The sequence below is a fragment of the Pelecanus crispus genome, chromosome 10 (assembly GCF_030463565.1).
Source record: "Pelecanus crispus isolate bPelCri1 chromosome 10, bPelCri1.pri, whole genome shotgun sequence".
Classification (NCBI taxonomy): domain Eukaryota; kingdom Metazoa; phylum Chordata; class Aves; order Pelecaniformes; family Pelecanidae; genus Pelecanus; species Pelecanus crispus.
The window spans coordinates 24,836,548-25,413,263 of NC_134652.1; the positions used below are offsets into that span (position 1 = coordinate 24,836,548).

At 38.8% G+C, this 576,716-nt stretch overlaps 5 protein-coding genes across 8 annotated transcripts; 3 read left to right on the forward strand and 2 right to left on the reverse strand.

Annotated features, from left to right (window-relative positions):
* The first annotated feature begins 2,252 nt into the window (after positions 1 to 2,252).
* On the forward strand, positions 2,253 to 65,943 carry VCL (vinculin). Of its 3 annotated transcripts, XM_075717392.1 has the most exons (22): positions 2,253 to 2,420; positions 25,302 to 25,372; positions 31,726 to 31,876; positions 33,817 to 33,925; positions 36,401 to 36,523; positions 36,797 to 36,957; positions 42,762 to 42,852; positions 44,238 to 44,385; positions 46,790 to 46,943; positions 47,935 to 48,110; positions 49,325 to 49,515; positions 52,208 to 52,407; positions 52,907 to 53,035; positions 54,079 to 54,228; positions 54,793 to 54,901; positions 55,912 to 56,214; positions 56,810 to 56,934; positions 57,257 to 57,442; positions 60,389 to 60,598; positions 62,800 to 63,003; positions 63,662 to 63,766; positions 64,473 to 65,943. In XM_075717392.1, exons 1-22 carry the CDS (start codon positions 2,253 to 2,255, stop codon positions 64,617 to 64,619), a joined length of 3,411 nt encoding a protein of 1,136 aa, XP_075573507.1. In that variant the 3' UTR covers positions 64,620 to 65,943. The 3 variants fall into 3 exon arrangements, with proteins under 3 accessions (XP_075573507.1, XP_075573508.1, XP_075573509.1); XM_075717393.1 differs by lacking the exon at positions 60,389 to 60,598; XM_075717394.1 differs by lacking the exons at positions 2,253 to 2,420; positions 25,302 to 25,372; positions 31,726 to 31,876; positions 33,817 to 33,925; positions 60,389 to 60,598 and adding an exon at positions 34,961 to 35,073.
* Positions 65,944 to 69,260: 3,317 nt separating this feature from the next.
* AP3M1 (adaptor related protein complex 3 subunit mu 1) lies at positions 69,261 to 89,031 on the reverse strand. The gene is made up of 9 exons (XM_075717811.1): positions 89,001 to 89,031; positions 79,951 to 80,226; positions 79,107 to 79,278; positions 76,626 to 76,763; positions 74,549 to 74,634; positions 74,033 to 74,166; positions 73,166 to 73,373; positions 71,616 to 71,760; positions 69,261 to 70,304 (listed from the first exon to the last, which is right to left on the reverse strand). The coding sequence occupies exons 2-9, from the start codon at positions 80,221 to 80,223 to the stop codon at positions 70,204 to 70,206; spliced, it is 1,257 nt and encodes a 418-aa protein (XP_075573926.1). The 5' UTR covers positions 80,224 to 80,226; positions 89,001 to 89,031; the 3' UTR covers positions 69,261 to 70,203.
* Positions 89,032 to 100,303: 11,272 nt separating this feature from the next.
* On the forward strand, positions 100,304 to 396,873 carry ADK (adenosine kinase). Of its 2 annotated transcripts, none has more exons than XM_075717813.1 (11): positions 100,304 to 100,337; positions 107,165 to 107,239; positions 126,955 to 127,008; positions 172,611 to 172,689; positions 234,097 to 234,269; positions 240,309 to 240,417; positions 309,651 to 309,821; positions 347,815 to 347,850; positions 354,442 to 354,556; positions 377,664 to 377,750; positions 395,725 to 396,873. In XM_075717813.1, the coding sequence occupies exons 1-11, from the start codon at positions 100,324 to 100,326 to the stop codon at positions 395,847 to 395,849; spliced, it is 1,038 nt and encodes a 345-aa protein (XP_075573928.1). In that variant the 5' UTR covers positions 100,304 to 100,323; the 3' UTR covers positions 395,850 to 396,873. The 2 variants fall into 2 exon arrangements, with proteins under 2 accessions (XP_075573928.1, XP_075573927.1); XM_075717812.1 differs by lacking the exon at positions 100,304 to 100,337 and adding an exon at positions 100,998 to 101,695.
* Positions 396,874 to 431,433: 34,560 nt separating this feature from the next.
* On the forward strand, positions 431,434 to 543,788 carry KAT6B (lysine acetyltransferase 6B). The gene is made up of 16 exons (XM_075717609.1): positions 431,434 to 432,054; positions 488,650 to 488,758; positions 495,033 to 495,148; positions 495,315 to 495,396; positions 496,410 to 496,542; positions 500,180 to 501,111; positions 502,012 to 502,133; positions 503,790 to 503,905; positions 506,046 to 506,187; positions 509,267 to 509,428; positions 511,910 to 512,003; positions 534,354 to 534,585; positions 536,751 to 536,910; positions 537,517 to 537,783; positions 539,040 to 539,349; positions 541,297 to 543,788. Exons 1-16 carry the CDS (start codon positions 431,434 to 431,436, stop codon positions 543,786 to 543,788), a joined length of 6,090 nt encoding a protein of 2,029 aa, XP_075573724.1.
* A 6,954-nt stretch (positions 543,789 to 550,742) lies between these two features.
* DUSP29 (dual specificity phosphatase 29) lies at positions 550,743 to 567,469 on the reverse strand. Its single transcript, XM_009485332.2, has 3 exons — positions 567,285 to 567,469; positions 556,637 to 556,857; positions 550,743 to 550,987 (listed from the first exon to the last, which is right to left on the reverse strand). The coding sequence occupies exons 1-3, from the start codon at positions 567,467 to 567,469 to the stop codon at positions 550,743 to 550,745; spliced, it is 651 nt and encodes a 216-aa protein (XP_009483607.1).
* Between the last annotated feature and the right edge of the window lie 9,247 nt (positions 567,470 to 576,716).

A 576,716-nucleotide genomic window follows, 5' to 3' on the forward strand; every position in this document is an offset into this window, starting at 1 on the left:
GCATACTTCCCCAAAATGGAATTTAGCAGATTATTAGTTCATAACAAGGACTAATTGCTTTTTGTAATTCCCAGCTGCTGCACATTAGTATCCGGAAGGATTTTTATGCGTGCTCGTTGTTACTGATCCATAGTACGCTAAAGAGGCACTGCTGGGAATGCATATACTAGAAACGACAAGCACAATGCTATATGGCCAATAGCTAACAACCTAGCACGCTAAAAGAAAACAGAACAACAAAAAAAAGAAATTCAGAGCTAAAGGTGTTACTAAGATTTCTAACCTTGCATAAAATCTGGTTTTCTCAGCTGTTAGGCCTACGACTTGTAACTGTAACTCCAACAATGACAACTCCGGTACTAGAAGTTGTAAAGACAGATCCTGGCGCACGCCAAGAAGCCTCACTGATTGAATTGCTCGCTCTGGAGGCCCCTGTGCTTGCCGTAGGACGGGCTGCGTTCAACATTGCACAGAGAGCGTACTCTTTGGCCTGAAACTTAGGAGTGAAAGCCAGTCTGACAGAAACCTTGCTTTATAGCTTAAAAAGAGCAGCACCAGGACAAAGAGAAAAACGCGTTAAAGCCAGTAAGTTTTCCAAATCTAATTCTGTGCTCGTGTTATCAAGGAAGGGAAGAACAGCCCGCAGTCCTTGTAACCCCTTACTCCACGCTTTATTTTACCGCCATGAGTAGCGCCAGTCTCACCAGAGACACCGCACGGGCAGCACCGGGGAGCAGGCAATGTAGCGCGCTCTGAGCTCACCCCCTAACTTTTGGCGAGACCGGCCGTGGGATTTGCAGGCCTCGGGACAGCGGCCTCGCCAAGCCCCGGCGCTGCCAGGCGGCGGGGGGCGGCAGGCGGGCAGCCGGCGAGGGCCGCCGCCGCTGAGGGCCGCCCGGCCCCGCTCCAACCTTAGCGTCCCGGGAAGGGGCGAATTTCTCCTCCTCTCCGGCTACGGTGTGTATTCCTTCCCCCACAGCCACGCCGCTCACCTAAATGTATTTAAACGAGCTCCCGCGCCCGTGCCGCCGTCGCCACCAGAGGCTGTAACGGCAAAGCCGGGGGCAGCGGATCGCTCTGCCCCCGCTCGGCGCTCCCGGCCGGCCCGGGCAGCGGGTCGTCGCACAGCCCCCGCCCGACGGAGCGGTGCCGCGGTGGCGGCCTCCGCCGTCTCCCCTCAGCCTCAGAGGGGCGGCCGGCGGCGAGCAGGGGCGCCCCTCCCGCACCCCCCTCAGGCGGGAAGCGGCGGGCGGGAAGCGCCCCCCCCCCCCCGCGCAGCGGCCCCCGCCGCCTCCCGCCACTGCTCCCCGGCAGGGGGGGCGGAAGCGGTTGGGGCCGCGCCCGGGGCGTGCCGGGCCAGGCCGTGCTGTGCCGGGCCGGGCCGTGTCGTGCGGTGCCAGGCTGGGCCGTGCCGGGCCGTCTGCGGGCGCCCTGAGGGGGGAGAGGGGCGCGCGAGGGCGGCAGCCGGCGGGGGCGGGGGGGGGAAGCGGGGCACGCCAGCGGCGCGAGGAGCGCTCCCCCGGGAATCCTCTGGGAACGGGGGGAAGCGGGCGAGGGGCGCCACCCCCCCCCCCAGTTACTCCCGGCCACACGCAGCCCGGCGGGCCAAACTTCTGCCGCCGGAGGGGCGGGGCGGGGCGCAGGAATCCCGCCGCCGCCCTCGCCCTCGCCCCCGCTCCCCCGGCCGCTATCCCGGCACCCCGGCTTTAATCCTCTCCTTATATGGACACCAGAATGCCTGACGTCATCCCAACGCTGGGAAACCAGCGCCCGCGCAACCAAGCTTGGTTAGGCAGGCGGGTGGTGCGGGAATAGGCGGCGGGGGGGGAGGGAGGCTCTGGAATGTTGACGGACGCGGCATCGCACCACTGGGAGCGGCGGTCCCTGCCCGGCCATTGGGCGAGGGCGGCCGAGGGGGCGGGGAGCCGCGGGAGGGGTAGGTTGTGGTGGTTGAAAAGCCGCCGCCTGGCTGAGGAGCGGTGCCAGTGCGGGTGGGCGCTGCCGGGGGGAGGCAGCGGGGCAGCGAGTTCGAGTCCCGCCTCCGCGAGCCCGCAGCGGGAGCCGCTTCTCCGGGCTGCTGCCATCCGCCGAGGGGCGAGGGGGGGGCCGAGGGGTCGTTCGTGTTCCTCTCCTTCCCCGTTTCCCTCCTCGCGCGGAGGCCGCGGCTTTCTGTGTGGGGCGCCAGCCCGCAGGGACAGAGTTTGCCAGGAGTTTGTGCGGACTTCGGGCCCCGGCCCCCCCCCGCCGCCGCCATGCCCGTCTTCCACACGCGCACCATCGAGAGCATCCTGGAGCCGGTGGCCCAGCAGATCTCCCACCTGGTCATCATGCACGAGGAGGGGGAGGTGGACGGCAAGGCCATTCCGGACCTCACCGCCCCCGTGTCGGCCGTGCAGGCCGCTGTCAGCAACCTGGTGCGGGTGAGTAGCGGCGGCCGGCCCGCCTCCTCCTGGCGGGAGCAGCTGCGGGGTGCCGCGGAGCCCGCCGGCCCGGCCGGTCGCGCAGAGGGGCTCCCCGAGGCGGGCCGGCTTCCCCGGGGTGCCGCCCGCAGCGGCGGCCGGGAAGGGGTTAGGCTGGGAGCCTTTCTGGACCTCTGCGGCTCCTGTCTGCAAGCCGCCTCCGGCTGTTCCCGCCCCGGCCGGCGAGGGAGCCCGGCGAGCCGTGCTGCAGAGCGATGAGTTGTCCGGAACGGCGAGTCGTTCACCATCTTTATGGCCGAAGAAGTGTGTCTTTTCCCCACCTGAGGGCCAACATCCCGTCGAAGTGCTGCGGAGCGCGCCCTGGCGCGCCTCACAGGTGTCTCTGGGTGCTTTTGTGCTGTCTCGGAAACTCCTCTTCTAAGCGTGTGCGCTACGAAAGGCAAAACACTTACTTGGTGTGATCCTATCCTAAAAAAAAAAAAAAAAACCCCAAACCCCACCCCAAACCTCCCAGGCATTTGATAGTGATTTTTATATTGGCGAAGGCTGGCAGTTCGTTACCAGCGCAGGCGTCGAGGAGGGACAGACCTGTCGCTTCTAGGCAAAGTTTGGAGCTGTAGTTTGTTCTGTTTGTTACATAGCCTCGAGTGGGAGTTACTCTTTGCTTGTGGGAAGCTAAAGGTGGCTGAAAATCGGCTTGAATCTCTCGGCTTCTTGAAAGCAGCTATACGTAGCGTGTCTCGCTGAGATCCGAGTATTTGCAATGTGGACATTCCGGACTGAGAAGTGGAAATGACCAATACATTTGAGATGTTTTAGTTATATTAGTACTTTTATAACCAGCTGCATCAAAAGAATAGCAAACTGTTGCAAGGCAGAAATTTCTTGATAGAGAAAGCACTGCAGTGTTGCATACTCCTCCGTTTCATTAAGAATTACCTGGTAATACTTACCTTGTACTTCTGTTAAGTTCATTTACAGATGCTCAGAGTTCATTTTTGAACATCAAAGGTTACTTGCTTACTTTGAATCCTATAAAATTCTTAAGTCATTCATGGCAAGCAATACCCCTTGCCATCAAACTTTACCTTAAAATTAAATAGCTGCATACAGTTAAAATATTGAGTCACTGTTAAGTGATGTAAAATGCACTGAAGTCATGAGGCTTGTGGGTATAAGTAGCTGTCAAGATGACTGATGTACGTGATGTGTTTATCAGATTTTGGCCTGTAGTACTTGCTACTGCTATAGTAACTTGCCATTTTGAGGTTTTGCAGTCTGTTACAGTGTAACTACAACTCTTGGTTCCTATGACTCCGTGAATTTTACAGGAGGTACTGTCTGGAATACTTGTCCTTCTTGCTGACTGTAGCTGAAACTCTTGTTTTTTATGAAGAATAGTCAGTTTGCAGCAATGAACTGATATAGTAAGTGCATTGGCTGTAAGGGTGTGAAGCCTGAGTGTAGGAAATACTTTTCCTTGAAAGGAAGGCTTCAGAAGAATGCTTTGCCTCTCTGAGCTTAGCCTGTATTGCTGGGTTGTGTGACTATTTTCACTCCCCCCCTTCCTCTCAAAAGAAACCTGATCTGATAAAGTAGCATTTATTAGGGAAATGCAGAAACAGAATTAGTTTCTTTCTGCAGCTTGTGGATGCCAGCTTTTCTTTCATTTTGGACTGGTTTGGAAGCCTCTGGGTGGTTTTGTTTTTTTTTTTCCTGGCCTGCTAGCTAGATGAAAGGAAAGACTGTTGAATTATTTTTCTGTCTTAATTCATACAGAGCAAATAGAAGTGGTGTAATCTGAGGTGATACTTACAGGGACGATGCCCTGATCTGGTAGAACACAGCTCTGACTACATTAGGAAAAATACAGAATTAAAGTTCTCTTTCCTATCTGGAGCTGTCTTTTCAGTGCATCATTCTGTGTAAAGGTGATTTGTGAAACTGCGGTTTCACAGGAGCAGGAATATTTGTGCAGAAAGGTTATCTGATTGCAGCCCTTCAGGTGGCTTCACAGGTGACAGCAAAGATGGAATTGTCAGTACAACCAGGACAGTAATGTAGCTGCTAGCTCTTTGTGTTGCTTGCTGTCTGCCCAGGGTTCTCTGTGTAGCATGAGTATCACAAAGTGTACACAATGGTAAGTACTGACCAGCAGAGAAGTTTTTCAGCGATAACTTGTCACGCACAGCAGCACCATTCTCCAGCTCCCCAGCCTATAGTGAGGACTCCACAGTTTGGAAGATGCAATATTTAATTCATGTAACTATTGCATCTGTAAGTAACTGCTGGTAGCAGTGTTTGAAGTGCTGAGACCCATTCCTGTGCAAGGCCTAGGAGACGCGCTGTGTGGGGAAATGTGCTAGGAAATGAGAAAATGGCTATGAGGAAGGAGCCACGTGCAGTAACTTAGTTTATTTTGTTGACATTCCTGAGATGGACTTAAAAGGATGCACTATATCTGAGATGGAACAGAGGTAGGTAGATGCGAGAGTCTTAAATTAAGACTATTAGATGAGTTAAAAGGAGGGAGACCTTCTCCTAGATAACTTAACTACAGACTTTTATATGCAAACTTTTCCTTCAGTTTGCCATTCAGCATGCATTTCTGTATTTTCTGTCAGAAGTGGATGTGCTGTATTTTAAGGTTTGCCTGAAGCTATGTTAAGTTTAATGTTTTTTTAATGTAATGTTTGCACACTCAGCCGTAGGATTGTTTGCTTTGCACACCCAACTGTAGACCTACTGTAGGGATGGTTCTTTGTCAGAACCTAGTTGTAAAGTAATCCTAGGTAAGAGATAGTCCAAGTCTTTGTTGAAGCTAATGAAATAACTAAGTCTTTGCAAGTTAGTCTCTTTCCCATGGTAAATACCAAAGACTTGGTATTCTGCATTTCCGTACTAGTTCCCAATATGTGACAGTTTGAACCTACTGTATCTTGAATATTCTGTTAGGGGATAGCTTTTGCAGAACACCCTCAAATTGTTTTGAAGTAATTTGATGAAATTTTTTAACTGTGAGATAAGGTACATGTTGCCCATGCAAAATTTTTACACGTAGATGTAAATGGCAGAAGCTTTTTTGCACAAAAATAACCTTTGACTGGAGCCAAGAATTTGAGGGAGAGGCTTCAGATTAATATCACAAGATTAATAATGTACTAAATTGGTCCTTTTTTAACTGAAGATCTTAATGTTTTTGTTGGCTGATATTTGGAATGGATGTGTGCCTCTTATGGGAGGGTTGGGATTTGGTTTGGTATTTCTTGTAGCTAAAGATGTAACACTGTAAGACAGCAGAACTGGTTGAGGGTGTGGAAATAGGCAAGCCCAATAGGCAGGGAATAACTTGGAGCTTGGTAAACACACTATTAGTTTAGTGGGCAGTGAAGTGAAATTCTGAATTCTAATTGGTCAAACCTCATTGGGAGGAAATGAACCATATGGTGGTTTTCTAATTTTTTTAATAAAACATTCATCAAACTTTTAGCCTATTTTAAAAAAGAGGGATTTCTATCAAAGATCACTAATGATGACGCAGAAAACTTAAACCTATCACATACATCATATAAAAGAACTTCATTTCATGAAGGAGGAAGATCTCTACTTCCTAGCAGTGAATTTACAAGCATTATGTTCAGAGTAATGTTATATTACTGCCAAGCAGAGAAAGCAAATTCTATGCTGATGTGTTAAACTCCATTCACTTGTTGCCTTGTATGGATCCTGGCTCTCTGTCAATACAGGCATAGCCTACTCTTGTCACTTTTCTCCACTGTTTTGGAAATAAGTGCTTCAGAACAGTGTTGCTGCTCCTCTGACAAATACCAACAGTACCATGGGTGAAGCTGCTGAGTTTGACAGGTAGGGAAGTAATTCTGTGCATGAGAATTAAGGTAATAGAGGGGAACCTGAGAAGGGACTCAGGAAGTATGCATAACTTAAATACTGGAGCGGGATCAGCAACTCGGGGAGATGTTGGCTTTTCAGAGGCAGGGTCATTGAACCAGGTCAGTGCTCTGAAAGATCTGGCCTGCTTTGCCTGAGACCAGATGCCTGACCATTACCCTGTTTTTCTGTCCTTCATTTTGACTGAGTCTGAGACATCTGAGGAAAGTGACACTGGTGTGAAGCGCTCATATATTTTAAGACACGGTCACAAATGAAGTGGCTGAGATCTTTCAGAATAGAGATCTGCTCTGAAAGGCCAGCACTTGTCTAGGTGATGATGCAGCTTCTGCCTTTCCATCCTCCATGCTATAGGTGCTGTCCTTTTGTATTTGAATCTATATGTTTCTTAAGTGTCTACATGCATCCAGTTTCTATTACATTATTTCTTATGGGGAAAAATTGCTTCACTCTCTATTAAATTGTTAACTTGCATTTCTCAAGAATGTGTTCTTTGTGGATGCTGTGATATGCCTTGATTTACCTACTGAGATTTGGAGGCTTATGAAACTATACTGACATCTTCCTGTGTCTTGGTCACTGACAACAGCTAGCAGGTCAGGCTAATCATCAGTAAGGGTCTGTTAGCTTATAAATATCCTGTCTTGTGGTTTATCAGATGTTTCCTTTAAGTAGAGCAGGGCCAAGCACTATTTTTAAAAGTAAATAAATGCAGTCTAGAGTAAGATTAAGCTTAACTGGAGATCGTACTTGATGAGAACAACACTCTATGGCACTGGGTCAAACAGTCATTCATGTCATTCATTTGTCGCTTCCTTGAAGTTGTGAGGTCAGTCTCTTTAAACTACCACTAGCTGAAGCCCACCCCATCTAGGCACAACTGAAACCACACAGATTACTCTCAAAACAGGTGAAACTCTACCAGGACTTAAGCAGTGACAGAAAACTTAAAACAAACCAACCAACCAACCAAACTTAACTGTGGAAGAGTTGCATTTAGTGCAGCCGTAGCAGCTGTTCTAGCTAATCCTAGTGGATGAAGAAGTAATCACCTGAAGCAACGGGCATGTTCTATGTGCATATCCATGGGCCTCTGGCAAGTGAGAAGTTGCCTGGGGTTGCAGGGCCATGCAGAAAGAGCTGTGCATTTTCCCTGGACAGGCTGTGAATTGCCTACCAACACCTGCAAACCACCAGCTTACAAATCACCTATATAAGTTAATTTGTGAAAAATGCAGCCTGCCTTGAAATCCTTGTCATGATTGCAGCAGCAGAAGTCAAATACATGGCTAAACACTTAGTGTGAGGAGAAATGGTCTGACTGTTGTGGAGAGTGGACGGTAAAACAGCTTCCTCATCCCTAAGCTTTCTTCTGGCATAGCTCACTTGCCTGTATCTCAGGGTACACAAGAGAGGCGTGAGCTGTTGAGGACAGCTTAATGTTTCTCTCTTTTGAGAGGAAAAATTAGCTTGCAATATTTTATGTTTATATATTTATCTTGGAAAAGGATGGAGAAGAAAGGAAAAAGGTAAGCTTTGTCCTTGCAAAATTTTCTGCACAGCACAAGAGGTGGCTCTCAAAGGGTTGTAGTAACTTTCTGAATCTTTTTTCTTGATGTTTGTAACTTGTCATGGGATATGTGGAGATCTGCACCTCCCCATCTCCAGTTTATAGTATTGGAATATCTTTAAGCTGAAAGAAATGGGCTGTTACAGCAGTTCATCTGAACTCTACAGAACTTAAACTTAGTGACAGGTGAGTGAGAGTACTAGAAGAGCACTGATGATCTCATGAGAGAATAAGCCTTTTCATTATAGGTTTCTAGGTCTTGTCTGTGTTTAGTAGAAACTCGTGATTAGTATTGAGAGTATTTTTTAAATAATACAAATTTCCTTAATTTTTGAAGTAGAACATTATACTTCAGTGTACCTGCAATTTCTTTGGGGATAACTTACTATATTGTGGGAACCGTGGCCATATGCTCTGAGAAAGTGTGTGAAGCCCATTAGGGTGTGTGTATGGGAGGGACAGGGAGAAGAGTGATTAATGATTAATCAGACAGAAAACAACTTTGTAGTAACAAAAGCACATCATAAAATTCTTTCTTGCTTTTATCTGTTAGGAATTATCTTTACATAAGTGATAAATCAGCTTCTGGTTTGAAAGGAATAATCTCTTTCTTCTATTATCATGTTTGGCGACTTAATTTATACCAGTCTCTTCCATCAGCTTTAAAAAGAATCTTTTGTTCTATGTTCCTTTAAATGTGCATGGAGATGGTGAATGCCTCCATTAGTAATTACATGCAGCTTGCTTTTTGGGCTTAAAAACTGAGAATATTATTATGGAATGGATAACCTTAAAGTGGCAGTTGGACTAAAAAATTCCATATGCCAACAATATGGTATATACTACTCCTCCTCTGGAAAACTTAACATATGCTTTCTGCTGCATAAGTGAATTACGCCAGTGAGGGAGGAGTTGTTAAATCCATATTAAGGGCCAATATGTAGCAATTTATTCTTGTTCCTGACTTCTTGTAACTTTAGAGTGTCATGTAGTTTTGCTTTGTGCTTTGAAACAAGGAGATATTTTTCTCCACATCATGGTATTGGACTACAGACATGGAATTCCTTTTACAGAGTTTAATAAAACAGTGAACCAAATAAAACATGGTTCGGTACGTTTTACACTTAGAAATGTGTAGCTTCAGAGTGTCAGTGGGGTAACTTGCAGGTGTTTTCCCCTTTCCAATGTAGCTGAAATTTGGATTGATAAAGCAAGTCTTTGAGAGGACTGGAGAGAGGTAGAACCAAGCAGTGGTTTTAGACATGTGTAAGCAAACATGTGGTGTTAATGCTAGTTACTGGAAATGATGCCTGAAATCATTAGCTGGTGGTTGCAAATGCTAGGGTATGTTTCTTGTTCCAAATCTGCTAGAATTCTTAAATAAAAGCCAAATGACACTTTTTTGCCAAGACTTTTCTGAAGGAGAGAATGGGCCAGTCCTAGCCAATCCTTGCCTTGAGTACTGCTTAATTTTGGTAGTGGCTTCACATACAGCTAAGACTAGCTTTTTATCCCTACTTCTCTGTTGTACAGCTTGTATGTGTTGTTCCTAAGCTCTTGTGTCTGACTGCATTGTTTTACTAAGTCTTACTGGCTTTGTATTTTTCACCTCAAATGTGAAGACAACGTATCTACTGTTAGTAATATCTTCTGCTGCCATTTCTCACTCTGAAAAGCAAGTCAGAGTGGCAAACTAGACATCAAGAAACATTGCAATGTAATGTGGTTTTTTTTCTCTAGTGACACAAATTCTATTCTATCAATTGCTCAGTTAAATACTGAGAAGCCATTCTTGATACAGAACTTGCCTCTGTGGCCATGGTTCTTAATCCCTGCAAAATGATAACCTTCCTGGCACTTATCTTTAAACACAGCAATAGGAGCTCTTACTAGGGAGCATTGTTGCTATCTAATTTGAACAGTAAAGTATCATCTTTATAACTAATAACTGTTATAAGTGCATCCACTAAATTAATTGTAATAAAAGTTAAGGAAGAAATTATACAACTAAACATCAGGTAAGAGTGAATTAACCCTAAATAATGTCCTGTAATTGGAGTCTAAAGGAATAACTTGTGTTGATGCATGGAAGTGCACCACAGATGAGTGGTTATTGTAACTATCTGCATTTCAGAAGACACTTTGTGGATACAGGATGACTTGCTGCGTGGAGAGATGAAATGATAAAATAAAGGCTGGATCTTCTTTTCAGTTACAAATATTTCACCAATAAGTATCTCCTTAAAACATGAGCAAAACTGCATTGGTGGGGTGGGGGGGGGAAACTGTGCATAATATTTGGAAGTAGGTGTAGTTTGTCCCTGTAGTAATTTCAGGCCCTAGTGCATTTGTAAGAATATGAAAAACTGGATAGAGAATCAGTAGAGAGGGCAAACCTATCCTTTGTTTACTTTGCCTAATAATTCAAGTCTACTGAGGTATGACTTGTACTTGCCCCTGTCCTGAGATGAGAATCAAAGTTTTCTATGAAAATGTACTGAAAAACTCTCTTTGGAACAAATATCTTGTTCTGATGCTTCAGAGTAATTATTTGCATTATGAATAATGATCAGTGGACAACAATACTGGCTGATGAAAGGGGAAAGAAGGAAAAAAAACCCTCTTAACTCCCAAAGGCTTTCCATGATTACTGAAACTGTCAGCTCATATTGACTCTTAAATGATGATGATCTTTAACTCTTTCCCTCACTGAGAGAACATGTGTCAAAGTTTCCCAGTACCCCCTGACTTCATGAGTAAGGTAGAAAAACTGATGATTCCTGGCAGGATTTTCCACTAGAGTGGAGAACCAAAACAAGCTGTTCCTGTAGAAAACTTGTGTGTCTTGTGCTGTTGGCTTAGAATCCTTGTGAAGAGACCTTTTGTAATAAAACCGCATTGCCTTTTCCATCAACGGTTACACCCACAGAATTGCAAATGTAACCTGATCATCTTTCACTGAGGGTAAGTTTTCCTTGTGCCAAACTTTCAGTGCATCTTGGGGACCTGGGGTTGCTGAAGGCAGATCTTCTCAGTAAAGAAGGTATTGAGTACTTCAGCCTTTTCCATGTTGTCATCAGGCTCCCCATCTATTCAGCAGTGGGCCCATGTTTTACCTAGTCTTCATTTTGCTGCTGCATTTAAATAAGCATTTTTTGTTGTCCTTTGTGTCCCTCACTGGATTTGACTTTGGGGTGCGCCCCATCCCTGTATGCTTAGGTAGCATCTCTCTATTCCTCCTGAGTCACCTGTCCATGCATCTACCTCTTGTGTGCCTACTTTTCATGTCAGCTTTGTCAGCATTCTGTTCATCCATGCAGACGTCCTGCCACCTTTGCTTGACTTCCTGCTCATCAGGGTGAACCCTTCTGAGTGAGGTGATCCTTGAAAATCAACCAGTGCTCCAGAACCTTTCTTCTTTCTAAGACTGTATCGCATGGGATTTCTCCAAGCAGGTCCCTGAAGAGGCCAAAGGCTGTTCTCTTGAAGCCTGGGGTCTGATTTGTCTTGTTTCTTCCTTTCAGGATCCTGAATTCCACCATCTCATGGTCAGTGCAGCTAAGGTTGCACCTGAGCTTTGCATTCCCAACCAGTTCTTTCTTGTTTCTAACAGCAGAGTGCCTCCTCTCTTTGGCTCCTCAATCTGTATCTATCTACTAACGGAAGATGGTATTTAGAGCTTACATTGTGTGATAAGAAAAGTGTAGTATTTCTCATTGCACTGGAGGTAACAATCTTCATATTAAACTGGTTTTCTGTGATGGCCTAAGAAGGTTTGACTTGAGCAACTATCATGCTTGATCTTTGTCCTCAGGTAAATATGGTGCATAAATGAAATGATGAATAACAGAATGGAGAAGTACTGCTTTGGCTAGTTTTACAAGCTTTATGCTTGGATATCTTTGTGTATGCAGCTTAAAATGTCTGGGTATGCTGCAGCTGTTCTGGTCTCACTGCTCTACAAACTGGAGTTGTGACAGTTTTCAGTCACTTAGTTAGGATACAGTAAACCTTGTACGGTAATTCCAAAATTGCCTAAATTCTTCAACTGTCCTAAAAGGTACAGACTATTTCAAGTCAGTCTCAGTTCAGGTTGGCAGTAGGCAAAGACCAAAAACCTTGTTCTGTAATGAATGTAAATGCATTTGCAGTTCATAAGGATATTCAGGAGTACTTAATATTCTTGTGATGGTGTTTATCCAACACTGCATCTTTTTAGAGGAGGTGATAGAAAAGATTGCTTTTTGTCTTTTCTTTTCAATGGACACATGGATGACAGTACCAGACTGTGTGTTCTTTTCGATGTTTATCTTCTGTTTGTGGGAACAGTAAAGTATAACAGTATTAAACTTGAACTGCATTTTAGTAGCTGAGTCTCTGTATGGACTATAGAGACAAGCCTGTCCATCCTTAAATGCTAAACAGGGCACAAGAAAATAACTATAGAAATTAATTTCTTTAACAGGTATAGTCACAGAAGTGCCACAGTGGCAGTATGAGAGATGGTGGTTATTTTGTAGCCCTGAATTGATGAGGAGCACTCGGGCCTGTACTGGATAAGTCACAAGTGTCACCTTAGCTAAGTCATTGTGTGATGGCAAATGGTAATGACTGTTCTCTTGCATCTTTTTTTTTTTTATATTCTTGTCAAACAGTTGCCATATAATGTAAGGAGCAGGTGCATCAAAATGAGAGGCTTATTAAAGGCTGAACCAGGAAAGTCCATATCAACTTCCTTGCCTGTTCTCATCTTTCAGCCATTTTCTGGGTATCAGTTCTTTGGCTGCAGAAGACTGTGAAGATTTCTCCTGTCAAGCAGGGAAGCTATTAAAAGCTGTCATCTGGAACTTCAGTTATTCTAGCTGAGATGCTTCTTCTCTGTCTTCAAACCTTTTCCTGAGTTTGGAAGAGGCTGCATATTGCAACTGTTCTTGAGGAGGGAAGTATTAATAAAACTTTCTTTTCTTATGCAGGCCTTGTTTTGTTTGCCTGCACAAATACTTCCTTGGAAGAAGCAGAAACAGACTTCAACCAAACTGATAGTCAGTACATGTGACAGCCAGATAACTTGTAAGTTGCAAGAGTTTTTGGGTGGATTTGTTTTCTGGTGACCACAAATTCAGTTAGGTTTTGAAAAAATGAACTTCTCATGAGTGAGTAAAATATCTCTCTGTGCATAGGCAAAGAATCGTTAAACTGTTAATCTCAAAATAGGATATAGTAGTACATAACTGAATGAAACAATTAGTGCTAAGGTTTAGCTGTATGCAAGCTGGCATGTTCAACCTTCCTATTTACACGCTATGGAAACCTTGTCAGTTGCTAACATATACCCATGTAGTCATCTAAACTTGCTTAGGCGAAATTTTTAACATGTGTGTGTGATGTACTGAATGTTTATCTTAAGGGTTACCACTATAAAAAAAATGCTGCTTCAAGCACCCACTGAGAAGTTACTGTGCAGATTACTTTCTCTGGTGTATCTATTTACTTTTAAAATCTTTTTCTTTGTAATTTTGTTCGAGATTGATCTCAAAAGATGTTTCCCATTTCAGCCTCTGAATGTGTATACATGTGTCTAAGTATCCTTCAGCTAAGCCTTCAAAAGCTGATTTGGTTACACAAAGGCCACAAAACCATGCAATACTTCAAAGAGAATTTATTCTCAAGTGTAAAAACACTTTCTTAAATTACTGCATAACTTTGATGAGGTTTTAGGAAAGAGAACAAGTTGGCAAACTGACTAGTGTTTGTTGAACCACACTAAGAATCACTTTCACAAGCCTCGCTGTCCTTGCAGCTTTTACAGATAATAGTTGTGCTGAATAACAGATAAACAAATGGAGTTTCTCTTGAACTGCATAGCAGTAGTGAAAAGGTCACTTTTTATTTAGCTTGCCCTGATAGAATGACCAAAAAAAAAATTTGATTGTGAAGGGCTAGTAACTGCCAAACAACTCACTTAACTGTAGCAGTTGAAAAAGTGCTGCTTGATTCTTATAAAAGTTCCCCTTTTCTCAAAAAAATCAAGGGGTGGGAAGAGTGGGAACCTCATCAATTTTAGTTGGGTGTCAGCTTGACTTCAGTCTTTCTCTGGGGGGCGGGGGAAAGTAATAGCATAGCATTTCTTTTACTTCTCTTAAGTTAAAGCTGGAGAAAACCTGCATTCCTTAGCTCTCTGACTAGACTTCACTGGCACTTGAGTGATCAGACCAGCCGAGCCCACCCCACCCCCCATGCAGCAGGAAAGAATGTATTTTTCTGTTCATCTGATTTTTTTTTTAATCTTTCCAGCTTGATATCGGTGATTATCATAGTTCAAAGCTATAGAATATGAAGCGGTTTCTCTCTCAATTTGTTGTTGTCTGGCATAAAAATTTTGCTCTGCCAATTTGGGGGGAGGGCAGTTGGAGTCTCTGACCTGTTCTCCAATTACTCAGGATAGTGAAATACTAAAGAGACTTTGTGACCCTGAAGCAGTTACTAACTGCTACAAAGAGTTGTGTTGTGGCAGGTTTTTACATAGTTGTCTTGCACTTCTTCTTTCTTGCAAAGAGCAAACTTCCCTGTACGTGGCTTATTAGTTGTAGATATTTTGATGATGCTGATAACTTACCTTGTCAGTGTGGCAATGGAGGAGGTAAGCTGTGAGGGTGTTTGTAAACTTCATGGATCTAGCTTCTGCTTTCACAACTGAGTGTAATTACTTTCTTCGGACAGGTTTTCCAGTTAGCTTGTTAGCTGGCCCAAAAACTTGCATTTCTATTTGATATAGTATAATGGCTGCTCAGAAGGGTGGTTCACTTCTGTTCCATTGCTTTTAAATTTGGAGCAACTTCCTCAAATAAGACAAAATGTTGCTGGGAACAAGTGTAGCTTCCTGTTGTAGGAGATGCATTTAGTCAGATTTGCAGCAATGCTGCTGTTTCTCTTTTCAACCACATTCTTGTAGCAGGTAAAGGAACTATATCTCTAAATATGTTTAGCTTACAAAGATTTAAAGGATTTTTTCATTAATTTCTGTTAAACTTCTAAGAGGGTTTAAACAGTTAGAAATGGCACCTACAACTTCTCAAAGTGGTAGCAATTATATACTATGAAGTGTTGGTGGCACTTTAATGTCCTTATTCTAATATGGAGTTGATTTTTGTCAACATTATTCTAATGTGACACAGCAATGGTCTGCTGTTATATGTGGACTGGATAATGTTATGTATTTGTACAGTGCCTGCCACAATGGAGCTCTAAAATGCTAACAAATTCCAGTGGAAAAAAAACTTCCATTTTAAAGAAGTTGAACCTTCTGATGTTTGTTTATGATTCAGTGTCAAATTAGAGATTAAGTTTTAAGAAAAGTTTATAGATGCTTTACTTCTGTACAACTTTGACCTAACGGTGACTAGGATTATCCCTTTTGTATGCAAGAGGTGAATCCAGACTTTAGCCAGCTTTGCCAATTGTGAAAGCTTAATAAAATAAGCAGTTTAAGCCTACATATTTGTATGTACTGGATTGTAACCTTCAAGTTGCTTGCTTACACTACCTGATTTTTTCCCCCCTTTGCTTCAGTGAAGAATAGTAGTAGCTTCATGTTACAGAGCTACACTGAGAAAGTCTGTCCATCCAGTCAAGGATGTTCAGATGCTACTGTCTACAGTAATAGGGCCAAACAATTCCACTGGTACATAGAAAAGTCCCACAGGTTTCAATATTATGTGAACTAAGCTTTCCAGTAGGGACTGCAAGAGTAAGAGTAATGCTTTCATAATGCTTTAATTGGACAAACATAGAGAAGTAGAACGTAATGTACATTAATGTTAGTTCAAAGCACTGTTTTAGAATTTTTTGGCTCCAGCACTGTTTTGGGTGGAAATGGGTTTTAATTGCTGAATATAGACTGTAGAAGTGGCTAAGAGTAGATTCTACTCAAGATGGCGTGGAAGACAAAAATTCTCACTCAGAACAATTATTACCGTTTAATTCATTCTACAGACCTAATTTCTCAAAGGAACTACTGACAGCTAGGAATTGGTTAGACTGTACCACTCTTACTGGTTATGTCATCCCATAGTACAAGATCCTGGCTACATTGGTAACATCTGCTGCTATGCCATAGTTTAGCCTTTACAGCTTAATCTTTTCAAAGAGTAACTTTCTTTTTCAGTGTAAGTCAAGAAATAGCAAATGCTGTTGAAAGTAGTTGTTTTTAAAGATTTTTTGGATGTCAAAAGTAGTTTGTTACTTGACCACATAGTAAGTTTAAGTTTTATTAAAAACTAATTTTAACAGTAGAGTAAGTCTTCATCTAACTCAGAACTAATGCCAGAACAGACATTTCTTTGTTTGATTTTTAATATCCTCTATCAGCTATTTTTGCTGAGTGGCTGCTTTGTAATAGCTTGCAAATTCTTTGTGATGACTCCGCACATAGGCGCGTTGTCTTCTACATGCTGAATTCCTTGCAGAGCTGGTACAAGTGGTCACAAGCACTGGAGGCAAAATCAAGCTGGAAAACAATTGCATAATATCAAGTTTCTGACACACTTAAGTTTTTAATGGTGCTGTAAATGAGCACCGTCCCTTGGAAAACAGCCCACCATTTCTAGTCCTTATTCTATTTAATGTAACTAGATATTGTTGTAGCTAATTAAAACATCACATTTAACATGTGAACGATGCTTTACACCATTAACTTATTGTACACTTGAATTAACTGTTAGTCAAGTAAAATGAGACTCCTAGGAAAGACAAATTGTCGAATATGCTAAAGGTGGATGATCACTATGAAATACCATGTTAGTACGTATCTTGCTGGTGAAGAAACATTTACTGTGGGAGGGCTTATGCCAAAAGGTGACTGCTGGGAGTTTCTGTTGCTTCAGCCACATATTAGTGAACAAATGAAGATGTTTTTAATATAATAATAAAAACTCGGTAAAAAATTTTACTTTATCAATAAAGCTAATTTTAGATAAGTATGTTTCCCTCAAGGGAAACACTAGGATTAAACAAAGTCAATGAGGGGCAGAACTGTCTAGTTCCTGCATTTGCAGGTTGACTTGAGTAAATAGATCAAGGTAGCATCTCTTACGTATTCCTTCTCTACCTCAGTACACTGTTTAGCACTAAATCCACTTAGTTTTTGTAACCCATCAAGGTAATGGAAATAGATACTTGCTTGATGGGGCTGCAGATAAATAAGCTAGCACTTATGACAGGCAGCTGAGAACAAGTCCAGTAACTTGGAAGAGTGTCATGGGAAGAGGTGGGGGGAATGTCACAAGAATTTCAGAATTGCTTAGAATGAAGGGTGGTCTCATGACAGTGGCTTTGGAAAAATGGTTACATTTAGAACATGTTAAAAAGCAGTGTCATGTAAATAGTGGCGTGGTGAGTATTCTTCTGTTTATCTACCGATAAATGCATTGCCCCTATCAGGTGCTCAAAGTGAGTCTTTATTCTGATTTGTTGTGTCTTAAAATTAATGGTGATTGGTGTTCCTCCTCCCCCTGCTATCAGAGGTGCTCAAAACTGCTTTTGCTTTCTCATGCTTATAAATTTTGTCTTCCTGCAGGGAACTGTTACTGTCTTGAACTTGGAAAAAAAAATTGTTACTCTGGAACCATTGGTGCTGTAGGAGGGAGCTCATAAGGGAAGCAGTGCTGATGTTTCTTTCTGTGGAAGAGGGAAAATCAGTGTTGAACAGTCTGGTATTCAGAAGTCAGTACAAGTTTGCATAAAACAAATAGAAGATCCTCAAATTCACTGTCTGATAGCCAACCTACGCTTTTGGTACATTAAAATGGCTCATGTGGCTAACAATACCTGTCAAATTAGCAGTGTTTTAAAGTAAAATGGGTTATGAAAAGTAACAAATTTTGTAGTTAACTAAATAGCAAAATGAAATTAAGGCATTTATAGAGGACATCTGCCTTGCACCTGATTCAGTCAGACATCTTAGAAACTTTAGAGGAAGAAACTTCTCCACTGTTCTGCATCTGAAACTTACTCAAGAAGTAACACAGAATACATATTAATTTGTCTCTCTTTTTTTCAGCTCTTTGAATATTTTCTGTGCCAACGCATGGATAAGTGAAATACCAATTTAATAACATTGTTACAAAGACCATCAACTTCATTTTGTCATTCTCATGAAGGGAAAAAACCAGCCTGGAGAGAAAGTCTGTTACTACCTCCTTGAAGCTATAGCTTGGGTTGGTTTAGAGACTCTGTCCAGTACGATATTTAGCTGTATTAGAAACACAACTTCACAGGCCACTCTGCTGTATCTGGGAAGCAATCTTTCTTCCACGTGTTATTATCTATGAACTTCCTATGGTGAGGCTTTTTATTACTCTCTTACTAACAGAGCCAAAAAGCCTTAATCTTAAGTAAACTTTCTAGATACTTCTACTTGACTTAACACTTGGAAGGCTGGGGGGACAGGATGCATCTCAGTTACTGGGGGCAGATGGGCTTGGGGATGGATCCTCATCAACCAAAATTCTCTCCAGCATGCAGATATTAGCAGATTGTCACAAAGATGATGCAAACCTACCAGCAGCATCATGGTGTTTAGTGGTTACCTGCTTTTCAGACAAGCATCTGAATAAGGAGAGAATTTAGCTCTATGGTATTACATGTGTTATCCTTTAGTACAGTACTAATCCGTGTATACCTCTGCAGCAGGACTTACGTTAAGAGGTGCTCTGAAACTTAGTGGGGATACACAGGTCTGGGTACATGGAAATGAACTGGAAGAGCTTTTGGAGTCTGCATGCTGTTTGGTATAAGGAACTTTCCATAGACTTCCTTGTAAGGTAAAAGTAGGTAGTCACAGCTGTGAATCTCATTTGTAGAGGACAATTGCTGTATCTTATTTTTCCGGGAGAGTTTTGTATATGCTCAAAAGTAAAAGCTGACTTATGTTATTTGACTGAAGTGGAGTTACAATGTCTTAAAGTACGGAAGTATTGGTTTAGAAGAAGAAACTCATCTCTTGATAAAAGAACTAATTTCCAAATTACAATAGTTCTGTAAAAAGTCTCACATAATCAGTATGTGCTTTTGTTACCTTTATGTTAAGTTGTGCATCCTGTAATTAGCTAAACCATCCAAGCCTCAGCTCTGTACTGGTAACAGAGTTAGTAGACAATAGCAGCATGAATAAAAGTCTTCTGGTACCCAAATGATGTCACTCACTGGTTTCCATATGGTTCTTGTTTCATAGTTACGTATTTTACTTGGACAGCAGGATTTCCTTAGCCTCAAGCCAATTGAATTTGTCTTAATTGTGAGTGTAGACAGGTAGGTCAGTTTGCTGCTATTAGGGACCAGATGTCTGGAGTGTTCTAATTTACTTGACTTATTGCCAGATGGCTTTGAAATTGTACCTTGCTATGCCTGGAATGCAGTCTCCAGGGTAATCATGAGAAAACCAGGAGCCAGTATACGGCTTCCATATTAACTGAAAAGCAGATAGGCTCTGATTCAGCAGTCTCTTTAGGTTCATGCCTGGCCTGAAGGAAAAGCGGTCCTGTTGACTGATGTCACTGGTAGTATATGTGCATTGTTTGTTTGGTGTAAGCTAGAAGCAGGAAGAGTACTCAGCTGCATATTTCTTTGCACTTATTTTTCAGTCTCTAATTGCATTGGTCTATTCCCCTGCAGATAAGTAGAAAACTTCAAAGCTTCTAAAACAGTGTTAAACTCACTAAGTGCAAGTGACATATCTATCCCAATTATAATTCAAAGCAAGGTGAGAGTGGAATGGTGAAGAAATTGGAAATTTGCTTTGTTAAATGCTTCCAAGAGAGCCTTTGAAGGAAACAGATAAAATATTGTGTTTTAAAAAAAAGTTGTATTATTGTACCTTGTTATAACTGACTCTATTCAGTCTTATTGGATGAGAATGATTAGATTGCAAGGAGTAACCTGTAAACCTGTTCTCTTACATTTTTCTAAAAGCACTTCAACATTGCTTGTGTCTTCTGTTCACAGTTTGCAGGAAGTTCTGTCTTTACTGGAAGCTGTTTATGTCATCTGATGATAATTTGAGTGACTCGTGAAATCTAGGTGTGACCAAGAAATTTCATGATGTACCCCAAAACTGTTTGACTTGCATCTGGAAAAAAATTATGCTTTGTTGCTATGCCAGGATGTATGCAGTTCTGTTTTGCTAACATTCACCACATGGATTATAGTAGCTAAAAATCAGGGCATGATGAAACAACTTTCACTCCAACAGCTGGATTTCTGAGAGCTGAGTGAAATAGCTTGAAATACCAACAACTGGATCTGCTTGACACTGTAAATAAAAACAGAACATGGGTTGCAATCAAAATACTGTGACAACAATGAAGGTAAACAGCTAAGTCCTGTTTGCTTCTCTTTTGCTGCCAGAGCTCCTTCCCAAAAGCTTTCTGTGTAATTCGGCTCAAATGACTGGTTTCCCAAAGGGAAAACCGAACAATTGTGAAGTAGTTATTGAGCCCTTGTGCTTTTGAACCGACTGAGACAAACTGTCTCTGAACTCAGTTTGAGATAAAGGACCTGCTTTCTAGACCTTCAATGGACAAGCCTTGGGAGAAGGGATGAACTCCATGAAAGGTGTAGAATACAAAATTGGATACCATTAACTTCAGTCATTCATTCCTTATATTGTCATGTGTGAATAAGATCCCCTCAGTCTGTCACCTGAATTCAAAATGCTTTCACAAAGATGTAATTCTCTCTGCCTATGTTGTTTTTCTTTAGTCTGGACTGAAATGTACATCACTTATGCCAGCAAGGAGTAGGCATAAATTTGGTGTGACTTTGGCTTGCTTCGAGCTCTGCTTGATGGATTGTTTGTAGTCTTGAAACCTAGGCCAGTTTTACTTTTTTAAAATGCAGGGTGGGGAAAAAGGACTGGCAACTGTGTTTTGCGATGGATTCTAGACATGGATATGCAATGTAGAAACTGCTGTCACTGTAGAATTATAGCAAATACTTAAGCTTATTTTTTCAGGACAGACACCTAAAATTGAGAAAGAAGTTGCAGATAACTTCATGGAACTGCACTGATGTACAACAAATTTCTGATGTGAGATTTAACAGTCCTGTTGCCATGTCACTGTTCTTCCTGGAGGCTTGAAAACATGGAAGAATGCATAAACTGGCAACTGGATTTTAATGTGAGATGGCTTATGGCCATCTTATGTTGCTTTTACAGCGTACAGGCTAGATCATTTTGAGTTGTACCTTAATTTGTCAAGCAAAACTCATACTGTAGCTTATTCCTTGGGAGAAACCTGGGGCTCTGCTAGTGTTACAGCCAGGGCTGTATGTGTTCACTGGATGATGATGCAGGAATATTAGAATCATAGAATGCTTTGGGTTGGAAGGGGCCTTTAGAGATCATCTAGCCTGACCCCCCAGCAGTAAGCAGGCTCCTTGCTAAAATGACAGATGTTTTAAATTAGCTTCTGGAATATTGCAAGGATTAGTTCTTCTAAGGTCTTCCTTTTTAACTGGGGAAATCATATAAGCTGCAAGGAAAACTTCACTTCCAGCATTTGGCAAGTTGTCAAATTGGTATTGTCAATATAGGCATTCAGAAGAATCTTTGTTTAAAAAGAAAAAAAAAAAAAACACACCCCAAAACAATAAACTTCAGACTCTCATCTTAAATATTTGTGTGTTTTATTCTGTATGATATATGCAGCTTGTACTTTCAAACTCATAGAAGTTAAGAGAACTAGATATTACTGTGTGTTTGTGGTGTCTTTGTTTAAACAAACTCTTAAAGAATTACAGAAGCTGAAACTATTTCCCCTTCTCACTGAACAACTGTTCTTTGCTATATCCAGCAGGCTAAGAAGATGGGAAAGGGACCTTGTGGGGTGCTCATGTCTTGTCTTTCCTGCAGTAGAAGCAGACATGACAAAAAGCTGCAAAACTGGTTATAAGGAAGAACATCAGCCTGATCAGAAAGTCTTCCTCTTGCTTTTCCATGGAGAAAATACTCCCCATCAGGAAGCTTAAAACGTACTGATCTTCTACTAATCAGTGGCAGATAAGAGTGCATGAGACCTACAAACAAGGTTAAAGGTCAAAAGCAGCAGGAAATCTCAATTTCTTCCTGGCTCTTCTACCTGCATTCCTAGAGGGCGTATATGGCCACTGAAAAGCCTTCTGACTTGTGTCCTCCATTTCCTTTAAATTTCAAGACTTGTCAGCCTCTTATTAACTGTTGTTAAGTGGCTCATTCTTTATCTCGATTCAACTGATTTGCTTCTAATCTCCCAAAGAGTATGGAAATGAATATGGATGGGTAGAAGTTGTAACTATGAAAAACTGTCTTGGTAAGTTTTGCTTGAGAGCTTCCCTTTCTCTGTGCTGCTTTGGGCAGGTACGGTCTTCAAGAAGATATGGTCTCTTTACTGTGTTAACCAGTGCAGTTTCTTTGGAACAATGAGTAATTGCCACTCCAGTATTGCTTAAAAGCAGAAGCTTCTATTCCATGGAGACTGTTCCTTCCCAGTTAGTTAGGGAAAAAAATATATTAAGAGGTAAGTATATCTGAAAGCCAAGTAGGAATCCTTTTTTTTTTTCCACATGTATACTGTTGGATAGAAATATAATACAGGTTTCCCAGATAATTGTTCTGTATTAGCATGAAGCTTGACAAGCCTTCTGTCTGAAATAGGGAATATGTAGATATTACATCTTAAGGGGGGAAAAAAAAAAACTTCATTCCCTTGGTATTGGAGTATGGAGAAGGTAGAGTTGAATGAATCTCTACCTTGTATTACACTGCAGTGTGTCTGAAAATCGCTTAGCCCATGTAAAAATCAGTCTGAAGAAACCGCATCCTGAAACAAAAAGTAAGAAACAAAACAAAAAATCCCCTAACCACAAAGCTAAAAAAGAAAACCCACAAAACTCTTTTGGGGTTTTGTTATTTTTAGTTATTAATATGGCTTCACATTTTGAGACTTTGTCTGTTAAATGATACGTGGAGTACACTTGTTCTTTACATTCCATCTCTATACCTTGGCTTCAAATGCAAAGAGCAACTTCTGGAGAGATTAGTTAATAGCTATGTAAATATGAAATGCTTTCCTTTGAGCCACAACGTTTTATGTTTAAACAGATTCAGTGAGTATGTGCTGTATTGGTGCTTAAAACATGGTAAAAAGTCCTTTCTTCTAGAATGGTAGGGGACCTTTTTAATTGAGGCCTCATGGGAACTGCCTAAAATCTTGTGTCCTGTCTGCTCTGTATAGTGCTGAGGATACTGGAGGAATGAGTATTTCTGCTTTGTGATGGATTTTGGAAGGGAAATTACCTTGGTTTTGGAATTTAGGACAAAGACTGTTTCAGGAAAGTTTTGAGGTTAAAACTCCCCACAAAAAATGAAAATGGGAATTGACCTATAGCCTATATGTTACCTTCATTTCAAGATGAAGATCCTAGCTAGGCATAGCAAAGAACGTCCACATACATGTGTGTATGTATATATATAAAGTGCATATATAGTGTGTATATATCTATAATTAGTTGATAATGCTTCTTTGAGTAGTGAACTTAGAGATAAATCTCTCTCTTCTATAAGAGACTTTCTTCATTCCATCTGGAAAGCGTAATGCTTTCTGTATGGTCTAATAAAACTAGAAGTAACTTATATCAAGCATCAAGTGTGTAACTGGAACAGAAATTGTTTCTTGGTTGCTCCTGACTGTTCAATATAAAATAGTAATAATGATTGTTAGAGTGACCTTCAGATTGAAGCTGCTTCCCCCCTGCCCCGCCCCCCCCCCCCCGTAAGCTTTATTCTTCTGCATTCTTTAGAAGCTGTATATCCTCAGAAATATATATATTTAAATAAACTGAACTGCTACAAGGGACATAAATCTTGAACGCAATGGGATTTCTTACTAATGGCTTTCTGGAAATAAAGTATTACTCTTCATTTTCACCTGGTGACAGCCTTCTGTCTGAGTGAGGTGTAATCCAAAGTTTATGCAAATTACTTCTTTTCTGTGTCATCTGTATCAAGTATGTGCACATACAAACGTGAGAAATATAAAAAAGTGTTTCATGAGTGCAACAGAAATAACTGGAACAAGTCAGGTGTATTGTCTGGTGGGCCATGTAACCCTGTCCCAAGAAACGGGGCATTAGATAAATTCATAATTGTGCTTGTGAGGCATTGCCATGAAGTTTAGGAGTCAAAGCAACACTGCAGTGCTGTGCTGTTAGTGAGCCGACAATGACCATAAAAGACAGAAACCTATCACAAAATTGAAGACCTTTAACCTCATTTCTGCTCTTCCCTTCATTACTTATAAATATCTATGTGACTATAGGGTGTAGTACTAATAAATAAAAAAAAAAAAGTAGGCTAGGCTGACTCTGTGTTTGAACCAAATAAAATACTAGGGCCAATGTACTTCTGTAAAGCCCCTCTGAAAAGCACCAGACTAGGGAGACAAAGTTTTTGGCAAGTGGCATAAGTTTGCAAGGAAATGGTGCTTCTGGAAGTCTGTAGAGCATTAGAATTGGCAAGTGCTGTGCTTACTGATACCCTACAACTTCTGTCAAAAACCAGCAAATCTTTAAACACCAGCTGATCAGGGATTTTCAGGGCTATCTTGTCTAGCTTGAGCAGGCCTGGCAGCTCTTAACACAAACTAGTGTCTGGGTGAAAGACCTTCTGCTTTGTGATGCCTTTCTGAATAGCTTATTCAGCTGGAAAATACAGTGGACAAAGGAGCTGGAAATATTTTGTCAAGTTGGTGATCTCACAGTCCAGAGAGCCAGCTCCCAATTATAAAGACTTCTATTGTATAACACAAGAGCTAGTCTATAGAAAACTCCAGATCTTACTCTATCTCTTCCTTTATTAGCTTCTGCATAATTATTTTTGCCTAAAGGATGGTGTGGATGTGGGGTGTATTCTCAGTAATTAACTACATTTTCCGAACAGACTAGGTTGAATAGCAAAATGGGGGTAATTTTTTTTTTTTATAGAATCATTTAGGTTGGAAAACTTTGAGCTTGATTTCTGACTTGTAGGGATTAGGAGGGAGGGAAGCCTACAGAGTTCACAGTGATTAAGTTTTTACAACTAAGTGTAGCAAACAAATCGTATTGTTGCTATGGAGAGTGGGAAGAGGGAAAAGTGCCCCCCCAGTTAATTTAGTAGAGATGTTGTCAGGAAACAACATATGATTTCTAAAGCATTAGACTAACCACAGTATACAGTGGTCTCAAAAATAGACACAGCAACAGCAAACCTAGTGAAAGGAATTATCATTAGTACAAATCATTTTTTTTTGCTGCTGTTTTGCTATTTGTTTTCACCTAGGCTTTACAGTGAAATTCTGAATCTTAAGTATTAATTCTTTCTCCTGCAGGTTGGAAAAGAGACTGTGCAGACAACGGAAGACCAGATCTTGAAAAGGGATATGCCACCAGCATTTATCAAGTAAACTCATTTTATTGTAAATCTTCTATTGTAGGTACAGGAAACCAAATGTTCTGATGATAGATCATTGTTACTCATTTCTGCTCTACAGATGAAAAAATACTCTTATGTTTGAATAGTTCTTTGGGGTCTTGAGGCTGACCTTCAGGAGCAATTTTTCTGCCAACAGTGACTTTTCCTGTTACATTCTATATATACCGGTACATATCTAGGGTATTTATTCCTTTAAAAAGTAAAAAAAAAAAAAAAAAAAAATCAGAGTAACAATGGAACTTACCTATATGCTGTTGTAGTTTTGTCTAGCAGTGTCAGAGACAATGTGGTGTTCTGAATCTTCTCTATTAATTTGGTTCATGGAAAAGTGTGAATTTGTCAGTATAGGCAGCTGATGCATGATATAAGTGCCTAGAAATCTAAGACATTTGAAGAGCAGTGACTGACACTCTTAATTCTATGGCTCTGTGTCAAGGACAACTGAATTTCTCTTTCTGCTGCCTTAAGCCTTAAAAAAATCATATGTCACTTCTTGTGGAATTACCAAGCTTCTTGCTGCCAACTGACAAACTTTCACTGAAGTGACTTTGCTCTACAACCTCCTGAATGTAGTGACTGCTCTATTAGTGTTGTCCAACGTGTTCAGAATGACTGAATGTTTTACTGTATTCCCAAACACAAAACAGGCAGATAGTCAAAAAAAAAAGCATTGAGGCAACTGAGAAAATACTAAAACAGAGAACAGAGATGATGCCTGAAGAGAAAATTTCTGTTAGGCAGTGAAAAAGGATTTAGGTTGTTGCATTGTAGGTTGACAAAATGAATGATAAAAATCCCTAGGACCAGGTGGTATTAGTGTAAGAGTTCAAAACGAAATAGCTGAATTATTAGTGAAGTAAGGTCTCTCACTTGAGACCACCCGGTATGTCAATCAAGGTGATGCTACTGCATGAGAAACTTTCTAGGGGAATCTGGGGAAGAGGAGGTCTATAGGTCTGACATACCTTTGGAGCAAATGACTAGAAATTCTATACCAGAAAAGAGAATTAACAGATGCCAAATACATATGACTTGCTTTGAGTGAACTGGCAGTCTTTCTGTGGAGGGAAATTCTGCCTTCTAAATCTGTTGGTGATGTTAGAAATATCACAAACAGGGGTAAGGGTAATCCAGGTGATACAGTATGCACTGATTTCTAAACTTTTTGGCAAAGTCGAAGGCTTTTAAGAAAATGAAGTAGCCATCGGATAATAAGAAAAGTTCTTGTATGGAGAAGAGAAAACTGAAAGCAAAAGGAAAAATTACATGGTTAACCCTGTTAATGGTGGGAGGTAATCAGTAGGGCTCTAGAGATCTCTACTGGGATTGTGATTTTCACCATGTTCACAAACGCCCTGGAGACCTGGATGAGCTGTGAGTTGAAAGTACTTGCTCATGACCCAAAGTCTTACACAGGGTAGTGAGACTAACAGATGACTCTGAGAAATTACAGCAGGACCTTATTAAACTGAGTGACTGATACTAAGTGTGGATGAAATTGTTTTGAAAGATCTGAAATGATGCACGCATGGGAGAGCAGCAGGTCTAGCTTCAGATAGGATGATTGAACTGACCATTACCAAATAGTCAGCAAGGTCTTGGAGCTGGGATACACTGGTGAGAGCATCCATTATATGCTCAGTAGTGGTCAAAAAGTAAACCAAACGTTAGGTTTATCAGCAAAGGATCAGGGACCGAAATGTCACTGTATTTTTTTCTCTCACACCTTGAATACTGCATGCGCTTGTGGTCCTTAAATTTTAGAAAGGCTGTAGTAAACCGGAAAAAGCTCATAGAAGGGCTTTGAGAACAATCAAAGGTATGGAATTGCTTCTGTGTAAGGCAAAGCTAAGTCGTCTGGAGCTCTTCAGCCTGGGAAGGGTGACAGAGGGGACTGGGGCCCTGACAAAGGTCTAAGGAAGTGCAAGTTACGTGGAGAAGATGGGAACTTGCACTTCTCTTCCTGTGCAAGAACTTGATGGGGGCATTGCTTTAAGCTAGTAGTTTATAAACCAACAACGGGGGGAGCTGCTTTGCGTAGCAAGTTATGTACTGCTGGGATTCTTTGTATAGGTTTGGAGGTTAATAGATAAGTACTTAGAAGAGTCCATTGTGGGTTATCAAATAGACAAACTGCAGGAAATCCCAAGAACTGAAAATAGTTGGAGGATGGGAGAGTGCCTAGAGGAAGTATGATAAATGCTTATCCGGTTCTTAACCTTCCTTAGGCATCTACTCGCAGCTATTTTGGAGACAGGATTCTGAGGTAAATGGGCCTTTGATACAATCCACTACAGTATTTATTACACTGTGTTCCTGGTGTGTGATCTTGTTTGGTTGTGGAGGGGTTTGATTTTTTTTTAATTTGTTTCTTTTTTGAGGGAAGTGTTTATGTATTGAAATGAGACTAAAGCTTTTTTCTTGCTTCTTGATGAGTTGTATATAAATGTGGAACTTTGTGCCCATTTTCTAGGACATGTGGTTTTTAGTTAATTTCCAGCTTCTTGTTCACCTAGACAAGTAAGGGATTAACGAAAAGAGATTTTCTTGATTGCTATACTGCAACCAGTCTTTGATCAACACTTAGAAGATTGTGGAGACTTACATAGTTAAATTACTGTAGAAATGCGATACAAGCACTTGTGAATAGTACCACTTTATGCTGGGTGCAAGAACTTTTTCTGCATCAATTCATGACTGCTTGAATTGTAATATAATGAAAAATGGGAAACAAAGCTATCTGTCACAGTAATGAAACTACTTCACATAGTACTTACTATCCTAGATGCAGTAACATGAGTTAGAAATGTTCAATGACCTTTATGAATGACAGTCTATTGCATTAGTTGGGTGGGTTTTTTTGTTAATCTGGAGCGTATATCAAAATGAACTAGTACACGTTAACAGTTCCTTGTTAACACTATGAGTGTGTTGTCAGTAATATCTGTGCTGTAGGGACAAGTGGCAGTCACAGGTGAGCTGCCAAGGGAGTCTTACCTGTTCCTGCATTGAAGGGCAGGATTTGGATGGAGGAAGTGAAACAGATGAGTGTTGGTTTTTTGGGGTTTTTTTTCTTTCCTGAGAGGAGGGTTTTTTTGTTTCTAAAGTGTTAGTTTGGGAATTGGCATTCCTCTTTAAGGGAGTGCTCCAGCAGAACTTGTATTCACACACGGATGATGGGGTAAGGAGCAGTGTGCATGTGCTAGCACCGCATTCCCTGTCCATATTTGCTCCATTCAAAAGGACCACCAGTCTTGAGGGAACCGCTCTTGGAGGATGAGGGAGAAGATCTGTTTATTCTTTTCAAAGACCTGGGTTTTGGCTTGCCTGAGACAGGCATTGAGGGTTCATAATGAATATATGATGGTAATCTGTGAAGTTTTTCTGTAGGAGTGTGATTGTGCAGCAAAATAGTTTGGCTGCTGAGAAGCTATCATGCATCTCTTTGCTTGCTACTGACATAAACCACATTGGAACTATTGACCTAGGGTTAAAAAAATGCTGTGTTCTTTATCTTCATTGTCTTAATCAGCAGGGAGTATGAGTAATGCATATAATCTACATCAGATGTTTTGCAGTGTGTTCATATTACTTGTTATACTTTTCTTGTACAGAAAGGAAGAGCTGTAATCTATAGCCAAAGAGTAGGGCAACACCTGATTTGTTTACCCTGAGAATAAAAATTTGTCTGTGTTTAACTTGCACATGCAAGCTCATTTAACAAATCAAGCAGTGATGCTCTTCTATATTAACATTATTTTGGTAGCCAAGCTGGAAGTACATTGCTGGTAACTGTATTAACAAATTCATGTTAATGTAAAATACTTGCTTTTTAATTTATATTTCTAAAACTGCAAGTAATCTAAACCGTAGTAAGTTTACTCACTACAACTTAAGTGATTAGAAATTGAAACAATCATTATTCAAGCATCAAAGGCATTGCGTGGCATTTTTGGGCAGGCATCTCTGGGGAAAGCAGAGGGCAATCCTAAAAACCGGAATGGTAGTTTAGCATAAGCTAATTTTTTTTTCCTCACGTTTCATAAAGAAAACACTAACAAGAATGAAGCTGATTGACTAGCAAAAGTAGTATGGTTGGAAATACCATGACCTGTGTCTTCTCCACAAAGAATTTGGCTGGTGTTAACATAGCTTTACTGTAATCATGCCTCAAAAATAAATAGGCCTTTTTTTTAATAAAGCTGGGGGTTTTTTAGGTTGCGATATAATATAGGGATTACAAAATTCACCATAGCAATGAACTTCTATTAAACTTTTAAATTTGTTTGATTCTTGTGATAGAACAAGCAGTTCATTGCAGTGAATATTTTGTGTGGGTTTTTTTTTAAGTAATTTAATTACTTCTTTCCCCAAATTGTAATCTTTTGTTTCCTAACATGTATGCTTTGCAGGGGATAGAGGGTGTCTGTTTTTTAAACACAAGTCTGCTTTTTTGTACATAGTGCACACTCCTGAAGTCTTTCAAATGCATTGGGTAGTTCATACAAAATAGGCATTGTACAAGTAAAATGAAAGCTTACCTTTCCAAGGTTCAGCCCTAAAAACTGTAAAAGAAATCGTTGAATCTTTAGAAACTTTATTTTTGTTAATTATGGTGACTTCTGGGGTAATACACATTTACGTTAATTCCTTTCTTTACAAATGGAAAAGCCGGCCTTGAGATAATGATTAGTATTAAACAGATGACTAGGAAATTGAACTGTAGGAGATTCAAGTATTTCTGAGCCTATAGCTCTGAGCTGGCTGAATAGGTGATTTGTTTAATCTCTTTCTTGGCAGAGTTGAATAAATTTGAGAAGCAAGTGTGGAAATCTAATTTAGTGAAGTCAGTTGACTTTGATAGTACAACTAAGTACATTGCATAGTAATGAGCAGACCATTCTCACTTTCTGCCTTGAAGTCCTCCTGTATTCTCTTACTCAGTTATGAGTTACCACCATCTGATGTGCTGAGCAGATGTCTCACTAAAGAGCAGGTTATGATAAGGTCAGCTGGCCCAATTCTATCTACTCTAGAGAGACATTAGCTGAGAACTTTACTTTCTGAAAAAAGTGTGTTTTCCTTCAGTGAGTGTCTTACTTCTAGTATAGTTAAATTTAGATGTAACCATAAGTTCTGCCATTTGTGTTAACAAGGAATGTAGGGGAGAAAATGAGGTAACTGTGTAACTTTCCAATTGTAATTAACTGAAAGTATGATAAAAGAGTGTGTCCAAGTGGTCAGTAGAAAATGCGCTATATGATGAGCATGAAAAGTGGTGATAAGAGATAGTATTGCTGTAATAAAAGGATTTAATGTTTGTTGGAACATGATGTAACTTGAATGAGCACATGGCACTCACATGCATAGAGCTCATGTATTAGACTGCACTTACATTGCTGTCAAAGAAATGGGAGAGAATGGAAGAAAGTCACAGTGTAGCCAATAACTACAGTCATGAATAATATGCTAACATAGAAGGGAAGTCTGAATTTTGTATTTCTCTAAGCTGTCATGAAGTAACTACAACAAGAGAACAAAACCAAAAGCTTTTCAATGTTCCAGTTCTTGGTATTTTAAAATTGTTGTGTTAAATGGCTTGATGGAACCTAATTTCAGAGCTCATTTGCTTCTTGGAGTACCTTATGTGTTACTGTAATTACATTAATATCTTGCAAACCTCCTTTCTGTTAAGTGTGGAACTGCAAGCTGCATTTGAAATTCATACCTTATCATTAAATCTTGTGGTTATTTAAAGTGCTATTTTTGTCATGAGTGTTAACAGACTCTGGAGAGCTGGACTACAGCTTCGATGAGCAGGACACAGTGTCTTGGCTTTCTTAATACTATGTTCTTTTGCCTTAATGTGTAGCTATTATTTAATATTTATTAATAGCAGTTGCTTCTTGAATAACAATGCAAATAGAAGGCTGATAAAGGTTAGCAGTTACTTTGACTGTGAAGTCCTAAAAGAATAATTGTTTTGTTCCCTGCCCTTGTCATTAAGAATGAAAGGTGTTTTGCTGCCTTGGGACCTCTCCTTAATGATATTGTATTGACTGCTGTACATGGGATACTTCAAACATTACTTACATTGGAAGATTGCATGACTTCTGGAAAACCGTGTCGTACAGTTGCTGGCTATTTTCATGTTAAAATAAATACAGTAAATACTCTTGCTTTTTAAACTATTAAGGTGTAGAATGATCAGTTTGCTTGCAGTGCTTTAAGTAGTAAAGTTTTAAAACAAATCCAGCATTTTCTCAAGTCTGTCGTACAGACAAACTAATCGGCAAGTTTTGTCTGATGACTTTCCACAGAGTGGAGAATGCCTGCACCAAACTTGTTCGGGCAGCCCAGATGCTGCAAGCAGATCCTTATTCAGTACCAGCTCGTGACTATCTAATTGATGGATCAAGAGGCATCCTTTCTGGAACATCAGATTTACTTCTGACATTCGATGAAGCGGAGGTAGGAATCCCAACGTGACTGACATAGGTATCTGCACAATAGTATTATTAATTCAAATATCCACCTAAGTGAATTAGCTAAACTGAGTTACTGAATACTAAACTATTGAGTAGATGAATGTGGTTTTGATCATTTTAGCTTGATTGGAAGCATATTTTGCATTCCTTTCTGTCAGAACAAGCTTAGGCTTGTTACTCTGTTTTAAGAGCATCTTTGTATGACGTGATGTTTAGGTGTGGCCTGTGATTATTCCTCAGAAAGGCCAGATCCCATCAACCCTGTTTTATGTCTTGCCGATGCTTTTTTCTGTATTCCCTTCACCCATTACTGATCCTTATATTCTCTGTATCCCTTCACTAAAAGGCCCTAGTCCACTTCCTAACACGCCTGACTCATTAGCTGTGGCAATTTAATTGGCCTTGGGGCACAGGAGGTAATATGAATTTGGACTGTCTGGTTAGTTAGCCAGAAGATGTGTTCTGATAGATGTAAGAGTTGCTAAATTTTGGCTGCTGCACAAGTGGCTCAGAGGTGCTGTTTGTCCATGGACAAAAAAAGCCAGAGTTGCAAGGAAACTTAAAAAGGAGTTTTTGAGCGTCTTACATTTGAACATGTTTTTGTTACAAATCTTACTTACTCTTCTGATCCTCTTTCTGGGAATGTGGAGTCTTACTTGTTTCTAAATAGTAAATATCATGCTACTATGAGGAAATGAAGCTCACACTTAGAAACGCTGATGTTAATTATAAATTTTACCCGTGCAACAATCTGTTAATCTATGAAATTGTTTAAATCTTCCTGCTGTTCTGAGTAGTCTAACATGGCATCCTTGTGTCTCATTTAATCAGCCCATGGTACTGTTAGCATGTTCCTCTGAAATGAGGAGAATGCTATGGGATTTCTCTGTGGCACTTGTGATGACACATTATTTAAGTAGTTTTTGATAGACACTATAAAGTGTTATAGGACAGAATTGCAAGGAAGTTAATATCTTTTAGTCTCCCTGCTTCCAGTGTTTAGGAAATGAGCTGACTTCTGTGGAGTTAATGCTTCATTGAACTAGTCTGACAACCGCATGTTAACCAAAAGAAAAACGGTAGTCGGGAATGATTGACTCTTCACACATACAAAACTTGGCATGTCTCTATCCTACTATGTTTCAAGATAAACTAACATTGGGACAAAACTGAAATGAGTTTTAGAGGGAACTATGATCTGTTCTAGGGACTGAACACTGCATGTGGTTGATACGAATTAAATGTTAACTAACTCATTCTTCAATGAGAATTGTATGTGGTATTGTCAGAAATAATGTGTTCAGGAGGTTAGAAGGTTAACTGTCAGAGAATTCTGTTTTGGAATCAAGTATGAACTGAAAAAGTTAAGCTGAGGCAGATGTCCAGAGGTAAATAAAGCACAGTCTTCACAGATTTTTCTGGAAAGCTTAAGATGTTGGATCTACCTTTCCCGCTGGGATGCTGGATAATGCTTTATCCATATGTAAAGCTGTATGGTGAATAATATTTCCTCTGAAAGTTTGGAGTCTGCTTGCTATGTAGTTTTGCTTTGTGATTTAAGTTAAATATTTTATTGATGAAACTGCAATGAAAATCTTCAAGCATGCCAGCATACTTAAATGTACTTCCTTATAACCTATTTTCTCAATGCTATCTTTCATTTATCATACAAAGTGAAAACACTGGAAGTAGGATTTTGCATTTCTGAGCAGTGGAATGCAGATTAAATATTGTCTTTGTCAATGCAACACTCTTGAGTAATGGCATTGTGGGTAACTTCATCAGTATCCCAGACCTTTGTGATTGCCCATATATGTCGCATTAGCAAATGCTGTACTTGTTCTGTTCTAATAGTAGGCTTGCATTTCTAATTACAGTGTAACTGAGCTTCATCTAATAAATGATGGAATGTTCCTTTTTTAGGTCCGTAAAATCATCCGTGTCTGCAAAGGAATATTGGAATATCTGACTGTGGCGGAAGTAGTAGAGACTATGGAGGATTTGGTGACATACACCAAGAATCTAGGGCCAGGTTTGATTTGCTACAGCCTATCATAAACATACCAAGTATAGTCTTTTCTACTACCTTTTTTTTTTTCTCCCAGCACCTTCCTCACCCAAGCTTCGAGTGTTTGGACAAGGGTAAAGCAGTTTCTTTGACAGTGTCTGTTGGAAAGAGTTTTAGTCTAGAGGGTGAATTATGACTTTTTTTCTGATTCACATTCTCTCTCTTAGGAATGCAGAAGAGTCAAGATGTTGGTAAACAATATATACTACACAGATGATATGTACCGTACTTTTCCTACACTATATTATATGAGGGAAATAAGCATGCATTATGAGGGAAATAAGCATGCATTAGTAAGAGTAAAACAAAAAAAATTGAAAAAGCTGTGTAACTAAGCACTCACAACTATAAAGTCCATTAAGCTGATAAAATGTCTCTATTAACTGAGGTGGTTAGGCCTAGTAGGATTTTCTTGGAGTAGTATAAGCTACCTATCATCTTAACAGCTTAATGAGGTTGCAGAAATAGCTGCCTTGCAGGATAACACAGAAGCACAGCTGTTACAATGTTCGTTGTTTGATTCTCCTTCACTACTTGTTACTTCATCATGTTAACTCACACTTTCACTGCTGGAAGTGATTAGTAAGTGAAGCACTGGGTTGCTATAGAGGAAACCTACTATTAATCTCTGTCATCTACTACTCCAAATGCTTTAGTTTCAGCAAGCATGAAGTAGTTTAGGTATTTAACAACAGCATTCTATAAAATCTGTATTTTGTGGTGGTAATGTAGGAATATGTTGGAATTAAAGTTATGCTGAACTAAAGAATGCTTATATAAACAGAGCAGGAATCTTATTAGTACTTATATATATAAAAATAAAAATACATATGTAGTATAAGAATAAATAGCTCATAGATTAAATGACTAGGAGCTGTCATGTCACAGAACATGTTTGTAGATTATTCTGGTTTTATTTAACATGTGTATACTTACCCTGTTTCTAGATGTGAAAAACTTTAAATTTCAGATGAAGGTATGGTGTTCCTTAAACTTTTTTATGTCCTGTGAGAAGTTACCTTCAACTAAATAGATTTTGCTTCATTTTGAACAGGAAAAGATGAAGCAAAAAGGGCAATCTTCTCTTTCCATGAAGCTTGTTCTTTTACTTGGTATACAATTTCAGTTTCTCTGTGGTCATTGTCTTCCGTGCCTTTAAAATGGAAGTTTCTCCAAACTTCAGTTTACTCTGTTTGGCTCAGTCACAAGCATTTGGGACTTTTCATTGAGCCTCACAGACATAATTTGCTGTTATGCGTGTATGATAGAGGTAATAGGTATTGGGCAAGTGTCTTAATTTCTTAGAAGCAAGATGTAAGTTTGTACCTTTATTGCAAATAATCTTCTCTGAATTCATGCTGTTCTGAATAAACAGCTAATCTTGTGCTTCTGGCATGCTCTAGAAGCACTGTCTTTGCCTGAACTAAATGCTGCTCAACACTTACAGCCCATGCCTACAAAACTTTTTATGCCTGCAGTCCTTGTTCCCTTCAGCTATTTCAATGGGTGTCTCAGCTTAACTGTTAATGTGAGCACTATATAAATAACAGGAATATGAGCATGTACACTTTAAAATCAACAATGTGCTTATAGGTTTTATGTTGGAAGTAAAGAGGAGAACATGATTACTTACTTAGGCTTTTGTCATTTGAAAGGAAAGGTGGTTCTGCACCATGCTGTCAGTGTGGGGATTCTGCTAGTTTTTAGTGTTGTAATTAAAGCTCATTTAACCTTTTTGTTATATTAAGATGCCCAAGATGCTAACCAGCAGAAAAGTAATTCAGCCAAAGAATATGCAGCTTGCTTCCAGTTTTGTCCCCTGAAGGAGAAAGAGAGTGGGATCGCAACAGCACCAATTTAAATCAGCTTAAATTTTTATGAAGCTGTGTCTAAAACTTCCACATGTGCTGTGTGGTAAACCTCACAAGTCTTAGTTATTGAAAATAGATTTGCTCTAGAATAAATTTAATTCTTCCCACGCTTTTAGAGCACTGAAATATTTCTAGGAGATCTGAAGTATAAATAGATATAATTCTTGAACTCTGGTAGAACCTAAAGGCAAACAAACAAACCCCCCGTGTTTCCTTTTTCTGCCATTCACAATTAAGGCTTTGATCCACTCCTAACAGAAAAGGGAAAAAAACCCCTGTCAATTAGCTTCCAGATTTCATGAAGTGACTTCATGTCCTAAAGTAGTCATTTTGGGGTATCTTCCTATTTTATTGCTGGGATTTTAAATCAAGAATTTTGAGGATTCCATTCTACTTTGCATAGTGGCTAGGTTTTGAACCAGTGGCTTCTCTGATGCATCTGGAATTTGTTTTAAATAACAGCTGCTGATATAAAAATTAAGTTTTAAACTTCAATAAAGTTATCATAACTCATTACACTTTGTTCTTGTCTTTATTTATGACTATGTTCAATCGCTTTAATCTTTAGGAATGACAAAGATGGCCAAAATGATTGATGAGAGACAACAGGAATTAACTCATCAGGAACACAGGGTTATGCTGGTAAACTCCATGAATACTGTGAAGGAGCTATTGCCAGTGCTTATTTCAGGTATTTTCAACTTCAATTTTTAATATCACTCAATTGCTGTCTATTTTGAGCTGGAGTTCCAATGTCTTATGTTTATTAAAAATAATAGCCTTGATACTGCTTCCGTGCTGCTGCAAATAACCGTGCTTCTTGTATTAAAACTGCCATCTCTTTGAGATAAAATGGACCATGCAAAATAATATGTACTACCTCTGTATTAATGCAATAGGAGGTCATCTTGAGCATTGATCATATCCTGTATGCACGTTTTTCTAACCTATGATATTTTCACAGCTATGAAGATTTTTGTAACCACGAAAAATTCTAAAAGCCAGGGAATAGAAGAGGCATTGAAAAATCGCAACTTCACAGTAGAGAAAATGAGTGCCGAAATAAATGAAATAATCCGTGTATTACAACTCACTTCCTGGGATGAAGATGCCTGGGCGAGCAAGGTATGCTTAACACCTACATTTGTATATAGAAGTCTAATTTTTATCTACTGTATTGTACACTTTACAAACTTGTGTTTTTGAGACTGTTGAAATATGTATTTGTGCATCAGTTTTGTAACACTTTGTAATCGCATCATATAATCTTTTCAAGGTCAAAGAACATCTTCAGAGCTGATTATATTTATGTATCTTTCAAAGTTAGCTTTTTCAATAAGCTAAGTTAAAGGAGTGTGGCATTTGAAGGTGGCTCAGTGGCTACATAATCATATTTGACAGAGGAAAGTTAGGTAAAAAGCCATTGTTTTATACATTAAATTGGTTTTGTAGCTAGGCATTCATAAGTGAGATTACCTGGAATTTTTCTCGTAGATACTACTAGAAAAGATAGGTTGCTGTCACATTCCTTGTGCAAAAGGCCTGAAGTTGAGAAGTTTTAGTCAATTTTTGGGGTTCCCTCCTTGAACACTTCCTCCTTTTTGCCCTGCCCCATTTTTAGTCTGGACGGGGGAGTAAATTTCAAGTGTTTGCATTGTCTCGGAGAAATACATGTTCAACTTAACAGCCTTTCTGGATAAGTATGATGTCTGTGAAGCTGGCATAGGGACAGTATTGGTTCCTTACAACTCAGTGTTAAGCTGTGCAAGTGACTGCAACCTGGAGTTAAGTGGTACTCTTAAGTGATACCCGCTGAAGATACCGAAATGTCTAGCAGACCATAAAGCAGGTCTGACAGACAGAATTGTAAAAGTGTTATTGTGGGCTTACAAATAAATGTAACTGCATAACTGAGATTCCTGCCAAATTTTTTTAGTACCTTGAAGTAAATTGCTGAAGGGATTTTTTTTTAAAGGTTAGTGCTATAAGCAACAAGTGACTGTAAAAATATTTAAAGAAAATATTGAGACCTGAAGCCAGACTCGTTAACAAATGAAATCTTGCAGAAAATCTAACATTGATGTAATCGAGGCATTAAAATCACTTTGGCCTATATTGTTTGGCACTTGACCCTTAGTTTGCCTTTTGAGTTATTTTGTCACTACCACTTCCTTATTGTGACTACTTTATGCATCTTTGTTTTTGTTCTCCTGTTTCTTACCCTTTTCTCACCTTTAGAAGGTAAGCTTTCTTCCACACCCTACACCTCTACCTTGTACTAAAACCAAAAAAGCATGTATGTGGGATTTTGTGCTGTGTGCAGACTGCGTGCCATGCAACTTCTTATTTGTGTGCCAGCTGTGACACCATACTTATGTATATACACATGGAAGTTTTAAAAGGATCCTAATAGCTCTGTCTAGCTACATGTAGAATTGGCTGTCACTAAGAGAATGGTAATTGCAAGCTGAACTGCATTAAGACTGTTTTTCTGAGTCTGATTATAGAGCTAGCCTGAGATTTTAGAGCACATTCTTGCTGAATGCTTTTGTGTTAATTTATGTTACTACTTTCTGTAGCTACAAATAAAGGGTCCAGTCATGCAGGAACAAGCTTTCTGCATGCCCAGAAAGCTATATTAAATCAGGAATTTTGTCCATTCCATAGTATTTCACCAGCAGCCTTCCTTCAGTTCAAATGGTTTGTGTTCTTCAGGTCTAGGCTTAAAACTTCAGTTTTGTATGTACATTTTTTCAGTTCTGTTTTATTTTTGGATTTAAGCATTCCTGTGTTTTACAAAATAAAAATACAGTTTTGTTGTTTTACACAACAAATTTAGAAGTTTTTGTAGTTAAAAAAAAATGACTTGCAAAAAGTTGGCAACTTAGCCTTAGGAAATTCTTATTTTTCTTTCTAGTAAGGCAGATGAATAAAGGATTTTATTACGAAAATAGTTGGTGTATTAGCAGCATTTCCAAATGGAAAATATTGGTCACTATGCGTAATGCATAAATACATTGTGGGGACTAGCATAATCAAAATATCATTCAGTTCTGATTTGAGAACTACTTTATTGTATTTGTTTTTTGAATTAAGGTACACTGACAATTTGGAACTGTAGCATTAACCAAAACAGTTATGGCAAAGAATTTGAGTTGAAAAATGCAGTGGGATGAAGAAGCAGGAACTACTTTGCTAATGGCCACTTATCACAGACCTTTTCCTCTATTTGCATATATATATCTAATGGTTGACTTATTATTTTTCTGGGAGGGAGAGGGAGGAGCTCTTTGGTTCTACTTGAGGTTACTGTTGCATGCACTTTGTGCCTGCTGGTCGAGGGAAAGATATTTTCCTCATGCTTTTCTGGAGCAAAGTAAGGTGTGTTTGGGGATGCACAGCCTTGAATTTTTACCTGTGTAGTACATGCTACTGTTGATGTTGGAGTTTATTTTATGTTTATTATTATATCTTGAATTGTTTGTACATTGAAGTATCACAAAATCTACCTAGAGACAGTGGAGAATGAACAAGTGTATGGACCCAGAGCTGTAGGCTTTTTTTATAAACTATTTTGTTGGTCTTTCTAGACTCTGAAATGCACATTACTGTTACTGGATTGCAATAATCTCTGCTTGCACCAACACTAGATTTTTTTAAAAATAGTATTCTGATTTAGAATTGGAATAATGAGCAAATGCTGATCTTAAACAAAATCTTGGAGGAAAAAAAAAAAATCTGTATTTCTTCCATTCATAGCTTTGTACCTTTTTTCCTTGAACTTTTCATTTTACAGGGGAGTTTAGCTTTCTCTTGTGTATTCTTAGTGTTTATTTTCAAATAAACTTGGAAGTAGTACTCAATGCAAACATCTTCCATTTCTATAGAAATGGAGGGAGTTAAAAGTTGTAGGAAGCTGAGAAGTATCTCGGAACTTGCAGGCTCAAACCCTGGATGGTGACTAAGCTATCTATTCTGCCAGAAGGCTGGCTTTGCCTATTTCCTTCAACATTGCCTTCTTTGGTAATGAAATGCAGATATTGCTAGACTAGACCACTTTATTGAGTCAGAGGTTGTGTTCTATATTCAACAAGAGATTGTGTAGGACTTTGCTCCTTTTCAAAGCAGTGCCAGTACCACCTTCTCCACGAATAATATCAAAATTCTTGGTAGGGGCAAAAGTGATGCACAAAGGTATCTTGAATAAATGCTCCTATGCTTTAGGAATTAATTTGCAAAAACCCAACTTGTTCTTTTTCCTTCAGACACTGTTGTCCTAGTTGTTTAACTTAGCTTGTTTATCTCTTCTGAAAAGGTAATAGTGCTGCTTTTGTTAATGAAATTCCTTTTGCCATCGGGGAGAGAAGGGAAAGAATCCTTTTTTGCTGATAAAACTACTCTATGTGAAACTTTTTTGCAGGATAGCCATAGGATTTTTTCTTTTCTTGCTTGCAACTGATACTCTGCTGGCAAATCTGAAAGAGTAAAATTTTAAACATATTTATCTGTTTAGGAAGGAACAAAGCATTTGAATAGCTCCAGAAATCAGGAGTATCAAGACACTTTCAAGCAGTAAGACCTTGAGCAAGTTGCTTTGTTTTGTTTAAATTGAGTATTTCTACTTTTGTCTTCCTGCTTAATAGCCTGAATTGGTGGCAAAGTCCAGACATTTCAGGATTGCTACACCTTTGTCGTGTGCCAAGTATCTGACACCAGACACAACTGTGGCAGAAACAAAAGTGCAGTACCAGCAAACCTAGTTAAGGATGTGTTCTAATTTCCTATTTAAAAATTACCTGTCTCATTGCAATGAAAACTCCTTATCAGGCTAAAGCTGAGAGGAATTCCTTGCTGTGGCAGTTTGAGCTGTGAAGATGGGAAATCTGTGCTTTCAGAGCAGTTGTTTTGGAACACTTCAACTGCTATGCTAGGACTGTTTTTTGGTTTTTTTCTTTCAAATAGGAAAAGGGGACAGTATTTTGCAAACATGAGCGCAGAGCCACACAGGACAGCAAGATTTACACTGCAGAGCAATCCAGTTATATAGGCTTCATATGATAGGACAGATGGATCCTGTTATTGCTTGGGTAGTGCTAGCAATTACCAAATCATGAGTGTAAAAGCCAAAATACCTGTGATTTTGTCCCCTGATACAAGACTTTAGATTCAGAAGCTTCCATATTGTTTTGCTGAAACAGCAACTCTGCAGGCAGCTGAGACAACACAAAAGCCTGTGTTAGGGAAAAGGGAAGGGCAAAGACAGTTCTCCCAACACTCTCTTTTTCTCAGCCATCCCACACCTATCATTTCATCAACACACTAAGCAACATCTGTTGCCTTTTTAAAAATTAAGTTAGCTCTTTGTTTCAAATTATTTCTAGGTAGACAGGCCTGCAGTAGACCATTCATTCCAAACTAAAGTAGCTTCAGCCCATATATAAAGCAACAGAAAACTGTTAACACCTGCCTTCACAGCTAGTACGGTTTTTATATACATTTGAATACTTAAGTGATTATTTACTTGTCTTTTGTCATATATTAAATGCACAATTCTCAAGCTACAGAGAAGATAACTTTTAAAAGAATGTGCCCACCTCCTACCCCTAGCTGCATAGCCTACCCTTTTGAAGTTTTTTCAAACAGCTCCTGTTGTGCTCTCTCAGACTGTGACTCAAGAGCCCTTAAAAATATCCAGCAGTGTTGCGTGACCTTTCGGAAAGTTGGTTTATATTATACTTTATTATAGTTTATTATACTTTAATTAAGTATAATTATATTATATTATAAGTGTAATTATATTATAGCACCTTATGAATAGCTGACAGACCAACATGCCTGAATAAAACTGGCTTGCATGCCAAAATGTTTACAGTGATGTTTCTTTGAGACTAAGCACACCGAATGAACAACTCCACAAAAATGTAGCAGTTCTTTAGTGTTGTCAGGATATTACATGCTATACCAGATACTGATGGTACTGATCATTGATGCTAGTGGGCTCCTCTTCGTAAGAGTTAGACATGGACAGTCCAATTCAGTTAATAGTGCGAGAGCCAGGCTTCTTTTCATCATCTGTATATTAAACATGGGATGCTAGATGCATTTCAAATTATTTCCAGGACATGTGTGGTAAAAAGCTATTTTGGCTTTTTCCCAACTTTCTACTTAAGGTACTTGTTACTCTTTTTACTGTCTTTCCATTTGTGTAAGATAGAAAACTTCTGGCCCCTAGTGGAGAGATGACACATGAACAATCAACAGAGTGTGCAGAGAAATGAGAACTGGATGTTTTATCTCCTCTAGTCAGAGGTGTTGGATAATAGCGGCATAATAGTCAAAGAAGCAGCTTCTCTGATGCTCCTGGCAGAGAAGTTCTGACTTTAAAACAACCACATGTGAATACATGTGTTTGTCTCCTAAGACATTAAACTCCACATCTGAGAATTCCAGGAATTAGCTGGCTGTTTGACTTTAAGCAGCAGAGCAGGTGAAAAATGCAGATGTGCAGCCTCTTACGCAGAAGTAAGTAGTAAAATTCACTGGCCAATTTCCATTTTTGAAAACTTTAATCTCATTGTTACAACTTTTCTATGTGCCCTGATGTCCATTAAGGGAAAAATGGAACTAACTCCAAGGTGTGTGCTTATTAGAGCTCTGACTTTAGAAATTAAAACACTAGTAAACAAAGAAATAGAAAAATCACTAAAATTGCATGTGTATTTTCTGCATTGAGTGAAATGCAAATGTCTGTCTTAATTGGAAAGAAGTGATCATGACCTGCTAGTTTGAAAATGGGTTTTGCACTGCTTATATGGGTGTGTTTCTGTAAGTAGACCGTGCTTTATAGAACTTCTGTCTGCTTTGGCTGTGTTGACTATTTGTTCTTTAATTTTTTTGAGAATCATTTTGGTGGTTTCTCTTTTGTAAAGGACACTGAAGCCATGAAAAGAGCTTTAGCCTTAATAGATTCAAAGATGAACCAGGCAAAAGGTTGGCTGAGAGATCCAAATGCACCTCCAGGTAATACTAAAAAAAAAAAATAACAGCACAAAGTATTTTGATTTTTAAAGGTCTGAATAATTCTGTTTGACAAAATTGCCTTTAAGCATTAATAACCCATATGTAGTGGATCATTCAGAAGGAGCCTGTATTTATTCCTTTCTTTAGATATGGGAGATTGAACAAGTTGTGTCTAATGACCTGGAAAGCTTTGCTTCTTTTCATTTGTCTAAATAATATACTCTGTATAGCATACATGTGTTTTTATTTGCATTCCACTAGTAAAAACAAAAACCTATAAATTGCATTGAACAGTATTTAACTGCAGTAGTTTCTAATACTTAAAATCCCTCCTTCTGTATTTTCAAGTTTATATAACTTTAGGTTTGCCTAACAGTAATCTTGAAACATTTTTCTTTCAGTCTTGACATAGAATTTTTAATATGAAAATCTGCCATTAATACTCTAACTACAGTCACCTTTACTTATATAAAGGTTTTGCCTTTGTATGCATCTTTAAATCAAATAAAACCAGATAGAGGCCTGTTCCATTTGGACTTTTAAAGACCTCATCTGAAAGACCTCCTCTGAAATTGAAGCCAAAATAATACAGTTGTAAAAGTTGGAAGTGAATTGTTATCTGTGAAGCTGCTGTTTGTACTGCTTCTGACCTCATTCCCCTTACCACAATCAGTTCCAGAAACTTCAGAGTTCTTTTCAAAGCCTTCTGCCATTGACATGGACAATTAATGAATTAAACTATTAAAAATTCAGTAGCTCAGGAAAAATAAAGATAATTGTAGAACTTTGTGCAAATCAGATTTTACTGGGTGTGTTACTTTGAACTAACCTCATAATATGTTTGTCATCTGAGTGTTCCTTATGGTAGGACTTCTTTGAGCTGATTTCATTGCTATAATTTCATGGAGGTACCAGTACTTACGGGTGCTGGCACCTCCACTATCCATAATGCTGGAGGGTGGGATCAGGGTGGGTTGCAAGTAAAAGGAATGTTATTCTTGCATCTTTTTTAGCCAAATCAAGTCAGATTTGCAACTGGCTGAAGTTAAGGCTACATGAATCTTGCCATGTTGCTCTTTCCTGTCTTAGCCTGAATTACAGATTCTATAAATGAAGTATTTATAGAAATTAAACTATGATAACAGAATGATTAAATGACTTGAAATACGTGGCACGTGATGCACATTAAGGCTATGCTATATTGCTTCAGAAATACTGTCCCATTCTAATTATCACATTTGGTATATGTCTCGTAGGTTTTGATAAATATATTTTCATGGCTGAATGTGATGCAGTTAATGTGGTGGGACATGATGAGACTAGCAGTTTACTCATACATGTCAAGGAATTTCTTGTTTGTTTTACTAACTGACTCTGCATCTTAGGGGATGCTGGTGAGCAAGCGATAAGGCAGATCCTTGACGAAGCTGGAAAAGCAGGAGAACTGTGTGCAGGCAAAGAACGCAGAGAGATTCTGGGAACATGCAAAACACTGGGCCAGATGACTGATCAACTGGCTGACCTCAGAGCTAGGTAAATCTATTACCTTTAATGGACGAATTTCCAGTACTATTAAAACAGTTTTTCTGAACTTGCAGTTGTGTCACTTCCTAACCTGTAGAAGAACAGGTCAGTAGCTGTATTTTGCCTCTTTTATTTCAATCTCTTCTGATAAGAATAATATGTTTTAATATGTAAAATCTTAATTATATAACACGATGAGCAAAATTGCTCAAGAAGATAATTTGGAGTTTGTTTAATGTCAAACACACAACCTTCCTCCAAATTAAGCAGAAATGAAATTTAAACTCTACTGTTAAGCCTGCTCTCCAAAGAGGATATACCCCAATGACTGTAAGATACATGAATACTCTAGTTTTCCTGTGTTTGTTGGGATGTTAGCCTACCAGCAGTAGTTGTTGTTTATCAGTGACTGATAAATTCGATGAACTTCATGTGGCTTTCTTGCATAGAGTTTTATTTAAGCAGAACCCTTTATCATTTTTCTACCTCCTCATTAGAAACTGGTTATTCTTTCACAATGGTGTTTTGAATTTAAAAGGTTTTGTTTTTAGGCAGTAGATGAGTCTCTTTATATTTACTGTATTTTTTAATGTTGGGTACTATGGCCTTTTGTTCTTTCGCCAGGAAGTAGGAAGTAAGCTATTCCTTCGTGAAGGTATAAAGACGATGAGCTAAGAACTAACTATTCCATGTAGTTTGAACACTGTAACCCAGTTTCCTTTGAGTATAAGGAATTTTTCAACTGATTGTCAGTGTATTAAATAGTTAAGCTAGAGTGCTCTAACATTGGTTTCTTTATTCTGTTGTAACATTCCCCCCCCCCCCCCCCCCCCCCAAATACCCCACCCGGAATCCCCAGAAAGCTATTAATTACAATCCATTAGGGATACAGGTAATGGTTTTGTGGTATAATATTTTCTCCTAAATGTTAATGCGTCTTCCAAATTGTCAGAAAAAGCTATACAAGTTAGGAGCTTTTTTATTTGAAAAAACAAACAAACAACAAAAAACCCCCAAAAAAGCACTTTTAGGTAAAATAAGCGCTGCTTCTGACTTAAGGCCCTAGTGAAGTGCAGGAAGTGAGCCAATGCAAATTATTTGGAGAACAGTGTTTTGAGTTACCTTAAGAACAAATTCCCTGCCATCACTTTAAATCCGTAGACTGCCAGGCTCTGAAGTGTTGCGATATGTGCACAGGCTTAGAATATTTCTATAAGTTATTTCTATGAAGAGTTGACAGTTTGCTATATAAAGGCTAAAAAGGCCAAAATTCAAAAATATTGGTTATGTTGTCACTGAAGAGATGTATGTTAGCTATAATAGTGGTAGTGGATGAGAAGCTGGCTTTAGTTTATCCTCACTTGGATTTCCAGCTGATGGACCTGAGAGAATGTAAGAGTTTCTTTGTACCAGTTTTTTGCACAGAGCATTAGAAATTAGGCTAAACTCTTACTCTCTGTGTAAAGCAGCGGCTGGTGTCAGCTGTGTATGGTTTGAAATTCTAGAGGTAGAGGAAGAGACAGGACTAAGATTTACTAACTAATGCGTTAATTTATATGCTGGTTTAATATGTAAATAAATTCAACTCAGCCTGTGAGAAATAAGGTATAAGGAAATGTATCTTGATGCTGGCCTGACTGTGTAAATACACCTTAGCATCTCAGTAGCGTGCTTGTCATCCTTCCACTTACTATGGTCTTTTTAAAGTTAGTAGTTTGATAGAGTTAACATGCTCAAAAAGCTTTCCAGTAGTCAGGTTATTTTGGAATGGAGTATGAGATTTCTTATGCAAAACTAATGTTCTCATGCATATGTACTTGAAGTAATCTTTCTATCCAACTTTTAACTCCTAAGCATTTGAACAAACAGTGGTAGCGCTGCAAACTGTTTTCTGCAGTCCTGTAAATTTGTATTGCCAGTATTCTTTTCACCATTAAGAAGTCTTACCAATAGCCCATGACCTTTACTCTACTTTGTCAACATGATTGAGGCAACTAAGATGTCTTATTTTCACTTACAAACTTGCTGTTCTCACTTAGGTATGGTAAGACATAACTCCTGCAGGTTCTGACTGACTTGCCGCAATCTATACAGGCCTTGCCCTGGATACTTTAATGGAACTGTATCCTCAAATAGCCTTACTTTGTGACACTTAAAAGATGTTCATTCTTCTGAGGATGCTAAATGTCAAATTCTGGAAAGGGGAAAATATGCTCTTAGTTTTAAACTCTTCTTGTTGTGGTGTTCCTCTTCAAGGTTTTTTTTTTTTTTACCCTCAGGAAAAAAAATCTGAATACTGTATCTCTTGCAATAATTACTGGGAATGCTCATAAACAGTTTTGTTGTCTCTTCATTAGAAAAGAGCCTTGTTCAGTCCTGGGCTGAATCTGTGATGCTCTTTTGTCTTGGGCAGAGGACAAGGTGCTACGCCCATGGCTATGCAGAAAGCGCAGCAGGTGTCACAAGGCCTGGATTTGCTCACTGCAAAAGTGGAGAATGCAGCCCGCAAATTGGAGGCCATGACAAATTCTAAGCAGGCAATTGCTAAGAAGATTGATGCTGCTCAGGTACCACTAATGATTTCATAAATACTTCAGAACATGATTACATTACTGCTCTTAGAGCTGTTATACTGAACTATTGTAGTTGTTTCCAAACACAGTTACTTGTTATGAAGAACGTGTAGGGGATACTTGCTTTTGACACAGAAAAAGCTTAAATTCAGTAATTTACAGGGTGCTGTGAGTATTGCTACAGCTTACAACATTCTTTTTTATTATTTTTTAGCATTTCTAAAAATTTCAGGGTTGTAAAATTAAAATGAGGAAGTGCCCTAAATTTGGACGTAAGCTGATCTTATTGAAGAAAAGCGTAGAGGAGTTCAGACTGCACAGATTACCTGTGGGTAAAACCAGAGCCCTTTCCTTGGGCTCTGCTTTGGGAGTGGAGTTCAGGATTTAGAACTTCATGACAAAAGCAGAACCATGTTAATGAGACTACTTTTTCTTTTAGTTTAGTTTCTTTTTTTACTGTTAAAATCTCCCTCAATGGTCAGGCTATTACCCAGTGATAAGGATGGTCATCAAATAATGAACCTTATATATTTTATACATACCCTATCTAAGTGTGTGTATGTGTATATAATTAAAAATATACATTAATATTATATATATATCTCAAATGATAATGAAACCTTTTAGGAAGAGCTCTGTAAAGAATGCCAGGGTGTGCACAAGAGAATTTGTTTTCCTTTTTCTTAAAGCCAGGTTATGAGTGTCTAAAGCCACTAGGTAAATTTTACTTCTGAAAAATACTATTGGCAAACGTTGGGATGTAAAATCTGTAGGTAGACTTCATGTAGTTTGACATCTTTCTCGAAACAGAAAATCTGCCAGACAATAGAAGTTCATGGTATCTAATAAACAGAAATTGCTTTTTGAAAAGTATTTTCTGTTAAATAACATTTTGAAAGCTGTATTGACTTTTATTTCTGTTTAAAAGTCTCTAGAAATAATATTACTGTTTATCTTCACTCATACATAATTTCTTTCTATTAAGAATTGGCTTGCGGATCCTAATGGGGGCAGTGAAGGAGAAGAGCATATTCGGGGAATTATGGCTGAAGCAAGGAAAGTTGCAGAATTGTGTGAGGAGCCTAAAGAAAGAGATGATATCCTTCGTTCCTTGGGGGAAATCTCTGCTTTGACAGCTAAGCTGTCAGATCTGCGGCGACAGTATGTATTAGTTTTATGACAATTAATTTATTTGAATGCATTTCATTTGCAGTTCAAAGTGCTGAGCAAAATCAGAATATTGATGATTAATTGGGGAATATATTTTCCTTCAAGAACTGGGAATGGACATCTTATCCTTCTGAGTTTCTATCCTGCATTTAGTAAAAATTGAATGAAATTGAATGTGAGGAATTGTTCTGTTCCCGGGGGGGAAGCTAGCCTTTTAACATCTTTTAAAAAATATAATTTATAAAATATGGTATCCTTTTTAATGCTTCAACCTAGTGATTTCTATCCCAAAGCGCAACTTGCACTATTCTATCTTCCTCAAAAAAAAAAAAAAGAGTTGTAACTAGAGTTGTATTACCTAGAAAATATTTTCTTTACACTGCCTATGGAATATTTGACAGCAAACTGAAGCCAAAAGTGAGCTCCTTAGTACTGTCAAAGCACTTCAAAGGAATGAGATAATGTGGAATTTGTTTATACAGACAAATGTCATCACTGTTTTTTGCTAAGCAGTTCACTAAATGGCAAGGTAGAATATCTAGCACTTCAGTCAGCATCAGTGTTCTAAGCTGTAACAGCAAACTATATAAAAGATAAGAGTTTCAGTAAACCCTGTTACCCTGGGTTCAGTGCTCAGCTGCAAATGGTATTTCTGTATCAGGTTTGCAAAGAGGATGCTTGAGAATGAAGCGGAGAAACAGTTATTGTATAAATTGTGATCTTCATCTATGGCCAGTTGCAATATGGAGATAAATACTTTTCTTTCTTCACTAGACACTTTAATCAAGTTTTTCTTGTTATTTAAGACCTGCAGTAGCTAATGTGATACCTCTTTTCAAGTTTATATATAGCCTTGGGTCTGCTGCTTACTTTTCTGCTTGTAATCTGTGTGGCATAATTGCAGTTGCTCATAAGACAGCCATGAGTATGGGAAATCAAAGTCATACATCAGTATTATCAATGACAGTACTGTGCCTTCCTCCACCTCAGTGCTGTGCTGAACATATGTAATATCCAGGTGCCACAGCAGAGAAGTGTGAGGTGGGGATTTATGGATGACAGATCTGCGTTATTTGCTGTGAGACCCAAGTGTCAAATTTAACCTTACTTGAAAGGATGAAGTACCTTTCATTGTGTCTTCCTACTGAATTTGGGACTAGCTGTAAATGATCTTTGTATGACTATACTTTTTTTTTAATCCTTAGTGGGAAAGGTGACTCTCCTGAGGCCCGTGCATTGGCTAAGCAAATTGCTACATCACTTCAGAATTTACAGTCCAAAACAAACAGGGCTGTAGCAAATACTAGGCCAGTTAAAGCAGCTGTCCATTTGGAGGGCAAGATTGAGCAAGCTCAAAGGTGGATAGACAATCCTACCGTGGCTGATCGGGGAGTAGGTAAGTGGTTCCGTGTGCTTGTCTCCCCGCAGTTTTATGGTTAAACTTGTTAGTAATTTTTATGACTCAAACTACTGCTCCTGGGATGCTGAGGATGCATGGAATCTCTTCACTGATGTGGAGACCTGCAGTTTGTGGTCAAGTCCTGGCTACAATATTATTGAGTTGAGCTGGCCCACGATTCTCTTTGTCTTCTTGAAAGCACAACTTTGGTGAAGAATAGGAGAAAGTGTGCTGTAGAACAGACAAACTTTAGACTGCTCCTTGCTCTTATCATGCAAACATAGTATGTCAAATTTGAATTTATACCTACTCCAGCAAATTGAGTGATTAAGTCCTTCAGAGAGGAGAAAAACATTCATAAACTTGACCTAAAAATATAATTTCTTACATGGTTTCTGGGTTATCTGGGGAGAATGCTGCTTAGTCAAAGAGAAAGGTGATCTGAGAATCCAAGTGTGCTATCAGTGGTCATATAATTATGGTTCAGGAGCTGCTCTACTGAGAGCTTATTGTACACCATTTCTGAAATTTCTTCTTTAGATGCTTCTGATGCTATTGCAAGGAGGTGGATGAAGCTTGAAAACTGGGTTCAGTAGTTTTGCTGTAGCAGTTAAGTCTGAGCAGTGCAGTTACATCTGAACAGTGCAACTGAGTAGAAATGTGCCTTATAAGTAGTATAACTGCAGACCTTTAACACCTCTTTCTCACACTTTTCCCTATCTGTCAAGATAACCTCTGTTTTGTGAATAACCAATGACAGATCCTTGAATTAAAGATTTAGTGATGTTGATAGCTTGGACACGTGTGAAGTGCAAATTTATATGCAATATTTTAAACAGAATTGTGGAGTTCCATGTTTTGACATTTTCTGATGACCAAATTGCACACCGAACGAGATGACCAAGAAGGCAATAGATAGGTCTAATGAGATATTTTGGAGGTGGCTGAAAACCTTCCTAACTTCAATGTTTCTCTTGAACATAGTAACCTGTGAGGTGCTTGGCTCAAAGAAGCACAAACCCTAAACTTTTTATTTTTAATTCAAAAGAAACAAAGGTAACTCTAATCCTGCTTGCAGTCTGTAAGTGCCTAGTTAATCATGAGGCTTGCATACATACTGAAAGCTTCCTGAAATAACTGAAATTTCTCAACACTGGATACATAATACAGAATTTAATCAATTGCTGTAGTAATAAATATGACAAAAATGTGTGTAGAGATGCAAGATGTTGCATGTCCTATAACTTTAATGTTTCTAGTTTAATGAAGAAAAATTCTAGTTGTAACATGATGTAATTGTTCAATTTTTTTCATTTAAATGTCTTTCACTTGCATTGGCCCTTGTCAGGGTGCTTATAGGAAAGGTATATTAAGAATATAAATCAGATATGTGCTCTCTTCAGTCTGGACAGCACTTCTGGTAGAATTTGGCATGGTATTTTCAGTGCTGTGATAATGTGAAAATACTTCAGTGTTCTCTGCAGTAGTAATGACCATGTCACAAATAACTTGGTGTGTTTGCAGTTATCCCAGGCTAGTGCTTCAAGTGAAGCACAAACTGAATTTTGAAGTAAGAAGGCAGAATGTGTATTTTATTTTATAAACACGTGAGCCACTTCAGTGGTGTTAGCTGCTACAAATACTTACATGCAGTCATATTACGAATTATCCTAGCTAAGTGATGGCTAAAGTACTTTAATTGGCAGATACAAACTAGGCAAGATGTATTGAAATACTAAACTGGTGTGTGATGTCTACTTGCTTGGCTCCACTTGACTTCTGCATAACAACAATTAGAAAGTATTTTGGCACAGTCCAACAGCACCAAACGTAGCTACACTAATAAGCTTTCTGAAATGACGGTGGCAGTGCTGAAGTGGTTCCTGGAGAGTCAGGTCCTGTGACAACATCCTTCTAAGTAGTTTTGAGCTTGATCGTGAACTTGGATTACTTGTGTGTTAGCAATGGCTTAAAATGATTCTTCAGTAGGTCTTTAAAGGACTTAATATACGATGACTCCTTTTAAAAGGAGAATTACTACTGTATTGAGGAGCATATTCTTGTGAAAGAACAGGAAACTTCTGTAAGTGAATGAGGGAAATCACCCACGCTAAAAATAGAAAAACTTTTTGACACACTGTGGAGGCTTTATAAGGATTCCACCACCTCCCCTCCACTACCTCCCTCCCGCCCATATCCTGAACACTTGCCACTTCTTACCCATGATTTCTGGAATCCTGGGAGGGGGTATTCTGCTTTTTATTTGTTTTCTACTTGGCTTTTCTCCCCCTCTTCCTGCTCATCTTGTAATGACTTCCAATGATGTGAAGATGAATGGCAATACTTGGAATTTGCAAGTACTTTCTGTTGGAGTCAACAGATTAGTTCTGTAGGAATACCTGACAGCTGTAACGGTTAACTCTGTCTGGCCACTCTAGTTAAAAAGGATGCACCTCTAGCCAGAGTTGCTGTAATAAGCAAAAAGAAACTGGCGAGAGTTGAGTTCCTCTATGGGTTTGAACTCCAATTACTTAATGATAAACTGCAGAAGATCCTTTCCACTGCCTAGAAAGGTGTTCTTATAAACCCAAGAATTCTGAAATGTCACTTACTTCATAGTGCATCTGATTTATGCTTTCAGTTTTTTGTTCCACTGGATGTTAATGCAATGGGACTTCTTCCACTGTAGGCCAGGCAGCAATTCGGGGTCTGGTTGCAGAAGGTCGCCGTTTAGCCAATGTCATGATGGGACCTTATCGTCAAGACCTGCTTGCTAAATGTGACCGTGTAGACCAGCTGGCTGCTCAGCTAGCTGACCTTGCAGCAAGAGGGGAGGGAGAATCTCCTCAGGCCCGGGCAATTGCTGCTCAGCTTCAGGACTCACTGAAGGTAAACAATCTGCTCTTGTGCAGTGAGATGTGTAATATGCTGAAATATTTGTACTCCTTTGATAAAGTGCCTGTGTGTGGGAGGCATCAATAAAAACAAAAGTATGGCAAAAAAAACTGTTGGTTTAGCTGAGATGCTTTAAGCAAACTTTCTGCAAAGTTCTTGATATCATGCCGTAGGGATTAATTCCAAATGAACAATTTAGAGGTAAAACCAATGTCTCATTTTAAAAGAAAATAGTACGCATTGCAAATTGAGGGGCAGGGTCTCAAATTGTGCTGTTCATAGCTTCTGATGCTGCTTCAAGGAGTGGTATGTAAATTTCTGGTATCTCAAATTGTGTAAAAAGTGATTAATTGATCATGCTTTTAAGATTATTTTATCTTAATGGCTGCCATTGTAATGAGCTTTTTTTTCAAGAAGAGGTTTTATGGATTTGAATCCCTACAAACTTAATATTCCTATATCATATGCTAATAATTTTACTTTTTTTTTTAAGGATCTTAAAACACGGATGCAAGAGGCAATGACCCAAGAGGTTTCTGATGTTTTTAGTGACACAACAACTCCTATTAAATTGTTAGCAGTAGCAGCCACTGCTCCTTCTGATGCTCCCAATAGAGATGAGGCAAGTATACCCAGGTGGTCTTTTTCCCAAGTGACACTTCAGTTATTGTTTAATTTTACCTGAGTTGTTACTTGGAAAAATGAATCTTTTTTTTTTTTTCTTTTTCCCCTCAAGCTTGTGGTATGTGCTTATTAAGTCTGACAGCATAAATGATTGTCATGTCATGTCCATTCTCTGGACTCTTGGAGATTGCAAATTGTGCTGTATATGCCTGGAAACTGTATTGTCCCTGACTTCAGTAAATGGCAAAGATTTCTCCCTATGATGTTTGTACCATGTTGCCTTCAGCTTGCTAAAAATTCTTGTGCAAAAGTCACTGACACCCTAGTTAGTGGATTGTATATCTCAACGTTATATAAGCTGAATAAAATAGTCAAATTTGTGCCAAAATTGATCAACAGATTTAACCTGTTCTTCTGCTGTATGATGTTTCCTGTACTTCAAAGCTACTGGCTGTATGTGAAGTATCTAAAACTCTGTGGCTGGCAGCTCTATTTGGCTAGTTGATTTGAACATGTTCAAAATGATTCCCAAGGCCTTGGGGAATTTAGCTTTGACGGGATACCTTTTTGTCAAAGTATTCTGTGCCTTGAATAACTAAGGGTTGTGGAAGGAGGGATTTTTTTTCTTCCAACGTGAAGCTTCAATTTTTTAGGGTAAAACCCCATATTTATCTTCCAAATATAGTTACTTTTGGATTATGGGTTTGAAGATTAATGTCTGTGAGCTACAATAGTTTTAAGACAGTATTTGTTACAGCAGTAGTCATCAGGAATTAGTGTACTTAATACCTCAAAGCTGTAAAGTGTGGTAGTATCCTTTGTTGCCCAGATGAGTTAGTAAAGAAGAAAGTCCAGTAATGCAAAGATTAAAAAAAAAAAATAGCTTCAAAGCTTTTGTGTCCTGTTGCAACCTCTCAGGAGATGCATTAAGGGTGAATGTTATGAAGGCGTCTCTGGTATTTGACACTTTGAAGAAATTATGTATTCTTTTGGGAAGTTAGGCTTTTTTAATGTGTTTTTTGTCTCTCTTCTGACAACTAGGTATTTGATGAAAGAGCAGCAAACTTTGAAAACCATGCTGCTAGGCTGGGAGCTACAGCAGAAAAAGCAGCTGCAGTTGGAACTGCAAATAAAACTACTGTGGAGGGCATTCAAGCAACAGTGAAATCAGCCAGGGAACTTACCCCACAGGTTTGCTTCCTTAGTCTCAAAGGGCTATTAAAAGGGCTGGGACGACTTCTGTGGAATTTTCTTTATGCCTCTGCTATCAGAGAAAGATGTTAATACCAGCAAGGAACATAGTGCTGACACTTAAAAGGGGAATGGCAAATATTTGTGTATATGATACCAAGTAGAACAAACTGATTAAATGACATGTCTTACTCTTCAACTTTTGCACAGAAGTTAGTGACTCTTCCTTGAAACAAAATTACTTTGAGGCTTAGTAAAATACGTAAGTGGAAAAAATGCTCTTTAATGAACATACTTCAGTGCTTTCAAGAAGTGTTTTTTAAATGATAAACAGTTTTTGATATATAAGCATGTAATTGAAGTTCGAGAAAAACTTATTTGTACCAAGAAATTCAGAAGCATTGTAAATCTTCAAGTAGCTAGATGTTGAACTAGAACTAATGAACTAGTATGCCAAATGACGAGCTACACACCCAGTCCTGAAAAATAAGTGTATTTTCAGGAATATGTGTGAAGCTGTTATATACTGATGCTTCCATAATTAAAAATGTTTTCCATTGGCAGGTAGTATCAGCTGCTCGTATCCTCCTGAGAAATCCTGGAAATCAAGCTGCTTATGAACATTTTGAGACCATGAAAAACCAATGGATTGATAATGTAGAAAAAATGACAGGTAAAGTAGGAATTTTTGTTGAAGATTATACTTGTGGCTAACTAGCTGGTATAGATTTTTTTTTCCCCATTCTGTTTGGATTGATGAAACATGCATAAGAGTAATGACTCATTAAAAATAGAGAAGTGGGAATGTGCTCTCTGACTCCAGAAATAGGTATATGTTACAGCATATACAAAACACCTTGATTCATAGGTGTTAATTTTGAACTGCAAGGGAGCAAATTTGGCTTTAGTTCTTTTGTGGGAAAACCAGAATACCATTGTTTTTTTATTGTGATTGCTATTCTAGCAATGTATCACTGTAGCAACTTGAGGTTTTTTCTATGTAATCTTGGCATGTTGAATGAGGACAAATAATTAAGGGGGGGCAAGAAAACATGTTTAAAATGATGTAACAGCTTGCTGAAAGCAGTGAATAAAACAAAGCTACTGATCTACTGAGTCTTGCTGAGATGCTTAAATGTTTCAGTCTTTCCAAAGAGCGCAGATCCTTTGCACTGGTCTGCTAATCTCCTGACTGTATACTACCTCCTTCTCCACCCCCATAATTAAATCGTGGGTATCTTAAATCTTACTGCTTTGTCACTGTATACCATCCTTAAGTAAAAGCACAGCCAGAGGGATATTGCCTTTCGAATGAATGGGGGAGGTTTAAAAAGTACTGAATATGATTAAAGAAATTTGGTGGGAGGAAGGAAGCTCTGTTGCACGTACTGTGTAAGCCAGTTCTTGACTCAAGCAATATTCCATGTTAGATGAATAAGAGCTTGGGATGCCATTAGTGGGAGCAAGTCTGACCACGGTTACTGTGATACAGGTACCACCTAATCAGAAGTAAAACTGCAGACATTTGGTCTAACTTCCATGCCCCCGTCTGCCTTCCCCCCCCCCCCCCCCCCCCCCAGTTTGGAAACACTTACTTTTCTGGCTGTGAACAGGCTCTGGAATACCAAATATCCCTTTCCACAGATGAAACTAGAATATTAATGTGTTTACCTTTCATTCTAGGGTTGGTGGATGAAGCCATTGATACTAAATCTCTGTTGGATGCATCAGAAGAGGCTATTAAGAAAGATCTTGATAAATGTAAAGTTGCGATGGCCAATATTCAACCTCAGATGCTGGTAGCTGGTGCCACCAGCATTGCTAGACGAGCAAACCGCATCCTACTGGTAGCAAAACGGGAGGTTGAAAATTCAGAAGACCCTAAATTCCGTGAGGCTGTTAAAGTAGCCTCTGATGAGCTAAGCAAAACTATATCGCCAATGGTAATGGATGCTAAAGCTGTGGCAGGAAATATTTCTGATCCTGGTAAGGATTAAGTCAGCTGATTTCAAATATATTTCTTTTACTGGCTGAAGATGATGTGGAGTAGTGCTTATTTGGTCTTGTACAGCTGTGTATCCCCTTTTAAGCAAATTTTGTGTTCACTAAATCCCAGAATGGTGAAATTCAGGTCACACCACTAACTGCTGAATCCCGCTCTTTTAAAATGCGGTCAAAGACCTTTGGCATATTCAAGGGAAGAGGATTCGGCATTCTAGTTTATTACATGATTTCATGATCTTTCGAAGAACTAGTATTTGTCACTAGTTATCAGTAGTACTACTTTATATAAGAAAATATTATCTAATTTCTTTTATTCTAAAAGTTGTTCTGGGGATACTTTGGCTATTGATAGTGACTATTACTCAGCCCAGGCTTTATTATATATGCATGTTGCATATGACACTAACAGTTCAAACATGTAAATCCACTGTAAACGTTTTGGTAGTTTTTAAACATAATTTTTTACATATATATGTGTACTTGGCACAGTATGTTATAGAAGTAATTTTTTTGGGGTAGTGTTGCAGTTCTAAATATTACAGAATACTGTTAAACTGGTAATGGAATTTTTGTTCAGGTTTGCAGAAGAGTTTCTTGGATTCTGGATACAGAATTCTGGGAGCTGTGGCCAAAGTCAGAGAAGCCTTCCAGCCTCAGGAACCAGATTTTCCCCCTCCTCCTCCTGACCTTGAGCAGCTTCATGTAAGTGCAGCATAGTTTGTAATACAATACACAGTTGTCACCGCCATGTGGATTGCACACTGAAATTACTTGAGTATATTTTGTTCCTTAGAAATAAAATGCATTGTCTAGCCAGCCATGCATACAAGTAGCCTTAACTCTAAAAAATACCAATCCAGCTTTCAAAAGAAGAGATTAAAACCATGGTATTTCTTTAACACAGAGCACTTGAAAAACTGGAAAAAGGCATGACCTCATGCAATCATGTCTTGCCATGACACCATCCTTTACTCAACCCATGTACTATTTCATTGCACTGAATAAGGTTTTTTCCCGTTCTTAGCTGACTGATGAGCTTGCTCCTCCAAAACCACCGCTTCCAGAAGGTGAGGTTCCCCCACCCAGACCACCACCACCTGAAGAAAAGGATGAAGAGTTCCCAGAGCAGAAAGCAGGAGAAGCTATTAATCAGCCCATGATGATGGCTGCTAGGCAGTTGCATGATGAAGCCCGGAAATGGTCTAGCAAGGTAAGAGCTTGTTATTTATCTTGTGTTATAAGGAATATATAATATTTTTTTTTTCTTTTTTAGAATCAGTGTGTTTGATCCAAAGACAGTTGCCTCAATGACAAAGAATAGTCTTTTATAGACACAATAGTAAAAACACTGCTGTAGGAGGAATTAGAAACCCTTTCAAGTTTGAAGTGAACTAGGGTCAACTGTTCTAATACTCAAAATTCCTAGAATGCTTTATTAACATACCTCTGTGAACACAAATGTGCCTTTTATGCTAAGCTGTTTGTGATCCTTGATGCTAGTATTGTCTAGAGAGCCACTAACACTTACGGCTTTCTCAGCTGACAAGCTGATTGCTATATTTAAGTGCCTTTGAAAAGTCTGTATGGATCTTGCAGATGCCAGCTGCAGGAATCATGAGCTGGTTTGTCTTAACTCTGAAAGGAGCTGCAAGTTACTTTGCAGTTAATCTGGTGCATTTATCATCAGAAAAGTGGCTGTATATAGATGGCCTGGTCTCATTCTTGTTTGTACTGAGTCACACTTTCTATCAAGGCCAAAATCCTTCATTTTCTTACCATTTCAGTGCTATGACAAAGCAGCGTGAACTCATCAGTCTTATAAATGCTAATATAACTTTTCTGGTTTTCACTTTTTTCCCCCAAAGAGCTACATTTTTCCTCTGGCAGCAACTGAGTAAAATTCTGAGATTTTACAGGTATAAATTAAAGACCAGAATTTGGCTTTTAAAATCTCCACTCTTTTCTCCACCAAATTAGATGGTGAATGAGAAGATAAACTTGAATAGCTTACAGAATCAACTTCAGTGCTTTGTGCTTAAGGAATGTCTGTTTTGGAAGCACTGAAAAAATACAAAAGAAGTCTTGCAAATCTGAGTATCTCTTCTATAAGATTAAAAACTCTATTTCCTCCTGTACTTCTGGATATACCAAATACAGATTTATATTACTAAAGGGATAGTACTGGAATGTAGTAGTCATCTCAGAAGGTAGCTTTGGGGCCAAAAGCCTTAATTTCAGCTTCCTAAAAATATTTTGATGTTTGAATCCTGAAATGGGTGACTTAACAATACATAGCAGGTAATAAAATGTTTTTACTGTATACATACTAAATTACCTATATATACTAAACACATTCTAAATTAAATAGTGCAACTATCAAAATATTTGTCAAAGCCAAGCAGCAGACCTTAAAACTCCTTGCTGATTATGAAAGAGCTCTAAGCTTAGTGTAGACTATAAAACACCTTTTAAATTCCTGTTTCTTTAATTTGAGACCAACCAACCAGTAAGTTAGCCTAGCATTTGTCCTTCTAATTCTTTTTTAGCAGTCCCATTTTAGCAATAAAAGTGCAGTTATTCTGACAGTATGTTTTTGGGGAAGAATTAAAACATTTTTGTAGTCTCTGAAGAGACTGTTGGGTGGAAGCAAGATTGATGGACAGTGCTACTGAGGAATATGGGTTAGACCTGGAAAGACAGAAATATAAGGTCTTGCTCATACTAAACCACAATAGACTGTGTCAACTGTCTTCTGCTTTTTTGCCCAATTACGTTAGCCTACTGGTACTATACCATGTGTTACGCTTATGGCGGGGACACAAGTACTTAGTCTTTAAAATTTTGATAACCTTCCTTGTTCTTGTAGAACTGAAAATTGATTTGTGTTTTCTCCTTTACAAAAAAACTCCTCTTCACTGAGTGGATTCTGGGCTTTTATGTACTCCATCTTTCTCATGGAGCGCAAACTGAACACTGTCTATTGTTTTAGCTTTCCCTGTCTTTCACCCTCATTTGGATAAATCAGAGAATGAGGGATATTTGGAAACTTTTCATTTGAGTAAGACTTAAAGAAGTTGTCTTTTGAAGATTAGTTGATTTGGCAGTGTAAAAGTTCCAACTTCCTTCCCAAACTTCTGTGTGTTTCCCTTGGTGTAGATGTTTTTTCTATAAAAGGCCGTATCTTAAGCAAAACACAGCTGCAAATGCATAAGTTTTGCTAAGGGTAGTTTGACTCTTATCACACTTGGCTTTAGTCAAAGAAACACAGATAGTAAACTTGCAGACTATTTTTGTATTGAAATGCTGCTGTATTATAAATGCCTGTATTGTTATACCGCTTCTCTTCCTTGGATCTACCCTAACACAATATATTTCCTCGAATCCTCTTTTTTCTTTTTTTTTTTTTGAAGGTAATGGATACAACATATTGTGGCAAAACAGTATCATATGCTTCATAATTCTCTTATTCTACTAATTCTGTTTCAGTCTTTTTTAAAGAACTGTAATATTCGTAGCCTTCATAACATTCAGTATCACCTCCTCCTTTCATAAGCCGGTTTTGTTCTTTTTCATGTTATCTGTGGTACTTCAATACTCACTTCTACAGTGTCCCCCACTCCACTTTTTTTTTCCCTCCTTTACAGCAAGCAGTGTCTGTGGTTTTCCTGTGATCCTGCTGCTCTCTCTTCTTATCACATGTATGTGAATGGGCTTCCATACATACAAAGCTTTCGATCTGCACAAATACCACAGTCATCAGCTGCTGTGCCTGCTTCTATGCAGTCCAAACGGCTTTCATTGAAACAGAAAATCCATTCATTTCACCATTGTCTTGCCAGAAAAATGTTGTCCTGCAAGTCAGCCTCTGTCTGTAGAAGCTGTATGCTCAGATGAAAAATGTTGCTGCATCTTTGAATTGTAACCATTTTATATTTTTGGTAACTTTGGTTCACAGGTGAAATGTTTGTTTCCTTCTGCTAATCTTGTATTCCTTCCCTTCCTCCCTCTGACCTGATCCTAGAGCTGTCTTGTCAGATCCTGAGAGACCAAGAGGATGTTTTGGTCACTAAAACAGCTCAGTTCATGCTCTTCTACCAAATTCTGCTTCTGGTACTAACTGTCCCCTGTTTCTCCACCCTTGCTGCCACCTGCAAAGCCTGATGTGACTGTGATTAATGAAGCGGCTGAGGCTGGTGTAGATATAGATGAGGAGGATGATGCAGATGTTGAATTCACTCTCCCCTCTGACATTGAAGATGATTACGAGCCTGAGCTGCTGTTAATGCCAACCAATCAGCCTGTTAACCAGCCCATTCTGGCTGCTGCTCAGTCTCTACATCGGGAAGCAACCAAGTGGTCTAGTAAGGTACTCCTGAGTCTCCCCGGGGACTGATCCGTGTGCATCCAGCCATTTGGAACGCTGACACATTTGCATCACTCTTGATCCCTGCTGGGCCCCGCCATTCTGAATGAATAAGTGTGTCTGCACTTCGTTTTAAGGACTGAGAGTGGCTTCACAAGTTTGCTAGATCTGTTTGTCAGTGCTGAATTGAAGCTTGATTTGGGTCACTTATTAATATTTAAAGGCTTCCTCTCCCTTTGCATCTGCCTGTTCTTCTTTGTTATGGCAGTTTTCAAATTGTACTAGGGGTTGTCTTCCCTCCCCCCCGTTCTTTTTTTTCCATTCATTTGGGCTACCTGGGAAGCCATGGTTAATGGTTTCTTAATGACTTCCAGATACAGCAGAGTATACAGCGTTCAAGAAGTCATTTAACGTGTCTATTGTGCTTTGCCTCCATTGATGCCGTCAGTTAGAATACCTGCCAACAAGGAATGGCTTTGTATGGCAGTGTTTATCGAAGAGGACTGACTGTCTGCTGGCTTGCACTTGGCTGTATTGCAAATGCTGGTCTTGAGAGAATTCTTTTATGAAGAAGCTGCACTGAATGCTGTTAGCTGCTGAATTGAGATTGTGTTTATATGAAACCAGTGGAAATCTAACATGAGGTTCAGACATTCACAAGTAGCCTCTCGCTCCTGTCTAAGCACAGATGTTCGCAAGACTGGTCACTTTTTATAGCATGCTGCAAAAAATAAGGTTGGTGTCCCATAACAAACAAAAGTTAGGGGGTGTGTGTATGTATATGTATGTGTGTGTATATATTTACCTAGATAGATATACTAAACTATTTTAATAAAAAGGGCTTTAAAAATGTTTTTGTCCTTTTCAGATTCTGATGCTTGGATAACTTGTTAGAGGGCTTCGTAAATGACACTGGTCCTAATTTCTTGATCCCTTCTACATGAAAACACGGAAAAGCTTTGTGTTATGTCATTTGCATCCTAACTGGTTGTACTAGCAAACTGTTTAGCTATTAGGTCACAGTAACAAATAGTTTAGCTTTTTGTGTCACCTGTATCTGTAAAATGTCTGGGATATCTTCTTGAATTTGCTAGTAGTGAGTTGTGGAAATATGTGCACAGGGAGAGAGGTTACATTTGTGAAGTTGGGTTCTCGCTGTGTACTCTTTGCTCCAAGCTCCATCAGTCATTAATTGTGGAATTATACTGAGGAAAGAGTGTGCTAATACCTAAACTCTGCTAATATTTCATCCACACAATAGGAATGCTTCATAGTTCACTTCTGTCTAACAACTTTCTACAAAGGTGACTCCAAATATACTAACAGACTACTAACAATTCATTATCTAGGTCTGCTTTTTCTTGCACTAGGTTTCTCTCTGGAACAGTGTATTAGGAAATGGTTTTACCTTGGTCATACTTAATTCACATTACAAATACTTCTTGGAACTATTTCTGTGACTAATTTTGATGTACTTAATACAAGAAATCTGGATTTTAATGTAAGAAATATCACTGGATTATCTTTTGAACTATCAAGTTCTCTCCTGGAAGCTTTATTTTAAAGGGAGAGATTTTGTCAAACAGGAAAACCTATTTTCAAGGAATAACTTGGGGGAAAAAAAAAAAAGGCAATAGTTGCATCTCTCTTCCATGTTATCAGTGACAAAAATTTTTTGTCACAGATTCTCTTCCATTTATCCTTTAGCGTTACAGCAGCATAGCTGATGCTTTAACAACTTCAGTTTCAGATGCCACTGAAAATTTTATACTCAACTGTTATGACTACACAATTTAATTAGTGCTATTTGGTTTAACAAGCTGTTTAGCACACTTTTAATTTTAAAAAAAAGCTTTTTTGGGGGAAATCTGGAATTTCACATGCTAATAACATGCTTTATCTTAAAACCTAGCCAGCAGAGCAGTAACTCTTGTTCCATGGACAAACTAACACTTATCTTTACCACTTCTTTTCCAGTTTTGAAGCAAACTTTTTTCCTGAACGTTAGGAAGAAAAATGTCAGAAACACATAATTAGTACAGATCTTCCCTGTTCCTTGAAGAAACCTCTTCTGTGTTCACAAATGGTTCTTCCATCCTTAACTTCTTGAAAGGGTTGCTACCAAAACGTAGACCGCTGTTCAGTTGTGACTTCTGTGAAGCTTCTGTCCTGGCATGAACACTAACTCATGTTGTTCTCTTCAGGGTAACGACATCATTGCTGCTGCTAAACGAATGGCGCTGCTAATGGCAGAGATGTCGCGCCTGGTGAGAGGAGGTAGCGGAAACAAGCGTGCCCTTATTCAGTGTGCCAAGGATATTGCTAAAGCATCAGATGAAGTCACTCGATTGGCCAAAGAGGTGGCAAAGCAGTGCACTGACAAGCGCATTAGAACAAACCTCTTGCAGGTAATGAGTTAATGAGTTAATTTGTAAATGCCTCAAATACGCCCCCCCGCCCCATTCCTCTCAGTGTGAGTGAGCACAGGAGTTGTGGCAGTAAATCATGTAGCTTTCCTTGGCTTGTAAAGTTTTGTCAAGTTCTATGTCTGTTTTTAGATCCCATAGTCATATATATATTCTTCCCATAGTCATATATATATTCTGTAAAGTCAGGATCTGTTTACAGGTGACTGGATGATGCTAGTGTCTGAAGACATTTTGAAAAACACTGTGCTATGAACACCGGTCGTCCTAAGTCTGCATTGCTTCGTATTTCATCTACCCATTCCTTTGTATCAAGGAATAGTAGTGGAAATGTAACACTCCTTAGTTTTTCAGTCTCAGCCAAATATACGTCATCCCATTCCTAACCGAGCAGACCTCCGAGGAATATCTGGAGGCAAGCAAAAACGTTGGCTCCATCCCAAAAATTCCCAAGCAAGTAAAATGAGATTCAAGTATTGTGCCAATATTTGTCAGAAAGTCTTGAAGGTTGTAAGATCCCTTCTATGGTTATTCTTATGTAACAGTAAAACAAAATAAAATAGTTTATCTGAAAAAACAATAGATAATGTATTGGTTCAGTTTACAATGTGAAGTGTTTTTTTTCATCTTTGTTCCTTAGGTCTGTGAGCGAATCCCAACCATCAGCACACAACTCAAAATTCTTTCCACTGTCAAAGCTACCATGCTGGGCAGAACTAATATCAGCGATGAAGAGTCGGAACAGGTAAGAAGTGTAAAAATTGATGGTCGTGGGGAATTGTCGATCTGTTTTATGGGGAAAAAATATAAAGCATGGAATATCAGATGTGCTCTAGGAACTCCGTGTTTGGAAGCTTACCTCAGCTCTTTAGTGAAGATAATTTTAGTATAGCACCTTGGCATCTGGCTCCGAAGCTACAGTTTAATAGAGGAACATCAATACTTCCCAAGCCAAAAAGCTGCTCTGGCTCCAATTTTTATGCAAGCAACTTCTTAATCTCGATTTAAGAGTAAAAAGCGAGCGAAGGGAAGAGCTTGCTGCTGCGAATGGGGCAGGGTGGGCATCGGCGGGGAGGCAGCGCCCCCTGGTGGAGGCAGCGGAGCCCCGGCTCTCCCGCAGGGCCCGGCGCGCTCCCCTTGCAGTGCTGCGGGCGCCCCAGGGCCTGCTTTCAGTCGAAATCCTGCACTCTGGGCTTCTGGGAGCGATTACTCTACTTTAAGACACTAAGCTTTTATTCAGATTTTGCACAAAGAGACGGTGAGAAATGGGAAACTCGTCTTGTGAGTCAGGATCACGCTTGCTAGTTTCCAGAGACTAGTTGTGCCGTTTAAGTCGGCGATCGACTGACTTCATCCTTGCACTGGGAGTCCTCATGCGTTATGGGTTCCCATGCTACTGTTCTGGACATGGTATTTGCTAATACGCTCGAAATTTTTCATTTCCTTGACAGGCAACTGAGATGTTGGTTCATAATGCCCAGAATCTCATGCAGTCTGTGAAGGAAACTGTGAGAGAAGCTGAAGCAGCGTCCATTAAGATAAGAACAGATGCTGGATTCACTCTTCGCTGGGTCAGAAAGACCCCATGGTATCAGTAAACACTTGCCACATAAGTATTGTTTTCTGTAACATAAAATGCCTTTTTTTGGAAACAGAAGAGATATATTAACAGCAAAAGGTGCTGTGTACATGAGCTTAAGATTAGCTTATGCTAATGCCCCATTCTAAGGGTATGAATTACAAGAGAACGCATTTCACATGTCTTCGGAACGCATTTGATATCGAACACCTCAAAATTGCTTCCGACAGTAGACAGTTCTTATTGTTTATTTTTTTGCTTTTGAAGACTCTCTTCATGAATTCTGTACTCCCAGAAGCACGTTTCATTTATGCACTGCATATTCCAGTAGTTTCCATGTGATGATATAAAACATGGACCTCACTTTAAGCTTGTGTTGAGAGCCTAGGACACTATTGGTTACTTGGCAGGTTTTAGGGACAATCATTGATATAGAAACTTTCAACTTTTAAACAGGATTTTAGCTGGCTGTTCTTAAACCGTGCAGAAATGATGGAAGGTGTGGGGTTTTTAGTTAAGGGGGGGCGGGGGAACAGAACAGTTGTAAATTAACGATAAAAATTCCATGTCCAAAATGATATTTTTTTTGCTTTCGATTTTTGCCTGGCAACAGTACTTTAACAAAAACTGGAGCTGTCTTTGTCTCCCTCCTGTCACCCTCTAGGTAGGCATTCCAGAACTCTTGTACTGTGCTGAAATGCTTTGCAGTGGGCGTTAGTGTTACACTGACAGCTTGAGCCTTATGGCTGGAGACCGTAAATCATGGAACTCTTTCCTTCTTGTTCAGTTCAGTAATGTTTTAAGCTAAAAAATCCTGGTTCTCTTAAGCTAGCTGCATGTCCAGAACCAGAAAATGCCACATGCTGGCTCATTCCTTTTGAAACCCAAATGAGCACGTGCAATTTATTCTTTTTTGCTTCTTGCCTCCATCTGTGTTGTTCCAGCTGCTCAAGGTAGAAATTAAAAGATACTCAGTTGAAAACAACCTTTTGTCTCGCTGCCCTTGTTTCCAACAACGTATAAGCTTTTTGACACCCAAGCACTGCAGGGACATGAAACCCTTTTTAGGTAGTCTGATGGCTGCCAGCAAGCGGTGGTTCCTAATGCTAAACATACTAGGATATTTTTACTGTGTTTGATGTTTGGAGTTTGGAGGCTCAAAATCTTTCTCAAGTTCTAGTAATAGTGAATTGAACAAAGTGTTACTGCATCTTTTATGAAAAACCCAAACAAAACCACAACAATAAACCTGCACAATCTCCCCCTGCTCCCTCCTTACTAAAATAGACTTGAGATGCTTTTATCCTTCCATATTTGAACATGCCTTCGTATAAATATATATGTGTGTGTGCGTATATATGTATACGCACACATTCATTTAAGTGCTCCATAGTCTCTTTTGGCATTTGACAGAAAGGAGAATTATTGGTGTGGAATGAGTCTCTGTACATTTGCAAGGAACACTTGCAGACTTCTGCCCAGATCAGCACTGACCTCATGACGCCCTCTTAGGTTGCTGACAATTGTTGCATGATCAAACCACCTTTAACGGAAGTGCCCTTGTGGAAAAACTCAGTCTTAACAGCTCAGAGACACCCAACGTGGTCAGCTGCCCTTTACCTGTCTGCAACAGTTACTCTACAGTTGGACGTTCCCCCCTCTGCCCCTCCTTCATTGCACTGTTATCTAAAAAGGGAAGTTAAACTGATTATAATACATCTGCCTCAAACTGACCTTAGCAAGAGAAAGCATATGTTCGTCTTTAATTCACTCCTTCTGTCTGGCTATTATGAAATACGTGGTACTTAGGATCTTTCCTTTGTATTCTCTTCTTGCAATTACCTGCAACAGGAAGAGGAAGGAAGGGGTGCCAGAGCCTTAACCTGAATGTCTTGCATTTGGTTGGTTTATACCAGATCTTTAACATAACTGTAATGTAGTAATTTCTATTTAATAGTAAGTAACACTGAATAGGTAGGGGTTTTTTTTAAGGGATTTTCTAAATAGTCTTCCTGTATTACTTTTCAGTGCTCCTCACATTTCCTCCCCCCAATTCAGGCTTCTCTGTGAGTTGTGTTTTTGGTGGTTTTTTTTTTAGCATCACTGTTTAGTTGCTTGACTGATATTAATGCAATATTACTAATGCCTTTAATACGTAATTGTTTATGCCAAAGATCACTTTTTGTTTATTGAGGAATGTTTGCAGGAAAGTTATGAATTATGGTTGCCTTTGATATTCTTCCAGAATGTTTGCTATAAGTTCTTGAACTGTTTTGTAGACGCTAAGATACTTGTCCACCTTATGCAATTACTGCTTTTTTGAACACTATTAGTCTTCAGACCTGAAATGCAGCAAAAATTTGAAAAAGACCATGAATGTCACTTAGAAATGTTTTACCACTATAAAACTTTGTTTATAAACCAAAATGTATTGTATAGTCTAATGTTTTCAACCTTTCTTTGGTTCTGTTAAAACAATAAAAATGCATTTGTACAAATGTCAGCTTGTGAGTGTTACTGATAACGGAGCAGTGGATAACACCACAAGAAGAAGAAGAGCAAAAGGTAAAGCAGCAGAAATACTAAAGCAAAAGAACAATTGTTTCTATGTATTCTGAACAGAAAAAAGTGCAAAGGAGAAGATTAAAACAAGTTGTTTCTGTCTTTTGTGGCCATAAAACCAGTAATTAAAGAACTTACTGGAAGCTGTGCTCCAGTGGGAGAAAATGGGAGCTTTTCCAGCGGTCTGATGGTGGTCTGTTCTAGTAGCACCGAACAAGGTTCTGAAAACATGAAATGGGATTTGCCTGATCCTGTCAATAAGGGAAGAACTGCTAGTCTGGTCAGCAGCTCATTAATCTCAATTTTACTTCACAAATTGAATGCAAGGGTGATTAGAATGGAATCACTGTCCTGTTTCCTTCACAGCAAGAACCTCTTATAAACACTTTTTCTCACTAAAAATTTCTACCAGCACATCTAATGTTCTGCCTTTGTGGAACCAACACTAATTGGTGCTGCAGGACTGAGCATAGTCCCACAGGGCCGGAAGGCATGTGGGATTTAGTAATAATAGGTAAAAATTCCGATTTCATACTGTTCACCCAGTTTGCTCCATATCTGAGAGCGGATGTGAACCTGAGAGACAACTGCCTTTGTCAGAACTCCCAGAGCTGGACACCTAGGGAAGGGGGGAGATCAAATGTTGGCAGTACTAATTCCTCAGTAATGACATCCTCCATTTCTGAAGCTGTGCTATTCCTACAGGTGTTGGTGTAATTCTTTTTAACAGGGAGAATAGGAACAGTCCCCACTTCTGCAGGTTCTGCAGCTGAGTTTCCTGTGTTTGGAGAAATGGCAGGAGCCAGCACACCTACAGCAAAAGGTGTAAGCCTCACACACCACCACTGTTTCCCTGACAAAAAAAACATCTTCATGCTCAGGGTGGTTTCCTACCAGGTGAGTGTAGTTCTTGTTGGGAGTGACTTCTGGTGGTGTGCTGTGAAGTACGGATCAAAGCTTTTCCAGAGACAGAGACTTTGTGGATGCTTCCCTGGTGCCTGAGCTATGGAAGGTTGGGTGACAGGCTGAACTGGCGCTAGGGCTTGCCACTTCTGCTATTACCTCGTGTTCCGTATCAGTCGTGGTGTCAGTTCCGAAAGGAGATCTTGCAGCATTTCCAAGCTGCTAGTGTAGAGAGCAGCTCTAGCTACTCAGACTTAAGCTGGGGATGTTACCAGTTACATCTGAAGACCAGAGTTCTGGTCAAATTACTGTAACTGAAGGATGCTGTTTGCTGAAACATGGAGTGGAACGGTAGGATGAGTAAGGAATTGATGGATGTTTCTCCAGTTGAAAAAGGTGGACTAGAAAGTCGGTAGCTTTTAATACCCAGTGTGCTGTGTCTACACAAATGCAAGGCTTGCTTATAGATGCTGGTTCTTAGAAGTGCTAGTTTATCTATGCTAATCTACTGTAATCTGGTAATATCACTTGGGTAGACTTGGCCACACACAACTGTTTTGAATTTCTCAAAGTCACCAACAGAGAATATACGCTCATTTTTCTTCTTACTGGCTTGCTGCCAGTGTTCAGACGGGTTCCCCCTCCTTGTTTCAGACTGGAGCATTTTTTTGTCCTGGTACTTGAAATTTTGACTGCTGAATGATTTTGCTTCAGATGAAGAATAGGAACTAAAGTTAGCACCTATCCACCAATTTGTAAGCCAAACAGGTGAGGGAAACAAAGATTCTCTGGTCTCCCACCCTTCCTTAACTCTGAACTTGGGTTTCTCAGCCTCCTGTGTACTACCCAAACGTACTGACAGGTACTGTGGGGCACGGAGCAGTTTACAGATATAACAAGTTTATGCTGGCTTATAAGGAAAAAATTTAGTCAGCTTTGCATCATCACTGTTGTCTTTGAAATACCATTATCTAGACATTAATTGTTCTCCATTTAAAAATAAAAAATATGACAGGGAGCTTACCTGCCATGCTCTTAAATGCCTTTTCTAAACCTTAAATAGCTGCACAGGGATCAAGTTCAGCAAAGATGTAGCAAATAGTCATCGTTCAGTTGTGTATCAGATGTCTCCTGCCTAAAAGTGTCATGAACAGTTTACAATAGCAGGAACGTTTCACAAGAGAAGAGGTATTTGCAGTAGAGTTCCCTTTATTTCATGACATTAAAACACACAACCATTAAATACACTTGACACTTCTACTGTGCTATCTAAAAAGCTACGCTCCAATGTACACATGGCACAAATCTGGTGGCATCCACTTCGAACAAGTGGAACATCTAAATCAAAGCAAAGGCTTCACATAAAAAATAGATCTTACTCTCTGCAACTGTATTCTTAAAAAAAATGGTGGTGATGATGAGATTGAATGGCAAGAAAGTGGATTACTGAAGCAACAATCACCTCCCAGATTTAATGCAGAATGTTATTTTTATCAGCTCATCTGCAGATGGCACAAATGAAAGCTGATTAAGGCAAATGCTTCTTAAGAAAGGCCATTTCTTGTAAACAACAAGGACGTTACTTTTTTTCTTCATCAGAAGCTCTTTCTCAGGAGTGACACGTGCTACGTCCCAGGCCCCTGTGGGACCCCTGCCCCTCTCGCTGCTCCTCTATTTCTGAAGGGGTTACGTGGTGCTTTGTGGAATGCCAGCTTGCAGCTGGCTGCGAGAATAGCTGAGCTTTCTTTGCAGGCGGCTGCAGCAGCAAAATGTGCCACCACAAGACTCTCCCAGTGGCCTGGCTGGCCTTCATAATGTGCTTGGCCTCCGGGCTTTAGTATCAGACTGGCAGTGTAGTGTTTGCGACATTTTGTGGATCACCTATATCAAACTATTCACCAGCACAACAATTCAGTAAAAAAAGAGTGAAGGTGTATTAGAAAAAAAGTACCTTATTTTAAAGCCATATTAAGAAAAACTAAGCTATGATTTCATTTTAAGAGCTGCTGTGCACAAATGCTTTGATCCCAAACTAATCAGTGTCTATTAATTAATTGGCACCTAATTAATAGCAACATAAGTCACTAAGCAGTCAAGTTTTTTTACGGGGAATTTCCTCTTGGAAGTAGAGCATCTTCTCATGTCCTGACTTGGAATTTTCCTGCTTTTGTAATATATTTGACACCTTTAAAAGGCTTGTATTTTTCTCCATACATGTCTAGGCGATTCACTTTCAATCCTGAAAAAGACAAAAACAAGTACAAAGTTAAAAGCAGAACGCTAGAAATCACGTCAGTCTGTTTAAAAGTCCTGCTTTCTTGAAGCATGTTAAGATCGGGTAGGAAGCTGATCTTCCTTCCTTTCACAAGTTCATCTGGTTTGAAACAGCAGAAGAGACCATTCTGGTCACCTCCTCATAGCTGCCCTGGCCAGGCAACAGCTTTTGTCTGCTCTACTCAGTGAGGCAACATCCTCCTTCCAAGGGATGAACTACTGGACACACGAGTCTATCTGCCACAGCTCCCGTACACTGCGCTCATTTCCAGTAACGCAGATGAAACAAAGGACAAGTTTGGAATTCTCTTCATTCTAAATCATAATTGCAAGGACCAGCAATCCCTCTGCTATTCATTGAGGAATGCCAGTAGCTATTAATTACCTAGCAGTTTTAGGTTGTCCCCTGCTTCCTCACAGGTCCGTTATCTCTGGCATCCAGCCATTGGATCCACTGTGTTTTGCTAGATTTAAACTAGGGGGTTGCAAATTCAAGAGGAAACTGCAAGATTCTGTTCTTACACAAGGACTAACTGTTATTTACTCAGCAAAGTAGTCAAGGAAGCAAAAGGACCGTAGCCGGGTACCTACCTAGAAAGGTACTACGTGTACTACCACCAATTCTCATCCACTCCCTTCAGTCATCCTCCTCCCTTCCAAATGTGAGTCTTTGCTCTGTTAGGCTTTTAATCCTGCAAAGCTTGCTTGCAGAAGCATTTTACACGTGGATAACTTGCGTGATTTGTTTGCAAACTGAGGCCTTGTTTGCTTTAACTTTATTTCTGCACTTACACTCTAGGCTTCATTTTGATTTTACTTGCAGATTGCTTTGAAGATGAAAAACTAACCAGCTCCAGAAGGAAAGAGTAAGAAGGGCATTCTTGAAAATTAATGGAGTTTTTCTGACCCCTAGAAAGGACTTTAGTGGTACAAGGCTAAAGCAAGTCAAGAGCAGCATGCTACATCATCATCCATCACTCTTCACTAAAAGGATAAATTTGCATGGTTAATGCACAAGTCAACAAAGAAAAAAATGCATTCTTCTGTACCCTCGTCACAGTCTTTCTTAAGTGAAACAACTGGGAATTCACAATTCCCAGCAAGGGAGTCTTCCAGCAAGGGTAACTGTCAGGTTTGGGTAAATCAGACTTTACCTTTTTGGACCAAGCTGACTTCAGATCAGCATCTCCAGTTAAAAGATTAACAGTTTCTCACTTCATTTGCTACTGCTACTCATTCGGTCAGCACCAATTTCACCTAACACCCACCCACTCACCTGAAATTGCAAGCTGTTGTATCTTAAACTGGATGTTTAAACTGGGATTCTCCTCTGGCTTGGCGGCCCCAGACTGCAGGTTCACTATGCCCTTCAGGTTTGGTAGCTTCTGAGGGGTAATTTTGCCAACGTCCCACGTTAACACCTTGTCAGGAAAGAGAGAACAGTAGCAGTAGCTTTGTAGGAAACGAGACCTCTGAGGTCAAGTTTGCGTCAAGCTGTTAGTTTGCAGGCTGGGTACAGAAAGTAGCCTGGTAGCCCTGAGAATTAGCCCACTGGCTGGGAGATGGCACAGTTAAGGCTCCTGCAGGTGTGGTGTCTTTTCTGTCCCAGCATTTCTTTTGCCCTGTCAGCGTTCCTTAGTTAGTCTGTGCACTTAATACATCTTGTTCCCTTAGTAATGGTGATTGTTCCTGTTGTCAGTTCGGGTCAGCTAGATCCATGAAGCAAGGAGAATAACCAGCACAAAGGTCGCAGGAACTTAAACACGAGAATGAAGAGGACAGGAGCAAGGCACTTGGCAAAAGGAGATGTCTAAGCTAGAGTAACTTTCCTAAGGGTCACTTGTTTCCCATTGATTCTTACACTTTAAAGAAGACACATGGAATCAAGTTGGCCCTCTAGGTGCCCACAAGAGGGGGGGTTTTTTTGTTCTTATCATAAAAAAATGAAAATTGTTGATACATGCAGAAAAACGTCAGTTCTCCCTAATTTGACAAACTTTTGCAGTTACAATCCACCTAGTTATCCCAACTCGTGGTAAAACCACTATAATTTATTTCTGCAGAGAGGAAAGGAGACTGCAAGTGTTTTTGTTGATATTTTTGTTTTTAAAAGATCAAGGTCTGTTCTTTTTGAAACAGAGTGTTACTTGGAGAGCTTTCACTTACAATTCAAATCAGTTGCCGACTGAGATATTCCAAGGGCAGCAGAAAGCTCAGAGCAGGGAGTTAGAGCCAGCAGAATGGTTTGACTCAGGCTGCATTTCAGCAAAATGGTTCCTGGGTACTAAAAAGCTTCAGGAGCTTCAGGAAATTTAGGTCTCAAACCCCAGCTCAGAGGCAAGAAAGCAGGACTCCCAAGATACAGTTTTCAGACCCTTTGTTTTCCTTCCTGTGTGTCTTCAGGCAGATCTTTTGGGAGAGTTTTTTTCCTCATCTCCTGCTCCCTGTTTTTCTGGCTACCTATTTTCAAGTCTACTGCATCTTCTCCAGGTAAGTATGTTTTAAAGAACATAGATTGCAAAATATACCATAGCTGAAACCACCAGCAAAATCCTGCTGCATCCACTAAAGAAAAATATTAGGGGGGTGAAGGAGCAAGGGAAAAGAGAGGGGAAGGAAAGGGAAAGGAGACTGATAAAACCACAAATCACAACTAGTGTGTATCTAGGTTTGAAGAAGTAAATTATATAGAGAAGATTTTAATTCATAAACATACGCTAAAGGGAGAGTTTTCTGCTAAGTGTGGAACACCGCTCCAGCGCTCTGCAATATGTATGACTTGTTCTAATGTCATCTTAGATATTTAAATAAAAAAAAAAAACTTACTTTAGTAACTGGGTCAAACGTATAGCTGCCTTGTGTAGCAGTGAGGTTCATATTAAGTACGGCCTTTGGCATGTGAACTGTCATGACAACTCCTTCTACTGTTTTCCCCATATTCTGTTTTGGTCCAATGGTAACATCAAATCTTCCTGAAGAACTGTTTTCCTTAAAACTGATCATGTGTTTCACATATACAGGAATTGCCACCAAGCTGAAAAGAGAAGACAGCAGCTGAATGCATCCTGGCTACTTCTCTGCTCAAGAAAACAAAGCTCTGTCTTGTAAATAGATCTTGTGTTTCTGGCAGGTATTCAAGTTAGAGCCACTTTGTTTCAACAGTGAAAAGTGATACTCAGCTCTTCAACATCATTGCTGAAGTGATTTTTATTAGCAGAGAAATCACAGGAAAGGAAGATTTTCTTCCAAATCACTTGTTCTAATCTCTTTCCCTCCATCTTTTTATTTTTTTTTAATGTAATCTCACTGAGCCAATTCTCAGAACTGCCACCAGTGAAATCAGAATTAGTTTGCAAATATCTGCAGCTTAGACTTTTTTGCTTTTTTCTTTTTATGAAGATCAGTATGTATACAGAGACTTAGCCACAAAGCACCTAGCAGAAACAATGATTACCAGGAGCGAATCGCTCTATATTACTGTTGTGTAGTTTATCCCACTGCAAAATGATTGCTGAGTATCAGCAGCTCATTGAAAAATCTGTTTTCTTGTTTTAGTGCAGACAGAGCAACAGATGAGACAAAACCTGAGAACACGCATTTTGGCAACAATGCAAATTCCCCCCGTAACAAGGAAAATCTGCAGTTACTCAGATGGTATATCTGAAGAACCAGTGTGTCCAGACGGAAACCTACTTTTGTGAACTGACACGGTAGGAAATCAATCTGAAATTCCCATCGGGAGGAATAAACGAAAGGACTCTCTCAGACTCCCAGCGTTTGAACCGAATACATGGATGGAAGCTGACGTCATCCAGCAGCCGTGGGTTCTGTAAGTAGTGGCAAAGTGGTAAGTGAAATCTCATCAAGTATCAGCAGTTGGAACTAGCTACTGAACTCTACACACTTCCTGTATCTTAGACTCTAAGTATCATTCCCAGCCATTATCTGAGACACGTTACGGAGCTAGATGGATTTCTGGTCTGACCTGGTACAGCAGTTCCTGTGCATGTATTTTTATGTACAGACAAAAGCCATTCCAACTACTGACCAATGCAGCAACTTCTACAATATAATGCAAAACTTGTTATGTTATTTTTCATATATTGTAACGCATGAAGTAGTGATTGTGCTCTTAAAATTGTTTAACTCTCATCGTTGAGAAAAATAAATCCTGAGCAATTAAAATTCCCAAATATTTGCTAAATTTACCATGAAAGAAAGAGAAAGATCTGGCATTCCTGAGAGCTTAATACACGAATCAATAACACCTTGGATTTCTGCAAAGACGGTGGAACCTGCGGGGGGAAAAAAAAAAAAAAACCACTTAACATTATTATCAAGGGCCTAACAAACGTGAAGTGCAGCTAGAGGGCACAGATGACATTTGCACAACACTCAAGAACACACTAAGCACAGATAGGAAAGGTCATTCCAGTTACCTGTGGCCTGGGCAGTTTGCTAAAATACACGAGCCAGAGCAAACAGCTTGTCCCAAATCAGCTAATTATACTTGTGCCAGTTGTTACACAGGACTTGTACTGGATGTGCTTGAACTCGTTGCCAGCGATGAGCAAACAAGAATTTCAGAATATACAAGCTCTGAATCTTCCTTTTTTTTCACCCCCATCCCCTGTCTCCAGAAAACTAGCAAATTGTGTAGTGGTGCAGGGAAGTTGAAGCACATCAAAAAAGTCAACATCAAAACACAGTAAGTTCGTGCTATAAAGCTCCAGATAACCTTGGCTTTCACAAGCATGGCTTGTTTAACAGTGGGTTTACACATCATATTCATCCTGATGTTAAATAAATCTACAGCAAAAAACCCCAAACTCCAAAGCAAGAATACCAAGCATCTTACCCAGGAAAGGCTCATTTCCTTAAACGCCCTACAAGGACAGAAAGGCATGAGCAGGACTCTGGACTAATTGGCCCTACAAGCAAAGGTTATTTTAGAAGATATGTAGGAACTATTGCTGATCTAGTCAGGGGGAAGGAGAAACTGTGGGTTAATACTTTGCCTGAAAAGAAGGGATCCTGTTTCAGATGAAAGCAGTTAACTGTATCCCTATGAAACAAGATAACATCCCTATTCTAGGGGAGCAACCTCATCTACTTCTTAGTCCTAGTGAAGGTTAGGAGGAAAGATTGCTAGTCCCAAGGGATCAGAGCAGAAAAGAGTTGCTATGACTACTGCAGCGGATCCTCGGTAGGAAATTTAAACACTCAGCAGACGCTGGTTGGGCTTGAAATACATACAGAAATACAAACATGGTCTTGATTATAACTCCTCAGACTAAGCACTCATACCACTCTTGGGAATCCTATTGAGCTAGGAGAGTACCCGTCAGGGCATTCTGACTGTGATTGCCACCTTCTTTTAGTTTCAAGATGGCAACAGTAAGAGCTGCACAATAGCTATTTATGACTGTTTTATTTTTATCCAGTTCAGTGGTGGCCAAAGCGTTTGTCAAATTGGTGTATGGAACCAAAACAACGTTGACTACTGCTACAACAGCAGCACTGAATGAAGAAAACAGAGATTTGCTTCCTGTCCCATACCACCACAAAATGGTGCTGTGCAGCCTTCAGCTTTAGTAACTTATGGCCCCAATAATGAACAAAACAGCAGGCTCCTGTCCACAGCATGGCAGTTTTCTTCTTGGATTCATTTTTTCTACTTCTTGGCACTGGCAACATTTACACAAAAGTTATCAGATTCCTCCTCAGAGTCAAATCTCAGGTTAAAGATTTTTGTATTTGAAGATATCATGTTTCATTTACAGAAAAGAAAGGAGTATTATTATGCTTCATAATACCTGGCTCTAGTTTATATTTAAGGAAAACAACACTGTCCAGCTATTTTGCACCAAGTTTTGTCTTGCTATCAGAAGAAAGCTTTTGTCTTGCTCATTTGAGGGCCTAAGAGGACTACAGTAAATTGCTGGCAGGAACAATGGAAGGTAGTTTTCTTATCACATTTAAAACTTCAACTATTTTTTTCCATTTATACCTCTTAAGAGATAATCGATATACAAAGAGAAAACATCTAAGCACAGACTATTTCTTGTAGATGTTTCTGAAGCAGCCTAGAGCATATTGCTATTTTAAGATGAACTGAAGAAGTACATTTGGGCATGTCATTTTAAATTGTATATTTCTATTTAAGATATAGATTCGTGTGTATAAAACACACGCAAAAGAGTGGTTGGACTGTAGTCTCTCTAAACACTAGCAGCTAAATGTAAACACATTCAACAAACAAAAATGAGTTTGCAAGGCATCTTACCTGATTTGTCTATAATCGCATCAATTTCTTCAATGACATCAAAATAGGCTTCATTGTTTGTGTATTTTACCCCTGCTCTGCGCCAAGGAATGTTGGACAACTGTCCAGTGGGAAGTGTGTCACCCACATTACTACTGCCTTAAAAATGAAAAGGAACTCAAAATCAGTAATTAATTGCAAAAGGAATGTTTCAACTGCCAAAATTAGGAATCAAAGCAAGATTTGCCCCCAAGAACTGCAGACTAGAACCCGGACCACTAAAATTTCATTCATTAGGTGACGTGAATGCACTTTAAGGATGTGTCCAGACTTACGGTTTTCAGACTATACTTTGCACAGCAAAATACAAGGCTCAAGTCAGCAGGAGGTTTGAGTGGGAGTAGATGTGGGGCTAGATCCTGCGAAGGATTTCATCGCTACAATTCAAGACACTATAGCTCCTTGTGAGGGCCTTAAGTACACTTCCCCTTTCTGCTATGAGTTTTAGCTGGCTGACTTCAGGGCTGATTTACTGATAAGAGTTGTTATGAAGAAAGACCTGGAAGAAGCCTTAGGGAGGGCTCCCGTTCCCTTTGCTTGAGAGCCGTTGTTAGCCTGAGGCTCTCACCCTTGGTACCCACCTGAGCTGCTTTGCAGCAACATGACAGCCACATCTACGCCTGACCATGTGCCAAATCGATCCAGACCCTGCCCATAGACTTGACTTTCTGGCTTGACCTGTCTCCTCATGATGGACTTCCCTGGCAATCACTGAGCTGTAGATGTTATCTGTTATCATCTTATCCCGATCCTGACCCTGACCTGTTGGCTCAACTTCTGGGCTCCTTCACAGTGATGCCACTGCCTGCCTTGCTGTCACCCTCGGTTCCTGGTCCTTAATACCACCCAGTGTGAGAAAAGGGCTTCCTGAGCTACCTAGTTATAAAGTAAAATGATGATTCTTTAAAAAAAAAAAAAAAAAAAATCTTATCACTTCTGGGGCTTAGGTGTCTGATCTTGGAATCCCAGTATACTGGAAACAACTTCCTCTGCTAGAAGTAGGTCTCAGGACAGGGCCCAGCTCACACTTGCTTGTGCCCGTTAGCACAATGAATGTGGTAGCGTGTCCTGACGCATGAGACAGCTCCACTGAGAGGCTGGAGGCCAGTGGTTAGCATTAGTACACAATCTGCTGGGTAGACCCTCTCCTAGCAGGCAGAAAACAGAAGTTTTCATTCTTTTGAGCTAGTAAAATAACTCACACAGAAAAAAACCTCCCTAAAGTCCACCCTGGTGCTATTATACATGGGGCAAGAGTTGCAACCATCTCCTCACTCCCACTGCATCTCTGAAGGAGAGCAGTTGCCGTGTCCACGCCTTGTGTCCCTCAGCAGCCTTGCAGGGTGCAGCAGCACTACGCAGGCTGGGCTGCCAGGCCAGGCAGGCGGGAGGGCTCTCAGGCCGCCGCTTCCCACCCGCTCAGCACTGAGCTGTTGACAGTGACAAGACACAGGCTGCCCTGGGCAGGCGCTTTAGGCTCCTAGGGAATTCTAATAAGACTTCAGATAAAGCAAGAGGATTTGATGCTGCAACCCTTGGCTTCAGGAGTCTTAATTCCCCTTACAGTGGTGCATCTAGTCCATTAACATCATAGATATTTTTCATAAGTATAACTACTACCATCGAAAACCACACTTAAAAAAACCCAACCAAAACCCAGAAATTAAAACTGATGAGATTTTTATACTCAAAGATTAAACCCCATGTGCTACCTCAAAGACCAGCTCCTCTGAGCACTACCTCTGTGTGGCCCTGCAGCCCACCTACTACCCTTCTCTAACACAATGTACAGGCAAACATCTCGCATAGCTCTGACCCCAATGTGACACCTCATGGCATACCTCCCTTGCACTTGGTTGCCAGACAAGCAGATTCCACCAGCTCAGCTGACAGACATTTGGCTCTGTCAGTGCAAGACATACCCATTTACAACAGCCTGAAACCAACTCTGAACTTGACGGATGCTGGAGATGGTGGGGGCGGGGAGGAGGCCGAGGACAGGCTATTTGCTTCCCTTCATGCTATCTGTTCCCAGCCAGCAAAGATTTATTAGCTATCTGTTATATACCTTTCCATAACGATTTCTTATAAAATGCCTAACCTTCTCCAGTGCCGCTCAGTTATTCAAGGCTTGGGGCTAGCTCTGTACCAATCCCAGAGCACCTGTCTCCAGTACGTGCTGTCTGTGCTGGGAACTGCTATTCCTGAGGGACTTCGGCAGCTGTGGCTGGACCAGACAGTGCCACTGGGAATATCAAAGGGGCCAGGCATAAATTGCAAATAAGGAGGAAGCTGCTTTTATTCAACTCTTAATTGTGAGAAGTGGCAAGACAGTGGCCTCACCTTACAGATTCACACCAATATGATACTATTTTTCAGCTATGAAGCATGATGGGGCTTTGTTTTTAAGCAGCCAGCCACCACTGAAAATTATTTTCATACCTGTGATGGAGTTGACAACGGAGCGCAAAATCGTGGGAGGCTTAATCAGCTCCTTCAATATATTGGATTCTGTTGCCAGTGGAAAGCCATTGTCTAACATTTCTTCTAGAAGTTCATACACAATAACTACATTGTCCTTAATTGCAGTCTCAGAACATTCACCGAAGTAATCCTAAACAAATCAGAGATTACAGAGGAGAGGATTTTTATTCCTGTTAAAATGCTTTCCAAAGTTTGTTTGGTTTTTTTTGCTTACAGAAACCCTCCAATATATGAAGGAATTTTAGTGCCTAAACTGACTAGCTACTTCTACAGTCTGATTGCATCATATGTTAAGGTTACATTTATCATCTAATTCGAAATAAAGACAGCGTGAACAGTGAAATTAATGTAATCCGGTTATCTAGTATGTATGCCCCAAAGGTTCTCCCACTTGTGAACATTAACACATCTTCAGTTAGAACACTTGTAAAATAAGGAAAGTATCTTTTGGCAATGTCCAATCTTCACAGAGATTCCTTTATTTACAGTATCTGTGAAACAGGTTGAAAACTGACTCACGCTTCGCATCTCTTTCATCCCTACAGAGTGCTTCATGACTGCATCTCCTTCTTGTTCATCTATATAACATGAACAGTACGAAAGCTTACAGAAAAAAGACAGCATTTACAAAGTGGGATTTGGGTTTTAGTGCATATGCACTGGTACCTAATAAATCAAATGAATACACAAAATATACCTTCTTTTACTTCGTACTCTATAAACCAGTGTGTGACTTAAAAATTGCAAAGGGGAAATTCCCTTGGAATTATTTCAATTTTAAAATTATTTAATGGTGACAGACCTGGAAAGTATCTGCTACTCTGTGTAGAAATTCAATTACAAAGAGTGGTGGCACTTCTGTCTGTATGACAGACACAAAGAAGATTTTATCCCGATAGATGCTGATGAGGTAGTGATGTGGCGTTGAGATGACAGGAGGCACATTCTCAACATCGATTGCTTTCTCCTGAGCTTCAAAGAAATAATCACACACAGATTGGCTCACAACGCTCTTCCAGTGCTTCTCCAAGAATATATCACCAGAACAGTTTATAAGAAACAGGCTGTGGATCATTTTCTGTTGGAAACACATTCAAAGAAGTTAAAATAAACAAAAGGATATGACGATTGACATTATTTCTTTTCCCAGATTCCCTTTCTTACAACGGTTATTCTTTATTAACGTGCACTGTGAATTTAAGAACTGCTTTGCTGCTTTTCTTTAAATTGCGTTTTCTTTATTTAGAGGAATGTTCCACCACAAAATATTTCACGGTGGATTAAGTCGCTAACATCTATCACAGTGCAAGCAAGAAGCTAGCACCCTTGATTTCCACTTTCATCCCTATTTGGTATTTGTAGTTTATTTCTTAAAGAAAAGCTAACTCTCATGAGTTGGCACTCACTTAAACATGTTTGGCAGTGTGTAAGGGTAACTTATACATAAAGTTTCCTATGGCAGAGGAGTTTGCGTAACATTTACACACATAACTAAGAACTGCAGTACCTTAAAGATACAGCTCTTTAGCTTGTCAGCTTTCAGCTACTGAACTAGAAAAGTGTTTATTTGCTGGCTGATTAGTCTTTTACTTATGATCTATGCCAAGCTGCACTTGGATAAAGGGTTGGAATTCATTAAAAGTACACAAGACCCGGAGTTTAAATCTGGTTTAATGAATAAAATTGACTCAAATGTGCTTAACACAGACGAAATATGTTTACATAAAATGTTTTACATTTAAAAACTAACTCACTCATGAAAAAGGAGAGTATGAACTACAGATAAGGAATGTAACTTTTTTCTTGTAACTTTAAAGATTTACAAATAATACGCCTCAGCCACTGATCCTTCATTTTATTCATGGAACAAGAAGCTTATCTGCCTTTTTTTAAAACTAATTCCCAGTCTATTTCTCAACTTTCAATGAGATAACAAGTGAACAAAGTTGTTGATTCAAATGAAGTGAATAAACTATTTTCTCCACATCTATAGAAGAGACAAATGTTATCAGACTTCAGTTTATCTCTTTATCCTTCACATCAGACAGATATAATGCTTTGGCTGACGTGGAGCATAACCATCCTCTGACAAAAATAAGGTCCAAGTTTAAACTCGGGCTTAGAAAACAAAACAAACAAATTGTAACTCAAGCACTGGCTCCTCATGGTGAAGTTAACCTGGTACTTATATCCTGCATAAATTTATTCTGTAGTTGAAGAAGCTGCCCCTGCCACAGGCTATTCATCCCTTTTGCCTTCTAGGCACTGATTTGAGCAGGTCTGTGGCTCTGCAATTACCTATATCAGGGAACTGGTCCAGTCATAAATTGACCCAGAAAAGGAGTTTCTGGTTAGATCAGCTTCCTGATACAAGTTATTACATTGCCAGAGCGTGCTACAGCTGGCACAGAGAGGAGGTGGTAGAAATGGGCAGATGATAGCAATGGAGACATCCTGAACCGAAGTTTATTTAGCCTTTGGAGGAATTCAAACATGACTGGGAAGAGACCAAACAGCACTGGGTGTCCACACCTTGAAACAGGAAGACCACCATCAAGTCTGCATGTTCAAGAGAAGCCAAACACATGTACCAAAACCCTACCATATCTTTCATTAATATTAGGATGTTTAGCCAGGATCATCCATAAAATGCAGATAAAATTTGCTCCTTCACTAATGTTAACTCTGGCACACAAATGTGAAGACGGCACAGAAGTATCTAGATGTAAATGGCCCAGTCCCACAGAGATATTAAGGAGTCTAAACACTGTATGATTAAGCCTGATTCCAAAATACTGGAATAAGCACTTAGCTCCATCCAGAATGAGCTCTTCTTGCTGTGTCTGAATCTAAATTGCCCAGAGTACTAGGCTGACCTCCCAACACACTTTGTAACACTGAAAAATGGTCTGGCCCTGCAGATCTCGACAAAACAAAGCCTGTCTTCCAAAGCTCACCAGAGAAGGTGAAAAAGGACTACTGAAGAAGGTAGTTAGCATGCTATTTCTCTCCACCTAAGTCAGCAGATGTGGGAAGGGAGCCAAGATCCAGCTTTTCAAATTCAAAACTCCAGCTGCTCCTTCACATGCATGACAGCAATGTGCTCATCTTCACTGGGGCCTTGCCAGGTCTTGGATACCTCCTGTGAAGAGCACACTGTCTTTGGTGGTAGACACAAAAAGACCAATAGTCAAAATGTGGACAGAAAAATCCAATTAAGCCAACACCGTATATAAGAGGAGGTTCTTTTGGAAACGGTGATTGCCAAGTTGCTGAAGAGTGGGAAAGGAAACAAAGCTATAAAGTGTTATTGTGTGTTTCTACTGCATCTCTCCTGGACCAAACTAATCTCTAATTTAGTTTGTTAAAAAACCAGGCAATTTTAATACTATGAGCACAGCATTCTTATAAAGAAGCCTCGACGCAATTGCTTTAATCCAGTTTAACTAAACATGCTCTGAATACAGCCAGCACTGAACATTAAAACCCTCCAAAATCTCCTGGATAGTCACACAGCGGTGGCAAGTATAATCAACCACTGAATGTCAGTATTGTTCCACACCAAGGCAGACCAAACATATGAAGGTGATCAGCTATAAAGCTTAGAACAGTCCTCTGTACATTTTAATATGGATACAATAGCATATCTGTTAACAAATATAAAACCCAATTCCTCGTAAATGCACACAAAGCTGCATAGGAGAGTTTCAGTACAAGCAGCACCAGTAAGACTCCATTTCCAGAGGACTTGACCTACAGCCCACTGTGGAGAAGCTATGCTGGACTGCAGGCAGCTTCGGACGATACTCTGACATAGTGTATGGGATCCGTGTGACAGAGTGTTTTTAAGGCCTAGCAGTTGTCCTGCTGTTAACGTTCATACAGATTCTATTGAGCAGAAACGACTGCATTTGTCACGATATACTTGTAACAAGCACAGCAGTGCAGCAGGCCCTAAACACAGTAACTTCATTCTACTGTGCCCACAGCAAGCTCCTGGCGCACAAAATGGCTGTGTTAGCAAGGCCTCTTCTTTCGCCGTAAGTTCCACTTAGGATATTAGACCATGACTTGGTATGCAATTGAGGGAGGGCACGGGTAGCCAGAAAGGGTGGTAGTGTTGAAACACTGCCCCTGTTCACTCATCTGCCCCAGGCTGCCCAGGTACCAGCTGTGTTCATATGAGTGTTTGTGTGGCCTCATGGTGAATTGGAGTAGCAAGCTGATCCAGGGGACCATTCTTGGCAGATTATAGCTTTACAGTATCTGTGGAAACTGAGCAGTAAAATCCCACCTAGCTGCCTACCCTATCTATCTTCTGGGTAGGAAGATAAGGATTACAGGATTTCCCATGATACATAATGTTTTTGCTTCTAGCATAAGAGTTTCCTCCAAAACCCCTCACATATTCCTTTCCTCCTTCACAAGTTTCAGCAGTACACTAATTTAGAGTGCTCTGGAAAATCCAAGCTCTCTCCTTGCAGCTTAAGCACAGAGCAGGCAGACTCACGGGCACAAGGCCTGCCCTACCAGTCAATGGGCAGCGCAGTTTGGATGCTTCCCTCTGCCAGGGCTGACTGTAGCAAAGAAGCTCGTACAGCAGCGAGGACATCAGTCTATCATACACAAGACTAAGTCATTTGATTTATCCCACACACTATCAAACAATTGGCACCAGCCAATTAAAGATGGATTTCATGTTGGGTATCTTACAACTGGTACTACTACAAAAATATCTTATGTAAGCTATTATTTAACCAAAATTACTTACAGTGTTCCCAATACTGCAGATTTCCCTGCTACTCTATTTTTTGAGTGCCAGATTTCGTTTCAGACACGTAGACATCCCTGAATTCATTTCTCAATACCCTACCTTCTTCTGTCTCATCAGACCATTAGATTTGCAAAGAAAAAAAGATTAAAAAATGCTCAACATAAGCAATCAATCTAGTAGCAGTAAGATTCCTCACACCAACAGGTCAAGTTAATACTTGTGGCCAAACAGCAAAGCATGTTAAGAGCTGCGACACTTTGAGGGTAAAGGTCTTGAATCAATGTTCCAAAGTTTAAAAAAACCAACAGCAAAAGCATACCACCAAAATTTACGAATCATGAGAGTACCTGTGCAGCAGCGTGCACATACACCACTTTGAGATGGCAGCATAAAACCACTCTATGTAAAATACTGAAGGTGCGCTTCCAGGACTATTTCAAAAGGACATGGCTCCCATCTCTCTGCTTTTAGGCCTACCTAAGAAGCAGACTGAAGACATACATGGATTAGTATTTGCATCCACAGTCCAGAGCAAGCCATTCAGGTTCATTTTTAGTAGGCTGACAGCCTTCCACACTACTGCCTGACGGAAGTCATCTTACAGGCACTGCAGCAACCAGCAGCCCAGCACAGGTTTTGCAACTTCTTCTCACAGACTTCCCATCCTTGCTCTGACACACGAAACTCCACCTGATTCTTTGTAGTCATTTCTATCCTACCAGAATTTGAAGTCCTCACAGAAGAACTAAATATTTTAAATATTTTAACCAAGGCGCCTTCAATACGCTGCTTCCAAGTCTGTATGCTTTCTTTTGACTAAATCTGGATTTTGCAATGTTACTGCTTTTTCAGTCTCTTGGCAGAGAAACATCTGGGCTGAAGTCACAGCAGGCTCACAAGACAAAAGTGGAGCTCATTGGCAAGAGGGAGAGGCTGCGAGCACGGGAAAAAGACTGATTGCACATGCTTGTCCTTAGCTACAATTAAATACTCTAAAATGTAATTAATGCAGAAATACTGTTACAGCTGCTTTTCCATAACACTGAGTTACAGTCAAAGCTCTGAAAACCAGGAAGTGAGGAATTTATCGCTGACCTCTGCAATGCCCTTTAGAGCTAGTAATAATTACTGAAAACGACTCAAAATGGGACCATCACTGGGAAAGTATTCCACAGCTTCCATGTTCCCTGCATTTGGCATAGCTGCTCTGAAGGGCGGAAGGATTAGTCGGGGTGGACTGTCTGAGCCTCTGTTATGTATTTGTGCAAATGAAGTTCTAGTGACAAGCAAATGGAAAGTAATCAAATGCTTAAAGTAATCCGGAGAAACAAATAAGCTAAGATAGGCAGTTCTATTTCTGTTTTAAAGCTAATATTTTTGTCACAACTAGCTGGTCGGTAGTTCAGCTTTTTCCTGTAAATTCAAGATGTGTCACAAATGTCTCACAGATGTGGCAAAACTAGACGACCTTTGCTCCCCACCTCCCCAACCCTATTCACTGGCTCTTAAAACAGCAAACCTAATGAAGAGAAGTCCTATTAAATACTTCAACGACATTTTCAAGACAGCCAACATGGCAGCTCTGAACATATGTATAACTGGCTGGACAAACCCTGACACCGCATTAGAAGTTGTGATTCAAACTGATACACCTGGAAGTCTCAGATCTTACTAAAATGTGAGTGTTCTGTAATTTCACAGTTTTTGTAAGGCTCCTATCATTGTTAGCGTGTCTTCCTGCTGCTGCTCAAGTGTCAATAACCTTTTTACTTGTAAGATTCCCACAGCTTAGGTATCTGCACATTAAAGTAAGAACATTTTTGCAGCCCTTCTTAAGAACTGCCTGGTGTTCCTCTGTTAGTCAAGCAAAACTCCCCAAATCAAATCAACTCTATCTTAACCACCACGACATGCTTGTGTCTGTACAACTACTCAGATGCATATTTTACCAGCAAGATCATCCCTATTAAAGACTAAACACTTTGCTTCCCAGATGCTCAGTATACATTTATTTATCTTTACTCTCATTTAAAGCAATGTTAGTAACTTTCTGGAATGATTTTTAGAAGAAAGTAGTGCTTCGAGAATACTTTGAAGTTGTCTTAAATCAGTGTTTGGTATCTATACAAGATTTCCAACTTCCTCCATGCTTTTACCAATAACAATCACAGCCTGCATAAGAATTTGTGCAGCATTTCATCTACTGACTGATGAGCTTTCCAATAATACATTTGCACGGCGCCTCTGTTCAATTTAGTTCCAGTATAAATTTTCTAACTGCTGGCAAGATAATTCCATCTCTTGCCAAAAGAACAATATTAGATCCTGAATAATCGAACAATATTAGATCTGAATAACTGCAGTTCCCTTTGGGACCTGCAAGAACAGAAAGCTTGACTGTAAAAGCTGAAAAAGCAAGAGTTTCTCAGGAAAAAAAAAACCACCGAAACAATTAAAAATTAATTGCTAAAACTACATTTTTACATGAAGATGGAACATTTCTAACACAATTTACATCCGAATCAGCCGCTTCAGGACTACTAAGGGACCACTTAAGAAATTCACTCTCTGAAAGCAGTACTGAATAGATAGAGAGGACCAAATGGACACAGGTAAGGTGAATATCTTGTCACGCTTCTACTGTCAATGAGATTTCCAGGAACAGACTGATAATTAGGCTAATATTCCAGCCAAACCATAGAGAACTCTGAACGGCCAAGGCAGCAGGATCCAATCAAAGGACATAAAAAACTCGTCTCAGTATTCTTTGGGAAGATGTTTTCCATCATGCTCTCCCAATTCACTGCTCCAGTAAGTCTGACGGGCCGGAACAACAGTGCTACCAGCTTTATACTGCTCTTTTTCACAGGCTCTATTTTAAGAGGCACTTGAGGTTCCAGAAAGGACAAGCACAGTGCCAAAGAGCTGAGCCATGCACTACTGAAATACTAGATCAGAGCCAACAAGTATCACTGGAACCCTGCTGTAAATGACAGTTCTTACTAATGTGTCTGCACTCTGCCACAACTAGGCTAAATGCAGATAGTAGAAAGAAGGCATATAACCGTTTTTACTTCCCTTCTCTTCCATGAGAAGAGAGCAGAGTGGCATTCTTTCCATTCTTCCATCCTATATGAATAAAATCAGTCTCCTGAATACTAAGTCTTAAAGAATCTTCTAAGAAGTTCCTGTTAAAAAGCAGCCTCTCATGCCTTACACTGAATAAGCATAAAAAAGATTTCACTTATTTTCTGTAGATTAACTAAGTTTTGAAAGCTATATGGAAGCTGTAAGTTGGGGAAAAATAAAAGGGAAATAAGAGGAAGGAACTTAACCTTTTGAAAAGGTTTAATTTGGTTTCTTCCCATTACTGCAGCCATGAAGTACAGCTGCCACTTGTCACCTGCTGTTCAGACCTCTCTACCTCAAGGACTTAAATTTCTCTTTCATGAATCCTCATGACAATGTTTCTATTTAAGATTCTTAATGCAGAACCGCTTGTAAGGAGAGCTTTGTTTGAAAGAGCAACTGGGACTTAGCTGGTGCATAGCTGGTGCATAGCTATTTTGCACAACAGGAAATTTGATTTCTGGACAAGGACAGCAAAATTAACCACTAAAGGGTGTGGAGTGGTCTTAATGTTTAATTTGCGATCTGCAAGGTATTTTCAGGTACGTGCACACAGACAGGAAAGAATCTGCTCGTCCCATTTTTGTTTTTCTCCAAAACCAGGTGTGCTTGTGTTTTTGAGTTAGCAACTAACACACCACAGATTAAATCCTAGACATTTACAGTGAAATACCTTTCAGATTTTTTTTTAAATAAATGAGAAGCTATGTACATTCAAACCTGCTGGGAACTGCCAGCTGAATCAGTTTCATGGTTGGCATAGTCAGTTCTTTTGTAAAACATAGCTTCCATCATTCTACCTCTCGCATGAGTAATTTAATTTGCTTGTGCTTTTCTCGCAAAATAGCTTTTCCTCTCCCATACTGCAGTCTGCCTTCTATGAACACAAATTTTCATTATTCAAGTATGATTTTTTGCCTGGTTGTTTATACAATAGCTGCATTTAACGGTGATGTTATTCCTCCCGTCTGATCGACATCTAATAGGTCCAAATCACTCATCATACTGAAAAGATGGGAAGTGCATTGCTACTTCAAAGCAGATGAGCACTGAAACAAAAGAAGCGACAACCTCCACTCAATTACCCTGGTAGGTACTGAACAGGGCAGAAGCGATGTGCAATGTGCAGCGGTGGATGATACTGGATTAATTTCCAGCACATATTATGCAAATCTACACTCACAGGGCCCCTTGCTAATTAAGCAAGTACAGCACGACCAGAACCACCGCGTTTGCAGGAATGCTGCTGAAGGAAGATCCAGGTGAGCGACCTGGGTGCTACCCCTCCTGCAGCCCCCCCCGCCCCTCCCGGTGTGGCTTTGCTGCAGGTTTTGCACATCGCCCTGAATGGCCGTTCCTGCATCACCCCTCCCGCAGGCCCTGTGCCATCCCCCCGAAAAAACACACTAAATTACCTCCCTGGGCACAGTCCCTGCTTCTCATCACTGCCTATGGTTCTGGAGTAACCTGTGTGGACGCCCCTGGGGCTGGGGTACCGCTCGGGGGAGAGCCCAGGGCAGAAGGCGGCCCCACGCCGAGCCCCCCCAGGCCCACGGCTCTGCCGGGCGCCGGCCGGGCCCCCGCTCCAGCACCAGAGCCCAGAAAAACAAGGGCTTTATTCAAACACGGAAATAATTTCGTATTTAAATGGGCACCGAACAACGGAAACGGACGCCGGTAAAACGGGAAGTCTGGGATTTACGGGGCAGCCTCCCGCTACCGCCGCTGACGGGGAGGTCACCCCCGTCCGACTCCAGCCGCCCGGAGCAGCCGGCTGCCCACGGGGCCGGGCGCAGGCGGCTCCCGCCGGGCGGGGGTCCCGCGGCTGCCGCCGAGGCCGGGCCCGCCCCGCCGCGACGGCGGCCGCTTCCCCCGACGCCGGAAACCGACGCCCCCCCCGGTGAGGCCTCCCTCAGCGGCCCGGGCCCCCCGCCCCCGGCCCCACGTACCTCCCCCGGCCCGGTGCGGCCCGCTCGGCCCGTCCCGCTCCCGGGGCAGCGGCCAAGATGGCGGCGAGGCCCGGCAGCGCGCGGGGCCGCCCCCCGGCGGAGGCGCAGGCGGCCGGGGCGCTGCCTGCGCTGAGCGGCGAATAACGGGCGCCCCCCCCGGCCCCGCCGCCGCGGCCAGGCCCGCCGCGCCCCCTCGGCCTCGGCGGCGGGCAGGGCACGGGGGCTGCCTCGGGGCGCTAAGGACGGCCGGGCGGGCGGCGCGGCGGCGCACCGCTGGGCTGGAGCGGCGGGCGGCGCGGCCTCGCCTCCCCTCCCCGTCAGGCGCCCGGCACGGCCGCCCGCCCCGCCGCCCCCGCCCCCCCGCTGGCGGTGCCGGCGCGGTCGGCGGGGCGGGCCGGGGCCGGCGGGCGGGCCGAGGCGAGCGGAGCGCGCCGCACGCCGCCCAGCGCGAAGATGGCAGCGGGGGAGCCGCAAGCCAAGAAGCTCAAGCTGGAGCAAAAGCAACTGAGGTAACGGGCGGCGGGGCGGCGGGAGGGGCTCTTCTTCACGAAGAAGCCCCGGCGGATGCCGGCGGGTTGGCAGGGTGCCGCCGGTGCTGCCGCCGGCGGAGGACGAGACACGTGCTGCCGCGATGCGCGGTGAAAGTCACGCCCGGAGGGTCCCGCCGGGCCGGGCTGGGCTGGGCTGGGCGCGGTGCGGGCGGCCCCGCCGCGGGACCGCGCTGCTCATTCGGCGGCGCCGGGCGCACGTGGAGGCGGGCGGCGGGCCCGTCCCGTTGGCGCGGCGCCCCTGCTCCTGCCCCTGCTCCTGCCGCTGCTCCTGCCGCCGCTCCTGCCGCCGTCGCCGTCCTGGCGGCCGCCCCGCGGGTAGCGGTGCCCGGCCCCGGCGTTTTCCCGGGGCGCCGGCGGGCTGGGCGCGCCGCAGGCGGGGCAGCGGCGGGCGGGAGCGCGGGAGGGGGCCGCCTGGCGTGCGCGGCCCTCGCCGTGCCCCGGGCCGGAGCCGGTGGGTGCGGGCGCTCCCGGGCTGTGGGGCGGGGTCGTGCGGGCGCCGAGCGCTGCCCGCAGCTGCAGCGTTCGCAGGGCGGCGTGCGCTGCCCCCCGTGCCCCCCTTCTGCTTTGAAAATACCCCCTGAAAGCCCCCCTTAACACCCGCGAGGCGGGCTCTGCCCCCGTTAGACAGGAACTTACTTACCTAAAATTCCTCGTTAACAGATACGTTTTCTTCAGGGCACGTGGAATATTTTTAAGTGTTTTCTTATTGAAATAACCGGCGCCGTTTGCTGTACTTCCTTATTTGTGTCATCATTGTGTAATATCACTGACTGAACCCCATCTGACTGATGGCCTGCACAGAAACAAGCCATTCATTTTTAAATGTCGTAGCGGAAAAATATAAGGTTTTTCAACGCAGGAAGCATGGTCAAAATGAGTACTGAGAGCGCTATAGCCGAGCTCTTGTTGGTGCAGTTTCTCATTTGTTTTCTCGGGATTATTCACGTAAATATAATTGTAAGATAGCTCATCTCCTTCCAAATATTCCGTATACGAAGAGGATTAATGACATAAGGCTTGAAAGGTCCAAAATTACCATGGCGATAACTAATAACTTGCTCAAATGTAGCATGAAAGGGATGTACTTTAGTACTGAGATGAGAACAGTCTCTTTCGGTACTGATGTCCTTACTGGAAGAACTAATCCTATTAAATTTGTCAAAGTCAGGTTACTTGCTCCCTTGGCAGCTGAGTGACTTTTCAACTCTAATAATAGTTGACAAGCTCAGTTGCAGATAGCGGAAGAGGAAGAATGCAACTGAGCTCTGAAAGCAAATAAACTGCAGGCAGCAGTGTAAAGTTGTAATAAAAAAGTAACAGTACTTCCACTGGCCTTAAAGCAAGGTGGGACAAGAAACTGGGAATTGCAATGTTTCCATTTATAAAGCTTATTAGAGGAAAGTGCACTTTACCTGCTTCAAGCCTAAACATGAAGATTCAAAAATTTGAGACCATTATTGAAGACTGTGTTAAAAATGTAAAGGATGTTTACAATGGAATGAAAGGCCACGGTGACATGCTCTGATAGGAACTGATTAAAGTGAAAAGAATACTTTTGTGAGGTACGATGGATAAAACATGGGGAACGGTGTTAGACTTTGTGTACTCTAATTCCGTTTCAATTTATTTCAGTATGAAGTGTAAACTAGACCCCCCGCTCTGTTTCATAAGAGGAGAAATGCCGTAATCAGCTGATGATCGAATAAAGTTAATGTGTGCTGTGGGCCACAGGTTGGACTCGTGAAGCGGGTGAGGTGGTTGGACTAGATTTGGCAGACCTTTGCACATGTTTGAACGTAGCAGCAAGAACGTGTTTGGCCGAGTGTGGCTGTGGGACTTTGTCCCGTGTTAAAAGCCAGGACGGAAGGTACCAGAATGGTCGAGGTTCCTTTACTTTGTTGTATTTGTAATGAGGTTTGGTTGTTAATTGGAAGCGCAGCTACATGTGTTGGGAGTATCAGAAACAGTTAACCTACAGATTAGAAAAGAAGTGAAAAATCACTTGAAAATTTTGGGAGATAATAACTTCATATTTGTTATACCACGAATTAGAGGGGAATTCCTTGTTCTCGACATCCAGATCTGAGACTCTCCAGCCTCTTCAGAAGACCGTGTCTAATGGACTTGACAAGGATGGTCTTGCACCTTATTCTCCCATACAACACGAACCTGAATCTTTCCCGTGGCTCTTACGGAAACTATTTTAATGTGAAAAATGACATAAAAAAGTTAAATTCCACTCTGTTTTATAAGCCGTACCTTATCAACAATAACAAACATTTCCTTCCCCTATATTTTTTTTTTCATCGTTTTTTCTCTCAAAGTGGCATCAGGGAGGTTTCATGGATACATATTTTATTTTAGTCCCTTCTGATCCTTTCAGGCAAGGGAAAGCAAATATTGCTCCCTCATGAGGTAGGCAAAGCTGACCGGGTTCAGCTGAAGTTGTTTGAAAGCAATATAGGATGGCCGGCTTTTGCCACCCATTGAGCAGCGCACAAAGCCCGAGACCCAAACTAGCGTTCCCAGCTCAATGCGTTGTGCTGACATTAATCTGCTGGGCGGCAGGTTTTGCATTGTCTTTATTGACGGGTGCAAATCCCTGCTAAAACCAACGGGCTTTAGGCAAGGCCATTAATGCATGCTGTGTTGTTTCAGGCTTCTGACTACATCTCTGCTGTGTGAAATAAAATATCATTGTGTCTGTAAACTGGTCTGTTTGAACAGAAAATAGGCTTGCAAAACTGCAAACGGGCTCGTCGCTGAGCGGTAGCATCAACTTACTAGAAACATCATGAGGTGTTACTTTAAAGGAGAATTACTAAGGGTTTGTGTCCTTTTATATTTGGGTTGGTTTTATGTTAGAAGTCTGTGAAAACTGCACCCAGACTTCTGTTAACAGACTGGTACAGTTATGAAAGAATTTGGATGTTCTCTGCAGAAATGTTTGAGCTTATATGTACGTGTCTATAGAAATATGCATGCGTGCAGAAGGAAAAAAACGAACAAACTTGTGAAATCTTCCACTGTGAAGTCCCCTCTGCTGCGTTATGACCTTCTGGCCGTTCTGCAGCTGCTGTATTGATTGAATAGTCATGACATGGCTGGCTGTGTGGACAGATCAGTTTATCTACCCGAAGACAATGTAAGCATTGAATTTCACAAATACTTTGTACTAAAAGTACGAAGTACAGTATTCCTCCTCTTCTGTTACTATTAGACATCTCTTCCTTTTCAGAATAAATTATCAAACCCTCTGTGGGTAATTGTTATCAAAAGCAGTCCTTTGTCATTGCTGTTCTACTAGATTTTAGACAGCTTGATACTGGTGACCGTAAAATATATTGCCAATTTAATGCATTTTTAATTTTCTTAATAAGCTGGCTTTTAATTTAGCTTATTCCTTCACCATTTCTCTACAAATGAAAGAAGATTCTGAGTATTTTAAATTAGGTGTAAGAAAGCTTTCAGTTAGAATTTAGTAAATAATTTTTCTTCTCTTTTATTATCTCTGGCTTTTTTTTTTTTTTTTCCTTCCCTAATTTCACCTCGCTCTCTATTTGTATTCATTTCAGTTTTCATCTTCACGGCTTATACTTTTCACACTTTCCAGTTTCTCATATCTGCAAATATGGGTAACTTGTTCTGTGTCAGTACTCTTAATGGCTGCTTAGTACAAAGAAAGAACTGAAACTCTAGCACCTTCCTGTGTTTGCTCCCAGAAGAATAAAAGCAATAGACTTTTTTCTTCAGATGGACATTTAGACCCCCGTTAGAAAGCAGACAAACAAACACTTTTGAAGACACTAGCAACAGACTTTGCTAATTTTGCTTTATTTAGGACATAACAGCAGCAACCTTCCCTTCAAGTTGTGTTGACAGAAATATATCCAAAACCAGAATGGCTTGCAGCATGGAAAATACCTCGCTCTTAGAGTTCAGGTGCTCGTTTCCATTGTTCAGATAGGTAATTCTCAAATTACTGTTTAGATTGACACATGTCTTCACTTGGCCTTTTGATGTAATCCTGTGGGATTTCTCACAGCATGTGTCATATTTCCAGTTTTGTGTTCTTGTATTGGAGAAGCTTATTATGGTGTTTTCATCCTTTTAATTAAAGTAATTCCTTGCTTTACGGGAAGGAGCGTGTAACCTGAGGAAGGAGGAGGTCGTGGGAAGGCTCTTTCTGCTCTGGAGGGTGAGCATGCCTGGTGTCTCTTTCTTTCGTTACTGATGTTACCTGCAGCCCGCCTGGCAGAAGAGTCATGCTGATGAGCAACGATAGATTAGCCATAACAGGCTTTACTGATATCCTGCAGAAAAGTACACCTCTGACTGGGTGTGCTGCCTCCCTGAAGTCAACAGGACTAGTCTTGTCCCTAGAGCTGCTTTGCATACCTGATTACATGTGGGAGGGCAGCCAGTGCAAAAATGCCTATTTCATCATGAATCTTGACGTTCCTGTGAATTTTTCCAAGGTTTGCGAGTTTCTTCTTTTTCAGCTAATGAAACAGCTTGCGTAGAATTAGTCATCTAATTGGATCTACTAATACTACTTACGGACAAGGAAGATGCCCGGAAAGGAGACTTGAGTGAAATGTAGAGGTAGTTGAACATGGTGTCAATGCAATAGTGTGAAATGCGCTTTCTGTAGAACAAGACCTTGGCTGACTTTATTATCGCTGAGGTATATGCGATGGGGAAATGTTTGAAGCAAAACTCCGGCTTGTGATTCAAGGTTGTGATATTGAATTTGAGTAGTTACTTACACAGGCGTGGTATGCAAGTATTTCACAAAACCAGTTTCAGAAGCAGGGAATGGGTTGCTATCTAAAGGTCATTAATTAGTACTTGCTGGCAATGTGTTGGACAACCTTATCTTCTTGAAAAAGGTAAATTGAACTTGCAGATACAATGTGTACACTATGTTTTCTCAAGGCTGTTTATTTTCTGTTTACATAAATTGCTTCTTAAATAATTTCAATTTACATACTAATATTATTTATATAACTAATATCAAAACATTTTGTGTGAAGGAGAGAAGTCTTTGGGTATTACTCAGAATTCAGTGAAGGGATTTTTTCCAGTTTGAACTGTATTCATTTCTGTAATGATTGTTTGACCACAGTCAAAGCTGTTCCACGCTTGGAGGATATGGTAACGTAAAGCTACTTACTGGCTTTATGCTACCTTGGGATTTCATTTACAGTGAAAGATTTTTGTGGGGTTTTTTTTTTTTTTCCTTGTACATTCAGTGGTAGAAAGCAGTTGTAACTGTTTCAAGGGCTACGCTATTTCACTAGACTAGGAAAAAAAGTATAGCTGTCTGCAATATGATGAAGACTTAGCGGATTTATAGATTTTCTTTTGCTCTTACAGCTGTATGGTCTGTGAAGCTGCATTAATAGAAATGGGATTATGCTATGGAATTTTAAAATAATAAAAAAAATCTTTTTAATACTTTGCTAGTAGATCCATGCAAGATAAAAATACATCTTATTTTGTGTTGCAAAATACGAAATTTTCTCTGTAGAAGAGTTTTCAAAACAACCACTGTTCTAGTAGAAAATATATGCAAGCTCTGCAAAATGCTGTTATTGAAAGAGAATTCGTGGATTTCCTGCTTGCTAGTCCCATTTTATAATGTCTGCTGAGGCTATTATGTAAAAGATCATCCTTCTGTCTTGCAAAGATAGAAGAGTGGGCAGCTTATCTACGATTAACCTTAGTTTTGTACTTTGAGGGAAGTGAGTGAAATGTGGGGTTAATAGAGAACTTTTTGTATTGTAAACTGGACAATTTATACCAAATATTTGTGCTGTAAAACATAACACATTAGTCCAAGGCTAAGGCCTAGATTGCCTATATCTTGGATACACAAGTTACGAATGTATAAGATGTATAGTTTCCTGGATGACTTCAATAAAGTGCAATTTTAAAAGTTCTCACATGCTTACCTATTGTTCTATCAGGTAGGGGTGCAGTTCACTTTGAATTCATACCGTGCTTGTAAGGAAGTATTTTAGTGAAATCACCTGAGGAATAATTGTTCATCATACATGGAGGAACTCATACGGTCATGAAGGTCTCTTCCTTACAGTATAGTAACAGAAGCAGTCGAGAGAGATTGCAGCTAGACCCTGACAGGTATTATATATTTTTAGATGCAAAAGCTGTGAATTCCATATTTCTCTCAGGGATTTCTGAAGCCAAAACACATGCGAAGGCACAGGTCAGGTGCTCCACGCAAGCAGAGCAAGTTTGGAAGGTGTCAGGGCAGCTGCGCAAACTCAGGCTGCCTGCCTAGCGCATATGTGCTGTGCTGTAAGAGCACAAGCATCATAAAGTTAGTCTATGAATGACCATAAGCGATAAATGACCGTTTTTCCAGGGAAACCCTGGTTGCTGTTGCTCCCCTTACATGTCAGGACGCCTCGAATTTCCCTGGCAAATGACCAAAAAACCTGTAGTGGTAGGTGATGCCTCAAAGACATCAGCAACAGTAGAACCTGCAGGTATGTGATAGTACAAGCAAGATGATTGGGCACTTGGGAATAGTTGGAATTTTATAAAGTGCTATTGACAAATGCTGTTGAGGTGTCATACATGCTATTTCATGAAAGGCTGTTTAATTCTTTTAGAAAAACACCCTTTTGATCCTGTCTTGCTGAACGGGTAAAAAGTTGGAAACATTTGATGGTACCTCATTTGGACTCTGTAGCTTAATATTCATAATATGCAGTTGTATGTTACAAATTACTATAAATATAGATCATGTTAATGTATTATATCTGTTTACATATTCTAATGTGCTTGTTCAAGCCAGGCAATTATTTATGAGGGAATCTACATCTTGAGTTTTTTGAAAATGTATTTCTTATTTAAAATACAGTGATGGGACCAACAAGACCAAGCTGTGTTACTGCTGTTGTATTTGCCTGTGATAGGATTCCTCCCCCTCCCCATTTTCAGTTACAAAACAAAGGTTTGGCTGTTAGGCACTGAAATTGTTAAACTAGGAATAGTCTTTTGTTCAACGTGGATCAGAGGATACAGCCATTATGTATCCAAATATAGTATTTACATCTTATTAGAGTTCAAAAACCTCCATCGGGGTTTGGGGACCTGTTGTACTGTGTGTTGCAAAAGTAAGGGGATGGATGTGTTTCCCACCCAAATTAGTTTGACTTTTCGAGGCACCTGACATACTTTAATAATGAGAATTTTGTAGGTGGTGATTAATTTTTGAGTGTCCAGTTTGGAGAACCTAGGAAATCTCTCCTACATCAGGTATTGAACATAAATATTCCTGTTACCTTCAAGTGACACTGTAGGTCCTTGGGCCTCATGAACATCTCATATTTTGGCATCTTCTTTTTCTGACACACCCAAAAATCAGCAAATAGTTGAAAAGTTTGGCATGAATTTTTCTGAGTACAATTTTCCCATTTTGTAGATGAAGAGGAAGGGCAGCTAAGGCTAATAACCACATGATTAGGAAGCTGTGGAGTTTAAATATTTCATTAGGGGTGACACAGCAGCACTTAACAACGTTGGGATTTGCTTTTGGCAAAAACAACGTGTTTGGACATCAGTTTCATGAATCAGTGTTTCTGGTGCTGGTAAGTTAACAAAATAAGTGCCAGATCTGCACAGGGTAGCAGTAACTTTGACAGCCAAATGAAGAGCAGGCGGGTAGGATGAGTGAAGAATAGGAACCTGGCTTTACTGATGCTTTTCCCTTCTGATGCAGCAGTTCTGCTTGAACGCCAGGCAGACAAGACACAGCTTAGGCAACGACGGGCTGCCCTTTTTTCCCTTCAAACGGTGGCAAACAGGCCCACGTCTCATCGGTGTCTCCACGCTTGCCCTCTGGCAGGTTGGGCAGGCAGAGTAACGCCCGGTACGCGTACCGCAGGTGGCTGCCAGGCGCTTCAGCAACCCCGGAATAAAGCAGATCCCCGCTCTGGATCTGAGCAAGCCGGGAATAAAGCAGATCCCCACTCTGGATCTGAGCAAGCCGGGAATAAAGCAGATCCCCGCTCTGGATCTGAGCAACCCCGGAATAAAGCAGATCCCCGCTCTGGATCTGAGCAACCCCGGGAATAAAGCAGATCCCCGCTCTGGATCTGAGCAACCCCGGAATAAAGCAGATCCCCGCTCTGGATCTGAGCAAGCCGGGAATAAAGCAGATCCCCGCTCTGGATCTGAGCAAGCCGGGAATAAAGCAGATCCCCGCTCTGGATCTGAGCAAGCCGGGAATAAAGCAGATCCCCGCTCTGGATCTGAGCAAGCCGGGAATAAAGCAGATCCCCGCTCTGGATCTGAGCAACGCCGGAATAAAGCAGATCCCCGCTCTGGATCTGAGCAAGCCGGGAATAAAGCAGATCCCCGCTCTGGATCTGAGCAAGCCGGGAATAAAGCAGATCCCCGCTCTGGATCTGAGCAAGCCGGGAATAAAGCAGATCCCCGCTCTGGATCTGAGCAAGCCGGGAATAAAGCAGATCCCCGCTCTGGATCTGAGCAGCGCCGGGAATAAAGCAGATCCCCGCTCTGGATCTGAGCAAGCCGGGAATAAAGCAGATCCCCGCTCTGGATCTGAGCAACCCCGGGAATAAAGCAGATTCCCGCTCTGGATCTGAGCAAGCTGGGAATAAAGCAGATTCCCGCTCTGGATCTGAGCAAGCCGGGAATAAAGCAGATTCCCGCTCTGGATCTGAGCAAGCCGGGAATAAAGCAGATCCCCGCTCTGGATCTGAGCAACGCCGGAATAAAGCAGATCCCCGCTCTGGATCTGAGCAAGCCGGGAATAAAGCAGATCCCTGCTCTGGATCTGAGCAAGCCGGGAATAAAGCAGATCCCCGCTCTGGATTTGAGCAACCCCGGGAATAAAGCAGATTCCCGCTCTGGATCTGAGCAAGCCGGGAATAAAGCAGATCCCCGCTCTGGATCTGAGCAGCGCCGGGAATAAAGCAGATCCCCGCTCTGGATCTGAGCAAGCCGGGAATAAAGCAGATCCCCGCTCTGGATCTGAGCAAGCCGGGAATAAAGCAGATCCCCGCTCTGGATCTGAGCAAGCCGGGAATAAAGCAGATCCCCGCTCTGGATCTGAGCAAGCCGGGAATAAAGCAGATCCCCGCTCTGGATCTGAGCAACGCCGGAATAAAGCAGATCCCCGCTCTGGATCTGAGCAAGCCGGGAATAAAGCAGATCCCCGCTCTGGATCTGAGCAAGCCGGGAATAAAGCAGATCCCCGCTCTGGATCTAAGCAACCCCGGGAATAAAGCAGATCCCCGCTCTGGATCTGAGCAAGCCGGGAATAAAGCAGATCCCCGCTCTGGATCTGAGCAAGCCGGGAATAAAGCAGATCCCCGCTCTGGATCTGAGCAGCACCGGGAATAAAGCAGATCCCCGCTCTGGATCTGAGCAGCGCCGGGAATAAAGCAGATCCCCGCTCTGGATCTGAGCAACCCCGGGAATAAAGCAGATTCCCGCTCTGGATCTGAGCAAGCCGGGAATAAAGCAGATCCCCGCTCTGGATCTGAGCAACGCCGGAATAAAGCAGATCCCCGCTCTGGATCTGAGCAAGCCGGGAATAAAGCAGATCCCTGCTCTGGATCTGAGCAACCTGGGAATAAAGCAGATCCCCGCTCTGGATCTGAGCAAGCCGGGAATAAAGCAGATCCCCGCTCTGGATTTGAGCAACCCCGGGAATAAAGCAGATTCCCGCTCTGGATCTGAGCAAGCCGGGAATAAAGCAGATCCCCGCTCTGGATCTGAGCAAGCCGGGAATAAAGCAGATCCCCGCTCTGGATCTGAGCAAGCCGGGAATAAAGCAGACCCCGTCTCTGGAGCTGCAGCGAGAGCCCGCAGCCGCACGGCGAGGCGGCCCTGCCCCTGCCCCAGCCCCTGCCCCTGCCCCTGCCCCGGGCTGCGCGGGGCCGCGGGCTGTGCTGCCGGCGGGCGCCGGTGCCGGTGCCGGGCGGTGGCGGCCGAGGAGGAAGGCTTCACGGGTCACGCGAGGCAGCGTTAAGGTCTGACCCAACACACAAATAAAAAGAGTGAAAATGCGTTCTTGTCGAGTGTGTGCAAATCGCGTGTCGGGGGAGGCGGCGGGCGGGGCGGGAGCGTGGCCGCCGGCCCGGGGGCGGCGGGGGTCCCCTGGGGAGCGCAGCGATTCCCACGGCCCCGTGACAGCTGCGGGAGAGCGATGCCAGGGGCTCCGCTGGCCATCTTTAATGTGGGCAATGCGGTGGGCCTCCGCACCTCCTCGATACCCCGATTGCGCGGGTTTTTGCATCGGCGCTGGCGACCGTGGCGGCCTCCGCGGGCCGGGGGAGGGAGGTGACGGGAGGAGGAGGAGGAGGTGTGCGGGAGGCGCGCGCTCTCTGCCCGTACCAAAGATGGCGGCCGGGGAGCCCGAGGCGCCGGGCGGGCGGCGCCACCCGGTACCGTGAGCTTCCGAACCGGGGCGCGGGGCCGGCCGGCAGCGCCCCGAGGCCGCCGCTGCCTCCTCCCGGGGCTCCTCGCGCCCCGCCGCCGCGCAGGGCCCGGGCCCGCCCCCGCCGGCCGCCCAGCCAATGGCGGGACGCGCGGGCGGGCGGGGCGGGGCGGTGGCGCGCGGGTGGCTCGGCCGAGCGGCGGCCGGCGGCTCAGTCGCGGCCGAGGCGGGCGGCGCGCGGGGCGGGAGGCGCGGCGGCTGCCGGCGGGCGGAGAGGCGACGCCGCTGCCAGCGGGGCTGTGCCGCACCGCGCCGCGCCGCGGGCGGAGCCATGCCCACCCTCAGGTAACGCCGAGCCCCCGGCGCGGCTCCCGCAGCCCGGCCCGGCCCCCTGGGGGAAGGGGCGGCGGGCGCTGATGCGCTCCTGCTCGCGAGGCGGGGGCGCCCGGCGCGATGTTCCGCCGGGGCTCAGCTCTCCCCTCCTTCTCCACCCGCGCAGTTTTAGGGCGCGGGGTCGCGCGGCTTCGTTCTTTCCTTCCTTCTCTCCCTCCCTCCGCCGCGAGTTGGCTTTGCGGCTGCACGCCCCCGCCCCGCGACCCCGGGGTCGAGCGGGGAGAGCGGCGCCGCTTCCCTGCCGCCCCGCCGCCCGGCCGGGGGCTCGCCCGCTCCCTGCGCCCGCGCCGTTTATTTCTGGCGGGCAGGTGGGCGCGCGCCGCCTTCGCCAACGGTCGCCCCGTCTGGGGGCGCGCGGCGGCCGCCCGCCCCTGCCAGCCCTGAGGCGGCCGCCAGCCCCTGCCCGGGCGAGAGCCCCGAGGAGCGGCGCGCCGGGCCGGGCCGGGCCGGGCTCCCGGAGGCGAACCGCGGGGCGGCGGCCGGGGGGGTTCGTGCGGCGTCGCTCTGCGGCGGTGCCGCTGTCACAGGTAGCGCCTGAGCGCGGGCGGCCGGCGTGCGCGGCGGGGTCCCACCCGTGGGCGCGGGCGGACGGGTGGCCTGGGACTCCGGCAGCCGCGTTTGAACCTTAAAGCACCGCTGCAGCGTGCCCTGACCGGAACCCAATTTTAAACGAATCCCAAATAATGCGAAGCAGGGTAATAATAACCAGGCTAGGCTCCTAGCAGTCTGTTGGAACTGGGGTGGTGTCAGTTTATCAGCAATACCTGAAGAATGGCAAACCCCTAACTTCACGTTCAGCAAAAGGATTTATGATGACCTGTTTTCCTTCCTAAAACACTTCATCTTAAGATGGGGTGGTATTGTGAAGTGAACTGGTAACCTTCATCATGTAGTTATTTTGATCAGTCCTTCAGTTGCTAAAGAAATGCCTAAAATCACAGTCTCCAAGTTCAATGATCGTTCAAGGCAACTCTCCTATCTCCTCTCTCCACCCCGAAACTCAACGTAGCAGGTTTCACACTGTTTCTGACCGAGGAGTACAGACGGTAACTCTTTGCAATGGCAGTAGTATCTCACTATTGCAGCTTGTGGAGTTAGTGCAGCTGCGTAAGGAGCTGCGTAGCGGTGGAACGCCTTTTTTTTTTTTTTTTTTTTTTTTCCCTGCGGCAGCCTTGCTTATGTAAGGCCAAGGCTTTTGGGCTTGGATTGTGAGTTGGAACCTGTGAATGTGTCACTCTGGAAGACTGTGAAAGTTTCATAATGAATGAAATCTTCACTGAAGATACTCCTCTAAGTCAGTATGTAGACAGGTAACTCCTTGGCCAAATATTGCCTTTACTTAAGACCTAAGTAAGGAAAGCATGTGAGCAGTCCTACAGGCTATTTGTATCTTTAAGATCTATATGCTAAAGTGATTTGCTGATGAGTGATGGGAGGGAAATTGTCTGAACTCTGGAATCATGGAATGATAGTTCTGAGGTGCTTCTAGTGTCAGACAAGTTATGGTTAACAGTAAATGCCATCTTATTCACTTATAGTTATGTTGTATAGGTAAGTGGGATGAGAGGAGGATGTTCTTAGTTGAGAGCTTATAACTATTCAAATGCTATGAATCCGGTACTATTGCTGTTTTGTTTCAACTACATCTATCAATGATTTTTGATAAATTCGGATCTTGTGTTATATGTGGTTTAACAATGTTGCTTTGTGACTGAAATGGATATGCTAAGAACAGCCTTAGAGCGTGCCTTGTTTGGCCTTACTTTTAAGGGCATAAGCGAACCCTATAGAAATACTAACATTTTAGATCTTATGAAAACATATGTTATATTTCTAAATGGAAGATTATGTATGCAGCAGGTTGTCATGCAATTGGGACACCCAAATGTCCCAATCATGTTTGATCAAGGCTTTCTGACTGTAAAATGTCTTAGCATAAGAATTTAATATTAAGTGTACATTACAGCTGCATAGCAGTATGAAGCTGTTATAGAGCAATAAAAAAGGCGAAATTGTCCACTTGGCTTCCTTGACTATTAGTTACTATTATGTAGATGAGAAAATTTTTGCAGCAATTAACAAGAAAAAATATGAAATGTTTTTTAAGAAATAATAAAAAAAAATCCCATTAAACAAGACATGCCACTCTCCAAAGGCCCAAAATATTCCTCTGTCTCTGTGCCAGTAGCAAATAACATGCTTTCACTGGTATTTTGATGATGTTCTTCCGTTAAAGTGCACAGCAGCATGGGATGATAACAATATTGTGTGATAGTTAGATACAGTACTGCTGATGTTCTGCAGCCAACTTGAAACAGGACCATATTTTTTAAAAAACTACCTGCCAAAGTAGAGCATTAGTAATGTATAACCATGATATTGGACACAGCTTTCCAGATCATTCAGTTACATTTAATTTTGTTGACTTATTAAAAATTATTGAAGGGTAGCTCAGTATTGATGTGGGGTTTTTTGTTGTTTGTTTGGTTGGGGGTTTTTTGTTTGTTTTCATCCAGTTTGGCTTCCTTTCATTACCTCTGCAACTTGTGATAAGAGTAATATGTGAAACACTGACTACTTGTGAAAAATCAATCATCTTGGCAATCTCCAAAGGAAATGTCATAATTAGCAGGTGGAGATTATTTATATTTAACAAACTACATTGCTTGAACTTATAATTACAACTCACTTTAGTCCAAAGTTAAATGACAAACTCCTTAAATATGTTGCTTGTTGTCAGGAGTTTAGAATGCAAATGTGGCGTACGTCCTGTTGTTGTTGTAGCTTTGCCTGCTACATGGATAGCATATTTCTGTGTCCAAACAAGTTTTAGAATTGTATGAACATCTTATTCTTAGTTTAGAGTTTAAAAAGTATATATACTGTTCATACACATATGTACTCTGTGTGTATGTGCATGCCTATATATATACACACAGACATACATACTGACCGTGTATAGTCACTTATATGCCCTTGATTTGTGCAGGTGGAGGAGTCGTCACTTGTTTCTTGAAGAGCCGAGTCAAATATTCTTTTGCAATAGGTTAGTTGAGTTAAGGAAGAACATCCTTCTTAGATGATTAGATACCAGCAGTTCTGTGCAAGAGGAGGGACTGGAGAGAGTCAAGGAGACTGTGGAGTACACAGGTGTTTGTTCTGTTTCTGTTGCAGAGATGTGTTTCCCAAATAATCTATGTCTTTGTGAAATCTCACATTTCAGGAAACTATTGCTCGTTCCTCATTATGTTTTACGTCTAGTTGGTTGGAAATAATTCATGAAATTTTAATCAATGCAGGTGTCCAGTGTGATTGAACAGCAAACATAAGGCCCATAAGGTTCACATATACTGCTGAAAATATTAAACTTGGTGAGAATGTAACGGTTTAATATCTCAGTTTCTTGCTCTGGAGACTTGTAAATTTAGCATTCTCCAGGATCCTAAATATTATGTTTAATTTTATGCTTTTACAATACTTTACAGAGTATATGTGGGGTTTTGGTTGTTTTTTTTTAATTTTTATTTTTACACAGGAGCAAACTGTAGCTGAGTAACTGCTATAGCTCATGTTGTGCCACAAAAAAGCGCAATAGTGTAACAGTGCAGATACTTTGCAGTCCCTCAAGAAGGGAAGGGTGATTTGCACTGCGCTGGAATGTAGCCAGTGTTGGAATAGTCAGGTTGAACATGATAAGGATTTAGGCAGCCAAGTCTTCGACAGTAGAAACATCGGACTTTCCAGATTGTGGTTCACAAAGCTTGTACTGGAAAACGCTGATCACAGCGGTGATCTTAAATGCCTGCTTTAACTTGTTGAATTTTTAAAATTTGTGACTTGGAAAGAGATTTTTTTTTTTTTTTTTAAGACTCTTCCCATTTTGCCCAGGCACGTATTTTTACCAAATGCAGTGTCAGTTAAGGAATGACACAACTGCAGTCTCCAGTACAAATGGAGTGTATGGATTTTTCTCCTTTTTGCCAGTGGAATGTTAAGATCTAGTTTTAAGCATGGAAGTTCTAGTACCTTGGGACTTAGTTAATTCAAACATCTAGCTGAAATAACCAAAAATTTAGAAATACATGTTAATTGAAAATGCGAGGCTAGCTATTAGTATATAGTAGCTCACGTATTTAGATTATTTGCAAAAATAAGTTGTGTTATAACATGTATACCTTTTTTCTTCATAGAAATCAAACAGTTAATGCACTCAAAGTTTTATGTGCTTGAAAAGCTGTCAGTTTCTGCTATCCTACATTTGGTTGTGAGAAACAACTATGCTGAAGTTGGGGGGAGTTTGCCCAGAAGCTTCAGGGGAGTATTTGTGAACATACACTTACTAGTCTAGTGATAGCTACCTTGGCTTTTAAAACTTCCCATCCCAGATGGCACCCTGCTACACAGCCTCTGGAATACTTGAACGGGGATGATTATAAAATACTGGGGGAGAAGGGAGGCTTAGGGTTGGAACAGGACTTCTTGTATGTGATGTAAAGAGCTCCCTGTAGTAAATGGCACTGAAAGTGCTAGTTCCTGCTGCTGGTGACATATTAGGAGTTTGTATGCACGTTATTGGCTTGATAGAGCTTCTGTGGATGCTAAACCAGTACAAAGTTGCTCTCAAGCTGCTTCAAGTATATTGACCAGTATCTTCTGCAGCCCGCAGCTTGTTAAGTGTTTGGTAGCTTCTATTTTGCTTTTCTATTGAACAAGGTAACTTCTTCATAGGTAGTGATCTCAACATGTCAGCTGTGTTTTGGAGAGTCTTTGAAGTACGGTTGCTGTTTTCTGGCGCAGCATACACTTAAGTGCTGATACTTGTCTTATATAGAAGTTATCCACGATAGGCTTTTTTTTTTTTTGTTAAGTGTAGGTATAAAATTATTGATGTGTAGAATTTCACAGAATGTGAGAATCGGCTAAACATCAAGTACAGGAACATACAGTTCGGGACAAATCTGCATTCAGCACTTCTAGAATTCTGACTTGTTCATTCATTGTCCTGCAATGCTACTGATGCAATACATAGTTTTTAAAATGGAGACAATGTCCTGTCTTGGGGCTCCAACTGCAGTCTCCTTTATCCTTATGTCTTCTTAACTGTCATCTGTCTCTCCCTCCTCTTTTCTTCTAGCTAGATATAACTTATGGTTATGCTATTTAGGAGAATCAGTACTTCTTTTCACATTGACAAAAGTATTTAGTGGGTCTTACAGGTTTCTACTAAGCGAATGTTACCTATCTCAGTTAGGAGTGAGCTGGATTTCTGGCCCTGTCTTCACAAAGCAGTCTTCCACATTTCACTTACAGTGAAATGGGCTGAAAAGGTCTGTCTTTAAAGCTACAACAAAAGATAGGATACTTAAAGTATGGCTTGCTGTGTCTCAATACCAAGGTTGTTAATCATGTTTTCCATGTCTTCATTTCCAGACTTCAGAATTTAGCATTTAGTGGAGGCTAACATGGCATCATAAAAGGGAAGAAGTTTGACTGTGTACTTTCGGCAAGTAGCTTCAAATTTGACAAATATTTGTCAGCTAAGGGCTTTTCATAGCGGTTGTGAGAGGAAGTGAATGAGTTTCCAACCTCTGTTGGACACAATTAATGAGATTGTTCCATATCATCCCTGTTCTGCTTGTTTTATATTCTTTTTTTCTTATCCTGTTGAGTAGAAACTAATGAAATGTACAATTTAGTAGGCAGATGCCGAGTCTCTAAAACATTTATCTTGCTCTAAATGGGCCAGAACAATTGAAAACTCACTCGCTTTGAGGTTCAGCTGACACGGTTATGCAGCTTTGGATAAACTGCAGATAAACTTTGGATCCAGCTGCAGTGTTACAGTCGTACTTTTGGGGGAATGGAGGGATAGGGAATATGCTTTCTCTGCAAATACTTGATAGAGACATAGTAAAGAGGGAGGCGTATTTGGTGGTCATACTGAAGCTACCTTCTGTGGCTAGAGCAGGGGCTTGCCTTGCCAGTTGGAGGCAGCAGGTGTTAGCTTAGCAAGGATCTGATGGGTTTGGATGTAGTTTTAGGCAGCCTTTGAGAACAGCTGCATTCACTCTTACTTGACACTAGGCCATGTATCTAATCCTTTGGTATTACTGCGTTATTGCCCAAGTATATGCTATTCAGGAGAACGTAACACATGGTTTCTGAATGAATCTAAAAAAAGTTAAAGCCAGCACTTTCAGCTGTTTACAGTATCTCTGATGTCTTGTTTTTATGTGGCAGAGGTCATGGTACTGAATTTCAGATTGATTAAAAAGTACATACATTCTTACCAGTAGAGTGCTACGCTGTTTAGGATGGCTGACAATGCAGAATCCAGAGTCTCTTAATTTCAGTTTATTTAAACAGACTTATATGGTTAGTTATTGGTCAGTAGCAGAGTAAACCCAGCAACAAGTCTGTTCAGTGAAATTCTTATAACCTGGTCTGATGCTCCCCCTGTCTAAAACCTGAACCCAATCCTTTAAAACTACCGAATGTGGCATGCAGCTCTAATTCTTTATCTGAGTAAATGATAGCTTAACAGAACACACACCTTTTATATATTGATCAAAGATTATTGTAGGATGATACTTCACTCAAATTTGACTCTCTGTCTGTATGCCAGTCTCTATGTGACTACTGAGCTGGGCAAAATGTGTATCTTTTTGTTCCTTAGCTGTAATCAAGAAAAACTTTTTTAATAAAAAAGTCTTCAACATATTATACTAGCAACAATAAACTAATGCTAAACTAACTTGAAATAATTGATTCTTTTACAGTGAAAATGTCCTGTTTGGAATGGGAAATCCTCTGCTTGATATCTGTGCAGTTGTGGACAAGGACTTCCTTGACAAGTAAGTCTTGATTTCTTTTTTTCTTTTCAATGTCAGTTTTGTTTCCAGAATGGTGCCCGTAAATAAACAGAGGACTATCTGCTTGTGTAATGTTAAGTTTCTGTTGATCTCTGTGGGATTCTGGCCTCATGCTGGAAGAAGCCAACATTGTATAAAGTCATTTGGTGGTTCTGGATATATGAAGCTGTGTGGTGGTGTCAATGAAAAATTTCAGTGTTTTCATGTGGTTTTGGTATTTATTGTTTTCTATCAATTATTCCAGTCTCTTTGTGCTGTCTTTGCTAGCCTTTAATTGGAAGCAATCATCAGTGTCTGTAAGGTGTAGGTAGCTCTTGTATATGAATATTTGTGTCTTATTTTTGATGTACTATTTCAGCACTCTCTTATTTCTTCAGTGATGACTTTGGGGCAAATAAGCCATTTCTGTAACACACTGTTACAGACGCTGTACAAGTGTATCTTCTTTTTTTTAATATTCCAATTTATCAGTCAAGAACAGGACCACTTCTTATGTGGTCTGTTATCTTGCTTAAGTCTAGTTGTTATGTACCATCCATATAACCATATCACTGAATTGCTGTTTGTGTGTTGCTGTTGGCATCAAGCTTACTCGTTCTCCAATCATCTTAGAGATACGTCTTTTCAAGAGGTGTAAAATATAGTTGCTCTTTTAAATCTTTCTGCATGAGCTCACTTTCTTCCAGTTGTTGTTGCTTTGTTTTTCTTGTTTGCAAGTGATCAGTAAGTTGATTTCACCTTTCAGAGTACTTGCAATTCTTTGTTTAATTTTTGAAGTGTTAATAATAATTTTTTTCTCTAGTCATTCTTTTAGTTATTAATGGGAATACTGGATCAAGAATAAATTTCACATCACCAAATAAAGAACAGGTGCAGAGTTTTTATTTGTGAATGTGTACTGTCAGCCACAAATCTTTTGTTTTGAAGCTTTTAATAATAGTGATAATTTGTTTTGCAACAGATATCTTATCACTCAAGTTTTATCTAAAGATGTGTTTAAGTGAGAGTCTGAATATTATAAGCTGGAGGCAAAAGACAAGAAGACAAGAGAGTATCCATCTCAAAAACATCTGGAACTTTGAATGCTCAAGACATAGACTCGATTTCTGAAAAAGTAAATTATCCTGATGTAATTCTCTGCCTTAGTTTCTACTGAAATAAGTTGAAAACCAATCTCTGAACATAAGTAATGCCCCTGCCCCCAACCCAACAATATCCCTCAACTAATCCTTGTAAATTGCTGTCATAAAGGAGGTGGTGGGATCTGTAGTGCAGCAGTGAAATCCTATGAGAGTGCATTGTGCTTTTTACTGGACGTGGTATGCTCTGCAGAATTTAATGTAAAAATTAGAAGCCTTACGTACTCAAATTTGAGTCCTGTCAGACAAGTTAAATTATCTCCTGGAACAACATATGCTCTGTGAGCATTTCTTTACTGCTAAAATGCCTTTGTGGCGTACTGCTTATTGCTTTAAATAATGCAATCCTCCAACAGGAGTTTCACAGGGGACCTGCTGGTAGTGTGATAGCCCTGTTAATAACCTGAAAACTGAGAAGCTTGTCTACCTTCTTCACACATACCTGATTTTATTTCTACTTCCCTATTTGTGAGTGTATGCATAGTAGTCCATTTAACAAATGGACAAGTATGTTTCTACTCTAAGTCCAGCTACCTTTTGCAATACTTCCTGAAGTGGGAATCAAATCCCACGCTTCTTCAGCTTGTGAAGGGAGATAAAATAGCAAACCTAGCTGTAGAACAACTGCTAGAATAAAGTTATCTATTCAAATGCTGCAGGGAGGTGCAAGAACATAGATATTTCGGGACTGTGAAGCATTTGACAGAGAAATCATCGATCATACTGGCCTAGTGTCTCTGTTTTCTCTTGTCAAACAAGACAGGCATCCATCTCTAGCCACGTAGTGTCAGCAGTATCTTGGCAGTGATCAAATAACTCTGGAGTCTGTGTCTCACCTCTTCAACTGGATGAGCATGTTTAATGGGGCCGTCAGGACAGCTGGGTTCTGACTTGAGGTAGCTTAGTAAAATGAGGACAGAGTTTAGGTAAACACCCATAAGAATTTTATACATTTAACTTTTTCATTGTTTCTGTTAGTTTATCCTCCTCTCTTGTATAACCAGTTTTAAGAGTAACTACTTTTGTTCCAAATAACGGACTTGATGTTGCAAGTTTAATCGGCATATATTGTCCATGAAATGAGAGAGTACTAAAATGAGTCCTGTAACCAGATTAGTTTTGTAATTCTATTAAGAAAATGAAAATGGAAACAGCATAAGATTGTGTAGGAAGTCTCAAGTGGTCCTTTTAACAATATTTAAATGGCTTACAACCCATGTTATAAATAAACCTGAAAATAAAAATATAATGCAGTCCTACCCCTGGCTTGCTGCAATGTAATAACATTGGTTTGAGGAAACGAGCAGTATTGGAGGGTTTGGTGGGTATTTTTGGCTTGGGTTGTTAGCACAGCCCTGTCACCTTTCTTTCAAAGTGAGTTTTGGTTTAATCTGGGCTCCAAAGTCTTTTGCTCTCTTGACAAGTTTTGGAAAGCTTTAAGCCTTTCCTAGACTTTTTCTAGGAGAGGTGGTCTTAATCTCTCACAAGAGAACTTCACTGTGTCTGTCTGAGCTTTTCAGACCACATCAGCAGTCTGGCATTACCTGAGCCAGAGAAACTTTGGCCTCTGTCAGGTAGTTATGTTTTCTGTGTCTCATTTCTTATCTCTCTTCAGGGAGACAGTCTGAAAAAGTGTAAGCAATGTTGACGGCACTGATGATACCCAAACCCATTTCAGTTTCTGTTCACAGAGCTGGAGAACAGTCTTGAAGTAAATATAATCCATTGTATGTCCTTGGTTTTTCTGAGTATCTGCATGAAAGAAACATCAGAAATGCTTTTTTTGGGTCTCCTTTTAATTTGCATTAACTCCATAACCTAACAGTATTTTTGTTTAATTTTTCTAGGATGTATGTACTTGCTCAAAGAGCAGCTTTTCATGGGTGGGCGGGGAAAGAATAAAAAAGGATTGATGCTTTGTGGGTGAATTGCTAACTATAGCTACGCTAATCTGTGAAAGTAACTTTGCTAACAGGTATTAATTAAAGCTTTTGGTTTACTCAGTTCTACCTGTGACATTTAACAGGAATGATTCCATTACCTACTGAATCTATAACAGGCACTTAAGAATAACTTAATCTACACTACGTATATAAAACTCTAATAAAGCATGCAAAGAAATTCTGATTAACGTGGCAATGATGTTTTAAGACTCCACAGAATCATAGAATCGTTTAGGTTGGAAAAGACCTTTAAGATCATCCAGTCCAACCATTAACCTAACACTGCCAAGTCCACACTAAACCAATTAATGGTAGACTAGACTAAACCATGTCCTGAAGCGCCACATCTACCTGTTTTTTGAACACTTCCAGGGATGGGGACTCCACCACCTCTCTGGGCAGCCTGTTCCAATGCTTGACTACCCTTTCCGTGAAGAAATTTTTCCTAATATCCAACCTAAACCTCCCCTGACGCAGCTTGAGGCCATTTCCTCTCATCCTATTGCTAACTATTTGGGAGAAGAGACCAACGCCCACCTCACTACAACCTCCTTTCAGGCAGTTGTAGAGAGCGATAAGGTCTCCTCTCAGCCTCCTCTTCTCCAGACTAAACAACCCCAGTTCCCTCAGCCGCTCCTCATAAGGCCTGTGCTCCAGACCCTTCACCAGCCTTGTTGCCCTTCTCTGGACACGCTCCAGCACCTCAATGTCTTTCTTGCACTGAGGGGCCCACAACTGGACACAGTATTCCAGGTGCGGCCTCAGCAGTGCCGAGTACAGGGGGACAATCACCTCCCTGCTCCCGCTGGCCACACTATTCCTGATACAGAAGCTCACTACTGCTGACTCCTGTAAATACTCCAATGTCCTGCTGTTAAAAGTTAGATGGCATGTGTTTCATTGCTCCCCCTAGAGCATGCTGTTTTGCAAATACTTAGTTTTTGACATTTATCTAACTATAGTTAATTTTTAGGCTGTAGAGATCTGCTCATTATGGCACCTCAAGTGCACAGCCAGTGATTGAGAAGCATGTGTTCACAGAATGGACAAGTCTTCCCTTGCTGTTGTCCAACATTTGGGTCTATGACTGCATGAATTGAGGAGAGAATCACTATTGACAAATTCATGTTGACAGAATTATTATGCTAGTCTTGGAACTTCTAAATACGTGAAAACCTTGTATTTTCCCTAATTAGCCAGTGGGAAGGTGAGGAAAATATATGTAATTGCCACCACCTGTATAATAAGCATGTAAATATCTTTCAGCCCATGTTCTTAAAAAGGAGTGAAGATATAGGGGAAATTATGATATATGTCCTATTTCTCACATCAAGGTTAAGGATGCTTATTGCTTTATTTCACTCTGTTTTCTGGGCTCTTGACCAGAGCCATGATCTCATGAAGCGAGGTATGTTTACTAGTCTGGATGCCAAATTCCGTTATATTTGTCATCTCCAGAATGATTATATGATCACCATCATTGTCCAGGATTACAAGTTGCTACTTGATTTACTTATTGGTTGTCAGAGCAGCCAAGTCTTTTTCTCCTTGTGTGTTGTGGTTTGTTGGTTTTTTTTTTTTTCTCTCCTTAAAATCAGGGTCTGTGGCAATCTTTGCACAAGTTCATTGGAGATGCTCAGTAAAGATCTGTAGGTTTTTAATAGCTTTCATGCCCTGTATCATCTGGTCTTCAGTTCTCTTCCCTGCCTTCTCTGTGACACTGTTGTAAATATAAACTATCTGTAAACCAAGAAATGGGTTTATATTGTTTTTACCCTTCACTGGGAAAAACTGGTTTGAAGAAATGGGAGAGGAAGAATGAATGGGGGCTTTAAAGTGTGTTTGTGTTTTGGAGTGTTGGTGACGGTTAATGTATGAAAAGAGAATATCATTATAGTGAAGGAAGAAGTGCTGTGATTTTGATCTGTAATTTCACAAGTATGGGTATGGATCTCCTGCAGTGTGCTACCAACTTGTCTGCAGCATTCAAAGTGGTTGGGTCATTACTGGAAATAGCAAGATGCTTGGTCATTCTCTACCTTTCCTTACCGCAGAGTAGTGTTGGAGGGTGATGGATTAGTTAAGCACAAATTTTACTAATAGAGCAATGTTGACATCTGCTAAATTAAACTTCCTTGTTTGAGGCTGTTTCAGTGCTTGTTGTGATGGAAGTGATGATGATGTAGATGTTTGATCTTTTTTCCACTGTTGTGGGAATTTGAATTATAAATTAGGAAAAGGTTTGAGGAGCAGCTGAAATGAAAAACATCTGCTTGCTTGCATTAAATTTAGGTTGGTCTGTATAGCTGTGGCTTTAGCCATTCTACCATGTGTTATTCTCAATGTCTAACAGAAGCCTTTGTAACTTCCCATAGCAAAAAAAATCCAAACACCACTCATGCAGTTTAACTCTCATAAAGCGGCTAAGGGTCTAAATACCTTTTACAGTCAGAAGTGATTCTTTGACCAAACTCAGGTTTCAACACAGTCTTAAGGCTTCAGTGCAAAACAAGCCCTTCCCCAAAAACACATGCTGGAGTGAACCTGAAGACTGAGAAAAACAGGTGGTGATTCTGTACTAGGAGGTTGCAGGATCAAAGAATTTACAAGCTGCAGATACGGACTTTGCTGCCAGATTTAAGTGGTAGAAAAAGCCTGCAGACTTAGACCTTCTTCGGTTTCACTAATGTGTTTACTTTGACTTTGTGTGCTTCATCAACCCCCTGGGACAGGTTAATGGGGTTTTGCATTGCTTTGAGTTGGGCATTGTATTATCTGTCTGTACAGTGCTGAATGTATGGAAAGTACATAGTAATAACTTTAAAACTTCTTGTCCCTGAAAACTGACCTTTTTTTTTTTTTTTTTTTTTTTGGAAGATAGTTTGCTATATAATGTTCCATTGTTTCAATAATCCCTGCTGTGAAAGATTGCTACTAAAAGTATCTGTTGCATTGGCTCATTTGGCAGAAGCTGAACAGCTGAGAGTTCTTTATTATTACCTTGTGTTTTGAGTTGTATCTGTAGAAGTTAATTTAGCTTATCGCAGGGTCTGACTATAGAACTTTGTTGAAACTGTTGAGCCAAATTGCGTCATCTGGCTGCTGGTAAATTATAAAAAACTTAAGTGTTTGCTTGCAAAAATTTAGGGTAATCATGGCTGTCTTAAAAAGGTCCTTTCAGTACTAACGTGCCTATAAATTTGGTAGCATTCCTGACAACATAATTAGAGCTTTCTATAAGCCTGGTATTTTCTCCTAGTGCATTTAGTTAAATGTGTAGTTTAAACGAGTGAAAGATTTTAGTTAAGCTCCATTTGGAAAAGGCTATTTGAAAAATTACCCTATGTAAGGACAAAGTTCTGCTTGAGGAGCTGTGATGTTTTCAGGGTATACTAAGCTTGAGCAATGATTATAGAAGAGCTTGAAACTAACTACTTATTTACCTGTAAAATAGGATGTAACACGTTCGTGAATAGGAAATAATCCACTCCTTGTTATCTCTTCTCTTTATTGTGTGTTTTTAGTTTCTTAAATACTTGCTTAGTAATAAACTGCAAATCATAACTTCATTTTTTTTTTAGTTTTCTATGTCTTCAGAAAACTTGCTAATTTATTACATGTGAATAAAACATGTCTAGTTCTTAGATCAATTGTTTTCTTTAGAATACCTTGAGACACATGACAGACTGACATGCACACAGAGCTTATCTGTATTTTCCTTTCACTCCCAAGTAAAATTTTTAAGAAAACTTCAGGAGTTGTGTTACAAGGCAAACGGTGAAATACTGGCTTCCATTTGCATCCTCAATAAAACAAGGAACATTAAGTGAAAGAGCTCTGTGAATTAAGTGTCTCTGCATTTGATATTATTGCCTAGTTAAAAACAGAGACCCTTGCTGAAGATGTCTTTGATGGAAAAACCTGGGTTTCTCAGTAGAGAACTGGAGTTGATCCAAAACCAGGTGGTAAAACTTTCTCTTTGGAAGTGGTACTTGCTGTTTGTACTGAAAAAATTTTCATCTTAGAGTTTCCTGATTGCACAATTATAAGGTAAAAATTGTGATTCATGTTCTGGGTATGGTTGCAGGCATTCTTTTGTAATTACAGGGTAATAAGCTGCAATTTTAATATTGTTTTCCATTCCTATCCTGCTGCTTCAAGCCAAAATTTCCAACAGCATAGGAAAGGCTATAGAGTTTTTTTTCTAGTTACTGTAGTAATGAAGTGAAACAGTTTTATCACTTGTGAATTGAAGAGTAGAAAAGTCTCGTCAAAAATTAGCAATTCTAATTTTTTTTACTGTAGATCAATTGATTTGTCATCTCTTAGACAATTTTTTAATGATAGCATTTTTGAATTGGTTGGAATACCTTCAGCTTTTTAAAAACTGTTTTTTAAAAAATTAGATATTTAAGTAAATTATAATGCTCATTAGTATTTGATTGTTTTTGCTTCATTCAGGTCAAGCAATTGGCAATCTCAATAGCTTTTCTTCCCAAGCTACGTGTATCAAGATGAGAGGGATTCTGTCCTTCCCTTGAAATTAAATACTAATTTCTAACATCTCTCTCTCATAACTTGCTATTTCCGAACAAGGTGCAAATACGATGTCAGTGTTACTGCTAACTGTAACTGAAGTTATGAGGTGCTTATGCTGCTGTTGATCCCTGATGCTATGCTTGTGCTCTGTGTCACATAACCACATCCAGGCCTGCTCTGTGCTCTGCCTCTTCTTGTCTTGTTCCTTTCTGGGGTGTTGGACCTGTGGTCTCTGCTGTAGCCACAGGGAGAGGGCGGAGGCAGCCTGTCTTCCTCTTAATTACTGGTGTTCTTGTTTTCCCTTAGTCAAGGGCTGGAGAAGGGTAAGCCAGCTGTTTTAAGGAGGGCATACAACTGCCTAATACGACAAGCTGTAACAAGTGAACAGTAGCAAGAAGTTCTAGAAATACAAATACTACCATGGACGTTTTTTCAATCCTTGTATTGTTGAGGCTACTTATTTAGTGTCGAGGCTGCTTCTTATTCTTTTTAGGCAACAGGAGCTCCCCTCTGGTAGGAAGATAGGTGGTAAAAGATCACTGTAAAATTATGCTGTCACTCCAGGCACGAAGCATACAGTCACTTTCCTTCATGAGAAGTGAAACTATGACCAAATTCAGTGCCTGATCCCTCCAAGTAAAGGTGGTATGCAGTCTCAACTATGAAGAAACGTCTGAGGTGTAGCTGACTTGTTTGTGAAAGTAGGGCATTTCAAATTTTATATGTAAATTGGGGTAAAAAGTTAATAAAGGCTGGCAACTTTACAGAATAGGAGGATATTTTGCATTTCAAATTTTTGCTGACTCACAAAATTAGTGATGCTTGAAACACCTTTTTCTACAACCAGCCCTGGGACAAAACTATTATTCAGCCAAGTGGGAAGCTCTTTTGGGCTGCGAATGGCAGGATCTGTCAGAGTACCTCAGTCCCTCTTTCCTCTGCCAGATCCTTGGATGTTTGGGCATTGTGTTGCAGCTACCACTGTGGGTGAAGGGTTAAGATACAAAACAGTGGCTATGGCTAGAGGCAAAAGGGAGGAACAGTTCTTCCCAGAAGCAGTAATTGCTATGTCTGATCTTTTAGTGGTAGCAGAGCAAGGAGTTTTATCTCTCCAGAGCTCTTCCCTGAATCTCCATCTTGGTATTGCTCCTTCATTTTTTAGGATAAAATTAAAATTTTCAGTGCAGTAAAGAAAGCTTCTCTGCCACTTTCCATATTTTACTTTTTTCCAATAAAGCTAATGCCTTTAGTAGCTTGGATAAGTTCTTTCAGCATGGCTGGAATTTCACAGTAGCTGCAACACTTGTCTGCAGCTTGCTGTTTGCTCTAGTCAGTTTTAAAAATCATTTTTAGAGAAGGCAAATTAAGGCACGTGAACTCCCTGACAATTCTCTGTTTAAGTTTCTGTAAGTTCAACTGTCCTGTAACAAGTGCTCAGATGCAGAGACAGATGATGGAAGAGACGCAGCTTTCAGGCAGCATGAAGACTCATTTAGGTTGCGGTAATACTATGGAATTGATACTTTTGCCTAGCCTGTCACAAACAGAAAGACATCCATAAAGTTGTGTAACAGGAAAATGGAATACATGTTAAACTATATTTTTTAAATAAATAAGAAAAGGTTTTAACTGGTATGTAAGACTTGCTGTTAGTTTCTTTATGATTTCTAAATCGAGCAATGCATTTTGCATTAAATATGATACACCAGTCTTTGTGTCCCTATGAGTGATGAAAACGTCAATTCTTAACATTTTTAAGACAATAAAGTATTTAACATCAGTCAAGATTCAGTACAGCCTCAGCACTTCCAGTATGTTCCTTTTGGAGCATTTTATTGCTTGAAAGTAATATTCTGGGCTTTGTGGTTTATGAGTTCTTCACTGGAGAATAATTGCCTTTTGCTGTCTTAACTGATTTTTATTGATGTGGTATTTCTTTCTTTGTACTAGAGATATTAAAATAATTGTATTTTAGAAATTCTGTTTTCATTTTTTTCTTTTAGAGATAGAGACAGAACAGACCTAGTGTCAGGACGAAGTTGTAGTTCAGTTATGAAATGTATTGCATGTTGATGGAGCCTAACACTGTTGTTTTATGTTTGCGAAAGTGTAATGTTACTGCATTTGTTAGCTTGTCCAAAGTATTAACCTGCATTTTATTGTAGAAGTAGAGCCTATTGAACTTCATCCTGGCACTTAAAGCAGATTGCTTTACAAGTCTGCCTTCTTCAAAGAAATGCTGAAGGATTCGTTTTCAAGCATAAAGCAGCTCAGTTGAGTAGCTGACAGTGTTATTGATATATGGCATACAGAGAGTCTTTATTTAGAAGAAATCATTAAAATAATCTATAAATCTAGGCAGGAGAATCTCAGGGTCGCATCCACAGCCACACTACTCTGCCTTGCCCAAATGATATTTTGTTACAATTTCCTTCTCAAAGCAGAACTTCTTATGCAGCAGTGAGGTATTTCGGGATTTTCAGTACTAGTGCTGACAGGATCTGTTGTAGACCTGGTACAAGTTGGTCCGAACAATAAATTTTGAAGTGATAATAGCAAGTAATCGTGGATAACTAGGAACAGGAACCCTTCAGTTTATTACTGTTTGGATTATGTACATGTTACTTTTGTTGGGTTTTTTTGGTAAGTTTTTACGCGAATGAAACTTTAATGCAAGTTTGTGAGAGCTTGTTTCTGTTTATAATCAAAATGAATTCAACTACAAACCAATGTTTATTTCTGGTTGAAGAAAATTCGTATGTAAAGGTTAGGTAATAATTTCAGAACAGACACAATGCAAAATGGTATGACTAAAGAAAAGGTTTAAATATTGAAGGCTCAAAGGAATAATATTAAAATAATATGTTAAGGAGTTCAGTCTATAAGCAGAACTACCTGTAATTCTGAACAAATGGAATTAATATTTTATTCCTTGAAGTTATTAAAGGTCAACGAAGTATATTTCTACCAGTATAATGAGTACAGAATTCAGAGTAACAATTTAAAAAAAAAAAGTACAGAGTGTGTACAGCTTTTTAAAAGGTGCTTACAGTCAGATATTTCAAAAATGATTACTGAGAAAAATTTTTTTTTTAGCTGTATGCCGGAAGTGTTTAGATGTCTTAAATTTTTAGCTCACTAGTTTATAGTTAAGAAAACTATTTTGACAAGGCCATGACTATATGCTTAAGTCCAGAGTGATAGGGCTGACCCTGTTAAATGATCATAGTTTTCTGCAGTCTGGTGATTAACAGGCTTTGAACTTTCCTGGCTTTCTTAATCCCTTTTAATCATTTAAACCTATTATTGTTTTGACTTCAATTTCAAAAGCCCTTTAAATCTGTCTTACAATATTAATAGCTGATTAAAGTTCCAATTTCTAACCATATTGTCAGTGGGGAGTCTATTTTGTTACACTGAATAATTTAGAAACAACTATTTAGGAAAATGTTGGTCAAGGGGAGGAGGGGGGAAACCAAAGAAAAAACACCAGAAAAACTATACCTAGTAATGTTTATATTTAAATTAGTGATGATATACCTGCAACAAATTGGGGAAACAAAATGCTTTTAATTTATGACATCAATAACTGTATTTGTTTTTTCTTTTAGGTTTCAGGAGTGTAATTTTTAAGTTAATTCTGTGTTGACATTTAAATCCATCTTTCATTTTCATAATAAGTGTTGTGGTAAAAAAAAAAAATCTTTCTGCTAATATTTTTGGGACCCCTTTCACCCAGAAATTCTAAGTTGTTTTTGGTTGGTTGGTTTTTTTTCTGAAAACCAGAGGTTTATGTAGGTATGATGCAGCCAAGTAAGACTCCAGTTGTACTAGTACACAGGGACTGGGTACTAATAACTGGGTAAAAAAGAGAACACCAGAAATTCCTCCATGGGTTCTCCAAGATAGTCTTTCATTCTCTCATCCCTGACATTTCTATTCCAGTAGCAGTGTTTGAAGTCTGGAATTGTTTTATAAATGAAATCACCAAGATCTGTGGTTTGAGTTGCACTTAAACTTTTCCTTAAGCAGATCATTTTGTTAAGGAGTGTAATTCTCTGCCAGGACAATGCTACATGCTCTTTCCCTAGCTGGACTTGATTCTTTGCCATTGATAACTGTGAAGTAATTTATTTTCAACAGTCTTTAGATAGAAGTGTCTTAGCCTTCTATTGCTATTTTTTCATGTCTCTTTCCCATTACCACTAGTGTGTGCTTTACTCCTACCTATGTTCCTTCTTCCCAAGCCACACATTTTAGCTACATGTTTTTCTGTTTAAAAATGGAAGGGGCTGAAATAATTAGTGAGGCTGACTGCTCACTGTTGGGTTTTTTTTGCTCATTTTTGTTTTGTTTGCTCTTTCCTACTTCTTTTATTAAAGTGACTTGCTGATGTCTTCAATGCTTGACATAAGTTGGAAGCTCAGGTTGACGTAGTTGCAGATTATGATGCCTGGTTTCACCCCTCTCCAAGTCACTACTCTGTGGGATGCCTTACCCATGCCCATATTTTTATTATTTTTATTTACCTACTTGGCTCTGCATCTGTCTGTATTTTGAAGTTACTGTGTTTGAATGGGTTCATCTTGCTGTCTGCTAGAATGTTGTTACTACATACCCTTGCCAGTCTGCTGTCATCTATGGATTTCATCAGTAGCTACTGTACTTAACTCTAGATCACTGATAAATATGTGGCATAGCATTGGGTCTAGTGCTGATCCATGTTAAAGTCAATCTGAGATGTGCATTCTCTCACAGCCCTAATACTTAACTAAGGGAATGTCTGAAATGTCTTTTAGGCAGTTTCCTCTTTTGTTGGTATAAGCGGACTATTGTAAAACTTAGTTTTCTGAAAGCATGGTTTTTTGGGGATTGTATTGCTATCATACAGTCCCTCTTTAATCTTGCAGTTTTTAAAGGAAGAGATTCTGGACTTGCATTTTGTATTTGCCAAGAAAGGCATATCTACTCAGGAAGGACTTTTTCTAAAATTGTCTAACCTGTACAAGGTTATCCTAGAGTAACAGTGAATAGTCTTCAGCTGTCATTAAAACCAGAAACTAATGTAGAAGGGGTCTCTGTTTTGCTGTCAATTTGAGGCCAAGAGAGAATGTGAAAAGGTAGGTGGGACAAACTGCCCTGTTATGGAATAGGAGGGAGGCTAAAGGGGAGAGAAATTTTGAGGCAATGGGGAGCGTGGTGCCTTTCAGATGCTGAAGCTGAGAGACTATAGCAAAGTAACAGAGGAATTTATGGAAAAAATGAAAAAGCAAATGTATTTAACTGGTGGAATAAAACCAGTGCAAGTCAGGCAAGAGACTGAGGCTTTCAGGATATGAATCAAAGCCCTTTACTGTTTGAGTTTTTTTTTTTTTTTTAATGGTGGTGGTGGGGGAAAGATGTCTTAAAACAGGTATTTGGACTGGGGTGTATGTATGTGCCAGTTATACAAGTTTAATTTTGGTTCAGCTGGTTGCATCTGGTCTGTGATGAATTTGGCTGCTGAATTTATATGTAAGGTGTGGTCTGGGTTGTGGATTTTTGTTTTCATCTTGGTTTAGAAAATGCACAGCCCCTAGAATGTGGCTTAGCAAGCTTAAAGTAATGATCCAAACAAATACAAGTCATGGTACTTACACTCCATATTTGTGTACATGAAAGAGATTACTAGGCTAATCAGAAGAGTAAGGCTACATTAGACTTCACTGAAATTTCTAAGCAACTGTAGCCTTGTCAAAAATGCAGAATTATTGCCTTGCTTTAAATAGTATTTTACTACTGTAAGAAAAGCAGTTCACTTATTGCCTTTTGATCTCTGTATAGATCAAGTCAGAAGAAATAGAGTTAGCAGTTATGGCAGCATTACTCATTCTCTCTGATAAATTGCAGATGGAAGTTGAGAAACAGGCTGACCTTCTATACCCATCCCCCATAAATCTGATGTGTTAGAAATATTTTGGGAGCTTCTGTTGGGCTTGCTGTGTGCATTGGTCTGTAAATGCTCATGAGGATGCACTGTTGTAGCAGGTTCACACATGGCTGTTTTTCTGACCTGAAAGATATTGTGGGATGTGTTAACTGTGTTTGGTAGAAAGCAGTCAATACAGTCTGAAAAAGCATGTGTGAGCACCAATGTCCCGCAGGCTGGTTGTCCTAGTTTTAGAAGATTAATAATTAAGAAAAACCAACAGAAGGACGACTGCATTTCTTTTTTTAGAACAGTGAAAGTAGCCTTAACATCACTTGAAGGTTGAAGCAACATAATTGCCGAATCATTCTTATGGAAACTTCTTTAGATTAATCTGAAATGCAAGAAGACTATACTGAAGTCCTTAAGGTTTCTTAATGGCTTTGTTGAAAATTCATGAAGAAACACTTCTGCAGAGCTCTGTCTTAAAAGGTCTTTTCTTTTATTGATGAAGCATGGCCTAGTATAGCATAAATTCTACTTGTCTTGTCCAGTTAATACAACCAATGTGTTTTAGGTCTCTGACAGAGAAATCGCACTCTCTTCCTTTTTTTTTGGATGACTTTTCTGCAAAGTTCAAAGAACGTGTTGGAAATCTACCCTTTTGTACATTCCATTTTTAATCAATCTGGGAAATACTTTAACTGCAGCAAAGCATGTCAAGTACAATAAGCTTATGGCATAGCAAAGCCCAAGTGCTTTTAAAGGGGAGCAAGGTTAGAGTCATGTACTGTGGCAAAAAGTTCATATTTATTTGTACATCAAACAGGCAGATGAATGTCTGCACAGATACGTTTGGAGCTTCCTAGGGTGCTTTACTGTTGCACCTTTGTATTACTGAAATAGTTTTAATCTTATTTTTATGATGACTACTCACATTGATGGTTAATGCAAAAAAATTCTTTTATCTCTAGTGTCTTGTTCCTTCACAAGTATTCTTGAAAATATTGATGAAAATATTACTCTGATATGTATACAGTTTTGTGTACCTCTGTTTCTGGGTAGTTGGCATGATGAAGATTTTGTCTTGGCTCTTCTGGCCCAAGCGGCAGTGTATGTGTCTGTGCTGATTTTTAGTTTGATATCTGTGCCATTTTTAGCTATTGTTTCTATGTAAGTTTTTGCTTGGGTTGATGGATTAAAGTCAGAAATTTTGAAAGGTGAATTAAGTTTGAAGCTATGAAGATCTATTGCCATTTTTTAAACCTGTTTGCTCATCACCAGTTTTTATTTTGGGCCTTAGGACAGGTGAGTCTTACCAGCTTTTCAGGAAACTCTTGTTCATAGAGCAGATCTAAGCTGGATATTCATTTGGAGTTTTTCCACTAGTACATATTTAATGTAGGCTGTGTTTTCTTTTTAATTTGGTTAAGGCTTTGTAAAATTGGATCCTGCCTGAAGGGAACCATGCCTTATGACTGTTTGTTACATTAAGAGCATTATTGTAAAAATGCTGACTGCAGTCCAAGCACATTAATTTTCATACTCTCTCATATTAGGAGTTGGGAAATGAGAAAGCGTTGAGTCGTAGGATTACCATTTCAGAAGGATCTTTAAAATGCATTGCACAAGTCAGAGCTGAACATACAGGTTCTAGTGTGCTTTAAAAATGAAAAGCAGACATTTAATAAAAATGTTACACTTCTGCAAAAATTGGAATTGAGATGATAAACTTGTAGGTGAATGCTAGGGAAGTCATATACATGCAAGAGGAGAAGAGTATGCTGCCTTCATCATTTGTTTTTTCCTTTGTAGCACCATAACCAAATAGAATGTGTAGGTCAGAGTTGTACCTCTAGCTGTTATGCACAGTAAAACTCTTCCAAGTGGCCTTGGCATTTTTTTGATGGAGTATATTCAGCTGTACGTAGAGCCAAATTTCCTTAACACCATTTTGGCTCTGTATAATATCTGTCCTCAGAATACCTGCAATAATCTTTTAGTCTGGGTCTGTGCTACTTTATTTTCAGGCTTGTGGAAAGGGAAACTATTTAAGATTAATGTAGTTTTGAGTTTATAATTAATGTTTTAGGGGGCTAAGCTTGATATTATCTCTGTATCTGCATGTACATAAAATTTGGTTCTGGAAACATACCAATTAGGAAGGAAGAAAATAACATGAAGTTCAGATGTGAGTTCTGGTAGACTTACTTGGTTACAGTAAACAAATGAGGAAAAAAGATTGAGAGGTTGGGAAGTGGAAAAACATCCTTGATAATTACAATTAAGTAGTTCAAGATTTTCGCATTGAAATATATCTCCAGTTTGTTAATGTTCTGAAGTTATGGAGTTGGGGACTAATGGGAGGCCTTCAAATCATCTTGCTCAGCAGGCTAACTTTAGACATCCTGTATCACTATGCCCTGTTGTAGTCAAAGGACAAAGAGATGCTTTTGCAGAGTGTGAATTGGAGTTGGGTCTTTGTTTCTTGATGAAACCTAGGGGATTAGCTTTCTTGTTTGTCCTGGTAAGTTAAATGCATAAACATGCCTTTTTGTAACCAGGTTGGAAAGAATACTGTTTTAAAAAAACTGTCTCAACATTGAAATAGCAGTGTGAAACCTCGCATTTAAACTGCAATTAGAAGATGGATGATAGAATAACGATCTCTGTTAGCTCCTCTCTGCAGCTATGTCACTTGAGCTTTGAGCAGAATGGGGTATGTTGGAGTGATGACGGTACGATGACATCTAGAGGTTAGACTAAGAATGTTGTGGCTTAAGAAATTCCATAAGGAACTGAGTTTGGGGAGAAAGCTGCTGTCTTCCAAAAGTGGAAGTTCTACCCAGGGTACAATCAGCCTATCAGACTGTCAGAAGTCATCAGCAGAGATGCTCAGAGGCTGGGGTGTGTGTATCTGGGCAGGCAGCTGCACTGGTTTGGTGGCAATATGCAACTGTGCAGTGTGGTAGTTGCTGCAGTTGTGGCACATTATCTGTCCGATTGTGTGCAGCTGCCATTGTGAAGGGGGTGGCTGGAACATTGGCTACTCTTCCAGTAGATTAAATGTCTGTGAAGGACATATCAAAGTGTTTAAATGTATAATTTTTTAAATGTACTACAGTTTGTTTTGACACTTAGCAATGATCTTTCTGTAGACCCTTGCATATTTTTATTCTTAGGTCCCTTTTTTGAAATGGGATCTTGAGCAGTGATGAAGAGACTATGAACATTTTGACACTGTGTCACAGTTTGGTACTTGGTAGTTGAAAAGAATAATCATTATTTAATGTGCTAGGATGTGTTCAACTTTGAATTTCACAGGGCAGAAAATAGAGGAAAAAATGAAGTTGTGGTCCTTCAGTTCCTTTGCTCATTTCCATAGCATATTTAGTAGTTTAATACCAGGCAAGTACATGTATAATACATGTACAGTATGTTGTTCTAGTTGCTTAGATAGTTTTAAATGTCCTTATTTTAAATTTTTCGACTTCATATCTTTAGCTTCAATTTTGCATTTAGTATCCTTGGCTCCTAAAATGTTTTTTAGATAAATTCTCCCAAATCTAACCTTCCTCAGTTAGGAAGAGCCAACTGGTGTTTATCAATCTTGCCTATGAAACACATGTTGGGAAATATTATGTAAGCTGTTCACTGTGCTAGTTGCACATTTAAATTTATTAAATACTTCAGCAGCTGTGTATGAAATATAATATGCATCCTGTCTTAATGCATTAAGTACTAATAAAAGTTGAACTCTGCAGGCATGTCCGTTTGTGGGAAACTTTCTTTGACAAGTTGCTGTCAAAGCAATATCTTTAGGGGTCAGGGAAGAATATTTGAAAAATGCCATTTTCATGGTGAAAGAGGGAGGTAGTGGTGAAAAAGATTAGGTAAGCTAAGGTTTACCAAAGGAACCATTCTGCAAATTCAGGGGTAGCAACTGTGTCTCTCCTGCACCCCTCTGTGGTATGTCAGTAACATAACTGAAGCGAAAATCACACATCTGTTAAACAGCATTCCCACTAGGTTACACAGTTTCTGTTGTAGCTGACTTAGTGGTCTGAGTAAGTAGTGAAGGGTTTTATTTGGGTTATTTCCTCTAAATAACTGTGGGGGTTAAATTGTGTTTTTAAAAAAAAGAGTGGAGGAACGAGGAATCTGGAAGCTTTAAGAAGCTCAACTATAGATGGTATTCCTGTATCTTCAGCAGATAAAATTGTATTTGGTTCTAGCTGAAGTAGTCTGATTACTGGTCAGAGGAAAAGCATGCAGTGTTATTTTTAGTGAAGAATGGTTGTGACTTTATGCAGGTATATTTTTTTTAATGGGCAAAATGATCTCCATTTACAAAATGGATTGCATATTAGCCAAGGGAATATCTGTCTATGACAGGCAGAGCCTTTTAACAAGTGACTGATTTCATTTTAAGTAAGATTGCAAGTTGCGTAAGAAGAGTTAGTGTCCTTTTACTTCTGAAAGATGTTTCTTTTAGAATTTCCTGGTAGCTCTTTGCTTTTTCTCTGACATAAAAGTAAGTATTTGCTATCCATAAAATGCTTATTAAGACATGACAAATGGAGATATCAGGGAGGTGTAGCAGCATTAGGAAGAGACTGGTATTGGGCTAGACCCTTTTTCATTAAAGAAAGAGCCTTATACTGTTTACTACAGAAAACACTGATTTGGAAGTAAATGTAACAGTTAAAATTTGTGGCTTAAAGTTACTGATAGGATGGTAAACTTTGAAGAAGACTTGCCAGTTAAACCAAGTGACCTGAATCTGTTATTGAACAGGGTGTTACAGTATAGTCTGCTTGCTATAAGAGTCAAATGCAAACCCTGCATTTAGAAGGAGAAAGTGGATGGACCACATTGTATCCTGATTAGAAGTGACTCCATGGAGGATTTAGCAGCACAGTGGATAAATGGATGCAAGTCAGTGTGATACTATGGCAAATAACCTAAGGCAGTCTCTGCATATGTAAACAAGAAAAAACGGGTCAGTGTCTTTCATGTTTGAATGCAGCACTAGTGAGCTTGAGAATGTGTCCAGGGTTGATGCTGGCATTTTAAATGGATGCTTAAAAAGTATCATCAGAAAATGCTATAAGGAATAGAGAGCATAGATTTTATCTGTTCATTTGACACAAAAGTCAGTTTGCAAGATAGCTTGATTGTATAGTTGGTTGGTGACCAGTCTTTCCTCGGGAGGGGTAATTTATGGTTTTGCAGTTGACTGGAGCAAAGAACAAAAACAGAGGGCAACAGGACAGTGGGAACCTTCTGCAGTGTGAGCAGCTAGCAGTTAGCAGAATTATCAAATGGACACTTGACTTTGAGCTGCTTACATTATGTATGACTGTCTTACAAACCAATCAACTAAAAAAAAAAACCAAAACCCATCACCAAAAAAACCCCCCAAGCCCCCCAGAAAACCATAGCAGTTAGATTTGTGGAGTATTTTGAGATGGCAAAAGATTTTCCTCTGAGGCACAACAAAAGTGAGGTCACTTCTTAAAGGTTTTCCAAAGTGACTGACAGTGCAGCCTGCGGCATGACTGTGGGAGACTGGGTTCCTTTTTCCCTCTGATTCAGACAGTGTAGGCAACCTATTCTGTTAAATTGCCTATTAGGTTAAGCTAGCAAAGGAGGTTTCTTTCTCTCAAGCTCTCGCTTTCTTTGGAGGTTGACTGTATGGACTGCAGAAATTTTCCTAAACAGCCTGTTGTTAAAGTATATTTTTTTTCTGTAGAATGCTTTTGGTATTGATTAGAATAGTTTTATTTGTTGCAGAGGGAAACAGTACTGGCAGTTTCAGTGTTCGCATTGTATTCTGCACTGTCATGTTTTGTCAGATCCAAATTATAAGATCAATGTACAGTTTATGGTATGAAGTGCAATGATTTTGGATATGTAGCAAGCCAAAGTATCTGGTATAATTTGAAGCTGCGGTATGAAGCAAAAGTTGTGTGTGATGTTTTTACTTTAATAAACATTTAATGATTTTTTTTAGAAAGCTTTGCTGTCTTTGCAATACCTGAAGTATTTGAATCAACAAATATTACATAGTTTAATAATTTGCCAGTTTGAAACTATAAAACTACATTTGATGGCTATGTTCTTAAAGGTGTAACTGCTTTGTGTTTTGTCGTTCTTTTTTTCAAGGTATGGGCTGAAGCCAAATGACCAAATTTTGGCAGAGGAGAAGCACAAAGAACTGTAAGCTCTTTTATGGTGATATACATGCATGTTATATGTATTTACTTTTCTATGCACGTACATATCTTACTATTAAAGACCTGAAGCAAAAATTTTGTGTTTCATAATAGCTTCTGCTCTCAGTATTGCCTACTGTAAATTACACAACTTGTCAGAAAACTAATTTTTTCAAACAAAGATTTAAAAAAAAATTTCATTAATTTGTTTTAAACATTGTTTTCTTAACTGCAGTTGGTACACATGCAATTTAAATGTCTCAGTGTTCATCCTAGTTGGTCTTATATATGACAGTGGTTACACTAACAGCTACTGCCTGCCTACAGTATGTCTGTGTATAAGTGAAATGTTTGTTTATATCTGGCAGAAATGAAAAGGAAGGATTTTTTTCAGGGTCAGTGTTGACTCATTATTTTCATTTGCCTACTTGTGTGATACTGTGGCTGTTCCCACCTTTGCAAATTCTCATCAACACAATTGGGCTGTGGTGTGGAATGTAGCTAAGAGTCACCAGTGCCCTGTCAGTTATATTGAAATTTTGCCTGTTTTGGCTAATCTGATTTTGTAGCCTAAAAACTCTTGTTCCTGGGGAAAAAAATATGATCCACTGTCGAATGGATCATTCTTTTGTCTTGCAGGAGAAGTAGCCATAGGAAGCTTAATCAAATATTGCATTAACAGCATCTTCAATTATTTTGCTCCTTTGTTAAAAGACGTGGCCAAACCAAAGAAGCTTGAAGTTCACATTTATTACTATTTTAGATAGTCTTCCATGTTCAGGCAAAATTACCTTTATTTTTTATTTTGACACACTATGTACTAAAATACAAAAGCTCTACATTTGAGTTGAAAGCAAATACAGGGTAGTGTGCATAAGCATGCGTATATACATTTGGAAAATGCAAAGTAAAAAGGTAGGTATTGTCTGCATATTATCTAGTTATGGGGGAGGGGGATTCTGAGTTTGTATGCCTGGTTTTGAAACCTTCACATTTCACCACCCCCTTCCCCCCCCAATTATGGTAGCTTTTAAAACAGATACTGAAGTTCTCCAAGTTACTGACTTCTGAACTGTGTACATGTTTTGAAAGTGGAGGGTACTTATCAGAGCTTGGTATGGTTTCTGTGGTGACTGATTAGTTCAATCAAGAGTTACTATATTCAATGGGAGAAAAGTACTCACTGAATAAAAGATGGCATAATTGGAACATTCCTGCTCAGTTGTACGTGTAAGCATACAGGTTACATAAAAGCAATACTGTAGCACTTGTTATTTCAGAATTTAGTTTAAAAAAATCTCTTGTTCTTAAAGCTCTTCATTATGTGAAGTAATTGTCTCTCTTATTACTGCTGGTTTTAACTCCTGCACATTAATGCCACTGGCTGAAGAGCTATACTTAGTGCATGAACTCCCGTTTTCTTCTTGCCTTATTCACTCACTGTTCTCCATGAGTTGTCTGAAAAACGTTCTATGTGAATGTCCTCTTTGCCATCCCTCAAATCTGTATTATGTAACTGCTTTTTTTTGAAGATAGTTGGTATGAAAGACTGTAGAAAATGCTTCACTTGTCAGCCCTTACATAATTTTATTTGGTGTCTGCTCCATGATGACTAGTGGAATACTTACATAAAAGTTGTATTTTCCAATAAGATACAGATTTTTAGGATTACGTTCATGTTTCTTCTTTTCAGGACAGAAATAGCGGGGAATTTAGTCTCTTTTGTGTGCATCTGCATGCTCAGATATGAAAAAAAGTGGCTTTCTTTTTTCTGTATTAAACTTTCAGCTCTTGCACATAATTGTCTGTTTCCATTATTACACTAGCATTATTTTGCATTATTTCATAGTACCCCAAAAGCCTTAAGCAGTTTATCCATGTGTAAGATGAGGTAACTGTTTCAGATTAATTCATATCTATAGCTGTCAGGTTTTTCCATGTTAAAAATGTGGATATTTCTTAGTAAGGTCATAGATTTCAAACAGTAAAAATGTATTCTGGTAATGAACGCTTAATTCCTTTGAAAAAGAATTATTTGCTAAAAGCCGTAGTGATTGAATCACTAGCCAAATAGAAATTTTTGTGTTCTCTCAGAGGATGGAAAAAGACATTTAACTTACACTTGTACATCACAGTAAAGTATCTGTGACATTAAAGCTGCTTGAGCTCCAGGCAAAAGACAGGCAACAGCAGTTGCCTTTGAGTAGATAAGGTTGGTTTTATGTAGAGCACTGTCTCTAATGACAGAGCACTTGTGGACAGCATAATTATGATTGACCCATTAAAGTGTTAGACCATTTAAAAAGATATAAGCTAGAAGTATTAAAAGTACTAGCATGTTGAGGGGTTAAGCACAAGTTAAATGACATACAGGTCTGTATTTTGGACAGTACAAGTTGTACTGTGTACACAAGCTTTATTTGCACAATAGATATTGGTTTGATGTGAGGTATTTCATTTGAAGTAGTTTAAACATACTAAAATCCTGTTTGAGCTTTTTATTTTAAAAGCTCAAATGTGGTATGTTGCATATTACTTAATTGTATATGAGTTACTGATATATTTACAGCAGTCAATTCTTAAATGGAGGGTTGAACTCCTTTAATTAAATAAAGAAAGCTCAGTAAAACTAAAGTTTTAAACGAATCAGCTGCAACAGAAACCTTTGTTTGTATTTTTCGTTGTTATCACTACAGTAGCTCCTGAGATGATTTATATGCTGTTGATTATAATGAAAGAGTTTGAACATGCTTTTGCCATTGACCTTGGCATCTTGAATGTCGCTGGATACTTGGCTGGGGAAAAGCTCTCATAGGTCAGTGTCATGTTGTTTCAGAACAGACCTTTGGACCTTCTCTTAATATGCTGTGTGTTCTTCTTGGACCATGTTAACTGTACGGTACAGAACAGATTAAACAGCGTTGAACCTCAGAGCACTTTCAGTCCTTCAAGCTAAGTTCTCTGATTTAGCTTACAGATGAGTTGTTAGATACTTAACTATCATTTTCTGATATTTAGATAGGCTTTCATATTTAAAAGGAATGCCAATTCTAGGGAATGGTACAAGTCAACTTACTGCTAGCATAATTTTTGCTGATTTCATTATAAACTTATTCTTATGTACAGTGCCCTTATAACTAAGGTGTTCTCCTGAACCTGTCCTAATGTTTTAAAGTCAATATAAAGTTAGACTCTACATATTCTGGTTCAGTGCCTAAATCCCCCTGCTTAAAATACATTATCTTCCAGTCTTCAAAATGTCAGCAGCTTTTATATTGACTTACCTAGTAAAGAGGACTTCTTTTGCCATTCTTCATCTAATAGTACCAAGATGATTTTTTCTGACGGTTAGATGTCCTTCAGTTTCTTAGCGATCACTTCCATGTAGCTGTTCTGAATAAAATTTACATTTGTATGAAGTAATGAATGCCTTATCTCCAAAGGTAATTGGGCCAGCTACAACCTGACTTGGCTTGATCCTGTTGTCCTTGAATCTTAGAGATAAGTACAGCCACTAAGCCAGACTGGAGTTGGTTTACAGGCATGGCATCATACTTAACTTCTATTTTAAGAGCTAAGGTATGAAAGATCACCTTTTTTTTTTTTCTGCTTCCAATTCACTTGGACTGTAGCAGCCTTTTAAAATTGTGTCTTTTCCTTCATGTATACTCTTTTGTCTTAAAGGAATTCGTTAGCACTAAAGTTGTAAGTTGATGCATATATACATTCTTTCCAGAATTCAGCTGGAAATATCTACCCCCCTTGCCCCAATCAACTCCTGATGCACACGAGGTGGTGGTCACTGTCCTGCAGCTCAACCAGGGATTGGAATGTGTGGAGGCTCCTTAGCCTGCTTCTATATAAAATTAGCAGAGTAGTTCAGACAATCTTCACTGATGATCAAGGCAAGCATGCCAATGTTGTAGTGAATCAGGTGAGCAATCATATTTGTTTTCACTGGTGAGTTTGTTACTCTGCAGTGAGAATAACAAAGATGGGGGAACAGTACTATCTTCAATTTGCACAGGTGTTTTACAAGGTAAGCATGTGTTTGTGGCTGAAGAGATGTCCTGGAGTTGTTTCCCACCTCCCCCAGCCCAACTAATCCCCTGTAACTTTGAGAGGAAAAAAAAGAATTCTGTCCTGCAAGACTGCTGGGGAAACTTGGACGTAATAAGGTTGGTGAGGCCTTAATGTTGTGTATGTTCTTCCCCTTCTGAGAAAAATAAATAAATATAAATTGTGAGAAAAATAGAAATACTTCTCCTGACCATTTATGTAGTCCTTTTTAGAAGAGTTGCTCCTATTTTTAATTCTCAGAATTGGACTGAATGACTTTAACTGAAGGTCATATTAACCAAGTATAGACTTGTGTGTCTATAGACTTGTGTGCATATGTGGTTGCCTAGGCTGATTTTTTTTTACTACGGTTCCACATCAAAAGTTTTTGAGGAGAATAAATTTAAGGTAGCTGCAGCAAGTGATGGGCTGTGATCTAAGTTGTCTTGATATTAAAGTAGAAACACTTGGTATGTTCACCAATACAGAGTCTATTTTCACTGTGCAGTGTTGGCAGAGATGTTGGGGTTGTTTAGTAATATTCTCTTTTACTACAATACGGGTTGTAGCAAAATCTTGGTAGCTTGACTAGCTTGTATGAATAGGTGACTAAAATAGATTCATTGTGAGTCTTAAAAACATTGTTTGGGGTTTAGTGGTACCACTGAGTCTGTAAGCAGTGCTTCAGGACACTTGTTTTAATACCGCTTTGACTGCTGGTTGTACAATTTTATAAACTGTTTTGTTAAGCAGTTTTGGCCATGATGGAACACTTCATTTTTTTTTAAGTGGTTGAAGGAAAGAGTATGAAAAGTGGCAGCTATTTTGTGCCCTACAACCACCTCTGCTTTCATAATGTATCTTTTTACAGAGATAAAGTCCATAAAGTGAGAAAGAGGAAGAAGATAAATACAAGCTTCCTTTCTCTTCAGTCTGCTGTTTGTGTTGTGGTCAGAAGGGAGGGCAGATGTGTTGCTTTGCTGCAAGTTTGCTGAGAGGAATTTTATTTAGGTATTTCATTCTTAGCTGTATACTTGCTATATGAATACTTTTTCAAAGTGAAACTGAACAGCAGAGAGAGAGGGAGACTCTTAAGTTTGAGAACAGCTATTTGGGTGACTGATGCAGTTTTGAATTCTCTAACATCTGGGTTGTTTTGTGTACATTCTGGTTTTGCTTAGCCAAGATGTATACAAGTGATATATATATATGTGTATATATAAGTGAGTATTGGAAGGGTGAATCTTGGAGGCATAGGAGGGCTGTTTGGGGATTACAGAGGGCCTGTATGGTGCTTGGGAAAGAGTAGAGGAATTTACAGTAGGGGTTTAGAAGTCGTATGGGTATGTTAGAAAGCTAGAGGATGCAAAAGGGATTTGAACCTGTTCATGGGAATGTTGTAGTGGAGTTTCCTTGTGTTTGGGAGGGTTACAATGTGTAAATCAGTGTCATAATGCTTAAGTACAAAAACTAAGGGACTCGACCCTAAACCCATTTACTGTGCAACCATGCCTCATTGATGGCTCAACATGCACTGAGAGAAGCATGAATGCTGGGGACATAAAGGGGTGCAACTGTCTGTCTGATGCTGTCTGGAGCAACCAAGCCTACAGTATTTTGTGCCACTAGAGGGTGTAGCTTATCTTCAACACCGCTTTCAAAAATCCTTCTGTGTATGTTGCTGTTAGGATTCGGTGTCCTGTTGGTGTGTAGTCTCTCTAAAATACCTTTTGTTTTTATCCCCACTGTTCCCTCCAAAACCTAAAAAAGAGGGTAGAAAATTGTTTTTTGGGGAAGAGATACTAAAATATCAGAAATACTAAGCTTTGAATCTTTTGTCAGCCTACTCAACATATGCTGACAACAGAGATGATTTGTATGGTTGGAGTAATGCATGAACCTGTCACAGACATATGTCAAAGCTGTTGAGTTGCTTTATGTAATATACCTTACTTGTAATTACATCTGAGTGGATTAGTATATAATATAAAATGTGATTTGGCAATGAAGTAATGTGGAAAACTGTTATGGAAACAACAAGGTGCCCAGCTTTATGAAAAAGCTTACCAACTCTCATCTTTACACAACTTTATTTTACATCTCCTCCTCATTTGTTTAGATCAATCTATCATACTGGCCTGTTTCCTGGTGTAGAGGTCTGTATGAAAATGCCAATAAAAATTTCTACTGTGGAATTGACATTCATTTTTACAAAATCTAATATTTTTAGAATTGCTACAAATTGAAGCTTCTGCACTACTGTTTTTAATGAATAAATAATAACCCTGAATGATCAGTCTTTTAAGTTGTCACCTCCCAAAGCAAATATAAATTCTGTTGTGTATTGACAGTGATCATTCTATGATGTGTAATCAAGCACTACTTTAAGTGAATTGTCATTAAATGCTTGGGAATTCTGTGGAGCAAGAATCTGGACGATGTGGTGTGGATATGTGAAAAACATGTAAATGTAATGAAAGAGATTAATGGTTGGGAAGAACTCTGTGCTGATCTGGAATGTGTTTTGTTAATCCTGTTCTTTGGGTTGTTGGCTCCCTCTGTAGAAATTACTTTAAATTGCAGTTTGATTTCCCCAGAATGGTTTTATCACTTCTATGGTATATATTAGGGCTTGACTCATATGTACAAAAAGAATGATTTATGGTTAGCTACAAAATTCTGTTACAGATTCTTCCCTCTATTTTTCCCTTCAGCTTTCTGCCTGCCCATCCAATTCTTCTGAATGCAGCACCAGTGCAAATTAGTGTTACAGAAATAATCTCATGAATTCTTGGTAATAGACAATCTGCATAAAATTTACAAAAATTAAGAATCTAAATTATAGCAGAAATGCTTTTGCCTTCTTTGATGTAGGCAGTCTTTACATCTGCTTAAATTTAAAATGAAAATTTGCAAGTGTTAACTATATTTTATAATCTCATTTTGCATCCTGCTATTGATAATATGAAATAAGTATGCTTATTATCTGCATGTTACTTATACAGGGTAGTAAACATACTGGATCAATATTTTTAAATTGTGCTCATGTATCAATACAGTACTGTAATTAAGCCTTCTGCTTCTGTTTGCATTATTTTGTGTATATAGTATATTAAAGCAAAACTTTGCTACATAGCTTTATAGGCTCTTAGAATATTCTTTAGTGTTAAGCAGCTCTTGGAAATTAGTGTTGATTCATTCTTACGTGACACTGGTTATTTCATATAATATAGAAGAAAACTTTTGATAATAGCTATGGTTGGCAGATGAGAACAAGGCTTGTGTTCCTCTGGGGAACTTGGTTTTATAGCCTGAGCTGCTTATCTGAGACTGTGTGATACAACACTTCCATGGTAGGGGGAAAGAGAAGGATGGATGTGAAAGCCAGTGGAGAAACCAAAATATCTTGTGTGTGACATACAAGAACCCAAAAATGAAAGGTCTAAAACCAGCTGCTAGAGGATTGAAACTGAATTTGCTTAAATCAAGTTATAGAAATTCCTAGTGTCAGATTTATTGTTCTTCTGTAGCCTTGCTCTTATGCGACTTAATCTCATACCTTCTCGTACCTTCAAGAGATGTTTTTTAAATACCTGTGTCATCTACTTGCATTATCACTACCCTATTATAAGTGGTACAGCAGAGAGAGGAGAAGATCCTCTAAGGGAAAGATGTTTTGGAATATTCCAAACTGTAATTCCAGCTCAAATCTGAGAGCTTTCAGGAGCTCTTATGGTACTGGTTATTGAGTTAAATTGATCTTTCATAACCATTTCTTATGCTCTGAAAACTTATGCAGGAATCGATGGATTGACATCGACCTGCCTGGCTCTCTGTCGTGAGCTAATGAGATGGGTTATCTATTGCTCTTTCTGATAGTAATTACCGGTACTTAGTATGTACTGTACAAACTTGGTTTAAAGCAAGGAAACACATTTTTGCTTTTGCTGCCTATTTTTGAAATCACCCTCAAGCACAGACTAAGCAGGTAGCCCACAGCACTAAATTGAATGCCTGGACTCAGAAGGCTCAAGTATTCTGAACTCGTGTAAAGGGTTTCAGCTTGCCACTCACCCAGTGTTCATAGCAAAGGCTTCACAAACAGCATGAAATAGTTGCACCCTCTTGTCCCCCTGGCGTTCATGTTTCAATAAATGCAGTTTGGGCAGTCACTGAGGCATGATTGTCCAGAAGGAGACTTTTCCCTCACCACTTCTCTTGACGCTTTCCTTATTTTACAACAAATTAAAAAATGGTGTGAAAAATGGTGTTAACTGTATTTTGCTTTGACTCCAGGTATGTACAAAGTGTGGTGCTAATACAGTAGTGGCATGACTGTGTGCAACCACTGATGTATTTGAAGACTGAGTTTTCAATATGCAGACTAATTTTTCCATAGTGCTGCATATTTCTGTCTGTTGATTTCTTTCAGATAGAGGATGGGTGCATACTTACAATAAGATGCAATCTTAAGCTGCAGAGCATGCAAAATCTTCTGGGATCACTATTTCTTAGTTAAGGTAGCTGAAAAGGTTTCTGCTTCTTTGCACAGAAATGCACAATTTAGAATTGGACAAAATCTGTCTTTAGAGTATTAGTTTTTGTGTTATAAAATGTAGTACTAAACTTGAGATTTTTCTAAAACTTAGAAATGACTGGTCATTTTAATAACTTGCAAGATATATCGTCTGTCTTAGTGTCTCTTTGAAAGAGAATGTAAATAAAGATATTGCTGTGGGATAGTTTTGAGCTGTCAGAGTAATTATGTAGCTCTTGCAGTCTATCTTGCAGCTTGAAGTATTCTGAGAGAGAGAATGAGAGTTGTCAGAGTAATTAATGTAGCTCTTGTAGTCTATCTTGCAGCTTGAAGTATTCTGAGAGATAGAATGAGATATCAACTTAACATGGGATTTTTATGCCATTCTCTTACTGTACTCCTTACATGTTGTATTTTGCTCACAGTCCTCTGGAGACAGCACTAGATGCAGGAAAAAAGTTAATACCTGCCTGAGCGTTTTATGAAATTACATTAATGAAACTAATTTCGTAAATGTAGGGTGTGTGGAGGAGAATTTTCAAACAATCTTCTCTTGGCAGATCTTTTTTTAATTCTGTTTTTGTTCAGACTTTAATGAAATGTGCAGCAAAACTTGAAATTGTGGCAATGTTTGAAAGCCCCAGGAAAGGGACATGCTGTCAGTACTGGTTTTGCCACAAGGTGGTGCTTTATGTAGTAGCTAGCTTTATGGCAATTAATTGGAGACTACGGTGAAAGATGTAAAATGTGTACAGCTTTTAACCACTTTAAAGTACTTGGCAGTGCATTGTTGACTTTTTGTTTAAGTACAAGCTTACTACTTTCATAGAGACTATTTAAAAACAATGAAAATAAGAAATGCATGTTTTGTTGCACGTGATGTGCATGCGCAGTTTGAGCTTGAGATAGGATGAACCTGAGTACAGCAAGCAAATTGTGTGGTTTTTTTTTCTAATACAGACCAGAAGTGTATTTGGTATTCGATTACTATATTAAAAGATTATGTTGTAATAGACAACATTGCAAACCCCAGAATGATAGTTCAATTATCTCTTTTCTAAACTCACTTTTTGTTTTGTGGGTGTTTTCTTTTTGTTACTGGCATGATATGATTGAGGTGATGTGCTTTAAAATCATTTACATGTGTTGCTGGTATGATTATCTAAAAGCTGGCCAATGCAAAAGAAAGTAAAAATATTCATATTTTAGTTTATACTCATTTTTTGGGTGGTCCTAAGAGTAGATGGAGAATTTAAGCTTTTGGTATTTTTGCATTGTAATGAAAAAATCTATGGTAACAGAAGACAAGCTATAACTGAATTTTAAAACTAAGACCTCTTCCATTTGATTTTTGAATAGCTTCAAGCTTTTGTGAACTCCTAGAATTTTAAAAATAAAACTTAGTGCTTGATGGCACCTGTGTGTGCGTCTTCTGTTTAAATGCATGAAGTATGTAATTTATTGTTTCCTCATAATTCCACAAGAGACATAATCAGGATATAATGCCACTGTTTTTCCTAAATAATCAAGTAATGAACTGTATTGTGGTGTAGTCCTGTTGTTCTTGGACATTTGTGTGTGTGTATATATACATATTTCCTGTGCTGGGACTTCAGTTTTCTCATTGAAAATCTCTTTCAGTGAGACTGTTTAGAACTGAAATGCCAGAGAAATTCAACTAATGTCCTGCTTGTTACCCTATTGTAAAAAAGCCATGATCACATTGGCTATTCCATTTCCAAAGCTGCTAATGTGACATCACTGTCTTCACTAATTTAGCTTTAAAAGTATCCTCATTTACAGATATGAGCACCCCAATAAAAAATACAATAAGCTGTATCAGCAACTGAAAGAATAGGTAAGTCTCTGTTGTCCATTTAGTCTTTTCTGGGTTAAGCTTAACCCCAAGAGTACCAATTAGTCCTCAGTATAGTGGATTCTGCTATTTTAAAGGAGGTGATCATTTATCAGAGCAGATTAAATGGCTTGTGTGAAAATAATTTAGTAGCTGTCCATTAATTGCCTTTCCTTTCATAGAACTTTAGAAAGACCTCAAGAGATCATTTAGTTTCATTCCCCTAATCCAGCTAGAGATGCATCTTTGTCATTCCTGGCAGATACTTGTCTAGCCTCCTCTAAAGGTCTTTGGAAATAGTAAGATGTCATGTGGAGACAGTGCAATCTTACTACATAATCTGTATTGGTGTGCTGCTTCACTCCCTCTGAAAAGTTTCCCCTCCGCACACTGAATCTTGGTTTTAATCCATTCTGAATACAATTCAGCTTTTGTTAGCTGTCCTGGTCTCCAGTGATACAGAGTACAGGTTATTCCCTTCCTATTGTTTTTATTTTTATGTTCTCAAGTCTGTCCTTTTCTCCTTATCTGTAGACTGGAGGATGCAGGATAAATCTCTTCCTGTAGCTCACATTATCTCAACTTCTTTCCAATTTCACTGCTTTCCTCTGGCCTCTCTCCAGTTGTTTTAGGTACTTCATGAAGGTGTTGCCAAAAATGGGGTGCAATCTTCCAGCTGTGCCCTTGCCATATGTAGTGTAGAATTCCTAAGGCATGAAATTAAAACACGTTAAACTCAAAGCTGACAGTGCAGTATTCTGAGAAGTTGTATTGGAATCGTAAATATTTATCTTTAATTTTCTTGTCACTTTGGAGATGCTGGTTGGTATGCCTTAGAACTAAAAATTAGTTTGTTATTAACATTCAGATTAATTAAGAAACAAGAGTAATAAAAAAGCTTAACATTTACAGCATCTATTACTTCACGTGTTTAGCATTCAGTTTAAGTTTAAGAGTAACCGTACTACTAATTAACCCCCATTCAAACATGATTGACACCCCTCCCCACCCCCACCCCCCACCAAGTGAATGAATTCAGGAAAAGAAAGTAGATACTTTAAAGAATTCAGATAAATGACTCTCAGAAGTCCTCTGCATACACTACATAAAACAACAACAAAATAATGTTGCATGTTTAATTCCCAGAAGGGTTTCTTTGTGACTCACATTTCTAATGTGGCTTCAGAGAATTGAAAATTGCTGGTTTGGAATGGCTGCCAGTTTGTGGTGGTGTTTAGAGTGGATCATTCTTCTTTGCCTCCTGGTAAACAGGAGACCATGAGTTGAAGGCAGTTTGTCATAATTTTCAAACTGGAGTGATCAAAGGTGTATATTATTTATTTATGAAGAACAGTTCTTTGTATTTCTGAAGGAGGTTTTATGGATGAGCCTTCCTGTTACAAGAAATCATGGTACAAAACTTGGCAGTTCTGTTTCATTACAGAAGTTTCCCTTTGCATCAAATCTGCCCTAAGAGCATGAAGTGGCAGAGGGCTTGCGGGGTGAAATGCAGAACTAGTGCCCATAAGTCAGCTCAACAGTGGAGAAGGAACAGTGAAGAGGAAGTTGGATAGATTATAGAATGCATAGGAATGGGATGGGGGGAAAAAATGGCAATGATTCTAAACTGGGGAGTCAGAACAGTGCAGGACTGGCAGGACAAGGCCATATGCAAAGAGAATGTGCATATATATTTGCTAGGGTAAGGTTCTGTGCACCTATGAACCCCATAGGCAAAACCAGAGCAGGCAGAGTAGCCTGTTGTGTGAGGAAAATATTGAGACTTAAGCCATTTTATTAGTGTGATGGAAGAGATCACTTAAATTTGACTGATTTAATCAGGACATCTAGAAGCCCCTGCTTATCTGTGTAAGTATATATGTCCAGTATGGATATGCAGTTTTACATCTGCAGGGAGATAAGTTTGTGTTTTAGTGTAAAGCTGATTTGCTTTCTTACTGATCATGAACAGCCTTGAAGACTTGCCAGGAAATAATCTCATCTTCTGATCTACATACTTATATAGCTCAGTAATCATTGTATATGGGTGTCTCAGACATTTAAATTGATTTGTTCTTGCAGTTTTCTGTTAGATAAGATTGTGATTTTATGGATTTGTGGCCTAAAGCAAACAGGGAATGTATCTGGCTCCAAATTGCATGGGAAACTTGCTGCAAATTCAGAAGCTGTGTGCCTTTAACCACCAAGCCATCTGCTTTTTCTGAAGGGGGTCTCCTGCCCTAATACCATACTGACTGTATGATCAGACGACCTTGCTTTACAAGAAGTGGAAACAGCAACTGACACACTGCAGCTTCTGTCCCCAAACCAGTGATCACAGATGGAGCGCAGCTGCTGCAAGGGATTCAGTGGTACCTTCTGGTCACATGAGTCAGCTGGTGCAGTTGCAGCTGCAGATGCCAGTGTCTCTGCTGAGCAGCTGAAACCAATATACATTATTCAGGCTGGTGCAGGAGCATGTGGGAGGTGATGGAGGTAAACTCCCTATACCAGTTAAGTATCTTAGGCACCCTGCCCCCAGTACATGTGGCCTGGCCTGGCCTTGTCTCTTTAACTGATGTAGCTGGCTGTGATTGTGAGGGGAGTAACAATAGAGCTGCAGACAGTGAGAATATAAGGGTATTAATTAATTTCAGTTCTTAATTTCTAATATCTGTATAAACGAAACTGAAAACACACACATTCTCCTATCCTGCTTGCCTTAGATTTAGGTCAGCAAAATGCATGCAGGTCTTGTATTGGACTATCAAAGACAGGAAGATAGAATCGCAGTCTTCCACTCTTTTGGAAAAAAGTATTTTGGGAAATTCAATATTAGTGCAAAAATGTGTTGAGTGCTTTAAGTTGAAAGTGAATATTTAGATAAGATATGCAACTACAGTAGTAACGCTCTGCTTTTAAACTGTAGTGACAAGTTATCTTGCAGATTTAGTGAAAGCTGAGATGGGCTACTCTAATTTGCTTGTGAACTCACTTAAATAACTTTTCTAAAGTAGGTGATCTCTCCAGCTAACATTTCTAGCATTCAGCAACAGTGGAACGTGTCTGTATGCAACAGTGGATAAGCCTACCATTCCCTTCTGTTGGCACAGTCCTGTACAGATTTCTGAAATCTTAAAAAACCAAAAAAACCCAAAAAACCAAAAACAACAAAAGCCAAAACAAACCAGAACTTTTGGGTTATAATCCCAGCAGCAGCTATGGGAATGTTTTGAAACAGCAGCTTGCTTAAAACTTTCCAGTGTGTGAACATCCCACTTCACAACAGAGAAAATTGTGCCATCATAGGTGTCCAAATACATGTGTTAGTGGTTGATATAAAGTATGGGAGCCTTTCCTGAGTTGGAAGGATGTGCCTGTGTCAAGGGTTGGACACTGAACTATTAAACTGTGTGATTCTCTGTTTATTTATTGTCTCTACTCTGAGAAAAACACCCTGCGAATGTCTTTAAAACCAGTTCGTTCTCTCTCTACTCCTATCATACTGGTTATTGCAGATGGCAATTATTGTACAACAGCTTTTTTCCCCTTAATTTTCTTTTGTGATTTCTTTCGGCTCTGCCACAGGTGCTTACCAGGAGTAGAGGTCACCATTCTGGTACCCAAAAATATGAAATACTCTATTTTCTGAGGAAATAAGACACCAACCAAATGAATAGAAGGGAGAAACTTACATGAATATGAACAAAAAAAAAAAGAGGGAGGAATGAGCAGGCCTAAAATACACAGACAACAGTGGTTTGGGGTTTTTTTTGAGGGGGGGCAGTGTGGGTTTTCTGAGAAGACACTGAATAATTTTCTACCTAAAATGCAATTAGAAGCTGCCTAGTCAGGAAAAAAGCATTTTCAACCTTCAGTGAATATAATAGTAGGATTTCAGCATTGGAATAAACTTGCTTTACAGATCTTCTAAATATTACAAGTTGCAGAGTCTTGTATTTGATACTCCAAGTTCAGTGTTGTTTTTGCACAATTATTTGTATGTGCAGTTGTTCTTTTCACACTCTTTGCTAGTACTGCATTTCCCACCAAGATCCCTATATTCTCAGGATGATGGCTGCTCAAAAAACTGTGATTAGAAGTGGAAATACCCTACTTAGCAGTTTTACAGTTGCTCCAGCAGGATCAGAAAAGTAAGTGATAAACTTCTTAAAGGGAAGATATTGCCACTGGATGGTGCTATTGTTTTGTTATTTAACTTGCATTCTGTGATAATGTGGATGGCATGAAATCTCCACCCCTGTCCTCCCCAAAGATTTTGTTAAGCTCTGCTGCAAGAAAATCCTATGTATGCGGGTCACAGTACCAATGGGAAAATAGTCATCCTTAACCTGTACCTTCACAAAGGTTGGGCAAGGGTAATTCTATCTGCTGTGATCTGTATTTGAGCTTTGCAGATGAATGTTTAATACAAGTTTGGATGAGAGCCTGCTGCCTGCTAATACAGTTGTTTCTATGGAAGGTGATGTTCTTGAGGAATTGGACATTTTGAACCAATCAGCTCTGTGAAATCTGCATATTCATAATACATCTAATTATCCAGAAAGAGATGCTGAGTTACTGAAATTGTCACTTTGAGCGGTTTCCTAACAAGGGGACTGTCTTCTAAAACGGCAGGGGTTACATAGTTAGCTACCTATTATATTACAAAAAAAAAAAAGTTTTGACTGTTTTATGCAAATATACTGCATTACCTCGTATAAATGAGAAGGTAAATCAGCTTTTGAAAGCCCTTCATGTTTTTTGAGGGGGGGGAGAAAATGAATTCTTCTTACAAATTTGCATTTCAAGAAGCAAATAACTACTTGAAAAGGTACACCTTCTTTTAAAGATTGCAGCTTGGTAAGCTAGAGATTTGAGAGTTAAAATGGCTTTAGAAATTTTTGAAATTCATCTTTGAGTATGCTATGAACAATTGGAAATGTACTCCAATTTTCCTATAAGCTGGTTTAAAAACGATTTATTTTTTTGTGCTTGGGCTCTCTCTGACTATCATTTTCTTTCACATGTTTCGATCTGTCCAGAGCAATTGGAGTAAATTTTTTTAAGAGGCCTGGGAGAGGAGAGGAAGGAAAAAAAAATATCCCCAGAATCTAAGAAAACTATTGCTGCTGTCAGTCCTGACTTCAGAAGAAATTATGAGATTTGGCAGGACACCATCTTGTGTATTTGTAGCCTATCTCTTTTACCAAACGAGATATCCTGTATCTGTATTCTAATAGTTCTTCAGCTCAGTGGGCAATATCATAATCATGTTTGACAGGGCAGCAAAAATGTGTAGGATAACAAGTTACTTGAGGTTTCAAGCAAGTTAGTGGCTTGATAAAGAAGAGAGTCCCATGGAGGGAAAGGTGGGTAGAACTTGGGCATTATTTGCTCCCAGCAACATCATGCCTAGTTGGCTGGAACAACCTGTGGGTACTACCCAGTCAACCACGATGCAGGGAGCCCCACATCAGCAGGTCCTCTTTTCACCAGCCAGACAGTTAGGTTGGAGGAAGTCAGAGAAGATGAGGGTGAGAGGGTACTTCAGGAACATGACAGAGAAGGCTATTGGGGTAGAAATTACAGAATATGCTTTTTTTAAGAAACCAGACTTCATTATTTCTCTGATCAAGAAGCAGTTTTACATTCAGCAGGTATATCTTTCAAGAGGCTACTTGTTGGATATGCTCATTACTTGTTGAAATCAGAAGCTGTTTGCTTGCTCCATCTGCACCTCAAAGACCTTAGTTTGTTTATGCTACATATGCTACATTTGTCCTGGAGTTAAAACTTTCATTTTATTACTTGTACTTTTCTAAGATAAATGTAGCTATTCTTTTTTTTTTTTAATAAATTTCTTCTAGTTGTCAGACAACCTGTTCCAAAGTCTCTGTTCTAACAGGCATAGATTTCAGTCTGCTGCTTTTGGTGCAATTATTTCATATGCTTAGTGTTAATTTTCTCTCCTTTCTGTCTCAACCTATTAACTCTTACTGTGTTTATTTTACTTGCTGTTGTAGCTGTTAGTTCTATCTGGTACAGACACTGTTGATGGCAACTTAAACTTTTGAGATAACGGTAAATGTACACTCATACAAAGTAGTGCTGTGTATCTTGAGTTCTCCGAGAGAAGGCAGTTCTCTTCCTAGAGCTCTGCTCAAGAACAGGGGTTGGGATGAGGCAGAATGAAGGTAGACTCTGAGGAGCTGGCCTGAAGGGCAGAGAAACTATTTCTGAGAGAAGTCTTGGAAACTATTAAGAGGCTTAGGGAGATGGTGCACTACTATTGGATGTAACAGGAGATCCTTGGTGCCAGGTGGGGAGCAAGAGAAGGTGCAGGGAATCCCTGCTGGAAACTGAAGTGCAGCAGTGTGACAGGAAGTTGGCCAGCGTACTTTGGAGCTTGGTGTGAGGATTTTTACAACAGTGATAAGTGGTATTGATCTTATACTTGAAGTGTCTGTTGGGCTGAAGGCTATGGGATGTATTTACTTGAAACAAGGCTATCTATGTATAGATATATCGTGGGTGGTAGACGTTGAAAAGAGGCCCAAAGTATTAGTCCAAGTATGTCAAAGGCATAATCTAAAAAAGTTCTTGAATTAATAGACCCATTTCTCTTGCATCGAGGGTTGAAAAGATGAAGAGATTTAATTCTAGTTGAAAATCCCCTTTGTTACTACTCAGTTCCCTACATGGCAGCTGGTAGAAATGTTTACATATTTTTAATAGAATATGTAACTCTTCCCACTTGATACAAGCAAATGGATAGCTAAAGATACTGTTGGTTTTTTTGAAATTTTTCTCTCTTAGGTTTCTTAAAATCCCTTGGCATTCAAAAAGACCTAATAGGCTTAAAATAAAGTAAAATAAAGATCTTAAATAATGTTAATCTTATTGCATCTAAAGGCACAGCAATGTAAGCTGGATGACTCTTTTTAGTGTGATATTATTTTTATTTCTTCATCTTTTGAATACCTGAAGACGATGTGTTTCAGAAACAAAAAATGGAAGAAAAAAAAAAAAAGCCTTTGCATTCTTCTTTGTGTCCATCTCCCTGGGACAAACTGAGATCATCTACAAGATCAAACACCTCCAAGAACCTGTGTTACTGTAATCGAAGGTGGGAAGCCCTCTGTGGAGTGTTTGTTGTTCAGTGTTATATCTGTGCGAGTTATTAATGAAGTTTGATTAATGTATTTTATGATTTCTTTGATCATGCCTTGTTTTACATCTATTTGTAGGGTCACTATAAAATAATCTTGTCACTTAATGGGGGGTGGAAGCTGACATTATGTATCTCTGTAGATTTTTTTCCAAATTCGTCATGTTACATGATAGAATCAAAAATGAATTGTCCACACAAAGCTTCACTAATTGGAAGGAAATGCATGAATCACTGTAGCTAGGTACATGATTTCAGATACACCTCAGTTCTTCTGGGGTTTTTGTCTTCTTGGTTATCAGGTCTGCATGTGAAAGAGTGATTACGTTCTATTATGTGACTGCTACTATGCCCTCCGGGTTCTGTATGAAATAGCTAAGCAGAATTATCACTTGTTTGAAGGCGTATGAAATCCTAGATACATTCCCACATGGAAGACTCATGTTCAGTGTGTCATAGGTCTGCCTCACTTAAATTCTTATTACTAGAGATTCATTTTCTGACTGTAATGAGGTAACACATCACAAACTCATGTTTTAGTCAGTGTGATTGTGAATATAGATAGGGTGTTCAACAACCAAGACACAGTAGTAGCATATGTCTTTTTTTTTTTTTTTTAGATTTATAATGTACAGTAGTCATGATAGATTTCATAAAACAGATACTGTTTCAGAGCATCCAGCTTCATTTGGTAAATAAAGAGAATTCTTTAAAGATACCACTGGTTCAGGCCCCATGTTTTTGGGTCCAGTATCTTCTTAGTGTAGATTCATGAATCTTTGATTATTAGAAGTCCCTTCTCCAACTCTTTTCCAGTTTTCAATTTATTTTAACCTTTCTTTCCCAACTATCATTTTTTTTCCCTTGATCCATTCTGTTACATAAAAGCAGTTAGAACTCAGATTAGGCATTAGTGCCCCATGTTACCTCTTTTCTCTCCCTTGTGTCTTGGGATACTATTCAAACTCTCTATCTTGTAAGAGTGAGAATCCTTAATAGGGCATTGTAAGGAGCAGGAAAACTGTGGCATTTTATACTGCTCCTCTGATGTCTTTTTTTTTTTTTTTCTAATATATCCTGGGTTGTTCTTCATCTATTCTCCATATCACAGTTGAGTTAAATCTGTAAGCTGGCTTTCATTTGTTACCCTGTTGTTCCGCTCTTTCTGAAAGATGGGGTGCTGGAGTTCTCCCATTTCAGTCACGCTATGACTGGCTCCTGTCTGTGGGAGCTTGGCCTTTCACTGTGGGGAGGGACATGCACAAGTAGAAGAGGAGTGTGGAAACCATTGAGTTCTGCCAGAAACAGCTTGCCTCATATGCCATCCTCTTTTTTCTAGTGTAAAAGCTTCAGCGTTAGAGATGATGTCCCAGACTTGACAACAGCCTACAAGTATCTTGATAGGGAGAAAACACAGAGCGTTGGAGAGTGTTTTTTAGTATGAAAGAGAAGCAAACCAAGATTAAACCAATCTGGGAGCTTAAGAAATACATACTGATCTAAAATCAAGCATGCTGAAATTGGCAAGCTGGTTGGACAAAGGAATGAAAATCCTGCAAGCGGTATCTTGATGATTTTGAAACAAATTATTTTTCCTTGTTAAGTCCTTAATAAGCTGGGGCAGGGGAAAGCATATGCAGATGTTAAATTTTGCATTAAACCCCCAAAGCTGCAATGAGAGGGAACACAGTATGTAAATTTCTCATATTACATCATGACTTGTCTCTGAATACTTGGCATTATTTAAAACAACTTTGTTGAATTTGATGAACTTTGATCCTAATGAAGAACATTTGATCATATTAAGTGCAGACTTCAAACTGGTGTTTATCTTGAAGAAATGTTTGCAAGTAATTATTGTATGTATATCCAAACAATGCAAAAGTTACTATTTTTGGTGTATTATATGTTGATATACAAATTTCTGTTAGCCCAAGGAGTGTATTTACTCCTTTTCAACTTGTCCTCGATGTTTCAGTTTCTCTTAGACAGAAGCGTTCATTTTATGGACTTTCTTTTTCTTCCTGCTTTTTCATCATGAAGGATGATGTAGGTTTGGAATGAGGCTGTACAGGCTTGCCCTTAAAGGATGCAAAGTGCTGTTAGCCTAACGCTTTCTGGTGCTGGTAGAGTGGCAAGTCATTTATTCCAAGTAATATACCTTGGGGGCAGTCCCTGCTATAGCCTTATCTCCTCTGTGTACTTTGCAGTGGAAAGGTGAGATTATGTCTATGTTTTTGGGAGAAGAGAGTAAGTATCATGGTTGTCTGATGTATAATGGTACAACAGTTGGTTACTACAGCTCTGGAAATCCCCCCTATTCATGTAAATTTAAGTAGGCTGTAGGTTATCTAAGTCAGTCAGTGTTAATATGTAAATGAAGGGTGCGTAATTAAACTGACTCATTGGATTTACATACAGGAATAGTAGTTGGGAAGGTGGATGTTGTATGTAACCCTGCTGTGCTTGTAGGAAATCGGCCTTTGAGGGAAAAGACCCTTAGCTAATCTGGATGCTGTCTGGGCAGCTTCAACTAGTGTGTTCCATAGATGCATTTATGTTAGCATCTAGTTTGGTTTTCCTCTACTTTTGGATTAAATCTTCCAACTGTCCCCACTTCCTGCACTTGGCGCTTCCCATTGTAGAGTGATCTCTGAGCATGTGAACTGAATTCTTTTTGGGCAACACAAAAAGACAGCATGCTCCAGGAGGATACTTTTATCTGCCCCAACTGCTATGAACTCAGGCTATGGGAGTAGGCAAGAGCTGGTCTGACATGCCCTGAAATACTTGTGCAGTGCATGCCTACTCCTAAAACCAGCTAATTGTCTGGCTCTACTATTGGCTTTGTATATACAAGCTGAAATTACTTTTAGACCTAGCACTTCTTGGGGCAATGCACTACCCATCGAGCTGTCTGCATAGTTATAATGGCACTGTTAAACCTTTCAAATATGGAACTGCTGCTGCTAAGCTCATAGTGGTTAATGTATATACGAAGGTTTTATTTTCTTCGAAGAATAAACAAGTGGAGATATGGTGAAGAGTTCGCCACTGTTCTTGGAAAGGAGTAACCACCAATGTGGGTTTTAAAGATAAGAGAAAAATCAGGACTGGACTGGAATGTGTGTACTGGCTGCTAGTAATCTTGTTTGTTTGTTTAGGGATATTTCCATACAGTTAAGAATTTACAAAAAGTTTGCTCTTCATAAACTGGAGTCTGGGCTAGTAATAGCTGGTTGCTCCCCTTTTTGCAGTTCAAGGTAAGTTTTACTTTTAGCCTTAGAAGTACAGTTGAGAGAGTACCTGTTTGTTCCTGGAAGTGAACAGTATCAGTTTACCAGTCTATAGGGAAAAGTTGTGGGATGTGCTGATTGGTGTTAGCTTATGTTCAATTTTATGTTTGAATTGCATTTTTCTGTTGTCATTGAATTCCTCCAATCCTTCAGGATTTTGCCTGCCTGCATGCAGTAAGTGGGAGAGATTTTCCCTTCACGTGCATAACTTGGTTTTGCATATACATCTCCTAAACTTGTTGGAGATAATGATAGTGGTAATACTAGTGCACCAGGATTTGAGGCAAAGTGTGCTGTACTTCTAGTGGTATTAAGATATATTCAATGCTTGTCAGGCACGTCATATTCATGAACTGAAGTTGTATAAATGGTTTGCTGGATGTGGAATGAGATGCATAAGAACTTTTTGAGGACAGGTCGGTTTGGGTTTTCACTTTCTTGTGTGTTCTGAGATGTGGTGGAGTCCCCTAGGTCTCTTAATACATTTCTTAATATTGCAAGAACTTCAGACATTTTTAATACCTTCTTTCTCTGCCATTTTTTGTTGATCATTGATTTCCACCCTCACCCCACCCCCCATCTGTGGGAAACTTAGTATTTTGTTGCTTTTGATAGGATACGGTTCAGGCTAACATTAGCAGGAAAGTATCCTAGTGTGGATTTTGGTCTGTGAAGCACATGTTCTGTGGCCAGTCTGGATTATCTGTGGTCGCCTACAGCTGTGGACAGGATTGTACTTTAATTCAAATGATCCATATATTCTTGTATTGTTCTGTATTTACATTTTTGCCATTTAGTGATGTTTTGCTGTCTTTAATAATTGGAGAGCAAGGCTGCCTATCACTAAAGCTACTGAAAAAGAATTACCTTTGCAGAACATATTTTTAAAAACAGGACATGTAATAGAGATTTCAGGCTTATGTGCCATGGCAGCAATAGCACAGACTGGTTTTATAGAGACTTTAATATCACTGTAGGATTTTTTTTTGTATCATTTGTATTTTTAACTTCATTTGCACTACTTAGATGTCACAGTAATTGCTGCTTGCAAAATCAATTAAGTAAAACAAAGTTCTCAGTTACTAAATAGCAGTGCAACATGGAAAAAATTGTTGATGGGAGTAGCAAAAGAAAGAAATGTAATCGTTCTGTGTTTGCACCACCCAAGTTGTGAGTGAAATAAGCAGCCTTGTTTGGGAATTGCAGCCCTCAACTCTTGACATGCATGAGAGAAAGTGATGTGAGTTTTAACAGAGGAGAGGAGGAAGTTGTTAGATGATGCATCTACTGTTTTATCTGAGGTTTAGTTTTTATTTTCTATTTACTTTGAAGCCTGTTAATTCATCTTCAGATTTCTTGTACTGATAGACTACTAACCTGTTCCTTTGGGCTTGGTTTTGTGACTTCAAAACAGAAGTTAGGCTTGAGCATCTGGACTGAGGCCTGATTCTCTAGTGTATAGGATTTAAAACTTTTTGGACCACTGTATTCTTCAGTGTGAAGTGGTCTTGTTTGTTTTGTATGTCTACTGTATCTTGAGTTAACAGTGAGCTTGAATTTCTGGTGAGTATTGTTATTGTACCACTGTTGAGTGAGAGAGAAATCAGTTACATTCTTAAACTTCTGGAAAAAATACCAAAATGTATCACATCATCAGTAGACCCAGCATGAAAAAACTGACCTGCTTCCATGGATGAGAGGAGGTTGATAGTATGTTGGGATCACTGTGGTGAAGAGCAGCGCTTTGACCTTTTATGTGCTGCTTGTGAGTTAAGTTTCAAGGGGTTTTGGAGGTGGAGGCATGTGTCTTGCTTTTTTTTTTTTTTTAAGGGAAAAAACCTTATAGCTGAGTGTTATTAACTTGCTTAAGTTTCTATGGTAATCATGGTGAGGTTATAAAATTCATTTTGCTTTACAATAAACAACATGCTTATTGTAAATTACATGCATCTAATTGATTTGAAATTAGACCAATAGCTGCATTGATTTAAAGTGCCAGAAAATTGTTCTGAATTTCATAATTTAAGAATGGAACTAGTTTCTCTTACTTATGGGAGGATGATTTATTTAGAGACCAACTGAAGCATGAGTACTTGTATAATAAAGTTAATAATGGAGAGGCGGCAGTGCTGGGAAAGAAGTTAAAAGGGCTGTCACAGTTTGTTCAGGGAATAATTTCAGTGTAAGCCATTGAAAATCAAACGTACCTGAGTATTCCTGGATTTCTTGTTAAAATGTGTCACATTTTTAACATTTGCATTTCTTTCCTTTCTTTTCCCTTTTTAGTATGCCTCGAAGGTTTGGTTGGCAAGCATTGTGTCTATTTAATAAAACCTTCTAAATAAACGGCTTTTCCAATTGTAATGAATGAGATGCTATGCTAGCATAATATACTCAGAAGAAGATGCTGATTAGGAAAATTCAGAAGTTTAGCATCCTGGAAAGTTTGGAAAGGTGTCTGGTACTGAAGTTACCCTGAGAAGCAACAGTTGGGGAAGCGTGTGAAAGTAAAATTTGAACTCTGAACCTTTACAATTGGTGGTACTATTCTGGGTAAACTGTTAATCCTGTGGCTAGTTTTGTGGAGCCGGCACATACAGTTAGGCCATGTTGAAATGTGCACTGCTTGTGTTTTGACTCAAAGTGAAATTGCACAAATTTAGGAGTATAGCAGTCTTGAAGCAATGTAAATTTCAGATTGCTGTGTATATGACATTGACAAGTACTGTTATGCTATATAATATTTTTAGCCACTTGAGGCAGTTCATTCTCTTTCCTCAGACGATAAATTAATAGTAAGAACAAATGTATTTGTTCTTGTAAGTTGTGACCTCTGATCCACAGAGTTCTCTTAAACTTTAAACATTTCCATGTACAACTGAATTTGAATGTCTTGGTACTGAACTTTTCCTTACTTGTCTTAGATTCTAAATGCTGTGAAGAATAGACCTGGATTTGTGAGTGTCCATTTTCTTCCAGGGGACTCATGCTAACATTAATACTATGCCATACTGACACTAGAAGTTTCATAGGACTGAGCCTCTTGGAGATGCACAGAATAGCATCCTCCATTAATGGTCAAGGAAGTGTGTGAGGGGAGCCTGAGAACCAACTAATTCCACTAAATATTTCCTTGATGTTGAAGGGTACTGGTGATGCATATGCTTCAGTTAACTTCTTACCAGTCTCATCATTTTGGTGTTTCATTTTGCCAAAATCATGTTTGTCAAATGGGCTAATGAAACTGGATAGTTATTCATTATTATCTTAAACAGAAAACATATTTTGTGTTCATACAATGTGAATGGATTTGCTGAAAGTGCTCATAATAAGCATACAAAAAGTAAATCAGAGCATTATGATCAGTTGTGATTATTACTATTGAATTTCATCATAGTCTTAATACCTTGTGTATGCAGACAGGAACGCTGGTGCTAACCTGTATGAGTAAAAAATGTGTCTAAAGTAGATAAGCTGTTAGCCTATAAAAATACTTAGGAGGGACCAGTACAGATTTTGAGGAGAGCAGGAGGAGGAAAACAAAAATGATGATGGGGGTGGGGGGGGGTGGGGGTTGTACCTTACGGCTTTGAAGTTACTGAAGCCGAGTACATTGATTCAGAGAATCGAGTAATATGTGTGGGTTGTTAGACAAGTTATGGCAGTTCTGACCTGAAACAGTTTTTGAAATGGATTAAGATGCACTCATTTTAACTTTTCCAACCTAAATTCAGCAGATGTAATGAAAGAAAATTATAAAAGCAAGTGAAAATGGGAGGCAAAATCTTAGGAATAGAGATAATTAATTTAATTCTGATGCTAGAAAGATACTGTAATTATCAATTATAGTAGGCAAGTAGGTCAGTTAAATTAATATATGTTTGCTTAAATTTGATGTTTGTTTAGATTTTGTGAGAAAGATGGCAAGTATTTAGATAAAACCAGTGGAAAGATGTTTTAATCTTGGTAGTAAATAAAGCAAGCAGTGGGGGCTGGGGAGGACCAGTGATTGTTATTAAAGCTTTTTGACTCTGTTGTTGTTAATTTACAATAAAAAAAAATTAAGGCTTAACCTCTTAAAATCATGATTTGTGCTTATCTGTGAAGTTGCCTATTGGCTGTTTCACTTCCCCTGCTTGGTATTCACTTAAGAAATATTTTTTTTTTAAAAAAAAGTTTCTACTGGTTCCTAAATTCATTAATGTTTAAGAAGGTAAAAATGACTTGACTCAAAGATTTTGTTTATGTAGTAAGTACATCTTTAAAAAAAAATTGCATTCTAACTTGCACTGTAAGTACTACCGTTAGTAATGAACATCATAGAGGGACCTGACAATGTATGAATTATTCACTGGTAGATTATTATATCTTTGTTGTTAGCATGCAAGATAATGAACATAATTACTGTGCCAGTGTACTCAGGGGAATGTGTAGTTCTTCCCTCTGTCTAGACTGGAGTTACTGTCTAAAGGAGTATTAAGAAAATATGGATGAGGTCTGGTAGCTGAGTTGCTGCTGCTTATTTCCTTCTGTCACTTTAGTAAATGCATATGCTTTGTACACTTTAATCTTAAAGGTGTTTTGTGTGGGTGGGGTTTTTTTCATTTTTGAGAGTAGTAATCATCCTTCTGTTCTCAGTCTGGCAATACTGCTTACTGACTAAAAGGATTTGATGTTTAACTGTAGCAGCATTGTAGATTTACCCGCTTCTATTAGAATGGTCTATTGTAGTAAACTTGTATAAACAGTCTAATTGCTTAAGAAATCCAGGGTAAAAGGTTAATCAGCAATTTGCCTTTCTTTAACGGACTTAGCTTGTTATGATTTACTTGTCTTAACTTTGCAAGGCATTAGTTTGTACGCCTCTCTAATCTATGAGGCTGTCCACCTGATCTTAAGTTAAGCTTTTTGATGAACCAAGTACTTCTATTTTCTGTTTTATATTATCATAATGTAAATTATCTGTAATAAGCTATCCTAATTAAAGTTGGTAAATCTACAGTTCTGTTCTGATTACACACTAATCAATTATACACTAATTTAATTCTGCTTAGCTTGATACATTGCATCATTATTCAGGTTCAGGTTTAATACAACAGATTTACTGTATTAACCAAAAAAATGGTGCATTCAAATAGGGGGAAATAAAGGAAGTCACAATGCCAAACAGTGTACATAAATACTTTCTTATCAATAATGTGTTACAAAAGATTTCATTTTTCCTTGGGGAAGTATAATTGAAACTAGTTCTTTCTCTGTGAGCAGATTATTGTTATGAGCTGAAACCACTGATAATACAATACATTTAAACAGATCATGGTGGTTGCTCTGAATGCTATACCTAATTATCTAATATAGGCAATTGTCTCACTTCTAATGTTATTTAAATGATTAGTTGTAAATTAAATTTGCCAAAAGTTGCAATGCCTTTGGTGGTAGAACAGTGAGCCAGTGGCCAAATAGATGTCATTCTGTTCAGACTTGTAAAAGCTTTACCCATATGTAATTCTTCATAGAAGTTTAACTTAATGTGCTGCTCTTACTAGTGGGACTGCTGTTTTGATGGGCTCTCCTGTAGCCACATGTGGAAGAAGGCTGTCTGCATGCTTTGTTTTCCCTCTGCCTTTGCAAGGCTTAGGAATGACTGACATCTGCCACCTAGAGACCCTTCTAAAAGCTTGTGAGTTGTAGGGTGCAGTTCACTTGAAAAATACAGATGCCACACAAAGCTAATATGGTTTTCAAAAGTGCTCACAAATAAGACTCTAACCAACAGATAGAAAATTTTTAAAAAGAGAATAGAAAGACACAACCCAACAAACAAAAGGAGACAAGGTCTGCAGATGAGGTCACTTAAAAACCCCTGTTCCTCTCAGAAATAGCTTAGTATAACTAAAAAAGGGTTGAAGGGGAATAAAGGACTTCAACAGGTATTTCATAAAATAAAATACTAGGTAGAAACTAGATTGAATAATAAATGAAATTAAATTCTGTTACTCGGAGGAAAGTATGATAAATTTTCAAATATCTTTGCCAGAGAAAATGCGGGAGGACAATTAGGTTGTGAAAAATATGTTGGAAACCATTACTGGAAAACAGCAATAAGAGAACATATGGAAAATGGTCACTATCCTCAGGCCTGCTGTTCTGGATAACATGGATCTTTAGAAGGAAAGGGAACTGAAAAAGAAGTTTTTGTGATTCTGTCTGTTCAGGTACAAAAAAAATCATGACCAGGATTTATTTTCTTTTGTTATATATGCTATTGCTCTGTCCATGTTCAAGATTTCTACTGATAAAATGCATATTTTAAAATTCTTAAATCCAAATGGTTTGCAATAAAGGCTTTGGAAAATACGTATAATACTTATTTGTCTTCCAGAATCTTAATTTGAGGCTTGTGTGTGATGCCTGTCTGTCATTGATGACTGCAGTTGCTATTACTGTCACATTCCTGTCCTAAACCTACAAAGCATATTAAAAAAATCATGTGTGTAGAAGATGAGCAGCAACTTCAGTTCACTTTTCCAGGAGATTTGCAAGGCAGCCTTTTAGAGCTTTTTAATTTGCAAAGGCTTGATTTAGCTTAATAATCGTTGCCAGCCAAGTTTGACTTCTCTGTTGTAGGATCTGAAACTGAACTGAGCAGAAAAAAAAGGTCTTTGAAACTTCTCTGGATATTGTATACTTCATTTCATGTCTTCAGGATGTGTCTTTGTCCAGTGATATCTTGTATTTACATTTTTGGGAAATACTTGTCCTTTCTACAAGTTAAGCTAACAAATGTGCAGTCAAATATCAGTTCCAATAACAAAGTGATGATTGTTCATGAATTTTTTTAAACACAAGAGTTTACTTTTGGGAGTATTTTTGGTGTGGATCTGCCTAATCATTATCTCTGAAAGTGATTTAAAGCAATCTGCCTTGTTTTATGTTAAAACTGACCAACAACATTTATACAGGCAGTTAATTGCTATCTCCACTAAGGTGACAGTAACTATCAGCTCTGTGATTGTCTTAAATTCTTCAGTCTTGATAACACGCGTGCATCTCTGTGCTGGTGGTCTTTGGCAGTATGATTATACACTTTTTTTTATGTAGAACTGTTCAGAGCACAATATGAAAAGAATGGTGATTGTGTAATGAAAAGATGTCCTCGTCTGTAGAGCGTCATACACTGTGGAAGATGGGCTATGTGAAGATGAATGAGGAGATAGTGGAAAGTGACAACAGGGTTCCTTTACAGCAGAATTGAATAATATCGTGGAAGATTGTATTCCGGTCTTCTGTGTAAGTTTTCTAACTTTCACAGGTGTGTGGGGTTTTTTTTTCCCCAAAGTGTTTGACTTGTGATCTTAATGTGCTGAGTACATACAACTGTAAGTAGATGAATGGGAGTTATACTTCAAACATATTAGCTCCTAGATAAACATGGATACAGAGAAAAACAGGTCCTAAGCGTAACAGGTTGAGCACTCAAAATTAGTGTATTTTTTTACCTTCGCTCCCACAGAAAGCAGAAAATTATACCTTTAATCTTGGTGGGATTCTATGAATATACATTTGTTTATACTTGAATACAAGGGCTTCACTATAGAAATTTGTCGCAAAACACTGCAGAGAAAGCCAATAATTCTATCTTCATAAATGGCGTATATAGAAGGTGTAGGACCACCAGCTGAATAGGAAAATGAAATAGGAAGCAGCACACACAAGAATGACCCAAAGTCTTATTTCCAGCTTTTCCTAACTTTAAAGTGTTTGACTGGGAACTTGAGTGATTTTAACATATGGATTTTGTGCATCGTTAATACAGTTTCATACATTTTGAATAGCTCTCTTTTGGGTACAAACCCATTTTGCATTGTGTTGTAATTTGAAACTTCAGCAATTTTGCTTAAAGTTCAACTGTTTCTGTATTAGAATAGATCAGTCAACTGAGAATCCACTGTCTTAAATCCAGGAAATAGAAATTAACTGAAATGTGTTAGAAGTTAATTTTTTTCCTTTTTTTTTTTTGTTGTAGTTACATATATGTAACGTTTGAATCGTGAGACATCTAATAATTGCGTAATACTGCCTGTTGTCTCAAAATACATATTACATATTGTATTTTAAGGAATGATTTTAACTCTGCTACTAATTAGTAAAGGAGAACAGTTACAAGTGGAGAAAAAGAACCTCATGAATGAAAACCAAATTACTACATTTTATTAATGAGGCGATGATAATTTATAATGGTATAATTACGTTCCCAGTATATAACTAGTTGTTTCAGGAGTCCGTTTTTTAAAAAAGCATGCACACATGCATAACTTACACTGATGCTCTTAGGTATGTGCCACTGTGCATAAGAATATTCTGTGTAGCATTCCAGTAGCTCTCATTGCAAGGCATTGAAAAGTAGCAAGTGATATGTCATTTCCACAGTAGGAGTTTAGATTTGTGTTATATAAAGGCAATAGTTAAGCCATGATCTTTGATGACTTCCTACCATCTATGTTTATGCAGTAAAAAACTGTATGTACTTATGTCCCTAGTTCTATAGGGAAGTAAAAACACTCTTGTGAAAACTGTCTTACAGTTTTAAATCCCTTTTGTGACTGATGGCTTAAAGACATTTATTTTCAAAACAAGTATTTCTAAATGTGTGAAGAATGTTAGCTACTTCTAAGTTACGACTGCTGCAAAAGTTTCCTTACGTTTTTTTTATTCATGTGCGTGGTTCATAATAGGCTTCTGTTTAAAGCTTAACATTATAAATTCCCTCTGTAGTGAATGAGAACATATTAATATGAAAATCTTTGTTAAAAAGTTTTGTAAAATGGACACAGTCCTCAACAATTATGGAAAGTTAACAGTTATGAAAAGTTACTTTTTAGAAATAATGCATATTAGCAATATAAATATGTTTTAAAAGGAGTATAAATGTTCCAGATGTTCCAAGAATTCACAATTGACCGCAATTACATATCACTGCTAAATTGTGTCTCCAAAAGCAAGTTCTGCAAATAGAGTTGTGCCTTTGAGTATGGCACAAAGCCACAACATAGTCACTTTTAAACCAGAGGAAGAAGAGATCAGGGATGTAAGAGTGTAAGCTGACAGTACTCCGATTCTGGACTGGTTAGACTGCCATCTGTTGTTATATATAGATAGATATATACACTGTAGCAAAAAACTGTATTTATTTTGCTAGATATAATATACAGTTTATACATATGTATATGTACACATATACACTATTTTCCCTGATACTTGTGGGTTTTTTTGTTTTTATTATTACTTTTGTTTTTATTATTTTTCTTGTATGAGTTAAAAATCAAAGTGCTTTTGGAGACCATATTTGTTACTTCCGTATCAGCTCCTTACATATTATTGAAGGATAACCTCTCGCAGTATTGTTTGATTACTAGAATGCAGGCTTTAAACACAACTTGCATTTGGCTCTGTTTTGACAATAGAAGTTAATCTTGTATGGTTTTTGTTAAAGCACTGTTGAAAAAATAGCTTATTGAGCTATTTGCGGTGTTTTTTTAAAAGATGTTTAAGATTTCACATACAGTTTAACTGATCGCAGATGAAACTGTAAATTAATACCTCATGAGTTTTACTGACTGCAGGGCATTGTTTGTAATTCAAAGCTGCTTTGTTCCTACCCACTAGGAAAAGACCCTGTTCAAGCAAACAAATTAAAGAGTTCACCATGATATCAAACTATTTATTAAAACTGAAAACTCTAATTTTGAATTTTTTATTTCACTGTGACTTTTATAATAACCTATTTAGAACATATTTTTTTAAAAGCCTAAATCTTTATGGATTGCAATAAAAGATAGAAAATTGGTTTAATTGTTGGTCTTAATCCACCTTGGTCAAAATTTTGTATTCAAAGAATTACATGGCATACAAAAAGAGAAAAAATTGCAAGTTGCTTCAGTTCAACTTGTTCTTTGATCACATGAATTTCTATTCCTACTGACTTGTGTATGGTCTTCATACAAACAACATCTCTATAGCAGAAAACTTTCAGGCATGTTTCATGTATAAAGTTTAATTTTCTCACTGCCACTGGTCATTCTTAGAGTCAGGATGAATATGTTTGTTTTCGACCTTTTTTGTCTTCTCTAAATTAGTCAGAAAGGATTTGGAGGGAGGCCTTTTTTTATACTTTTACTATTTTTACAATGCAATTAGTGAATAAAAATTGAGTGGGAAATAGTTTTACACAATTTGAGACATTCTTCATATGGTGAGACTAAGTCAGGAGCTCCTGCTAGGAAAAGACAGGCTTTGTGAACAAAGTCAAGCTCTTGCAGAGGTGTTCCCCTACAGTGTGGTGTACCCGAACTTACAGGTGAGTCAACCACCAGCTTCTGTCAGGTAGAGACTCTTTGTTTGTTTGAGCTCTCCACTCAGTAATGCTCTCTGTGGATCATCCCACAAGACTATAGTCATCATACATGCACTATAGAAATACACTTGAAATGTGTTTGACTTGGGTAGCATTGCTGTAAGGCAGTGAACTTCAGCCAGCCTTTGGCATAAGGGCCAAACGTCTTTTTGCAAGTGGTTCACTCACACTAACATAAATGTAATGTTCTGCTCAAGCCTTCTCAGTAACAAAGCAGTGTGCCATGGTGACAAAGGCTACTGAAAACAGCTGAAATGGCTCATGTACCTCTGCTTGGTATTATGTAAGAACATAGTTATGGTCACATCCAGTCAGTTGAAAGGCTCAATTACTAGTAATTGAGACTGGAGGGAAGGACTGTGAAATATAGCAAGCATTACTGCATTTCTGTATTTATCCTGAATATTCTCCTGGCTTCCAACAAATAATGTTTAGACAGTTTGTGAAACGGAGGTGGTAGGGGTTTTGGGGGGGTGGGGAGGGGTTTTTCTTCCTTAACAAATGAATTTTGCTGCACGTTTTGTCCACTAATTTATCCAGTAATTTCTTGAATCCAGTATGCTTCTGACATTCATGGTCTGCTAAGGAAAGAGCGTTGTAGCTTCACTTTACGTTTTGTAGAAGTATATTATTTTCTATCTTTGGAATCTGTCCCTAGCTTGGTTCATTTATGCCCTTTATCTCTTGTATTATGAGATGATGTGAATAATCACAGCCTGTTCCACTGATAAATTTATAGATCTTGATTGTTCCTCTTCATAGTTGACTCTTCTAGATTGTATCCTGGTCATCTTCATTAACAGGAAAGCATTTCCATGATTTTGATTATGCCTGTTGCTCTTCTGTACCTGTTTCAGTCTTTCACTGTTTCCCTTTTAAGGTGATGAGGACCAAAGCTGCTTATGGTGTCATACTGTTGATTTTCACTCTGGCATGATGGTGTTCTCCATTTTTATTAGGAGGAGCAGAAAACAGTCATAACAATCAGATTTTTTTCAACCTTGCCAACCTTATACGTGAGCAGTAGTATTTAGGTTACGGTCCTTTATTGTTTTAGGACTATTTTTACTTTATGCACACCCATACATCACTCAGTGTGAAGTCTGGATGTCCTCTTAAAAATACGTTTTCTAAAATTGGTCTCATATCAGCCTAAGGACATTCAGATTTGCCCATGGAAACTCTCTTTCTGGTCTTGTCTAGCTATTCAAAATTGCTCTTTGAGCTATTTTTCTAGTCTTTGTGGGCTCTTGAATCATTCTCATCATGCTTAATACTGGTACTACAAAAAGATGTGTGGTGGGGTTTTTTTTGTATTCTGACATGTGTTTTCCTTTCTCCCTCTCCCCAACAGGAGATTTAGGTACCATGGTGGTTTTTTTTCTTTTTTTTTTTGTCTTTTTAATTTTTGAAATATTTTTCTTTATTTGTGAAAGGGGAAGTTAAAGAAATGCTTCTACCACTTGGAGAAGTGATTGTGATTGCTTTGGGTTTCTGTGGAACTTCATTACAGTTGCCTGATTTCTTGAACAGCTGGGTATTCTTTATCTTCCGTGACCTTAATGTGAAAGATTGCATTTGAAACTAAATGAGTTGTTGACTTCGGTTTTCTTCAAAACTTCAGTGTGTGGTGAGCTCCTTTGCAATCTCCTTGTATGTTGGTTTCTCTCCTGTGGGAGCTTTTGTATTGTTACATGTAGATTATGAAAGGAATGTTCAACCCAGAGATAAGAAAACTGAGGAAATGTCATTTGGTTTTCTCCTGTACTTCTAATTATAGGCACAGAGGGCTGGTATGAGCCTCGAGTCCATTGTATAGCACCAAGCTAAACATACGGAGCTGGAAGATCTAAAAGTTTGTCTAACTGTTCTCAAAATGTGAGTGAGGGAGGTTCTCCCTCCTCTATGTAGGGTGTCTCCCCACATGTGGTTAGCTTTCTGTAATGTATAGTCTAAGTCTTAGTTAAGCTCACTTCTGCCTGCCTGCAAGTGATATGAAGTGTTGTTTGATTTCTTTGTAAGAGTTATTATTCGACTGTCCATCTTGTTTCTAGACATGTCTTTTCTTGACTAAACTCAATTTGTTCAATCTTTTCTTATACATCATGTTTTAATACTTCTTATTCTACTTGCCTTCCAATTAATTCTCCAAACTGCTTTTCATCTCAAAGTAGGCTATTGAAATTGGACTTGACAGTTGGGGTCTTCACTACTATTAAGTAGAAAAGAGTACATTTTCCTTGCATCTAACATTTGTCATCCTTACTACTATATTCTAGAAAAATATATGCCCTCCTGCTCCCACAACTCCCCAGCTGCTGCAATGGAGTTATTTGCTGACTGTTATTTACATTTTTGATCCTCTGTTACCTTCAGACACCTTCTCCCCCACCTAGTGATACTGTGGCCTAATCCCAGTTACTTCCTGTTCGGTCCTTGTTCCTTAAATTTCTGTTTCATCAGTGCTAGTCCTCACTAGCTTTCATTTTAAAAGATTTTGATTTTTTTTTTTTCTTAATTTCATTGGGAACATTGAGCAAAGTGGTTTTTTTCTTTTTTTCTTCCCCATCTGTTTAGGTTTTGCTAAGTTTAGGTGCCTGATTATCTAATAAATACTGACTGCAAGACAGAACAGGGTAATCACATCTGGACCAAGCCTGAGATGTAATTTGATTATATAGAAAACTATAAGTTTTAGTTGATGCTTTTCAGTTACTGGTGTAACAACTTAAGAATACTTAGTTTTATTTCGTATTTCCTGAGTTTGCTTATGAGAATGTCACACGAGAAAATGCCAGGAACACTTTTTAAGTTGACATTTCTTATGTCTACTTTTCCTTGTTCCATACTAGGCCAGTTATGTTGTTGAAGAAGGAAATACATATTGATTTGTAAAGAAAATGTTAATATCCAATTAATGGTCACCGTGTGACAGTTAACTATCAGGTGCTTATGCGCTGGTGTTTTGTTCCAGCAGCTTTCCAGACACAGAAATTAACTTCCAGTGGAACCCACATTTCCTGGTCAAAAATGTATTTCTATACTTCATAAAGACAGATTAATTCCCCCCCCCCCCCCCGCCTAGTTTTTGCAGGGTAAGAAGGTAAGTTTCTTCCTCCTTCATTCCAGGCTCTTGGGAGGGAAGATAAATTCTTTCATGCAGAACTCGGGTGACAAAACACTGCTTTTTAGAAACAGCTGACCATAAGCTTCTTAAGAATAGCATGAAGACTAACACAGGCTATCACTAAACATGTCTTGTTAGTGTTGTAGTGGCAGGGTGTATACAGACAAGGGAAGTCAAAATGACTGGTTTATCAGAGGGAGCCTTTCAATGTTGTCACATTTGGGTCAAATGTTTGGATTTTTCCTTTCAATCCATGAATTGTTCTGCTGTGGAATTAGCCTTTTAGTGCTGTTTGGAGCATTGCTTTTTGAAATGACTTATGCAGTACTATTCTCTTGCAGCTTTTCTGTAACTTGTGATTTTTTTTTTTTTTTGGTGGGCTTTTTTTTCCCCCTGTTCATTGCATATGCTAATTTTTTTCCCCAAAAGGTGACCCTCTGAGATTGTGCCTATGGATTGAAGAAATGGACTGAATTGTCATAGGCTGTGGGATGAGTTATTTTTAGCTGTTGGCATTTCAGGCTGGAACACTTCATTCTGTCGTGTTTGTTAATGAGTCATCTGGAGAAAATGGGCTTCTGGCTTTCAGGGAGGGTCTGTAGCAAATAATAATAGGCTAATCTCTGCAGGAGATACTCTGTCAAGTAACTAAAGCTTCAACTAGAAAATATGCTGCAATGGAGACTTATCATCTCCCTGTAAGAAGAAGCATGAACTCACTATTATTATTATTGTATTATGATGTATATGAACATCTCAAAAACTGGAAGACTGATGAAGAGCCTAGTAATGGTATAATAGTGAAACATTTTTGAGAAAGAAGGTGAATTGAAGACAGTTACTTTTTACAGATAGAGAAGAATACATAGGTGCTTGCTAATTTAGAATTTTGTTTGCTTCCTGAAATCTGAATATGTTATCTAGTTCTAGGAATCTTCTGGAAAGAGTCCTAACTAGGTAAGCCCTATATAAGGCTTGCATCCTTGAGAGAACCCCAAATTCACTGACATTCAGTGTATTATTTTTGAGGATTATCCAGCATCTTTGTTGTGGTACCTATTGAAGAACATATTTTAAACACTTTCTGTGTGCAATTCATAGTCTCTCCTTTGACCTCTTCCCTCCAATGTTTGAAAGTTTTGTGCTGATGCAACACGGTAAGCTTTGTTTTGCAGCTGAAAATATCACCACTCAAGTGAAAAAACTTCATGTAAGAGGAATTAGTCACAGTTGTTAATCTGGTTGCTTCATTTTTCTATTACTGGAATTCCAGAATTCAATAGTGCAAATGATTAATTTATAAAAACAACTATGCAAAGATTTAGGGAGAACTGTATGAAAGACAGGGGAAAAAAGACCCCCAAACCCTATGCTATAAAGGAATTGATTGAAAGAATAGCATCAGTGTCGTCTTTTTGTCACCTTTGGTACTTCTAATGCCACCTATGTTAAATCTATATGTTTACCTTCTTTTGTTTACACATCTTCCTCTTGTAAAACATGTTACAAGTCTGAAGAGTCCTTTCTGTTTTGGTGGCAAAAAGATGTTTCCTTCAGAGCTAATAATTTGTACTCTCCATTGATTATTTAGCCATTTGGTTTTGCTTTTTTCAATTATCAATGGAATATTGAGATAAGAGAACATTTTATCTTACCTCTTTCAGATCAATACTTTTGCATTATTAGCATCCGTTGGCCCTTCAACATATACAGTTTTAACCCATCTTCTTATATTGCTGTGATCACTGTACAAAATGCTTTAAACAAATCAACTTTAATGATGTTGATATTACAAGTGTGTGCTGCTCCTAAATAACCCACAGACCTTAGACTGGGTTGGTCAAGATTAGTATTTTACATTTTAGAAATTTGGCATGTATCTACATTGCAACACTGCAGACAATAGTGTTGCGGTCAAAACACTTGAGATGCGTATAAATAAGCTGGTGTAAGTATCGGAATCAATTTAACTGCACTAGCATGGAAGTTTGCATGGGAAAACTTACCCTGTGTTTTAGCAGAAAGAACTTTTCCTAAACATGAGGCTGCTCTGGCTAGACTGCTTCCAAATCCTGATCTCATTTGTTTACGGCTAGTTTGAGTACACTGCACTGCCTCTATAGATTGTCCCATAATTGTCTGCCTAGTAGGCAATTTATGCATCTTCTCTAGATGCATAATAGCAGTCCATTCTATGTATCCAGTCCTTGGATGTCATCCCACCGGCGTAATTTCTCCTGCTTGTAGGAGAGCCAGGTTTTTGTCTTTTCCAAAAGTGAAAGGAACGTATTTCTATGTTATCCCTTGTGAACAGTTCTGGTTCCTTCTTTCTTAAATTTTTTTCTTTTTTTTCCTGAGTATCCTAAGATGTTGATAATAAACAGTTGATTCCTTCTGTAGTTTTCAGTGCCACCTAATGAAAAGAAAGATGGGGACACATGATTACATACTTATCAAAAACTTAAAAAAAGGAAATATATTTGGGAGTACGCATGTGTGCTTGTGTTAATAAATATAGCCTGTGTTTTTGAGCTACAGAAATTCCTGTTATTACCCACTATCAGTAGATTACCCACTATCACTAGGCGACTATCTTAAGGGATATTCAAGATGGAGCTGCAGTGAGAAACAGGGAGATTAAGGATAACTAAAATAGAAATCTTGGTATTTACTACTGGTTATGCTCAAAGAAGGGTTTTCTGCACTCATTATTTGTTCATGAGGAAAATTATTATAGTTCATTGCATGTTAATAGGAGGTTAGAGTGGACGTATACTGTCGTCTTGGTCTGCTTAAATATCCTGATGTATTTTTGATGTTTTCTTGGTTTAAATTTACTGACTGGTTACTGATTTAAAATAATTTAAAATAGCACAAGGGGTGAAGAAAAATAGATGTTTTAGCAGTGTGGTTGAATTGACATGAACCATTTATATTACTGTAAAAACCAAAAAATTGATTTAGTTTGTGGTTAACAACTGTCACCATTGTTTTGGACTTTGTGGTAATAGAGAATATTACTCAGATAAAATGCTTCTTAACCTGAGTGATGTATGGAAACAATTAGTTGATAATTTGGTTTTGGAACAGCTCTGTCTGCAGGACTTCCTGATGTTTTATCAACTCTGAATGGGAACCCAAACTTTGCAACTTGGCTAACGTATTTTTTTTACAGTTTTACTGTTTTGATGTATTTATAGTACAAATTGTGAAGTTACTATAGTAAAATATTTCTCTCTGCCAGGTGTGAGTGTGCATATGTCTTTTTGTCAGCTCTTTACAGGCAGCTTAATATGATTTGCACTGCAGCTTTAGATAATCTAAATTGTAGCAAAGATAAGGTCTAAGATCTCTTGATGACTGAATACTTTTAATATTAAAATATTCTTGGCAAATATGCTATTAAGTTAAACAAATTTTCACTTTGATGTGAGCTGGACTAAGTTGATGCTTGTGAAACAGCAGTTTCAATTAGCATTCACTAAAAGTTTATTGACAGTTAACACCTGGTCTCTACTGTGCCAAGTGGGAAGCATCTATTGCAGTCTCATATGATAGTTGCATCATTACGATTATGATCTCTAATTTGCTTTTAATTTTTGTAAATCTAGTCTTATTTTCAAAACCAGTCAGTGTTACTTGTTTTTCTGCATTGTTGTTGTAGGACAGACTAAGTTACTGATGTTAAAAGGATTAAGTAGTACACTACTTTCTAATATGAAAAACAACTTGCCCTTTCATTGGTTAGTTAGCAAGGAAATCTGTACATGAAGAATTTACTGGTAGGTCTTGGAAAGCATGTGTTCTTCCCATACTACTTATGAGAAGCAAACAGAAAATGACACAGTATTTTTTGGAAGTAGTATTCTTGTATACAAGCTGCCAAATGTATACTGGGAACATCAGGAGCAAGTGTAAATGTTTTTGTAATACTGCTGAGAAATAACAAAGGAAATGACCTTGTTCTTTAGTGCTCCAGAACATACTTTGCGCATCCAAGGATGAAGAAGGTAAATGCTACATATTTTTCCCTGCCTGCAATGTCTTTTGACCCTTATTGCCTATGCATAAAGGCAGGGAGCTATTTCTGGCTACAGTGTTTTGCAACAAATACTGTGGTGCAAATCGCTAGATATATGTGCAAAATTTGAGTCTTGGCTGATCATTTGGAAGGTCTTCTTTCAAAGAGATAGTGGGGGGAAAGCATAAACTTCTAGTGAATTACTGAACTGACAGAAATTCTCTAATAGTAATCCTGATTACCTATCCTCAGATGAAACTTTCTAAAAAAAAAAAAAAAAAAAACCTAAGTTTTGATTAGAAATTTAGTAGAGGGAGAGAAATTTTAGTCTGCTTGACCTATATTGTAGTAATCGTATATAATACGCATTTTAAGATTCATGAAGGTACTCCGTGTATATATAATATGTGTAGTGTTTAGCAACAGAATCAGAAATGTCATCTCTTAATAATCTAGTGGTATAGTTTTTATTTTCATTTTCCTACAGCATTTTTGGAATATCAACAGTGAAACTTGCCTTGTGGTGGCTGATGCTTCTGAGTGTAATCGTATACATTTTTGAGATAATGTAGAGGAGGAAGATATCCAGATAATCTGGAATAAGGGGTGGGGGGGGGGGCGCTTTTCAAGAACACTCACATAAATTTGCCTGACTCTTTGCTGAGAAAAAAAAAAATTGCTTTGAGAAACGTCTTTAAATCATGATCTTTAAGAGCTGATGTTTTAACCTTACATTTGAATGACTCTTACTTTTTCCATCTTGTTTCAATATGCCTAAATGCAAACACATGTGGAAAATGTTCTTTTGGCTTTTATCAAACTGACATTTAAGTGCATTTTTTTTCAACCTCGCTAACATTTGTGGTAAAATATTTCAAAGCTATGAATCTTGCAATTTGCCTATGCATTTTTTTTTCCCCTTCTTTCATATATTAACATTTGGTACTCATAATCCTAACCTGGTTGGAATTACTGGCTTTTTTCATTTGCTGTTTGTTTGGATGAGGTGATTAGGAAAATACTTTATGTGAAATTCTAGTTTGCAACAGTAAATACTTGCATGAAGAGTCACTGTTTTCTGAACTTTGGTAAATAAAGGAGAAAAACATGATAATCTGCTATATTCAATTGTAGCAATTGTATTCCTAATATATTTAGCTTTCTGTTGTGTTACATGTTCGTAGTGCTAACCTGTCTCCAATACTTTCTAGCATGTTTCATTCTTCCCCTCTACTCCCCTACCCGTTCCCAAGCTCTTTAATTCTGTGCCAAGCTAATAAGGAGAAGAACTAGCTCTGGGTAAAGTCAGTTATTGCCAAGCAGCTGTTATACAGTTTTCTCATGTACCTCTGTGATTGTACCTCATTTCTAAAAGGCAGTATTTTTGCTCTTTCAGGTCCAATTTTAAGTAAGAACAACCAATTATATCTGCATCTCAATGTTAATTGGTTATATGTCAGACTAGGGATGAAATAGTTCATATATATAACTGTCCTTTTTAGGCTTTGAACTTTGAACACTGCATTGTACCATTTAGAGAAATTAGGTACACTCTTTAGAGTTAAAAATATGAATTACTTTTCTTTTTACCCACGGTATTTGTCCTAAAGTATTCTCCCTTTTTACTTCTGTTTAAAAGTAATACCTTGTGGTTTAATTATAATGTTTGAATCTTGAGACTAGACCTTCTCCTTAAATCTGAATTAGATTTTACTTAGGATCAAATTATGAGGGCTTCAGCTTGCCTGCTAACACTGACCAGGGAAGGATGTCTTTTTACAACATGTGCCCCATCTGCCTGGCGGTGTGGCTGCCTGCATCGTTCTGGCATTGGCCCAGGCTGTGATGAAACCGAGAATGTGACAGACGGCGGGCTTGTCCAGATGTATGCATAACTACTTCTGCAAAACAATTGGGGTGCAGGTTTGGCATTATTTAGTTGTTTGTGTTGATTTATTCCTCGAGGGTTTTCTTAAAAAATGGAAATAACGTTTGGTACTCTTTTTGTAGTTTTGCTGAGCTTCTAGTATTATTAAACCAGGTTGTATAATATGATGCTCACTCTTGCATATTTTTTCTTTAATTTATGGAGTGATTTCATAGACATACTGACACAGGTTACTTAATTTGAAGATTTAAGTAGATTTTAAAAAATGCAATTAAAAGGATCAAACATCTAACTGTCAGTGTATTTAGTCTGGTTCTCCTCACAGCTGAACATTTAAGCTATTGCCATGTCTTAATATGACTACTTCTTGTAACTGAAAATAAGTATCTGGGAAAGGTGTAGAATCACCATTAATTACGATTTTTAATTAAAATCTACTGAAAATTCATCCAATAGCTTGAAAACATACCAAATCCTAGTCTACCTTCCTTTCTAGAGGGATCAACAAAGACTACCTCCCCAACCCTAAGTTATCTCCAAAGAAAAAGAAGTTACAGGCTTCATGGGCAACTTGCAACCTTTTATCGATTATTTAAGAGGTTTCCATCTTAGTGTTTTTGAAGGTTTTTATAACACCAAACAAAAATGGACAATCCACGGAAAAGATGGTGGTGGTATTATACAAAATAACCAGATTTTTGTCTTACCTTCAGGCTGTCATTATCTGGCATACAAAAGCAAAAAGGGCAAAAATTATTTTTCTCTCCTCTCTAGCTGATTTTGGCAGTTGATTTTTTTTAAAGCGTAGCCCCCTGCTGATGTATGCTATTGAGTACATCTTGGGTAATAAGCAGATATATCAAAAGATATCCAGGGCAACACACCCTGCTGAAAAACAAGAGATTACTTTTCTCTACTTCTTGCAGATAAGTAGCTTCTGACACATATCAGAATTGTTTGTTCCTGGTGCTCTCTCTGTGTGAGACAGTTAAATGTTGGTAATCTATGGCCATTTTACCCTTCAGAAAGAGTTTCTTTGTAGTCTAATGTAAGTTGTGTCCAAAAACGTAACAGCATTACTTGAATTGCTTTAATTTTCTGTACTGCAGCTCCATAGCCTTAGGTTGTCTGCCTTCAGCTGTTGGGAATGTTTAATGTGCTTATTTTTGTTGTCAGTTTCATTTTGCAACCATGGTGAGCCAAACACGATGGTATTTGTTGCTGTGTAACATAGAACAAGATGATAGTCCCACCTCAAAAAAGCCTCAGATTTTGTGCATAAAGTGAGTTATGAGAGATGGGTATTGATCCAGGAGAGGATTGCCAGTCATTAGGCTGCAGAATAGCCTCAGGAAATCTCACAGCCTTGCTGATGACTCTTTTTAGACATTATGGTGAAAGATAGTCTGAAGGAAGATTTAAAGTAGATTTGCTAATATTCATGGAAAATTCTAGTAACTGGACGTTGGATGATACCATGGGTTAGTGAGAGAAAAGGTATTTTTGTTGACTGCTTTGTGCCCAGAGGCTGTTGCAAATCTGAATGTACCGAATGAAGGATGGTATGTTCAGTGGCATGGTGCTTTGCAGGGCCATGAAAATGTAGAGAATTGGCCTCTGCTTGACATGACTGAGAAGGGGCTGGAAGAGGGGTGCGGAGAGAGGTGAGCTGGTCAGAGGGATAGCCGATGCAGGTGATCTTTGCAGCTTTCTGAAGGGATTAGATATTAAGATGAATGCATTTATCTGTATGGTACAGGAAATCATGCTTTTTAAGAGGCGCTGGGAGAAGGCATAGTCTAAGATTTAAATATAGTTTGGTAAGAGGACGCAGAGAAGATGAATAGTGATGCACAGGTTATGTATGGTTTGAGTGACAAACAGGGTGGTGAAATTGTCAGCAGTGGTACTGGGGGGAAATTCTAACAGCAGTCTCCAGTTTGAAGTAATGGTATGGCATATGTAAGAGGAGTCTGTGCCTTTTAAAAATAAGCCTCTACCTCCTGTAACGTAAGGAGGTGTATTTTGTTTAAAAAAAAAAAGGCACAAATTTTATTCTCATTCTTGTTTGTATTCTTTTATAAAATAGCTTCTTCCCTTACTACGTTACACTTTTTTTAATAGCAATTAATTCTGTCAAAAGTGAAGCTACTGAAAAGGCTCACCTTTCAGGATCAAGTTCAATTAGGAGTCAATCCTTTTTAAAAAAAGCAACTGACAGAAGTACTATTGCCTTTAGTATAATTGAGCAAAACATTAACATATCCTCTTTGGTCAGTGCTAGAGTTGATCAGCAGTATCACAGCTGAAAACATATGCTGCTGCAAATGCAAACTTGTTTTTCGTAAAATATGTGGTGAACAAATCCATGGTACCAAAACCAGGGGGGCCTCTCTATATGGTGCTGATTGTGGGATTTATTATTCTGTTATTTAAGGTAATGATATTTTGCTAGGTCAGGAGAAGGGTCACAGTTCTCAGATATAGCACAGCCTTAAGAAATACTCAGAAAGACCAACAATTGCAGAAGTGAAACAAAAATATTATTCAGTCTTGCTCATAAGGTTCTAATTTTCTTGAATTATCCTAAGTGTGATAACAGCTTAGTCCTGAAGCATACACAGAAGCTCTGTTTAGCATTCCCAGGCCTCAGAGCAGTTTCTACAGTTGAACTTCCTTCCTTAAAATGGAGAGTTTTATAAAACCAAATACTGTGTTTCTGAAGCATGCTGGAATGACCGTCGTCTTTTTGCAGGTCAGACACAGGAAACAGTGACAAAGTCAGTGTTCCCATGCTGCCTGTGCCATCTGCTGACATTTTGAAAAATGTCCATATAACTGTTCATTTTCTTAAGATAAAAAGCTATTGGCATTCTTAATTTTGCGGTCATTCTTGATACCACTGGGTTATCAGGCGCTTGTGGATTAAAACAACACAATTTATGTTGTCCTTTTGCTGTGTCATGGAAAATCATCACCAAAAAATTACTTTTCTTGCATCTCTATGAACTTGTGTTCTATCTTTTATATAACAGACCTTTAGAGATGTTGAGTTTACTGTCTTAATTTGAAGAAAAGGAGTTAAGTCTTTTAATGTTCAACCTGAAACAGGGAAAGACAGTCGCCATTGTTTGTCTTATTCTATTAAGTAATTGTAAAATAATTTGTTCATACTATTTCTTAGGTTACATAGCTGTCACTGTGAAATCTTCATAATACAGACAGAATTTTAAGGCTGTTTGCAATTTTTTTCCCCAAATACAGATACCGCCTATTTTATTAATTCAAACTACAAGATGAGTATTTAAATACCTACTCATCTAGATTTAGAGCTGCTAACGTAGATGCTCAACTGCAGTATACTAAGTCTATAAGGTTTAACGTGCCATTAAATAATACAGATATAGAAACATGTCTTTAGGGAAAGGAATTAAAATATCAATTGGCATGCTTGTAGATATACGAAAATAATGGTGTGATTTGGGCAGTACACACTCAAATTGATTGAAAAGGTAAAATGTCAATTAAATTAAAGAAAAAATATTGCCAAGATACTTAACTGCTTCCTGATGGTTTGTATGTCTTTGCTTTGCTTAAGAAGCAATTGTTAGGAGACCTGTTGCTTTTTGTTATTTTTTTCCCCACTCTCAGCTACTTGCTATCATTTGAGGTTTCAATTGCTTGACATAGAATTGGTGGATAATTAGCAGTGTGGATAACTGTGAAAATCATATGTAGTAATTTAGTTCTTGGTTCTTTCTAATTGTCTGCCCATCGGTAGTTTGCTAGGGTGAGTAGCTCATTATTCAAATATTTTAAATGGAAAGTACTGTAGAAATAAAAATGCCCTTATCAGTAACATGGTATTGAAAATCAAAACCTTTTAAACGAACAAGTGATTACTTGACAAATCTATCCCTAAAGCCGTTGTTCACATACTATAAGGAGATCGGGGTTGTGAGGGGGAGAGGGAGGGTAGGGTTGACGATAGCATTCGTTTTTCACTCTGTCTGAAGTAAAGATGTGTCACTCTTTTAAAAGATGCTAAAGGTGAATACAATAAAATATGTTGAAATACATCTAACTGGGAAGCTTCATTTGTTAGTGGTAAACATAGAAAGTTAATAGACTTTAAGGGCAAATCTGTGCTTTTAATTAGGGTTGACCTTCAGGTCATTTTGACCCTCAAATGTGCAAACAAATTTTACAGTAAACATTTTAACTTGCCTGCAGGAGTGCTTCCTTCTCAGTCTAATGTCTTCTGAGGCAGCTAATCCTGCTGTTTAATCTACTCATTTTGAAGTGTGCTTAGAACTTAAAGGCACGATACAGTATTTGTGCACAGCCTCCACGCAGTCTCCACAACCCGCCTGTTCTAGCTTCCTTTTCTGTGACACTTCCCTCTCCTACAGCCTGTGACTAGAGAGAAGGCTGGTTCTTAAGCTGTGGTGTATTGTGATCAGAGATGCAAAAAGTACCCTAGACAAAGAAGAGTGTCTTATAGAACTCTATCTGGGTCTTAACCCTAAAGTTTGATCTGAAATACGAGGGTAGATATTTCCGTTAAAAGCTTAAATATTTGTTTCAACATTCAAACCTAATAGTATACTACTGAATGTTACCAGAGAATGCTATGTTTTTGCAGTAGTATGACTTGAAGGATTTGAAAGCTCATCTGGAGACACTTGGCTTTTCTGTTATCAGATTTTCTCACGTACTAGTATATTTGTTCATAAAAGTGCTTCACCTGTCAAAATGTACTATTTCATATGAAAACTTAAAACATAGCACTGTTGTTTGGGTCAAATTAATTTTGAAATAGACACTAGATCTCCTCAATCTTCTCACTTAATTTTACATTCTGTTTCTAGCTTTAATGAGGTGGAATAAGTATCTGAATGTCTTCATCTCTATGATTTTTCTTCGAGCATCTATTTTATCAATCTAACAGTTCGTTGCAATCAAGCTTATGCTTAAGATAATGGGATTTTTTGTTATCTACTCCACTTGCAACTTTAAAGGATTCAAGCTGATGTCACACTGCTTTGTAATTTGAACAAAATCTAAATAGATGTTTCCAGCTTGCACCATATGTAACAGTAAATGTTTCTGAATTTCTTGTTTTCAAATAACATGATGTCATCTATGTCTAATCTTCATGTCGTCTTCTGAAAACAAACAAACAAAAAATTGTAGAGTTTAACTTTTTTCTTCTCCACCTTTTTTTTTCTTTAACAGATTTGAAGAACTTGTGAAAAAGTTCAAAGTAGAATATCATGCTGGTGGTTCTACTCAAAATTCCGTTAAAGTGGCCCAGGTTTGTTTTCCATTAAAAAAGAATTATTGATAATTTGAAGTGTTGAGTTTGAATCAGCTTGATGCTCTGTATTGTCTGTGTTCATCATGAGCGCTACTGAGTGGGTGCTCGTGATTCTGTTGCTCAGACTATGCTTGTGTTTTTTGACATGACTTATTTTGAAGGTGTGCTCTTTATTCTTTTCACACACTTTCTGTTAAGGTTATAGTTACAAGTACAATTTACCTAAGAGTGGAAGGGAGGGTTTTAAGGAAGATTGAGCCAGGCTCTTGTCAAAGGTGTATGGTGGACGGATAAGAGGCAAGGACAAGGTCCCTAGCTGCAATTACAAATCTTCCAATGATGAGAAAAAAAGTCACAATGAGAGCAGAGAAACAGAGAAGTTGTTGAATCTCTGTGCTTGGAGATTTTCATAACTTGGCAGGATGAGCTCTTGGGCAACCAGATCTAAATTTGAGGCTGGCCCTGCTTTGACTGGTGGGTTGGACTAGAGACCTGCAGAGGTCCCTTCTAACCTGCATTGTTCTGTGATTCTAACCACATTTATCCTGTAAGAACTTGAAACTTTGTCCATAAAAGATTGAAATGTAAAAATGTAAAACTTTTTTTTTTTACACACAAGGATAATTTTTCTGGCTACGGGTATAATGAACAACAGTAATGATGAATTGGGTTTCAGGTATACTAGCTTTTCTAAAACTAAAGTATGCCTTTTGTCACCATACTCTTAAGCATATACCTGTGTGTGTATTTTTAGATTGTGATAGATGTACAAATCCTATAAATAAAAATATACAAACTGTATTTATCATTTTTTTTGTTAATGATCCTGACTTATTAACTTCCAGACTTCCTATAGAATTAAAACTTACTGCCAGGTAGCATTAAATGCACATTTGGAGGAAATTAAGTTATAATTTAACAAAGTTTGCCCCTGCCAATAAAAAGAAAAAAATTCATTAAAGTAATAATTGCTGCTTCTTTGTACAAAATAGTTGGTGCTTCTTTACTGAGGTTTTCATTTTCTGAAACCCCAAATGTCTTAAATATTTATGATAAAAATATTTCACAACAGAGAGAAATCTAAGTTGCATGTGTTTTATTGTATATAGCATTACAATTCTGAAATGGTTATGTTTTTTCATACAGACAGCTTTCAGAGTGCTTTTGGTTGTTGTTTTTTATTTTTACTATGTGGTCAAGCCAATATTTTGCTTCTGATACTTTAAAAAAAACCTCTTCATCAGGAGAGCTCAAGTTATCGGATTCATTCTGTGTCAGCATGACTGTTGCTTGACCTGTGGGGAAGATGTAGAGGTGGAATGCTGTTGATCTCTTCCATGACAGCTGATTAGAGCTCAGCTTTTTGGAGGGAGTTCTGCAACTGTTTATTAATTGAGGCATAAAATTCCACTTTTGTTCCTACATCTAGATTGAGGAGGCTTAGAAGCAAATGCCTATGGTAGACTCAGAGTTTCTAAACTTTGAAGTGTTCAAAGAGCCCAGGATTTTATTACCATCTCTCCTTCAAGTGACCTCTTTGACATCAGCTAATTTATTAGTAAACTATGTCTCATACTTAACTGCCTCTTAATCTATCAGTCCGGGTGTTGTTCAAAAATTATACTATGAAATACACAGAACCTATATAGAGTCAATGAAAAAGATTAAATTTAAATCAATGAAATGTAAGGGTTTCTATGTCAATGCGCCTTTCTTATGCTCATCAGGTTTTGTCAGTGAACTTTTCCCTTTACCTTGGCTCTGAGTTGAGAGCTTCATTCAGCTCCAGTTGCCATCTGGAATTGTATCTGTCTCCAGAAGGGTTGTCATCTCCTAGTTTTTGTTTCAAATAAGACTGAAACTTCAAACAGTTTTGCATGAATAACATAACATCACTCAGAGGCTTTAAAAAGAGGGGTGGGAGGGTGAGAGAGAGAGAAAAGAGAATTCTGGAAATCTTGAAAGAAGCTGTTATTCTATAAGCTTTAGCAGAAGAAAAAAATGTGATGATAGAAAAAAAATAGTTTAAATGTAAACCAAAAATTAAACTAGAAATTATGGAAGATTTTTGCAGCAATATTCATTGGCATGTTGGAGAGAATAAGTGTGTAAGTAATCTTAGATCTGAATAACTTAAAAATTTATTTATTTGTTGAAAGTAACGGGAGGAAGCAAAGACAGATGCAGGAAGCCTGACTGGTGGTTGAGACATAAAGGACCAGTAAATAAGTTCAAAGCTCTGAGGTAGTCACACTCTAAATATTTAGAGCATGGATTCTCTCCGAGAAGACGTGTGAGAAGAAATCCTAAGAATACAGCTCTTATTAATTTCTCAGCTTGTGTTACTTTATGGGAAAAGCTTGAAAAAGTATACCAAAAAACTGAGAGGTATAAACTAAAAACGTTTGTTTCAGCTGTTTAAAAGTTGGTGAGAAATAATCGCATGTTAAAGAAAAGTGTTATTAGAAGCCTGACTGCAATGGAATACGACTGTCTAAGTAGAACGGCTGGAAATGAACAAATGGCCTCTGAAGTCTGGCAATTGTTTTTTTTTAAAGTTCATTTCTGAGTGGGAAGAGTATATTATTAAGGAATGTAGTAGGAAAATTGGAGAGCAATTAATAAAATGATTGGAATATAAAAGGAAGAATTTAAGAAGCAACTCATAAATAAGGTCATTGAATTGTTTGTTTCAAATAGTCTGCTTCTTTAAGGGTCAGAAAAGCAACACTATGTTGAAACAAAAATACCCAAAGGCAAAATGGGTGGGGAAACTTAGAGTATATAATGTGTTTTAAAAGGAAAAATGAAACTGTCATATGCTTGCTTACATGGTGTATGGTGATCATGGCTTCTGTTATACATGCTCATATATTTTGTATCTTTCTTTCATATCTGTAAAGATAGTGAGATCTGTTCAAGAAAGACTGTATTTCTGTTCCTGGAAAGGATAAGCCAACTTCTTTCTAAAAAGAAAAAAAAAAAAACAAGGGGGGGGGGAGAGAAAAAGTCTTAGAAATACTGTATTTATCATGTGTGAGAAATTTGAGATGGTAATCACAGAAAGAGGCAATAGAAAGAAGCTCTGAATTATGAAGAAAACTGGGAAGAAAATGAAGCTTAAATCATGGGATTTGGAACTAAAATCTAAACCAGCATCAACTATAATGGAAATGAAGATTTTAGAAGTTTACAAAGAATTAACCAGAATTGCAGTCAAGCTGTGAAGAGTAGAATTAGATTTTTTTTTCCCCATCATGTTAACAGAAAGGAAAGATCTGAAGTGAAGCCTTGAAGGAAAACTTTGGCAGGTAAGGTACTAAAGGGAATCTTCTTATTTTTTCAATATTGTCTTGCAGCAGAGCAGAAGTTGAGTGTGTGGCATGCTGCAAAAGCGAGCAGTGGTTGGAGAGCATTGTGAGAATCAAAAAGCTGAGTGTTGACTGCCCGAAGTGGGCATTTTGTGGACAGTATCTCAGCAGGGTCAGAAAAAGAAAAAAGTCTGGATGTATCAGGGACAACAGAAAGGATTTTTTTTGAAGAAATGCTTCTAATGTATGATGGAGAAGACAGATTTCTGCAAAATGAAATGCGGAAGCAGAGTCAAAACATACATTAGAGGGAAAACTCTGTAGAAGGAAAGGAAGGAGCAAATGAAAAATTAATCTGTTGCAAAAGAAATACAGAAAACTGTTGGATTAAAAATTGAGAGGATGGAAGATAAATGATGAAGGGGCAGAAACCTGGAAATATCACTCTCTTTCAAAAGTGTATTATATAAGTGTTTTTATAAGTACAATAATCTTTTTAAAAAATACCTGAAAATGGTGAAAGGGAGTACCAAGAGCAATATAGAAGTAATAAAGAGCAGTACTGAAGCCAGTGAGATAAGATGTTTATGTTCAAGTTCTCTGGGATATTAAAGTTGTTTGAACATACACTGATCTTGAAAAGAGTGAGGAAGTCAAAATTGTTTTGGCTTGACCTAACTCGTGTTATGAAGTGGCGGGGGGGGGGGGGGGAGTGATTGATGTATTCCAGAAATGACAGTAACAGGCATAAAAATGGAACAGATAAAATAAATGAGATTACAGTTTAGTCATTCCTTAATGAGTTTAAATTAACAGCAAGTTATGTCTTGGAAATACTAATTCATATTGGGAGAGGAATAGTGACAGAAAAGTGAAGAAAGTGGACACAGAAAAGCGTGTGAGGGAGAAGACAAAACTGTTCGAGAGGATAGGAAATAAGTAATCTGGAAAGAGAAGAACAGTATAAAAATCCCAATGTTGCTCTGATTCTGTGTCCCTTACTGTCCCATCCTTGTTTCTTCCTTACCAGTCTGCTTTTCCTTGTCCATTCTCATCTTTCTTCAGTGTAAATTTGCTCACCTGGAAGAGAAAAGATGGCTAACTAGTACAGATTGAGTACTTTTAAGGCCTTAAGGAAAAGTCTTATTGAAATAAATATATTTTTCATTTAAGACTTTAGTACTGAGTGGAAAAATAGAGAGACCATAAACAATGGGGAGAGGGGAACAGGAATAATGATAGCAGGTTTTCCTGAGTGCAGTACAATACAGAAAACAGTTGGAATCCAGATTATCAGTAAAAGTGCAGGTAATGCACTTCTAGAGGTGCTATGTTACTATTAGACACAGTTGTTGGGATTTTCACCAGTAGGGAGTGTTAGTAACTTCAGACTTCGCTGGATCAAGCTGTACTTAATTGGGTGTCAGTCACTGAAAATTGTATGATAGTACTTTGGAAAATGAGGACTAGAGATGAACTGAATTGCAATCATTTAGTTTCTGGAACAGAAACTAAAGTTTAACTTTCCTGTTTGCTTTAGTGATCTTGGCATTGGGATTATCCTTTTATGCTAATTTTTAGTTTTGCTTTGTGTTTAAAGTTGAAGTTATGATGCATGCTTAAGAACAGGGAGGAGAGTGGGGATATCGAATTGAAACTGCAGTGTGCTGCTCTGACCTTTACTTGTCTCATTAAATTTTGGCTTTATATCTAATATGATATGTGACATCTTGCTTTAATCTGAGCTCTTGCAATCCCTCCAAATGATTGGATCCATTATATTAAATCTATAAAATATGCATACATGTAACTGCATGCAGTTCATAAATAATGTATTGTTTCAGAGTTCTGCCAACAAACTAAATTCAGATTTGTGAAGACAGTATTTTACTACTTCTCAGCTTCCTTCTGTAATTTTAATTAAGACTGTGCCTGTCTAGCAACAGACATTGATCTGGAAGGAAAAAAAAAAATCTGAATCTTTTCAATAGGGCTTGTGACTTTAAAGTATCTAAAGCAGATCGCTCGCAGACGGGGCGAGTATTGCTGACCAGGCCATATTTGCATGATTTTTATCAGTGTTTATTTTGACTTTGGAGTGCTGAGGTTAGAACTGCAAGAAGTAGTAGTCTTTGAAGTTCTATCTTTCTGACTCAGGTGCTGTATTGCAAGTCTAACCTGATAGAATTTTATAACTTGGATTTTAAACAACACAACCTTGGCAACAAACAGCACATTTTCATTCTTGTTTTTCTGGAAGTGCATATAAAGTATGCCACATTCTTCATCCTCTGAATGGGTGCTCTTGGTTTATGCTCAATTTCTTAATAGCTTATTTTCATTCTAACAATTCTGCCATTGCTGTGGATCTAACTTAGCAGCTAGAGAGAGCTATATTCTATCATTTACTCATCATCAGAACAATTGTGAAATTCTCATTACACAGATTTTATTACTAGTGATGCCATGTGAACTTGGAAGAGCATAGCTTGACACACTTCAAGGTGAATTTGTAAGACTGGCAGATAAGGGAAAAACATGAGTTACAATTCTTGGGAAGATTTCATATAGATACTCTTGGGACTTCCCAATAATGTTTTTATAATACACACCTCAGAAAATCGTAAAGATTCACTGGTTTTTTTTTCCACACTACCTCTCGCTATCTAATTGTAAGCTTTTGGTTTTTTGTGGTTGTGCAACATTTTTGCAAAAAGCCTATGTACTGTTGTTAGATACTTTAAAGAAGCTTGGTTTAAAACTAGAGTATGTGTTTATTTACTCTTAATAATGTGTTGACTGGAATGACTTTTAAATGATGGATAATGCTAAGAGAATAATATGATGCTAGATTTTGTTGAGCATTTGTGTCCCACAGTCTTCCGTACTTCAGGGAAGTATGACACTTTCCCAGTATCAGCCCAGATTTCAAGGGTTTAACTTCATCCCAATTTTTATTCTTCAGTGCTGATTAACTTGATCTATTAATCCAAAGTGACTGTGCTTTTTAGCATTCTAATAAACTGACAAGCTTGAGAATTTAATTTTGAAAAATGAACAGAGTCATGCTTGTTTATAAAAAGCAGTATGTGCTGAAGGCTTAAATGTCTTTTAAATTTTTACTCTTTGTTATGCGAGTAATTAGCCAAACCTTGGCTTTATATTAAACATATGTCTACTGGGTCATGTCATGCTTAATCCAAAAATAGTCTGTAAAATTACAAATTTATCTATGAAAAATACCTGCAGGCAGAACTGCATTTTTTAAAGAATATAAGCTGTAATCTTGTAAACATATAACTAGTTCCTTGCAACTGGTTCCATGCTTTTAAAATTAGGTTTGTACATATTTGCAAAGTAGCACCCTTGGCTAAACATTACTTATTATATGTTATCTACAAAGTCCATCACACATTAGCTTTTCAGCGTCCAGTCATTTAGTGATTTCCTCCTCACTTTCCTATCATTCTGTATAAATAGGCATACAACTGTAATGAATTTAATCTTTTCATCACTTGTGAAAATTTCTGGATTACTTCTATAAACTTGATTAGACTGAGGCATAGCTTTGGCTTGGGTGCAGGCCTCAAAATGTATTGAATATGCATAACTAGGAGAGAGGTAATGGCAAAGTTATCAGGGAGGTCACCCCAAGCATACTCTAAATTTTTTGATGTTGATGCAACTTTGCAGGACCTATCATTGTTTCATGGAATCCATCATGCCACTGACTAGAAATGTTCTCTGCTCTGCTTATTCTGTGCTTAAATTCACTTATGCCACAAATACCTTTCTCCAAAAACTGTTTCTGGAATAGTTGTGGTGGTTTGATCCTGGCTGGATGCCAAGCGTCCACCAAAGTTGCTCTGTCACTCCCCTTCTCAACTGAACAGGGGAGATGAAAAAGCTCCTGGCTCGAGATAAGGACAGGGAGATCACTCACCAATTACAGTCACAGGCAAAACAGACTCGACTTGGGGAAAATCAGTTTAATTTATTGCCAATCAAAATTGAGTAGGGTAATGAGAAATAAAACCAAATCTTAACAGCTTCTCACAGAAGCCACCCCTGTAGCCCCACCCCCCACCCCTGAACCTTGCCATCCAAACTCAATACACTAGTGCTCCCAGAACGTGCAAGCAAGTCCCCTAAACAACTTTTTCCTCCTACTTATTGAAGTAGAGAACGTTTAGCTCTGTATCTTTCTGTTGACCAAAATGAAATAGGTAATTTTTTTCCAAGAGAGGCTCAGCTCTGTGCTTTCTGAACCATTTGGGTCAGAATCTTAAATTCCTTGGAGTTAGTTTTGGCCTTATGCTCGATATTCCTTAAGCAGCTTCATTACATCCCCCTACTCACATGGGCTTGGTGGAAACATATGTTTCCAATATTTTCAATAGTTCAATCCAGCTTTCAAGAAAAAGTATGAAAAAGCTCTCTAAACCATTTTCTGTTTGGTATGGTTTAATAAACTTAGGGGTATAGCCTCACCTTCTCTGCCAGAAAACAGTCCCAAGGTATGTGTTTTCTTCTATGCCAGCTCCTGCATGTTTCTGCCATGCTGTGCCTGTGTAGCATTCCAGCAGCGTGGTCTCCTGTCAGCAACAATGCCGGTGCTCTGTGCTGTCCTGCAAGTGCACGTACCTGCTTCTCAAACCTATTCAATGTCAAAGAAGATAAACCAGAGAAAGAGCTAGGACTTAGAGTTAAATTTTTCTTATTTATACCTTGCTAAAGTTTATACATTACTAGCCAGTAGACTGAATCTCTTAAGCATCTATCCCTAGTGCTGTGGCCAGTCCTAATGAGTGAGACTTGTTCTTGGTGAAAGAATAGCAAAGCATGCCTCAGTGCTGACAGAAACAGTCAAGTTTGTCTCTCTGGAAATACAGCAATGGCTCCTCCCACTACTGCAAAGATGATGTCCCATTGATAGTGCCATGGTGGACAGTGTCACATGCCAGTGACATCCATTTCCTAAGTTTATTGTCTCAAGGGCACTCTGTCATTGATGTGGGTTTCCAAATTAGCCTATGTCCAACACCACAGTGATGTGTCTGTACTTCTGACAGAACAGACAGCCTTTCCTCTTCAGAATGATAACATGCAGCTTGGGAAACTGGTGTCATGCCTAAGCTGATCGGTACAGATATCAGAGAAATTCTGTACTATTTGAGAGCTGCCTAGAGTTTTTGGAAAGCCTCAGAGAAGATTTCTGGACTTTTTACTCTGCTGTACCTGAGATCAATTTCAAAGCCTTATTCAGAGCTACCTGGAACAGTTCAAAAAAGCAACAAAACCACTTTATCGTTATGGGCAAACTCTGCAAAATTCTAAGCAAATTTCCCCCAGGTTACAAAGCTGGGTACTTCTCAAGCTTTTTTGTGCTTGCAAAGGAAGCCCATATATTGTTTCTATGTCAGATGTAAAAGTAAATGATGCAGCAGCATGCTGGAGGACCTGACTTCTCAAGGTTACTGATAGTGAGGCTTTTTTCTGCACACTGGTACTGGTTGCATACTAGGAATAACTGTATGCAACGCTGTGTATATTCATAGGCCTGGGAATCTAGTTTCAACAAATACCATGATGGTCAGAAAATTAAGCTCTAAAGAGCCTGTGGCATTTTTTCAGATTCTGCAATGCCAGGTCCCTAAATTTGTCCTCTTGAAAATGAGGTAGTTTTAGTTACACCATCGTCAGTCTACAACAGACTTTGTTATGAGACAGATGGTATCTCTTAAACATTGCAAGACAAATGTCCTTATGTGCATCACTCTGGCATAGAATTGAGTGGCTGGCTGCTGGTCACGTGGACTTGCCTGCTTGATGCACCAGAACCACAACCACTTATTTCTTCAGGTCTTGTCCCTGGCCAGCAACATCAATAGGATTGAGGGAAGAATGTCTTTGAAATATGTCATGTCTGAAATCACTTTAGAAAAACAGTAAAAAGAGTTGTACAATCATATTCCCCCTAAATCCATTCAGATAGAATCTTGAAACTCTCTCCTTCTCAGTGTGTTTGAGTGAGCTTCAGAGTGCATATGCAGTCTCTGTTCATCCATCCAAAATTGTAATTTATTTAAATGATTAAAAACTGTTTCCATATTCCAGAGTCATCAAACATCAGTCACACACATGGAATCTGAAGGCACTATATAAATGGTAGCAGTTGGCTCTTCCTGGGAATGCAATTCAGCTGCCTGCTGCTTGACTCAGCTTCTATGCCTGTTTAGCTATGTTACCACCATGTTTTGGAGCTGTAAAAATTTGTCAGTTTTTTCAAAAGCAGTGAAGGAATTTGGACTCTATCCCTAAGCTAATGTCCAGCTGAGTGAGTGGATTCAAACTTCATTGATGTTTGGTTTTGTTTTCCCCTGAGCCAATGCCACCTCTAACTTGTAAGCCATGCTATGTATGAGAGTGATTAAGGAGAGATTAATTGATACATTCCCTAATTTATGCTTATCCTGAAAATAAAGATGTTTCTCGGTGACACAATAATTGGTGCAGGCTGGGATTTATCCTGAAGAAATAAACAGCTAGAAGTATCAGTGAGCCACATTTGGGGAACCTGGTTCCAAGGGTGCCATGCTGTGAACCCTCCAACCTTTTTGTACGCGGAGCAACAATGGGACTTTCTCAGAACCTTTCACTCCGTGAGGCTGTCCATGCAGCAGTGGGCTGATGGCACTGGAATAGCTGACTGACATTTACTTGACTTGTTCCCATTAGTTGACACTGGAAGGAGAATGACTGCTTGATTTGGCAATCTCAGAAGAGAGGGTAAATCCCTGTGCTTCACTGATTAATTTGGCATGCCACTCAAGTCTTGGGAGCTCGGGAGCTATTTTATCCTTAGCAGCTCAATAAGTTACATAACTAGATCTTTAGCAATTAATTAATGTGAAGTGATGTGATACAGTGGGGAGTTAATTGCCCTGGAAATCTGAAATGCCAAGTTACAGGGGCTTCTTGCATATCTCTAGAATACTTCCTCTTGAAAGTGTACTTTTTTTTTGCTTTGTTTTGTTTCCCTGAACAAGGACACTGAAAGTCTTGCTGTTAGCTAAGAACTCTCTGCAGGTTTTATAATATACTATTGCTGGAGACCTAGTGCTTTCCTCAGAAAGTTTAAATATAGTAGTATAACTTCCTTCCACATTTATTAGATATATTCACAGGTTTGTTGCCTAAAACCATTCTTTTCTCTCTTTCAATAACTTGTGCTCAATCCAAGTGCATGTATGTCTGATTTTGTACTTTTGAGTTCTGAATTTCACTTTGCTGCTAACTTGCATTATAGCCATATAGTAAATTAGTATACCATTCTCTTTCTTATGTATATGATGGAGATAATAGTGGTTTATCAGAATAGAAATTTAATATAGGAATTTACCTAGTCTTTTTAAGAATGCAAAGGGATAAGGGCTGGTAATTTGATTGGTTCATCAGGAGGTACAGTAGTGCTTTTTTTTTTTTTTTCGGACCCTGAGCATGGTTTCAAAGAAACATGTAGGATTGCCTTACCAATCACATCAGCAGACTGTGTTTCACTGGCTTTCACAGTGACTAGCATTATGTGCTATTCTGTTCAAAGAAAGGATGTGGGATAATGCAGTGAACTCCCAATAGGGAAGTCTTATGCTGGGACTACTCCATCAGTAGTTTACTTACACCCTGACCCATGAGAGTTGTTCTGTAGGTATTCTTATTATTGGTATATATGTCTAATCTTTTTTAAAACAGAACTTTCTAAAATTTGACCTCATTGATATGTGTTGAGTTTCACAGTTTAATTATTCTTGCTGCAAAATAGTATTTAGATGGACCTGGCCTGTTATCACCTTAAACAACTGTAGGAGAGTGTTTATCAGAATATTTACTCCATATTGCTGGGATTCTGTTCAAAACAGTCACAAGACCTTAAAGGAAAAATGCTTCTTGTACACTCCAAATTTGTTAAAGCACAAACACATACGCAGCAGCTCCCTTTAGTTTCTTGTGATGTTGTACCTACTGAAGTAAAGCACTGAAATTTGACAGTTTTGTATTCACTTCAAATGCTGTGCTTGTATTCTGCTTTTAACTCTGAGATGTTTTTCACTTGTGAGTGAATGAAGGGTCTTGTATGCATAATAGCTGCATAGTTTCCCTAGCTATTCACAATATCTACCTTAAGCTCTTTCCTCATCCTCACACGTGCCACAGTATTGGGTCTAAATGAACAATGTTTCCAGTGTTTTTGCATTTCTTTTCCCCAAATCACTACAGAATTGCCATAGGAAACAAAATAAGTGAACTTGCTTGCTTCTATACACACATTTTTATATCTTCCATTTTTCTAATGAGAAGACCACTCTGATTTACCAAGACATCTTTAGGAGTTAGCTGCAGACATTTTAGAATTGAATAGTATTTACTAATAAAAGATATACTTTATATTACCTACTAGTTTGTGTAAGAAGAGTTAAGTTTAGATATCCTACTAAAGTGAAATGACTACACCCGTTTATACTGAGTTTCTTCATGACGTTGCAGTCTGACAAATAAATGAATTATTTCAAGAAAAGTATTTATTCTTGTTCTGTCAACGGAAGCATTAATGCGTTGAGATATATTTGTAAACCCTAAGACCACAAGTCTGTCTTTCTTTCACTGTCGTTAGAGTGGTACAAATGTGCTGTAGGATAAATTAAGCTGATGAATTTTTCTTTTAAAAATACATTTAAAATACAGTGATCCCGTATTCTTAGTTCGCAAATAAAATAAATAAAAGGATTTTTTTTTAAGACAACTTTCCAGAGCGCACTTGGACTCTGAGATGAGCTGGGATTTTTCTACCTTTTTCACGTATCTTACGTGGAAGAAATTCTGCTTGACTGTAGATTAATTCCATAGCATACATTAGATTATTATTAAACAGAGAAGGAAAGTTGTTGACATAGATTTTTAATATTGTTATTATTCATTGTTCAAGTATTTTAAATACTTTTTTAAAATACTTTGTGTGATTGAACAAAAAAGCTAACTTTTGTGTGGCCTCAGCAGTTCTCACCTATGATCTCAGGATGGGTCATCTTATTCTGTAACAGCTGCTGAATTGTTCCAACCTGCAGGCCGAAATACTAAGAGAAAATAGGTGCTGGTTTATTTTAATTTACCAGGCTGTCAGCTGCGGTAGCTCAGTAGATATGTCATGAGCAACTGAATTGTTCCTGCAGTGAGGGCAAGGGTTCCTGGGAAAGGGATTGGTAGTCTGGTGGTTAAACACCACTAAGCTCTCCTATGGAAATCTGTTCCTGCTCGTAAGTCAGAGCTCTATGCCTAGATGAGAGCCCAGAAAATCAGCTCTTCCTCTTTAGAGGGTACACATTACAGAAATCTGTCTGGACCATTACCAGTGGTGTCCAGCTATGTTTGTAAAGGCCCCTGTCCTATTGCGAGAGGGGAATTTGGTCTCAGATTATTGCATCTTCAGTTTCTGAATATAGCTAATGATCATTGTAAGGTAGTCCAAAATTCAGTGTGAGTCTAATTACAGTAACTGAAGAATTTGGGTCCCCAAATTAATTTTACTAATGGTTGTCATATATGAAATGCAGATATCTTGATAACATGGTGATATGTATTACCTTTTAAAATTGCTGTGCAAAGTGGCTAAATACTGCTGCTTGTAACAGTCCCCTCCCCCTTTTTTGTAAATGAAATGGTAATACATCTGATCAACCAAATCTAGAAGTTTTAGGGATTGCCTGTTTAAGTCACTGCGAAGTTTTTTCGAATATTATTTTCAAAACTTGATTGAATTGAAATAGTCAAAAGGCAAAGAAGTTAGCACTGCAGGAATACACTTATGTTACAATTATACCTTAACGCTAAACTAAATTATTCTATCATTAACTGCATTTTTTAAATGGTTATGTGTTTTACAATACATTAAAAATCTGTTTTTCAAAATTGCTTTGAAATTTTATTGCATTTTCTCTTGTCCAATGTTAGTTGCCCATAGGAGACAGGTCTTTGTGATGTTTTGGAGTCATAGAACTGAAAGCTCACATCTCAAAATAAATGGCAACTTTACATTTTGCTCCCTTTTCCAAAGGAACCAGTTCTGGAGAGCAAAAGAAAGTGGGACTCATTCTTTTGAGGGAGTCTTAATATATAAAAGTGAGGAAAAGTGCATCTACCAAAGGAATTAGTCTCAAATAATTAGTCTGAAATAAGCATTTGTCCAAGTATTTGCATATTTAGTACGTTGTTTCTGTAGAACCATTTTTAATGAAAAAAAACCCAACCTTTTTTGTGTTTGTTTTTTATTTTATTACGTTAGTCCATGGCCCTCTAAACTGGGCAATTTATCAAGTTTTGCCATCACTATTGATGAAGATTATCTACTTTACAGATGATTTGCAGTAGCCCTATAACAAACTGCATGCCTTGTTTCTTTCCCACTAAACACGCTCTAGGATCCAGAGCATGATCTAGCATGAGCCAGGACTGGTGGGTCACAGAATAAGGGCAAGTTGGTGGAAATGAAAAGGAAATTTTCTCTTTCTGCTACCCTATTTCTGATATGGATGGATAATGGCTTTAGGTATGACAAATATAATTTTTTCAGAACTACTAACATGATTTAAAAAACTGTAGCAATGACAGTTTTTAAATTTACATGCATAATGTAAATTTGAGCTTTATGCTGGGAATGCTGCTGTGAAGTAGACCAAGTGTGATTTTCTGTGACAATCTAACTGTGCTAGAATTTTAGACTAGATGACTCAAAGCTGCCCTGCTAAAAATAAAGCATGTTTCTGTTTTAAAATCTGAGCTGTACACATAGAGAATATATATGCAAATTAAAAAAAAGCAAGCTTCTGTGTATGACAGATTTTTGATGGTATTTTACTTAACTCTGACATAGAGTTCAAAGGTTTAACGATCCTGAGAATTGAGGTACTTAAAAGAAAAGGTAACTGTGACCTGGTCATATGAAGCTACCTTTCCAAGAGACCCCTATGTTAATAGCTCTGATTTTTTTTACAAATAAAAGAAGGTGGATGCGGCAATTGGTGAGGCAGCACTGGCTTGACATTCAGGTTTCCTTTTGTTAAATATTGTGGGCAAGTTAAATTTTAGAATCAATTTAAAGGTTAATAATTAAATTCCAAAGCAGTTTCACTTATAAAATGGAGAATGGCATGGCATGCTTTATTAAAAATATTGAGGTAGAGTAATTGAGTATGTTCAAAGTCAAGTAAGCAACAACACGAATCAGCTAATTATTTTTTTAATTGCAACATGATGGAATGAGATGGCATTTTGGGTTCTTGTTTTTTCCTTCAGATCTTGTCATTTTTTCCCATCCATTCTTTGAAACATATTGATCAACTATTTTGTTAGTCCTGTCAGGGTGAGTTTTAATTATTCTTTCATCTTTTCCAGAAGTTGTAGAAGGAGAGGGAGAATTTGACCATCATCTGACCTGTGTTCTTGTCGGATTTTTCTCATCTTACTAGCATCATCAGAAGTGTCTAGTCTTTAGGATGCTTTTAGATAGCTGAAAGCAGGAGTTTGACTACCAAAAAATAAATCTTTTGTTCAACCAAGAAGTCAAAGACACAAAAACTTTGTTCCTAACTCATGCTCCGAACTGCTGTCTGACCGCTGAAGTTGAACTTCTCTTTTATGGTGTGTCTGGCTTAACAAGAAATGACCTCTTCCACTTTCCACAGTCCCCTTCCTTGCCTTTTTTTGTGAGCATGCAAAAGATGCCAAATATTGCCTGTTCTGCAGCTATGATTTAAAATTATATGGGTGAGGCAGATTAAATAAAAAAAGTTTAAAAATAAATCCCACCCTGTTCTCTTCTTTATAGGGCTTTTTTAATGGTTTTGCTTGCTAGTTTGGGAACTTGAAATGGCTTCTGACACTAGACAAACTCCGTGCAATTTCCTCTTCACCCCCAGATCTCTGCAAGTGTTTGCTTTGGATTTGCTCTCTAATACAAACTCACTGTACCTCTTAGGAGTCTGTAGCCTTCCCTTGCTCTTCAGCTTTCTTGTTGCTTTTTCTTTGTTTTCCCCATTCTGAACTTAAGAAGGGAGCATCCCTTTTTCCAAGGGAGCTGCTCCAGGTTATTGTCATGGAAGTAGAAATATCCCTCCTCTTCTAACAGAGAGGACCCAGAGTGCAGTGGCAGGATGGTCATATACCGGAAGGTTTCCTTTTTATTTTGACAGTCTGCTTAGGGAAGAGCTGGTGGCTCTTTGAATGGTACTTGGTATTTCATTAATACAGAATTTGTCAGATGCTGCTTGCTCTGGCAAGTGTCATGACCCACTGTCCTTATGGAAGGAGTACCTTACAATTAATTCCAAAACTGTTGCTTTATTGCTTTGTGTTTGTAGTATATTTGGGAGTGTTGTGATAGGACGTAGGGTCGAGCCTGTCCTATAGGATCATGCTTGAACTGTAGACATCTGCATCTCTTTTAAGGACACCAGCAGTGCCTTTTTTTTTTTATAACATACAATTACAAAATATAACTTAAATATAAAGGAAAATTAAAAAGAAAAGCACTTGATGCTTCTGTATCTTTCTCTTTGTATGATAGCTTTTCATTTATGAGGAATTTGTTTCAGAAACAGATTGAAGGATAATTTAAAAAATGCCCATCTTCTGTCACTGTTGTGGATCTGTTTCACTTGGCCCTTCCATTCGGTTGACTTTGGGTGCAGGTAAGCATTCATTTAACAGAGCTGGTATTAGGGGTGTAATCAGAGAAGTAATGAAAAAAGAGATGGAGACAGCCTTTTCACAGTCATGTTCATTATTTATTTGGCTCACAGCTCAGGGATCCAAATGTTGTTGCTACTGTCAGTAGCAGTAATACCAAACTAAGTTTGGCAACTATATGTTATGGGAATTGACATCGTTGTTGCATGAGCTGTCTTGTATGGAGTCTTTCAGACCTCTGTTTTCTTCTCCATGGTAGTTAGAATTCATGTGAAACCACCAGGGGTTATCAAATGTTGCCAGTATGCAGATGTGAAACAATTGTATGTTTCCTTTAAGTCAGTGCAGGGAACATCACCTAAAAGCTGCTGAGAAATCTGAACATAAATGAAAAGCAATATATTGGGACTGAACTTAGTGTAGAAGTGATACTAATGGAAAGATGAAACCTTCGCTAGAAGTTAGAGCTTAAAATATTGCACTTTGTTAAAAATTATGTGCTGCTTATGATCTTCAGTCTAGGAGAGAGCATTTAAAAGTTGCTTTTTATTGAGTACAAGTCTGTGCTGTTATTCTGACAGATACAGATCTTACCTTTGAGACTTGCACGCTTGTTTACTCTAACAGTTGTGTACCTGGAAAATGCCTAAGGCTTAAAATAACGCTGTCTGGTCCAGAATATGGCAACTTAAGGTTGAGCTGAAAGCTTCAGTTCTAAATTACATTTGCATTCCATTACATCCTGAAACTGGCTCCAGAGCATGGTACTAAATATCAAAGCTGACTGGACTACCTAGGGGACTGTGTCTCCTTTAGCAGTAAAGATCCCCCTCACAATGGCTGTCCTCTTCAGAAACAGAGGAACTCTTAAAAATAACAGCTGTAAAATCTGGAAAGAAATAGTCAAATTTGGAGACAGAAGAAAGTAATTTATAGGTATGAACTCTAACTCACACATCCGAACAGAGGACAAATGAGTCAAGTCAATGTAAAGCAATATATTTTATGAGCATTTTATCATTTCTGAACGTGGCCTAGATTTTTTCCTGATGATCAGCTCACAGAAATTTTCTTCCAAGGGAAATTAGTGACCTCAGACCTTACTGCCTTCTGAATCACCTGTAAACTTTCAATGGTGACAATAAATTCAGGATGGATGAAAAAATGTGTGATTTGCATTGACCCCTTTAGTTTGTATGGATATACCATAGTTACATGTGGCCATAAATACTTGAATTGGAAAGAGATTATTTTCATGCACAGCACTCTACCAGAGGGGAACTCTGAGTTACCAAGTTGGCACAAGTCTTCAGGGTCAGTAGTTCCTTGCCTTGCTTTGGCCTATGGCCTTTGTTCAAAATTATATCAAAAATAAGAATGAGAGAAATACTTTCTGATTCCCTCTCCATTCCTATCCTACTGCAGTGTATCAGTATCTGATGGAAATTAGTGCTTCTAAGAGCACTGAGTGGCAGTGCATGGATAGTCTTCACTGATAAAGGCACATTCTAGAATCTTTCTTGTCTAAATCAGTCAGTGGCATCTTTTGGCCTGAATTTGTAGATTGAAGTATATTATGTGAAAGAGTTGATGACTGTCTTAATTGTTAAGTCAAATATTTTAACTTCATTTCAATTAAATTTATTTCTCTTAAGTTCTAGGGGTATCTAAAAGGAGGAGGTAACCAGATGCTATGCATTAGAAACTCTTAGTGCAAAACCTTCAGTGGTGGTGACTTCAGCCAACTTAGAGTTGTACTGAAGCACATGTATTTATATGTAACTACTAGCATAATTACTGCTGCTAGTTATGCTCAGGTTTTAATTTGCAGGAAGGAAATATATTTAAAAGTACTGGGATGAAAAAAGCAACGGTGTGCTGCTTTTGCTTTCACAAATAGTGACAGAATAGGAGGAAGCAGTATGCAAAAATGATAACTGATTATTATACCTTTGCATTTATTTGCTTCAACTCTTTTTATCATGCTGTTTTGAATTCCAGACTTTTATGATCTTTTTTTATTCTTCCATTTTCATGGATGTTGATGCCTTTTCAGTAACTATTTATGATAATGCCCATTTCATTTCTTGCTTTCTATGGAGTAAAATACAGATTTAAGTGTAAAGCAAGATAAACATAGTAAAGAGTTCAGACAAGACTGTGAAAGACAACTGAAGGGAAAAGAAAGATTATTTATTTATTTATTTAGGTACCTTTAGCTCTATTTAGCTCTACAGTTGGGCTAGAAGGTAAAAATAGTTGTTCCTGAGGAAGTGGAGTGTCTTTGGTAGAATGCCATCAGCCGGTTGTACTTCAGAATCATAGAGTGCTTTGGGTTGGAAGGGACCTTTAGAGATCGTCTCGCCCACCCCCCCTGCACTGAGCAGGGACAGCTTTAACTCGATCAGGTTGCTCAGAGCCCCATCCAACCTGACCTTGAGTGTTTCCAGGGAAGGGGCCTCCACTACCTCACCACCCTGATAGTAAAAGATTTTTTCCTTATATCCAGTGTAAATGTATCTTCCTTTAGTTTAAAACCATTACTCCTTGTCCTGTCACAACAGGCCTTGCTAAAAGGGTTGTCCCCATCCTTCCTATAGGCCCCCTTTAAGTACTGAAAGGCCCCAATAAGGTCTCCCTGCAGCCTTCTCTTGTCCAGGCTGAACAACCCCAACTCTCTCAGCCTGTCCTCGTAGGAGAGGTGCTCCAGCCCTCGCCTCCTCTGGAGCTGCTCCAGCAGGTCCATGTCCTTCTTGTGCTGACACAGTACTCCAGGTGGGGTCTCACCTGAGCAGAGCAGAGGGGCAGAATCACCTCCCTCGACCTGCTGGCCACGCTGCTTTTGATGCAGCCCAGGATACGGATGGCTTTCTGGGCTGCAAGCGCACATTGTTGGCTCATGCCCAGCTTTTCATCCACCAGTACCCCCAAGTCCTTCTCCGCAGGGCTGCTCTCAATCCCCTCATCCCCCAGCCTGTACTGATATTGGGGGTTGCCCTGTCCCAGGTGCAGGACCTTGCATTTGGCCTTGTTGAACCTCATGAGGTTCACGCAGGCCCACCTCTCCAGCTTGTCCAGGTCCCTTTGGATAACATCTTGTCCTTCTGGCGTGTCAACCGCACCACTCAGCTTGGTGTCATCTGCAAACTTTCTGAGGGTGCACTCAATCCCACTGTCTGTCATTGATGAAGATATTAAACAGCACTGGTCCCAGTATGGACCTACTTTCTATTTGATTTTTTTTAGTGTCATTCTATACCTGTCTCAGTAAATCAAGTTGCATGTGCACCCATCAATTTCTGATCAAGGTGATGGTGGGAGGGGAAGTAGTGCATGAGAAAAGTGAGCTTTTACTGTAGAAATAACCTCTCTTTCAAACACTTCCAATAACTTCTTAGAGAGAAGTAAAAAGATTTACAGTTGGGATTGGTCCACAACACTGCAAAATTTCTCAAAAATATGCCTGGGCTTGGCATTCTCCTTACTTAAGCAGGCATAACACCATTGACTGACTTAATTTGTGATAGCAGAGGATAATTACTTAATCATAGTAGCAGCTTAACTTGCTTGTGCTCATAGATTAGGGTTTCTTAGGTAATGGAACAAAACAGTTGCATGTTTTTATTCCAATCTATTGCTGTCTTCACTTCCAAAACTGTTGGTGTTTTGTTAAAGGAAATACAATAAAACATCTTGAGAACACATGTAACATTTTCAGTGTGGACCTACTTGCTGTCCACAGTCTAGTGTGTTGTGTCTAGGTGTTGTAACAGTTTCACATCTGTGATTGATCTTGTACATGGCATGTGGTGCATTACCTAGACACCACGCAATTAAGGTGAGGCTTCCAGCTATATTATCTTTGCTTTTGTTGGTAAACTCAGGCCTTTAATGCCTGTTCTGAGTTGGTTTTTTTGTATCATATTTTCTTTGTGTGAGTAAGTTGAAAACTCAGTCTTCTGCATGACAAAATAATTAAGGGATCTATTAAACCTCTAATTTAAAAGCAGTGATATTCTGGAGATTATATGGGTAAGCCGGATTTGAGGCAATGCTTTTGAATGACGGCAAGTCAGCATCTGCAGAAACTCTTAAATTTCCACTGGGACCAATATAGTAAAAAAGGAAAATAATTTTTCAGGATGCACAGAATTTTATTATGTCAATACTTTAAGTGGTTGTTTTTATCTGAATAAATAGAAAATTATTGATTTATTAATATGTGTTGTAAGGATAAATGAGTTATTATGCACCTGCTATCAAGTCTTCCCTCATTCCTGTGAATTTCAGGAAGTATCACCTCATTTTTCACAAAAACATTGTTTTGAAAATGTACTTCAGATAAAAATCCATAAACTGTAAAATCCCATGCCAAGACAGGAACCACCTAGATCAGATACTAATTTAATTTCATTACTCTAGTCTTTCATGAAAGAAGTAATGAGTCCTAGTCAGCAGATAGTACACTTCTGCTGGTAATGTAACTTAACATGATGAATGTCAGGGCAAGTTTTTTTTTGTTTTGGGGCTTTAGGGTTTTTTTTCTTAAACAAGAGTTGAACCAGCATGGTGATGAAACTGAAATGCAGGATAGATGAGTATTTAAATATCTCATTCTGAAAATGAACTGGAACATAAAGTTTTAAATATCTTCTAATAGCAATGAAATTTGAAGTTAGGTTTACTTCAAAAGCCCTTTTTAGGCATTTTTAGGTAGCTTTTTATGTATTTCAGTCTTGTTGATTTAGGCATTGTTCAAAGTTTGGAACTAGGCACTGACAAATAGAGGGTTTGATTCTTCAGAGAATGGTTTTCCCATTACTCCTCTCTCTGCATTTCTCGGGGGTTTCTATCCATATAAAACATCATACTTCCCAACATGGGTATAAGAATCATAAATGTATTCAGACTTTGAAGTACCTAGTGTTGTTGTTGACTAGAGGAAGATTGTTATCTTTATGGATTTGAGAAAGAAAATATACAGAAGCAGCTTTTTCTTTTACTCTGTCATAAAATGAAGTTTCACTGGTATTTTGTGACTCATCACGCTCTCAGCTATGCCTTTGTCAGCACATACTCTTTCCTTCCTATATAATGCTTAAAGATTTCCAGAGCCTACTTTTTCAAGAGCCTTTACCATCTGGGCCAAATTTGACAGGCTAAGGAAGAAATTGATATGAGGATAAACTAACTACCCTGGTATGGCGCTCATTATTGTTTTTTCAGGTAGGCAGCGAAGTTTCAGGAAGTTGCAACAAGTCTGAGGGCAATCAAGAGAGACTTCAGGGCCTTGGGACGACTGGTTAAGGGATCAGGAGCACAAGTAGCATTCTCTGTCCTTTCAGTCACAGGGAATGATAAGGGAAGAATCAGGAAGAGCCACCAGATCAATACCTGGCTCCGAGCCTGGTGTCACTGGCAAAATTTTGGGTTTTTTGATCATGGTTTGGTCTACACACCACCAGGCCTGCTGGTGACAGACAGGGTATACCTGTCTCAAAGGGGGAAAAGGATCTGTGCACAGGAGTTAGCAGGGCTCATTGAAAAGACCTTTAAACTAGATTTGAGGGGGAAAAGGGATAAAACCAGGCTTGCTAGAGATAAGCCTGGGGTGGCACACCAATGTTTGAGGGATGGTGTGCTAGCAATGTCCTTAAGTCTGCTGTCTCAGTGCAGGTAGGGGATGGAGGTCCATGCAGCGGCAAAGACTCAAGGGTTATGGATGTGTTAGAAACTGTGGAAGCACCTGAGAATGGTCATGCAGGAATTGGGGTTTCTCCCTGCAAAAAGGTGGCAGGATCAATAACCCAACTGAAGTGCATATAACACCAATGCACACAGCATGGGGCAACAAACAGGAGGAACTGGAAGCCATTGTGCAGCAGGAAAACTATGATATAGTTACCATCACGGAAACATGGCAGGATGACTCGCACAACTGGGGTGCTGCAATGGATGGCTATAAACTCTTCAGAAGGTATAGGCAAGGAAGGAGAGCTGGTGGGGTAGTCCTGTACATTAGGGAGTGTTTTGATTGTCTAGAGCTTAATGATGGTGGCAATAAGGTTGAGTGATTATGGGTATGAATCAGGGGCAAGGGCAACAAGGCAGATATCATGGTGGGAGTCTGTTATAGACCACCCAACCAGGATGAAGAGCCAGACGAAATACTGTATAAGCAGCTGGGAGTAGTCTCACAATTGCTAGCTGTTGTTCTCATTGGGACTTCAACCTAACAGATGTCTGCTGGCAAAACAATACAGCAGAGAGGAAACAGCCTAGGAGGTTCCTGGAGTGTGTGGAAGATAACTTCTTGACACAGCTGGTGAGTGAGCCAACTAGGGAAGGCACCAGCTGGACCTGTTGTTTGTGAACAGAGAAGGACTTGCAGGTGATGTGATGGTTGAAGGCTGTCTTAGGCATAGTGATCACAAAATTATAGAGTTTTTGATTCTTGGAGAAATAAGGAGAGGGGTCAGCAGAACTGCTACCTTGGACTTCCAAAGGGCAGACTTTGGCCTGTTGAGGGGCCTGGTTGACAGAGTCCCTTGGGAAGCAGTCCCGAAGGGCAAAGGAATGCAGGAGGCTGGATGTTCTTCAAGAAGGAAATCTTAAAGGCACAGGCCGTCCCCATGTGCCGAAAGACGAGCCAGCAGGGAAGAAGATTGGTCTGGCTGAACAGAGGTTTGGCTGGAACTTATGGAAAAAAAAGGGGAGTTTATGACCTTTGGAAGAAGGGGCAGGCAGCTCAGGAAGACTACTACGATGTTATGAGGTTATGCAGGGAGAAAATTACAAGGGCCAAAGCCCAACTAGAACTTAATCTGGCTGCTGATGTAGAAGACAATAAAAAAATGTTTCTATAAATACATTAGCAAGAAAAGGAGGGCTAAGGAGAATCTCGATCCTTTATTGGATGTGGGGGGAAACAAAGGATGAGGGAAAGGCTGAGGTACTTAATGCCTTCTTTGCCTCTGTCTTTAATAGTTAGGCCAGTTGTTCTCTGGGTGCCCAGCCCCCTGAGCTGGAAGACAGGGATAGGGAGCAGAATGAAGCTCCTGTAATTCAAGAGGAAATGGTTAGCAACCTGCTACACCACTTAGGCACACAAAAGCCTATGGGGCCAGATGGGATCCACCCAAGGGTGCTGAGGAAGCTGGTGGAAGTGCTCACCCAAGCCACTTTCAATCCTTTATCAGCAGTCCTGGCTAACCGGGGACATCGCAGTTGACTAGAAGTTAGCAAGTATGACGTCCATCTACAGGAAGGGCTGGAAGGAGGATCCAGGGAACTACAGGCCTGTCAGCCTGACCTTGGTATCGGGGAAGGTTATGGAGAGAACATCTTGAGTGCCATCACGCAGCACATACAGGACAACCAGGTGATTGGGCCCAGTCAGCATGGATTTATGAAAGGCAGGTCCTTCTTGACTAACCTGATCTCCTTCTGTGACAAGGTGACCCACTTAGTGGATGAGGGAAAGGCTGTGGATGTTGTCCACCTAGACTTTAGTAAAGCCTTTGACACCGTTTCCCACAGCATTCCCATGGAGAAACTGACTGCTTATGGCTTGGATGAGTGTACTCTTTGCTGGGTGAAAAACTGGCTGGATGGCCAGGCCCAAAGAGTTGTGGTGAATGGGGTTAAATCCAGTTGGCAACTGGTCACAAGTGGTGTTCCCCAGGGCTCAGTAGTGGGGCCAGTTCTGTTTAGTATCTTTATCAACGGTCTGGAGGAGGGGATCGAGTGCACCCTCAGTAAATTTGCAGCCGACGCCAAATTGGGTGGGAGTGTTGATCTGCTTGAGGGTAGGAAGGCCCTGCAGAGGGATCTGGACAGGCTGGATTGAGGGGCTGAGGCCAATTGTATGATGTTCAACAAGGCCAAGGGCCGGGTCCTGCACTTGGGTCAAAACAGTCCCATCCAATGCTACAGGCTTGGGGAAGAGTGGCTGGAAAGCTGCCTGGCTGAAAAGGACCTGGGGGTGTTGGTCAACAGCCGGCTGAATATGAGCCAGCAGTGTGCCCAGGTGGCCAAGAAGGCCAACAGCATTCTGGCTTGTATCAGGAATAGTGTGGCCAGCAGGAGCAGGGAAGTGATTGTCCCGCTGTACTCAGCGCTGGTGAGGCCGCAACTCCGAATACTGTGTCCAGTTTTGGGCCCCTCAGTACAAGACAGACATTGAGGTGCCGGAGCGTGTTCAGAGAAGGGCAACAAGGCTGGTGAAGGGTCTGGAGCACAGGCCTTATGAGGAGCAGCTGAGGGAACTGGGGTTGTTTAGTCTGGAGAAGAGAAGGCTGAGGGGAGACCTTATCGCTCTCTACAACTACCTGAAAGGAGGTTGTAGTGAGGTGGGTGTTGGGCTCTTCTCCCATGTAGTTAGTGATAGGACAAGAGAAAATGGCCTCAAGCTGCGCCAGGGGAGGTTTAGGTTGGAAATTAGGAAAAATGTCTTCACGAAAAGAGTAGTCAAGCACTGGAAGACTGGAACACACAACACTGTCAACACTGGAACAGGCTGCCCAGGGAAGTGGTTGAGTCCCCGTCCCTGGAGGTATTTAAGAGACATGTAGATGTGGTGCTTAGGGACATGGTTTAGTGGTAGACTTGGCAGTGCTCGGTTAACAGTTGGACTTGATGGTCTTAAAGGTCTTTTCAAACCTAAAGTATTCTATGATTTTATGGTAAGCAATAGTCAGTCCCAGGAATACTGAAGTAGTCCGTGCAGTCACTGGGATATAGAAAACCTGTATTCAGAATGTGCTTGGTCATTTCTCAACACCATAGTTAGGAGATCTGCAACAAAACTCTTGGGTGTGCTCAGGTCTCTCTGACAAGGAAATGTGTTTTCATTGTGAGCAATCTTCCCTGACAAAAATCTTGTCAAATATAGATACCTCTCTGCAGTATGCCTTGGTTTCAGGGAGACAGTACTTTTTTAATGATAAATCTTTTATGGAATTAAATGAAATTCCCAATCTACTGCATTCATGATCCTCTTTCTTCTCTAATTTAAAATCAAGTGAGAGGAGAGGGTTCCTTAACCATGGAGAGCATTACGCAATGGATGTTGGCATTCTGTGGAACTTGAGTTAACTGCTAATGGTAACTGAGTGCCAAAAACTTGTCTAGACTCAGAGACTGAGGTGTATAGTGAAGTATAGTTTAGTAATGTAAGTGGAGACTTACCTAATTAGTACTGTAATTTAATATAAATCCAGCAGAGAGACTCTGTAAGCAAGGGGATATCAAAATTTCACTTTCATTAACTTAGTATTATTGTCTGTGAGTTAGAAAAGAAAACATTTTGCAATGTTTTCTTCTTTTCAGTACTTTAAAACCACTTTTAGTGAAATGAGTAGAGGTCTAAAGTGGCATTTTCTGATTATCTTCAAATATTTGTTAACATTAGGTTTATGTTTAAGTCAGATTAGTTATACTTAATTCAGATTAGTTCAAATTGCTTTTGCAAGTCTGTAAACTGAATTGCACTAACTTGCTGGAATTAGTAAAAGTGTTACAGTTCTGTTTTGCATTCTTTATATCAAAAGAAATTACAGAAACATCTGAATATATGCTGTTAACTGGTTTTGAAGTGGTATGCTCTGTTTAAAATATTTAAAGAATTAATGAATCAGTTTATAATAATTCTTTCATATTTTGTAAGAGTATACAAAATGAAGCCTGTTAAAAGGGATAGGCTTTTGTATTGTAATCTCACATTTCATCGTGCTTTTGGAACTTGCATGCTACAAAGAGGATGTTTTAAATTAAAAGTAATGTTTGTGGACACTTGAAAGTCCTCAGAAAAAACTACTTGGATGTTAACAGAAATTGGATCCTGTTGGTATTTTCCATTTCATGCATACTAAGTCAAAAGTGTAATATCTAAATATGCTACAGGGGATTATTAAAATTTTACAGTTATTTTCTAGCCAAAACATGAAATTATCTGCTAGCTTTCTTACTCTAATGTAGTGCTTAAAAATGTGTACAATTTAACAGAAGTTAAAATTGTAGATGGTTTCCAACCTTTGAAATAATTCCCATTTGGTTGCAAATTCTTTTGCAATTAGAAAAGGCCATAACAATTTTTAGTTTTATTTAAGACGTAGAAGAGGAGATCTGATTTCCAAAAGTGCTGTGTATCAGCAACTCTGAAGTATTTTAAATTCTAGCCAGAAGCATAACATAATTGATATTTATATTATTGGGTACAGCAGCATTCTCAGTGCTGTCATTTTGCTTGTAATTTTCTCCTTGCTTGTAAAATTGTGTCTTATTTATTATTTGCCCTTTATTCTTAATCAGTTTTGCTAATGTAGTAAAAACATTGAAATGTTATTATATGATTAGCAATTTTCCACTATATTAATCCAGCATTACATTATACTGTGTGGTGACAATAATGATTTCTAATGTGGTAATGAGAGAGAGTTATTAACATGTCCCAATATTTAATAGTTTCTTAATTGCAAGATGGAAAAATATTTTAAGTTACCATAACCAGCTGTGGTAAGAATTGCAAAATGGTGGGATAAAAATGTAAAGATATACCTTGAGTGGAACACTGTCTCCATCACCTTGAAACTGTTTAGTTCTTATGTTTTTTTTCAGGAATCGTGTAGTTATTAATAGGATATTTTTTTCCATATATTAAACTCAATATTAATATTGACAAATAGAGGAAGGCTTCCAGATGTAATGCATGTTTACCAGTGTGCATTAAATGGGTATGCAATACAGGGGTTTTTATGAGGAAGGCAAAAAGTTTGTGGTATCCAGCTGGGAAAAGTATTTCAAATCATTAAGCTATCATGGCCATGACATAGTATACTAAAATAGCCACATTACAAACTCAGAGCTGCACGTTAACAGGAACACAGACTCTGCTTTGATGATTCACAATCAGCATAAAACAAGTAAATGCATGCAATAAATGATATATCAAACTCAATATATTGAGTGGAGTCTTATATTCAGTAAATCATTTAAGAAGTATTAGAAGTGCTTCAAAAATTGGAAGTTAGAAGTCCAAATGGAGCTTCTGGCCTTCTTTGTGTATATGTGCATGCATGGAGGGGACTGCTTTTTTCTGTGTTCCCATGTCTGTGTGTGTATAAAAATGTTACAAATAACTTTTTTGAAGTGTTTTTCACTAGGCTATGCAAGCTATTGAGAGTTTGCTTTTTATTTATTTAAAACATCTAAAGTTTCGCAAAAATACATTTCCCATTTCATTTTAACGCTTTTAAAGATAACTTGAAAAGGGGAAAATAATTATAGTCGGTGGGGGAAACAAATGTATTTTCAGATCTAAAAGTATTATAACCATGTGTAAGATAACGATACAATATGTACTGGCAAGTATGTTGACAGAAAATCCTATTACAACAGCAGTGTTAGGCTTCAGATGGAAAAAGACACCGTAGAGGTAGAAAATATATAGCCCCATAGATAGTATTATCATCAATAATCCAGCTAGTAGAGCAAAATTCAGCATTTGACCAAAGCTGAATGTGACATTACTTCTAGAAATCAAATTTTCTGAGAAGACTGTTCAATACGTTGGAACAGCAACAAAGTCATACTATCAAATACTTTAAAAAAAAAAAAAAAAAAATCCAGTGTTTTCCTTGTAGCACGTAAGTGAAAAATTGTTTAAATCTGAAGCTTCATATTTCTTACCAATATTAATCAGGCATCGTAGAGATAAAAGTATGACCAGTATGTGGTTTTGGAGAAAATAACAAAATAATCTGTATAGTATTCAGAAAATTGATATTTGAATCTTAAAAACCAAATCCACTTGCTAAGAGATTAAAATGCTCTGCATTGATTTAATTTTTTAAACTTACTTCCAGTGAAATGTAGATATGGATGATTTGTGTAGCTATTTTAAAAGACTGTTTTTATTTTGAGAAAATTGTTCTTGGATTGAAATGGATATGCTACACTTTTCATATTCAAAATGTCAGAGTGTGAGATCCTTGTGTTAAGTAACATCCCAGTTTTAAACCATAGGAGTATTGGATTGCTTTCAGAGCTATACTTAGGGAGGCATGGTTCAGAGTGCATCGTGGTTCCAGTGGATTTATAAATACTTCATTGTACATTCACTAGTGTCTCAGGAGCTTACCTGGAACAGGCAAAGACTCTCCAGCAGCCACTTAAGTCTTGCAAGAGTTCTTCTGGGCACGATGCAGTTGGAAAAAATCATGAAGCTGATCTAAACTTTGCAGGAGGCTGTTTGGATTCCAGCTTTTCTCCACTATCTTGGACTCTCATTAAACTCTGCTTATTTCTATTTGCATGATCTCACAGTGTAATATTAATGAACTGATACTAGGTTTCTTCCATTGTGTGTTCCCAGGTTTAGAAACAATCATGTTTTTCTAGCATCGATGTCTTTAAGTTTTTATGATAAAGTGACTTCTGCTTCTGTTACTTTTGCCTTTCAAATCGGAATATTATTTTCTGAAATATCTTAGGGTAAAAAAGATTGATGAATTTATTACTGTCAGCCTTATTTCTGCATTCTTAGGAATAAATTGTCCAGCAGGAAATGCATGGAGTTTTCCTCATACCCTTTTCAAATCAACAATTTAGTTTATGAGGTAGTGTTAATGACATATTAAAGAAATTTCTTCTAAAGGTTCCACTAGAGTGACTTGCATTTTATTACCCAATAAAAACAGTGAGGCTTCTATCAGGATTCTTACAACTGAGAATTTTGCATAATATAACTGTCACTTGAAGCCAGTATTTATGAACATGAGGGCAGTCCTGTAATAAGTAAAGGATGAGCTTTCACTAATTTTGCATCTGCTACAATTAAGAGATAGATTTAGATTCACTTTATGTAACGTGTTGTAAAACAGATTCTGTGAATGAAGCTGAAATGTTTAGCCTGCTTTTATGACATGTTTAAATAGCATAAGGAAATGACATTTTCAATGCACATCCCTCTAAATATATGTCTATTGTTCTCAGTGGTTAATTTCAATGCACTTCTTTTAGTGATTTGCTTCTAGCAAAAGAATTGTGTTCTGTTCAATTATTCTGTGTAAAACTCAGTGAAAACTTGTTCACATTTCAAGTTTTCTTTTCAAAAAGAAACAGCAATAGACTATAAAAACATTGCAAATGCCAGCATAGCTTTCAGGACTGTTGTCTATTAACTAGATTTTAATCCCCAAATGGTTAAATTTCTACCAGCCTGCCACTGCATTTTACCAAAAGAACAAATTGTTCATACCTGCTTTAATCTTTTTCTTTTTTTTTTTAAGGGGTACACTGCAGTTGTACATTGAAGGAATTATTTCAGGTTATGGTTGAAATTCTGTGGTGAGATTAGACAATCTGGAATCATAGACAAAAAAAATGTGCTTTCCTCTCCCAAGTAAATGAATAATAGTACTGCTATAGCAGCACCTCTAAGCCACTTCTTGTAACGTCTACATTCTATTATGTATAATCTGGGTTCCTGAAAATCTTATTAAAATAGCATTCTACTTCAACTTTTCCTCAAGTTTTGTATTATTTCAGGATCTACTTTAGATGAAAAGGCTTAAAGGAACGGCACTAATGAGATTTGATGTTTAGATGCTATACTGAGTGTTGTGATGTTGCAAAAGTTGAGAGCATTACTCTTACTTAGTCTCATGTTTCAATAATGTGGATTTGCTCCTGCTTTACAGCTTTATTTTGCCCATCTATATAGATAACTATGCATCGCATGGTGTTGAATTCCTTGTTGCAAAACCAGAAGCTCTTACAGAAACAGATGAGCTACCACTAACAGAATAAATGCTTAATGAAGGTGCACTGTAAAAATGTTAGCTGTCTAATCTTATGGGTTTGTGTTTGTCCCTTGCTACCCTTTTCAGATGTTCCTTTGTTCTGACAGGTGACATATGGAATGCTATTTGTGTTTTAATTTATCTCTAAGGTAACTATTGATAATTTTTTGTTGATATTGTTACATGTGGGTGGACACCTTTTCTCAGATCTCGTAGACAACAAATGAGGACGTTTTAAAATGTTTTCCCCCCTCCCCCCCCCCTTGTGTCAGAGAATAATATTTGAAAGTCAACATCTTAATGTGTGGTTATGAATACTTTATTAATTGTCTGAAAAATTTTCAGATACTTGTACACCTCTCTTGTCTCTGTGGGTACCTAAGTATTAGCTTCTAAACTAAATGGATTTGACCAGAAAAGTAATAGTATTTTCTGTTGCTTTTTCAATATTTCTTTTCTTGCTTAATTATTTCAAGTGGTTTTCCTGTTTGTCCAAAAAAACCCAACAAACCCCAGACAAACCCCAAAACAGCTTTTATTCAATTATTTCTCAAACAGCTTGACTGCTTCATTGCTCAGGCCTGCTTTGTTGGTTTTGATGGTTCTGCATTTACCTGTGCTTTACATTTCTTTTCTCATCTCTTACAGTATTTTGGGGGTTTTCTTTAGGTGTGACTGCATATTAACAAGCAGGCCATTTACTCCCTCAATGTTTTCTTCCCACTCTAGTGCCTAATGCTTCAAGAAATCTTTTAATTTATCCCTTCTTATGTAATTTATTAGTCTCTAATCATCTTCTCTATTCTTTGTGCTCAGATGCATTCTGAATAGATACTGGCATAGGGAGTAGCTTTAAGTTACTAAAGCTATAAAAAGTATCTGGTGGGATTTTTCTCAACTTCAGCATCTGCATCAAAATGTTGCTAGCTTGTCTTTTAGAGTGCCTATTACCTCACTCACCTGGCTCTTGATTTTGTTAATCTTATGATGCTTCCAGTGACAGAGGAATATCCCCAGCTGTCCTATTATGGGTTACGTTTAAACTTTCACATAGAGTTCCATTCTGTGAATGAATCTGCGAACTGTCTCAGGACCCTTGAGAGAAGAACTATACTAAATTTGTCTTTTGACAAAGACTTTTTCAGTTTCCTACTTCATGTCATTCATTTCTGATTGTTTCTCTTCAGGTTTTTGTGTATTGCATTTGTGTTGTACTCTACACAGCTGGTGGCCATTTGTCATCTCATCAATATAGATCTCCTTGGCTATGTCAAACAGCTTTCAGTCTGTTCCACCACAACCAGAAGCTGAACGAAATGCGTGATATAACTATGTTGATTTGTCCTGAGATGAAAAATAATGTCATACTCTAAGCAGTGAACCACATCAATTACAGAATTCTTATCTTTTCTTTAAGTGTTCTGTATTAATAAAAGGAATATCAAATCTGATAGTTCTAATATTCAGTTGCCACCTTTTAAATTACAGATATGTAATCTTTCCTTTGAACAAATCCATACAGCCATCAGAACAATAGCAATGTGTGAATTACAGCTTTTGCAGGAAATCAAGCAGGGAGTATGCAAGTCTCTGTTGTTTCTTTCTATATTCATCTTTGCAATAACAATGCCTCTGCTCATTTTCACAGACCTTAATTGTCATTCAGAGTATCCCATTTGAGTTCAATTATACGCTCTTAAGGGGAAGGAACCCTGTTAATGTTTATCTGTAAAGCACTGTGTTCATTTATAGCGCTCTGTAAGTAGTGATCAATTTTCTTTTATACTATGTGTTCTGGTTTGTACTAAATCCATTTTAGCAGGCAGTAATTTTTCAACACCAGTCTTTCTCAGTGTGTATGTTACTGGTAATTCAGTAGAAAACTGTGACAGTGGCAAGCAGTTTTTACTTGCTTTTTATCAATTTTTGTTTCTTAACATTTTCAAAAGCAGTAAAATTACATATTATTTGAGAGCATTGCATACAGGTCAGGGTAAATCTTATTTCTTCCTTTTTTCCAAAACCAATGTTTTTTATGCCCCAATTAAAAAAAATACCGGTATATCTGTTCATGCATACAGGAAAGCTGTCTAATTTTCTGTCTTCTAGGAAGGCCACATTACAGATCAAAGTGATTAAGTGCATTATATTTAATGTCTTCATTTTGTTTTTTAGGTACTTTTGTCTTAAACATTAGAAGTGTAGAGAATGAATGATAAGAAGTAGCTTATTCATATACTTGCAGTGCAGAAGGAACTGAAGTGAGCCTAGGATCATATGTCTCTCTTAACTTTGCACTGAACGTTAAAATGCGAAGAGTAAGGAGCCCACAGGGCTACTAAAAGAGAAAGTGTGGTTTTAATGCTGTGCATTTGCCAGAATAGGAACTAATTCTGAAGATTCTTGAACAAGAAATAGCTTTTTTACTTCTGCTTGTAGTTAACTGATGTCACAGAAAATTATTGAAATACAGTTTTATTGGGCTTGCTTATTTCAGTTCTTTGGCTAAGTAAAAAGGAATACACACTAGATTGTAGCCAAATTGACTTGGAAACTTTTTCGAGTGGTTTTGTGATTTTTACAAAGAATACTGACCACCTGTTTTGGAGAAATAATGATGATTATAATTTAAAAGAATAAGACTGGATGGCATACCCCAGAAATCTTCATACTAGCCATGTTTGCTAGATTCCACTTAAAACGTGTAGGAAAAGACCAGAGGAGTCATGGCAATGCATGTTGCCTCACAACAGGTATCTGACAAATAAGCAACCTGCTGGCTAGCACTTCCCTGGCTTCCCTTGTCTTTTCTCTCAATCTTTCCGGATTCTGGCTGAAGTAGCATTCTTGCATACCTGAGGCTTTTTATTTGTTTGGTAGGTTTTTCAAGTGTCCACACCAGTGTACAAGGGGATTTCTGCCATTTAACCTTTCTACCTGTCTTCATTTTTGACTACTGTCTTCTGAACCATTTAGGTCTCTGTAGATCTGAGAAAACATCTGAAGTTGTATTTGGAGTTTTAGATGTGTTTTGGGTGGAAAATGATTCTTGCATGCCCCTATGACCCTGTGAAACTGGAAGAACCAGAATCTATTTAAATGCGAATCAAACTTTGTCATCCCGGTTCTTTAAATCCTTTATCCTGCTGGCAAATGGGAGATTGATATAGCCAGTTTCAGCTGTATCAGAGAATAGGTTATACCATACATGAGAACAGGAGCTTCTCATGAAAGATTTCATGTTCTCTTCTGGTTAAATGTTCAAACGGAACAGAAACACTCAGAGCCACTGAGCACCTTGCTTTCACAGTAGACATTCAATATTTTGTCTCTAATCAATATCAATAGAAGTTGGAGTTATCTAGTACTGTTGAACATGGAAGCCAGTATATTTAATACCTAACTTCAGTGATTTAGATGTGTAGACTTGAAAATTTTCATGAGTCTTTATTCACTCTGAAGAAACAGAAATTATTTCTGGTGAAGAAAAACATTCTTAAAAGTTACGTTCCTTCCTCCTTTTAAGGGTTGAAAATGTGGCTACAAAGAATTGTTACAGAGATGACCGATTGCTAGACACACGAACTGACAGTTTCTAAATGCTAGTTGTCAAAAAAAGATGTTTCTGGTGTTATCGGTTCAAGTGAAATATAGTTGTCCCATGGCTTCTTAGCAGTTAAATATAGCTGGTTTTCCCCAAGGTCCTTTTTTTTCTGACTTGCAGTGGGTCTTGACTTATATCTATTATATATTTGCTTTTTTGACTTATTTCCATGCAGGATGTTATCAAATGAAGTATTTGGCAGAAGTACTGCTCTGATTTAGCAAGAATAAATAACACATCATCTGTACCTAGAGTATCCATTTATTGTCCTTGGAAACATACATTATGGGAGGTACTTCAGCTTTTTTTTTTTTTTTGAAGTGTTTTATCAAAGTTTTAAATTCAGGTACAGTAAGCATGGGGATGCCATGGCAGACATTTCAGAAACTGATTGGATCAGATGGAACAGAATCCAGAAGTGTTATAAAGATTGGGAAGGGGGATTTTCTCGTGTGTGGTGTTTTCATTTTGTAAGATCAGGGGATAGTAAAAGCTTGCTAGGAGGGCGCTGTGATAAAGGAGTAACTTCAAATTATTACTTAACTTTGTCGTGGTCCATTTACATTGCCTGAAGTAGGGTGGCTTCTAAAAGCCAACAAAGAGCATATGTTGAATGCCAACATAGGTCACATTTTTAAGTAATGTGTAAGAAAATCCTGCCATTTCAAAATAATTACAATGCAGTTCTGTGTATTGTGTGGACAGCTGCTGTTTACAAGAGGGGAAATCTAGTGACAGCAGTTTAAAACTGCCAAATGAGAAGACAGCGTAACTCCACAGGCTACTGTATTTGAATGTATTTCAGTAGAAAACACAGAGTTTTAAATTGCAGTATGTAGAAATCTGTTTTCTTATGCATGAAACATGTTTTATAATGACTAGTTGTTGTTATTCCATGCAATAAATTTTGATACATCCTTTGTTACAGTCATACACTAGATTGATAACTTGGTAATCTGTTAGAAATAAAAAAAACCCCAAACTTCAATTGACGTAGTTTTTGACTGTTTATTTAGTAGTATGTATTATTGCTTATTGCCATGAAGTTAGTTGCTCAGAAATTATGTGGTATGCCACGATTGGTAGGGCACTGAAGTTGATCTGGAATAAAACAGGTAAAATGAAAGACAGACTTCCTGCATACAGTGATCTTGAAACCCAGAGGTCAAGAAGGAGAGATGGCATAGTCTGCTCTGTATGTTCCAATTTTTGCAGGTTTAGGTTTGAAAATTAACATCTTTTAGCTCTTGCTTCTTATTTCAGGGTTTTCTCTTTAATTGCAGAAACGATACTAAATGCAGACATTTAAAAAAATCCTAATAGAAATTTTGGTCTGTGGTGTTTTGGGGGTTTTGTTCTCTTTTTTTTTTTTTTGTGGTGGTGTTGGGGGCGTGGGGGCTGGTTGGTTTTTGTTTCTTTCAAACTGGTAGAAGTCATTAACATTTTCACTTGAGTTCTCAAGGTATGTTAGTTAAAATATTTCTAAGGTAAAAAATGTAAGAGCTAAGGCACTTTAGTGGCCCCAGTCACAGTAACTTAATATTAAAGTACTGAGTTAATATGAGCACTTATAAGTAATTTGGGTTCTAGAGGCTTTGTAAGTTGTCAGATTGAGATCCTGTCATTCCCTTTAAATGTCAAAGATGTCACGTGAGATGCAGACTATGTACAATTGCTCTTTATTTTTGGAAATATTCATTAGTTAAAATTTTCTGGTTAATTTTGCTTAAAGAAACAGAACTTAGCATGCTATTTAAATGTAAAACTCGTAATTGCCTGAAGATGATATTTCATTTTATACAGGACAGGATTCACTACAGTTGGGGCTGCTGAAAGATTGTTGCACATCTGTGGAGACTGTAATAATGAATGCTCAGTTGTGTACATATTCAGTGATGTATTACTTCATGGTAGCTGCAGATGTGAGGTATGAAGTTATCTTTCTCTTTGAAGAGAAAGACTTGATGTAATCTAGATACCACAGGCAATTATGTCTTGTACTCCCCTTCACAAATTTGTCAGCTTCATCTAAAAAACATCTGATTGGTGTTCTACCCTCTTCTGCTTTTTCTGAAAAGGTGTTCCAAAGTAAAGAATATTGCAATTTCTGTCCTGTTTTTCCTGGCTTATTTGCTTCCATGTTTGTGTCAAGATTCTTCTTCAAGTAGCCATTTTGGTGTTTACACAGAATTGCAGCATTGCAGAGGTTGGAAAGGCCCTCCAAGTAAAAACCCCCTTCTCAAAGCAGGGTCAGCCAAACCAGGTTGCTGTGGACTGTCAGATTTTGAATACCTCCAAGGATGGAGTCTCCATAGCCTTTCTGGGAAACCTGTGCCAGCTTTCGACCACCCTCACAGTAAAAAATGTTTTCCTTATGCTTAAATGGAATTTCCTGTATTTCAGTTTGTGCTTGTTGCCTCTCGTCCTGTCACTGGGCACTCCTGTGAAGAGCTTGGCTCTGTCTTCCTTGCTTCCTCTCATCATGTATTTATACATCTTGGTAAGACCTCCATTGAACCTTCTCCTGGCTTAACAGTTCCAGCTCTCTCAGCCTCTACTTATGATAGATGTGCCAATCCCCTAATCATCTTAGTGACCCTTCACTGGACTCTGTCCGGTATGTCCCGCTGAGTAGAAGGGAGCAATCACCTCCCTTGACCTGCCTGCAGTATTCTTCCTAATGCAGCCCCAGGAAGCTGTTAGTAGTCTTTCTTGCAATGGTGCACTGCTGGGTCATGTTTGACTTGTTGTCCACCAGGACTTCCATGTCTTTTTTTGCAAAACTGTCCTGGTGAATGGGGTTATTCCTCTCTGCGTGCAGGGCTTTCCAATTACCGCTGTTGAACTTCATGAGACTCCTGTTGGCCTATTTCTCCAGCCTGTCAAAGTCCCCCGCAACCATCTGGTCTATCAACCACTCCTCACAGTTCTGTATTGGCTGTGAGTACGCTGAAGGTGCAATCTGTCCCTTCATCCATGTCATTAATGAAGATGTATTGTCCTCAGTATCTGTCCCTGGAGTACACCACCAGTGACTGGTCTCCAGCTGGATTTACTGGGCTGATCGCAACCCTTTGAACCCAGCAGTTCAGATGGTTTTCAGTCCACTTCACTGTCCATTTGTGTAGGCCATACTTCATCATTTGAGAATGTTATGAGAGAAACTGTCAAAAGCCTTGCTAAAGTCAAGATGAACAACATCTATTGCTCTCCCTTCATTCACTGAGCTAGTAATCTCATTGTAGAAGGATGTATAGTCTAATGTATACGATCTTCGTCATCCTTTATTTTATTAAGTTATGCAAAGCTGAACTATTTTAGGATCCCTTTATACTCTCTTCATTCTCATGATCTTACTGTTCTGTTCCATTTCTATTTTTCTGTTCTGAAAATAGTGACCAGACTGCAAAGGGTATTCTGGTGGTGGTCATAACAAGGATTCTTACAATGGACTTAATGTTTCACTGTCTCTATTGGAAATGCCTTTTTTAAATTAAAAAAAATAGCATCTTTTAAGGCATCTCAGGTTGTCTAAGTCAGGTTGTGGTCAATTATTATGTCCAGATCTTTCTCCAACAAATAAGTCCCTACCTTTATATTAAACAAACAAAGCAACCCCAAAACAAACAAACAAAAAAACCCCAAACTTATTGGGCATTGAATATGTGACCTTGCATTTCGTACTAAAGCATTTCATGCTAAGGCTTTTCATACCATTTCTATTTTCACAGGTGAATAGTTCTCGAAGTCATTTGGTTCCTCTGTAAGGTTTTCTACTTTTCCTTTTTATTGAGCTTCTTTGTCAGCAAATCTCATTAGCACTGTTCTGTGGTGTCTGTCATTAATGTTTTGTAAGATCTGCCCAAGGGCTGATCCTGGAGGAGCTCCAGCATTAACTTGCTTGAAGCCTGATGAGATCCCTATTTCACCATAACCCATTGCCAGGCACCACTGCCTATTACTTTCCTGGGATTTGCATACTACCAGTTTCCATTTCTGCAGCTTCATTAATAGTTTCCTCTACAGCATTAAACCAAATACTTCAGTCAAGTCCAGATCTACTAAATATCAAAGAAAAATGTCAGATTTGTCTGGCATAATCTACCCTTACGAAGTCCATGTGGCATTTTTCTCACTTTTACCTCCATATGTTTCATTCAACTATTTCAAGAAGAGTGCCTGTAATCTTGCATGATGTTGAGGTCACGTTGCACATCTTCAGTTATCTATATCATGTTTTCCCTTTTGTTAAATGTAAGAACTATTTCTTGCTCCCCGTGTTTGCAGCACATGATGTTTTCGGTAGTCAATCTATTGTATCCTATCATTTTTTATAGATGCCAGTTAATACCTGTGGGCAAAAAGCTGTTAGTCTCTGAAGCAGAGATTTTCTGTAAGAAATGGCACTTGAGGTACTTGATCATGTTTCCAATGGCTGTGTTGAAAATTCTTACTTTTCATACTTTTACTTCATCAAGTATGTAAATTTGTAGTAGTTTTAATTGAGTGATTGATTATTTTCCCTAGTAGAATTTAGCTATTTTTTGAAGTTTTTATCTGAAACATATTTTTTTTTCCTGTAATGAGTTGTTATTTATCTGTTTTGGAAGCAAACACTTCCAAAGCTTTCCTAAGTGCAGAGATAAAATCTTGGTAGTCTGTGGTGTAAAATCTTTACTGGTTTACTGAAGACAAATTTTAAGAAAAAATTAAGAGTTAAAGAAATTATCTCAAGAAATACTCTGTTTTTTCAGGGTTTGGGATGGTGGCCAAGAAGTTGGTGGGGCAGGTGAATGTAGCTTTTATTTTAGAATGCTCATTATAAAGCAGCTGCTTGAAATTATGTGCCTTCCTACCGAAAATGCTTATAATGAAGTGTTGGAATAAGGTGAAAAAAGGCATGTGAAGTGTAGGTGAAAACTAGTAGGAAAGCGAACTTTAGGCAGCTGTTGGGCATGGTATTATGAACCAATATTATGTAAATAAATATCCATAAAGTGGTTGCTGCTTCTCTGGGAGAAGCCCAGGAAGCCCTTGCTGGAGCTGGCACGAGACAGGCACATGGGAGTGTGCAGTTAAGATCAGAGTAAGATAGGATGAGTGATGGGGAGCTGCTGACAATCCCTCACTGCATCGCATAGACCTGCACATCAGATTCCTCTTAGCCAACTTTTTCCATGAAGGTGACTGATTGTTAGTGTACCCTGCAAAGTCTTCCAGAGACATCAAATTAAGTCCTTTGCTGTAAACTCACTATGCTATTTCCTTATCCAAGAGGGAGCCTGGCCATTTTTCTTAATGAAAAGAGGGATTGACTTGTTTCCTTAGGTGTGTTCAACAAGGAGTAAAGCTGTCTCCCGTTTCCTTTGGTGCTTCGTGTTTGAATATGAATTGTCATTTTATCAATTTTTACATTAGTAAACATGCATGGTACAAACACTTAAGTAGACTAAATATACGTAGCTCATTATTACTCTCCTGTCTGGTCCCAGTCAAGAGCTAATTAAGCACATTGGGATGACAGTGCTTTTGTGGGTAACAGATCCCTAGGCTCTTGCTTCCTAACAGGAAGGTATTGAGAATTAAGTACATGAAAGAAATAATTTTTTGCCCTGGGAATTTTAGTTTGTTTATTCATTTACTTAAATATTTATGATATTGTGATGCTATTTATATTGTAAGTCAGACAAAACCACTGAAAACAGTATTTCTGAATGCATTATAAATTCCACAAAGAAAGATTTAAGGAAGCATTATTTTGTGAACTTTGTGACAGTATGTTAAACTAGTATTTTTGGATTTTTAAAGTAATACTTTTAAAATTTAAAACTTTAATTTTTAAAACACAATTCCTATGTAAACAATTTTTAGTATATGTGTTTACCTGCTGAAAATAAACTCCTTGTATTATTTGAGAGTGGTCATTTTATAGCATTTGTACTTATGTTATCCTAGTGTATTAAACCAGTTCTATCCGACTAATTTAATCTCTTTGGTAACTCCAGTGGATTTAAGGTCAATTTTTGCATATTTTTTTCTGTTTTATGATGTCACTGGTTATCATCATAATAACGATTGTGTAATCAACTGTTTTGCAACAACATTCTACGTATTCTGAAACCAGTATTTTTCTTTTTTAAAAAATCACTTTATTGTAACAGTTTGGAATCAGTACTTGAAATCTGTTAAATACTGAAGGTATAAGCAAAGATAAAGATTAGCATACTGGGTGTAAAAATTAACATAAGTTATAAATATTGATAATCATAAACATGTAGAGTTCCATTTTACACTGAGTATAGTAGAATAATTGCTAGACCAATAGTAAAAGTAAGTTAGAAACTCCAAATTTTATTGGCTTTTTATGCAACTTAGGATCTTTTGGGGGATTTTCAAAGCTGTAAGTAGCTCTTAAGTGTTAATTTCCATGCTTTTTCAGTGGATAGTCAACTGAAATTTTTAATATTTCCTATTGTTACTAATGTAGAATGGATTATTTAAAACTGGATTCTTATGCTATCATAATATCCAAAAAGCCACTCTTCAGTAAAATGTTCAGCACCAAGTGAATTGGACATTCATACATATTTAACTGAATGCTTTCAACCGCATCACAATCCAATGTAGTAAAAAGTGTATCGGTGTGAAAATAATACTGATTACATATCTTAGCAGACTGCTGATCTGGATGTGTTATTTTTATAATTCTCTGCAGTGTTGCAGTTACAGTAGTAGTATATTTTATTTTGATCTTTCTAATGAATCATACAACACCTTTTGGAAAATCGAGTGCTGGAATACTTCCATCGAGAAGTCTTTGCCAAATGTAGTATTATTATTATAAAGTAGGTGTAACTTCCTTTGCCAATCATATTAGTTATGATAGCAGAATGGAATGCCGAGTACTGGCAGCTGTTTGTTCTTTTATTCACTGTCTTTGATATCCCTTGCTTAGTCATTAGTACTTCCACAAACATTTAGCAGGTTAATGTGTCAGCTACGTATCAGCTATAAAAGTATTTTTGGCAGTCTTTCAAAGAAACTTTTCTTTTGTAGCTGAAAGAACCCAGTCTTCTATTCAGAGTTTTAAAAATAACTTGAGCTTAGATTATAGAAACTGTAGCTGTAAAATTGAACATGGGTATCACAGTATTTATGAAGTATTTAAAAAAATATTAGGCTTAATTTATTCTGAAAACTTAAATTCAAGAAATCTAAAGCCACAGTTTTTCACCCTCTATATAACTTTCTTTTTACTCTGCCCAGTATTCCAGATTGAAGAAATAATAAATTCACAAAAAGGCAGGATAAATTACAGATTAAAAAAAGGGGTAGTTGCAGATAAGTTTGTATTAGCCAAGTTAAATTCAGTGTCAAACTTCTAAACTTAATTATTTTAGTGTGTAGAACATTATAACATCATCATCTACTCAATGTTCTTTTCATAGTGTAGACCATTGTGGCTTCCTCCCCCTAACACCACTTCTACCTCTTCCCCAAGAAGACCTTCATCTGTTTGTATGTTGCACTGTTGATTTGTTCCTCAGAACTGCAGATCCACCCACCTGGAATTTTTGTCTCATCATATGATTTTTTCCTATTATTTAAAGTTACAAGTTGCATTTTCTTTAAAACATTCAAAGTTAAGACAAAATTTCTCCTCTTCAGTGTTTTTCTGTATGACCCTCAAATTAAAGAGTTAAGTTGTTTAAAACAAGCAAACAGAAGTAGTTCCTAGCAGTTATGATGACTGTACCCACTTAGAGTTATCTCGGGTGTGACTAAATAGTTCAGCTTCTGAAGCATACAGCTTTTCTGTGTTAGAGTCGGGAAGTACAGTATATTATCAAAGGATCTTCACACTTGCCTGCAGACTCTATACTGTGTATCTAAGAGAGTTTATTGTCACTGTGATAAACATGCATAACTCCCATTAGCATTAATGGGAGTTATGCCTGAATGTCAAGAGAAGAATAACTTCTTAATGCAGCAGAGGAGTTAATTGAGCTGTGTTTGGTTCGTTGGTTACTGAAATGTGATCATTAGACTCAAAGGAAAAAAAGTATTTGACTGATGTACTAGTTTACTTTGTGCTGTGCAGAAACCTATTGATTTGCCAAGGCAGAGCTATTAGAAGATCAGTTAATTTTTGGATAGTTGCTGTATGATTATGGTGAATGTACAGCATGACAAAAAAGCAAAATTTCATTACTGATTCTGTGAGATGTAAAAGGAGCATATTTTATTTGTGCAATTAAAGAAGGTGAGATGAGAGCTGTATTGAAGTTTGCTTATAAAGAAAAATCTGACTTGTTTCTGCCAGCCATTTTGACATCTAACATGATTATAGTAACCTCATGAAGAATTGCTCACTGATAGTAGTTTGAGAACTTTAATTAAGAGAACTACTGAGTTACATATTCAAGCCCCTTGTGCTGCTCAATTTGCTGTTAATAGCGTGGTGTTCATTTTTTCTGTTCTCTGTATGTTGAGTCAGATAGTTATGGGTAGTTGGAGTTCTTAAGTGTTCTTGTTTGGCTCTATTCTAGGCCTGACTATGGAACAGAAACTAATCCACTTATTTTGGCTGTTCTGAAAATTTTGTAGTGTGCTCTTCTCTCCACCATGCATCTGTTACTTTAAGTAGTGTCTGAAAAAAATGTGAATGCCTTCTTGAGTGCAGCTGTGATGATCTGAAAAAATTTGGCTTGTAGATAGAGTGGCTTAAAAAAAATATTTTTTTTTTTTTATGCAATATGGCATAACACCCTACAATTTGTGTGGAAGATTGCAGATAACTGGAGCTCCTGTCAGTGTGCATGTAGAAGGTTTCACTGAGCGATCTGGATCTTGGACTGCACATTTGGAAGAAGTCTTTTTGTTTTCCAAATACAAGGTGCAATTTGATCTTTACTGAGCCTTGTGGTAGACATTGTCTTCAGAACACAATAAATATCACAGATAATACTGGTCGCATAGATACTATTTATTGCTTGGTTTGGGTGAATATTATTTTAGCCAATTTTGAGTAAGCAGAATCTTTTTTCTTTTTGGTATGACACAGTATAATGAAATAAAGTTGTTTATTACCTGCCATCTTTTCTGAACCAAATTTTAGGCTTTCACTGGAGTTCGCTACAAAATACACAAATGGAAAATTGCTTTATAATTGCTTATCAATGCTCACCTTTTATTTAGATTTCTAGGTGTATGCTGAAGACAATGATTTTATGTATGCTGATGGAACTAGCAAGGTTTTATATGCATACCTGGGAACAATTTATTGTGACTGACTGAACAAATCTTACCCATGTACTAGTAACAATAGCTTGGTTTTCTTCCAGGTACATTAGTTTCATTACTACAGTTCAAGAAGACCTTGTCTTGGAATAATAGGTTGTTCAAGGGAGAATAATTTGTGATTGCTTTCCAAGTAGCTACAGGAAGTTTTGTGGTGATGTACTCTCCCAGACAGAAAAGTAGAATTTTTAACGGGGAAATCAGCTAGGTGAATGTCGTCTTCTGGTGACATGCTTGTAAGTGAGCAAAAAGTACTCTTCTGCCATAAAGAGTTTGTTGTACAATAGCTGTGTATTACAATAAAGAAGGTACATCTTGAGATGTATTTAAGCTGCTAAAGTGACAAAATAAAATATTGAATAACTGTAAAATGCTCATGCATGTGTAGTGTAGTTATAAGGCTTCCTTATTTTAAGATAGTTTTCGTCTTACCAAAACATTGGATTTTTCTCTTAATAGAAATTTCAGGTGCAGCATTAAACTCTGAATTCCATAAACGAGTTGATTTCTACATATTTGATAGAAGTTGTTATAATACTCTTTAAGTGGGATCCATCATTGCACACTGCCAGTTGTCAAAATTCATCGCTGTGCTGTAGAATGCTATCTGAATTTTCTTTTCTGTTATCGTTCTTTCTCAGTGTACAGGGATGCAATCTGCTAATCCTAAGCTTGGTGTATACAAACTGGCAGTGGTGTGGACTGACAGTTTAGTAACAGTTTAAGAGGGGTTTTGTGTTTGTGTTGGGTGTTGTGGTTTTGGGGGTGGCTTGGTGTTTTGGTGGTTGTTTCTTTGTTGGTTGGGTTTTTGGGGTTTTTTTTTTTTTTTTTAGGACTCTAAGCTTATTCCTCAAAGTGTTAGACTTTTCTATCAGTGTTGTGGGTTTTTTGTTGTTGGCAGTTTTTTTGTTTTTTTTCAGGGGGAGGTTAGCCTAATGTTGTAACACCTGGAGTTTAGTATGTGTGTGATCTCTGGTAAGGTCAGGGTTAAAAGGATTTTTACAGCTTCCTACATTAATACCTTCTGAACATGCAGCCTACAGAACTGTAGAGTTGTATTTTTAAAACCTCTTTCCGAAACAGTCCAAGACGTCTGTTTTGATGTACTTCTAGCTCTCATTTTTTGACGCTGCTATCTTTTGTTCAGACATTAGCAATTGTTAACATGGGTAACGGATTAGCAAGGAAATTACAGTTGCTTAAGAGTGCTACTTTTGGCTTTTAGTGGAGGAAAACTTTTTTTTAAAAAGAAAAAGTTGAAATTATTATACTCTAAGTCATATTTAATTGCAGGAATAACTGTAACAGCATTGTTTTCCTACATTTGTCACCATAAACTTCCCAAAATGTTAAAATACTGGGTTAGACTGGGATTTTAACAAATACATTTTGGAAAATAAAGTGTTTATTTTGGCTTGTGTGTAAAAAGCTCTAGAAGATGGTATGCTGGTGCTAGGGCTCAGCTGTAGAGAGGCAACTCATCAAAATCATTGCTGCTAAAGGGTGAGCTTTTAGTATCATTAAATCTAGAAGGAATCCTCACTATGAGCAATTATTTCTCCTCTTGGAGGGAGCCACCTGAAGAATTGATAAGTCTGGATTTGTATACACCAGGCATGACACACTGGTCTGTTAACAGAGGTTAGCTGTAAGCCTGTAATACTCGTTTCCTTTGTAACTTTCTATTGCTTTTGTGGGGGTGGTGGAATAGGAGCAGCTGCTGAAGACATCAACTTGGAATAACTGAATTCGGGTTCATTTCTAACTTACCCTTTGAAGGAGGCTATTGTTTAATATTTGCCTTGTGTTTGTCCACTGGTATTCAAGTGTTCTAAAACTAATCATGGACTTGTTATAAGTGGTCCATAGAAACAGATCGAGGAAAGAAAATTCTTGTCTGCTATATGGAATCTGTATAGTGAAAATCTAAGTGGATCAGCACTTCCAGGAGAAAACTGGAGAGGTCTGAAATTGAAGAATTTTCATTACATATCACATTTCATCAGTAGAAATATTAGCCTTATTAGGCTAAATTTAAATGTTGCAAATACTTGTCAGGCCCTCTAAGAAGTTGATGATTGTGGTCTTTCTCCTCTGAAATTTCTTTCGATGTGAACCCTAGAGCATAACGCATTTCAGCCTCACAAAAATCAGTCTATCCGTGTGTGAAACCTAGATTTGTTTTCTGGAAAATAATAGTAAAATTAAAAGTGGCAAAAGAAAAGGTAAATAAAAATTATAAAAACAGAAGCAATGGCAGTGATGGTAACTAGCCCCTGGTCAAGCGATGTGAAGAAGTAGCAGTACACAATCCATACCTTCTCCCTAGAGAGTGAAACCCTAGAGAGAGAAACTGTACTGGCCATCTCTTATCATGTATCCACAGGGCAACCCCCGTACATTGATATGTGGCACAATGAAGTGTGAATATGGGAATATATGCATTATAAACCTGGGTATCTACAGGATATCTGGCCATGGCTGCTACTGACCAGTAGTAGGGTGCTTTTAGCCTTCAGTAACAATTTGTCCTGTCCTGTTTTAGACTGTCTTAAAATAAGAGTAATCATGTTGCCATAGTAAGAAGAATATTAACAAACAAACAAAACCCCTCTCTAGTTTCAGTACCAAAAAAAAATTCTGGGATAATGTATCAAATCTCTACAGCATTTTCCAGAGAGTGGGTTATCTCATGTTAATAAAGGGATGAATGCTTTCAACGTTGTTAAAATAATGGATCTGCAGAAATAATTTTTATTAACACCTGGACATTCTAACTTAATTTCAGCTTGGTCTTTTTAATATTAAATTGCTTTGGTTTTATAGAAGTAGATTTAGTACCTAAACTGATAAAAAAGAAATGTTTTTGTATTTTCTTAGGAATAAAAAAGGGTGGTGTTGGCTTTAAAATCATATGCATAGGCAGTACTTTCATAACGGTGTCTAGCATTGATCTGATCTGTTCAGTTTCAAATAGCTTTACAGTTACTAATGAATGTCCTCACAACCTGCTAATAGAGCAATGTATTTGCATCCTGAAGACTTAGTCTTTAATAATCTTATACTATGTATAACAACTAACAATTTACCAGAATTAAGATAATGGGACCAAATTATCTTTCTGGTATAATCATACTGGTATAATCCCATTGATATCAGTCAGGTTTCATCAATATAAGTATGAGCAGAAAATTGGCTTTTAGATTAAAAGTATCTGAAAGACTTAGGCATTTGTTGTGGAAAATTAAAAATAAGGAGTAATGAGTTAACCTTTTATATTGTTACTTGTTAGCTTTTGCATGAAGAGAAATGGTGATATACCAGTTGTAACTAGTGTTTTAATATTGATACTTGTCCTTATCTTTCAGTTGTTTTATTGACAGATTCTCCTCTTAATGAAGTTTAGATAGAATCTTTTGTTGTTGTTGCTTCAGATATTCTAATGTATTAGCATTTTTTCATACATTCGCTGCCTGAAGCATACATTCAGTGCCTGAAGCTAGTTCGCTGCTTCTGTTTTAAGTAGCATTTCCAAATCTTGCATGCTGTATTACAAATACAAATTTGCATTTGATGTCATTTTATCATCTTGACAGCCTCCTAATCTACTGTGTTCCTCTGCCTCTGTAGAGAATAAGTAGATGGAATTACAAGTTGTTATCCATGGGAAATCATGTAATGATGTAATTAACATTAGTAGAACAGCTAACAATAATGACAATATACAAAAACTCCAGAAAGAATCCTTAAAATTATGTGGCAGTTTTTATCTTTCTGAGAAGGAAAATATACCAAGGTATTTTTAGTTTTGAAAACACTTGATTTTAGTTTTCCTTAGATGTTAAATACATTTATAGTTGTGTACTTTCAATATGGTGTATTTTGTGCTGTACAGAAAATGATTATACAAAATACCAAAATAATAATATTATAATTTTAGATCCAAATTAATTAGCACATATGCAGTTAGGGTTTAAGATTAAGTACATGCTATCTAATACTTTGGATCTTCAGGGTTCACAATTCGCATATCCTGCAGCCAGTGCAAGCAAGATATGGGGCTGTTGGCTTGCCTGATGCTGCTGAAAGCAATAAATGCCCCGAGCAGAAAACAACAGAGACTGTTGAATTACATTATTGCTTAGACTGTTTTACATCTTCTTCTATAAAGCATACATAAAAATATTTCCTTAAAAAGTAAATGGACGATTATATGTGTTCAGATGGAGATATTTTATGACATATTTATTATAAAGAAGAGCAGGTAATTCTGCATGTTTGGAATTGCCCATGAGGGGAAAAAAATCAGACTTCATAACAATTAAAAAAGTTGCTGTATTCCCAATGCATCAGCTGAAGATTTCTGTCTCATTTAGTAGCATTGGCTATGCTCTATGACATGTACAGGCCAAGGCTGTATCTCACCAAATTTTGGCCACAAAATTTTTCATTTGGTTTTATACATTTTTTTTTTGAACAGTTATGATCTAGTAGGAACAAAAAGGTCCTGGAGTATCTTTTGGAAATCAGTTCCTTCTGCATGATTCTCTGATTCTTTTTTTTCCTTTCTTCAGTGGTAGCTATTCCAACTCTTTCCTTTCAAAATTAAATTGTGAATTGGCATTTCACCCTTACAGTGCAGTCTTTATCAATAGTAAGCATTGCAAAATACAGAAAAAAGTAAATGAGAAAATCCTAAATTTGTTAATTTGGGGGATATAAGATAAGCTTGATTTCGGAGATGCTCTTTTTGTCCATATTTAAAGGATCTTGTTACCAGTAGGATCATAGGACTGAACTGAAATCCCTGTCACTAAATTAAGTTTGTAAGGGTCACTTGTGGTCACTTAGCGGTTTATGGTATTTGAGTGATTTGACAGGCGATTTACCTGATCTTCAGCAAATCTGAATACACAAGTAAGATGCTTAGGGAGCTCTTCCTGCAACTGGAATATTTTGGGATGGTGGCTGTAGTGAAAACATATTTTTAAAATGAAGTTCTGTTTATAATTTTTAAAAACAAATTGCTACAGTTTGTTATCCTTACAGGAATTCCAGATAATATATACAGGGTCATACTAGGTATGGGTTTGATTTCACTTGCACCTGCATAAATCATGCACAACTCTATTGAAGTGAATAAATTTACATCAAGGTAAAACTGGATTAATTGAGATCACAGTAGGGTGTGGGCTTTCCAGCTTCTCAGAGCAAACTGGAAAAGGAAATCGTTAACTTCAAAATAAGCCTCACTCAAGGAATATTAAATGGATCAGGGCTGTCCAGTTGTCAAAGCATCTTCTCCTTAGTGTTTCATGTCCATATTTCTTCTTTCTGGTAATTTTGATTTTAGAGTTTGAAAAAAACATTTCTTGTTGTATAAAAGATAAGATAAAGTTCATCATAGAATCATAGAATGCTTTGGGTTGGAAGGGACCTTTAGAGGTCATCTAGCCCAACCCCCTGCAGTGAGCAGGGACAGCTTTAACCAGATCAGGTTGCTCAGAGCCCCGTCCAACCTCACCTTGAGTGTTGCCAGGGATGGGGCCTCTACCACCTCTCTGGGAAACCCCTTCCAGTGCCTCACCATCCTCATGGTAAAAGATTCCTTCCTTATATCCAGTCTAAATCTATCCTTCTTTAGTTAAAAACCATTACTCCTTGTCCTGTCATAACAGGCCTTGCTAAAAAGATTGTCCCCATCCTTCCTACAGGCCCCCTTTAAGTACTGAAAGGCTGCAATAAGGTCTCCCTGCAGCCTTCTCTTGTCCAGGCTGAACAACCCCAACTCCTTCAGCCTGTCCTCGTAGGAGAGGTGCTCCAGCCCTCGCCTCCTCTGGAGCTGCTCCAGCAGTTCCATGTCCTTCTTGTGCTGAGGGCTCTGGATGTGGATGCAGTGCTGCAGGTGAGGTCTCACCAGAGCAGAGCAGAGGGGCAGAATCACCTCCCTCGACCTGCTGGCCACGCTGCTTTTGATGCAGCCCAGGATACGGATGGCTTTCTGGGCTGCAAGCACACGTTGTTGGCTCATGCCCAGCTTTTCATCCACCAGTACCCCCAAGTCCTTCTCCGCAGGGCTGCTCTCAACCCCTTCATCCCCCAGCCTGTACTGATATTGGGGGTTGCCCTGTCCCAGGTGCAGGACCTTGCACTTGGCCTTGTTGAACCTCATGAGGTTCACGCAGGCCCACCTCTCCAGCCTGTTTCCATCAGGTCTGATCCTGCGATTTTTGAAGCCAACAGTAGAAGAGCTGATTTTTTTTCTTTTTTTCTTTTTTTTTAATCAAAACCAGCATTCTAGTAAATGTAAGATTTCCCTTACCTTCCACTGCTGCCAAATTAGGTCTGAGAGTGCTGAGGCTGAGCTGGTCATGGGAGTCAGGTGTCGAGTGTCTTAGCTGCGATTGAATTCAGGAAAAACAAATTTAAGAGCAATTTGCAGTTCTTTTTCAGAAGTATACAGGAGTTGGCGACTAAATTATCTGGTCTGTGAAAATTATTTGAACTTACTAGAGTGTTTGAGCTATGTGCCAAAAAATTCAGGTAGTGCCAAGCCTTGCTTTCAACTGCACATAATTATATGTGACTTCTATCATCCATTTTGCGAAAATAAATAAAAAAAAAAGTAAAATTTGTTACAATCAAATATAAAAATACCATGAAGGAGGGAGTGCATCAGTTTAACAGTAATTAAAAGCTGCAATAAATAATTGTATTTTGCTATTTTGTTTGATGTCTTGGGAATCAGAATGGAGTATCTTTACAGTTTATGGCAAAAAGAAACCTTCTCAAATTATTTTGACAAAGGTATTGCTTGTGCCCCACCACAGCAAATCTAAAGGCATTACGGATGAAACCGGCAAAGGGGAAAGTGTTGCTTGTGAACTGGAGCAAATGCAATACTGTATTTATATGCTTAAGAAATGAAGAAATAGGAAAAGTAAGGTTGTTGCCATTCAGTTATTGGCGACTAGAATAAAAAACATTTATTTATGTGAGTGTATAGTACTAACTACTGTGGAGGAGCAGCATACCATCTCTCCCCTAAATGGTTAGCAAAAGGATCTGACATAGGGGCTTGAAGTTCTCTGCACTGTGCTACAAAATTTCCGTCCCAGAAGTCCTGGAGAGGAGAAGGGACCGTGAGCCTGGTGCAGCGGGAGCTGTGCAGCGTGCACTGCGAGCCCGGTGCAGTGCACCTGCTTCCTGCCTATGTGTGACACGGGTGGCTGGCGTTTGCGGGGGCAGTCCCGGGTGCTCTGACTGTGTCCAGCTTTCTGCGGGTGAGCAGGGGGGTTCCAGGGTGCGTGCACAGGGACTGACAACTTCGAGGCCTGTTGAACCTCCTCTGCAGATGAACTGCCCAAATGGAGCGTTACATGTGACACCTGTTTGTCCGGAGTTCTTGACATCAGTAAGCAAGAAATAAGAAATAAGTACTTCTCGTGCAGCTAATATTTTGTATTGATTTTATATCTAGTTGGTACTGGAATAAGAAGCTGAAAGGTAATTTAGGAATGTGAAAGTATACTTTATCCAGAGTTTCTTGTTCCTTTCTGAACTGTTAAAGGTAAGGCACCAATGTTTGTACACATAGCAATAAACATGGTAATGGATTTGTTTCAGTAACATAAAACATTATAATTTTGGGGAAGTGAGTACTTTCTATGCGGAATACTATGGCAATTACTTTTATTATTTTGTGAGAGCATGCATGAGTTCTCTGTGGATCCCCACTGCGGATCCAGTATTCCCCTGGAATCTCAGCCTGGTCTGTGTGCCAGTCACAGTCTTTGGTGGACATAGAGCATTTCCAGCTGAATGTGATTGGGAGTCACACATGAGGAATCCAGAGGCTTTTCTGAGACTTGCCTGTCCTAAGGCAGTCATTTTTCAGTTGGTTCACATTTTTCTTCTTTAGAAGAGGGATCATTCCTTAAGAATATTGAACCTTAGAGGGGGAGCATTTCCATGTGGAACTGTGGATGGAGTATATGGGATAACACTTAGGAGAGGCCAATCTTGAAATATTGATTCCTAATGGGGTCAACTCAAGGCCTAATATCACCTTTCCAAAACTTTGTCTTGGTCATTCACAGGGCTCCTAGTCCAGTGAGAGAAGGCCTTGAAGTTAGAGGAGAGACACCAGATTTTATTTATTTTTTTTAACTTCTGTTCTTCTAATCTCTTGTGGAGAAACTTCTTTATTAACTCTGGAAGAAATGAACTTCTTATCAGCTTAGGTGGAATGCTCCACCACAATGCTATAAGCCTTGCTGTACTTAGACAATAAAGTTTAGGCTGAATCTACATTCTTTGTGACTGGGTGGGGTTGTTGTGGGTTTCTTTGAAAAAAGATTGCAATTTAATAGTGCTAATTCCATCACTTCTGAACCTGTTTGGAGCTTCTGGAAATTTCCTCCTTCACACTGCTATCAAAAACCAGAATCTGGCTAAACTACTTAATTTCTACATGAATGCTGTTAGTGCTAAGTGACAGCTGATTAGTTGATTAGTTGCTTTCCTGGCTTGATTGTCTGCCTTTGTAGCATGGTGTGACAGGCTTTTATTTAGGCTCATGTTTGCAACCTGTAAACATGTTCTGTTACCTGTAAGCCATACATTTTGACCTTTATATGAAACCCATCAGTTTCTAGTGGACAATTCTGATTTTTTTTTTTTTTTTTTTAAATCTAGGTTACATATCCCATTCCTTCAGAACAATGAGGTACTACTGAATAAATGCCATAGTGCTGAAAGTCAGTGCACTCTTCAGAAAAGCCCAGGCATCTTCAGTGACATCTGAGGGATGTCTCTGTTCAAGTGTTGTGGTTTAACCTGGTAGGCAGCTAAACACCACGCAGCCGTTCACTCACTTTCCCTCTCCCCAGTGGGATGGGTGAGAGAATTGGGGAAAAAAAAGTAAAATTTGTGGGTTGAGATAAAGACAGTTTAGTAGAGCAGAAAGGGAAGGGAGAATAATAAAAGTGTACACAGTAAGTGATGCACGATGCAATTTCTCACCACCTGCTGACTGATGCCCAGCCAGTCCCCGAGCAGCGATCGCTGCCCCCCAACCAACTCCCCCCAGTTTATATACTGAGCATGACGTCATATGGTATGGAATAGCCCTTTGGCCAGTTTGGATCAACTATTCTGGCTGTGCCCCCTCCCAGTTTCTTGTGCACCTGGCAGAGCATGGGAAGCTGAAAAGTCCTTGACTAGCATAAGCAGTACTTAGCAACAACTAAACCATCAGTGTGTTATCAGCATTCTTCTCCTACTAAATCCAAACCACAGCACTATGCCAGCTACTAGGAAGAAAATTAACTCTATCCCAGCCAAAACCAGGACATCAAGCATTTTGTAGGTTTTCCCTCACGGAGATTATCTACCTTCTCCCTTCCCTGCCCACCCCTCCGCTATGCCTTTGGTGCAGCATCTGGGCACGATGCATAATTATATTGAGGAGTTGTAGGGTCAATGTCTTCCCTCAACTGCTAGGTAAACTTTTAAGGTTCAGATGCTACTTGGAGTGAGCCAGTGTGGGAATGAGATGTGGAAATCAACTGTTAACTGAAAAAAAAAAGGAGGTTATTTGATAGTAACTGAAACATCTTTTACCTGTACCTTCTGTAGGCATGTTTGCAACTAGCCCTTTCTCTTTTGACCAAAAAGATTGGGATTTAGAAATGGAAGGGTGAAATACACTTCACATTATCCACTACTTGTTGCTGTGGCAACATAGATGCATAATTCTAAAGGCAAGCATTTCTCAGCATTTGGGATAAATAACATTTTGTGTCATCTGGCTATTTCAGATTGAGAAATAGGATTATGATTCAAGTTCTTATAATTATCATACATTCACTTGAAATATGGCGTATGTTGTATGTTATGTCTGCAAAATGTATAATTATAAATTAGTAAAAAGTGTGATCTCTAATTGCTCAGGAATGCCTCATAAATGAAGGGTTTGTTGTTACAACAAAAATTATAATCTGTGTTACTAGAACTTTGGTAAATAGTTTAATACATTGGGAATTCTTGCCAACAGATAGATGAAGACCTGCCACTTTAAAAACTCCCTTGCCTTAACTGCTTTCTAACTCCAGTAGTCAAAAGCTGTTAAGCTTTAAGTGCTCTGTCATATTTGTGGGCTTTTATAGCAAAGAGTAGAGCAGACAGCAGTGATGATGGAAAACGATGGTAGGTAGACTTAAAATACTATAAAGCGTAGAGACAATTGTATGTAATGCCTGGAATTGAGCCCTTTTTGAATGAAATGATCGGCCATATGTGCCACCCTTATGGACTCTGTAAGAAGAAGAGAAGAAATGTACCCTATTGCTAACTGTGCATGAAATTGCAGTGTTAGGAGATATTGACCAGATGTTTCAATCTCAACAAATAGCTTGTTATGTGACTGAGTGAAAATCTCTCTGCTGCTTTGATCACATACACCTTAAAGGAAGAAGTAATTTAATAGAGGCTGTCAAAGTTCATCATTGTCAATAAACTTTGACTTGACCTTTGCCATCTGTTTTTGATACTATTGCTGATAGAAGATGATAGGCAGCTGTTTACAGTTTGTGCTTTATGAATTCTGTGCTGCCAGACAATGGAAGAAGTCTCTTCACTTGTGGGTTTTTGCTGTCATTCTGAGTGTGGGTGTATTCATTGAGGCTGCACATCATCTAGCAGGGGAGTGAGAGTGACATATGCATGGATTTTAGAAAGGAAGATTGGTTTAAGGTTATAGATATGCAAAATCATATGCGAAATATCCTAAAATGTCACTTTGCAGGAATATCAACTTCACTTATAGGTTAGTACTTAAATGCATATACAGTTTTTTATACGGGAGAATTTAAAGGCATTTTTAAAATGTTTATCAGTCTTCCCTATGTCTCCGTGAAGTGAGTGCTAATTCTTTACAGGTGGAATAGGCTGAGGCATGGTTAACAGAAGTGTACAGTTGCCCAATGAGTCTGTCTTACTCTACCCAAGCATGATGTTCCATTTTCATATTGTTAATATGCTACCATTAACAGCTTAACACCATGGCTTCTAGCCACAGAGTAACAAGACTTTGTTGTCGTTGTACTTTATTTGCTCTCTCAGCGTTCAACAAGGCAGTTAGTGTCTTTGAATCCTTTTACTGATAAAGGTACTCTTAAACTTTACCTTGTCCATAGCTTTGTAATATTAGCAAATTTCTTAATAAACAGTTGTATTCACTGAAACAGCTGCAGAAGAGTCCCAGGTAAACCTGGAATCCTTACTGTTGTGACACCCTTCATGTAACTGTCATCCCAGTGATGAAGAACTTGCATGACCAGTCCTGTTTTGTAGGTCTATCACCTTTTACCTGGTTTTGAGAAGGGACCGCATTAATGTTGTGGAGAGGGAAAGGGAGTGACACATCAGATCAGACAAGGAGGTGGTTGATGTCTCGGGTTCTGTGCTTCAAACGGGGAAGGGACACAAGGCCAGCTGCGGTCTCAGTGACGTGCCTTGTAAGGTCTTACAGGAGACATTCTGCCTTTGGCCTCAGATAAGGTATCTTGAACTTCAGCAGAGAAGCTGCAGCACTTCAGGTACTTGAGGCAGAACTGTAGCATTATAAATACAGGATAAGAGGGCGATGGAGTAAGGAATATTGGAATTAGGTGCCTAGGCTAGCCAATATTTAAGGGGTGGAATAAAAGAGACAGCTAGCTTTTGGCCACATTGAAACTTTGGAATATGGCCACTACATGTTTAATTACAGAAAATAAGCTTGTATTTCCTTGTACAGCAAGAAGCTTACAAACTAGTCTAAAACCCCAAAAAAATGGTGGACAAGCAGATGAAGAGCAAGAGGGAAAGAATAGGAAATGGAATACAAAAGAATAGCAGCACTGGAAATAGTTATTTTGATTATAGATTTTGTTAAGAGGCAGTTTGTTAGCTTAGTGTTTTTCAGTGTAGAAGTGAATTAAATACTCCTCCTGGATGATTAACATTTTGATAGGCATCTTAATTTGAAAAGCTGTAGCAAAATGCAACTTGTGGCACCACACTAAAACTAACAGATATTCTTGTGCAGACATTTGGATAGTATGTGTTGAACCAAGTCCTGGTAAGATGTAGATACTGGTCTTAGAGCAAAGCTTTAGCTAGTCTTTTCCTTTAAAAAATATTATCGCTTTTATCTCATTTGACTGGAAGTTGCTTGAGGGTGTTGTCATGCATTTTAACAACATCCCTTCCTCATGCAAGATTTGGCAGCTTCAGCTAATGGTGGAAGAATTACTGTACAGGACATGGGGCTCCTTTTTGCAAGCCTACTTTTATAAAGATAAGCTTATTTTTTCCTTTTCCATTTTTTTCTTATATGGCCATTATGTGATAATAGCCATTGCAATCTTTAAATGTTGATCAATGAAAAAAAGAAAAAGGAAAAAAGGTTGCAAAGGTGTTGGAACAAAACCGTAGTATCTCATCTGTTTTCCAGGGTCTTGATGTGTATCCTCATAACAATGATTCTTGAGTAGGTATACTGGGTCTGCTTGGGATGGAGATGATTTTCTTCACAGCAGCCCATATAGTGCTGTGTTTTAGGTTTGTCACCAAAACAGTGTTGTTTAACACAGCAATGTTTTAGCTGTTGCTGAGCAGTGCTTGCACAGCATCGAGGCCTTCTCCGTTTTTTATAGTCTGGTGCGCCAGCAAGTAGGCTGCAGGGTGTGAAAGAGATTGGGAGGGGACACAGCCAGGATAGCTGACCCCAACTGACCAAAGAGATATTCCAGGCCATATGGAATATAGTCAGCAATAAAACTGTTGGGGGCAAGGAGGGAGGGGGAATTTTTCCAAAGTAGCCATTGCTCAGAGACTGGCTGGGCATCGGTCTGCTGGTGGGAGGTGGTGAATGATTGCCTTTGCATCATTTCATCTTGACCCATGCATTTTTTTTTTTTTTCTCTCACCGTTGCACTTCCAATTCTCTCCCCTGTCCCCCCAGGAGGGAGGATTGAGAGAGCAACTGGGTGGGGGCTTAGCTGCTGGCTGGAGTTAACTCACCACAGTAGGGATTTTAAATTATATAGTATGTGTAATGGTAACAGAATATTGCATTCCAATTGTGCTTGAGGTGTATCACATCATTTGCAAGAAATAAGTGAGCTCACTTGGAACAGTAACACTGATGTCTTTTTTCTAGGTTTGTTTTGCATATTGTCAGGTTTTCCTGGTTCTAAGATATATATCTTATATATGTAATCTGTATTTTATATATATATAAACTAAATCATTATATATATATAAAATTATTTAGTTTTTGATCCCACTTTTTCTCATTTTATCTGGTTTTCTAAGATGAGGTGTGATTTATTTTCTTTCAGCATCTAAAATATTCCTAAAAATACTCGTAAGAGCTTTTTAATGGACTGTTTATGTAATTGGTGATGGGAAATGTCCTAGGGGTAGAACAGACTGGTGAAACCTTCTCTAAAGTGTATGGACTCATTCTAAAATTCAGAATAAAAGAATAAGAGATACTCCAAATAGCTCTGTATAAAAAGAAACCATTTCTGTTCTGATTTACTAAAAAGAATGCTTCATCAGTAGTTGCTGTGACATTGTTTAGTTTAGATTTTAGCAAGCACGTTAAGTCTTAGCTAATTTTAGGTCTTTGGAGTCCTCTCCTGCACTTTAAAATAAGATCAGATTTGACAGATCATGCAGAGAGGAGTCCAGCTTCAAATAATGCACTTCAGATGCACTTCAGATGTCTGTATTCAGTGTTAATGAGTTTTGAAGATCCTTCACTGTGAAGGGGCATAATGCTTCCTGTTGTGTTGTCAGTTCCTAGGTGTTTAGGATTCAAGTCTACAGCTGAAAACTATGTGCAGAAGGTATGTCAGTCTAAGCAAAGCTTCTTATGGTTTGGCATTGTTAGTTTAAGACGACTGACAGATGTGGAAGTGCACTACTGGCTGCAGCTTTAAAAAAGAATTCAGGAGCTAAGGAGTTCAGATGGAGAACAATGGGGGACTGACTGATAGTGAGTGTCTTTGTCAGCCTCCTTGTTCTGATTATCCATGTTGTCCAGTTAACAGTGGCACTTAAGACAAAGCATAGAGTCAGAGTAAAATGAAATAATTTCTGAAGGACCTTTGTTTTAGTCAGAGGGCTACAAAGCTGTCTTAAGCTTCATCAGTATGATGTTTCTTTTTAAGTCTTAGGGGTTTGTGTACTGAGACCCAGCAGTAGCAAACTCTGCTTTTGCAGGGCAAGTGTCTTTGCAACTGGGGACAGTGAGGTAAATTAGATCAAGTATTTAGTTTTGCTGCTTTTTGCCTTTCAAGAAGGGGTCCTCCTCTACAGTGAACTTTGCAGGAACAGCAAAGAAAAGCTTTGAATACAGATTAAGTGTTGTGATATGGGATGCTGGACGCTGCCCCTGTGGCAGAAGCATGGCATTCTCAAGCTAAATAGGATAAGCATGGGAAATATAAATCAAAGAACTCAGTTCTCTCCCTTTCTTTCTGTAATTCTTTAAGGCCACTGATTTTCTTTCACATAGTATGCAGGGGTGGTTTTTTTTTTTGTGTGTAAGGGACCATTCGGGTAACTCTGTCATTTCATCTTGAATATTGTTCTCAAAAGACAGCATTGAGTAGGCAATCAAAGTCAAGTCCCTTCTAGCGTTGGAAGAAGTGCTTCCAGAGGTGTTTCTGTAACTCCGAGGAAAGGTTGTTTCCAAAACCGTTTTCTAATCAGACAAAAGTGGGAGATAGGTTTACCACACCTTCGAGTCTGAGGACGTGAAAGAATGGGGCATAGTGAACTCCAAGCAGTCTCACAAAGTCACAACTCAGTCTTCAGAAGTTTTACTTGTTACCAAGTTTTCTTGGCATCTCAACATCTTGCAAGAAAAGACGATGCTGTTTTCTGCAATTGCCACCCACTCCCTGGAACACAAAGGTTCTTACACTTCTCCGTTAGCTAGAGCATGCCAAAGAGTTCACCCTGTTAACGCTGATCATGAAAAAACACTTGAACAGATACTCCTACTACTGTGAGCCCAAGTTAGCCTCATGAAAATAAGGAGAAAAGCGTTCTGTCACTCTGGTGTATCCTTGAGCAGCCAGGGTGCTGGCCTCTTTTGGAAGTACTAGCTTCAGTATTTGATCATAAGGAATAATATGCCTGTAGGGATAGGGTAATCTGATATTAGACGATGCTTATTTTGAAATCAGCCTGATTTTAAGACAGAGTTATGCTAAAGGCAAGGAATAAATTTTTAAAAAGTTAATATTTGCTTTTAGTTTACCAGGGTGCATACAACAAAACTGTAGAGAAAAATGCAATCTTTAACTCAAGAGAACAGCTGAAAGGTGTTCTATTTCCCATGCTCCTTCCTCTGTCATGGATGCTTATCCTAACTCAAAAGGTCAAGGCCTGTCCTTGTGTGTACCTGATGTGCAAGCTGCGCTGACAGAAGAAAACTTTAGGGTGGAGAAACACATTAGATTTCATAAACCACTCTGATTTTGAGTTTCCTTTGTGGTATCCCCCTCCTGAGGCTGTCTTGTTCCTTCATGATAAGTTCCTACTTTTGACACTTCTGTCTTTGGGCCATTAACAGCCTCAAATTCCCTTGGGTGATGGTGAGGATTCATGGTGTGGCCAGGTGCCAACCTCTCCTGACCAGACTGTCAATACAGTTAGTTAATAGCTGCCTCGCTGCCTAGCCAAACCCTCGATAATTAACTCATTATGCTAGTGCCTGCTGAGCTGGGTCATTTTCCGTTTCTGTCTAAAGTCTTTTTCATTCAATTAAATCTTGTATTCCACATAAATCTATACAATGAATTTGCAGTTTATGTAACCATATACCTGGCACTAATGTGTGCAGTTTGTTACTGGCCTTCAATTGATATTAGATATAATACTGCATGACTGTTTCTTGGTGATAAATGTCGTATGATGACTGACCCCCGTTCCCATTTAGAGTGTTTTAGCCAAAATGTTGCTAATAACAACAATAGTGGTGTGTGAAGTACCCCATAGAAACCTGTGTTTTCCATATTGGGTCAATTCAAAATTAAACTCCAAACCAGGGTCAATTTTTTTAAAAAGCACTCCGGGGTCTACTGTGAAGACATGATTTTGTTTCTTTTGGGTTTTTTTACGCATATGCAAAAAACGCCGGCTGGGACTCATTCCCCTAGGTGCAACTTCAATGGTATACCACAGAGATATTTCTGTAGTTCAGTTTCATCAGGTTTTGTAATGCGATGTCTGGTTTTTGCCTTTACTAATATGTAGCTTTTTAGCTGAGGTAAAGCAGGAACAGTTTGGAGGAGTTTGCAACTAACAAGACCTCACCACCGTTATTGTGGGAATATGTGGAGATCAGTCCAAGCAGCTGGGAGTATTTGTAACTGGAGATCTGTGATAAGAGGATCTTTCCAGAAGCACTGCTGAACTACTTTTCCATCTTCCTCAGTGTTGCTTAACATAGCTCAGATGTTCAAATGAAAAGAATATATAGTGGGAATATTCCCTCACCATATAATATCTGTGTTTCACATAATCATGAGTATGAGCAGAACCACTGCTTATGGAAGAAGTGGTCTGCACAATACACAGAGGTTCATCTCAAGAAATCCTAGATTGTGACTTCTGATTCTCAAGAATAACTTCACTTACACTTAAAGTAAGGATTGTGAGTTATATATGGTATGTGTCACATCTGAATTTGAACTGAGCTGCTGCCAATAGCCAAAACTGAGATACTTGAACAGAAGTTCTTTTTTCAGAGATGTATGTGAAATATTACTTACTACTGCTCCAAATGTTGTCAGACTTTATATATAAAGGATGGAAAAGTTATGTCATTTGATAAAATGTTGTAAGCCTAAGGTGCAGTTTGGTTTTCTGAAGAATTGTTGAGGTTTGATGCTTTGATAAATGCTATTCATAGTGATCTCTATTAATTCTCGTTATTTGTGCGAGTAAGGCATGCTTTTCAACACGGGACACAAAGGCTTCAGGTACTTCTGTTCTTACTGGTGTGGAAATTGGTTCCAATTTGCTTACAGTAGGTCACAACATCTTTAGTCTTGTTAAGTAATGTGTACTGCTTAAACATACCTCCAAATATAAAAGATTGCTATTCCTAAGACATCCTAAGTGAACACTGTGCAAATTTGTATTATGTGTGTGCAAATGCATGTAACATACAAGGATATTGTAGATAATTCTCTTGCTAGGGGTTTTCTTAAATAATATTAATTTAGAGTGGTATGGAATAGATTAGCAGAGCATATATAATGTGCATTTCATGAATGAGAGATTGAATGCTGCCACCATCTGACGACACAATCTTTTCTGTCCTTAAACTTTATATGTGTTAAATTGCTGCAGGAAAGAGGACTTGCAACTTTTGTCCACCTTTGCCTCATTAATGAAGACTTTTACATGACTAAAGATTTTTTCTTTTTTTTTTTTTTCCCTACCCTGGAGCTGGAAGAAATAAAGATGTGACTAAGCATGTATTTGCAACTCTGTTACTTGACCTTTCTACAACCCACAGCTACCACTAATGCTGCTTTGTAATGGAGACATTATCATTTATTTAAATCTTGATTAGGAAACAATTATAAGTAGGGTTTTAGTATAGTAGTAAATTGATGCAGCCTTTAATTCATACTATAGATTGAGTGGATAAGCTTTCTGACTGTAATTAGAGTGAATTATAATTACTTCAGTTGGTTGACTCACCACCAGCAGAGTAGGGCCTATGATTGTTTCTTCACATTTTTGTGTTACTTCACTCTTGATTTTACTTTGCTAGATGCTATTTTTTAACTTAGTACAAAATGGAGTTACATTTACAGTTGAATGATACATATTTTGTATTAATAAAAGAGGAGCTTTATGAAATAACCTGGCACCTTAGCAACACTGTGCAGCTAAGCTCTTTCTTTACAATTCAAGTGACAGAGCTGCTCTTAATAAAGTTGGAGACAGATATTTTCATGCGTGGTTTAACAATGTAAATAGGGAGCATTTCCTTTCTTGCATATAATTAAATGGTAGGCACAAATGGTTATTTTCAGTACCATTTAGAATTTGTATATATTGTGAATGTTGCACAATGTTTCTTCTTAGGTTTCTGAAACATATTGTTTTCCTTATGTGCTATCTCTGGGTTTTGTGTTTTTTTGGGGGTTTTTTGTTTGTTTCTTTTGTCTTTTCTACACATTTTCTTTAAAGATACCATACGTTGCTTGATTAAATGTAAGTGTAGGGGCATCTCCTTTGAGCAAGGGAACTTCTTTTGAAATACCTTACAAAAACATACTAATCTACTTTATTTGATAGTGAACTATGTGTATTTAAGTTTTACGTTGGGTATTAACCACTCAATGGGATCATTAAGGGTAAATTTTTTATTCTTTGCTGACCTTCCCTCCCTTGATGTCCCAGATGTTTTTTACTTTAGGCATAGAAGTGTTCTGTATGTCACAGTGCTCTGTAGGTGCAGAATTAAATATGGCGAGTTCAGAGAAAAAAAAATGGCAAAAAATAATATATCAGGCATGCTAACTTTTTTATTTGTTTTTTGGTTTTTTTTCCTGCCAATTTGCAGTGGATGATTCAGAGCCCGTACAAAGCTGCAACTTTCTTTGGGTGCATTGGCAAAGATAAATTTGGAGAAATCTTAAAGAAGAAGGCTGAGGAAGCTCATGTGGATGCCCATTATTATGAGCAGAGTGAAGAACCAACAGGAACCTGTGCTGCCTGCATCACTAGTGATAACAGGTCAGGGGCCTTTGTTATTTTCCTAAGATATAAATGCAATTGGCATAGTGTGTGGAGCCTAATTTGTTTGGAATATTTGGCCTTGAAACACTGTGATTTGAATGATAAAGACAGTATTAGCACTGGTTTGAGACAACACGGGACTGCCTGGCTCATAGTTTGGGGCTGGGTGGTATTAATATACTTTTAGAGAGCAGCAGTTGTATTATGGCAGAAAAGCGTGAGATAATAATACACTACTACTTTCTGAGCTTTCATAGCTTCCAGTTGCTCTGGAGAGAGAAAATATGTGGGAGACAAAAGTTGGTTAACACGTATGTTTATGCAGCCTATGTGAAAGCTGATTGGCATGTAAGGCATATACTTGATTGGCAAGTGAGGAATATACTTCAGGTGATAATGTGTTTAGAGGATAACTGTCAGCATATAGCCTGATTGAAAGTGTTATTTTGATTTTGTACAAGAGGAAGGATAAAAAGTGATTTTTTTGTTGTTGTTGCAGTTGATGAGAAGTTATCTAATAACTGTAATTCTGTATGTCTACATCTTAACAAATTCTTCTGAATTTTGTCTTTCATGTTTTCATTTGCTACTTTTTTCAAATGGTCTTTGCTACATTACAAGTTTAGTTCTCCAGAACTCTATGATATATTCAACCTTTCTTATATTTGTAGACTATGAACAATGGTCTTTGTAGAATTTTGTATGGTTTCAGAGCATTCCATAAGGAAGAACCCATTTATAGAATGATTTATTTTGGGTATTGTAATAAAACTAATAAAAACAAGAATTTCAGAAACAGATAATGAAGACAATAAGCACTTATCTTGAGCGTGTCCTTTTGCTTTCTTCTTTCTCCCTCCACCCACAACACTTGTACTTATATACTACTACTATGATGATTACCTCCTGATGATTTTTTGAAGGTGTCAAAACCAGCCAGCCAGGTCTGCATTAATCTTGAGATGTTACCAGCACACATCAACCCTGCCTGATTTCTGCCAATATCTAAATTTTCTGATACTAGTTATTGAAACAATAATGAAAATGGTGTCAGTTACCCTGAAGAATATTTTCTTCTTGGCTCTGAATAAGAGCTGTCATTATCATTTTTTATTTTCCTCTGTAGCTTTCGGTGCCATTAATCCTGAGGAACTTCTCTTTCCCTTTCAAAGCAGTATCAGGAGTTAGTAGAATTTATTAAGGTAAGATAGCAGTCCGATAATTAAAATCTACACCAAACTTCCTAAGAAGTCGGTGAATGTTTTGGGTAGAATTAGAAAAGGCAATAGGCAGCAACGTTAACTGAACTGTGAGTCAGGGGAGGGAGAATTTTCCATGTAATATGTAGAACCCTGGAAAAATTTTAATTATAGTGGACATCTGTTCCAAACCCCTGGAGAATGTAGGGCCAACTTTGAAGTTAGATCACGTTTTTCAGGGCCATGTCCGGGTGGGTTTTTAATATCTCCAAGGATGGATGTTGCACAACCTCTCTGGGCAACCTGTTCTAGTGTTTGACCACTCTTCATGGGAGAAATTCTTTTGATGATACCCAGCTGGAATCTTCCTTCTTCCAGCTTGTGTCTGTTCCTCCCTGTGTCCAAGAATAGTCTGGCTTCATCTTCTCTGTATACTTTCATTAGATATTTGGAGACGGCAGGAAGGCCTCGCCTTCGGTACCTCTTCTTAATGCTCAGCTAAGCCTTTCTTGGTTTGTTAAGTGTTCCAGCCCCCTAATAATCTTGATGGCCCACTGCTGGACTCACTCCTTTATGTCAGTGTCTTCCTTGTAATGGAAAGCTCAAAGCTGGACATGGAACTCAAGGCAAGGTCTGGAGACCAGAACAGTGGTTTTCCTCTGTTCTGAATATGTAACGTTCTTTGTCCTGCTGGCTGCATGCTTGCTCATATAGACCGGAATGTGATGAACCTTCTCTGTGCGGGTGCAGTGCTGACTTGTGTTCCAATCTTGGTGCACCAGCACCTCCAGGTCCTTTTCTGCAAAGCTGTGTTGTATCCTGTCAACATTCAGCCTATATTGTCGCATGGGAGTTATTCCATCCTAGTTGCATGACTTTGCATTTGCCTTCAAGTTTTCTGTCAGCCCGATTCTCCAGGCTTTTGAAGATCCACTGAATGACAGACAGCCTTGTCCTCCAGCTTATCAAGCTGTCCCTCCCAATTTAATGTCATGCATAATGTCTTACTCTCAGGAATGAATGTACATACTCAGTGGAGGAAGGAAGTTCATTCATCTTCATCTGGAGTTTTGACATTAATTATGTCTACAGACTTCCCCCTTCATCTCCAGGACCCATATTCAGCTTTTCAAAGAGAAGACAAGCAATAAAAATGTTTCTGCTCTGTGATTCTCTCTTCTTCAGTCACATAGTGTCTGTGTATGCATCCTGTAGCAATCACCATTTCCTAGATGACATGATGGGAAACTGAAGTCAAGGCTGTCAATAGACATACATCATGAGTTCAGGAAAAATATGTGCATCTTTTGCCATGCATCTCAATGGAATTTAGAAGTTTAGGTAAATTTATTCATAAAAATGTCTGCAAGTACTTCTCTAATTAAGCAGTATTTTTAGTTTGCTAACTGTCCTGGTTTTGGCTGGGATAGAGATAATTTTCTTCCTTGTAGCTGGCGTAGTGCTGTGGTTTGAATTTAGGATGAGAATAATGCTGATAACACACTGATGTTTTAGTTGTTGCTAAGTACTGCTTACACCAGTCAAGGACTTTTCAGCTTCCCATGCTCTGCTAGGTGCACGAGAAGCTGGGAGGGGGGCACAGCCAGGCCAGCTGACCCAAACTGCCAAAGGGCTATTCCATACCATATGGCGTCATGCTCAGTATAGAAACTGGGGGGCAGCGATCGCTGCTCGGGGACTGGCTGGGTGTCAGTCGGTGGGTGGTGAGTGGTTGCATCACATGTTTTTCCTGGGTTTTGTTTCTCTCTCTCTCTCGTTGTTTTCCTTTTTGTTACAATTTATTTTTTTATTATTATTATTATTATCATATTTCAACTATTAAACTGTTCCTATCTCAACCCATGAGTTTTCTTACTTTTGCTCTTCTGATTCTCTCCCCCATCCCACCGGGGGGGAAGGGGAGCGAATGGCTGTGTTGTGCTTGGCTGCCAACTGAGGCTAAACCATGACACTTACATAAAACACTTTTCGCTCTTAATATCAAATGTTTGCTCAAATACTAGAGACAGTGGCTTCATCTCAGTTGCTGTTGTAGAGTATGCTTGAGAGTGTGCAGGGAGTACAAGGGACTTATTTCCCTCCTTGGCAGATAGGAAAAAATTACTGATGGTTGTTGCTAAAGGCTTTATTGTGCAACCACCCCCTCTTCTAGTGAGAGCAAGTTTATTCTCAGTCTTTAATTACCATCTGATTGTTTCTTGGTTTTCAGCATTTTCTATGTTTGTAAGAATCACTTCAACCTGGCCCCAGTTGATAATCTATTGATTAACTTCTTGTCCCAACTGAGGTACATGCTAACTTCCTCCTTCAGGTAATTCAGCTTTCTTGTCTCTTGTGGAGGAGCTGGCTAATAACACTCCTGGTTTTCGCAGTAAGTGGCTGTGTATATTTATGTTCCAGATGCCTTGATGTGAATCTTTCTTGTTTCTGCTAAGTCTGTCTAGCTTTTTGCAGGAATGGGTTCTGAGCTAATTCCCGATTACCTTACCACTCTGAATTCTCTAGCTTAGTAATACTAATATCCTTTGTTTTCTCAGAGCTTTTCAAGAAAATCCTAACACGTGATTAAACTTAGTCGTACCTACACTCCGTCATAATCTGTGACCTTTATTTGTGCATTCTGCTCAGAAATACCCGCATGCACAGAATCTCCATTAAGCTGTTCGGTTTGAAGCACTCTGGCTGTCTCCAATTACCATATTTCATCTACCTTCTCTGTGTCCCACATGTTGAACTTAGTGCTGTTAGACTTACAGTTTTAATTTGGAAAAGCTTGGTGCCTTGTATTCAGTGTAACAATCTTTTATTAGACATCGTGTGCAGAGCATCTCTACAGTTGGATGTAGCCACAGAGAGCTAGGTTTACAGTTTCAGGGGCATGTGGTAAGTGAAAGGAAATGTACAGAGAGTCTTTGCTTAGTTTTCTGGAACGTAATTGCTTTTCACTTAGCAAGATACATAGACAGACAAGATTTTTCCAGCTAGGTCCTTGATAGATATTTAGGGTTTGCCAAAACTGGAAGATTTAATTTGCTTTTTAAATTCGTTTTACAGAAAATTACCACAGTTATGCACAAGTCTTTCTTGGATTTACTTGGTTCTCCTGTGGATTTCTTGTCATTGAAATGATAATATTCATCAAGAATGAAGCTTCTAGCCCTTTTACTTGTAGTGCTACAGAGGCTCGTCTAAATTGTTATTATTTTTTTAATTTTCCAAATTCATGTTAGTTCTCGTTGTCTGTAGGGTTTAGAAATAAAGAGATAAACCCCCGGAATATTCCTGGGTTCAAGTGACACAGAACTGTGCTGTGTATTTTGATATATTAAAAAAAAAAGTGAGTCTAACTTTTTGTTTTAATTTTTATGTACTTGATCTGTTTGACTTACAGGGATTGTCAGTGATGAGTGCTTCAAGAAGTTTACATGGAAACTTGGTTGCTGTCTTCCTAAGAGATTCTTTCGGGCTTTTGTTTTTTATTGAATAGGACAAAGAGAAATGGTGATAGTAGAAAGATGCTGTTTTGAGGTGGACTAAATTTTCAAGAATTCCTAGTTTATTTACCTCCTAGTACCTCTACATGGTACTCGGTCTAAAGGCAGAAGCATAACTCAGTAGAAGCAGACTAGCAATTAACTCCAACCCATTGTCTCTGGATTGTAGTAGCATATATATGGAAAAGGATGATAACGTACAACATCAATTGTATGTACATCGGAGAAGGCAAAAGTTGTCAACAGCCGTATGTGTAATTACACATTATTTATCTGGCTAATGTACTTAAATACCACAAAACAATGATGTGTTAATGTTAAAAGCATATCCTATGACTATTAAATCTTGAAAATTAAATTTAAAACTCTGTATGCCAGCATGAAATGTCTGTTTCCCCAACTGCCCTTCTCTAAATATTGGATGTTATTAAACATTTTCATAATAAAATTTCACAGAAGGATTTGGTCATGGTAGCCAGAGCGGAGAGCTAGCGCATAGCCATCTTTTTATTACCTGTTTTTAGTACATCTGTTAGTTGTGTGTGTTTCATAAGGCTGAACTGAATGGCTGAAGAGGAGGGTTTGAAATAGAATGTATCTTACGTGTAACAAAGTTAATATGATACAAGTATTTTTGTTCTTGCTAAAGGAAGTTGTGTCCCATAGCTTGTGTTATAACATGTTACGAAAGAATGAAGTACAAATGAGTTTTTGGTAGTTTTCCAGTAATACACAGCTAAGCCAAAGGGTTTTTTTAACAGTTCATCATCTAAAAGTAGCAACGTGACCCTTTTTCATTTGCTAAAGGAAAATATGAACCTAACAGGGGAAAAAAAAAAACTAACCCCCTTTTTAAATAATATAACTATTCATTGCAAAATGACAAAGGCAAGACATACATATCCATCAAACTGGAGTAGCTATTTTCCTTTATGTGTTAGCTACTAGAAGAGTTTAAATGAAAATCTGTGGATGCTATACCATACAGAGGGAGTTGATCACAAAATGCAACAGAGGTTGATTCTAAGCAAATGAAGGCATGTGAACAGTATAATAGTGATAGGTTACATAAACTGGATTTAAAATATATTATTTAATATATGGTTTAAATTTAAATTGTATTTAATATATGATTTAAAATATACTATTTAAATATTATGAAATGGTCAAATAAAGTATATGTGGTTTATGGTGCTCTTTGTTAATTGCTTTTTTGTTCCTTAGGATCTTTGATTATCTTTGAGAAATTTTGGGGTTTATGGCAAATTTGCAGTAGTGTTAGTTAAAGAGGATCTAATGCCTGGTTTTTCAATCACTTTCAGGTCTCTTGTAGCTAACCTCGCTGCTGCTAATTGCTATAAGAAGGAAAAGCATCTTGATTTGGAGAAGAACTGGAAGTTGGTGGAAAAGGCCAAAGTTTATTATATAGCAGTAAGTTCAGCTACTTTCAAAATTGCTAAAATTTGTGTTACAACCTTGTGAGGTTTAAGCAATGGGCATGACTGTTGCATATGGTTTAGGATGATTTCATAGGAATACAATGATAGAAAATGCTTCAATTTCAGCATAGTTTGATTTCTTTGACTTTAAATGTACAAATGTAGAAGTATGTTTTACTTGTGTGCTTTCTTAAATTAGTGGGGAGAAAAAACATAAGAACTAAACATATTTTCAGAGCTTTTGTAGTAGTGCATCAAATTTACATTTCACATTTTCTAGTAAATTGTTGTGAAGGATGCACAAATTATGTAGAAAAACACTATTAGCATAATTATTCACTGCAAACAGTTTGAGCTTATTTGTGTGAACAATCTTAATTGCTGTTTATTCCATAGTAATTACTACGGCACCTTGTAACTCAATATTTCAGAAACAATGATTGTGACAAATCTCTTGAATGTGGGTGGTGGGACAAACTGATTTTAATGATGAAATCTTACTTCTGGAATAAAGGGGTTTTGAGGATGGGGCATTAGTGGATTCACAATTAGTATTCTTTTTTTACCATCCAGAATGAATCAAGCCAGATTAGTGTATTTGTGTAGATTACATCTTGCCTAAGTGGAAGTGGTGAATTTGTTTTCCTCTTGCTCTCAAGTTGATATGACTGATCAAAATTAGCAAACATAAAACATCTATGACAGATTAAAACCTCATAACATGCATGTAATATATGGATTCTGTGTAACAGCTGCTTCCATTCCACTACCTGAGCTATGTGGGAACAGCTGGTAAGAAGTGTAAAAAATTGATTATCCAGAAGGAACAAGTTCATTGAAAATACAGTTATTTCTTTTAGCTAGTGTTAATGTCTCCTACAGCCTGTTAGTGTGCACTGCTGTAGGCTTTACATGGTTGTTATTGATTCTTGTGTATGGCCAAGACTGCCCCTTTGTAACTGTCAAAAAATACTTATAACCTTCTCAGTATACAAAGAAAATACATCCCACTGCTATGACCATATGTTTGTGCTGCGATTAAAAAAAATATGTAGGTGCATTGTCTACTCATTTTTTATTTCTGTTTTTCAAGTGTTCCAAGTTTTTTATTTCCCAATAATTATACCTCAGTCTGTTCCAAATGCTATGCTTAGGAATTAATGCTATTGGCTAAAAAAACCACTGAAAGGCTAAGAGTATAGTTTAAATAAAGAAGAATGGCAAATGCTGCCATAAGCTATACTGCACTAAGTTTTTCCTTAATTTTACTATGATTGTATGTAGTTACCAATGAAGCTTCCAATATACAATTTAGAAAAAATAAACTTAGTCGAGGTGCTTCAGGAAAAGTGGGAAACGTTACATGAGGTGAAAAACAGGTTTGGGTTTTTTAAGATACAGCCTTCATCTTATTTTAGTTCCAAAACCACTCTTCTGTGTTCAGTCAGTTTGATCACTTAAATTTTGACTAGGTGATTCACTGCACTTACTTTTGTATATATTAAAAGCTGTTCTTCAGATGCCAGTTCTACAACATCCAAGCTTTGACTAAGAGACAGAGAATTATGGTACTAAACTGAAAATAAAACCCAAGATGTGCGTATGTTAATGGCTACGTAAATAACACTGAAGTGCTCATAAATTGTGTTAGATATTTGCAAAATGGAATTCAGATTAGGGGAACATCTGATTGCAGGAGGAGCTCTGTTGGGTAAAGAACCTGGTTCGCACCTGTAGCAAAAGCACTCAAGGATGGGTTCATCTAAGAGACTTCTAGGACAGTGTTATCACTTCAGATCACAGATTGCATGTGTAACTTCACTTAAGCAAAGGAGACAATGTGAAGAACTATAAACGTTCCCTCATGCTACAGTGCATTCATGCCCTTTTCTTTCATTTAGCTTCTTTACTTGCAGGTTTGTAGCAGTTTACCAGATTAAACAAAACCATGTAGTGAACAATTACCACTCCTGAGGTATAAGGTAGCTCTCCAAGTCATTAACTTGTCTACTGTTGTCTGTCTTCACTTTAGTCTTGTTACCTTCCTCGGCTTTGCACTGTGCATATGTTACTTTTCATTTCCTTCTTTCCATCCAACTGTCATCTATTTCTTGGATTGCATTGGAATGTATGTTAGTGACAGATACTTATTCTGGAAATCCATGTTCTGAGATTATCAAACAATCTATTTTCTTGGCAGAGGAGGGCAGTTGTTGCTTTAGGACAGGTCTGTGATATCCTGTGGTCATCTGTATGTGCTTCCTAGAATAGATAATATGCTTTTCAATGCAGCGTTCAGCAGAATGGCCCTCAGATGAAACTTAGCTCTGAAATCTAATCAATTCACTGAGGGAGGAGTAGGTTACAAAGGAAAAGATAGTGAAGCCATGACAGAACCCTTAAAGACAACTTCTGTTAGCATGAATGAACACAATACATTTATTTTAGCCATCTGGTAATCAGATCCGGCAGACAAATTGGAGAAAGACTAGCAAAGAATAGGACCCTTTAAATCACAGATAGAAGCAAAATACAGAGGCTGCCCCAGCTTTCTCAAAGATGGTAAACTTTGAAGGTGTATTTTAATCCTTTAAAACTACTCTACTTTGTATCATTTAAGATAGATTACATGTACTGTCAAACTCTATGCAATTTCTTTACCTTCTCCAGATACAATTCATATATTTGCCGTAATTTCTACCATTGACATAATATCTTCCAGTCTGTCATACTCATTTCGCTGTGGATCAGCTAGCTGTGCTGCTGGAGTCTGATTAGAATTCACTGTGAGGGATTTATTTGGTTCCTACTGGGGCTAGAAAATGTCTCTTCCTCAGACATTTCCCTTATTTCAGAATAAGTTGAGAGTTATGATAACACTAAACATTGTCATTCTGTTTCTGAAATTGTGAATGGGACACAACCTGACATGAAAATAATCTTAAGTTGCTTTGTGTGTGTGGTTTTTCCCTTTTTTTCTTTTTTCTTTCTTTCTGTGAATCCATGCTTTCTGTCAGGACTTGCATTTTAGAATTCTTATGTGTTAGAGTTGCATCTTACAAACTTGGGTGATGAAACTCTGTATTTGGGCACCTTGTTTGTCTTACTTTCAGAGACATTTAATAAACTGATGGTAGTACTGTAGGCATCTCTAAGAATTCTATAACATGTATTAGGTTGTGGGGTTTTTGTGTTGTGGGTTTTATGAATTTTGTTTGTTTGTTTTGAAGATCATCAATATCTTTAGTGCCAACTGAAATCTATGGGACTTGCTGGTACTCAGTTTCTTTGACATTGCGCACAAACATTTTAACATTTTCAATGCAACTGGCAGTATATAGCGATTCATTTTCATATCTTACGAAGTCCTGGAATGCAAGGGTATTTTTATTGTCAATGGTTTTGGTTAAAAAAATAATCTGCTGATAAGAGTTACTTAAGAGGTCAGAAAAACTGAGAGAATTTTAGTTGTCATTTGACTCCAGTTAGCACCTCTATGTTACTGTATGTGAGTAAGGAATTTTGCACTTGTCCTTTCATAATGGGAAGAAAATGGAAAAGGAGAAAATGCTTTCCTTCATTAAAAGCTGCACTTAACCTTGTGAAATCTTAACTCTGTGGCAACTGATACTGCTTGCTCAGACAGATGAATTTTAACTTTCTGCCTGCATTTGAACATTATTGCCCAGATGTGTGTTTTCTCTTGTTCCAGTTAGCCATCCTTATTTCTGCCAGTTATTTAGCTTTACTCAATTTGTTCTTCAGTCCAACACCTGCATTCATTTAATGTTTGCAGTTGGAGGCATTAAGTGGGTGAAATACTGTCATTTGATGCTAATATTATCTTGGTGCTGAAGTAATAAATGTGTTCTTGAAAGTTCCTTCTGTGCTGCAGTTTTTCTTCTTTTTTTGGGGTTTTTTTTTTTTTTTGTTTTTCTTAAATACCTTCCTTTACTAAGCATATGAAATGGCGGTATTGACTGCGGTTAGGTTCCCAATCTGTAGTAACTTGAGTCTTACCTTAGAATGGGTCAGTTAAGTAGCTCCCACAAACCTAACAGATCTTCCTTTAATAAAATGCTTGTCTCTTTTCTGTACAAAGGAAAATAGTAGATTGTTGTTTAGGAACTGTATTTGAATTTGTGTTTTGTGGATATAGTTTGTGCGCTTAAAAAGCTTTTCTCAGTAGTATCTACGTAGACTTCTTGCCTAGCCATTTCATATAGGTACAGCATTGCTGATGCTCATGCTTATCTGTGTTCATTAGAGAGATGTGGGACCATTTTTACGCTGTACTTCATGCATTATGATGCCTTGTCTTTGCTTTTTGAATTTACAGTGTCTGAAAGCTTCAGCTCCTGTGCTACCTGTTGTAGGTAGAGAAGCAATGAAACTTCTTTGTAGCTCTAAGACTTACTTCTACGCAGCTGAATTTTGGGTTGCTCACTTTCAGTATTGCCATAAAACCTTTTATTCAGAGAAGATAACACTTTCACTCAGTCAGCTTTGCATGGGCTGTTGCGTATTTCACAATCCTTGGATATTTCACAATCGATAGTAGTATATACTATTCTCTTCTACTTCCACGTAGCAAATAATAGAAATTTCTCAATGGTGATGCCCTTCAGTTGCACTACATTAAGTATAAAATTTTCTAATACTGCTTAGTTTTGTTAACCCTCAGTTAAATTACTTTCACCACCTTCAGCATCTCTTTTGTGTTTACAAAGTTAATGGCAAGTGTAGTTTAATTTGATGTTAATGACAGTTCTGATCAAGACCAGGTATTCTGGTCTTAGGCTGAGTTTCAAGTAGGAAATGTCATGTGTTGCAGCATGTGATAATGAACCCAATGTAACATACCTATCTGCTGGAGGAGAAGTTTCTAAAGCTCCAACCACCCTGGTATGTTTCAACAAATACTGCAGTGTTTTTATATTTATTTTCTTTTAATGCCTAAGTGCTTGTCTAAGCAGAGAGATACTGTGGTGGTGTAGTGGGCTTGATGGTGGAATTATCTGGTTTCAACATGAGTCTGTCAAAACATAAGCTTGATGTCAGCAATGTGTAGCAAAGCTTAAATAACATTCTACAGTATTTTACAGGGGGTTTGGCTATTCTACTTGAGAAAAAATGCTGATTGTTATAACAATGTAAGTATAAATGAAATTTCTTTTGTGCTGTCTCCTCCTTTCAGAGGCATATTCAGTGAAGGCATTTTTATTGTAATTTACTGCTATGATGAGTATGATAATTTACAACGGATTGTGATAGGTCTTTTTCTTTGAAGTGTGCTGGGTCTGTGTGTGCATCATGGGAAACGAGAGACGTAGACACTAGCAGGAATCAAAATATCCCCTAAAAAAGACATTTGTTTGAATAACTCCACAATCGGTTTTTTCTCCATTGATAACTTTTGCCATGGTGCTCTGGCATCAGTATGTATGCCATTTGACATGCAAAACTATTTCTCACAATAATGAATAGGTTTTATGGTCAGGAAAACACCATTCTGAATGTCTTAACCATAAAAAAGATGATGCAGCTAGCAACAGTTAGTTGTGGCCTTTTTTGCTGGCCTGGGATAACATTGCCTTCCTGAAACCCACCATCTTGAGGGATTGTGTTTTCTGGAAGTTATAGCTAAAGTGTGATGCATTCATTGTGGAGAGATGATAGACTCTGCATCTAACCGGGAAGCAAATCTGCCATTTAGTGGCTTCCAAAACAAATCTGGGAAAAATACTTTCTCTCTCATAAATACAGAAATTCCTAGCTTTATTTCTTGGATCAAAATGCAAAAAAGAGCTTTGTCTAAACTGGCACCAGCATGTGTTATGTCATTCTGTGATGTATTTAGGGTGTGGTGTGCATTATGCCACCATTTCAGGTATAACATCTCATGCATGGAAAATTTTGCCAGTGTTTTCTCAAGTAACTTATGTGGAAAGCTGAATTAAACTTTTTTCCCTTATTTTTTGCAAAGTTTGATCCTCAAGATGTCATTCTTTGAAGATGAATGCTTTGTACTTTATGCAGAAAAATGCATCATCCACTTCTAAGAAAGATTGTACCTCCTTTTTCTGTAATAGAAAATTAACAAGAATCTAACATAGTAAAAATATTTATTTCTAAATGTTCCCCTCTATGTTATTAATGATATTTATTTATATGAAGAATATCCCGTCATTCTCCTCCTAGCCCAGTAGCCTTTAAATTGCAGCTACACTTCTTCAGCACAGTAATTAGTGAAGCTCAGTCATCACTCCTTTTATCATGTGATTTTTGGGTGTTTTTTAGAAGAATGCATTATTAGAGCACTTACACAGCCAGTCTAGCTGCAACAGCCAGGCGGCAATAGCAGTGCCATTTTTCACAAAGAAAATGTTGAACAGGAGCCAAATGTTTGGTGGCAGAGTCTGTTGCTAGGAAATCAAGTTCCTGAGGCGATTAATGACAAAGCAAGCAATAACAAGAAGGCAGAATTACCGATTTAAAAGAGAGGGAGAAAAAAAGTGGTTGGTGTTATAATTACCCAAAGAAATCCGTACTCATTAAATTGGCTGTTTTTATGATTGACTTTAATTGGAGGTTAGCTCAGATATTTAGCTCCTTTCCCACCCCTTTAAACACACACATGCACATAATCTGTAGAACTGCAGACTTGTTTTTCTAAGCATTGAGAGGAGCTTGCCCTGTAATTTGATCCCCACTGACAGATGCATTTTCTATGCTGCCATTTTGAATTAACCTATTGTGCAACAATTTTCCTCAGCTCTGTTGAATAAAACATCAAGTCTTATTACCTCAGATGGATTTGATAGAGTAAAAGAATGTACTTCTAGCTGAAGTAGACTATTTGCAATGAGTTCAGTGATTTGAACTCTGCCAACAAGCACCAATAATTTGTGATGTATACTTAAAGAACGAAAGAGAGAAGAGCCACGTGGGGGGTCTTTTTGGCTGTATGAAGTTCAAACGCAAACCTCAGAGTAATATTGTTGTTTGTGCTAAGGTTATTCCCTGAGATCAAGCCTTTTTAGATAAAGCATGTTAACTAAGATTTTTACCATTAAGCAGATTAGTTTTGAACCGGAGATTCTCTTACCCCCAGTGGTTATCCAAACTGTTAGGCTACTGTGGGATTAGAAAAATAAAAATCAATCCCCCTCTCCCAGAAACCCCAACAGTTGGATTTTTCCTCTGAGACTTCTTTTGTGAAGAGAAATTTTCCCTTGTAAAGTTAAACTGGAATAACTGATGTTTTAAAATTATTTTAAATTCCAAATAGTTTGTATCCTGTGGTAAGGGAAGAGCAGGCTTTCACCTTCTTCACTTTTCTCCCCAATTAGAAAAAGTTATGCAGTCAGTTCAAGAAAATTTTGGCACAGAAATGGGGAGGCAACTGACCCTGACATTTAAATCCTGTCATGTTTCATCGATCATGTTCAAGACAATATTCCCTACTTGCAGCAAGTGATAAGAGAGAAAATACCCTTTTACAGTACCTGCAAGTGAACATACAGAAGCTAACTATAAAAGCTAAATGATGCCATAGCTCTCCAAATTCCTAATCAAACAGTGAAACAATAGAACCACGCGTATTCTGTCCAACAATACCCACATTACTAATCAGATGCCGATGCCAATGCCAAGCTGTCTGCTTTGTTAAATACCCAGGTTCCCTGAGGCAAGAAGACAGCTGCTATAACTACTATGAAATTTGGTAGCTCAATCTATTTTTGCTACCCTTGGGCTATCAAGCTACTCTTAATTCAGACCACCCCCAATTGGTACACTTTAGGGATTTTTTTCAAAGTGTTTGTAATTAAAATGATAAAACATCATTATTACTCCAAAGATGTTGTGTGCGCTTTGCATTTGACAGATACCTACAGAGACAAACCCAGCATGTAATTTTCATTGACATAATGGCTGTGATTGCGTTACCCTTTTAAAAGTATATTGCTTTTTAGGGGCGGGGGGGGGGGGGGAGGGGAGGGGAAGGGAAAGAGTATGCTTTTATTTTATTAGTAGAATTTGTAAATCTCTTGAAATACTAGATCAGTCTCTTGGTTGCAAGCTACTAGTCTGCAAAGGCTGAATTGGGCTTTGTAGCAGAGCAGGGAGTGGTGAGAAGAGGCGTTCACCAGGGCCAGCTCTGATACCAGGGTCCCGGCGTGCTGCCTGCAGACCGCTGCAGACACCTCTGCTCCCAGATGCCTCTGCCTTTAGGGACACTGAGTCTCAAATCATATGTAGAGTCTGGGCAGACTTAAGACACTATTTAAATGTAAATTAAAAAGGGAAGCCTTCATACTCTAAGGGGTGAGGTGAGTCAATTTGAAGGGAAATTTTTACTGCAGGTCCTCTTGCATGTCAGTCTTTATTAGATGCTCTCTTTATGAGAGCAGAAGAATTTTGTCTGTTACCATGTCAACTTCGTTAGAGAAAATCTCAAAACTAAAGCACCAGCAAATCGAGGAGTTAGGAGCTCTGACTGAAACAGTATAGGTTCTATCTTGAATTATTTTTTGTTTCAGTACTTCTCTGATAAGGTTTAAAAAGAATCATTAATTTAAGACTGTTCTAAAGACTAAAACTTGAAATTTGTGAATTTTTCTAATTTGAGGTAACTTGCTTATTTTGGATGCTGACTACCAAAATTTATAATAAATGGGTAGTCACCACTCTGTACAGTTGATTGAAATTTGGGGTTCCACATTTCTTCTGAAGGAGCTGATCTCATTAACATGTGGAGATGTCGTAGTCTGCATAACCCTGGAATATGTATTCTTTGTGTCTGTCACCAACTGCCACATTAAAAACAGCATACAAATCTTACAGCACTTGTGCTCTGTTTTACATGAAGAAGGTTAATTTTTAACAGCAAAAACTACGTGTATGTGTGTAACTTGAGAGCTGAGTTAAGCTATTTATGGTAGCCCACTACTTGGTCTGAAGTTGAAATTATAGTTTCGTTCATTGTTTACGTGTGTTAATAGGGATAATGCAGTTGTTTAAATACAAAACTTATTTTTTCCCTGGCAAAAAGTTATGACTAATGATTTGCTTTGAAATGAACACTCTGAAACAATCACATTTGTGCTTGTTATTTCAGTAACTTTTGCACTAAAATTATAGAATGTTAAAATATGTATACATAGTGCAAGGGGATTCATATATGCTTCCTCTTAGCTCAGAAACTGAACTGTACTGAATGGCATTGATCTACACTGTAGACTACAGGTGTTTTGAAATAGCAAGGGTTGCAAGCAGGATAGGAACCTGAAGGCTACTTTTTGATTCCGCAAGTAACAATTATTTAAAAAAGTAAAAATGTTTTTACAGCATAGCTAATCAATATCCTAAAAATCTGCGTCAAATTTTAGTGTGCGACATGGTGCTAAGCAATTGTGTACTTAGGGTAAAAAAGTATTTTGCAAAAATGCTTCTGCACAGATCTTCAGTGATAACATACTGAACACATTAATAGTATGCCTTGCAGCTTGGGCTTTTTACAGCTTTGTGACAGATTCTTTAGCCCCTTAGGAGGCAGAAGGGCTGAGTCCAGCCAGCCTTGTTTGTTATTGCATTTATTTGAAAAAGGAATTGACTGATTCCAAAACCAGGCTCTGGAAGTTCATTTGAAAGAGGCTACGGGACATAAGACAGATCCTGGATTGGCCTTGGTGCAACAGAGGAAAAGACCTTTCCCCTTTCTCAGGGGACATCTGCTTTAGTTGAGACGTCCGTGGTGTTTTCTGAGTTTCTTTTTAAAGAACAGATCTGTGCCCTAAAGACAGGGCTGAGCAGGTTTTGTGGTGTGGCTTTAATCTTTCTAGTCGTGGGGCTGATGCTCAGTCAGCAGTGTGCTAGGTCACCTGCTTGGTAAATGTGCTTCAGACCGTCTGGTTTGGTCAAAAGAAAGATGATCTTCCTTTTTTCTTTTCTTCTTCCTTTAATTAAGGATAGAATACCTAAGGAAATAACAAACTCTCTGAATATGTAATGGGTGCTGCTTTAGAAGAAATTTCTAAGTTGGAGAAATAGACGTAGACACTTTCTTTCTAAGGCATATCCAGACCATCATGGTAGCAGGTAGGGCTTGACTGATGAAAAATCATTTTAGCAATTTGAACAAGATAAAAAGCCCAGTGCTAATCCTTGCAAAGGTTTGACTTAAACAAAAGCTACGGGCACTTAGATTTTGTCCACAATAGACGGATTTTGCTGATGCAGCTGCTGTGGAAAATCCTCCTGGGGATTTACACTTCTCTCTGGCATAAGCACCCTAATGTGGGGACAGTTTATAACAGCTGCTATACCAGCAGAAATGCTCTCGCCTTCCCAGACTAATCATACTTGCACCAAAGTTTTTATTGGCAGGACTATGTTGGTTGAGGACAGTGGGGTTTTTTTCATGTTTCTAAATAACGTAGCTGCTCGGGCAAAATATCGGCATACTAAGACCATAGTCTGAGTCCATAGTCCATAGATATTGCAAAGCCCTTTATAAATCACAAGGTTTCCCGTGTGTAGTATGTGGCGAATAACAGCTAGCCCTTGAAGATCTGTTGATGAGAAGATCTGTCTTGTAACCACGTTTTATGCTAAAGTTACTGAAGTTCTTTTGCAGAATGCCACTGCTCCTATAGTTTTTTGCCAACTATGCTGTTGCCAGATGCAATATAACAATACTTTCCTGCAAATTTGAAAATGGTGGGGAACAGCAGCTAACAGTATTTAGCATGAAATATGCCTCAGCATATGCCTCTGAACGTGTCTTTTTGAGACCATATGGAGTATAATTGGTGCTGAACAACATTGAGGTGTTTTGTGAAAAGTAAAGGCTAAGCATTATAAAGAGTCATAAAATCTTAAAGAATGACACAAATGAAAGGAATGGGAGAAAGAAGGGAGGTACTGAATTTTCTGTCTCTCTCTCTCTCTGCATAACCTGAAGTGAGAGACCACAGTATTTTTAATAGATTTCTCTTCACAGTAGGGTTAAAAGTAAGAAATTCAGCAAAACAATGGCAGGGAGTGGGCATGGAAGATGGTGTGAGTAATTGGAATTAAGCAGAAACAACCTTATCATCCATTGAGAGCACCTAGGAGAATATTGGCATTTACAGCTGGGCATTTACAGCTGGGCATACTATCATTGACAGTCTTTGTATAAAGAGTTCTTAAGGCACTTGATCACAGCAAAGTAAGGTAAGAATGAATTTCATCCTTAAATATGAATTTCCCCTGTCCTTTGAGGACTAGAGTCAAAACTTAGAGTTTTTATTCATTTATTTATTAAGACATTTTCTTTCCAAGAGACAATTTAGAATTAGTGGCGCTATGTGCTAAAATTAAAATTCCTCACCATTTTATTTATTTTAATAATGAACTGTAGCTGGATGTAGAAAAAAAATTTACAAACTATAAGTGATTGAAAATTTTCAGCAATATGAAGGATCCAATTTTCTCTGAAGAAAAAGAGAAATTTTCAATGAGCATGTCTATAAAGGATAGCAAGTATTCATTCCCCAGAACTAGTGCTGTCCCTAAGTGCTTCTTTATACTGCTGAGAATGGGCTGAAGAGAGTTTCTGCTGAGGGCTGTAGATTCTTATCTGCCTAATTGAGCCATCATTTGTTGACAGGAGGGAAATCATGTGACCTGCCTTTAATGCATTTCTCAGTAACAGCAGGAGTGTAAAATGTAGTTCATGGAAGAAGAGCAGAAAATGTTAAAATTTTTTAGAATGGCCTCCTATACGGAACATTGTGAGGTTTGTATTGCAGCAGAATCAAATGTTTGAACGTTCATACAGTAAGCGTGTTAAAGAAAATAATCAGATTCTAATTATTTTGAAAGCATTGAACTTCTTTCTTTTACAAAGCCCCCAAATCTTCAGAATACGAATTTAATAAGTTAGTTTTATCAGTATGATGATAAAATTATGTCAGTAGAATTGAAAGCAGGTGTCGACTTTCTTTTCTTTTGAGCAAAATTTCAACATAGTAATCTGCCCAGTTGCAGAGTTGGTATCATCTGTTGTACAGTGGTAAGAGGAACAACAAAAAAACATTCAATATTATCATTTAGTAGAAAACTATCAGAAAAAAAAATATTAAAAACCCCTGTAATTGGAGGCACATTCTCTACTTTATTCAGTCCATCTAGCACATTAATTTTATGTTAAACTTCAGTCATGCTCCCTAACCAAATATACTATTCTATAGAATGTAGAATTACAGGCATGCTGCTGTCTTTTGGAGATATCTGTTTGCTAGAATAGTCGTCATCCCCCCCCCCCCCAATACTAGGTTGAATTGATCTCATCTGTAAGAAAAGTTAATTTCAATTTTTTTTTTTTTTAAAAGTGATTACTGGCTGCTCTGTTGATAAAGTGATATCATAGGTTGGAAGATAGGGGTACAGCAGCAAAACCACTTTAGAATGATATGTAGAAATCATGTAACCTCAGAACCTGAGACTGGTATACCTCTGGAGGCTAGCTTACCAATGAATAGATAATCTGATTGCATCTCCTAATTTTCATATCACTAGCAGTCATGTCACCAACTGACCTGACAGGGACGAGTATCAGAAGAGTACTTAAGTCTTTCTGCAACTGTAGATCTCTGTAGGAAATCCTCTAAGCTGAAAATAGTTGGTAGCTGGAAGAGTATTGTATGCGCTTCTCTTTTTTTACTCTTGTTTTTTACTCCTGTCTAGTTTTACTCTTGTCTAGACATCCACTTGTGCCTGCTGTTGGGATGTGATACTGGGCTAGGAGGACCTCTGAGCTGATAATTTGCTATTGCAGCTTTTAAGTTCCAAAAATTCATGGCTTGCACCTCTCATTCTTGATTTGTGACCCAGTGAGAGAAGAAAAATGTGAACAATAATGAAAAGTAAGACAAAAGTGTTAGAGGTGAAAAAGTATAAATCTTTAAATGTTAGAAAAAATGCTCCTGGGCATGTTATAACATTATGTCTGTTACTCTTTTGCATAAAAAGAATACACATACTTTAATATTTTATTTTCAGAAAAATTGTGATAATATTAATACAATAGAGTACAGCTCACACACTTGTGAACCATGGCAGAGAGTTTACTGTGTTTTCCACAGTGTTCAAGCTATCGGTTTTAGATTTGAAAATAGATTTTGTTAAGCCATAATTGTCTTAAGCCTGTATTACCAACTAGAAAGAGACTCAACAGTTAATACCTGCCCTGAAGGCAAAATTGTAATTTTGACTGTACAATGTAATAATATGTAAGTAAGTAGAAAATTCAAGGTTGGATTTAGACTTTCACATGTAGAAGGCAACACCTAGCATGCCACCCAGTACACGAATTCCATTTTCTAAGCTGAAGGCTGTAAATGGCTATAATAGCTAAAAAGCTGTAATTGAATCACCGTAAATATATATTTAACCTGGAGTCAGAGTCATCCTTGCCTCCTCTTGTTTCCCCATTTGGGAGAATAATTCATACCATTTGACAGAGTACGGTATATTTTGGTAGAGTGACATACTGTCAGGAAGAAAGAGCACTACCGCTTTCCCCCCCATTCTCATTTCAGCCCAGTTAGATTAGAGAGTAGCAAACCTTACACTTTGCTCTTGCTTCCTCTTTCCTATTCATAACATAAAAGTATTTGTGCCTATGCAACTGGTGCGTCAGTTGGGATTTGGAAAGTCATTTTCTCTGCCTCCTAACAATAATTGAGCAGTACTATTATAGCCAGTAAGAGTTTTTTCCAATAAGTTCAGTCATCATCTTGTCTTTTCATTCTTATTAGAACTGTATATATTGTAATGCTAAAAGTAGTCACCTACCTTTTACTGTAAATAGATACTACTTACCGTTGCATCAGTTTTACAATATTGTATTGTCCTCTGTTACAATTTAGGTAAGTTTTCAGTTTTTGTAATTTTAACAGTAGGTAGGTTGTAATTTTAATTTAATAGAAAATACACAGCTTTATTTGGAACTCATGGAAGCTGCTTCCACTGGTAGCTGGAAGACTCTTAAAACAAGAAAAACAAAACCAAAAAAAGTCTTAATATTATTGAATGTATGTGCCCTTTAGGTAGCATATGTGTGTTCTTGGTTTTGCCAATTCAAACTGTCCAATGAAAATCAATTTCTGGTTTTAGTGCAACGAGAAAAGGGGGACTGAGATAAGAACGTTGGTTTGTTGATATGGCCACTGGCAAAAAATCAGTGTTGCAGAGTGACTCATCTATACTAGAAGGGCAACAGTAGCCCACAGCTAAATAAAAAGAAAAATCAGTTATATTGTGTGTACTCTTATGTCTTGCATATGTGCCTTAATTTTTGTAATTGAAGTAAGATTAAATACTTATTATGACATCAATAAATTAAAAATTTGCATTATGAATTAGGCAAAAACTTAGAGACAATCCTGTACAGATTTTTGGGCTAAATCTAGAATGTGTTTGTAGTCCCTTCAAGTTGAAGAGCTCTGGCTAAATACGGAAGTTTTGATGAAATGCATAAAGCATATTAGCTGTAAATTCTACATGAGTAATATTTGCTTTGGAGTTCTGTTTGCCTTCACTGATAAGTTTGCCTAGCAATACCCAGAAATGGTGATTGTCCTGGAATGGATGATGGTTCAAGAATAAGCCCTGTGCAAATTAGGAGGAGTTAATATTTGCCTGATACAACAAATGAGTAAGAAGTTTTAGAGCAGGCATAAAAGCAGTTCGCAAATTAAATTCTTGTTTAAAAAGAATGAAAAGCTTTTAGAAATCCTGTGAAGCATTGTGGGTTCATCTTCCACGTCAGTAGTGTTTATTGCCACAAGAGCCACAAATGTTTTAGAATATATTATAATAAACTATCCAGTTCTACCCTGATGTCAAGGATTATTATAATGACTTGTTTTGCTTTGTAATTGCCATAAAGTTTTTTCATTAGCAAAACCTCTGATGAGAAGACAGCTTTCCCAAAATTTCTCAGTACACTGTTTTTTATATTGAACTTTATAGTTTGTTTTTTTTTCTGAAAGCTCTGAGCTTCTAATGTCTGATATCCAGTATTTTTTTTTCTCTGAAATGCATTATAAAGGGGACACACATATGGTTGATCTGTCTTTGTTTTATTTTGTATAGCCTTGTTTGGCATAATGTTTCAAATAATGGAACACCACAGATCCTTCAGCCTCAAAATACTCTCTGCTGTTTTGGTAATAATGGAGCAGAAAAATTGGATTTTATTCTTCCATCATCTTTGTTCCCTCTAACTTGCCACATTAAAAAGATTACTGCCATGTTGGCAATAAAATCCTGGATTTCAAGTGTATGGAAGCAGAGGACTTAGGTTGCAAAGGTGGTTGCTTTAGTCTCGAGAGAGAGATCCTTTTTTAAAATCTCCTTAGACCTCACCCTTCTTCAGAATACTGTTCTCTGTATTTTGTCTTTCATTTTATAGTTTAATTTGCTTGTGCCACATGGAAGACTTCTGTTGCTTACTGTAATTTGATGTAAAATATAAAAATTCATCTTGTCATTCTCAGAATCTCTCCTACTGATGAGCTGCAGGATTCGGTAGCCCACAGTCATGTGGGCCTTTAAAACTGAGTCATGGACCTCATAAATCGTCTAAAAAGCAGTAACGGTACAATCAGCAGCTGTTGTCATACATAGGAGGTATGACTTTTTTTCACAATATGAAAGGAAATTAAATGAGAGAGGGGGCAAAGAGCATGTTATAAAGGAGTTTAGTGCACTGTAGGTAATGCTGCTCTTGTTTTTATTCAACATATTTAAGATACTTTGTTAGGATGTGGGATACCCCATTTGGTTTACAGTGTGGTTTTCCTGAAAGGGTAGCATTGGTTAAGCACAATAAAGCAAACAAATCATTTTCTCCAGACGTATGTGGTTGAAATTCAGTGACTGTTGGCTGTTAACAGCCCCAGACTAGCAGTGGTTGATTTGCCTTGCACTAATGTGAGTGCGTATTGTTGGTGGTTCAAACGTAGCAGTAAATCTAAGTGTAATTTTTCTACAATTTTGCTCATATTTTTGTTATATACCCCACAGATTTTTATAAGAGGTTGTTATGTGCTAGTAAGACCACCCTATAAGTTTAGAACTAAATATTTGATGCATTATGTTGACTATACTGTATGCTTACGAATTAAAATTTTGTTAAAATTTTATTAAACTCTGTGCATATGTTCATAACGGATATTTGAATTTTTAATATAAATGTTACAGTGGGTTCCTCTTTTAATAAAAAAGATAGCTTGTCATCTGACTTCAGCAAGCTAATCCTAAAAAAAAAAGCAGAAAAGGTAATTTCATTTCAGAAAATAATTTTTCAGATACTAGCAAGTCAAATACAAAATTAAGCACACTTTCAAGTTGCTGCTTTGTCAAAATGGATTTAGATTTAGGGAAATTCCTGTGGATTTAAATGAATTCTCCCAAGAAGTGGGGTACGTGAGAGAATTGAAGAAAACTACTTAACTTGCTATGAAATGCACAGCACTTACTATCACTTTCAAAGCTGATATTGCATGCATTTGTAGGTGTTTACAACTGGCTTGAAAGCACTTGGATAAGCCTGCTTTCAGAGATGGCCATGCTGCTCCAGCTGTGACATAGCAGGAGTATTGACAGTTGGTTTTAGCTGCATGGGAGCTGAACCCCTTTGAGCAATGCTTTGTTTAGGAGTACTTTCTGGCCTGATTGATCTTGATAGTTTAAGGTGCTCTCCAAAGTTATAGGGAAGTGGTTTAATGCAACTGTTCAGGCAGGGGTTGGACAAAGTTATTGTCATTGATTTTTCCTTTTAAGGCCAAAACGAAGAGTTAACCTCATCCCCTCTATTTGCTTTAAATCAATCACGTTGATTAAATAAACTCCTTTTTTCTCTTTCCTCTTATGTCACTCTCATTAGATATTTAAACATATATAAAACTACGATTTTAGATAGTTTATTTTCTTTAAAAATATTTTCTTCAACAGAATAAAAAAGAGAAATATAAACGAGAACTAAGACTGTGGGACAAAATAAGAGCAACATTTACAACTCTTGAGAGAGTTAGCTGATAGAGTAAGACAAGTGCTAAGGGAAGAGTAGGACATCATGGCCATGGTATAGGGAAATGTGCAGAACATACTCTCTCAGCTTTCAGTAATCTGCAGCTCAAGGTCTTCCTCAGGTAAAGGTGGTAGCATGTTGCTCAAGAGCTCTTGAGGTTTCGGAGTTTTACCCAAGTAAATGTAATAAATAATAGTTTTTTGAACTTCTGCATTTGTGGCATTCTGGAATAACAAGTCATACGCTTCAGTAATGTATGTATGAAGTATATTTTTTTGTTTTGAACTTGCCACCTGGTAGTTGTATTTGATGTCCTTTAGTCCCCTGTAGTATGAGAGACAGTGAGCAATTGTTCTCTGTGTCCTTCCTGACACTAGAAGCTAGCTGTTTGTTCTAGAAAGGGTGCATTCACATGAGATGGTCGACATGGGGTGAGCAATGATGTGAATGTAGAATGCCAGGCTGACCCCATATGGATCTCGTTAGCGTGGATAGGTTGTGAGGAAACACATCTAACTTTTGAAGTGGAATAGGCTAATGTGTGCAAAGGCTTGAGTCCTAAGGCATGCCTGCAGAAGCTAGGAAATAGTGAGTAAGAGTGAGTTTATAGCATGGTAGTCGCTCTACTATGACATGAGCACTCTGAATGCACACCACAGTGAAGGTGCTGCAAGATGTACTTTCATACTAAAACCATGGATAAGCTCCAAGTATAGCCTTCCCAGAAGTTACCGTGGAGTACATACTATATTACAGTCTAGCTTACTGTATGTTCATTTTCCAATGTGGACAAGCCCAAATACAGCATGTGTGCATAGATTTCTATTTTCTCTTAGTAACTTTATCCTTCTTTTTTTTCACTCTTATGTTAAACATAGTATCTCTTCATTCTGTGAGTAATATTTGGTTTTCATGTGTTCATGGCACCCTGGCTCTAAATTTCACGGTCCCAGTTTCCTTACTCTCTTTTCATACGCTGGGCCTTCCTGCAATCATGGAGACCTGCTTTTTCTCCCAAGAGCTGAACGCTGTATTTTGAATGAGGATGTATGATTGTAATTTATTCAGAATTATTTCCTAAACTTAATATGGACGACCCCTTTGCTTTTTTTTGTAGTTGCTGAGCAAAGAGTTTTTCTCAAGTAGGTAAACCTTGAAGGAGTGTCATTTTTTTTTTTTCCCCTAGTTCGAGCCTCTGATATTAAAACAGCAAACCTTTCTTCGCTCATTTGAATGGCTGTGGAAGACCTAGGATAGAATTGTATAAATATTCTAGTGATGGAGAATTGGAGATTAAAAGATACAAGAAAAAAAATCAATCATCTAGATTTTGGGAGAGTAAAGACAAAAGGAGTTGAAACAATTGAGAGCATGTGAGAATAGTACCTGTCTTGACATCTGCATCTGTATGTCTGGTTTGGTGCTGCCAGTGAAGAAGAGGGCAAGCTGAGGAAAGACTGCCTGCTTCCCAGAAATCAGTTTGCTATTTTGTAAGTGGTATCTAGGTAGATAAGGTTTCATGAAGTTGAAAATCCCACACAAAAAAAAGGAAAATTGATGTTGCTTACATTGTTTTACCCTGTTTTTGAACTGGTGTGCAAAGCTTTTTTTTTTAAGTTGTTGTTTTGTGGTTTTGTTTTACATTGTTTAGGCAACTCACAAGGAGTTGCATACTTCAGTATGTATACTTTCTCCCAAGAGTGTAAACTTGTGCTGCTTTAAAAACCTAAGATTATTGTAGCAGTAAGTTTAAAAAAAGCCAACCAAAACAAAAACAACAAAACAAAACTTGGTAATTATAAAATGTGGGCTGCTACATATGACTTAATGCCAGAACAGTCAGTGATTTGCAAAGAATCAGTAATATCCTGAAAAGAATTTTATCACAGTGATGTCCTCCCACACCTAACCCTGGCAATTGCCTGTAGCTTTGCTCAAAATGAGGATATAAAATCGACCTTACAAATCATTCCATGTTTTCACAGTAGCAAATATTCTATTTCATACAGGCTGTTTTGCAAACGACTAATGATTTGTAAGGTTAGTTTTATAGATAAGCGTAACAAAGTAACCAACAAATACTTTAAAGAGAAAATAGTGGAAAGTGGAGGAGGACATCATGGGCAAGCAGTGGTGCCTTGTGGCATGCTTTTTTTACGGTATTGCTGGTTTCTTAAATAGTCTGAGCATGGCTTTTGTGAAGTGTGAATGGGCTGTATTTCTTCCCAGGCCTCGGAAAAGCATGTGTGCCTTCAGATACCATTGAATTTCATTTCTTTTTCTTTGGATATAGTCTTAGTAGCACCACAGGATAAACAGTCCGTTTTACTCTGACTGGCTGCTCTGAGATGCTTTTCTAGAATTTTTTCTGTACAGATCTGCTACTCTGTTTTGCCCCCAAAAAACATTCCCACCTTCTTTATGTCTGTTCTTGAATTACAGGAATGCATTTGTCAGTATAACCTGGTAGTAACTTTACACACACAACCTGGTAGTAATAAATTTTAATGTAGAATTTTTGCACTCAGATTGAGAGTGCCCCCTAAAAGGGCCCTGTGTTACTCTGCAAGGATATCATGTGCATTTACACTACGGAGCTAGGTCAGGTTTTCTAAGCTCAAGATGATGCACTGAAGCTTGCTTATCTTGAATGAGGGTGGACATGTAATGTGCAAAATAGCACTTCAGTTACTATGCATGCCCTGGCATTACTGTATCTTGTGTGTGACACAGAGGTTCCTGGGGCTTATCACAGGGTTAGATAAATCAGTAAGCTAAATTGCTATCCCATGTGTTTCCTAAGCAGCTATGTTAAAGCTAATCAGTCCTTTTGGGGCACATAATTATATATGGCAAAGAATTAGAAGTCTTGTCATGGAGCTTGTCAGTAGACACATTCAAAGTAGTAACGTTAGCAGGAACCGAGTTGTTCTAGCTTGAATTTTATTGTATATTGCGTCATAACGGTTTCTGCTGTGGCAAAACGCATCCAGTTGACAGTCTTCTCCTTCCTTTGTAGGTTAGCACCCACAGGACAACACTCCAAAAGATAATGTCCATACTTTGAATTGAACTCTGAAATGTAAAAAAAAAAAAAAAAAAAAAAAACAACCCACCAAAGTCCATCTGTAAAAAGGGCTAATGGTTAGCAGTAACATTGTTGCCACCTCAAATCTTGTTTTTTCCTCTGAATCATTGTTCATAATACAACAAGCCTGCTCATAAATACCAAGTGTATGTTCTCAGGGGAAAATCTGAAGAATATTTTCTTAAAAATGCCAAAGAAATTGACTATTCCAGTTTTCTTCTTTTAAAACAAATATTTGCTGGAAGACTAGTCTCTCACAAAAGTGGGTATTGATGTGGTATCCATGTGGACAGAAAAGAATTGTTTGAGCTCACTCAAGTGAAGTCTTCCACCCCTTTTGTAACAAATGCAGACACTAGTAGAGGAATGAGTGTTACAGCTGGTGCCCGTCATGATCACATGTTCTGCTTATGGATCTTGTCTTACTCTAGACTTGATGTATTACAATAATTGAAGTAGTAAACTTCACAGTGAAAGATTCAAGAAGTAAAAGACACAGCTTCTACTCAGGCTTGAAGTGCCTCCCTTTATTAAACTGAGGGTTTGAAGTTTAGGAGAGCAGTATTTCTGTGGATTTTTTTTTTTTTATGAAAAGACTGAAATGTTTGCTCTATTTCTAGTGAGTGTAGGTGGAAGAAGGCAACATTTTGTTAAACACATGCAAATATAACAACATTCTGACAGGAGCAATGTTAATTTATAAAAATTTCCTTCACGTGAATAATTGATAAGGCTGAAGTCTCCCACTAAGTTTCTACGTGACGGATCCATTTTGCAAAGGAGCTTAATTCTTTCATAATGATGCTTTTAATTCTGATAAAACAAATGAGGGGGTTCTTGAAATGTGCCTTTTAGCACTGTGGTGTCTTTCATTCACATTTTTCCATACAGAAGATCCAAATGGTTCTTGAGTCATGACCTATGGCCTGTATAGTCATAGTGTTTTCAAGTGTGGTCTTCAGCCTGCAGCAGCAAGATCAATGTCTGTGCTGCAGAAAGAAAGAGAAAACTAGCAGATGTCTGTGAATGCAAGGAAGTGTTGTGGAAGTAGAGATGGGGTGCAATGCTACCTGTAACTTTGTAGAGAGTTCTATGGAAACTTGACGCTTGCAGAGTGCTGGTGTCCCATACCAGTGTCTCAGAACATGATGGCTGCCTATTGCAGGAACCCTGCTTGTCAGCAATCCCCACATTGAAGCTAACATATTTATTTGTAGAAAATGCAAGCTCTCAGATTCAGCGTGTCTTTCATAAAACAAAACAAATCCATCCCTCAAAAAAACCCCAAACCCAAAGCCCACAAAAAAACCCCAAAGAAGATTAGTTTAACAATTAGTTTGTATTTTTTACTGTTGCTTTCCTTTTTTTTTTGTTACTGTAATGTTCTGCCTGATTTTTAATAGTGACTAGCTTTTTCATATGTTTGCCACTTCATAGAAGAAAACACTGTTAATTTGTCTTAATTTAACTTTCTATAGAGGCTGATGCTCTTGTTATTATTTAATAATACATCAGTATAAAATATTTCTATAGAAGGTAGTGGACAAGATTATATTCTGCTCCATAAGGCTGCCCAGAAAAATATGCAGGTGTGATATTACATTTTCCCTTTGAATCCTGTGGTTTCCGTGTGTCTTATGAGTAAAACATTGACAGGAAAAACACGTACAGGACTAAAGCTCTAGTTCTGTCTGTCTAACCATCTTCATCAATCAGTATAGCTGTTAAAGGAGTTAAATGCCAGTGATGTGTTGTTTAGCAAGATCGCTTTATCCTAGAAGCATGTACTTCTATTGTCGCATTAACTGGTCCCACCTATGATTCCTTACAGGGCAGTTGGTGCACAGGACAATTTTAGTACATGAATTTAAATGTAGTTTTTAAAAGTACTGTCTTACTTGAGTAAGGATAGTCTGAAATACTGCATTTCCCTGGTGCTAAGCTCGTTTGACCCTGAATTGCAGTATGTTTCTGCCATAGCATAAGGTGTTCAGGAAAAAGCATTTGAACTTGAAGACTTATAAGCAAAAAGAATACTGGTAGCAATATTGCAATCCTTCCAAAAAAATCTCTGAGAACTGCCTGTTCTGAATGGATTTCATATGTGGGGGAAATAAAAGGCATTTAGGGTACAACTCATAGTGAGGGGATCTTAAAATAGATTTTTGAGGGGTTGTTTTCTTTGTCTTGGAGTTTTGAGCATACTGTAAGGTCAAAGGTGGAATTGTTGTCTAGATGGTAGATCCTGCTGCGATGCTGGTTTATTTCAGCATGCAGTCTTGTATTACAGAAAGAACTAGCAGAATAATGTATCCAGTTATAATTTGTGAGAAGCTCAGTTAAAATCTACTAAGAAAAGCATCTGGTTTGTTACAGTCTTCCTGAACATTTAAACAACTGTGTGCATGTTTCAGCTTCAAGCTGATCTCTCAAAAATGTGTAAATGCATGCTTTACACAATTCTGTCATAAAATTCAGTTGGTTGCATTACTTACGTGCCCTTTTCACAGCATTCTCTCACCTCCCACTCATCTTCAGCAAACCTCTGTAGTTATTCCTGCTGATTAAATTGGTGCTTAGAGATGAGTAGAGAGGAGAGAGCTGCAGGCAATGCATCTTGTGGATCTGGTGTGATCTTTGAAGACTGATGGTGATTTGTGGATGGGCTTTTTATTTACCTGTTTAAACCTGGGACTAAAGTTGACATTCAGAAATAGTGTGCAGCTCTTGACACATAGCATGGAAGCCTGAACATGAATGCTTACAAGAAGAGAGCTGACCATCCCTTTTGTGCTGGTTTTAGATTTGTGCTGGTCAATAAACTTTCTTTTCCTGTTTACTGTTTCAAAGTAACATTTTTGCCTCATGATCAAGTGAAGAGTGCCTTGGCACAGGAGTAAACACTTAAACCCATGTGTCTTTGGGCTAGTAATATTACAGAGGTAAAGTTTGAACAGGGAGGCAAGAGAGTAAGTGCTTTTATCTCCAACTGCAGGAATGTACTGAGTGCAACAAACATAAAAGGCAAAAGGGATTACATGACCCATAAAAACATTAGCCCAAGTAGGCACAACTGTTGGTCTAGTCAAGAGGCGAATGGGTGGAAATCACATATATTATCTTCCTCAGATTCTCTGACTCAAAGTTCTGAGTATGTAAATGTTATTGTTATTCAGTACTTAATTGTAAAATTTACTAAGATGCTTGATCCTGAGTTTTTAGTGATGTGATATTCCATGCATTTAAATGTAAACCACAAGAAAAAAAAAAAAGTGACTCCTTAGTATATATTGTTTGATGGAAAAGTGAACTAAAGAAAACCTTCCCTATCCTGACAAATGTAACGCAAGTCTGCCTTTGTAGTAATATTTTGTATTGGACTTCAGGTTCTGTTACTGTAAATGTGAAATTGCTCTTAAGAATGCCTTACATCTTTTATTGTAAGGCTATCTATATATAAAGGTATTACTGAATTTGCTGCTTGTTGTCCATTTTCAGAGTTGAAATTCAATTTTAAGGCTTGGGGTCAGCATTTTTCAAAGTTTGCAAAACTGTAATCCTTGAAAAATATGGTACATAAAATAGCAAGCTGTTTTGTATTTGCTAAAAGCTGAGAAAGTTATTACTTCGGCTTTTGCCAAGTCAGATGACTAAAAAAAGAAAAGTTTATCAGAGAGGATTACAGAAGGAACAGATTTATGGCAAGTGTCTGATATATACCCAGAATGCTCATGTTCAACTAAACCAGACTTGCCCTGGGCCTTCTGGAGCACAATGCCCTTAGCAAGTAGCTTTCGACAGCTTTTTCGGGAAGCAATATTTTTCTTCAGAAAGAGGGTCACTCCACTGTTTTTCTTTTTCCCTTCTCTCCTGTCTTATCTTTTGAGTTCAGGAAGTATTTTAAATTTACAGCCAGCTTTGAAGGCATGAAGCAAGTTCAGCCCCAGAAGTATTTCCTGTTATGGCATTAATCTAATTCCATGAAAGTAGAACTGATTTTTCATCTGTAAAGTAGATAAAGTGCCTGGAGCAGCAGACCATTACTCTGGGTTATCATGATAAAGAGGCTTAGTTTTGACACCAAAGTGTTTATCAGCCTAACCAGGGGAAGATTTCATCCTTTTTGTTGAAAAAGATATTAATGGATTATAATATTTCTGTGCTTCATGGAGACAATGGGTTCATATTGAAAATGTTGACCCGAAATAACAATGTTCCCATAACATATTATAAGTTAATTTATCTGGAAAGCTACCAGTACCTGGGGGAACAGGGAAAACTAGTTGTAAAATAATAATATAGTGGGCGAGTATTGTCATAAGTACATGACAGTGCTAATTTCAGAATTATAAAATAGTTTTAGAGCTCTGGCTGGAGCTGCTGTTTTCTTTATGGCTTCAGTGGTGCCTGTGAGTGCGGTTAATCTGATCTGCCTCATTTTAAGGATGTTCCAAAATATATTACATAATAGCACTCAGATACTGTAGATGAGAACAAGTTTCACACCTCTTTTAGTGGCTAAAATGATATCGCCTTTATGTTTCTAACGGTGCTTAAAGCATTCTGCATTTACCTAGAAATGTGCAGCATTTTATACTTTATTCCTTTTTTGTAACACTGCCTTCTACAGGGTTTAAGATTTTGCTAGTATTTATATTATAAAGAGATAGTTTGAAGATAATGCTTAAACTTGGCCATAAAAACTAGTGCCAACTTAAAGCTTTGACTGTATCCCAAGTGTGTACTGGTACAAACAACATATGCAAATCTATTTCAGACTGTGGGAGCGATAAGAAATCTCACAGTGCACTTCTCCGCCCCAGTTCCCCTGCCTGTATTTAGGTGTCAGCTCCCCAAATTAACATTCGTCTCCATATTTGTTTGCTCTGTAGACACTGTAGAGCTAGGGATAAACTGTGTTCACTGGTCTTGTGAATGTTAATATAATAGTAATTTTTACTTCACATGTAATGAATAGGTGTTGTTATGTGAGCTCCTGAGGACTAGGAAGTGATGCATTTTTTCCTTACTGACCTCACTGGAAGCATTGCCATTGGTTTGCCTGGGGAGGTAGGAACCTAAATTGGTCCAGCCAGCAGAGAGGGGCATGCCAAAGGCACCTGTATGGGATGGCAGCTGAAACATATTTCTCACAGTGTAGAAAAAACTAGCAATGCACAGGCTGACTAAGCCATAAATACTCAAGGTTGCAGGATTGCCCAAGAGTGACTTCGCACCGGAAAGAAACACTGTTAAGAAGCAGGCATAGAAGGAATGAGTTTGACTCGGGGCTGGCGAAGCCTGAGCCTGTGGCTGGTGTGAAGGACCGGAGCCTAGCTAGGGCAGCTGGAATTGTCCTGAGGATCCGCTGGGCTTGGAAGTCTGCTAGCTGAAAGGGATGCGCAGACATCGTGAGGCCAAGCCAGGGTGAGGGGATAGCAGCGCAGTGTGCACTTGCTTCACTTCTGTGTCTGTCACCAAATGCAATAGGTGGCTTTTCCAGAACAGTGGCTGGGCCCATCTGGGCTAATTCTCCTACGCCTTCAGGCCTTAAGCTATGAATCTTGCCCCGATTCATTTTGTTATTTGGAAAAAAAATTGCTAAATGGTTAAGTGTGGTTGTATAACCATGTGCAAAGTAATTATTTTAAAAGTGCTTGCTACATTTCCATGACAGACAATACAGTCTTAAAGATAAATAAGGCAGCAGCGTTTTCAAATCTCTGTACGTTTCTTGTGGAGGGTGGTATACCCAAGCGTGTTCTCCTTATCCTTTCTGTCTTCACTTGGCCATGGTGTAGGGATATTAATGAGCAATTGGGGAAGGTGTAAGTTAGGAATTACTTGCCCTAGCACTGCTGATAATAAAAGTGTGCAGGTAATTGTGGCCTAATTCTCTCTACAGAACATTTACATTTTTAATAAAGAAAAAAGAAGGTATGTGAGGCATGTTTACTGACCCCCACTTCTAATACCATTATGCTTGTATGTTATTATTTTGGCCTTCCAAGATATTAATGTACTACTTAGTTTTAAAAATATCTTTTTATTTAAATGTGGGTAGATGGTGTTGTAGTAGCTGAGTAAAAACTGGTATATACACAGAAATTTAAATTTGAAAGATTTCAAAGAAATGTGCCTATTATAATTTTTTCCTTTTGCTGTTTGGCATAATGAGATAAAATTACACATTATTTGGGTTTTTTTGTTTAAATTACTTATAACATTGGAATTGCCTTTATTTATGCAGTGTCTGCTAGGGCAGGTCTGTAGTAGTACATTCATTCTGCAGTAGTTCTTCAGCTTCAAAGGCAATGTAACAAACCCCTCGAGCCACTTTCCACCATGGCTTTCCCAAACTGCAGCCTGGAAGTCTGCTGGGGGAGGGGATGGGAGCATCTGGGCCTGAAAGGACAGAGCACTTTCAACTCTGTTTTCTGTGCTGTAGAACAGCTGTTGAAAGAAGGTAACCACCATGTGTTAAAGCAGCAATTAGCACTGCTCTGGCATATGTTGAAATGCTCTCACCTATCCCCCGGGAAAGTGAAAAATTATGTGAGGTGCAAAGGTAGGCGTCCCTTCTCTGTTGTATCTCCTGTAGGACGCCTCTCTGAGATGGTATTATGTCTTTAGTCTATTCATTTAACTTCTGTCTTGATATTTTCGGGGAGATGAAGCGAAGGAAAATTATGATTCCTTTACTTATCAGTAGATTTGTTGCATATGATCAATACTTTAGAATTTTCTACTGAAGAGCGTTGGCTGTGAATTTCCTATAGTTTCCTTGGAGGAAGGAAGGGGGAGTTGTGTATTATTACAGGAAAAGTATGTCTTGCTCTAAAACTGCACCTATGGTTTCAATTAGTCAACTCTCAATTATAATAATGTAATGAGGAGTAATGAGGAGGTGGGGATAACCTGGGTAATTGCAAATGTGACTAACACAAAACATATGTAAAATTAGATTGCAGGAGCCTCTATTGAGAGCTTAATGGAAATAAAAATCCTATGATAACAGTCAGTGCCCACAGAAGATCTCATCCAGTTGGATACATGGAAGCAGGTAGATGCTTACACTGCAGCAAAGAACTAGCACAGCTATGTTGCTCCTGTACTTGGCCAGCTCTCCAACCAAACCAGGCTTAATCAGACACTCCAACCATGGGTGATCATGAGTAGCATGGAACTGCTGGGAACAATGTTTTAGAAGCAACAAATACCTTGTCTTTGTGCGTAAGGGAGTATTTATTGGAAAAGGCCTTCTATGAACTACTGAATTGATTTTTCAGAACTGTTGTTAAATAAGCCTTTAGGGTTTTTTTCCTTAAGTATTGATAATTGATAAATGCTATCCTAGTCAGATATATTTGCTTCTGGCTCTCTCAGTAGCTTTGACTGTGTTTAGTAAATACCACATGCCTTCAAGCTGCAGCTTTGTGGCAATCAGAGATGATGCAATTGTATTTCATCCTTATACCAGAAAATGCAAGCTTACTATGTAATGTGGTAGCTGAAGAACAGAGATAATTGTTCCCTTCCTGAATGTTGATGTAGAAGAAGCGTACATGACTCTGTTCACATCTGTAACGAATGTTTGTATTCATTCAGTCATATGCCTACTTCAGAAATTTTAAAAAAAGTAATTTGGGGCTGCAGAAAATGGAAAGGGAAAATATGCTTAAAGTACAAAAATACTTTCTGTTGGGTTGATTGGCAACTGTATCTGTTACCACCTTATCTAACACCAAGGCAGAAACATCTCTATCGTTTCCTTTCCTTGAAAAAAGGAGTATGTTTGTCTTTTAAAAAACATTGTCTGAGGATTCTAATCATACACAAAGTAATCTCTGAATTAATATTTTTTCCGAGCAAGTATTTAAACATTTTGGTTTAGATTATTAGAGATAATCCTGTTGCTCAAGCAATCCCTGAAGTTTCCAGGGAATTACAGGCATGCAAGCTGGAGGATTTTACCAGGCAAATTTAGTAGAGACTATAATAAAATAGACTTAATGAATGCCTGGCTAAATATAGTCCACTTGAGAGAAGTCAGTATGGCTTCTGCAAAGGGAAATCTGACTTGTGGTGTTTGAAGGACTCAATAAACATGTGGGTAAGCATTATCCAAGTAATACAGCTCTGTCTACCTTAGGAAGGAGTGCCATGTAATAGGAGCAATCTTCAAAGCAAAACCATGCAGAGGACCAGACACCTATATTATGTTTGGTGCAGGGGAAGCAGAGGGCGCTTGGAATAGTTCTCATCTGGCTTGATGGACCACAAACAAAACAAAAGAAAAGCCATCCCAAAACAATCCAAATGTTAGGAACTGTAAAGCAAGGACTAGAGAACAAGGCACAAAAGACAAAACATCATTCAGCCATCAAAGAAATCCACACCTTGGATACTGTTTATAGTTCTGGTTCTGTCAATTCCAAAAGGCTGTAGTAGAACTGGAAACAAGTTCAGAGAAAGGCAGTAAGATGAGCAAAGATAAAGAATGGCTTCTGTATGAGGAACATAGGGCTCTTCCTTGGAAAAGAAACAGCTGAAAGGAGGAAACTACAGAAGCTGAAAAAATTGGTAGTGGTGTGAGCGGATACATTAGGTTCACCTGTTCACTATCTCTTCCAAGCTGAGACTTAAGTGTTACTTAGTCAAGCTAGTAGAAGCCAGATTCAAAATAAATACAGGTAGGAGACATGTGGCACATCTTGCCAAAGGTGGTTGTGGATGCAAAATGTTCACTTCCAAGACAAGTTCTTGGAAGATGGATTCACTGAGTATTGCCTTATAAGACAAACTACAGCATGCTCAGGAAATTTTTTGAGCTGGAAACAGGTGGAGGCTCAAAGATTACATGGGGAAAGTGTGATAAATGCATGCTTTGTTCTTAGTTTTCCCACTGTGTGTCCACTCATGGCCATTATTAGAGGCAGGACACTGGACTGGATGGATCTTTGACTGAACAAGTCAACTTATGCTCGGTATTGGAAGTTGTGGCTGGGTTTCCAGAATGTACCGATACATTAAAAGATTTATAAAGAATTGCTATTCTACAGAGAGACTTCTTGGGGTATAGAGCTGATAGGAGCAACTGTGCTGCTGCTCGTTTCCATTTGCTACTTTTGCCTTTGGTTTTGGTAGAAGTAGTAAGTTTGCTAAGACAGAGCTGTGGGAAGGACAAGTTCTAGCAGAACAGTACAAATGTGAACACCTGATGCTCAGCTGATGTGGGAAAATATAAACCAAGAACTTACATAAGAGCAAATGGAGGGCTCAAACTGCCCTTTATGTGAGCCCCATTATTTCATCCAGCAGAGCTTCAGTTGCAGTGGAATATCTATTTTTGCAGAGTAAGTACAATTAGTAACACTAATTCAAGCAGTATATATTGCCCATCAGCTCTTGCCAAAAAAGATGATTGGAAAAATCTTTAGCACAAGAAAGCTAAAATCCAAAATGAACTTCAGATGTTTCACTCTAATGGCAACATATCACTCATCTTTGAGTGGGTTATGCAAAAAAAAAAAAAAAAAATCTTTTTCTGTATTACTACTAGCATTCTTCTTTCATTGCACCACAATTGTTATTGAATTAAAAGTTATTTGGGGTACCCTGGACTCATTTTGAAACGTTTGCAAGAATACAAGTCAAGTCCCTGGGAGAGCATCTGCCTGTGGCTTGCCTTTACACATGTTGTTTTGAAAGATATCTACGATAGCTCAAAGTGAGACAGCACCCCCAAAACAGTGAGTAAGGTGTATTTTAAAGTGTTTCTCTGGTAGAATTGTCCGTATATATGACGCTATCATTACTTGCTGGGCTTGACATTTTTATCAGTCCTAGTGTCTTTGACCATCAACCATTGTTTTTTCTAACTGTAATTCTAACTCTATTTCATTTATTGTCCTATCTCAACTCAGGGATTCCAAATCATGTGGGCATGGCAAAGAGTTGATGAGTGCCTGTTACTCATCTGATGCTATCTTAGGTTGGGGTTGGGTGGGGATATTGCAGATGGTGAGAGAGATCGGTGAGCTAGTCCCACAAGTATGCATTTCTTCCTTTAAAAAAAAAAAGAAAAAACCTTTTGCCTCACACATTCACTGGTTTCTATTAGAAAGTTTTAATGTGTTTTTAATCTACGGTGCTTTTATTATTGTATGTGTGCTTGTGTTGCACTGCTCACAATCCATTTATGTCCTGTTTTCTAAGGGGGAGATAAGTGTATATGTATTTATTTCTGCAAGGTCTCAGGTCAAGGCAAACTTCTCTGGACAATTTGAACACAATCATTTTAGCCATCTGTTAGCCTTTGCTCATCATGAGGGGTGTTTTTTAAATAAAAAACCCAAACACCAAAAAACCCAACACCATAGAAATTAATGCTTGATAGATGTCACAATGCTTGTTTTCTCTCATACTGATAAACAGCTTAATTATTTTCAAGTAAAATTTTACATTATTGGATTGAAATTTGAATCGTTTCTTCAGAAGTAGAAAAGGAGCATACTGTTTCTCTTAAGATAATGACATGCATGTGCTCATGACTGATTCACTGTTTTGATCTCAGATGCTCTGGACATCTATCATGTAGCTACTGTCATATAAATTACACATTAATATCACTAAGATTTATTCCAGCATTTGCAGTAGTGGAAGTTCCCTTCATGACAAAGTCTTAAAAATATTATAGGAAATGTACCATATTATTGGAAATTTAATTAAAAAAAAAAAAAAAACAACACTACCTACCTAAACATACTAAGCAGCTGCGTCTCATTCAGCTTTCTGATAAAAACGTATCACTGATTTAATTGAAACATTTGGAAACCTTACAGAAGTACTCATTTCATAAGTAAGATAAAATCATGTTAATAGGTTAGAATCCAGTCTTCTGCAGTTGGTAAAGGATATGTGATCCATCGGTTATAAATTTCTGTCTGATATTCTAAGATAGTAGTGAAGATTTCCCTAACTACTGAAATTAGCTCATGAGGGCACTTGTTACTTTCATATGGCTGTTATAGAAAAACTTGTTCAAACAAAGCCCTATCATGTGTGCCGGTTTCAGAGCCAATGGAAATATCGATGTATGTATCCAGTTATGTTGGGGTATTTTTGTGTTCCAAATCCTTGAACTTTGTTTTCTGTTTCCAGACATTTGTACTGTTCTATAAATGTTGGCTAATTATTTAATAACAAAGGTGAAAGAGGAGACTTGCAGACAGGGATCAGGAGCAAGGAGGGGGGGAAAGGTGAGTAAGCAAGCAGTACAAAGGGTGTGTTTTCAACTTGAAATAAGAAATCACACGGCAAATATTCATGGTGATGAAGCTGATGCTTATAAACCATTTAAAAAAAACCCGTTATATGAGAAAGAAGTATAATGCCTAAACGACTTTTAGGGAGGAGGATGTGCCCCACGGGCAAGGCTGAAGAAAGTTCTCTGGGTAGGACTAGATTCAGAAGACACAGCAACAGCTGGCTTAACCCCATAGTTTTGAATGACTGATCACAGCATACATGATGGTAGCCATCACTCCTCCTTGAACAGGAGGAGGTAGCTGGAGCCACTAAAAATCTGTGGGAGCTTTGTGCAGCTAGCCATGGGAGGAATGCTATACCAAGCAAGCTGAGCAGTTCTGATTCAGTTCAGTGTTTCTTTTTTTCTTTTTTTCTTGTAGCTAAAACATGAAATCGAGAAGTTAAATTATTTACAGTGGCTGAGGAGGAAGTGGAAAGACAGTAGTGAGTTTATGGAGGATATAAAAATAGCAGGTAACTAATAGGAAGTTTGTGATCTCAATTACTTTGCTTGTACTTCATATCTCATTCACTTGCATTTTTTCTAAAGTTAGTATTTTAGGATAGGAATTGTGTCAGCCTTTATGTATAGATCTCCTGTACTATGATGAAGTTGCGATCTAGATCAGAGACTTTGAACATTCCTGCAACATGAATAAATAATAAAATGATAGAAATAAGAAACAGCAGCCCACTTGCACAGGATGCACAACCACCCTAAATTCTATATATGTCAAGTGTAGATGAGTTGCAAACTTTGGATTTCTTGAGGTAGTGCACACTTCCCATGTAGAGGAAATTTCCTTAATCAATAGAAGTCTTTGTCATTAAGAAAGAGCTACTTTTGTATGCAAATACCTATTAAAAGAAAAAACGTGTATTCTAACACAAAGTACAAGTTATCTGGGTCTATCAGAACTTCCTGCTTTTGAGATTTTAAATTATTAGATTGTAAGCATTCCAAAACAGGAGCTGTTGGGTTGTTTTCTGATTGTAAAGCAGTAGCACAATGAAATCTGAAGTAATACTCGTGATACAAAATCATTTACTCAAAGGTCTTACCTTCCTTTCTGTTCCTTGCTGTCTTGAAATGTGAAGATATCAGGCAGATGACAAAGGGAAATATCAGCTGTCCATGGATAGAGACACCCTAATAAGCACTTAGGAAGATACTTAATGATTAACTGTGTGCATTAATTAGTTACAAGTGTTATGTGTCATTAATAAATCTATACTTAATTACAATATTAAGTACCTTATGTGTTTTATGATTAATTCCATAACTAAAGCAAGCATTTTCATGTTTGTAAATAAGTGATGATTGCAGAGTAATTATCGTTAAATTGACTAAAATGAATTGTTAACTGTGTCACTATAACCTGCTCCTTTCACTCAGTCTAAGAATGAATGAAACGTGCAGTTGAGGATGTGACGGGGGAAGATTTCCCACCTTGTGTATTTGTGTGAGAAAATTCTGTGCTGTAATTCCTCCTGTGTATTTTCAGGTTAAGAAAGATAATGTAAAACAGATTCAGAAACAGTAGCCTGTTTTTAGCAAAGGTAGATAATACTGTTTGCTCATAAGTAAGCTAGTATATTCTTTTTGCAATTTAATGTGTTTCTAAATGAATAAGAAAAAAGTAATCCTGGTGTGTATTTGGCAAAATGTTGTCTATTTATGTACAGTTCCTTAAGAGAGTAGATAAAAGCTGTGTGTGTGTCTTCGTGTTAAAAGTGATTATACAAAAAGTGCCTTACAGTCTGTTTCTGTCCCATTGAAAGTTGGATGAAGTCTTACTTAACTTCAGCAAAATCAGACCATTATTGTTCTCCACATAAGGAACTGGTTTAGTGGCTTAAGCTACTAAAATGCAATTGAAAAAACTGCAGTTTCTTAGAACTATAAATAAAATTCTTCATCCTTTACAGGCAGATGGCTTGAGTGCCCACTAGTTTTTTAAAAAGAAAAAAAAAAAAATCTGGCCTTTTCTATACTTTTTTTTCCTATTCAGTTTTCTAAGGCAGGCAAGCAGTTTCATTCTTATTCAACAGGTTTTTTTCAATACATGTTCTTCAGTCATTTTCAGTTAATATCTCTGGGCTCACTTTGTATAGCAGATATCAGAAAATGCCGTGTAATTGAAAAAGCAATAGGAAGATGTTTCACCCACACTGGTTTCTGCCTTACCTCTTGCCTCATCACAAAAAAGCTTAGCTTATTAGTATACTCTTGGGTTTCTTTTATGAAAAAATAATGCTGGCTTAAGAAGAGTTTCTGTTTATCAGCTTTCTGTTTCTGGATGCTAACACCATCCCAACATTCATGAAAGGTTTGCTGTTACTGTCACTGTCTTAACAGATGGGCTTTCATGTTGATAGCTTGTCCATCTGACTAGTTTCAGTTCTTCCCATATATCATCATAACAGTAGAGAAAGGGCTGTCTAGGCATGGCCCTGTCTGGACCAGGCAGGGAAATTAAGGCAGACAGTGGTCTTGGAATGCAAAACAAGGTTGCAGTTTGTTTCTCTTCCTCCATAAATTATCACTAACTTTCTGGATTAATGTGAATTTTAGTGGAATTACTAAACTTGATTGTCTGCTTATTTGAATGCTTTTCTGGAATAGAAGTGCTGTGTTAGCATCACTTAATAAGCAAATTGAGAAAGAATAAGGTGTTTTTTGTGGGGGGAACAAAACCTCCCAAATTGAACAAGAATCATCTCTGTTTCACACATGTTCTTTAAATTCAAGCATGTTCTCTAGGCTTTTCATCTAAAAGGCTCAGGAATGACATTAGCTGCAGTAATGACATTTCAGTCAGCTCTCGATGAAGATGGAAGTTTTCTGAGCAGAGCTGGTGGCCATGGTCCTTTGCTGACTCAGGAGATCACTACTTCATTATTTAACAGTTCTTACTTTTAGAGTTTCCACTAGAACCACGAGGGCTAGATATATAGGCCATTTTTACAGTTCTAAACCCTAATTTTCTAAATTATGTCATGAAGTAATGTATTTTGCACAAGCCCATTATGATATTTGAGAGCTCTAAAAATTTAAATAAAATGTTTTTCCTCTTCAGGATGGCTGTCACTTCATAATAGTAAAGTTTATGATCCACTTTTTGATAAAAGAGAATTATTTCACTGCATTTCTCAATGCTTATACAAAGTTCTCACAGAACAGTACCAGTGTGATACTGCTAGTTTTAATATGACTGAATATTAAATGACAGATTGTGAGAAAGATGAGAAAAGTGACAAAGCTGGAAGCAAGTAATTAATGTGAGTCTTCTCTTAATTGCAAAATGTAACTGTTCTATCCAGGACTATTAGGAGGAAGAGAGGGAATGAGGGAAATTTTGTCTTCGAGATGAAGATACTGAGTCTGGAGCCATGAAAAAGGCCTTGATTCCTGGTTATGCCATTCAAATTTTTTGCAGAACCTTGGCTTTGGAAGCTTGCTGTTTGGTTTAATCCAGTAACACTTGTGAAATCTTCTCAGCTTCTGTTATAAGCACAAAGTATTAGTATTATTTGCCTTGTTGACAGTTTGCCCCAGGGATAACTGCTTCAGCCAACTATTTCCATTTGTATTCACTAGTAGTTATAGATATGATATACCCATGGGTCTCATTGGTCCCTGTTATGATTGTGATCTGCTCAGAAAGGAAACTATGAATTATATTTCTGAAGAAATTAGGGGCGTCTTCCAAGAAAATGTTCTGTATGAATCCAATTATATATAACATTATTAAAAATCAAAGTTCTGCTTTGCTGTCCCAAGATTAAGACTTGTTCATTGAACAGTGCTTCAAAGAGGAGATGATTGTATGATAGATGTCGTATTCAGGAGCTATTGGCCATATAAGCAAGAGTATTAGCGGTATTACATGCATGTGCACAGGTATGCACAGATATATCTGTCTTTCTGTTCTGGCTGGAATCCCTCAGAGTCTCAAACTTTATTCCTTCTAAAGATACCAGGCTTGTATTTACATTATACAGTTCACAATTTGTTTTTGCCTGTAATTTCAAATTTTTCTTTATTATAATAGAAGTGTGATTGCAGTCTTAAAAATCATTTTTCAGACATGAGAACTAACATTCATTTTTATCTCAGTATACATTTACTCTAGAGAAGGTTAGATTTGGTATTCCCAGACTTTAAAGTACTCATAATGAAAGTCAATGCAAACTTTGTTTCCTGGTCACACAACTAGCCTTAACATATACTTTAGATAAAGATAATAAAAATCATAGTAACAGATAATGTTATTAAAAAAAAAAAAGCGTATTTTATCAATGCTGGGTTTTTTTCAGCAGCCAGCAGAACTTGCAAAAAGCCAACACACATGCAGAATTGCTGCAGGACACTATTGATTTTACTCTCATCAATTGCAAATCAATTTTGCTGCAGTTTATAAAACACTTGTATTGTTCTAGCTCTTGTTCTCAATAGCAGGTGAGAATCTCTAGTTCAACTGAATGAAACGATTACAGTACTGTGAGATAGAGCCAGACATGAAATCTGGCTTGCATGCTCAAGTACTGGAAGTCATGCTTTCTGGAAAGCAGCCCATAATAACTTAAAGCTTATATAATTTTAAATCCTTGGTATTCTTGGATGCTCCAAGTTCTCCACTGGACGTCATGGCCCAGCTTCATGAATGAAGTTCTGCCAAAGACCTTCTGCCTAGTATTCCCAGCTGACTGCCTCTTCCACAAGTGCCCTATCCAATAGGACACAGTGAACACAGAGTTTTGCAGAGTTTAAACAGGATGAATCCAGCCTCACTATGCCACCTCTAAAGAAAACAGTCAAAATAACTGAATGTGTAACTTTTTTTAAAAGTACAAGTATCTATTTTAAGTAATAATGGTTTTCAAGATGCATGTTTTAAAGACTAATTAGCCATGCTATTTTATCTCCTTACCTTATCTGCTGGTCAATGGCCTGTTAATGCATGAAGATTGTTCTACTTCCCACTATGCTGCTTCTCCTAATTATCTTTTTGTAGATGTTAAAGGAGGAAAAAGCAACCAAGCTTCCATTCTATCTTTGAACAAAGCTATGCTGTTAACAAATTCTCAATCCCTTCTCTGTAACATCTAAAAGTGTGGGGGGGGGGGGGGGGGGGTGTACAGGAGAGAGCTAGAGAAAAATCTAAGTTTTGTAAAAATCTTTTTTTTTTTTTTCTTTTTAAACAAGAGGTGCATCTTCTTCCTTTGGGAAAATACTATAAAACTGCCTTTCATTTTGGTAGCATACGTTAGATACCTAAGAAAGGTACTGTGGCAATAATGTAGGTCTAGAACAGAATTTTTAACATAATGAACTTCAAACACTTTCTAGTGTTCCAGTCACAGACAGGATGCAAGACTAATTTGAAGGCTTTCTTATTACTTGGTTGCTGCAGGACATGTAACTATCAACTAGTACAGCTACCATCATCTTCAATTGCCACTGGATTCTCAGTGTGTACCATTTTTACCAAATTCATAACAAATACCATTTAAGGTAATTCTCTACTCAAAATTACAAAATCACTATGTAATAAGCATTTGGGTACATGCATTGAAATACCAAAAGAAATCAGGTGACAAGTCCCTAACAGGGACTATGAATTTGTGCCGTAGTCCACATGGTCACAGAGTGAGCAAGAAATGTTTTTGCAAAGACTTTGAGTGCTGATCTGCTCCTATTTACATAATAAGAAATAATAGGTATTAAAAAGCATCGATATTTTTAACTGTGTGCCATCCTAATGATATAATAAACAAATATTTACTGTCTAGCAGTAACTTACAATCTGACACGCACATCCCTTCTCCAGTCCTCTTTTTTTCCACTGGAAAATTGCATGAGATACACCTTCATATTTTCATTGCCTTTCTTTGTGTTGTTCTGTGAATTGCTGAGTGTTTTTACTGGTAAGACAAAGGCAGTAGAAAATGTACTGAGACAAAGTAGTCATTATTGAAATACAAGATCACCAGGAAGATGCAGCAGATTCATGTTCCATATCTGCAACATGGTTTAAGTTTGGACCTGGTGCAAATTTTGGTATTTCCAGGGCCTACAGGCCATCTTCTGTAATTCTGAATGTGCATCTAAGATTTTCACAGTAAAAACTATTTCATTGCAGCTTTGAGGAAAACACAGGATGGCATTCATTCATTTATCATGTGCAAGATTAATGAGAGACTTTAGACAAAAATTCTGCAGTCCTAGAGATTAATTTGTTGGATAAGTAATATAAAAGCCCTCATTTTCAGAACTGAAAATCTGCTATGCATGATACCTCATTTAAGTAATAATAATAAATATAGCCCTTCTGTTAGAACTTTCAGTACACTTTTGAAATATTGTGAACACGTAGAAGACAAAACTTACACGACAGTCATGACTGGCCAGCTAATCCATAGCAGACCTTAAAATTAAACCCAATTTATTTCACACTATTGCTAGCCTAGAAATGGTGCTTTAAACTTCTATTAAAACTTCCAATTTTTCACAGTAACCTAAGGAATTCAATGACAACCACTGGCCGGTAGACAATATTAAAGTCAGCTTAGATCAGGTCTTTGAGAATTCATGCTGCTGTTTTCTGCAATAGCTGCAATCTTGGAACTGTGAGCTGTGGAAGAATACTGAAGCATTACATATTCTGTTGAAGTCAGGTAGCAATTATCACTGGCCTTCTAGAGGCATGAGAGGGAAAACAAATGTGAAGTTACCTAAGTGAAAATTTCAGTAAATTGAAAGAAAAGTTTAAGGGTTCAGTATTCAAAGCTAGTTCTGTGCCTGGTAATACTGATGGTCACCAAGAGTAGTTTCAAAAGTCGTTAGTATCTTACATGCCAGCCCTGCAGAGGTTCTTTTTAAAAAGTCCTTAAGACCCTGTCCAGTGTTACAAGGATGAACAGAAGGGTTTGTTCTTCTCATTAATTTCAACTTTTCTCTTTCCCTGTCTTCTCAAGCCTACTCCTTTCTTATCCTGCTCTGCAGTTTGATCAGTCAGAAACCATGGCATGTTTAGACAACATATCCCCCAAAACTCCTTTCCTGTTGAAGTATTTGTTACATTGAAACGAGACTAACAGTTTTCATGCTGTTGAGGTATGCAAGCTACTGTTACCTTCAGCTTTGGGGAAAACATATTGGGGTTTTTCCAGAAAAGCAGAGCAAGGTATGCTCCTCTCTGTGATAAACTAGCAGTTGTGTACTTTATGGGTGAGGATTTCTACAACCACTAAAGGGCAGTGCATGCCATCTTATTATTTCTCTTCTGCAGCTGTTGAACTGTCCTTGCTATTAAGCAGATTGAGATAGAGCCCATTGCTGGGCTTTCTTTTTTGAGAGATTTGTGAGCTTGATGCAGTTTTTAACATGTAAGATTAAAGGTCTACTATTGTGAGCAGGACACAAAGAAGAAAATTCTGCCCTTTTCTTGTTCCTATTGAGAGGCCAACTGCCATGTGCCTGTAGTAAGTAAAACAGCTGCTTGTTATTGAAACAACATTTTTGTTGGCCAAAAATTGGCTTATGTTGTAAGAGGAATCATAATTTCAGTATTGGTACTGAAACAGAAATACTGTGCAGATCTAAAGGTCTGATTATGCCAAGCACAATGTGTGATATTTACTGTGCAATTGAAACTCTTAGCTTCACTAATAAGTAAATATGATCAGGTTTTGGATTAAGCAAGTAAACAAACATAATAAATGAAGATATTTGAAATCATGTCTCTTATTCATGTATTCTGACAAGTATACTTTAATTACTGATCAAGATAGCAATATAGTAAATATGCAGTTGCTTACATGAAAAATTCAGCATCTTTCAACATTTAGCTAACAGTATCCATACAATATTCTGTGTGATACGTCTCTTTTACCGCTACATGGCACCTATTGGACAATGTTGATGCCTTTTTTTTTTTTTTTTTCAGGATAACTATGACCTTATAGTATACTGCATAAAAATATTGTCTTAGCAGGACAAGACTGCCCTGAGTCATTTTGCTGCTATATATGACAAGTATTGACCAAGTACGTGATATAAGAAAGTGGAACCTCAGAGCTGCGCTCAATGGTTATTGGGTTAGTTAGCTTTGTCTTTTGGGTTGTTTTTCTTTCAATTTTCATGGAATATCAAATTTGGGGTTCCATTAAGAGGAACTGGAGAAGTTGTTACTCTCATGACAAATGAGAAATATATCTTTTCTTTCTTTATGCAGTAAGGGAATAAAATTCTATAACGATCTGAACAAGAACATGTTCTTCTGGGCAATTTCTTACAATCTGAAGGATAGCTTTTACTTTGATACCATTGTGTTTTCAACCAAATTCTAACGGCAGAAAGAATGAAAAGGACTATTTTCTCAGTTTGGATATGACAGAGATGCAGATGTGAAATAGATACTTAAGTATTTCAGAGAGAATATGCAGCCCGATGGCTGCTGGTCCCTCAGTCTCAGGTCTAATTGCTTAGTAGGGTCTTTATAAAGCATTGCCATGTTATGGAGCCCCATGACATCTAGACTGATGGAATATTGTACTTGGCTCAGGTTTTTCTTTAGTTGGTCTTTCATAAGAAGGGTAGTATTTGAACTAAGTGGTTATAATGAGTTCCTTTTCCAGCAAATAGGAATTCCAGGAATCGGCTTCTGTGTAGGGAAGAGTAAATGACCAAAGGAAGCAAAAGGTTCGTGCATTCTGTACAGTTCTACTTAAAAGGAACAGAGACTTGTGAAAAAGTATCAACTCCAGTACCTGGCCTGCTTCTCTTAAAGCTAGTTCTTTTTATTGAATTACCTGGAATAAACTGAACACTTGGCAGAGCAGTAAAGACAGGCTATTTCATTACATATTTTAATAGGCTGGGTTTTTTTTTTTATTGGTGGACTGAGCAGCTGTGTTTTGTTTTTTCTTTATAAAAAATTTTCAGAATTTTTGAAAACAGTATGAAAATGTTCTGCTGTAAGAAAAAAAAAATCTATCATTAGTGCTTACTGGTGAAGCTTTAAAATGGTGATAAGTATTTTAAAAAAATTAAAATCTGGGATCATCAAGGTAAGGAAACAAGGCTTTGTTCAGTGTCCTGCTGAAAGGTGGCTGTTTGGTGCACTCTTTCCTCAGACACTTTCCAGACCAGATTTTTGTGAGAGAAATGTCTGCAAGATAGCACTGTAGAGGTGACTTTCTCTTTGGAAAAAAAATTGCTGGACTTGATCAAAATTCATTTCTCTCAGGCTTTACTATTTTTAAAAAATATTTTAGCAGCACATTAGTATAAAGCGTAGTCCTCCCATGTTTGTCATCCTATGGAGAGCTGAATTCAAGTCAGAGCTACTGCATGCCTGCCTTTCATTTCCTCTGCTTAAAATTTCCTGGAAAGTTTATCTTAGCTTAAAGAAGACATGCAGCACTGACAAATTATGGCCCTAATGGGAATTTTGACAAAACTATACACAACTGAGAACCGTCTTATAATTGGAAGTATGAAACCACTTAAATAGTTGTATGACACTGAAGGGGAATTCCTGAGATAGGAAATTAAGTTCCTGATATGAGTTCCTACGTATCAGATGGGTTGTTTTTCCCAAGGGCATTTTACAATTGTGGATTGAGTTCTTTTACATCTCACCTTTATACTATCATTTGGGGAACTGATTTGGGATTTTTTGGGTGGGTTTGGTTGGGCGTTTTTTTGCCACTGGTCTAGTAGGTAAAGATATCTAGTAAATGTCTATCAGAAACACCACTTCTTTGTGTGAGGAAATTAGACTTGACACATGCAGTCTCTGCTTTCCTAGTTGTCACAAAGGTTACGTGTCCTATCAGTAATGCTTTTGCTTGTTGATACAGATGTAGATTTTGTGACTGAAGTATATCCAGTTTGCAGGGATGAAACTGTTAGCAGTTTGGTCCGTGTCTTTCTGGGGAATCCGGTAACATTGCACAATCACGTATTTCTAAAAGATGCCATGTTCTGCTCTGATGTTCATTTGCTCAGTGTCCCAGGCAGATCGCTGACAAAGCGTGAGCCACAGCAGAAGATGCTGCTGTCAGCCAAGGGCCTTCTTGGCTCTGGTTGCTGGAGGAGAGGGGAGCCACACTGTGAGATCTCGGCATTATGGGCTGGGCTGTTAGGGGAGCAGCAGCAGTTAGCTGCCGAATGAAACACATGAGTGGCACCAGCTCCAGCAGATGGGTCTCTGTGGTGGCTGTAGTGGTGTAAGCTTCCAGTCCCCAGTGGACTGACATTAATCTGCAAGGACTTACTACCTACGGCGAGGTTGAAGAGTTTTAATAAAACAGCAGGCACTTCAGTTCCATGCCATGCGTCTTTCTCTCCATTTCCAGTCTAGTGTTTTACACTGGTATAAGCCTTAAAGCATAGGAAGATGCATGTTTTACAATACCATTTTATAAAATATCCATAAAAGTCGATGTAGAAAAATTTTCAATATTTAGAAGAAGCTTTTAAAGTGTGTTTGTATATGTTTATTTTTTAAAAAATTGAATTACAGGAATATGTAACTGCTGAATGGTGTAGAGCCGTTCAAAGAAAGAAAAGAAAAAAATCACTGCCAACTGCTGAACAGCTAATTCACTCAATATAAAACAAAGATGCATTTCTGTAGGGCTAACAACATGCATCCCATCTCCTTGACAACCGCTCTAATTACCTCAGCTTGGACGATCAATATTTGATCTTTTTCCCACCATACAAACATGTCACTTTAACTCCATAGCTTTCTCTTAGCTTTTTGATAATTTGCAGCCAAGTGAAAATGGTCCTTTCTATTTGTTCTCCCTGGCTTGAGGCCAAGGGTTCTCTCAATGCAGTTCATTGATATGAATTTGTTGATCTCCTGGGTAGTTTTTCACAAATTTAGGGCAATTAAAAACCTTTAGAAAGCATTTCAGTTGAAGTCAATAATTTTGCTTTTAGAAATTACTTCATCATTTTATGATCATTTTTGCTTCATCTGTTCATAAAACAACTTCAGAAGAAAAAACACCATTTTATTGAGTAGTTTATATATATGTAAAAACCACAGCTTTCAAACTTAGAATTAAGCAACAATTTAGAAATACTTTAATTGGAATGTTTAATTTGTAAGAATAAGAAATTTTTAATTCTATTTTGGACTCTGAAAAATAATTCTCTTTCTTTTAATAGAAAGATAATGAAGCTTGATGAACTTTAACAATAGCTATGGAAACTTTCTAAATACATTTGTCATTTAAGGTACGAAAGGAATCCAGTGTTGGGGCAGGGGTTGATTTGTGGATTTTGTTTTGAATAATTTTTGTTCAGAGAGGGGTTTTTTCACTAGACTGTTCCAGAGATATTTTAGGATTTACATGTGTTACAGAAGTATTATTTAATCCAGAAAGCATTTTACAGAGGCTCAGAATTTTTTAAATTTCTATAAAGGAGTGCCGTCTTTAAATATTAGAAAAGTCAGAAAGGCTATGCAGTTTCATGGTGTCTTTTGCTGCTTATACACATCTTCAGGTAGCGTCATCTGAGTTCAAAATACAGGCTATCTCATTGTACAATCTCATGCAAAGAGGGAGTTACTGAACTTCTTTTGATACCTAGGTAAGGAATCTAGTTTCCTTGGAAAGAAAATGGGATTTGTGGGGGAAAACCAAGAAAGTAATGGTCACATAGAGCTGGAACTTCAACATCCCTTTGTGGAAAACAGGGAGGGACATGTTTTGTCATTTTGGAGTGAATGGTCTGAGGATATTTACTTCGAACTTCTTGTAGCTGTTACACAGGTAAATATGTTGTCAATGAGATGCAGAATAAAGGTCTGGTTCTATGGTGAAAATAAGTTAAACAATTCTTTAAAGATTCTAATGATGCCTGAGAGACAGAAAATGGATTTTTTTTTCTGAAAGATGAGCATATGCTAAGGTTTCAGAATTCAGCTTCACCGTGCAAGGATTTAATGGAATACTGAGAGGTCTTATGTTTGATAAAGGGAGCAACGACATTCATAAAAGTAAATTAACTATAGCTGATGATGTTTGAAATAATGCAAAAAGTTATTTGAATTTTATACCCAAAAATCACAACAGAAACTACGTACAGAATTTCCCACCTTGCTTAATTTTCTACATTAAATTAGGAAGTGATCCTGTGAGGTAAGTGGTTGTTTCACACAAAGACCTGAGAAAACTTTGACGTGATAATGATTATAATATAGAATATGCAAAAAGAACAGAATTAAGGTTATGTGGGATGGTTTTGATTGTGGCTTTCCTCATCTTGGAAGCTTTGCATTCTGCAACTTGAGGAAGATTCTTTGATTGCGGAGGGTGTTAAGGAGTGGGGAAGCTGAGTGCGTAATAGTGAAAAATGCGCACTATAGAACTACCGGTTATCGTCCATTATCCGTAATCTCCAGTGAACAAAAGCAATATCTCCCCAAGTAAGCAGACACACGTTCACTCTTTGTACTTCAGGCAGATACAAGTTTATTATGCGATGTTCTGATGTGTCCAACAGCCATATTCTATAGAGCACTGAGCCTGTCTTAATGTACCTTTTTGCTGAGATGCACTTATTGACTAACTTAGACTCAGCGCTGCACTAATATAACTTACCCAACTCTTGATTTTTGCCCATTCTTGCAGATGGTTGGCTCAAATCAGAAGCATGCGTCTGCTGGTAAAAGACTGTTCAAAATATTATCATTCTAAATTAATCCATTTAACTGTATCAAACAGAAGTATGTCCATATCAGTTTATGATGGCATACCATGCTTTCTTGTTGATTATTGTATTCACCATTTCAGAATGGATTAATGCAAACCTGAAAGCAGCAAACTCATTGGAAAGGAAAGTCGCAGCTCAAGTACAGCATGTGCCAAATAATTTGGTTAAGATATGTTAGGTGTGAACACCAGACTTGTCAAGATGGACTGATCATGCTTCCACTCAGTGAACACTAGTAAGTTATTGAAGTTTGTGGAAGTGTTAGTACAGAGGAGATGATACTCTACAGTCCAAAAAAGCTTTGTGAATTGTTGAATGTGGCAGGTCGGAAGTAGAAATAGTGAGCACCCAAAATTCAGGCCATGGGATGAAGTGATTTAATCAGGGCAAATTCTTGTTTGTTGTGTGGTTTATGTACTCATTTTGTTTCCTTGCTTTTTCCCATGCTCTCATGGGTGGGAATCTGTTGTTGAAAAATACTAGGCTTACCTCAGGATGGACCATGTGAGGTTTTTTTGCTATCTGGAGTTGTATTGTCGTCTTGTTATTTTCTCTTTAGGAATGCCTACTAAGCTCTTGGTGTTTTATGGAAAGTTTAAATACTTTGTTTAGTGCATGCTGTGTTTATTAAATAGATACACTGTGTTGAATTATAATCAATTCATAGAGTAAAAGGCTACTATGCCCCAGGATATGTTAAAATCTTTCCAACTGCTCATATCTGCAAAACAAAATCTATCATAGTAGATCAGGGCAAAAATCCATCTAGCCAAATACCCTGTATCTGACAGTGGCCAGATATTCCTTAAATATTTAAGGAAATGGGGGAAGAAAGAGTCTTTCTTCTGTGGTATCCTGATAGCTTGTGGCTGTCAGCAGTTATGGACTTCACTGATCTGAAGTTGAATCTCTTCACTCAAGAACATCATGTTCCCATCGTGATATTAAACAATTAATTCATTCATTTGAAAAAAGTTTTCATTTGACATAATAGGTTGGTTTATTGAACTTTTTTTTTTATATTAACATTGCCAAATTTTTGCTTCTGCAATGTAAAGCATTTTAATACAAATCTTGATAATCTTGGTTAAGATTGCTAGTATTCAGGAGCTACTGAATCTGTAATTTGGAACAGAGTACAAGAGTAAATCATTCAGGACCTATACCAGACAAGCTGAGTGTTAATAAGATGACACAATTTCGCTGAGTGTAGAATCATCTCCTTGAAGGCACAAAAATAATTTCCCATGAAATACCTTCTTTACTTAGGCTAATTAGATACACATTTGAAAAATCTTCACATTTAGCAATGGCCTAATTATTTAGCCAACTAAATATATTGCTTAACCAAAGAGACAGTCAAAAGAGGAATTACGTCCTGTTGTTTGTATGGAGTGCATTTTTTTTTACTACAAGAATTTGGGTCCAGCTTTATTACCACAGTTATTTCTGTGAGAAAGTCCAAATCTAGAAGACATGTAATCCTCAGGGAAGAGGAGGATGTTGAGAGAGGGGATATTAGAATGAAAAAGTGGGTAGAAAAATGTAAAGGCTAAACCACTGAATTCATTGTATCCTTACATTTTGTTCCTATGCTATCAAAACACCATTTCTGTAACAAGATACATGGCACTGAACTCTGGAGGTTGCTTTTTTTTCTTGCTTTTTAACTTATACCTGTGCTACTTCTGAACCAGATGGGTCACTTTGTCCTATCTTTCTTTTTGTTGTAATTACAGAAAAGGTAAAGGCTAGATGCAGAAAGTATCATTGTGGTATATGGTTGTCAAGTAAGTTTAGATAAGCAATAGCTAATTTTATCATACTGCATCTAATTACTAACCCAATCTCTTTAGACAATACAATATCTTCAGGACCCATTTCAGTAGAAGCATTGTATGCAAAATGGTGGAATACTTTTCATGCACCTTATAATAGTTTGTTAATTAAAAGTAAATAGGGCTCTTAAGTGGAAAATGAAATTATCCCATTGCTTGAAATACCTTGATGCAGTTTTTATTACAGGTTGCATATGGAATCTGTTAGGAATTTGAGCATGGGTTGGTTGTTGAATTATTGTGTGGATTAGCTGTAGTATTTGAAGGTTCTCGACTTTAAAAGCATGTGTCTGTTTTAAATCCTACATAAATTCCTCACAGTTTTTTAGAACAGTCTGTAACTCTAACCAGGGCATTTTTAACACCACAGCTTCAAACAACAGCAGGAGCAAATCTAAAACATTGCTCTGAGTGGTTTCATAACATCATTAAAAGATTTCATTTTAATTAGATAAATTCCCCCTTTCTTTAACTTTTCAACCTCTCTCTCCTAAGTTCTACAAGACAAAGGGTGAAAAGACTAACTGAATTGAATTAAATATTAAAACATTGAAATTGGCATTTTAGAGCTCATGAGGAAAAGACGGGAAAAAACTCACGAAAAACATATATTTCATGCATATTTTAGATTTTATTTTAAGACCTTTCTAAAACTATTATGGATATTCTTAGTAAGAAATATTGTAGGCTGTGTTGTCTCCCAGGGCAGCTAAAGTTTCCAAAAGGAAGTTCAATCTGTAATACATCTTTCACATATTATTTTAATAAAAAAGCAAATATCATTTGTGTGTTTCCACTGCTAAATGGAGATGCGTTGTTTGGTCATGTTTCCCTACATCAGCAAATACATTTAGAAAGAATAAAGCAAACTTGATTTCAAGTTACACTGATGTAAAGCATTATGTGCATGTTACAGTAAAAGTGATTTGAGGTTGAATGTGAAAATAGCTTAACTGGTGTCTCCCTGTTTGTGTCTCTGTGTGTCCAGGGTTTTTTACATTCATGGATTCATTTGCATGTATTTACATGTTTGCAACTTTTGATGTTATTAAGCTCTCTTATTTCTCTTCACTCAAGAGTGGAGAAACTTCATTGGTAATCAAGTACTGTGATCTACAGAAGAGTGAATGGAAGAGAAATTACATTTACTTAGTTTGCTGTTACCATTTTTCCAGAGCAACTTGTAATTTGTATAAAGAAAGTAAAGGGAAGCTGTTCATTGCATATAAGCATTGATCTGCCTTGTAAAGCCAATAGCTCTTTCACTATTGTGGGTCATTAGTCTGGAACATGCTGAAGGACTTACAAGTCTTTGCAGACTTTAAATGCTCTATAGCATATAGCATGAATGCAATTTTTCTTACTAATTTGTTGTCCCTGATATTGGTAGAAAACAGGTCAGTCCCTTTGATGCCTTGTGAAACACGGCATCATAGGCAGCATATGTTTATCTTGTGTGTTTATCTTGTTTTTGAGACACAGTGAGCACCGACTTGTTTAAGAACATAAATTTGGTTCAAATGTACTTGAATGATGAAATCTAGGTTTGTTAACAATGTCAAAGAAAAGTGATGTTATAACTAGGTTTCTTGAGAAAATGGCAGTGCTGTGTAGATGGACCTTGTGTAAGTTTTGTAGGCTGAAACTCAAATAAGAAGTTCACTGCTCCTATCTGTTGGCTAACAAGGGAAAAAGGTAGCTACCAACTAGTCTTCATTTATATAAAACTTTCATGCAGAATTCTTACGGTGATGTCCAGGGGCCTGTCTTAACTAGAGCTAAATTAATAATTGGTTGTATATATAGTAAGAAGGGTTTATTCCTTTTAATAAACAATCAGTGTCAGGAGGAAGCATTCTGCTGAAGTTACTCTCCCACAAGAACCATGTGCCAGTCGGCAGACTGTGTAGCTAGAGGTGATGTACAGTGAGGACTTCGCTGTGAAAGCTCTGACAGCCTTTGGAAAGGGGGAGGCTGAGGCAGCTGATTGATGCAGGTATAGTAGAGTTTACTCATCAGTGCAGTACAGTCAAGAGAGGAGGTTGGGGGGGGGGGGGTTCTGAAGTTGCATCATTGGTAATTGGACTCTTGTGAGTCCATTCAGTTATGGTTGTAACACAGAGACTCAGGTGATGCAGCTTCAGTCCAAGAATGGTCATCACTTCCCTACATGCCTGGCCTGAACTTCCCTACTGGTCTGAACAAACATGCTTCAGGATTTTGGGCCTAACACCCAGATGTAACATCAGAAATGGGGGTTTAAAGCAATGGGAATTGGGACCATCTTCAGGTAAATTTTCCTTTTGGTTACTCAGGCTGTAGACGACAAAAGAGTTATGGGACAGCTCCCATGTGGATGAATGTTTTAGTCATCGTTCATTTAAATAGATTGTTGCTTTGCTTGCCCACGCTGACCATATGTTCCTGTCCTCCAAAAACTTTTTTCTTGTTTCATACATAGACTCAGTGCCTGTGACCAGGGAAGTACTGCATGTTGGAGGCACCTGGGGAGAACACTTACAAACACCAGTAATTCTGGACATGGTCTTTAGTGTTACCTGTTCGTGGTTAGAATACCATTTCTTTTTTTTTCCCCCGCATGTAGTAATGGAAGATTTTAAAGGATGGCTTATGCCATTCTGCTTGTCAAAGAATCCTAGTTTCTGAGTTCAGTTCACAGAGGCCTTTGCTGTCATGGCTAACTGAGGGAATAGAAGAATAACATGAACAATTGATACTCGATTATTTGACTGAATCCCAAGTTAAAAAGTGTAAATAGCAACAACCTAGGTTTACTAAGTCTGTGGGAGCTGGCAAGAAGTCCTTTGACAGTCAAGGACTTCTATTTCAACCTCTGACTGTAGAATAAAAGTAACTTGGTTCCCTTTGGGGATTATGTACAGTTCAGTTTTATATATTGATCAGTGTTTTTAAATGCTTTTAAGGCTTTTAGACCAGGTGTTATTTGAGGAGTCAGTTTCTCTGGTCCTTTGTGAGCTGTTAGAGTGCTAGGGTATTACTGAATGATTGACAGGGCATACTTATGTTTTTATCACCTACTTTTTATTTAATGCAAAGAGGTGAAAGAGGAAGAATTATAGAAAAATACATTTATCAGTTTTTTAGTTTTGTATAATTATTTCTAAATCTCCTTGCCTTTTTTTTTTTTTTTTTTTTTTTTTTTTCCCCCTAATGCCACCATAGAAACTGCAGTCTATCTATGAGGAAATTGAAGTAACTTTTCTGAAAACTGTGTTCTGGAATTAATTTTTATTTGGCTTTTATTTTTTAGTGGACTCTGCATAACTTGCCAAAATCTACCAATTCTTAGTTGACTTTATATTACCTTTTAAAAGTTGGAGTTTTTTTAAAGTTTGCACTGCATGTTATTTGTTAGGGATATAACCTGACATCTCTGGTAACTTCTCAGACAGTCTCAAAGCACTTTCTAGATGACATAATTGATACATCATATAAAAAATCAAAAAGGATGAAGCTGCTCAATGACTCACAATGGCACTATGTGATAGTTTAGGACAGGAAGTGTGGAATAACTATGTGCAGCTGGATCTACAGGATGAAATTAAATAGACAGGAAATACTTAACCAAGCTGGAATTTAACCACATCCAAAGTGGAATTTGATGTGGAGACTAGCACCTTTAATTATATGAATTTTTTTTCAAAGGAACGCTTATGATTATATGTGGCCACAATCTTAATTTTCTTGTGTTGGCACTGAAGTTCGGTCATTGATTGAACCAAATTTTACTTCTCTTGTGAGAATGTCAGGATCCTAATTGTCTTTGTTATACATCCATCTTCTGTGCAGTATTTAATTTTTTGAATAGAAATGTGTTTATGATTTTCCAGGATCAAATTCTCAATCAATAATGATTGATTTTATTTTTGCTGTTTAACAAAAAAAATTAGAACTATCCCCCCTCCATTTCTTCTACTGTTTTACTACAGTTGCAGAGTGGGCGGGACTGACTTTGGTCAGTATTATGTGAGTATGCATGAAGTAAAAACACAATCAAAACCCCTACCCCTCTCTCTCTCCTCTCTGTCCCTGGAACATTCTCTATAACCTGTCACACAAACTTAACTTTTTCTTTTTTCATCCTGTTATTGTAGTGCCTTGGAGCCTTACCAACAGATCCAAGCCCCATTGGGGTGCTACTCAAAGAAATATTTCCTGTTGTAGAGCATGCAGTAGGGAAAACACATAGAAATAAGAACATAGCGGTGATGGTTGGTCTCAGTATCCCAGAATCTCCAGTGCTAAAAGTTTTATAGTGGCCTGAAAAAGGAGACGCTTATGGGAAACAGTTCACCTGCTTGTGGGACAGAATGGGATAAAAGCAGATAGCTAATTGTTTCAAAAGTGAAGTAGCAAGTGGTGAATGCTCACAGATAATCAGATTTAAGATGTGTTAGAGAGATAAGAGCATCAAAAAAGGGAGAAGTTACTAAAGTCAAGAGAAAAAGAATACTTCAGAAAGAACATGGTCAATTCTACTATAAGATGATTAATGAAGAGAGAACAGGTACTTAGAGTTTTTTGGTTTTAGAGTTGGAAAGAAGTTCTTAGAGACTTCGAATATGCCTTGGTGATGCAAACTTGCATCAAAGATTTACTATAGCATAAAAGGAGTGGAAAGTGAATTTGGGTTGGAGGCTGATGGCCATGTTATGGAAAAGCAGTGCAATAGCCAAAAAGATAGAAGAGGGGAACTTGGAAAGAATCAAGGGCCATTATCAGTGGATGAAAGGGCAGGATGATGTAATAACCTGTTATTTTTATCATATTTTTGTCATCTAACTCTAATCCTTGTGAATTATAGCATAAATTATAGAATGTTCTACTTGAAAATTATATATCTTTATCATAAATTCTTTTCCATTGTCTTGCCTTCTGTACCCATCCTTTCCTTTTCCTTGTTAAAACAGTTGGCGCATCTTTAGCTTGCAAAGTCGCACATTATGTCATTGGTACATTGAGGCACATGTATCGGCACAGTTCATAAATGGAAGCAGCTGGTTTCCTCTGCACTTAAGAGAATGCAAAAACACACAACCAAGATCTTCAAATCCTCTGTATGCTTTGGATACAATTCCTATCCTGAAAAGCCATGCTGTGATTTCAATTAGTGCAGATGTGCACCAAGCCACCTTATTGGCTCAGAAAAGAATTCTTTTGTTTCAACACTTGAACTGCTAGATCTGGTTAATGTTACCAAATGAAAAAAAAATAACATCACACCTATGGTATTAGTCTTATACTCCAGTATCTGAAAAAGCCTTGGCAGGGGAAAAAAAAAAAAATGTTATCATCTCATAGGGAAAAGCTGAATTCATACACAGGAACTGCAGGATTACTTCGACATTTTACTAGTCCCCTGTAACACCAGCAAGTCCCATAAATGCCTAATGGAAAAACAGCAGAAAATGAAATCTGCAGCAGGCCTTTAGAGATCAAATTTATGTTGCTGAACGCTTTTTTCAGGTCAGGTTTAAAGGTCAAAACAAAGTGGATAGATTAAATTTGCTGATTTTGCCAACTTTAAAGGCCCCTTTTAGAGGTTTTCTGTTTCTATGGAAAGCCCCAATATGCTTTTGGATAGCTTTGTGCAAGAACTGAAATGTATAGAATCTTTACTGTATTTTTCTTATATGAGAAAGACACTCATATAATAATACTTGGTTATCCCCACTGTGCCCTTGAGCAGCATTTGATTTAGATCCAAGGTATGTTATCATCTTAAAGTAATTAATTCTTCCTATTAATAAAGTTTTTAGTGTATATTCATTTCATATGCAGACTCAGACTCATCTATCACAGGGCCAGCTGTGACACCATAGTGACAAAAATAGTTACCCCAATTCATTTTCACACTTGTGTTGAATTTTATCTGCCTGTTTCTCACACAATATTTTTCCCTTCTGTATCTCCAAGCAGAAAAGTATCTCCCAGTGAGCATCACTTTCTTTTACACTCTGTGCTCCCTTAAATGTGAGTAGGCTCAAACTGTAATATCCTCAGTTGAGAAGGAAGAAAGTGGAATACAAAAACTTACCGCGAAGGACATTCTAGATCATCAGTCTTTGCAAACACTAGTAACAAAATGAATGACTGGGAGCGGGAGGATGACTGTTGGGCAATATCTTCAGAATCCTAAGTAATTTGGGCATAATGCCAAAAATGTCATTTTTAGAAACAAAACACCCTCTTTTCTACAGGGTAGTAATACTACACAAAGACAAGTTGAATTAGAAGCTTAGTTTCTGTACATGAAGCAGTGCAGAACAAACAGCATGTTTGTATACCCGTATTTTGGTTTGTGATTTTATTTATATGGAGTTATTTCATCAGTCTTTAAATGTTTGAGTTATTCAGTGCAAGACCATTCAATATTAGCTCAATGTCAAGTCATAATACTTGCCAATTCAAAAAGGTTTTGACCTAGCCTCCTCAGTATGTCCCCTTCGGAAAATCTTGAATGCGCAGCAACTGTAGTTGTTCTCTCTGTATATAAGTACTTGTAAATTATCGTGCTTAAATTCACAGCAAATACTCACTCAAAAAGGCTTTTAAAAAATTACTTTGAATTGCTATTTTTCTAACTTTCTAGTGGGTACTTTTTCTACTGTGTCATGATTTTTAGGGCATGAGGTTTTCAGAGTAGTTCAAAATTTTGTTAATATCAAATTCAGCAAAGACCATAGATAGCTGTGTTGGCTTTCAACTGTGTGTTTCCTATATACTTTTTAAACATTAGGTATGTCTTTGGAATGAAGGAATTAAGTGACATCTTTAAGTACTGGTTTACCAGTATCTCCATAGTTTGAAGTACATTATTAGCCACTCAGTTAGGAAAAGCTTTTCTTTTGATATAAAACCATAAACACTAAAGAATGTTATTCTTACAGTTCAGTTCTTTAGCAAAGCTTCTGCAACGATTTGAAGAGCTAGCTGTGATGAGAACTTTGTGTCTTGCATGTAGTCCTGTGGGAGGTTTTGGTGTTTGAACTCCACTGCTAGTTACGATGATTTTCAAACTCAGCCAAAGTGGATGTAATATTTCCAGTTGCAGTGCTAACTGAAAAATTTACTGAAATGTGAGCCCAAATATCCAAGCACTTTTAGTGAAATATAGCTGTCTCTTACAATCACAAACACGGAAGATTGTCTGACCAGATATGGACCTTGCTGAACTAAATGAAATAAAACTTAAGGCTCTGGTTTCAGCTTAGGAACAACTTATCACAAAACGTGCACAAATGCAGGGTAAATTTGAAAATTCCTCTTTCAGAATGGAGCTGATGGGACAAATTTTAATAAAATTGGATACATCTGCAGTGGTATCATATATCAACCAAGAGACAGACAAAAGAAGTAGGAATTTATTGGAGGAATCCGTCTGACTTTTCTTGTGGGCAGAATTACATCTGGCATTTGTGAGGGTGTGCCATTTCCCAGATCTTCACAGTATGTTGGCAGACTATTTTAACAGGCTTGGATGTTCATTTGGGAGAGCATGATCTCTGAATAGATACATAATTTACTGTAGTAAAACCAAGGTACAAATCTCCTCAAAACAGACTCTTTTGGCATAAGAAGAATATCCAAAGGCAAATACAAATTTGTAACAGGCAGTCAGAAAAGCAGACAAAAGATTACTGTATCACAATGCCAGATATTCAGAAGATGTTTTATAAAAGTTGAATTTTTCAAACAGCTCCTTGTCATCTGTATCCTCTTCGCAGAACATAGAATGATTATGATGGTAATTGTGGAAAATTGCTAGTCATCAGTGCTATTAAATATCTAAATTCTAAAATGTATCATACAGTCTTGAAATTGTTGAATATTTTCCAAGGACTATTATTCACAGTGAATATTCTGAAGTTCCTTTGCTCTGAGAGTAGAGTGGACAGGAATATGGGAGGGTACGTGAGATACAAGCAATCACCATTGCGGAGAGTAGATGCCAGAAAAGCAACTTCACAGGAAGACTTCTGCTACTCCTGCCGCATCTGAATGCAATTTGTGAGTAAATAGGGTCAGAAGACACCTCATACTCTGTTTCTTACACATACGCAAAAGTACTGCTGTGCTGCAACCCATTCTCTGAAATCTGCTTTTTCAGCAGCCTGAACCATACTCAGAGGTTATGGATGTGCATTAGTTACTAGATTTCAGTACTGTTGGATTTACAAAGTTAAGTGTGTAGCTTCATAGGTCTGAGGCCTTCACTGAAGCAATGGTCATGTAATTTCTCTGCTTCCAGACAAGGCCAGGGCTACAGTTTCTAATAAGTAATTACCTCTGGCTAAACCTAGCAGTTGGGTGACATAAACATATTCTCCTATGATTATGTATATGGATTTTAAGCTAGGAAGGTGTGGACAAAGCGGATTCTTAACTGGTTCTAGTTCATGCTGGAAGAAGTTAGTTGGGTACTGGCAATAGAAAATCTTGACACTCTCTGTTGGGTATTAAGTGTCTGAAGTGCTCATTTGGTCAAGCTAGAGCCTAAAACCTAAGCTAAATCGTCATATTCAGAGTAAGTTCTTTCTATTGGAGCAGTTTTGTCTGTTTTAGTGCCCAGAAGGGAAACTTCCCATCAGAGTGTGTGTCAATAAAGTAAATTTCTAAACTAAAGTACAGCAAACATTACAAAATTGGGACCAGTTTTACTGTTGACGCAGTGGCGCTCATTTGTAAAAGCTAATGTAAAAGCCTATGCCAGCAAGAAATTTATTCTCTTCTTCACGTTTCAGTTTTGTGCCCTGGTGACTGATTGAAAAAATGATCTTAATTTGTTAAGTCTTGGTGCTTCATAGCATCCATGGAGAACAGGTATATGGGTAGGCACATTACGGATCAAGTTTACCTTCACAGGAGCCACTATCCTACCATAAACAATTTTTCAACATGTGTCAGTCACAACCTTATGAAAACCTATCAGTGTCTGTTTCCAGTACGGAGCAACTGTGCTGATTGTGCTCAGAGCTGGAGGAGTTTTGCTGTAGAACTGCAGGAAGAGCTGAATGTGCCTGCATGGTACTTTCACCTGAGTGACAGGTCAGAAAGAATACCTCTCCAGCCTGCCTGGTGGCTATTTGGGTATGGAAACAATAAACATGCAATCCATTGGTTTGTGGATGTTGTTTAAATTATTGACGAGGACAGGTAGTATTTTATAAACCAGTTATTTCCAGTTACAAATTTTTTGCATTGAGTTTCATGGAGTAAGATTTCCCTACTACAGAATATAGAGCATAAAAGGAAAAGGAGTGAAAGGCAGTTTGTGCTTCAAATTAGCGCATCTAAAGAGAACAAAGCCATCCATTGTGTTGCTTTCGTGTCGCTGTTGTTAGATATTAATTTGATAAGGACAGAGTATGTTCAAATGGGGACTGAAAAAAAATGTTGAACCTTTTTTTTTCCTGACTGCTTTATCATACATTATAATGTTTATTGTTGAGATTAAGTACTCTCTATTCATGCAGTAACAAGTTTCATAGTGGAACAAAAGTAAGCAGCACTCACAAAATACATTTTAACAAAAAGTATGAACAGAAAGATATGAAAACTATTGATTATGTTGTCTGTGGTGACACACAAACAAAGTGATAACTGTTCACATCTGTGAAAGTTGAAGAATGGCAGTGTCAGATTGTGCAAAGATTAACATAAGAATCTGACATCTTTGGAGAAAATTTATAATTACATTTGACGCTTTGGTAGAGATTGGAATGAGGGTGGAATCTTGTCAAGAAATTTTTTTTGTTGTTCATGTCATTACCAACTATTTAACCCTTTGATTAACAGCAATTATTACTGTGGATAAATGCCACTATTGGAGAGGGAATATGTTGTCCTGTGATTTATAGTAGTATTCAAACATCTGTTTCAGAAGGGAGCTTCTTAAGCTTAATTTTGTTCTGCAGAAGATGTTCTAAGTAGCGTCATATAGATATTGCTCTCCAGGGAAAGTTTTGTGAAAATAGCTGATGTGTGTCTCCGCTGCCCTTCCTGAAGAAAATTAGAGCTCTAAATATCAGAAAATTGAAGAAATGTAAAATATTTATCCATGGCTTCTGAACTCTGGTTTGGAGGTACCTTCATCACTTTCTTTTCCTGTTGTTTGTAGAAGTGGTTGATGCCACTCTGCCAGTGTTTGGTTTCTTACTAGACTCCTGGCTGGGTTGGACCATAGATGTTGAGGAGCAGCCGTTGCAGGGACAGGAGTAAAGAGAAAATCCTTCATTTCCACAGTTAGCTGTTTTGAAGAGAAAGTGAGCTCCAATAAATACCGAATTGTCAGGCTTTCCTATGAATGAAGGCATGTCATAGATACAGATACGTAAAAAGTATATCAAAAACTCGAGACAGAGACTTTCCATGTTTGCTTTGAGGAATGCATGCTGCATTTTACTTCGACATGGACCAATAATTTTCATTCCCTAAAATGAGGTTATTTATTATACAGTTCCAAAATGTTCTAGTTTGGCTGTTTAAAAAGTAGAAATTATGTTTTTTTAGCATAAGGAATGGATTTAAACTCTCAGAACCGAGGAGGTGATTTTGAGAGATCCCAACTTCCTTTTCTTATAAAAGCACTAAAACATGAGCTTAAATGCTGGTTTAAAAAGGAGTGCTTTTTCATTAGTCTGTCTTTCTATGTGTCCAATATGTCAAGTTATTCATTGATATTCTAATTTAGAAAATCGTGGTTATAGTGTATAAATTAGCACACAAGTTAACACTGTTAAATACATTATGATGGCTTCAGTGTCTATTTTTCTTATTCTCTGTATTTTCAAGGACACAATTTGGATGGGCAGAGATTCAAGTAAAGGGCAAAAAAAGAGCAGGGAACATTTTTTCATAATTAGTATTGTAGCACAGTTCATTCCTGTCCAAAGGACTGTCTACATATAGGGCTGTAGGCATTATTAAGATCTCATTGATGCTATGATTTTGAAGTCAGGGAAGCTCCATGTGAAGTTGAAGGGCCACAGGAGAACCTTAACCTCTAAGGTGTTGTGCTACTCCTAACGCATTTACACGGTTCATTTGCAAAGTGCATATGTTCGGTGGTGTTTATTTCAGGGTAAAATAGCTCATTTATTATGTGATTTGTTAGAGGTATATGCAGTATTTGGGATGCTTTGCTCTGAAATACTCTCTTAAAAGCTGATAGAACATTGGAGTCTATATGCTTTGTCCACATATTTTTTTTGTCCATATTTTTCAAATACACACAGAGCTACTATATCATAGATTTCTAGAATAATTCAGGTCAGAATGGACCACCAGAGGTTTGTTAGAGCAAATTCAAAGTTTACACAGTTGCTTTATATTCAGTCATTTTGAATATTTCTAAGGATATTCTAATGTTTGACCCCTATTGTGAAAATTCTTTTTCCGCATTAAATTTCTTCAAACGTTATAAAACTCATGTGAGTTTCAAAGACAGTTTATTTGAATTATATAATTTCAAATACAATTTTGTAAGAACATTAACTCATATAAATCTCTCTTTTCCTGTATACTTCAACATTTCGAGAATGAGCAAATGTAATTAAAGCAGAGAAGGACTTGGAGGTACTGGTGGATGAAAAGCTGGACATGAGCCAACAATGTGCGCTTGCAGCCCAGAAAGCCATCCGTATCCTGGGCTGCACCAAAAGCAGCGTGGCCAGCAGGTCGAGGGGGGTGATTCTGCCCCTCTGCTCTGCTCAGGTGAGACCCCACCTGGAGTACTGCGTCCAGCTCTGGGGCCCTCAGCACAAGAAGGACATGGACCTGCTGGAGCGGCTCCAGAGGAGGCGAGGGCTGGAGCACCTCTCCTACGAGGACAGGCTGAGAGAGTTGGGGTTGTTCAGCCTGGAGAAGAGAAGGCTGCAGGGAGACCTTATTGTGGCCTTTCAGTACTTCAGAGAGGCCTATAGGAAGGATGGGGGCAATCTTTTTAGCACGGCCTGTTGTGACAGGACAAGGAATAATGGATTTAAACTAAAGAAGAATAGATTTAGACTAGACATAAGAAAGAAATCTTTTACAATGAGGGTGGTGAAGCACTGGAACAGGTTGCCCAGAGAGGCAGTGGAGGCCCCATCCCTGGCAACACTCAAGGTGAGGTTGGACGGGGCTCTGAGCAACCTGCTCTGGTTAAAGCTGTCCCTGCTCACTGCAGGGGGTTGGGCTAGATGACCCCTAAAGGTCCCTTCCAACCCAAAGCATTCTATGATTTTACGATTCTACAAACTAATTTGGGTGCTAACAAATAGGAGAGACATTGGTTCAAGGGATTAGGCTGATCTTCCAAAACAGAATTGCCATGTTAGAAATATCTCCTCGAATGTAACTTTGTTTCCATAAAGTAACAGTTTTGGAGGCTTAAGTGAGTACAAAGAATTCACTAATTACCCATTACCAGTGATTTTCTTAATTGCATTCTGCTTTGTTGTTCTAAATTCTCATTTACATGACAATTTATGAAGTCCATTCGTCTGTCATACATTAAGTAGAAAATACTACCCATACGTTTCTATTGTTGCGGAAAAAAGGTATAACATTACACAGTATTCTTAAAACTGGTAGCATGTAATCCTACCACCAAAAATGGCATCACGATGTCTGTATGTGAGCAGCCTCATTCAGTATTTCCTGAATTCCATTTTGCAGACACTAGTGGTTTTAATGCAGAATCTGTGGTTTGCAAGTGTTCCTATCAGAAGCTGTACGTCATGTGAACGTTTAGTACTGAACACAGAGTCACATCCACAGAAGGGACCTGTACCCTGTTGAACTTGGATACCTACTTAGGAAGACTGAGAAGCTGCATGGGTACGTTGTACTTCTAAGGTGGCTAAAGGAGTGTTGTCACAGGCCAACTTTCTTAGGGAAGAAATAGGTATTTGCTCACTAAGTTTCAGGGGGTTTCCTGTTCTCAGAATCATTTTACTTGAAAACTCAGACGTATTCTGCATCAAGAAAGGTTAGTTCTCTGCCATAGGCTGATCACCTGACTTGATCTTTTATTGATCTAAAACCGTTTTTAAAAATATTACACATTTTAATAGAATAGAAAAAAAATGTTTGCTCAGTCATATTTCCTGTAGCTGTAGTCTGATTTCTGTGATGGTGGGCAAATACTGTGACAGGAGTGGAGTCATTTTTGAGTAGAGAAGTATGGAAAATATATAGTAGAAAATTAAAACTTACTTAGAGTATTCAAGCATCTTGAATAGCAGTGCAAATTGAAGCCCCTACTGAAACCTGCTACTCCCACAATAATATGACATTACAGAAAATAGTGTCTTAGCAGGGAAGTTTCCGGTCAGGTTGTAAGATCTGGGAGTGAAAGACTAACGCTACTCTCCCTGGTTACAGTAGTGGTACAGTCAGTGGGTTTCTGAGGTGTGAGCCCATGAGTTCATTAGAAACAGAAACTTAATGTAAGTATTATTTGGCTCTAAAAAGCTAATAGTTAGGGACATTCCCCCGCCTTTGAAGAAAGTACTCATTCAGACTATGATAATTAATGCTAAGCACTTACATAGCTCGTTGTATTCAGTGTTCTACAGACAACTATTATGACCCAAATTAATTTAAGTGAAAATGTCTTTGTTTAGAGTTTAGCAACTGTCCACATTTCAACTATATTTCTTAATAATTATTAGAATTAGCATAGGTCCTGACCCTCATTTATTTGTGTGTTCAGAAACAAAGTCATGCAACAGTCTTTATAGAATGAAAATTAAAAGGCCAAGCAATAACATTAATGTTCTTTTAAATAATTAATTTTAATGTGTGGAAGTGTGAGCAATAAATGTTTTATTGTAAACCCTGATGTGGTAATTAATCCAAGTGATTAGGACCTAATTGCCTGCTCATAGTAAATGTTATATTTGCTGTGAAAGAAGTTTTTTTGGAATTGTGGTTCTGGGGCTAGAGTTGTGAGAAGAGTGCTATTTAAAAGGAAATGTTAACACACTTACTTTTAAACTTGGTAAGCCAGAAATTGAAAGAAATACATCCTTTATTATTTTGCCAATTACTTTTTTAGTTCTTCTGAGCATTTTATTTTACTATGCACTTAATTTTATGCAGTAGCGGTGCTTATACATTAAACTAAATATATCATATGGACATGTAGGCTGTTTAGAATCAGCTAGCTAATACCTTGGGGAGCAAGACAGGGTATTTTGGTTTATTAATCATTTACACCTTAATTTGCAAATAGCAAAAGTCCTCTTATGCCATAAAACTTGTCATTACTTTAATGCAAAGAATAAGTCATCCTGTGAACGCTGTTAGTTTCAGGTGTACTGTTTGCACTTTGGATAGCCCTATTGCACACCAAATGAATTCAGATCTCCACTGAAGCTTTAGAGCTGCTCTGGATTTTCACTGATATAATTTATGGAGTTTGGATCCTTGGGGTTTTGTTGTTTTGTTTTGGTTTTTATTTTTTCCCCCCCCAGCAAAATTACGTTTTGCCAGTACGCTTCCGTGGTTCTATACAGGGCTCTGTTCTGCCCATGGTGGGTCTGCTTTACTTAAACAGACTCAGTTAAAGAGGATGAGTTAGCATTTCAATAGTGCAATAAGCTTCAGAAACCTTTAGTGTTACCTCTTGATCATTTCTTTTTTTCTCTTCGTACCTACCATGGTACAGTATCAGTGTAGTCTTTCTGATGATATGATCTTTATTAGTGAAATAATATGCCCTTTCTTTGGGGCTCTTGAAATATGTTCTAACGATGATGGTAATGACTTTGATTAATATTTAATCCCCGTGCTGCTATGTTCTTATAATTTACAAGATCTCAAAGGTAGTTGGGGGGAGGGAAGAAAGGTTTCTGCCTAAGTGTTTCAGTATGAGGGTGCTTAGGAAAAACATACCTATGTTTTATTATACCTTATATCTGTTTTCTAACATGAATTTAAGTGAAACCTTTCATAGCATGACCACGTTGTTGGCAGGGAAATCCATCAGGTATAGACGTCATGCCAGAGTTGACTTATTTTTCATGGCATTGGACTCATTCCTGTATTTGTTTATCACGTAATAGTTGCATTCCTCTGCATCACCTGGGAATCCTGACACTCTGAGGGCACAGGTATAGCAGTATATACTAGTATGGAGCAAGAGGCTGGTGAGGATTTTTTTTTCCTTTTTTTGTGAGTAGGGGAACTAATATTTATAAGTACAGCAGGGCAAGCCCAAATTAGTTTCCCCCTCCACTCCAAAAGTCACAATATTTGTGTGCATAGTCACATAACCAAAATGTCTCTTGCTTGTATGCAGCAGAAGAATTTTTATGATTTTCAAGCCATGGAATATTAAAGACAAAATTCTTAAGTAAGCAGTACTGATATGCAAGCTTTGAATGGTTCTCCACAAGACTGTGTACAACTATATCAAATAATCTGCATTTTTACACGATCTTTTGACACCCAGTCAGTCAATGGTGATTATCTACTAAAACACCAATGGTCAGTCATTGTTTCAGTCTTTGAGTGTTTTACCTGTGTTTATAAAATAAACCATTGTGCTGGTATAAGTACATGTAATTAAAAAGATATTCATATTTGTTCTCTTCTTGTTCAAGGCTATTTGAATATGCAGGGAATACGCTTGTTTTAAATGCTTGCTTATAGAGCTCTCAAACTGAGGATTAACTGTCTAGAGAATTAGAAATTCTCTATGCGTTTGTAGTTATATAGATTCTCTCAATTTACTAATATACTGTAAATATTATGTACACACCAAACTTGAATGAATTCAACATATGGTTGATGTTTACATAATTAATGAGATGCCAAATTATATTAATGTAACTAGCCATACACAAAAAAGCAAATGCTGCACAATCATCAAGGGCCTGAATTAACCATACCCTATTCTTTACTTCCTGAAATGCTTATTTGCCAGGACATGGACCCTGGGATTGTACTCAAAATTGTGGAAATTAGGATTGAAAATCAATTGTCTCATTGTTCCAAACATCATAAATAATATAATTATCAATTTTTAGAATTCTGGTTATTGTTTAATGAAGCAATAATTGGTATTTCTGAGTTTACTTTTTGGTCTAAAGACAACATTATCCTCATTAATAGATGGGTTAGACAAACCTAATTTTGATAAGGAGGTATTTTAGAAGGATGAAAGGTGAAAGAAACAGTTTCTCTCTTTAATCAACAATTTAATAACTATTTTAAGATGTATTGCTTTCTCAGTAAGGATTAAATTGGTTTTCAGTGAAGAAAAAGTGTAGCAAAGTGGTTTGGGGATACTAGGAGAAAAGAAGAAAAGCAGCTTGTTCTTTATCATAGCTTGTTTGATTTGCAGCTTATATTTTATTGATGGTAATACCCTGTACTTTATAATACCTTTCAACACAGAATTTCAGTCATTTCAGTAATGTTAAGTAATTAAACCTCCCACTGGTTCTGCCAATGGAGGTGTATTTATCATTATAACTATTTTGCAAGTGGGTAAACAGAGGCAAAAAAGGTTGAATTACTTAATCAAAGTAATAAAACCTGTAGGCTCCTGTCTCCCAGATGATGTTTAATACTTCCTCCAAAATTTTGTTATAAATTCAGTATAAATAAGAATAGACATCTCACTCCCTGAGCTTAATAAACTCCTGTAAAACTGTATGCTGAACTTTAGAGAGAATATAGAGATTTTTTGCTTCCTCACAGAGGGACAGACTTTAGGGAGCTATGTCAAACCATCATCTTAAGATCTTAATTCATCTTGCCCAAATGAGCTTAACTAACTTTGGAGTTCCCAGGGAAATGGGAGAATTTGTTATTTTGGATGACATTTCCCTACACCAAAACTAGGTATATTACCGCTCTCTCGCACATGTGTGTACACCTCCACCTCATCGTTGAAGTTCTCATCTATACACTCTGCAAGCATACATCTTGTAAGTAAAGTCACACAATTCTTTTGTCCTAAATAGGACTTAGAAGAACTTCTGGAGAGTGCTTAATTTAATCAATAGTAATGAGAATTGAAAAAAAGATTTCCAAATTGTTTAAAACTAAAAAGAAATCGCTAATATATGCATAAAATAATTATTTTCTTTAACATGCAATGTCAGATATTGGAGGTTTTCTGCTACTGTTGTAATCTGATAGATACTAATATGGCAGCAATCAGAGTTCACTTCAGCAACAAAGAAGCTGTTCAAGTCTGAAAGCAATCCTCTCCTCCTGACATGTTGGCACCATCATAGAGGAAAATGTCACGGTCAATATAAGCACATTTACTGACAGTTAGGGTTTTTCCTATGTTACTGAAAACTGTTTGAAACTTGGCTTTTATCAAAACCAGAAACACTGGCCACTCAGAATGATAAAACAATAGTTTACAGCTTAGTCATTTTCCAGTTATAAAGCAATACTTTCATAAAAATAAACAATGCATACAGGAACAAGCCAAAACAATTACTCAGAGAAATTGTTGCATTCTTGCTGTCCTTGCTTTCTGATTTAAAACAACTGTCTCCAGTAGGAACTGGACGAAAAGCAGCGGGTTTTGTTTCATTAAGTAACCACTTGCTGATCACTGCAGGATAAAATACAGTTCCAAAACGCAATTGATACTGTGTAGGTACTTTCTAAGTTCCAAAATGACCTATTACATGACAAACAGGTACATAGATTAAAATAACGTTCATGGATTTCGCTAATTTACAGACTGAACATTTCCCAAGTGCATAGTTATATAGAGCTTTTGTCCTTCCTAGAGAAAGTAAAAAAAAGACTTAAAGTACAAGCACCTTCATTAATAAAGGTCATGTTGTTTCTTTAAGTTGTGGAGTTTTGTTAATTATTTCTGGAGTTTTTTTTCCACATTGTGAGCATTTACTATCTCTATCATTTGATACTATTCTGTCATATCTCAGTAAGGAAAATAATTTAGCAAATAATTTCAAGCAGGAACAGGTTGCAAGTATAAATGCTCAAAACTCAGAGGAAGAGGTAAGGGGTCAATAAGTCTGCTAACTTGACAGTGTTGCACATTTCAAGTATTGTGCTCAGACATTTCAGTGTTAGAGAGTTTTTAAATTGTTCCCTGCTCTTTTAAACTTACGTAAGTACGAAGACAGATGAAGAGCTTTTGCTCTAATTTTCCAAGAAGATTCCTTCTGGTTCCTGTTCTGAAGGAAGATGATTTCATTGCCTTGTCTCACAGTGGGTGGGGACATGGACTGCACCCAATCTGGGCTCTGTGCAGTTCAGAGGCTAGAAGACGAAAGTCTTTCAGTATTTTCTGGTTGTAAGGGCACCTGGAAGCCTTGTGTAAGTTCTTCTGTCTGGAGCAGTTACCTAGTGGTTCATTCTCCATCCCAAGAATTGCCATGTGTTGTAGCTTCACTCCTTCCAAGCCCTGGTATGTCTGCTAGACTGCAGCAGATGAGACTGATGGCAGAGCAGAGCTGAGGGAAGTCTCTTCTGCCCAAGTGTGTGGCTTGAAGTTCTCTTCGTGTACAGAACAGAGGAAACTTAACCAGGTCCAAAGCGCTGACTTGGTTATGTCTGTCGTTTAACAGAGCAAGTTCTTTTGGCACCTTAGCAGTCTCACTCTTTTACTGGAACTGCCAGCATACTTGAAGTTAGATGATTTCTGTAGGGCTTTATTGAATCACAGTATTTATCAGGACTGTCACTATGTAACTTTCAAACTTTCTATGTGCCTGAAAAATTCCACCCTGTAGATGGATGAGAGTGTGATGTCGTCCTAATTGCATTTTTATGTAAATGCTTGCTATAAAATAATTTTGGATTAAATGATGTGTTCCTTTCATGTTGGCAGAATATAATTTGTCTTAAATGGCAGCAGACTGTGGTATATGTGTTTCTGAAAGTTAAATATTTTGATTCACACTTGTGATTTATTGATTTTACATTGTTACCAAACGGCATTTCAAAATCAGCTCAGAATACCATGGTTCAAAATCCTGTCACTCACATGATAAAGTTATTTTCATGTAACCCACTCTGCAAATGGGATTGGCAAGGCAAGAGGAAGAGCTAGGAAGAGGAGAGGGCAAATGCATTTTAGTGGGTAGTAGGTTTGCGAACAATCCTAATTTTTATTATCTCTGTAGGTTATGCAAACATTGCTTCTGTGCTATTAAACAATAATAAATCCCAAACTGCAAAGCTGTTTGTTATCGTCTCGGCCTGGATTTGGCTAAATGTACGCTAGGACACAGATTTCAGTTTTGGCTTTAAGGAGATACTCAGTGGCTTTAAAAAAAAAATCTTGATCTTCATTGTGCAAACATTACATGTATGTAATCCAGACAAATTCAGTGCAAGCACGTTATTTCACGTGAACAAATGATGGCACAACTTCTCAGTTTGAACAGAACACCTTCTACAGAATTGCTTTCACCAAAGCCAGAGCTGTTCTGGCTTCGTGAGGTCCTTCAACACTCTCTGATTCTGTGCTGCTGACACTTTTGACACCCTTAATTTGCTGCCCTCACACCTGCTATAACTAGTGCTCTATGAGCTTAGGGTAGATCAAGAGAAACCTTTTGGGTCTGCGTGTGATAAAAATGAGAGGTGACTTGCAAAGACAAATCGCTTGTGTTTAAACCCACCAAATCCTTCTGGTAGTGCTAGTGTTTATAAAAAAAATTACTTGAGTGTAAAAGACTATCCTATATTCGCAGTACCCTGGCATATTTTAAAAGGTGCATCAAAGAATTCCTGAATATTGTAAAAGTGGGATTAATATGATATTCTCTCTTGACTTTGTCTACTGCTGTCATGTGCATCTTAATACTGAATTTTAAAAGCTCTTAAGTTTCAAACAACCTACTGTATCTCCCATAGCCATGTGTCTGCAATACACAAATGTGTTTTTCTTATTTTTATCCTTTTGTTTCTTTTTCTCCCACGAGGAAAATGTTTTTTCTCCACCAAAGGACTGTATTTAAACAGAAGGACTGCTTACATAAGAAAAGTATTGTTGTGTTTTGCGCGTGTATGCATGCAAACATGCATATAAATAATTGAGTCTATCATCCTATTTTCCTGGTGTATGTTCAGCCTTGCTCTCTGGCTTGTGGTATAATGGTACCTTCCTCCTGGCATAGAAAAGAGGCTCATTACATTTTGAGCAGCAGAAAATAGTGGCACATCATAAAGCAGTAGCATCTGGTATACTCAGTCTCAGTCAGTGCACGCCAAAGGAATACTGTGTGCTGCTAGTATGTCTAATAGACTTTAATGTTTAATAGGTTTTCTTACTACAATATTGCTGCCTTTCACTTTCTTTGACTGTACTGTCCAATTATCACATGTCCTTGTATGTACAACATTCTTTCACAAAGAGATACATACACAATAATTTCATTTCATACGCAACATAAGTTTCCCAGGCTATTGGAATTTCTGTATATTAACTAACTGTCTCATCATTTGATTACAGATATTTTTCTCATAGTTCTTTTAAGGTACCTTTGGGTTTTGAGGGCAAAAAGGTTCCCAAAACTCTCAGAAGTAGACTGAAGTGTGTAGGTGGGTATAGAATATCTTCTGAGGGACCTCTTAACCTTCATATTAGTGGGAATAGAACTTAATACTAGTGAATTACAAAGTTTTTTATACTAGTGATACCAAGGTACGCTTATTCTCCCACTCAAAGCTAGTGTTGGCTGACAGTTAATTGTTAGAGTAGGTAGGAGTAGTTAACTTGGGTATTCCTTTGCATACATCTCTCTGGACCAAAAGCGGTGGCAGCTGCAAGAGCATGTGGGCTGTGGTTCTAAGGAAATATAAGAAAACATGTTTGTTTTAGTGGAGTTCATTCCTGTACAAAATTGTAGCGTGCTGCAATAGCATGGTCTGTGGCTTATCTAGTTGTAATTCAAACTTAGGAAGCTGGGTTCCTGTAACTCTGCTGGCCATAGCTGTAATTGGAATTCCACTAAAAATAGAGACAAACTCAATTTAAACACTTAAGGAGGGGAGTCTATTTGGTTTTCTTTAAACCCAAATATGTTCAGTTCAGATTTTATACATTTTCTTCCTACTTTGTTGTTTCCATTGTGTGAATTGTACTGCTACAACTTCCTTTTTTGTATTGCTACAACTTTTTTTGCAAAGAAATGTTACATTTGGCAAAGTTTTAACAAGAGTTCTCATACACACAACTCAATTTCTAGATGTTTTAATGTCAAATAGTTATTTAAATAAAAATGTTAAAAAAATTATTGGAAGAATGCAATTAAATGGCAGAAGTGATTTTTAGGAAACCCAGAAGACAGAGCTGTAGCCTTTGAGAGTTCCTGGCCTTCACGTTGCAGGATCTGAAAAGCAAGTTCTCCTATCTGCATCTCAGTACTTTTATGTTGCCTTTCCAAGGAAAAGGGAGTTGGATACAGGCCTGAGTTAGATCTCACGGGGATAGTGTTCAGTACCTTAAATTACAATCAGATGTATTTTAGTTCAGATGAAGTTTTCAGCCTAAAATTGGTAAGAAGCCTAATTATTTGACCAGGTTACTATTTACGTAGACCACTGTATAGCAATCTGTGATTTATCCACAGCTGGCAACGTTAGCCTTGAAAGGTTTTTATTTTGTGTTTGGAACAGTTTTTAGAAAATCTAACTCTGTTCATTAAATGAAAAACTAAAAGATGGTAGAGATTGCTATGGGGACGAGATGTTATATAAACTGTTCATTTTAATTCTTCAGAATGTAAAAATATCAAGGAAGCTTGGATCTTTACAGGCTTCCAGTTGTTCAAGGTACTGAGTAACTCCACAAGATGCAAAGCATTGTTTTGCCCTTTGGACTTTTATTGTCATGTAGCGAATTGTGCCCAGATTTTGAAATCAATCATGTATTTGTTAGACTGGAGAGCATGGAGTAAGGAGAAATAAATAGAAAGACTTTCTAAGTAGTCTTTAATCTGTAGACTCTTCATTATATTGTTTTTTCCAGTGAGTAGAATGCCTAAGATGATCTGTTAGCTGAAGTATGTAGGATAAAAATACAGGTATTCTGTGATCTGAAGACATAATAACATAGGTAAAAACTGGAAAATAAGACTGTTTCACTATTATACCTTTTAGAGTGTCATGGTGGCAATGTTACAGATAGGATGGAGATGGTGTTTTATTGATCAACTCCCCCCCCCCCCCCCCAAAGTTGTTTGTTACTGTGCCTTAGACATTATCTCTGGCCTTAAATTTAACACTTGCTGCTCTTGCTTGAAAATTACTATGATTCACCAAGATTTGAGAACAGTTAGTAAAATTGTTTTTAGGATTATAAGAATTAAACATACAAATTTTGTTTAATTAGTGTAAAGACTAAGCCTTTATCTAATTAGTAGATTAATGAAACTGTAGGGGATCTTTACATAACCCCTGGAACACGTGCGGTTGAGGTAACCATCTGCAATGCTAAATTCAAAATGGCAGCCTGGAACTGTTCTCTTACAGGATTGAAATCAGCATTCACTATTTAGTAGACAAATAGTCATTTCTGGTTGAGTTCTGTTTATTTTGTTTCACAAGTGATACTTAAGTGAATGTTCATATTCAGAATAAAGAACAATACTTTTGGGAGGGAGGGGGAATAAAACACCTGTCTGGAAATGTGAAAAACCCTAGGTTTTCCCTGCAAAACAACAACTACTACTACAATGACAGCATACTCAACATATTTATTATAAACAAGGTAATAATTTTTCAGGCAAGGGATTTCATTAATCTCCTAGCTGTGTATAGAGCCATCATACTTGACTTTGGAATTAAGTAGCACAGTCTGGTTGACTCTGTTACTAAAAAGGGGCATTTAGAATTATATCACCTTTTAAAATATGAACATTAGTCTTAGTTGCCATGGGAAAGTGTACTACATGGAATACAGAGGTAGGGAGTTATGTTTAATTTCGGAGGGCTGTGATTCTAGGCATATGCAGATTCTTTGTCACCTCCATAATACCTTAATGGAAAGGCACTATTTTCCAGTTCTTACGTGTGCACGTGTATGACAAAGGTGGGTTGGGAGAGACCTAGAAGGAGCATACTTCATGTGGTTCCTAATGTGAAATTAGTAACATCTGTTGATTTGTTTGGATGCTTGCAGGGGTTCTTCTTGACGGTGTCACCAGAAGCAGTATTAAAAGTGGCTACTCAGGCTTCTGCAAACAACAAGGTCTTCAGCTTGAATCTTTCTGCACCATTTATTAGCCAGTTCTACAAAGAGCCTATGATGAAAGTCATGCCTTATGTCGATGTCCTTTTTGGAAATGAGACGGTGAGTCTTACGAAAGTAATGGAAGTGTTTGTGTCTCTTGCACCTAGCTGTTTGTGTCTAGGAGCCTGCTTCCTGGTTCTCCGTTATTTATAGAGAGAGACTGACCATGTGAAGTGTCACTAGAAAATTAAATCCATGGTCACAGGACTGATATTTCAGTAGATGACAAAGATGTCACTTGACCTGTTAGACGTTTACAACTTGCTTATTCTAGCGTAGAGACACATGAACAAGTTACTCCAAGTTAAAAGGGGAAATACCCAACACGTTGGCTGCTTTGTAGTAACTGTCCATGTGCCTAATGTACTCACCCAGAAGTTAACTCTCTGCTGAAAGAAAACATATGAAGGGCTACTGCAGAGCTGCTGAGGTTCTGTAACTTGTTTCCGTACCCATACTGCTACTATTAATAGCATTTTTTTTCTGTGATGAAGACGACTCTTTGGGGACAAGTGGGAGAAGAAAACTAAGAAACGGTTAATTGGTTTAGAAGGTTCTCATTGATGTTATGGTAGATGGACCGGCAGTCCATCTAAGGAAGGCTTATCTTTGCTATGCAACGGTTGGCAAATAGATTGCATGAAATTCTGCCTGGAAGACCATGGTAACAGGCAAAAGATGGGGAGAATCTTTTTAATAAGGCCTGTTGTGACAGGACAAGGAATAACGGATTTAAACTAAAGAAGAATAGATTTAGAATAGACATTAGAAAGAAATTTTTTACAATGAGGGTGGTCAAGCACTGGAACAGGTTGCCCAGAGAGGTGGTAGAGGCCCCATCCAAGGTCAGGTTGGATGGGGCTCTGAGCAACCTGCTCTGGTTAAAGCTGTCCCTGCTCACTGCGGGGGGCTGGGCTAGATGACCTCTAAAGGTCCCTTCCAACCCAAAGCATTCAATGATTCTGTGATTCTATGAAATGAATTCAGATTTCGCTCATTGTAGTGCAATCATTTTTTAATTTTTTTTCCACTTCAGAAAGCACTCTTAAATATTTATTAGTTTGCTCAGCAGAAAAAGGTTAAAAAAAGCCTTGGAAAGTGTGACACACCTAAATGAAGTGTAGGCTTGTCTCTCAAGATAACTACATTAGTACAGGAAAATTATGGGAAAGCTACTTATTCCTGCCAGTGCTTATTCCTGATTGTGACGCAGGGAGTTGCACTGTCAACAAGTCAGTTTTTACACTATTGTACATGTGTCCACATTAGGGGCTAACATTGTTACAGATACAGAACTTTTTTTAAAAAAAAGGTGTTTTTAAAATGAACAAAATTGCAATGTTTTTAGATGCAGTAGGATAAGGGAAATGTTTTTAACTACAGTTAACAATACAGAAGAAGTGTTTTCCAGACATTTTGCTGCTATTGCCAACTGTTACCTTTATTCTGTCTTTCACAATACAGTCCTCACAAAGATACTACTGAATATTTTGATTTAATAGCAGTATAATCTCAACAAAAAAATCTTGTAGATTTCACAAATTAAGTAATAACAAGTTGTCCTGGTTTCGTCTGTGATAGAGATAATTTTCTTCCTAGTAGCTGGCATAGTGCTGTGGTTTGGATTTAGGATGAGAATAATGCTGATAGCACACTGATGTTTTAGTTGTTGCTAAGTACTGCTTACACTAGTCAAGGACTTTTCAGCTTCCCATGCTCTGCCAGGTGCACAAGAAGCTGGGAGGGGGCACAGCCAGAATAGCTGATCCAAACTGCCCAAAGGGCTATTCCATACCATATGGCGTCATGCTCAGTATATAGACTGGGGGGGGTTGGCCGGGGGGCAGCGATTGCTGCTCGGGGACTGGCTGGGCATTGGTCAGCGGGTGGTGAGCAATTGCATTGTGCATCACTTGCTTTGTATATTATTATCGTTGTTGTTGTTGTTGTTGTTGTTGTTGTTGTTGTTGTTGTTGTTGTTGTTATTATTATTATTATTATATTGTTATTACTACTACTACTATTTTACTTTACTTTATTTCAGTTATTACACTGTTCTTATCTCAACCCAGGAGTGTTTCTCACTCTTCCGATTCTCTCCCCGATCCCACCGTGGCAGGGGGAGTGAGCGAGCGGCTGCGTGGTGCTTAGTTGCTGGCTGGGGTTAAACCAGGACACAAGTCTAGTCAATGTTGGGGTGGAAGGGTTTCATAGAAACTTCTGCAATTAAACCTTGCTGGTCTTTTATATAAATATTGCCCCATCAACCTATCAGGAGAATTCAGATCACAGTGGTTCATTAGGTGCTGTTTTTCAGAAGATAAAACATAGGTTGTTGCTTTTTGTGCATTTGTGTACTTTATAAGTCATAGTCCACCATACTGGCAACATTCTAATTTTAGAAATTCTATTCAGACTACCTTAATTTCCCCTGCTATTTCACTTTGCTATGGTATTATTCACCTTCTGTCATAAAATATTGTATAGGACTATTGTGTGTATTAAAGCTGAGAGACTCCCTGCATTTTCTGTGTATAGTTTCTGAAGGTATCTTTCAGGGTAAATGAGACTACTTAAACTTCAGTGATCATCCTTAAACTTGGCAGTACAATAGATATAGAGAGAGATATATACACACACTTCAGAGTACCAGCCTCTTATGCTTTGTTACTTAATACCAATCAGTTGAAACCCTGGTCATTTTTCAGTCTTTGCTTTCTCCTATATAAGCTTATATGGCTTTCTGCTATATGAGCTGGCCATTGCTGCTTTTGAGTTGTTGAAATGCTATTTGCAGTGTTGTCTTTCTGTGTGACTTCAAACCATGCTCTTGGCATGGTGCACTTCTAGTTTTTAGTAGCTGCTGTATCTTGTGATTGTCAGTATTTCTGCTCTGTGCATATGGTTTGTGGTAAAGAGTAGTTGCAAAACTCAAGAGAAGCTCATTCTGACATGTTCTGCCTTCTAGTAGTTTCCTTCTTTTTTTTTTTTTTTTTTACCCTCCTATATTCATTTCATCTACAAGCACATTCAGGATTTTTTTCTGTGTGTGTGTGTTTGTGTATGCCTTTATGGGCAATGAACCACTTCAGCTAGCCAACACCACATTTTTGCCCATGTACTGTGACTTCCTTTTGCTTCTTGCTACATTTTCCATCAGTTTTGCTAGTTTAGTCAAATACTGAAAGTGCATAAGTTAACATATAAGCAAGGCATACTAAGTGATGTGGTTGTTACTTTATTAGTACAAACAATACTCTCAGACATGATTTTTATTCTTCCCTATATTTATCTTCACTCCACATTATAGACCAATACAATTTCATTGTTAAGCACTGAGCTGTTTATTTTTTGAGTAATACAAAAACATCCAAGAGCAGCAAAATTCCAAATTGCTGCCATTCCTTAACTAAAAACAATTGGCAAAGTGATTTTAAATTACATCTTCTACTTAAAAATTTACATCTGAATGGAGATTGGTTATTTCAGCCAGATGGTAATTAAAATGGGCAAGTTATAAACCTCTCAGAATAAATGTTCTAGTTTAGAATGTAAATGCCAGCATGGCCTTAACTGCAGTGGAGACACTGAATGCTGTCATAACAGCTCAGTACATGTATCAGTTTCAGCATGATCTCAGTGACCACTGGTGATTTGATCATTTGTTTAAATCCCTTTTATAACTAGCCAAACATCTTGTCTTGGATCTTTGATACTTATTAACTGTACTTCATACAATAAATTTAGTACAGAACATTCAGAATAGGAATAATTATATGTTCATTGCTGCTAACCAATTAGGGCCATTCTGCAGTCATTATCTAGCAATACATGACTGGAGAACTTGATTATTGTCATTGCTTTTAATTTTTATTAAATTAAGTTTTTTTTCATAGTGTCATTTTGCAAATGGTTCTTAGCAATAATACCTTCCAAGCTACCATAATCACTGGATAATTAACCTGCCAGGATTAAGCACACTCTACTTTGCCTCAGGATGCTTAACTCTCAAATAAGGTCAATTATCTCCTGATGATAACTGCTTTGTCACAAGTTGCTGCTTAATTTGTCTGTAAAAGCTCACCTTAGAATACATATTTTAGAACTCAAAGTAACTTTCAATAACAGAATGGTCAAAGGAGTGCAAGCTTTTAAAATTACATCTCTGCACAGAATTGTGGAATGTTTCCCACACAGCAATTATACTAGGCAAGTAAAGGAGCCTAAATTTGCATGTATTTCTTCCCCAGACCTCTTCCCACTTTCCCAGTTAGGGTTAAAGCTTGATGTCTTTGATATACTTGACCCATCAAAGTCAATAATGGGCACAGGAATCTGAACTCAATTTCCAGTCTCCCCGAAAGATGTGAGTTACAATGCATCTCCTCAGGGAAGGAACTGCTTCTGGGGGGAATGGTCTGTGTATTTTGGGATGTGCAGCTGGATAGCAGTTTCTTTTCTGTGGAGGTCTTCAGAATTCAAGGGACACTACAAAGCTTTCACATGATTCATCCCTGCATATGGCAGTCATTCATGATTCAGAGGAATATTTATTAAGATATTGATGTGGTAAAGATCTTCTGGGTTCTCTTCCTATGTGTAGGCAGACAGCACTGAGAAATTTTAGAATTCAGAAACTTTAGAATTACAGACATGCTGAACTCCTCATCTATTGCTTTACAACAAAAACCATAACCAAACAATATAGCTTGCAGTATACAGGGTACAGCAATCAGTAAAAGTTGAGGAGGTTACGCAGAAGAGAAATCGTGGATTTTTCTAAAGCACAAATATAATAAAGAAAACTAAGATAACAATTATTCTTGGAAATTAGATCCTCTTCCTCTCTAGTGTAAAGAGCTGTTACTTCTAAACATGCAGTCTCTGAACAAATTAATTACAGGATTGTAAGCTGAAGTTCTGCAAAGACAGATGCTTCTGCAAGCTCATCGGGAAATTGATGCGGGTGTGACAGAAATGTGCTGAAAAGAAAGAGGGTTGCGTGCAAGACTTCTGTGTTTTAAAAAGCAATGACAGTAGCTTTAGTGGTGCTTCTGGAGTTACAAATCCTGCGTTGTAAAAAGATGGGTGCCTTTTTTAGCAATAAGATATCAAATGGGTCTTGTCGTCATTTCATCTTACAATTATGCCGACATGGTACATTGTGCCTCCTTAATTAAAAATATTTTCAAGTGAGGCATCAATTACTAACATAAACATCCTTACAAAGGCTGTTTGGACACAGCCTTTAAGAACCTTTATAAGCCTTTATAAAGGCAAGTCTCTTTAATGATGTGGAAAATTCTCTTTAATGGCAAGGAAAAACAGTAAATCTAAAACTGATAACAGTGGTTAACATGCTCCTGATTTTGAACTCGCAGTCAGTCTGTAGTTTTGTGCTTATTTTAACCAGGGGAGTGAATGGAAGTGCTGCTAAGTTTTCTGGCATAAAACTGTGTTCAACACGCTAGGATTTACACCTAAATGATGGTTGCCAAACAAATTGGTCTATTCCCTTTCTGTAACCTATAATGCATGTTTGTAAACAACTTTCACTCCACATACTTTGATATGTTACATTAAGATACAACACTGTGGTCAACCTTCAGTCCCACCTGCAAATTTCATCTGCTGGATTATCACCTGGGACCAGATTGATACCTGCAGGCTTAGGAATCTGCCCACATTTCACAAGAATCTTGAATGAGACATAATCATTTTTGTAAGATAAATGAGCCTCCTAGTGATTCTTTTTAAACTAGTGTGTATTTGGCATAACTGAATTGATCTGAATTTACACCAGTGTTATTGCAACTGTTTATAGACCTAGCAGATAGTTTTCTGCACTACCTGAACGTCCTGTCACACTGGTGAATTGTCTGATTCTTGATGAAACAATTAAGAGGTAAGAGACAGGAGAAAACCAGGTGGCCGATGTAAGTTGGTGTGTGGAGGAAGGGAAATACAGTTTGACTTTCAATACATAATGAAAGGGAGACAAACATTTCAGTCTGTTCTTCTGTATCAGATGGGGCCAAGAAGTAAGGAACGTAGCAAAGGAAGGCTGGTCATGCCATAAATATCACCAAATTGTTGTTTCTGTTTGAAGTGTTTTCAAGTAAGCATTTAAAATTATTTTTGAATGTTTAAAATTATTAGTAGAAGGCAAATACTAGATTGTATTTGAAACTGAGCGTCTTGAAGAGGCACATTTTACTGTACCGCTAACTTGCATGTATGTTATGTAAAGAGCCCTTAAGAGACCTTGATTCTTTCTTTTTAGCTTACTGGAACTGGTCCATGGTGAGGGGTTATTTTCAGCCAGTGGTTGTTTGCAGGCTGTCTTCCTTATGAGTTCAACCTTTACCTTCAGCTTCTACATCTTTATTCATTTTGAATTAAGTTTTCAGAAACATTAATCATCTTAAATGAAATTAAGTTGGGTGTCAGTGTTTTGCATCTCAATTTATATGCTGGTATTTTCCTTTTTGTTAAGCTTGTAGAAGTTCTCAGAAACTTGCCCCACAGGTGAGGGTAATTATCTTCATTTCGTAGGCTGAGTGAGAGACTGAGGTTTGCACAGTCCCCTACAGGGAGTCTGCGGTTAACTTAAAAATTGTAGTCAGATATTCTGACCCAGTTTATTAAATACACATGGGAAAAAAATTTGTAAGGAGACATCTCCTCTTCTGTTTTAACAGGTAGAGGTTTTTCAGGTCACCTGCTGCTGGTGTTTGCTTTTCTAAACTGCAGTAAACATAGCAATTTCTTTTTATAAATCCTACATTTAAGATTGCTGCAAAGTCTTTGGAGGGAGTCTGGGAATTAAAAATTGTAATTTTGAATGGAGAAAAAATAAATATTATTTTTCTTTGATGTCTTTGCAGAATTTTGACACTTATTTCCTGGTGCAGGTGTTGTGTTTTCAATTACAGGAAAGCTATGGCATTGTAATATTGCAGCTTAATTCATAGAATTAACTTTCTCAGTATTGGAATATCTCGTAAATTGTGGCCAACTGAAAAATGAGAGGGTCTGTAGCACAAGAGAAGTTGATAATGTCAATGGTGCGTTGTAAAGATGTGCTGTGGGAAGGATGCTGAAACAGCCCAAGGCTATTTCAGCTGCAGACACTGAATCTGCTTCTCCCTTGCTCTTCTCTTCTTTTTTTTTTTTTTTTTTTTTTTTTTTCTTTTTTTTCCTCTTTTTCCCCCTCCCTTGTGAACTGCAGTGGCTCTCTGAGACGAAATGCTTTTAAATCATTTCCCAACCTTGCAGCCGTCTTTGATAAAAGCCCTGTTATCTGAAATGATATGAATCACTGTGGAGTTAATCATACCTTATACAACAACATATTTTGTTGTGATTCATTCTGTTTCAATTAATCATCTTATTTATCTACATTGTCTCAGCTGCTGCACTGAAATTCATGAGTAATAAGCAAGTAATTATTTTAGTATAGTTTACCTAGTACATTATGAATGAAAGGAAAATTGAGAGCCAAGTATTTAAATTGATATTTAGTCCTGTTTTCAGCTAATGTCTAGCTATTTAAGCAATTTAGGAATCCTATCTCGAAAATGGCTTTCTTTTTTCCTGTTATGGAAAACAAGCAGGTATTTAGAAGAGAAGCATTTACTTTACAACGGGCTTCACTTCTTAAAACTAAAAATATTTTCTGATAGTCTCTCAGAATGCTTAGGGATATTTATCCTTCCTTATGCTATGCAGTGTTGAGGTACTTTTAAGATTACAAATACTGGTTAGAACACAGCACAAGACAGAACATGTCCTGTGAGGAGGGAAGGCAGATTTCACTGTATTTCAGCAGCTTGTGTTTTACTGACGATGATTGATAACACTTTTCACTTTGTAGCACTTCCCAGAGCGTCTCATAACACTTCATAAACATTAAAGCTCAGAATAAACCAATAAGGTGGGTGTGTAGTCTTGTCTCTGTTTTACAGGTGGACAATTGAGAGGTTATTTGCCCAAGGTCATACAGCCAGAGCAGAGCCGGGAACAAGCGAAATCGAGGTCTAACTTTTTTCTTCAGTTAGTGTCCTGAAATGTTGTCAGCTGCTGGATACATTTAGGACAAAACTCACCTGACTGGAGGAAAAGACCTGCAGAATTTGGCTTTCAGTTTTCAGAGTAGTATTAATATATGTCTCTGAAAGCTTTTTGAAGGTGAACTGCATCTGCATTTTCAATAATCAGTACTAGGGCAAAAAGGTATAATATATGATATAGTACAAATATATAATGTAAGAGCTGCAAAAATAAGAGTATGAATAGAATTTAGTTATACAGTTGATAAGAAGTAGAATGAAGGCAGAAATGTTCACAAAAACTTCTTTAAATCAGTGTAAATCCAGAACAATTAAATTTCACAGAAATATTTGCAGATAACAATGCAGATAAGATATCTAGGTTTCAATAAAGGTTTTGTTTTCCAGTCCAGCTGAGGTCTATTCAATGACTCCACATTTCAAGCCCTATTTGGGGCAGATGTAGCCAGTTTCTGAATCAGAGCATTGTTAGATCATGCTAAAGGCTTTTATGCCAACATATACTGGGGATTCTCCCCCTGTTACAGTCCTTACAGTGAATTGTAAGGCTGGAGTTTCCATGTTATCTCCATGGATAACATTTAAATGTGAGCTGATGCAGACCTTTCTCACCTGCCCTTATCGCATAGTCTCATCTGCCCCCTTTAGTCAGATTTAGCAATTTTATGCCCATAGCAAGAGCAATTTCTGTGGGCTAGGTTACTGTTGAATCACTGAGCCAGTCCAGCTTTCCCAGGCAACAGGATCATTAGATCTGACTAGATGAGAGGGTAATACATGGTGATACAGAGGACTTGGAAAGAGAAAGCCTGATAACCTCTCTGTTTCATCTGATATAACCAGTCTATACTGTTAGGGTCTCCCAAGCAATATAGCAAAGAGACACCTCTGGGGATATTGTCTGACTTAAAGATTTTCTTTCTGTAGTGTAGTATTTACAGCAATATCCTTTTTAATCCTGACTTGCATTATATATGCAGCCACTCAATACAGTTTTATCTGCAGGTATTTAGTTGAATGTTATTATGCATGGATAAGTTCAGGTGTTAGCCGTAAAGTTCTTGGACAGAGGTTTTTATGTAAAAGAGCTTGTATTTGCCTAAGGAGTATGTATTGATGCTTCCTATGTTTATAAATTGGAGTCTGAACAATGTTCAAAACCCTGTGATCATGTATTGTAGAGAGGTCTGGAGGCTGCTCTACGCTAAATTATTCAAGAAAATATGCAATATAATGTAATAAATGCAGAGAATAAAAGTAGATGTGTTTTTCAGTCTGCATGAGTGTGAATGTTTTAGTAATTAATACTGAAGCTGCTTAAGAAAAATACATGCAAAATGCAAACGTGTAGTTGTACAAAAGTAAGTTGAAACTGTATTACAGTGGCTTTTCATTTTTGGTTTTAAAACTATTTTGTAAAGGATTAGTCTTGAAAACATAGTTTGAGGGTTTGGAATAGAATTGGCAATATCTTTATTACATTAACATATTTTTCTGTACTGTTACATAGCACTATTTTTTCAAAACTACAGTTTCAACCTTGTTTCTTTTCTCATGTTATGTTTCTCTATCAACACCTCCCTTCACCCTGCTTATATAGCTCAAACAATATTTTTATTCTGTCAAGAATGTTTTACATCTGATTACAAATCTATTAAGTAGTTTCATTTTTCTGACTTTCTTCAACAAAGAAGAGCAAAACTAGGCATTTGAACCTTCTTGTCTTTCCAACTAGTTATATAATCTTCTGTCACTGGGATTCCTACTGTTTGTAGATTTGACAGGAATAAATGCAACCCACAGATGTTTCCTTAAGACTACTGAAAAGGTGCTATGTATAAGTAAACAAAAAAGATTTTTCCTTCATGCATTGACATATACGTTGAAGGTATTTAGATCTGACTTCTGCTAAACTGCTATTGATTAAAATCTGTATTTTAATTTTTCATCAGAACTTAGAGTTAAGACATTAAAATTGATAACACTGGGCATTTTCATTGATTATATTAATTATACAATTAAAACATGATTTGTCCCTCCTATAAATGGCATTAAAAGGAAAGTTAAATGTGCACTGTATTCTGAAGCATATGCGATGGGTCGCAAATATATGTAAGGGTTGCAAAAATATTTTATTAATTTCTAAACAATTTCTCCAAGAGCTGTCAAAAATTAGGAAAGGAGCTTGGAGAATGAGTAGGAAAAAATATAGTTGCAGCGTACCTAGAATATCTGAAAGATACATAAAAGCATCCATGGTTTTCCCAAAGGTATTAATTGATCTCTAAAACCTTGCCTTATTTATAAGCATAAGCCACCCCATTTACAACAGCCTTTGGGTGATAATTTTGCAGCCACATGAAAGTGTCTCCTTAAGCTATATTTTGAGGTTTAGTGGTCATATTCTGGCTTACAATACCATTTGTTTAAATATTGACCTCCCAGGGAAGCAATGTGGAGAAATTGCTTTGCTATAGGTTTTTGTTCTAAGTTATTGGAACTCATCTCTCGTAGTCATTACACTTTTTTTTTTTAATTATCCACAGAACCTTTACTTTATTAGAAGTACTGCCAACACAGACGTGATAAGTAACAATGTCAAAATATTGCTCATTAAGTCCTCAGACCCTCATCTGACACCTCCTATTCCATGTCAAAACCAGCAACATATGCAGTCACATTAGGGAAACATGCATATATGAGTCAGTTTGCTTTCCATGCTGAAGTAGTTTCCAGGTGTAGGAGCTCACCTCTAGAGGAAAGAACTGTAGCGGTCTAATGGGTGGGAAGGTAGAAATTTTGAAAGATATAAATCTGTCTGTTTCTTGGTTATGTTTTTGGCTGTGTAGAGGGGGACCCCTACTCTGAATTTGATACTCAACAAACAGTTGTATTCATCATCCTCAAGTTATTTCATTCAGAGGTGGCAGTTTCACAAGCAGAAACTTTCTTCTTCCCAAATGCAGCTAAGAAGAGCTTCCTCACCACCCATACAAAGGAAGTGGCCATCAGTATCTGCTTCTTGTTCGAGTCTTAGAGCTTGGAGCCAGCTGGTTCTCCCTGCTCCATAAGGCCATGGGCTGTCCTTGTCAATAAGCAAAAACCTTTAGCATTTGAGAAATTCATTTGAAAGCAATGGGAAAGTGGTACACATTCCAATGGAAGAACCTTAGGATCCCCAACTAATCTGTCCTTAGGGATACTTCTCAAGTTGTGCTGCTGTTATCAAGGTACAGCCCTGCTAGGCTATTTGAGGATGTCACAAAAGTTTCCAGAGTTAGGACTTTTATTTTAAATTTTTCTGATGCTGAAGACTGATGGATCTTGGTTCAGGGGAAACTCATTGTTTTCACCGGGAAATTCTGCTTCTTCGTTTTTATTTTATTGTCCTTTGAGTCTAAGCCAGTCTGCAGGTGCCAGTCAACAGCATGCTGCTTTCTCTTCCTCTGTGGCTGTCCTTCTGAAGGATACTATTTTTGTAATTCTGAGAGGCCAAGCTATTAGCAGTATCTTTGGCAGGTAAGAGACCTCACAGAATTAGGTCCTCTTCAGGATCTCTTTTAACAAAGCGTCTTTCTGCTCTGGAATTCCTCTGAGAGACCAGGGCATTTTTATCTTGTGTAATCATCAGGCTGCAGACCTCTCCAGGTTGCGCAACACTTCTTTCTTTTTTAACAGAACTGGAATTTTCATGAGAAATTAAGTTGTAGCCATAAATTGTGTTGTTGGGGCAGTTCTGATAGCTCTGAAAGGAAGACCTTCCTCCAACTGGAAAAATATCTGAAATATCATGGAACTGCAGGTATCTTTCACCATAGGATCACCTGAAGCTTTTTCTTAACTTTTTTTGAAATGTGTATGACCTATGTGGATGGGCAGTCATATGGCCTTAACACACACAATATTTAATATATTTGTCATTTTGGAGCAACTATGATTAACGTGTCTTTTTCTTCTCATTGAAATTTCTACTAGACCAGTAGATACATCTGTGAGTGGTCTTGGACACATGCCAGTTTCAGATAAATGGATCAGTCAATTTAAATTCTGCACATATAGTTGCCAAACACTATGCATTTGATTTGAACATCAAAGTAAATGCCAGATTTGGATGGAGCTTCATCTTGGTATATGCGAATTACAATAATGAGTCAAACTACTGAATCTAACTGCTCAAAAAAGAACACTCATCATCTGGAACCAAATTCATTTCTTCTAGCATCTAAACTGGTGAAAAGAACTGAAGTAGTACATACCCTTATGCTGGCCAATTGTAGCCCATCTCTGAACATGCATTATCTGAGAGCTGGGTGAATACGCGTATGAGTATTCTAAAGGGTGGCGCTGGTGGGAGGTGGACCCATCACACCATGGAAACCATAAGTTTCAGCAGTCCATATTAACTTTACTTGTGGATGAGTTTCTTTCATATTTCAAGCAAGAACTTTGTGTCCCAGGATGAGTGGTGCATGTATGTATTTCATGTAGAGCAAGCTAAAATAGAGATCAATGTGTTTAGTGTGTTAACATAATTTTCAGCTGTGTTCTTGGGATAATTTTTAAGCTGGCATGGAAGTAACAACGTAAGTCATCCCAAAGTTATCTTTTCATTTATGGTAAAGATATTAAGTATTTTAGGGAGGGGTCTTCCTTGTAACAGAATTTATTCAAAGCATAACTACGCATTTTGGACCTCTTCCATTGGAATTGTTTTTGTAGGAAGTTAGATGTCAAGTATCTCTTTTTAACTAATCTTCACCTGTACTATTCTTAAATAAGAGTTTCTCTTTCTTGTTATTTTAGAACTTAAAAGTGCACTGTATAGAATACTGCTACATAAATTAACAGAAGTTGGTTACTTTGGATGGCATTTGGACAGATCTAGAGTGAGAAAGGAATATGTAATAGGTTAATGAGGAATGTTATCACACCAGGAAGATGCTTAATTCAGGAGTAAGTTATGCAGACATTCTTTCTTGTGGCTGTTATTCAAGGTAACAATTTTTAGAATAGTATCTTATGTAAAGAAACACAAAGCAAACACCCTCATTTTTCTACTTCAAAATCTATACATTCAATGATCCAGTAATGATTTTGAGTGTTAGGTAGATGGGGAGAATTGCATAATTAGACAATATGACTATCCACAGTTAATATTCTTTAACACTTATTTTTCAGGGTAAAAGCCAACTCTTTAATGAGAGTTTAAAGGAAACCAGACTGTTCTGTAAACTTTCAGTTTCCTTCAGTTCTCTTTGTTACAGTTTTCCAAAGATGGGGTCCTGGACTAGGTAGATTGCTGATCTGATCCAGTATGACCAGTCTTGTTCTTTCAAGAAAAGGTTAGCCAGATAAATAGGACACTCTCATTTTACAGTTTATACAATATGTGGAAAGTTTTCTAATGATTTTTTTTTTTTAAATTAGAATTGAACAGCTGTTTTCAGTGCTACTGTTTTGTTCATCTGTTAATAAGACCTCTTGCAATAAATCCTTGTTCAGGATAATGAATAAGAAAAATTAGACTTCATGTAGATAAAATTCCCAAGAGTAGATTTGAAATATATCTAACTCATCCTGCAAACTGTTTGAAATGTACCCAATGTTGTCTATACTAATCTGTCCAAACCATGTTACTAATTTAAATCAAGATCATAACAAGTTATGAAGCTTACCTATTCATAACATTTCCTTAGGTCCTTTTTTTTTTCTCTGTATATTTCTTGCATTCCATTGTTGTGCTTTCACCCCAGCCGGCAACTAAGCCCCACACAGCCGCTTGCTCACTCCCCCCGCGGTGGGATGAGGGAGAGTCAGAAGAGTAGAAGTGAGAAAACTCGTGGGTTGAGATAAAGGCAGTGTAATAAGTAAAGCAGAAGCCGCGCACACAATTCACTCACTACTTCCCATTGGCAGGCAGGTGCTCAGCCACCTCCAGGAAAGCAGGGCTCCATCACGTGTAATGGTTACTTGGGAAGACAAACGCCATCGCTCCGAATGTCCCCCCCCTTCCTTCTTCTTCCCCCAGCTTTCTCTGCTGAGCATGAGGTCATATGGTGTGGGATATCCCTGGGGTCAGCTGTCCCAGCTCTGTCCCCTCCCAGCTTCTTGTGCCCCCCCAGCCTGCTCGCTGCTGGGGTGGGGTGAGAGGCAGAAAAGGCCTTGGCTCTGTGTAAGCACTGCTCAGCAGTAACCAAAACATCCCTGTGTTATCAACACTGTTTGGAGCACAAATCCAAAACCTAGCCCCATACTAGCTACTCTAAAGAAAATTAACTCTATCCCAGCCAAAACCAGTGAATCCATTTTTTCTGGAATCAAACCCATCATAGCCAGCAACAGCCTGGGGTGCAAATTTGGTATAACTATGCGATGTTTTCCTATTTTAATTCTGCATTTTACAGACACTTCTATGGATCTTATGTTGCCTGTCTCAGCTATGTGGAAAGTATAACAAGGTCTTCAGTAGTACTTATTACTGAGCATAGTTACTGTTCTCTCTCAACAGAGACAGCTTCTATGCTCTGAACTACCCCAACTAACCATCTTTCTGTAATAAACCATCTCTTGGAAACCCTTTCCATGTTCCTGCTCCCAGTAATCTCCCTGCAAATACAAAATGCCTCCCTAACATTATACTGGCTAGAGACATGAGGCATGCAGCGTTCAGGCCTACATCAATATCTTTGGTCCTTGGATGGGTGTAAATGGAAGATTGACAATATTGCAGAGGGGAGATCCCCAGCTTGCCAGCAAGACACACCCAACTTACTGCCTGCCCTTGAAGGCCTCAGGATATTAAGCCTTACATATGAGTTTACCATTTATCAATAAGCTATTATGGGATAACCGTAGAAGGTTTCTAAAACATTTTCCGCTGAGCCTCATACAACTTCCTGACTTTACAGACAAAGGCATATGAAAAATTGTATCAATAAAAATTTTAAATTCTTTAAAACGGTTTTCCTCTGAAACATGTCATATACAGAATATATGATGGGTTGGCATATTAAAATGGTTTCGTGGATCCTTTTCTAAGGCAACTTGCATTTCTAGCTTGCGAATTGACCATTTGAGTAATGTGTCCATCCCAAGACAGTTTTTCTAAGAAACTGTCATGTGTTCTTTTTTCTTGCCTATCTCCTGCCCTTATTATTACAGCAGTTAACTTTATAGAAGGTGTTTGGAGTACTGTACACTGTACAAAACAGAGTGAGAGGCATGTCCTGTCCTGAGAAATTTACATTTTAAACAGAGATAACAAAAGACTGGAGAAGTAATGACCAGTGAGAGGTGAAATGTCATAACAATGATCATACACTTGCTCAGTGCCATTACCAAAAATGTAGCTAAGGTTTTTGCCCTGTAATCTCATATTTTTAAAGGCAATGCAATCAATGGAAAAGAAAAAAGCAATGATGGGCTATGCTAAGTCTAGATATCCAAGTCCCTTCACTATAGATTTTTTTTAGTAATTTTTTGCATTTTTTTTTTTGTTTTCAGTCTTACATATCATGCAGAATTAAAGCAGTTCATGATCAGTTAGAATTTTAAATATTTAAGAAAGCAGTATTTAAGATTAACTGTCCTCCATTTACTGACCGTTACTTGGAACCAAAAAAATCTCGTATTTTTGTAAGCATAGTAAGCTACACTGTTTTTCTTTAAACTTTAGGGTATGAATTATATTCCTATAATGACAGCTGCAGGGTGGAATGTTTTAACACACTGGAGTGAGATATATCTTGGACACATTCTTGGTATCTTAAGTTCAACATGCTCCATATGGTGCCACTGAGCCAGTGATTTTGAAGAAAACAGTCAAAGACTGCTGAAACAGCGTAAAATACAAATTAGTCTTTGCTATATAAGTAAAAAAATTCACTGTCAATCTTTTCAGCTTTCTGCATGAATACTTCCAGCAACTTTTAATAGCAGTCACCATGTTTTAGAACAACTGTTGCATTCTAGCAGAACAGAGTAAAAGATTGTGGGCTGCGAATGCATACTCGTTATTAACTGTATTACACCTAAGTCTTATGTGGGAGAGCAAAGAGAAAGGAGGTTGGGCTTCTCTGTATTGTCACATTAGTCTTTAACATGGCAGCAGGGATTGTGTGCTGCAAGATTTGTGAGTAGGTTGCTCTTTGTTAACTTGGTCCTCTGTCAGCACAAAAGAGCCATGAAAGAGCTGTGTCTCAGGGAGGTGTCTTCCCAGGCCTACTATTGAGAATAGCAACGATAGGGTACCTGTAGTAAAACTATCTAACAACCATTGTTATGACTTAAATATTTTAGTGTTTGTTGTACTGGGTTAGCTGGGAATTATGTTTTCAGGACTTTGGACTTTTTTCATGCATGTTTTTTGTTCATAGTATCATGACAGGTAGGAGTTAATGTATAACTTGCTTATCTGTCTTTTATCCTAATGTGATTGGATTTTTTTCAACATAAACTTAACCCTGAGTTTCCTGACTTTATATTCATGCTTATGGATTTCAGAGTTCTCACAGCATACTTGCCATTCTTAATACTAAAGTTATTGGTTCATACCCTGATTTTAACTCTGTATTGACCTGATGTAAATTTTAGTCCTGGATTATTATTATTAGGGCTTTTTTAAAGCATCAGACATGGACTCCATACAAGAAACCCAAGGATTACACAGCCATGCAAAAGTTCTGTCTCTTTCAAGTAGCATCAGCCTTCAATCATTTTGTATTGATGTTGACTCTTAAGAACAGATTTACAAATATAAGAGAGCATAAGAAAAACAGCCACAGTACACCAACCTGTTAATCTATACTTGTGTACCTTTTCTATCAGCAGAGCAACATAATGAAATGAGAGCATTACTGATGAATCAGACCCTTAAGGTAGTGATTTGCAGAGTTATATTAATGTGAATTTGCACATTACTGCCTGAGTTGATCTAGGAATTTACTGCCAGGTGAAGAGGGAGATCTTACTCCCTGCTCTCCCGCTTTTCAGGCTTGTAGCTTCTGTCTCAGGTTTCCTCTGCACAGTGGGGCTAAAGCAGCAGATACATGGGGGATATTTTAAAGAAAAGGCCCAAGGAGGTGTGGCCACATGATTTTTAAACAGGGATGTGATTTGAGACAGTCAATCTAAAAGTAAGAAACCAAAACACAGTCCTTGAGCTTCTTCCCCACCGCTAAATTGTTACAATCTATAAACTCATTAGACAAAGACTGACAGGTGACTAGCATTTTAGTAATCCCATATTAGAGCTACCTGCACTGCTGTAGTCCCTCTAGATACAATTAGATAAAACAATCATCAATAGCTTGTTTAAATTTCCATCTTTAAATATAGCCTGAGTAGCAAATTTAAAATTATAATTATGTACACGTGTTTGTTAAATCCTTTGGGATACAACCAATGTTGGTATCTGTGGTAAAGGACCTAGTTGCCAATGGATTGATAAATAAAGTTCTTGTACGCTTTCAGTACATTCAAAGCATGCAAGATCTTGATACATGTTTCTCACAGTAAACAGAGGTCAAATCTCTGCTTTAAGTGAAAAACACAACTTAATATTGGTGTTAGAGACATGATCAGAACATCAATGATACCTTAAGGTGGATGCTTTCTCCTCATACATAAAACTGTTCTTGCAGCAGCTGGATTCTCTAGTTTAAAAAGATATCTGCTGATGTTCGTCGAGTCACTGAACATACACTGGTATATGTTCTATGAGAGACTTATTCAGCTATATCTCCCTCATCAGTGATAACTGTGTAGGCCTTCCAGTCTCCACGGCCATCCTAATCCATTTGATATGATGATATAATGCAGCTGTCACAAAACACTATCCCCTTTCTTTCAGAAATCTAAGACTTCCAAGCCCAAGGAAATGATCCCAAGGGATCCACTTGACCTATCAGTGCCTGCCTTCATTTTGTTCCATGGGTAGACCAGTCCCTTTGGTTATCTGCTCAGCAGGATTACAGTCACTGTCTAAATTGGAAGACAACTGTGCTTTCCTTCTCTGACTATCAGTTCATCATCACTATGCGTGAGAAGCTTGTGTTAAGCTTCGTATTAAGCTTGCACTTAACTGTTCCAAAGAAAGTTTGTGTATGAAAGACCTAACAATTGTGTTATACTGCTCAGCTGGGACAAAAGGAGGACCTCCTTAAGCCAAACATACTTTATGATGAAGAGCAGAGCATGAAAGGAGACCAAAACATTTTTCTGCACGTTACTGCTCTTTGCTAAAGGAGGGCAGAGTCCAGCCTGTTCTTTTCTAATTCTGCATCTCAGCCATTGGTGATTTATTTGAGAAGAGGAGGAGACAAAGAATAAGGGGAAGACTAGAGAAAATCAGATGGAGCACTATACCTGAAAATGGCTCTGTATTTCCCAGAGATGGAGAAATTTCCTTAGTCTTTCAAACTTTCCACAATGGCTCACCCTTGCCTCAGTGCACCAAGACCTGCGAGTGTTTTTCTTATCATAGAATCATAGAATAGTTTGGGTTGGAAGGGACCTTTAGGGGTCATCTAGCCCAACCCCTTGCAGTGAGCAGGGACAGCTTTAACCAGATCAGGTTGCTCAGAGCCCCATCCAACCTGACCTTGAGTGTTCCCAGGGATGGGGCATCTACCACTTCTCTGGGCGAGCTGTGCCAGTATTTCACCACCCTCATCATAAAAAATTTCTTTCTTATATCTAGTCTAAATCTACCCTCTTTTAGTTTAAAACCATTACCCTTTGTCCTATCGCAACAATCCCTACTAAAAAGTTTGTCCTCATCTTTCTCATAAGCCCCGTTTAAGTATTGAAAGGCAACAGTAAGGTCTCCCTGGAGCCTTCTCTTCTCCAGGCTGAACAACCCCAACTCTCTCAGCCTTTCTTCATAGGAGAGGTGCTCCAGCCCTCTGATCATTTTTGTCGCCCTCCTCTGGACCCGATCCAACAAGTCCATGTCTTTCCTGTAGTCAGGACTCCAGAGGTGGATGCAGTACTCTAGGTGGGATCTCACCAGAGCGGAGTAGAGGGGCAGAATCGTCTCCCTCAACCTGCTGGCCATGCTGCTTTTGATGCAGCCCAGGATACGGTTGGCTTTCTGGGCTGTGAGCACACGTTGCTGGCTCATGTCCACCTTTTCATCCACCAGTTACCCCCAAGTCCTTTTCCTCAGGGCTGCTCTCAACCCCTTCATCTCCCAGCCTGTATTGATACCGGGGGTTGCCCCGTCCCAGGTGCAGGACCTTGCACTTGGCCTTGTTGAACCTCATGAGGTTCGCATGGTCCTAGTTCTCGAGCTTGTCCAGGTCCCTGTGGATAGCATCCCATCCCTCCAGAGTGTGGACTACGCCACACAGGTTGGTGTCCTCGGCAAGCTTGCTGAGGGTGCGCTCAATCCCACTCGGTCATTGATGAAGATATTAAACAGTACTGGTCCCAGTATGGACCCCTGAGGGACACCGCTTGTCACTGATCTCCATCTGGACATTGAGCCGTTGACCACTACCCTCTGGATGCGACCATCCAGCCAATTCCTCATCCACTGACCAGTCCACACATCAAATCCATATCTCTCCAATTTAGAGAGAAGGATGTGGGAGACCATGTCAAAGGCCTTACAGAAGTCCAGATAGATGACATTTGTAGCTCTTCCCTTGTCCACTGATGTAGTCACTCCATCATAGAAGGCCGCTAGGTTGGTCAGGCAAGACTTGTCCTCAGTGCAGCCATGCTGGCAGTCTCAAATCACCTCCCTATCCTCCATGTGCCTCAGCATAGCTTCTAGGAGGATCTGTTCCATGATCTTCCCAGGCACAGAGGTGAGGCTGACTGGTTGGTAGTTCCTAGGGTCTTCCTTTCTACATGTCTTGAAAATGGGTGCAGTGTTTCCCTTTTTTCAGTGACCAGGGACTTCACCGGACTGCCATGACTTTTCAAATGTCATGGAGAGTGGCTTGGCAACTACATTAGCCAGTTCCTTCAGGACTCTGGGATGCATCTCATCAGGTCCTATAGACTTATGTATGTTCAGGTCCCTCAGGTGGTCACAAACCTGATCTTCTCTTACAGCGTGAGGGACTTTGCTCCTCCCAGTCCCTGTCTTGCAGTTCATCCACTTGAGAGGTGTGGGAAGAGAGGTTGCCAGTGAAGACTGAGGCAAAAAAGTTGTTGAGTACCCCAGCCTTCTCCTTGTTTATTGTTACCAGTTTTCCATCATGTTCATCGGCGGGGTACGCTTTCTTTGACCTTCCTTTTCTGGCTGACATACCTGTAGAAGCCCATCTTGTTATTCTTTACGTCCCTTGCCCAGTTCAGCTCCAGCTGTGCCTTGGCCTTCCTGACTCCATCCCTACACGACTGGGCAGCCTCCCTATGTTCTTCCCAGGATACTGCTCCTGCTTCCACTGCCAGTGTATTTCTTTCTTGCCCTTTAGTTTGACCAGCAAGTGTCAGCTCATTCATGCCAGTCTCTTGCCTTCCTTTCCTGTTTTCTTACACCTGGGGATCAAGAGCTCTTGCACTCTATGGAAAGCATCCTTAAAGATCTGCCAGCTCTGTTCTGCTCCCTTGCTCCTGAGGGCCGTTTCCCAGGGGGACCTACTGACTAACTCCTTCAGCAGCTGGAATTTTGCTTTCCTAAAATTCAGGGTCCTGACTTTACTCTTTGCCTGACCCATATCCTACAGGACTGTGAACTCCACCAGTGCATGATCACTGCAGCCCAGGCTGCCTCCAATGTTGACATCACCATTTAGCTCACTTGCGTTGGTGACTGACAGGTCCAGTATCACATCCCCTCTCGTAGGGCTGTCTATTACCTGGTTTAAGAAGCTATCCTCAATGCATTCCAGAAGTCTCCTACAGCTTGCCGTGCTACTTTTCCAGCAGATGTCAGGGTGGTTGAAGTCACCCAGCAGGACAAGAGCCTGCAAGTGCGATGCCTCATGTAGCTGGAGTAAGAAGGCTTTGTCAATAGGCTCCCCTTGATCTGGCAGCCTGTAGTAAACACCAACCACAAGGTTCCCTTTGCCTTGGTCTCTAATTCTTACCTGTAAGCTTTCAACATGCTCGTGGCTATTCTTCAGAGACAGCTCTTCACAAACGATTCATTTCTTGTTGTAGAGGGCAACCCCTCCTCCCCTCCTTCCTCACTTGTCCCTTCTGAAGAGCCTGTAACCATTGATAGCTGCACTCCAGTCATGGGATTTGTCCCACCAAGTTTCAGTGATGCCAACCTTGTTCATGCAGGCCAGAAGCCTGTTTGTACTTTGCTACTTACAGGCCAATAAATTAGTTCTCCAAAAAGTTCCTTTCTTGATAAATCAATCTGCTGGTGTGTTTGCACTATATTATGTAAGAGGAGCCTTGTCATCTTATTGAAATAATAGGACATTGCGAGATACCAAGTATTTATGGCTAGTTTTAACGATTTTAAAGGAAGCAAATTATTGCAGCTCCAGGGCAGCAGTAACTGATGTAGTGACAACTTATACATGTTTTATGCACCTATTTACTTCAATGTTCACTACAAAAGTATAGTTACCATAGCAATGACCATGTCACCAGATTTTTTTGCTAGTTCTGAAATACAAAATACCCATATGCCACCTGAACTGTGATTATTTTCTGCACAAGTACTGAAAGTAGAAGTTGAGAGTGTCACACACTTTTCTAAACAAACAGTAACACATTGATTTACAGAACATTTTATGGTGAAAAGCAATTGGTGCAAGTGGATCTCGGGTCGCTAGCATCCCTAGTATTGTAAATCCTTTGCCACTAAGCTGAAAGAAAAGCTTCACTAGCTCCTATCAGCAGAGACTCCACTAGTATATACTTAACCTTCAGTCTTCCGTGAAATATTGGTACTTACATGCAATATTCCAGGAAAATAATGTGTGGTATTCAGGAAGACATTTTCTCTGATTTTAAGTGTGAACTCATAAACAAAGCCATCTTTTGGTTGTTTACAGCTTGTTCATGTTTTATAAAATAACATCACAAAAAGTGGTGGGTTTTCTCCCTGCTTCTTCTGTTTTAGAAATTGCAAATTTATGAAGAATTTAGGTACTGACCTTGTATACCTTGGGGTGCAGCTCACTAACACCAATAGAATTGAGAAGCCAAGTAGCAGATTTCCCAAATCAGCATTAATCACTGGGGCAGTGGCAGACTACCCCAATATGACTTGTGACAGTGGGCAAATAAAAGGTGAAAACTCTTTTACCACAGATCCAGACTTCTCCTTCTTATAGCTGAGTTATGTTTTCTCATGTGTAGACAGTGTCAGATAACCTGAATACATATAACAATTTTGAATACAGATATTTGAAGAAAAACAGTTCATGGGACTGCAGACTTAAGCCACTATTTCAGTCATTCTCCTTTAATAAAGACTTGTCTGCAGAGGAAAATTAATCTGAACTGAGATAGCATGTTATTTTAAGCACAACGGCTTTAACTCAGATTTGCATTATGTCCATTTGTGGACAATCTTATGCTGGAACAGGAGTGGTTTGTTCGTGTTTAACTTACTTTGAAAATGTGTTTAACTAAAGAGGAGCAGGGCATGTGAATTATTGAACAAACATGTCAACACATGGAACCAGCCATTAGCAATTCCTTGTGAAGATGCAGAAGTAAAATTGATCCACATTCATGTAACAGTTGATCTGCTCTTCCTCGCATTGTGCAGTGTCAGAATACTTCCCACAAAGAAGAATCCAATCCCCGCCTCACTTTGCTGGGTAGGGAAGTGGACATGGTACTGTTAGGTATTAGGTTTATCTGCATGAGTAGTAGGGAAGAGTTAGGAAATTACTTTAGCTGGAAGTTTGATCCAACCTCCCTAAGTCCTTGAACTGGAGGTGGAGACTGAGTGGTTCAGATTCCTGCTTTATGTAGCAATGCCACTGTTTAGACTCTAAATCTGATCAGAGGCCCCCAAAGGAAAATGAAGTCTTAAATTAGAAAGAAAGAAGCTTTTTTTCACGGCTTTCATGTTGACTGCAAATTGTGTAAAAGGATCAAAAAAAGCCTCTTTCATTGTGTTATAATTAGTAATCATTAATAAGTAATTCTAACTACTTCAGTTTTTGTTTGGATTCTCTCCGTTCTATATTTCTTTCTCAGAAAAAAACGCTCAGTATTTTTATATTTATCTAGGGAGCAAGTGGAATTTGCAAATAATCCTTTAAAAGCATAGGTCTACTCTTCAACCAAAGACATTTGAATCGACCCTGGACATGTAACCTGCAAAACTAGACGATTCAGTCTGCTGGTATGAGTGCTGTGCTTCAGGAGTACCCTAGGCTGTGTGACTGTGTGAATTACCAGCTCAGGTAGTTCTGAGATCTCTGTGATGCTCCACTGCCTGATATAAACATGCCCAAAGACTTACATTGTCTCTGACCTTTGCACAGACATAGAGGTACTAGTCCCTGTATAATTTACCAGATAGCCTTCAACAGTGACCTAGCCATGGTAAGGGTAAGCTCCGGGAAGTCAACGCAGTATGACCACCCAGCTTCACGCCGATGAGCAAGTATGGTGGGAAACTTTGTCCAGGAATCCCCTCTCTCTGCGGCTGATCGGCTGAGTGATGGATTAGGTCACTCCGTCTCTCCACTTTTACCACATACTGCTTTCGCAGTCAAGAGTGTGTTTGTTCCAGCTGTGATCTTAAAAAATATAGCTCCATTTATACCTACAGGAATAGTCTGACCAGAGTGGTTTTTATCATTACTGGCAAATACACTCAATATGGAAGCACGTGCATCTTGTATATGGTTGAAGGTATAATGTACACTCAACATTTGTTGGCACTGCAACAGACTTCGGAATAAATCTGCCTCGATTTCTGGATGAAGGCTGTCTTTCTCCTACTAAAATCTAACATCCAATTCTTGTTCTGTAGCTGCTTGAGTATTGTATTTCTTCTCTGTCCTCTTGCTGGTGCAGCCACCCCGTCTGGGGTGGATTCCATGTGTGTGATGCTCACACACATGCTGCTCTGCTGCCAGGAGCAGAGGACCTAGTTTTTTGTCACATGAAAAGAAACTTGCTGGTACGGTACATTACTAAATGCTAGAGACTTATTTCATGAAATGGGAACACCGCAGGGGAATCTGGCAAGGAAGATGCGTTTATGTAACTGAATTGAGTGTTGCAACTGCCATCACTTAGTTCCCTTGGCTGCAGTGAGTGAGTTGTGAGAGAAAAACAATCCAAACAGAGATCTTCAGACGCTGAGGGCAGCTCTAATTACATACAAATAATTAATAAAAATTAAATGCAGTATTATTAGAAAATACAAATACTATTCATTTTCTTATGTGATCAGGGATAGGGACAGAAACGCCCAGGCTTTTGCACTTTTATGTGAAATACATATTCTTTGGGTGTCTTCAGCACATTCTGATATCCCAGGGAGATTCATGACACAAGAGTAATTGCACATAATGTAAACAAGATCTGCATTAGTTGGCTCTTTTACTCAGAATCCCTTTCCAAGTCCAGATGTGTGATGTGTAAATGTTAGGAGAACAGAGTCCTTATGAAGTAGCTTTATCAAATGCAGCTAGTCTTCCAGCAAAACGGAGAAAATATAAATTAGAGCTCAAGACCTTGGTCAAATCTGGTGCATAAAATTTTATGGTTATATTTAATGTTCCATATGTGCTTTGGACAAGTGCCATGTTTGTAAAGAACTGCTTCAATATTATGTTTAAAAAGTGACACTTTTAGCACAGTATCCTCTGCAAACTGTTCACTGCTCGCCATGTAAGCCAGCCAGACTCCAAATAAACTGTTTTCATGGTCTAAACCTAAGATCAAAACGCCTTTTGGAGCATGGCAGTTTTCAAAACATGGCATGGTATATGTCATATGTGACTTTTCGAAGCATAATTCAGAAGAGTTGATTAACTTGACTGAAAGAGGAGAGTGTATGATATAAAAATCTGACAAGAGACAAGGAATTAGGAAGATGTATACATGTCTGCTAGTGCTGAATATCTGTTCTAGCTCGTTTATAACATAATTAGATTTTACTGTATTATATGAGCACTACATTCCTCCTAGCTCTTTTAGGAAAAACAAACCTCAAACCAAGGAGATTCTACAAATTTATGCCACTTTTTGGAGGTCCTAGCCTATTTTTTCCTTCATTTCCCTAAATCCCTAAATAGCTGTCCTTTAACAAAGCTTCCAATGCAGCATCTGGTGTGCTGTTATTGCCACTACTTTTGCTCTGAAAGCATAGCACTACTGTTTTAGAACATTCCCGTTCATTTGTTGTCTGGTATTTGGCCAAAAAATTTATTTCTAATATAAGAGAAAGAAGTAAATTTTCAAGAACCAAAACCAGAATGCAGCCTGAACAAAAGAACAGCACTGCTTTGACCCTACAGCTCTTTTCAAATTTTGCATAAAATGGAAGAGACACAACGTCTTGGAAGAAATCACAGGAATTCTTTGTGTTGGAAAGTGTGAGGCAACCTAAATAGATTGAAATAACTTCTGTTATATTTAAACACAAATATAATGCTACAGGCAGAGAAAAAAAAAAATTATTTACACTTCTAAGCACTCAGGAGGTGTGAGAAATCTGTAGTGAAGGGCTTGAGCAAGTACTTAGCTAAAAATAACCTGTCCAAAGCTGACTTACTACTACTATTACTACGACTACTAATTTCAGCTTCAGAATAATCTGCAGTCTTACATTTGTCATGTAATAAAATAAGAAACGTATCAGGTGCGATTTCAGGTTCATTTGCAATATGCTAACATATACTAAGCATATAGTAATGGTTAACAAATATATAAAAGTATATTGAAATACAATGTCACTCTGTTATCTCAGTAATTAAAAAATAGTTGTGAGACAAATCCTAAAACAAATGTAGCATTTTAAAGGCACAGAAGTAGAGGTTAAAGTAGTAACTGTTCTGAAGTATAGCTGGGGATTAAAAAGTGTTCTTTGAGTCTGGGAGTATGTGGAGAATGTGCATATGGTGGAATCAGAGATGGTAAGTTTTTTGTATGCTTACGTACAAAATTTATAAAACATTATTGCTTGAAAACTATGATACATTTTTATGATCCTTTAGAATATACAACTGGTGCCACTAGGAGAGTGTCCTTGCTTAGCAGAGATTTAGAGAACTGCTCTTGTTAAAAAGAGCACAGTTGAAACTCAAAGTTTTCTTTTATTCAAATGTAGACCAAATCTTTCATTTCTCTTCTGTGTGGACTGAGTCCAAATTTTACTTTTCAACTTGGCTCTAGAAGTTATCTGTGTGAATTTATGAACTGAAGAACAATAGTGCATAGCAAATTGTACAACAACCTCAGTCATTGCACTGTAAGAAAAATATATTTGCACTTTAATGTTTTATAGCTTGTGAATGCATCAAATGATATTTTTAAGAGAGAATAGACAATAATTCATTGCAACTATATTAACAAGGTAAAATCACTTCATAGTAACAAAAAGATACATCAGTACTATTTAACAGGAATGGTGATGTAACCAGTATATCTCAAACCATAGCTGCAGGTCTTCATAACCTTCAAGTGCTCATAAAACTTGAAAGTGCTGAGAAGTTGTGGTGTTTTAGTGGTCGTGATTCCATTGCAGGCAGGGGTTTGGGGTTTTTTTGCCTGGTTAGAGGTCTAGTGAATAAAAACGCTTGTGAAACCATTGATTTAACCAGGAGTGGTTAGGAGAACGGGTGCGTGTAGGAGAAGACTGAAATACAGAAGGATTCAGAGAGGGAGAGATCACCTTTGTTTTGTCATGAGCTATATATGCATTTGGGAAGGTCGTGTGTGTGCATGTATATGTGTACATAAAGTTGATATAACAGGGAAGGCAAATGCCTGACAGACAAAACCACTATGGATTTCTTATCAGTATTACTGCTACATATCCAGCGCATCTTAGAGCAAATTATCACAATGAAAGAAAGGGGGTTGCATACAGTTATCCATGTAATAATGCATTGCTAAACTATGCACTTTTAACAAGTAAGTTGTTGTCATAATTACGCTGTTATGTATTAGGTGAAAGATTACTGGTCTTTAATGCAGGAATGTAATTTTCCATGATGAAATAATTTAATTTTGAATTTTTTTTCTATAGGAATTCATACATATTCACACATCATTTAATATTCTTTTTTGCATCTTACTCATTATCATTTTTTTTGGTGAGGGTGTGGTGTTTTAAAAGTAGGAGGAATACTGAGAAAGCTTATAGTTTGCTTTCTGTCATAGGAATTCTGAACCCCACTTCTTGAAAAAATTTCACTTTCATATTTGAAAGCATATTAACAAAACCAACCAGTAGGATAGTCATGATCCTTTTCCCTAAGCCAATTTTTAAAGGAAAAAGCAATTACAATGAAATGAGAGTGATTTGAATGCATGAAGCAATTGGTTATAGATAATTTGAATGTCTACTGCCAAGCATATTATAACCCACGTGAAATAGTTAGGTGAAGTTCAGTGGTCAAAACATTAACGGACTTGCATGTTTTCTTCGTCTTTGGTGTGCTGTACTGATGCTAGCAGTCCTTTGGCCAGCAGAAGGGAACATGGAGGGTTTTTCCTAGTTTGAGAGATACTGCTTATTTGTCAGAGCAGCTTGTTCTGATTCATTTGTAGTCCCTGACTATCCTCACCTGCTGCGTGGCTGTGGTTAGTTGCTTGGTTTCTTTAGCTGTTTCTTTTCCATCCTAGCAATTATCTGACTTTTCTGGATATATGAATAAGTCTTTGACAAAGTCTTTACCTGTCTGCCTAGCCCCGTCATGGATTTTATCCCGTGCTTGGAGTCAGTAGCTACAATCTTAATGCAAAGTATAGTATCAAATTTTGAAGACCTTGACAGACTGGAGAAATGGGCCAACAGGAATCTCACAAAGTTTAACAAATGGAAATGGCAGGTCCTGTACCTGGGGAGGAATGTTGGTCCCAGGACAGGCTGGGGACCAGCTGGGTGGAAATCAGCTTTGCAAAAAAGGACCTGAGGATCCTGGTGGGCAAAAGATGGATTTGAGCCAGCAATGTACCCTCACAGCAAAGGCGGCCAACAGCATCCTGGGCTGCATTAGGAAGAGCATTGCCACCAGGTGGAGGGTGGTGATCCTTCCCCTCGACTCAGAAGTGGTGAGGCGCATCTGGAGTGCTGGCTCCAGTTCTGGGCTCCCCAGCACAAGAAAGACACGGACTTACTGGAGTGATACCAGCAAAGAGCCATAGAGATGATTGAGGGTTTGGAGCATGTGTCATATGAGGAGAGGAGACTGAGAGCCTCAAGAAGAAGCAGCTCAGGGTGATCTTATCAATGCATATAAGAAGCCTGGAGCCAGGCTCTTCGCAGCCGTGTCCAGTGACAGAACAAGAGGCAACAGGCACAAATTCAACTACAGGAAATTCCCACTTAAGCATGAGAAAAAACCTTTACTGTGAGGATGGTCAAATGCTGGGACAGGTTTCCCAGAGAGGCTGTGGAATCTCCATCCTTGGAGATATTCAAAACCCAACAGCCCTGGGCAACCAGCTCTAGCTGACCCTGCTTGAGGAGTGGGGTTGGACTAGCCGATCTTCGGAGGCCCCTTCCAACCTCAAACACACTGTGATTTTTTAATACCTTTTAAACTATGTTGGAATTTGTGATCCCTCTAATTTCATTACTTGACTTTTCTTTCAGTCTGTGTTCTGTCTTAGCCCATCTCAGGTTCAGGTTGGCTTCTCTTAGAAAAGGAACAAACATACCAAAAACACTCATCCTCAAACACTGGTCAGAAGCAGACAAATTCTAACTTTATAGATTTAAAAAAAATTGGTGCAAGAAATTAGCAACTTGTCCAAGATGACAAATAGTGCCTTAGTCACATCTGGCATTAGAGCTCATGTTCTTCAGTCAGGACCACAGTGACCTAACTGTGGTCAGATTGAAATTTTGTTTTTCCATGCAATGACCATGTTGTGAGAGCAAGCCACCAGTACAGACTAAGAACTAGGTTTTTGCTTCCATAAAGTAGCTGCAGTAGCTAAAACTGAAAATACAAGAAAAAAATTGTACCTTGAATATTTGTATCTTGAACACAGATAAATGCATTATTGAATTAGCCTTAAATAGCACAACAAACTCTAGTAAGAATCTTTAAGTCAATTGGCTTCAAACTTAATTGGAAGGGTAAAATGTGTAATATTAAGATCAGTTTAAAAGTTAGTGTTATTGCTGGAGGTTGCAGTGAACGATTTTATTTTCTTGCTAGAGCTAACAAGCAGTGCCAGCCTAGCCCACAAAGAGAGTTACACGATGATTGCTTTTTACAGGGTTCCCAATACCGTAGCCTTAGTTATAATTCTAAATGGCTGTGCATGACACCATACCAAACAAAGTATATAAACCAACTCCATTTCATTGTTAAAAGTGTGTTAACCTTTTAGGTGGACTAGAGACAAGTCCTGCTGGATCCCAGCACTTTTAGCACAGTATCTGATTATTCTCTTCATCTGAAATTGCTAGATGAGAATATCTTGTCAGTGATTTCAGGCTAGTCTGAGTGGTTGCAATCATAGAAGGCCATGTTGAAAATGATGCAATCTTTTATTTCTGTTTGTCATCCTTCAGCCAGAAAGTTAACACTAAGAGCATCCAATGAGTGGTATTAAAGACTTCAAAAGACCCCGCACAGCTTTTATTTTTTATATGCATATAAAACTCTTATCTTCTAGCTATTAAATTAATTTTAAGATATTTGTTTTCATTTTTATTACGTTCTCTGGATTCAGTGATGATTAAGGAAGGGTTCTTTTTTTTTCTTTTCCCTCTTTTCTGATCAGGACGCATCTATTAAGACAGAGACAGACATTTGTATAGAGAGGTGGTGTTAAGGAAGTATAGTTCACTAATTTGATGCTTGTAATATGTGAGGAGAGAGACACATACAGAGTCATAGGTAGTTCAGTTCTTTAGGTAAGGATGTGAGGTAGAGATGTAAGTAATAGTGCTTTATCCATCATAAAATTTAAAAATGACTCAGAGGCATATCACTGCTGCAGCTGTTGCAGACCCTGTAATGGCATTAAGCTCTGACTCAGGGTGATTTTTTTCCTGTAGAAGTTTCTAGCAGGAACTATAGTTCTGGTAATAACCCAAATAGCAGAATAATAAATAACTTGAATATTAATGAATTGTACGTAATACAGATGCTCCAGGGTGAGCCCAAGCAGGACAGGAAATACATTTCTTTCTCAATTCTTTTCACACTAAGCTGCTTCAGACAAAACCCTCTGGTACTCTGCCAGAACCCCCTCTGAACATTGCAACTTTAACCCCATATGGTATTTATACTTGTTCTGATTATTCACTTGAACTGATTATTATTATTTTATACTTTCACCTACGGGGTGAAGGTAGTGTAGATATATTTACCAGTATCTTTAGTACTACTGGAGCAAGCTGAAATAATATTTTAGGATATGATATGAACTTTTCTTTATAAAGAACAGCAATTTTGGGGTCTGGCACTGCTCATGGGAAAAGTAAAGAGGGAAAAAACCACCTCGGTGTTCCTTTATGATAATCTGCCCACCCAATTGATGCCAGCTGTGCTTTCTTCAGTAATAACCAGCGAGGGGTAGATACTCGCTCAGATAGTGCTGATGCTCGGTGTTGAAGCTCAAGCTGTGTGCAGGGTCTGTCCATTCTGTGACCAGCTTTTATTGATCTTCTCTGAAACGTGAACAGGTGTACACTACTGACCAAATCAAAGATTAGTCTTCTGTGCTTGTCAAACAAAAATAATTTGGAAACATTACATCCGTGTAACACAATCCCAAGTGCAGCTCAGACCTTATCAGCTGTAACAGAATTTCACCAGACAGACGTTTGTTTCAGAAAATATGCTGGGTGCTGGGTGGTTCTTTTGACTCCTGTTTCTCAAACTCTCATATGACCCATATTAAGGCAACTGGCTCTGGAGGAAATAAAAAAAAAAGGAAAAAAAGGATAAAATCGCATTCGCCTCCTGAGCCCTGAATGCCTTTATAAATGGCCATTTTTTAATAAAAGGCATATGAGTTTGTATTGCTTTTACAGAGTGCAATTTAGTCATAGTTGACCTTAAGGTAATGCCTGTCTAAATCAGACTACAGTGACATAAAAGCTGGATAGGATGATCTACAGTGTTTTGAGTAACTATTGATAACTATTTAGTGCTGAATTGAAGAGAAACGTATGTATCTTACCACTAACCACAATAAATGTCCTGTTGGCACTAAAGGTTAGTGATCCAGCTGGAACTATGTCCTATAGGCTTTCCATCCATTTATTTTAAATAACAGAATGATAGCGGCCATTTGTTGAAATCATGTTTTCAAGTGATCATCAGATATCCTTCAGCGGCATCTCCCTCTGATTCCTTAGGTAGGTCATGGTTATCATTACCACAGCTTTGACGTCACCCCTATCTGCATAGCATGAAAGAAATATTAGTTCTTGCATGCTGTTAATCCAGCGTGTTAAGAAGTATGGATCTGTTACTATATATGTGTATATATATGCATCTGTTATTTTCTCACTTAAAATTGGGATGGGTGATAAAATCAGGTATAACTTAGTGTGGCTTTGTGTAGCATACACAGGAAAGAGTGGTATAAAGACAGATCAAATTACTGCACATTTATGGGCTGTATTGAATACCTGGATTTGATATAAGAACATCCCACCAACTGTCTTGGGAAGTTAGTGGGTGTATGTATGATATCTTTGTTATAATTCAAAGATAGCAACTGAAAATCCATTGTCCTGTCTGGGCCTTAAGCCACGTTTCCAGGGTCATATTTAGTGTAAACTGGACTGGAGCTGGAAGAGTGGAAAACATGGCATGGCACAGCTCTCTAGCCCCCTCCTTAAAAACTAGCTTAGCTCCTGTACTGTGACAAGTGTTTTAAGAAGGAAGTACCAAAAGGAGGGCACATGGTGATCTTGGCAGTAGTATTCTTCATGACTTATTTTCTGACAAAGAAAAAAGAGGGAGATTTTAACAACAGATGTCTTTTTTAAGGGCCTGTATTCACAATTACTGGGCACAACAGATACTGCTGAAGTCAGAGGTTCTCAGTACCTATGGAGTTTATAAAACTAAGGGTATAGCTCTGAAAGCTGAGAATTTTATAAGAAAGCTCTTTGTTAAGGACAAGGAAAGACGACAGAAGGGACAGGGAGATAGGAAGGACAAATGTGCCTACCTAAGGAAAGCTGAAGTACAAGTGTTTGTAATTATATTATAATAAAGCAGAAGACTTTCATGTCTCTAGTGCAGTGAGACAAATAATACATGAAATTTTGTTTGGTTTCCTTTTTTTTTAATTATTCTCATTTTAGAAAACTTATAAGTATACTGTCCTGTAGGAAATCATGAATAAAAACATCTATTTTAGAAATACAAATCTTTAGCACCTATCTCTAAGAAAGGAGATTGTCAGTATAATACAACTTCAATTATTTGAGTCAGTGTCATGGTTTAGCCCCAGCCAGCAACTAAGCACCACGCAGCCACTCGCTCACTCCCCCTACCCCAACGGGATGGGGGAGAGAATCGGAGGAGTAAGAGTGAGAAAAACTCCTGGGTTGAGATAAGAACAGTTTAATAATTGAAATAAAGTAAAATAGTCATGATAATAAAATAATAATAATATACAAAGCAAGTGATGTGCAATGCAATTGCTCACCACCCGCCGACCGATGCCCAGCCAGTCCCCGAGCAGCGGTCGCTGCTCCCCGGCCAACTCCCCCCACTTTATATACTGAGCATGACATCACATGGTATGGAATAGCCCTTTGGCCAGTTTGGATCAACTATTCTGGCTGTGCCCCCTCCCAGTTTCTTGTGCACCTGGCAGAGCAGGGGAAGCTGAAAAGCCCTTGACTGGTGTAAGCAGTACTTAGCAACCACTAAAACATCAGTGTGTTATCAGCATTATTCCCATCCTAAATCTAAAACACAGCACTATGCCAGCTACTAGGAAGAAAATTAACTCTATCCCCGCCAAAACCAGGGTAGTCAGTCTTCTATAGAATGAAGTTGTAGGTATTGATATGCATCATTTGCATGAAAGTCTTCCCTATATATCCATTTGTTTATTTTACTTTGTTGTCACCCTTTTTATTTAGATAACAGGGTTTTAATGTTAGAGAAAATTTCTGCAACTAACGCTTTGTTGCAGCAAACGAGGCAAGCTGTAGAAAAGCAGGAGAGGATGCAAAGAACACAAAGTTATACCAGGTTTTGAGATGAAGTCATGAGAGGGATTGATAGTACTAAATGATTATACTGAAGAAAAAGGGATTTATCTGAGCGAGATGATCGTAGCCTTTAATGTGTTCAAGGAAACAATGTAAATGGAAGAAAACTAACAATTCATACTTCTTAGAAGACAGTCGTACAACGGCAGTAGCCTGAAGCTGAGGAAAGAAATGTTTAAGACTGATTTTTAGAAGATTTTAGCAGTTAAAAAAGTCTTGTAAGGTATAGTGATGGAAGTACTACTCAAGTTATAATCAAACATGGTTGGTGCCAGTAGGCATGGTTCCGTCAAATGCAAACACTAAGTGGATGGTCCTCATAGTCATTTACTGTTTCTTATTGAGTGAGTCCACTCAAGTTTGCTTTTTTATTTCTTTTTGTTGTTATGCACTCTGATTTACTGCAAGGATCTTCCTCTGCAGTTACACATACTGTATGTGTGTGTGCAGGTTTAAGATTACAGTGATTCATGGGCTGGGCTGAACCCACTAAGTTCCAGATTTGTTATGCAGAGGAAGAGGAGGATATTCTTGAAAATGTCAATAGGGCTTATTTTGGGTAAGTCAGGAAGTTTTCAGTTATTTGAATAGCAACTCCCTCAAAACCTGCCAGTAATCCCCCAATTAAAAAAAGTTAATCAAATCCATTTTTTTTTCTTTCCAAGGAAAAACAGAGAATTAGAGCTGCACAGGGTAGTGCTGCACTATGTGAGTTTAGGTTATTCTGTGAGATGTTTCCTCTACCAAGAAGGATGGCAGGGGAGGGATTAGCTTCAGTGTGCCCTGCATTTGCTTTCTTGTGTAATTACGGGAAATGCATTCAGTGTGCAAGGGTATCATTGCTGTCCTGCTGTTTTATCATTTCTTTATGAGATAATGTTGATTTCAGCAATGAAATGCAAATTTAGTTTACAGTGCTCCTTTTCTCTGTATAAAGGTTAAAATGCATATTGTAGATAATACTGTTGGTGGTGCTTTTGAAACAGTCTTTGTCAGCTAATTTTAGCAATACATGCTTTTAAATGCTGTTCAATGCAACTGCATGAGTTTTATGTTGGCCTACATGAATTAAATTTAGCCCAACATGCATGTTGTTACCATTTTGGCTATAATTTGATTAAGTCGTCATAAAACCTTGGTACCAACAAAAAAAAATTTGGATGGGTTGAGAATATTTAATATATAGTGTGCCTTCTGTGTGTTATGGCAAACTGAACGTACAATTATTGAAGCTGAGCCATCTTAACTCTATAATCATAAAATTCTTCTAACACAGGGGGCTAACAAATACTCCTAGGAACGCAGATGCTAATGAATTCTGTGTTTGGAGGGTATGTTTCTGTTTACTTATAAACAAATAGTTTGTATTGCTGGTGATAAAAGGGCTCAGAATTTTAACAAGTCCTGTTACAATTAGCCCCAGTGTAGATTATAGACAGCTCCATTTAGTAAATGCTGGGACTCCAACAGCAATAAAATACATGCAAGAATGGAAACAGTTTTCAGCTAGCAAGCAAGTTCTAACATAACAGCAAGGCCAGTACTAACGGAAGTTGTCTTTTTTATTGTTATCTCTTTAATTTATCTCGCTTTCCTGTGTAAACTGCTCACTATTGTGCAAAGAGAGGGTGTGTGTTAACTTTGGTGACATTGTGTTACTCCCATTAAGTTACGCTGTACACGGGGTTTTTTCAGCGTGACTGTACTTAGGATTTTTTTTTTTTTCCCCAAACTGCATGAGCCAAATAATGTTTCATAACTAATAACAAATCCCATTTCTACTTTAGGTGGTATGGCGATAAATTCGCTGGCACGGTTAGTAAAAGGATTATATAAAAAAAGGAGTGTGAGGTTTTAATATAGTTAGTATGAAAGAGTAAAAAGGTGGGGGAGAGGGTTTTATGAAATGAGATGTTCTGTTGTAGACAATAATGGAAAATAGCTCTGAAAATGCTGAGTTGGAGTAATGAATGAATAATGTCTAAAGTTTATCAAAACTGAAAGAACTCCTGATGTGAAATGAAGCCTCCTAAGAAAATTCTGTTCTGTCGCTGTCTTGCTTTGCTGTTGTCGCCTGTCACGCATGAATGAAAATGCTGCATTCTCCGGGGAGCGGTAAAGCTTCTGTGTAGGTTGTTTATTTCCTTAATCCCTCCTTCTTCGTGATTTCCAATGTCAGATATAAAATGGAAAGCCTGTAAATATAGTGATTATCATACTGATTATCACCTGCATCAGGGAACGCCCTGGCTGGCCGGTGTAACCCTAGCAGTCTCCACATGTTACAGCCACTTAGATTTTAACCTGACTACTTTATTAGAGACGTAAAGCTCAGTATGAGGTGCCCTAGGGCTGCACAGATGGGGTCTGCTTGTTTCCTGTTCTCACTGTTATTGTGAATAGATACTAAAAGGTTCTCATCGCTTTTATCTGGTTAATTTACTTTGAACTGTCCCTGGCATTCAGGGCCTGCCTCACATTTCTCACCATTTTGCAAACACCAAACTGTAGTCTCCAAACGTGTGTTTTGAGCTTTATTACCTTTTTTTACTGGAAGGGCCTTAATTCTTAAAGGGGCGCGATTCTGAGAGAGGCTGGTTCTTAGGGGGCTGTAGGCACAGTCCTTACTGAAAGAAGCTGCTCAGGGGTATCAACTGAACTCTGCTATCAACTGAACTCTGGGGTTCAGTTGATAGGAGAGAAGGAAATTAAGATTGCTGCTGTTCTTTGGCACGTTCAGACACCCTTAGATTAGAGGTCAACTGCAGGAAAATCTATGATTGTGTGCTAGCTACCATTATTCATGTAGCTGGGCAGCAGACCAGGCTAAAAGATGACGCTGTAACAGGAAAATCCGAAGATGGGATACTTTTTAACAAATGTGCAATCATTTATCCTTTCTTGTGGAAGGGCCAGGTCTTTCAAACCACATGTGCTATGCACGGGTGCCCCAGTACAGAAAATTAAGATGAATTCTCTCAAAGTCTCCCACATAAGGAAATACTACTTAACTAGAAGAGTTTTTATTTCACAGATGTAAGAATGTACTGGTGTCCAGTTTCCTGGCCAAACAATAGTTTAACACAGATGTTAATGTCCTGCTGCACTGGGACATTAAAGAAATCCCCTTAGGACAGATCAGTGTAACTTCCGATTTCAATTGCATGACAAAAAACCTGAGGTTGAAGAAGTAATTTGGCTACAGTATGTAGTTTTTAGTCCATTTTCTTATTCTCTCCCCCCTTATGAGTGCCTTATTTTTGGGTTGTTTTTTTTTTTTTCTGTGTCCTGGTCCTATTTGAGGCTTTCTTGATTGTGTTGCCGTTCATTGTGAGTGCATCATTTCAGAATGGAAGCTTGCAGGCTCCTTTTTTCATATGAGCATAGGCTTTGTTAATCACATGCTGGTTTAGGAAAACACTGCATGATATCTTTGAACCCTACACTCCTTCTTGACAGCCAGGCTAGCAAATGTCATTGACTGTGTGATGTACAAGAAGGAATTCAATTGTAAGTAAATTGTCAAAGTGGCTAACCTTGCCCGCACCCAATTGTCAGGACCATGATTCAGTTTTTCTGTCAACATCAGCTAAGGCTAACCCGGTCAGCCTTATGTTTCTGCCGTGAAGCAGCCTGAGGAGTTGTGCTTTTCAGCTTATCACATTTTATTAACCTCAACTTACTGTTGTTGTAATCAATTGTACCCACTTCAAATATTGCTCCCAAATTGGCAGATCATATATGTCCACGAGTATGTATTTTCTGCAGCACTAAAAGCTGTCGTAGGGACACTGCACTTAAATGGTTTGGTACGGTCATTATTTTTGTTTAGTTGGATCAACTCCCCATTTTGGCTCAAGACTTATCCCTCTATTAATATCACTTGGCAAAGATAATTGGGAAGAATGCAAGTAAAAACATAAAGACTTTGAGGGGTTTCTGCAATATTTGCAATGTTAAGGTAGAAAGTGAGTAAGGGAACAAGCATTGCTATTGTCTTCTGTCTCCTTGCTTTTATTTCAAAACAGATTTTAATTGCTCCAATTAAATAAGAAATAAGAAATATTTTTAATATTAAATAAGAAATGAGGACATTCTGATATCCTGATGTTTCCTCTGTTCTTTCAGGAAAAGGACATAGTTAAATTGCCTAAAGCAGTGATTAAGACATCAGAGTATTTTAAAATGCTCATCTGATTCCACCACGAGGGTTTGAACACATTTTGTGATCCTATTTTTTTAAGGCACTGTACATGACAAATGATTTTGTAAAATGGCTTGATAACCTGTATCCTGTGAAGTGCCATACATAACTGGAGATATGATACAATTTCAATTAAAAATATGTCTGAAGGATATTTGTCTGGATTTGAAGTAGTGGTTTCCTAGTCAAAGTCCTATCTCCAGAAGTAACTTTCCTCGCCTGGAAAAAACATATTGTACCTTCTTAATTTGAACTTGTGCAGTGTGTTGACATTGTACCGTTGTTGGGCTTGAGGGAAGGAGGGGGAAGCTTTTGGTGCGACTATCAGGATTGAACAACTGTATATGGGTATATTGAGATAATCGTGTAAAAGGAAAACTGGCTGAATGAGTTTCAGAATGTGTTATTTCTTCATTATCTAGCACTTTATAATTAACTGTTCTTTTTTTATTATTTCAGGAAGCTGCCACTTTTGCTAGAGAGCAAGGCTTTGAGGTGAGTTAACCCACAATTGCACACTAAACAGATCCTAAAGGTTTTTTTTCTTGCTGATAATGAAGTTCTTTTGGACAATGATTGATGTGCTATTATACTCTCCAAGCCTCGCAGCGGTTGCCATGGAAACTTGGCAGTCGTCATGGTTTCTTTGTTCTGCCAGCTCAGTGTTATGACGCACTCTGCTAGGTCTGCACCCAACATCGCCTACAGATGTTATTTATTGAATTTTGAAAAGCCTCTTGGGAAGCCGAGAGGTTGGGCACGGTTTCAAGCTGCTTCTGCAGATATGGGACCTGTCAGTTTGTTCAGTTAAAAAGCTACCTCATTAGCTGCATTACACTCCATAAGGATTCACTGCTAAAGCAGTGGTGAAGCAAGACTAAATAGTGAAATATAACACCGCTTAAATAACTTAAACCCTGCCATATGCGGATTATCATTATGCAAATGAATTTTAGAAAGGTTGTGTATAAAATTGTTAGGTACTGATTAATGTAAACCATGCTTCTACAAACAGCTTCTTTTAGAAGGGGTAGTGTGGAATTTGTGTTTCAAAACATATTCGAGTTGGTGTTTTCCATCTGTGCTCTAAAAATGTATGATCCTCTACTTTCTTGAAGTAAATACTGTTGATTTTACAGTGATTTTCAGAGCTTTTGATTTCCTCTTCTTGAGGTTTTTATTTGAATAGTATCTCCCATTGGCTAAATTCAGATAACTTAATCTGGAGAGCTGTCAGCTATTGGTCTCTAATGCTGAATTCAAATAGGCAGGTTTTAAATACTATAATTAATGTGACAACGGTTGTGCTAATTTTGCAGATAGTAAGTGATCTTACTGAAATCTAAATTGCAGAACTGAACACACATAAATCCTTTTACATGTTTTTTCACTGGAATAAGACCCACCTTAATTGATTTGTTTGCAGTATGAAAGAACAGATAGGAGCTTGACTGCTTAACACCCATTTTGCATAAATAATAGAAGCCGCGCAATTCAAACCGCATCGCTTTAAGAACATGCCACTTTTGTGTGTGGATGGTTGCATATAAAAAAAGAGGGAAAGACTGACGGCTTTTGTTCTACGATTTAGATTTCTTTAGAGCCATACACCAGCAGGTACATCAATACCATCAGTGTTTTAGATATTAAAACTGTGGGCTGTCCCATTTCATTTTATGTTTCCCCAATTCATGTGGCTGCTTTGCAGAAATCAAGACTTTTTATCACTGTCAATTTTCATTTGTATAATCTGTATTGTTAGCATAAAAATACACTTTGAGTTTATTCTATCAAATGAATGAATTTCACAGATGCCTCCAAATATAATATGAAGCATAACAAATTATTGGTACCCTCTGGTAGCTAGACAATAAAAAAAGAAAGGAAGTAGTGTATTAAGTCTACCCATTCTATATTTTTATTGCCCCCTTGAGCTAAAGACTTTGAATGTGCCTGGTTTAAATTCAGTTCTAGTGACAAACTGCTTTTGCTGGTGTCTGCTAACTACCATCATATTAACCTTTCCATTAGTGCTTGCTTAGAGATTCTAGCACAGTTCCTTCTGAACATCCTAAATCTGCCACATTTGATTACAGCATATCAGTAAAGTGCACAATGATTATGATCTTATCTCTTATTACCCCCTTGCTTGGCAACAACTCACATGTCAAGTTTACTGACAGAGATGTGTAAAACTTGATAAGTGTCCACAGTCTTGTTTTCCATTGTGCTGTGGAGGCAAAAAAATCACACTACTAATAAAGTATCTTAGGAAAAACTTCGAGTTCAGTTAGCTTTTCAGTTAAAAACAAGAAAAATTTCCAGCAACTCTCAAAAGCTTGTAAAACAGATTCTGCAATTTATATTGAGAATAGAGAACTGACAAAACATGGAAAAGTAAAGTGAAAGACTGGAGTGACCAGAGCAAAAATCAAGAGGATATTTATCATAGAAGTGATGAAAAGTTGCTGGTAGCTGAATTTGAATTGCAGCCTGGAATTTTATTTTTTTAACAAAAATCATCAGACATCTTTTAGCATGGAGAATCATTTGTGACTGTGACTAGCGCTTTTTTTTGACTCTCTTTTTTAATTGTCCCCTTTTCTACCTTCCAGTAATTTCAACCAAATGCATCTTTTAAATATAGATTAAGTATATCTGAAACAACTCTTGAAAAAGAAGAAGTACAATCAAGTCAACTTCAGGAAAAAATACACCTTTTCTGAAGAAATAAAATCTTGTCATAGGCAGGAGAAAACACTTCCATGACACAAATTTGTTTTTCCTTTGTAAGAGAAACCGTGTTCAAAGGAATTTCTATTTTTATGCTTCACCTTACCGAGAGTTAGTTTTCCATTGTACTTTGCTGAAATCCAAGGTATTTTTGTAAAATCAGTAATGATACTTGAAGACCATTATTTCCTTCATTTCATCCCCTGACCAACGCTTATCTGTAATAATCAAAAGTAGAACATTATTTCTGATGCAGTCCCTTCCTGGAGTGCATCAGTGTTTTCATTTTCGTGAATTTCATGTTCTGTGACATTTTAAAACTATTAAATAAACAGTAAATTCACTGTCTGTGAAGACAGTGCTTCGTCCTAATTGTATATTTCAGTCATCTTACTAATACATTATAATAGTCAAAATTTTCATCCCAGAGAAGGTCTTGGACTTGCTTCTCCTTGAAGTGGTAGAATGGTTGTCAGTGTATTTTAACTGGATGTTTGTAATATGTTTCAAATAACAAAATTGCCAGGACAAAGGTTTATGAGGATTTGTTTTTACAGAATAGTAATTTGCTGTTTATTTTATGTAGGAATTAGAAAAACATAATCCTACTTTAACATAAAACTTAGGGTTCAATTCTGTCTGTCAACCCAAGAAGTAAAATGTAAAATGATGTGAATGGAACAGTACGTATCTAAGGGGTTCGTAGCAGCTGCCATGCAAAAGAGTTTTTCCTGTTAGAGGCAGAGGTCTCCTCCTAAGTATGTATTGGTTGGGGAACCAAATTAGAGAGTTTTGGTACCCTGGACCAAATTTAGGTCTTCAAGTTAATGAGGTACACTGCACAGGTCCGCTGTTCCCAATGGATTTATGTCTGTTTAGGTCAGAGCTGTGGTAGTCCCAGCTATTGTGTATCTGTTCAGAGGCAAAGATCAGAAGACATAGTTTTTCACATACCTCTATCTGATCCTGGGATAGCTGGTGTACTTTCTCTACGTGCATATATTCCACTTACTTGCTGGAATGAATGCCACATGCAAGGTTTTTCAGGTGCAGCATCAATAGGCAAATCATGCTTTTGTGAGATTTGTATGTCAGCTTTGTTAAATCAGATTCAAGTGTATAATTGGATATGTGTGAGTATCCTGAGAATTTGGGGCACACTGTAGAGGCTTTAGGACCACAAACCAGTACAGGCTTACCATTCAGCCGTGTCTGTAGATACAGGATGTATAAGGAAGTCTTGGTAAGTGTGCAAGTACGAGTCAGTGCAAAAGAAATATTATTCATTTCAGCTATTTGAAAATACTATGTATATTCTGAACAGAAATAGGAGATGACAACATTTCATGATGTTTGGCTGACAATGAAATGAGGGGCATGGTACCTCTGCAGTCTTAAGCTGTAAATATTCACATATGATAAAATGTCACAGTTGTACCTTCAAAATACAACATAACAGTAAGGTGGAGATATATTGTGCAAAAGTTAAGCCTCCTCAACACTGAGATTGCAGCTCTTCCACTGTATAAGCTCTATTTTATTCTCCTCCTTTGAAAAATTGTAGTATAGAAAGTGATTTTGGCTGAAAATGGCCAAGTTAATTCTCACAGAAGATGCTATTCAGTTACTTTTAAGGTCTGCACAATCAGACACAAGTCTCCAAACCACTCTGTTTTCAAATTTCTGCTTTATAAAAAATTGCCTTTTTTCCCCTAAATACCTTCCTTCTACTGTTACATGCTTATTACCTATTTAATTCTTCCTGAAAACATATGTGCTTTTTACTTTCTTTTGCTGTCTACTTTATTTCATCCTTTATCATAATTCTTCACTAATCTTTTTCCTCAGGGTCCTCTTTCCCTCATATAAGTTCATCTTTATTCTTCCTTAAACTGAAGGAATCATCTCTTGATCATGGCATTTTCTCCTATTATAACTTCCTCATTTTCCTTTTAAAATTTCAAGTGCATGTAAATACATTGCACAAATATCTTCAAGCTCTTTTGATTTCTGTGCCTGCTTTGCTCCACTGTAAATGTGCTTAATAAAGTCACTAGTAGCCACTTCCTACTTAGCAAAAACTAAACACCTCTCTCCTGTTTCCTTTGATCTCCGTGATGCTTTATTGCATTTTCTCATTCATGGATCTCTTAATTATCAAGGCCTGAAGTAGTTCAGAATTTAAGTGAACCTTCAGAAGCCTACGTATTACCAAGCTGGAGGGCTGTAATTCTCCATCCGTCTCCTATTCAACAGCTAGTGCCACCAGCTGATACCTGCTAGTCACAAATGTTTTAAAAAGGCGTTTCAAAACAGAAGAGCAGCAATTTCATTGGCACTTTTAAGGGACTCCTTGCCTTTCGAGAATTAAGGGTAAGATGTCCCCTGTTCGCTGTCCTCGGTCCATGCAGAGGGGTTCAACGTTCTTTTTCTTCTCCGATGGAAGTCATTGCCTTCTAAAAGCTGTATTACCAATCTAAGCAGGAGGAAGGAATAAATAACGCAAATGAGTGTGTAGTATATAGAAATGAAAAGTATGAGAGAATTTTAAAAAAGAGGTAAAGAGACCAATAAGTAAGGGGAAATTATTTTCGTGTTTGGCAAATGTGTGTAAATCACTGAGCTCACTGACTACCAGAGTTGGGGGAGAAATTAGAGGGACGCCAAGAGTATTGCAAAAGAGCTAGATAATTTTCACATAAATAGATACCAGTAAACACATAGCCCAGGCATATTCTCTGTCCATAATAAAGGTGGAGTGCTTGAAGATCAACAAGATTATCAAAAATCAGCAAATAACCAGGACTGAATGGTATGCAGATTATAGTTCTTGAAGTGTTTAACTGACCTGCTGATGAAAAATAATCAACCTCCTGTTCAGATCAGCAGCTGCAGTAAAAATGGCATAAAATGTACCTGGGTTTCAAAATAACACTATATGCTGATATTTTTATATATATGCTTTTTTAAGATCAAAATCGATTTATTAATAATATAAATTAATTGTGACAACTCTGGTAAATGACTTGAAACCACTCTGGACAGCTTTATAAATGAACTCCATTACATAATTGTGTTAAAAAATGAGTTGGGATTCATAACGAACAGGACACAAAACAATGCAGAAAGTACCGTCATGTTTTCATATATTCAACACTAGGGCCTCACCAAATCAGCTGTTTCACTACAGTTGCTTGTACGCAAGAGCAAACTGGGGAAAAAGGTATGGTGTTATGTAACACAGATAGGAATACAGTGGGACATGGTAAGTAGCGCAGAAAATAATTATAGTCTTTCTTACTTTTCCTAATGTTAAAAAATGAAAGAAAAAAAGAAAAAAGTATAAATGATGGCAAGAAATAGGTTTACATATACCAAAGTTGATTTGTAGTACTTACTGACTTGAGATAAATCTGACAACAAAAGCTTCCCACATAGCATTATAAAAGGATTTGATGCTTATACAAATAACAGGAATACCTATATTTAGGTTAGGCTGAAAACTAAGTAAATTAGAAATTGAAATCCTTGTGTTTCAGATCGTAGGACAACTATGAGAATAGGAAGGATAACTCTAAGGATAGGAAGGATAATATTCTAATGACAAGTTGTGCTCTTTGGATGGATGAGAGTTTCGGTTCAGTATGCCAGTTTCTCTGTTCCGAGCTACATGCACTATGGTGTACAGATAAAGTCCCTTAGCTTAGCCTTACTTCAGAAAATCGGGGATGTTCTGTGCCCCACTGAATATAACTTTCACCCTTTGCGTCCCTGCATCTCCATTATGCGACCAGCAAGTGAGCACAGAGCGTACTCACCTGGGCTCCACGCCTCCCTTAGGAGGTGCTGCAGTGTACAGTCAGTTTGCTTGCTGAGGTCAGTTGCTGTAGGGAAGTTGGAGAAACAGTATTTGTAATCCTGCTGAAATCAGAGGGATTATAGTACTATAAAACCTGGCTAAATTGGGTGAAAATCAGGCTCAGAGTTTATCCAAAGTATTCTCTTACCAATTTGATTTTTAATTTTATGATAGGTAAGGTTAGAATCCAGTCAGCAGCAAAGAAACCCACTAATTGCTCATTAGGAAATGCTCTGTAATTCCTTTGTTAGCTTTGCAGTTTTGCAGCAATTGGAATAGCTGAACTATCATTATCAAGATGAAAAACAATGGTCTCATAGTACTACATAAACCCTTAGGAGAATGAAGTATTCCTCCTTTTAAAAATTTTCCTCTACTGACAATAAAGTCTATTTTATACCTAGCCATAAGAAAATAAATCTTTGATCTGCTAATAAAGTTCTAATCTCTCACCACTCTAGTATGCTGGTAACAAGAATTTTCTTTATTAATAGACTGAAGACATTAAAGAGATAGCCCGGAAGACACAAGCCCTGCCAAAGGTGAACACTAAAAGGCAACGAATCGTAGTCTTTACCCAGGGGAAAGATGACACTGTGATGGCTACAGGTATATCTTTCAAATCTCCATTGTCGCTCACAGTAAATATTCTAGTTAATCAATTACAAGTTGTGGTTTTACAAATTATAACTGTTAAATGGTAGTCGGAGCATTTGCCTTTTGACATTAGTCCGTGTTTCTCATCTGTTATGCTTTTAATTATTTTAAGATTCTGAATTTGAGAAGTTAATATTTCACAGGAATGCCCAAGAATTTAGTTCTGAACATCTGAATTTCTTTTTTTATAACACAGATCTAAAATATTGATCCAGTTGGTTTTACTCAGATTTTTATGACTTGAGATTTTATCTGTGTAGCCATCTTTGCTGCAAACAAGAACACACTATGCCTGCTGAGAACAGCTGTGCAACAGTATAGTATATTTAAACATTTGTGAAGAGGAGGAAGTGAAATCCGGTACTAAGTGAATTTCCAGGCTTTTTTGCTTTGAGCAGAAAAATCTCACTTTAGCTTTTCTCAGCCGTCTGTGCTTCTATTCTCAAAGGAATACGTGGGAAAAAGGTGTTCTAGCAGGGATACAAGTAGTTTGTGCTGTCTAAATTGATGATGTATGACACACAGATTGAAGCATTGTAAACATGACTGCCTACCTTTTGACAGTCTTTAATTCTGTCCACCTATGCTTCTAGACTAAATAAAGCTATTAAAAACATGTGCTGTGGCAAGCCATTTTAGTCGTTCATTCCTTCACAAGGTAAGTCAGGGCTGAATTCCTCCTTTGAAAATCAAGTGAAGTTGAGGAAGCTTTGCACCTGAGGGACTGGTGCTTACTCATACGATATTTGTCTCAAAATCAGAATTGGCTTCAGACTGTGGCTGCAGGGCTAGGCACTAAGTAGGTATGTCACTGCTATATAGATCATTCTTAGCAGCAGTTTGAATGATTTCTCCAATAGTTTGCTTCTTCCTCTATTTTGTTAGCTACAAACTGGTTTAAAGGAAATAGAAAGCAGTCATTGAGAGTTGGGTATGTGTATCTCACCAAATAATGATGGAAATGTTGCTTCCAGAAAGTTACTGCATTACATGAATGGCCCATGTGAAGGCACTCCACTTGAGTATTGTATAGTTGGCTGGAAAATAACGGTATAAAAATGGTTTTATACATGAGCTAGTAATAACGGTAGTAAACCTAAATCTTATATGTAACCCTCCTGCGCTCTTATTTAATTTTCACTGTGTACTTATTTTATTCTTCAAACTAGAGTTGTTAACAAATCCATTAATCCCTTCTTTGATATTTTTACAACTGGGAGCTTATTTGAGGACCGACACTTGCTAATCTTAGCTGTTTGTTCACTATGAAATGAACTTAAATTAGAGAATGCACTTTATATGCATGATAAATGCAAGATGGATAGAGAGTGTATGCAATGGTGTCAGCTACAAAAGCAAACATGATAAATGTTAAGGCAGTTTTGAGCCGTGGGATAAGCTATTCAGTGCACAAGCATAGCTGAATCTCTTTGCTATGTTGTTATTCATGGCAGCCAAATAAATGTCAATAATAAAAGAGAATTAAAGATTTTCATTTCCCAGAGGCAGTCCTCTAATACAGCTTGATCTTTCATTTCATTTGTAATTCGTTCTCATGTCAGGATGCAATCATTTGCCAGGCTCTGTGTGTCATGTTAAGTCATTTAATAATGATTAAGAACATAAAAATGTTTGGCCTGTGGGGCAATTCTCGAAAGAGATACCAATTTGTTATTGTTTTCCCCCTTTTTCCTTCCTTTGGTGTGGATCATCTTTTTCCCACCTCCTCACATTAAAATGATAACGAAAGAATGAAAATGTGTCCCTTAATTTAGCATATGATGATACCGAAGAATGGCATCGAGTACTGTTAACACACTTATTTCAACACTAATTAGGTCTAGTTGTGTTTTGAAACCTGCAGTGGAAAGTGTAAAAAGTTTCTAAATGATCTCTGGAAGAATTGCTGCATTTAAGAGTAGTTACCAGTATAAAATTCATTTCCTTTTTCTAATGCACAGAAGAAGAATAGCTTTTTTGAAGAAGCAGGCTGTGTGTGGTTGTTTATCCTGCCTTTCTGAGGAAACAATATATTCTCAATAACTTTGTGCCTAGATTACCATAATATTTCCAAAGTCAGCTATGGATTTGGACATGCTTGTCGGTACCTTCTGCTTTATATTTTGTCCATAATAAGAACATGTTTGTTAGTTGAAATATGTTTCTGTCAGTAGTGACTCAACCAGAGGGGCTCAGTATCCAGGCAAAGGGCTCTACTCTTCCTTTTTTTCCTTCTACTGCTGCCTTTAAGCATCCTTCATCAGCTGTTGGGAGTGTCACATATTCTAGTGGTCTCTGTTTATGTCTTCTGAAAGAGCGCAGGACAGAGCTGGAGCTTACAGGTGTGAGAGTAAAAGACTCCGAGGTGAAATGGGCCTTTGTACTTTTTCCACCTTTTTTTCCCCTCTTCCCCTTCTCCATTTTCCCCACAGAAAGGTCTCTGCTTTCTGGCAGCAACGCGAAGTGTCCAGCGTTACTGTGAGCCATGGGAGTAGAAGTGAATGGCTTGCACTGGGCTGCGCTCTGTGAAGAGGCACAGCTGGATGGCCACCCCCTCTTCTTTCCCTTCCCCATGCCCACGCACGGCAAGATGAGAAAGGCAACGCTGAGGCTGTAAGAGCATCCTTAACACAGCTCCGTTTCCTCTGTCAGACAAAGCCTCTGCGTACTGTCAAGGACAGGACAGCCATGGGGCTAAGTTGAGAGGGGCTGGGTTATGAGAGGAAGAGTGCACCTCTTCGATGAGTTATGTGTAGGTTGAATGGAGGATCAGGTAATGGAAATAATGAGGGGAGACACTTTGATACAGCTCTGGCAGGAAGGAGAGGAAATAAGATGGATAAAACGGGTTGCGGGTTGCCAGCTCATTCATGAAAGGGCGCAGAATTATATGTGCTAGAAATCAGATGTGGAATTTCTTGGGTTTTTTGGTGGGATGAAGAAGGCCAAATACAGCTCATCATTACATGTGGAGAGGACTGTGGTGACAGTTGTTGATTCTTGGACGCTCGAGAGAATGGAAGTATCAACAGGTATTTGAGGAGTAGAGCGGAAGGCGGAAAGGCACAGTTTGTTACCAAAAGGAAAGAAAGATTAACCAAAAAGTTCTTGGAATATAGCTCGGATAGGCGAGGGAGAGAGCTTAGACGGAGAGACCTAAAACATCTACTTCCTCCAACAATCTGGCCCAGCCGTGCTGCAAAGATGTTTACTCAGCTTATGAATTGCTGCAGTTTACACAACATTGTTTTAATGCCTGCCAAAACCACTGATGGCTCACCTCAAACAGACCACGAGCTGTAGACTCTCAGGCATGGATTGACAAGCAACTTACAGGTCCATGCAACTGGAGCAGATCACAAAAACAGTGGAAGCAATAACTGCATCAGCCATCCGAATCTAAGCCATTCCCATTTGTCAGTCCACTTTGGCTATCTTAATTATTTGTGTTTTCAGAGGAAAAATTTCTAGCTCTTTATCATGGAGCACATTGGGTCTTTCTACTGTCCATTTGCATCTCCTCTGTCACAGTACTCCAGCCCCAAGGCCCCTTTTCTCTCCCCTTCCTTCCTGTTCTCTGTCAGTAGGAATAATTGCAAGGAAGAGGCAAGCTCAAATTCAAGCTGAGTGTGATCAGTGTGTTTTATAGGGAAGGAAAGGAGTGTTTGGGATTGGCAACAGGAGCTGTGGCAGATGAAATGTTGACTAAATTAACTGTCATGCTCCACAGAGCATGTGCACGTGATCGTTGTCTGAAGTTTTCCTCTTCACATCATAGAATCATAGAATGGTTTGGGTTGGAGGGGCCCTTTAAAGGTCATCTAGTCCAACCCCCGCCAATGAGCAGGGACATCTTCAACTAGATCTCAGAGCCCCGTCCAGCCTGGCCTTGAATGTTTCCAGGGATGGGGCACCTACAACCTCTCTGGGCAACCTGAGGTGCATTTTTCTATGATGTCAAATTTTATCTTTTTACTGAAGAACTTGGAGGCATTGGATCTTCTCAGTGACCCTAAGAAGTAGCACTGACAAAAATGTTGCAATTTTCTCTAGCTTTGGTCCCCAACATGACTGAATTTTGATAAAACTCTTTTGAAAACAAGCAGCCGGTGAGAGACACCCATGACAAAACCTTTCAGTACAGAGGATTATGGTTTGGGAAAGCTACTGGTAACTGAAAATAGGATCTGTGGACTTGCTTTCCAGAAAAGTTTATTTGAGGAACAGTACTGGGTAAATTCCTTGGGCGGATGCTTCTTGTCCATACTGGGAATTACTTGGCTATCAAGACTCTGGTCCCACTACCACAGCCTTGTTCCATCATATCCTTCTTCCCGGTCCTGAGATTCTGGATTTCACTTAGGGTTCCTGAGCTTATGGGACACATTCATTTCATGTTTCAACACTTTTTTCCGTAACCACAAAAATACATATGTGGGGAAAGGGGTGAGAGTTACTGAACACATGCGATCTCCTGGTTTCAGGAGCTGGAGCTTTTGAGAAATGCACCAAAAATCACAAGCTCTGGCAAGTACATATATGTCATATCCGTATGTGTGCTATAACATTTGTCAGAATCAAATGCTGTGAAAGCTATCCCTTTTACAGAGTTGCTCATAACATTTTTAAACAAATTACTTTTAGTCAGATACATTTTATGACTGGTCTTGGCCCAAAGGGAAGTCTTTGGAAAGTCTGAGCAAAATCAGTTCAGCAAAGGAAAAACATACTTTTATATTGAAATATTTGCATAATTCAAAAACAGCTGAAGCTACAAACTTTAAACTTGGCTTGTTTTATAACTTTAATAGAGGAAAGAAAAACAAACCAAACTTAGAGAAAATCACTTCAGCACTTTTCAAGTTATGAATGATGAAATCTGGCATGTTCAGGCGTGAACATAGAATTTTCCATTCTTTTTTCCCCCCAATGTTTGCAAGACCACCTCTGTTAAGGGCACATTTGTAATAACCTCATTTGTTAGAATATGGCAGTAAAGAAGGATTTTTTAAGGATTCAAGCATTAAAGCCACCTCAGTTAGGGCTTACTAACCACTTACATCTTCTTCAGTTTTTGGGACGTATTACTTGAGAATATTTCAGGAAAAGTATTAGCAGTGCTGGCGAATGTGGTAGAATGAGAAAGGTCCGTCTTAAAAATTTCTTAGTGCACCTACCACATAGTACATACTGAAAGAGTTTTGTGAATTTCTACTTGTTATTTAATTGATTCCATAAATTAAACAGCATGTGCAATATAGCCAAATTAATATGTTGCAATAAAACTTGCAACATTACCAAACTTTAGAGCCTGCCTACCAAGCTTTGGATGTTGGAGTAATACTAGGTATTTGCCTCTACCTGCTATCTGAAACAGGATACTGAGCTAAATGGATGTTGATGTCAGCCAGTACAGTGATTCTTAAGATAATATATGCGTGTATGTTCGTAAATTAAAAGTTTATATGTTTGGATAGAAACAAAACCTGATCTAAATGAAAGCAAGAACAAAGGTATGGATAGTATGTTTTTATGAATGATGAAGCTTCTTTTAGTTTGTAAAGATATGTTAGATCTTAAATATTTTAGAAGGAGAGTTTTTAAACTGTTTTAGAAGGGTTGTCAAAATTGTGGAAACTAGAGAGATTTTAAGAGCTGTTTTTAAATCATAATGGCATGATGCTGTATGCTTTTTGGGGGAATAAAAAGGACTGATGTTCAAGCATACAACTTACTCTAAACAGAGGTCAGTAGGTTTTCTTTGTCAGGTTGTGCTGCAATCACAGACCAGCATGTTACCTTGTAAGCCTATCTATAAAACATAGAAGTATTTATTACTATTGACACCGCTGACATTTTATGGTGGGCCTGTTTGCAGCTTCTCTTTCTGTTAAGTTACTGAGTATTGTGTGTTCTCCTCTAAGCAGCAAGAAAAAATGTTATTTTTTTTTCCTTACCTCTCGCAGCATTCATGCTTAGCCTTCCAGACAGGAAAGCCTTGACTAGCTCTTTCTATCAGACAGCCTTTCTATGTATTTACACAAACAAAAGTAGTGTCTTGGACCTAGGGAAATAGTAGTTGGGTTATATTACAGTGTGTACTCTTCTTCATAGGATTACACACTTTCACCCTTCCCTATCCATTTATATTCACAAATGGACAGAAAAGTTTAAAAAACAAAAATGGATTTAGGAAAAAAGAAAAATTTAGTCTGCTAATGGCATAACAAATGAGCCAGAAAGCCCAACAGAATTAGTTTTAGTTTAGTTGCGACTTAGGAAACCACAAAACCTAAATTAATAATGAACATTTGTTGATAGGGATTAATGAATAGCAAAGCTGGTAATACCTTTTTGTACCGTAATTCTAAAAAGGATTCTTGGAGGCATAATTGTTAACATACAAGTCCACTGCTTTGGAGGTAGAAATTACGTGATGTTGGAAAGGCAATACAGGGTGAAAGGACTGAGGCAGACCACAGGTGTGTCCAACCTGGTATCTGCAACAGTGTACAGCAGTGGGTGCTTGTAAAAGAGGGTAAAACCAGAACAAATCTATAGTCCTACTTCCATGTTACGCTCTCCTAGCTTCCAATGATCTGTAGCTTGGGAATTTCTGAACTAGAGATGTTGTCTTTGTGCTTAATAGCCCAAAGCAGGATTTTACCATACATAATGTCTTGTGATAATGAGTGTCACAGACTCTGTGTTATGTAAAGAAATACCTCCCCTTACTTGTTTGGATTCAGCTACTTAAGAATGTTGCTGGCTATCTCCTGCTGCTTGTATTGCATGGCCAGTCCGTAATCATTCTGTATACAACGTCTTGTTACTTTTGATTTTGCAGAACTCTTGCTTATGTCCCCTTCACTAGTCTTTCTCCCAGACTCTTTACCCATTCTTTGTTCTTCGTTCGCTCCGTAATTCTGGCACCCTGGCCCACCCTTCACTACACCTTTTTTCAGGTCTGCTATACACTTTGTGAATGGGGACCAGAATGTTCAAGTGCCTGAGAAGTTTACAAAGTGGTTTAATTCTGTTGTCTCCTTTGTTCTGTATTTCTCTCTTAATAATTCTTAACATTTTATTTGCTTTTCTGGCTGCCACTGATGATTGATCTGACATTTTCATAGAATTATCTGTTGTAACTTCAAATTTTCTTTATGGTGGGGTAATAGGTGGTTTAGAGCCCATCATTGTGTATTTAAAGCTAGAATTGTTTTTTGTATGTGCACCTTTTTTACATTGATTGACAATTTTATAGTCCATTAGTGTGAGACACTTTTGCAATTCTTCATACTCAGCTTTTGGTTTTACTACCCCAAATGAGTCTAAATGTATCACAAGAAGATGGCATACAGTACACTGAAAAGCTCTTCTCAGAAATGGTATATACAGCCTGGATGTGCTACCCGTAACAGGCAGGCACAGTTAACCTCAAGACTGGACTTAGGCAGGGGGATTTCAATATGGCCACCCCTTAAACCACTTGAGGCCTGTCTTGCTTGACTCTAGAGAGCAAAGTTGAATGAATTTACAGTAAGATACCAATTCAGGTGCCATTAAATCCCAAGTGGACACTCTTGTTCAGGAAAGAAGGTACCTTAGTACACTGTAGCTTAATTTTTTTTCTTTTTGAGAAATGAGGCCTTCCATGTGATATTATTCCTCAATTAGAGCATCCACATAGAATTAATTTACCATAAATTTCTGATGCCTCCTGTATACACGGCTGTAATACTTTAAAACCAGTACCATTTTACTGGTGACCTGAGTGAGTTGTGAAGTGGTTCATGCAGGACAAATTACATCGGCAGAATATTCTGTTTGCTCAAACCACGAAGCAATGGAACTGCCTACCAGAAATCCTGAGAAGAAAGAATGGTAGTAATTAAGCCTTATGGTTACCAAAGCAGGCCCCTACTGTTCTGGGCCATCGTGGGAGGAATGAGGATTCACCTTATTCATTCTGTGGCTACGTAGTCCTCAGAGCACGAGAAACTCAGCCTTGGGTCCCTGGCAGGTTTTAAAAGGATAGAAAAACCAGAAATCACTGGCTCATCCTAGGACACACGTTTCCATCCCCTAATTTTCCAGCACTTCTCCGCCTGCATGGTGAACCAGTTCAGCAGTCCACACAGACTGGCAGAAACCTACCCTGGAAAGGTACTGAGCTCTCTGAACCAGCTCCTTGCAAGGTCCAGATGAGTACTAGCGCCAGCATGAGAGGACAGAAGGCAGGATTTGCAGTAGGAGGAGACAAGGATGAGACTATAGTATCTGCAAACTATAGTGGCTCAAGATGCATGTGGAGCCTCACTCTGAGGCATAAAACATGACATTTCATTTTGAACTGCCATCTAGCAAGACTGTAGTTCCAAAGTTGGAAGGAAAGTTGCTCCAGGATCAGCTGGTAATATTGTAGAATTATGTCTGCAAAACAAAGAGCAAATAAGGGGACAGAGCAATGAATATACTATCAGAAGTATAGTATATCTCTTTGACATCTCATATGCTGAAAACCAACGATTTTATCATAGAACTTTATTAAAACAATGGCAAGTCAGCAGAATCGGTCATTCTTTGGAAGCACTGGAACTAATGACAGCCTTCTAAAGTTGTGCTTTTCATGTGTACATGTAATTGATGCAACTTTGTCAAGGTTATCCCCTATTTTCTGAAAATGACACCTACCCCTCTCCATGTACGTCAAACATGAAGTTCTGGTGACTTTTAGTTTTTCAGCAACTGCTTTTGCAGCTACAATGTTGTGTCAGTCTAAATATGTCTTTCTGACTTTTTGAACAAACTGAAGAAAATCCAAAACTACACTATTCTCTTTCATATAAAATAATTATCCTATAAACTTTTCATTAAATCTGTGCTTTAAGTTTAAAGTTCAGCATTGTCCTTTTCTGTACCTGCCTTCTGTGTTGCTGCAATATTCAGTATTGGGTGCTACCCATTTCTCCTTAAAAACATATGGTTTAATGAATTGAAATCTGAAACCCATGCTTTAAAGGTTTGCAGTGCATAGGCTTCTCACCTCCCGACACTCAGGTTCAAATGATACTAACAGGGTGGCTATTCTATGAAATTAATCAGATAGTAATTTTTTTACCAGCAATTTTTAAGAAATATATTTTCACTTTACCTTAATTTGGTGTGATTATTTTTTTCATTGTAAGAAATTAAATTTATGGCTTGTTCAGCAGGTTTCGTAATAGATCAATAATTTGTTGGCTTAACCTTTTTTTTCCTGTGGAGATGTGGGAAGATCAATGTCTGTAGTGCCCTAGGTCATGATCAATACTTTTAATAAAACTTCTTTTTTTTCTTTTTCTTTTTTTTTTTTTTTTTTACCTTTGTACCTTTGTATGGTTTTGCTTTTATTAATGAGCTTTTCCTTTAGTTTCAGACCATTAATGGTTTTCAGATAATGTCATACTGCCCAAGGTCAAGGCCAGTTTGAACTTCTAACTCTACTTATCAGTGATTAAATCTATTGGATGGGCTTAGATGTGTTATAAGACATAAGAGTTCGAAGCACTGCTTTCTAGAGGCTCAAAGTTAAAACAAAATCTCAACCTTTTGGGAGGATGACACATTAAGACTTTTTTTTTTTCCAGTTCCTTCTTAAACAAATAACGACTGTCTTATTTATGGACCTCATATTGGCGTTAACATCGCAAGTAACTACTGTGGCCTTGACTGCTCTTCAGTTAAAGATTTCAAATTCTCCATATTGAGTTTTATAATGCTATATTGCTCAATTTGCAAAACCAATTTGAAATAAGATAACGTGTCTTTTGTTTATTGCTGAAATCCTGGATGGGAGGGTAGCAACTTATCAAAGTATGTGTTATCAGATGGAGTGCTTGCAGAGAATGTGATATTATTGTCTCTGGGGCTCAACCCAGTGTCTTTTGAAATCAATGGAAAGATCTCATTAACTTCATTGGATATCGATTATGGCCATGGAGAACTTAAAACATTCATGAATATTAATGGTTTATACTGATCCATGTGTCTTTTTGTGTGTTGTACCTTGTCTGCAATCTCTGATTCAATTTTTGTGGTCTACCTGGAGGTTATATAAAAAGTGAACTTTATGTATGCTGAAAGATTTGGTAACATCTTTTACCTTAAGGTATCTTCTTTGTTGTCTGTTACAAATGAGGAGCACAAAGAACTGGACTATTTGACCACTGGCACCTAGGCAGAATATCTTCTGTAGAATATCTTTTTTTTCCCCACTATTTTGCCAGTTTTAGCCTTTTTTTATTAGGCAGCAGTTCACTTCATAACAAATCATCACAGAGGAGTTTGAACAGCAGAACCTCTACTCAGAAGGTGCCCTACAGACTCTGATAGCCTATCATCTTTAATTTAGAGATTTTATTTCCCATCTTGTGATTACAGTTGAATGAACATTGCAGGAAGTTTAAATTGTAGCTATCCATGTCATGCTTTTGCCATAAATGATGGAACTTATGTTTTCAAGCCTCTAATCTTCACCTGCTCAAATAGTCACTGTAAAATAATTGCACAGAATGGAAGGAGAGTAAAATGTGGGTATGTATGGTGACCCTGGATGAAAATTAACTGCAGGAACTGACCCTTTGATTAGAAGTTTCTCTGCTGTAGCATCCAGTTGCAGGCAATAGAAGTTGTGGGAAATAGGTGGCTGAATGGAAGACAAATCCTTAGCTCCAGGGGAGTCAGAGCAGAGATCCTGGCTAGTGGAAAAAGCGGAGATTTGGATGGGTCCTGCTTTGCCTGACTTTGGTGGGGATTTAGGTTTCATTTTGTGTAAGACGACAAAATGTCTAGAGTTAACATTGAGGCGGGGGGAGGTAATTGGAGTTCTTGAAAATGGTTAATTGTCTAAAAGTGGAATTGTGAGATTTTATGATTGGTTTGGCTCAATGATTTCCACAGTAGGTTTTACAGATAAAGCACGGTGGAAATTGTTTCAATGCCATATCTGAAAAGTAGGCTTTGCATGTTACTTATATACCAATGACCTGGCCTTGACACACCTGAGCATAATATAGAATATGAAGTGGTACTTTAAATATAACCCTCTGGACACCACAAAAGTAACGTTTATGTAGTTGATCTCATTTGAGTGAAAGTAAGCTCCAGCTTATTTTCACCATAGCTTTTTTCTTTGTTAGGAATAATAAAGTCAGTAAAGTAAGCAGACCTAACTTAAAATATATACAGACGGCAGATTTAGTGAATACAGTAAACATGAACTATTTTTATATTGTTAGGTTTTGGCTATACCTACTGAATGGTACAATACTAATGTTTGTTTAAAAAGAATACATAGAGTCATCAGAAACCAGATTTAAAGTTTGGAGGGCTGCTTGCTTTGATTTTCTTTGCTGTAGTCTGCTACCCTGTGCCCCCCACCACCCTCCTAATCCGTCCTGATTCCTCTCCCTGCCCCAGTGATTAGCAGTCAAAACTAAATCAGAGAGGAGTCTATGGAACCAAATATTTATGTCCTTTGTAATCCGACACTGTGATATTGTACTGTGAACCTGAAAAGATGCCAGGCCAGGCATTGTGGCTAATAGCAATTGGTCACGAATGGAGCTGCAGAACTCTACTCCAAATTGTTGGCTTTATAAATTTGATAATAAGTACATTTCCTGACAGAATATGAAAGTGCAATAAACTATGCATGCCCTCTCTTTCCTCCCCACCTGTCCAATTGCAGAATGCTGTTTGTACAGTATATTGTTGTTGCTGACAACTGAAAAAGAGTTTTTAGGAGCAGTTGGCTATCAAATGATGGCAAATTTAAAGGTTATGCAAATTGTGCCAGTACAGCCCAGCTTGTTTCAGACCTCTTTTCTCTATTATCATATCAATTGAGTCAGCTCATAGTAGACAAAGCAAGGTTATGGGAACCACCTAGAGCATCATGCACCATTAAACATCAATGCAGCATACATGAACATCTGCAACAACGATCTTATTAACAGAGGGTATAACGGAAGGCAATAAACAGCTTTCTTAGTCACTTAATTGTAAAAAAATTTAATAACCTAATACTTTCATTATTTATCAACAGCAAGTTGGTCAAAAATTATGCAATTGTGCTGGATTAGATTACAATACCTATTGCACACTGTAAATTAGTACAAAAATATGAAAAAACATTTGTGAGCAGTTAAACACTGTAGTTAGTAGAGCGCTAAAAATGTGATTTTCTTTTAATCTCTGATGCATCATGGAATATAAGTATCTGCTTTTTGCACTGACATTTTATATTTGGCTAAAACCAAATATAAAAAACCTAAAGATTGGTTTTGGATTTCCTGCTTAACTAGACAGCTTAAACATTTCAAAAATCAAGGGACAGTTGTTGTGAAAGGTAGAATACAGAAACCGTGAAGTGGTCTTTGTGTGTGCAACCAAAACATGTTTGGAGGAGCAAAGTAAAGCATCTTAGATGTTCATACTGGATATGTATTGTGTGTTGGCTTCTGGGGTAGTCACTACACTGGTCTAGAAGATGAGAGCATGTGAAGCTGTGATCTCAAATGGCTTAGGGAAATGGATACAGAAATTAAAATACGTCAGAAGTTGACGATACAGAGAAACAAGGTTTGGTTCTTCAAGGCCAAGCCAAACTGCTAGGGATAGGCTAGGGTTGGAGCACACCCTTTGCTGGAATCAGATAAATTGGTGGGGAGTGACAGCCCTCCTGTCCTTGGAGACTGGGGCCACTGGTAGATTCCCTGGGTTTGGTTAACAGGGAACTGAAGGCCTACTCATAAAAGGTTAGAGCTACAGGAGGAAAGCACCACTCTTCCGATTTCAGCCTGAAAGTGCAAAATGTACAGACATTTGAGAATAAAATCAGAAAAAGGAAATAAGAGGCTGGATGAGTAAAACAATACAGGCGCAAAGGTCAAGTTTGACAAGTGCATTCAGCAGAAAAACCTGCTCCAAACTTTAGTCTGCTCCCAAGCAGCTTTGTTCCTTCCTGGCGCCCTCAGCTCCCGCCTCTGCTGCCGCTGAGTAGCAGCTATCGAATCAGATTTGTATTTATATGGAAAAAGAATGAAGCTTTCTAAGTTTTTGTTGGCATAAAAATCCAAATTGTGCTAGGATCGTTGGCTACAATCAGCGTCCAGGTCACCAGCAGACACCTCAGTCATTTCTGCGATCAGTAGGAATCAACAGGCAACAGAGAAGGATGGCGGGAAAGAGGGTGAATGAAAAGAGAGTAAATAGCAAAGATGAGTAAAAGCTTGGTACAGGTATAAATTTGGCAAGTTGAGCGTTACAAAAGTTAATTTTATTTGCATAAGAAAAGGAAAGGTTTTATTAAAAACTGTTAAATTGAAAGTCTTAACTTTTTTTTTAATCTGGATTTATTTCCTCTAGGAAAAGATGGCAAAAAAGCAGGCAGTATGTCTAAATAACCATTAAGCACATGTTTTTTACAAAAATGGTTTTAAAAGGAACAAGCAACAAGCATTTTCCAATTTTTTTTTCCACATTTTCAAGTTACAGTTCAAATGATCTCACTCTGTAGGCTAACCAGAGTTTTTTCCTGTATATCTATCTGCTTTTTAAAGCAGTATCTGCTTCTTGCCTTTCTTTGTAACTTTTCATAACTTAACGATATCAACAGAGTGTCCACATTTCAGATTGGAAACTTTTCAGAGTAGGAACCTTTTTTTTTTCCTTCTAATACATACCTAGGTGGTCACCTTGACAATAGGAGAATACAAATTAGGTTTAAAAGATCACAAGTTGAACTTGGCTATACGTGTCAACAAAAGTTTTATGATTTTTAGTATGTTTTATTGCTTCTAAAAAGATGATCGATATCTTGGTTTGATTTTTTAGGTTGAAATATCTTAAAACTCAATGATTCAGCAATTTAATACTACAGAAATAAAACTTTAAAGAAAAGTAACTGAGAGTGACAGGCGGTGGTAGGAGTTTGACATGGTTCCACAGATACAGAGGCTGAAAATTTTTAATTTGTCTGCTAGGTTAGTTGTTTTGGTATTGTCAAGCAGCCTGCTTTTATAGCATTGGGGTTTACTTTAAATGACAGTAGTGCATGAACTGTAAAACCTGTTGTGTTACCTTTATGAGTACCTGTATGCTACTGCCATGTTCTAAAGGGTTTGTTACACAAACATACAATTCAAGAGCTCTTGCTGGAAACTGTCAAAACTGCTATTATAATAACTGTATCCAAATGAATTTATTTCACTCTGTAGTCAATACTGTATAAATTCAGGGTTGCATAATTTACATTAAAACGTATATGAAATTATTTAAAAGGTGGTAGATTGACCATCCTACTCACAGCAATGGTTAGGTAATACTTTTAAACTGATTAAGTGATACTACAGAGATCATAGTTTGGCTTATTTAATTATCTAAGAAGTGATCTGCAACTAATTCAGGGGAGAAATAAACTCCTTCATTTTGAGCCAAATTCTCTTTCTAGACTGGCATAATGCTTAAAGAATTCCATTAAAAACAGTGGAGTTGCTCTGGTTTTAACTGGCGTTTTAAGAGCAGAATATTTTCCCATTGAGATTAGAACAAATTTCAGCCTCCACCACAGTGACATCTTCTAATAGATTTAAACCTGCAAAAGCCTGAAAAAATTCATTTAGCAAGCACGTTTCATTCTTCAAAAATAAATAAGTAGTGTAGGGAGATCTTAATTAAAGGCAACACAGAATTTACAAATACAGCATGAGAAGAAAAAAAAATTGTAAAAATTCTAGATCTGAGTTAAGAGGATGAAAAATTAAAATTTCTACATGTAATTTCAATATTTAAAGCCAATGCTGTAGAATTTCTATGGTATACCTACCTCAGCAGTGTCCAACTAGTGTCCAATTAATTTGGGTTTTTTTTAAGGAGAAATATATATGTATCTGTATGTTAACTTATTCTTAGTAATGTTTCTAGGGAAGGCTGTCTGTTTCATTCTAATGGACTGACTGTATTTATGAAACTAAATATAAATTCTCCCAGAAGAAAAAGCTCCTTCAGAAGTGCTCTGTAGTGACCTCATGCTCACTCCTCTTTTCAGTCTTACTGATGCTCAAGGAAAATAGAAGTGCCTTGGGCCCATTTCTGCCTCCACTGACGACCCATGCTTCTCAGATTATCATGTAGCATAAACAAAGCTGTCATGTAACATGGCATTTATTTAAATGATGTGATTTCTGCGTTCATCACTCTGAAACTGAGGTATAGCTAAGAAAGCTTGCAAGTTTTGACAGGTGTGTTTGCCCCGCTAGGGCAATATGCTTAATGTATAAAAAATGAGGCATAATACAGTTTTTGTCCTGCTCAAAATCAAATTATAATGTGTTTTTCTCCTTTTTTTTAGCCAATGCCCTGGTAAGCCTTTGGGTAGGAATTGCTTTGATCTGATTATAGGTTGATATTTGTTAGAAAATTCTCCCCTAGGACAGTGTTTTGATGGACCAGCTAGGCAGTGGTTTAAAATATGTCTGTAGAATACCATGAAATAGAGTACAAACATACATGCATTCCTGCTAATTTGTGGGTCAGTGCAAACAGTAAGTGCACGGTCTGCTTTCTGAGCTGAAAGATGTTTCGTTTTTGCACAGTCCCTGTAGCCAAGTTTCAGAAGGTTGAAGAGCATGTCTGAGCTAGCACATATGTGTTGGTGTAACTTGGACGTACATATGTGATGTATTCTTTACATTAGACATTGACATTCCAGCTGTGGTAATTTGTGTATGTTTTCAATTCTTGAGCTACCTATTTACAGATAGAAATAGATTTGTTTGTATTTCCTATTCCCATATACAGCTCAACAAATAATATGTTTGGGGGAGGTTGGCTTGGGTTTTTTATATGTAAGGATCAAATAAGATGTGCAGTGGCCAAACCAATACATTTACAGTGCAGGAAGAGATATTTCTATTTGTTAATATCCAAGGCGAGATCTGGGTTTGTGTCACCCTGTACTTTCACTGGTGTGACTAGGCTCACTACCGTAGAGCGTGCTCTAGATAGAGACTAGGATCGTAAAATTTACGGGTTTTGTTTGTTGTAACCCATCTCTTCTGTCTTCAGGACTGATTCTGATCTGAGCTCTTCATAGTAATTCCAAGACAGTCGTTGTGTTGTATCAGTGAAACATCTGCAGAAGCTTTTCTTAATTTTGGTGCTTATGACTTCACACCCTTTGCCTTTCCTGAATCCTCAACCCCTTTCCTGGTCCGGACAGAGATCACAGGAAAAGGATTTAGCTCTGAACACTACCTTATGTCTTCAGCAGCCATGCCGAGTTAGAGGAGTGCGTTTTCTGGCAGTTCAGTGGGCGCAGTTTCAGCTCCCTCTGAAATCTCTGCCTAGCGGGCAAATGGCAATACTCTTGTGTGCTCAGAAAGGCTTTTTCAACAGAGTTCATTGCCATTCTAAACCTTAAACATTGTGACACATGCCAGAAAAATTCAGCGGCTTGTTCTTCGGGGCAGTTTTTCCGTATCTGTATGCACATATATATATATAAAAAAAATATTATATTAGCACCAAACTGAAGCAAAACTAGTATTTTCTGTTGACCTCTTGCTTCCCCATCTTATACACACAGTCATAGTGTTTTTTTTTACTTGTGCAAACAAAGAATTATTTAATATGAGAAATAAAGTAGAGCTTCAACTCATGGCACTGACAGTGATGATGTAGAAAATAGTGACGTTTAAGTGGCTCCCACACCTTCTATAAAGTCAACAAAACACATTTGGGCCTATAGAAGCTACTCGTGAGTCATTAGTTGATGCTGTTACATTTTTTACTATTGTTGTAACTAGATACAGAGTTCTGAGTCTGATCTCATGCTAGTATAATTCAAGAGTTATTTCAAAGGAGTGGTGTTGAATTAAGAGGAGTGCAGACAGAATCAGAGGTTCAGAAGATACGTGCTGGGTGCAAAAGTAGTGTTTTAATTTTACATCATTGCTAATAGCTAATGTGTATGAGTGTGCAAGTTCCTTTGGAGGAACCTTCTTTCCTCTATTAACTGTAATCCTATGAATCACAATTTAGTTAGATGCTATGAATATGACTTCTGAATAAAAATACTCTTGACTAGATAATGGGACAATGTGTATGTCTGAGGAGAGCTATAAAGGGAAGACAAGTCTCACTGAACATCGATTAACTTTACCTCCTAGGAGAGAGGGAAAATGGGGTCTACATACTGTCATTTCCCCTACAGATCTCTATAGCACCATGAATAAAGCCACAGAAGATTCAAAGTCTTTGGAATCATATTCCTTCTCTGTTTCTACTGAAAATTAACTAGCTGCCTCTGAGCGACAGTTCTTTGCATCTTGGCCAACACAGCTATAAGGACTTACTTTTGCTTAGCAAGCTGCAAGGGGAATTTTAGCCTAATTGCACTATTAGGGTCTTTTATTATGGAAATAAATTAATATTTGTATTAATTAATTGTATCATACCATAGACATATAAATGCATTATAAATGACAAGTACTCTTTAACTTGTTTGGGGTAACTTTGTTTTTTGTAGCAATAAAGGCTTAACAACTTCTCTATTACTAGTTACAAAGTTTTCTTGGCTACATATCTAATTGATTAGAATACAGCATCATTTGTTGTGTATTATTAAAATATTGATTAGAAAGATCCCAAAGCATGTGGCTGACTTGTGTCTCACTTGCTATAGTATTTAGCTCCATTGACTTGCACAAATAAATTCCTTATTTTTCTGACAAGCCATGGCTACAGCATCAGGCCAAACAACGCACAGAACTAGATGGAGGAGAGAGGAGATGTTGGCATGCAAAAGAAGACAAACTTAACATGCACACAGAAAGTGCCAGGGGGCCTGGAGTGTTTGTCCAGTACAGCTATCTGTACTGTCCCACTGAAAATGCAGGATCTCATTCTGGTCGCTTAGAAATGGCAGGCTGAATCAGCACTGCCAGGTTTTAAATAACATCATTGTCGTGGTTTAAACCTAGCTGGCAACTAAGAACCACACAGCTGCCTGCTCACTCCCTGCCGGTGGGATCGGGGAGAGAACTGGAAGAGTAAAAGTGAAAAAGCCAACACCCTCTTGTGTTGAGATAAAGGCAGCTTAACAGGTAAAGCAAAAGCCACCCACACAAGCAAAGCAAAACAAGGAATTCATTCCCTGCTTCCCATTGGCAGGCAGGTGCTCAGCCACCTCCAGGAAAGCAGGGCTCCGTCACATGTAATGGTTACTTGGGAAGACAAACGCCATCGCTCCGAACGTCCCCCCTTCCTCCTTCTTCCCCCAGCTTTCTGTGCTGAGCATGAGGCCATATGGTGTGGGATATCCCTGGGGTCAGCTGGGGTCAGCTGTCCCAGCTCTGTCCCCTCCCAACTCCTTGTGCCCCCCAGCCTGCTCGCTGCTGGGGTGGGGTGAGAGGCAGAAAAGGCCTTGGCTCTGTGTAAGCACTGCTCAGCAGTAACCAAAACATCCCTGTGTTATCATCACTGTTTGGAGCACAAATCCAAAACCTAGCCCCATACTAGCTACTGTAAAGAAAATTAACTCTATCCTCAACAAACCCAGCACAATCATCACTGGAAGTCTTGAGGATTTCTAACAGGGGTTCAGCACACAGTGCCCTGCCCCACCTTGTCGTATAACTTTGGACAGTGCTGTGCTGATATGGTGAGAAGTGCGGTATCTATTTGATTTACGTTGTCAAGTGTGGTATCTTCATATGAAGTACAGCAACAACAGCATTTTTTACTGTAGAAAAAACAGGAGACGGTGTTGTTATACTAATGATTTTTAAAGATGTATTAATGTGCTGAGGAAGGTGCAGAGACTTAGAGCCTGTAGGCTTCTGGGCTCTTCCTTCTGGAGAGAGGTAAGAGCTCAGAATCATCCTGACTGACGCAGGCTTGTTCCAAACACTTTTCTTATTACCTTATAGCTGCCCAGAGACATTTATAGGCTTTGAGTTCAGGTTTCTATGTTCTGTTAAGTTCTTCCTGTCTCTTTTGGGTTTTTTTCCTCCTTTCTTTTTATCTGCTTTTGGCCCCTGATCTAAAGAAAATTAGAGAGGATGGAGGTGGGGAGGAGATGGGACAGAATTCTGTTTCACAGTTGTTCCTTTTTTACAAGTTAAAGCTTACAAAAGAAACATGAATGTGTCTCCATCTTGTAAGCATGTGTACTACCACTACCAGCCCACGGATCAAAAGCTTATTTGAGGAAATAGCTAGACGTTTTTGTATATATTTTAGGACTCCCTTCTTCCTTTTATTTTATTTTAATATAAAATTAAGGACACTCCAACATGTTGCCCATAAGAGTTCTGTTACAGGTAATTAAATGTAAGTTTACACATTTAATCTACTTTTAAGAGCAAGAGAGACTGGTAAATGACCCAGTTAAGGAAAGTACTCAGCCTAATTGGATGTAATGATTGCTTGCTGGTGTTTATTACTGTACTAAGAGTAGACGTGTAGTCTGTGATTCTAATTTGGTTTAAAGACAGACCTGTAGTATTTGCAGCTATTATCAGAGTTCGATTGTTTCAGTTAACATCATGAAATAGGCTTGTGTTCATTTAGGAGCTTAAACATGTTAGAATGGAAGGAACACTCTTCTTTCAATTAATATTGCTCTCCAATCATTATCTCTGCAGACTGTTTTACCTACAAAAATATCTTAAGCTAGATATGCTAGCGCATATTTTTGCCTGAGGAAAATAAAGATAGATTCCACATCTTTATGTACATAATGCAACCAATTAACAATAACTAAATTCACCAATGAGCTGATTCATTCTGATTTATCTGTGAATATTGTCTTCAGCCTATGAAATCACCACATTAATGTTTGATTTTGATTATTTCTATATCATTCTAAAAGAGTTGAGTTCCTCACTAATGTAAGATCATTGAGAGAGCTGAATCAAAGTCCCAAAATTTTAAATTTCAGTAATGCTTATTACTAAAACTTCCCTAATTATAGACACCTTGTTGCAATTTGCACTCACAATTCTGGGCTTCCAGGAAATGATATCCAAGTGGAACGTGTTGTATCCCAGGGTGTTTACCATAGAAGATATTTGTTGCTTAAAAATAGAACACTGGATTTTATGCCCAGCGGAGCAGCACTTGGACTTCAAAACACTTATGTAATTATTCTTTATTTCATAAGCTCTCAGAATGATAAATGAAATCAGAACTGACTTTGAAAAGCAAGGCCACTGATGACCAGTGCACTTAGCCAAGGCGTCTCTACATTTGCTATGATGGATTTGGGAGTTTTATAACGTAATAGATCACACACAAAAATGAAGTTAAAGCAACATTAAAGTCACAAAAGCAAGGATATTCAGAATGGAGACTTTTGCTTCATCTTAATTCACCGTGTTGTGCCTAGTTGTTACAAAACACAGATCAGTGAGAGATGTTAGCTATTTTTATGCTATTACACAGACATAGCAAGGTAAATTAATGGCAGCTTTAATTCTAACTGACTTCACTTATTGTGAAGGAAATAAAAAAAAAACCACCTCAGTATTATTTTGTTGTGCCTTTCAATATGTATTATCGTTTACTATAGTTTAGTAGACTCTACTATGCTAATAGAAATTCTCCTAAGGTAAAAGAAAGATAATTTGCCTCTTGGATGTGTGGAGATGGTAATATTTTTATAACGTAGTATGTGCTCCAAAGCCATGCTAGCTCCTTCTGAAACTTCAGTACTTCAAAATATGAGATTATTGCTCCTCTTGAAACTACGTAAAGTTATAGAGACAGAATGTGTGACCCAGGTAGAGATGGAAAACTGTGACCAGAAGAAAAAAGATTGTTCGTGTACCAGCTGAATTCCTTGATGTGTTTGGGGTTTTAGACTAATTCAGTTACCTACAATTACACCTACTGCAGAACAAATAGAATAAGAGCTCATAGTGCAATACTTACCTGCAAGTACTAGAGGGAGCTGAGGGAAGGAATCAGGACAGAGGAAGAAAAGAAAGGAGAAAAATGATGGTGAGAACTTTCATTTGTGTTAGTTGCTTGAATAGAGTCTTATTTGATGCCAAGCCCCATTTACAGCATTCGAAACATAATGTCTGTGCATTATTCACTCTCTGTGCCCAAACACATACATTTGTATGCATATGCCAGTGTCTACTGTGTATTTAACGTAGAACATCTGTGTGTGCCCATGCACACTTGGGAAGGAAGCAGGTTAGTTTATCACAATGTGTCTTCAACAGAGTTACCACTTTGTTCATTGTTTCAGTATTATCTAGAGCAAATCATAGATACCTTCTTATGAAATGGATGAATACACTCTGCTCGTCTGGCAGAGTTTAATGTAAGACCTCTCTTTCTTGATTTCCAATTCAAATGAATCCTGTTAAAATTACTAAAAAACATCGCTCTTGAAGACTATCTTAAGAGCACAACACAGCATTGAAGCACGTTTCTAAATAGCTTGCTTAACAGGATAGGGAGTAGGACGCACTGAGAACTGACTGAAACCTGTTCTTTAATTGGAATATTCATCTTATGTTTTTCATTACCCTTTTTCCTTTGCCTCTCATGGATGGTTGTTGCTAATGCTCCCCTCCCCTCCTGGTGGGCCAGCCAACAGTTCCCTCTGGAGGCAGCATCATTATATCTGCCTGGTTCACTTAGTAGCAGATGGTGAAGAGCAGTAGAGCTGATACACTGCATTTCACAGAAACCAGGATCCTTCTGGTACCTCTGCAGCGTACACAGACTTGCCTGATTTGAGACTGTGAATTCTTTATATGCCTCCCAAACTAGGTTTCCTTGTTTGCTCCTGTCTATGTCAGTTTAAGAGTGATTTTTATGATCTGCTCTGTTGCTGGACAATGAAGAAACTACTCATCTCCAGCTTTCAGCTACTGGAGGGTCTATTTCCCATTTTATTTCTATTTTTACCAAAAATTAAAAGAAAACAGCTCTGATGGCTTTCATTTTCACTGGTTGACACGCTTTTCTTCCCCCTCCCCTTTTTTGAATTCCTGCTGTCTGCCAAAGGACAATCTGTTTGCTCTGAGACAGTTTAATGCATACTGACTACCAGAGGCAGAACTTCCATTGGCTCTGTTACAGGGGTAATTTACACTTTAACAAGGTATTGTGACAAGGTGGTAATTATATTTTTATCACGTCATTATGACATTACCACCTGGAAAGCCATAGCTGATTAATTAGTGGCATATATTAAATTTATAACCCTAGAACTCTAAAGTTATCATACCTAAGTGGTGTAATTATGTCGAACTGTGGTGTGGCAGTGAATTGGAGGTGAAGATGCTGAGTATCCACCTATTGCAATAGGTTTAACGAGCACCAGTAGAGGGCAGGGAGCTGCAGAGAAGGAAATTTTTTTTTTTTTAAGAAAGAAATAGTAAGGAGGAGGGTGAAGTCATTGAAATCTTGAAACCAAATCTAGTCAGATGGCAAGTTGCAAGGCTTCTTACATATATGTGTTTTTTAAAAAGATGTCATTTGAGAGCACTTTGATTTACACTAGTTCCTGCTTTGTATTTCACAGCTTTATTTTAGTTAGTTCATGTGCATTTTGGTTTTTCCAATACAGCAATTCCTGTTGAACTTTTGGAAGCTTGGACTGGCCATTCTGGAGGCTGCATCACCTCTCTGCAACTAATAGGAAGCACTGGTTTTGGCAGGATGGATTTTTCTTATCTTGTCCATATGCCCAGGTGTTTTATGTTGTTCCTCCTGATTTACTTTTTTTCTCTTGCCCTTAATATTAGGAGATTAAAAAAAGAAATTAAGCTGGAAGTAATTAAAGAGAACGTCCACAACAAATATCAGATGTGTTCCTGTATCCCTATGCAGTAAATACAGACAGAATTATAAACCAAATCTATTTTTATCCAAATTATCATGTTAAAGGGCAGAGCTCCAGTTTTGAATTGTTTTGGTTTTCATTGTTTGTTGTGCTTTTCAAAGTCATATTTGCAAGTAACTCACGTTTTATTCTCTCCTTCCTCTATAGAAAATGAAGTGTCTACTTTCCCTGTGTTAGTGAGTGATCAGAGTGAAATTGTGGATACCAATGGAGCTGGAGATGCGTTTGTTGGAGGTATTTCTTACTTCTTTCTCATTTGGAGGTTATCCTATTATTCTGTCTGTATAAAATCTACCATTTTTTCATTCAACTGTCCTTCAGAATGAGCTTCATTCTTTTAGAGCTTTTCTATGCATCCTGAAGTTACATGATTTAATTAAGTTCTGATTTTCAAAGGGAAAGTGTGTTCTATTACCTTAAAAATAATATGCCATTATGCTGTACTCTGGTAGTTTTCATGAGATTAATTGTATCTGTCAGACTGTTGCATAAACAAGCTGCATCAAGTACTATATAGTGTACAGAAATCCCTCCTGGCTTAAATGTTAACACATTGTTGTTCTTTAAAACAGGTTCTAGTGAATATTAAACAGTATGTTAATAAGTGAGCATAATGTCTTCTGATCATGTCAATTTTGGTAGAACATCTGCTTCCAATACAATTATTTGGACATCAGAAAAGAACACAAAGGGTTAATTTGTTAAAACAAACCCAGAAAATATCTGGCATTGCTTAATATCCATTTGCAAACTTACTATTTTTTTTGGCACAAGCTCTAAGGAAAAAAGAGGATGTTATGTCTATGCCTGTTTTGAAAAATGATTCAATATAAGCCAAAAACCAATCTAATCCAAAAGTTCTGTCATTCATTGTAACCTTCATACATGTAGTTCTGTGATGCACTATTGCATCCTGAAGGCTCTAATATCCAGTACATAGTAGCTGTAAGGAGCTCCATTAGTCACTAATTTACTGGAAACATTACCAAAGAGGCTTTATAAATAGAATTGCAGGGCTCAGTCTTGTAGCTATGAAGGGGATAACAAGCAGTGTGTTACCAAATTAAAGCTTCAGAATTGTGTCCTGCTTCAAAAAAGTATTCAACATAAGCTTAATCTTAAGCGTGTGAGTAATTCCATCCTTACTTAATACATCACTTAAACCAATGATAAATTTTCAGTGTATGCTTAAATCTGGCTGAAAATAGGAATGTTATTACTCATTGCTTTGGTGCTTTCATGAATCAAGGAGGACAGAAATAGAGGGAAACACGTTAGGTCATATTATTCATACACCTTTTAGTGCACGCTTGTCACTCTCTATTGTTCCTGAATCACAAACAAGGCTAAATTTGAACCAGTAAGTAACAGTGACTATAACATAAATAAGATCTTTTTCAAGTGCTTGTCCTTGTATACATGTGCTCTGTGTATCAGCTGTGCCAGTAAGCTGCTGTTCTTGTCATGAAAAAGAAAAAAAAGAAAAGATCTTGCCTATTTTATTTTTCAGAACCTGAAAATAACATAATACTGGGTGGGGCCCAAGTGGGCAATATGGTAGACACCAACCAAGCTTTGCCTCAGCAGGAAGCAGCTTTTCATGTGTCTGCCATGCTTATCTCAGGTTGTATTTATTCTCAGTTCTTCAGACTTTAGGCATTTTGGAATCAGGACCCTTTTTTTAATAATCCTACATTTGTTGTTTCCTAGTTTAGGTGCAGGAACACTTTTGCAACTAAATTATCAAGCTTTAAGAACTGCCTGGTCTCTCATCACCCTTCCTCTTTAAATTATATCCTTTTCCCTGGTACTGCCATAGCTCCTGTTTGTCTGTAGAAGGGCTAAAACGTTGACTTTAGTCAGAACATCCTGAATGGACAGGCTGATATAAACCACATCGGAGTCTATTCCAGGCTGCTACCTTCCACCAGCAGTGTAAGGAGTTCAGGCACATCCTGTCAGGCTGGTCTTGCGTCATTTGTGAGATTCCTTTCTCCAAGGGGAAAAATGATGTAGAAAACGCTAAACTCCGTTGGGAAGAAAGGAAAGAAAATAGGTCTTCTAAAAGATCAACTGCCCTTTGGTGTTCTAAGGCTGTTGAGATAACATGTCTGGATACAGCAAGCTTCAATGTATTTGGGGTACTCTTAAGAAAAGTCCTGTGTTACTGCTTATGGACATACATTATTTTCCTCAGTTCCCCCACAGAGAGCACTGAGGCATCAGATGCTTTTTGTGTGGAGCACAAGTTCAATGCAGTCCAGTGGTAGCATGGCATTGTAGAGTTCTCCCTTGACACCAAGGAAGGAAAGGACTGCAGCTGGTTTTCCCTCTGTAATGGAAGTTGGCTCAGCAGTTGCAGATCTGTCTGAAATCTCATTGCGGTTAGACACTTACCTGAGTATTGGTATGTGAGCTTACGTTCTTGCTGCGCCATATTTCTCTCTGCTGTGACTCACGAAGTAACATGAGCTTTAGAATATCTGTGGTTCTTCCATTAGCTTCTGAGATATCTTAGTTCTCCTCTGTCACTCCATAAATAATAAATTAGTCATTTATTCTCCTCAGAGAACAGATTTTCCTGAGTTTAGTCCAGATGGGAGATTTGGGAGTCATAACAGTCTAGATACACAGCTGATTCTAGTCTTACATACTGTGGTCTCCTTCTTCATGGAGTCATTTCGTTTTCCGTCCCATATGTAGGAAATAGGATACTGGACTCCGCAGGCTTTGATTTGGTCTGTGTTTCATTTGGGGGAAATGTCTGTATTTTATCTATATCACACTTTTCATGTGTTTTCAAAGTACATATTTGCAACAGGAAAAGTTCTTTATTGTCTCCTCACCAGAAAGCCCTACACAGTAATGTTGGTAATACTACTGAACATATGTATCTTCTGTTGATTCTAGCATTGAGCCAGATGCAGCGTTATTGTCCTGACAGAATTTTTATAATGGGAAGGTTATATTCTCTTTGGTGTTTTTCTAGCTTCTTTCTTTGATTGAGGTTTTTAACAAGTTGTTACTACCTAGGCAACACTACATATAATATTTTTATTTTAGCGTCCTTGTAGTGAAATGTTTCAAAATTCATCCCTTAACTCAAAAATGCACTCAGTGTTATAATATACTCTCCTGGAAATGTGGTTCCTTTATTTGAACAGCAGAGAACAAGAGTCCTATGGCAAAGCTTCCCATACTTCTCTGGGACTGGCATATTAACATGACTGAACAGTGGTTTTGTTAGAGCAAATGTCTTGGCTGAGAGGGGAATGTAGGGTATAATGAGAACTGACCCCATCAAGCAGGATTTATTTTGCATTAGGAGGTCAGGTTTGTTAGACTCTATCATATTTTGAAAGGTCTTTCACAGAGGCACTCTCTTCCAGAGGTATAGCTCACAGATTGTAAGGAAATTCCTTCTCGATAATTATGCCAACTTGGCAAATTACTCCTCATGTGTTTCTCCATGTGAAAGTGGAAGATAAGAAATCTGTTGGGGTTTGTTTTTGTTTTTTTTTTTTTCTAGAACCTATCTAACTCCTGAAGGTCTTGAAACCTTAAAGTCACAAAAAAGTTTAAGGACACAAAGTTTCTGGGCACTTGTAACTGTGAGTTGATTCATGAGTTCAGCATTTCTGAACATGAAGCTGCTGGCCTCCAAGGAGAACTAGCTCACTCCAACAGCTAGCAACAAGAAATAAACTGCATTCTTCAGCTGAATTGTGTTTTTATAAAGTTGGCACCAGGAATATCTCTGAATTTCTCGCCTCTTACTGCAGGCATCAAGTCATCTGCCATTCAGGCTGGTGCAATGCATGAATGAGAAACTGGGTTTTTAAATTGCTGCAGGTATCTTTATGCTAAAAACACTTCTCTAAACAATACTAACAGAGTTCTGCCTTTGTTGCTTTCCAGCAACACTGCTACCTTTTAGAAGTTTAAGCAATAATGATTTACTTTGTAGCATCTCAGCACCTCTTGTGGATTTCAGGGGTACCACAGATTTTCAGTTATAAATCCCTGAAATACCCATAAATTAAAGTTGCAGTTCCACCTCCAGGTTCTGATGACATTGACAAATCACTTGAGCTTTGCTGACATGGCTTATGTCACAAGAGTCCTCTTAATGGAATTACAGCCTTCGTTTGTAGAGTTTGGGGAGCATTCTATTACTCGTTAAATTAACATTCATTTATTACTAGTCAGCCCCAGTTTGAACCTTTGCAATAATGATAATCAAAGCATATTTACAGACTGAAATGTGGACAGTTTTACCATCTCATGCTTTCCTTTGTGCCATCCTGCTCTTTTGAGCCAGAGTAGGTCTGCCTTCTGTTTGGACTCCCCTTTGTCATTGCCACCGTAACTAATGAAAACACTAAGCATCTTTTCTGATAATTACTGCCATTGTTCTCTGCAAAATCTCTCCCCTAGAATCTGTCTGCTCAGTGGAACTGGGTAGAGAGTTCATAACAGATGAATAGGAGAAGGTGTAAAATCAATGTTTCTTCGGGTTCTGTCAATACAAATATATTGACTATATTAGTAAGCTACTATGGTTTAGTCATATACTGCATGGAAAGTACTAGAGTATGAAATGTAACCACAAATCACTTTAAAGTAGCGTGATGAAGCAGTGACAGAATGATCACAGCAAGTGTATATTACTTATCACCATGCTATAAAGATGTTATACCATTCTCAAGGAAAAGAAATCCCAAGATAGAAGGAGCTCTTCATTAAGCATTGTGTGGTGCCAAATATGAGCTGATAGCAATTTGCCTCTGTCGGTATCAAAGCTGAGGTCAACGGCTCAAACCACCTGTCAATTTAAAAATCCCATTGGCAGCTTTCATGTACCAAGGAATCTCATAAAGCGGCTAGCTATAGTTCGAAAGTGACATTCAGAATTTTTTTGCTTACAGAATAAGCAGTTCTCTCTTTCTTTTGTGCAACCTAGCATGAATCGTATGAGACGGCCAAGTACTGTCTCAGCTATCAGAGAACTACTCTGATAGAAGACAGGGACAGCAACAAAAGAGGAATTGTCGTCTTTTATATATGTCCTTGTGTGAGTGTGCCTCATGGCATCCTTATCTTTTCTTTAGAGACCACAGGGCTTAGTGGAGATACTTCCCTCCTTTTGTTTCTGTTTCTGTTGCCAAACTGGCTCAGTAAAGCCATTCCGTCATCTTTAATATAGAGGTTAATTCTAAACGTTATTTTTCCATCTTAATCTAAATGCCTCTACAAATTAGGTAAAGACCTTGGACTCTTAAGAGTTTGCCTAAAGGTCATCACATTGTTCAAATTTTAGCCTGCTTTCATGAGGTAAATGCAAATTATTTTCTATAGAGCGACATCCAGCTTTGATTGCAGAGCTAAGTAATATTTGGTATACTTCTACGTTATTGAAATGTTAAGATATTATCCTTAATGTGAAACATTCTTTGAATATATTGTACATATACATATATATATGTTTATAAAAACAGCACAAGAAGTATAGGTTTGCAAAGAACCCATAGTGCACAGAGTAATTCCTCATTACTCCTCTACTATTAAAAGTTTGATTCAGAAACCTTTTTTAAAAAAGGTCTGGTTCTGTTTTCTGGACACACTAGTATAACTTTGGAACACCTTGACTGATGCCAGTGGATTTAAACAAGTATACTATTGATAAAAATGGAAACAGAATTGAATCCAGTATAGTAATTCTTATGCTGTTGTTCTGCAGAATCCGTCATTTGTGGAAGGAATCAAAGAATCTTTAAAATAAAAAAATCATCTAGGTGGCATTTAACATGATCTGAGTTGGCCCTGCTTTAAGCCAGAGGCTGAAGCAAGTGACCTCCAGAGGTCCCTTCCAACCTAAATTGTGCTATGGTCCTATGAGTTCTAATCCTATAGGAATTAGGTTCCCAGGGGCCATTTCCTGCTCCTCTGAAAATCCAGCCTCAGTCATCTTCAGAGGGGAGTGTTGGTGGCTAAAGAGTAGAAGCTGACTAAATTAAAAAATGAAGCTTATACAATGAGAATTCCATCTTCTCACAATAAATCTGATATAGGGCAAAGAGGGACTGTATTCGTTACTTTGTCTAATAAGTCCCTTATGTATTTCAGGTGAAGGAATTGTGTGGATGGAGGCATGTACATGTGTGAGAAATGAAATAAGTTCTTATGGATAGTTGCTATATGGCTATACCAGGAGTGCTAAACATGCCAAAAAGATCTGATAATGCCTTCAGCAGAGACAGGTGATTTGAATGGTTTGTCAGAATACTAAATTATGAGTGAGCTTGTGACTATATTAAAAAGAAAGTTCCTTAATGGATTTATAGGGCTCTTTAAGATTGTGGAAGAATCTGTTTTCACTAAAAACATTGCAGAGAAGTGAAATATTCCTCTTACTTGTATTTTCATCTCTGTATGAATCTCTGTTGTAAGAGCTACCCTCCCTCCAGTACTCGCCACCCCTAAAACATCCTAGATTTGTTGACATAGGAGTTCAAGGAACTAGGAACAGTTCTTTACTGAACAGTAGGAGTGTGCTATCAGAAGCTACTTAATCCACTTATGGTGGTCTTTAATTTGTATAAGGCTTTTATACTTGCTTAAGATACCTTGGGAAGTTGTCATCGTTTTTTAATCACATTTGATAGGGAGAAATACAGTGGGTAAAATATCACAGCTGTGAAGTACTGCCTTCTGAGAACACCAGAGCTCTGACATGCAATTTTATTTACCAGCTGGGAGTGAGAGGTATTTTTTTGGTGATATCAATTAAATATGCATGTGCCTGTAACTTGTTATGGCTGATTTTTGCTCCAAAACTTATCTTCACGAGCAAAGAGGCAAGGGGATACTGCTTTGAATTGTTCTGTCTGTTCTTTGAAGTCAAGATAAATGTTGTAACAGAAATCGGCACTCTCTTAGTCTTCATTTATACAACATGGGTGGCTAATTGCCTCTGAGCAATCCTGTTGTTACTGAGATCATGGCTGATGAGATATGAAGCTTTGAAATAAAAATACCTTCTTAATGTCATCAGCATTTTGACTGACAGCACGTTTTGCCCATCTTTAAGACTCCTGTGTTATAACAGCATACAGGAGTATAATAGCTGAGCTGCAGATAGGGCATCAATCTTTGCTTGCTAGTGGATAACTTGTCAACATGTTCATGACTTACCGTCCCTGTGCTCTGGTGGCATTCGTAACTCTCTCAGATAAACATCGCATCTAAACCTAGGCTATTAGATGGCCATGTTATCTCTGTAACTGACCTTCTACAAACTAGAAAATTACCAGATTATATGTTCCTAGTTGATTTTTCTCAGTCTCAGCTAGAGGCACATCATTATTCTGATCAATAGTGTAGCCAGTCGCTAGTAATTTCAACATTAGTACTGGCACGATTTAAGAATTTGCCACAGTTTGAATTGCAGCTACTTAAACAAAAACATAAAAATAGATATCATTCAGGAAAAATGTGGAATATTCCTGTTTTCTTTTTAATTCCCTACTTCACTTTTTACCAATTTCCATTCAAAATAATTTCTTTGGAAATAAAACACTTTTCTGTGCCGGCATTATACTTAAAACTGCTAGCAAGTGTCCAAGTATAATTTAATTGTGATCCAGTCTGGTGTAATGGTTTTGTTTTAATTGCTACCTTTCTCTTGGTTTCTAACTGTTCGTCTTAATTTTATTACATATGTATCTTTCATCAAAATATAGTGACTTAAATATGGTAATTCACATTTTCACCTATACAATTTAAAGGCAATCCAGAAAAACACATAATAGAATGAATGTACGGCACAACATTAGTATGCTTGCTGTCATTTTTTAAATAACATGTAGAAGTGGGAGAACCATTTAAAAGGATCAGTGTACGGAATTAAAAACCCTCAGAAGTTTCTAATTAGACTGAAGCAGGACCTGATCCTTCTAGCGGCTGTGTCTCTTTTGCTGTCAGTGACATCGGCAGTGTTAAGGGAGCCTCAGTACACAGCAAGAGGATTAATATTTTGCAAAATTGGGTTTTAAAAGGCCCAATTTACCTCATGATAAACTCAGTGACATTCCGGACAGGCTTTGTGAGAAATAAACGTCAAATAGGTTGCGTACATTTTAAAAAACAAACCTACTGTGTTAAAAATAGATTTTCAAAACCAATTATAAAGTTCCAATTTTTGCTGTAATAGCTATGGGACAATTACAAATTGACTTAACGCCTCAAAGCAAATCATCACCATTTAAAATACTTTGTCATGCCTACTATCCCTATCCCCATAACATTTCATTTTATGTTAATGTGTCGTGTGTTAGAAAATCATGTAATGATAAAGAAAATGTTCATGTGGAAGGTTAGAAATGACTTTAATGAGTTATTATTACCTTGCTCGCAGACTGTTGGTAATATTTTTGTGTTATTTTAATGTATTCTGAGTAGAGACAGAGGCACTAGTCAGATTGGATCATCAAGAACATTCCCCTGGGAGTCATGGCAGGATATAGACCCCTAAGAAACGATGTGTCAGATTAAGCTGATGCTATATTCACAGGAGATACAACACCACACACTGAAATATAAAAATACACTGAAATACGTTACCTATTTCACGTCTAATATGACGTGGTGTGGTGCTGTGGAGATTGACACAATGACCATAAAGGAACTTCTCAGGCTGCGGCGTTAGCTGGCAGGATCCTCGCTCACTTGGAGCTGCCTGTTGTGTAATGCGATGGTAACGTCTCCCATAATTTGTTCACTTCCCCCACACTGAAATGGGCTCACACTTGAAGTGGGAAGATGGCAAGGTTGCAATAAAAAAAGAAATAAAAGGGAAAACATGGTCCCAGTTGAAAGCAGTGGTAGTACTAGTGCTTGTAGGTTGGTTTGACGCTGATCTCTGACTGCTTAAAGGGACATTACTATTACTAGTGGTCAGTAAATGCTTAGTATCAATCCTGGACTGTAACAGATATTTATAGAGGCAAAAGATAGTAAATGCCACTGTATTAAAATAGGAGCATTATGAATATAATGCTAGGGTAGGCTATTTCAGCCCACAAAAGTCAAGAAATTCACAGGCCGTCTAGCTACCGCTACCCACTGCTTTGGGTGTTGCTTTTTGATTCTGTTTGCATACTGCTGGCTTGACTGTGTGGAAGTACACCTGCAAATAAAACCTTACTGGGAGATGGACGCTCTGCAAACACAACTTCAAATCTCCTAGCTTTTGTACATGTGAATCTCAGCTGCGCGGTTACATTCATGTAGCCTTTTTTGTACTTGAATATACATTAAAAACTGAATAGAGGATAGTACATAGTATTCCATTTTGTTACGCTTAGAACGTATTATTTCTATTTTCTATATTTTACGCATTATTTCTATGTTAAATTAGTGAAATTCTCTTCCTCTTATCCCAAGCAGTAGGTGTAGTAATCTGCACCATTTAATGTCAATACAACAGATCTGTTTTGAGGCTCAGAAAATTTCCTCGGGTAGTAATAAAAATAATTTCATCCTGCTATCTCAAAAAATGGCTAAGGAGAGTTTTAGCTTTTGAAGAACGCTTCTAGGAAACTTTCTAGGACATGTTTTTAGGAAAAACAAAGAGAAATATCAGCCTGGAAAGTAGTTTTTTCAGATAGTTAGAGAAGACGCTTCCAATGAAAATACCTATATTTGGTTTGGCATATACAGTGCCTTGAGTATTCCTTGTAAGCTTGGAGGTTTTTTTTTTTTTTTAATCAAATGTTTTCCCCTGATCCTGGCTATTGGAGACAAGCCCAAAGCCACCAGATCCTGATTGTTGTGGTTTAGCCCAGTCGGCAGCCAAGCACCACACAGCCGCTCGCTCACCCTCCCCCCGGTGGGACGGGAGGGAGAGTCGGAAGCGCAAAAGAAAACTCGTGAGTTGAGATAAGAACAGTTTAATAATTGAAATTTTAAAAAAAGATTTAAAATTGTACTGAAAAAGAAAACAACACGAGAGAGAGAGAAAAACAAAACCCAGCAAAAACAAGTGATGCAACCCCTCACCACCCACCGACCGACACCCAGCCAGTCCCCGAGCAGCGATCGCTGCCCCCAGTTTCTATACTGAGCACGATGCCATATGGTATGGAATAGCCCTTTGGCCAGTTTGGGTCAGCTGGCCTGGCTGTGCCCCCTCCCAGCTTCTCGTGCACCTGGCAGAGCATGGGAAGCTGAAAAAGTCCTTGACTGGTGTAAGCAGTACTTAGCAACAACTAAACCATCAGTGTGTTATCAGCATTAGTCTCATCCTAAATCCAAACCACAGCACTACGCCAGCTACTAGGAAGAAAATTAACTCTATCCCAGCCGAAACCAGGACACTGATCTAAAAGGGAATTTCCCAGAGTTCATCATGTGGACTTAAAAATGAAAAATAGGACCAATCCATCAGAAGTTATAACTTTTTCATCAGTTTCCTCCATCACATCTTTCTTGGAGCATATTGTAGACTGAAATGATTCTTTTCTTGGACAATAAGGTGCGCTGGGGAGTTTAATAGAGGTGATGTGCAACCGGTTACAAATGGAGTCCACTGAGGATGATTAATGCGGAGGGTGCCACAGTATAAAACACTTAAGCCTCTCCTCCAGCTTCGAGCAGTTCCCCCTCAAAGGGTGGACAGTACTCGGTCAAGGCATAGGCCAGTGATAGGAAAACTCCCATCAGTCTCAGTAGGCTTCAAGTTAGGATCCAAGTTTTCTCCATCCTTCGCACAGCCTTCAGGACCAAACCACTACAGAGTTACAACCACCATTCCTACTTGCACAAAGGCATCCAAGAAACAAGACTGCTGGTTTTCCTTAGAGAGAGCCTCTGATGGGCCCAAGCATCTATAGAGGCCTCGGGAGATATGATGATACCTTATTCTACGAGCTGCAGTGAGCTGGCCTAGTAGGTCCAAACAGTGGTAATCATATATGCAATGCAATAAAATTATTCAGCCTTGAGCAACTAATTCCTAATGGAATAACAGGGATGTAGTGGAGGTTTATTTTGGGCGGGTTTTTTTATTGTCACATTTTTGCAGGAATCTTTTATTAACATTTTCCATATGTAATGGTTTAAAGCTTTAGAGTCTGAACTCTCTTTTGCTTTGTGTATTCAACACCTCCTCTCCATTCCAGGAAAAGGCTGCTAAACTGAAAACACTCCTTTCATTTATTCGTAGTTGTCTAGTAAATGCAAAGTTGTATTATTTGCATGTGTCCATAAATGACTGTATAACCTCAGACTGAGGAAGACGTACATCCATCTGAGTGATCCTTACAGAAATTCAGTGCATTCAAAATGTGTCCGTAAATGTGAAGAACACAAGAGGGATAGGGATAGGGACAGCAACACCAATATTGTTTTTCTTGAAAACATGCTTGGTTTAGTATTCATGCTGGTGATAAGAAAATAAGAAGTTTGTGTAAGGTGGTTGTACATAGACAGTGAAATGCATTTAGCATTTGACCATTTTATAAAGTAAATGCAGACTTCCAAAACATTTTAATCATGATCTCATGGTTTTGTCATTCTCTGGAAGTAAAAATATTGACATTTACCAGGCTGTTTGTTCCAGCTTTCTGATCTCCTGCAGTTTATTTTTATAACAACCTTATCGATGAGCCTCTTACTCAGCTCTCTAGGTTTAACTGAGTTGAGTCGATTTGTTACCACAGCTTCAAGCAGCTGTTACAGAACAAGCAAGACATCCTAATAAAGCTGTAAACGTGTTTACTCAAACATGGTATTGATTTTACTTGGAGAGGAAGAAGCCAGTGCTTAGCATGGTGTCAGGGAGGATGAATTTAACTGCAGTTTTTCATTGTCATCTGTCATGGTTGTGAAACACTAAGTGAAGCCACAAGAGGATAATTAGAATTGCCAGAAATTTAGCCCCTAAAATCAGTTAACCACTTGAGATTTTTGTAGTTTAATTAGTTTTTATTAAAACTTTCCTCCAGTGGTATAGTCAGGAAGGGTTTTCTAATGTTCTTTTCAGTGAGAGTGAGATTTCAAGGTTGCCACTTGCTAGATATACATCTTAAATGACTGTTTTTCTGAAAGGGTTGGTAGCCTTTTTTTCTCTCACTTGTAATTAGCCTGGTGCTACAGTTCTGTAGAAGCGCAGAGCCATTTCGTTTTAAAAGAGAGGGAAAGACACTTGTTTGTACACATATATATTTGTAGTTAATAACATACATGTGCATGTGTGGAATAATTCTTACACTGTATTTTGAGAGAGAAGGCGCTAAGGTGTGTGAAGGTTGAAAGAAGTATAGTGTATTTGAAGATACTTACATTTAATTTGTCTTATATACTGTAAGTCTAGTGTGTCAGACCACAGTGCCAAAATACATGAAAACAGAAGCCAAATCCCACCCTTAATCAAAAACGTTTCCATTTAGAATAGCCAACATTCGGTTTGATAGCAATGGGCAGGGCCTCTGGCTTACCACAGTTCTTGGCTGTAATATCCACCATCTGCCACAAAATTAAAAAAGAAGAAACCTCAGCATGTTGACGTACGGTCGTTCAGTGACTATATTGCAGAATCATCTGATGCCAACATCTTTTACAAAATCTAGGTTGGCTGGTTGGCTCTTGGCACCAGCGCTGCTAGCCACCTGATTACAACTGACCAGACTCGTGCTACCACAACATTAACCCACTCCAACAGCGCTAAAAGACATCCAAAAAAGCCTCAGTCATATCAGCTACATGGCTTGCAATTGCTAGGGTAATGTTTCTTGAAAACTGCATCTTCCCACACTGCTGGCCTGGAAAGCTAGTGGGATCACATAAAAATAGATGAGCGTTCGAGCAACTGTGATAAATGCTGTATATGAACGAGAGTGTGAAAAGGTGCTTGCAACTGTCCCCCATGGTGGAATAACACCATTTTAAAAAAGGCAGTTCACAAATTAAGCTGTAGAAACTTTAAATGCAAAAAAAAGAGGAGCCAGCTCATGATCCTTTCCGTGGCTGCGACAATTTTGCTGGCTAGCATGGACTATATTAGGTGCTTCAGGGTTCAGCCGGAAGAGGAGGATTGTCTGGGAACATCACACAGCAAAAAGGTTTTGAGGGGCTCTGACTCAGGGTCAGCCTTGTAATTGTTTATAATTAATGCATTTGATAATTGCTTTTTTCCTGGTTTTCTCTCTTGCATTTAAAAAAGTACATTAATTTTGCCTTGGGCATTTTATAAAGGTTGGAAGTGTGAGAGAAACTGCAGAAAGACGAGTAGTGGGGGAGCTGGGTGTCGGAGGCTATAAACGGATTTCCAGCCAGCATTAGTAATTAACAGTCGTTAAAATTAATTGTCAAGTGTACAATTTGAAATGAAACATTTGGCTTCAATATGAGCTGTTTTTAAGTGTTGTTAAACCATTACTGAAACAGACCAGAACTGTTTTAAAATCTCCGCTATTGGACTCCCACATTCCTATCCAACTGCACTAGCGCTAGGCATTCAGAATTACCACTGATAATCTGGAAACAAAACTTTCAGAGAAGTCACTGATTTCAGTGAAATTGCCCCTGAAATGTCTATTTTGCTGGACACAAAAAAATGAACTTGGTTCTCGTTTAATTATTTTGAAGTGCTACTCAGCTCTTTGAAGTAACAAAGTAAAGACAACACCTTTTGTGTCAGTCAGTGGACTGTCTGGCTGTGTCTTTTCAGACTTACGTTGACATCCCCAGAGAGACTGGAGCTGGTTTCAGTGAGGGCCTTGTTTTGGGTCTGGATTTTGAGGTTCAAGCACCACTTCTGGCACTTGGCTTACAGCACTTTTCATTTGGTGGTGAGCACAAATAGGAAGAAAGCAACTTGACTTTTCCATTGTCTTTAAGCATATGTAGTAAGGAAGCTGGAGATAATAAAGATTAACTCTCAATTATTTCAGGCACACTTTTCAGAGCAAAGTGATTTCAGAGACGCTTTTGTCTACTGAGCAGAAAAGAAATAATTTTGGGCCAAAAATAACTATTGGTGTGTTATAATCATTTCTATCATCTGGGAATGCAAATACATTTTGTACCACTCGAAGGTTTAAAGCAGCTTTTGACGCAAAGTTGTCTTTGCTTTCTAGGAAGATGCTGAGTAAGTGGGATGAATTGGACACAGTTCCAAATAAGTTCTTATCATGACAAGGTACAAGGTGGTTACTTGTCTGTCCATGCCTGTGAGGGACAAAAGGCATCCCAGTCTACTCCGAAAGCTTACTGAGATGGCTGATTACAGCAAGGTGGCCTACTAGGCATCCTGCAACTGCCGTTTCTCTTACTCCATAGACGATAAATACTTTGGATGTCAGGGCAGAGGCAGATGAGTGGGAAAGCCTTGAGTTTGGTTCTTGCCTTTGTGTTCTAGTGTGAAGTAGCGGTACACACTAGTGGTAGCGTGTTCTAGTGGTACGCAACACACGTAACACCATCCACAGCTTCAGCAGTGCAGAAATGCTAGTGCAGAATAGCTGCAATTAGAAGATGGTAGACATTGCCTGAAGTTGTTTTGGTAAAATATTTGAAGTGAGGTTGTCTTGTGTAGCCAAAATATACTACTGCTTTCTGCACTCCATTCCAATGATAGCCAGGAACTAGTTCAGGTCATGGCAGAAGTTAAAAGACTTGCTGACCTACTTTAGTATGTGCTGGGATGATCTAGTTCTGTGATCCCAGGCCTGTGATACAGGATCAGAGTTCAGTCCTGCCCTTTCTGTCTGTGAAATTGTAGGAGGAGTGTGAAGTATGTCTGAAGCCATGTTCACTTATCTTCTTGCATTTCCAGTCATGGCACCTTAAAAAGATTACAGCCTTCAACTGCTTATCATCTTCCCTCCGCTGCCCTGCTCCCTGGTAGAGCTGTTTGAGTGCTCACTAACCCACTTCAGTTTAAATCAGCTGGGTTAGCGAAGATCCACTGTTCAACAGCTTACTGTTTAAACTAATCTGGCTCATTTTGACGGAGTACGAGGTTATACAAGCAGCAAAGAAGGATGGTGAAAAACAGATGGGGCAGTAACTTCTTCAGCTGGAACTCGAAGATCTGAATCCATGCCTTGAGAGTATGACTCAGGGGGTTTGCATCACAGTACCTTATACGCTGGAGGAGGCAAACTCTGAATTATATTCTGACCATGTTGCTTTTTACTGCGTTAACTAAAAAGAACATTCTGCAGCTAAGGCAGCCAACCTGATAGAGCTCTTTGTTTCTCTGCTCAAACAACAGTGCTTTCTGGTGTTCCCTCGGGGTCTGCTTTGCCAGCTGCCTAGTCTTAGCATGTGATGTAGTTCTGTGTTTGTGATATGTGTGTTTGTATTGTCATTCGATGTGATATTGTGTCAGATACTGCTATTTCTATTTTGTCTATGAAACACATACCTTTTAAGAGAAACTCAACAGACAAGAGAACAGTTTGAGGGCAAAGTCCCCACTGCAGTTTCTACATATCTCATATATGACAGCTGTTCTTAATGTCATTTCTCCACCATTCTGAAATCACAGAGATCTCTCATTTCTATCCCCAATTAGAACAGGATGGTTATTCACCTGATTCTGCTTTCACTTAGATCAGAACAAATACGGAGTAGCTTCACTGAAGACAAAAGGTACATACTAGCTTGAAACTACAGTGAGCCTTGGAGGTGATGACATTTTCAGCCTAGTTGGTATTGAATAATAATTCACATTTTATGGTCCTTTGCTCCTTGGATTTTCTCATCTTCATGTACGTTTGATGCCTGGATCATAAACATAGAGGATAGTTGTTCTTCTTTGTATAAACCCCTCTCTGAATTCATGCTCTGCACAAAACCTAGCCTCGTGTTTGCCTTTGGAGGCCTGCCCAGTGCATCTTCGATACTTACTGAGTCAGAAATGGACTGTCTTAACAGCCTCATTTTACATACGGTTACAACTTGCTCTCAAGTTTTAACCACCCAGAAGCACACTGGCAAGCTCCTGCCTCCCAGGCAGTTTAAATTTAATGATTGACATTCTCCACATATCCAAGAAAGTCTCTCCTAAGAATGCATGTTAATTTAATAGAGAGCAGACCATTTTCATCTCGTTACTCAGAAACGGTCTGATTTCTGCCAGGCATGCTGTTTGAATTTCTCAACTGTTACCCAACTATTACAGCTGGACCATCCTGCCACAGCTGTGTTGTCTGTCATCCCTTGACTGCCATCAGTGATAGCACTCACAGCACAATTTCTTCCCGTTTCAGATTCTCATCTTTGTATACTGAAAACTTCTGTCTTCTCCACTTGTGCTTATGGACTTAACTGTTGGTGAAGCAGTCATTTTTTTCCCAGCTAGTGTCAGTCATTATCTGTGAAATTCCAGCTAATATGTAGTTCTCTAGAAAAGTATTGGTGTCAGAAACATATGAGTTTTCTCCTAGTTGGCAACTAAAACACCTACTTTCTGTGGCCTACCTAGTCCAATTAAAAGTATTTGATTTATAGATTTAGTAGTTTCAAACTCTTCTCCAATTCGGTGCAGCTTAGAGAAAACTATACATCAACTGGGCTTCTTTTCACTATCAGTCATGACTGAGAAGCCAAGGTAGATCTTGGTAATTCATGAAAACGGGGTCTTTTGCTGACCAGTATCATCCTTTGTTAATCTAACCTTATTTTTCATGTTTTACATGATTTTTGATGTTCAAGGAGCAGACGTTATTGCATAGCATAAAATATTTTTATCATCTTCTAAAAATACGCTCTAATATGCACGAAAGGAAATATTTAGAAAAGAAGCACAGGTTAAATGAGAGCATCACAATATAATGCGGAGTCTTTGTTCCAATAGTAACCGAGCTGAACAGAGAAAGTGTATTTGAAAGCAAGCTAGCAAAACATACCATCTTTGAATCAAAATTTGTAATTTGTCAGAAATTGGTACTTCTGAGCTACATAGTACTTACGAGAGACATGGTTTCAAGACTAGATTTGTACTGTCAAGGCCCAAGGCCTGTCAGAGCATGACACGGGAACTTGAAATGGTGGATGAAAGCTTTAAAAAGAACATGTTTCAGCTTCTGATTTTCCTAGGCAAGTCTCACTTTCCTTCTGTGATTGGATAAGAAAAAGAGGTACATCTGAAACATATTAAAAACAGGATAAAAGTGAGTAAAATATTACCTCTAGAATGACGGAGTGGAGTTTTAAATTACGAGATACTAAGTTTACTTTTCACATCTTGAAAACCTCTTCCAAATTTAAAATACATATTTCACCTCTGCCATAAGTTCTGTCATGCTTTCAATCACAATAGTTTCAGCCAAGACAAAATGTTTCAGAAATGAGGGACTCAATCCATAAAATTTCTGGTGCCACTTGTACTTAACTTTTCCAAATACCTATGAAAAATCTCCTTTTTAGGACTCTCTGCATACAGTCATTTAAAGAGGTGCTCTGGTTTTCAAAAACTCAGCTCCCAGTGATTTCTGGTTTTCTAAGCCATGCACGCTAGGGCTTTGTTAGCTAAAACAGTTAACCAAGCGCCCCGATTCTGAGAGGTGCTTGGTTCTCCATACAGTTTGCTGTTTACGTAGGTACCTGAACATGCTAAGAGGTACCCACTGGTTCTGAAGTCTTGGGTTAAATTTCCCATAATCAAGGGCAACAGATGTCATCTAACTTTCCTCATCAGGTAAAAACTTCTCACCTTCTTTTCATTGTGAACACCTGTAACTATGAATATACAGAATGATTATTTGTTATGTGCCTTTCTCTTTTTTTTTGAGAAAAGCTTGCAGAGTGACAGTTGTGTGGGGCTGTAGCTGTAGCCAGTATGAACAGAAGGAGCTCTCTTCAGTAGGGAAAACTGCTTCTTTGTTTGTAAAATGGTATTTGAGGAATCAGGGGTTCTCTCTGTAAAAGAAGAGAGCAAGAACTCTGGTAAAATCATTTTGAGGGCAGTAATAAAGATCAGTCTTGATAATCTTTAATTTACTTGAAGCTACCAAATGGAGACTTTAGTAGAAATAACAGCAGCAGCACTCCGACTCAGCAGGTCACTCAAGTGCAGGCTACCTGTGTACATACAGTTAGGCCAGTATTTCAGAGCTTTGCCCTGTCACAAACTGATACACTCAAAAAACCTAATCTAACCATTTTCCTCCTTCTCTTTCTCTCCCGCTTTGTTCCATAGGCTTTCTCTCACAGCTCGTCTATGACCGGCCAGTGACCGAGTGCATCCGGGCTGGACATTACGCAGCCAGCGTAATTATCAAGCGTTCAGGTTGCACCTTCCCAGAGAAGCCTGACTTCCACTGATACTGGTGAATTGGAGGGATCAAGAGTAACTCCTATGTTGCCATGGGATTGCTGCCTAAATTTTTCCTCCTTCCCTTTCCTCACCTTTCCAATTACCTGCATCAACGCTTCTGTACTTCTGTTCATCGTATTCTAAACAAAATGTATATTTCTATGGTGTTTTCCTTTTCATACTACTACAATGTCTCAGTAGTCTTAACTTTTGGAAACAGTGCTAAGTGAAGTTTATTCTCTCATCCATCAGGAAAAATTGTTCTATTTACACAGTTTATAAGGAAGTCCCAAGTAAGTGACACTGCTGATTAACACCATTAAAATACTTCTGTTGAATTATCTAGTTTGTATCCAGCTGTGGCCAAATCCTGCTCAACTTACGTGAAATCAACAGACCTGGCTTTATTTGTCACTTAACATTATAAACCAAGGATTGTTCTTTCTATATAGTGGAGTCACACAAGTGTAGAGAGTGGTGTAAATGTCCCAAGAATTTGCTTACATATTTGAGTGTGCAAGATCTGGCCATCAGGTGCAGCCCAGGTTCCGCGCAAGTGAATAGCTATTTGGTCAGTAACTTAAGGACCTGATCCGAAGCTGATGGCATGCGTTCAGTCGTCTTGCACTGATGCCAGCAGCTTTGGGTCTGGCACTATGTGAGAGCAGGGTCTGGCCACTCTATGCCCCGTCACATTCATCTGTCAAGTGAACGAGCAGATAGGTACTTTCAGTGATTTCAGGGCAGATGCATGTGTTGATGATAAACATAAACATACAGAGAGATCCTATCTCCTCCATGTGAGCTTTCTAGAGGCTGTATTTAATTAAGGTACACATAGGGAAAATGAGGTACAGAAATATTTATGCAGGATATATTGACAGGATATGCCAAATGGAATCTCTGCAACGCACATTTTTAAACTTTTAATTTACTTTGGATAATTAAGCAATATGGTGGATTTTGTTTGTATTTACAGTATTCAAAGAAGTGATCTGACACTGCATTCATTACTTTGCTATGTAATTTGATACTGATAAATAAAAAATTGTCATACAGTAACTCCTGGTTTTGTATCGGTATGTGTCCAGCTTTTCTCCATGTATTGTACTGAAATGGGAACAGGAAATAGATGCTTAACCCGCAGTACCTGCTAGATTTTATATGTGACTTTCAGTGTCCAGGTGAGTGTTCAAGGGTGGCCTCAGCAGTAAGGAAGGGAAGGAACATCAGTTTGGTGTTTGTACCACAGGAGAGTTGAAAAACTAATGGCTAGGGTTCATCGAAGAACATTTAGTCAGTGCGGGCTTTGCACTTTGCTGCATAGCATGGAACAAGGGATGCACAGAGATTGAATGTTGTTATTACAGTTTGTGTATTGCAAAGAGCACAGGGAGAAATCAAGGGTATGATCCCGATTCTCTTGTTTGGCCCAGTATCCAGTCTGAATGGACAACAGGCTCTGTTGTCTTAGAGGTCACCTGGTGGGATCCCTGCAAGTACATCAAGGAGCTTCAAACCAGCCACTTCTGAAAGTCCTCATGGGGCTATGGAACTCCGTTGTCGCAAGCACGGGTCGCTGCATCGTACGTACGGTCTGTTCTTCAAGGACTCGGGCTCATAGTTTCTATCTGAAAAACGCTGCATGTGCAGGCCTTGTCTATCTGTGCACCTATTAATGAACAGCTTTGTGCAAATAAGACTTGTCTGGTTTCTTCATAGTGCTACTCTCAAACGAGCTTTGGACTTTACTTTTCTCATGTTCTAGCATAGGGGAGAGGAAGAGGAATTAATATATTGGAGTGAAAAGGGAACTGCAAACAAAACTGAAAGAGGCTACGGTGTGCGTGGTCTTCAGGCTTTGCAGAAGAATATTATTTTTTACATCTCATGGTTAATTTTTAATTCTTTAACTTGATGTATCCATGTGATATACTTTAATCAAGAAAAGCTGACAGGCCGAGGAAGGATGTGTTGCAGTCCCTGCATATGCCACACCACACGTACTGCATGAATTTGGCTGTCAGTAAGGAAAAACCCAATGGTCTAGTGGTTAAATTTGCTGTTCCCTTTGCTCTGCATCCGTGACACTTTCCAGTCCTTTTGAAACAACTTTATCAATGTCCTGGCCAGATAATTATAGCCATTTAAAACAGAATATAAATATGTAAACATTCTTTACCGTACCAATGAAACTATAAGACAGCATAACGACTGTAAAGGAAGGGAGGATATGTAAAGGAAGGTAGTCATAACATAGCGGGGGTTCGTTCTTTCTTTCTTTCTCTAGGCTATCCCTTTTCAATTCAGGGTGCAAGAGAGTCAAGTCACAGGTTCTGTTCTGAGCTTTTCCACTGACGTGCTTGGTGAGCTTGGGCTCCTGACATTTGGCTCTGAGTGTCAGCTACAAAGCATAATTTGAAGCCAGTGGGAGCAGCTGAGGAATAAACTACTGCCCAATTCATGGAAGGGCATCAGAGTCTGACCTGCTCTATTTAGCCATTCATTATTTCTCCAATATCTGTCAATGGATATTCTTGGATGATATATAGATACTTAGAAACGTATTGCCAAATCAAGCTAAATAATTTCAATTTGTGCTGTCAAATTGCCTGACGATTTCATTCTGGATTCTTTTCAGGATCTGTACTTCTTTCCTGCTTCTCACTGATGAAGGGGTTTCTATCTATATAATGGATAATGGTGCCATCCTTAATATTCTCTCTCACAAATATTCTTCCTCTCTCTTTGGTCCTCTACCAGCTTATTCCACACAGAGGCATGTTAGAAAACTGGGCTTCCTGAAAAACGTCATTGAAAGAGTTGTCTGCCAGTGACATGTGCCACTGTCTCAAATCCCAGATGGGATAACTGCAGTGAGTCTGTCGCTGAGCTTCAGCCATCATTCAAACCCAGAGTTCTTACCTGGGTTACTTTCAGGAAAACGAATATTGGAAATCCATTTCCCACTAGCCACCGGCCCAAGCATATCACCCTCACTCAGATAGAACTCTTCCCTTTTGCTGGAGATAAGACTGCACCTCCTGTGCCCAGCGTCATGGATTTTAGGCTTGTTTTAATGTCCTGCAAGTGGGTAGTGATGCTGCTGAGATCAACAGGCAAGGAAATAGGCCTGGTATTTGCAAGGCCACATGCTAAATAGCTGAGAAGAATTAAGAGTTGGGGATCAGGAAATAAAGGTTGTATTTCCGTTTCTGCAGGCGATCCACTTTGTTCCTTTGGGCAGATCACTTTCCTCTGCCAATCTCTTTCTCTCTGTAACGAAGATGGTAAGCTCAATTAGATGGTAAACTCAAGAGGTGAAGGTGGTAAGAAATCAAGCAGGGCAGTGTCAGCTACATCTCTGCCTGTACTCATTGCTGGTCTTCTGAGTATTTGAATTTTCCCTTTTGTGCAGGAACTAATTTAAAGCTATTTGTTTACCCTTAAAAAATAGTGCTAGGTGTTACTACTTGTTTGAGGGGTAAGGCAGGGAAGGCAAAGGAGGGGAAAGGGAGGGAAAAAAGCTTTACTTGCAAAGTGAAGTAAAATATGCTACATGAAAATGACAATAGAAATGCACACTGTTTTAAGATGACAAGTCTGGGAACAGTCTTTAATTTAAAAGGTCTTATCCACAGTTTTTGTAAAGAAATGTTAATTAAAAGTGTGATGACATGTTTGGGATTTAAAGGAAATCATTCTGCAAAGGATTTATAGCAATCACAGCTCCAGAGCATTAGGATTACAGATCCTTGTGCTGTTCCTTTTCAGTGATCATGTGATTGGCCTGCTGTTAAATATAGCTCCCATTTAGTGAATTGAGACAGGCATGGGAAAGGTAGGGATAGTTTCCCTTTAACCAGCGGGATTTCAGAGGTGTTGGAGATTATACAATTCATTGGTTTTTACATAAGATCAAAGGGAGAGAGGAAGTCTTAATTTGGGCACCAACTGCTGCTGTCTGAAAGTCTTGCAGATTAAATGAGAAGAGAACATGTGCGGTGCTAACTGCTTGTGTTAGAGCATGAGCCTATTGTTTTATATCTCACTAACTCATTGTTCTCTTCCCGGAGATAATTCTCACACTTAAGACCTTCAGAGATAGTTATGTCTATTGTGAATAGTTCAGCAACCAACTGGCTCAGAGGTTATTGCCTAAGCATCTTTCTCTTGGTCTAATCCCCTGCAAGGTTTTTTTCTGAGCAGTGTTGTTAATCTAAAATGACTGCTAACTGACTTCTGTGTCAAACATTATTCATTATGTGCTTTAAATGCTTCCTGCAGAGGCCAAAATACATTTTGCTTTTTAAAAGCGGACCACAAGGAGTGCCTATGTAGGATATTTCCTAGAAGATTAGGCTCAAAATGGCAGTTAAGGTGGTGAGGGGGAAAAAACTGTGCTCAAAACAAAGCTTCACAATTCAACCAGGGACATACAAAATGGACAAACGTCAGTTACCAAAACCCACTTTTCATATAGAATTATCTGTAAGCTGTTCCTGTGAGAGAAAACATGCACCCTTGCAGGGCAGGAGAAAGATGTGGAATAAGCAACCTTATTAGGAAATGAAGGCAAAATAAACAAAATTTTTAAAAGCAGCAATTCTTTTGTGTCTTGGTTTTTTTCAGGTGTCACTGGTGTTGGCATAAAGCGAGAGGGGTTTTTTGTGTCAATGGCACTGACAGGCCTTGCATGCATAATGACAGTATGGGAAGAGAGACAGACAGATAGATTTGAATAGCAATAAGGTGGGTTTTCTTCCAGTGTGAAAAGAGCATGGGATTCATGTGTACTGAGATGAAGTATAGCCTTGCTGCACAGTGCAAATATTTAATGCTGTTCTAACTATCCCTTGGTTATTGGAGTGTGACAGTTAATAGCCGTCAGCTGCCAAACCCAGTGAACAGTTTGGTTCCCTAAAAAGAAAATGAAAAGTTAAAAAATGAAGCCAAGTCAGACTAGGAACCCGCAAATCATAAATGTGCTATAGCTTAGCAGGCAGATCATCTCCAAAGTTCAGAGCCATGTCGACCTGAGCTGCTTCTCAAATGAGAGAAGGATCGAGTACATCTGTCTTCTAGTCCTGGCTTTGCCAGGTACTCACAGGCAAGCTTTGGCTGGGCTTTCTGCCTCCCGAGGCCCTGTTACTCCCTAGCGATGTTTGTAAAGGAGATTGAGTAAAGGCTGGAATGAAGAAAAGCAAAGCATTATCATTATTCTGGATCAAATATCTCAAGTCAGCGGTGCAGCGTAAATGCATAGAAAAATGGAAGAGCTCCTAAACTGCGTGTGAGAGAAATTGTGTGCTTGGAAGGCCGCCCTGTCTATGGTGCCGTGGAGATGTTAATATTGGTGTAAAATATTGCCCTAAAAGAAGCATTACTGTGGAATAATAACAGCATATGAGAGAATATTTCAAGAAATAGATTCAGCTTGAAAATCACCTTTCATTCTACATATTATTTTTCTTATTCGTGCTAGAAGTAACACTTCACTGTACGTAAAAATTGCTCTGTTTTGAATGTACCTACTTTTTGGGTCCTAGGGAATAGTCATATTCCCTCTTCCCCTATATATTTTCTGGCTGGTTTTGTGTGATGGTAAGTACCAAACGTAAGTGATTAGAAGGCCGTGCTCTCCAGGATCCCTGCGTAGCCACTGGAGAGTGTGCCTCCAGAGGACAAGTTAAAGCAGGGAGCTGAGCGACCACTCCCAAACTGCTTTGCAGGCACTTCTGCTGGCTCTAGAGAGGAGCTGGGATGGGACCTACCTGCTCTAAGGCTGTTAGCCATCTAAAGCGGGAGCAGAGAGGGGGACTGCTCTTCCCTGGCCTTTTCCCTTTGTTGGTATTGCACTTTTCACAGAAAGGCAAAAGGAGGGAAAATAAATAGCAAACAGGCAAATAAAGCAGCAAAATCTATAACCATCAGGAAAATGACTCGCATTTAAATTACCTTGATCTCAGTTTCTTAAAATTATTTGGATTGCAAGTTAATGATGATTCTTCTAATCTCTCCTCTTCATATTAGTGCTTGTGGTAGATACTGCACAAAACCCCATTGCTCATCTGCTGTTTGGGCAGCGCTTCCTACGCAACTTTTTGTTTCCATAGGCTTTCTCTCTCTCCTGAAGTATTTCCCCACAAACACACCTCCTGTCCCAGTTAGCTTCGTAAAAAGAGCAGGTTTGGGTTTTTTTCAGGCATGAGGCAGTTACCAATCACAATAGGTTTTCCCAAGAATTAGATTGTTGTTATATCTGTGGATCAGTGAATTATAAATTAAATCATTGATCCAACTTTGGGATTCATTTTCAGGGATATCACCTACTGGTGGGACTATTAATAACTTCCAGAATTTCCAGGGTTCTTCTATCAACCTATCACATGGACAGACCTATTTTAGTCTGGCCTGTCCTAAAGCACAGCCAGCTGCTGTGGCTGTCTTGCAGGGTAAGGACAAAGCGCTTTCCTATTCATGTTCCAAGGTCAGTACAATAACAAACACATTTCATGTCTGATAGTGAAAAGCGTTTATCAGTGCAACTTCTGCATTCCGTAAATGGCCACAGATTTCACAAGATGAACACCCTGGATTTGGGGAAGGTTGTGCTCCAGTTACGTGGTGATTTGTATGTATCATGAATACATACATGATACATTTCATTGCCTAAAATTAGCAGTAAAACAGCCTCTTGAGGCTTGATGTTTATTATGCACCACAGTGTTTCAGGACAAAGCAAGAAACAAGATTTTAGCACATAACCTGGCAAATTCAGCTTGGGAAAGGAAGCAATTGATTTGGAATGACTTGTCATAGTGTTTACTGCAGAAATTTATGCCAGCTCAGAAGTTAGCCCCTCTACTCCCCCCAGCAGCAGCAGCTTAAATTGGGCCATGGGAGTCTTACAGAGTAGGAAGATATTTGAGTTTCCCTGAGGCTCAGAATTCTGCCCTGAGAAGAAGCCTCACATATTGTTGTCTCAAAGAAAAAAGATAAATTGTAGAGTGCTGAGTATTAACTTGCACAATATCGGCTACAGCTTTGCAGTTTGGGTTGACATGCAGAAGTACTGTGTCATCCTTTGCATGGCATATCTGCACACCTCTGCACAGCTGACACAGTGTTTGCTTGTCCCTCTCGATCCTGCCTACAAAGTCACAAGTAGCATGTTTTTACTTATCCTAGACTTGTAACTTTTCCCTAATGACCTCATTTTTCTGGGAGATGAAGATGGGGCAGTGATGTGGAGGACATCTCTCCTGTATCGTAGTTCATACCTGCTGAGACAATCAGCTTCCCTGAAGAGACACTCTGTGCTGAACTGATGTGGAAGAACAACTTTGGGCTAAAAAGGCCAGTGAGATTTCTAATGATTCATTGTTGCTTATGCTTCTCCCCATGTTTCACGCTGTAGTGAGAAATCAACTCTGTTGAACCAGCAGGCAGCCCTACCGAAGGACTAGCCTCTTTTCTTTAATTGGCTTTAATTCTTGTTCTCTAATTTTCCTTGGATATATCCTGCTCATGTACTAGCCCATCCTGATGCTGTGATATCAAATGGGATCAGAGCACAGGGCATTTGACATTGTAGCCCTGTATTGCAGCTGGATAAAGTTAAGTAGTACACAGAGCAGCAAGGATCACAAGGGGCTTGGTTTACTTCTGTTCCAAACACTACTGGCAAAAAGAAAACAGACACAAATACCTGTTGCACAGGTCTCTTGCCTCTCAATTCTGCTCATTTAGCTTAGCTTAATGATTTTTTTGGCTGCCTCTTCCCTTCCAAACCATAGCTGGGAATATTCATCTTTAAAAGTAAAGCACCGTAGAAGTGGGCCTTCATACAGGACTCTTGCCGGCTGCTACTCCTGCTGACAAAAAAGATTGCAAGAAGCAAGAATTTGAATAAAGGACAAACGTCACATATGCTGTGTGCTATGGAGGACAAATGCTGAATACAAAATATGTTTAATTGCTGAGTTAATTATCTCACTAAAGTCTAAATGTTGTTTTTCGGCACTCCCCCCCCCCCCCCCCCCAGTTGTTTACTTTTATCAGTTAGAAAATAAAAAATCAATGTCATGAAAAACATAATTATATTCCTACTAATCTGGAGTGTTTTCTCATTTGAGTACTGCAGTCTGATGCGTTTTATCACTTTCCATCAGATTATAGCAGTGGAAATTGCCAGCTAAAAGCTACGGCTTTAGAGCAAAAAAGGGGAAGAAGAGAACCCACCCCCAAAGCCATGTGCCTTGCCAATCAAATCTTATTCCTAATGACAAAGCTTCTGCGATTTTCTTTCTGACAATACATGAATAGCTAGTGAGTAATTGGTTCAACAGGAACTTCATTAGAGTCCAAGAGAGAAAGCAGGATCTTTCATGTGAATAATTTGGAATGATTGGTAAAGATGAGGCATTATTATAGGATTGCCTTCTGCTCCACAGTCAGAAATATGCAGCCTCTTCCTTGCTGAAGTGTGCAAACATTTTGTAAATAGTTCTAGCTACTCCCAAGTGGTGGATGATCTTGCTACTTAGTGAAATGACTTTTTGGTTGCTACTGTTTCTGGATGAAATGCACCCCTTCTCTACACAAATGGAAAGTAATTGAGCTTTGTCTGGGAGCCCAGCTGCAGACACACCCTCCCGCTCCCGTCTTGAACAGGTTTTGGTGTAAGCTTTGGGTGCTTCTCCTCCACCACTGCAGCGCAAAGGGTAGTGACACCGACCCACAGAAACCCAGACCCTGTGACTATGTGCCCCGGCTCACCCCACCACAGTGCTTCACTCCGTGCCATCCAGTCTGGGCTGGAGAGTACATACGAGGTAAGTGCATCAGCCTGTCCTCGACAGCTCTGCCACTACAGCCTTCCTGGTGGGCAAAACCAACACAGAAACCTGAGCCTGGCACCTGCTCAGCAGAGTGAACGTCACCCGTGAAAGTGACCTGTGGTCATTTACTGGAGCAGATGAGTCCACGTCAAACAGCCGCCTCAGCGTGAACCGCTGTCCTCCCAGCACTCTTACCACGACCCCCACGGAGCAGGGCGGTGCAGTACAGCACGGTCCTGCCAGAAAACCACACAGATGCTCGTGTCACGCCTCCTGGCAAGTTAGGAAAAGGCAGAAGGAGCAGAGATGAGCTTGGGATTTCAGCGAGTGACCAAGCCCTGGGACTAGGAGCTGACACCCTACAAAGACAGGACGATTTCTGAATTTCAGATCCAGGCTCCCTTGTCCGTGACAAGAGCCCAGGCCTGCCAGGCCAAATATTTCTGACTAGAGCCAATTAACCTCAGGGACTTGCCTGGAATTTCATATGCCCCTAGATTTGCCATATGGCATCCTAAACTCTACATGTACCTCAGATTTTAACAAATAATCTTTTTTTTTAAAGGAAAGACCAGTTAGTTTCTCTACCTTGCAATAACAGCTGCTTCACCTCACATGAAAAATCATTCAGCGATTCTGGCAACCCCTGAGCTGAGCCGCCAGACTCCAGCCATCTTAGATGAATGTGGCCTCAACATGGGGAAACTCAGCTGTAGGACAGCCATCTCCTTGTCTGTACCCCTGAGGATAATGAAGCCTTCTCCAGTACGTCGCCTCAAGACATCACCTGTGAAGCTTTAAAACAGTGCATTAAAATGCACTAAAATATCACTTTAAAAGTAATCTTATATGGTCATTCACAGTCTTGAGGCAGTGCTTTGTTAGTGATGCACAGTGTTCGGGTGTAGGGCTTCAAAGTTTCTTACTGTCTGTTGAGTCTTTCCTAGGTCAAGTTGGAGGGGGCCTTGTGCAGTACTAGTATGGCTCTAAGGGCCCCCAAGGAAACAAACCCACATCCCAGCTGGACCCTTTCCCAAGAGGTTCCGCAGGTTGTGGTAGGACCACTGTGTGAAGGCAGGTCTCAACGGGAGAGCATACTGGATGAATATTTGGTGAGAGTGACCATATATGTGCCAGTGGACACACATGCCCTTCTGCTCTGGCCTCTGCCTGTTTTGACAGGAGCCAAAATCAGGGAATCAGTTTTTCCCCCAGCGTACCCACTATAGCTCCACACAGTTATGCTAATGTACAGAGATACACGCTACCTGCCAGAATTTGGTTAATTCCTGCCAAATTAATGACTGTAATAAATAACAACAGCAATGTTGAACACGTTCCTACTCCTCTAGGCAGTGAATAAAACAGCCTTCACAACTCAGAGGCTGTGGCCCGATGTCAAGCGGCTGCAACCCAGCCAACTCAGAGCAGCTGAGGAGGCTACGTATAGCGGAGGAGATTCACTGCAGGGTAACTTACGGAGGGAGAAGCAAGTTTCATTCCCTATGAGTGCTCATTTGCACAGACAACAGTTAATCTGAGCTGTCCCTTTACTGTGCTGAGGCTGCTCACCCCATGTGTGCCTAAAAGGTGGAATGCCACACTCTCCCTGCAGGGACTAGAGCCTTGGCAAATCTTTCTCTGCAGTTTTTGACTTTACAGACAATGGTCTTGTTCATTTTCATACCCTTACAACCTACTTTTTAAAACATTTACCCCACCTCTTTCTCTTTTCACAGGTCTTCAGGTGGCTGGTCAGCAGAGTGTGCATTGCTGGCATTAAACAGCCCTGTCTGAGAGATAACTAATAGTGGCAGGATTGATATATGAAAAATGTCAACAAATTCAGGACATGCAGCAACAGTGAGCAGGATTTCTGTGAACAGTTTTGCTGTTCATTACCAAAAAGAAAATATTTGTCATCACTCTTCCCCAGAATGTTTTTACAATGGCAGCTGCTACCTGAGCTGGTGTTTGGGTTGCTGAGCAAGTGAGCAGCATCCTAAGGAAATAAACACGCAGGCAGGTGTGCAACCATGCTCATTTGCTGCTTTTTGAGGGCAGGAGAAGGGTGATGTAATTAGCAGACACATGTTTAAATTTTTAATTAAGAATTTTAATGGATTATTCACTGCCTACCAGAACACACATGCTCGTACTTTCTCACTCTTTGAGGCTGGGTTCCTAAGGAAACTAGGCTTAGTCAGTCATGATGCCTGCCAGCCAGCCAGCCAGCCTTCCTAATCAGCATTGAACTCTTTGGGGTCCATGGCAGGCGAACACCACTTTTGTGGTAAAATCATGACTGCATCACAACGCAGCAGTAAGAAAAGGTCTGAGCAGCTGCTGCAGGAGTTTAGCAATAGGCACAAGAAGGCTTCTTCCAGGAGCAGGGCCCAAGCCTCCAGCAAAATCAGCTGGGGCAGGGGGAGGAAGGCATGAGAGGAAAGCAGGGGAAGAAGAAAAGAGCATCCTGACATGTTGACCACAGTTTCCATGGACTCCCTCTGACTCACTGTTCAAAAAGGATTTTTTTAAATATTTTTTTAGTCTCATGACACTTGCTGATGCAGTGATATTCTTCGCATGTGATATGGTTTGCTGCTGAGGTTGGAAGGGCAGGTAACTGAAAGATCCATTGGACTCCAAGAGTTGTAAGTGCCACTGCTCACCTGAGTTTTTTTCTTCTGCTTGTGAATGAATGGCATTTATTTCCAGGATGTCTCTATACTTTGGGTATAGAAAGGCTGGAGGACTAAGAGAGCTCCCAAAGTTTCTAGCCTTATCTTTTTATTGCTGAGAGAGGGGAAACAATGTAAGACTTAATTTTGCTCCTTCCATGGTTCAGTAGTATAAGTAAGTGGTAGGTTTGATTCCTGGTTTTGATTCCACCATTTCTGTTCTTCTGTGAAGGAAAATGGGTTGACATTTTTGCTGAGATCATCAGTCTTTAAAAGCTGTGGAAATTTTGAGAGGAGCAGCCTGTCAGGGAGCAGCAAGATCTGTCTCTCTGCAAGGAAAGGTGAGCTGGGAGCTGAGCACAATAACACAGCTGGTAGGGCAGGAGTCTCACCAGTCCCACAGCCCCCACGTTAGGCAGGCAAGGCAGGCCCAGGGAGGGTAACGAGGATCAGGCACAGCCCAGCGAGCGCCAGGCAGGTTCATGGTGATAGGGCAGGTCTGAGATCAGGCTGGAAGTCAGCTGCAGGTCAGGGTCTAGGTCCAGAGCAATGGGCCTAAAGCCAGGGACAGGCATGGCTGCAACACAGCAGGAGCTTCGGCTCAGATGGGGGCCAAATGGAAGGGGCTTATCTTAAAAGCAGGTCCCGCAGGAAGTGGTATCAGCCCTGGCTGAGGCCTCCCTGCCGTGCCGTGTCCAAGGCCAGCAAAGGAGGTGGGGTAGCTCTCAGCTGCGCGAGCTCCAAGTTGGCCCCGAGCCCAGGCAGCCAAACAGCCAGGAGGGGCGATGCTCTCAGGGCCCTCAGACAGCCCTCGTCTCTCTGTGTTTGCTCTTGCTGAAGCATGGAGGAATAAGTCAGAAAGTTGCTATGTGATGTGGAATGGTCCCTGATGGCTTTAAAATGCGTAATCTTCCTTTCTGGATTTAGGCTTGCCAGATATAACTGCTGCTTGTTGCCTGGTGGTCCAGCAAATGGTTTTTCCAACCCTATAGAATCTGAGGAAATCACGAGGCTACTCAGCACCTGCTGGTGAACATTCTGGTGGATATGGAATGGAGAGGACCCTGGCCCTAAGCACAATGTGAGATGGATGACCACCTGGGAAGTCCAAGGTGCTTAGTCATAAATATTAAACCACAGAAGCTGAACAGCCAGAAATGAAGCACATTGTTACAGCTGAACAAGAATAAAATTAACAATTATTAAAAAAAAAAAAAAAAAAACCACAAACAACCCCCCCACACCAAACTCTTTCTGTATGTGCACAGTTTAAGCGGGAAAGCAATTTCACTGCATCTGTGTAGCAGGGGTACAGCGCTGCTCCTGCACTATCAGAGCTGCATGAACTCACCTGGCAGCTGGACTGGGGTCTTGGGATCTGAGCTCTCAGCCAGTCCCAGCACAGCACAAAAACTGAGTGTTGCAAAGCAAACTGCCAGGGAACTCCTAGCACCAAACTACAAGATGATTCTTGTCCCATAATTGGGATCTGCATATTTGTTTTGATTGTTTTGATTTTTCACTGCAAAATACCCCAGTGAAGCTACAAAGGAGATATTTGACATCTATTGCTGACAGGCTTTTCTACAGCATTCACCAAAGCAATGTTTTGTGTGCCTTCAGTCCTATTTACTACATGAATTATCCATGCATTAACACAGTTTACAATTGCTTTCATTTTTGTTACTGTTGCATTCTCACTTTATGGGTAACTTTGTTTATTAATTCCTTCTCACCGACTTGCCTGAAGGCAATGCTTTGTTCTGCACCAGCGCTGCCCTGCTGAACTGCATCGCGCTCCTCTGAAGAAGGTCCACACTGTTCGCGCCATTTGCGGGATGGCCTAGAGAGAGATGAGCAGTTGTACAGGGCTATCGGTGTCTGTTGGACGCGCTGCTTCAATTCCAGGGCACCACATATGCCTAAAGGACTCTCCTGCATTGGTATCTCTGTCAGAGCTGCCATTTGAATGGACTCGGTGAGTCTCTTGTTCAGACTCAGCACTTGTTGGAAAAGGTGCATTTCCACTTCAATCAAACAAGACCCAGCCTGAATCTGGTTGGAGAAACAATACTGGAGCCTTAGGATCTCTCCCCCCTCCCCCAAATCTCTTTTGTAGATAAATTAGTGAACACAAATGTTGTAGGAGCAGAATGAAATTGTTCATGTTATGACTCTCTTCTCAACCTACTTGGGGATTATAATTTTGGTCTTAAGATTGTTACTGCGCTTTTTGCTGGTAATCTGCTTTGCTTTGTTCATTTACATTGTTTTAATAGCCTATATATAAACCCATTATAACATATCACTACACTAAAAGTATGTGTCTATATGCATGTATGAGCATGTGTCTATAGTTTTATATAGGTATGAAGTCTTTTGGGTTTTTAATATAAAAGTTGCCTTCTCAGATTTTTAAATGTGGTGCCAGTTTTTCAAGGTCCTGGCCTAAAGTAATTCTATTAATTTAGGAATAAGATTGTATTGGACTTATGGAAGAATTTTAAGACACAACTGAAAAATGCAACATGGAATGGAAAATATAAGATACATTTTGGCTTCTCCTGTCAGTTTTAAAACCACATGAAATGGAAAAAAAAATCAGAAATTAAAAAAAAAAAAAGAAAGAAAGAAAAGAAATCAGCAGCTGATAGAAAGAAAGTGTTGTATAGAATGGAAATAAGGACAACTCTTCCAGGCTGCCTTTCAACAGGAAAGCATATATCAAGGACTGAAGTGAAAGCTAATGGGAATATTCGCTTGGACTTAAGGTTGGTTCTAATAATGATTCTTCCAAAAGACTATTTGAATTCTTATAGCCAAAAATATTTGTCACTCTTTTTCCAAGTGCAATTTTATAAATCAAAAGGCAATGGATATTGCAAAAAGTCCTCAAAGTATACAGATGAGTTTTCCAGTGAGCATCCAAGAAACTGGAAATGTCACAGTCTCTTTAAGCTTTGCTAGCACCAACACAGCGCTTTCACGGAGTATCGCCTTCATTGGAACTGCTCACATACTCAGATGTTTGCAGCAGCATTTTTGTGCATGGCAAACTCTTGCAATATGGAAGGTTTTCTTTTCCTTGGCAGTGCAATATGCAAATACACTCCACTGATGCAAAACTGAGCCCACTTAGTGCAGCTTATCATACTGAAATAGCCTCATCAGTGCAAACACCCAGCATCCTCTTACCCAGACTGTAATAAGATCTCAATGACATATACAAGGGTTTGTAGGATCAGGTTATTATTTGTGTAACATTAAAGTCCTGCTCTATGTGTCAGGCAAACATATGGGCCTCTTCTTGGCATTTATTTATAAAGAAAACTTTATAAAGAAAACTCAGTGCATCCATATGTCAGGGCATGTAAGTGTTAATGGCCCTGACCAGCCTCACCTGGGGCTCAGCCCTAGGCTACATAGTGGGAGTGCTGGTTTCCAGCTCAGCTGCAGCCGTGCCTGGCCATGGGCCCCGTTCATCCAGACCACAGCCCACAGGCTAACTTTCCAGCCTGACCTTGACTTTGGCCCTGCCTCATCACCATGGACTTGCCTGCTCGTCACTGTACTCGGTACAGATCCTGACTTGTGGATCAACTGCCCGGCTTGACCTCAGACCTGCCTCATCACCACAAACTTGCCTGGGGAGTTTGACTTTTGGTTAAACTTGGCCCTGATCTCGGGGTCTGCCCTGCCCTGCTCCCTCACTGCCAGCCTTGGGCTACCCCTCAGCTCCTGGGTGGTGCGGGCAACTGACCCTTGCTGCTCCCCGACGCTGTGCTAACAACTCATTATGTGCGTCCAGGAACAAGAGAATGAAGTTAAGAGGTGAGTTGCAAACTCAGGAAAACTTGTTAATAATGGAATCAGTGACTCAGCACCCTTGCCACCATTAGGATGTGCCACATGAAGGATTTTTTTCTAGTGTGTCTCAGACCCTGCTTCAGCAGTATGAAATATAGATCATGAATTAATTAGAAACAATTCAATTGCATGATCATATAATTGTTTTTCTTTCCATGAACGGATGTAACTCATCTCTCTCCATCACAAGTGCTTGAATTTGTCTCTGAACTGGACTCGGGGCCTCTGGAGTTTCAGATTCTCCCTCATTAGGGATTTTGAAATTATACATGTTGTTCTGAGAACTGCAGTCTTTTGGGGGTTTTAAATCTGTCTATCAATGGGAGATAAAAGTTCTGCCTTCTTAAACACATCCATAAGCTCCTCGTGCACCAGAGAACCTTGTACCTAGAACAGCTGACAGGCTACTTCTGCCCAGCATTGCAGCAGGGGACTAGGTGGAGCAGAAGCAGAACCACCGGCTGGAGACACAAGCCCTGGGGAATCTGCCAGCTCCAGCTCTTTCTCAGTCCGTCTCACAGCCCTCGGTTGAGCAGCACACCACACGCAGCCTCCCTTTCCGCTGAACTTGCAGTGACTGCTGTGCTCCATTGTAATTCATCATGAGAGAAGAAGACAGACTTTTGTCCCTGGCAGACGGCTGTCTGTCTTGAAGTATATGCGCAGTTTGGAGTGTCAGTTTTCTGGACTCATGCTAAAGACACCTTTGTCAGGGGAATCTGGTATGCAGTGGTGCTTCTTGGTGTGTATGGGGGATGACTTTATTTCCTCACTGCACATTTTGTGGCCTGTCACATCTTTGGATCTAAAAAAAAAAAAAAATCTGTATTAAGCCTCAACAGTTCATAAAGCTGTGTTGAAAAATGTAAGATGCTGCTGAAATCAACTGTTGTTTAAATTCACATGGATCACGTAATGTCTAAAAGCTTCTTTCCCCACAACATGGAGGAGATGCATTTAAAAAAACAAACACACACGCACCCCCTCAGCTCCCCTGAGGTCAACATGTAGTCATTCAACTCAAGCAGTCAGTCCTGCCTGCAAAGAACACCACACTTAATATTGCTAGACTCATGATGGAGATCACAGTGGTGTCAGTTCTCAAATCAGAGAGAAATAAAGGTTCATGTTCCCGTCCCAAGAGAAGGCAATTGGTTTTGAAGGGTTGTCAATCTAGAAATTTCAAATACAAACATGTACATATGCCAGCAAAGTCAGTCTTCTGAATGTATGAATAACCTTTCTCCAGACTGGATTTTGTAGTACAAAACTCTCTGAATGGCGGTCTTTGACACAACTGAATGTGGTGGTGTGTGTTTGAATCTTTCAGCTAAAAAGTATTTCAAACCAGAAAGATAAGCGGCTACACATTGCTTAATTGATTACTGGTGAGGAATATGGCAATTGCTTACCCAGGATAACCATTTGCAGTAAACACTGATAAAGGAGAACAACTGATTTAGGACTATAATTAGGGTTGCAATAGCTTAAAACCCAGTAAAGAAAGATTTAGACTGAACATCAAGAATGAAACACCTGAAAGCAGCAAGGTGTTTACTCTATGAAATGCTGGGGAGGTACTGAGGGAACCTCCACCCAGGTCACTTCAAGGTAGCTTGCTGAGGAAAGCGCACAAGTGAGTTACACATTTATTCCGGACTTTCATTTGCAGGTCATCTTTAAATCTAAGCTCTAAAGAACACATTTTAGGGAGCTATCCTGCTGAAAGAAGTTAAATTTGCCAGCTTTTCCTCATTTGGATCTATGTTTTCTGCTTCCTTTCTATGACCCTATACTTGAGGCATTTAAAGAACTAAATCATCAACCCAAAACAAGTAACTCCTTTCCTCCTACCTTCTCTCAAAAAGAAGAAAAAAATGCAGAGAAATTACAAAGAGAATTTTAACTAGATAAAATCAAGGAAATTCCAAATTGAAGTAGGCCCTTCTGTTTAAAGGGTGGTTAATGTTACTGATTAGAATCACAGTAGTGCCTAGATGTCTTAGCTGAGATTGGGGGGGGGCGGGTAACATCACTTTATTTATACTCTAGATTAAAAAAAAACAGTCCAAAGAGGTATTACTGTCCTTATATGACAGAAGATGAAACTCTGGGAGGTTAAGTGACTTACTGATAGGAAGTCTATAAGAACGACAGAAAATGAAGCCAGAGCTTCCAAGTTTCAGTTCAGTGCTTTATTCCAAACTCTTGCCCTCTGTCAGGGAGCTCGTCAGGGTAGGGCTCCGAGAAGGTTTGCTGTTACTGGTCAAGTACTGGTCAGTACATTGCTGCCTGGGCAAAGTGGGAACTACAGTGCTCGGCTCAGACGGGCTTTGTGGCAGGAACTGGAGCCAGTTAACGTGGCTGGCTGTGGGTTAATTCTTTATGAAATGAGATTGTTGTTCATGTGTGTCATGCAACTGCACTCAAGAGACCCGATTTTGATTGCTTGCGTTACCAGCTGGGAAGTCAGAAGTTTGTAATTTTAGAAGCAAAAGGAGAAATGTAATTTCCTGGACTATAGATGATTTTTTTTTAAGCAATTATCCAATGTCTATAGAGTCAACATGTAAACTCAGTGCTAATTCTTTTCTAAGAGGTTAATTGTTGTAATAGGAAAAAACCCCATATGCAGCAATTGAAATTGAGTGGGTTCATCACCATATTCAGAACCCCCCTCCCAAGCTGAACATGTTCTTTCTCATAATGCACAACATTTATACAGTCAGGAGCATTTCTGAGCTCCAAGTCTGCTTCACCAAGACACGGGTTAATATTTTTCCTATTTAACAAACATGAAAACTGTAGCAAGGAGCTTTCAGCAAGACTAGAGACAGTACCATGTATTTAAAACTCAAAAGATCCTGCTGTCCACTATTGTATTTGATCTCTTCAACCATATTATTTTCCATTAGACTATTTGCCTCTGATAGCTCTGGATAGCTGTGGATTTGAAGCCAAGGAAAGATAAAAAAAAAAAAAGACAAGTGAAGCCCTGAAAGAAACAAAGGACATGTAGGCTGAGTGGGCAAACGGATGTGAAAAAGAATGCTCTACTGGAAGTTTCTGGGTTTTAGGAATATGTTGTTATTGTGTATAATTTCTCTGTGAGGATGTCACTGCTATTTTACAAATATTAACGATTTATTTTTACAGATTCCCTCTGCAGAAGGCAAATAAAAATAGCTTATTTACTGCCTTTCCTGAAATGGTTACATGTAGGCACAGAAATTCAGGGCCTGATTTTCAAAAGGGATGACAAACAAAAGAAAAAAGGTCAGACTTACTTTTCCTGGACCTAATGAAGATGGAATTATTTTTCTTACATTCCTGAACGTTCTCCATTTACAGATAATTATTCAACTATGCTTATGTTTTAATTTTAACCAAATTATGGTGTTGCACTAAGAAGTCAACATTTGCTAATAAACACATTGAGTTTATTGTGAATGTTCCTTTTTTGAGATGCTGCCTGCATTCATAAAGAGTGCTTCTACTTCCACAAGTTTACAATTTAAATGGTATTTCAAATTCTACCACATCCATTTCTTAGTATAAGAAAAACCTATAATATAACAGATAATTTGATAATCTCTATTAAAAAAAAAAAAAGCCACCAAGCCCCAAAATTAGAAAATGCGTATTTCCAATGTAAATAATTTCTCATTTGCTTATTCAGTTTTACTACTAATTGAATGGTCTCCTATGTGTCTTGGCATTTGCGATGACAGCATTTGTGAGAAAGTTATTTTTATGATGTAATGTGGGTATTTATTACATATATTTGTAGATTCCTTTCCTGTTAGATAATTTGGTATTTACTTTCTTTTTGATTCTTTTATGTATCCCCTGCTTCCCAGAAAGAGCACTGAGGCCACAGATGAGCTCTTTATTTAACTTTAAATTACTTTAATTTAGTCCAGAGTTTCCAAAGATTAATTATTTTGTGCACTCTACTTCAGATTGCTTCATTTGCAGGAAATTAATGTTCAGCATTACCTGGAAGTGAAGGAAAACTAACAGATCATTTTTAAAAGTCTGTCATTAATACCATATACTGTATTTTTCTGTTCCTAATGACTGGGATTTTAAATCAGCCACACAAAATTAAACCCAAACATGCAAACACTTAAGGTATGATAGTGAGCTCATCAGTCAGTGGAAACCTTTCACTGGTTTTAAAGGATCTGGGATTATTCCCTGAAGCAGGTGTATAACTTCATAAATACACGCATGAGTATCCCCACTAAAAACTTCCAAGACTATTCACTTGCAGTCACACATCTTGTTCAGCCCACAGCAAAGCTGGGTGAGGATTGATTGAGGGTCTTGTTACTACCAACCTTCTCTCCCCAGACTGTTCAGGCATAATTACATCTGTAATCGCTCTCTAACCCGATCCGGTTTAGCTTATACACTTTTAATGACAGGTCATTTCTAGGATGTCTGAACGTTCTCTGCACCTTTTGTGGGGCTGCTTGCGTGTAAGCAGCGACAATCCAGGGGATGACTCACGGGATGCAAGTTAAGCACCCAGCTCCTGTCAAAAGACAATAAGAGTTGATTAACTCCCAGCTGAGCTTTTGAAAATATCCAACTTTGCTCTTAGGCCACCTTTCAGCTGACAATAATGTACAGAGAATGCTAGTGGTTGCAGTGGAGCAGAATATTCATCTTAGTTCTTAGCTTAGGCAGCATGATATCTCACTTAGCAGCAATAAGCTGCGTTTAAAAAAAAAAAAAAATCTGGCAGCCCAGAATTAACAGAGTGGGTGAAATACTGTGAGGAGCAAGAGAGACAGCGGTGGATGTTATGGAAAGACACAGGGTCTGATTATCCAGGCGTTGAGAGGGATGGGGAAAAAAAAAGAGGGGATGTTCTGCAGCTTAATTAATGGAAAGAGGCTTGTGCATCTGACAGCAGCCCCTCTGCAAGGTGAATTCTTTCATAAAGAGCCTCATTCATGAGTTGCCAAGACATCCACAACCTATTCTTGAATTCACACAAAAATTAAAAGAAAAACAACTGATTGGCTAATTTAGCAACTTGCAGGATGCAGCTGGTGCTACTGTTTTCACAAAAAAAAAAGGCCTTTTCCCTTCCACCTCCTAACCATTCCAGTCTTCCTCCCCACCCCCAGCTATTTTGTATCCTGCTGCACCAGCGAGGAGTGTGACAACTCCTGACTTAGCTGGCACTGTGGGATATCGAATAACAAAGGGGAATAATATCAGGATAACAGGGGGGTTCTGGCCAGTGCTAAGGAAACAATTCTGACAATCTCACTGCTTGCCCAGGTCCTGCCATCAGCTGAGAGGTAGAACTTCCCTCTTTATTTACTGTTTTTTAAAATGAAATAAACAAAGGGCTTCATTATGCTGGTTAACGTAACTCCTTCCCTGGCAACTTGATAAATCACCAGCTACCTATCCTATGTACCACTGAGGAGACAGTTTGTGTAGTTCAATGTGTATGAAGAAGATACTTCGTGTTTCCAGCACCGATATATTATTACCTTAGCTCTTCCTAGCTACTACAGTAGTTCACATTCTCATATTACCTGACACAGAAAAACAAGTCTCTCCTGCCCCCCAAATCCCTTTTCACTCAGATTTTCCTTCCCAAAGGATATTTAATACAAAATCCTACTGTGCGTGACAATAATTTAACAACCAGAGTCTAGTCAGGCTGGGAGCCCTACTACAAGCAAGCCACTGGCTATTTTTAAAGCAGTGTTGAGCAAATCTAAAGGTTTCTGAAAGGTATTTGAAATGATGTGGTATATTGCCACCTGACTCTGACAGGCCTCCTAGTCTCGCTAACAGAGGTAGAGTTGCTCTAGTACCGGCAGCTATGGGAAGTGACTGAAATAAATTGTTTGTGCAGTCAGAGCTTTATTTAGCAAGGGGACCTCACAACTAATGCTGCCAACAAAGAAAGTAAAGAAAACATCATACAGACCTAGCTAAAACTCCAGCTGGAGCTAGCAGTTTGGTCCTTGAGACCAGCCAAACTCCACTTGGTTCAAGCTGCAAAAGGAACAGACTAGCGTGGAGGTTGCTCAATTTTCAAACAATACAGAGCAGACCTAAGGTTCTTCTAAGCCTGGGCTCAGCAAATTCAGAGCTGGTTTGTCACATGGGTTATTTCCCAAACTCCCATCCTTTATGAGAAGGTGAGTGTGCCAGGAGATACTGAGCAGAAGTTGAAAGGGGAAGTGCTCCAACCAGCTCTGCAGTAGGCGAGGGTTTTCACTGTCTGTTGAGTCTGAAATGTGGTGGGTGTGCCTTTCAGTCATATTTCTTATAGCTCTGGCTGCTTGTCTACTGCTGTTGTACATCAAGGGTTGGGCAGCATCAGAATAGTCTCCAAATTATGTGGCTGGTAACAGCCTCTCCACTCGTTTCAATTTCTTAGCTTATTAATAGGATTTTAAAAAATACAGTGGAAACTGGACGAGAATGGGATTAACAAAAAATATGGTCAAGGTCTCTCCTCCCCCTTTTCCTCCATGTTTCTTGGCAATGTTTGACCAATAAAAGACTGCCAACAACTTCAAGTCTGGAAATTTTCCCCTGGCTAAAACTGAACTAGAATGTAGTACACCCACATCACAGTTGGAAGTTGTGAGGATTCATTCAGTTACATTAAGGACTGTCAGGATCCTTTAGAGGCTCAAAGTAACCTTATTTAGCAAAACTGCCTTTGCAGTCTCTTTTATTGGCTTCTAAGTACTGAGGATGGCCGCCTTTTCATCTGAAGGGCTCAGCAAGTGTGATGCAAGGCTTTTTGGAGAGGCTTTTTTTCCCTCCCTCTCTTCTTGTCCAGTTGGTTCTGGGGAAAGTTATAAAAGTAATGTTCATTAGAACAGCAAGAGAGTATTCCAGCAGTTTGGAGAGGACAAAAAGCTGTTGCGAAACTGCAAAAGGGAATTTGCGTGAACGCTAAAAAGAATCCCACCCCACCCCCCTAAAGTGACAACCCAGTATCCCCAAAGGGAACAGCGGGAGGGAAACCTAAACCTGTGGACAAAGTCAACCGATAATGATTGGAGAGTTAATTACTTTAAAGCTCACAAAGACAAGCTGAGGTGTTAAAATGGCTCCTGCAAACACCAGCATCCTCCCCTTTCACCTAGACTAACTAATCGCAGCAGGACGGTAGCAAGAAGGACCTGAGCAGCCTCTGATTACGGCAGGTTTCACTAGCTCTGAGCAAACTGATCTTTATTCGTTTTCAAGTCCATCCTTCATCTCATCAGCTGCTCTCATAAAGTATTACCATAAACGTGTATAAAAACACAAAGCTGCATCAAGTTCAGCGACGCTGGTTGATATAGAGTCCTGCAATATCCCAGGCCTTCCTCTTGGGATTAGCCTAGAAAACACTACTCTTGCACACAGCAGCAAAATGCTTCCTGTCATATCAGTGCGTTTTACATGGCAAAAGGAGAAACTTAAATCCAGTATAGCTATAACTAGCAATTTACTGTGGAGCCTAGGTGCTAATCCTTTTTTCTCCAGCAAATTTGTTTTGAGTCACACTTTATATTAAGATTCCATTTGTGAGGTTTAACACAAGATTAGCAGGTGTTTCTATGTAAAGCGTATAGAGTTTAAATACATCGGTAGGGTGTTTCAGACTATGATGAGCTGTTGTTATAAAAAACCCTATTGACCATTGGACTTGTAACAATTGATTACCATTTATTAAAACATCTGTTAATCACTTACTAATCCTTTATCATGCATGTGTAAATAGAATCGCCATATGCAGTATTGTGAGGTACTGCGTATGTGAAAGATGCCATCTTATAGGACACTATCATGTATAAGAGCCACCTGTTTTTTCTGCTTTGCTTTTAGCCTTTTCCTTTGCGCGCCTAAATTCTATTCATCCTGTTGCCTCTTTAACATGTGTAATAGCTAATGCAGCAAAAAGACATGCTCCTGCTAAGGTTTCAAATATGTGTTAACAGGCCACTAGTTTCTTCTCCGTGGCTAGCACAGCTACTCTGCAACTGGATCTCCTGTGGCTAGAGCAGGACCCTTGGAATTCAGGTGGCCAGATTTTTCCTTAAGCTGGCATCTCTTCTAACCAGTTCGCTCTATGCTTTGTATCTCTGGCTGGAGAACAGGAAAAATAACATACATTCACCTAACAGAGCTGTTATAGGAACTAATTAATTAAGGATTGTAAAGTACTTTGATATAGCAGTGTGGTATATTTGCCAGAGTAGAATGGAACATGTGGGATTTATTATAAAAAGTCACTGTCTCCATCCCTGTGGGATGACAGCTGATCTACCACAAACACTTATTTCCAAATTACAGTATTATGCCAATTACAACTCCTGAGTTGAGACTGTTACAGCATTTACCTTATAATCTGTTAGTTTCAGGAATTAAAAAGCACCCAAATCAGTAAGATGGCAGCAGGAGACTATTTTACACTATTATTCAATTTTATTAAATGTAATAGATGAGACAGTAAATGATCAGAAAGTATGCCCACAGGTTATTGACTTTGTGTGTGCCTGTGTGTGTATAAAAATATGCAAGTATATAATCTATATTAGTATTTATTAACAGTGCTTAAATTTGGCAGTGATGCTCTGTTGTGTGCAGCAATGCATATCCTCATACATAAACCAAGAAACCTTCTGTTTGTATTCAGAGGGGTAGACTTAGTTACATGGATTGATCTTTCAGATTAAATTACAATAGAAAAGGCTGTAAAAAAAAAAAATCTCATAAGTGAAAAAAGGCTGTTTTAATCCAGAAGGAATATGAGGTTGAAGGTTAGGGTTACAGGGAAGCTGCTGAACCCACGGCAGGTGAGCTAAGCAGAGGAGGTGGTATGGGTAAAGAACATACGTGTTCAGCTAATTGGCAAGGACATGCTTGGGATGGCTGTAGAGCCTGGGAAGAAACTCGCTGCACTCCTAGGATGACTTTTCTCCCCAGGGTCACTGCTTTCAACAGCATGCGCCGGGGAGGCAATTTCCAGGTGACTGTAGTCATATATGTGGTTATGTATGGTAATAATAGAAGGAATATCCTGGCTTTGTTGAAGTCATAGGAAGTTTTGCCAGACTTTGATGGGGTCAAGGCTTCACCCTCTAGCAGCTCCAGAGATAAATAGGGATCTGTCACCATACCGACATGGACAACTATATAATTGTCTCTAAATATGTAACAGCCCCACTAGGTCTAATGGAACTGCACCAGCGACTAAAGCCATCGTAGGGAAGTTCTTTTGTGTATATATATATAAAAGAATATATGGCAGTAATTTCATGCACAAGAATTTTCTCACTGATTTCAAATGAGTGTTCAAACTCTAATTTAGCATTCTTTTTTGTATACTGATGAATTTGGTCTGCATATGGCTGGTCTTCATTGAAGCGGTAGTCTCCGGCTTGTCTTACACCACTGCTATACATACAGCAGTTTTAAGATTTTTTGGTTTCTGAGAACTGAATTTAACTTAGACCATGTTCAGCCCTTAAATTCTTGCTTTCTCTCACTTGTGATCCAAAAATAGTAACTGTACATGCATTTTTAGAATAATCCTAAGGACTTCTGGAAAGAAGGATACGCTTACTACCTACACTACAGGATAGATATGCAATCAAATATATTTTTCCAAAGGGTGGGGAAAAAAATATCCTTTAAATAAGGATATTTAAACTATAATTAAAGCAAGAAAATTAATGGAACAGAGTGAACTGGGCCATGGTACTTCTTTCTAAAAGCAGATGTGAGAGAGTGGTTTTGATTTTAGAGACTTTTTTAATCTCAGAGACATCTTTTTAGCAGATGGAATGGGTGTATTCAATGTGTAGGTGTCTAGGCACCTGTTACTGCTCAGGGGCATTCACTGTTATAGTTCATCAGTTTTGTAGTGACTATGGGAGAGTAAATCCCCCAAAGTCTGACAGTAGAAGAGATACTAGAGCGTGAATTTTACTCCTTACGCTAACTTTGTTGATGGGCTTATAATTTTCCATGGATATTTTTAATGTAGCTTTAATTTTTTTTTTTAATACAACAAACCAAAAGCATTTCTTATCTAGATCACAAACCAAAATGCACGTAACATATTAGCCATGCTCAGTCAGATGCAAAGTGTTTCAGGTACTAATGGCTTGTCTGTGTAACATGCACTATCTCAAATCGAACTGCCTTAAATTCACATGATGCAATTCGTTTGAAGTCATTATTTTGGGAAATAGTATAATTGACAGTGATAGTGGATCTAAGTTCGCTGGAGGACGATTCATGTATAAAGATGTTCATGTGCTTAACTTCACAATTTACATAGTGTTAGGTACACCTGTAAATGTCAAGATCCATAGGAGTCTCTCTTCAAACAAAAGGTTCTTGAATATGTTAAAAACTGGAAAACAACACCCAATGACATATTGTCTCATAAAATTTATCTTTAGGAGAAGAATTAAATTAAGAAGAAAGAATGAAAGTATTTAAACCAGAGACTTTTATGATTTTTCTCTGTGCTATTACTTATGTCTTCAGCACACTTGTAATTTCAAAACGGCCAAACAGATTGTCGAGTTTTCTCCAGTGTTTTGTTTCCTGAACTGGGATGTGGTCGTGCCAAGTTTCAGTTTCAAGAGATTATTTTTCTGTTTTACCACTAACCAAGTTGTAAATTTCCCGGAAAGGGGAAAAAAAAAAAGTTTATAATGGAAATGTTGACACAACATTCAGAATAGTGTTGCAAATGTGACACTCTGCTACAATTTGTGCTCTAATGATTTATATTGTTTCCAATAATTTAAAAACTATTTCCAATCACAGCCAAGTCCTGCATAATACATGAACCTCGAAGGATTCTCCAGCAAATATTAGGTCTCTACACATTTCAATTTCCCACTCTGTGTTTAAAAGGCTGCACCTGGCAGTTTAAAAGACTAAAAACTCAGTCAACAGGTATGGCATGATAGATACACGCTGGAATATTATTTTCACCTGGTAGCTTTCTGTAAGTAGGTCATTCAATTTTACAGTGCTCTAAAACATCACCAAAGAGCTTCCTCATACAGTATCTCCAGCAATTGACTCTGAAAAAGTTGCACTAAACCTTAATGCTTAGTATTTTATTACAGAAACTTTGTTCTCTTGCTGGTCTACATGCAGTACACGATCTCGGACAGCCCTTCTTAATTTACTGTAGAAGGTCATTTTCCACCCACTCTAAAAGATTTTTCTTTTATCTTTTCTTCTTCGGGACCAGATATTTTTAGAAAACTTTGCAGACAGGCACCTAACGCAACACGTCACCCACAAGACACAGAAAAGAGGATGTCTAGGAGACCTCTGAGACGGGTCACCTTTCAAGTTTGGGAAGATGGGGGTTGTCTGGTTGGTGCTTGCTTCAGCAGATGCTCGGGTAGGTAGATTACCTTTTCCTCCCTTGCGTGGTACCCTGTGGTACCTATGGTATATACCCTACGGTATTTTGTCACGCCATACTTCGGGGAAAAGTGGCATTTGCTAGCCATAGCTGAGAAAACCATCACGGGTAGTGTTAAAACTTTGACACGGTGAATGGCCTTCGGCAGCACGGCTCAAGACAGCACGGACAGAACGTTTAAATGAGTTTTAAGTCCATATGTGTTATCACCTTGTCCTTTAAAATATGTTCCTCATAACATCTTGTTACATTTACAACAAACTCAATGGGAGGACAACATCTGTATTTGTTCACCCTCCTTTCATCCCTCAGACTAATTATGGTTGCCTCAAACACAGCCCTCTTCCTCCGGACCGAGGAACAGTTCAAGCCCTTCAGGAAGGATTTGCCAAAGCCTGCCCGTGGTGCTGCTTCCACCGAGACGTTTTAACCCGCCCCACACCGGGCGAGAACGCCAGCCCAAACCCCCGAGGGCGGCGTGAGGGCCCCCCGGGAGGCGGCGGTGACCACTTCCCCTCAGGCCGCCTTCCCGCCCAACGCGCCCCGCAACGGCCACCCGCGCGCCCCGTCCCTCAGCCCCAAACCGCCGCCGCGCTCGCGGCCTGCCGCCGCCGCGGGGACGCGCCTCCCCCCAAACTTTATTGCCTTTCCCCCCCTTTCTCTCCCTCTTTTTTTTTTTTTTTTTTTTTGAGGGAAAAAGGTGGGGGGAGCTCAATTTCCCACTTGCCAACAGCAGATAAAAAAGTGGGGAGGGACCTCTTCTGTCACAGCCTATGTAGATTAACCTTTCAATTAGCTGTTATCAGGTCCTGTGTCTTAGCACCAGTCCTCGCAATCTGCGTCCGCTCGGCATCGGAAAGGCTGGAGGTCTGGGGTCGGTTGCTGTTTTAATTTCTAAATTAATGATAATCGTTCGCGTGGTTCCCCTCCCCCGCCGCGAGCTGAACGCTTGTGTCTGATCTGCCCGTCCACCTTTTAGTATTTTGGAGTGAGAAGAGGAGCCCCGCGGAGGAGGAGGAGGAGGAGGGGAGACAAGGTATTCTCTCTGTATTCATCTTCTTTTTTTTCCCCCCCCTCTCGCGAAGGGGCTTAGAGAAGGTAACTGGTGCAATCAATCCGCTGGCTGGGGATTCCCTCCACCCCCTCCCCGGCTCGTCTGGCTCTCCTGGCTGGGTCTCTTCAGTGTGTATGTGTTTGGGGAAGGGGGTGGGGGGAGGCTGTGTTGTTGTTGTGTTCCTGGCTCTGGTTGCAGCCAGGAGAGAGAGCGAGCGAGCGAGCGGCGGCGAAGGGGAGAGCGAGCGAGAGAGAGAGAGGAGCCGCGATCGCGTTTCAGGGGCAGCACATTCCGCAGGAACCGCTGCTGCAGAAACACACACAGGCAGAGAAAGGAGGTCATTGCAAGCAGAGGGGGGAAACCTGCATCGGAGGTTAGATTCCCAGGAGTTTACGTGGGGGATAATAGGGAGCATGCGATGGGTTTTGTTTTGCATCGGGTGACAGGCTGCAATTTGCCATAATAACCCCCTTTCCCTCCCCTCTCTCAGCGCAGGGGGCTTGTCACTAGGCTGGGTACTTTTTTTTTTTTTTTTTCCTTTTGCATTGGAGGCTGCTGCACGTGTTTGCAGACACTTGCGCTGGGTAAATGCATTGCAATGCTCAGCGTTTTGCAGGGGAGGGGGAGCGGCAGCAGGCGCTGATGGCTGGGCTGGATGGGGTGGGGAGAGGGGGAACGGGGCGGCGGAGGGAGGCAGGGGGTGGCCGAGGTTTTTGTGTTGCATGCTCCCACCCCCTCTTTCTGAGGCGGCAATTGTTCCCTCGCAGACGGGGTGACAGAGAAGTGCCTGCGCTTCGCATGGCGAAACTCGCGGGGAGCTGCGTGTGGCCGTGGAGCCGGCGGTCATTGTCGCCCTCCCCGTGCCCGTGCCCGCCCCCTCCTCCCGCCGGCGCGCGGGGTGTGTGCTGCGCGAGCAGCGCCTGCCAGCGCCAGGCACCTGGGGCGGGCTCCGCCGGCCGCGCGCTGCGCCCGCCCGCCCGGGCCAGGGGCAGGACCCGAGGCACGCGCGTGACGCTCAACATTTAAGGCTGCTTATTAGTGTGTGTCGCGCGCCCGCCCGCCCTGCCGGGCCGGCTCCGGCGGCCGCCGCCGGTGTCTCTCGCTCGCGATCAGCCGCTCCGGCAAACTTCGGGAGCGGGTGGGGCGGTGGCGGTGGGGGAGGGTAGCGAGGCTTGGGCCGGGGGGGGCGGGGGGACGGACGGGGACCCAGCCGACGGACGGCAGCGGTAGCCAACGGGAGGGCGGGCTGGCGAGAACTGTCGCCCCCGCTTGCGGCGGGTGACCAATCGCTGGCGTTCGAGGCCCAGCAAGGAGGCGGGCCGGGCCGTGGCGGGCGGGCGGGCCGTGCGAGTGTGTGGCGGCGGCGGCAGCCAGTGGCAGCCTCCGGCACCGCCCTTTCGCGCGGGTAGGCGGGGTTGCGCGTGGAGGGAAGGGGCGTGCCTCCTGATTGACGCGCCCTGCCTTCCAATGGCAGTGACGGGCTGGTTGCTGGGCGGAACAGGGCCGGTGTGGGCGGTTGACGGACACGGGGCCGCGGCCTGTGAGCGCGGAGCGGCGTGCGCAGGACGGCCCAATGGCGGGCGCCGGTGGGCGGGGCGCGGGGGTAGGTAAGGTTTTAATGAGACTCCATTGGGCTGTAATCAGTGTCATGTCGGATTCACGTTAAGTACAACAGGGCGAAACAAAATGGCGGCGTAGGTGAGGCGAGCCGAGCCGAGCCGCGGCGGTAGGGGGAGTCGCGGCGGCCGCCGGCAGGGGGGCAGCGCAGCAGCGGGGGCAGCCGCCTCGGCGCAGTCTGGCAGCGGGAGCAGGGGACGAGCCGGCAGCAGGGGGAGCCGCTGCGGCGCCTGGAGGAGGCTCCTCCCCCCGCGGCCCCGGTCCCGCGGAGGTGAGTGGTACCGGGGCGGGGGGGCCCTCTCAGCCTGCCTCCCGCGGGCGCGGCGGGGGGCGGCCGGCGGCGCCGCCGCTGCCACCGGCACCGCCCGCCCGTCGCCCCCGTGGGGTGGGTGCAGGTGCACGCCGCCGCCGCCCCCGCCGTCGTCGTCCTCCGCCGGCTGCCCTGTCCTGCGGGGTCGCCGTGCCCCGGGGGGCAGAGCCTGCGCGGTTGGGGTTTCTGCCTTTGAAATGAAAAATCCCGGAGTAGGGCTTGGAGGGTTTAAAAGCCAGCCCCGGCTCGGCCCCTGTCAAATACAACAATGCCTTGGCGCTAGGCACTAGGCGTTGCAAATCTCCATGGCTTGGGTATACTGCAGAAATTTTAAGTAAGTTGGGGAGGGGAATGTTCAAGCCTCTAAAGCCACGTTTCGGAAGTGATGTTCACACCGTATTTTCTTTGCCCAGACCTCGCCTTTGGCATTCTGTCACTGAGCATTGAAAATAACCTGCTCTGCAAAAAGCAAACGGATGCCCCTTCTATCCCAAGAAGAAATGTTTGCAGTGAAACCCTCTTCCCAGGTTAACCGCTGGCAGGCAACGTTACCTTCCTGTGCTCCCTTATGTTCTCTAGTACCGTATTTTAAAGTGCTCAGAACTTCCATGGAAGAGGGTGGGAAGGGTGAATTTGGGTGACGTTGCTGGTGTCATGTTGCGCTGATGCCGTTTGCTCTGGTGGTGCTTTCTGCTGTCATGTTGTGAACTGCTTTTTAGTATATGATCTTGAACTAGCTTGTGGGGTATTGCAGAGTGCAAGCACTTCATCAGCTTGATTCACATGTACCACTCTTACTCCCCACACCCCCAAGTCTTTTGGTGTAGTTTTGAAGTTACTGTGATGTCTTCTCATCTGTCTGTTTAAAGCATGTGCAAGTGTCATTGCCCTTCCTTGTTATACTTGAAAACTGGATGTTGTGTAAAGAATAATACAATAGCTGGCTTCATGATCTGAGTAATTTTAAGTGTCATGTGTGCTGGGAGTCCTTGCCAGGATCTGCTTTCTGTCTGTCTCTTTGTAGGTGTGTGTATTTTACAATGGGCAAACAAGTATCTTGCCTCTTTTGCATCATTACTTGAGATGGGGGTGTAATTCAGAGTTGATTAGCTGCAGAATTCTAAGTAATGGCTTGGAGGAAAGAAAAATGGCAAAAAGCTTACTGAATGCAATGGCAGTCTTCTCTTCTTCCTCCTCCTCTGCTGCAATCCTTACCTGACCCTGATGCTGCAGCAGAGAGCTGGCCTGCTGCTGCTTCTCCTGAGTGTGTGCAGAGCAGGTAGGAGGGAGCAGAATGAAATTCTGCTTCACAGGTCACTGGCAGGTTGCACAAGTTACTGTCATCTCTTCCCACCCCCTGCCCTTTTCTATTTATTTTTTGGTAGCCATGTTAACCTCAGGTTTCAGAAGTTTAGCTGCATTTACATTTAAGACAGCCAAAGCAAATTTTTCATTAATTTCTCCAAAAAAAGACTTCAGATTGTATTTTGTGAAATGCTTTTGGATACTTGTGTAATAACTTTTAGGTTTGTTTCTTGGGAGGGTGGGAAAACATGGCTAATTTTTTTTTTTTTTTTTTTTTTTTTGTCTTTCTGACTACACAGCTTGTTTTCACAATCTGGATCACTTGGAAATAATTCCAGATACTAGTTCAGTCTAAAAAATACCTTATTACAGGATTATAGGATTACTGATGACACCTGAGATTGACATGTTCAGTCATTGCATTCTTTAATTAGAATCAGCTGTACAATAGGCGTGTGCTTTATAAAGGACATATTTGCATTCATTCGAAATCCCAGGTGGCAATTTTGCAACTTCTTTGTATTTATCTGATAATTTATGACTTAGGTAAAGGGACAAGCCTTGACTAGAGATGTCTTTTCATGCTTTAAAGGTAAAGTATTGTACTTAACCCTTGGAGTGCTTATGTTCTGTAGCTCTTCAGTAGCAGACTTGTTAACGGACTTGGTCAGTAATACAGTGCAATCAAACTTTCTCAAATGTTCTTTTTTTCAAAATAATATATTACAGAGTATAGAAGCTGAAGTATGACATGTGACATAGAAAGAGCTTAATGACTGTTGCCATGAAACTTGGAAGTGGTCCTGTGTACCTTAACAGTCTGGAAAACCTAGTCTGTGATTGAATGGGTACTGTTGAGGGTTTGTTTAAAAGTTACCTAATTACAAGGGGAGGAAAATTAATAAATAGACACAAAGTGCCTGCTACTAATTTATAATCACCCTTAAAAATTAGTATTTCCTCGAAATCTGTTTGGGTAAACATCACTTTTTTTTTTTTATGTTAAATGATGTATGGCCACCTTTTTCTGGTTTTGGTGAAATTAAGTTCTAGACTTAGAAACCTGAATGTCATTTTGAACTTCCATGCATCCTCTCATGTTGAATCTGGAAAGTTTGTTTCTAAGGCAGTTTATTTTGTCTTTATCCAATCACTCAGCACGTGTATGTATATATACATGTATTGCCGATCTTGGATCCATCTGTATTAACTTGATTTATGAAAGACTTCTTTAACTTACAGCTCCAGGATCACTGAGCTGAATTATATTGCTGGCAAAGATGTTTATTATTAAGAGGTTATTCTGAATCTTAGGTATGGTAGACCTTGTCATATCGGTTGTGGATGTCAGGGTGCTATACTTCAAGTACATATGCAATGCAAGTGGTAGAATAACAGAAACTCTAGGTTGCGGTAAAACAATTCCAAGACTGGATCAGATGAGCTTTGCATGCTTTCCTAAGGCAGAATGAACTTGAATTCTTTTGGAAGGTGTGAATTTAAGATGTCTTGATTTTCCTCTTGAAATATCCTGCCCTGTGTGTTGGAAACTCTATGCTCCTGCTGATACACTCAACTAGTGTTGATTTAGTAGGCGCTAGTATGCAGGAGGTTGTATTACACATAGGGAGTTTTAAGTAAATAAGTAAAAATGTAGTTCTGAATGTATATTGCTGTGAAATTCCTGTACCAAGCAGCAGAGTTTACATGAAGATATAGGTTATGCTCACCTTTTGCCACAGTCACTGGCCAATAAAAATTCCTGTAACCCACAAGTTACAGCATTTATACTGAAATGTTCATCAGTGTCCCGGTGCTTGGAACAGACCATGCACTGTGTGTTCTGGAATTTAATGGAAGTGATGTGGTTGCTTGTATGAAATTTAATGCAACAGTACTGCAGTAGGTCTAAAAATGAGGCAAGTACATCTCTGACTCAGCAAATGCAGTGTTCAGCATTTGATTAAGTACTGACTTATCTTCATGAAGACTCACAGTAGAACAGCCTAACTAGAAAACTTCTAAATGTAAAAGCAGCTTTCTAGGAATCTGGGGCTTTGTATGTAGTTACAGAGAACTTCCAAATCTATAGGCAAGAGTATATAAAATAATCTCAATGTGAGTGAGCCTCCACTATATATAGAGTTCTGCATTGTTGTATTATTGTATTTTCAGTGTCAGAGTTGTGAGAGAATTTGTAGGATTCATAATACTATGGAAACTTTTTTCTTCCCTATATTTGTCTGCATTTTGCAGCTACAGTGTTATTTTGGAATTATCTGAAAACAGTGAATATAAACAATGCTGTTAGGGAAAGAATGGCTTTTGCTAGCTGGATTAAATTAAAATGTCTGTTTACAGAACAAGTTACTGTTTTATTACAAACATTTGAAATACATAGAACTGTTATCAAATACAATTTGCATGAGTACAGACTGGAAGCAAGAAACAGGATCCAATCTATGTAGATCAATAGGGTTCAGTATGAGAGCCAATTAAACATTCAGGTCCTGCATTTGTATCAGGAAAATGTTTCTTCATTCTGGCAGTTGAACTTTCATATTTATAAATCTGAAAATGCTTAAGCTTCAATCAAACCTAATGAGTGACAAACTCATAAATGTATTGATAAATATTTCTACTGTTTGGGTATAGAAGAATTTTATATTCACCAATAACCAGCTGCTGTTTTGTTACTAATCCTGTTGTGTAGGTGTAATAATGTGTGAAACATGATCTGGAGTTTATATTTAAAGAGATTTTTGAGGGGGTAGAAGGAGGAGAAGGTATGGGACCAAAAGTGGGTTTTGTACTCATTCTCTTCACAGTTGCAGAGGAATCTTTTTAACAAGTTGAAAATAATTTAGATTACTACATCAATTCAGTTTTTTTTCCTATTTATAATTTACTCAAGTTTTAAACATGATTGAAATGCAAGATGACTTGAATAAATGAATAAAAATGAGGTCCAAGACTTGTGTAATCATAGATGATATTGTTAGTTATAGGCTGCTTGCCATAGCTTTGTAAATGTAGTTTCAGATTAACTCAGTTCTAGGTTTTGCTGTGAAACTAGTGAATCTGCTACTTTACAAGACAACCCATTTATTGAGAATGAAGATTTTCCTCTTCTGGTTTTTATTTATTTTCCTTTGATTTCAAGTAATTATACAATTCTGTTAATGTCTTCAAAAGTTCTCCCTCATTTCTTGGAAATAAAAACTAATACCTCAAATATATTTATTTCTTCATTAGGTGACTACTGTCTTAGTTTAGTTTTTGTGGTTTGTTTTTTTTCCCTTTTCCTCTATATATTGTCCTGCAGGATGAATAAACTCCTGATCAGGATGTTCTTTCAGGTCTTATATAAGTTTTTGTAGCCACTGAATTTTCTATTGGAGTGATGTATTCCATAAGTAAAGAAAATTGTTTGTTAAACTGTGAGTCACAGAAACATATTTTGTCAGTGTGATCTCTTTATATGTCTTCATGCTGACAGTGTATGGTGAAAATGTCTCCTGTTACTTCACTTTCATTTCTGTCCCTAAGAGTTTGTACCAAAAAGGTGTGTGTCTACTGCACACCTTAGAATGAGAAGTACCTTTGCGATTCCTTTCTGTATTGTAGCATGCCTAGGTATTAATGAAGGATGCAGTACTACTAGCTCAGTTCTGGTATTTTGCTTTTGATTTTTCCAAGTTGTATAATCAACAAATGGCATGGCACTTACAGGCAGCGTGCTGTAAGAAATGGTAGCGGTTAATAATTTGACTTTCATCGGTTGAGGATTGGTGGGTTGGGGTGGTTTTTTTTGTTTTAAATGCTTGTGTAATCCATGCAGATAGTAATTTTCTTATACCAGTGGGTCTAGAAATGGTTTGTAGGCAGCTTGTTTTAGAGAATATTTTCAGATCTCTGGCTGAATGGAAATTGTCCAACAAGTCAGGAGTAGGTTAAGTGTTGGGGTGATGGAATTTAGGCAAACTAAATCCACTGAATGTTATGAGAAGGGGAAGGATTTTATGATGACTTGTTTGATGTGGGGTGGGAACTGGCGAACATTTCATATAATCTCACAAAGATTTTGCATACCGCAGCATCTGCAGTATGAATGCATGTCTGAATGCATTCTGTTTCTTTTTACTGCTTCAGCATTAACTGTATTCTCTCCCTGCCTCTTCTTTTTTTTTCTTTTTAAAGGCTGCAACAAACTTTCTTGTAAGGATGTACCAGTATCATCACAAATGAATCCTTTCTAACTTTCCATAACGGTAAAGTAATTGGAAGTTTCAGTCAGCAGATATTTCCCTGCCTTTTCTGACTCCTCAGGATGGATATTTTTGAGATGCATCCAAGCAGCATGTGGAATCCTTTGATTTGTGTTTGAGGTGCAAACAACCTCTGAAAGATCTGCTAAAGGGATAAGGAGGAACCTCTATGGGTAACCCTTGGCTGGAAACAATTATTGGTCAACCATGGTAAAACTTGCCAACCCTCTTTATACGGAGTGGATTCTTGAAGCTATACAAAAAGTTAAAAAGCAAAAGCAAAGGCCTTCTGAAGAGAGAATATGTCATGCTGTTTGTGCTTCCCATGGATTAGATAAGAAGACTGTTTCGGAACAGTTGGAACTTAGTGTTCAAGATGGTTCTATTCTTAAAGTTACCAACAAAGGCCTTGCATCCTACAAGGACCCAGATAATCCTGGACGTTTTTCATCTGTTAAACCTGGCACTATTCCTAAATCTGTTAAGGGATCTAGAGGAGCTTGTAATGAGCTTCGTAATGTGGATTGGAATAAACTCTTGAGAAGAGCAATTGAAGGGCTTCAAGAACCAAATGGCTCCTCCCTGAAAAATATAGAGAAGTATTTGAGAAGTCAAAGTGACCTAGCAAATATTTTCAACAATCCTGCCTTTCAGCAGAGGTTGCGTCTGGGGGCCAAACGTGCTGTGAACAATGGGAGATTACTGAAGGATGGACCTCAGTATAGAGTGAATTATGGCAGTTTGGAAAGCAAAGGAGCTCCAAAATACTCCAGCACTTTCCCAGCTTCTCTTCCACCTGTCAGCCTTCTACCCCATGAAAAAGACCAGGTAAGTCTGAAAAATGAGAGCAAATGTAGTAACGCAAAAATGATTCTCGTTGTTCATTGTTTATTTACCTAATGCAAAAATGATGATTCTTCTTGTTCTTCATTTACCTGTTTTAAATATATGTAAGTGAGGATGCATGTCAAAGATCCATGCGGAATCACTTCTGGTAAAGGAAGTTTACCTAGCTCCCTATGCCCTGCCATTCTGTGTTGGATAGTTTGCTCTTTGGATTTTCAGCAGATAAACAGAACAGCAGGGAAGAGTATGGCTGTATGCTCTCTTCTAGGTGTAAGATTGTTCTGTCTTGCCTGGCAGACCGGTGTTGCTGAACTCTGCAATGTGATTTGATTGTGGCCTTTTACCTTCATTTTACACCTGGACATACTGATTTTCTTGTAGTTTGAACACCACCTGAAATACTACCAGTAGAACTCTTGATATTTAAGACTGTTAGGATTATTATTTTTAAAGATATTTGTATGTAGATATTTAGCTTTAAAACTACAGTTAATAGGAATTGGAGTTAATGTAAATATTCTAGGAATGTAAGTGAAGGTGTCAGAGTGACAAATTGAGCTGAACTGCATAATCCTCCTCCTGTTTCAGTTTTGCTGGACTTCCTACATGGGTCTATTTTTGCTATTGGGCCTTGTTTTTCAGGTTAATTATTCACAGGGTTTAAGCCTTGAGGGAGAAGAGGTGTCAATTAGTGTTTTGTTTATGAAAGGATAGTGTCAAAGACATGTCTGTAGGCATTCTTTGATCATTCCCCATTTAGTATGGTGAAGTGTGTTTTGAATTTTCAGTGTACTTGGAAAAAAAGCTACCTGTTCTACTTGAATTGGATTACTTGGAATATTTGTAAATTGGTGGTTTGTTTTTGTTGTTTGGGTGTGGGGGGTTTTTTTGTCACTTTGCAGTGGTAAAGCTTGGTGGCACTTCTTTTTGGCATGGAATAAGTCAGACAACTTCGCCATTGTAGTGGTGCTGTTAGTGTCTCCTTCTAGAAACTGTGTGATGGTTTTCACTCTCCTTTTTTCCTTTAGATGATTGTAAGGCACTGGAGGGTGCAGAGTAGAAAGTGCTTGTGTGAGAAATACTTAGTGAAGTCTGTAAGAACAGTTGTTTGTGGAACTGTCAGAGGCAATGCTGCAAATGTTGATAGCTGTAGGTTGATTTTTGTGAGCGTCTCTAAATATATGATTGCTTTTATATGTGGATATCTATCTATTTCTGTCAAATTGGACTTCTCAGGTATTTGAAGGATGCATGGAGTTTCACATTCAATAATCAGAATGGAAATTCAGAAGTGTTGCTTACTGTGCGATTACTGCTGTAGCCATACACGATAAAGATTTAATTACTTGTAGTGATAAAGCTGTCTGTTTAAGTACTGTCAGAGATTCTTCTGTAATTCTGATACTCTAGTGGCATGAAAAACTTGAAGGCTGGAGTACTGAGCAACCCGAACAGTTTAATACTATGATGCTTCACATGAATTCTGTGGAAACAAAAATCTCCCTTGTTAGGCTACCTACTGGGACTGGCATCCATTGCAAGGAATGTGAGTTGGGTCATGGTGCTGGAAAAGCTATTACTGCCATAGTAAAATACTGGTATAAGGACAAATCTGTCTTTTAGAAGTTAGCCAAACAAATCTGTTCTCTAGCAAGTGCTTTGGCAAGAAACAAGCTTTCATTTGGGTGCCTCAAAATTAGCAGTGTGACTTGCGTGTTTAAAAATTGTTCAGCATACACTTTTTCCTGACAAAAATAGTTTTGATGTGAGATTGGCAAATCGGTAGTTGCATGTCAGTGTAGTGCACTGCTTGGTTATACCAGTTGTGGCACAGGTTACTGGGCAAATATATAGACTTGGTTTAAATATGGGATTTTTGCTGGTCTTCAAGCTGTATGGCTTTAAATACACTTAAAGGACAATTCTGAAAGTAACTGTAAATTGGTGCATTTATTATTGGGATGTGAGTGCGTGTTCACTTGAAATTGATGGTAATTCATGAATAAGCAGAATAACAGTGCAGGAAAACTGTTAGGCTATTTTTATGGGAAGTATTTAAGTGGCAGCATGGGGCATGTCAAGATTATTTATTGAATTTCATACAATAAAATGTAGCCAACTGGCATCTCTCAGGAGCGACTAGCCTTTGAAGAGATAGAACAAGTAAGAGCTGCTTTTTTGTTTGAGTGGCTCTGTTTGTTTGGGGTTTTTTTGTTTTTTAAATAGTAGAGGTGAAGTTCAAGCGGTCTCTTCTGTTGACTTTCCTTGAGGAGAAGAAAGAACAGGAGGATGTGCAGAAATCTGTTTAGATGACTGCAGAAGTTTGAGTAAATTTAACTTTTTTTATTGCATAATTAACATCTCATCAGGACAAGACAGTTAAAAGATTTAGTGCATTAGAAGTGCATCAAAGCTCTCTCTTTGGCAGTCTGAACTTTCACACTGATAGTACCAAATGTACACTGAACCTTTGTTCCTGAGTGAGTAAAAGGTGATCAGAAGAGATGCAGTACTGCCTGGGTGTGGTGGTTTAGGTGTTTTGTGGTTTTTGTTTTGGTGTGTGAGTTTTTTGTCTCTTCCTTCTCTATCCTTCACCCCCCGCCCCCCCCCCCCCCCCAAGGCATCAGAATATCTAGTGCACTGAGGAGATAGATACTATTGCAATGCAGTGCCACTGAAGTTAGTTTTGCAGACCTGGGGCCTTGACTATGTTATGGGGGTGCAGAGTGTTTTGCATTTGATGAAATACTTATGTGGAACAGGGAGCTGGAAGTGCTAAATATTCCTCTTGGTGGTGATGATATGGAGCTGCTTTTCTTGTCTTCATATTAATTGGGTGATGCAAAGCAACTAGATATAGTCCTCTGGTTTCATTAGGTGTGGAAATAGCTGCAGTTAGTTACAGCAACATAGCTTGTATTGCCATGTTTCCTCCTGTTATCCATAGGCCTGGAAGGAAGCATTTGTGTAAAAAATGGTATGTTCCTTCAAGTGTTATCCTGATTCTTCTGGATTTGGGCAAAGGTGTGTCAACTCAGACTTACAGGAAGAGGAAGTATGCAGTGCAGCTGTTCAAATCTTCTCTCTCCCCCCCCCCCCCCCCCCCCCACTTTCCATTCCCTAGTGTGTGTGGAGGGTTGCTTTTTTCACTTCTGTATGAAGAGATGCAAGCACAAGGCTCCTGACAAGGATTGATTCCATTGGAGGGTCAGTAGCTGTCATCAGCTATACAGTGTCTGGGCTGTACATCATATAAAGTGTAATGAGTAGTATAAATTACATTTCAAAAGGACATCCCAGTTATCCTAAATATTCTGGTGGTTACATTAAAGTAGATGCTTACTTGATGTGGACAGATAGCTTGAATCAAAGTGCTTCAAAAGGTGCCTGTTCTAAAGTGTTAAATTGGTGTGTCAAAGGACCAGCCTCCAGCCAGAGGTGGGGCTGCCTTAACAATGAAGGGAAAGTGAAAACAGTGGTGTCCTTTAGGATGAAGACTTGTGATGTGTGGTGGTTGGTTTTGTGGGGTGGTTTTTTTTTTTCCTTTCCTGGAAATAGACAAAAACCACATGCAAAAGAAAGCAGAAAAAGAAGGAAGTTTGCTGCTCAGTAGTTTGATCTTGTGCACATCACTATGTTGCAGGGCATAGTTAGAACTAACAATTTAACTGTTCTTACATGTTCTTCCTTGTGCTCAGAGTATGCTGCATAGATACCTTCTCTCTCACCCAGCATCTTCTGAAAAACGCCATATGAGTGTGTTAATCAGAAAAAGCAGTGTAAAAACTGATAATATAGTGAGAGTGTGAACAGAGAAGGGAATCAACCTGAACACGTTGAGTGATACTTAGCTTTTCAATAAGCCTTTGCATTAAAATGTGCTTCTGGAAACACAGCAGTAAAGTGGTATTTAAAATTTATGGTTAGTCTTGAAATGGATGTTTAATTTATCTTTAATGGTGTCAATTGTAGAATGGCAATATTGGGGGTGTTTTCTGTGTGCGTGCACAAGCTTGTGCTGTGTTGTTCCTTGTTTTCCTTGTCACTTGGACAAGCACTAGGAAGATTGTGCAGTTTGGGAACTGCATGAAACCAACTAGGTCTAGGAGTTGGCTATCTCCTGACCACAAATGCTGTGTGACTATAAACCTGAAGAGGCAGATGTTTGTAGGTTGTAGACAGCTCTTTACTTGTTTTTAAACATAATTTAAAAGGATAAATCCAGCTTTAAAAGGTGAAGAGGTGTCCTGGTTTCGGCTGGGATAGAGTTAATTTTCTTCCTAGTAGCTAGCATAGTGCTGTGGTTTGGATTTAGGATGAGAATAATGTTGATAACACACTGATGGTTTAGTTGTTGCTAAGTACTGCTTACACCAGTCAAGGGCTTTTCAGCTTCCCCTGCTCTGCCAGGTGCACAAGAAACTGGGAGGGCACGCGGACAAGATGGTTGACCCAAACTGACCGAAGGGCTATTCCATACCATATGACGTTGTGCTCAGTATAGAAACTGGAAGGAGTTGGCCAAGGGCAGCGATTGCTGCTTGGGGACTGGCTGGGCGTCAGTCAGTGAGTGGTGAGGGGTTGCATCACTTGTTTGTTTGTGTTGGGTTTTGTTTGTTTTTTGTTGTTTGCTCCCCCCCCCCCCCCCCCCCCCCCCATTTTGTTGCTCTCCTTCTTGTTCATCTCCTTTTCATTCCAATTACTACTATTATTATTATTTTGTTTCAATTATTAAACTGTTCTTCTCTCAACCTGCGAGTTTTCTTACTTTTGCCCTTCCGATTCTCTCCCCCATCCCACTGGGGCGGAGGGCCAGCAAGCGGCTGTATGGTGCTTGTTTGCCAACTGGGGCTAAACCACGACAAGAGGCAATGGCCATTGTAACATTTTTAGAGGACTGTGGGAATGAATAGTGTATCTCGGTGGTTACATGTTTGCTATGTTCAGAATAATTACTACTTAAAGTACACTTCGAAAGATGCATTACAAATGGGGATGACTTGATCCACACAGTGTTTTCTTGGTCCTCCTGAACACTTTCTTGAACAGCTCAGCAACTGTATTAATAGTTGTTTCCATCTGCTTCTTGGCATGAAAATTTTTGTTAACCCCCTTTCACTTTCAGTTTGTCTTTCTAAGCTGACTTTCATGCAAAACCAACCTTATTTTATTAATTTTTCATACTCTGAACTCCTATCTAATTTTGTTTTCACTGGCCTACGTACATTTAGCTTTTCAAAGTGTAACTTGGCATGGGTTGAATTTCAGTTTTCTGGTATGTAGCTTGTGCCAGTGCAGACACTGGGTGTTTCTCCTTCTGTCTTTCAGGCAAAGGGCCAATCTATAGAGAATTGCTTTTTTGGCATCCAGGCTCCTCCCTGCTCAGTTTTTCAGCTTCCTGCCTTCCTGTGGGTAGGCAGCAAGAGACTGTTGGCTGAGATTTCTTTGCTTGCTCTACGTTGTTCCCACTGGCCTCTAGACTTTCCACTGAGCAGAAACAGAAAAGTTGAGGCAGCAAGGAAGTGCTGCACAATGTGTCTTACCAATTTACACATAAGGGGATGTTCATAACCTATAATGCCTAACTTTGGAGCTGGCTTTTCATGGAGTCTGTGCTCCGAAGGGTGAGTTTGAGCACCCAAAATGCAGTGATGGGTAAGTTTCTGTAAGAGAGTGTCTGCAGTGCTACAGTTGAAGAGACTGTAGGCAGGGGTATGAAAAAAAGAAAAAAACTAGGCTTGAACTTTGTCAATCCATAAAATACTATTGTCTTTAGAGACAACCTGTTTTTCTCACCTCATAACGTCTTCATGGTGACAAAAGACCTAAGAACCTTAGTGTTACTTGACAAATACTAACTCGTGTTTGTGCTTCTCATTATCTCAATTCACAGGATACCTTTATTTCTTGGAGCGGTGGCCTGCACCTCAGTGCTCTTGTCCTTGAAGTTCTGGGGTGATTGCTAGGTGCTGCTGCTCTGTCTTTCCTCTGCTGTCCCTGTAGCTTCTGAAATGCTAAAAGTACCAACTCCATGTGTAAGCCAAGTGAACACTTAAAAATGGATCCTAGTCACACTTGAGGTACTGGAGCTTACCAGGAACTGAAGAATGACTTACCCCATCTTTTGAGCATTTAAAACTGAAGTGGAAAAGTTTTGTCATCCCATATTGTGGAGAAGCAGCTCAGATCACTGTAGGTAGATGTATCGGGCTTTTGGGGCTTTGTTGTATTTTATGATTCAGCACATTTGGATCAAACCAAGAAGCATGCTTGTCAAAGTTTCCTTGAATTGTATGGTGGGAGGGAAATTAAAACCTGCTATTTCCTAAGTCAGATTGGTTTGCTCCTTCATAAGGTGGGGCAGGGGAGGTTGGGTTCCAATTTCTGATATCAGTGACTTAGTTTCTGCAAACAGGTCATCTGTCTGCAGTTTCCGGTAGAACCATCAGGGAAGACCCTACTCATCCTTTTTCCCCAAGCTGGGTATTTTGGAACATAGTTTGCATGACATGCTCATGATTCTTGTTTTCTGCAAGGAGTGATTCCAAACCTTAGACTGCAAGCTGTTTAATCCTAAGGCTTGCTAAAATTTGATTCTCTTGGTAGTTTCTTTTCAAAATTAATTGGTGTGATGCACTGCAGTGAGTCCTGTATTTAAATTGACAGCAATGAGTTAAAGAAATCCTGGGTAGTTCCAGCAGTTCTGTTTTTGTGTTTGCTTATCTGTGCTATTTTCTGTGAACTCCTCTATCTTAACTGGGAGTGACATTTGATTCCTAAGCTACAGTTAGAGGTTTTACTCCTTGTATTTTCCCTCCAAGATTAATTTTCTTTAACTACTCAGTACATGGATATCTCCTTTGTCAAGATTCCTTCTAGAATATAGAATTTCTAGAATATAGAAATAGCAGAAGTCTGCCTTAGATACAAGGAGAACTACCTTGCATATTTTCTCAGTGCTCTATCCTTACCTATCTTAAGTGTCTTTCCTCTTCTATGTTCAATAATAGGATAGTCTTGACTCTTGGGTGTTTTTTCTGTGGCAGTTGAAATGTGGTGACACTTCCATGTTGTTTCTTCTTGTTGCAGGAACTTTGTTATAAAACAGGTGATGAAAAACCTGGTAACTTGCACTTGAGGTTGTCTGCTATTTTTGACAGATGATTTTTTTTTTCAAGAAAGATCCCCAGGTGTAGATGAACTGCTAATCAACCATAGTTTTCCAATTTGGTGGTTGGAAATGGCAAAAGACTGTCACTTTGGAAAGAATTTCAAGCTAGCATTGAGAAAAGATTACTTGGTTGGTGTAAAAGTCTTCTTTACAACTTTGAATCCATTTATGGTCCCATTAGCATCTTCTTTCAAAAGGCAACTCTGTTCTCTGTATTCAGGACTATTTGCCTGGGTATAAGGACAGACCCATAGTTCCTATGATTGTGAGGGCCTATTTCAAGTCAGGATGCTAGGACTTTATGGGATCAAATGGAGGGAGTTGCTGTTGTGTATTGGAACAACGCTATTAGGGCTCAGATTGTGGCTGTAGAACTTTGAGGATGACGCACATCAAATGAGGCACCACTTAGCTGACAGAGCCACTGCTCTCCTTTGTGTTTACCTGATAAAAGACAACCAACTTTTAAACTAGCATGATTTCCTTCGGTTGCAAAATCACTTGTGTGCTTGTTTTTGTTTTTCCCTGTTTGCTTATATTCCTCCTCCTCATTGAGGGAAATTATAACTGGTGTCACTTAGATTTTGCAGAAGAGCTTAAAGTTTTGAATTTGCAGGCACAGGCAGCCTTCTTAGGACATGAATGGTGTGAACTGTTAAAAGAGATGTCTGTGTAGGCAACTCCAGGGCTGCTGCATATAGTTCTAGGTTTGTGTGGATTATTGTGACCTTCAGGTTGCACTGTAGAGAAGATGTTACATAAGAAAAAAGTCCTTGTGGGGAGGGGGGAACTGCAGGCTTGTAAATTGTCAGCTCTTGTGTCTTGTGTCTGCACTAATAGATACATGTGGAGGAATTTCTGTTTTCTCAAGTGTTTCTGCTCTAGAGGCGCAGAGAGTCACATTTATCTCCCCTTGTGGTTGTGGTGGTACAGCCCATCAGTTAACAACTAATGCCAGTACTAGGTGGAGTAGGCTTGAGACTTCTGTTTTTAATTACAAGCAGGACCCTGGCACAAGAGGAGAACTGTGTATGATCTCAGCAAAGTTGTCTGGGAGGCATGGCTGATGTTTCCTCATCTAGGAAGAATCCTTAATGGAAGTAGGGGCTATCATAACCTGTGATAAGTTTGCCACACATTTTCCACAGGCTCTCCAGCATTTAATCTCATCACCAGTGGTGTTTTGAGGTTGGCTTCAATTTCACATCTCTCTTTTTCCAAAATGGTGAAAATGACTGACTGTAGTTTTAGGAATTAATTTTTATGTAATGTCCATGTATCTGTGGCAACATTAACTAGCAGTGTTTGCATTTGGCTCATTAAGAGACAAATGTTAGTGGCACCTGTGTTTCAGACATTTAGTACACATAGCTCTGAACTAATAAGTAGTTACAGGTAACAGTTGAAAGGAGTATAGTCAAGATACAGTTATCGTAGATGTGTAGAACTTTCTTGTCTTTGTGTGGGACTGTTGTGTTAAAGCACCTCTTTCAGCACTACCTGTTGGGTGATTACAGTGAAGATGGAGACTGCTATTTCTCAGATGGCAAAAGGATGAGAGGTAACTGACACAAGTTGCAGGAAGGGAAATAACAGACAGATGAAGGAGAAAATCCTTTATAGTGAGGATGGAGAGAGAGGGAGGAGGGGCTCAGAGTGGCTGTGGAATCTTTATCCTCAGAGGAGGTCAGGGCTTGACTAGGCAAGGTCCTGAGCAACCTGAGGGAACATTTGAGTCTGGTCTTGTTTTGAGTGGTAGGTTGGGTTACATGGTCCAAAGGTCTCTCCCAACCTAAAGTATTCTATTTCAACTTGAACTGAAAGTTTGTCTGCCTCTTCTAACTCTTGCCTAATAAAACAGAAAGTATAGCTTCTTTATGCAAGCCTATGATGATGAAGACTTGCAGACAGCTGCATCAAATAGTCCAAGTGTAAGCTAAAGAAGTTTTAAGAGGGATGGAAGTTTCACCTGGGAAAACCATTGCTGGATAATTCATACTGTGTTTATTTTTGGGTTTTTTTGTTGTTAAGTTTCTTTCATAAGTGCATTTTGTGTGTGTTGCTTTAAGAACAGTAAACATCCTGATTTCTGCTTTCTTGGGACTCCCTGAAATCTGGAAAAATAAGAACTTAAAGTTGCTGAACCTTTAGCTTTATATACCAGACCCAGGAGGCTGGGTCTGAAGCCTGCTAAGCTTCACTTAAGTTCCACTGTTAAGTTGTGTGGATACCTTATCTGTTGCTGCTTGGAGAACTGTTGTCCTTTATATTGATCTGTAAAAATGTGAGTAACACCTAACTTGCAAGTACTGTGGAATTCTCTAAAGTGTTTAGGATTAGTGGATAATGAGCAAAGGGGTTGTACAAAAATACAGTTAAGAGGTGATAAAAAAGGCAGTGTTTGAGCCTAAAAAAACCTCTAAAGACCAAAGTAACCTCCATTATAGTCGCTGAACTTAATAGTAGTTAGTTAACAAGTTCTGTGTGTATAAAGGCTGCTGTATCCCTCCCTTCTGTTCCAAGTTTAAAATTCCACTTCCTACTTTGTTTTTTCCTCTCTTGTCCTCTGAATACTAGTACACCTGCTGTAAGAGTCAGGTTAACAAGAATATGTTAGTGGTAGAGGAAGAGGGCAGTGTGACTCCTGCAAGTTAGTGTTTGGTTGTCAGTCAGTTTATAAATATACACACGGAGGTTTATGTAATAAACAATGAGGTTATACATAAACATAGTATTTTCTGATCTGAATGTTCTTGCTCTGCATTGAACTGTCCGGCTCTCTTCCCTTCCTTCTTTATCCAGTTGTGAAACTGAATGTCACTGAAAACTTGTTAATCCTGTTTTACAAATATTAATGCTGCTTTAATATTGGAAAATTGTATAGTAAAAACAATTACTATTTATTTTGACATGTTTTACACACATTCTGCTGATGTAGCACAGCAAGCTTTCATTCAGATGTTACAGATGTTTTCTGAAGGTCTAAAAATTATAGATAAATCAGTCAAGAAATGACTAGAGAAAACCACAGGGTAGATTCTCAAATTAGATAGCAGCACATGCTACGTGCATGCAGAATGGTCTGTTACTGTGCTTGTATACGCATGTTTAGCTAAGTAAAAAAGTATTGGAGCTCTACTGTCTTAGAAACCAGTGACTTGTTCTTCTGTGGCCATTTTAAAGAATTCCTCTTGTTGGGTCACTTGACATGCTTGTCTGCCATACTCTTGAGGAAGGAAATTATTGGTACTGGCGTCTTTTGATGGTTCTAAATGTTCTTAAAACAAATTTTAAACTACTACATTTGTAAAGGTGACAGCTTCCACTGTAGTCAAGCAATTCCTCACTGTACATCTATACCTTTAACTTCAATCTCTCATGATTGAAAGTCAAAGATATTTTACCCTAGATAAAACATGGAATGCAGTAGCCGTTTAAAAAAAAAAAAAAAAAATCCTGGCTTTAGCTAGTCCTACTTTCTGTTCATTGGAAACTATTTTAAGAACTAGGAATCTGAAAACATGAGTTCTGTTCAGGGCTTTGCCACTTGGAATTTATGTGGTGATGGGCAGTTGTTTTCACTTTATGCATTTGTGGACTGTGTTTAAAAAAAAAACAGTGAGTAGCTGCTCATCTTGCACGCATGTTTTCAGCTTTTCAGTAGAGAGTTTCAGAAGTCTTTTCAGATCTAAACATGAGATGGATGGTAGGAGTCTTTTATTTGGAATAACAAACCACTGTAGGAATTCTTCCCCTGTGTTCCCAACTTCCTATACCGCTCTGAATTCAACATGGTACCTCAGTTCTGCCTGTGAATTTAAGGAAATAATTGCAGCTGCTATTCACCCCAGGATGACAGATCCTTTATGTTTCCTAGAAGATACTAATGGTGGGAGAGAGACGTACTGGAATTTTGTTCGGTACCTCTCTTTCTCATTGATATCGCTGCCTTCTTAAGTAACATTTCCAACATGTTTATTAGGCACCTCAGCCTGTTATGGAAAAGGTATTGATAATTTTCGGAGTTAGACTAGAAATAAAACTGATTTATCTGTTTTTATGTTAATAAACCTGGTGGAGTTGACTTCATTTGAGAAAATGACTTTGATAGCTGGCAGCTCTATTCTGCCTAAGAAAATGAGGGGGGGGGGGGGGGGGGGGGGGGGGGAAGCACACTGGATGTTTAGGCTTCATTGTGAGAACACGCCATATTTAATTTTCTGCATGTAGTTCTAAACAGAACTGCCCATAATCTCCTAACAGCTAAAACTGAATCTTAATTATTTATATTGTTTCTTTCTCAATATTATGTTTGGATGTATTTTGAAGAGACTTCTGAAAGATTTGATGTCTAGAGAAGAGCTACTAATATAGCTGTGGACAAGCTTTTTCCCTTTCCTGATCTCCGTCTGGTGGTAAAATTCTAATTTGCTTGCTATTGTGCTATTACAAGTGAGTTTCACTAGAACAAGTGAATTTCAGATTTTCTTAGAAGTTTTATATGGAATTTACTTATAAAGCTTGGTGCCTTAAAAATTTGTATTTTAACTTAGAGTTAGTTAAGCTATTTATATATTAGTGCTCTTAATTGGAGAATAAAAGTAACTTTCTGACCCCTGTGTAGCAGGGGAGGGAATCCTAACATAGTTTTAGTAGCTAAAGTGATTTTAACCTTGAATCTCTTATTTTGCTTTTCCTCTCAAAAATATGTCTTAGTTATTAGCAGACTTCTGTCTTACCTTGCAATTTCTGACAACAGCCTTCATAGCAAATTTTTTCCTCTCCCCGCAACACATGCAATTTGTTTACTTCACTGTTACTGATATCATTGCAAGGCCAGCAGCTTTAAATAAGGTTAGCTTTTTGTCTCTTATGTGCACAGCTATAATGACTCCCATTGTTACTGCTTTCTTAAGCCATGACAACTTGACTTTTTTCTTTTTTTAAGTATGTATTTAATAGATTTTACCAATTAGACTAGACATCTGTTTGGAGATCAGTAGCAATCAAAATCACTTACGAAGAAATTGTTGGCTCATGATGCATCTAAAATATTTCTGGAAGTTCTGTTTCTTTTTAGCTGTTGCTAAGAGATAAATTTTTATTGACATGAGGGATGTGAGGACATGTCAGCATGCTACCAGTTGTTTTATAGGCAGTTAGCTCTGCCGCCTTGCAGATGGTTGGAAAACTCTTGGTAGTGGGTAAATGTGTGCTGATTATCTCATTGAATTAAGGTAACCTTTTGTCGTTCATTGAATTCCGCAGACCAGGCACTGAGCAGCTGCTCTACTGTTGAATTCTGGATTTAGTGAATAGAAAGATTATGCTAAAGGGTATTTAGTCCTGTTCCAGGTACTGAGCATTGGACCACTGTAAGAAATTTTTTTTTTAATTTAATACTACCTTCAGTGGTTAGTCACCAGGGCAATCCAATAAGGCAGTATCTTCAACATTGTGTCTAAACTGTATTTTCGAACTTTGTTGTCACCACATGCTCATTGATATTTTAAAACTTTGGAAGTAGGTCAGAAAGAGGGATTGCAAAGAGACATTGTTTTTTCCTCCCTCCTAGTTCTCTCCCTCTGTCTTTTTTTAGTGATGCAAAGGGAAGTAACTCTCGTTTCTGTCTGCTTTTTGTATTTTTATTTTAGGGTTGTATTTTGTTTTGGTGTGGTGTCCTGTTCCCCCTCTCCCCGAAGTCTGATTTTGATACTAGCTCGTGTGGCAAATATCACTTAAAACTAGTTCATGGTTTATTGATGAGACTTGCCTCAAAAACAGTTTAAGCAATCTCATGATTATAAAGTTCATAAATACATCTGTTTGTCTGTTTTGGATTACACTTGTGAGTGTGTGCCTCATCTATTGAGAGGTATATTTAAAGGTGATAGTTGTTAAAACTTGCTTGTAAACTTGTTTCCCCACCCTTTCAAAAACAAATTAGTAGGCAGGATTAGGTTTTCGATTACGTTTTCAATTAGGTTGCTTTTATTAAAGACTGTTTTCAAGATTTAAATAAAATAGTTTCTAGAATGATTTTGGAAAGGGATTGGGGAAGGAATTGAAGCATTCCCCAGGTAAAGATTAAATTATTTGGATCGCAGAAAATGAAAACACTTCTGGATTGTTAGACAGTGTTTACAGACTTTCAAAAAAACAGTTAAGGTCTTCATATGGGTATAGTTTTGTCCAAGAAAATTCTGTTTTGTGAGGGTCTGACAGGTGGAGTTTTTTGAGAATAATTCTATTGCTTCAGAAATACAATATAACTAGAATAAGGTATTGTTATAGCAACTATATATAAAGAGGTATACTTGTATACTGTGCTGATTAGAAGCAAGTAATCTCTTTTGTAACATAGTAATGGATTGAGGACTTAAGCGATCTGCTAGAGAGCTGCTTTCTCAAGGCATTATGGTCATCTCAGTGAGATTTAGAAATAGATTAGAAGTAACTGTGTTTGGTATTACAGTACCTCTTTTCCAGGGTAAGAGGTAAAGCGAAGGGGGCTAAGAGTTTTAGGGGCCTATGTTTAAGGGTCACTGTCTAATGCATCTTATAGGAGAAGATGTTTCTGAGATCCAGTTTAGGTCTATCTTCCCTGCCATGCTTAAGTGTAATTCTGACTTCATTCTTGAAATTGGGGGGGGAGTGTTTATTTTTATTTTTTTACCAAGTATATGTTTATGGGTTATGTTTCCTCCCAACCCTCAACCCAAATAATATGTACTGATTAGACTTATGCCAGTAAATAGTTGCCCGTCTTCCATGCAGTTTCAAGAAGTATTCTTGGGCTGTTTCTGTTGAAACTACATTGTTCAAAAACTAGAAGGTCTATTTTGATGTCAGGATTATAATGAAAAAGCTGATTAAAAATCAGTATTTGTAGTATAGAATTTAGAAATGAATCTATTTTTAAGTTGAATGAATTTTATTTGTTACATAGAACTATATGTGGTGGGTTGACCTTGGCTGGATGCCAGGTGCCACCAAGCTGCTCTGTCACTCCCCTCCTGAGCAGGACAGGGTGAGGGAGAAAATGAGATTGGGGGAAAAAAATTTGTTGGTCAAGATAAAGGCAGTTTAATAAAAGCAAAGGCTGTGCGTGGAAGCCAAAGGGAAACAAAGATTTTATTCTCTACTTCCTCGACTTTAGCAAAGCTTTTGACACCGTCTCGCATAATATCCTCCTCGGGAAGCTGGCAGCTCACGGCTTAGACAGGCATACTCTTCGCTGGGTAAAGAACTGGTTGGGTGGCCGAGCCCAGAGAGTAGTGATAAATGGTGTTAAGTCCAGTTGGCGGCCGGTCACGAGCGGTGTTCCCCAGGGCTCTGTTTTAGGGCCAGTCTTGTTCAATATCTTTATCAATGATCTGGATGAGGGGATCGAGTGCACCCTCAGTAAGTTTGCAGACGACACCAAATTGGGTGGGAGTGTCGATCTGCTCGAGGGTAGGATGGCCCTGCAGAGGGACCTGGACAGACTGGATCGATGGGCCGTGGCCAACTGTATGAGGTTCAACAAGGCCAAGTGCCGGGTCCTGCACTTGGGTCACAACAACCCCATGCAACGCTACAGGCTTGGGGAGGAGTGGCTGGGAAGCTGCCTGGCCGAAAAGGACCTGGGGGTGTTAGTAGATAGCCGGCTGAACATGAGCCAGCAGTGTGCCCAGGTGGCCAAGAAGGCCAACAGCATCCTGGCTTGTATCAGGAATGCTGTGGCCAGCAGGAGCAGGGAGGTGATTGTCCCCCTGTACTCGGCGCTGGTGAGGCCGCACCTGGAATACTGTGTCCAGTTTTGGGCCCCTCACTACAAGAAAGACATTGAGGTGCTGGAGCGTGTTCAGAGGCGGGCAACGAAGCTGGTGAAGGGTCTGGAGAACAAGTCTTATGAGGAGCGGCTGAGGGAACTGGGATTGTTTAGCCTGGAAAAGAGGAGGCTGAGGGGAGACCTTATCGCTCTCTACAACTACCTGAAAGGAGGTTGTAGTGAGGTGGGTGTTGGTCTCTTCTCCCAAGTAGCTAGCGATAGGACAAGAGGAAATGGGCTTAAGCTGCGCCAGGGGAGGTTTAGACTGGAAATTAGGAAAAATTTCTTTACGGAAAGGGTGGTCAGGCATTGGAACAGGCTGCCCAGAGAGGTGGTGGAGTCACCATCCCTGGAGGCGTTTAAAAAACGGGTAGATGTGGCACTTCGGGATATGGTTTAGTCTGGTCTACCCTTGATTAGTCTAGAGTGGGCTTGGTAGTGTAGGTTAATGGTTGGACTGGATGATCTTAAAGGTCTTTTCCAACCTAGATGATTCTATGATTCTATGATTCCCATCAGCAAGTGATGTCCAGCCACTTCCTGGGAAGCAGGGCTTCAGCATGCATAGCGGTTGCTCTGGAAGACAAAATGTTGTAAATAACAAATGTCCCCCCTTCCTCATCCTTTCTCTTAGCTTTTACTGCTGAGCAAACTTCATATGGTATGGAATATCCCTTTGGTCAGTTTGCGTCAGCTGTCCTGGCTATGTCCCCTCCCAAGATCTTGCCCACTCCCAGCCTACTTGTGTCGGGGGGAAGGTGTTGGAGAGACAGCCTTGATGCTGTGTGAGCGCTGCTCAGCAGTAGCCAAAACACTGGTGTGTTACCAACACCTTTCTAGCTACCAATACAAAGCACAGCACTATGAGGGCTGCTATGGGGAAAATTAACTCCATCTCAGACAGACCCAGTACACCATAGTAAGACAAGCATATCGTATTCTAAAGAAATCTTTGCAGGAAGCCTGGGAGCTCATATGTTCTCCCTGCTGTAAAAATACCACAGTCAAATGATACATCTTTGAAATTATGGAAAAAAGGAAGTGGCTTCATGTTTGTTTGATTACCCCCAATATATTTTTGCCCTACTAATCAAATTGGTTCCCACTTCTGAATACAGTGTTAACACTTAGGTGGAATACATTACATCATAAATGTTTGAAATAGCTTCTCAGACTCAAGAAATAACTCTTCTCTTCTACTTCATGGAATTGTTTATAATTTTTTTTTCCTCCCCTTCTAGTTTACTGAAATGCTGACATCTAACTCCAGTACACTTCTAAGAATTCCTCTCCACTTCTATTAAGTATCTAACAGGTTTCTTTTGTGACTGGGTTCATGTTTTAAAAGTTAATCGTGTTCATAGGGTATAAAAATCTGAGATACTGTCACAGAGAAGTAGCTTTAAAAAATGGTCTGCTTAGCATCTGTGTGACTGCCCCAATGTTTAACTATTGCATAATAGTATATATGAAAATAAAGTCTTTCATCTCTTAGCAACCTTTCCTAGAATATACTGGGTGACTAAGGTAAACTGATTATTAATGCTTTCTTCAGGCAAACCAGACAAAAATATACTAGCTCATGCAGTGGCATCTCTCAGTTGTGAGGGACTGTGGCCTCTTCGGAGACAAGGATGAAGATACACAGGCTGCATGATAACTTCAAAAGTACCAGCTTCTAGTATCAGAGTTCAGAATGATAGTTTATGGCACAGCCTTGGTTACAGCACTGTTGTTTCTTGGTGGTGCTGTAATGTGGCCAAAAATAGCACGGATAAGCACTGTGCATACTTGTTACAACTTGGAGTTTTGCTCGGTTGTGTGATCTAGCAGTCCCATTCACCTCGGGTCTTTTTAAGTCCTGTAGCAAAGAGTGCTTGCTTTTGGGTAGTTTTTTAATAAAATTTGCAAAATGCTACAGTTGGAGAAAAAAAACTCTGACTTCTTAATATTAAATTTAAACAGTTCTGTTGGAGTTTCACCAGGAGGAGGCACTGCAGGGAATACTGTGTATATTACCTTATTATATCACTTTTATTGAAAACAGGCTGTTAGATTATAAAGCCAGTAAGAAAAGGTAATTACTTTCTTAACTGGGGCTGATATTAGCAGAGGTACACTGATAAATGTTTTGATACAAGCCAAACAGCAATGGCAAAGCATGGCTTAGAACTGCCTTTCAAACTAAGGTAGCACCTATTGCTTGTAAAGAGCAGTATGGATGTGTTTCTTTTCCTGTTTGTTGATGTGTTGACTTTTATATAGAAGTAAAAATACCAGTTTTGCTAAGGGTTTTAAAGTAGTACTACAAGAAAGTAATGTTTATATTTTATTTGTGGTCCTAACTCATTTGTATTCACAAAACAGTAAGTGCTTGGTCTACAAAAATATTTTTCTTAGTAGATCTATTAAATTCCATCACATGTCTGTTTGATACAGTGTTGTGGTTTAGCCCCAGCCAGCAACTAAGCACCACGCAGCCGCTTGCTCACTCACTCCCCCTGCCCTGGTGGGGCAAAGTGATGCACAATGCAGTTGCTCACCACCTGCCGACCGATGCCCAGCCAGTCCCCGAGCAGCGGTCGCTGCTCCCCGGCCAACTCCCCCCAGTTTATATACCGAGCATGACACCACATGGTATGGAATAGCCCTTTGGCCAGTTTGGATCAACTATTCTGGCTGTGCCCCCTCCCAGTTTCTTGTGCACCTGGCAGAGCAGGGGAAGCTGAAAAGCCCTTGACTGGTGTAAGCAGTACTTAGCAACAACTAAACCATCAGTGTGTTATCAACATTATTCTCATCCTAAATCCAAACCACAGCATTATGCCAGCTACTAGGAAGAAAATTAACTCTACCCCAGCCGAAACCAGGACATACAGCTTGTATTTGCTGTCAGCACCTATTCCCTCTGTGGTTATTACCACAGAAGACAGGTTTTGTATTTATGCTGTATGCCTGGCTTTCTGTTTCCTAGGTGTGGGGTTCCAAGTACTTTTCAGGCTTTTCTCAGAGCAGCATAATCTAGAACAGATAACCCACTCGGTGAAAACAATAGCAAAACATTGGGTGTTTGGGGGTTGGTTTGTTTTTAAAAAATGCTTTTTATGCTGACTTAGTAGAAGTGCATAGAAGAGACTTTTTGAGATTGGTGTTTGTTGTTTAGCCTCATCGGCTTGAGGGGAAAAACCATAGTAAGTACTTCATTAGCAGCTTCCATGGAGGTACTAAGAGGCGTCCTGTTATGAAAGTGGTAGGCAGTAACGTATAGTCTATATAAAACCTGTTCACACTGTGTACAATTTAGTTAAACTCTCAGGGTTCTTTTGCCTGAATTACCAGTTTATATTGAGACTCTATACTTCTGAGGTGCTATCAGCATCAGTGAAAACAGTATACTGTATTTTTTTGTTATTTTGTAGTCACTTTGAATGCTTCTCCAGAGTGCTGATAAGGAAGTCACTAATACAAATAGCACAAGTGATAGATGAGGGTCAAATATTGTGTCAAGATGGACAAATTTCATTCTTTCTTTTGTAAATTTGTGGCTACTTCAGAAACTTCAAGCTGAGCAGTGTTCATTTCTTTGTACAGCTGTTCCTGAACTTTTCCCATGAGGGGACCTTAGCTGATAAGATCTTAACGTGGGTTTTGTGGTTTCAGTGCTCATAATTAGGGGAAGGAAAAAGCCAACTATGATGTGAGTTTACCATTGTGGTATGCGACACAGTATAGTTCATGCTGTTTCCTGTCATGTCGTAATCTTTATTAGGTTCTTTTGCAGAGTTAAATATTTTAATATTTAGCTTAAAATAATTTTGGGAACAGGGAAATATACATGGTAAGTATTGGATTGTTCATCTGCTGAAGGAGGAAAAAAAATCTTTTTTTCACCTTTCTATTTTGCTGGCACTAGCTTCTCCCACCCACCTACCTGCCTTCCACCATCACTTCACACAGCTTAAAAAAAAAAAAAAAAAAAAAAACAAACACCACAACAAAAAAACCCCCAACCCACCAGCTGGCTTGAGGCCCTGACTATAATGTATGTATTTCTTGACTAGAGTAGAACTGACTAGAAAATGCAGGCTTAAGGTAGTGCTTAAGTTTCCAAAGCCTTGGGAAGGGACCGACGAGTCCTGTCTATGGTCTGTTGTGCTGCAGGGTCTGCAGTGGTAGTAGCACAGGTGAAGCTTTAGAATAGGACTGTCTCGTGTGTTAGCTCAAGAGCTTAAGCTTTATAGCTGGATTAAAATAATCTTTCTTTGATCGTGAGTTATAACACTGGATTAAAGTGTGACTAAGTTATATAAATAATCCATTAGAGTAGAATCAAAAGACCAAAAGAATGCAGTGAAGATTTTTTTTTTTTAGAGCCTAATGCTTAATTATTCTGACTTGGGGGAGGATTCTGTCTTGAGAGGTGTCATGCACATTTTATTTGAGGATGGAAAGGCTTTTACCTAGATTGTAGGAGAGAACTGTTCTGCAAACAAATAAAAAAAAAAGATGAAATTTTGTTAATAGAATATTACTCAGAATTGAGTAGCCTGATTTATCCTGCAGAAACACGTCTGTAGTTCTGTAGTTTTTTCTGTTTAATGTCTGAAATAATTTACGTGATATAAGAAGATCCTAACTCTCCTCCAGGATATAACAAGTTATAAAGTAATGTTTCCTTATAGAGGACCAAGCTGTTATCCTCAACTTTATCTGTATATATGTTAACTAATGTGTACTGGTAACTAATTTGGAATTTGTTTTGTGGTCACTAATTACAGGAATCTGAAGACTAGCCTCACTAGCTGCCTTATCCATGTCTAAGGAATACGTTTTTCTTAAGGTTGTGTTGTTTGAATTTGTCTTGAACACAAATACTCAGATCTTTAATGGAGTGCTAAAAACTTCCTGTTTTGTGCCTAATGTTCTACCACAGAGGTCGGTTTCCTCCTCAAAAGATAGAGCATACTGAAGTTGTAATGCCATACAATTAAAATACTATTCTTTTGCTGTGGGTTTGCTTTTGTATTTGTAGCAGATGAACACAAATATATGTTGTAATTGATACATTGAGAAATGAAAAAATAATTTGTCTGAAATGATAAAATGTTGGGCTGGAAGAAAATGATGCTGTGCTACAGAGCTCAGTTGTATCATGTGTCCATCCTGTAGAATTGGGTGAGGTGTTTGCCTTGCTTTTGAAGACTTCCTGAATTTGGTCAGTACAGATTTTTATGTGCAAGATCCATAGTGACCTTAAGTATCACCATTCTTTTATGGGGTGAAAACCTGAAGAATCTTTAACGATGTAAAACAGGAATGCCAAATCAAATCTTAAGTGCAGCGTAGAGGTTTTGAGGCAGAATCTTCCCTCCTTCTTCCTTCCCCATGGATTACATAGCTTCATTTGAATGATGCTTCAGACAATGTAACCAGACCAGTAGATGCTTGAGACCCCTTTTCAACTGTCATCAGTGCTGATGGGCACCTACCTGTGAAAACTTCTGGAGACATTTGGCTAGTGTGTTAATGGTTGGATTTGATGATCTTAAAGGTCTTTTCTAACCTAAATGATTGTATGATTCTGTCCTTGATAAAATAAGTTCTCTCTGGAGGAAAATGTCCTGAGTGCTAGCCGGTTTTTCTGTGCTGACTGTCACGGTTGACATGTGACATGTTAAAAGCACAACAACTGAAAGGCAGAGTATTTTGCCTCCTAACAGGAAGCAACTCTGTTGCTCTTTGTTGTGTTTTTATTGTTGTTGTTCCTGGTAATACAAAATAAAATACTTTATCTGAAATTCCAACTCATCCTGAATATACCTGATGTGAAAACAGTATTAATAAAACACTAGAAGTTCGTAACAAAAAGCTGAATTATGCAGGTTTTAATTTCCTTTGAATTCCAAGCAAGATGCAAAGAAACCATAAAAGGAGTGTTATTTACTTTCATGCTGTAAAATAAAGGGTAGGAGTGAGGGGGGAAAAAATACTACATTCCTACGAATGTTGTCTTCTGTGTGTATGCATGGTGGTATACAAACTGTTAGATTTTAAAAAGCATGCTTTCCTCATTGCTTTTTGCTTTGTAGGGATAAAGGGTACTGTAGCGTACAATTGCAGGCTGCTGAATCCTGTCTTTTCCTGCTACTGCTTTGTCCTGTGATTCATTGGAGACCATTCAGGGCCAATAAGAAAGGGCTTCTATCCTTTCAGACCTTTTACGCTAGACAAGATGCAGGTATTTTCTCAGATCATCTTGTTCTTGGAGATAAAGGTTTTGCAGAAGTAGATTAAAACATCTTAGGATTTCTCATGGCTATTTGAGATTAAATACTTACTGAATTGTCCGTTGTCTTCCATGTCTATGCTACAGGGGTTGCCATTTCAAGCTGTTTGGGTAGAAGAAATTCTAAGAACATGCATGCCAGGTTTTTCCCAGAAGGATTTAGGAGGATTTAGTGTGTTGGTCGCTAATTGAGATTTGAGTCAGTTAGGACACTTCTGGCTCCCTGTTTAGTCCAGGAGGGTATCTGGCATGGCTGGACCTGCAGAACTTCTATCTGCATGTCTCATTCACTGCTGTAAGCAGAAGTAAATGTATTAATTTCTAGTACTGGAGGTAAATGAATCTTGAGCTGCTTTTCAGTCTCTAAGTAATGAGTCTAATCTATTGCAGTAAAAGTTCTACCAGCCAATGTATGGTACTTCAAGTAATTCTGTGGTTTAAATCTAATTACTGTACAGTGCTTTTTAAATCAAACTTTTGCTGGCTGCAAGGCAAAGCATCTTAAGCCTTGTCAAACTTAAACTGTACATTATGTGGAATTATTTTAAGAGTGATAACTATGATCCTGTCTTGTGCAATGTGTTCTGTATTTACAAGAGAAGAATTGCAGCTGTTGAAGTTGGTCAATTATATAGGAAATAATGGGATCGACTGTACTGAGATGCCAGAAAATAATTGAGTGTGTAAATGAGAGCCAGACTCATTAGTCTGTGACATCATACAGTGAATGCAAGGTTTTAATGATAAACTAGGTACTAATTATGAAGCTTTTTCTATGCTACAAATGAGCTAATTTATAAACTGCCAGCACCTGAAGAAGGAAGTCTCTTAGGGCCAGAGGCTTGTGTATTATAATGTATTTATTGGTTTGATAAAAGCTGTATTGCATTATCTGTCCAATTTAACCAGGAAGTATTTTTCTTATAATTTAACTGTAAATCTCAAGAGGAGAAAACTGTAGGAGTGTGATTTTTACATTCTAATGCTGCTTAGCAGTAGTGATTCAGGAATTGATGCAAATAACTGTTTTAAACAGCTTCCAGGGAAGAGAATTTTTTTTTTCTGAGAAGTTATTTCTGTGTGCCTTGGGGTACTCTATTTTTACACATATCTTGTATTCATACACAAGTGTATATGTGTGTATATACACAAATGTTTTATTTGCATCACCCTCATTTATACAGTGTTTTACCAACCTTGTCTTGTGAAGATTGACAAATTTTGATTTTAAAAATAGAAAAATAGGGTGCAAGATTGTGAGGATGGGAGGGAAAAACAGAAGATTACACGGAAAGAAAGAAAGGTGAAAGAAGAAAATACTCTGTGTACTGTTAACCTTGTAATGGTGAAGTTTATTGTAGAGAGTAGCTTCTTTTCTGCAGGTACTGGCAGCCATTCAGCAATGTTGATGTTTTTCACATGTCTTTTCAAGTTAACTGAGTAGGTTGGTGATAGCTGCAGCCAGCTGCAGATGCTTGGGCCAGAAGATGCAGGGTTGCTGTAACAAAGGGCATGTCACCATGTCCCACTGCAATAAACCAGGCTTTTATTACTGACATGTTGTTTGGTGGCCTTCTGAAATCACTAGCAAAATTGTCCTGGAACCTTTTGTGTCAGTGTGTTCCTCGCCTGTGAGATAATTTTACGAGAAAGTCATGTGAGAGGTGGGAGAAGCTCAGTAGGACAGCCATTCAGGTGATTATGGCTTCTTGTTTTTGTCATAAGAACTTAAGGAATAGTCTGCACTACGACACTTCCTTAGTGTCCGTTTATGGAATAAGTGGTAGTCACCTGAACATCACTTAAATAACCCTGTTATGATGTCTTGTTTTTGGAGGTGGGCAACCCCAGTTCAGAACTCGGAGCCACAAAAGTATACCAGACTCAGCCTTGTGGAGGGTTAAAGGTTACGAGGAAGACAAACTATTTATGTCCTTCCCTCTTCCTTTTGGTCTCGTATTCATAATTTGTAAAGTTACATGTTTACCTGGAACACCTTAAGTATTCTATTGGCTAAAGTGATAGAGAATTAGCTGATGCTCTGTGCATGCTCTCTGAGAACTTTCAGAGTTGTCATTGTCTCAGCGCCTACCTGTGATACTTCACTGAAATCTTTAGATACGTGTAAAGATCATAGGTAACCAGCTTACCAAGTGCTGCTTTTCCTTCACCTTCAAAATTTTTTTTTTTTTTTTTTTTGCAATAAAGCTTTGCATTTAGTGTATTTTCCCTATTGAAAAATTAAGCCTTGAGAGATTTTTATATTCCTTGCAGAGCTGGTCCTTGGTTTTCTCGTCCATCTTAAGGACCTTAAATTCCCAACTTACTCTGCTGCCAGAAGACTTTCTCCTGCTATCCTGGCTTGTTGACAGCCAGCCTTCATCATGTCTTCTGTGTGCGGTGTTTATAAGAATCGGAACTCTACATTGCCCATTGGTCACTACCAGCTGTTGCTGCTGACATGCAAATGGTGTGGAGGAGCCAATGACCTTTCTGCTCTAGTTACTACTGCAAGAGGAGGGGAGTAAGGCTTGGAAGGTGCTGTTTGCCTTCAGTCTGCAAAAAACAGGTTGCCATTGTGTAGACTGCTTTCCAGACTACTCCTGATGAAAACTGTGCTGTAAAGCTGCAAGGATCAGAACATCCTTTTGAGGGGATTCTGCCCACTGGCAAGTTTTCTAGCACCTCTCTGTGTTACTTCTGGTGTCCTGTATATTCTCATGCAGAGTAGTTTCATTGCGTGCATGTGGTAGTAACTGGGATTGGTTTGAAAGTAGCATGACTAAATGCTTTGGATGGTGGTAGTTGTTTGTTTTGAAGAATGTGAAAACCTTTTCATAAGGGCTCAGGGTGAGTGGGGATTTTTGCCTTTTTTTTTAATTGCTAAAAATACTGTTGTAGTTCATGCTAGGTTATCCCCCTCTCCCTTCGCACCCCAGTCTGACACGTGACTGCTATTTACAACTCAGTTGTGGCTTAGGTATTGTACTGAATCTCATAGTAAGGCCTGAAATTACATGGGTGCATGTTTCTGTTTCCAAAAGAGAGGATGTGGAGACATAAACTATGCGTAGTAAAAACAGGGGGGATGGGACAGAACAGCACTGTCTTCGGGAGATAAAAACAACTTGTGAACTTCTCCACCTCTTTAAATCACATCAAAGATTTATTCTATCTGAAGTAGATGATGTGTGTGCACTTTGAGGAAAATATAAATCTTCACTGGATGCATCAGTTTACTCGTATCATCTAGGATTTTGCTTGAGTGCCTACCTGAGAGCAAGCAGTTCTTTGCATAAAGTGTATTGCCTGTTTTGTCTCTTAAACTAGAACACAGTAGAAAGGTAAATGTGTGTGGAAGTGATTAACATTATGCTCTTTAGTTACTGTACGTGTCTTTAAGCACCTTTTTTTGTGTAACTGTCTCTGTTTTGCCAGCGGTTTTCATACTGCATTATGCAGGCATCAGGGCTCTTGTGATAATATACAGTGACCATTGTGCCCTGTCCTGGAAGAGATGGGGGTAAAGACTTCAAGCTGGAAACATGCCCAGGCTGCTGAACTGTTCAGTGTGTCGTGGCAGCTACATGTGGAGCTGTGATTGCTGCCACCTTTTGCAGAGCTGCTGCTGCTTTTGAGCTCATGTAGAGAGGCGTGTTGGTATAGTTCTCTTAGCTGGATCTGTCACTTCTGTGCAGTCAAGTGACTGCACAAGTTTCCCCAGCCCATGGATGTGATGTCTCCCAAAATGGCTTTGCACAAGCCACCTGTTGCTGCTGTTGATTTCCAAGCCAGCAAAGTCTGGGAGCCACAATGCTAAACCACACCTGTGTTAGAAGAATTAAACACAACTCTTAAAACAGGAAGCTGGGAGGTTGCCATAATAGCCTGAGCTTCTAGACACTTTATTTTGGTGGTCCTCTGCTATTTGTCAATGTGAGTTTCTGTGGTCAGTAAGAAAAATGTATCTCTGTGCCTCAAGAAAATGTGTTGAAAGCAAATAATCGTTAATATTGGCTTTTGCTGAGATCAAATGTAAATGCCTTTATTATATTATGTATTAACGGTCTTGGTTTGTTCGGGTTACTTTATAATGCACGATTGTTTTAAAGGAAATGAATCTTTTTTGACTTTGTTCAAATACACCAAGCTTAATGAAAGGCAGTTCAAACTGGATTGGTTTAATGAGGCCCGCTTCTATCAAATTTACTGCTTTAAACCCAACTACAAATAAAGTGAATTAAAGACCAAATTATTTCAATAAAGATGTGCATTGAGCCAGAGTGTTATAATGATTAATTTCCTCAAGTGTTTAATTCCCAGTAGGTTTTTGTGTCAACAGCGAAAAAGGAATTTATTGACTTTACATTAAGCATAGTTTGGTCTAGCTGATTATATTATTCAAGTGTAAATTAGCGGGTGGTAGAAGACTGTGTTGTATTGGAATTTTATTTTGTCTTAAGCAAATTGTCTCATGCCTTATTAACTACCAGTGCTTAAAATGTACAGTTCTGACTCCTGGAATAGATGATAGGGCATTCAGAAGTGTTTTTAGTGGATTTCTCCTAGTCATTATGTAAGAACATCTGTATTCAAGCAGTGTTTTCCCCCTCCCCTGCCCTAAGAGAGTGCTAAGACTGCATAGTAAGTTTGAATGATTTGTGGCAAATTCACTAGTTGTGGGTTTTTTTTTTTTAATTTATTTTATTTTACAAGTGATAAGATGTTTAGGTTCAATTTCAGTATATACAAATTTACAGACCATTTTTTTTCATCTGGGATAAGCATAGTTTAGCCACAAAACACTTCCCATTGCTTCTCTTCCAAGTCCTGTCTTGTACATCTGTTGCTCTAAATAGATGACTTTCATTTGTCTCTGCATTTTATGGATTGCAGTCAGGAAACATGATTTGACTAATGTCTCCTGTCTCATGCAAAGATAATGCTAGAGGAGTATCTATTTTTTTGGTTGTGTTTTAAAGGGCAGCAGATACCATGTGGAGTAGTTAATACAGTGTATTTATCATTGTCAAAGAAGTTGTATCCTCAAATGCATTCTTTTCTCCCCTACCCATCAAAGTATCATTAGAAATGATAGGTGTTGAAATAGATGGTCCTGATAGACCTTTTTATGTTTCATTTAAAAAAATTGTGCTGTGCAAATTTTTTAAAAAAGCAGATTTCTAGTTGGACATGACAGCCCTCCAGTTTGAAAAATAATTACTGTTGGATCAAACTTTCTGTTCTATGTCTGTTATCAAGTTATCTATCAAAGAAAATGAGATGAGTGATTAAAAGGTTCAGATCAAAGGCAACTGATTTAGCTTCACTGGAGGCTCCCATCTTTTAATTTAAAATGTACCTATGTCTAACTGATTACCTCTCACATTTATAAAGAAATATTGACATCCTGCTACAGTATGCAATGACCTCACTTCTAGCTGAGTTGTGTAGGTTTCACTGCAGGCACTCTGAAAGCATTGATATTCCTGTAACCTTTTGAGGGAAGATATGTGTTTAGTGTATTAATGAGCTGGTTGAAGTGATGTACAGTAATTTCATCCTTGGGTAAAAACAGATGTGAAATATTCCGTTTTAATATTTAATCAAGCTCAAAGCCTCTGTTGGCTTGTTTAAGTTGACCTGACAGCATTATACCTGGAAACACTTTGAATTAAACCCTGAGTGCTTGACCTTGTTCAAACAGTTGTAATTTAATAAGGCTGCTTTCTTTGTGGAGATAGTGCAGCTAATGGGCAAATCCTTTCTTGGCCAGGATTGCTTTTTATTGCAGTGGAAAAACTTCCTATCTGGTCTTAAAAAGACTTTAATCAGATGAAGTAATAAAAAGGAAATAAATAGCAAAAGAAGTTTTGTATGATAGTTGCTAGTCCTAGATCATAGTTAAAGAAGGCATTCCAGAAGATACCTACTTTCTTCAAATGTCTTGCAGCATTCTCTCATGACAGGTCTCTGGCAATCACTAAACTGTAGCTCATCTCTTGCCAGAACTTTTCTTAGGGTTAGGAAGCTATTTCTCAAGAGATATATGTTGGTTTGGCCTCAGCCAAGTCAATAGAGCTTGCATCAATTTAAGGCAAATGGAGCGCTTTATTTTTTTTCTTGCTTGTGCCTGCAAAAATGTTTCTAAACTTTGGCATGTTTCTTGAAACAGTGGGACCCAGGAAACAAGTGCTTGAATGTTGGTGAACAAGTGTTACTGTATTAGCTAAGCTTTTGTGAAAAGAGGTGGCAATGGAGTAGAAGAAGGATAACCAGTGAGCATCAAAGTAGGTTTCGGTGTGGTATCTGGGCATCTAAATGAAGCAGGCTATGTAATATTGAGAGAGAGGTCCTGAGACAGAGGAGTTGTTCTCCCTCATTAAATTTAATCACCAAGTTAGGAATGAAATGAGAGAGATAAAATCGTCCCTCTTGTTCTGCTAATTATGATTTGCATATACTAAAAACTTGGTTGTGTTTTTCTTGTCTCATTTTTCCAAAGGAATTGGACCTATATGTCAGTTCAAATTGTACAGCAACATTTAGGTCAAACATGGAGAAATACTCTGTAGTGTGCATGTATGTGGGTTTTCCCCTGTCCATGTTTTCTGCTTTGCTTACACTTCCACAGAGTTTTGCTGGTTTATTTTTAAGGAATACCTAATAATGTTCTCAAATCACTTTTTAAAAAAAAAATAAAAAAATCTGTCTATGGGCAGTCTGAGTAAAACTGGAGAGAGATTATAGGTTGAGAATTACCTAGAGAAGACTTAAGGTTTGGGTAGAGGAGAAAGGAGACAAATGACAACATTAGGGCCACAAAAATGATCCGAGGGCTGGAGCACCTCTCCTACGAGGACAGGCAGAGAGAGTTGGGGTTGTTCAGCCTGGAGAAGAGAAGGCTGCGAGGAGACCTTATTGCAGCTTTTCAGTACTTAAAGGGGGCCTACAGGCAGGATGGGGGCAATCTTTTTAGCAAGGCCTGTTGTGACAGGACAAGGAGTAATGGTTTTAAACTGAAGGAGGATAGATTTAGACTAGACATAAGGAAGAAATTTTTTACAGTGAGGGTGGTGAGGCACTGGAACAGGTTGCCCAGAGAGGTAGTGGAGGCCCCATCCCTGGAAACACTCAAGGTCAGGTTGGATGGGGCTCTGAGCAACCTGATCTGGTTAAAGCTGTCCCTGCTCACTGCAGGGGGTTGGGCTAGATGACCTCTAAAGGTCCCTTCCAACCCAAAGCATTCTATGATTCTATGACAAGGAACTGCCAGTTAACAAGAAAAATGGAAGAGGTTGAAGTACAGAAATGTAGACGGTTGCATCATCAGGATCCATATCTCTCTAATTCTGTGTGTATATTCCAAGGCTTAATAAAATTGTCAGACTTCTTAAAGATTGGGCAGAACTGTGCTGCTGTTAAAATTTGCTATCAGATCTGCTATTTCAGAGTTTATTTGACTGTCTTGCTTCCCTAGGTTAGGTATGTGTTTTAGTAATTACAGAGGCTACATAGTTTAAATAACAATAGTAAAATCAGAATTAATGTGAAATAATTTTCATTCTGAAATATATCAACACTTAATTATGCTACAGTGTTACTATAAATCATATGGTTGTCGCTGAAGAGTATTAATATAGCTTGAAAGTACGTACTGGCAAGGACTACATACACTCACAGAAAGCTACCACATGTAACAAATGTGCCTCACAATGCCAAACAAAGTAATCATTCATTAAAAACCCTTTCTCTCACTCTAGCAAAACATGACTTTTATTCTCACATTCAGTAAGATAATTCCAGTTTTAATGTAATGGAACTTATATTGATGTAGGATATTACATTACATCTTTCTTTGTATTTGTAGGACGCAGTTGATAAAACATGATACATATGGATGCATGCATTCAACACTTCTGTTCTAGAATCAAGCAGTGGATCAGGGTAAGCCTGACCATGCATCATAAAGAATTGCGCTAATACTGACTGATGCCCCAGAGTGGATCCAGCACATTGTGATTTTTTTCAATCATCAGATTTTTCAAAGGCATTAAAAGGAAATAGCTGTTCAGAATTCTGCTGAGCCTCTCTGGAGCATAGCTAGTTGTGGGTGGTCTTTGACTTACTAGGGTGAAGAAAGGAAAACAAATTCCAAAATAAGTGTTCTTTTATCTAGTAGTTAGTTACTTTATTGACACCTTGTGTTTAGGGGTTTTAACAGCTTTTGTGGTTTGAGAGCTCGATAATGATTTGTCAGTCTTGAGATTACTTCTCTGATCTGTCATCACTGTTGTTTTGTGCAGTAGCCTGCTGCTTCTAGAGCTTGCATTTCTACTAAAGCTCCGGCATGAGTGTAAGGACACCAGCAATAGGAAGTGGCCGTCAACTCTGCGCTAGTATTAGGAACCTCTGGCAAGACTTCAGCTTCAGTTTGTGTTTTTGTGGATCTTCAGATGCTGCTTTGGCTGTTGAAATGTTAGCTGACAGCATTTTGGCAGTTTATTGTTGTTTGGTTTTACCCTAGAAGGCTGATGACATGTGATGCTTTTCACCTCCAGGTGACTATTTGAAATATGGTTTGGGCCCTTTTCTGTGGAAGATTATCTTGGCTGCTTGCAGGCTTATGTAAATGACAGGGAGTCTCACTCCAGATCTTCATGAGCAGGTGTCCATTTTAGACTTAGTCGGGGTAATGTCATGGTCTTGCAAGTTCCAATAGACAGTCCGGGCTGTTGATTTCCTGTAGCATGGGAAGTAGGTGAAGGTATTGCCCTTAACACAGTCATCCCTGTTTTGATTTCTTAGAATGTGTCTGAAGCCATCTGATAAACACATTTGAGGAAACTTAATGTGCCGTATTGTTTTACATGCTAAAAATATATAGTCCTTTTCCCAGGGCTGTTACAGTGTGATACCATAGCAAGCTGGCAGGTTTCTTCTATTCTCTTATTTTCTTGGTAGGACCTGGGGCCTTGTAGGTGGCTGCCTGTTAATTGCTGCTTGACTCATGGGGGCAAGTGTGGCTGTTTTAGACACAGGAGGCAGAGGTAGGATGCAGTTTTGGCAGATGTATTCTGTATCAATTCATTTTGCTAGTCGAAGGAGAGAAGCTTGAACTTTAGACTTACTTGATTTGGATGTGATTGAACCACCATCCTGCTTTGCTCAGTCCCAAACCAACAGAACAGACTAGTCTCAAGATCTAATTTATCTTTTTTTTAAATGAATGTCCTTTGAGTTTTCAGACTACTTGTTACTAGTTATTTTTTTAATATAACAAAAGGGGAACCCAGGCTTTATTCTCTCAAAGCAGGCTCATAGTCGATGAGGATCATAGAATCATAGAATCGTTTAGGTTGGAAAAGACCTTTAAGATGATCCAGTCCAACTATTGACCTAACATTACCAAGTCCACCACTAAACCAATTAAGGGTATAGTAGCAATTTCGTGTTTCCTGACTTGGTGGCTGGATTATTTATAATGAAAGTAAAAACTAGGAATCATTAAGATTGGAAAGGACCCCTAAGATCATCAGTCCAGTCATCAACCCAACACTACCATGCTCACTAAATTCCAGTGTTGTAGCAGATAGACAGGTTTTGTCTGGATGGGAAGTCTCTAGTTTCTATGTATCTTTCAACAGTGCTGGTTTCATCTGAAATGTATCCATCTTGATATATACTGCTGGAATCGGTAGAGATGCTTAAGGAGAAGAAAAAGTATTGGAGCTAAAATTTCCATGAGGGGAAGAATGGCATGTTTGGCAAGGTTACCTGCTTGCTAGTTTACTTTCTGCATTCCTACATTTAAAAAACAAAACCCCAAACAACAACAACAAAAAAAAAACCCAAACACCAAACAAAAAACCCCCCAAAACCACCAGTTGCAGTTACATTGCAACTGTAGTCAATGTCAGTCAGATGTACTTTGCCCATCTTCCCTCAGTAAAGTTTAACTTAATGGCCAGCTTCAAACAACTTAAACAGAAATGGCAAGTAGGTTTTATGGAAATTGCGAATGGCAAGGAGATGCCTTTGGAAGCATTACTGCTGAAGGAGAAGGAGGGACAGCTCTATCTACATCTTTGCTGGTGTTTCAGATTATGGTAGAGGTAGGAGTCAGCTAAACAATTCACATATGATACTGGATTAGATGTAACATGTTCCTTCATGGTAAGCTGGAGACCCAGGGTAACTAGAAAGGAGGAATATTAGGGATGTGAGTGTGAGCATGAGGGATATAGTTTGAGAATTTGGAAATGAGGGGGTAGTGAAGGAAATAGAAGGTAGGTAATGCAGTCAGAAGCCAGATTTCACTAGATGTGTTGTTCTGGGAAATGAACTGTTCACAGTGGTCCAAAGCTCTAGGCTAAGCTAACTTTGTTATTACAAACCTAAATACTCTCAAAATCTCATGAGTTTAAGGGATATTTAATAGCCTAAAATAAAATGGGAAATCTGTGAGTGTTGTTTTTCTTCTTTTATAGCAACAGATGCAGATTTCATCATCTTGTTTAAAGAAAGGATCTGCATACTCTGTCCCTTAGCATAGGCTGTGGAATTAGCCTGCTAGGATAGCCAGACATAGTAAGGGAAAATACTTTCACTTCTTTGGTGTGATGTCTCTGTCCTTTACTGTCCTCTTCTCTCCCATCTTGTTCCCATTACACAAAATTGGTTTCAAGAAACAGACTTTTCTGTTTGTGTACCTTAATGGAAGATGCAACAAAGGTAGGAATTGCTTAATCTTAGTTAGTAAGATGACCCAGGAGTCAAATGGAAGCTTTTTTTTTTCCTCTCTCCCCCTTGCCCCCCAGACAGACTGAATACAGAATAGGCAGCCCAGTGAGTGGATTTTGCTTTGGTCACACAGTTTGGCATGCGTTCTTAAGAGATTACCCCTGGAATCTCTTGTATATACAACTCCCCCATCCTCTCAGAACTTGTGTAATGTAAGTACAAAACATGATTCTTGTCTGACAAGTATACAGTGATATTTTTGATTTGCAGAGTTCTCCAGAAGTTGGAGAGTTGTAAAAAGAGCGGCGTGCTTTCCAGTGGTTGGGATGAAAAATTCAAAAACTTACTTACGCAGTACTGATTAGAGAAATGCACTTGCATTATTTTTTTGCACAGTTCTCCATTTGCTTTGCCCTCCTGAAAAATAAATACGTGCATATGTAATTAAACCAGGAATCAGACTAGGTTAGTTTCCTCAGTAGGAGGTGCAAATAATTTTACAATTTGTTTGTCATGACTACAGCTTTATTTTATGAAGGTGCAAGCAATTAGCTGTGTTGATTTAGCTGTATACTTGCTATAAATACCCTGTACTGCAGTTGTCTACAGAGTGATCAGTGTCACATTGAGTGCTGCATGGTAGGATCTATCTAACATGGTTCTGTAACACCAAGCCCAGGGGGGACTAGCAGCATGAGCAGCAGTTTGCTTTTGACAGCAGAATGTCCTTGTTGCTATTGATTGGGTTGTTCAGTGAAGTGAAGAAACATTGATCCAGCTTTAAACTGGTAGTTATATGATAATCCTGGAGATGAATGAGTATCAAGTGAAGTATTGCTGGGGGGAGGTAGCATGGGGGGAATCCAATACTGGGTTTTTTGTGTAGCTAATAATAGGCTAATGATACTTGAAAAATAGATGTTTTATTATATAGATCTGTACTAAATTAAATGCAACTAATAAATATGAAACAGATCTTTCTGTACAACAGATGTAAATAGTGGTAAAGGACATAAGTCTCCTCTCTCTAATCCCCAAAGTAGTTGTTCTCTGTGTGTCCCTCTAGTCTGGGGCACTGTAAGTACTGCTGATACCTTCACTGGTGATGGAGGGCAGGGGGAGTTAACTCTTCCAGTATTTATTTCGGTGTCTGATTGGTGGTTATGTTTGGCACTGAGCTGCGCTGAAACAACATATATATGTATTGCAGCCACTGTCAGTTAATTAATGTTTGAGTCCCATCTCCCTGTCCCCATCTCATCCCCCTGTTACATCTAAAGCAATCTGAATCATGTTAATTTTTCTTTGTAAAGCTAACTTTTTTTTTTCCTTCCCCCCCACCCCCCTCCCAAAAGAAAGAATCTTGGGATATTGGGGGGTGGAATATTAACTTTGAGCTGACTCTTCCAACACTTGATCTCCTGATTCTCAGATATTATCAGTCTAAAAGGGATGAATGAGAGATGGTATTGCTGGTGTTAACGTTTTCTGGGATTTGAGTCTGCTTTGACTTTTGTTCTCTAATCTTTTTCTTTGCGGTGGATGCTTCTTACACAGCTCACTTAAGGAATGGCTCAGGCATCCCGAATGTGGGATGGGAGGACTGTCTTCCGCAGTCAGTATTTGATAAATGTCAGTTAAGGGGAGGACTAAATGGCACTGTTTTATTGCTTAGCCTATATTTTGGCAGCAGTAGTGGTGAGCGGCTGCACCTCTATGTTCCTGGCTGCCTGAGTCTTGCTGGTGCTTGTTCAACCTGGGATCCAACATGATTTAGCTTTGAGAGGTGACAGCATCTCAAAAGGTTGTGTTTGCAACGCTATGACTCCTTGTTACCACTATAGCTCACCAGTTTATAGGATTGTGGTACTAGGGGGTAGGATTAAGGGGCTTTCTTCTTCTTGCACTGTGTACTTAATTCTCTACCTCCATAAAGCTACAGTTGTGTGCACTTAAAGACAACATGGAAAGATCCTATGGGGAGATCTTAATTTCTTTGTTTGGTGTGGTCCACAGAGCCTTCTCCAAATAAATGCACCAACTGTAATTTACACTGAGAGATTATATTGGCAGAACAGACTGTACGTCAGACTCCCAGAAATGCTGAAATCCATCCTCCTTCCCTGTGTACTTTTGCCTTTCCCATCCCCTTAAAATATTAGTCTCTAAAGTGCTTGAATTGTCTACGTGTATGAGCTTTAGAGATAGCGAAGTAATGTTGAAGAAAATTTGATTTATAATCTGCTGTTTAAAAAAAAAACCAAAAAACCCACCTCACACAATATCTTGTTCAAACAAATTAGCTGGTGGTGGGATATTTTTTTGTGTTGATTTGGGGGTAGGTTTTGCTTCAAAATATAACAAGTCTGAACCCTCTCCTACAAGAATGTTGCAGTCTTGGGCTTTAAGCATTGTAACTTACTTTGGGCAGGTCATGTTAGAGATAAATCTACACAACTGGTGAAGAATCCGTTGTCCCAACTTCTGTCTGGTTTCTTAAAAAATTCAAATGGTCCTTAGTGTACGAGATCTGATAGCTGTTACAGTGCAGCTGCAGAGAAGCTATCACAATGCTCAATGCACAAGCTAAAAGTTGGGGAAGAGGTTTCTGATCTGAGCAGTTGAAAGTGGCTTGATTATGGTCTACATTTTATTTCAGTGGCTCTCTTGGAAAGTAATATGTGCTCCTACATATATTGTCAGAAAGCAGTTAACTCTTCTCTGATAAATCCAGCAAAACTGGAGAAAAACTGGAGTCACTCCAGATCTTAGTATAGTAAAACTGAGTGGAAACCAAAACCTGCCAGGCTTCTTTTACAGATAGAAAGGGGAGGGAGGGAGGAAGGGGGGAGACCACAAACTGCAGTGTGCCAAATTGTAGTCCAGTAGGCTAGTGAGAGGTCATATCTATTTCTGTTGGCAGCTGGAGAAGGGGATTTGAATTTCATTGGCTGTGCTGTGCCATGAATTTACTGCATCAACTGTCAGAATTTAGCCGTTGGAGATGAGCACTCAGCTGGTTTAGATGATTGTTCTGTATCTATGTATCATTGCTCCTTTTACCCTACTGAAGGCAGCTATATGTAGGGATGACCAGACCAAAGAAATTGCTTAACTATGTATTGCATTTCCTAATAGGATTATAATTTCAATGCTTTAATTTAAACTTTTAAAAATGTTGATGAACAAAAAAGAGGAACTTGGTTTTGGGAGTGAAGTAAAGTTGAGGGGAGAAATAGGTCTAGAAAAGAGCTGATTGAAAGTAATGTTGTCTAATACACTGTGCATTTATTGGGGTTCTTGGAGCATTTTTTCATAAAAAGCTGCTTTACAGTTACTCTTGCATTCAATTTTTAGACACTTGATTATGAAAGGTCGTAGGTTTTACTGCAGTGCTTGTATCCAGGATCAGGGTACATACTAACTTGGTCCCATGTTTTCACATTTGACATCATCTGTTTCTGTGTCATACAAAGATTATTTATCTGTTTACAAAAATATCCCCTCCCAATAATCATACAATTTTATATTAAAAACATACTTCTACTATTAGTCTTGCATTGCTTCCTGACCAATATGCCTTTTAGGTATAATAAGTAATAAAGAAACAAAAGGAAACGATAGCTGTTTAGTGGTAACACCCGTTTTACTTCTTTAAATATGTTTCCTTCTTCCAGGAGGGTGTTGTAATAACTATATGTAAGACCTTTTCCAGTTGGGGATGGTCTTTATAAGCTTAAGCATTGAACATGGCTCATAATATCAGTTGTGGCTTTTTTGGGGGTTGTTTTGGTCTGGTTTTTTTGCGCTTGTGAGTGAGGGGTTCACATGGTATTTTAACAGTTTCTTCACTTTAAACTGTTACTTAAAGATGCATCCAAGAGTCACATCTTGTCATTTTATTAGTGGCTTGTTTTGGGAGAGTTGTATTTTTGTTAAGCTTAATCCTCCTTGCTTTTGCGATATGTTTTAGTAGCTTCATACAGAAATTAATGGTACTAAGCTTTGAAGAGAAGAAGGCGATTTCAGTATCTTTCCTGTTCTACAATATGTTCTCTCGCTGTTTCCTCTTGGCGTTTCTCTACTGCTCTTTTGTCTTAACTGTCAAATCTAACAGTCTTCCAGGAAGGTTAATGTTGACCGGGGAAGCTCCCCTGCCCCTTCATTATTCTCAAATTTAGTGGTAAAGCATGATCGTTTGCTGATCTTGTCTTCTATTTACCCTTCGGTCTTGCTTTGTACAGTTCTTGCGATCAGATGCTTATACATGTAATTGAGAAGCCATAAGTGGCAAATCGGTTTAAATGCTTGGCTGTAGTTGTCCTTGGTATCAAAATTGTGATGATATTGCAACACAACCTGGTTGTATCAGTTGCCTCCTTATTTGCCTTACATGCAGAATTTGTGTACGCACCTGTGTACACATTTCCACTCTCCCCCCTGCCTCCCTGCTAATTTGGATAGAAACCAGTTCTGTTGCCCGTGTTGTGTATTTTCTTGCTCCAACACAATTTGGTTTATGTAGTTGGGGAATTTAAAGTAACATTACATAAGATCAGTTTGGTATAAGTTAAGCCCACACATTCACAGAATTTGTTCAGCTGTTTTATTTCTAGCATCATTAAGTATTGTAACTTTTGATTTGTGACTAGATTACTGGTGCTTGACAGTGGTGGTAAGAGTTTGGAGCTCTGGTATGCTGTTCCTTTTGGAGAGCTACAGTGAGGAACTATTGGGAAAGATGTAGGCTTAAAAACTGGTCGGGAGGCAAAACAATACACATGAGACTTTATTCTTTCCTTTAAACTCCTTTTTATGGTTTTCCTTCTTAGAGAGGAGATGGGTAGAGTATTTAGAAGGAGATACTGATGCACTTAAACTCTCAGCATATATTATGCATACTTCAAAATGTAAATGTATAGACAAAACCTTTTTTATAATCTGAATTTTGGAGAAAGTCCTTTCATACAATGGGGGGTTCTATGTTAGAGCTGCATGCTGTTTTAAAAAATAGTTTCAATGGCAAGTGTATGTTCTAAAACATGTCTAATGGCCTAAGACTATTGTACACATTTATTGCTATGCAGAAATGCTCTTTCTAGTGTAAGGTACTTCACTTACTGAAGTAGCATAAGCTAAACTTAAGTACTGCTGTCCATGTAGAAGTATGATGTAGGTGACAAATGCTGGATGATTTGGGGGCCCAGGAACCTATTTTGGGGACACTGAGAAATGCCCCTTTCCCCTGCCATGGTCAAAACTGAAACTTAGGATTTCTGCGTCTTCCCCTACCCCCCAATTACATAAACAAATATTTTTATTGATTTTTCTTTATGGACTACACAGTCCATGCAATTTTTATGCTTACCTAATAGGCACCTATTCTTACAAAAAAGTGAAAGGGTTTGGTTGTCAGATGATCACTTTTCAAACTGAAATAAAATGAAGGCATCTCCCTTAATTCTTCCCGATACATCTGAATGAGTGGAAGGGTCAGTTTAAGAAAGGTGTTGTATTTTTTTTTGGTGTAAAACAAGGTGGAATAGTCTAAAACTATGAATAGCTTATTAGTTTGTGGGTATGTTGTTTTAAGAATAGAATTGCTTTAGAATTGCTTTAAAATACTAAACTGGTGTCTAGGGCAAATAGTGAAGTTTCTTCAGAGAAGTTATGCTTGCTTTGATCTCTGAGCAGATCCAGTGCAGATGAATGCATGTTCACTAACTCTGCTAAATTAGAGCATTGAATGAAGACTGACAATCACTTCTAGACTGCTTTATATTGCATGTGTCCCAGAAACTCTTCACTTTGACAGTTATTGCACAGTCTGTTTGCTTTTGTCCCCTGTGTACTTGGGGGTTTCCTCTGTCTCTCTAAACTTACCTTGAAGCTGGAAAGTTCTTGGTATAACTACTGCTGAGAATGAATTAATATTAATTTCTTATGTTACTTTCTCAGAGCTGACACCTTTTGACTAAAACCATGCTGTAGGTTTATATCCTTCACCCCCCCTCCCCTTTTTCATTTAGGGGATGCATGTGTCTGCTGACGATGACACGTGGACTTTGTGCGTGTAGAACTACAGTCCAGCTGCATATTCAGCCCCAGTACAAGGGACAGGATCAGAGCTCCTAGGTGTTGGATTCTCTCTGGTGGTATTTAAGGATTGCTAGAAGAGGAAAGAACAGTTCTAAAGTTCTATAAGTAGCACTCTCTTTTTTTTTTTTTTTTTTTGGGGGGGGGTGGTGGTGGTGTTGGTTTTTTAGGTTGGTGTTTGTGGGGGGGGGGGGGTTTGGTGTTTTTTTTTTGTTTTGTTTTGTTTTTGTTTTTTAAAACAGTGTTACTATTATCAGCTATCCAAGGACAGTGTGAGGGGAGTCAAATCACAGGTCCAAACCAGAAGCTGAATCTCTTCATTGAATTAGTATTCTAGCAGCTGTTTCTAGCTTAATTCAGATGCTTTCAATTAAATGGAACCTTGAGAAAGCTGTAAAAATGCCCTGGTATGTTGTTTGGTATTGTAGTAGAAATACAGTTAAGTGGGGGAATGGGGGATTAACTACTGCAGTAGTAAATTTATGCCCCTGTATAAACAGGAGTTGCAGCTACGGCTCTGACATCTTATGCAACTCTTGTCAGGTGGTACCATTGTGATCCATTTGCTGGTAGGTTGTATATGATTCTTATTTCTGTTTGAATTCAGAGATTCCCAGCTTCTAGAGAATGTGCTTGTGATAATGGGAGGATTTATTCCTCAAAAGGTTAGGAGGATGCCCAGAGAGATTGTTGAACCTCATCCTTGGCAGGACTTTATATTGGTTTGCCATCTTTCCCTGTTGTCTGACTTGACTGGCTTGCTTTTTTTTACTCTGAATTTGTCGTCTTCTGTGGACACGCCATAGAAGTTCTTTGTACTTCCTTACCGAAATGATTCAACAGACATATTCTGGGGAAAAGACAGTGAACTTGGGAGATAACCGTTTCAGGAGGTTGTATAGATTTGTATGGGGAATACGTTTTGCCTAAGCTGATGGCTTCGGTATTCTGTTCTACTTCCATGCCACCTTTCCCCTCCAAGCAGTGCAGATGCTCTCTAGGACAGTGTCAGCAGATTCTGCAAATTCTAATGAGAAGGGTAGACGTCTTAACGGAGGTCTTGATGATCCACACGCTGCCCCCCGAAAGCAGTGCTGGAGTATTGACTATATTGTGTGATTAGCTATGATTATGGGCACAACAGCGTTTTCTCTCAGGAAATAGAAGTCTTAGAATGTAGAAAAAGACTCTTGCAGTATCTTTTTTCCCTGCAGTTATAATGAAGATGATGAAGATTGCAAAAAAAAAAAAAAAAAAAAAAAAAGTTACAAGTATGAATCTGCCAGATGTCCTAACTTTTCTACTTCCTTCTGTATCTGTGGGTATTATCTGTAGTTGTTGTGAAGGGGTAGATGGTGTCTTATTTATCAGTGGTGTGTGGTTTTTTGTTTGGGGGGTTTTTTTTATTATTTTGAAGAGATGCAGATGTTAAACGAAAAATGCATAAATTTCTGCTTTAAATTTTAAATTTTCCAGACCTTAAACATTTTTGTGTTTAAAAGTGAGTACTTTGGATACAAGTAGGTATGTCTTCCTTTCTTCCTTTTCCCTGTCATCCATAAGCCAACATTTCATATTGTGAATGCATGAAAGATCTCATAATTAATCTTGATGTTTTGGGGATGTTACAGTGAAGCTTCCTTCCCTTGAGCTTCTGGGAGAGAGAAAATGTGTTAGGAAACACTTACAAAGTCATTATACTAACAGCAAATTTGGCTTACAGCTGCTGTTTTATCTACTGGTGGCTTCTGGTATGGAGGTGTTCTTTGCCTTATTTTTAATGTGGCAAGGGGTATGGGGTATAATACGTAACAAGTCACTAGTTCTCAGTCTTTTCCAGCACATTTTGAACAATAAACTTTACTTCAATGAGTAACTGTCAAACTTATAATTGTGCTCATATAAACACAGAACCATTAAATTGCAGTGGTATAATTAAAAGGTATATAAACCTCAGGTGGTGTGGGCTGCCAGTGATACGGGATTTGGAGAGACCTTGTGGGAGCCTTTTTTTTCTAACAGTAGAAATTCCTGACTCTTTGAGGGTGAGGTGAGTTTTGTTGGTGGTGGTGGGGCATAAGTTTTCTTACTCTGCTGTCGGCAGGAGAGGAGGGACTATTTGCCTGCCCCCACTACGAAAGCAGAAGCTAGAGAGGCTGTAGTCATGGTGTTCTTCCTGAGTGCATTTTAACTGTATTTTTATTGATTCATTGACGGATGGGAGGAGGACAGAAGAGAGAAGAATTGTGTTTAGTAGTCCATAGCAGCAGAACTACAACCCATGAATTTCCCCAGCAGAAGGAAAGGGGTTGCTGTCCCTAAGAATTTAGTAGGTAGCAGAGAAATTGCTGAGAAACCTGTTACCGCAAGCTCGTTAATTTTCCCAAACAGCAGCAGTGATAATAGTTATCTTACAGATATCTTACAAGTGCAAATTTGTTTTCTCAGGTATAATAAAACTTTAAAAGCATTTAAGAGTAATAAATCATAAACCACTCACGACTTGACTTGCCTTTTAAGGAAAATCCTCTTCAGAATGCATTACTTTGTTCCTTAGTATGCACTTCGTGGTCTTGCTAAACAAACTCAGTCTAAATTAACTGAAATCCGTACTAAGTGGCCAATAACATTTTAACTGTTTGGTCTGTAAAGAAAATGGTATTTGTTGTGATGCAAAAGTACTTGTCCTGTTTGCCTTCTCGCAAATCACTTGGTGAACAAATTGTGGAATTCCTGCTACAGTGCATCGGAAACTGGCAGATGCTGTGTGCAGCCTTCAAGTCTCCCAGCCAGCACCAAAGAATGGTGCTGCGTAATCAAAGATACTGAATACAAGAGTAGTAGAAATACAACACTTTTTTACAGATGTCCTAAATGACTGGAAACGTGCACTCTTCCACCCCCCTCCCCCTTTTTAATGGGAGAAAGCAAACTGGCCCCTGTATAAATGTATGCATTAATACAAGCTGTTTTGTAGATTTGCATTTTGGGTTTTTTGTGTGTCATAGAGCAGAGTTCTGTGTTTGCATGTCTGTGTTGTCACTTAGGTGATTAGGTAGCTGCTGGAAACCCTTGGAGGAGTTGAAATAAATGCTTCTAGAATATCAGTTTGATTCTCCCCCCCCCCTTCTATCTGCCTTCATGGTCATTATTTTACCACTTAGAGTGCCTTGGCCATTTGAGGTTTGAATGCATTATCAGAGGGGCCTACAAGGGAGATTAAAAATACGTTACCAGGAAAAATTGATTTTTGGCTTGCTTTATATCTGGCTTTCTTTTTATATGTTTTTAACATATAATTTGAATTAATCACATTAATTTATTGTCCAGTTCGAAATGTAAATCTGAGACTGTTTTGCTGAAATATGAGTGATCTGTGTTTGATCTGAGTACTACTAGATCTATCCTAAATGAGAAATAATCCCACTCTTATTAGGAAATTACTGTTCTCGGATAAGTGTCACAGGATAAGTTGCGTGATTTAGGTTTGTGTTTCTGAAGTTCTGTCAAACATAATTTTGAGAAATAGTCTGTCATTTTCAAAAAAAATAAGAAAGATGAGAGTGAGAAGTTACTTTCAGTTGCTAGGTTCACTTGATTCATATATTTTGGCTTTTAAGCTTTGCTGTGTTTTGAGTAACAAAATTATACAGGGTTTTTTGTGTGATATTAATGCTTTCCCCTTCCTTTCCCCCCCTCTTTTTTCTTCCTCTCATCATGTTATGTCATTGTCATCTCTCTTCAACTGTAGATTTATTTCTCATACAAATTGTTGTTCTCTTTGGCAGGAGCTGTAAGCAAGTCTGTGTGAAATTATGTAATGTCTGAAAAGTTATGTTCATGATTAATTAGCCTATCGTAAAACTATTTTGATGCGCGCAGAATAACTGTATCATACTTTTTATTTATTTGGCAGTGGTAGAAGGCATTCTGGTCAGGTCAAGTAACTTTGGAGTGCATTGTATTAACTACTATATACATTACCTGATTACATTTGTAACATGAAATGTTTGTCTCTTTTGTTGGTCAGTTAATGCGAACCTCACATTTGGGTTCAAATAAACTTTAAAGGAAACCAGCTTGGGTTGCAAGTATGTCTTATTTCCCAAATCATAAAATTTATAGTTGTTTGCTTAAAGCTGAGCACCCTTTAAATGGCATATTCAAAGAAAATTTTGCAAGAAGTTAAAAAATGGGAGAATGATACATTATATCCGAACTGCATTGACATCAGTGGCACAGATTGCAGATGGCAGTGGAGTCAAGATCTCAACCAGTGTTTTAAGTCTGGAGAGGACTTTTGGTACAATTCATACTGCATGTCGTGGTGTGGTTTTTTTTGTTTTGGTTTGGGTGTTTTTTGTTTTGTTTTTGGGTTTTTTGAGGTTTGTTTTTTGTTAGCAAGAAATCTATCCAGTACAGTTAAATTATGTTCCAAAAATTCTAAGGCGTAGGTGTTGAATCTTTCAGATGTTGACTTGGTTGGCAAGACTTCTTGTTAGAGATGAAGGCTTTTAGGTTATATTGTAAGCATCAAAGTAGAGAGTGAGAGAGAAAGGTCCTCTTCTGTGGGTTGGGTTATATAGAATTCTTTACAGGCTTATTATTGAAGGGATCTGTGTTTTTTAGAGAAGTAGTTTTCAAAACCTTTTCTACACTCTTAAAGTTCTGATTTGCATTGCTTAATTGATATTTCACAAATGCTTGCTTTTTGCAAAACTGAGGGAGATACTGTGCTCATCCTAAATGTAATTAGTCATTTAAATTAGCTTTGCTGTTAAAAAACACCATGTCATTTTTTGTTTTCACTAAATTGATGGCATTCTGTCTTACGCTATAAGCATAGATGCTTAGTTGTAAGCATTTTAAATAAATACTGGAGAGTTAAGCCACCAAAGGACAAAAGCTGTAAATTATACTTTGATTTAGACTGTTAAGAAATAGCGGTATAGCCGATCTTCTTGCTTGTGCTTTGGGATCCACTGTCCACTTGCTACTTCTGACTGGTTGAGGGAGATACTTTTTCTCATGACAGCCTGTAGGGGAGCCTAAAGTATGTAGTCTGTAGGGATCAGGACTGCAGGCTTCCTTGCAAGAGACCAAGGTCAGAATTTTGTTGTATTTATCTGCTAGTGCTAAAACAGCTCAACAGTGAGTACACGAAGTGAAAAATTGACTGACTTGTTTACTTCTCCCTTGGCCTTACAGGTTAATCCAGTCCTAAAGGCTGTTCAGTGAGTTACACAAGGTAGCTCTTGTCATGCTGCTTCCCTGTTTCCATTGGGATATCATGTTTTCTCCTGTATGTGAAGGAAGAGGCAAGGGAAAAATCTCTGCACAGAAATTTTTCTTATGAAGTGGATTCCTGCAGTGTGTCTTGTCCTGTCCATGCTCTGCACTCATTTGGAATTAGATCACAGAAAGTGTTTTTGTGGTTGTACTGCGCAAGGTGACTTGCAGTGGAAGTACTTTGAGTATTATAGGTAAGACTCTTGTTTTAATGGGCGGTGGCCCTTAACTGTGGATGATGATGTAGGTACAGGTTGTTTCATTACTTAGTTCTGTTAGTGCATGGAAGTGAACAGCAACAGCTTCCTGTTACATTAAATAATCCTGTCAGTGTTGGAGGGAGGTTGATGCTAGAAAACTTTATTTTCCAACTTTGGTATGGTCCAATAGTATTGTTAGATTGATTTGCTAAGTGATGTTTTTCTAATACATTCTTTCCTTCAGCTGTGCCTTTTGTTGGAGTGGACATTTCTCACCACCTTCTGTAGGCTATCAGCAATACAGTTGCCTTTTTTGAAGCAGAGCATGACCACCTTGAAGTGCTGTTTAAAAACCCCTCACAAAATTATAGTAAGCAAGCTGCTAGCTGAATGAACTATGAACTTTGCTATGACCCTTCTCCTATACTTTTTTTCTGTTGTATGAATTCTGATGCTAGGACTCTTACACTTTCCCTGAGTAGTATGGCAATTTAATATTATTGGTAGGACAGAGAATGGCCTCTTGGATTTCACAGGTTTTGTTTGATACTACAGACTTTGAAATAATGTAGAAGATAGAGAGATTAAAACCAGGGTTTGAGAGCCTGACTAGATTTGTTTCCAGAAACCATGCGATACAAATTGCAGCAAAATTCTGCTGCCCCCCGCCAGCTTAAATGTAATAGTTGAAGGCAAATCTCAAGTCCGTTTCCTTCAAGAGACTTTCATTTAACTTTATTTAATAGGTCTACTTCTTTGTCTAAGAAAAGCTGGTCTTCTGTGAGATACTTGCCGGTTTTGTTCTGAGCTGTTTGAGCTCTGGTTTACATAGCACGGCTAGTTAAGAGTGCTTTATTATATTCTAAAGGAGATAATTTTACTGTATTTGTAAAATGAACTACAATGATCTGGGTTTTTATTTATAAAATTACATTTTGATTTGGGCGGGCGTAATTTCTTCACATATGCCAATATTGAACATTACCTATACATATAAAGAAGTGGGGACTAATAGAGCAATCTGTTTCATTTGTTTGAAATGCCAGCCTCTTAGATAACTCCTTGGGCTATAGGGCTACTTTGCCTATGCACCTTTATTATCCCTCTGCCATGGGTTTCAGCACTTGATCAAGTGAAAAATTGCTATTCTCCTAGGTCTTGTATAAAATACGCTGTATGTACTTTACAGATCTGGCAGATTTTCAGTGGCATTGTGTCTTGAGCGATTGCTTGTAAAGGTAAATGCCTGCAAGTGATTTCAGTGTCTTGGCTGTTGAATAAACTGCTTTTCTTCTCTTCAGAATAAAGTTCAGTTCCTGTTGGGGGTGGGGCGGGGAATGAAGCTGTTAGCATTTAATCAGCTATTAGTCCAGCTTTCTCCCCCTTCAGAAAGGAGACCGGGAAGAACTTTATTTTAAATTATAAATAGATAAATGAAAAATAGATTTTTATTACTTGTATTGCTCTGTAGCTCACCTGGTAGAGTGGTATCTTAGTGCCAGTGTTTTTACCAAATAAAAACAAGTGACTCGGCAACAGAAAGGTCAGTGGCCTAGCTGCTGTTGCTTGTTGCCCACAGGAATATAACTGTTTAGCTATGTTAGTTCTCTACTGCTTGGGCCTCAGTAAGAGAAGTGATTGTGTTATTTACAGTCACATTATTTTTATTACATCTGCTCTTAAAATAATTGTTTGCACAGAGAGGATGTCAAGTTATGTGCATGTGTTAAAATGAAACCCTTTAAAAAAAAAAAAAACAAAAACAAACCCAACACACAGGCCACACAGCAAAACCAAAACATAGCTCTATTTAAAGCTTCCTTTTCATAATCGTATCAGTGGAAGGAATCTAAAGAAATACAGTTCTCTTGTAATCCCATATCAGGTTCTGGAATTTGCAGCCTTAATCGTTTTGCTTTGGTCCTAATATTTTTCCCTTCAGGTATGTGAGGCAACTAGGCAGGATTTCTTGACTTTGTGTGGAAATTCAGCTGCTTCATCTTGAAATAGAACGGGGCTCTGCTTGTTTTATTTTAAATTGCATTTCAAACAGTAGCCCAGTGCCATAAAGCTGTACTTTTGTATTTAGTATAGCACTACTCAAATCTAGATAGTGCTGACAGTGAACTTGCCCCAAAGAGTAAACTAAATAAAGTATGCATATGAACAATTTAATATGCAATTAAACATTTTCCCTGAGCAATTAGCATCAAGACAACTAATAATTATCCTGTGCCACACTGCAAACATATTATACACATTTATGTAGGATGACGTTGGTAATAAGTTATGAATAAAAATATGCATATATACAAACATCTGAGTAAACATCATATTATGGCAATGAAGTGTGTGCATTTCATACTGGAGTTTATTTAATCTGCTTAAAAGCAATACTTTTTCCCAAAGAATGTAAAAATTGACATACCCATGGGATCATGGTTTGTGAATTGCACCAGTGCTTACCTACTTGTGATTACATGTGTCGCCTGCTTCATCCTAGTTGCATTGCAGTAACAGGTAGAATTTTGAGTTGGGAAATGCAATTCCATGCAAACAACTGTATGTACATGTGACAAAAACCAATGGTTTCCATGCCAAAATTTTGGAAGTCTCCTAAGCATATGAAGAAACTGAGATATCTGAAGAAAATGTGAAAATAAGAAGCAAGTGATAAGCAGGACTGTAGAAAGCTAGATACTTATGTAATTAAGCTTACCGCTGAATGGATACCTAAAGTGTACTTAAAAGTGAGATTCTTGGAAGGGTTACATACTAATGATGTGGGTGATGTGTGTGTTTTAACTACATGTTGTCAAACACAATGGATGGCATTGCAGTTGATGGATAGAAGATGAGGTCATGAGAAGATGAGGATGATAATGATAGGTAATTGTTTTAAGGTTTAAGTGCATTGTTTTCGTGACAGTGCATGGCGAGTAACATGTATGATGCTCTTAAGACATCTACGTGGATTTAAAGGATTGAGTTTTGAGGGAGGTGTGAAGAGTGAAAACTCTTACTTTGGAAAAAGAAGAATTTGAACTACATAAAAAGCAAAGGTATCACTTGGAAGATGACCTCATACTTTCACTGATGATTGCTATGTAAGGAGTAATGCAACTTTAGGTATAATCTGCTTGGTTGGATCTGCAGTGGTGATTTAATTCTGGTCTGTGGGAGTCAACAGACTACTTCAGAGAGGGAGTGAAGAAAAGCAAGCCTGTTGTTGGTACACTTGAGGTTGTTCTGTGTGCAAGATTGAAGAGTTTAATTAAAAAAAAAAAAAAAAAAAAGTCTCTCTTAGCCAGAAACTGGAGTTTAAGATGTGTAGATTTTGAACCAGTTGCTGGTCTCATCATAGTAGGCAGGTAAGGGAACAGAAAGGATGAAGTTTGGAGTTGAAAAAGAAAAAAAGGTTTGGAGCCCTTCTCATTTTAACTGTTATTGAAATATCCCCTTGGATGAGTCTGAAGACATCAGTGTTTTACATCTTAGGTATAAAGAAATTGGATCCGAGTTACCTTTATATAAAATAGATCTGACTTATCTTTATAGAAAATCTAACTTACAAGTACATTTTGAATTAATTTCCCAAGGGTACCTTGCAGAAGGTGAAAGAAGGGAGCAAACCCAATAGTAGCTGATTGTGGAATTGGGGAAGATTGTGTACATGCAGTACTGATGGTGCACGGTCTTTTCAGTCTCATCTATTTGATAGAGACAAGCTATAAATGTGTATTCCTGAAGAGAATATATTGCTATAGGTATCAATAACAGAGCTGAAAAGTACAGAACCAACTTCTTTTTTTTCCCCTTGGTCTCTTCACTTCAAAGCCACTGAAGAGACTGTTTCAAGAAGTCTGAAGACTGCTTGGCCCAGGGTTAGATTTGCACAGTGTAGGTGATGGTCATCAGAATTACAGCAAGATGCAACTAGAAAACTGCAGTGTATATAGGATGTATTTACAGCTTGAGATATTTATAACCTTGCTGGTAAGTGTAAGTACCCCTTAGTGGCAGGATCTGTAGTTGGGCTCTAATCTCACAGTGGAGAATGCAGAAGAGGGGACTTGTGGATAGCCTTCTTCATAGGCCAGTTGTATTAATAGCCTTGGTTACAGGACTGTCTTTGTTATGTTAAAAACACTCTTACTACTACGATAATGGAAAGGTGAAATATATTTTTCTAATTGTTTAGTCCCAGGTGCAGGACCAAAGGAGGAAACCCACACATGAAATAACAAATTCCCTCCCACTCAGGGACGGAACAGCCTTCTTTCTCCTGTAGTGCTACCATAGGAATTGACAAAAGATGACAGAAGAGATACACTTTAAATAAGTAAAGTATCTGAGTTGAGTAACTTTTGAAATGATAGCAGGGCCTACACATGCCCAAAGTGTTGTGTTTAGGCTGTCTACAATAGTCTTGTGTGTCTATTAAACTTGGATTATGGTTTGAAAACCTCGCCTCTGTAAGTGTAGAAGCTTTAGATTGATTCTGTTAAAAACAAAAGCTGAGCCTCCGGAGGACTGGGAGATTTATCTGGTTTTGAGCTGCTACTTTGCACCCTTCTCCAGGAGATATATCCTGTGCTTTGGGTGGTGGTTTTTCAACAGAAAGTGGATTTTTAAGATTTTTGGTGGATATAAACTGCAAACAGAACATGAATGCAGGTTGGTTTATGTGAAGCCAATTAAGAGGACTGGGGCAAATGAGTAAAACTCTTTCTAGAAAAGGTATGTGTGTGTGCATGTGTGTTTCTGTGGGGGTTTTGTGGCTTTTTTGATCAGGGTTTCTTCTTCCTTGCCTGTTTAGCAATATTCGCTATGCAGACCACAAATCTTAGTTGGTGTCTTGAATATAGCTGAAGCAACTTTAATAAATTGAAATTAGTTTTGTCTTTGTTTCTAATATCTTGTACTGTTACATAAAACAGCAAAAGTCTAATTTGAAATAGTATTTGACTTCTATTGTCTTACTGTTTTTTCCATATTGCAAGGAAAAGAGACTTTTGAAGCCTGAAGTTGCATTCTGTTTTCTAAGCACCAAGTGTTGCGAGCTCCCTTTTTCTAGGTTGTATTGTTTCCCAGTTTGGAAGAGGGAGCAAAATGCTCCTTTCAGTAACTTAAAAATAGAAATTGTATTTAGAAAACTGTGTAGTAGTGTATGCTATTTTATGTATGTCTTCCTCATTACAGTGCTTGTTTGTGAAGATGCAGGTTAGCTTTTTGTGTATTCAGTTCCATCAGATGTAGTGATGTAGATTAATACTAAGGCACACAAAATGATATGGGGAGCTGTGTTCAAGTGGGACACATTGTGTCTAGGGAGGTAGATGATATAGTTTTCTGTAAGAGCTAAAGTACGCTGGGAGAGAACTTTCTAAACATACAAATTTGCATTGTAGGCTTGGTCATATTTTTCAGGGTGGGAAGGAAGAGGCAAGTTTTTTGCTTTTATGCTTCTTGGCTTTAAAAAGAAAGTTGTTTTAAAGATATTACATGGAATTATTAGCTGAAGAACAATGAAAAAGCTCGGGATAACTCACTATATGCTCTGTGCACATCATTTCAGCTCAGGTTTGCAAGGGAGCTGGTGTGCTCAGGTGAAGAGTTTTTAAGCCTGTTGAAGGAACTGTAGCTTTCTTATGGACTGAGGTGGGAGAGTGCTCCCCCTCCTGCTGTTACCTGTAGAAATATGTCAACTTGGATGCACTTTCAGGAGTTTCCCACCTCATCAGGAGTGCAGGATGGAAGTGAGATTTCCCATTTTCCAGATAATGATTCAAGAACATTATATGAGAGACGGTCTTTATGTGTGTGTTCTCACAATGTTCTTCACCAGTCATCTGCTGATTGCTCTGTGTGCACACAAAGTGGAGGTCATGGATCTGCAAGAATGCGTTTCAAACTCTGAAATCTAGTATTACTGTTGCAGTTAGATGCCTTTGGGGTGTGTGAATCCAGGAGGACACAAAGGGTTTTAAACTTCTCAGTTTTGGATAATTTATGTACCTCTGACAGTTACGTTGTATACCATAATTCCCATACAGACATACCCTTTGAAAGTACAGGGATGTGAGCAGAGGAAGCTACTGTGTAGTAAGGAAATTGGAGTGTTATAGAGCAAAAGAGAACATGAGCCTGTATTCTAGCAGTGAAAATACTCTTTTGGGGGATGAGAAGCTTCAGACTACAGCTCTTCCTCAACATGCACTGTTTACATAATTTATTTACTTAAAGGTGTAATAAAAAAATTTGGCACCCTGGATTGTCCTCTTTTCTTGGAACTACCCTTGTGCTGGCTTTTGCTTTGCGCTCTCTGAATGTATAGGTGCTGCATTAAGGTTTGTAGCAGGTCTAATGTTTTCGCACTTATGCAGTAATAGCCTGTCAGCATGTTTTTACCATCATTTGAGTTAGTGTGTACTTCTTTTACCATGTGATACCTGTGTGGTACTGTAGACGTAACATGGGATCTACTGGACAGTTGTCATTAAGAAGTTGTTTTTAAAAAAATCGAAGTTCAGCTTACCTTATAATAACTAGTTCCTGAAAAATGATGGATTTTTTTCAGATGTGGAAAGTAAACTAAATTTTTTTACCCACAAAATGGGTGCTGCAAGGGGATTGCTGCTGAAAGTACTCATAATGCCTTGCCTGTGAGCAAGAGCAACTGCTTCAGTAGCTGAGACTATAGAAATCAGTACCTGTGGCTCATTCAGTTTTTGTTTTTCAATATTATTTTTTTAAAAAACAGTATTTAGAGATGCTACTGGTGGTAGTTCTTGTTCAAAGACTTTTTTTTCTTTTTTTTTTCAAACTATCATGTGATGGTTTTATAAAGAGAGAGATAGCCCATGAAGGTACTTTGTCAAAATGTAGGTATTCTGAGCAAGCAAGCAAGCTTGCTGTCCTTCCTAAGGATGTAAATAGTTAAGTAATTGAATTAGGGTAAAGATTGGGACCAGAACAGTGGATCCTTAGTGAAGGTCATGGCAGTTTCCACTTTGAATAAAATTTGCCTCTGTCCTCTTAACCCTGCAATTACTTGCATGCTGTTTCTATTCATAGGATAATAGAGATCTAATATTTGTGTATCATGCATAAGGACATGTCTTCCAGCAGGTTGTCAGATGATGTTGAGGTGTTTCTGAAAAGGCATTGAGAGACATTGCAAATAAGAACAGTTGGAGTTTTTGGTTTGCTGTTCAAACTTAAATTTCTTGGGAGTGTGTGTGAAACTTTTAATTTCTTTTAACGTGTGTATAACATTTAATGAGACTAGCACTTAAAACCATAATTGTGTGTACACAGCTAATGCCTAACAGTTTTCAGACAATCTGTTTAAAGCCTCAGAGTGCTATAGCAATGCAAATAGTAATCTGCTTGCTTTCAGTGGGATTTATAGTTGTGGGTAACTTTGCATACTCAAAAATAAGACTTTTCAGGACTTAACAATGTGACTTTCTTGGGGTTAGAACATGCTAAATGCTTTAAGAATTTAACGGGAATTATAAATGTAGTCAGATGAGTATGTAAATTCCACAAGCACAGAAACTACAGTGGGAAAAAAATTGTTTTGTGCCAGAGCTTTGAGACAAATTCTGGCATAAGGCAACAGAAGTTCAGCTGAATTTTTACCAAGGATTCATTTTATGCAGTGGCAAAGCCTGTTAGTTTCTCAGAATAGATAGTTGTGATTCATTTAAATAAATAAATAAATAAATAATTTACTGGTTGCGTAAATGACTTGTAAGTCTTTGCTTAAATATGGAAACTGCAACACTACATTGTTATTTCTAAATTAGTATGATTTTTGTGTGGACCAATCTCAGGGCTTGCAGTGTATGTGAAGACTGTGAGAATGCAGTAAGGATAGTGGGTCCTTAATGTTTTCAGAACTTGTAAACTATACTAAATAGTTGAAAAGAAATGTTCTTTTCAAAAAAAAAAAAATTTTTTTTTACACTTCCTGAAGTCACCAAACCCAGTATTTTTCGTTATTTTTAGTTTATCTGTAGCACAAACTTACTAAGCATGGTTTTTCTTGTTGTTTTCCCGAAGTGACTGAAATGATGAAGCTATAATCAAAATTTAGTGTACGCACATTTGTATACTTTTTAGTGAAAACGTTCTGAAGTGTTAGGATAATCACAAACAATTATTGTCTAAAATGGGTTTAAAACTATAAATGTTATGAAATTACATTTTGGGGGTGTGCTTAATCTAAAATAAAGATTGGGGTGTGGGGGAGGAACATGAACTTTTTAAGGTAAGGTTGCTGTAGCAGCCAGTGCTCCACTGACATCTTCGGTGCTGCAGTTGAGTCCTTGCCAGTCTGTGGACACAGGGCTAGCATCCTTCTTGGGCCTGAAAACCTCAGAGTATTCCTCGGGTAGCCCATGTTTTTTTTCTAATTACTGCAGTAATGCAAATCTGGAAGTACTAATCTCTGCTCTTTAATTCCCTATTCTTTGTGCTCTGCCAGATGTTAAAGTTGGATGGTATTTCAGATTCTCTATGGTGAATGATTTCACTCATGCTTTTTCTCTTTTCTTTTGTTATGTGGGTGGCTTCTCTTCCTTATTTTTTTTCTACCCTATATCCAATGCATGCAAGAGGATGAGCTGTGATGCTATCCTCCTTCACCTCACCTGCTGAACCAACTTGCAGCCTCCCCTTGCCCCCTCCACTTCCCCCGCCCCCCCAGTCCCATGATTTGTTCTGCTCTTCATGCATTCCCGCTTTGCATGGTGGGGTAACAGCTCAGAATCTTCCTTCTCCCATCACTCAGGTTAAGGATATGTAGGCACACTGAGGTGAAATCATCAATGGGTTTGTATTGCCCTCCTGATGAAGGGCAGTCACTTTCAAACTTGACCATCTGATGGTTTTCAGTTTTTCTCTCTAGATGCTTAACGGTGGGCACTTGAATATGATACTTGTTCTGATAGTTTTGGTTTCTTTGTGGGGTCTTTTATGCAGCACAAAAAGAAATCATAATGTATATGCTCTACTGAACTTCTGTTGGGAGTAACTGAGCTGCAGACCATACTTCTTCCTTAATCTTTTTAGTGCCCTTTTTAGGAAGGTGGTGCATTTATGACATCAGAGCAAGGGTTTATATAATGTCTGAAGCAGACACACTGACTGGGGCCTGCTAAATAGTCTGTGATACTCTTTAGTAAGCCAGTCTCTTGAAAATGTACCTGCATAGCTTTTCTGGTTCATGCAGCTTTTGTGACGGTGTTCTGATCAGCTGCAGTTGGTGGTTGTTTATAGGAATAATTTTGCCTCTGCATTTTTGCCTGAAGGGAAGGGGGGATATGTTTGAGACTTCCTATTGTGAATGTTAAAAATAATACCCAATCTAACATTTGTACTATATGTGTAGCAGGATTAAGCAGGTATCTCCTACCAAACGCTAATAATTCGTCAGTGTAAAGTAATACAATATGTTTAAAACTTGTATATATTTGATACTTACATCCTGTGTTTTACAACATAATCCTTTCTTTCCTGCTTATTGTAGGAAACCAAGAATCTAAACTTGGGCAGATGATCACAGTGTGTGCATCATGAGGGTTTCTGAGCGAAAATTACTTATGACAGTAAAAATACCGTGATATTGTACTTGGTTTTAATGCTGTTTAGAGAATTGATGGACTGTGGTGGTTGGATGTATGATGTTTTAAAGGATTGATTGACTATGACAGTTGGATGTATGATGCTTAAATAAGTATTGTTCAATTGCTAATTGGAAAGTAAAATAAAAAAAACCAACCTGTTCACAGGTGCTGAGTTGATGGTCTGTTATTACTCCATGGTATATAATATATTTTAAAAAAAAAAAAAGGAAAAGAAAAATCCTTTGCGTGACTGCTTTGTGTGAAGCTTCAGTTTCTGAACACAACTGCATGTTGGCCTAAGGTATGAATTTTTTGCAAATCTGCCCCTACTGCAATTGAAAATACAGCTATTTGAACAGGGCAGCCTTTTAAATTTGGATGTACAATTTCTAGTGACCTAGAAAACTAAACCCTTTTGAAAGTTGTAATTTGCCTTGTTCCCAAAATTAAGGGAATGAAAAATCCTCAGCTTATTAGCTCTGTTGAAGAAATAATAGTATGTTAGTTGATAAGCATTATTCAGACCTATCCTCAGTGATGGAGCGGACACCGTACTTTTAAAGTTTTTGTAACACAGTTGTTAATGAGGTTCTTAAATATTAGATGAAAAAGTTATTTTCCTTTTCAACTGATGTTGAATAACAAAAATATTACTGGTTCATCTGGTATAAAATATTGCAGTGTTGAATAGCTGGCCATACTAGTTCCTGCAAGAGATGAAATGAAATTAACCCTCCTGGTGACTAATCATTGTTTTTCAGAAGATAATGATACTCGATTGCTATATTTTAGAAGAGAAACTAGTGATTAAGAAAAGAGATACAGGTAGGAGGTGCATTTCTGTTTGGATTATATTCTGACCCAGTTGAAAAACCAAACCAAACCAAAAAAAAACACAAACAAAAAACCCAACCCAAAACCCACTTAGTTTATCCTAATTGAGACAGTTGTGAGCCAGAAATAATACTACCACTATGAACATAGTTTTGCTTTGACTGTGCAAGCTAAAGCAATATGAAACTACGTTTTGTTTACTGTGCTGACAAGAACGTCTGTATTCTTAATTTTCAGTAGCTCAGAGATCAGACCCAGTAATACAGTTATTAATGTAAATGGCTTCAAAGTATATACTGGAGCCTGTAAGTTTCTTGAAAACTTGTGTGTGAGGTGATAGGATTTGCAAGCTCTCTATTATTAGGTTGGGTATGGGAACATCAGTCTTTGTAGCTCTGAACTGCCAACAACCTTTGTCCTTTATTTTACCTTCAGTTAAAAACAAAAAAAAAAAAAAAAAAAAAAAAAGGCAAAAAAAAAGGCGGCGGCGGGGGGGGGGGGGCAGTGTTGAAATAGAGAAGTAAATGAATGTTGGCTAATGGCCATGTCTTTTCCTAGCAAGAAAAAGAATCTTGGAAAGACAAATGAGATTGTGGGCCTGGATTTGAATGATATGTGATGTTTTGTAAATTATTTATCAGAGCAAGCCTTTCTGAAATGGCTAAAGCACTGTTATATCAAAGGGAAGGAGAATGGTATGGTTGCCAAGAGGAGATTTTTACTAGATTCCACTAAAGAATAATCTTTCTTTTAAAATTGTCTGTATTAAACTTTAAGTAGCAGTTAAGGAATGTCCACAAGGTGCTGCAAGTGAACAGTTGTGTTTGGGTATCTCTGGACCATTTTTCTGCTACTGATTATTGGTGTAGTTCATGTATTTTTTTTGTTGTTTTTTTGCTCCAAACACAAGTGTGTTTAAAAGTATAATGATGGGACAGATCTGTTGAATTATGATATCTTTACTGGCAAGAATAGTAACTAACTAATTTTCTTTTTGTATATGCATTGTTTTGAACTTGCAAGTGAGAAATTCTGCGGGTAATTGCTATATCCTTTCCCACCTATAGAATTACTGATCTCATTCAATGCCATCCTGCCAAAACTGACAAAGAATATAAATAAATTTTTTATAAATTTTTTGAAGCATGACTAAACTGGAAATCTGCTGGCACATTGCTGGTGTCAACATTGTTCAGAATCTGCCGTTTGATTTAAGGTGATCCTAAAGCTCAATAATATAAGCCTTGTTTCAGTATTTCTGTGTTGTGTTGAGGTATAAGGGCATATCTACACGGAACTGATGCCTTCTCAAGAATACCCTTAAAAACAAGCATTCCCCACTTCTCAGAGCTGTAATGGAATATAGATTCACAGGTCAAGTGAAGATAGCCTGTCGGTTTTTGAAGTATTGTGGCATAGAGTGGAAGTGTAAAAATTGAAGGTAAAAAAACCGAATAATTACTTTGATATACAAAACTAACAGCGTCATTTAGCTAAATCTGGAAACTATGAATGTGTGAAAGAAACTTTTAATTTTTGAGTTGTGATACTAACTGCTAGAAGCCAGGCTGGGAAGGTACTCCATTATTTGAGTATCCCACTTGAGAAATACTTGCACATAGTTTTATTTGGTACAGATCTGTTTACACATACTTCTGTGTAGGCATTAATACATGAATATTTTGGGTAATGCAGGGAAGTAGTTTCATTAAACCTGTAAAATTTACTGCAGAAACTGTTTTGGGGTATTTGATCTCTGATAGTTTGTCACATAGCAAATTAGGAAGATTGGGAAGTAAATTTGTATCAATTCTTAAGTCTTTCTCTGAAAAGTTATGTGTATTACTTCCAGACATTGAAAGATTTGCATGTTTTTTTTTTTTTAATTGTGATTGTGTATCATAGCTGATGGGACTTAACAGACTGGAATGGATAACTGTTGACCTGTTGAATCCAGTGTTTTTACCCTAAAATGATAGTTTCAGAGGGAGGTGTAAGTTGTATTGGATGGAAAAGTAAAAAATTGTATCTTCAATTTGAGAGTCTTTGTAAAAGTTCCTGTTTTTTCTTGTGGAAAGGAACTATTGTCATCTGTAATAAAGGCCAGTTTGCATCTTAATCTTTGAGCGCTATTACATCTGAAGAACAAGTGATTGTGTTCTGGAGTTGAAATTGTGTGTTCAAGAATAGTGTCCTAAGTTCTAACTTTTCCTCGTTTATGTGAACAGTAGCCTTGTATTGGAGAGGTTTACATGGATTAGTACACAAGGTTGCTTATAATGGGCCAACCTAATGTTTATGAAATATGTTAAGATAATAAATTGTGTTATTCCAAAGTTAGTAAGATTGACATTTGTCTTGATAATTAATACGTGGTGCAACAGAATGTCAGGTAAAAGTGAAAGAAAAGACTATGGAGGGTGTTTTTTTGAGTTTTTTGTTTGGGTTTTGTTTTTGTTTTTTTTTTTTTTTTTTGCTAGCTAACTCTGTGTATTTATTTTTAAATCTAGCCACGAGCTGATCCCATCCCGATATGTAGCTTTTGTTTGGGAACGAAAGAATCAAATCGTGAAAAAAAGCCAGAAGAGCTGTTGTCTTGTGCAGACTGTGGCAGCAGTGGTAAGTTGGCTGAATTTACAAATACTAGAGATGTTTATGTTTAACTCTGTTTAAGTCTGGTTTTAAGGTATTAAAAATATTTTAAACTTCCGGATGTCCTCTTCTCTTTGGACATAGATTGAGAACTGAAACAAAAAGTGGGGGGTAGAAGAGACTTTTTTTTACTAAAATTTTGTCACCTGGATAACTACAAATGAGAGGTGTGAATTCATCTTTATGCCAAAAATATAGATCTGCCATAAAATACGGGAATTCTGTTATTGTTTGGGATCTATGTTTGATCTGAAAACTCAGTTTTGCATTGTGACATGATTTATGAAATTATGAAATTCATATGAAATTATTATCAAAAATTTTGTGTGCATGGATTTGCAACATTTCAGAAGCTGAGGAATAATCATAATAATAAAGACGGTGTAGCAGTCTTTTGTTGCATATCTTGTGTATCCAATTGTTTATAAAATTCTTTTGTTACTCAAGTGGGAATTTTGAATAATATTTCAAATAATGTATTAAAGCTTTTGGGTACCTGTTACTTGTCAGGCACAAGATAGTGACTCTCTACTGATCATGCGTATCTTGCTCCTGTGTGTTGCAGCAGCTCTTGCAGACTCCGTGTGGCGGGTGCTTCCCTTAAAGTTAGCAACTAGGTTAATTTTGAAAATGAAGTACTGTAGCATGCTGTTGCTTTGCGCAGTGCTTGTGCATGGATGATACCAAATGTTCTCGGCCTAGGTTATTCCTCACTCACAGAAGGATTTGGCTAAGAAACTTGGGCAAACCTCTTCAGTAACTCTACGCCATAAAGTTTCTTCTGGTGCAGCTGTAGAGTTCTGGATGTGAAAATCCTCTCATCAGTTTAGCTATTCCGAAAAAAAAATCCCCTGTGGAAAATAGCTTTATGCTGGAAGAGTAGTTAATTGGCCAGTATAGTTTGTCAGTTGAGTGGACTGCTTTTGTTTAGCTGTGCCAGTAAAAAAACCTGTTGCTCCCATAAGCTTACAGCTGCACTGGGAAGTACTTCTGGTAAAGCTTTGGAATGTAGACCATCCCATCCCAGCTCGGAGACAAAATAGCAGTGCTGCTTAAAGTCACAGGCTGCAGCATCCAACTGCTTGGCGCTACCCCTTTGTGCTGGCACCTGGTTGCATATAAACTGGATTGAGGAACACATGAAGCTGAAAGACATCAAGTTTGATCACTTCCTCAGTCCAGTTCACTGTAGAGCCATACCAGATTCTATGCCAGAATGGAGAAGAGGGAAGTGCTTGGGAGGGAAATGAGTAGAGAAGCGGTAGGATCCGCGTAAGCCAGCACTGCTTTTCAGAAGGCTGGAAGTGAAAGTATTGTTTTGGTGTCTTTGAATTCAGAGTCCATGTGTATCATCATTTTGTAGGTGTGCTGAAGATAGTCTGTCTTGGGTGCTGTGATAGCTACGTAAGTACTTGAATAAAAACAAAACAGTGTGAATCAAAAATGTGTTTTCCGTTAATCAGGATACACTTTTGATTGTGTCCTTCTGAATCTGTCACCCCAGAGAGATTCTTTGTATTTTAGCCAGTGTATTTCTTAGTATATTTAAGTAAATGATTAGACAGTGAAGTAAGGAAGTGGCTTTTTCACCCCAGTATGCAAAACCGAACTCCACAGATCTTAAACTGTCCTACTTTTAATGGTTGACAGGTCTCCTGTATTTTCAAATCTGTATTCTAATATTTGGAAACTTAATAGGATTTGTGGTTGGTTAGACTCTGGTATGCAGAGTTTACGTTAATCGGGTGAGCTTAGATATCAGCTACTCATCTGTTGTGTGATAATCCCCTGGTAGGTCTAAGGACGCTTTAGAACTGGAAGTCTTGACTTTCATGGATCAGCTTCCATTGGAATTAACACTGATACATTCTCTCTGCCTCATTAAGACTAAATTATCTTTAATTAGTTCCTCAGATGTATTAGATACAAAGAGTGAAATGTTGAGACTGCCAATCAGATTGCTGGATGGTTAAACTTTAGCTACTGATGCCTAACTAAAATATAAACCAATCTCAGTGTAATTTATAAATAACAAAACTTCAATCAAGTGGAGGTTTATTGTAATTGGATTTGCAATTTTGCACATTGCAGTGTATCTCAAAGCTGGTCTTGCTGTCTAACAAACATAAAAGAAATTGCATGTTGTGCACAGCAAGCAAATTGTTCAGTTGATCAGAGATTAAATTGCAGTGCCCACTACTGGCACGTCTGCTTTCCTTTATGTTTTTATGTCAGTTGCTTGTGTCTCTTCAGATAAAGCTTCTGTGTTCTGAAAGCAGAAACTATCTGGATATCTGCACATTTCATTGATGTTACTCTTATTCTGTGGTATTTGGGAGGATAATGTATTTGAGCAGTGGAAATGAAATGCACTGCTATGTCACTTTGCATGGGGCATTTTCTAAAGGAGCAAGATGAGGGTTGTCAGATGTGAGGGAAAAAAAAAATCCTATTATGAAACCAAACATTGCCCACCCACCACACCCACCCACCCCCCCCCCCCCCCCCCCCCTTTCCCTATCTTTTTTATTTTGAAAAATCAATAGACTTGAGAACTGGAATCAAACTCTGCTTCTGTTTTCCCAATTGAGAGGTGCAGAAGCAATTAAAGAGTTGTTGCTGACAGGTTTTAAAAGGGAGTTGAAGCTTCAGAAAGAGGAGGAAAAAAAAAGTTGAGTTACTAGGGAGCTATAATAAATATTTTTAAAAATGGGGCAAAAAAATATAGCTTAAAGTAGAATACCTGTGGGTACTGTCCTATCAAAGAAATAGTATGTTAGGCTGAGAAGGCAAGAGGGTTACTGATCAAAGATGGGTAGGGTAGGCTGGAGAGCAGAACAACAAAGACATCAGAGTCAGGTCAAGAGAAATAGGGACAGAAAATGTTTGGGAAGGACTGTGCAGAGATTGCTTTATAAAGGAGATTGAGGGTATGCTTTAAGAATAAGGGAATATGGAAATTATTGTAAATTATTGCTGTCTGTGAGAGGATGTTGGCTAGTTGGATAAAATGAACTGCTAAGAAACCCGCAGGTGGAAAAACATACTCCATGCCTGAGATAGGTGCACTGATCCTCTCTGCTCGTAGCTAAAGTCACCTTAAAAAATAATGCTTTCTACTTAGAAAGTTAGGGGTTTTTTTGTGAATTATCTTATGCATTAGTTCCCAACATTTGTTAAAAATAACTGGAGATATAAGCATATCTAATTTAGCACTGTACATAATTATTGTCACTGATAAAATGCTTGTTCTTTTAAAAGACTAGTTGTTTGGTCAAATCCTTTTGAAGAATAAACAAGGCCAAAATTTACAACAGGAAAACAAAAGTGGGCGGGTTAAAGGAGTTGCCTTCAGTCACAAAGGAGTGAGACGTTCTACTTCCTGATCTCACCTGTTTCTGCCACATCGATGTGTCTCAAATCTTAACCTTTTCTAACTGGGATGGATAAGAATGAATTTTAAAGTGTTTGATTCTTAATAGCTTTATTTTAAAGTAAGTCTGTATGTATTCCTAGTGGAAATCGCCAGCTTTCAAAGGTCTAAATTTCCACTAATCCGTTAAACTTGTGTGCTACATTAAAATACTGATGCTGCTGAGGTTTAAAAGGAAGTCAAGCGATTGAACCAGGAGAAATTACCGTCTGAAACACTTCAAACTAGAGATTGATCCAGTGTTGAAAACCTCTTGGCAGATGTATTAGCTTCTGGATATGGAGAAGATAGTATGTTCTCGGTTTCAGTTTAGATCAATTAGAGCTGAAATACTGTGAATTTTGAAGCCAGAAACATGCTTTCCCTCTTCAGCTCTTTCAAATTTAAAGAAACTAGCTGTAGAATCACTGAAGGTCACAATGACTCCATTTAACTGAGTACAGAAATGTGTGAAGCTACGGAATTAGTTAGAGAGTCCTTTTTAAAAGTGAAACCTGTGTTGATTACCACTTTATGTCTGGTAGGCATTACTCTCTACTTGTTACTGTTATATTTGCAGTATGTCAATTTGTGTCCAAAACAAAGAGCGTAAATATTATCAGCTATTAAAGAACAATGCCATATGGTATTGCTGTTTCTGCTAGTGCATACCTGGGAAAGACAGTAAAAGAACATGGCAAATGCATGATCCCCATTTGCACTCTTCCAACTTCTAGTTATTTGTGGCTCAAGGACTTGGAGTTGCAGGCAGAATCTTCATATTTAATTCCAATGGATTTTTTCCTTGAATTTTTGTCCAGCGGTAAAATCTGATATTTAAGGATATTAACAAATTTATTAAGCTGTGTAATTGCTTGAATGAGAAGTGTCATGTTGGTAGATAACAGAGGAATAAACTAACCCTGTTACACCTAATCTGTGCATAGTTACCAACCAATGAGAACGGATGTTTCTTATGTTTATACTTCTCAGTTATTTACTTAAGGCAAAGTTAAAATCAACAATTTAAACCACAACTTACTTGCTCCTGGAAGTAAATCACTTCTGTGCAGGGTAGATAACTGGAATTAAATGTACTTATATGGAGGTAATTGGTTTATGATTACAGTTTAATGTGTTAATAGAGTTGTTAAGTCATGGTTGATGAAATAAGCCTTTCTGTGATATTGATTATTAATATCATACACTCTAGGGAGCTTTTTTCTTATTTCTTAGAAGATTTTTTTTTTTTTTTTTTTAAATGAAGCACTTGTTAAGCTTTATTGAAGGGAACAGTGTAGCATCAAACTCCACTATGCAGTTACAGGGTATATTTGTCACTTTCAAGAAATATAGTTGCTTTAACTGCATACTTGGTTTTAACCACAAAAATTTGTTCATGTATCTTAAACTGTATGTTAAGAATCAAATGGCAGTGCTTTTTCAATATCTTTGTTTTTTGCAACTACTCTTTGAATTTATTATTGATTGTTCTTTACTAATAAATTATATAGCATGTTCTCAAAATAGAAAGCAGTAATATTTACACAATCAAATTCTCTTTTAAAGTTTAGCAAAAAGTGGATTAAATTGTGAGTACATAAAATAAAGTGAAATAAAATCTGAAATTTGCACTTATTAAAGTGGCCTTCGCATTCCATCAGTCATCTTTGCCATTCATGCCTCAGTCCATTAGAAAGTGAAAATAGCAAATGCTCATGGATTAGCCTGTATTCTTGTTTGTGGTGGTTTAGCTCAGTCTTGGACTGAGAAACAGCAGATGGAGAAAGTCTGAATTGCTATGACTAGACCATTACCTGGAAGAAAGCACATATCCTGACTCTGACAGTGAGAAGAAAGCATCCTTTGTGCGCATGACATCACTGCAGCCATCTCTAAGTGCAGTGTGGCATCAGGGATTCTTATCTCTGATAACTTGTGGGTTGATGTTCTTGATAATCTCTGAATACAATACTGGCAAAAAGTGTTTCCCTGGGAAGGTTTATCCCTTCCTATTTAGCACTGCTTTTGTCTTTTCTGGATTAAGGGTACAGTCTGAGGTGGTTGAAGATGTGAAAAATCACAGCTGGTGTTGCCTAAGGTGGTGTATGTGTTCAGTTGTCTCATACCTTGTAGTAACTGGAAAAGCCATGTAGGTCTTCTGGACTACCAAGAGAAGAGGACAGTCCTGCCAGGGAATAAAATACAGTTTCATGGGAGGTGGTAGTCCAGCTATTCTTCCCCACCCCTCCACCGTTTTAAATCTTCATTTGCAGTAAGCTTTTCTTCTGCCAATTGCCTGCTTCTTTTCTTTTTTTTCCTTCTTACTGCTCTGAAATTGTTCTTTATACATAATTAAGTAATAAGTTGGAATTAAAAATGCATATAGTTTGAATATTAAGTTTCTCTGGTAGATACTTAGTATATTTAGAAAAATAACTGATACGGTTTTATCTAAAGATTATGTTGCACTGCTATGAAAGTGGAGTGGGTTCAAGTTTGTAAAAATACTTTTTCAGAACCAATGGCAGTTTAATATGCTATGGAAATAACCTAGTGAAAATAAAAATTCAATTTCAGGTGCTTGTGTAGACTATTCACAGGTGTCAGTTACAGTAGAAGTCAACTTTCTACCTCTCTTCATGAATGAGTTTTATGGCATTTATTCTGTATCTTTGTATGAAGTAGGTGAGTTAAATAATGTGTTGCAAAATTCTGAAAACAGCTGATGCTTGTAGGGTTCTGGTGATGCTGGCTACATCCTGTTGAACTTAAGAATCAATCTTACCAATCTTAAATCTCAAGCTTTAAATATTTTGGTTTTTTTAGGACATCCATCATGCTTGAAATTCTGTCCTGAGTTAACAACAAATGTGAAGGCCTTAAGATGGCAGTGTATTGAATGCAAGACATGCAGTGCATGTAGGATCCAAGGCAAAAATGCAGTAAGTTAGACTGTTGAGTGTTATCTGACTTATCTTTGTTTGCCATAGCTCTATGCTTAGCACTTGTGCAAATACAAATCACTGATGTACAACTTCAAGCAATGCTGTATTAAGTCTTTTTTTCTTCTTCCTCTTCCTTCCCCTCCACCCCCCCACTTCCCTTCAGGATAACATGCTTTTTTGCGACTCCTGTGATAGAGGGTTCCACATGGAGTGCTGTGACCCACCACTTTCCCGAATGCCAAAAGGTGATAATAAAAATCCTTTCAATGAAAATACTTTCATTCGCAGTCTTTTCTCATATTAAGTGACAGGAAGCTCTTGAGCATGCTAATTATTTTTTGCATTGGTAAACAGTATGATTTCAATCATGTCAAAGCCAATACTTTTATTTTTCTTTACTTGAGATTTTTTTTTTTTCCCCTCAGGAGAATAGTAAAGGTCTGTGGTCAGTTGACCAGATGAATTCACTGTGTATTGAGTTGTTGGCCAGTTTATTAAAGGTGAAGTTTTACCAAGGCTGTTAAAATGTTTGGAGTATATACACTGACAAAGAAATCCTTAGAGCAGGTGAAAGAGCCTGCTTCTTCATGCCTTTTGTAAGAGTAATTTAAAAAACAGGCAAACAAAACACCTGTGTCTTCAGGTTCTCTAATATCTAGATTTCTGATACATAGCACCTCTCACTTCTGCTCTCACATCTTTATGGCTTTCCTTATTTGATCTTAATGTTACACTGAAGCCTTTTCCCAGCTTTTTTTAAAATCTCCAATTCCCCAGCCTTATCTATAATAAATAAATGTTCAGACATGGTCATCTAAAGTTAAAAGGGTGCCAAATTCAAGTTGTATATTAAAACAAACATACCGAGGTGTGATCCGGTATTTTCTTTAGTAATCTTTCAGATTGCTTTGTAACGCATATGTAATCTTTTTCCCCCTTCTTAACTGTGTCTGAAGAAAGATCTAGGTAGTGTAAGGAGGGACAAGGTAGAACAGAAATTCTTCGAAGAACCCATTTGCTCACAATCTTTTCTGTGATCCTTGTTGCCTCTTTTTTTCCCCTTTCCATGAGCACTTTGCTTTGAAAAATTTTGAAGTATGGGTAGAAGTGGATCATTTTCCTCTGTCCACTTCCCCTTTCCTGTGTCATGTTCATAAGATAATTTGTTGACCTTGTGCACTTGGCATGTATCTTGGTAGACACCTGCAGTACAGATTAAGTAAACTGTGTAAAATTAAACTTTTTTTCCTTTATGTAGGGATGTGGATTTGCCAGGTCTGTAGACCAAAGAAGAAAGGGAGAAAGCTACTTCATGAGAAAGCTGCCCAAATAAGGCGACGATATGCAAAACCTATTGGACGACCGAAAAATAAACTAAAGCAACGAATGTTGTAGGTTTCTTTTGAATTTCTTTTTTAATGTTTCTGAGAATGTAGTCAGATAAGAGTTGATGCAGGTTCAACTACAGTTTTCAACTGTATTTCAAGTTGGAGGGCATAGGTGACGAGTATTCTAGTATATGCCTTTCAGCCCAATAGCTTCTTAATTATAGTGGGTACTTTTTGTGTCACATCAGAAGGTCATGAAAAAAATTCTTGTAACTTCTTTTTCTAGATCCCATAATTTTTTAACAAAACTTGTACCTATAGCAAATAAAGGTCTATTATAACATATGCCACAACTATCTTTTAAGTGTAACTTCAAGTAATTGAAGTGCATACAGAATCTACATGAAGTGGATAATAATGAGTTACTTATATCGAACTTCAGGAAACTGTTCTGCTTAAAGACCTGTTCAAAAGTTGTATAAAAGTGACTTCATTAGTTGATATCAGCTCACAAAACCCGTTCCAAAAAGCAAACTATGCAAGTACTACAGAAGTTCTTGTTTCAGTGGTACTCTGGAAAAAATTATTGCTTGAATTCTGCTGTTAAGCTGCCACTGGTTACTAGGGAAAGAGGTTGCAATTCCTCTTGCTTCTCAGGAAATGTGTTTATCTAAGACAAGAGAGTGCTGTAATTCTTTTGGCATCTGTCTTTCCAGGGAACACTGTAGTTAGACATCTTAAGGCTTGGTTGGAGGATTGCTTAAGTAGCGTTCAAATGCTGAGTTGACATTACACTGAGTGTGAAACAGGAACAGGTTCTGTGTGAACTCCAGTAGCATGTTGCCCCCCATCACATGTTCCTATTCACATATGCCTTTCTTCTCCTCCTAGTTAATTATCTGTTTGGCCATGTCAACTCAGCAGCTGAAAAACTTTCTGGCTCTACCTACTACTTGTTCTGTCATGTGGCTGTTACCCAACCATTTTTCTCTATAGTTTAAACACCTGTCTGGTATTCTTCAGAGTTGCATGGTAGCTGCTGTAAAACTTTGCATTTTGCCAAATAAGGATTTCTGGAGCCAGTGGAGCCAGTGTGTGAAAACAGAAGGAAATAAACATACTCACAGTACTAGAGTACAGTACTCTAGTCAAGTTGATGTACTTGTGCTGTGCAGCTTGCTATATTCTCTTTCTCCTCTCTCTCTGCCAGGATATCTTGTCTTGCCTTTTTGGTCCTTGTCCTAAGGTTCAGTGTACGTTGCTCTAGGAAAGTAGTACAGGACAAGGATGAAGTGTGGCACTACGTGAAAGTGAAAAATGTAGTTGCAGTGGCTCATGAGAGCATGCTGTTCAAGGAAGAGTGGGTGAAACATTCTTTACTTCTCCATTCTCCTCCTGACTAAACTTAGGAATTTGAAGGTCAATGAAATAGCCATACGACTTTCAGTATTTTAACTGAAGTTCCTATATATCATTTTGTGTGCATAATAAAAACATTCCCTATATCTCTAGCTACATCTCTGGCTCTAGCTACACCTCTGATTTTACCCCTTTGAAAACTCCTAAGCCTTCAACTGGAGGTTAGGTTTCTAATACAGTACTGCCATCTTACTTCTCTAAAAACATATCCCAGATTTGGGTTTCCCCAGTGGATTGAGCAGGAATGTCGGTCTGACACAGTAATTCTGCTTTTCTTCCTTCCTCATGCATGTAAAAGAAAGGTTGGAAAGATTGTGAGGGTTTTACTGTTACATTTTGCTAATGGGATTCTGAGCTACAACTTCTAAAATAAATGTCATGCTAAAGGACGCAGAAGTTCTTTTAGCATTGCATGATGATTATGAATATTTCTGTAGAGATTTTCTTTTCTTTGTGGCAAGTGAGCCACAAGAGCATGTTACAGTAGTACTTTGGGGGTTCTTTGTATAAGAAATATTTGCAATACTGTGGGCACATTCCTATTACTTCAATGTCTAATATATATATAAAGCAAAGTAATCCTGTTTTGGAAAAATAGTGGTTAGGAGATGGGATAAGAGAAGAGACTCTTCCTATTTAAAAGTGATCGTGGGGTACAGAAGACAACAGTGTCATACATAAAAGTGTGTGGTCACATGAAATGCAGGAAGGTTAGCTAATGCCACTTAGTTCTTTTTGTGTAGTACAAAGAAAATATGTCCAGTAGTACTGGAATAATTTTTTGCCTGTTGACCATCTGTAGGAAGCCCTTCATAGGCAAATTACTGTGTAGGATTAACTAAAACCAGGTGTGTGTTGGCCTCTGGCACTGATGGTGATTACTACATCTGGTAGTGAGAATAGGTCTTACGATGGACATAAGCTTATGGCACCAAGGGATTCAAAAGACTTAGAAGTTTTTGGTTTTGTTGCCTCTTAGGAGCTAACCAAATTTAAGGATGTGTGAGTGGAAAAGGGGCTAGTTCTTAAACTGGTGGGCCCTTGGAGTTCAGTAAACCAGATGGTAGCCCCAGGCTGTTCAATCTCTAATTAGAAGTAACCTGTTGGAATTAATTACTTCAGCATCTCAATTAAGAAGGCAAAATCTGTGGAAGAAAACTTTCCACTGAAAAGTAAATAAGCTAACTTCAAAGAGCAGGATGGAAAAGGGAATGGAAGCATTTGATGCAACTACATAGCTTTGTTTGGCTTTGCAGTTTGATCATGCTTCTTGATACCTGTTTGTTTTACTGCAAATTTTTACACATTCTGTTTCTATATACTTACAATATACTACTCTTCAGCATATCTTTCAGTGTTGTTCCTCCTCTCAGTCACTAGTGGCCAGCTAAACCTGTACTACTTCTGTCACAAATGTTGGCTTTCAGCATGCCCTTTCTCTTCCTAGCATTTAAATAACATTCACCACACTTCCTTCTTAACACCTTCCACATTAGGTCTGAATAGTTTATGGTTTTTCTGCAAATACCACTTGATCTTACAGTTTTGCTTTTTCCTTTCCTTTGCTACTTTTGTTTTTGCTATTGTTACAATTTCTAAAAGAAACAGTGTATTTCTTTGGTTTTGTTGTAATGCTCTTCATAAACAACCTCATTTTTCTTTTAGGTCTTTGGCGGTAATTTTTACTACTAGTGTTAACATATGTAATCCAGTGTGGAAAAAATAGCAGTTTCTTGAAAACTGACTGTATTGCTTTAAAGGACTAATAGACTTTCTCTACGGCTTAAGCAAATGTAGTCTGAAGTGTTTTGATATGCAGTAATTTATTAACGCTGAACATGTGCATCTCCTTTGTGTGTAGAACAAACTTTGTGGTGATGGAGCAGTTACTCCATCAGGTAGAATGTATTCAGACACAGTGCACTGATGGTGTTTTCCAAAGCAGCACATTTTTGCCATGCCTAAAAGTAGGTGGGGAGGCTGTATATTTGGGAGATCTTGCCATCCCAGCTGCTTCTATTTATATGTACTGTGGACTGTCTTTTAAAGAAAAGTAGGGGGGGGGATGGATGGGTGGACGACGCAAAAAGAAAAAATGACAAAGATAATAGTTGGATGTTATGTCATAGTGTGAAATGCATTTCCAAAGTGTATATGTCCTTACATTTCTTAAAAAATATTTAAAGTACAGTGGCATAAGTAGCTTGTATAAACTGTAGTACTATTTGGCAGTAGCTGTAGATTTTTAATGCTGATTTTTATTTTCCAAATTTTTGCATAGGTCTGTAACCAGTGATGAAGGATCCGTGAATGCATTCACAGGAAGGGGGTCACCTGGTAGGGGTCAAAAGACTAAAGTCTGTACCACACCTTCATCTGGTCATGCTGCATCTGTGAAGGATTCAAGCAGCAGATTGCCTGTTACAGACCCCACTCGGCCTGGTGCCACCACCAAAATCACCACCACCTCCACCTACATATCTGCCTCTACACTTAAAGTTAACAAGAAAACCAAAGGGCTCATTGATGGCCTTACTAAGTTCTTTACACCATCACCTGATGGTCGCAGATCACGAGGTGAAATAATAGACTTTTCAAAGCACTATCGTCCAAGGAAAAAGGTCTCTCAGAAACAGTCATGCACTTCTCTTGTGTTGGCTACAGGTACCACACAAAAGCTAAAACCTCCACCTTCTTCACTTCTACCCCCAACCCCCATCTCTGGTCAGAGCCCCAGTTCGCAAAAATCCAGCACTTCCACTTCTTCTAACTCTCCCCAAAGTTCTTCCAGTCAGTCAAGCGTACCCTCCTTTAGTAGCCTTCCTAATAACAGTCAGCTAAAGGGACTCTTTGATGGACTCTCTCATATCTATACCACTCAGGGACAGTCTCGAAAAAAGGGACACCCAAGCTATGCACCACCCAAACGTTTGCGTCGTAAACCAGAATTATCTTCCACATCAAAATCTAATAGCCATTTCTATGGAAAGAAAGAGGTTAGGAGTAGGTTTATTTCTCATGCCTGTACCTCTGGATGGGGTGTGTCTAGAGGACATGCTTTTAAAGCAATTGCTCACCTCAAGAGAACAACTTTCCTTAAAAAGCACAGGATTCTAGGCAGATTAAAGTATAAGGTGACCCCTCAGATGGGGACCCCCTCACCAGGGAAGGGGAGCTTGGCAGACGGAAGGATTAAACCTGATCAGGATGATGGTAAGCAAAGGTCAAAGCGCCAACCAAACCTGCGTCCCGTCCAAAACCAAAATTCTTATATTGTCACATAGGTCTTAGCTATTTCTCTTGTTCTTACTTCACTTTCATACAAAAGCAACGAGACTTTTTATCTAATGCTGACTAAATCTCCAGAATGTTTTTTCTGACTAATACCACACCACCTTTTTATTATTTTTTGCATCTGTAGTGACACTAGGAGCCCCAAATGCCTTCATAATGTTGCTTATGGCTGTGTAGTACCGCATGAGTAGCCACTTTTCATGCTACTTCCTTGTTCTTCCCTTGCCCTTTCTCTGGCAGTAGTGCTGTCATCGTGATTGTGTGCTGTCAGTGCTTATAATGGTGGGCATTTCAATTCATTTCCCTCTGCTCCATTGCTTTTTCATGAACAGTTCCATCCTGCTACAGTCTCCACAACACTTGATCTGTACTGCTGTGAACTACCTTTTTTATAATTACTTTTATTTAAGAAAAAATATATATAATGTTTGAATGTAGACTTAGCTTAGCATTGGTCTCCAACTTTTAAGGGCAATTTTTTCTCTTATTTTTACCTTGTAGAGTATACTGGAATGTATCAGGTGGCATAGTTCTAGTGATAGAATATACTCCATGAGGTTCAAAACTAATTTAGTAGAACTGAACTGTAAAGGCTTATACAGACAGACAAGCAAGTATCAAAAATAGCTCATGCAACAGCAAACTACAAAACAAGAAGGGGGGAAGGCTTCATTTCTGTTACTTAGTAATCCCAAATTTAGTTAAAGTGGGGAGTCATAACCGCCATAGTTCTACAATCATATTTAGGAGTATCACTTTGGTAAGGCATGTGTAACCTTCATGTCTGTGAATAAATCTTTTGCTGGTTTTAAATAACAGATACTGAAATCAAACTAAGCATCAAACAAGAAAATACGGATGTATTTCTGGTGGGAAGCAAGGACACTGTTACACAGGAGGATTTGGAAGTATTTAAGCAGGCTCGAGAACTTTCCATGGAGGTAAGAATCATGTTGTAGTTATTTCTGTAAATAAAAACTTGGTTCATTTTCATGTGTTGTCATCTTCATTTTTAATATATTCCTCTTGATCTAATGTGTCATGCTTGCTGTGCATTTAATTTGGGAGACACTGTACACAGTTACATTCTCCTAGATAGGAGACAAGGCATCGCCCTGGAATGGGTCAGATGATAACTAACACTTGGGATAGATTTTGAAAGATATACTTGAGCATTTTGGACGCAGGACTACCACTGATAAGCATAGAGATTAAGTATAGCTGACATCCTTGTCAGGACTGAGAGGATGTTGGTTGGTAAGAATGTGCCTGATGATTTTCCTCTGTGGATAAAGCAGCCACTATGAAAAGTTAAGTCTGTCCCAGCAAATGCTGTTTGGTAGGAAACTGTGTTTAGTGAGTTCATATCTTCATTTTACCCAATGATTTAACACACTTTGAGTTTAAATACTATAGGTTTTTTCTAGCAGTTGAAAATATTTGAGCTGAATCTGACTAAAACTGTTTATACCAGCTGGTGTTAATGCTCTTTAAGGTTGTAGTGCTGATATAAACCTTGTGGGGACTGAGTTGTGAGGTTTCTTTTGTTTGGTTGGTTTGTTTTGGGTTTTTTGCACCAAGGAAGCTGGACATGGCAGCTGAATCTTTCTATAGCAAAACAAACTTTTACTTTTCTCTGTCTATGAAATGAGCAACCAGTGTCTTTGAGAACCTGGGTCAGAAGGGTGCACGTAATATTTCAACTGCTGCTTTTTCTAAAATTGCATCATAAATGAGTATGTCTTGTACTTTTTTCAGTAATGGAAGTGACTTGATTTTTTTTCAGGTTTAGTGTATGAGAACTGACCATTGCCTGCTATGGGTCAATGCACTGACCTTTTTATACTCTTAATTCCGAGTGTGTTAACCAACAAACTCAAACCAAGTTTAAATATTAAACTTCATTATTAATTTGTGCTTCCATTTGCTCGTGGAAATGGTTCCTACCTCCTCCTTTCTTTTGTGTTTCACATGCAGTCCAAAAACATTAGGTGCTAAGACTTCTAAAATTTGTGGCATTGAAATTACTCCCCCCCGCCCCCCCCCCCCCCCCTTCCTTTTTTGTACTTTGCCAGCCCTTTAGAGTCTAGCAGTCATTTTCTGATCAGCTCAACTTCAGTATGATAGCCGAGATTAGTGTGCATTAGTATACTGTTTACTGTTATGAGGTAAATTTCAAGGACTCTAGAAGGGTTCTGGTGATGCCTTCTCCCTCATTGTTTTGACAAAAGGACAGCTTTGAATTGAACCAGAACTGTAGAGAAGTCCTTGCACTAGGTGCTGCAGGAGAAGAGAACTGAGGGAGTTGTGCCTCTTATTTGGCTGGGCCATGCACCATCTATTTGTATGCGCTTACTTGTAAGCACTGCTCATGTAACTTCATGTTTAGTTGTTTGGCACCTTGAAGGACATTTTCACTGTTTATATTTGGCTGTTTGCAAACTCTGTCCTCTGTCTGTCCAGGTTGGAAGAACTTAAGTAACTGATTTGAATACTTCAGGTTTCTCACACCTTCACTGGGTGAAATTGATGATAGAAAGCTAATTTTCCATTTACTACTTCTGTAACTAATATTTTGCTTTTATTGCACCTGACAGAAAATTGGGTGTAAAAACACTGGTGAAACAAGTGGGCGATACCCTTCAGTAATTGAGTTTGGAAAATACGAGATCCAGACCTGGTACTCTTCACCTTACCCACAGGAATATGCAAGGTAGCGAGTTGTCAAGATTGTCTTACATTGTTGGAATTTTTGCCAATGTGATAATTGTAATTTATTTTCTTACTCTCTTGTAATTGTTTATAATTTACAACTTTTAGAAGTAAATATGCTTTTGTAATTATAAGTGAGAACAAGGATTTGTCTTGTCTTTTTTTTTTTTTTTTAACTAGTTCTAATCAAAGATGCATTAAAAAGACTGATTTTCCTAGTCCTGTGTAAACATAATCTTGCAGTGTGTATTGGCATGGTTTTGTTTGGGGTTTTGGGGTTTTTTGGTTGTTCTGTTGGTTTTGTTTGTTTCGGTGGTGGGCATTTTTTTGGATTTTGTTTGGTTGGATTGTTGGGTTGGGGTTTTTTTTGTTTTTTTTTTTTTTTTAACCCATTGCGACCAGGTATGTCCAACTTCTGACCATTTAGAAAATTAATCTTGTTTGTCATCCAGAATTTGTTAACCTCCTTTTTCTAGGGACCAGGGAGAAGTCTGAACATGCTAGATAAATACAGTCAAAGTGAGCAAGTTGTGGCGACAGCATCTTGTTTCTGCCCTTCTTTGCTAGGGCGCACCTCCGAGTCAGGCAGAGGGCATGAACTAACTAGTATGTGTGCTCAGCAGATCTCTGCTGATTTTTGCATGTGCTAAAAATAAATGTCTTATGAATCCATTGGATCTATGGCACACATGGAGTTTTTCAGAACTTATGTTTATCAAGCTCTACTACTGTAGTAAGCAACAAAGTTACGTGGTCTGTTCCAAAATGCTTTTGCATAGCATTATTGTAAACTGCCTTTTGTCTCCATCCCTCTCGTTCCTAGATAATCATCATCTTTGCATGGTAGAAATGAGGGATATATTGTGAAATTATAATACAAAAATCAAGGGCTAAAAAAAGCATGGAGAACATTTCTATTTCCTCTTATTACCACTGTTTTTATAGTGTTAATATTTTTTCAGTTACTTTTTTATTCCCTCAATTTATGTCATATTGTGAAAGAGAGAGTTACCTGTTCCATCAAGTAAATTAATCCCAGATAGAGGCATAATGATGGATAATTATTAGTATGAGGCAACAGTGGGATGGCATCTGTAGGGATGCAGTGTGGTTCTTGGCTCTGAGTGTGGTGGGGTTACATCATGGAACAACGAGTTCAAACTGCTTTTTTTGTTCTTGATAAACTTACTTAGAATACTGGAGTAGTGTAAACCATGGCTATGATCCCAGTGTTATCCCAGGATGTGCTAGTAGCTTCAGAGCCGATAAAGATTGTCCTCTGCTCTAACACTTTGTAGACTAATTAATTTCTGCAGCAGTCTTCCACTGCTTCAGTAATTTAAAAATGAAGGTAAATAGCAATAAAATTCACTGAAAGGAGCAGTTTCTGGTATGTAGAATACTTGTCAGCATTGTCTTCCATGGAGCATGTGGCTTATTTGTATGTAGTCTGAACTGAATCCTTCCCAGAGGAGTAGCCATCTGTGTTGCCTGTGTTGTGGAGGTGTGTGGAAGGGAGACTTTTTGCCTATATGCAAAACTGTTTGGATGGGCTTCTCTGTTCAAGCAAAGTGGTGTTTTAGATGGAGGTGAGGTGGGTACAATCCTACTACAGTTTGCTGTCCCACCCAAGTATTTCGAAGACAGTGGAAAAAACCCACATGTGCTAGCCTTCCCCATGTACAAAATAAGGAAAACTAAAGAGAAGGAGATTCCCTCTATTCTGCTGTGTGCCTCCTTTGTCTTTACTGGAAGAAGGAGGGTGAAATTTGAGGTATGACTCCAGTGTGCCTACTTTGATAGAGACCACAGCAAAAGCTTAGGTGGAATGTGAGAACAGGGAAGTAAGTGGGATCTATGGGAGTCTGGACCACAAAACAGCTGACCACAGTCCAACTCTGTTGAATTAGGTTCATTGTGATCGGTTGAATCTGATCTTTTCTTATCTTCCTTTTCTAATGGCTGAGGTGTATGTTTAATCATTCACTCCAATGTGACATTTTTTTTTTCTTAAACTTGAGCAGCATTTGCTCCTGGTACCTTATATTTAAATGGGGAGGGCCTTTCACTTTGTGGTAAATTTTTTGTTTACAGAATTTAACAAATTTTTTGTATAAAATATCTTTCTAATTTTCATACAGATTACCAAAGCTTTACCTGTGTGAATTCTGTCTTAAATACATGAAAAGTAAAAACATTTTGTTAAGGCACTCAAAGAAATGTGGCTGGTTTCATCCTCCAGCCAATGAAATCTACAGAAGAAATGACCTTTCAGTATTTGAGGTAGGTATATCAAAATCTAAATTTCTGAAAGTAACCAGTTTGTAGACATTACAGACCAGTTGTAGAACTAGTGAAAACTTTAGCATACTTAAATACTTCCTTGGAAATTTTTCTTACACTGCAAAAACAAGTTCATCTTCCCTGTGCTGTTCTGTCCTGCCATGTTCTCTCACAATTCTTACTTTCTTTACTTGTGCTTCATGCATATGTTTTAAGATACTTGTATAGCATGCATCTTAGATGGGGACTGCAATGGAAGTGCTTTGACTGGATTCTTTCCCTTCTCTGCAAAAATACCTCTTGCACCCATTCACTTCTGGCTATTTGAGTATCTTGGGTGTAGGGAGAATATTAATGATAATGTAGATGCTTCCAGTGTATAAAAGCAAGCAAAACAGTTTCTTGTGTATTGTTCTAAAAATACAAAAGTAGCTACTAAGTGCTTTTGGCTTCCTTTTGGATGTTTGAGAAACTTGCCCTGGAACATCCTCGTTGAGTGATGAAGGTTCAGTCCAAATTTGGCCAGAACACACTGCCTTTAATTTAGAAAGTCCAGAGTTGAGCTTGTGGATATGTATTCTTTTATAATCTAAATTATTCTCTTGGGAGGCAACTTCTGTTGAAGTTTGGGGTTTTAAGGATATCCTGGAGAACAGAATTCTGTGTTTCAAATAGCATGCCTGCAGTTACTAAAGCTTTGCATTAACCTCCATGTTCCTATGTCTCAAAGACTTGTTACAGCTTACATTAACAGAAAAGGCTGGTGGGGTTACTAGGGCTTCTTTTGAGGCTGTTTATCAACAGCAGTATTTAGATGTGTAAGTTGATAACTTCTTAATTGTGGGTATCATAGATTCTACTTGAAACTTGTGTTTTCATATTGTATAAATGTCTGTCGTGCTTGGTCATTGCCATTATCTGTTCAAACAATGGCAGATGCAGCCTTGACGTCCTTAAATTAGAACAAGATCTTAATATTTGGTTCACTTGTTTGTTTTTGTGCTATTAAAAAAAAAAAAAAAAGCTATCTGCATCAAGATTGCTTCCTTCCTGACTTGGGCAGTTGTTACAAAGATTGTAGATCTGCCAGCAAAAGACTTAAGTTATAAACAGACTTTAACTCTTTTCCTATCAAGAAACGAAATTGTCCTAGTCAGTCCAAAATACCTTACATTTTCTCTATTAGCAGGTGTTGGGAGCTGTGATAGGCAAATCCTGCTTTCCAGTTCATTTTCATTAGCTACTGCCAACATGTGAATCAAACTTTCTTAAAAAATAAAGTACAGCTCTGAGAACAGGGGTAGGGGTGTGTGGGGGATTGACACAAAAAACACATGGAAAACAAGGTGCATGTGAAAGCAATGTCCTGACTCTTTCTCTACTGCTTTTATTCCCTTTCTCTATTTACATGCTTATTGAAGAACCTGATGTTAAGACTTCTGAAACAAAGTGGGGTTTTTATTTCAAATTAATGTCAGTTTTTATTCTAACTGTAGAAACTTACTCATCAGTTGATGTCCTTCCTCACAGATACTTTCAGGAATTCTGTGCAGTCTTTTTCTGTTTGACAGAAGGGAAGGGTTTGTGGTTTCCTTCATGCTTCCTGATTTTGAGAGAAATAGAAATGAGTTTGGTGTGTAAGATTTATGTACCTCTGCCCATAGCATGACTTTGACAGATTTGAGAGAAGACTTTGACATAGTTTACTACTATGCTGTATGCAAGAAATCTTTGACAGATGCTTGCTTCTGAAGTTGTGCTCCCTCTATTTTTAATCCCCTTGCTGCCCTCCCCCCCCCCCCCCCCATTTAAAACTGATGAACAAGCTGTGTTTGCCTGGAATTTAAGGAATTACTTACATTTCTGTACAAATGTTCTTACTGAAGAAGATGGCTTACATAATTTGGATTTTCAGGCTAATGGCTTACCTAGTGATGATTCCTACATGGTTAATGTTTGTATTTCATTTGCACACTTGCTAATAAGTGTGAAAAAGAATAAAAAGCATCTGGACAAATGAAGCGAGTTGTATGAGAGCTTAATGTATTTGGTTCTTGAGTGCTGTATGCAAGTTTATTCTGATACCTTTAGGAGCAGTAGTTGTGCATTACATGCTTTTTCTTTAATCCAGATAATGCAACTATACTGCTGAATTCACCTTGAATTCCCTAAATATATCCAAAAGGTTGGGTTTTACTCAGATTTGTAACTAGGATTCTTACTCAAAACAAGTTAGAATAGAATATGGCTTCTTTTTTGGCACAGAGTGCATACCATTTGGCTGTCTCTGAATGAAATACAGCTAGTGACTTTATCAAAGAACATCACTACAAGCAAACCTTCCTATTAAGATGATTTCAAAAATGCTGTTGCCTTTGACCGAGCTGTGCCTTTCAGGGAGTAACTAATTGATCTAGGAAATCTGCATCTGTGTCTGGCTTTTCTGTAGCTGTCTGAGTCACAGCTTGACTCTTTACACTGGTAACATACCTAGACTAATTGTAGTACTTAGCCTGAAAATTTACTTCTCTTGCTCAATAGCATTTTAGTCTAGCATGGAAATTTTGTCTAATTTATCTAAAACATTGCTGTGATTGATGTGTAACTGGCAACTCATTCATTGGCCTTACACCTTAAGGATTCAACATAATACACTTAATTTGTTTGTTTTGTGTTTTTTTTTTTTTTTTTTTAATTGTTGTACACCACTGCCTTCTAGCAAACCACAGTTTAATGTAGTTTTAACTAGTACATTTTTGTTCTCTGCCAGTCATTCATTTTCATTCCCGGGATGAAGTGAAAGAGGTAAGTCTCACTTGAACAATTAAAAGGTGAAGTTACTTTGTTTAATGAATCCAGATCCTCAGAGTATACTTACAAATGCAAAGTAGTTAGTACTAGCTGGAGAATTCTTACTTAACAAGAAGCTGGGGCATTCCTCTTCTGAACCTTAATGTGGCTTTTTTTCTGTAGCACCATCTTGTTCATGTTTCCTTCTAGGATATGATTGGTTCAAGAAATTATTTTGTCCTAACATGTTGATGGCATTGGAAATAACTGCATCTATCTTGCTTTCTAGGTTGATGGAAATGTGAGCAAAATTTATTGTCAGAATCTTTGTTTGTTAGCTAAGCTCTTTCTGGACCACAAAACCTTGTATTATGATGTTGAACCATTCCTCTTCTATGTCCTTACAAAAAATGACGAGAAAGGCTGCCATTTAGTTGGATATTTCTCTAAGGTAAAAAAAAAAAAAGCAGGTTTTTTTTGAACATTTATAATTTCCCCCTCTCCTTAATATTTGTGCCAACGGCAAAGAAAAGCAATGCAGAAGCTTGAAATCTCCTCTGTGTATCTCAAATATAATGTGCATGGCTTCAAATACACTTGTACTTTCTTGTCTCAGTGATGCAAATTGAGAAATTGCATGTGCATTCGGCCACATGCATTTGGGCTTTTTTTGTTGTTTAGGGGGTTTTTTGGTGGGTTGTTCTTTTTTGGTTGGTTGGTTTTTTCTTTTAACCCAGAATGTGTTGTGTGAAAACTAGATCTTCTTCCTCTCCCTGCCATTTCTGCAATAGTGTACAGAGTCTAACTTCTAAAAGTGCTAGGTATTTGAACTGTTGATGTGTTTCATGGTTATACTGCTAGCAGTTCAAGCTGGCTATTTAGACATAAATGGCCAGCTGTGTTCATCTCTTGTGTGCAGTCTGATCTAGTGCAGTTACTCATTGCACTGAGTGTAAGAATGCAGTGCCTAACTTTATGGTGGATGCCTTCTTTGGAGTGGATGTCTTTATTGGTTGTGGTTTTGCTTTGAATTTTAAAGCAATAGGTGGCTGCTACAGACAAAGATAATACTTATGTGGACTGCCTTGACAAAGGTGACCAAAAATAATGGTGAGGTATAGTTAGATGTGTCTGCATCAGGAAAAGTTTCCATTAGTCAATCTGTCCATAAGAAATGTGATGAATTGGTATGGTTACTCAGAAATTCAGTACTTCCTGCCCCTAGTATCACCATGTCCCTCAGTATATAATTTTCGTTCTTTAAGAAATTATTTGTATGAAGATATTAATTTAAAGAAGTCTAAAAATCATGTCAGAGTACTTGTATGTTTCAGTGATCTCTTGGGGGTCTGACCAATTCTTCCAAGACGTGGGCCTGGCTGGGATTAAAGTAACAGTGAGATGTGTAGGCACAGTTTGCACTGTCTCTTATGTCAGTCAGAAGTTCTTGTGGCATACAAATATGTCAACTCTGATACAGGCAAGTATTTTCTAGTAGATTTATTTAAGGTACTGCAGGTGTTAAGATGAGTCTCTCTTGATGTTTGTTCCTTCTTTCAGCAAGGATGCATTTTCTTCTTTCTCTTCACCCCTGTTGCTTTTGGTCAGTCTGTTTGTCACATCTGATGATCACGAATGTTTTAGCTATGAAAACTCAGGAAAAAAACCTTCATCTCAAATTCCACTGAAGTACTGAATTGCGTGTGTGTCATCCTGCCTCCTGCCACTCCCCCCGCCCCCCCCCCCTTTTTTTTCTTTTTTTTTTTTTTTTTTCTTTAAAACGTGCGCTCTTTTTCTTCCCTGATTACAAATACATTGCCAGATGAGAACTTCATACTAGCAGCAGTCCTGAGAGTTTGGGAAGCCTGTACAGAGAAAATAACTTCACCATACCATAGAAACTAAGGAACCTTGCAAAATATGGCATGGGTATCTGCTCTCATAGCTGAAGAGATATTGGGAAACAAACATACTGGCATGTGATCCTGTCAGTGTCATCACTGGTCTGGTGTCATGTATGGAGGCTGAAGTGATAGGTGGTGTCTTAAACTATCCATGTGCTTGCCACAACTTCTTGTCAGTTACGCTGACCTCGATATTTTTAGCTGATTTATTTGGTCTTCCTCAAAACTACCTAGTGCTGATTTGGGGGGTGCGTGTGTGGGGCTGTGTGTGTAATCTTTTAAAGGTAACAAGGCTTCAAGGCTCTTCCTTTTTATCAATAAATCTGAAAGAACCTATAACCTTACATTTTTCGAACAGCTTCCGAGTTTAGATTCTTCCTTCTGTTGTCTTAAACAATCAGTGTAATACTTGCCTCCATTGCCTGTATGCTATATGACTTCATTCTGTCTGAAAGAGCTCTGGCTTCTGAGCTTTCTGCCTTAATTTGGATTCAGGTGATAAGCATTCAGCTTTGAAAGAGTTAGTATGCCTCAAGTAAGGCTTCTTAGTTCTATGGGTATGGGGTTCCTCTACACCCCAGCCCCATATTCATTCAGAGAGAGGAGACAAAAGAAAGATGGAAACTAGCAGTCACTTAGTGTAGCACTTGCACGAAATACACCTTCACCATGCCTATGGATATTATTTTCCACTTTTTTATCCTTGACAGAATGGTCAGTGAAGCATGAAAATATTTTCTTCTTCCTCCTGTCCTCCTCCTTTACAGCACTTAAACTTCATTATGCTGTTTAGACAATGTATTTAATTTTTAAGATGCTGAGTAGTTAACTAATAAAAAATACTTTGAAGGGTATGTTTGATACTGCCTTCTTATAATTAAATATTAATGTGGAATTATTTGACTTTGATCCTGACCCCATACATCTGTTCACCTTATTGGGATATTTTACAAGGACAGTGGCAGGTGCAGGCAATTGCCCACTTCAGCAGTGCTTTGACATACTTGATCTGTTTCTCCTTCCCACAGGAAAAGCTTTGCCAGCAGAAGTACAATGTCTCCTGCATAATGATCATGCCCCAATACCAAAGGCAAGGATTTGGAAGGTTTCTCATTGATTTCAGTAAGTGAAGTGTTTCATTTACACTTGTGATTCAGGGAGCTGATGGCTGTTACAAGAAACTGTAACATATGAAACTTTATTTAACTTGCTTTGTTGTTTTTATCAGTAGATAATGGGAATTCTGTTTATATTTACATATGATAGAAAAGCTCCCTGAAGTGAAAAACTTACTGCTGCTCTGTTATTGTACTTCAGGAAATTGAGAATGAATCTCTCGGCAGTAATATTAGCTCACAAAGCTATTACCCTGAATGAATTGTCTAAATTACTTTCCATTTTGCCTTGCTCATTAGTATAAGAAGAGGCAATTATTTGTGATTACAGCTAAGACAGTGTTAGTCCAAGGCATTCTCTACATTCTGATATTTCTAACTTCTATCTTCTTCTAGCTAAAGAACTGTTTTAGCTGAAGAATTGCTACATAGAAGGAATGTATTTTGGTTTTTGTCTTCAAGTTCATCACTTCCTTAGTGGAAATTGTTACCAAAAAAAAAAAAAAGCATAGGTGCTCATGGCTGTATATATACTTGCTGCTTTATTTTGCTGAGTTGTCTGACCTGTTAGAAAGCTTCAGGCACACTTGTTTAAATACAGATTTGTTATTCCCCAAATCTTTAAGCTGCAATGAAACTCCAAACAAAATCATCTAAGGAAACTTCTCAGCTATGTGTTCTCAGTACTACTGGATCCAACTTTCTACTGTAATTTAGAGGGAGGATGATAAGGAATTTGTGTATATTGTATGCGGTTAGTTTTCATTATTACTTATGTTTTTTAAAGCAATGTAGAATTACATGACAATAGAGATAGTTAAGATAATGGGATTCCTGCCCTGAAGGTGTATGCAAGAACATTAAAATGCAAATAAAAATACATGGCAGTACAACAGCAGGACAAAGATAATAATTTGTAACTGTAGAGTTTTCAAGTTCTGTGTCTTGTAGTATTCTACCCAGCATGACTGCTCTAGAGTTCATAAAGATACTTAGTATGTCTCATCATTGTATGGCTTTACAGTCTTCACTATACCCCTGTGAGTTAGGTAAGGACGGTTCTGGACCACTTAATCCACCATTGAAATGTAGCCGTCACTGGAGCAAAACACAACAGCTGTTCCATTGTGTGCCTTCTGCAACCTTTTAGGAAAGGCGGTGAGAAGTACCACGTATTTCTGGAACTGTGGAGTGAACTTTAAGCTTACTTTGGTAGCAATTGGCCCTATTTTAGGTTTAGGATCTCTTCTTGCAAAAAGAGGTGGGGAACTCTTACTAGGCACAACTGGTAAGTACTTCTAGGCTTTTTCTTTGGTTTTTACTCTGTGGTGTCTTTTAAAAAAAGCATTCTAACAAACGTTACTCTAGTTGAGTTTGCAATAGTTATGTCTGCAAAACTGATGGCACAGCTATGAAACCTGTGGATTCCACAGAAGGTCTGGATATGGATATGCTGTGTCTCTCTGGATCTGTGCTCTGTCTGTTATTGTGCCATGTGCTACTTGATCTGGAAAAATCATTAGGGTGTTCTGTCCCTCTTATCCTTCTGGAAAAATCTGGAAGCACATTGGGTTGTTTGAATCATTAGGATTTCTGCGATGACTTGCAACATGACCTGATGGTACCATTGAAGCTTATCTGGTGCTATTCTTATGCCTTTCCTCTTTGCAGATGTGTTTATATCACAGGTACAGGCTGTAGCTGTATACATGCTGGGCATAGTCTAGAGACTAGCTTTAGCTTCTGCTGTAGCTAACAGACTGCCCGCTTTGTGAGCACGCAGTCAGTCCTTCAGTACCTTTCCATAGTGTTTTCCCTTTGTTTTCTGGACAGAGGTTTCCATAACTAACTGGGAATCGGACTGTCTCAGTTTCCAACAGAATGAAGAACCAAGAGGTGACTGAGAAAGTGGCTCTGTAGCGAGAGTGAGGTGCAAACTAAATGAAAGGTGGTGACAGAACTGCTTGTGGCTGCTCTTCCCTACATGTAGAAAGGAAAGTAAAACTTCAAGGCTTGTTTTCCTAGATTGTAGTTGGATCCTTTTGCAGGATGGAGGCTGAATGCCATTAAATGGTACAGCCATAGCCTCATCTGGATTAGTGAGTCCAAAATCTGTCTTCACACAAAAAAACCCTCAGAATATATTATTTACTACTTTAATTTTAATTTTATTTGTGTTCTACCTCCTATATTGTAATTGACTGACTACCATCTTCTTTGTAGTTCACCCTTTCTATTTACTTGTGGTCTCTTGAGAATAAGTTGCTCTAACTGGCCTGAGAAGATGGGATATAGCACAACCCCAGTTATTATTCTGAACTTGAACAGAGCAAGTTTATAATAGTTTAAAACACTTTTTGCCAATAACATTATCTAGATTGTCATGTTCTTATAAAAGTTATTGGAAGACAAATTTTATGCTCTGAATGTTAAGTCTTCATTTGTCATGTGAATAATGCATCTAACCTGCTCTGTATTGAATTCTGTGAAGCAGTCACTGGTACTTGTCTCCTTTGTAACAGTAACCAGAACAGTTTTTAGACTAAAATAATAAAAATGTACCTGAACAAGTAATTTCAGAAAATGATAGTTACAAACCACAAAAGGGAAGGTCTCAAGAACTGTGTGCAAGCAGTTAACTGCTCACATTACTTTGTATATATCTTGACACTTGACAGTTAGAAAGGCTGGAAAGAATGCAGCCTTAAGCCACTACACTTCTGCTTTGTCAGCAGTCTGGTGAAAATGTAGTTTGTGGTACAGAATTTGCTTCTCATTCGGTAAGTGAAAAGCATTTGTTCAGACTGTGATGCATTCTTTCTCTTGAACTAATTTAATCTTTGCAGATGAGTTTGTGGTCATCCTATAACTTGCAAAGGAAAAGAAATTATTTTATTTTGCTACAAGAAAAGAAGGTATTTGTTGTCTGACCATTGATTCCCTACCAACACCACCACCTTTTTGCTAACTACATTTAAACTTAGATGTATTTCAAATAGAAGCTGATAATACTGTTATTTCATGCTCTGTAGACACCAACATACAGCTTTGTGTAAGGTCTATCTGTCTATCTCTTCAGGAATCTATAAATCTCACACGTAGAAAAAAGATTTTTTTAGGATGAATACTTTAACTTCTGTGAGAAGTAAGTGTGTTGTAAAATGCTTGAGTTCTCTAGCTTGGTTGTCTTCAGTAAAACTTTCATGTGTACTTTTCCATATGTCATTGGTCATTAAATAGAAATGTTGTTTTTAAAAACACAATATATGCACCTGTATCTGTTCTGGTTCTTAAAGCCTGGTAAGATTGGGCTTTTTGGTAGTGAAGTTGAGGTTTTGACTGTGATAGAAACTTGTTGGGCTGTTAGAAATGAGAGAAAAGTTTAGTTCTACATATTTATCAAATGATGAAACAGTTGATTTGTAAAATTACTGCTTCATTTTGCTTAATTCACTGTGCTGTAAGATAAAAATCAGTTTAACCTGTTTCGTTTTCTAGAAGCATGTCATACTGCTTTAGTAAATATTATAACGGTCTGTTGATTTTTCCCCTAGGGAACCTAATTTTTACTTTTGAGTGTATCTAAATGTACAAAAGCAATTCCTGAAAATGAATAAGGATCTTTATTTGATTGTTATATTTATACCTTCCTGCCTTTTACAGGACTGATAATTCTTGCCAAACTTCTTGGGTTTGGGCTTTTTGTTTTGTTTTCATTTCCTTGTTGTTCTTGTATTCTGTGAGGTTGACTGGATTGTGATTGCAGGATTGTACTTGAGGGAGAGTAAGTGACTTGTGCATGAACCTTTTGTATTTGCTGCAAATTAAATTTTGGGCAAGTAGAGTCCAGTTTTAAGTGGATACAGAAATAAACCACAGTGCAGGCTTTTATTGTATAAAATCCCATTCTGGGTTTGTTTCACTTCATGTCCATGTATGAGTCCATTTGTGGTGATACACGGCTATCATTCCTGTCACAAGGATTATATATACTTGCATTTGGATGAGCCTTTATATGTCCTCTGACAGTTCAGCCTGCACTGCTGTTGCGGTTTTGACAGTGCAAGCGCTGAAGCTACAGTGTTGTAGCTGCTCCTCTCCATGCAGTCCCATTCGTTTTATAAACTTTAGCTGCTTCTCTGTACAAGAAGCTTTTCTTTACTTTCTTGAGCTCTCACAAAGCCTAGAATCTTCATATGATTTCTGTTTCTATTCATTAGGCTGCAGTGCCAAAAAATATTAGTATTTCTTTATTTGGCATACCTAGCACACAGAGTTCAATATTACTAGAATGGAATACTGCAGTATTTCGTATTTGTTTTCTGCAAGTTTAAAGCAATCTTTTGATTCACACTTCCTCACAAAGCTCATCTCATCACAGTCCCATATTTCTGCTTACTGGATTGCAAATTCAGTGCTGGAGGCCCAGCAGCAGTTGGAGGAAAAAAAATGCACGTGGCAATATTAGGATAAACCTTTCCAACTGTGCTGGCTAGTACATTTGATGGTTCATTTGCATCACAGTAACAACTGGGTTCAATGCTGAGGAGTAAAGTCCTTGATGGTGTTTCTTGTTGTTTATCTTGAGGGTGTTTCTGGTCCAGTTGAGTGTAGCAGTTTCTTCCTTCCCTTCAGAACTCCTTCTTTCCTTTTGGTTTATGTGTTCATTGTCAAATGATTATTCTTGCCTAAGAGAGGAAACCTGTTTTAATGATGCTGGGAGTCTATTTGGGCTACATGTGTTCTTTGTTTTGTTTTGGGTGTGTGGGGTTTTTTTGTTACACTTGTCTGTATGTTTGGGAAAGTTGGTACTGACTTTTTGACCTTTTGTATAATTTATTGCATGCAACTTTTAATGGCTTTTTTTTTCCCATTAGCTTGAACTAACCCCTGATTCCCTTCTGGGATGTGTAGCTCAGTTTCTTTGTTAAGAGACCATGACAGGGAAAGACAATTCCAGCCTGGTAGTGGAAGAAACAAACAGAATTTATATTACTTGAGGAGTTGTATGCTGGTGTAGGAAGAGCAGGTCTGTTAAATGTCCTTGTTTGCTCATTTCCCCAAATCTGGTATCTGTTTCTTGGTCAAGTATTTTTCTTCTTGTTCCATTCAAACAGGTGAATAAATCTTCAAGTCCTGATTTGCAGAAGCAGCAGAGTACTGGCAGTAGCAGCACGTGTGCAACTGCTAATGTATAACACGAGGAAAGGCAAGTTACCAGGGGATGAGAGGAACAAAATAAATGGCTCTACAAGTAAAGGAAAAATAAACTGTTAATGAAAAGTTCCTCCTAAATATTTTTATTGAGTTAAGCATCAGAGCAATTAATGAAGGAGGTCAGTATTGTTACCGATATTTATAAATTGGTAACTGAGAGAGAAAGATCCACTTTTTTGCTCAGTCAGACTGGTTAGTGGCAACATTGATTAGCCTACATTGCTACTCAATAGGAAATGGCTCAGCAAAGGCCTGTGAACAAGATTTAGTGGGGTGGAGTGTTTATTTGCCGTTTACAGCTTTGAAGAACTTGACTGAAGATGTGGAACTACAGCCTGTTTCTTTGATCTCAGTTCTAGTCCTGTCTTCTCCACTGCAAATTCCTACAATCACTTGTCCACATGCAACTGTTTACGGCAAAAGCTGAATCACTAAAATATTCTGGGCTAAAAGTGGGTGGGGAGTAAGGACAGATATCCTGTTTGTTAAATCCAGATCACGTAATGATCCTGTATGCACTTTCATTGAGAATTAAAGGATGGTGATGGAGCAGTGAATAGCCAAACAAAGGATGAGTATCTTTGTAAAATGCATTCTTGAATTCTTTCCAGTTTGCACTTGTTTCAGAAGATCTGCATCTCTCGATGCAAATATGGAAGATCTTCATTGCTTAGGGCTCAGTCATGCAGAAGTGGTAAGAATCGTGGATTGAGTCCAGGCAATTACTTTAGGCACAAAAGCTGTCCTGCAAGCATCGACACATAACGTAGACCTGTATTGATAGTGGGTTTATTTCTTATTGCTAGCAGTTTTGAGACAGTTTTGAAACAAGCTGGAAAAAATGCATTGCATGAAACCTAGGATAGTCTTCAGGCAGAATTAAAGGAGATTGTGAAGAGTATAAGATTTTCCTTCTGGTCTTTAGTGCAATTTTGTTCTCCCTATAAGTTTGGTAAAGAAGGTGGTCTAGCCTGTAAAATCAGTTTTTCTGTGAAAGGGAGGAAGTGTGGTTTCTGCTAAGCTTGAAGAAAAACATGAATATAATTCAAAAATAAAACTACTTCTTTCTGAATATGCTCAATTCAAACAGCATTTTCTGTCCTAGGATCAACTAGTGATTTCGGACTTCCTTATGGCTCCAATACTTCAAAAGCTCTGTCTTCTGATACAGACAAAAGTTTATTTTTGATTGAAAAAAATAATTTCTTTTAGACAATTCTGGGCCTAGTTTTCTCACTCATGCCCATTACTATGTCTTTGGTTTTTGCAGTGTCTTCAGAAGGAGTCAGGGTTGAGCTTTTCATGGCTAGTTGCAGTTTGGACAGTGAGCTCTTCTTCTATTTCCATCTTCCACACTGGCTTTGTGGTGTTTGGTATATTAAGAAGGTTTAGAAATGTTGCTGTGCCAAAAGATTGATTTCATAACTTTCTTATCTCTGAGTCCTGCTATAGTGTTTCTAGGCTTTCTGCTTTAACAGCAAATGAGGTTACTCTTCTGTGGAAACCTGAAAAGTGATGACTTTTTGTGAACCACCAGGTTTGTGCAGTCATCCAAAAAAGAAGATCGGGTTGAACAAAACTTGAAACTAGTAATGGACTAACGTGTGGCCTGTCATTTAGGGCAACATACGGCTGATGGATGATACCACCATTTGAGAAAGTCATCCCTGTTTTGAAGATGAGTAACTTGTTTCAAATACAATAAATGTATTGGAATTAAGTGGCAGAATAGAGTAAAAATGCTGCCTGAGTTTTTTTACAGTGGCGCTCAGAAAGTATTATGTCAGTAGAGGAAGAGCCTTGGGAAAGGTGACAAATTTACTTTCATTTTTTGGTAGGAAGCTGGAATGAGACATGTGAGCAAAACCATTACAGTATGGAAATGGTGTTGTTTCTTCTCTGAAGATCACTTGAACACAGGAACAGTGACAGACTATTAACGGAAGCACTAAAAGGGCAAAAGAGGGCAGAAGTAATGAAAGGACATACAGTTTTCTTCCTGATTATGATGAATTAATGAAATGTCTTTGCTGTGTAGCCTTAGCTTGTGTTGTTTTAAGTAGCTGTGTAGACTTGCCCTGTAGTAACAGGTTGCGGGGGCGGGGGTAACTGATTTAAAACTCTGTATTCAGCTGGAAACAAGGCACAGATCTTGAACTGAGAAAACTTGCGTTCTTTATACTAATTCATAAATTAACTTCTGGAAAACAAAGCAGACTAGGGGAAAAGAAAAAGGTAAAGGTGGATACTGTAATGGAGCAAATCTGTTAGGAGAGATCAGAGGAAGTGTGTTCACACGTATGGCATGTAAGTTCTGGTATGCTTATGGAACTGCTGGGAACCACTTCTGATACCTGCCTGCTGTTTAGAGCTAGACCCAAGTTGCAGTGGGCTGTAAGTGGTTGGATCTACTTCTTTGGTATGTTTTTATATAGAACTGATAGTCTAAAGCCCTTAATTTGGTCATGGGAAATAACGCATTGCCCAGAAAGTAATATTTTGGAAAAATTACTTCAGAAAAATCAGAAGGAATGTTTCTTTAATGTATAATTACTTTAATCAAATCTGGATATGAAGTAGAAATAACATTTAAAAAAGAAGGTGCCTGTGGAATGAGGAACTCTTTCTGTAAACACCCTTACACTGTTCTTTTCCAAAGTCTGGCGTTAAGATGCTTTACAAAAGCTGTAAGAAATACTGAAATATAGCAGAAAGATTATCTAGGAATAAACACACTTTAAAAAAAAAAAGTTGCTTACAGTTATACTTTGCTATGCTCTGTAAACAGAATTGAGATGGGGATGAAGTGGGATTTTTTTTTTTAATGACAAAATTTATTTTAACCAAGAGCATTTCAGCATTCCCTTTCTCACATTACAATCCCAAAAGAACTGTTTTGTTACTGCTGAGGATGTGGCAAACAATGGAGGGTGAGAATGAGAGTCTGAGGGTGGAGAGAAACAGGTTTGTTTTTTTTTTAATAGGCTTTATTGGAAAAATGTATTTTGAAGCTGTGCTTATGAAGTCAACGCCACAGATTTAAGCATCTGTGTAAACCATGCCTGTGTTATTTATTACCTGTGGTGGCCCATATTGAATCATTCTGGTGTTTTTTTTACAACTGACTGACTTCACTTGTGTATGCCAATACAGAACACTCTGTCAGTCTTCTGGTCATTTTTTTGGGTGTGTTTACAGATGTATTGTGTCCAAATGAAAGGATGAATTACCTGCCTTTTTTCTTCTTTAAGAAGGAGTTGAAAGTGTCTGTCTGTGAGAGCTGTGAATTTGTGAGTGAGCCTGAATGCTGCTGGTTATTTTGTGTTCTTTTCTTGATGATTGATTATGTTGCTGACCTGAAGGCATGGGTTTGGCCTCTCCTAAGTAACTAATAAGGAACATTCTGTCAAGCTGAGATTTAGATGAGGGGGGAATAAAGATGGATTTTGAATCAAGCTTTGTTGACTTAAGATTATTCCAAGAAAATCAGCCTCTTGGGATTTCTTGGCATCGCTTTTATATAGCTTCAAGACACTGTGCATTTATCAGAACTGCAAAAGAAATCAGGCATGTCACTTCAGATACAGAAGCTAAGACTGTTTAAACTGAAGAGCATCTTTATTTCAAGATAGCATTGAAAACAGCTAAAAGGCAAGGCCAAACATGGTAACAATGAAAACAAATGTTTGTTGGACAAAGCTGTCTTTATAGGGCATTAGTGAACAAGAGAAGCCATCTGCTGAAGACTGGTGGCTGAAAACAGATCTTAATTAAGTAGTGCATCTTTAATGATCAGGAATTTCTACTTTTGACTGCAGAGTGTCATTCTTTTGCAGCAAGTCAGTGGACAAAGTGGCTATTTTGTAGCCTGTTGCCCTGTTGTTGAGGCACAGTGAGACATCTCACCTCAATGAGATAACCTTGTGGCTTTCTTACCAGATGTCTGTCTTTTCCAGTGCCATCGTTTCTGTCAGGCTGTTCTGTGTTCTCATAAAGAAATTTTTGTTTGTTTGTTTACTGCTGTAACAGTAGATATTTAGCAGATTGCCATGTCATGGGCTTAGCTTTTTGAAGTGTGCTGTAATAGATGGGTTTTTGTGTTCAGTGCTTGGTAGATAATGTGCACTTTTTAAATCTAAACTAGGTATCGGCATGAGATTCCCTAATAACCTCCTTCATCTGTTGGTTCTTTCTTTTAAATCTTACTTGGTTAATTCCTTGTTCTGCATCATGCTTTAGTAGAGCAAATGAACAGCAATGATGTTTTGCTGCTCATGTAAGACAAAAACATAGTTCGCATCTTCTGTTGTGTCTTACAAAGTATGTGTTTTGACCACTTACCTGAGCAAATACAGTATTTGCAGTGATTTCCTAAATGTGCCTTTTGATTTCTTAGTATTTACTCTGCATATCACTTTTGTTCATGTTCTTTAGTACTACTAGGCTATGTTTTGTAGCTATGAATAAAACAATGATAGGAAAAGCTCTTGAGCTCTGGAACTTGGTTATCTACTCTAAAACTGTTAAAACCATCCCTGGTACGGTTTTGGTCCAGGGCACCTGTCACTTCCCAAGTGTGATAACAATTTTCCTGAGCCACGAATCTGGGACAATTATGTTAACAGCCATGTTAACACTCTAGCTGAGAGTCAGTGCTTAATAGTATGGATGCCATCTGTCTGTGCTGGTTGGCCTCAGTGCCGTGTAAAGGTTCTGGGCATATTCAGTTCACTTGTTCTATTAGGCATAGCCACCTATGTCCATCTTCCTGTCTTGTCAATTGAGTCTTGTAGGAGTACATAGAGCCTATAAGAAGGCAAACAGGTAGTATTTTTTAATGAGCATGTTTGATATATTTTTAACAATGGTATTCATGTGTTGTCAACATTAAACACCAGAAGGTAATGGCAGTTCCTAAAGGAAACTCATTCAGCAGTTACAGTTGTGTAAACAATTTACTGTTCAGGGTCACTTATTTAATAATTAAAAAATGTAAATTTAAATAATAACTTAAAACATTGCTTATAAAATTGAGAACAATCCAGCCTTGTTAATGATCTTCTAAACTACTTAACCTACTGCCAAATTTATTCATCTGATCGGTAGTCAGGACTGACGCCCTCTGTGCGTGCAAGTCTTGCTTTTAAGGGTACTTCAATTCCTTTTCTCTTGGTTATGCTTTCACTCTGCTTATAAGTAGTCCACTTTGTACACAGAATGTCCACTCAAGGGGTTTACTGGCAATTGGCACAGGTAAAATAAGTGTTAGCCAATTAATTCACTCAAAGGGTGCCTTTTGTTGGTCTGACTGTAATGCAGTCATCTTTACCTTTCCTTCCCTTCATGAAGGGCATTTGTTTAGCCCTAACCTCTTCTGTGAAGCTTTCTATAAAGGAACTAAAGGTTTTGGGCCCCCTGTGTTGAGTTTACTTGAGGATGTGGAGAGGAATGAGAGCTGGCATTATTTCTTGTAACAATAATGAAAGAATCTTAGGCTTACTCTGTTCATCATGAAGAAAGCTTTTCTTTAACCAGACAAAGAAGAAAAGAGAATGTAGCAGGTTGTTCACTGATCTAAGCATCTCAAGTTACAGCTAGTCTTTCTTTTTTTTTTTTTATAGTGTTTGTGTGGATCTTGTCATTGGGGTCCTTTGAAGCTGCCTCAAAAGTGCTTTCAAAGAGGGTACTAACATGTATTTAAGGTCCTCTATCTTTGACCTTCCTCCCGTTGACATAGATAAGAACAGTTCAGAGGCACACAGAATAGTTATGGAAAAAAAGGGTAACATGTATTACAGTTTTAGGAATCTTAAGTCTTAATAAGCTCACACTTTCACCTTGCCTATTTCTGCTTTCCACTCATGGTCATACCTCTGAACTTGGAATGCTGAGCTGACCTAACTGCATTGAGCTGTCCTGTCTGAATACTCAGCTGTTTTGATTTTTCTGACTGCCCTTTTGAACCTGGGTCTTCATAACTGGTTCATATAATTTCAAAACAAAGTATTCGATGCCTTATAAGACAAAAGGAGGTCTCTTAAGATAACTTGAAATGCTGGTTTGAGGAAAATCTTTCCTTTCGATACTGGTGTATTATAAAAACAGTTACTAGCACTTGCTGTTTTTTTCAGATCGCTGGTTTGATGCAGAACATTGCATGAAAACTTACGAGTTCTTCCTTTCCACATTAAAGGACTTATTTTACTTGGTTATGTTTCAAACAAAACAAAGTTTAATGGAAAAGTGCTTGATTCCATCTATGTGAGTCTAGTAATTCATTTGTGGGGGCTGGCCTTTAAAGAGACTGAGAAGAACATGCAAGGGCAAATAGTTCACTGCTTGGTTCTTTTGTTCTGCATAGATTCTTATGAATATGTTTTCTTCTGACACAAATATTAACAAGATATAAATAGAAGTTGAACAGTGCTGATTACATAAGGGCAATCTTTTGAGCACAAACTGTTGCTTACGACTTTCAGAAAGGCTCCATTTTTATGACTAGGGGCCTCTGAGAAGTAGATCTCAAGTTGTTTCCAACTTCTGGCAGTCGTTTGATTTTTGTTGTGGCTCTCCTGTCTGCTCAGGGTTTTCAGCAGTGCAAGCGTGTATCTGGAAAGCTTTCATAAGTAACTTGATTCTGTCTTATGTTATGAGAGTTAGTTCAGTGGTTTTGGGATACCTTTGCTATGTGTGGAAGCGTGTGTAAATGTTTGTATGTGTGATTGTGGTGTGCATGCATAACTATGAACCTGAGATTGGCAGGTTTAAGCTATACAATTCATGAGGAAAAGCTATTATCCTTATAAATCAGACGGAAGTCCAGAATGCTAGCATAGCATTAATTTCTCAGTGCAGTTAATGTGTACAGCTGGTGCAGAGGTGCAATATGCATTTGAGGTCCAAATGTTCCTGTTCGTTGTGTAATTGCTCTGGACCAAGCGATTAGTTGAAATACCTGTGACTTTGTAATCTGCTGTTTAAACGGCTGCAACTATATATAGTTTACAGGACATATTAATGCTAGATATGATACTTCCTGACAGGAAAATAGTGTTTAAAATGGGCAGAAAGGCATCTACAGTGTTAATACAAAAAAATGACAACAGTGTTGAACCTTCCCCAACCTTTGGATACAAGATCATAGAAGTGCTCTCCAAGATGAATCCTAAATAACAGGAGAATACAAGTTTCCTGTAATTGTCTATCTTAACACTTCATGGAGACCCATACTTGTTTAAAGTATTTTTTTCACTTTTTCATAACGGTAGAAAAACATACGAATGCAGTGAGTGACCTTTGCTGTAAACTCGGTACACTGTAAAATATGATAGAATATTTGTATTAGTTTCTTGTACTAAGCAATATTCAGACTAAATGGTAGGAAATGGAAAAAGATACTGCATTTTAGAGCTGCGTGACAGTGGTTAAGGAGAAATAAGTTTGTGTACAACTAACTTGGTTCCTAATTCAGCATGAGCATTTTGAGCATGTTGGTGGATCCTTAGTTCAGAAGGTGATTGAACTCTGTTTGGGAACCCAAAGCCAAGCAGGTGAAGTTGCTTGTTAAGTAGGAAGTCTTGAAGTGAGGTGGAGTAGACCTTGTGTCCCTCTTTTTACTTAACAAACACATCAATAGCACCAATGACCAAGACGTGCAAACCTGGCAGTTTAATGGAACAGTTAACCCAGAATTGGGGTGTCCTGAGGGTCCAGAGAGCTGTTTGGAGTTGACACAACCATGATGGTGATGTGTCACAGGCACCAGTTGGAATGACCACACTGGCACATCAGAAACTAACTTGGACAGGACTTCTAGGGGAATAAGTAGCCATCCAGGTTTCGGGCTTCCTGGGGAGTGGTGTTTGCAAGAGACAATCTGATTGGGTTGGGCAGGGGAGGGGATCCCTCTCACACTGCGTTTGAGATCCCATTATTCCAATTTCTCAAGTCCTAAAGACAAAAAGGAGGAATTAGAAGACTCTGCTCTGTCACAGAGCTATAACCTCATTGGGTTCCAGAGGTGCAGTGGGGTGGCTCAGAAGACTGGAGTGCTGCAATAGATGGATGACAGTCTTTTCAGGAAGGACAGACAGGGAAGCCAAGGAAGGGAGGTTGTGCTCTACACACAGGAGTGACTTGGAAGCATGGAGCTCTGTTATGGGATGGGTTATAGGCCTGTCAAATCCGTATGCCTCAGAATCAGAGGATAGGGCAGCAATTATGAATACTGTGGTGGGCATTTGTTATAGCCTGATCACAGAAGGAAGAGGATGAACCTTCCAAGCAACTGGATGACATCTGCTAGTGGAAGGCCCTTGTTCTCGAGGGCTACTTGAAACACTTTGCTGGAAGCGCAGCACAGCAGGATACAAGCAATCCAGCAGATTTTTGCAGGGTGTTTGGGACAATATTTTGGCACAGATTTTGGAAGGACCAGCTAGGGAAAATGCTTTGCTGGATCTGCTACTCGCAAATAAAGAGGAATTGATCAGGGAAGTAATAGTGGCAGCCCAGGCTGTAGTGGCCATGAGATAGTAAGGTTTCAGGTCCTGAGAGAAGTGAGGAGGGCAACTAGCAGACTAAGGCCCAGAATTTTACCTTGTTTAGAGAACTGGTAAGTGGTGTCCTGTAAGCAGTTGCTGTGAAGGGCAAAGGAGCACAGGACACATTGATCTCGAGAGACAGTTTCTTCAAACTGCAAAAAAGACTCATTCTAATGTTCATGAAAGTAGCAGGCATGACGGTAAGCCTGCTAGGCTGCAGGAAGAGCTCCTGACTTGAGCAAAAATGAGGTCTACAAAAGCTACTGGTATTGCTTACATGTGCAGGAATGGAATTAAGCCAAAGCTTGTTTGGAGTTGAAACTAAGGGATGTGGAGAGCAACAGGGGAGCTTTCACAAGTATGTGGGCAGCCAAAGGGAGAGCAAGCAGAACATGGCCCTGCTGCTGAATGGAGTAGGCATTGTGTGACAACATGGGGGTGCAGTGGGGATCTCGGGAGTGATCTGTACTCAGTACTTTCTTTGCCTTGGCTTTCACTGACAGGGCCTGTTCTCAGGTGTGGCAGAATTTAAGGAGCAGAGAGAGATGCCATCCATGGTAGAGGAAGATCAAGTTACAGAGTACTTAAGTAAAACGGACATACACAGACTCATAGGACCAAGTGAGATTCACCCAGGGATACTGGCTGACATGATTGTGAGACCTCTCCCTATCATCTTTGACAAGTCATGGCAATTAGGGAACATACTCAGTAACTGGAAGGTGTCAAATGTTACCTGCATCTTCAAAAAAGACAAGGAAGAGTGGACAACTACAGCAATGAGTGAAATAAATGGATTTGTATCATCATGATACTACAAAGATTATAGGGCATTTGACTTGGTATAAGTCACATAACAAATGCTAAGGATCTGTATAAATTCTGTCTGCAGGTATTTCTACATATGCTGTCTTCTGAAACTTCTGCTGTTAGCATTAGATTAGCTCATGGTAGGAGAACGTACTTTGGAAGTAAACTTTAGGAAGTTGGAAGTAAAGTGCTGTCAACAGGCTGTTACTTAAGTGCTGTGTTGCATAGATGCTTTTTGAACTGGTCTTGATGATGGGGTACTCAACACTGGCAGCTTTCTTCAAGCCTGTTTACAGGATCAGTGACGTACTACTATTGTTAGTATAGCTGAACAGGTTCAGAAAGATAAAATGGAGTTTAGTTGTGCATTGACAGCAATTCTATGTAGCTGTTCAAATTAATTTCATTGCAGTGACCTTAACACACAGCTGGAGAGCAAGCATATCCCTTAGAATGGCAGCAGTGCTTCTGTCTTTGTTGTCTGTCTTGTCCTTGATTCACAGGCAGTTAAGCCATTTACAACTCAGCTGCTGAATACCAGTACATACAGATGACATGTCTCGTAGGCAAACTGAAGCTGGTGACAGTTTACCTTATTATGACATGCTGTATGTTGTAGCAGCTCAGTAGCTGTTTCATGACTCTGAGCGAGCTGACAACCTGACAGTTGTTCTAAGCTCTGTCACTCCTGTTTGAGTTGAAACCTGTTTTTAAAAAGCAGGCAAAGCTTGAGCAAGTTTGGAACTGTTTAAGTGTGCTTTTGTGTTTTACTGTGAGGCAAATTACAGTGGCAAAAGAGACTTAATTTTGGAAGCCAAGGTTAATAGATTTGAATTTGGTTCTTCATATGGCTTACTCCCCACCCTGATTCTCAGTCATTACCTATTACAAGAATACCATATGACTTGCTGGGTTTAAAAATGTTTGGAAGAATATTCAGATGCGATAATATAGTGTCATCTGTTTTGTGGCTATTTCAATGCATAAGCTATAAATGAATGCTTTTGCAATGATATTTCTCTTAAGTTTTGATCCTTTGTACTCTAAAAAGCTGGAGAGTCTTTTTCTTGCATGTAAATGAAGTAAAGGTTCACAATAGAAATTTTCCTTTGTGAAGCAAGATACCATGATGACGATCAAGCAATTTTACTAGGAAGCATGGAAGGTGATAGCCTAAAAAGCACAAAAGGAAACTGTCTTGATGAAATGCTGCTGAACAGAATAAAGATTTCCTATTTGCCAAGTCCACTGCTTTTCAAAGTCCAGTAGATTATAGTGGCAGGGTTACTGATGGAAGACTCTTAGAAGTTATTCTAACCTAGGGACCTCTGCTACATTGCATTTTCTGTACTGTTCTTGTGCTCTGTAAGAGTTGCTCTTATTCAAGAGCTTTGTGTGTTATGTTTATTGATGTTTCATCCCTCCACATTCACAGAATTATGATGTAAACATTTCTCTGTGATGGGTGTTTGCAGTGAAGCAAAGCTCTGCTTCTTTTCTTGCATTAAACTACCACCACTGGTTCTGTTTTTGAAAGAAACACTGCATTTGACTGCAGCTTTTCTTTAAGGTAAAGGCCAATCTAATCTGCAGGTGATTTTAAAAAAAAGTGAAGATCTAAGTTTGAATTGCAAAATTTGAGTGAAGAGTTGTGTTCTCTGGAACAGCTAGGATGATCCAAGATGAGGACTCGGGAATACTGTGGTAGTACACATCCAAATTTTAAGATGTTCGTCTTTTTAGTTTTCTGTAAACTGAGTTCTGTCTCAGTTACAAGAACATAACAGACTTTCTTCACTAGTGTTTGTAACCTTTCTATTTGGTGAGATTATTATTATTGATTTCCTAGAAAGTTATATTGAACATGACTTCTTAAATAAGATCAGAACTGTGTTTTATCTCCAGTGTGCTATATGATTGATACCTAGAACTGTTTCCTAGGTCACAGAGTCTCAGATAAATTTCTTTTAAATTTCTCAGTATGAACTATTATTTCCAGCTTTTTGTAGCAAACAAAAAAAATCTATCCTAGCTGAAATGTAGGACTCATGAATCCCTACCTTCAGGGTCCATTTTGAAGACTCTATTTTAACTTTTAACGTGCATAAGTGAAAAACAAATACATGGATTTGTTGCTAGTAGTGTATGAGAAAGGAACTGCAATTTGTAAGCACTTGTCCAGGTACAGAATGAGATTCAGTACTCTATTTGCCATTCAGGCAAGGTTTTGCTGATTCTATCTGTTTCTGCTGAATACAGTGGAGTGCATTGCAATGCGATGCAGTGAGGTAAAAGATCTTTTCAGAACAGTAATTAAACAACATACATGATGTCCTCACAAGAGTTGGAGTGCATCTCTTTCTGGCACTGTTCTCAAAAAAACCTGCCTTCCTGTAAGTAGTGAAGTTCAAGGGGTGGAGGAATTGTGTTAGATCAGCACAGTGTCCATTGTATATGGCACAGTGTCTATTGCATGTGGTGAGGTTGATCTCTCAGATGCTCTGTTAAGGGAGCACGTGGACAGTAGAACACAGGAGATGATACTAGAGATTCGTTCAGCTGGTGGCATCTTCTGGAGCAGATTGCATTGAAACTGCCTTGGAATGTTGTGGGTGGATTGTATTCTGGCTATGTTGAATTTTCAATAAAATACACAATTGTATTGCCCATTGGCAATTGCAGAGATGTTGTGATACTCTCATGAAAAGAGGGCTGGTATATTACTTTAGAAGCCAAATACAGCCCTCTATTTCACCTTCTTAGAACCTACTCTGCTACAATTATTTATTTTCCAAAGTGTGGATGCTAACCAACCGACTGTTGCTTACTCTTAAGCTAAACAAAGTAATCTTTATATTTAATATAAAATACAGCATTTCCAGGATTGTTCCAGGATACAAAAGTTATTTTTAAAAGTAGGAATATATGTAAATGTAATTACATCAAAAATACTTCTTCATAACCTTCATATTAGCTAAGTTCTCTTGCTTCTCAGATTAATAGGAAACCACTAATGAAGTGGTCATTCAATCCTGTGCAACATGCATACCACAGTTTTAGCTAGCTCTTTGTATAACTGAGCCACAGTGTGGCCATGCTCTCTTGTGTGCACACAAACAAGTGTAATTCAGACACCTACATCCAGGTTGCAAATGGGCTGGAGGGAAGGGAGGACAAGACTGGGGTTTTTAGTTTTGTGGTTTACTTGAATCAAGTTAAACTACTTAGCTTACTTGAAAACCTAATAATGGCTTTATAATGATTGTGGTCAGTCTTAAACACACTCAAAGAAACTGAACTTTTTTTAGCTAGATCTCTTTTCTTTGACCATTCATCAGAAATGAGAAGATAAATTGATTTGTTTGTTGCTGTAGAATATAAAGCATGTATAGAGAGCACACGCATTGCAGGAAAGTCCTTTAAGAATATCTTCAGACTTCATTGGACTTGTTCTGTCAATTTTAGTTTGTTCACTTGGTCTTTCTCAGTATACCAGTTCAATTGTTTAGTGTCTTTGCTGCTTCTTCCTATGCCACTGGCCTCTATGTAAGAAGGCAGAGATGCAGATTGCACCTTTGAGGGCTAGCCTGCCTTTGCTACCATGTTAAAAGCAAAGGGACAAGTCTGTATTTCTTCACTAGATAATAAAATTCAATTCAGCTGTCTCAAGCTAAATCATATCTGCCTCATTTAAAACTGTGGAGTGATTTGCGCTTAATATTAGAAAGCTAAGGTAGTGAAGTTTGGAAGTGTGTATGACAGGGAAAGAAGGATGCGTCTTGGGGATTTGGAGATAAAAGAGACTTGGTAATGAAATAGCTGCTTATGGCAGTTTGTAAGTTGAAGTATGCATAAAACTGTTTTCATGCCATAGGATTGAAAGGGGGCTGATACAATCCTGATTTTTAGAAGATTTTCAGGAGAGAGCTAGGGAGATACAAGTCAGTTCACCTCACGTCAGTACCAGGCATATTAGTGGACATGACAATAAAGACTAGTACTAGTGAACACAGTGAATGGAGGTGGAAGATGGACTCTGTGCTGCTTGCAAAAGACAGCGATACTTAAGAAATCTTACCAAGTTCTTAGAAAATCCCAAAAAGTATGGGGATGACACAGAGCTGGTGGGTTCCATTTGTTTGGACAGAGCCAGACTAATTCTGTTTGCATGTGAATTTCACAAGGTGGTTGCCTGTTTTAGTCTGTCCGTTGGATTTTTCTGTTGGCCACTGTCAGAACAGGGTACTATCAAGCTGGACCTCTGGTCTCACGCTGTTTAATTTGTTTTAAGAGGCAGAAATGAGCATAACAAAATCAGTATTTAACTAACTGAGACTGACACAGATGTATTAAAGCTTTTTTCATGTAAGTGTGTTGTGGACTCTGCTGTAGCTATTTCAGGGGAGTTACATACTAGGAATGCTGTAGATTGAAATTACAAGATACTGCTCAAGTTAATTCCTTTAAATGTGTGTTTTAATATGTGATTATCTCCTAAATTCGTGTTGAACGCATAAAATACATATATTTTATACTAATTTTCCCTTTCTCAGATTGAATTTCTTCTAATTGTTTTAAATCTTGAATAAGATACAACCTTAGTGGTTCTGGGGAGGTTTGCATGACAAAAATCAAAGGCTGTAAATAGCATGTGGCATGTTGCTTCACTATGAAGGCTGGAGATAAGGCAAGAAATAAAAATCATTAATGGTACCTTGGCTGTTCAGTTCTGTGATACTGTCACTCATACGCCCAGAAGATAAGATAGACAACTCTTTGTTTTTCTAGATTAGGTCTTACATTTTGTTGTGGAAGTTTTTTTGTGTAACATACAGTCTCACTTGTTTACTCTTGGGCAGTGGGTGGGAAGGAGCTATATTTTGTCCTCTGAATGTTGCTGTTGTTCATAGTCTCATATCGGGGGTTCTAGCTTAAGAAAGTTCTTTCAGTTTTCCACTTTGAGGCTATCCATTATTAAGATTAGGTAGACACAATGACACTGGGGGTGTTTAACAAGGACATGTTATACTCATTTCAGATGCTTCAGGATAGATACACGAGCTACCAAGATCAGTGGGGTTTTTTTTATTTACCTGCAACTTAGATCAATTATTTGGTGTCTCTTTGGTAAGTTTAATTAATAGATGTCATTCAAATAAAAAATCTGTTCAGAGAAACTTTCCATTCAGTGCTTGGTACATGTAACTAAGACTGTTACCTCTGATTTGTATTTCTGATCCTATAGAACATGAATATCTTGGATAAGCATAGGTTGTATTGTAGAATGGTAGAAGAATACTGACAGGTGTTATTGTCATGCAGGTGAAGTTTCACTGCTTTAATGTAGAGTAAAAATATGTGAAAATGACCACTAGGAACTAGTCTCAAAGTCGCCAGCCATTGGAAGGATCCGATGGGCAAGAATATACTGGTAAAACTTTAAAGCTACTTGTAGTTGCCTAACTAATGATTCCAAACTCTTGATAGTGGTTTCGTATTAAGCCTCGTAAGATGTTTACCAAGAAAGTATAGTTACAGCCCTGTTATGTATGAGGGAAATGGAAGTGGAGGAGGAAAGTTCTTGTCAAGGAAATTTTAAAGTATAGTGAAATACAAGAATGAAACCCGGGTCTTGCAAACAGCCTACAAACACTTTCTACTAGTGCCCAAGTTTTCTTGAATGTGAAGTTGGTAGGTTGAACTGTAAAGTTACTTGAAGCAATTGTAAGTACTCCTCATGGATTTATTTTAAAAATCTAGGTTATGCTCCCTCTCTTTTCCTGTGTTGAGACTTCTATCACTACTCATACTGCTGCAGTTTTGCATGTTTTTCTATAGGCAATGACATCTTAGTATAAAGCTTGTCTTTATATGTTATAAACAAGCTGATCCAAAATTTGTTCTTGGCACCAGTGAAGCTTTGCCTAAAATTATGCAGAATAGACTATATGCTATAGGTCTCCTTTTGTGCAGTTGGAAGTAAAACAACAATTCTTTTTACCTTCAAAGTCTCCAGGATGCAATCCGGTTTTGAATGTGAAGTTTGGCTTTTCCTGTCCACAACAGTTATATGTAGTACTAAGATGTATTACCTAGTTATAAAAAAATGTAATATGCTGCAACTTCAAGTATAAACCACCTTCCTTTTCTTCAGTTTTAAGATAGTGTTTCTTCTGTAAAACAGAATAAATTCACTTGCTGAGTTTCCAGTGGTACCATGCAGATGTAGGCGTCTATGTGTAGAACTAGGCAGATGTGGGATGGTATTCCTCCTGAAGCTCTGGCACTTTATCATAAATCATGCAAATAGATATGAAGGGTACACTAATTTCAGTATGTATGTTGTTACAGATCACTTGGAATGTAGTAGGATGTCTGCTTTTCTGTGTAAACATTTTTATGCAAACTGGAGGTTAGAGTATGGTGACCAGCACATATGTATTTTCCAAATTCTGTTGTGGACCTTTTGTATTGCCCCTGAAAAAGGGAAGACCATTGTTTCAGGCTGAGTAAATATAAATGTATGTATGTGTGCATTTCATATTTTTAGATATATTGAGAAGTATATATGTCTGTGTGTAGGGTTTGGATATGGTAGAGCATACAGCAAAATTAGGAAACAGTCACTGCTTCACTCAAAGCTGGATGTTAATCATATGTTTCTAATTTATAGCTAACTTCATGAGGAGAAACTGTGAAGAAGTCAGGAGGATTTGTTTAGCAAATGTGACACGGCTGTACAAAAAGTATTTAAGAATATTGGAAGGCAAAAGAACCATACATGTTGGTGGATTCCAAATGTCTTTGAGTAATGTAATTCCATAAGCATGATGTCCGTGCTTATGGTGGAATAAGCATTTTGTAAGCCTGGTGTCGAAGGCCTATGTTTTGGTAGTGTTGTAAAGGCATGGTGCAGAATGTGTCATGGAGGGATGAATTACTGTGAAAGGATACATTTTATTAATTGTATTATTTTTTCTTTCTCCTGAATTAGTTTTAATGGTGGCAAATACCAGACTTCTTCTGTAATCTCCAAGCAGGTGTGTCCTACTTTAAATTGTGAAAGCTTTTTAAAGCTGAAGAGAGTTAAAAAGGACTTACAACATATGTAGAATATAAAATGAAGGTGGTGTATTGTATAATAGCTGAGCGGTTACTGTGTTGAAGACTGCAAACTGGAATTATGTGAATGTTCTTAAATGTGAATTAAGGGAGATTATTTTTTAATTATTTCTCCTAAGTAATTCTCCTAGTAATTCAACTTGTGAATTCAGTGTCACCTCTGAAATACAACTGCTAACTGTTTAATCAAAAACTTATGTCACCTGGGGCTTCTTGAAGAAAACTGACTTAACTGATTTTACCCATGACACTTCCTCTAGAGAGTCCTGAAAATTCTTGACTTCAGTGATGTAACTCAGGTGTAAAAGTTTCTCAAAAGGCCAGACAGTTGTAGTTCTAAATGAGACCATGTATGGTGAGACCTGTTCTGAAATGTGTTGACTTTTTCTTTCCTCCTTGCCTTATGATTAGAAGGGGGGTTTTGGTTAATGTTTGATTCTCATAACAGTGAAGTCTGAGTCGCTTACAGGGATTTAATCTTTTTCTATGTCACTACAGTGATGAAAACCAATCTGTTCTGTGGATAGGATTTCTTTAATTGCAAGAGTTACCAATAATGTACTCAGTCACACTGATCTTTCTATTAATACTGACTTTCTTAAGGGGCAGTTAAAATTCTTTAGTTTCATTATCTCAATAAGGTATTCTGTTTCTTTTCCTTCTAGGCTATTTACTTTCTAGAAGAGAGGGTCAAGCAGGATCCCCTGAAAAGCCATTGTCTGATTTGGGTCGTCTCTCATATTTGGCTTACTGGAAAAGTGTCATATTAGAATACCTTAACTGCCACCATGAAAAACAAATCAGCATCAAAGGAATGAGTCGAGCTACTGGAATGTGTCCACATGATATTGCCACAACCCTGCAGCAACATAGCATGATAGATAAAAGAGAAGATAGGTCAGTGAATCTTGTTTTTTTTTTTTTAAAAAAAAAAAAAAAAATTGAGACAAAACATTCACTTCCTCTGCTTACAAAACAGTTGATTTGAAAAATGTCTGTGTAAAATTCTGACTTCAAAATGAATGATAACCATCCGACTGAAGAAGCCAGTACAGCCGGGTCTTGTTAATGGGGTCTCACATAAAGAGTTTTTCTCCCTAAACAAATGGTGGTCTTTTGGGTCCTCTTTCATGTTAATGGTTATGAGAAGGGTATGGCCAGCTTGAAACATTTTCAGTGAAGAATTTTGTTTCTTTCAGTATCATCTTCTGTAAGTACAATTCCCAACTCTTGCTTTGCAAATATCTTGCTTTCAATACCAGTGAGGGAAAAATTTGGGGTTGTGGGTGGCAGTCTCTTTCTCCACAGCCCCTTTTTCAATCATTACTGAATTCACACAAGCCATGGGATCAAATCAGCTCTACATGAAATCCACCTGCCCAAGGTACTGGGAATGCAAATGACTTTTTAAAGTTTCTATTTAGTGTTAAAATCAATGTTAGAAAGTTAGTGCACTGGGAAGGTAAGTTCCTGTTTTGTGAATATCTTCTTTCTTAATGATCCTGATTGATACTTTAGATTTTAAGTGGGTTGTTTTTGTTGTTTGGGCTCTTCTTTTTCATAAAAAGCCTTAAATGGCTTTCAATGGTATTTGTGTTTCTGAAGAGCTTCTTAATTCTTTCTGGATATTCCGATTATAGAAACTTTATAATTAAGCAAAACTGCCTTACAGACAGTGGGTTGCCAAAAAATAAAATTAACATCAGGAATAGCTCAGCCTCAGCAACTTTTATGTGCACCAGCACTAGTGTTCAAAACTAGTAAGTTCTGAACTAGTAAGAATGCAAGTCTTCAAAAAGGAGATTGGCTTACAGGATATTGTTATGAGAGTAGTAAGAGGAGTGCTGTCATTGTATTAAAACCTTAGCTTTCTGGGGTGCTTATGGACATCCTGATGGGACAAATGCATTTTAAAGGAGAATCAAATATGTATTCATTACTTCTATGCAGCTTCTGCCCTGTCACAAATCATTATAGGCCCTGAATACTGACACCCAGTTAGAAAATAACGTTTTTTCACCTAGAGCATTCAAAATACTTTATGAACAAGGTCAGTTAGTCTTTTTTCACAGGTAGTAAAGCTTAGACAGGGACATGAACTGACCTGGCTAAAGGTATTCAGAAGGTCACTGGCTGAGCCAGGAAAAGAAATCTCATCTTTGAAATTCCTGCCAGACACTTACCTTGGTAATCAGGCCTGGCTTCTTATGACTTCCTACATTTTCTTAATTTTTCTTGCATGTAGTGAAGTAGAAGTTTGTCACAATTCTGTGAAAAGGGTTCACCTGGATCTGATTTTTTTTTAAAAAGCATTCTCTCATTGAAAAGCAATGTTGTCACTTAACCTACCTGATTTTTACAGCATTTGAAATCCTTGCTTTAAAAAAAAAAAACAAAACACTTTTTTTTTCTTGTTTAAAATTGTGTAGTTCTTTGTAACAGGAGACTGTGGTGGGATATGTGCTAGTATATTAGCATACTGTGCTATTGTGTTAGTCTTTACCTACTTTTGATATGCTACTTCATTTCATTGTAATTAGAGAGTTGTTGTCTACTGCATCAGTATAGGACTAAGGTACATTTTTATGCTTCATTAGAAAACCTCTGTTTCTAACTTGCTTTCTTGTCCAGTTACCTGCCATCTTCAGTTGTAATATTAACAACTTTCTTGCTCTACTTGATGATCCACAGTGTTTTCTATTTATGCTTGTATGTTATATTAAAATGGAAACTGTTCTGGTGGTGACTGAAGTGCCAACACTAAATGTCTTGCATGGATTTAGAGTAGTCAACTACAAAATGTTTACTTTCCTCTCTGTTGCCCTAGTGATGTTTAGTATTGAGCTTTCACTTCATACACTGTTGTTTCCTCACTTCCTCTTAGTAAACACTCAGTAGTGTAAGCGTGTTATCTATGTGTGTCAGCTGGTATTTTTAGTTTGATGTATCCATTTATTTACCCATCTATTTTCACAGGTTATATTGTGCAAAAGGATTTAAACTGTAGGAAGGTTGTTTTAGGTGATCACTTATAAAATAAATTACTGTTTATTGGATTGTAGATTTGTAATTATTAGAAGGGAAAAGCTGATTTCAAGTCATATGGAGAAACTGAAAGCGAATCCACGTATCAATGAAGTAGATCCTGAAAGCTTGAGATGGACTCCTTTGTTAGTTTCTAATGCCGCAGTTTCTGAAGAAGAGAGAGAAGCAGAAAAGGAGGTAATAGCTGAAACTTCTTATTTGAATTTCCCTTCCTTTGGATTTCATCACTCTGAATATTCAACATTAGGCTGTCTTAAATAGAGCAGTTTTAACTTTGACTGCTGCTTAATGATATTATTGTAACGCACAATTTTTTGGAAGCTGTGCAGCAAGACATGGTAACTTTGCGGGGATGAATATGAAAACTTAAAACATGAATCACTTGTCATGAAGCTGTATTTATCACTCTTGAGGTAGTCGAAGAGCATGTAATCAGATCAAATTTGGTGCAGAGCTCAGGGGCTGCAGTGTCAATCGATTCTTTGTGTTATGAACTTGCTCAAAGTGATCCATGTCAGTGGGCATGTAATGTAGTGCTAAAGGACTTAAATCAATTCGCTGCATCATTAATAGTGCTAAATATCCCATGAAATGCAATCTTCTTTGGTTTGTTATCCTAACTGTTGTAAAGGAGCTACTAGATGATTCAGCTGAAATGTTGTTGCTAGGTTAGCCAACAGTGCTAATCAGGGTTGACTTATTGTAACTCTTCAGCTGAACGTAAAGGATATGGCTAAGTAAATGCTGTTTCAGTGACCCATTATTTTAACCTCAACCCTTCAGGCTGAGCGTCTGATGGAACAAGCTAGCTGCTGGGAAAAGGAAGAGCAAGAAATATTCTCCACGAGAACTAATAGTAGGCAATCACCCGCAAAAGTACAATCTAAAAATAAGTATTTGCGATCTCCAGAAAGTGTGGCTGTGGTGGGGGAGCGAGGGCAATCCACAGAGCAATCTAAGGAAAGCAGCGAGGAGGATGGCGGGGATGAGAATCAGCAAAGTTCACCTCCCCGGCTGACAAAGCCACAGTCGCTGGCCATAAAAAGAAAGGTGTGTTACTTCAATGGTTTGGTTTAAAGTCATTCATCTCCGATTTCAATCAAATTTTTATGATAGAAATAACAATCTGGGTTTTTACGAACATTTATTAAACTGTTTTAATCCTTTCTATATCGTTTGGACACTGAACAACTCCTGTCTTCTGTTCTTTCCCCTCCATCCCATTTTTTATCTTTTGGATTTTTCACAGAACTGTAAAATACTGGTGACACAAAAAATCAGAATTTCCTGTTAATTTTTAAACTAGTGATTGCCCTCTGCTGTTTGGCATTGGTATTGGTTCAATATTTTAATGGTGGTTCTTTTTTTCATTTTAAGATGGAGTCCAGCTTGTGGGGTTTGTCGTCTTACTGTTTTTAAATATAGGAACTCCTTAAAGGGGAATACTGTTTTTTTCAAAAGCAAATGCTGTTAAAACAAAAGGGGGTTTTAACCCGTATTCTTCTAATTTCCAAGAGATTTAAATGTTAAATTCTGGTTACTGCAGTATTTATGTAATTCCTAATTTCATTGAAAAATCAACTGTTTGAATGGTTTAAATTAGTAAACTAAGCATCCCAAAATTTTAAAGCACTCACCTTAGCATATGTATTTAGGTGTCTCTGGTGAGAATTAGGGAATTGGAGTGTCCCTTTGTTTATAGTTCAGATGAGCAACTTAAAAGTGACTATAAATCTGTGAGAATGCATAATAATAGAAATGTAAACTGTTAAACAGTTTTTTCTTTATAGCAGCCAACTGTAGGATTCTTTTAGTGTATTGTTGAGGCCCGTGTGAAGCTTGAGGTGCACTTCCTTTGCTGTTATCTATTTTTCTATATACGTACTTCTAAAAGAGCAGAAACCAGAAATGTAGATGAATAAGCTTTGATACCTGTGAAGGTTGTTGGAAAATTATAAATCTACAGAGGAAAAATGTGTAAGTACAATTTATTGTAATATTGCTATGAATATTATTTGACAGAAGGCAGCAAGAGTCACTGCAATATGAAGAAAATTCTAGTCTTAATATTCACCTACAGAAAGGTTTGTGTGCATGTATAGATACATACCTATTTTAACTGTTTAGACATTTTACTTTTAGATTCTGTCTACATTTGAATTTGATGCCATGTAAGGTGGTTTTTTTTTTTTTTTATGAGTAAATAGATTATTGCAAACTTGCTTTACGCAAATGTGTTTGTTTATGTCAAGTCAGCTAACAAACAGGAATGTAGGAAGATTTATATTTGTGGAATTATTTTTCAGAGACCTTTCATACTGAAAAAGAAACGGGGCCGTAAACGCAGAAGGATTAATAGCAGTGTTACAACAGAGACGATTTCAGAAACAACAGAGGTGTTGAATGAGCCATTTGATAACTCGGATGAAGAGCGTCCCATGCCGCAGCTGGAACCTACCTGTGAGGTCGATGGGGAAGATGATGACTTGAAGCCTGTGATTAGAAAAGCTTTTGAGTATCAACCTGGGCAGCAGAAACAGGAGAAGGAGGAGGAGGAAGAGCAGAACAAAGAGGAGAAAGATACTCATTGTTACAGGAGTGATGACAATTGTACAAGTAAGCTGAAAATGTTCTTATATCTTCATAAAATTCGTGTGTCTGGTGGCCTTTAAATGAAGTGTTTATTTTTGTCATAAATCTGGAAATTGTAAACGAGATGTAGTTAGCCATTTTGATCTTAAAATCTTAGGATCTTAATAATGCTTTCTGCTTAGAGATGCTACTGGAGCCATTAATCTCACGTAGTTTATTGGAATTCAGCGGTGGTTTCAGATTTTTTGTTTTGTTTTGTTTCTATTGTGTTTACTTTTGTTATTCCTGACCCATTAATATTATAATCTGGTTTTTGTGTTCAGAAAACAAATGTTTTCCAGTCTGAAGCAGTGCAGTCCTTGTCATGTTGCCAAAACCAGCTTTTACGTTCCTGCAACAGGGCATTTAACAGAGCAGGGGTATCACTGGAATATTGTCTAATATGGGGTTTGTATCCTTGGTAAAGGATACAAGCAAAAAGTAAGATTTATATATTTCTATTCAGCATTGTTGGTAATTCAATGAAGTGTGTGTTGTTTCTGGGGCACAGTATGTCCTCAGCACTAGGGTCCCTATTTTTTCCCCACAAAAGGGAGGGATAGTTTTAACTATGTTCTTTCAAAGCTGCTTATCTAGTTTGATTTCAAGGATTTTTCCTAGCAGAAAAACTAATGGCTGGATAGTGGAACTACTAATGAACTATTCTGAATGTATAGTCATTCCTTGACCTCCTGGCTCTCAAATTACACTTACAAGTTTTAATTCCAGAATGAATGACTGGATTCTCAGGTCTGTATATTTTCTATAAGAAGCCAGTGGATTCTATTTTAGTCTTTTCGTAATTGCATGGGAAGTTTAATCTTTGCAATTTTCAGTTGAGGGATCATGCACTGATTTCTATTTTAAACAGCTTTTGTGTGACTAGAGCAACCATGCTTACAAATGTTGGCGCTGTAACAAACGAGCGCACAGGTACATTAGAATATTACCGCTTTTTCCTGCTCCTCAACAGAAATGAATTAAACTAATAGTAGCAAATTCAGAGTGTTCCAGCTACGTCCCAGCAGTCAGGTGTGCACTGTTTTAGCTAGGCTGATATTGTGTATTTGTCCATGGACCGTGTCATCACATTAATTGACTATAGGAGCGTTACAACGCTACAGTGAGAGGCAGAACTTGGCAAAGGAGTATTGATGAAGCTGTTACAATCCCAAGTGCAGCATGTTATATCCTGAGAATTCTCCCTTTTTCTGGTATATATGTAAGTGGTATCTGGGGAGAGAGAAGAGGAGAGGAGGAAATGTGTTTGGGTAGTTTTTTATAGTCAATGGGTTAATTTAGTGTTCTGACACACTCTGTGTTTAATTTCAATTATCTTTTGGCTTTTGTTATGTATTGTGAGCTGTGTCATCATATGCTGCCCATAAGAAGATACTAGAATGAGCCACCTGGTTTTTTGGTGGGTTTTTTTTTTTTTTCAGTGTTGGTACTAAAGCATGATTGTATGCTTACTATGGCTTGGATCTTCAGAATGGTCAAACAGGAAACTCCAGACTCTTATGTTATTACTGTCAAAAAAGATGAATATGCATTAGACTAATGTCTATATAAAGTGATGGCATACCTCTATTCTAAAAACAAAGGTTGATAAATTTGGACAATGTTTTTGCTTTAGTTTACGTGTCTTGTGATTTAAATCTCTGGGATTCTTCTAGTGTATATATGGTTTTTCTGGTGGTCACTGTTAAAAGGCCACCAAACAAGAACAACTTTACTATATCTGTGTAAGTGTGTTTGAGCTGTAGATATTACATCATTCTGTTGTGGTCTGAGATCTGTTTATAACTCTTGTTCCAGAGTTTCTTAATATATTTTGAGTTTATAAATTACTTTTGGGATTATGTTTGAAAATATTGATTAGTTTGTGCAAGCTAAGACTCTTCTTTTGTCTCTATTTATTGCTTCCCAAAGATAATACAGAGGATGTAGCTGTATTGGAAGAAAGCACTAAAGACAATCTTGAACCTTTAAAGAGTAAGCAGGGTTGGCCCAAAGGAGTTAAGCGAGGTCCATCTAAATGGAGGCAAAGCAAAGAAAGAAAACCTGGCTTTAAGCTTAATTTATACACTCCACCCGAGACTCCTATGGAGCCTGACTATCAGGTGCTGGTGGAGGAACAAAAGGAAGTAGCTGAAGACAAGCCCTGCTCGGTTCCTGCTGTTACGGAGGAAGCGATTAAAGAGCCTGTTGAAGAATTGCTACCACCAGATGATGAGGTAAAAGAGGTAGAACCTGAACCTCTGCATCCACCCAGTGAACCCTTTGAAAAACAAGAAAAAGATATGATGACAACTGGGGAAGAAGAAGAAAGGAATGTAGAAGAAGGTGGAATCAATTCAAAAGATCAAGAAAAAGACAAAGCAGAAGAGGTGTTTCTGCAAAAAGAGGAGTCTGTGCATTTGGATGATCAGGAGGAGGAGGAGGATGAGGATGATGAAGAACCTTCTCACAATGAGGATCATGATGCAGATGATGAAGACGATAGTCACATGGGTTCAACAGAAGTGGAGAAAGAGGAATTGCCTGGTGAAGCTTTCAAAGAAATGCTGGAAACACAGCAATCTTTTTTAGACGTAAATGTTCAAACTGGTAATTCAAATCAAGAGGTCTTAATGGATTGTGGTGTTGACCTTGCAGCTGATGAGTGTGAAGGTGACCAGAAAGAACTTGCTGCAGATTCAGACCCAGTGCCTGAATCTGATGATGATCATACCGATAACAACCAGGACCAAAAAGCTGGTGAAGAATTACATTCCGATTTCAAGGGAGAGAGTACTGAGACCATGGAGATTGATTCAGAGACGGTTCAAGCAGTACAGTCTCTAACCCAAGAAGCAAGTGAACATGAAGATACATTTCAGGACTGTGCAGAGACTCAAGAGGCCTGTAGAAGTTTGCAAAACTACGCCCATAATGACCAAAGTCCCCAAATGACCACACTGGATGATTGTCAGCAGTCTGACCACAGTAGCCCAGTTTCGTCTGTGCACTCTCATCCCAGCCAGTCAGTTCGTTCTGTTAATAGTCCAAATGTTGCTCCTTTAGAGAACAGCTATGCTCAGATCAGCCCAGATCAAAGTGCCATTTCTGTGCCGTCTCTACAGAACATGGAGACCAGCCCAATGATGGATGTTCCCTCAGTTTCTGATCATTCGCAACAAGTTGTGGATAGTGGATTTAGTGACTTAGGGAGCATTGAGAGCACAACAGAAAACTATGAAAACCCAAGCAGTTACGATTCTACAATGGGTAGTAGTATCTGTGGAAACAACTCTTCGCAAAACAGTTGCTCGTACAGTAGCCTTACATCTAGTAACCTAACACAGAGTAGCTGTGCAGTGACGCAGCAGATTTCTAACATTAATGGAAGCTGCAGTATGATGCAACAAACAAGCATCAATTCTCCTCCCACTTGTAATGTAAAATCTCCCCAAGGTTGTGTTGTTGAAAGGCCTCCAAGCAGCAACCAACAGTTATCCCAGTGCAGCATGGCTGCTAATTTTACACCACCTATGCAGTTAACTGAAATCCCCGAGACTGGCAATGCCAACATTGGATTGTATGAAAGAATGGGGCAGAGTGAATTTGGAGCGGGGCATTACTCACAGCCATCTGCCACCTTCAGCCTTGCCAAACTGCAACAGTTAACTAACACGCTTATGGATCATTCTTTGCCTTACAGCCATTCAGCTGCTGTAACATCCTATGCAAACAGTGCCTCTTTGTCCACCCCCTTAAGTAATACAGGGCTTGTCCAGCTTTCTCAGTCTCCACATGCTGTTCCTGGAGGACCCCAAGCACAGGCTACCATGACCCCTCCCCCCAACCTTACTCCTCCTCCCATGAATTTGCCACCTCCTCTTTTGCAGCGTAATATGACTTCATCAAATATTGGAATATCCCACACCCAAAGACTGCAGACTCAGATGGCCAGCAAAAGTCATGTTTCTGTAAGAACCAAATCCACGCCTCTGCCACCTGCTGCTGCAGCACATCAGCCACAAATTTATGGGCGTGCTTCACAGACTGTGGCCATGCAAGGGCCTGCGCGGACCTTAACAATGCAGCGTGGTATGAACATGAGTGTAAATTTGATGCCAGCCCCAGCTTATAACGTCAATTCAGTGAACATGAATATGAATACCCTTAATGCTATGAATGGTTATAGTATGTCCCAGCCGATGATGAATAGTGGATATCACAGTAATCATGGGTATATGAATCAAACACCCCAGTACCCTATGCAGATGCAGATGGGGATGATGGGAACTCAGCCATATGCGCAGCAACCAATGCAGACAGCACCCCACAGTAACATGATGTACACTCCTCCAGGGCATCATGGCTACATGAATACAGGCATGTCTAAACAGTCTCTTAATGGATCCTACATGAGAAGGTAGGCCCTTTGGAGAGACAGACTACCAAACTGGCATATTGGATTGATCTGCACAAGTATCTTTTGGAGAGTACGATTTCAAAACCAGCAATTGGTGTGAATGCAAAAACATTTGTTGGCACCATTTAAAAGCTGTATGCAGCAGAAAGCCTTATACAAGTTTTTCTTTTTTCTTTATTTCTTGTTTTGTTTTTTTGTTTTGGTTTGGTTTTTTAACTGTGGGATTTAACTTTTCTTCTATTTTCTTTGGGGGGAATTAAGTGGTTTTCCATTTTTTGTTTATTTCATTGAGCTTGAAGTTCTCTGGAAAGGAAGAACTCTTTCTATGAACTGCAATTACACAGCAGCTGATGGTTCAGAGCCATTTTATGTGCCTGCTCCCATTAAAAATGTGGATAAATAGACTCCAAAACTATCAGACAGTACTGGATCGTGAGCTTTTTCTCTCTCCTTTCCCCACATGTAAATGCCTTTTAGCAGTTCTTTTTATTGTATTATTTTGTTTCTGAAGGTGACACTTCCGCATGCCGCTAATGTCTTTGTTAGTGACAGTGCATTTTGTAGTACTGTACAAGTGTTGTGCTTAACAGTAAGCCATTTCTTAATTTTTTTGCCTTGATTAGGTTACCCTAGTTTGAGGGGTAAAAAAAAAAAACTATATTTTTGTTAATTATAAAACTTGTAAAAAATAATAAAAAAAAAAGCTGCAAAAGCTATTCACATTTTGGTTAGTTCAAAGGGTTTTATTGCTGTACGTTTAGTGTAAAGTTGAGACTCTTTTCCATTTTTGTGACCAGTTTCTTTGGGGCTGGGGTAGGAAAAAAAGGCAGCTTTCTGTTTTATAAATACTGTTATGTTTTTTTGTTAATTGAAACATCTCAGTGTTTATTTGTCAAGTTTTGAAACATTTTCATATATGTCCAAATACTTGGCAGGATTTAAAAGAAAAAAGGTAGTGAATTTGGTGTAAAGTTGCTATTTTATGGAAATGCCTCTAACTTTACATTTTCATTCCATCTGTAGATTTTTCTATCTTTATAAAATATTGGAGTTATTTTTTAAGGGAAGAAAATAGAGCAGTAGCGTGTGAATAGCTCAAACTAAGCTTACAGATCGCATGTAAAAAGGCAAAAGTTATTTGTGTCTGTTTATATTGCTTCCTTTTTTTGTAGCCTTTGTACCTGTACAGAGTGACTGTAAGGGCCGAACAGAAGAGGCTTGATACATGTAAAAATAGGACCCAGTGACACTCTTGTATTTATCTGTTATCTTTTTAGTCAGTCACTTAAAAAAAAAAAAAAAAACCCAACAAAAAAACCCCCAAACCCACCCAAACACAAAAAACCCCAAGAAACAAAAATAAAACTGCAAAAAACAACACCCCCCCCCACCCCAAAGCTGTACATTTTAACATAAAATAAATTATGATGAGCCATTTTTAGCCTCTTGTGTCTTGTCATAGTTTGATGTTGCATGGGAATTACCTCCTGAAACAGTGTTTGTTACAGTGCTCTCACATGCTTGATCTAAAGCCCATTAGAGTTGATGGGGTTTGGATTAGGCTGTTAGAGCCTAAGTGTAGGTTACTCATCATAATTGCATACACCTTGTGAAAATAAAGAGTATCTAAGATTATTTTTTTTAATAATCTTAATAAAATATTGAATAAATATGTATTTAATACATTACAAGGTTGTCAATATTTAATGTATAAAACTTCTTTCCTATAGAAAGTGTTAATATATATGTAAAAGGGTATATGATAGTAACAGACATGATGTTTGGACTGTATCTGAATGATAGAATTGTAATCTCTTTCTTTGTCATTGTTGCTGGGTTACAAGATGATGCAAATCTTGTGTTGAACCTCTGAGTTCTGTGTATATGCATGTATATGTGCGCACACAAACACACACATATATGAACACCTCTAATCTAGCAATAGAAGGTCTGTAAAAATCAAGAAGGCTATCTATATGTGGAGCTTGTGAGTGGACCAATTTTAAACTGGGTGCGTGTGAATCTGCACCAGAAAAAAATCCTTGTAAGAATTTTTCAAAATGCTTCTAATGTGAATGTTGCCACTGAATCCCATCTCTAGCCCACTGACACTGCAGGAAGGTTGCTAGCTAAGGTGAAAGGATTGGTCGTCTTGATTGAAAACTCTGTATGTCCCCATTCCAGTATATAAAGCAGCTTTATAGGTGATATTTTATATGCTCAAAAGTCAGAGAAATATGTATTTCTTTAAATAAAACCCTTCAAGTGTGTGGTGTTGCCAAATCAAGAAATTGATACTAGAGGTTTATGTGCATAACCCGTTCAATTTTAATACGATGCGGCAGCAGTCTAAAATAGTGGATCTGAATGGGAGCTGAAATTGCTGGTCAAATGATAATTCAGAGTAACTTGTATTTTCGGTGTTCAGAATGCTTGATAAGGAGAGTACTATACAACAGAGATCTTTGTTCGTGCACTTAACACTGTAAAATTTGCTTTTTGAAGGCGGGGAGTATTCATAGTGCTTAAACTATATGTGTGTTTGTCTTCACAAAGTCAGTGTTGCCTCTTTTCATGCTTAGGAAAAGGGAAGGTGAACTCAACACAGTTAACTTGTAGCCTTCGCGTGTGTATAATTAGGACCTTTTATCTTACAATAATTGCATCTCAAAAGTAGCACTATGTTCTGTGATTTTTTTCATTTGTATGTTTTTATGGTGAGTGAAAAAGGCACCTTGGTCTTTATCCACTGCTGTTTAGTTTCAGGTTTCCAAACCTGCAACACACAGGCAAATCAGACCTTCTTGACATTTCAGTATGTGTTAACCTGAAACAGAGCATCCTGACTCCCGCATATTGCTAAAATCCTGTGTTTGCAATACATAGATTAAAACTTGGGTGGAAGATGATGTACTGTGTGTGCACAACAGGCAAGTTTCCAATTTTTTTTTTTTTTTTTTTTTATTTCAGAACTGAATTCCTTTCAGGAGGACAAATGGCTGTCCTACATCTTTTCCCATAGTGACTGTTCAGCTGTGAATTGCATTACTGCACTAAAATTTCTGTAATGGGATACTTCATACCACTAGTGATTTGCAAGAAGGAAATAAACTTGCCTCATTCTGCATGTACATTGCTTGCAGACCTGGCTTGTAGGTGAAGTTGGTGTTGCTAACACTTGTTAGTTAGCAGCTTGCAAGGGTTGCCTACTTTGTGGAAGCTACATGTTCCAGAACTTTTGCTTTTTCTGATTTAGCCTAATGGATTGTGGGAGAATCGTAGGGAAAAAAGTTGGGAAGTAAATAAGAAGTATGTTTACATCAGAATTGCTTAATTAGCATAGCTGTACCAGCAGAGTGCTTCAGGCAAGACCTGGTTCTAGGGAAGATAGAAGTCTTTGGAGCAGAACCTATTTCATCTGGAAGCTGCCAAATCACAGTACTCCTGAAAACTGCACTCTAGCCCTTTAGCAAAGACAGGAATGTTAAGTGTTGTCACACTCTGGCTACCTTGATCTCCTAGCAATGGACAAAATATAAGCAATTTTTGACCAACTTTGTAAGAAGCTGTGTGATATAAGCAGAAACAGAGGACTTCTAAACGTACAAATGTTTCATGTTGGATCACTGTCTGTGTGTTTTAGTTTTGTAAGGTATTTAATTTGTCCATCAAGCGGGCTATTTGATGGAAACCAACTCCATTTATATACAGTATAGTAAATGGAGAGAATGGGCCTGGCAATTACCTGTGGTTCTGAGGGTGATCCTATTACAGCCTGTTCTGTCGAGACTGACACCTATAGGAGCAAGCAAACTGACCAATGTAGTAAAGACATATTACTCTGTCTTTCTGTCTCTTCCCTTTACTTTTAAGACTTCTCGGTATTAAAACTATGTATTTCCAGCATTGTTTATGACCTATAATAGTACTCTAGGTCAGCTCTTCCATAGTGAAGCTCTGGGGTATGCATTGATCAAAAGTTGGTGTTTTGAGCTTTGTAGAGTAGGGAGGGAGTTTGTAAGAAGATACAAGGTAGGATTACAGGATTACAGGAATACAGGGTTCTGTTGATGTACTACTAAAGAAATCAGTTTTGTGCTCTTTTTCATCTCCATGCAAGAACGGCAGCTCCTAGTTTCTGAGTAGCTTGGAATCCTGTCCTTTGGAAATTGTTGATACTTTTTTTTTATTGCCGTGTCAGTGTTGCCATGTGCCAATTTCCTAATCTACTATGCAGGACAAAATGAGTGGGAACTACTTAAGAGTTCTAGTATTTTGCTTTCTAACAGTAGTTGGGGAGGCTGCTGCTGTTTGAAAATTTTGTCAGTCTCCACTGAAAGCAGCTGGGCCTCAGGAAATTAAAATTTTTCCTGTGTATTTGCACAAGTCTCAGACTGCAAAAGAAATACCCATCTCCAGGCCCCAGAAAACCTTGTTCAAATACAATTCTGCATGTAAATCAGCTACAAATCCTCTTCCAGTTAAAACAGTCATCAAGCTATCATGTAGGATACAGGAAAGAAAATAACCTGGAACTTGACTGAGGGAAATTCTGATACATACTTGTTGTATTTCAGTAGATCGTTTGGTACAGAATTCCTGTCTGTAAAGCTAATGCTAAGAAACACACTGCTGCCATAGGGGTGAGAAAGTTCAGCTTTCTCCATCAGGGTAAATGAAAGACCAGGGCCATGTGTCTGAAAGGCAGGTTTGTCAGACACAAGGCTGGGAGAGCTGCTGCATGTCTGGGTTGTGAATTAAGTTGCAGCAGATAGTAAGGTGCTCTGAAAAGGTGCGTTTGAAGGTCTATGGAAGTAGATGGAAAGAGTTGAGGGACCGCTTCCAAGAATTTTTTTGACTCGCTGAACCCACGTTGTGACTGCTCATTTATTTTTGAAGTATCAAGTGGATTCCTTGGAGTTTCCTTTTATTTCTGGTGGGTTTTGTTGTTTTGTTTTTTTTTTCTAATCCAGTTGTAGGGATACTTAATTTGCTGTAATTCTCAGAGTTTGCATATCCCTATCAGGAATATTGTTCACATTGTGATGTCTAATTTGACTTTTAATAGTAGTCTGGTTGTGTTTATTGTGTTTTGTTGTGTCTGAGAATTTGAAGATGAGGTCTTTATTCTACAGATAAATACAAATGAGAAGTCAAAAGCATCACATTGTGGGTGCCTGCAGCCTTGGCTACAGTTACTTTTTGGAGATGAATGATTTACTGGGCTTTGGGCCCCAGAAGGAAGTGAAGGAATAGGAAAGCCTTCACGCTAGAGATTTTAAGCCTGTAAAGAGCTGTTAACATCTACAAAAAATGGTTTGAAGTTGTGCTCAACTGTTTGGTTTGTAGCGTATGCTCGCAATTCTCAGTGACACATTTCTGCCCTGTGTTCTTTTTTTAAAGTATGCAAGACTTCTGCAGTCCATACTGCACCAAAATGACAAAATCTTTGTCAGCTGGTAAAGACCAAGAGAACTCTCCTGTGCTCTCAGTGGCTAGATTGTTCCTCTCGGGCACTGAGGCAGTAAATAGCTCTTACCTGATACATTGAATTAGGCAAAGTTCCAGTAGGGAGGGTGATGACCTTTTTGCAGATGCAGAAAAGGTAAACATGGCTTAACTGTGATCCTCCTCTACAATATATTTTAAGACTATCAAATACTGCTGAGGTGGCAAAACTCTCATTGTGTCAAAACAGTTACTGATAATTTGTATAAATAGAGTAAATTGAGTAAGTTTAGGCAGAAAAGAAGATCCGGTGTCCCCATTTGTGTATTTGGACTACTTCTGTCAACAAATATAATTATTAGCAACTGTATTGGAGCATAATAATGTGTTAAGGTGACTAAAGCTGAGATAGGAGGAAACATTTGGTAGTGGTAAATAGAAACAGTGGTGCCTGGAAGCACAGCAGAAGCTTTCTCCTGGTTAGTCAGGTCACTGAGATTTTTTTAAAGGCTTTGCCCGTCTCTTGCTTTTTTAATCACAACTAAAATCTCATTAGAAGTGGTTATAATCCATGATTATTTAGGGGGTTATTAGGGCTGCACAAGTTCGGTGTTGAACTTCTTAGCAATGTAAAGGACGTTCTGTTTTTCTGGCTGTTAGTTTTTCCAAGTGCACGAAAACAAGTCACAACACAGAATTTTCTCAGGGTTTGGGTTTTTTGGGGTTTTTTGGGTGGACTAGTAAGTTGACTTGGATGCTGTATGTATAAGACCTTTTAAAATACAGGTAGTTGAAGCATTTAGGAAAAACAGGTTAAAACTGAAACTGCTAAAATGTCCTGTGTATGTATCTCCTTGAATTGTCTGTTGTATCTGTTTATGCATCTGACTTTCTCAAGGGTCTTGCTTTGTTTCTAGTGTGCATGGTCTGCTGCAAAGTCTATTGTGAAGACTGGGTAGCTGATCCTCATCTGGAGGCTCTCTAAAGGCTGTGCTGCTCTAGATTATTACTGTGAAAGAAGAAATGGAGATGCCAGGAAACAGCACAAAAAGGCAAACTCCCGTAAAATCCTTCAGGACTCTGGGACTAAACTTAACAATCCATCTGTGGTGCTACCATCTTGGTATTTTTCCTGCAAAATTTCTTCAGGAATGCCTAGCTCCACTCTTTTCAAGGCCACGTGATTGGGTTAGGATCAGGATTTTGGGGGTACTCGGCTAGCAGAGGGTTTTCTTTAAGTTGTGCCTGCTTTTGTGCTGTAAAAGCTTTTTTACAGAGGGTAAAATTTATTTGCTGATGTCACAAAGAATTCTGCTAAGGCTGGAACATTCAAAGAAGATGGGTTTTAAATTTGGCTTCCCTTCTTTCTCATCTCGACAGCATTTGAAATTACTTTGTTTTTCCTTCCAAATAACAAATGATCCTTGTGAGTGTGTAATTAACTACACCTTCCCATCCCCTCCTTTTATGGAGTTTCTCTTCCAGTAGCGCGACCCTGCCAGGAACAATGCTAGATCGTGGTGCTGTTCTCATCATCAGGTGGTAGGCTGTTTTTGGTGTTCCTCCTCTGCAGTGCCAACGCTATGTCCAGTTCTCTCAGCTGCTTCAAGAAGCCCCGGTTTGGCAAGATGCATCGGTGTCTTGATACTTGTTCAATGGCATCCACCACTGTCATGTTCTTGTAAATCATCAGGTAAGCCAAGACCAATGTGGCTGACCGGCTGCGACCCATAGCACAGTGAACCAGAACCTTGTCTGCGGAAACAGAGAGAGATGTTTCAGAGATGACACTGGGTAATATCTTTTTCAACAGTGAAGATTTCTGTAGTGCTCCTGCTCTGTTTGGTGGTTTGGCTACCCTTACTAGCACTTTTGTAAGGCCCATCTTTTAACAGGTGGGGAAACCGAGGCTGTAAATTTTACGGTAGTAACTGAACACCAGCTACATTGGAGATTACCCATTTAATCCCAAACCAGGTATCTCTGAATTTATTTGTGAACAAAGGTTGCAGAGAAGGTCCGGGTCCTGCAGTCTTGCATTAAGTAACATAGCAAGCCCTGCTGCACCCTAATCTTGCATGCCTCACAAGCAGCGTGTATGCAATTCTGTGTTTGGGCATAATGACCAAAGCACAAGGGTGTGGGAGGGGTTTGAGGTCCTATCAAACCATCCTTTCTTGAGGATAAATGGGATGCATGGAGGTGCCTTTCACAGTTCTACCAGCTAAACACAAAAGCTAACTGAATTTGATTATTTTTTGTTGTTCTGACAATAATGTCCTTCATGATCTAGATTGTATAACTTTATGCCCAAATACTTCATTTGTAAAATATAGCTAACAAGGCTTTTTTAAGGCTCAGTGATGTTTTTGAGGGCAGAGGATAAGAAGGGCCATAGAAGTTAATAGGCATATAACCAGGGGGATGAAAAGAAACTATCTCTTAAACTGTAGAAAAGCTTTTTTAGAAATCTCTGGCTAGTGACCCTTACCCTGTCGTGATGAATGAAAGTAACATTTCTTCACCACCGCCATCCCTCTGTTTTATGTGATCATCTCCTTGCAGTAGTGGCCTGTCTTGTATACTGTGAATGCAGAGTCTCTGCTAACAGTTTTCATCTCTGAGTAAATGTACCTCAGGATTTAGCTTTGTGACATTGCTTGGTTTAACTTTGGACTTCCAGAGGCAGAAAGTCCCTGGCTTCAGGTACTAGCAAGGATGTAAGCCAAAGTGGAACCTCCCCCATTTGCTGTGTTTGGGGGACGTGGAGGAAGAGAACAGTAAGTGGGTTCAGGTCTGATTGACAGGTTTTGAAACACTTGAAAAGATTTGCAAAAATGATTCAAAGCCCTTGAGGGGGTCTCACAAAGGATTGAGCTGCTGAAGGAGGTAGATTTGGAACACTCTTAACACCCTACAAAGCTGAATTGCCATGGCGGGGGGAAATCCTATCGGCAACAATAATAGTTTATCTCTGTTAGCTATGCCTAGTGAGAAGTGTTGGGTGCAAAGCCATGACTCCTGCCGATTAACTCCTTTGCTTCCAGCCACAAGAGAATGTCTTGGCACAAGTAGCATTGCTGTGTAATGGATGCATCAAGAACTGCCAACACTAGAAGATTAATGGTTACAGTCTGCATCCTAATCCCAGCAGATAGTCTTAGAGGCATCTTGGCAAAATTCCAGTCTCTCTGATAACTAAAAGTGCCTCTTCCTCTCTTGGAAAATGATAATCCCTTCTATTATTGCTGCAAATATTTGAAACGGATGAAAACTCTCATTTGTTCAGCCCTTCATGCTTCTCTGTAGAGCTTCCCACCTTGCAAATGGGTTGCTGTTGAGGTGATAAAATACATGATAGGACAAGGAAGGCTTTGCTTTGTGTGGGTGGCAAATGCAGGGGATCTAGGAGAAAATGTACAGTTTTATATTGTGTTAACAGGCAAAAAATGGCTGTACAATTTTCTGAAATGCCTCCTGGTTGTAGGAAAATGAAGTCTGTCCTTTCCTGTGTGTGAATAGTCAAGATCTGACTGTTACAGGGGGGCAGGGCCATGTCCGTTCTGTACTATTTTGTAGTCTCTTCAGTTCTGATGTAAGGACCAATCTGAATTCTCTTTCCCCAAGAGGGAGTCCGCTCTTGCAGTCTTTGATTCTGACCACTTATATCCTTAAAGGTGTGGTTGAATAGAAAATATTAGTGCACAGAGCCGAAGATCTGCTGAGTGGTGGCAGGTTCCCGAACTGTTTCGGTCACTTGACTTGGGCTTGTGTTTCTTGAAAATCTGTGTAGATGCAACACTCCCTTTCCAGAGTCAGATGGAGTGATGAACGTTGAGGTGTCTTTGGTCAAGTGCCTTGGGTGTTTGTATCTGTCTCATATGTTTCTTCTGACATTGCTTTTATCATCTCAGTCTTTAGTGTATTTTTTCCCATGACATCTTCACATGAAAAGAAAATGCTATTCCCCTCTACTTTACATTCTGAGGAACTAAGACACCAAAGGGAATGAGTACTAAATCTGTAGCGTAGAAGGGAACTTAAAAACCTCTTAAAATAATGTCTTCCTTTCAGGTTAATCAGGCCTTGCTGGTATAAATTTTAAGCTGTCCTATCATCTGAATTGCATGCTTTGGGAAATCTTTATGCACAGCTGAATGATAGCATGCATAATTGTGAACAGTTCGAGGTTGCCGCTAAAACTTACTCTTGTAACTGAGCTACTTTCACTGTTAAGTCCATCTGCCCATGCTTAAAGTCTGCAAATACTGCTCTGATCAGGGAGCTTCTTCACTGTCACAAAGATTTTGAAGGTTAAGTCAGAATTACTGCATTAGGACTGTGTTTTGACAGCATTCAAATTGCCAAGCGTTCTGGCCTGTTGCAGTGAGACTTCATTTGCCTGACAACTTGTTTCAACAATAATGGCCTATTGAGCAGCTTCCTAGCAAAAAGCATTGTATGAAGACATCTATTCAATGAATTTGATCACTTGGCTAGCTGAAGGTCACGCCCCAAACAATGTGATACAGCCGGAGCAAATTCATTAATTCATACATTCTGGTCACAAACGTCTTTTTTTTCTTTTTCCCCTTTTCCATCTCTTTGCATTAGAATTGAGCAAATGCAAAGCAGCAAATGAGTGTAATGGAGTTAATGTTAAGTATTTAGCAACATATACCAAAGTCCCATGTTATTACCACCGGAGATAGGTACTTGGTTACTTACTATAAAATCCTGTTTAGGAATGTGGATGCTGTTTGTCAGTCAGGAAGATGTATGCAAGTAGCCCTTTCATTAGGCATTTGAAATACATAGTGCCTTTCTACACTAGATGTGCATTCACAAATAAGGCATTTATTTTTTTGGAGGAGAGCACTAGTTACTTGCCCCTAGTCTTTTCTCCTGTAAGCCTAAGAGACATCAGTCTACTCTTTAGCTTCTGGAGCCATTCTGTTGTTCTATAAATGTGTATTGAAAACCTATTGTCATGCATTCAACCTCAGTCATGGTTGGGTCACGCATATGTGCCTTTAATGCATATCTTTGGCTGGGATAGGAGATGCATATTTAGTGTACTTTTCCCTCATGAGAAAGTTAAGAGTTTGCTCTTTTTCTTCATGAGTGTTACAGTAATTCTTTGTTTTACTGGTCTCCATCAGAAAAGATCCTAGCTATATTGTTTAAAAACCATGTGAATGTGGCAGGCAGTGCACAGCTACAGAAATGATTGCAGTTGGTAGTATCTGCTTAAGTGTAGATTTTTTCTGTTTGTTTTCATAGAATCATAGAATCGTTTAGGTTGGAGAAGACCTTCAAGATCATCATTCTTGGAAATCCTATGAATATGTATGACTTTATAGTAGATAATCTTTGGCAGTTTGCCAAATCCTTGGAGCACTCATGGTGGAATGATCCCCAGTGCTGCCCAGCGCTGTAATAAGGAATGCCTGCTTAATAGTAACTTTGTTGCTATTGGATTTTATTTTGGGAACTTTCTGAATACTCCATTTCCTCTACGGAGAGGTTCAGACTTTGAGGAATAGTATCCGCCAATTTTTGCATCAGTTTTAAGTCCAAACATTAACCTAGCACTGCCAAGTCCACCACTAAACCATGTCCCTAAGCACCACATCTACATGTCTTTTAAATACCTCCAGGGTTGGGGACTCAACCACTTCCCTGGGCAGCCTGTTCCAATGCTTGACAACCCTTTTGGTGAAGAAATTTTTCATAATATCCAATCTAAGCCTCCCCTGGCACAACTTGAGGCCATTTCCTCTTGTCCTATCACTTGTTACTTGGGAGAAGAGACTGACAGCCACCTTGCTACAATCTCCTTTTCAGGTAGTAGAGAAGTAGAAGTTTTTGTAGAAGTTCATCCAGTCACTCTTTGATTTGGGCTTGTGTTTCAGTGCTGGACTAGTGCTTGATACTGTTTCAGAACTTCCTGGACTTGTGGTTTTGAAACAAAAAGGTTGATACTGCCCGCCTCCCATCTGTCCCTGCCTCAGTATTTATTGGGATGCAAGTTATTTTCTAGCCTTTGCTGCTTCTCTTGTGCTTGTTTTTTTTTTTATGTCCGTACAGCAGACAAAGGTGTTAGAGAAACAGGAGGGTGATGGGAGTGAGGAAGTCTGCATTTCTAATTAGAGCTACTCCAGTCTGATACTGACCTTTGGCCTCCAGCCATGGCTAGACACAGGTGCCTGTCTTTCCAAACGCAGTGTTTCAGACATACTTTTGAAATGCCAGGTACTTTTCTTCACAAGCAAGGAAGCTCTTGAAGCAGTTTTTCCTGCTATGAGGACTTTGATTTTTAAAACTGAACTGCTTTCAAGACTTTCTCCTGAACAAGGGAAGGGACTGTTGCTTTAGACTGTACTTGCTGAAAGGGTAAAATTATAAAGACCTGGCTGGCTATTGGGGGCAAGCCAGGTAGTAGCTGGCTGCAGCCGAGCTAAACAGCCAAGAAGCTGACACGAGGCTGGAAACTTGGTATGTGACCCTCTAATATTAAGGTCTTTGTAGGTCAGCAGGAGAGTCTTACGTTTCTCAGCTGGTTTCTGGTGAAATATCCTGTGGAGATTTAAAAAAAAAAAAAAAAGAGAAAAACAAAACAACAAAAAAAACCATGTGGAGGGAAGGAATAATACTGAAAGCCTGTGTGAGGCCTAGGCTGTACCACTTCACATCAATAGAAAGCTTTCTGATAGACCACTGCTGGAGGTCAGCAAATAATGAATTGTAGTAATCAAGCTGAGAAATTGCAAAGGCTTTAATGAAACATTTGTAGATCTCTGCTGTCAAGAGTTGTTTCGGTCCCCTGCTGCTTGGAAGACGGCAGAGAGAAAAATCTCTTATAGCTTGGGGTAGATCTGATGGCCAGGTAGGAAGGTGGTTTTCGTATTTGTAGAGTGAATCTAATGCTGCAGAGCATGAAGCTGTGGAGTGACAGCCTAGAATCTGTGCAGACCATTCGTGTTCCACTCCCACTGCTATGCAACCTATATTCATTAAACATTTCTTAATAGGGACTAATTTGAGGAAAAGATGGCTAATTCATGGAATCTGTGCAATGTCTGAATGTCTCTGTGTTTATGAAGGAGTCAAAACAACAACAAAAAACCTGTATCAGACAGGAGACCTTAACACAAGCTGTGATGTGGACTTTGATAAAAGCACTTGGTAAGGGGCTCTTGGGCTGGTAGTAGATCTGCAGTGAGAAAGGTCCTAGTTACATCACTACCTTCTAAACTAGCTCCCTGCTGCTAGTTCTGTATTCACTGTTAAACTGTATTGGACTTGTTCCATTCCCATAAGGCTGAATGCCATGGAACTATGCTTATAATCAGATGGAGTAAATACTATACTGCTTTTAACCATTTTCAGTATCCTCCTTACTTCTTTCATCCTGAAGCGCATTATCAATGAATTTAGAAGCTGAATAAAAGAACTGGCTGAGCTTGAAAGTGGGGAGATCATCTGCTTCCACTCCATGGTATTCCACAGTCATGTCATGATAATATTCTGGTCCTGTGTCCACGTTCCGCTGACCATGGGCTGCATTGAGGATGTGGGTGAAGCCTGCCTTCTCAAGGCTGTAGCGATCTAACGCAGTTTTCCTGTTAAAACAAGAGCTGTCATGTAAGTGAAGAAGTTTCTTATCCAGCAAGCTAGAAAGAAAAAAAATCTCTGATTTGGTATGTTCTGAATGTTAATGAAACTGATAATGCTTCAAAAATGCATCATTTACCATTGTAAAGATCTTAAGATACTGTCATTCAGAGTGAATGATCTTTCTGGATTTCATAACTATTTCTCCCAGGTCCTTAGAGCATCTTAAAAATTAATTTATTTTCCTGGCATCTTTGTAATGTATGCAATACTGGCTTCTATCCATCTTGTACAAGAAGAAGCTTGAGATACAGAAAGAAAGAGAGTGACTTATTTAAAATCATAAAAGCACATCAGTGGCAGAACTTGAAATAGGACCCATGAATGCTGCTTTCCTCTTCTGTCCCATCAATTGATATTGCAGAACTAATAAGAATCAGTGATATTTGAGTAGTAAGATCTGGGAGATCATCTGGGATTCAAAAAGCTCTTCATCCCTAAATGAAGTTACTGAGTTTTCTCTCCATTTCTATTTTAAAAAATAAAAATATTTTTTAAAAAATTACCTTTCTGTGGTCACAACTACCTATCAGGTTTCCTTTTACTGTCATGTTTGGTTAAACCAGAGGTCTAAAGCAAAAAGATACAGAAATTGGATATTAGCCTTCAGTGAAAGCTGAAAGTTGTACCTTTAGCCCAATATTCCAATTTATTCTTGTTCTCTCTTCCCTTGGACAAGGGAAGTCAGATAGGAGAGGAAATCCTAGATTTTTGTGTGCCCAACACCTACTCTTTTAAGTGCTTGCTAGCAGCGTGAGATTCCTCAAAAAGTGCAGAGTTTGTGGACAGGCATGTAAAAACTTCTTTGTTCCATTACAGGAAGTTTTTAATTTTGGAAAGTTTTGTTCTGGAAAAGCTGTTGAGTTTCATTAGTGCCTAGGAAGACTACTGAGCTTTTTGTAAAAAATTGCATAGGCTTTATTCTGTTAATATATTTTCACCTAACTACTGCTGCCATAAATGAATTAGTGCATGATGTGAAATAGCTTTTTCCAACCAAAAGTACGTCTCTTCATGAATGTTTCCTGAACAGTTCAATGTGTAAATGCAGCTGCTGCCACACAGGACATTGTGGTGGGCTACCTGTTGTGTTTCATAATTCTAGTGGTGACAGCTCAGAATGGCTTGAAGTTGACTCCACTTTCCCAGCCTCTGTCAAAGTCAAAATCCCCCTTTTGAGCAGTCAAGAACCAAGTGATTAGAGCATTTAACTGGGATATGGATACTGAAGGTCTTACCTATGCTCTTTCTGATTTAAATTAAGCTTATGATAATTGGCTGTTCTGAGTAGACCTTTCTCCCTGCAGAAATTCCTTTCTGGTCAGGAATGATAATGTCTTGACTCTACTGGCATATTTGCAATGAAATAATGTCATAAGTCCCCTATGCGATGATTTAAAAAATAAGTAAAAACTCTAGTTAGTGTGGTGATGCCTGCCTCAGTTCAGTAGACTCTGGAGGACAGAGAAGCAGCAGCGTGTTGCTGCTAGTGCTGTGACTTGCCACCTTCACCTCAGGTTAAATAATGCTCACTCCTTCCCTTTGTATTCTTGTTGCAGTGATTGAACTAGAAAGATGTTTCTTTTCCTCCCTCTTTTTAGAAGACTCAAGACTTGGGTTTTCTCTTCAGGTGGATATGCTCTATACACTGCCAGCAAAGGCACTTCAGTTCTGGACTATAAGGATGACAAGTACTTAAAAAACAGATTAAATGTCCTGGCCGAAGAGTAAAGGTGCAGTGAATAACTACTACTCTTGGTTTTGATGTGCTTGAGGTGAACTACAGATTCTGCTTTCAAATTAAATCTTACTCTGTTTTGCCTCCCTGATGCTGGGATAGAGAAAATACGTTTTCCATTCACCAGACTTGGCCCAAAGTATGTATCCAACAAACCATGAAAGACTGATGGTTTCGGGTCAGAGATTTGTGCTCAACTAGAACCGCTGCAAGCGGAGACCTACATACTGAATAGCAAGTAGGATGCCAGTGAAGTTAGGGTCAGTGGAAAAACAAAGGTTTTGATGCACTGTGGATACTACCAAACTTTGTTTTCTGCAAGCACTCTGCAAGCTCAGGCTAATAAATAGCATTTGAATTAAATGATGAAGTTGTTCCGAGCAAGGACAATGTCAAACAATAGGTTGCATGACAATTATAAACATTTGACACATTCATCTGAAAGCCAATTTTCCTGTTTCCTTGATTAGGTTCTCAGCAGATTGCCTTTTGACACGGTGGGTGCATCTAATGCATTTGTTTCTGATGGTCGCACTTACAGTCTTGTTCTGTGTTTTAGGATGTCATTTTTAAGTGTTCAGTGGCCCCAGTGTTTCAATAGGTATTCAGAAAGAAAGGATACTGTCTTTCACTAAATGCATAAGCAGTCAGCTCAGCCTGGCCAAGCTCCTGGGAGCTTCCCCATCCACCTCCCAGTCTTGCCTGTAGCTGCATACTGTGGATGTATGGCCTGGGATGGAATTAATCCTGCTTTTTGTTTAATCAATTAAAGGCAAGGCAGTTAGGTGTTCATTTAGCATCACAATTTGCATTGGCATTGCCTGGCCCTTGGCCTGTTGGAGTTTCGGAAAATGCATGTTATTACTCTGTTAGCTCGCTCAGTTTCCTGTGGCTAGGGCTGGAAAGGGAGTAAGAAGCAGCAATGGATCAACCTTGAATGCTATTGCAAAAAGCCCATTGTAAATGTTCAGATGTAACTAAATCATCTTCTGTGAAATCTCTTATTTTTAAAGTAAATTATAAGTGTACCAGGAAAATACTTACAGGGTTATCTACTCCACTGTTTTTGGCACTGAAGAATTTGTACTGTTTTCCTCAATGCTTGGAATAGGCTGATTTTAAAATGTTACCTGCTTTTTAATTACGCTTGATATGTAAACTGATTCAGCAATATCCTTTTGGATGGAATGTAACCTTGCCCAATATAATATTTTTCTTTATAATATGGATGCATACTTTCTTCTTTATATTAGCATTGCTAATCTAGAAACTTCCAGAAAATGAATGCTCAGTGTTGAGCACTCAAATCTGTTAAGATCTCCACATTTTCATCAGAACAGATACTCAAACTGTGCTCTGTGTGGGTGTTGTAGAACCTGTTAGTTGAACCAAGACCTAAAACACTTGCCCTGGCTAAATGAAGCATGGTCAGTGTAGGTCCAGTGGGTATGTGGCTTGTGCATCTGCAGGATGAGCTATTGCATGTGATCGGTAAAGAGGAAGTTGCGTATCTTTCCTTCCAGCAGATACCCTGGACAATATTATTTATGGAAAGCTTTTCCTAAGGTTTCTAATACATAATGTTTTGTAGAGGTCTGAAGAAACAGTCGTTGTGCAACACAAAATAGGGTTCACTGGACTGCAAGAGGTGCCTGCCTTGGACTTTAGAATCTGCATCTTTTGAGGAAAGCTGAAGTGACACTCTCTTTCAAGAGCAAGAGCGCTTGGTTTCAAATTTGATATGGAGATTAGGAAGTACTTACGCTCTTTCTCCTTTCTCTCCATCCCCCCAGTCTTGCACTTGATAATTATGTTTTTATAAATCTCTACTGTTCTCCAAAAAATGTTCCTCTCTTTCTTGTAAAACCTTTCCCCAAAAGCTAGGCAGACAGCCAAGCTGGGCCACCACTTGTCATACTGACCCACATCTGTCTGCTTTTTCACCTCCATCAGCTGTCTTTTTACCTTGCCTACTGATCATAAATACTATTGGGCAGGGATGGCCTGTGCTGAGACTCTGACACTGCCATGATGTAGGCAGTTAAACTTGAGGTCATGCTGGGTCTGCAGCACATTGATTGCCAGTTAACAGAGAGCAAGAAACGGGCTGTTAAGCCCTCATATAGTGGGACCCGTATGCTTGTAAATGGAAATGTTACTGTGCCCCTTGACATGTTTGCTTGGACTGGCTTTAGTCATCAGTGAACTCTGGGTTTATATGTAGGACTGGCTTGCTTTCCAGCCTCAACTGAATCTGTAGTGTAGATGCTGTTGTGGAAGCATCCCTCATTATCTGTTTACTTTAATCAGAGCCTAATTTTGTGTGTGTGTGTGTTTCATCATGCATGATACTCCTGGTTAAATCCCAAGGGAGAATGCTTTTGGTCTTCCTTGCAGTTTTTACCATGCCTGAGGTACCAGTATTTTAGATTAAAGGATATAATAAATCAAGCATAAATATCTGCAAATATCCGATTGGTTGAGGTGACTAATAGCGTAGGATCATTCAGGGGTATATGAATCATATACCTTATTGGAGGATTTATAACTCTATTTCTAATTCATTTTCAGCTAGAAATGGCACAGATTTTTTTTCCCTTACAGTTGGCTCACTACCAGAGTTTAATAGTCAGGCTAACAATATTCCTCTTTTTCCCTACTATGAAGACAGGCTGAGAGAGTTAGGGTTGTTCAGCCTGGACAAGAGAAGGCTCCGGGGAGACCTTCTAGCAGCCTTCCAGTACCTGTAGGGGGCCTACAAGAAAGCTGGAGAGGACTTGGAGAGGGACTTTTTACAAGGGCATGGAGTGATAGGGCAAGGGGTAATGGCTTTAAACTGCAGAAGGGTAGATTTAGATTAAATACAAGGAAGAAATTCTTCACTCTGAGGGTGGTGAGGCACTGGAACAGGTTGCCCAGCGAAGCTGTGGATGCCCCATCTCTGGAAGTGTTCAAGGCCAGGTTGGATGGGGCTTTGAGCAACCTGGTCTAGTGGAAGGTGTCCCTGACCATGGCAGGGGGGTTGGAAATGGATGATCTTTAAGGTCCCTTCCAACCCAAACCATTCTATGATTCTGTGATTCTTTGGGTGCTGCTGTTTCCTAATAAATTGAAATTAATATTTCCCTTTTTGTGATTATGGTTGAATTTTAAGTCGCCATTGTAAAGAAGAGTGCTACAAATGCCAGTGTAGGTGAAGCCATAAGCATTTGACTACTCTTGCAATTGTTTTCATTTTGTGTATCTCCACCATCTGTGCTGTTAGCACTTGATTTCTTCTTACATGGTGCAGCTGCGGTCTCCAGTGTCTTCCTTGAATGTTTTCCTGTGCAGAGAAGGTGAGGTGTGGCACTGGGAGGTAACAGTGAAAATTTCCGTATAATTCAGTTTAGTAGGAGATGAAGTGGGCAGATTGGTCCCATGTAAAAACTCATCAGCTCTTCAGTTCAGAGCACATAAATATATGCTAAAAGTTAAGCATACCCCAAAGTCCTTCTTTCTATAGCAAAGCACGTTAAGCAAAAGCTCGGTGCTTTGCTGAATCAGACCCTGCATTTACTGTAGGACAGATGGACTCATAAACATGTTTTTAAAGTTCTGAGGCAAGCGGGAGTGCTTTGATATGGGAATGCCACCTAAATGGTGAAAATTGGAGATAAAATCACTTCCACATAGGGATATATTGATAATAAGAGACTATCACCAAGAGGGCGAACCGACCTAAACAAAAATGTCATCCATTTTCATATTGTTCCCAAACGACTGTTTACATCTCTTGGGTTGTGCAAGGGCAAGTAAAGGGCTTGTCCAAGACTTTAACTGTGCCTGCTGTCAGTTTTAAAGCTAAGATTCATAGGATTAAAAGCAAGTGCTGTAGCAAACTCTGCCTTCTGGAAGCAACAATGTAAGTAGTTATAATGTGAAAGAAAATCCTTCCTTTCAAGTTGCTGTCTCCAGTGTACAAAATCCCTTCTCTGTCTTTTCAAAAATACTGTCATAACAAGCTTTAGTCCCAGCTTCTTTCATCAGGAAGATGCCCAAATCAATGGAGTTGGAAGAGAGGGGAAAAAAAACCCAACCTTGCAGGCACTGCGGCCTGCACCTCCACATCAAGTATTAAGTATATTAAAAGCAGCTAACAAAAGGAAGAGAAGGCACCTCATGATGAAAACCTAAGTACATCTAAAGGAAGGGAAGTAATCCACTGAAAGGCCTCGTGAGGGTGTGGGCAGAGCAGCGCTCTCCACAGGTAAGTCAGCACCTTACAGCTGGTACTGGTCAACCAGATGACTGGTATGCCTGTAAGCTCAAAGTAGATCCAAGTCTCTTAGGCTTCATGCGGCGGTTGAGCAATGCAAACATGTTTCGGTATAGACTGTTAAAGCCACAGATTGACGTGACCCAGATTGACAAAACACAAGGAAATCTGAGGCAACATGTTACTAGAAGAGGAATCATGTCTCTCAAACTTCTCCATTTTCTTAAATGCTGAAGGAAAGCTCGATGCAGGATGATAATTTACCAGATGGTTGGTGTCAGAAAGAAGCTTCCTGAATATAGGCAACACTGACACTTTCTTAAGAAAATCTGGCAGTTCTCCCTCCTGAGGAGAGATGTTGAGAATTTCCAATAATACTGACCCAATTTCCTTTGGTAACTCCAGCGCTGAGGGAATCTAGAGTTAGTGTAGCATTGTATCCCCTTCTGAGGTGTTGCTCCATTTCTGTGGATACCGCCTGTTCAGTGTGAATTAGAAGAATTTTTAGGTACTGCTGAAAATACTGAACAGGATCTTCATAATATGTGGTAGAAAAAGATTTAGTAGTTCATTTTTCTCTAGCCCAAAATGGTGGATGGTTTTTTTAGTAAGTGATACAAGCTAGATACAGGAAATGCCTCTGCTTTCTATACATCAAAGGCATCAAACACATGTGATGTAGTTAGTCAGCTCCTGGTCTTGATGTCAGTCACTCACCAGGTGTTAGAAATCACCTATAGACAGAGATGTGTGGGGAAGTGTTACTTTTCTTGGAAACCATTGCTGCTTTAAGAGGTTTATGGTCCAGTGTTACAGATCTGATTTTCTGGATTGTTAAATTGCTGTTACAATTGGCAGATTCTCATACTAACAGAGTTGAAACTATGTCCTCAAGAGTGTTGTTATAATCTAAATCTGTATACACTCCTATTTTTGTGTGATTGATACTGGTGTAGATCCTAGGAGTTCATAGTGCTAAAGAGTGGGAGATAACTATTTGCTACCCTCAGTGAGTCCCATCTGTTTTCTTCTAGATGGGTATAAATTGTCTTTCTCCTTAGTCACTTGGAAAAAGCCATAATGTATTGTTTTTCTGGAGAAAGGGAAAAGAAGAGAATGAGTTTTAGTTAAGCATACGTTTAAAGTTGAGTTATATTTTAATTATTATAGACTCCAATCTGTAGGTTTGAGTTACTCATGTGTCTTGTTGAACCTTACCTGTGTTAGTTCTCAAGATCCTGAGCCCTGGGGCTCTAGTGGGACAAACACAGACCATAGCTTTCTTGAAGTGCAAGCTCAGTTCAGCTGCGTATCCAGAAAAATATTTTTCGTATTTAACCTGTAAGGAATTAGACTCCAGAAGACTACTTTTCCTCTGGGAGTAGTTTGAGAACACAGAAAGACCTGAAATTGTGATCAGGCCTTAAATCCTAATGAGAGCTAGAGGATGGTTAAGAGGAAAACAAAGTCTTGGGAGGCCTTTGTCTTCAGCTAAAACATTTTTCTGAAATTCAGAAATGTGGAACCATGAACATCATCTCAGGTAATGAGGTGATCACTGAAGAGCCGCAAGAAGAAACTACAAGCTGCATAACTGGCAGAGATTTTCCATGTGGCTGTGGTGCACCAAGCAGGCTTGGGATTAGCCAGTAAAAATGCCCATGCAAGTAACCTCATGACCAGTGAAAGAAAGGAGCAAGACAAAGCTGCTTCTTATCCCTTTAGAAGGCTTCTGGATGTGAGGAGGATACATGCAAGCACTGATCCTGGTAGCAGATGAATCAAAATCTTGGCAAAGCATGTTTTATTCCTATCACTGGGCTGTCTCCTACAAGTTCCAGTGTCTAGTCTTTAAAAGTCCTTGGAACTTGCTGGAGGAAAATTTCAGTTGGAGCTGAACACAGCATGTTATATTTTGAGGCTTTGATTATTCAGGGCCTGACAGGCTCAGGGAGATTTCATTGCCTCTGGGCAACATCTGCAGCGAAGCCTTGTAACAAAAGGATTGAGTGGCCTCACAGGGCTCCTTGATAGCCTGTATTGCATTAGAAGGAAGATGTGGTTACGTAGTCAGGGTAATTAATTAGCATTTCTATAAGCAGTCACAAGTCCTGTTAACCTTGTAAATGCAGGAGGCAGGAATGAAGCACAGATGTGAAGGCTCTGAAGATAAACTCTGCATGTGTATGTTCACTTGATTTTGTTGATGAGCTCCACTAAATTTTTTCAAGATCAACCTTAATTTAGCATGGCTAAGGATCCAAATACACCCAACATCTGTTCATGTATCCATGGCAGCTCTTTGGCGACCAGTGCTACAGCAAGATCTTAAAATAAAACAATACAAAAAAACCCTGCCACACTGAAGGGGGAAGCTGTGGGTCAGAAGTAAGATGTGGAGCTGGCCGAGGGAAGATAGAGAGGTCCCTGGACTTTGCTTCAAATCAAATTTTAGTTCTGGTAATGAAAGCTGCATCTTGCCTGCAGATTAGTTATTATCTCAGATTTTCTGTTACTGGATGTTGAGTTTGCCCTTATCTGGCTGACAATAGTCATTCTCTTGCAGAGAGCCTCATTTTCTGGCCAAGTTTTACTTCTATTCACCCTGCACCTGCTCCCCACTTCTCTTTCCTTCTCCATTCACTTTTTTTATTCTTCTGTGCCAGTCATGTGGGGGACTTGTTTCCCCTTGAAGCACCATTACTTTTCCTCCTGACCTAAGACCTGTCCCCTGCCGAAATAAAAAACTGCCCAGCATAAGTGGGTGTAGCTCCAAGTACTTCTCAAGAAACTTGTTTTTCTGTTCCTCTGGTTAGTTTGTGCAAAGTGCAGGTGTGTATTGTACTCAGTTGTGCCTCATGGCATTTATTAAATACAAGGTGTAACAAGCCACTGCCACAGGAACAATTACATGAAGGAGTCAGTGGCTGGTGTCCTGGGCTTAGAGACTGACTGTCCAAAGACCTGTTGTCTCATTAGATGCCTTTGCTCAGAGGGCAGGGAAAATTATTCTAATGGCTTCATTCAGAATAATTCTGCTGGTGATTTTGAACAAGGAAGTAGGAAATAAATGCCAGAAGAGGCTGTTCTTTACACTGAATCTTGAGTTAGACATACCTAATGAGAGGAGCAGGGTAGGATGGGGAGAGGACAACTCAAGCCCCATTTCCTTTGTTCCTGAATCATTTGGCCAGGCTCTTCCCGTGGCTTAATTCCCCCCACACACACACACCCCTGTGTCTGAAAGTGGGAGCCCTGGTTAGGTTAAAGCCCAGAACTCTCGTGTCTTTCTGTTGCCTCTGGCGCCACAGAAGTAATTGGTTGATGATGTTAGGAGTCTTGTAACTTTCAAGGCTGTATATCTTTCCTCTTTTATAAGCTGGCAACAGATGAATTTTAGGACCTTTTAAAAAAAATATTGAGAACTTTGGAGCCAGTGGGGCTCCTGCTTGTGCCTTACAGTGATGATGTAAAAGAAATGTCGTGTTAGCACAGAGTGTAGAGGAAAATGGGAAGGGGACCAATAATGCCTAAGGGGTAAGAAAAGTTCTCTTGCTCTGCTCAGGGTTTGGGTTGGGGGATTTTCTGGTGGCATGTCTCCCTGCTGCAGCAGTCATCTCTGCTTGTCAGAACAGGCTGTTTCTAGCTTAGTCCTGTGCTCGGCAGAGCTAAGTCTGTTTCGTGGGTTTGGTTTTTTTCCAAATCACACTTGGTCTGATCAGTGAGACACATCTCTGCAGCTTTGCCTTCCACAGGGTTCTGTTTGTTTTAATCTCTTGAGCAATTTGGAAATGCAGAGTACTCTGTGTACACAAGCACAGGCTTGGAAATGCAGAAGTACTGCTGCGGGTTGAGCTGTCTCTTCAGTCACTTCCCAAGAATTACTTTTTAGGCTTAAACCAACCTAAGCTGTAGTCCTGCACATCTAGGCCATGGTCTTCTGTCACTGTAACTGTGGCAGGACTTTCACTCAGAGATGACAAATTACTCCTTGAAAGGAGACATTTAAAAATAGATAGTGACTAGCTTCAACCTCTGCAGCCTACGCTGGTGCCACAACTGCTCCTGCTACTCAGTCTTCAACAGTAGACCCTGCCGCACTTACCCAGCACTTTCTTGAAGCAGCAGGAACCAACACCGTGTGCCTATATTTGTAAGGGCCATGGCAGGCTCCGATTGCCGCCTTGAACTCTGGCATCTGTCAGTAGCTCATCAAATCACATCATCACCGCTAAATACTAGCGAATGGGTAGGAGGAGGAAAGAAACACCCTGCTCTGGTGAGCTGTACTTGGTACAGCTTAGTCATCTCCTATGTAGAAGAGATGTGCTATGTACACTTACTCATCTGCTATGTAGAGGTACTATATACACACTTACTCATCTCCTATGTAGAGGTTTGGCCAGACTTCATTCACATGCGTGTACTTCGGGCATCCTTTCCAGAAGAGTCGCTCCAATTCAAAGGCACCTGGGGTACAGTAATCCTCATCAGGATCTACTTTGATTGCTCTGTATGCATTTTTCTTCCCAGCGTTCAAACCTGCTGATGACATCTTGTCCATGGAGTAGTGTGCTCAGGATGTGCAAGAAACTGGAATGCAACCAAAACACAATGTTAAGCACAAAGCAAGTGAGTTCTGCTCTGGTTGTGGGACACTGGGAGCAGCACTGGCCAGGTGTGATTGGGCATGGTGTGAGATGGATGTACCTGCTCTGTGGCAGATGCAGATTCATACCTGGATTTCTGCCTCCCGTGAACTAGGCGAGGAATACTTGATGAGCTCACCAGCAGCAGGAACAAAAGCCAAAGGTTTGTGATCACCAAAGTTTGGTCTCCACTGGGAATTTGTTTCCTAGAAAATCCACTGGTAAGAATTTGGTAGGTCTAGCAGCCTGATCTAAAGGATCTAGAGCACCTAGGGGAACTGGATGGGGGAAATTTAAGATGTTTCTTTATCAGTAATTGCAAATCTCCTAAAGGGTTCTCCTTTATATGATTTTCAGCAGCTCAGGGAGATTAAATGTGTCCATTCAGGTGCATGCTGTGTATACCTGTTTTACTCTTTCAAGATCTCAGTGCAGTCCTGCATGCAGAACCTTGTAGGCTGTTTGCAGGAATGGGAGTTTGCCTTTTTGTGGCACCACTGGCCGACTGACAAAATGTTTTTTTTAGCCAGGGTGGGCTCAAGGACTTCCTTTTTTCAGGTTCACTCTCTTTTTTAACTTAGATGCATACATACCAAATGGGGAGGAAGAAGCACTGATGAACATACAGTATAGAAGGGAGCAACGTTATCCTGTAGCTAAAAATCAAGAGTATCATTAAAGTTGCCAAAAACAACACTCTTTGCCTGGCCATGTTGTCAGAGCTGACACCCTTCATGTCCCATGTGTTTGAGCTGTCTGCTAGTATTGAATCCTTTGGTGTGAGCTTTATGCATCTCTTGATGCTCCAGATTTCCTCCTGCTTGCTGTGACTTCCTTAGCTGCTGTCCTGATTTAGACTTCCCCCCACCCCACCCCCCCCCCACCCCCGTAGAGTTTGCCTTCCTCAGCTGTGGTGTCAACAGTTACAGCCCAGTTAGGTGGTCTCCCTCCTCCCCCACTTCCCCAAGGCTGTGCCTTACTTAGGAGCTGGGCACTGACCCCATGAGCAGTGGGAGCTCAGAGGGCAGCCTGAAGTTTTCACAGAGCTTGTGACTGAAGCTAAGGGCCAGAAGGCTAATAACTTCAGCCTCGGTGCCTCCCTCATCTATTCCTTTATGAAGACACTGCCTTAGGACATGGCAGGTAATGATATGTCTGCAAGAATATTCTTGCCTCTTGGACAGGTGGGGTTTTTGCATCCCTGTTTAACTTTCCTAATCCCCTGCAGCTGAACTATCTCAGGTAAAAGCCCAGTGAAATACATGTGATACAGAAATGCTTGCACCAGCAGCAACTGTACCCAGTGCTGCAGGTGCGGTGCAGCTGCAAGAGTGCAATCAATGCTGTGCTTCTTAGCTCAGGTGTGGCACTGCACTGTCCTGTGGTATCCCCACACATACAGTGTTGGGTGTGTTTCGGGCAAGGGTTTTTCAGATTATTTTTTATTTTAGGTTTTTGATTACTTGAAGATTTTGCAGGGGGAGTCCTAAGGTACAGTACATCCACATATTCTCTCAGTAAAGAAGAAGAAACAAGGGAGTGATTGACAAGTGATAAAGGTGTACATGAGAGCTTTTCAGTCCAAGTTAACAGCACTGGAAACTCTGCACACTACCCGACAAACACTCATTTCATAGATCCAGGCACAATGTCAGAGAAAGATTACTGAGGGACATGGATGTTGTAATGTCTCCTTTGGTTTTCTTCTGTGGATTTGTACATTTCTGAAGGCAAAGCACGTTTTTTTCTGCAAGTTGTCAGCAGGAAGCTAAACTGCTCATGCAGTGGATCTTTACGCTACAGCAAACCTCTAGGAACTAGAATTTGGGGCTGGCCATATGCCTGATCTCCTATATACCTTGTTGCCAGTTGTCACTTAACCATCTTCCCCATTTGTCCTCTGAAAACAAGTTTCCCTTTTTTCCATGTTGCCAGCCTTCTGCTGCAGACTTTCTTGTCTGCTCCATCTCCCTGTTGGGTCTGCCATGTTTCTCCTGCTGGACTGCCTGATGTCTCAGGGCAGCGGTTGCTCCTGTCTCTCATCCCTTTGAAGGGAGAAGTTGAATCTTGCAGTTCTGTAGGAGACTTGTAAAAAGAAGAGGTGGATTTGGGCTTGATCTTATGAAGTGTGCGAGTATAGCCTACCAAAAATCCACCTCTTTTCAGGCAACAAATCCTGTAGTGGCTCCCACAAATTTTTTGTGTTGGCCGCTGGTGACGTTTGTGTCCTTTTAATTGCAAAAATCTGGCTAGTGCCTTTGTGCAGCTGTTGTAGAGCTGCCCTGCAAGCAGGATGACCATTTTTCACTGACATCCTGTGTACCCATGGGCTTTGTTTCCTCTGTTTGGGCTCCTTTGTGCCTGTCATGTTCTGTTTCTCTGCAAGACTTGAAAAAGCCAAATTATTCCTGTTTTCCTACTCTAAAGCTAGTCAAGATTGTGGAGTCAGTTTTTGTTTGGCATGTGTACGCCTTTGTTCAAAAATTGGCTTGCTTTCACTGGCAAGGGGATCTATCTTCCAGCCAAGCTTCCTAAAACATGATGGTGATGTTTAGCGAAGTGGTCCTCTGTTGAGATTTGTGAAGTGGTCTGAGAGTTCCAGCTTCTAGCAAATTTACCTTGGGCTTGGGCTTGTGTGCCTCTGAGAAGCACGAAGTCCCATGTCTGTGCCCCCGGTAGCCGTTCCCCAGGAGAACCTTTTTCCTTCCCATGCCAGAATTATGCTAATTCTACATGCAGACTCAACAGTGTAGATAATGTTAGGCTTTGAGATAAAAATCTGATGCAGTCTGACTTTGGGAGTGAATATCTAGATATTCACAAGTTATCTAGAACTTGAAAAGAACTGCTATTTGTCTAGTAAGAAGTTATCTCAACTGAGAGCCCGTTGCATTGATGCTGAAGGACTGACTGTGCTTTTATTCACAGCTCCATAAAATGGGAAATGAAGGGAAGAAGAGAAAGCAATGCAGTCGGTAATCACGCTCAGTGGCCACAGCACATTGATTTGTTACACCAATAGTCCTGCTCGTAGACTGCAGACCTCAGAACAGGGCAATTACATCTGCAAATGATCATTTGTGGTACTGTAACACTGTCTCAGTTTGAAGCTTGGTTAGCGCTCTGGAAGTTAGACCTCTGCTGAGAAATACTCATTTCTGTCTGTCCTGGGAAGCCATATGCTCTCTGAACTTTCAAGTAAGCTATGTTCTTTTATGCCTTGCCAATGTTATCTGCTGTGGGGATTTTTAAATTGAATTAGAGCACAGGAAAGTATCAGTTGAAATTCCTCTAATAAAATATGTATTTCAAATTTGACTCTAGACTAAGTAAGAAGTAACAGAGTTTAACTAGGAGGAGGGGAAGGGGGAGAAAGGGGCTGATTTGCTACTTGAGCTCTGGACTTAATAGCCATGAAGTGTTTGGTTGGGGGGAGAAGGATGGAAAGGCTTGTGTCTTTCCAGGAACCAGAGATGTCTAACCTCATCTCTTATTGACTGTTCTGTGTACACCGAATGGAGCTGAGGGGAAGACTGTTCCCTAGGCCTGCCCTCTTAGATTGAAAAGTGGAATTTTTTTTTTTTTTGGTAGTTGTTCTTAATGCTGTTGTGGATATAAGGATGACTGTTTAGTACAAGTCCAGGCAAGGAAAGCTAAGATTTTTTTTGCAGACCTCTGGGGAGGGGAGACCGTCCCTTTCAGGGTGTTCACACGGTGCAGTCGGATGGCAGACAGATTGCAGGGTTACCCCTGCACAGGCTCATCAGACCAGTCTCCCACCCATTGCGGTGCTTCGTTTGGGCTAAAATGCTTTGCCTTATAGACTAGTTAGTGCAGGCTGAGTGATGGACCAGTCCACCTTTCCTGTACCAGCTTGGCAGCTGCTTCACGGCACCACCCTGTGCTGGGGAAACACAACCTTGGATGTGAAAGTTCTTTGGGGTTGGGATGGTCCTCATGCCCGTTGCATAAGGAATTCTGTACTCTGCTTGTTCCTTATTATTTCATGGGGGAGGGACAAAGAGGAGAGTCAGCTATTAGGAACTGCCATTGTCCCAGGTTCTCCTCGGCAGAAAGGTTTGAGCCTAACTTTGGGGCGTAGCGAGGAACAGAGCCCTACCTCTGGGGCTAGGAGTTCCCTTCCAGCGAGGCAGAGCAATCTGTGGCTCGTCCCACTCTTCCCCCATGCCCAAGCCACGGCTCCTCTCTTGCTCTTTGCTGCACTGTGACAAGGCCAGGCCATGTGAGCTGCTGAGACCTTCCCGGTCCCTCTCTGCACCACCCTGCAGTGGCTGGTCTGCTGGGTCCACCTCAGTGGGACCAGGGTCCGATGCTCAAGCCTCTGACATTTTGTCTGCCAAGCCTGACAGCCTGCAGGTTCCGCTTCTCAATTCAGCGTGTGACTATAACTCTGAACTGGCGGTGCTCACCAATTATGCTGTCACGGACGTAAGTGTATTATCAGAACAAGGATGATAAAAATTCAGTCGTCTGCATTTTTATACCCTAATCTTTCTCTTCATAAATAAGACCAAAGTGCATGTTATCTAATGAATTTTATTTGTTAATCACTTGGATGGCTGGAATATTTCTCCCCCTTGGGTTATACGTATATAAATGAAAATATTGTTAGTGATTTCACAAAATGGTAATTCAAAATAATGGAGAGTTAATCCTCTTTTCATTAGCAAGCCACTTCAGGACATACACTGTGGCAAATTACACTGCATTTTAAGTCGTTCTCGAGTGCTGTGCACTAGAAAAAAAAACATTAAACTATTTTTGCATTGATAGAAGTAATTGTGTGGCTAATTTGGATAAGCAGCATGCATTAGGCACAGCAAAGGAATCTCTTCTTTATGTTCACTATCCACTCTACAGCTGCCAAATGGAATTTCTTATAGAGCTCTTCAGCTTTTTTTTTTTTATTTCACTTTTAACAAAACAGGGAGGGAGGAAAGAAAGTGCAAGGGAAAAAAAGGAGAATCTGCCAGTCTATCTGCTGCTTAATTCAGAGAGTGAACACAGTCTAGTGACTGGAGCAGTGATATGGCAGTGAAAGATTTCCTTTCTGCACCTTGTTCTGAGTCCCTTGAGCTACTCAAATTAACCCAAAATTTCCAGGAAAGCCCCAGGAAGTCACAGAACATAGTGGCCCATTTTCAAATTTGTTCAACTGGAGGGATGTGCCTCCCCCACCCCAAAACTTGTAGGGGGTTAGTGGAAACATCAGTCATGAGCTCCGCAGTTTGACAATCCCACAGATGGGGGGATAAAACTGAGGTTCATATCTAGAGGTGAACGTCAGAGCTTCAGTGGTGGTGTGTACATTTCTAATGCTGGTTTTCCAGATGTGGTGGAAGTTTGAGTACTTTGAGACTGAAAGCTATAAGTCATTATCTACATAACAAAATACTATGTTTCTTAATATTTTTGGCTCAATGTGCTGTGTAAGCCTTAGTGCTATGTATAAAGATGCCAAACAATTTGGCAAGATTTATGCCTGGGAGTTAAGATCCAAGTCAGCTGTAGAGATTTAAAAACAAAAAACAAAAAAAAACAAAAAACAAAAAACCAAAAACCAACCCAGACATGAACAGAAAAGGATTGCATTTGCCTTTGTGCTTTGCAAGGACCTATGTACCCTCTCCCATTCTTTTCTGCACCCCTTCCTGACCCAGAGGGGTTCCTCACTGAGGTTGCCCCAAACGTGTGTACTTTGGCTGTCAATCTGTAGCTGTGTTTGTGTGCCTGAAGCTATAGGTACAAGGATAAGGTCGGAGCCCGATGGTGTTGGTGTGCTCTACAAACATGCAACGAGAGAGGCTAGGCAAATAAGAGGTGGGAAGAAAAATAGAGACAGAAGACAATTTTCCTCGCTCCTTCCTTCAGCAGGAACAACTGTAATCCTACAACTGTAATCCTGTTAGCTGTTCTGTCCTGCCTGACATAGGGCACAGGGCTTCCTTGCCTTAATGCCCGCTTCAGTCCATATTTAGATAGCAGAATAGTTTAAATTCTTTACCACCCATGTTTCCTGGTCTTGGGAGTTCTCCCAGCCCATATGACAGCAGTCACCTGTGCTAGTGGGGCTTTTGATGGTGGTTTTATTAAATTCAATTCGGTATACATAAGTGTACCGGCCTTGGTTTTGTACTCAGAGTTGTCTAAAAGCTACTTCTCCCTGAAAATACCAGCCAATTGCAAATTCTTCTGGTTTAGCTGGCAATGAAAGGTTTTCAACTTCCAGCAAACACCTGAATATATAACATATTTGTAAATGTGGAGGCAGATTTTGATCTTATTCTTGTTTTGATGCTTTCAGATTTTGCTTCCTAGCTTCCTACCTCTTTCCTCATGACAGCTCTGAAAAAGGAGTTGAGCTGTGATATCTTAAGGTTTGGGGTTTTTTTCAAGATGCCAAGGGAGGGAAAGAAAATAACCAAAGCAGACTATCTATCTGTCAGCTCTGGGCCTTGCATGAGAAGTCTACAGAAGTAATGACATTTCTAGTAGACCTTATGCCTGCACCAATGCAGTAGGAGATAAACATGGTGTCCTTGAAATCAGTTGGTGGTTTGACCCTCAAGTCCAGGGACTGAATTTATCTACTGCCATGAACACTAAATTTGAAAAAACAGTAAAGTGGAGACACCCCCCCCCCCCCATAATTATGATTAAGAAATCCTTTTTTTTATTGCATTAAGTGCTTGTTACTGAGACATTATTCCCATTTTATTTTCAGATGTTATATGGAGAGCTGACTTATTTGAATGTTTTTATTTATCAGGTGGAATTCAACGCCACTGAAATCAGAGGACATCTATCTTCCGGGGGTCCAAACCTGACACCTCCTTGGCTTCCAGACAACTGCAAAAATAATCCTTTTATTTTTATTTACTTATTTCTTTCAGCTTAATAAGTACCTTAGATAAGACCTTTGTGGAGAAACAGCAGCTGTAACAAGTGTGTACAAGAGAAAGAGGTACCTGAGAGAAGGTAAGGATGGAGAATACCAGTTCTCCTACACTTTCAAAAAACTGTGCAAAAGGTTTGAATCCAGTTTAGTAACCTGTTTCCAGGTAAGCACACTCTCGGTGCCGAAGGCAGCCAAAGTCAGATATAATGACTGAGGGTCTTCAGAGATAGTGAGGGAGGATCTATTGGGCAAGTTCCTGAATTCTTAAGAAATGTTTTGTTCTTCCAATTCCAGCCAGCATGCCAGGTACATACCTCCCTTCAGGGTGAAAAAGTACTTGCCCTTTCTGAGTATGACTAAGCAGAGGGTTGTTTTATAAACTGGAAAGTTCTCCTTGCAGAAGCCAAGGCACATGCTGTCTGGAGCGCAGTGTTTGCACTTGGGAGGAGGGTAAACAGTGCTTTGGTTTATAAGCTTTTCATGACTCAAAGTACATCATTGAGCTGAGAGTTGGTTAGCTGCAGTAACAAAAGCTTGCTTTGTCAGATGATTTAACTAAATGAATTTAAAATGGTGCTCCCTGATATGCCATCCCCATGGCATTTTGCTCAGACTCCAAATGCTGGCAATAGCCTTGAAGAGCTATATGCTTTCCTGTGTAACCTGGCGCTTGCTGCATCCCAGGGTACTGCAAAGAAGGACGGTGCTGCAAAGGTTCCTTGGGTGATTTTTTTTTTTTTCCCGAACACTAGACCAAAAAAATTAATTTTGTACAAATACTTCTTGGGAGGGAGGAGGAGTAAGTCCTTAAAAAAAATCTTTCACTGGAAGAGTCCTAAAAGAATTAAGCACAATGGTGTACCTCCAAAACTGGAAATCTCTGGGGTACCTGCAGTATACTTAAGTGAAGAATAACACAGTCCTGTGTTCCTTATTGCTGTCCCAGTCTTCACCAAAACCTGTCATTTACTTCAGTTCCTTTATTTACCCCTGCATTCTTATGCTTGAAGTGTTCAGGGACTGTAAACTAGTTCATCCAATGCATTTGTCTTTAAACAGTTTTAAACCAGAAGAATCATAGCCTCTGTGCAATTATTTCCCAGACCCTCCTGCTGTGAATATTCAAAACTAACCAGCTATTTCAATGAATTTCTAAGCCACTGATGACTTTTTAAAAACTTATTTTTGCCCTCATTCTTTATTGTTGACTGAACTGGTTAATTTGAAACAGATTAAGCTGAGATTTCATTAAATACTATGACAGTGCCCAAAGAAACTTAAAACACAGCATCATCTGAGGGAATTTCTTCACTATGAGCATGGTGAGGCACTGCAACAGGTTGCCCAGAGAAGCTATGGATGCCCCATCCCTGGAAGTGTTCAAGGCCAGGTCGGATGGGGCATTGAGCAACCTGGTCTAGTGGAAAGTGTCCCTGCCCATGGCAGGGGGGTGTGAAATGAGTAATCTTTAAGGTCCCTTCTGACCCAAACCATTCTATGATTCTATGGTTCTATGAAATGTGTCTCAATTGGAAAAGTTAAATTTGACTGGAGGGTGGAGCAATTATTGAAGAATAAGGAAAATACACTGGGAGAGATGTTACAAGAGCTTGAAAAATTGCATTTTTATGCCTAACTTAGAATTTAAATTGGAATTATCTCAAAGATAAATACAGTTTTGGCACCTCATTTCCTTTTTTATAAATTCATTTCTGTAACAAGACCGATTTGGTTTTTAAAGAATTATGTTATACTTTCAAAACCTCTTTGACTCTGCAATAGTTTTAAGCTTTTTTTTTTCTCTGCAACAAGTTTATGAAGTTATCAGTTACTTTAGAAAGTTTACCAGCTCTCAGTCCTCTCCCTGGTTTGCTAAACTAGGTTATAAAAGGAAGAAAAGGAGCACAAGAAGTACAGCAGAAAACGTATATCGCTTAGCCTTACCTGTAAGCTTAGGTGGGTGCTCTAGGTAGCCGAGTCCTGTGAAGTGCAGCAGAACGATAAAAGAAATCTTGCCCACTTTGCAACTAGAGGCTATTTTTAGAGGAGGATTTGCTGACTCTGACCTTGAGTACTACCCACTCCAAAGGACGATCTTTACATCTGCTAGTAAAGCTATTCCCTGATGTGACCTGAAACATTAAACCTGGCAATTTAGCTACCTAGCCTCAGTGTGACTAAGATAACATGACGCCTGCTTGTCGACTGTAATAAAACAAAACTCATCTTATATCTTCTTATCC

Bases quoted from the DNA above. Each gene is read 5' to 3' on its own strand.
- VCL (XM_075717392.1), top strand. From the start codon at position 2,253: ATGCCCGTCTTCCACACGCGCACCATCGAGAGCATCCTGGAGCCGGTG. The intron at 33,926-36,400 runs GTTTGATTTGCT...TTTAATCTTTAG, and splicing joins CACCAAGAATCTAGGGCCAG to GAATGACAAAGATGGCCAAA. The intron at 56,935-57,256 runs GTAAGTGCAGCA...TCCCGTTCTTAG, and splicing joins CTGACCTTGAGCAGCTTCAT to CTGACTGATGAGCTTGCTCC.
- AP3M1 (XM_075717811.1), bottom strand. From the start codon at position 80,223: ATGATCCACAGCCTGTTTCTTATAAACTGTTCTGGTGATATATTCTTG. The intron at 74,167-74,548 runs GTAAATTTAGCA...CACTACTTACAG, and splicing joins ATCTTTCTCTTTCTTTCATG to AACCCACGGCTGCTGGATGA. The intron at 70,305-71,615 runs GTGAGTGGGTGG...TGTCTTTTTCAG, and splicing joins ACAACAGCTTGCAATTTCAG to GATTGAAAGTGAATCGCCTA.
- ADK (XM_075717812.1), top strand. From the start codon at position 101,646: ATGAATGAAATCTTCACTGAAGATACTCCTCTAAGTCAGTATGTAGAC. The intron at 101,696-107,164 runs GTAACTCCTTGG...ATTCTTTTACAG, and splicing joins CTAAGTCAGTATGTAGACAG to TGAAAATGTCCTGTTTGGAA. The intron at 127,009-172,610 runs GTAAGCTCTTTT...TTTCTTTAACAG, and splicing joins GAGGAGAAGCACAAAGAACT to ATTTGAAGAACTTGTGAAAA.
- KAT6B (XM_075717609.1), top strand. From the start codon at position 431,434: ATGGTAAAACTTGCCAACCCTCTTTATACGGAGTGGATTCTTGAAGCT. The intron at 488,759-495,032 runs GTAAGTTGGCTG...TGGTTTTTTTAG, and splicing joins TGCAGACTGTGGCAGCAGTG to GACATCCATCATGCTTGAAA. The intron at 506,188-509,266 runs GTAGGTATATCA...CTTGCTTTCTAG, and splicing joins ATGACCTTTCAGTATTTGAG to GTTGATGGAAATGTGAGCAA.
- DUSP29 (XM_009485332.2), bottom strand. From the start codon at position 567,469: ATGGACAAGATGTCATCAGCAGGTTTGAACGCTGGGAAGAAAAATGCA. The intron at 556,858-567,284 runs GTAAGTGTGTAT...TTGTTTTAACAG, and splicing joins AACCTCTACATAGGAGATGA to GAAAACTGCGTTAGATCGCT. The intron at 550,988-556,636 runs GTAAGGAGGATA...CTGTTTCCGCAG, and splicing joins TGCGCTTCAGGATGAAAGAA to ACAAGGTTCTGGTTCACTGT.